Source organism: Elephas maximus, chromosome 1 (assembly GCF_024166365.1).
Source record: "Elephas maximus indicus isolate mEleMax1 chromosome 1, mEleMax1 primary haplotype, whole genome shotgun sequence".
In the NCBI taxonomy this organism is placed as follows: Eukaryota; Metazoa; Chordata; class Mammalia; order Proboscidea; family Elephantidae; genus Elephas; species Elephas maximus.
The window spans coordinates 43,960,395-44,537,110 of NC_064819.1; the positions used below are offsets into that span (position 1 = coordinate 43,960,395).

At 44.1% G+C, this 576,716-nt stretch overlaps 3 protein-coding genes and 1 long non-coding RNA gene across 6 annotated transcripts; 2 read left to right on the forward strand and 2 right to left on the reverse strand.

Moving 5' to 3' along the window:
• Positions 1-33,035: 33,035 nt before the first annotated feature.
• LOC126071631 (uncharacterized) lies at positions 33,036-45,691 on the reverse strand. The gene is made up of 3 exons (XR_007516366.1): positions 44,490-45,691; positions 43,915-44,042; positions 33,036-37,263 (listed from the first exon to the last, which is right to left on the reverse strand). It is a non-coding gene; the product is annotated as an uncharacterized LOC126071631 (long non-coding RNA).
• Positions 45,664-62,792, forward strand: PSMG4 (proteasome assembly chaperone 4). Its single transcript, XM_049875462.1, has 3 exons — positions 45,664-45,908; positions 56,115-56,190; positions 62,570-62,792. Exons 1-3 carry the CDS (start codon positions 45,735-45,737, stop codon positions 62,689-62,691), a joined length of 372 nt encoding a protein of 123 aa, XP_049731419.1. The 5' UTR covers positions 45,664-45,734; the 3' UTR covers positions 62,692-62,792.
• Positions 62,793-64,060: 1,268 nt separating this feature from the next.
• On the reverse strand, positions 64,061-298,441 carry SLC22A23 (solute carrier family 22 member 23). 3 transcript variants are annotated; one of them, XM_049873376.1, is made up of 10 exons: positions 297,290-298,441; positions 237,265-237,368; positions 230,953-231,107; positions 134,852-135,020; positions 103,193-103,320; positions 96,245-96,347; positions 89,648-89,880; positions 87,824-87,856; positions 86,656-86,779; positions 64,062-68,356 (listed from the first exon to the last, which is right to left on the reverse strand). In XM_049873376.1, the coding sequence occupies exons 1-10, from the start codon at positions 297,938-297,940 to the stop codon at positions 67,993-67,995; spliced, it is 2,064 nt and encodes a 687-aa protein (XP_049729333.1). In that variant the 5' UTR covers positions 297,941-298,441; the 3' UTR covers positions 64,062-67,992. The 3 variants fall into 3 exon arrangements, with proteins under 3 accessions (XP_049729653.1, XP_049729333.1, XP_049729571.1); XM_049873614.1 differs by lacking the exon at positions 64,062-68,356 and adding an exon at positions 84,732-85,086; XM_049873696.1 differs by lacking the exon at positions 237,265-237,368 and having other exon boundaries at positions 64,061-68,356; positions 297,290-297,345.
• Positions 297,939-299,832, forward strand: LOC126058900 (translation initiation factor IF-2-like). Its single transcript, XM_049854327.1, has 4 exons — positions 297,939-297,968; positions 298,075-298,500; positions 298,538-299,129; positions 299,691-299,832. Exons 1-4 carry the CDS (start codon positions 297,939-297,941, stop codon positions 299,747-299,749), a joined length of 1,107 nt encoding a protein of 368 aa, XP_049710284.1. The 3' UTR covers positions 299,750-299,832.
• Positions 299,833-576,716: the final 276,884 nt, after the last annotated feature.

A 576,716-nucleotide genomic window follows, 5' to 3' on the forward strand; every position in this document is an offset into this window, starting at 1 on the left:
AGCTGCTGTAGAATCCATTCCTACTTGTGGTGACCCCACGCATAAAAACAAAACAAAACAAAAAAATGTTGCTGTTGAATTGATCGGGACTCATAGCGACCCTACAGGACAGAGCAGAACTGCCCCATAGGGTTTTAAAGGAGTGGCTGGTGGATTTGAACTGCTGACCTTTTGGTTAGCTGCCAAACGCTTCACCACTGCACCACCAGGGCAGAGGGAGAAGACCTGGCTGACTCCATCCCAGAAGAAACTGGATGGCCTATATCACTCCTCCTCTCAGTGAACCCGGCTACCCCCAGCTGGCCTCTCGGAGCCCTACAACTGGGCACATTGAGCTTTCACCCTTTAAGATGGAGTTTGAAGCCACTGAATTCATCCAACAGATCCTTACTGAGCATCAGGCACTGCTCTGGGCACCAGAAAGACAGCTGTGAAGAAATTCACACAAACACCGCCCTCCTGGCTAACACTGCTGTCCAAGATGTGAAGTCAGAAAAGTGTGATTCCTGAGGCGGCAGATTGCTGTCTTTGTGTTGTTGTTTATTCCTTATTGCCTATCTCCCTCACTGGATTTTTCATCCTGTTTTTATTTTTTTCTATACTTCCTCTTTTCTCTGCTAAATGATGCGTGTGGAATAATTAAAGGTTACAAAGGACTTTGATAACACTGTGATAAGAAGTGTCTGGGACAGCTTACTAGACCATTGGCATCACACTGACACTCTCAGTAATGACAGTATTCCACCCTCCCATCTGGCTGCCCCTCCCCTTCCTCTGTTTCCTCCCTCTTTCTCTGTCTGATTTATTACAGATTATCTGGTGTCTTAGTTATCTAGGACTGCTGTAACAGAAATACCACAAGTGGATGGCTTTAACAAACACAAATTCATTTTCTCACACTTTAGGAGGCTAGAAGTCCGAATTCAGGATGCCAGCTCTGGGGGAAGGCCTTCTCACTCTGCTGGTTCTAGGGGAAGGTCCTAGGCGATATTCATGTGACTTGTCATCTCTCTTCCCCCGTCTGTCCTTATCTAATCTGCTCTTTTTATATTTTGTAAGAGGCCGACTGAAGATATACCTGACACATTTTAATCCTGTCTCGTTAATATAACAAAGACAACCCATTCTCAAATGGGATTATAACCACAGGTGTAAAGGTTAGGATTTACAACATGTATTTTGGGGGGACACAATTCAATCCATAAGACCTGGTATAGGAAGAGGAGTTCCTGATTCTGGTATTTTATTGAAATAGCAAAGAAACAAAGCCTTCACCTAATGTCTTTACTCATTGTAGGATCATCACTAAGGTGATCTCTAAGTTAAAGACAGACCCTGTTGGAAAACCCAAAATTAACAATGCTTCCAACCCTCAACAATAAAATTACTCCTTTATTCCACAGCGATGGCCAGGAAAGAGTGAAGATGTTTCAGTGATAAATGGATTCCATCCTTTGGGCACTTCCACATGGAATCCTGCCATAGGTAATACTGAACAAAAAGACAAAGGTAAACCTATTTTTCCAAATATACCTAGTCATTGTAAGTTAGCAGTGGGAAGTTTGGAAGGTAGGCTACTGTTTTTACAACGACAGTTTGATTTTAGAGCTCAAGAAGAATCAGCTTAATTCAGTCAGAAGAACGGTTCCCACCCACATTTTCCTTCTCAGTCTTCTGACATCAGCTATGAGGCCTTGGACGAGTCACCCATCTATGCCAGACTTGGATTCTTCATTTGTTAAATGGGCGTAATAGCCTACTTTTTTATTTCTCATCCCATAGTGAGCTATGGGAAAAGATGAGATAACACTGAGACATGCTTTGAAGTCTCCTATGGTCTGCACTGTGTGGACCCAGCGTGTTATTATGAGATGGTGGCAACGCATCGAAGTTGGATTAGTGTAGTATGTGTAGTTGCAGCCTGGATTTCACTTTCTTAGGACTCTCTTCTTTCATACCCCTTGCCTGTTCAAGTGTTATATAGATGGAACTAAAAATTGTTCATTATGCTTGACAGCCATCTTTTCCAATGCAGTGTAATTTTTTGAGTGGAGTGACTATGTCTATTTCTCTCCATTTTATCCCCAGCACTCAGCACAGTGCCTGACTTTCCGTAAATATTGAATGAATGAATGAATGTATGGATGAGTGAAAGAGTGAGTCCTCTGAGCAACTCTGTGTGGTAGGAACTACCAGTACCAGTTGCCGTCCAGTTGACCTTGACTTATGGCGACCCCCAGTGTGTCAGAGTAGAACTGTGCTCCTGTAGGGTTTTCATTATTTTTTGGAAGTAGATCACCAGGTCTTTCTTCTGAGGTATCTCTGGGTGGACTCAAACCTCTAACTTAGTGTGTTAACTGTTTATACCACTCAGGGACTATTTGAGCTAGGCCAACCAAAATTCTGCTTTTACAGCCCATCTGGGCCAGGTAGGAGAGCCAGAGAATTCCACCAGTGGAATGGCCAATGGAGATGCCCCTGGAGTCAAGTGCCTCCTCTTTCTCGTTGGCTCAGGTCACACCTTCACTTCCATTCGAGGTCATTCAATGCATTTTAGTAAAGGCTGCATTCATTTACAAAAGCTGTCAGTCATGTTGATACTATCTTTCTGTTCTAAAATTTAGAAGAATACAAAGAAAAAATACTTTCAAAAAATGTTTTTTTTTAAATGTTACTGAACTTTTCTTTTTTCCTTTGCTTCCATAATCATCAGTGTCTAGTTACTGAGCAATAGCTCTAGCAGTGAGAGGGTAGGTACGCTGTGTCTTCAAACCTACAGTCTCATCGCCAGTATTTCATTCTCCAGTCAGCAGAAGCTGGATTGGAGCTTCAAAGCTGGGTCTTGGTTTTTTTGTTTTTAACATTTAAATTTGGGAGCCTGGACTTGCCATTCACTGATGTTGACTATGTATAACCAGTCTTCAGTTTTTGTTAAAAACATCAACTTTGCCACTTGATCCTCTAGCATTTAATGTCTGCGACTCTGGTCAACAGAGCTGCAGAGTCAGTCTTGACCAGGTGCTGTCTAGCTCCTATCGAGAGGATGGTTGTGATGACCTCCACTGGAGAGAGACAGTTTAAGGCCTGCTGGCCTTCCCTTTCCTTCTTTACATGCTGGTCCTGGATCAAATTAGGTACTGGGCTCATGGGCTAAGGTCAACTTTTTCCAAAGGGCTGATTTAGAAACAGGCATGTGAAGATGCATTTGCATCTTCTGCACAGCCATCGTTGAAGACGTTGTCCATGTCAGTGACCTTTAGGTCAGGATGTATGAAACCAAGTCCTCCAGAGAGGCCCTACCTTGAATAAGTTTGCTTTTTAAAGGATCTAAGAACCATTCCCTGCCCTTGCGTCTCACCTCACAGCTCCTCTTATCAGTTGATGAGCGTTAGATACACTCATCCTATTGTATTTTTGCCGGAACTGCCAGAAAGTTCAGAGATAAATCGAAGGGTCAAGATCTATAACTAGGCCATTCCAGATCTCGGATATCTGCTATCCTTCCCACCCTTTTTTTTTTTTTTAAATGACTTCTCTCTTTGGTATTTAAGTGTCTTTTGGGGGGGAATATTTTCATTTTAAGTGACTTTGAATTTTGAGGGGAGTAAGTTTTTTTAAGTTCTTAATTAATTATAAGTGAATGCAAAGCCTGACACTGTCCTAGGCTTGGCACGTTTCTATGCATACAGAATTTAAGGCCATGGGCTTGTTGCCACCAGTGAGTAAGAGAATCCACAACCCTCACCATCATCGTTGTCATGACCATCTATGTTACCAAAAGTAAACATTAATTAGGTGGCCACTGGACATGTGGACTTGTGTTGGGTGCTTTGTAGATATATAATTAGCTGTTTCAGTAAATGAAGCCTAGGGTATGTGGGTGAACTAGTACACCAGCCATTACTTTCAAACTGCTCCTGACATGGAACCCTTAAACTCTTACTGGCACTCTGTGCAAAATAGCTTAACTCATATTCAAGGGATCTTAGTCTTGGAATGGACATTAGAAGGTACCTCATCCAAACTCCTACCTGAAAGTAGACTCTCTTCAATAGGCCACTCTCTGACTCTCAAGGCAACTACACAGCTCTGTGGTTTTCAGGTTGAGAAGCCATTTTCCTCCTGCCATCCCACCCATGGGTCTTAGTCCTATTTTCTGGAGGAACAGGAAGCCTGGCCTGGGAGTCTGGGCACCTGGGGCCAGCCAGGGTCTGCTGGGTTACTCTCCAAGCAGCCAGGGCCTAGCACCGAACCTCTCTCACCTCAGTTTCCCAACCCACAATATTAACTTCCAATTACATTCCAATTTGCAGATTACCAAATATTTAAAATCAGTGGTCACATAAAAACAAGCCAAACCCGTTGCCATCAAGTCAATTCTGACTCATAGTGGCCTTACAGGACACAGTAGAATGCCCCATAGGGTTTCCAAGGCTGTAAATCTTTACAGAAGCAGACTGCCACATCTTTCTCTTGAAGGGCAGCTGGTGGACTTAAACCAGGAATTAGGTTAGCAGACAAGCATTTAACCACTGCACTGCCAGGACTCCCAGTAGTCACATGCTTTTTAAATGTTTACTCTCTAGACTCTTTCTAGGCTCTAGGCTGTTAGACTTTCACCATGCTGGTCACTCTCTTCTGGAACACACTTGTTTAACCTGCTTTCTAGTGCTTTGCCTCCAACTCCCTGTAGTTTTGTAATCTACCCAGTTTCTCCAAAATGTATTTATAAGTGTGATAAACTGAGTATAGTTGAAGGCCCATTTCTCTGCATTTGTATGTACTTAAGTGTGCCAGCGTGTGTACATGTGTATGTGTGTATGTGTATCTGTGCATATGTGTATTTGTGTGTATGCATATGTGTGTACGCATGTGTGCGTTGTTAAAATTTAGCCACTTCCCAGAGCCTGAACGATGCTCCAAGACTTTTTCCTGGGTGTCTTATCATTAACCTTAAAAACTACACCCTGCAGATCAGCCTCATTAATCTCCCGAGAATGTCCCTTCTTGTTTTCCCAAGGCCTCGCCAACTTTGAGGTATCAGATAGTAGATGTTTAGCCTAAAATTTCTTTTTCTCAAGACCTATATCTCTAAGATTTGTGTCTGTGTTCCACATGACTTACTTTTCTGCACTACGCTTCAAAAAAACCAGCTGTACATTTTTTCTGTTATCAAGAGATTGTACATGGCATACAAGCAAAAAACTGCTTCGCAGTATCCACAGTGGTGCCTCTAGAACTCCTTAATAAAAAGTTGATCTCTTTAACCGTCAAATTTTTATGTTTTTAAGTGTGAATCAGAAACCCTGGTGGCATAGTGGTTAAGTGCTATGGCTGCTAACCGAAAGGTCCCCAGTTTGAATCTACCAGGCGCTCCTTGGAAACTCTATGGGATAGTCCTACTCTGTCCTATAGGGTTGCTATGAGTTGGAATTGACTCAACTGCAATGGTTTTGTTTTTTTTTTTGTACATGTGTATAGATGTGTGTATGTGTGTGTATATATGTGTATGTGTGTGCATAGTGTCACTAGGAGTCGGAGTCGACTGGACAACAACAGGTTTGGTTTGGTTTATGTGTGCATGTGTGTGTACCTATGTATGAGTGTGCACGTATATGTGTGTGCACACATGTATATGCGTGTGTGTGTGTATGTGTATAGGTGTGTGTATGCATGTGTGTGTATGGGCATGTGTGTCTGTGTGAAATGTTTGCATTGACTTCCTTTTTAATAAACTGTCACCTTAAGCTATATCACCATAAGAAATAAATGGAAAACTTAATACCATTGAGTTTATTATGTTTCTACACATGATTCAGCTAGGTCCTTAGTGAATGACTATGGTTTCTGCTTTTTACAGGTCTCTCCATCTTTGTCTTTTTTTTCCTCCACTCAGTATGTATACTTTTTCCCTTTAACCCAAACATTCAACACGTTTCTTATGATGCTTTCAGAATTCTGTTCAGTCAGACCCTAGGCTCTTCCTGAGTCCTTACAAGGCCTGTCTAACTCTCCGAGAGCTGGACTGTGGAGGCGGAGGCACATGATTTGACTCCAGTGAAATAGGCACCACCCCTCCTGGCCCTCACTCAGCTCTCTGCTCTGCTTTGCTCTTAGGCGACTCAGGAGCAATTTAGTCTTGAACTGTCCCTTTGGTGCCAGAGAGGTTTTTGGTCCCTGGAGCTAAGGCCTGAGTGAGACTCCAAAGGGGAGAGGAGAGCCTTCCGTAAAGTGGGGGAGGGGTGTGAGTGCGGGGGCAGGGGGACAAGGTGAGCACTCAGGAGGGAGAGTGCCCTCAGGCGGGCCATGCCTTGGACAGGGCACGAGTACGGACAGAGTCCACACAGAATGCGGAGAGCCTGCGGACAGAGTGCATGCATGTGTTCTGGAGTTGGAAACAGCCAGTGAAAGCTACTCATGACCCTGAACCCCTACAAGGTCATCCTGCACCCCAGCTTGTACACCTCAGCTTGAAGCCCCCTTTGTAACAGGTGCAGCCACTCAAGGGGTGAGGCTGAATCCCTCCGGGTCCCAAATGCAAATTCCTGGGAAAGAGACCCTGCTTAGTCCCATCTCCTGGCCAGAGTGTGGAGTCCACTGGGCCAACACCGCTAGGAGCCCACTGTGGTAAACGTGAGGGTGGGAAGCAGGGCCTTCCCAGGGAAGTAAGTGGAGGGGCATGCAGGGTGGGAGTGCAGTGGTAGAGAGCTTTATGACCCCCATAGAGGGTGTCCAGCCATGAGGAGACAACTCACCTTGCCATAGCACACTGGTTGTAGATGGTTTAGCTTATCCTACTGGGACCTTTGGAAGGCCTGTAGGATGCACCCTGTTCTCTCTGCCCTGAGCCCCGTCTCAGCCACACAGTTTAGGAAGGTAAAAGAGGAGCAGCAAGAACTTCCGTGGTACACATCTGGCAGGAGGGAGTACTCAGTGGCTTACTCATTCTTCAGCCCCAGCTGGGCTTCCATCCAGGTGCAGCCAGCATCTGCGAGCAGGTGGGAGCTGTGTTCAATCAGCAAGTCCCAGGCACACTTAGGTACGTATTACGTGCGGAGGTGTTAGGTTGCCATGGATGCCGTTGTCCTTGTTGGGCCAGAAACCAGGCCCTGTAGGAGGCCCAGAAGGAAGGGGAGCCCTGGGTGGGATATGAAAAACAGTGTGTCCATGATGTGTGTAATGCAGCGAAGCATGGTTTTACACTCTCTTTAACTTACAGGGAACCTGGAAAACATTTCCAAGGGGAACCCAGGTAGCACAATCAATTTAGAGGGGCAGAGTGGAAAGAGTGTAGGATTTGGAATCACAATGGAGAGGTAAGTGGTGAAACCAAGGAATATTCACACCTCCCTTGCATTGTTAATGTGGGTACTGAAAGCTCAAGACAAGTGGCGGTGCCCAGCGATTGGTAGTTGTTATTGTCATTGTTGGAGTCTCTGGGTGGTGGTGCAAATGGTTAACACATTCATCTGGTAACTGAAAGGCTGGAGGTTTGAGTCTACCCAGAGATGCCTAGGAAGAAAGGCCTGACAATCAACTTCCAAAAAGCAGCCATTGAAAACCCTATGGAGTACAGTTCTACTCTGATACACGCAGGGTTGCCATAAGTCAGAGCTGACTAATGGAAACTGGTTTTGTGTGTGTATGTGTGTGTGTGCTTTAAGTGAAAGTTTATAAATCAAGTCAGTCTCTCGTACAAAAGCGTATATACATCTTGCTATGTACTCCTAGCTGCTCTCCCCCTAGTGAGTCAGCACATTCCTTCTCTCCACTCTGTATTCCCCGTGTCCATTCAACCAGCCTCTGTCCCCCTCTGCCTTCTCATCTCGCCTCCAGACAGAAGCTGCTCACATAGTGTCATGTGTCTACTTGACCCAAGAAACTCATTCCTCACAGGTATCATTTTCTGTCTTATAGTTCAATTCCTGTATGAAGAGTTGGCTTTGGGAATGGTTCCAGTCCTGGGATAACAGAGGGTCTGGGGTCCCTGAACTCCAGGGTCCCTCTAGTCTCAGTCAGACCATTAAGTCTGGTCTTTTTACAAGAATTTGAGGTCTGCGTCCCATTGCTTTCCTATTCCCTCAGGGGTTCTCTGTTGTGTTCCCTGTCAGGGCAGTCATCAGCTGTAACTAGGCACCATCTAGTTCTTCCAGGTTCAGGCTGTCAGGCTGATGTAGTCTCTGGTGTATGTGGCCCTTTCTGTCTCTTGGGTTCATTTTTACCTTGTGTTGAGAACACCTGATGCATCTTAGATGGGTGCTTGCTAGTGTTTAAGACCCCAGATGCCACTCATCAAAGTGGGATGCAGAATGTTTTCTTAATACATTTTGTTATGCCAATTGACCTAGATGTCCCCTGAAACCATGGTCCCCAGATCCCTGTCCTTGCTACTCTGGCCTTCGAAGCGTTCAGTTGTATTCAGGAAACTTCTTTGCTTTTGGTTTAGTTTAGTTGTGCTAACCTCTCCTTTATTGTGTGTTGCCTTTCCTTTCACCAAAAATAGTTCTTGTCTACTATCTAATTACTGAATACCCCCTCCCTCCCTCCCTCCCTCCCCACTCTCATAACCATCAAAGAATATTTTCTTCTGTGGGAAACTACTTCTTTATTATCACTGTTGTAGGATGAGAGACCATATGATTAAGAGTCAAAAGAATTGGGGGAAAAAATCTAGGAGTCAGAATGAAGAACAGGAATCCACATTTCAATGCTGTTGACATGAAGACAATACAAAGAACCAACGTGGGAAAGCACAGACTTCAGAGCCAGCCAGTCATGACTTCTAACCAACCCAACCACTATGGGCCTTGGGACAAGTTCCTTCACTTTTCTGACCCCAGACCTCCTCATCATGATATTGTGATAATAACATCTCCCTCGTGGCGTTGCTGTAAGGGCTAGAAATGGGGTGGATAAGGTGCTCAGGAGAGTACTGTACTTGGCATATAGTAAGCAATCCAAAAATTGTGGTTCTTACCGAGAACGCTATGGAGCACAAAGATCCAGTCTGCAACTGATCATGGGGATGGTGCAGGACTGGGCAGCATTTCATTCTGTTGAGCACGGGGTAGCTATATGGTGGGAGCTGACTTGACAGCAGCTGACAACAACTATGCTGAGAACTGTGGATAGTGGGCTCTTTTATAAGTAGCTTAAGAGGTAAGTGTCCCAAAATTTGGACTATTGATCCAGTAGGATCCTTGAAAATAAAACTAATTCAGAAGATTGAAGAATTGTAAAACAGGATGATTGCAGAGTCTATAATATAAGAATTGGCGATTTGTTCTGGGTTCTCAGAGGAGGACCTATAGTTCTCGGAGGAGGAGCAACAAAGAACATAGAATCACCTGATTAATTTGTTGAATACACCCATGTGACCAGCAACCCCAAGCTAAGGTCACCTTCTCAAGTGGGTGACCTGGATGCCATGGGCATTTGGCCAAGGGTTTTTCCATGGATGGGTCACCTGGGTCATTGGCTGACTCCAGTTCCATCTGCTCCTTCCTTGCCTGTGGCCGTTGCCTGGTTTACCGTCTCTCTTCCAGATCTGTAACAGCCTTCTACAGGCCTACTCCTATGTCCCCTTGTTCTCAGCACTGCGTCACAGAAAAGGCCCTTCTGATGGACTTGCAGTCCCTAAACCAGCCTCCTCCCCGTCCTGTGGCCTGTGCCCTCACTGCCCAGGCCTCTCCCACAGGTCCATGGGTCACCCTCTTTCCAGGGAGCCTCTGGGAGCTGCCCTTCAGGCTTTCCTGTTTGTCTCTAGGCCAGCATTTGCTGTGTGGCTTGCAGGCATATACTTGTCCAGTTCCTTCGCTACCCAAGGCTGCGTCTTCATTATTTTTGGTATCACCAGTGCCTGGCACATAGTAGGGGCTCAATACTTGTTTGTAGGATGAACATAATGAATATGAGGACAATTGTTTGGCAATTCATCTTCTGAGTTGTTTGATAGAGTCCCTGTGCAAAGAGAGTGAACAAAATAGCTGCCTTGGTAGGCCTCCTGCTCTCAGATTTGTTGGCCAAATACATGTGTAGACACACATAACTAGATTCTTAAACGATTGGAATGCTGATTCAGGAAAGTGTGGGTTTCCCAGGTGGCCAGCTCAGTGACTGTAATAGCGAGATCTACCACCTTCCAGAGCTACCTCCCCCACAGAGTGACCACCATCCTTAAGTCTAGCACGGCCTGTTAGTTCTGCCTGGTTTTGAACTTTGTATATCAGAAAAGGGCAGGAACTTGCCCCAAGGCCCACAGCCTTTGGGTTGGTTGGAAGCCAGGACTTTGTGGCTCTGAAGTGTGCTTCCCCACTACACCACATTGCTTACTTGTGCTTTCTTTCGTGTCAGCAGCATAGAAATGAGGATTCCTGTTCAGCTCTGACTCCGGAGTTTCCCCAATCTTTTTGGCCCGTAATCCTGTGGTCTCTCTATTTGTGCTCCTTGCTTCGCCTTCTTTCCGTGTAATTCATCCACGATGCTCTCACTCTTGGTCCGTTAAAGCACCGCGGTACTGTGGAGGGGAACCGTGGCATTAACCCATATGTCAGCCCGGTGCGGGGGTGGCGCGCAGGCGGGCGGGGTTGCCCTTGTCAAGGGCATCTTTGTGTCCCAGCTCACCGCCTCGCTTGGCACAGAGCCGGCCACGGTTCACGTTTGCTGTGGAAACTGAATGAAGGAAGGTTGTCACTGAGTCTTTTCACTGATTCCTTGGCCGGCTCCCCGCGCTCCTGGACGCGCAGCTGCTTTCAGAGTAGCCTTCAGGGTCTGGGTGGAGGCACGCCTGCCTCTTCAGCTCCAGCGAGAGAAAGCCCCCGGAAACAGCTCCTGAGCCAAGGCTCCAGGCGGCGGGCTGGCGCTCAGCAAGCGCGTCCGGAGACGGGTCAGGGGCTGCGGCCCTCCGCGCGCGGGGACAGGGCCTAGACATCCTCAGAAAAAGCCCCGGTCCACAACCAGTGTCCCAGGAGCCAGGCAGCCAGACAGCCAGCGAGCGTCCTTGCCCGCTGCCCACCTTGGCCGCCCTCGGTCCCACGCACAGCCTATGCGCCCAGCAGGGACCGCCTTCCGCTGCGCAGGCTTCAGGGGGCGGCCGGGTGATTTCTTGCTTGGTGTATGCGTCGCAGAGCCTCACGGTGACCCCGACACACGCGTGTGCAAGCAGGTATCTCCCCACCAAATAAGGTACACGCCACCTCAGGAAAGGGTTTCCCTGCTTTGTGTGTGTTTGCTTTTCTAAAAAGCTCTGAGTCACAAAATAAAATCCAGTTTAGAGTTTTAATATCAGTTGAAATATTATAAATTTAGGTTTTGTCAGCCCTAACGAGAAATGAAGTTCTGATACATGAATGACCTTGAAAATATGATGCTGCATGAAATAGGTCAGCCACTAAAGGACAAATATTGTATGATCCCACTTATATGAAATCTCTAGAATAGGCAAATGCCCGGAAAGAAAGTTTGTTAGTGGTTCCCTGGGGCTGGGAGGGGGGAAGTCGGGAGTTATGGCTTAAGGGGTAGTGAGTTGTTGTTGTTGTTTTTTAATTTTTATGGTGCTTTTTTTTTAAGTGAACGTTTACAAATCAAGTCAGTCTCTCACACAAAAACTTATATACACCTTGCTACATACACCCAATTGCTCTCCCCCTAATGAAACAGCCTGCTCCCTCCCTCACTCTATCTTTTCCTGTCCATTTTGCCAGCTTCTAATCCCCTCTACCCTCTCATTTCCCCTCCAGGCTGGAGATGCCAACATAGTCTCAAGTGTCCACCTGATCCAAGAAGCTCACTCCTCATCAGCATCCCTCTCCAACCCATTGTCCAGTCCAATTCCTGTCTGAAGAGTTGGCTTTGGGAATGGTTCCTGTCCTGGGGTAACAGAAGGTCTGGGGGCCATGACCATCGGGGTCTTTCTAGTCTCAGTCAGACCATTAAGTCTTCTCTCCTGCTTCCTCAGGGGTTCTCTGTTGTGTTACCTGTCAGGGCAGTCATCAGTTGTAGCCAGGCACCATCTAGCTCTTCTGATCTCAGGCTGATGTAGTATCTGGTTTATGTGGCTCCTTCTGTCTCTTGGGTGCCTAATTACCATGTGTCCTTGGTGTTCTTCATTCTCCTTGGATCCGGGTGGGTTGAGACCAATTGATGCATCTTAGATGGCCGCTTGCTAGCATTTAAGACCCCAGATGCCACTCTCCAAAGTGGGATACAGAATGTTTTCCGAATAGATTTTTATTATGCCAATTGACTTAGATGTCCCCTGAAACCATGGTCCCCAAATCCCTGCCCCTGCTATGCTGGCCTTTGAAGCATTCAGTTTATTCAGGAAACTTCTTTGCTTTTGGTTTAGTCCAGTTGTGCTGACCTCGCCTGTATTTTGTGTTGTCTTTCCCGTCACCTAAAGTAGTTTTTATCTACTATCTAATTAGTGAATACCCCTTTCTCACCTTCCCTCCCTCCCCTGTCTCGTAACCATCAAAGAATATTTTCTTCTCTGTTTAAACTATTTCTCAAGTTCTTCTAATAGTGGTCTTATATAATATTTGTCCTTTTGCAACTGACAAATTTCACTCAGCATAATGCCTTCCAGGTTCCTCCATGTTATGAAATGTTTCACAGATTCGTCACTGTTCTTTATCGATGTGTAGTATTCCACTGTGTGAATATACCATAATTTATTTATCCATTCATCCATTGATGGGCACCTTGGTTGCTTGCATCTTTTTGCTATTGTACATAGTGCTGCAGTGACCATGGGTGTGCATGTATCTGTTTGTGTAAGGGCTCTTATTTCTCTAGGATATATTCCAAGGAGTGGGATTGCTGGATCGTACGGTAGTTCTATTTCTAGCTTTTTAAGGAAAAAATTGATTTCCAAAGTGGTCGTACCATTTTACATTCCCACCAGCATTGTATAAGTGTTCCACTCTCTCCACCGCCTCTCCAACATTTATTGTTTTGTGTTTTTTGGATTAATGCCAGCCTTGTTGGAGTGAGGTGAAATCTCATGGTAGTTTTGATTTGCATTTCTCTAATGGGTAATGATCATGAACATTTCCTCATGTATCTGTTAGCTACCTGAATGTCTTCTTTAGTGAAGTGTCAGTTCATATCTTCTGTCCATTTTTTAATTGGGTTACTTGTCTTTTTGTAGTTGAGTTTTTGCAGTATCATGTAGTTTTAGAGATCATGCGCTGGGCGGAAATGTCATAGCGAAAAACTTTTTCCCAGTCTGTAGGTAATCTTTTTACTCTTTTGGTGAAGTCTTTGGATGAGCATAGGTGTTTGATTTTTAGGAGCTCCCAGTTATCTAGTTTTTCTTCTGCATTCTTAATAATGCTTTGTTTACTGTTTATACTATTAGGGCACCTAACATTGTCCCTATTTTTTCTTCCATCATCTTTATCATTTTAGATTTTAGATTTAGGTCTTTGATCGATTTTGAGGTCATTTTTGTGCATGAGTTAGGTATGGGTCTTGTTTCATTTTTCTGCAGATGATATCCAGTTATGCCAGCACCATTTGTTAAAAAGACTGTCTTTTCCCCATTTAACTGTTTGGAGGCCTTTGTCAAATATCGACTGCTCATATGTGGATGGATTTATGTCTACATTCTCACTTCTGTTAATTGGCCTATGTATCTGTTGTTGTACCAGTACCAGGCTGTTTTAACTACTGTGGCAGTATAATAGGTTCTAAAATCAGGGAGAGTAAGGCCTCCCACTTTGTTCTTCTTTTTCAGTAATGCTTTACTTATGCAGGGCCTCTTTCCCTTCCATATGAAGTTGGTGATTTGTTTCTCCATCTCATTAAAGAATGTCGTTGGAATTTGGATCGAAATTGCATTAAATCTATAGATCACTATGGGTAGAATAGACATTTTTATAAAGTTAAGTCTTCCTGTCCATGAGCAAGGTATATTTTTCCACTTATGTAGGTCTCTTTTGGTTTCTTACAGAAGTGCTTTGTAGTTTTCTTTGTATAAATCTTTTACATCTCTGGTAAGATTTATTCCTAAGTATTTTATCTTCTTGGAGGCCACTATAAATGGTATTGATTTGGTGATTTCCTCTTCGATGTTCTTTTTGTTGGTGTAGAGGAATCCAACTGATTTTTGTATGTTTATCTAGTATCATGATACTCTGCTGAACTCTTCTATTAGTTCAGTAGTTTTCTTGAGGATCCCTTAGGGTTTTCTGTGTCTAAGATCATGTCATCTGAAATAGAGATAATTTTACTTCTTCTTTGCCAACCTGGATGCCATTTATTTCTTTATCTAGCCTAATTGCTCTGGCTAGGACCTCCAGCACAATGATGAATAAGAGCGGTGATAAAGGGCATCCTTGTCTGGCTCCCGATCTCAAGAGGAATGCTTTCAGGCTCTCTCCATTTAGGACGATTGGCTTTGTATAAATGGCTTTGTATAAATGCTTTGTAGTATGTTGAGGAATCTTTCTTCTATTCCTATTTTGCTGAGAGTTTTTTTTTTTTTTTATCATGAATGTGTGTTGAACTGTGTCAAGTGCCTTTTCTGCATCAATTGATAAAATCATGTGATTCTTGTCTTTTGTTTATTTATACGATGGATTCCGTTAATTGTTTTTCTAATGCTGACCATCCCTGCATACCTGGTATGAATCCCACTTGGTCCTGGTGAATGATTTTTTTTGATATGTTGTTGAATTCTATTGGCTAGAATTTTGTTGAGGATTTTTGCATCTAAGTTCATGAGGGATCTAGGTCTGTAATTTTCTTTTTTAGTGGTGTCTTTATCTGGTTTTGGTATAAGGGATATGCTGGCTTCATAGAATGAGTTTGGGAGTATTCCATCCTTTTCTATGCTCTGAAATACCTTTAGTGGTAGTGGTGTTAGCTCTTCTCTGAACATTTGGTAGAACTCTGCGGTGAAGGCGTCCGGGCCAGGGTTTTTTTTTGGTTGGGAGTTTTTTGATTACCTTTTCAATCTCTTCTTTTGTTATGGGCCTATTTAGTTGTTCTACCTCTGTTTGATGTCAGATGGATCCTGGCTGAAAGCAGAGAATACCAGAAAGATGTTTACCTGTGTTTTATTGACTATGCAAAGGCATTCGACTGTGTGGATCATAACAAATTATGGATAATATTGAGAAGAATGGGAATTCCAGAACACTTAATTGTGCTCATGAGGAATCTTTACATAGATCAATAGGCAGTTGTTCAGACAGAACAAGGTGATACTGATTGGTTTAAAGTCAGGAAAGGTGTGCAGAAGGGTTGTATTCTTTCACCATACCTATTCAATTTGTATGCTGAGCAAATAATCCGAGAAGCTGAACTATATGAAGAAGAACGGGGCATCAGGATTGGAGGAAGACGCATTAACAACCTGCGTTATGCAGATGACACAACCTTGCTTGCTGAAATGAAGAGGACTTGAGGCACTTACTAATGAAGATCAAAGACCGCAGCCTTCAGTATGGATTACACCTGAACATAAAGAAAACAAAAATCCTCACAACTGGACCAATGAGCAACATCATGATAAGGATGTCATTTTACTTGGATCCATAACCAACAGCCATGGAAGCAGCAGTCAAGAAATCAAAAGACCCATTGCATTGGGTAAATCTGCTGCAAAGGGCCTCTTTAAAGTGTTGAAGAGCAAAGTTGTCACCTTGAAGACTAAGGTGCACCTGACCCAAGTCATAGTATTTTCAATCGCATCATATGCATGTGAAAGCTGAGCAATGAATAAGGAAGACCAAAGAAGAATTGATGCCTTTGAATTGTGGTGTTGGTGAAGAATATTGGATATACCATGGACTGCCAAAAGAACGAAGAAATCTGTCTTGGATGAAGTACAACCAGGATGAAAAAGAAAGTATATTTGGTTGCTGTTGGGTGGAGTGTTCTGTATATGTCTACGAGGTTAAGTTGGTTTATTGTGGCATTTCGATCTTCCGTGTCTTTTTTGAGCTTCTTTCTGGATGTCCTGTCCTGCACCAAAAGCGGTGTGTTGAAGTCTCCTACTATTATTGTGGAGCTGTCTATCTCACTTTTCAATGCTGATAGAGTTCGTTTTATGTATCTTGCAGCCCTGTCATTTGGTGCATAAATATTTAATATGGTTTTATCTTCTTGGTATATTGTCCCTTTAATCATTATATAGTGTCCTTCCTTATCCTTTATGATGGATTTAACTTTAAAGTTAATTTTTTCATAAATTAATATTGCCACTCCCAGTCTTTTTTGATTGTTTGCCTGATATAGTTTTTTCCATCCTTTGAGTTTTAGCTTGTTTGGGTCTCTAAGTCTAAGGTGTGTCTCTTGTAGGCAGCATATAGACTGATTGTGTTTTTTAATCCATTCTGCCACCCTCTATCTCTTTATTGGTACATTTAGTCCATTTACATTCAGGGTAATTATGGATAGGTATGAATTTAGTGCTATCATTTTGATGTCTTTTTCTGTGTGTTGTTGACAGTTTCTTTTTCCCACTTAATTTTATCTGCTGAGGATATTATCTTTATATATTGTCATTTCTTCACATTTGTTGTTAATTTTGTTTCTGCTGAGTCTCTATTTTTTTTTCTTGTATTTTATTTTGATGTGTAGGATAGTTTGTCTCCTTTGTGGTTACCTTATTTACCCCTATTTTTCTAAATTTAAACCTAACTTTTATTTCTTTGTATCCCCTTATCTTCTTCTACATATGAAAGATCAATGACTACATTTCTTAGTCCCTCTTTATTGTTTTAATGTCTTCTTTTACATAATAACATCACTGTTACCTTGTTTTGAGAATTTTTTTTTTTTTTAATCTTGCTTTGTATTTTTTGATTTCCCTGTCTTGGTTGACTTCTGACTGCTGTGCCCGGTGTTCTCGTCTTGGGTTGATACCTGATATTATTGATTTTCTAACCAAAGAACTCCCTTTAGTATTTCCTGTAGTTTTGGTTTGGTGTTTACGAATTCCCTAAACTTCTGTTTATCTCGAAATGTACTAATTTTGCCTTCATATTTGAGAGATAGTTTTGCAGATATATGATTCTTGGCTGGCAATTTTTTTCCTTTAGTTTTTATATAAGTCATCCTGTTGCCCTCTTGCCCTCATGGTTTCTGCTGAGTAGTCCAAGGTTATTCTTATTGGCTGTCCTTTGTAGGTAACTTTTCATTTATCCCTACCTGCTCTTAAAATTCTCTCTTTATCTTTGGTTTTGGCAAGTTTGATTATAATATGTCTTGGTGACTTTCTTTTAACATCTACCTTATGTGGAGTTCAATGAGCATCTTGGATAGATATCTTCTCATCTTTCACAGTATCAGGGAAGTTTTCAGCCACCAAATCCTCAGCAATTCTCTCTGTATTTTCTGTTATCCCTCCCTGTTCTAGTACTCCAATTACTCATAGGTTATTTCTCTTGATAGAGTCCCACATGATTCTTAAGGTTTCCTCATTTTTTAAAATTCTTTTATCTGATTTTTCACCAAATATATTAGTGCCAAGTGATTTATCCTCAAGTTCAGAAATTCTGCCTTCCACTTGCTCAATTCTGATCCTCTCACTTTCTATTAAGTTGTCTACTTCTATAATCTTATTGTTAATCTTCTGAATTTCTGATTGCTTTCTCTCTATGGATTCTTGCAACTTATTAAATTTTTCATTATGTTCCTGAATAATCTTTTCAATTTCTTCAGTTGCTTTATCTGTGTGTTCCTTGGCTTATTCTGCATATTTCCTGAATTCCTTCCTGATGTGTTGAAGTGATCTGTATATTAATCTTTTGTATTCTGCCTCTGGTAGTTCCCGGAAGGCACTTTCACCTAGATGATTCCTTGATTCTTTGTTTTGAGAGCTTGTTGAGGTGATCATGGTCTGTTTCTTTATGTGACCTGATATTGACTGTTGCCCTCGAGCCATCTATATCTTATTGTATTAGTTTATTTTATGTTTGCTTACTGCGTTTTAGCTTCTTGCTTTCTTTTGTTTTGATATGCCCAAATGGGTTGCTTGAGTGAGCTAGCTTGATTATTATCGCCTTTGGAGCTCTGATGTCCTGTCCCTAGATGGCTAGAGCTGTATTCAGGTATATCAGTCTAGGAGTCCATTCACTTTTCTTATATGAATTCAGCTCAGGTGTAGCCGATCATCAAGTGCGTGGTACAGGCTCTGTCCTACAGTCTTAGAGGGGCAGGGGTGGTGGGTGTAGGTACCGGTATCTGGTTACAGCAGGGGGTCACACTCTGAATAAGGCAGGGGGCTGAGAATTGTTCCCCACATGTCTCTGAAGAAAGCGTGTCCCTGTTCCCTAGAGTGTACAGGTGGGTGGGTTCTGCAGACAGACTATGGGCACCCAGTGTTTTTGGTTGTAAGGACTGGGAGGTACCAATTAATCTTGGACCTCTGTCATGGGTGGCTGTGTGACCTGAGTGAAGTTAACAGTCCTTAGGCCCCTGATGTGGGTAGTTGAAGACCCTGTTTAATAGGCAAAGCAATGTCAAACATCAAACACTCACCTCTCCACCACACAGCTGAAACAGTTGGAATCTGCCAACAAGGGCCTATTCTCCTGAAATAGGCCCGCACAGGTCCGTGTGGAGGGGAAAGGTACTCAAAGCCCACGGACTGTTTATGCCTGGACAGGAACTGCTTCTGTCCTGAGCTCCCCTGGTTAGTGGAGGTGGCAAATTATCTTTTCCCCCAATTGCAAATTTTTTCCTTCTCCAAGCTTGGGAGGATGTTCTAGGAGCTCAGCAGGGCCTATCTCAGGCCCAGGGAATTCAGCCACTAAAGCTGGCTTGGAGGTGGGGGGGCGCATGATAAAATGTACACAAGTACTTAGTTTTTGCCAAAAGCGCCATTCTTCTCTGGTTCCAGAGGTGTGAGTAGGCTGTGTGGCTGGCTGCTTCTCCCTGAGGAAACTGCAGCTGAACGCTAATACCAGCCCGCCACCACCAGTCCCGGGAATGGTGCCTGAGGGCTCCTAGCAATTCAGGTCCGGTAACTCCTCTCCACTTCTGAACCGTCTCTTCCTCCCCCTGCCCCTGAGTTCTTTTTCTAAGCTTGCCTTTGATGCTCAGGGCTCCTAACTTGTCATAAATATACTCATTTCACTTGTTTTTGGGGGTCTTAATGGTAAAAAAAAAAAAAAAAAATTTTTTTTTAATGGTAGAGAGGGCTTGCAGGAAGTGTCTGTCTATTCTGCTATTTTGGCTCTGCCAAGATAATGAGTTTTTTTGAGGTGATGGAGCACGTTTGGAAAGTGGTGATGGCTGAACAACATGATGAGTGTGATTAATGTCACTGAACTTAAAAATGGCTAAAAAGCCCTTTTTCGTATATATTTACCATTATATATATATACAACAAAACCCAGTGCCATATGCGTATATATATATATATGTTTAAGCTGAGATTGTATTGGAAATTCTGAGGTATAGCATAAGAAACCAGCATAGGGACTGAAAACAGGCCCTGGGACAAAGAACTAAGTTTGGCTTTTTGTCTCTGGTGTTTGAAAATAGCCTGAGCAATTAAGGAGCTCTTTGTCTTTCTGAGGAAACCCTGGTGGCGTAGTGGTTAAGTTCTATGGCTGCTAACCAAAGGTTCAGCAGTTTGAATCTGCCAGGTGCTCCCTGGAAACTCTATGGGGCAGTTCTACTCTGTCCTATAGGGTCACTATGAGTCAGAATCAACTTGACGGCACTGGGTTAGGTTTTTTTTTTTCTTGGTTTGTCTTTCTAAGGATCCCTAGAAGTGGAGTGGTTAAGAGCTCAGCAGCTGACCAAAACGTCCGTAGTTTGAATACGCCAGCCACTCCTTGCAAAACCTATATGGCAGTTCTACCGCCCTGTAGGGTCGCTATGAGTCAGAATGGAGTCAACGGCGATGGGTTTAGGGAATTGGGTTTGTCCTTCTGAAACAGCCAGGCCAAGTTAAACAAGCGTGAAGAAGTAGGGGGCTACACAAGCCCCACCTGGGCAACAGGCCTTAGGAGGGGAGGGGGGCATGAAGCAGTCATTCATATGCATTGATTGGTTCATATCATCATAACCATGCATTAAAGGTCCAGTTATGCATATTCATTGAGGTCCCTGTGACTAGGGGACTCTGGACCTTAGAGCTTTTCTCTGTGGGGCTTCTAGGAGTGGTGAGAACACCTATGCAAGGGAGAGAGTGTGGCAAGCCCCTGGGCACAGTGGAGCCTCAGCCTGCTGGGACCGCTCTCAGGTCTTACCTGATGTGTCTCTTCACTTGTATCCTTTCTGGTTATAATAAATGGGTAACTATAAGTAGAGGTAATAGTCTCCACTAATTTTGTGAGCCATTATGGAGAATTAACGATCCTGCGGGGGCAACGAGCCAGCAGGGGCTGGCAGTACGGAGTCGATTTGTGTAGACCCAGCTCTGGGTGGTTGGGTGACAGAGAAAGGCTGCATGGCAGTTGATGAAGGGGGACAGAGTCCTTCTGGTTTGTGACCTAGTCCCAACCTAGTCCCAGGGAACTAGAGAGCGAGAGAGAGAGAGAGAGACATGGTTGGTCTAAAGTGCAGGGAGTTGTGTATAGACTCCTGAGCCTATGGCTGTTCCCTGATGGCCTGGCCTCAGGTGGCCAGCGATCTTTGTTTTTGTTTTTTTAATAACATTTTATTGTTTTAAATGAAAGTTTACACAGCAAATTCGTTTTCCATTCAATTCATACACAAATTGTTCTGCCATGAGTCAGCACTCTCCCCATTTCCATTCCTCCAGTTTCCCTGTTCCTCCTTGCCTTCTTATCTTTGCTTTTGAGCAAATGTTGCCCATTTGGTCTTGTATATTTGAGCACATTCCTCATGGGTGTTATTGCTTATTTTATAGGCTGTCTTAGTCATCTCATACTACTATAACAGAAATAGCACAAGCGGTGGCTTTAACAAAGAGAAATTTATTCTCTCACAGTCTAGTAGGTTACAAGTCCAAATTCAGGGCTTCAGCTCCAGGGGAAGGCTTTCTATGTCGGCTCTGGAAGAAGGTCCTTGTCCTCAATCTTCCCCTGGTTGAGGAGCTTCTCAGGTGCAGAGACCCCGTGTCTAAAGGATGTGCTCTGCTCCCGGTGCTGCATTCTTGGTGGTATGAGGTCCCCAACTCTCTGCTTGCTTCTCTTTCCTTTTATCTAAGATAAAAGGTGTCTCAGGCCACACCCCAGGGAAACTTCCTTTACATTGGATCAGGGAGGTGACCTGAGTAAGTGTAGTATTACAATCTCACCCTAATCCTCTTAACATAAAATTAAAATTACAAAATGGAGGAGAACCACACAGTACTGGAAATCATGGCCTAACCAAGTTGACACATATTTTTTGGGGGACACAATTCAATCCATGACATAGGCCAATCTATTATTTGGCTGAAAGGTGACCTCTGGGAGTGGCTTCAGTTCTAGGTTAAGAGTGTCTTAGGGTGATAGTCTTGGGAGTTTTCTCTAGCCTCTATCAGTTCAGTAAGTTTGGTCTTTTTTATGAATTTGAGTTTGGTTCTACATTTTTCTCCCTTCTATTGCGTCCCTGGTCAGAGCAGTCAGTAGTGGTAGCTGGAAACCATCTATACCTTCTGGTCTCAGGCTGAAGGAGGCTGTGGTTCACATGGGCTATTAGTCCTGTGGACTAATTGCTTCCTTGAGCCTTTGGTTTCCTTCACTATCCTTTGCTCCAGATGGGACGAGACCAATAGCTGTATCTTAGATGGCCGCTTGCAAACTTTTAAGACCCCAGACACTACTCACCAAACTAGGATGTAGAACATTATCTTTATGAACTATGTTAAGCCAATTGACCTAGATGTCCGCTGAGACTATGGCCCTTAGACTTCAACCCCAGTAACTCAGTCCCATGAGGTGTTTGGATATGTCTAAGGAGCTTCCACAACTGTACCCTCTATGTGCTCTATTATGTATATGAACATATATGTAGCACATACAAATATGTATATACAAATTCCCACAACTCTACCTATATATGTGTGCACATGTACTCCCATTCACCCTCCCTCACCTACATAGCATGCATATCTAACTATGTAACCACTCACAAATTTTTGGTTATTACTATTGTAGAATTGTATATGATAGTTGTCCTTTATTCTTGTGTACCTCTCAGTGTCTTCATTTACCTTGGTCATGTTGTGCTGACTTCCTTCATATTGTGTATTGCCTTCCCCTTCACCAGAATTAATGCATGTTTACTAAAACCCTGGTGACATAGTGGTTAAGAGTTATGGCTTCTAAACAAAAGGTCGGCAGTTCAAATCCACCAGGCACTCCTTGGAAACTCTATGGGCCAGTTCTACTCTGTCCTATAGGGTCGCTATGAGTTGGAAACAACTTGACAGCAGTGGGTAATGGCTAAATGATCATGAGCATCTCTTCATGTATTTGTTAGCCACCTGAATGTCTTCTTTGGTGAAGTGTCTGTTCATACCTTTTCCCATTTTTTTTTTATTGGATTGTCTGTCTTTTTGTTGTTGAGGTGTCGAAGTTTTTTGTATTTTAGAAATTAGACCCTTGTCAGATATGTCACTGCCATTTTTTTCCCCCCATCTGTAGGTTCTCTTTTTGCTGTCTTGGTAAAGTCTTTTGATGAGCATATGTATTTAATTTTTAGGAGGTCCCTGCTATCTAGTTTATCTTCTGTTGTTTGTACATTTTTAGTTATGTTTGATAGTGTATTTACGCCATAGATTATGACTCCGAGCTTTGTTCCTATGTTATCTTCCAGGAACTTTGTAGTTCTAGGTTTAACATTTGGCTCTGCGATTCATTTTGAGTTAGTTTTTGTGTATGGTGTGAGGTATGGATCCTGTTTCATTTTTCTACAAATGAATATCCAGTTTTGCCATTGTTAAAGAGACTCTCTCTTCCCCCCTTGAATGGGCTTTGACCCTTTGCTGAAGATCAGCTGGATTTACTTCTAAGTTCTCAGTTCTGTTCCACTGGTCTATGTGTCTATCATTGTACCAACGGCCAGGGATGTTTTGACTCAGCTCAGTGTGGCTGGGGATGAGGTCTGATCTAACTCTAGATGGTGTCAAAAACCTAAATGCACAGAGAAACACCAGAGTATATTTATTGTGAGTAGATATCATTCAAATTGGGCAGCATTAATCTGAAAGTATTGAAAGGCACTCTGAAGAGGGGACAGTAAAAGCAGGTTGTATAGGTTATTGGGTGACCTTTGAATATAGAACCACAGCATTTGTTCATCAAGGACTGCATGTGTGCATGGATCCTCAGGTGGCTAGCTCTCAAGAATCCAGAGTATCCGGGGTCTAGCCAGGCAGTCCTCTGAAGGTCATTGTCATGTTAATTTCTCAGGAGATAGCATCAAGGCACATGCAAGATTTCAGGGTCAGTGGGTTGCAGAAGCACAGTCATTAAGGACATGCCATATATTGAAGGACATCTGGAAATTTAATCATCACGGAATTTTGCTTTAAGGGAGGATTCCTGTCCCTTACCTTGAGTTGACCTCTGTCATGGATTGAATTGTGTCCCCCCAAAATATCTGTCAACTTGGCTAGGTCATGATTCCCAGTATTGTGTGATTGTCCACCATTTTGTTATCTGATGTGATTTCCCTATGTGTTGTAAATCCTCTCTCTATGATGTTAATGAGATGGGAGTAGGGGCAGTTATGTAGACTCAATCTACAAAATTGATCTACAGTTTAAGCCAATCTCTTTGGAGATATAAAAGAGAGAAGCAAGCAGAGCGACAGGGGAACCTCATACCACCAAGAAAGAGGCACTGGGAGCATAGCGTGTCCTTTGGACCCGGGGTCCCTGTGCCGAGAAGCTGCTTGACAGGGAAATTGATGACAAGGACCTCCCCCAGAGCCGACAGAGAGAGAAAGCCTTTGCCTGGAGCTGGCATCCTGAATTTGGACTTCTAGCCTCCTAGACTATAAAAGAATAAATTTCTCTTTGTTAAAGCAAGCCACTTGTGGTATTTCTGTTATAGCAGCACTAAGACAGCAACCACACGTTTTGAGCACCTCATCTCTTCTCCGAGTGTTTCTAACACCTACGTCATGCATGCGCTTCTTGTAAGGCTCAGCTGAGGTCACATGAGACTCTTCCAAAAGGTGGCACCCAGCTAGTGAATGCATCTCTCAGGGCACTGCACCTTCTCTGCAGCCCTGGGCTTGCTCACGCCCCTCCGCCTGCCCTAGAATGCCTCCTCTCTTCTTCTGGCTTAACTGATCCTTACCCTTCACTCAGGCCTTCCTACCTGTCCAAGCTAACCCAGCCCTCCTCTGAACTCCCGAGCTCCGACCCCCTCTCTGGGCCCCTCCACCTGCCAGCCCTTGTTGATGATATGTCTGTGTTGGTTTTGTCTCTGCAGCACACTGTCTGTGTCTGCAGATCAGGTTTAACCGCCCTGCTGCTCGGAGCTCAGCATCTCCCAGAAAGTGCTGAAAGGGACAGGTGTCAGGAGGGTGAGGCCAAAAGGCCACCCTCTGCAGCCACCCACCTGCTCTCTTGTTGAAAACTCCCTTCCTGCTTTTCTCTCCTAAGTCCTGGGCTCTCTTCCAGGCCCTTCCTTAAAACAAGTGGGTATGGAAGCCAGGCTACTGGCTGGTGAGCCTGGCAAGGAGAGATCTGTGTTACTCATCACTTGTTCCAGCCAGAGGCTGGGGGTGGGACACATGGGCTCCTGCCAGCCTGGCCTCTGGGACAGCGGGGCTGGGGTGGGGAGAAGAGGGCACAGTGTTCCCCCAGCCCTAGGAAGGCTGCCTGCTGACTGAGGGGCTGGCCTCTGTGTAGGCCAGGGGTATTGTGAAGCGTGGTTGGTTAAGAAAACTGTATCGACATTTGTAAAAGCGTTATGGAAAAATCTCATCGTGGCTGATTCTGCCTATGAATAACAGTGGTTTAACATCATCCCGTCCACTTTCAGCTTTTTTTCCTTCTGGATCAAACTGTTAAGATTATCTCATTTTCCTTTCACGCAGAAGCCTGATGACATCAGAACTTGGGCATGGATTTTTCTTTTGTGTGCTAAGAAATGCACGGTGACAGCTGCTGCCAGCAGGACTGTTTTGCCTGCACTCGTGAAGAACAAGTGGGAGAAAGCTGGGCTGAGGAGAGAGGGGAGGCTGGGGCAGAGGCAGAGAAAATGTAGAGGTGTTCTGGAATCAGCCCTCTGAGGGATAGGAGGATGGACAGATGAAAAAAAAAAAAAATCATGGTTCTTATGGTACAAGAAGGTCTCATGTTCTAGAAGTCTCCCCTAGAAAAGACTGCTCATACTAGGAAATCCTGGTATGAGAACCTCACCTTCCTATTTCAAAAATGAAAAAAAGAGGAACAGCCGTTTTCACAGGACCGTTGATTGTTCTGCTGAGAACAGATAGACGGGGATGAGGGTGGGGCAAGGGAAACCATTTAGGAGGTAAGCATACCTGTCCATCGTTATGGTGGAGGTGATAAGACGCGGTCAGGTTCTGGATGAGCCAACAGGTTTTGCTGATGACTGAGTGTGAAGGGTGAGAGAACGAGAGAAGTCAGAACGAGAGAAGTCAAGGAAGGCTTTAGCCTGAACTCACAGCAAGTCTTCATTTTTGTTCCTGAGGCAGACAGTGGTGCTCACCTAGCATCTCATTGGCTCCCACATTTTCAGCACCCTCTGGCTAGTGAGCTACACGTGGATGCAGTGCGGCCCTTAGAAGGTCAAAGTGTAAAAGGCTGACCCAACACTGCAGCTGTCTCTTCCTCTGCTGCTGTGATCCGAAAGGTGGATGGAGGAGCTCTGGTCAGTCTAGGTCCTTAAGGTCTGTAGGAAGCAAAGACCCCCACCTCATGCCCTGCCAGTTCACCTCCCGTCTCAAGTTAGATCTATGGGATGAACCAAAAATAGACTGTTGCATTTAGCCACTGGCATTTCAGGGTTAAAATGTTACCATAACCTACTATAATATTAAGCCAAATACCACATCACCAACCATGGCATATAACAGGGTTTGGGTTCGATTTTGGATTAAAGGCCCAAGGATCCTGTTCATGAGGGATTCTGTGAAGATGCAACCAGTTTGGAAAGTTCTTACTTCTCCACTGACCTCACCATGAGTACTCCAGGGGGCAGCTCTGTCTGCAGATGGTGTTTATTATAAACCATGACTCACCTTTCTGACTTGGAATGACGTTAACAGGGGTCCTCACCACAGAGCCGTTTTCTTGCCTGTCATCTAAACTCCTGTAATCCTTGGTTGCTAGTGAAATTCACACCAGACAAAGGCTACAGCTCACACTGGTGGCAGAAAAAGGAGGGGATGAGTCGAAACCCCAGTCAGAAAGCTGAGAGGCTAGCCTCTTTTCTCCTTCTGCCACTGGAGAGTTTTGCATTGTGAGCTACCTGTGGAATAGGATGTGCTGTTTCACCTAAGTGTTGCAGAATTGCTGAGCCTAGAGAAAAAAACCATCCCCAGTGAGTTCCCAGTTGAGTAGAGAAATCCAGGATCCACCCATTCCTTTCTAAAAGCAAAAGCGGCTCTGCATCCAGCCCGTTTCCTTCCCTCCTGCCACCTAGTGGCAATCTTCAGAATGACACCCTCCTGCGTGGACTTGGGCTGAGGGAAAGATCTTGTTACCATTCTGCACCAGCATCTTATCTTCACAGAGTATCAGCCTGGGAAGGCGCCATAGAGATAATCTAAGCCAATCTTCTCAGTTTACAGCTAGGGAAAGGGAGACCTAGCATAGAGGCATAGAACTAATTAGTGGTGGAGCCAGGTCTGGAGCCTAAGGCAGCTGGCTTCTCTGCATTTCCTCCGCCATTCTATCAATATTTGTCTGATGATACGGAAAGTGAGGAGGAAAGACTCTGCCATTACTCTTATGGTGCTTGCTGAGAGGGAAGGTGGGATATAAAAAGGCCATTACATTCCAACCCTATGACATTCAGGAAAAGGCAAAACTACAGAGACAATAAGAAGATGAGAGGTTGCCAGAGGGACAGGGCGAGCTGGAGGGATGAGTGGGCAGAGCACAGGGCATTTTACGGGCAGTGAAACTGTTCTGCATGATACTGTGATGGTGGACACCTGACATTATTGTGCATTTGTCAAAGCCCACGGGACCGTACCACTCAGAGTGAGCCCTAAGGTAAACTATGGGCTTTAGTTAATAACGTTAGCAATAGTGGCTCATCAATTGTAGCAAATGTACTACATCAAGGCAAGATGTTAACAGTAGAGAAACGGTGTGTGTGGGGGAAGGGCATGTGCGAACTCACTGTACTTTCTGCACATTTTTCCTTATACCTAAAACTGCTCTAAAAAAATCAAGTCTATTAACAAAAAATAGATTTAAAAAACAGGCCATTGCATAAAGGATTGGCCTATGGGAGGTAGGAATGAAGGGCGAAGGGAAAGCAGTCAAGCCTCCTTGGAGAGGCAGGAAAGCTCCTCTCAGGGCTGGGGGTGGCTACCCTCGGGATGAGTAATGTCTCAGGTAGGCAAGTAGGGGCATGATTCCAGACACAGGCTTCAGTCCAGAGATGCCCAGGGCAAGTGGCCAGGGCGGGCTCCGGCCACCTCAAGGAGCTTGGGATTGCTGGGGTGTGATGTTAGACGTGAGGAAGGGGATAAACACAGAGCAGACAGGCAGCTCGGTGACGGGCCTCGAACGCTGCAAAGACATTGGAGCTAAAACTCATTGAAGTTTTTATTGGAGGAAGTAACATGACCAGGGAGGCAGTGGTGGTTCAGTGGTAGAATTCTGACCTTCTAAGTGGGAGACTTGGGTTCCATTCCCTGCCAATGCCAATGCACCTCATGCATAGCCACCACCTGTTTGTCAGTGGAGGCTTTCATGCTGCTATGATGCTGAACAGGTTTCTGGGGAGCTTCCAGACTGTAATTGTTAAAGTTGTGTGTCAGCTTGGCTGGGCCATGATTCTCAGTGGTTTGGCAGTTATGATGTAGTTTGGCAGTCAAATAATGATGTGATCACGTCCATGATGAGATTTGATATAATGTGATTACTTTCATGATGGGATCTGCTGTGAGTAGCTAATCAGTGTACAGAGTTTTCTTGGGGTATAACCTGCATTCAATATAGGTGGACTTTCTAGCAAGGCTGGTGGGCTTTTGCTCACACTGGATCCTGCAGCTGTTCTTCTGACCTCCAGTTCTTAGAACTTGAGCTAGCAGCTTACCTGCCATCTTGCCTGCTGATCTTGGGATTCATCGGTCTTCGCAGCCTGTGAGCCAGAGCCCTGCTGTCTGATTGACTAATCTTGGGTTCACCAGGCCCTTCTGCTATGTGAATCAGGAGAAGCCTCCAGGGATTTGGGATGTTCTAGCCTCTACAACCTCCTGAGCCATTTCCTTAACATAAATTTCTCTAGATGTGTATTTATGTGCTTTCCTGGTTTTGTTTCTCTAGAGAATCCAGTCTATGACACAGACTAAGACTAGGAAGAAAGGGCTGGTGATCTACTTCTGAAATTCAACTGCTAAAAACCCTATGGCTCACAACAGTCACCCGAAACTCATGGTGGGTATGGTGCAGGACTTGTAGCATTTCATTCCATTGTGCATGGGGTCTGCATGAATCGGGGCTGACTCCACAGCAGCTATCTAGTAGGTAGTGACCAGGGATACTGCTAACATAATACAATCACAGAACACTCCCCGCCCCCTGTGACAAAGAATTTTCCAGCCCAGAGTATCAACAGTGCTGAGGTTGAGACCTGCTCTAGAGGAGTTTCACTCACCAGCTTTTAATGTTTAACAACTCTCTGCCCTCCTCCCTTCTTCACTGCCTGGCTTCTGGTAACTAACTAGCCATATTGCTTTTTCACACTGCAACCCAGACTTCAGCCAAGCTACATATGCTTCTGCCCAAATCTGTTTGTTTTTTGGCCATACAACAGTGACTAGAATTCCTACCTCAGGCACTTTGTGGGATAAAGAAACTTTTAAAAAAAGTTATCTAAGAAGAAAAGCATAATGTACAAGTCTCAGCCATTAACACTGATAGTCAACTTTTCAAGCCTAGAAAAGCCCAAGGGGAATGGGACACCTGGCTGATGTTGTTACTGTTGTTAGGTGCTGTAGAGGCAGTTCTGACTCATAGTGACCCTATATACAACAGAACGAAACACTGCCCAGTCCTGCGCCATCCTCACAATCGTTGTTATGCTTGAGCCCATTGTTGCAGCCACTGTGTTAGGCCACCTTGTTGAGGGTTTTCCTCTTTTTCACTGACCCTCTACCAAACGTGATGTTCTTCTCCAGGGACTGATCCCTCCTGATAACATGTCCGAAGTATGTGAGATGAAGTCTCGCCATTCTTGCCTCTAAGAATCACTTGGGCTGTATTTCTTCCGAGACAGATTTGTTTGTTCTTTTGGCAGCCCATGGTATATTCGATATTCTTTGCCAACACCATAATTCAAAGGTGTCAATTCTTCGTAGGTCTTCCTTGTTCATTGTCTAGCTTTTGGATGAATATGAGGCAATTAAAAACACCATGGCTTGGGTCAGGCGCATCTTAGTCTTCAAGGTGGCATCTTTGCTTTTTAACACTTTAAAGGTCTTTTGAGTTTGTCGTACTGCGGGGGCTTGCGTGTTGCTGTGATGCTGGAAGTTATGCCACCGGTATTCAAATACAGGCAGGATCACCCATGGCAGACAGGTTTCAGCTGAGCATCCAGACTAAGTCAGGCTAGGAAGAAGGACCTGGTGGTCTACTTCTGAAAAGAATTAGCCAGTGAAAACCTTATGAATAGCAGCAGAACATTGTCTGGTATAGTGCCGGGAAATGAGCCCCTCAGGTTGGAAGGTGCTCAAAGGACAACTGGGGAAGAGTTTCCTTCTCAAAGTAGAGTTGACCTCAATGATGTGGATGGAGTCATGCTTTCAGGACCTTCATTTGCTGGGAGGTGTTGTGAGAGATCTGGGAGTCGAGGGCAGAGAGAAAGGCCAAACCAGTGAGCAGCAAGGAGAGCCATTAACAAAGGAGAAAAAAAGAAAGCTGAGGTCACACTTGTGGTCCAGTTCATAAGCAATCACAGGGATGGTGCAGGACTGGGCAGTGTCTTGTTCAGTTGTGTGTGGGGTCCCTACAAGTCAAGGGCTGGCTTGATGGCAGCTAACAACAACCATGTGGTGAGGTTTATGTGTTAGAAAGATCTCTCTGGCAATAGAAAAGACCAGTTGGAAGCCAGTGAAATCAGAAGCAGGGAAACCAGTAAAAATGGCACAGCAGAAGTCCTGACAAAGGATAAGGAAGGTCTGAAGGAGACGGTGGCAGTGCAGGTGGAAAGGGTGGGCAGAAGGATGGCGGGGGATAGTGGGAAGCAGAACTGGTAGGAGTTAAATAGGAAAGGTCCCCTGTTATGGTTCGGGAAGAAAAAGTGAGTGGTGGTGTACTCACCAACTTACAGACTGCGGCAAGAGAAGCAGGCTCGGGGCAGGAGGGAGAGCAGAAGAAAAGGTGATGAGACTCCAGGTGCTGTGGGCAGTCAGGATGCGACGGTCAGTACAGCTGGGTGTGCATGCGGCTCTAGGAAAAGTGAGGCTGGCTTAGAAAATACTTCAGATTAGGCAGTGAGCAAACTCATGGTCACGATGACATTGCCGAGATGAGTGAAGTGAGATGAGAAAAGGCCACAGAAGGAGCTGTCCCAGGCTGGGTCCTCCAGAAACCAAATTCAGAAACAGAGTGAATCTGCATGCTTATTAGGGACTACCTTGGGATAGAGGAGGCTTGGTTAAAGCGCTCAGCTGCTAACTGAAAGGTCGGTGGTTGGAACCCATCAGCCACTCTGCGGAAGAAAGATGTGGCAGTCAGCTTCCTTAAAGATTACAGCCTTGGAAACCTTGTAGGGAAGTTCTACTCTGTCCTACAAGGTCATTATGAGTCAGAATTGACTTGACAGCAACCAGTTTGGTTTGGTTTTGGTTTTTGACCATTGGGAACCACCATCTGTGTTTGTCAGTTTGTCATACAGCAATGGCTTGCATGTTGCTGTGATGCTGGAAGCTATGCCACTGGTATTTCAAATATGAACAAGGTCACCCATGGTAGACAGGTTTCAGCAGAGCTTCCAGACTCAGACATATTAGGAAGAAAGGCCTGGTGATCTACTACCAAAACTCTATGAATCACAACAGAGTGCTTGTCCAATACAGTGCTGGAAGATGAGCCCCCAAGGTTTGAAGGCACTCAAAATACACGACAGCTGTGACAATGGACTCAAGCACATAAATGATCAAGAAGATGGCGCAGCACCAGGCAATGCTTCTTTTCCTGTACATAGGGTCTCCATGAGTTTGGAGGCAACTCAAAGGCAACTAATAACAGCAACTGCCTGCGGAAGGGAGGGGGAGAAGCAGGACAGGGCACTAAAATGGCTGTCCAAGTTGACTATACTGGGCTGAAATGGTCAGGCCTTTATTCCTTTGCCTCCATCAAAGAGCCACCCCAGGAAGGGCCTTGGGCAAGGCAGTTCTCTGTAGCTGAAGTAATCCCTAAGAGGGCTGACACCTGAAGGCTGCAAGCTGACAGCACTCCCACCAACTGGGCAATAATTCTTTCAGGAAGGGGGTCTGGTTCCCATGTCCTTTTCAGGCTGGAGGTGCTGCTTTGCCCATTGACTCATGTTTGGGCAAGGCAGGAACAAATGGCACCCAAGTACATCACCTGGGTGCCAAGCGTTTCCCTCCTTGACCCTCTTAGGTGACAACGGCCCTATCGCTTTCCAATGATCACAGTAAATTACCTCTGCAGGATGGTGACACAAGGACCCAAAGTGCCCAGGAGACAACCATCGATTGCTTAGTGGGCAATTGCTGTGTCCCCTAGTGGAAGTGTTCTCCCTTTGGGAAACAGGACCTCTCATCCTGCAGTCCGGATTTGTGGGTTCCTTGGGAGTGACAGTAGGTGGAATCACTCCTGCCCCCACCCCGTGGTTTCCTGACTCATGTAGTCTTCCTTAAGGGTGGCAGTAATTTCCATCATCCTCCCCACAGGCCAAGCACCCCGTGGTGTCACTGGTGTTGGAGACACCCAGGGCTGGTGTCACCCACCCCCCCACCAGCAACGAAAACAGCAACAGCGCATGCCTGTAGCCATGCTAGACGAAATCCATCACCTGGCCCCCCCACACACCTGGTAGAAGGATGGGGGAAGGAGGGGCAGGCCGAGCCCCCCATTGCTTCCCATGCACCACTTCCCTGAGCGCATGCACAGACCCCTCCCTGCCTCCTGGCTTTCCCCTCCTCCTGGTGACAGTCTGGACCCTGAAGGTCTGAAAACTCTGCAGTGCTCCCAAGATGGTGGCAGTTCCATGCACGGAGGCTGGCCTGGCGTCACACTTGGCGCTGCTGGAAGTGTTTACCCCCTCTGATGGTGTCATCCTCTGCAGTTTGCACCCCCTCGCACCCGCACCTCCTTAGTGACGCCACTGTGAGGGCCTAATGTATGGGTTACACCAATGTCCAAGTATGTCTATCCCAGTTGAACACTCAGGGACCAGGGAAATGACCCCAGATGGGTCTGCAGATCCAGTGGGCCCACAGTGGTGGGACCCTGGCCCAGGATTCCATTTACTACCTGGTTCCTGTATGCCACACTCACACAGGAAGACTATGAAGAGGCTTCAGGTCTCCAGATCTCTATTTCAGCTCTGGCCCTGGCCCCCTGTGATGGTTAGCATCGTGTGTCAGCTTGGCTGGGCCATGATTCTCAGTGGTTTGGCAGTTATGACTTAGTTTGGCGGTCATATAATATTCAAATGACCTCCAGGATGAGATCTGATATAATGTGATTGCCTCCATGATGGGATCTGCTGTGAGTATCCAATCAGTGTAAAGGGAGTTTCCTGGGGGGTGTGGCCTGCATCCAATACAAGTGGACTTTCTCGCAAGGCTCCTGGGCTTTTGCAGACTCTGGATCCTGCAGCTGGCTCCTGTTCTTCTGACATCCGTTTCTTGGGATTTGAGCTAGCAGTTTACCAAATTCTGTCTTAGTTATCTAGTACTGCTATAGCAGAAATACCACAAGTGGATGGCTTCAACAAACAGAAGTTTATTCTCCCAGTCTAGTAGGCTAGAAGTCTGAACTCAGGGTGCCAGCTCAAGGGGAAAGGCTTCTCTCTCTGTTGGCTCTGGTGGAAGGTCCTTGTCAACAATCTTCTCCAGTTGAGGAGCTTCTCAGGGCAGAGACCCCAGGTCCAAAGGATATGCTATTTTCCTGGCTCTTATTTGTTGGTGGTATGAGGTCCCCATGTTTCCATGCTTGCTTCTCCTTTTTATATCTTAAAGGAGATTGTCTTGCCTGCCGATCTTGGGATTCACTGGTCTTTGCAGCTTGTGAGCCAGAGCCCTGCTGTCTGACTGGCTGATCTTGGGTTCACCAGCCCCTGTGGCTATATAAACCAGAAGAAGCCTGCAGCTTGGCCCATGGACTTGGTATGCACCAGTCTCTACAAACATGTGAGTCATTTCCTTAATATAAATCTCTCTCTCTCTCTATTTATCTGCTATACTGGCTTTGCTTCTCTAGAAAACCCAGCCTAACAGTCTCCAGCAGTCCTTGGATTGTTTTGGTATGCCTCTTACCTAGTGTACTGTTACCTAAGTGACCATTGGTTCCTTTGGAGAGGGGCTGGAGCAAACATTACTGGGTACACTTGCCATGGTGTGGCAGTGGCACCTCTAATTAGTGGGTTTCAGGTCCAGAAACTGAGCATAGGATCATAATATTTTATTGGGGTGACTGACCTTAGCCTCCTAATCACCTTTCCTTGATTTCTTCTGACCATATAAGTTGAATAGTACCCTTGCTGGCTGCCAATTGATTTTGCCTCTAGGAGTTCCATGTTCTATTAACTATCTCCCCAAGTCTCTGCACTTGAGCCCCCTTGGTTACCAGTCTGACCTTGCAATATTGTACCTACCAGCTGCTCATGGTTCATCACTGCTTGGCCCTTATGGTTTTGGGGGATGTATCACCCCTGTTGCTATCAGTAACTTAGTTCTGTAATGGCCTCTCCTCCTCTCAGTTCTAGTTTACAGGGAGAGCTACCACCGCATTCACCAACTTATTCCCCTGGCTCCGGCTAGGCTCCTGGTACATGCTAGCTAAGACTTGTAGCTCCTTTGTGAGTATAGGCCCTTTCTTCCCTTTTCAGGCCTAGTATGTTGGTTATGTTGCTACTCAACCCTGGTTATGGTCCAAGAGGGGTGATGGGGACAGACTCTAAAAAGGGCCTGTGTTGTCTTGCAGCAAGAAAGGTCTGTCTTCAATGCACCATCTTCAAACAATGAAGGGAGCACAAGATCTTGATATGGGGGTGAGGAGAGGTGCACTGCTGCAGGCTAGAAGGGTTCAGAGGAGTCTGGAAACTCAAGATTTTCAGAGACATTCATCTAGTTAACACTATACCATGTGTCAGGGTCCCATTCTTTCACAATCAGGGTCTAGACCTTGGTATGCAGACCTGCTCTGGTTGGGTTTAACCTTCTCTGGGCTGAGCCACTGTAGTGATTAAGGCTTCTATTTGTTCCTAGGCTTTCTCAGCCCTTGAGCTGCAGCAGGTAAGCCTTGTACACTCAAGGATGCCCTCTGGCTTTTGCACTTGGCTTTTACTGGCCTGTTAAACACTCTCAGCCTTGTCTAGAGAAGTGGCTCCCAAGCTTGAGTCCACGTTAGAATTCCCTGGGGGGCTTTTTAAAACACAGATTGTTGAGTCCCATTTCCAGAGTTTCTGATTCAGTAGGTCTAGGGTGGGGCCCTGGAATGTGCATCTCTAACAAGTTTTCAGGACCATACTTGGAGAACCACTAGAGAATCAATTGTCTAACAATAGCCATCTGCTCTCCTGTCCTCATAGTTGCTATCTCCGCATACTTTTTAAGTGCACGGAGATCACCAGCAGGGGGGTTCTCTTTATTAGACTGCCCCCCACCATTCACCACTGGTGCAAGTTTTCACAGTAAGACCGCTCCCTGACTCAGGAGGCTCCCACCAGTGACGGGGCCCTCAATGCCAGCCTCACAGGGAGTGATTCAGCTCCAAGACCCTTCACTATTGCCTGCTTTCTGGAACTACTTCTGACATCACCTGTCACAGACTGGGCCTTTAGGAAGCAAACTCTGACTGGGAATTCAGTGTGTAGGATGTTTATTAGAGAGTGTACTTGGGATCAACCCTGAGGTGGTGGTGGGGGAAGAACGACTGGGCAAAGGGAGGGAGAAATGAAGTGGCAATGCGAACCCCACAGGCTCCACAGGCCCCTGGGCACACTGGAGCTAAGGGGACCTGGCAGCACTGTCCTGCACTGGTCCAAATGGCCTGGCCTGTATGCTCCTGCCTCCATCTGGCATTAAATATGGGCTGCCCTGGGAAGTGAAAGGCCTTGGGTAAAGCTGCTCTCTCTGCAGCTGGTGCAGACTCTGCAGGACATAACAGCAGTCTTTCTGCTAACAGTGCTGCCAGCAGCTGGGATAAGTCCTCTCTTGAAGTGACCTACGCAGCCCATCCAGAGCCCATGAAAGTCTTTAGAGACAGCACCATGGCTGATGGAGGTTCCTGAGGGAAAGGAGAGGGCCAGAGCACAGGTTGGTGGATTAACCTTTGACAAGAGGAGGGAGGTAAGAATGGGGACAGATGCAGGTAAGTGTTTGAGTGGAGGGACAAGATGATGGGGAAATCAAGCCTGATAACCTCTAACTTCTTTGTAAACTCAGAACAGCACCATCAGCTGAATTTGGGCTTGGACTTGGTTAGGGCTTAGGAGAGAAGAGCCCCCAAGGGGAACAAGAGAGGATGCTATCTAGGGACTTCAAAGCAGTGTTTCAGGGGTGCTGAGGTAAGAGCGTGGCTGGTTGTGGCCCCTGCCTGCCGGGACATGTGGTTTCCCTAGCAGAGCTCAGAGCCAACTACTGCAGTAGAACAAAACACTGGCCAGTCCTGCACCATCCTCATGATCATTGTCATGCTTGAGCCCACTGTTGCAGCCACTGTGTCAGTACATCTTGTTGAGGGTCTTCCTCTTTTGCACTGTTCCTGTACTTTACCAATCATAATGTCCTTCTCCAGGGACTGATCTCTCCTCACATGTCCAGAGTATATGAGATGCAGTCTCACCATCCTTGCCTCTAAGCAGCACTCTGGTTGTACTTCTTCTAAGACAGATTTGTTTGTTCTTTTGGCGGTTCATTCCATGTTCTTCACCAACACCATAATTCAAAGGCATCAATTCTTCTGTCTTCCTTATTCATTGCTCAGCTTTTGCATGCATATGAGGTGCTTGAAAACACCATGGCATGGGTCAGGCGCAACTTAGTCCTTAAAGTGACATCTTTCCTTTTTAACACTTAAAGGAGGTCTTTTGCAGCAGATTTTCCCAGTGCAATGTCGTTTGACTTCTTGACTGCTGCTTCCATGGGCGTTGATTGTGGATCCAAGTAAAATGAAATCTGTTCCATTACAAACCTTTAATCTCCCTGTTTTCTGTCACACTTCTCATCCCTGCCCCGCATTACTGCTCCAGGTTCCAAGCCTGGGGCCCCTCTGGGCTCTGGCAGTTGGGCTGGGTGCCTCCTCTATTCCTGCTGTCTGGCATATTCCTCTGTAGCTGCCTCTGTCTGCTGTTCCATTAGAAGAGATGATTATATCCACTTTCCATCTTCCAGAAATGTGTGGAAATCCCTTGTCCACTGTTGTCCTCTGCCCATTCTCTTCTTGTTGGGGATTTTAATTCATTTCTATCACATTAATAGGTTTAAACTAGAGGGAGAAGTGAAGATGTACATTCATGTGTCTGTATTCCATCCTAAATCAGAATCTCCACAGATAAAATGAGCAGTGAGAGGCAGATAATGGGCGCTCAACATGTGCAGTGCGAGCAGTGAACACAAATCTTATTCCTCTTTCATTTCCCACAGTCTCGGCAGTGCCATGCTCTGAGAGAGAATAAATGCTGGCCTGAATGACTAATAACATCGAGCATCTTTTCATGTGCTTATTTGTCATCTGTAAATCTTCTTTGGTGAGGTTTTGTTAAAATGCGTTGTCCATTTTTAAACAGAATGTTTGTTTTCTCATTTTTGAGAGTTCTTTGTATATTCTGGATACAAATCCTTTATCAGATATATATTTTGCAAAGATTTTCTCCCAGTCTGTGGTTTGTCTTTTTGTTCTCTTAGCAGTGTCTTTTGAAGAGCTGACATTTTTAATTTTTCTGAAGTCCAGCTTATCAGTTTCTTCTTTTATAGACCATACTTTTGGTGTTGTACCTAAAAAAAAAAAATCTTTGCATAATCCAAGCTCACAAAGACTTTCTCCTAGGTTTCCTTCTAGAAGTTTTACAGTTTTAGGTTTGCGGTCCATTTTGAGTTATGATGCAAAGTATGAATTGAAGTCTATTAGCCATTAATGAAAGGCAAGCCAGAAGATAATACTACATACCTATTAAAACCCAGGTCGATTCCAACTCATAGTGACCCTACAGGACAGAGTAGAACTGCCCCATAGAGTTTCCAAGGAGCGCCTGGCGGATCTGAACTGCCGACCTCTTGGTTAGCAGCCGTAGCACTTAACCACTATGCCACTAGAGTTTGCTACATACCTATTAATAATAAAAAAAAATAGGACGGCTAAAATTACAAAGGCTGACCGTACTAAGTAGCTGGTATGGCCCTCGCTGTTTGGGGAGAATGTGGAAGGACTGGAACTGGCAAACACTGTCGGTGGGAACGTAAAATGGTACAATCATGATGGAAAAGTTTGGTGGTTTCTTAAAAAGTTAAACATATACCTACCATATGATCCAGCCATTTTACTCAGAGGTATTTACCTACAAAAATGAAAGCGTATGTCCATACAAAGACTTACTTGTACACATAGTTCACAGCAGCTTTCTTGTAACATCCAGAAACGGGAAACAACCTAAATGAACATTAACAAGTGAAGGGATAAGCCATATGGAGCCGAGCTACTCAGCCATAAGAGGAATGAACTATTGGTACACACACCAACATGGATGAACCTCAAAATAATTATGCTGAGTCAAAGAAGCCAGACAAAAAATATTACATACTGTAGCATTTCATTTATATAAAACTCTGGAAAATGCAACCTAATCGGTAGTGACAGAAACAAATGGTGGGATGATGTAGAAAGGAGATGATCAAAGGGTTTGAGGAAACCTTTGGGGGTGATGGGCATGTTCACTATCTTGATTGAAGCAGTGGTTTCACAGGTTATACAAGTGTCTAAATTTCAATTATACATTTTAAATTGTGCAATTACTGTATGTCAATTACACCTTAATATAACAGTTAAAAATACTACTGATCTGGAAATTAACCCTATTATCATTGATAATTAGCAAACAGAACTATAAAAATACTTGTCCTCTTAAATTTTGATTTAAAAAGGTGAACTCTGATACTGTGACTTAAACCCCAACAGTGAGTCTTAAAACAATCTGACAAAATGGGCCCTGTTTGCTTTAGCATACTCTCTTAACCCTTTCAAGGCTTCCTTATTTCAGCTCTGCAGCATCCCACATTTGTAAAATTGAAGGGCCCTCAGCAGGGTTATCGGCCACCATTCACCTTGTCCTCTCCTAATCCTTTCTGCCTCTCTGAGAGGTACTGATTATTTCCATTTTGCAGATGAGGATGTTACTGGGTGGAAGTCCCAGGTTCTTGCTCAGCATGACTTGTATCAGCCAATAAACAAGAGACTGAGGTGGGAGGACAGGAAAGGCACCTTTATTTCATTGTACAAGGAAAAGGAGTCAAGTCGCTGTTGATGCCAAGACTGCTCACTAAAGGCAGGCAGTTAAGTTACTTTTAAAGGGGTTTACAAGTAGGGAATTCACAAAGTCATATCAGCAACATTCTTAATCGCACTACAAAGGCGCAGTGGGGTTCACAGAGAACCTCTAAGCAGTGTTCATTCTGAACTATGGCCCAGCTCAGCATTATTTGGCTTATTATCAGGGAGGGGCAAATATTCGACCTAGGCCTTTTGCTGTGGTTTACTGACTTCTTGTTGGTTTATAACTATTTGCTAAATATCAAAAGAAAAAAAGTGGCTTTTATGCCCTATTTATGTGCATGTCTCCCTAAAAGATTCTTTTTTCTTTCAGATTATCTTCACTATTGTCTTTATACCTCAGGGCCCAGCTGATGTGTCTTTATGAGTCTTTGTGAGTCCAGCTCCAGCTGGGTCACATTATTTATGCTCAACGACAGGGAAAAATGGCTCCAATATTATCTCCTAAATCCTTCTTTTCTTTTGATTGGAGATTGGGGATATTAATACCTGGACTTAGTTGAGCCCTTAAATGACAGCTCTTTAAACTCACAGTGCTAGTTTTCCACCAGATACCATCTGGTTCTTCACCAGGGTCTTAAGTAAGAGCGATGTTCTCATCAATTGCATTGCCGAAGTGAGCAGACTCAATGTACATCAACATTTTAGCCCGAGGCCTTCTTTTGCACTTTTAAGTGTGTAAGACAAGCAAAGATAAGTTTTATTATACCTAATACTGTCAGGATGCAGACTAAGAACATTACTATCCCTTGCAGTAGTGATCTAGCCCATGGTTTTATTCCTGATGGTAACCAAGCAGATAAATCTGGTGTTTGAAAGGGTGTTACAGTGTGTAACCTAGTAGCTTGCTGTCTAATTCTATGTATATCCTGTTCTTCTACTCCTGTGTCATTTATCCAACTGCAACAAGAGGTATTTGCTACAGCACCGACCACACTTTCTTGGGCTAATAAAAAAATTTAAAGCTATTTTATTATCTCATGTCACCGTAGCTAATGAGGTCAGAGATTACTGTTGTGTTTTTATCCCTCTAGCAACTTCATCTGCTATTTGTCCCACAGTGATGGACAAATTTCTTAAAGATTTCTCCAATTCAACTATACTATAACTAGAAATTAAAGCTACCAACTATACCCTGAGTGTTGGACCAATGGGCTTGTTTTTGACTCTCATTTTACAGTGTGTAACAATTTGACATTACCTTTTCAATATTTACTAGCATCATTACTACGAATATCTACAGGTAGTCTTAAAATTCTCAAAGTGCATTGCCCATGCAGTCTCCAGGAATCTAAACAAGAAATTGCCCATATAAACTCACTGTGACTTGGAAAGGAATCATTTAAAATCAGTATAGTTGGATCCACCATGAAAAACATACATCCATAAGGAGCACACAGAGTTTGTCTAGAGGAAACTGAAGGTATAGAAGAATTCACATGTAACAACCAGATTTTCATTAGAGAACACGTGATTAGCAAGATAATACAGGATGGACCTCTCCTGTTGAAGGCCTTCAGTTAATCTGTCTAAAACATACTAAGTCTTCTTCTCCAGGGCAAGCTGCCCCTCCTTGGCTTACCTATTAACAGTCATGGATCACTTTCTCAGAAGCACAAGTGTCACAAAACTGTCTTAATGACAAAGGACTTCTAATTCAAGAGTTACAATATCTAAACCTATTAGTTAAATTCAGGAGAAAGGAAAATGGTTTCTTATATCCAGAAAGTAGGACCATAAAACATCAGCAATGTTTCCACATAAAACCCATACTATTCCTTTACTCAGTCTTATGTAGTTAATTTCTGTTACACGTGATTCTGGATCAGCTGCCATCTCTGAGCTCATCAGCTTCTACATAAGAGTTTTGGAAATCTTGATTCAGTCTAGTCAGTTCTTTTTATAAGTCCAATATCTTTTTGTTGAGATATTTTGGTCAAATGTTTTCAGCAAATTAGTGAAGTAAAAACTTATCTGCAGATGACAAATCTTAATATGGCCATGATTAATTTATAAACATAATACTCTTAATTATAAAAACATCCAAAACCAAATAAAGTCAGTTAAAAAAAAAAACTTTAGATAAAAATATTTTTAAATATAATGAAAAAAACCTTATTTTTAAAGAGCTTCAGATATAATATACTACATAATAATTTTGAGATATAATACCATATAGTTAGAATATACCAAGATTATCAAGTCTCTGAATATCTGAATAGTAATAAAAAGACTTCACAGGTCATCAGAGTGAATGCCCTAGTTAAACCATTGGCTTTGATGCTAGATTCAAAAAAATAAAGTTGTGGCCAGGTTACCAATAAAGAAATAATAATAAAATTATGGCATAATATTATGCATTTGCTATCTAATATTAGGCAAAAACATAAGAGGAAATATTAACATATAAATTCTGACCCAAAGAGAATCAGATGTTTCTCTTGATTTTGACTACACATTCCATGTAATTTATTAGCAAAAGCTTTTTAGCACTTTTATAAAAATTTTTTGTGGCTTTCTATGAAGTTTCAGAGTCATCAAGAGTTTATTATAGGTCACCATGAAATAATACTTAGGTTATTTAACCAAAGATCTTAAAGTAAAAACATTATTTAAAAAAAAAAAAATTATTATTATTTTTAAAGTCACGTGGCTTGGTTTTCAACTCAGGAATCTTATTCTAACGAGAAAGCAAACCTCTGTCTTTGAGGCAGATTACACAAAGAATAAATTAACTGTTCAACTCAGAAATCGAAGACAATTTTGTAATTTTAATAGCGAGAAACCCAATTCTTTGTTTTATATGCTATTTAACATTAAAGCTCTTAAAAAATCTCATAAATTAGACCATTAAACTTTAGTCAGATAAAATTTTGGACCATATCAAATAACAAAATTCTTTTTAATAAACCTCTTAAATATTGTCTTTTTTGCATATCTTACAGTACTTTCTTTTAAAATCGCAAAATAAACACATTCATTAGCAGACATATATATAAAAATATATATTTTACATATAATTACATATATCCTTTCTCTCGTGAAATAAAAAACAAAAGTATATAAGCTTTAATTATGACAAATATCTATAAACTCAATTTAACATCAGTAAGTTAACTAAAAGGTCCTAGAAATTATTTTAAGCCTGTATGCCATAAAACACAATTGTTGTTGAAAGAAAGTCTGTTTAAACATTCTAAGTTTTCATTCAACTTTTATTATTTCCCATATTTTCCCAATCTAATTTTAGCCCCTAAAGATTTTATCAACTGGCTTTGGAAATCACAAAGTCTCTGTGATTTCTATTTTTTTTTTTTTTTGGCTTCTTAAAGTTCCCCTACAGTAAAGAGAACTTGTTTACTGTTCTTTTATGATTGGGATCCACCCAATTTCTGATAACTATGGGAACCCTGGTGGTGTAGTGGTTAAGTGCTATGGCTGTTAACCAAAGTGTTGGCAGTTCAAACCCACCGGGACTCCTTGGAAACTGTATGGGACAGTTCTCTGTGCTATAGGGTCAGCATGAATCGGAATCAACTTGATGGCAATGAGTTTGGTTTTCGTTTTTTTATAGTAAGTTTCCTGGAGCTATATGACCTGGGAGACTGGGGACCTGAGGGGCCTGATGTTGCCCCCACCCTCCCTGTTTTTGACTCATGGTAGAAGATAAGATTAGGCCATTCCGATTCATTTACATATGTTTAAATTGATCTAGACATTTTGAAAGGCTGTCTACCCAGTAATACCAAAACTCTTTAGCAATTCTGTAAATGAATTAATCAATTCTTGGCTAGCCATTTTGTCCCCCTAGGCTTGTCCTATGCTTCCTTTTACCCACTCTGAAACTACCAGTTGTACGTTAAGACAAAATTATTCTTTTTCCTTAAATAAAATATGTTGCTTAAGTTACTTAGAAAGGTTTTACCTTTAAGATAGACTTAACCATAAAGTTTTTCAATATAGCTACTAAAAATCTAAATCATAAGACAGACACAAGACAGTTTTTCTTGGATGAGGAAAAGAGCTGAGGTTCTAAGGCAGCCTTACAAAAAAACAGCAATTCTCAGCCATCGCCTCCAACCTGATACAAAACAGAAACTTAGACACAATGCTCTAGACCAAAAGCAAGCTCTCAGAACAGAATGAGAGAGGAAGACCACATGAACTCACTGAATACCACACAAAACAAGGATATGGGCATTCTAGTTTCTTAAAGTGTATATAAATATGAACCCTAAACCACTGTCTCGGAAGCAGGGGACAAATCCTGGCTTATTTATCAAAGATGTTAAGCTCTAAGGTTCAAACTTTTGGTTTCCTTCTTTTTGAACTTAATTCATTCTACTGGCTAGAGACTTAGTCTCTTATTTCAGACCTTAAATATGCTAGTTCCTCCAACTGGAAATTACTTTAAGGTAGCTACTGATGATTTTAACATTGTGATTATTGAGAAACTGTATCATGAAATAGGTACAGAACTATCACTTCACCCTTAAATTTCATAAAACAGATCAGGAGCTACCACTTCTCCCTGTGAATTTCATAACACAGGTCAGGAGCTGCCACCTCCCCTTAAAATTTGGCAAAACAGGGCACTATTTTCCAGGTTTTCTCTGAGCCACAAAAAGAAACCTAATGAGGAAGGCCTCAGGGTTTGGACAGTGTTTAGCTTAGACCAACATGTACCTTTATTATGCGAGAGTTTGCTTGCAGGTGGCAGGCAGCCTAGTGCTCTAGCTTGTGTCACGACCACCTTATCCCCTCATGGGAGTCTTTAAAATTCATGATAAGCACCAGTGACCACCCTAAAGGCTTTTTACTGGTCATACCTGCCAGAATTTTAGTGGCTTATAGTGGCTCAGAGGTCTTTGAAAATAGAATTACCTCTTTAATGTTTCATATACCCAAATCCAGACCTAAACTACAGTTCACCAAGAGTTACTAGATATCACTCTTAAAAGGTCAAGCAAAAATGTAAGAAAGATCCTCCTTAATCAAACAACTGGTTTTAGAAACAAATATGCTAAACAAAACTTAAGAAAACATGAGGAAAAGGAAAAAAAAAAAAAACAAGCAAAAGCTCGTTTTTTGAGAGCACTCACCCCACCACTGTTAAAGGGACATGGAGTGCAAATGCTTGGGTCCAGAAGATAGGGTCTCTCTTTTTGCCGGCTTCTGCTCCACAGTCCAGGTCTCCTCGAGGTTGACTGGATTCATGGTTTTAGAATCCCTGCAGCAATTACACCATTAACTCTTGTAGGGGGAAAACACCACAAAGTTTAATAAAGCAAAAAGAAAGGTTTTATTCAGTATATAAAGGGGCAAAAGTAAGAAAGGGACAAGCATGCTGCCAGAACCATGTCTATTTGAGTCTCTGTTCCCAGTTCTTAAGGATGTATCTTAGCAGGCCGGATTCTGGGACCCCTTGAATGTTCCCCATTCTCTGGATATACATACTTACACACCCACACAACCTAATCTAGTGCACCACTTTAACAGGTACCTGAGCCTTGTTATGCCCTCAGCAGTCAATTCGTCCCGCTTCTTTGGGACTCTTCTAAGGCCTTAGCTAGGAATTATCCTGTTACTTACCAAATAACCTCAGATTTCTAACGCCCTCAATGGTCAATTTCTCCCATTTCTTGGGACTCTTGTAAGGCCACACCTAGGTACTTACCAAATAACCCAGGCACATTTCATGTCTCTCACAAAGCCAAAGATTGGGTCCCAGGGGGAATTGCTTTTCAGAGCTGCTCCAAGGTCTCCAGGAGAAATCTGGTTGAGCCAGACATTGGGGTCAGTCTGTTTTCTGATCCACTTCAGGAACTAAGCAGATGGCTCCTGACTGGCTTGGCAGAAATGTTGCTGGGTGGAAAACCCAGGTTCTTGCTCAGCATGACTCTTATTGGCCAATAAACAAGAGACCAAGGTGGCAGAACAGGAAAGGAACCTACATTTCATTGTACAAGGAAAAAGAGACAGTCCGAGCTGCTGCTACCAGGACTGCCCACCAATTGCAGACAGGCAGTTACTTTTAAAGGTCGTTTACAAGTAGGGAGTTCATACAAATTACATCAGCAACATTCTTAATCATATTACAAAGGCCCAATGGGGTTTACATTTAACCTCCGAGCAAAAGCAGGATTCAAATGCAAAGCTGGGCTGGGGGACACTGGGTGGTAGGAGGAAAGGGAGAGGAGGTGAAGCCCAGCAAAGGAAACGAGAGTTTTCAATACAACACTGTGGGAAAGGAAGCCAGGCAAAGAAAACATGATTTTTAATACAGCACTGTGAAAGCTGGCTCAAAGAAACCGGGTCTTGAGAAAGGTTGAAAGGTTAGGCTAAAGCTCGTGCTTGTCCACGATCCAGTTCAGGGGGAGAAGGGAACTGGACCAAAAACGGTGCCTATACATTCTCCTGACAACTTATTTAATGCAATTGTCCTGGATGCCATTCTTAAGGCTTCCTTCCAGTTACAGGGCTGCTAGGATGAGGATTCGATAAACCAAAGCTAAGCAAAACATATTATGATAGAAAGTAGCTGTTCTTAAAGGAACTTAATTAGAAAGCGATTGTCTCTTAAGGGCGACGTCTCATGACCCCTAAAGACGTTATGGCTGGCTTCAGCAGTTTTTACTCAACCAGCAAGGGATGGGGGGCGTAGAGGGAACAACTGAGAGCAAGTTCTGCTGGAAACCCTGAACATCCGTGAAAGCAAGTGCTCCCAGCAGAGGCCAGACTCGCCCAAGAACAGAAAGCCAGCGGCAGGCCGAGGTAAAGCCCCTGACCCCAGCGGAAGAAGACCGCCAGAGCTTCTGCCCCGGGAAGACCCGCCCACCCGGGAACCCGGAAGTGAAAGGTCGCCCGGCGTCCCCGCCGTCGCGCCTTTCTGGTCGGACCTACGGAGGCGGCGCTCGCGGGAATGGAGGGGCCGCAGGCGGTCACGGGCGGGGACGTGTCCCTGCACAACTTCAGCGCAAGGCTGTGGGAGCAACTCGTCCACTTTCACGTCATGCGGCTGACGGACTCGCTTTTCCTGTGGGTTGGGGCCACGCCGCACTTGCGCAACCTCGCCGTCGCCATGTGCAACCGCTACGTGAGTGCGAGCGGAGGGGCGGGGTCGGGGGGACGAGGGGCCGCTGCGCGCTGGGCGTGGGGAGAGGCGTGGGGTCGTCGGGGGCTGGGCCGGCGGGGATGGGACAGCTGCGCGCTGGGCGGGGGGCGGGGATAGGGCCGGGGAGGCGGGGCCGCTGAGCGCCGGGTGGAGGTGGGGCGTGGATGGGGGTGGGGCCGACGTGGCGGGGCCGCTGCGCGCTGGGCGTGGGGAGGGGTGTGGGGCTGGCGGGGGGACGGGGCTTTGGGCGTGAAGGGTGTGGGGGGGGTGCTGGAAGTAGGGGTGCGGGGCATGGGAGGGTATGCTGGGTGTGGAGAGAAGGGTGGGGTCGTGGGGGGCGGGGCCGGCGGGGGCGGGGCGCAGACAGGGGTAGGAGGACCCTCAGGGGTCTGGTGTCTGGGTGCGCGGGTACCCCTAAATTACTCCTACTACATCTTCTAGGTCCGCGGGGCCCTCGGGGCAGAAAGGCCCTCAGGAACTCTTGTGGTGCAGACTTAGGGAACCCCGGAGCAGACCCCCAGCCCCGTGGGCCATGGAGGCCGGCCGTGCCCCTCCCGGTGAGACAGTGGGAGGCCCTCTACCTTTCTGGCCGTCCCTGTGCTGGTTTCCTCACCTTCCATCCACATCTGTGTAGGTTGTTTGGAATGTCCCAGAGTTTTATCCTGCAATCTTTGGTCTTTTCTGGTCACTCGCTCGCTGGGGATGCTGCCTCTTAGGGCTCATACTATCTATATTTTGATTTAAACTTACATCTCCAGTACAGATCTATTTCCGGGAACTTCGGACTTGTGTGTTTTCACCGGAACATCTAACAGGCATCTCACACCTTCCACATTGAAGACCAGACTCTGGGTATTTCCCCCGAAAACCGGTCCATCCCACAGCCATCCCCCTCTCGGGGTGCTCAGGGTAAAAACCTGGCAGTCGTCCTTCAGCCCTCTTGCTCATACGTTCCATCTTCCAAATGTTGGTGAATTCATAAGCACTGTGGTCAGTCAGAGGTCCCCGGGTGGTGCAAAGTGTTTGTGCTGAACTACTAACCTAAAGGTTGGAAGTTTTAATCCACCCAGTGACGCTGCAGAAGACAGACCTGGTGTTCTGCCTCCATAAAGCTAAGAAAACCCTATGGAGCAGTTCTACTGTGTAACACATTGAGTTGCCATGAGTTGGAATTGACTCCACAGCAGTGGGCTTGGTTGTCAGTCAAAACATCTAGAATCCAACCATCCATCACCTCCTTCACTTCTCCCACCCTGAGCCAAGCCTCCATCATCATGGCTCCATTCCTTGCTTCCACCTTTGCTGCCTCATAGCCAGTTCTCCGCAGGACAGCAGATGGTAGTTTTAAGACTGAAGTCAGATATTTTCACTGCTCTCCTCAGAACCTTTCAAGAGCAAAGGCAGGGTGCAATCCAGAGACTATCTCAAGGCTCTACATGACCTGGCTCCCTGTTGCCCCGCAGCTCTCATCTTCTTCCACACACTCTGACGTCCTTGCTCTTTTGCCATGTCCAGCATGCTCCATTCGCTGTCCCCTCTGCAGTGTGTTGTCTGTCTCCCCGACTAGAATACATGTGCCGGTGACTGTGAGGTTTGCCTGTGTTGGTTTTGTATTCCCAGAGCCTGACACATGGAAGCTGCTCATGAAATACTTGTTGGAAGAGTGAATGAATGAGGCTCCATATCCCTTGGTTGTCCATGGTTTATGGGGGGAGACTACCAGTACCCCAAAGCCAGTGAGGAAGTAGGATTGTAATCTCTGAGGGGTCACGAGGGGCAGTGGGAAATGAGAGGAGTGAGCCTTTCTATCTGCAGGACAGTACCCCTGGACAGGACCCAAGAAAGTTTCCAGAAGGAGACAGCATCTAAATTGGGATACTATATCCCTCTTTTACCCTGGTGGCGTAGTGGTTAAGAGCTATGGCTGCTAACCAGAAGGTTGGCAGTTTGAATCCACCAGGTGCTCCTTGGAAACTATGGGGGCAGTTCTACTCTGTCCTGTAGGGTTGCTATGAGTCAGAATCAGCTCGACAACAACGGGTTGTTTTTCTTTGGTTTTTCCTCTCCTGTGTGTTTTTTTTACCTCTGTTTCTGGTGGGTACTGGCAGGTGGGCCTTTGGGCATGTGGCAATTCCAGGTTTTCTTTTCATTCAAGGAGTCAGTGGGTTTAGGAGGTCTGGGCAGTGATGGGCAGGGTTGTGGATTTGGAGGTGTGGTATCCACCTTACATTTTTTTCTAGTCCTGAGGCTTTAGTAATAAACAGCAGGCGAGGCCATAGGCCATATGAGGCCATCTGGGAGCCCAGGGCCGCAGGACTGTAAGGTCAGATATTGCTTACTCGAACCCAGTTTCAGATTCTTTGTGTCCCTTTGTGCAGTTCTGGTTTGGGGGGCAATAAGTAATGGCTCCTCCTGCTTTGGTGGTCTGATCACTTGGTAGTCATAGCTACCAGTAGTCTGTATTCCCAGCTGGAAGTTTAAAGTCCTCAAGGGTGAGGCGGGAAAACGGACAGGCCTCAGTTAGTAGACCTGTCAGAGGTCCATATCCACTGACTGGTAACATTGCATGCCTGGACATCCATGTGCACGTATCCGTTTGTATCCATGCTTTAAGGTCTTTTGAGTATACACCTAGGAGTAGAATTGCTGGGCCCTGTGGTGATTCTCTGTTTAACTCTTGGAGGAACTGCCAAACTTTTCCACAGTGGCTGCGGTATTTTATAGTTCCACCCGCAGTGCACAGGGGTTCCAGTTTCTCCACATCCTCACCAACACTTGTTAGCTTCCATTTTTCTGATAATAGCAATCGTAGTGGATATGAAGTGGTTTTGATTTGCATTTGATTTGCATTTCCCTAATGACTAATGATGTTGAGCATCTTTTTGTGTGCTTTTTGGCCATTTGTATATCTTTTTTTGTGAAATGTCTATCCAAGTCCTTTGCCTATTTTTCGGTTGGGTTGTTTGTCTTTTTGTTGTTGAGTTGTAGTTTTTTTAATTATTGTAAACAGTATTTATTTATTGTTGTTGAGAATATACATGGCAGACTATACACCAGTTCAGCAATTTTTACATGTACAATTCAGTGACATTGATTCCATTCTTTGAGTTGTGCAGCCATTCTCACCCTCCTTTTTTGAATTGTTCCTCCCTCATTAACATAAACTCATTGCTTTCTAAGTTGTCTGTCTAATCTTTTCAGTTGCTGTTGTCAGTTTGACCCCATATAGGTAATTCTTGAAAGAGCACAGTGCTCAAGGTGGACATTCTTTACTAATTAAGCTAAACTATTGTTTGGTTTTAAGATGACTTCAGGGGGTATTTTTGGTTTAAGGTTTAAAGATTATCTCAGGGCAGTAGTTTTGGGGGTTTATCAGCCCTCATGACTCCAGAAAATATGGATTCCATGATAATTTGGAATTCTGGTCTGTATTTTCCCCCCTTTGATCAGGACTCTTTTATAAAATGAGTTCTAGTTTTTTAGTATATTTTCAGTATTAAGCACTTATTAGATACATGATTTCTGTATATTTCCTGTAAGTTTTCCGTTGTCTTTTCATTTTCTTAATAAAGTTCTTTGGTGCACAGAAGTTTTTTGTTTTGATGAAGTCCAATTTATCTATTTTTTTCTTTTGTTGTTTGTGCTTTTGGTGTTGTAGCTAAGAATCTGTTCCCAAAGTCCTGAAGATTTATCCCTGTTTTCTTCTAAGAGTTTTGTATTTTAGCTCTCACATTTAGGCCATTGATCCATTTTGAGTTAATTTTTGTATATGTTGTGAGATGTGAGTCCAACTCCATTCTCTTGCATGTGGAAATCTAGTTCTCCCAGCACCATTTGTTGAAGAGTCTGCTCTTTTCCCTTAGAAAACAGTGGACTTGGCGTCATTGCTGCAATCGGTTGACCATAAATGTATGTGTTTATTTCTGCACTCTCAGTTCTATTACGTTGGTCTAGATGTCTGTCCTTATACCAGTACCAGACATTTTTGATTACCATAGCTTTGTACTAAGGTCTGTAGGTGGCACAACATTCTGCCCTTGGCTCCTAACCAAAAGGTTGGCAGTTTGAACCTACCCAGCAGTACTGTGGGAGAAAAGGCCTTGCGATCTGCTTCTGTTACGATTACAGCCAAGAAAACCCTATGGAGCAGTTTTATTCTGTGTCACCATGAATCGGAGCTTGGTGAAAGTGAAGAGGATTTGAAGCACTTACTGATGAAGATCAAAGACCACAGCCTTCAGTATGGATTACACCTCAACATAAAGTAAACAAAAATCCTCACAACTGGGCCTATAAGCAACATCATGATAAATGGAGAAAAGATTGAGGTTGTCAAAATTTCACTTCACTTGAACCCACAGTCAACACCCACGGAAACAGCAGTCAAGAAATCAAAAGACGCATTGTATTGGGCAAAGCTGCTGCAAAAGACCTCTTTAAAGTGTTGAAAGACAAAGATGTCACCTTGAGGACTAAAAGTGCACCTGACCCAAGCCTTGGTGTTTTTAATCACCTCGTATGATTTTATGCATGTGAAAGCTGGACAGTGAATAAGGAAGACCTTAGAAGAATTGTGGTGTTGGTGAAGAATACTGAATATCCCGTGGACTGCTAAAAGAACAAACAAATCTATCTTGGAAGAAGTACAATCAGAATGCTCCTTAGAAGAAAAGATGGCGAGACTATGTCTCACATACTTTGCACATGTTATCAGGAGGGATCAGTCCCTGGAGGACATCATGCTTGGTAAAGTAGAGGGTCAGCAAAAAAGAGGAAGACCCTCAACGAGATGGATTAACACAGTGGCTGCAACAATGGACTCAAGCATGGCAACAATTGTGAGGATGGCGCAGGACCTGGCAACGTATCATTCTGTTGTACACGGGGTCGCTATGAGTCGGAACTGACTTGACAGCACATAACAACATGAGTTGGAATCAACTCGGTGGCAACTAACAACAAAAACAGCTTTGTAGTAAGTTTTGAAATTGGTAAGTGTGTTGTCCTTCTACCTCGTTCTTCCTTTTCAAGATTGCATCCCCTGTCTGGGGCCCCATACACTTCCATATGACTTTAAAGTTTGGCTGTTTCATTTTTGCAAAGAAGGCTGTTGGGATTTTGATAGGGATTTGTTTAATTTGTAGATTACTTTGGGTAGAATTGACATCTTAACAATATTACAGTATTTTTACAGAAACAATGCAGGTGTTAATCTGTTTCTTGCAAACCATGCAAACTCCCCTGCGCGTTATTTTCATAAGCGCGCTATACTAATATTTTTTATGTGTTGCTGACTTCAATTTTTTTTCTATCCGATGGCTTTAATGTTACTGGGATAAAGCTCACCTCATGGAAACTTCATTGAAGGTAGGTATTTTCCTAAACCAAGTGCAATCAACGGTGAACCAAACTGGCTCGTGATAGAAATGGGACACCACGTTGAAGTCAAAGAGTATGAATGCATGAAGAGCTAGAAATTGGTGAGTAAGAGAAATGGTCCTAGGCCTAAACAACAAGATGTTTATATTTTATTGCTGTTGTAAATCTTAAAATGAAACATAAGTTTTGATAATAAACATCTTTGAAATCAACAAATAAAAATCACCAGAAGAAATTGTTTTCATCTTAAGATAGGCCATTCTAGTTTATCATCTTCATCATCGTCATCTGACTCTTAGAACCCTTTGAAGTCCGATCCTTTGTCGCTATCATCATTGAAATATCTCAGAGCTGCCGCAGATGCTCTTTTATGACCTCTGAACTGTTGTCATCATCACTGCCTTTGGCATCTTCATCTTTGTCATCGGTATCCTGCTGGTAAACAATCCCAACCTTTCTGAATCTGTTGTGGATGGTTTCTAGGGTTATTTTCCCCCCAAGCAGAAGCCACCTACTTGCAGACTTCTATAAACATCGCCTGCTGTAGTCATCCTAATGGTGTAAATTCATGCATCCCATACTGTTCATTCATCCCCCTCTCTTCTCCTGAGAACGGATGATTGACCGATATACCTAGCAACTGCAGCTTGCAGGTAAGGCCACCAGGTACGACTGCTGTATGGGCACCAATTGAGTTACTATAATTTTGAAAATTTTTTAATTGGTGAGCAGCCACGGCGTCAGAATTTAATAAAGACTTCTTCAAAAAGAATCCCCCCCACCTGGCCCGGTAACATTTATCTACCCATACCTTCATAACACCACAGTTTTTCCACTCCTTATTACAATGAACAACCACAATGGGGGGCAGTTTTTCACGGGGCTTGGTAACTCTCTTGAAAATCGCTATCAGCTTTAATTTTACCTCACTCACAGTGCAACCAAGGAGTACGGTAACGCCAGCCCTTTCATGCCCTGTGGCCACAGTTTTTGTACCTGAAGCAGCACAATCCTGGTGGCTGGAAATGTTGAAAGACATTGGAACCTCATCTGTATTAATTATATCCATCGCAGAGATACCAAGCTCAGAGATTTCTTTGGTGATGAATTCATGGAAGTTGACCATCCTTTGTTCCCAGTCATCCAGAAGTTGCTGGCCTGCAGTGGTTCTCATTCTCATAGAAGGGCCATTCCTTTTCATGAATTTTTTTTTAAGTGAAACCTGCCTTGAAATCTGGGATTCCTCTTTCATTTGCCAGAAGCTTCACTTTGATCTGAATTGTGACAGTAGAGACAGATTAATTTTGTTCCCTTCGAGAAACTATCCACTCTTTCAAGTTGTTCTCTAACTCAGGCCATTTTGCCTTAGGCCCACCATGTGCGTGTTTTTGTGGATTCATTTTCTCCAGCTCCTTTTTCTCCTTTCTCCATTTGCAAACGGACGACTCTCCAGCCTTGAACTCCCACCGCTCTTCTGTTGCCTGTTTTTTCTGCCCTGGCAACCACCTTCAGTTTGAAGTCAGCAGTGTAGGACTTACGTTTAATTCCTGTCACAGCCCTGTAGGGTTATAAGATTTAGATTTATACACTGAAAAAATGTGCACAATATAATCGATAACTGGCTGGTTCTAGTAAATAGATCGCGAATCTCAATGTGAGGTGTACAAGAAGTCTTTATATGCTCGCAAGCATATGGCTAAGGTGACTTAGGATCATTGATCAAAGATACTGGCTCTAATAAGACATGATTAGACTACGAAATAAGCAGACCTTCTGTAGCTTAGGAGCCCTGGTAGCATTGTGGTTAAGAGCTCGGCTGGTAACGAAAAGGCTGGCAGTTTGAATCCACCAACTGCTCCTTGGAAACTATGGGGCAGTTCTACTTTGTCTTATAGGGTCGCATGAGTCGGAATCAACTCGACGGCAACAGGTTTTTTTTTTTTAAATAATAGCTTAATGTTTTCATTTAATATGATCCAATAAGTTTTTTGCATTCATCTGTTGAGCCAGCAGTGGTCATGTATCAGTTTTGTTTTGTTTACTTCTGTTAAAAGCCAGAGTCAGAAGATGACTGTGGTGATTATGTCAATGCAAATTGAACTGAGATTCCTGTTGATAGCTACTGGATGTCATTTATGCCAGCACAGGCTTCTTCGATTCTAATTGATAGCACGTGATTTATGGACAGGCTTCGGTAGATTCAAGATTCCGATGGATGACTCAAAAGCGACAGGGATATGATTATCAAGTTAATAGAAACAAACACACAGCTTCAATTGTTTATTTTCCTATTACCAGGGAACTACAAATCTCAATATATGACTTTTTGACATGGCTCATGCTTTTATTATACAAATACGATCGAAAGTAACATTTTTGTAATGGGGTGAATGAGGCCGAAATTTGTTCTGGAATGTCTCGAGACATGGCGGTATAGACCTGGGCGCGCTATGCTAGAACTTTGTTACATAATTTCGTCATGTCTCCATGTTACGTGTATATATATTTTGTGAAAAATATGGTAAGTGTAATCTGTGAACATGGAATGTTCTTCTATTTGTTTAGTATCTTATGCTTTTTGGTCGTCTTTTACAGCCTTTTACCAATTCTGTCGTTGCTTTCACCTGTAGGAGACAAGGAGTCCACTCTGACTGTGCTGTCTTGGCTCTGCACACATGCAGTGTTTGCTTAGCTCAGCTGTGGACCTGGAAGGTGGAAGGAAGGCACTAAACCCCAGAGCCTCCCCCTCTTTCTCTAGCTGTGTCCCTCAAAAAACCGCTATCACTTTCTAAGACACCTCAACCTCTTAGCGAGGCTTTTTCTTCTGGAAATCTGCTATTTTAATAAAGGAAGCTTTGGCCATATTATGAGTTTGTTGGTTTTTCCCTTAAGCTTGTTAGTTGCTCTCAAGTCAATTCCAACTCGTGGCGACCCCGTTTGTGTCACAGTAGAACTGTGTTCCATAGAGTTTTCAAAACTGACCTTTTGGAGGCAGAGCACAAGGCCTCTTTTCCAAGGTACCTTTGGGTGGGTTTGAACAGCCAGCCATTCAGCTAGTAGTTGAGCACTTAACTGTGTGTGCCAGCCAGCAACTACTTTCTTTTAAGCTGGGCCTTTTTAATGGCTAGGGAGGTTACTTCCAAAGTCATTGGACGTAAGATCACTTCCAGATTTCACAAGGGCCATATTTATTTATTTTCACATTATTTATATTGTTCCTTTAGTTTTATTGCTTTTTATTTGAAACAAGTACTGACTAAGCATATTCAGAAGTTTTATTTTCATGATGTGGATGCCGGTGGCTAGTGTCCTTCCCCAAAGCCACAGGGCCTTTGTTTAACTTGCAGAAACGAGAGGAGCCTTTGGGAATGGAGCTGGGTCTAGTGGAGGCTGCTTTCCTACCAGCCTCTGCCTCTCAGCTGGGGGAGCTCTGGGGGAGGAGGGCCTGAAACTCTTGGCACCTAGGCTCTGGGATTAGCTTCTTTCTTGCTGCGGCCTTAACCCTCCTGTTTGTAACATTGCCCCTTGAGCATGCTTTGAGTTTCTTACACTAAAACAAGTGCCCTGTCAGGTGAGTCCTAGTCCTCATGAACAGTACTGTGGGTGGACTGCAAGTGTTTTCTCTGTAGAGTATGCCCACTCTGGTGACTTCATCTGCTTCAGGGGTTAAGCCTGCTTGTCCATTGACACAGTACAAGCCTTCCTTCTCTTGGAAAATGTGTTCTGATGCAGCGGAACTCAGCACCATCCCCTCGGGAAGCATCCCAGCAGTAGACGCCTGGCAGCCTGCTCAGGGGAGTAGTAGTAATGTGTTCCCTGCTGTGTTTTTAATTTTGTTGTGCTTTAGGTGAAAGTTTATGGTACAAATTAGTTTCTTATTCAAAAATTTATGCACAAATTGTTTTGTGACATTGGTTGCAATCCCCTCAGTGTGTCATCACTTTCTACCTTTCTACCCTGTGTTCATTCATCCAGTTTTCCTGTCCCTTCCTGCCTTCTTGTCTTTGTTTGGGGCAGGTATTGCCCATTTGGTCTTGTATACTTGTTTGAACTAAAAAGCACATTCCCCATGTGTGTTATTGTTTTATAGACCTGTCTAATCTTTGGCTGAAAAGTGGACTTCAGGAGTGGCTTTAATTCTGAGTTAGCATGGTGTCCGAGGGCCACAGTCTCGGGGGTTCCTCCAGTCTTTGTCAGACCAGTAAGTCTGGTCTCTTTTTGTTTGGTGAATTTGAATTTTGTTCTACATTTTTCTTCTGCTCTCTCTGGGACCCTCTATTGCGATATGTGTCAGGGTGGTTGGTGGTGGTATCTGGGCACCATCTAGTTCTTCTGGGCTCAGGCTGGTGGAGGCTGTGGTTCATATGGTCCATTAGTCCTTTGGACTAATATTTTCCTTGTATCTTTGGCTTCGTTCATTCTCCTTTGCCCCAGGTGGGATGGGACCAAAAGACGTATCTTAGATGGCTGCTTGCAAGCTTTTAAGCCCCCAGTTGCTACTCGTTGAAGTAGGATATAGAACATCTTCTTTATAAACAATGATATGCCAGTTAACCTAGATGTCCCCTGAGACCGTGGTCCCCAACCCTCAGCCCCAACAACTTGGTCCCTCAGGCTGTTTGGATGTGTCTAGAAGATTCTATGACTTTACCTTGGTCAAGTTGTGCTGACTTCCCCTATATTGTGTGTTGTCTTTCCCAGCACCAAAGTTAACACTTGTTTGCTATCTAGTTAGTGATTTATCCTCCCCATCCCTCCGCTCCCTTGTAACCATCAAAGATTTTTTTTTCTTCTCTGTTTTGTTTTTAGGACTCCATTCCAGTGTCCACTTCCCTCCTTGGAGACACTTCCGACACAACGTCCACTGGCCTGGCCCAGCGCCTAGGTACGTACTGGCAGGTCTGGGGCTGCCACGCACGTGTGTTTGTTTCCTATGAGCCCAGTCCTGTGAGCTCTGTGTAATGAAACCTGAAGCAAACCACTTAGAAGTAAAGAACCTGTATTAAGAGAAAATTCAGGTCGTTGTTCACTAGGTAAATGCGGACGTGTATGTTGGATCTTTGTTAGCGGGACATGTTGTATTCACTGCTACTATCCCGTCTGCTGAGGCTGCCACATCCAGGAAATGAAAGACAAATCTGTTTCGTTTTCTCCCATGAGTGCATTTGTCTCCTCACACTCAGGAATGTTGTGGAGCTAGGAGGAGAGTAGGTGATGCCACAGTGCCTAGTGGGCGGGGGCTCAAGGTTACCTCCCAGGACCTTGTGGGGATGCGGCGGAGCGCATGGAGAAGGTGCCATTGCTGGACAGAAGGGTTGCCTTTGCCTCTTAGTGCACTGCTCATTGGGGCTGGAGAGGAGTAGGCGGCTTGGCTGATGGATGAGTGTGGAGTGGGCAGGAACACAAAGCATGAGAGAGGGAAGGCACATCCCTTCACACACTTCTTCTGTACATACCGGACAGGTGAGAAGATGCGTGCCTGCTAACCCCAGCGTGAGTGTCCCTGGTCACTAGGCAGTCACGACTCCCAGAAACCACCAGCATGGGGGTGCCTCCTCTTCCTCTGGGGCCCTTTCTGAGTCCCCAGTCACCTCAGCTCTCACCCAGCGACCAAGCCCCCACTATTCCTGGTGCGAGAGTATCCAGGGGACTGAGCCTAGACCCTCGTTTGGAGAAACTTATGTTGTAGGGCAACATAGAAATGTCATATTTATAAAAATAAGGATATCTATTGAGGGGTTGCTGTGTGCCAAGCACCTCATTACACACTTCCTATGGATTACTGAAGTCTTCGCCAAGTCTAAGAGGCATTCTTCCCTGTCCTGTAGGGTCGCAATGAGTCAGAATCAACGCCATGGCAATGGGTTTGGGTTTTTGGAGTCCTAGTGGTGGAGTGGTTAAGAGCTCAGTTGTTAAGCAAAAGGTCAGCCGTTCAAATCTACCAGCCGCTCCTTGGAAACCCTATGGGGCAGTTCTACTCTGCCCCGTAGGGTTGCTATGAGTTGGAATTGACTGAACGGCAACAGGTTAGGTTTTTTTTTTTTTAAATACTTATTTTACAGACATGGAATTGTCAGTACCCAGCGTAAGATCTGACATATGGTGGGTGTGAGCTCAACGAATGTGTATTGATTGGGCGAGTAAGTGCTAAAGAAGAGGGAGGAGATGGATTAGATGACTTTGAAGGCCTGTGTTTTCACAGCTGGGAATTGCTCTCCTGGAGCCAGTAAGCATTAAGATGAAATGTTGGATCAGTGGTTTTACATTTGTTCATCAGACCATTTAACAGTTGCCTGTAATCGAATGAGCCCGTCATTTGTCCAAACTGGACACTGGCTAGTGTGAAAGGGGTGTCGGTAGTTCTCAAGCTGGGAGAGCAGGTGTGGACCAGGACTGTCTCGGGTAGGCTGGGATATGTGGTCCCCGACCTGGGATGAACTAGACACTATCCTGGCGCTGGGAAAACTCAGACAAGCCTCACTACATCCTATAAGGCCCCTGGTCTGCTGGAGGAGACAGTGGAGTACAGGTATATCTTGGAGATATTGCAGGTTCGGTCCCAGACCACTACAGTAAAGCGAGTCACAAATTTTTTCACCTCCAAGTGCCTATAAAGACTGTGTTTATGCTATACTGTAGTCTGTTAGGAGCCCTGGTGGCACAGTAGTTAAGACCTCATCTACTAACCAAAAGGTCTGCAGTTTGATTCCACGAGCCACTCCTTGGAAACCCTATGAGGCAGTTCTGCTCTGTCCTGTAGGTCACTATAAATCAGAATTGACTCAACGGCAGTGGGCTTGGTTTGGTTATTGGTTTGGTAGTCTATTAAGTATGCAGTAGCATTATGTCTAAAAAAACAAATGTACATACCTTAATTAAAAAATTCTTCATTGCTAAAAAATGCTAACCATCATCTGAGCCTTCGGTGAGTCGTAATCTTTTTGCTGGTGAAAGGTCTTGCCTCGATGTTGATGGCTGCTGACTGATCAGGGTGGTGGTTGCTGAAGGTTGGGGTGGCTGTGGCAATTTCTTAAAATAAGACAATGGAGTTTGCTGCACTGATTGACTCTTCCTTTCAGCAAAGATTTCTCTGTGGCATATGATGCCGTTAGGTAGCATTTTACCCACAGTAGAACTTCTTTCAAAATTGGAGTCAGTCCTCTCAATCCCTGCCACTGCTTTGTCAACTAAGTGTATGTAATATTCTAAAACATTTCAGCAGTGTTCACAGCATCTTCACCAGGAGTAGATTCCATCTCAAGAAACCACTTTCTTTGCTCATTCATAAGAATCAAGGCCTCATCTGTTAGAATTTTATCATGAGATTGCAGCGATTCAGTCATATCTTCAGGCTCCACTTCTAGTTCTCTTGCTGTTTCCACCACATCTGCGGTTTCTTCCTCCACTGAAGTCTTGAACCCCTCAAAGTCATCCACGAGGGCTGGAATCAGCTTCTTCCAAACTCCTGTTAATGTTGGTATGTTGACCTCCTCCCATGAATCATGAATGTTCTTAATGGCATCTAGAATGGTGAATCCTTTCCAGAAGGTTTTCAATTTATTTTGCCCAGATCCATCAGACCTCTCTAGCTATGAAAGTCCTAGGTGGCGTCTTCTTCCAATATAAGGCTGTTTTGTCTACATGGAAAATCTGTTTTTTAGTGTAGCCATCTTCATCAGTTATTTTAGCTAGATCTTCTGAATAGCTTGGTGCTTCACCTTGCACTTTTCATGTTATGGAGACGGCTTCTTTCCTTAAACCTCATGAACCAACTTGTGCTATCTTTATACTTTTCTTCTGCAGCTTCCTCACCTCTAAGCCTTCATAGAATTGAAGAGAGTTAGGGCCTTGCTCTGGATTAGGTTTTGGCTTAAGGGAATGTTGTGGCTGATTTGACCCTCTATCCAGACCACTGAAACTTCCTCCGTATCAGGAATAAGGCTGTTTTGCTTATCATTTGTGTGTTCACTGGAGTAGTGCTTTTAATTTCCTTCAAGAACTTTACCTTTGGATTCACAGCTTGCCTAACTTTTGGGCACAAGAGGGCTAGCTTTCAGCCTGTCTGGGCTTTCGACATGGCTTCCTCACTAAGCTTAATCATTTCTGGCTTTTGATTTAAAGTGAGAGACATGCGACTCTTTGACTCAAACACTTAAGAGGCCATCGTAATCAGCATAATTTCAATATTGTCTGGTCTCAGGGAATAGGGAGGCCCGAGGAAAGAAAGACGGGAAATGGCCTATTGGTGGAGCAGTCAAAATGTACACACAACATTTATCAATTAAGTTCACTGTCTTATATGGGTAGGGTTCATGGTGCCCCAAAACAATTACAATAGTAACCTCAAAGATCAGTGATCACAGATTCACCGTAACAGGTATAATAATAATGAAAAAGTATGAAATGTTGTGAGAATTACCAAAATGTGACACAGAGACAGGAAGTGAGCACATGCTGTTGGAAAAATGGTGCCCACAGACTTGCTGGATGCAGGGTTGCCACAAACATTCAATTTGTAAAAGACGCAGTATCCACCAAGTGCAATAAAGTGAAGCACAATAAAACGAGATACGCCTTTATTTGTAATGATGTAGGATATGGGCAGTAGTGGGGTGTCATGCGGGCACTGGGGAGGCAGGGAGTGGCCTGGGAGACCTTTGGAGAGGAGCTGAAGTTGGATCGGAGTCTTGGAGGGTTAGCAACAGCTTGCCTGTTAGGTTGAGGGGGTAGGAGGGACGCTCTCAGCAGAGGGGTGGCAGGAGTCCCCTGAAGCACTGGTGCGTGAGTGTTACTGCGGGAGAAGGCCGCTTCTCTTCTTCAAGTTCCAGTGCCTATGGTCTGCCGTAGATGTGTCCAAGGTGGGGCCACTGAGGCTGGAGAGGCTGAGACTGGTTGTCCGTTCCCAGGACAGGAGTGCTCTCATCTGTCCGATGGGGTGTCAGGCTGCCCTGTCATTTATGACCCACAGCCTCACACAGCTGAAGAGAGGCGTCTGAGATCCCGTGGTCTGCCTGTCCTCACTTGACAAACCAGGGTCGGGGCCCATAGAGGCTCCAGGCAATGGTGGGCCCAAGGGAACTGACCTGCGATGCCCAGGCCCTGCTCACCCACCTCCTGTGGTGCCAATGGTGACAACAGGAACGACAGGCTGGCCACATGATGGAGTCGGGTCCAGGCGTGTTCCTGTGGTAGCTCCCATGGTGGCTCCCAAGGTAGAGGAGCCATGTGCTGTGCTGCTCCTGGTGTGCCCTGCCTCGCCTCACCACTGTTGACAATGATAACAATGATGGGGATGAGATGATGAAGACTATGACTCACTAGTATCGGGGTGGTGGCAAGAGGGGTGGGTGCCTCTCCACAGGTGAGTGGAATTTCCTGCCTCTGCCTTAAGCCTGGGGTGAGGCCTGGCACGAGGGTCCTTGTAGGCTGTGAGGAGGTCACCTGCGCACAGCACAGTTGGTGTTTCAGCGCTTCAGGCTCATTGCCGGCTTGTCTTCAAAACCCAGTCCTGTCTTTCTGAAGCTAGGTTTTACAGTTGGACCAGTATGTCTCACCTGATTATTACTGGTTGTATAGAAAGGGGCTGATACATACATTCATCATCAAATTGAAAACTAAACGTTTGTGCGCATATATGTACTGTGTGTCTGTGTGTGTATGTACATATACACTGTCTGTATTTGTACATGTGTACACTGTATATGTACATATATACTGCCTGTGTATATGTACATATACAGTGTGTCTGTATATGTACATATGTACAGTGTGTATTGTACATATATATATGCTGTCTCTGTATATGTACAAATACACCATGTATATGTACATGTGTACACTATATGTACGTATACACTGTGTATCTCTGTATATGTACCTATACAATGTGTCTGTGTGTATACGTACACTGTATTGTACATATATACACTGTCTCTGTATATGTGCATTGTATAGGTACATATACATTGTATCTCCTTATATATGTACATATACATTGCATCTCTGTGTACATATGCACACTGTATTGTACATATATACACTGTGTCTCTGTGTATATGTACATATACACTGTCTCTGCCTATATGTACATATGTACACTGTATATATGTACATATATAGTGTTTCTGTATATATGTACATATATACAGTATGTGTACATATACATTGTCTCTGTGTATATGTACGTATACACTGTGTCTCTGTGTGCGTATATGTACACTGTGTCTTGTATATGCACATTTGTACACTGTATGTACATATACACACTATGTATATGTATGCACTGTGTATGTGTATACACTATATATACACATATATATTATGTACATATATATGCTGTGTGTGTACTGTATATGGTGTGTACATATGTAGTGTGTACATGTATACACTGCATACATATGTACTATGCATACTGTGCATACTTATATAGTGTGTACATATATACAGTGTACATATATATGTGTACATGCATATTCTGTGTACATACAGTGTGTGTGTACATATAGATGGTGTGAACATAGACTGTACAGTGTGTGTACATATATACAGTGTGTACTATATGTATTATGTACGTGTAGTGTGTACATATATACTGTGTGTGTACATAGTGTGTACATACAGTGTGTACATTGTGTACCTATATACAGTGTGTGTATATATAGTGTGTACATGCATAGTGTGTGTACATACATATATGGTATACATATATACCATGTGTATACATACACTGCATACGTATACATATATACATATACATATATATGGTGTGTGTGTACTACATATACTGTGTGTGTGTAAATGCATAGGGATGAAATCTCTGGGAGTGGCACTGAAGAACTTTAATATTTTATTTTAAATGCTTTTATACTTAACGTACTTTGTTATGAAGCAATTTAATGTTATCCATGCTTTTAAAAAGGTGAAAAAATGAAACCCTGTAAGTGTAGCAGTGGCTCTGAAACTTCCATGTTTGGGATCACCTGGAGGGCTTGTTAACCCAGATTGCTGGCCCCAACCCCTGAGTGTTTGCAGGTCTGGGGAGGGCCTGAGAATTTGCATCTCTAACAAGTTCTAGACGATGCTGGTGCTGCCGGGGACCACACTTGTGACCCTCTAGAGACTAGGAGAGGGTCTAATGCTGTTAGTGTGCATCTGCAGCAGCTGTCTGTGGAGAGCCAAAAACTAGAGCATTTCCTCTCTCCCCTAACCTGGTCCTTTTCCCAGCGACCCTCTCACCTGTGTGTCAATGTATCGTCTCTTTGCAGCCAGGAAGACCAACAAACAGGTGTTTGTCAGCTATAATCTTCAGAATACAGACAGCAGCTTCTCATTACTTGTGGAAAACAGGATCAAAGAAGAAATGGACGCTTTTCCGGAGAAGTTCTAGCTGAGTTGGCAGAAGTGAGGATCTGTAACTTATGTATGATACCATTTTAAATAAATGTATTGAATTTCATGGTCCTCAAGTTATGTTTAAATTTTGTTTTTGAAGGTTAGTCTTTTAACTTCTTCTCCTCACCAGGGTTTGGGCCAAAGGCTCATACTGATCCGTATGGGAAAGGAGAAAAGCCAAATGAGCAGTAAACAGTCTTCCTTTGAGCGCTCGATGACAGAAGGGGTTAAACCAAAACCAAATCAAACCCGGTGCCATGGAGTCGATTCCAACTCATTGCGACCCTATAGGACAGAGTAGAACTGCCCCATAGAGTTTCCAAGGAGCGCATGGTGGATTCGAACTGCTGATCCTTTGGTTAGCAGCCATAGCACTTAACCACTATGCCACCAGGGTTTCCAGAAGGGGCTAGGATGAGGTTTTGTTGGGATTGAAGCTGGCTAATCCAATAATCTGAGAGTGTTTACATCAGCCCTGGCTGTTAATTGTGTACACTCCCAGTTAGAATTTCTAACACGTCCTGGGGGTGTGTTTTCCTAAGGCCTCTGTCTGCCGGCGAGTTGAGGCTCATCACTGCTCAGTGCTTCTCTCTGGCACCGGTCTCCCTGGACCTGGTTTGTGTCCTAGCTCCGTAGCTTACTCCATTTGTGGTCCTGTTTCCTAACCTTACGGCAGTGGGTTTTCCTAACCTTTGACGGGAATAACAGCACCCACCTTGCTGGCTTATTTTTAGGATTAAATATATGGAAATGCTCTGTAAACTAATCGCCATGACAATTAAGGTGCCCATTGTGGTTTTATTTGCTCACTTTTATGGAGCCAAACGTTCCTCCTGATACCTTTCAATTATCTTGCCTTTTCTTTTATACGAAGTCCCAAACCAATGCTTTGGTCATCTATAAATGGATTCCAGGCTACTAGTACCAGAGGCTGCACGTTTTCTTTCATGTCCCTTCCCCAGAGCGACATGTCAGGGGTCAGTGGCTCCTGACCTGGGGTCACAGAGGAGCTTTCACAGACTGTGGCTGCCTCGTCCCCCCACCCCCGCCAGCCACAGGTCCCGGTTGGGCTCTAAGTGCGTGTAGGTTGAGAGTCGCTGGCAGGGTCCCTCTGTGGCTAGATGTGGGTCAGGGCCCTGTAGCTTATTTCATGCTGCAGCAGCAGTCTTGTGTTAGCCAGTGGTAGGTGCCCAGGTGGTGACAGGAGCTAGGCTGGAGGCGTTCAGAGGAGCGGGTGTGGGGTTTGAGAGGGCACACCTTGTGCAGACTTCCACACAACTCAGAGGGCCTCGGCCAGAGCAAGCCTAACTTAGAAAGCACGGGGCCCGTCTAGGAATAAAAAGTAACACAACTTGGCTAGCAAGAGAAGAGTTTGATATAAATACTTTATTAAAGAAATATTGTTTTCTGGTTAAAAAATACGACATTAGAGAAGAGTTTGGGGTTATCTTTCCTCACAGGGTCACAGTGTCTCTTGCTGCCCCGACCTCTCTGGGAGCCCTCAGGCTGGATCCGCAGGACATAAATAACAAGAGAAAAATCCTCCTAAATCTACTGACGGCCACATGCTTCTCGGGTGGTCTGAGAATGGTACTAAGTAAACAGCTTGTGTTTAATCCAGTCTCTGCCTTTTAGGATGAGGACAGTCCACACAAAGTGAGAGGCACTCTGTCCCTCTCGGGGCTGCAGAGAGGACTGTTTACAGCAGGTTAAAGCAGTGACGCCAGGAGAGTGGAATCAACACGGAGGGTTTTATTACTCGTCGTCATGGTAGGATACGTCCTTCACTGGATGCCTCCAGATGAGGTAGGGAAGACATTCCAGAGGAAATTGGTTAATGGGGCAATGTTTTTATTTCTGTACACATACATACAAGTTTTCCCCAAGGTACAACACGTATGACATGCAAACATGTAGCTTTGCAGACAGCTCTCAACCCGACTGAGGCTTGTGCTGAATGAGCCCCAGCAGACCTGTGGCCACCACACACACAGCAACACAGTTCTCGGGGAAGCCTTGGCAGGAGCGGGGTACAGGATGGGGGGGAGGGGAGCATTCTCCACTAGACAGAATGCACTACTACCTTCCCAAAACATGGCAACAGTACATTAACATGAGGGTTTGTTTTTGAAAAGAGGAAGGTGAGGTGATGGTAGGGTCGCAAAGTTCATTAACGGCCCTTCCAGTTAAGTGACTGCTTGTTTGGCTCTAGGAAGTGGTCATGTCAGATGCAGGGCTGCCAGGGCCAGTCAGTGCTGCCTTCTGTTCTGAGACCAGACCACTGACCAGCCCCTCTCCTCCAGTCGCCGATGGTTATGCTCTTTTAGAAAACAAGACATAAACTTTCCCCTGTCGTCCCTAGTGCTCATATTTAGGGTAGCTGATAGGGATTATTGACATTTGGAAAAGAACAAATGAAAGATCGAGCCCTGTCTTAGTTGTTCACATTTGTGCATAACTTTATGGAAAGGGGATTGAAGCTCCCTGATGGTTTAGGAGGTAGGGTACACAGAAAGGGGTGGGAGGGGGAGGAGCTGGGAGTGCCTGTCTTGGGGTGTTTTCCCTGGGGGTGGAGGGCTGACCTGAAGTGGCAGGTGCCTGAGAAGGAACCAGGACTGCTGAGCTTCAAGCATAACTGGGTGTGGGCCAGCTCTGGGCAGGACAGGCAGGACCAGATGGGGCTTGACCTGTGTGGCCCCTGCTGTCTTGCTTGGGTGGCATGGGCTCTGCCCTCAGGGGAGCTTTCCTGCTTCAGCTGCATTTAGTAAAGGTGTCCTCAAGACTTCAGCTGCCCTCTGTGGAACCGGCCAGCAGAACAGCTCTGCCCCATCCTTGAGGCCCAGACTGGAGAGCTGTGGGGCCTCCTTGCTGAGATGCCACCTACCGGACAGTCAGTCTTAATAAAATCTGCAGACTTTGGTTAAAGGAGTGTTAACTTCCCTCTGTTCCAAGAGCCCAGACTCAAACCTAGCTTCCCTCCTAGTCCTTTGATGACTGGGTCCTGACTGCCAAAGTGCTTAGCTTGGTGTTTGTTGGATGGTTTCTACTGTCACCATCTGAGATGAAGATGGGAGATCTGAGGACGGAAGTTTTAAGTGCTGTGCCTTGCCACCACCTTCCTACAGGGCACGGCAGCTTGCTCCAGCTTCAGTATGTTTCTTAAGAAGCTCTACACGGCCAGGCTGTGGGGTGCTCACGACTCCTGCTGTCTGAGTCTCCACAGCACAGTAAGTGGATCCTAAGATGTCCTGTGCTGAGGGTGCCTCGGTGTGGCTCCGTCTACCTGCCCAGCCACCACCTGGCTTGGCTGTGTATATGCCACGTGCTGCGTGAAGGAGTTTGCTGCCAGCTGGTTTTGTAGCAAGGACTCTAAAAAAGGCAGAAGGTATTTCACAAGTTTGGCATGCGAAGCTGCCCCACATCTAAGAAAGGCCTTTTTAAAGGTGAATGTGGACTAACGCTGAAACACAGAACAGAAGAGACTCAGAAAGGAGACCAGGGCAGGCAAGGGTGAGTGGGCGGGGGCCCGTCAGCTGAGGGGGCTGGCCTGAGGACCACCCCTGGCGGAGCAGGTGGCTCTGTAGCAGCTCTGACTCCAGGCATCAGCTACAGACGAGTCCTAGTGCCTTGCAACAGTCTTTGTGTCAAGTCAGGGGGCTCCCACTGGTGTCTGGACTGTCTTTGGAGGAGAACCAGTAAGCTGAGCAGGTAAATCGGGAAGGAGAGAAAGGGCAGATGAAGCTACCTCTTTTCTGCCCTTCTGAATCCAGCTACCATCAGTTGGAAGTTATCCAATTGCTTAACACAGGCCCCCGGCCCAGCTTCTCTGGAGGACCTGCCCATAGCAAAAGTCTGCATCACTAAGGGCAGGTGGGCAGAGGAGGCTGGCTCAGGACCCTCTAAATTCTGGAAGAACCATGGCTGTCTGAAAAAAGCCACTGACTGTTGCTACAAAGAGGTGTTCCCCTGAGCCAGGAGGGCTGTTTCTCAGAGGAATCGTCTGTGAGTTCTAGTAGCCCCCGGGTGTCCTGGAGGCCACTCTTCTACAAGTTCCCGCTGCGCCACCCCTTGAGACAGGGGGTTAAAGCTTGACTTGGAAACCCTCCTTGTCTGGGACAACACAAGGGGCAACTGAAAACCCTCGGTGGATAGGCAGGAGGAGGGAGTGGAGCTTTGGTTGATTATTGCTTCCTCGTTTGTCTTGGTGCTCTTAAGAGGCTGGCTGGCCGGTAGACTCACCTGTTGAGACCTCCTGCTCCTTGCCCCGTGCCTCCCTCTGCGCTGACAGAGGGACAGACAGGGAAGAGGGCCACAGGAAGGCATTGGGAACAACACAGTTCTGAAGGCTTGGCCCCACAGGCATCTTGTCCCTGGGCATGGCATCAGCGAGCCGACAGGTGTCCCAGCTGGTGATTTTCGGCATGGCGTGTGCTCTAGGTGCAGGTGACAGGGAGTCCCCCTCCTGTGGATGTGCATTAGGAGTCTATTTCAGTTATTTTCCTACTACTTTTAGTTCAGGAAGTAGCCATGTTTTCAAGTAATGCCGGCAAAAGCTGATTGTGAAGGAGGGAATTTTTCTGCTGGAGCTAACTCTGAAAACGTCTCAGACCCCAAGACGTTTGTTTTCCACATAATTAGACAAACCTGGCGTCTGAAAAGCTGTGGCACTATTGCCACTGGTCATTTGATATTTCTAATGAAATGTTCAAACTTTTCCCAAAGGAAGTTCTGGCATTAAGTACAAAAAGCTGATCCTGACAGAAAGACTAAGCTGGTTTTAATGACATTTGTGAACCGCCTTCCCCCAAACACACTGAACAGAAGCTCTTACCTTGACAGAAAAAAAAAAAGACCTTTTTAAAAACCATACACAGACTTTCTAGCAAAAACCTACGTAATGTATACTTCACCCCGTCTAAAGTGCGGTCCTAGAGGTGGCTGGGATAGCGCTGTGTTTTGTACAGGGTGGGCGCAGCCGGGGCCACGGCGCAGAGAACTGCTGGCTCTCCTGAGTGGGGCGGGGAGCAAGAAGACAGGCTGCTGCTGCTGTTGGTTAGTGAAGGGTCTTCCTTGGAAGGGCCGTGGCTCTGCCCACAGAGGTGGTCTCGTGTGATCAGCAGGAGAAGGGGAATAAAGTGCTTCTTAAAAATGACCAAATAAATACAAACATTTAATGGCAGAAAAGAAAGTCTTTGAAGAGTTTGTTTCCTCAAACATACGTTGCTGGGCTGTGTGGCAGACTGTCCCCATGCCGGCCACCTGCCTGTGCAATGCCCCTGGCCAGCGGTCTGCACGCCTACATGGCCTTCCTGCTGTTGGCCGTGGCGCCCTCGGGCTGCAGCGCATCCCCCGCAGCCAGGGCAGCCTCATGCAGCCCAGAGTAGTCCTTGAGCTCGGCGTTGGTGAGCAGCAGCGGCTGCTCGCCCTTCTTGTGTGGCAGGAGGGGCTGCCGCGTGTAGTGCTCGCCGTTGGAGATGCTCTCGGGCAAATTCTGGTGCCTGCTCTCGGGCAGCAGGAGGATGCAGATGATGCAGATGAGCGTACAGCAGGCGAAGATGATGTGGTGCAGGAAGTAGCCTTTCTGGTTGTGCAGCTCGATGATGGGCGCCGTTAGCATGCCAAAGCCCGCACTGGCCAGCACCAGCCCCAGCCCACCGCACCTGCAGGACACAGGCTGGTTAGCGGCCCACCTGGCCAGCCCGCAGCCCCGGCCACTTCCCAAGGAGCCGGGGGCACCCACTGTGGGAAAACGGCCTGGCCGGGGCGCCCAAGCAAAGGCAGTCGAGGCCTCCCACCCCCCACCTTCCCGGGGTCATCTCCCTGCACCACTTCCAATTCCCTTACAGCTTTCCTCATCACAAGTTGTTACTTAACTAAGTTTATTTCAAGAGGAAACTTTCTAACACTGAGGTAAAGGGAAAATGCACATCACAAGGAAAATGTGCATCACTTGCCATGAATGAATACAACAGAAACGAAGTGCTATTAAGCAATGCAAGTTCCCTGAGGCCTGCTCTCTGTATAAAGGTGGGGAATTATTAAGGTATCAATCAAAATGCTATTAGACACACACCGCTGGCACTGAGAGAGGCTTTCTCCTGCTGCTGTTGGAGAGGCTGAAAGGTAATTTAAAAGAAAACAATTTTCCACCGTGCCTTGGCGTTATTTATTGCTGTGTACCATGTATTTGTCCCCAGGTGGTGCAAGCGGTTAAGTGCTTGACTGCTAACTGAAAGGTTGGTGATTTGAGTCCACCCGGAAGAAAGGCCTGGTGATCTACTTAGGAAAAATTAGCCATTGAAAACCCTACTCTGACACACATGGGATCGCCATGAGTTGGAATCGACTTGAAGGCAACTGGTTTTTTTCAGGTTGCTGGGTAGGACAAATGGTGACCTCTGTCCTGTGGACTTTGAGGGCTTCTAAAGGAAAAAAAGAAAATTCTTTTCTTCTCAAGGGGAAAGGCAGACCCGAAACATTAAAAGAATTCCTGGATCTCTAAAGTCTGTCCTTTTGAAGCAGGCTGTTGTGAAAGGGTTATTAACCATCCCATAATAGTTGTTTTTCAGAAAAGTCTACTCTTGATACATTTTTGTTACAACCTTTACAGCACTTCACCATGATTGGTTGAATCCCCAGGTTTCTTGTCTTCTCCTGGCAGGAGGCCGGGGGGACGTGCACTGACTCCAGATCTACCAGCTATATGACCTTCCTGGGGTGGCAGTAGTGAGCCATCACCATTTTTTTAGGGCTGTTCTCAATATTTTTAGAGCCGTGTGCAAAAACCCATTCACAGAGATTATGTGGACTGCTCATGCATCACAGGACTGAAGATCCTCCCCTCACTGTTCACGCATATGTATGTCACTCCCTATAAAAGGAGCAAATCTGTCCTGGTTCAGGGAGCTGGCAGCCTTAGGTCATGAGACCCTGCCTGCCTCCGAGTTTGCAAACTGTGAATAAACCTTTCTGTTCTTCCAACCCTGTGTCTGGCTGACTTCAATTCTCTGGTCTGCTTGACAGGAACCTATTAGTTGAAGGCTTCACCTTGACATGAAGGCACACTCTGGGGATAAGGTGTTTGTGGCCCCTGAAGAGGCAGATCAGTGCTGGGCTGCAGTGGAGGGTGTGGTGGTCCCATGGCAGGTGACCTGCATCTGTGATCTCCAGTTCTGGAGGCAACACTGAAGAGAATGGGCAGGGGCTTGTAGAGGGGGAAGCAGAATTACTTTGCCTTGCTCCAGAGAGCAGAACCAGGCCCAGTGGTCAGGAACTACATGGATGCTGATTTCAGCTGGCTTCAGGAAGAACTTTCTAGCAGAACTGCTCAAGAATGAATGCACCACCTCCTAATGAAGTGACCTCATCCTCGGATGCACTCAGGCAGGCTGGGCTGAGCAAGAGGCCCCTGCAGCAGATGGGAGGTGGGGAATGGGATTCTCTTGTCTGCACTTATGGGTCCCAGCTCAGGGAATGTTCTACAAGGTCACAAGATACAAGACCAATGCACACAAATCAATTGTAGAGCTACAGACTAGCAAGAAACAATCCAAAAATGAAACTAAGAAAATTCCATTGACGACAGCATCTAAAACAATACAGTACTTAGAAGTTTAACAAGAGAAACACAAGACTCGTACACTGAAAACTGCAAATGTTACTGAAAGAAACTAAAGAACGTAAATAAGTGGAGAGACACTGTATGTTCGTGGACTGGAGGTCCCATATTGCCAAGATGGCAGTTCTCCCCAAATTGATCTGATTCAACATGGTCCCTATCAAAATCCCGGCAGACATTTTTTCCCCCAGAACATGATAAACTGATCCTAAAATCTATATAGAAGTGCAAAAAACCCAGAATAGTCAAAACAATTTTGAAAAACAACAAAGTTGAAGGAATTAACTTCCCAATTTCAAACTTACTGTAAAGCTACAGTAATTAAGTATACTGACAGCAGATCGATCAGTGGAACAGAACAGAGAATTCAGAAATAAACCCTTACCTTGATGGCCAATTCACTTTTTATAAGGGCGAATTCAGTGGGGACAGGATATTGTGGTGAAATGAGTTCCTTTCTGGGGCCTTTTGGCCTGGTTCTTTGGAAAAACATCTTGAGAGGTTTTTCCCTAAGCCCTGAGGAGTTACCTTTGCCCCAGTTTTCTACCCCAGAGGGTTTGTTACATTTCCTGGGTCAGCTGTAAACAACTTGGTTTGACACTTCTTGTCTGGCCCTGGGCTGCAGCCTGCCCTGTGATTGGTATGCACCTTGCAGACTGGTCAACAGATTATGCAAATGAAGTTACTATACCTTACTATGCAAATGAAGTATCTGTAGCCTACTATGCAAATGAAGTGTCTGTGGCCTGCAGAGAGCTCGTGGCCTGCCCCATGGGAGAGGTTATGCCTTGGAATTAACAAGGAATTGGATATATAAGCAGGCAACCCCACAGAGGTTTTTGAGACAAAGCAGGAGGAAGAAGCAGAAGGAAGGAAGACGCAGAGAGAAGGTTAAGAAACCTCCTAAAAGAGCTGTAACACAGGTCAAAGGCTGTAACACTGAAGACCATGATAGGCCTGGAAAGGACCCAGCTGCAGAGCTGGCTGTGGCAAACCACAGGGCCAAGAAGAGCCTGTCCTGAAGGGGCCTGAGAAGCCTGTCCTGAGGAGCCCAAGAGAAGCATGTTCTGAGGGGCCTGTGAGGAGGCCTGTCCTCAGGGGGCCTGAGAGGAGCCTGTCCCGAGGGGGCCAAGAGAAGGATGTCCTGAGGAGCCTGAGAGGAGGACCGTCTTGAGGAGGCCTGAGAGGAGCTTGTCCTGAGGGGGCTGAGAGGAGGCCTATGGCCAAGAGGAGCTGAGAGAGCTGTCCTGCGCTGAAGAAGGGAGTCTGATCCTTCCTGATCCTGATCCTGAGTGGTAGCCTGTTGACCCTGATCCTGAGTTGTACCCTGTTACTTCCTTAATCAACTACTTATCTGTAAGTACATGGTCTTGAGTTCCCTGTGGCTGAGAGATTATGAACTCAGCAGAGAAGCAGAGAGTGCTGTGGGGAAGGCGACTGGTGTCAGAACTGGTGAAAAGGTTGGAGAGTGCAGGTACGTCTGACCTCTGCCTCATGGGAATCAGCTTTGGGCTAATCTTGGTCATCATCTTCCCTGACCTTAGGTTCTGACACTACTACTACTATTCCCGCCACTTTACAGGTATTCTTTTCAACAACCAGTGCTGGGGCAACAGGAGGTTCACGTGCAAAAATGATAAAATCACATCATCCACAAACATCAGTTCAGATGGAACACAGCTAAACGTAGGAGTGAAAACCATAACATTTCTAGCGGAAAATGTAGGAGAAAATCTTTGATCTTCAGTTAGGCAATGATTCCTTATATGGTATCAAAAGCAGGAGCCAACTGGGCAAAAGATTTGAATAGACATTTTACGAAAGAAAAGTATACAAATGGCCAATTAGCACATGAAAAGATGCTGAACAGGATTAGTCATTAGGAAAATGCAAATCAGAACCACACTGAGGCACTTCCTCACACCCACTTGGTTGTTAGTTGCTGTCCAGTCATAGCCAACCGGCATCACAGAGCTGAACTGCGCCCTAGGGTTTCCTAGGCTGTCATCTATACTGCAGCAGATTGCCAGATCTTTCTCCTGAGGAGCCGCTGGTGGGTTCAAAGCGCCAACCTTTCAGTTAGCAGTCGAGTGCTTAACTGTTGTGGCACCATGGCTCCTGTCAAACCACTAGGATGGTTATAGTTGGGAAGACAGAAAATAATAAATGTTGGCAAGGATGTAGAGAAACTGGAACCTTCCTCCATTGCTGGTGGGAATGTAACACTGTGCACCTGACCTTGGTTACAGCCAAGAGCTTCCTACCTGGCTCTGCGTGTGTCCTCCCACCCCTTGGACTCCCTGTCCTCTCTGCTGCGCAATGACTTTTGATGGCTCTGGCCACTTCCGGAAGCCACAGGATGCTGTGAGGGCCATACCGGGTGCCGGGGATGGTGGGTGTGTTTTCTCCGAGCCTCCCTGGTCTCAGCCGGACCTCCACTGTCAAGTGTGGGTGGCCCTGGCCCCCATGCAGGTAAGTCCACCTGTGGTTAACCCACAGAATGGCAGAGGGCATGGCCCACAAAGAGAATGTGCCCAGGTAGTTTCAAAGAAGGAAATGCTCATCACTGGGCAAAAGTCTCCTGTTTTCCAAGTCGAATGAGTTGAAATATATCTGACTTTTTTTTTTTTTAAGGTAGGGTTATATGGTTTATTTTAAAAGTACCCGTGTATCTCTATATGTATGTATAATATGCAATATATGCATGTGTGATACGAAATATACCATTTTTTATGAATGTGATTTTCTGTTTAGTTTTCTGTCAAGGATTCATTGCAATTATTCAGTAACATCAGGAACAATTTTGGCAAAATTTGGTATACATTTTTGGTTTTGTTTTTCCTCTTTTAAAATTTTAGTTTTTAGAATGCTTGACTGTAAGGTTAATTTTCTTCCCCCCAAAGGCCCTTATTTGAAGCTGCACGGCTACATTTCTCTAGTTTGTCACTAGGGGGCAGCATGTACCCATGCTTACATGTAAGGGTTGCTATGAGTTGGAATTGACTCAATGGCAATGGGTTCCTTTACTAGTAATAACGTCCTAAATAACTTTAAGGGTAGAAAGACTGATCTATGTTGTTATTGTTGTGCGCCATCGAGTCGATTCTGATTCATAGTGATTCTATATGACAGAGTACTGTAATTTTTACAGGAGCAGACTGCCAGGTCTTTTCTCCTGTGTAGCTGCTGGTGGATTTGAACCTTTTGGTTAGCACCTGAGGACTTTAATCATTGTGCCATCAGGGCTCCGAGACTGATGTGTACCCATTGCTGTCGGGTAGATTCCAACTCATAGCAACCTTACAGGACAGAGTAGAACTGCCCCATAGAGTTTCCAAGGAGCGACTGGTGGATTCAAACTGCCAACCTTTAGAGACTAATGTATATATATATATAAAAAAATGTATAGGCAGGGCTAATTATTAGAAGTAGCAAGCTTGAATTAAGAGTCCTGAAATCCGATACATGAGGAAATGCTCACGATCACTAGCCATTAGAGAAATGCAAATCAAAATTACAATGAGATTCCATTTCACTCTGACAAGGCTGGCATTAATCCAAAAAACAGAGAATAATAAATGTTGGAGAGGTTGTGGAGAGACTGGAACACTTATACACTGCTGGTGAGAATGTAAAATCGTAGAACCACTTTGGAAATCGATTCGGCACTTCCTTAAAAAGTTAGAAATAGAACTACCATACCATCCAGCAATCCCACTCCTTGGAAATATATCCTAGAGACATAAGGGCCTTTACACGAACAGATATATGCACACCCATGTTCACTGAAGCACTGTTTGCAATAGCAAAAAGATGGAAGCAACCAAGGTGCCCATCAACGAATCAATGGATAAATAAATTATGGCCTATTCACACAATGAAATACTATGCATAGATAAAGAACAGTGATGAATCTGTGAAACATTTCATAACATGGAGGAATCTGGAAGGCATTATGCTCAGTGAAATTATTCAGTTGCAAAAGGACAAATATTGTATGAGACCACTATTATACAGAACCCCTTCAAGACATCAGGGAGGAAATAAGGCAATACACAGAGCAAGCCAAGGAACACACAGATAAAGCAACTGAAGAAATTAAAAAGATTATTCAGGAACATAATGAAAAATTTAATAAGATGCAAGAATCCATAGACAGAAAGCAATCAGAAGTTCAGAAGATTAACAATAAAATTACAGAAGTAGACAACTCAGTAGAAAATCAGAGGAGCATGAATTGAGCAAGTGGAGGGCAGAATTTCTGAACTTGAAGATAAATCACTTGGCACTAACATATTTGAAGAAAAACCAGATAAAAGACTTAACAAAAAATGAAGAAACCTTAAGAATCATGTGGGAGTATATCAAGAGAAATAACCTATGAGTGACTGGAGTACCAGAACAGGGAGGGATAACAGAAAATACAGAAAGAACTGTTGAAGATTTGTTGGTAGAAAACTTCCCTGATATTGTGAAAGATGAGAAGATATCTATCCAAGATGCTCATCGAACTCCACATAAGGTAGATATTAAAAGAAAGTCACCAAGACATATTATAATCAAACTTGCCAAAACCAAAGATAAAGAGGGAATTTTAAGAGCAGCTAGGGATAAACGAAAAGTCACCTAAAAAGGAGAGTCAGTAAGAACAAGCTCGGACTGCTCGGCAGAAACCATGCAGGCAAGAAGGCAATGGGATGACTTAAATATAAAAAATTGAAGGGATGAAATTGCCAGCCCAGAATCATATATCCAGGAAAACTGTCTCCCAAATATGAAGGTGAAATTAGGACATTTCCAGATACACAGAAGTTTAGAGAATTTGTAAAAACCAAACCAAAACTACAAGAAATACTAAAGGGAATTCTTTGGTTAGAAAATCAATAATATCAGGTATCAACCCCAGACTAGAACACTGCGCAGAGCAAGTGGAAGTCAACCCAGACAGGGAAATCACAAAAATAAATCCAGATAAAAAAATGCTCAAAACAGGGAAACAGTGATGTCATTATGTAAAAAAAGACAACATTAAAACAATCGAGAGGGACTAAGAAATGTAGTCATAGATCTTCCATATGGAGAGAAAGACAAGGTGATAAGAAGAAATAAAAATTAGGTTTAAATTTAGAAAAATAGGGGTAAATAATAAGGTAACCACAAAGGAGACAAACTATCCTACACATCAAAATAAAATACAAGGAAAAAAAAAAAAAAAAACAGACTCAGCAGAAACAATATCAACAAAAATGAATATGAGGAAAGAACAATATGTAATCTACTCAGCATATAAAATTAAGTGGGAAAAAGAAACTCTCAACAAAAGAAAAAAAGACATCAAAATGATAGCACTAAATTCATACCTATCCATAATTATGCTAAATGTAAATGGACTAAAAGCAGCAATAAAGAGACAGAGAGTGGCAGAATGGATTAAAAAACACGATCCGTCTATATGCTGCCTACAAGAGACACACCTTAGAGACACAAACAAGCTAAAACTCAAAGGAAGGAAAAAAATATATCAAGCAAACAACAGTTAAAAAGGGCAGGAGTGGCAATTTAATTTCTGACAAAATAGACTTTAAAGTTAAATCCATCATACAGGATAAGGAAGGAACTATATAATGATTAAAGGGAGAATATACCAAGAAGATATAACCATATCAAATATTTATGCACTCAATGACAGGGCTGCAAGATATATAAAACAATTTCTATCAGCACTGAAAAGCTAGATAGCTCCAAATAATAGTAGGAGACTTCAACACACCACTTTCAGTGAAGGGTAGGACATCCAGAAAGAAGCTCAATAAAGACACGGAAGATCTAAATGCCATCAACCAACTTGACTTCATAGACATATACAGAACACTCCACCTAACTGCAGCCAAGTATAATTTGTTTTCCAATGCACATGGAACATTCTCTAGAATAGACCACAGGTCATAAAGCAAGCCTTAAAAGAATCCAAAACATTGAAATATTACAAAGCATCTTCTCTGACCATAAGGCCATGAATGTAGAAATCAATTACAGAAAAAACAGGGAAAAGAAGTCAAACACTTGGAAACTGAACAATACCCTGCTCAAAAAAGATTGGATTGTAGAAGACATTAAGGATGGAATAAAGAAATTCATAGAATCCAAACAGAATAAAAACACTTCCTATCAGAACCTTTGGGACACAGTGAAAGCAGTGCTCAGAGGTCAATTTATATCAATAAATGCACACATCCAAAAAGAGCAAAGGGCCAAAATCAAAGAATTATCCCTATAACTTGAACAAAGAGAAAGAGAGCAACAAAAGAAACCCTCAGGCACCAGAAGAAAACAAATACTAAAAATTAGAGCTGAACTAAATGAAATAGAAAACAGGAAAACAAGTGAAAGGATTAACAAGACCAGAAGCTGATTCTTTGGAAAAAATGAACAAAATTGATAAACCATTGGCCAAACTGACAAAAGAAAAACATGAAAGGAAGGAAATAACCCGAATAAGAAATGAGATGGGCGATATTACAACAGACCCAACTGAAATTAAAAGATTCATATCAGATTGCTATGAAAAACTGTACTCTAACAAATTTGAAAACCTAGAAGAAATGGATGAATTCCTAGAAACACACTACTTACCTAAACTAACACAAACAGAGGTAGAACAACTAAATTGACTCATAACGAAAGAAGAGATTGAAAAAGTAATCAAAAAACTCCCAACAAAAAAAAGCCCTGGCCCGGACGGCTTCACTGCAGAGTTCTACCAAACTTTCAGAGAAGAGCTAACACCACTACTACGAAGGCATTTCAGAGCATAGAAATGGATGGAATACTCCCAAACTCATTCTATGAAGCCAGCATATCCCTGATACCAAAACCAGGTAAAGACACCACACAAAAAAGAAAATTACAGACCTAGATCGCTCATGAACTTAGACGCAAATATCCTCAACAAAATTCTAGCCAATAGAATTCAACAACATATCAAAAAAATAATTCAGCATGACCAAGTGGGATTCATACCAGGTATACAGGGATGGTTCAACATTAGAAAAACAATTAATGGAATCCATCATATAAATAAAACAAAAGGATCACATGATTTTATCAATTGATTTAGAAAAGGCATTTGAGAAAGCTCAACACCCATTCATGATAAAAACACTCAGCAAAATAATAGAAGGGAAATTCCTCAACATAATACAGGGCATTTATACAAAGCCAATAGCCAACATCATCCTAAATGGAGAGAGCCTAAAAGCATTCTCCTTGAGATCGGGAACCAGACAAAGATTCCCTATATCACCACTCTTATTCAACATTGTGCTGGAAGTCCTAGCCAGAGCAGTTAGGCTGGATAAAGAAATAAAGGGCATCCACATTGGCAAGGATCATGATATCTATTTGAAGATACCATGATCTTATACACAGAAAACCCTAAGGAATCCTCCAGAAAACTACTGAAACTAATTGAAGAGTTCAGCAGAGTATCATGATACAAGATAAACATACAAAAATCAGTTGGATTCCTCTACACTAACAAAAAGAACATGGAAAAGGAAATCAGCAAATCAATACCATTTATAGTAGCCCCCAAGAAGAAAAAATACTTAGGAATAAATCTTAGCACAGATGTAAAAGAAAACCACAAAACACTTCTGCAAGAAACCAAAAGAGACCTACATAAGTAGAAAAACACACCTTGCTCATGGATAGGAAGACTTAACATCATAAAAATATCTAGTCTATCAAAAGTGATCTATCAATTTAATGCAATTCCGACCCAAATTTCAATGACACTTTTTAATGAGATGGAGAAACAAACCACCAACTTCATATGGAAGGGAAAGAGGCCCCGGATAAGTAAAGCATTACTGAAAAAGAAGAACAAAGTGGGAGGCCTCGCCCTACCTGATTTTAGAACCTATTATTCCACCACAGTAGTCAAAACAGCCTGGTACTGGGACAACAACAGATACATGGACCAGTGGAACAGAATTGAGACTCCAGACATAAATCCATCCACATATAAGCAGTTGATATTTGACGAAGGCCCCAAAACAGTGAAATGGGGAAAAGACAATCTTTTTAACAAATATTTCTGGCATAACTGGATATCCATCTGCAAAAAAATGAATCAAGACCCATACCTCACTACATGCACAAAAACCAGCTCAAAATGGATCAAAGACCTAAATATAAAATCTAAAATGATAAAGATCATGGAAGAAAAAATAGGTACAACGTTAGGAGCCCTAATACATGGCATAAACAGTATACAAAACATTACTAACAATGCAAAGAGAAACTGGATAATTGGGAGCTCCTAAAAATCAAACACCTATGCTCATCCAAAGACTTCACCAAGAGAGTAAAAAGATAATCTACAGACTAGGGAAAAGTTTTTAGCTATGACATTTCCGATCAGCGCCTGATCTCTAAAACCTACATGATACTGCAAAAACTCAACTACAAAAAGACAAATAACCCAATTAAAAAATGGGCAAAATAACATGAACCAGAGACTTACATCATCCTGAGACCAGAAGAACTAGATGGTGCCCAGCCAGAACCGATGACTGCCCTGACAGGGAGCACGACAGAGAACCCCTGAGGGAGCAGGAGATCAGTGGGATGCAGACCCCAAATTCTCATAAAAAGACCAGACTTAATGGTCTGACGGAGACTAGAGGAATCCTGGCAGTCATGGTCCCCAAACCTTCCGTTGGCCCAGGACAGGAACCATTCCCGAAGACAACTCATCAGACATGGAAGGGACTGGACAATGGGTAGGAGAGAGATGCTGATGAAGAGTGAGCTACTTGTATGAGGTGGACACTTGAGACTCTGTTGGCAGCTCCTGTCTGGAGGGGAGGTAGGAGGGTAGAGAGGGTTAGAAACTGGCAAAATTGTCACGAAAGGAGAGACTGGAAGGGCTGACTCATTAGGGGGAGAGTAAGTGGGAATATGGAGTAAGGTGTATATAAGCTTATATGTGACAGACTGACTTGATTTGTAAACGTTCACTTAAAGCTCAATAAAAATTATTTAAAAAAATGGGCAAAATATGTGGACACTTCACTAAAGAAGACATTCAGGTAGCTAACAGATACATGAGGAAATGCCCACGATCATTAGCCATTAGAGAAATGCAAATGAAAACTACAATGAGATTCCATCTCACTCCAACAAGGCTGCCATTAATCCAAAAAACTGAAAATGATAAATGTTGGAGAGGTTGTGGACAGACTGGAACACTTTAACACTGCTGGTGGGAAAGTAAAATCGTAGAACCACTTTGGAAATTGATTCGGCGCTTCCTTAAAAAGCTAGAAATAGAACTAGCATATGATGCAGCAATTCCACTCCTTGGAATATATCCTAGAGAAATAAGAGCCTTTACAGGAACAGATAGATGCACACCCATGTTCACAGAAGCACTGTTTACAACAGCAAAATGATGGAAGCAACCAAGGTGCCCATCAATGAATCAGTGGATAAATAAATTATGGTATATTCACACCGTGGAATACTACGGATCGATAAAGAACAGTGATGAATCTGTGAAACATTTCATAACATGGAGGAATCTGGAAGGCATTATGCTGAGTGAAATAAGTCAGTTGCAAAAGGACAAATATTGTATGAAACCACTATTATAAGAACTGGAGAAATAATTTAAACAGAGAAGAAAATATTCTTTGATGGTTACAAGAGGGGGGAGGGAGGGAGGGAGGGAGGGAGCGTGGGAGAGTGGTGTTCACTAATTAGATAGTAGATAAGAACTATTTTATCTGAAGGGAAAGACAACACACAATACAGGGGAGGTCAAAACAATTGGACTAAACCAAAAGCAAAGAAGTTTCCTGAATAAAATGAACGCTTCAAAGGCCAGCATAGCAGGGGCGGAGGTTTGGGGACCATGGTTTCAGGGGACATCTAAGTCAATTGGCATAATCTATTCAGAAAACATTCTGCATCCCACTTTGAAGTGTGGCATCTGGGGTCTTAAACGCTAGCAAGCGGCCATCTAAGATGCATCAATGGGACTCAACGCACCTGGACCAAAGGAGAATGAAGAACACCAGGGACACAAGGTAATTATGAGCCCAAGAGACAGAAAGGGCCACATAAACTGGAGACTACATCAGCCTGAAACCAGAAGAACTAGATGGGGCCCGGCTATAACCGATGACTGCCCTGACAGGGAACACAACAGAGAACCCCTGAGGGAGCAGGAGAGCAGTGGGATGCAGACCCCAAATTCTCTAAAAAGACTAGACTTAATGATCTGACTGAGACTAGAAGGACCCCGAAGGTCATGACCCTCGGAACTTCTATTGGCCCAGGACAGGAACCATTCCCAAAGCCAACTCTTCAGACAGGGATTGGACTGGACAATGGGTTGGAGAGGGATGCTGGTGAGGAGTGAGCTTCTTGGATCAGGTGGACTCTTGAGACTATGTTGGCATTTCTCGTCTTGAGGGGAGATGAGAGAGTAGAGGGGGTTAGAAGCTGGCGGAATGGACATGAAAAGAGAGAATGGGGAGAGGGAGCGGGCAGTCTGATTAGGGTAGAGCAGTTGCGGGTCTGTAGCAAGGTGTATATAACTTTTTGTGTGAGAGTCTGACTTGATTTGTAGACTTCCACTTAACGCACAATAAAAATTAAAAAAAAAAAAAAACCTACACTGTCTCCCCCACCCAAAAATTCTGAAATTCTAAAAATCATTCAGTTAAACATATGAACATCACCGTCTTGCATTTAAGTGCCAGAAACCAACCTCCCATGTTCACTTCCTCTTTTATGTTACATAGTTTATCCTTACTACATTTCTGTGAAGGAAAAAAAGAAAACAACTAAAGAAAACAAGCCCAAACCAGTTGCCATCCAGTTGATTCTGACACACATGGTATCAGAGTAGACGTGTGCTCCACAGGGTTTTCAATGGCTTACCACATGTGTGAGTTAGGATGAGCTGCACTTATGACTGTCTGGTGATCTTTGTTTTGTACGTTTTATCATGAGTAATATGTACCACGTACAATGCTGCAGTGCATAATTTGCTGATTTATCATTTTCAGGCGTTCACTCATAGATGTTCAATTTTATGATTTGCTGTTTAGAACACTGCCGCATAGCAGGGTGTGACCTGGTCTATGATGAAGTCCATGTTGGCGTTGGGAGGCATAATGGTTAGAAAGCTGGGCAATGTTCAACTCTAACAAACATGCTCCAAGCATTTGATTGAGCTAAGGAAGAAATCAGAGGGAAAATCATCCATACGGCAAGAACGCTGAATTTAGAACTTGGTATCGCGGGTGGCATAGTGGTTAAGTGCTTCGGCTGTTAACCAAAAGGTCAGTAGTTAGAATCCACCAGGCGTTGCTTGGAAACTCTAAGGGGGTAGTTCTACTCTGTCCTACAGGGTTGCTATGAGTCGGAATTGACTTGATGGCACTGGTTTTTTTTGGGTTTTTTATCGCGGATGTGGACCAACAGCTCACAGATCACGAAGAAGGGAACTGACAAATCAGGATTTAATGGATTTGGAAGAAGAAAGAAATGCTGAAGAACAAAGAAATAATGAGGAAGAGGAAGGAGAGAAATCAAAAATTTTATAGTGAGAGGATTAGCTGTAGTTTTTTCTAAAAACTCAGGGGTTTCAGTTGCTCAAAAACATGGGCCCAAATGCTGTTGGCTTCGCTAAAGTCGATGAGCAGATTCAGGAAACAGTGAGATGTTAGTACAAAATAGATGAAGAACAAAAGAAAAGGATCACACGTGTCCTCTCATTAATTTTCTGACTAGAAACGCCATCCCCATTCCCAGGGATAATCCAGATGATCCAGAACCTTCCACAAGTGGAGTAATTACTGCAAATGACAAAATGCCAATGCCGTCCAAATCTTCATCTTCGGCATAAATTTTTAGGACTTGTATATTTTTTCATGCATGTATGTATTAAAATACATCTGTAAGTTTATATGTAATGTTTCCAACCCCTAAAAACAAAGATTGAATTTATAAAGATTCTGGATAATAAAAGGAATAATGAGAACTGAAAAAAAAAATGAGGTCTTGACTTACGTTAGAACTGACTTACGATAGAGTCATCAGAACAGAACACCATCTTAAGTTGGGGACTACCTGTAGATTGCCAGGCCTTTCTTCCGAGGTACGTCTGGGCGGACTAGAACTACCAACCATTTGGTTAGCAACTGAGCTCGTTAATCATTTGTACCACCCAGTGAGGATGGTCAAATTTGTACCAATTTTTCAGAAATAAATATAGCTGACAAAATATTTAGGCAAGAACACTATCAACTGCCGGCCCTTTCTCTCTCTCTTCATTCTTCACAGCCATATTCACAGGGAGGCATGACTGTTCTTATTTTAAGACAAAGAAGCTTAGGACAAATGATTTGTCTGTGGCCACAGAGGAAGAAGTGGGCTGTGAGTCCTGCGGGCTCTGCCTGGCTCCTCCATCTTACTCTCCCACCGTGCCGACGACCTGATGTTACCCCGCCCCAGGCCCACTGTGCACTGTGCACGCAGGCCTCTGTGTGCTATTGTCACCTTCTTGTGCCCCTGCTGTGACCCCAAGACCATGGGCTCTTTTCCCTGCAGGGCTAGCGTGGTGCTGTACACAGAGCAGGCCCGGAATAAATACTAGCTTCTCATTTGCTCCTTCACTCAAATATTGGATCTTTTTTAGGGTACAAATATTCAAAGAAGTTAAGGAGACTCCCAATATTACATTAAATAGCAGCCAGACACTCCCTTCCCTGTCTTGGGCCCAGCTTCCTAGGGGTGCAGCCCCAGGTGAGCAGTGGGCTCAGGCAGGTCCTGTTCTGGATGGAGACAGGGAAGAGGTGGGCAGAGAAGCTTTCAGGGAAGGTGTGCTCTGACTGCGACTGGGAAGAAGGCTGGGAAGGCCTGTGTGGCAGAAAGGTGGCCAGCACGCTGCGGGGTGGAGTGGATGAGCCAGGGAGGGACGTGGCACTTGGCAGGTCTCTGCGGAATAGCTTCTGAAAATGTAAAGGGCCTGGCACTATCACTGACACGTGCCTCCTCTGTCTGGGATCTTCATGAAAAGAACAGGAAGACAGCCAAGGGCTTGGTGGCTCACACTGGCAGCTTCTAAACCCATTACCGTCCAGTCGATTCCAACTTATGTTGACCCTATAGGTCTGAGTAGAACTGCCCTATAGCATTTACAAGGAGCAGCTGGTGGATCTGAACTGCCAACCTTTTGGTGAGCAGCCAAACTCTTAACAGTGTACCACCAGGGCTCCATGTGGCCCTAAAAAGCCACTGACTGCTCCTAGATCTCCCGCGGCCCCAGGCCACTCTGCTTCAGTGCAGGGGAGTGAAGCTGCCGCCACATCTGGGGTACCCAGTGCTGCCCGTCTACCTCCAGAAGTCCTGTGAGTGAAGCTGAGAAGAGTCTGGGTGTTGGCCAGGGTGAAAGCCAGCTGACTGAGCCTGAGTGGCAGTGGTGTGTCTCTCTGTAGTGAAGACCTGGGCGGGACCTCAGGAGACACACTGAGCTCACTCCTGTAAGCCAGATCCTTCCTGGACAAGCAACCTCTGCGACCCTCTAGGAAGAAGCACTCTAGCTCCTCACCCATGTTTCCAGCCAGCCGATCTTGAAATCTCATGACTGCTACTGTTCTCCTTTGGAACGTTTGTTTCTAATACGGCATTGTCGAAAACGGATAGTTTTGTGATAGGAAACATAAAGCTCCTAGACCCCAAGTACACCCATACTAGCTTACTGTAGGTTTATCTCTGTGTGAACTATTGGGGTGGGGAGGGACAGCAAGGCAAGTGTTTATCCACCCTGCCTCCATGGCTGGAATGATTTCCTGGGGTACACACAACAAAGCCATGGCCCTAAGGGACAGGAGAGGAGAAGGCACAGTGAGAAGAGGGACTCTCAGTAATGGCAGACATCCTTCCACCCTGGCCAGCAGACCCCACGGTACTTCACTTCCTTTCTTCCTCTGCAGGTACAAAAGCATCACCAAGGGTCAAATAATCTTTCTACTTTGTCACCTTAGCAAGCTGAGCATATGTGCTAAATTTTTGTTGCAAAATAGCCCTTCCAGGTTTGCATCAAAGAGGAAGAGGATACTATCTGTCCTTCAGTTGAGCTCGCTAAGCAAAATACACCAATAAGTAATGAGGTCTACCAGCTTGCATGACCAGAGCAAAGTGGTGGTCAAGCCACCCAGAGAAACACTTGGGACCATGCCAAGGCCTCAGAGAGGCTAGCCGAAGACCACAAAGGTCCAACCTTCACTTCTGTTCTGTTGAAAGAATCATCTTTGTTTTTTTCTTTTCTAGAATAAAGAAAATTTAACCAGGTGAAGAAAAAGACACAGAACAAGTTACTATATGCTTAAGATCTTTTGCAACTGCAAGCATGAACTAAACTCTGGGCTGGAATCTTTGCTTTAGCTTGTGTAGAAGGTAAGGACAGAATGAATTATTTTGCACTTAATTGCTTTTTTTCTTAAATATACAATTTCTTGGCATTTTCTTGCAGGTACCGAGCAGCCTTCAGGCTTGGCATGTATAGTCAAATTCCAGGAGAATGAATCAGAATGAGGTCATGTGGAAATTCTACCGTCTGCAAGACCCCTGGCAATGTGGGAAGAAAGGCAGTCTGTGAAGCTGCCTGCCAGAGCTCTTCCCCACAGCACCAGAAGACCAACGTCACTGGCACTGCAGATTCCCCGGCCTGCGACGGCTTGTGCTTGCCTCTCCCTGTGAAGAAACAAGGGTGGTGGGATGCCACCAGGCTGATCTCTGGGTTGATCTTCCCTCTACTCACAATTTATATTAAATGTGAATGTACTTTAGAAATGCTAATGGCGTTCCTACAAGAAGTTCAGCATGAGCACACCGGCAAGTCACGAACAGCCATTCTCAAGAAAGCAACACGCTGAAGCAGTTAAGGGATGCACTTTTAACTTGGGGCTGTTGTTGTTAGGTGCCGTTGAGTCGATTCCGACCCGTAGTGACCCCACAGGACAGAGTAGAACTGCCCTGTAGGGTTTCTAAGGAGCGGCTGGTGGATTCCAACTGCCGACCTCTTGGTTAGCGGCTTGAGCTCTTAACCACTGCACCAGCAGGGCTCCTTGAGGCATATCCTCTTGTTATGCTGGCATCTTAAAAGGATAAATGGTTTGTAGTGCCTCGGCACCACGGCCCGGGAGTACTACCAGAAAGGACCAAACCTTGCAGTGTTGTTGGGTGCCCTCAAGTCGATTCTCACTCATGAGAGTTGCTGGGTGGGTTTGAACTGTTAACCTTTCGGTTAGCAGCCAAGTGCTTAATCGGTGTGCTACCAGGGCTCCCTGAGCCTCTTGCTAGGAACTAAAATAAGAGTAACGTGTTGTTGTTAGCTGCCATCAAGCTGGCCCCTGACTCGTGGTAACCCCATACACGACAGAACAAAATGCTGCCTAGTCCTGCACCATCCCCATGATCCATTGGGGACTGGACTGTTGTGATCCACAGGATTTTCATTGGCTAATTTTGCAGCCAGCAGTAGATCACCAGGTCTTTCTTCCTAGTCTGTCTTTGTCTGAAAGCTCCCCTGAAACCTGTTCAGCATCACAGCAACAGAAGAACCTCCACCGACAGACAGGAGGTGGCTGCATGTGAGGTGCACTGGCCTGGAATCAAGCCCCTTTCTCCTGCATGGGAGGTGAGAATTCTACCACTGAGCCACAATTAATAGCACCTTCCAGGAGAGGAGAAAATGAGACTAGCCCTGTGTAGACAGGGTCTGCGTTGTTCCTGCTGATCTGGCCTTGCTCGGGCACACACAGTGCTCAGTAAAACTCTGTGAGTGAATGGGCTGGGCTACTCGCTCGGCTGTCTCTCCAAGTCTTTCCTCTGGATTGATGGCTTCTCAGACCAATAAAAAACAAGGTCCTTTCTACTTCACTTCTTTCTATTTTGAAGCCTTTTAGAAGAGCTGGCAGCCTCTGACTTCAGTGGCAGTATGGGCATATGTGACCCTCTTATCCCCCATTCCCAGGCACGGCCTGGGCCCTTGCACCCTGGAACCTTGACCCTCCACATCCTGTGGGCTGCACAGACAGGTCTGGGCTCTGTCCTCCCTTCACCGTCTGTCGCCCTGGGCCAGTTTACCCTCTGGCTGTGGACGATGGAGCCATGTGCCCAGCCCACATGCTGCACCTGACCTTGCTGCCAGCCAGGGCAGAGCCAGCATTGGCAAATTCAACAGGAGCTTGGCCAGGCAGGCGCCCCTCCCACCGTGACCCAAGAAGGACATCTGAGTGTCAGGGTGCCCCAGCTTCTTACCGTATGACTGTCGGGGTGATTTCTGCACAGAAGAAGACACTGAGGCTTCCCACCGCATGTGAGGCGAACATGCCCACGATGGAGAAGGTGATGGAGAACTTGTCCTTTATGCTGTCACTCATGCCTGCCGGAGGATCAGAGGGGCGGTAAGAGGGGCAAGAGGGAAGAAGAGAAAGAAGCTGGTAACAAAAAGGGCACAGCCGAGCAGAAGCAGGAGGGCTCAAGCCTGTGGGGTCCCCAGTCTGCCCTCTAGGAATGGTAGAGCTGTGGGTTAGAAGTCAGAGGCCTTTGGTCTGAGGACTACAGGGGTCTCCAGAGAGGGCAAGCCCACTTCTGCCAGGCCCTCAGGTCAAGAGCGTCTGCACCCTGGGCCTCAGCATCCAGTGCCCAGGGCAGTGCCGACTGAAGAGAATGCCACCTTAGACCACCTGCACGGGGCCCAGGGCACTGCGGGCCTGGAGGAGCCTGGAGAAATCTGCACAGAGCTGGCTCACAGCGGGGCGGGGTCTAGCGCGCAGCATGCTTCTGGGGTTCATGCGCATGGGGCGCAGCTCAGTCTTCTCCCCAAGCTGGCCAGTGACCTCAGGCTCAGAGGCGCACATTCTAAGGCAGGTGAGGGCCTGGCTGGGCTTCTAAGGCAGGTGAGGGCCAGACCAGGCTTCTAAGGCAGGCAAGGGCCAGGCCAGGCTTCTAAGGCAGGCAAGGGCCAGGCCAGGCCAGGCAGAGAGCAGCAGCAGCAGGCCGCAGCTCCCTATCGCCCGACACAAAGCAGGGAGCGCAGGACTGACAGGGGAAGCAACAGCTTCCCCTGCAGCACGGAGAGCCAGGCCTGGAGCACACGGCCTTTCTGTCTGGCCCTGGCTCTGTCCTAGACCAACTGTAGTGGCCACAGCCAGAGGGAAGGGGCGAAGGGACCAGGTGAGGGGACGCATGCCAAGTGGGCCAGAACCGGGAAACCGAGTAGCTGGAGCTAGAGGCACGAGGGGCAGAAAATACAAATGTGTGCGAATAGTGTCCAACCTACGGCCAACTTCAGCTGCACCTCTTGGAGGGGAAGGGAGCGGAGGACAGAGAGAGGAAAGGGAGACCAGAGGTCAGTGAGTCGTCACAAAAGTGCCTGTGTTGACGCAACAAGATGATGAGAGGCGTGGCGCGAGTGGGGCTTTACCTGAATCTGGGTGCTGGCTGTACTTTCCAATCACTGGCTCCGGGAAGTTAGAGCACCCCCATGCACAAAAATGGAGATAGGAGGGGAGAGAAGAAAGCACATCAGGTATGTGCCTCTATCACTCTCCCAAGTGACCTTCTGTAGACAAACACATGCCCTGGGCTGGCCCAGCCTGCCTCCCACCACGAGGGCCCCCTCCCCACCTACAGCCCACTCCCCCATTACACTCCACTGAGGCCCCGCCTACACCCCACTGGGGGCCCACCTACACCTCACTAGGAGCCCTGGTTACGGCCCACCAGAGACTCTACCGACACCCCGCTGGGGGCCACCTACAGCCCACCGACCCACCTACACCCCCACCCCCGCCCCCCACACCACACACAGTGACCAGTTAGCACTGGCACATATAGGATCTTTTTGTTAGAATGGGTGGGATCAAGCCCTCGGGCTCAGAGCCCCTAGCAGATTTGCCCAGCCTCAAACAGAAGGTGAATGTTACTGTCTCAAAATTATTTGAGTCTCTGCTAGGCTGTGCTCAAAGGGACAGAGTCTACTAGGTGGCATTTTGTGTGCTCAAGCTCTGTTCCTCACAGCCACTTGTCACTTTTGCCATGTTCCTGCTCAGAAGGTATCCTGGCATTCCCTGGGCCAGGCGCTGGCCCCCACATGGCACGGGCTCACTAGATAGGGTTCCCAAAGGGTGCCTCAGTACTGCCCACCACCAGGGGCAGGAGTGATAAGACAACCCCAGCCCACCTCCCCCAGGTTTGCCTTGTCCATGTTCACTCTTGGTGACAGCTGAAAGTCAGGCTTGCTTCCCAGCAAGACACAGAATGCACAACTCCATGAGTCAGACAGACTGCTCCTAAGCGTAAGCTAGCTGTTCTATACGCCAGTGTGACAATAAGGCTGGGAACAGGGACAAGATTCTCCTTCCCCCTTCTGTTCTGGGTACGGATTCTTGAACCGGGGCTGTGGGAAAACCTGAAATACTGGGAGGCTTTTGTTTTCTGTTCTGCTACAGGATGACCCAGAGACTAGCTCAGGCTGTGCTGTCAGTTTCCCTGTAGGAGGGGAAACACCAGCGGCTCAGGTTCCCTCCAGGTCCTGAGCTGTCTCAGGGGAGCCCAGCCTGGGGATGAGGAGGGCGTGAGCCTCGGTACACAGAGTGTGTGCTCCAGGCAGCTCCAGGAAGCCAGAGTGATGCCTGCGGCGCTTCCATGCTGCACGAGATGGCACGAGCTTGCCTAGTACAGCTGGGGTGCTAGATGGACTCCCTGGTTTTGGCTTGCATTCTTTACCTTGACTAGAGTTCTCAGCAGAGCTGGTGCACCTGGAGCAGGTGCTGAAGACGGGGCAGCGCGCCTACATGAGCAGTCGAAGCTTTAAAAAAGTCGAAGCTTTACCTCCCCCAATTTCCAATGAAAGAGACAAGCCTTTTTTCTTTGCTGAGTGATACATGACATAGAAACAGATGGCCAGTTCATCCAAGCCATGCCCATCAGGGCTTTAAGGCCCCCAGGCTGCAGAGTGGTGCAGCCAGCAGGACTCTGTGCTGGGCCAGGGAGCCCAGCCGTCATGGGGGTGAGGAGGGTGGCCTGGCACATTTGAGGCTGTCACTGTAAAGACTTTGATTCAAACTTGGTCCTTCCCAACATACTTTCTTCAAGCTGCTGACTTAGGAGTAACAACACAGGTCACTGAAGTCTTTTTCTAAAGTCTTATCAAAACCTTTTCCAGTACGCCTTGGTGGTGGACACGGCCCGGTCCTCAGGCAGCCCCTGCCCCACAGTGCCTCCCCGCAGCCCTGGCCCCACTCACGGTTGAGAAGCCCGAGCTGCAGGAGCGAGGCCAGGGCTGTGAGGATCATGAAGAGCAGCAGCCCGCCCCTGCGCCCCAGGAACCGGACCAGCACGCACATGGCCAGGCAGGACGCCAGGGCGATGGCTGCTGTCGTGTAGTAGTCAGCATAGAAGTTCTCCAGGAGCGGCACCTTCACCTCGTGGCCCATCATGCTCCGGGCAAAGCAGTGGTGGATCCCGAACCCTGTCAGCCTGCACAGGGACACACAGGTGAGCACAGGGAGGGGCAGGGGGCGGGGTGTACAAAGGTACGGGGACACGGCATCTTCCGGGGAAGTTGTATGCAGTGACGAGGACACAATTAATAGTAATGCTTAATATGTGATGTAAAAACATACTGTTACCAGAAACTAACGCACTGGAGTAAAATGTAAAAGAGAGGACTGCAGAGAAACGTCAGCAATGCCCCCCACCCATGGTGCTGTTGGCTGTGTCAGGTAGGCCTCCGACTCACAGGGACCCCGTGTGCAGTGGATAAAACCCTGCTTGGTCCTGCCCCATCCCCATGATCAGTTGTGGATTGGACCGTTGTGATCCACAGGGTTTTCACTGGCTGATTTTCAGAAGTAGATCACCAGGCCTTTCTTCTTACTCCGTCTTAGTCTGAAAGCTCCCCTGAAACCTGTTTAGCATCATAGCAACATGTAAGCCTCCACTGGCAGACAGGTGGTGGCTGCGCAGGAGGTATGATGGCCAGGAACTCAACCTGAGTCTCCCCCATGGAAGGTGAGAATTCCACTGCTGAAACCCCACTGCCCCTGCCTCTGCCTGCCATGGGGGGTACATACTCAGTCTTCGCTGCTATCACTTTAGTAGAAAGATTTGAGCATAAAAGCAGTGAAGCGTTTTGTTCAGGTACAGCCTTTCAGGGGACTCTGACATGTGACACACATGAAGGTGGAGCTGTGACTGATCATGGGGATGGGGCAGGACCAGGCAGGGTTTTATTCCAATGCACATGGGGTCCCTGTGAATCGGAGGCCGACCTGACACAGCCAATAGCACCATGGGTGGGGGGCATTGCTGACGTTTCTCTGCAGTCCTCTCTTTTACATTTTACTCCAGTGCATTAGTGAAGGTGGAGTGGGGGGGGGGGGGGACCAGCAAGGCTGGCAGCAGCAGACCATGGCAGGCTGAGCAGGTCAGGGATGTGCGGTGCACACGGCAGGAGGTACTGGAGATGACCCATCACAGATGGATTAGTGTTTTCAAGAGGCCACTGGCTGCTGCATGAATGTGAGAGATGCAGGCCCATGGGGGCTGCTCAGCCACCCTGGTGAGAGGCTGACAGCTTGGATCATGCTGGGTGTGGAGGAAGATGACAGCCTGGGATGTGTTGCAGGTGAAACCGACGGGATTTGCTAGCGGGGGCAAGGGATGAGGAAGAATGGACGGCCCAGAGGGCTTTGGCTTGAGCCAATGGCAGGGGATCATCTGTTCTAGGCAAATTCCAGGCTTTCTGGGTGGGGTGTGGATGGTGAACTGCATGCAGGGAAGGCAGCGTCAAGAGCATGCTGCCCACACACAGTGTGGGATGCCCACTCAGCCTCCAATGAAGCCGCCAAGTGTGGAGCTGGAAGTATGAGCCTGCTGGCAGGGGAGAGGTCAGGGCAGGAGATGCCAGCCCGAGAGCCCTGGCACGCAGGTGGTGGGGAGCCATGTCCCGATGTGAGAGGCCCCCAGGTATACACAGAAGGTTGAGGGCTGGGGTCCCAGCCTTGAGGACTCTAAGGTACAGATGTCCAGCAGAGGAGGGGCAGCCAGCAGGGTGACAAGGAGGAAAGGTGTGTGGGAGAAGAATCCTGGAGACACGGGGCCATGAGTATGTTCCAGAAGGAGAGGGTGGTCAGTCATGCTGACACTGCTGAGGAGTCGATGAGGTGCAGGCAGAAAAGCGAGTGATGGATTTGACAACGGGTCGGTTACTGGATGATATTCCTAAGAGCATTTCTGGCATGTAGTGACTCTAGATGTCCGACTAGAGCGAGGAGGGCCTGGGAAGTGAGGAGGAACAGACGGCAACCACAGACGGTCTCCGCTGGGGAGAAATAGAACTTTTTTTTTTAATGGAAGAGCATGTTTATGTGCTGATGTGAAAGAGAGAAATTGATAATGAAGGAAAGGGAAAGTCCTGGGGAAGGCAAGAGGAAATGGAATCCAAGCTCCAGGGGGAGCTGGCCTGGGGTGGAGCAGGGCCAGTCACCCACTGTCATTGCAGGGGAGGTGGATTTAGTGGAGGGAAGATGAGGGAGCTCCTGTTGGGTGATTTCTATTTACTTGGTGATGTCTGAAACAAGAGCATTAGCTGGAAGCCGGGTGACGAGCAATGGCAGCGTTGGCTACCTGAGGAGAAAAAAGGCGTAAGGTAATTGTTTGGAGACTGGGAGAGTGAACTGACTAGAAAAGTGAAGTAAGGCAGCTGGGCTGTGTAGAATACCTATTGGGAACTGCTGGCCATGACTTTAAAGTGAGGATGACCAGCAGGACGGTACTTTCCTCCAGCCACATTCAGCTGCGTGGCAAAAGGCAGTGCAAGGTCCAGGCAGCACAAGTTAGGATAAAGCGGTGTGGGGCAAGGGACTGACAGTGGGGTAAGGAAGTGAGCAGATGAGGGGCCATGGACTTTAAGTTGGGTAAAAAGAAAGTGGGGAGATGAGGTTGGAATTGGATGATGAGTACGGTCAATGGATTACAAGACTCAATAAGAAGAACTGTTGGGGAAGAGGTTCTTGAAAGATAGGAAAGGATGAGGTATAGTGGGCTAAGGTGTGGTAGGACAGGAGAAAGGATAGTGTATGGTGGACTAAGGTGTGGTGGGAGAGAAGAAAGGATGGGGTATGGTGGGCTAAGGTGTGGTGGGACAGGAGAAAGGATAGTGTATGGTGGGCTAAGGTATGGTGGGACAGGAGAAAGGATGGGGTATGGTGGGCTAAGGTGTGATGGGAGAGGAGAAAGAATGAGGTATAGTGGGCTAAGGTGTGGTGGGATAGGAGAAAGGACGGGGTATGGTGGGCTAAGGTGTGGTGGGACAGGAGAAAGGATGGGGTATGGTGGACTAAGGTGTGGTGGGACAGGAGAAAGGATGGGGTGTGGTGGGATAGGAGAAAAGATGGGGTATCTTGGGCAAAGATGTGGTAAGACAGGCAAAAGGACTGGGTATGGAAGCCAGATAATATGAAATGGACATCTCAGATGTGATGGTGTGACCAGTGATGAGGTCAGTGATGATGAGGTCAAGATTCAGTCCAGGTTGAGGTGGGTGAAGGGGAATCCCTGGGAGGTGAGGATGTGAGTGCCCATGTTGCCAGTAATCATGCTGGGAGTACAGTGGAGAGAAAAAGAGTGATCCTGGTCCTGTAATCACCAGTAACTGAGAGGGAGCAACCACATGGTTGGTAGGTGGTGTAGGGGGTGGTATGGCCTAGAGTCACAAGCTTCAAAGGAGTTGGTGTTTCTGAGGCAAGATGAGGGCAAAATCATTGGGAAGCAGCAATGGGGAGCAGTAGACATCTACACCCCTCCTGGCCTGGCAGGGGCCAGCAGGCTTAGTGAACACAGGCTGAATTTCTTTTGGGTCACGCTAGAGGAGATTCCCTCACTCCCATGTCATCTGGCTGCCAGGGCAAAGATGCAAGCAGACCACATGAGTGGCAGGGTCTTCTGCCAGAAGGCCGCCCACTGGACATGTGGCATGGCTCTCTCGTGTAATTCTGCTCAGGAACTGGAGAGGGAAGGGTGGGTTGCCACTTTGGTCCTGCAGTCATGGTGCCCTCCCACCAGCACCCTACTAGCTACCTTCTGCTCAGAAACAGCCACGGGCACAGGACTGTTTCTTTGGAGGAATCTCAGAATCTTGCTGCCGGTGTATGCTTAATCCTTCAACTAAATATATTTTCTCCAAAAATAAGGAGCCCTGGTAGCACAATAGTCAAGTGCTTCGCTGCTAACCCAAAGGTCAATGGTTCGAACCCACCAGGGCCTCCAAGGGAAAAAAGACCTGGCAACCTGCTGTTATAAAAATTACAGCCTAGAAACCCTGTCCTATAGCGTTTCTATGAGTCAGAATCGACTTGATGGCACACAAAAACAATCTCCATTTAAAAAAGTGAAAAAAAATGACCTGCAAATTCAGTGTGAGGGAGTGAGGAAAGCAGGCCGACAGAGCCGGGAGCCCGACCCTGACCCCTGAGGCAGCCTACTCTCAGCCACTCCTCTTCTCACAGGCACCCCGGCACTCACTTTAAGCAAGTACGTAAGGTCCTGGCAGGTGAGAAGAGTTAGGGAATGCCTATGCTTGTCACCAGGACGCTTCCCTTACTTCCCTATCTGGGATTAGAGGATCCTCTGCTGACCTGGGGGTTCATTCTTTGCGCTGCCCAGTGAGAGCCAAGCCAAGAAGTGGGAGAACCAGTGAGCTGGGTGTCTGGAGGTGCTGACTGCCACCTGGGCTCACAGAGGGAAGAAGGAGCCTGGGCCTCTTCTGGACCCTAGTGCTCACAAACTCTGTGACCGAGACCTGGGGGTGTTTGAGCATCTTTGAGCCTTTGCCTCCTGAACATCAGAGCAGGGAGCTGGCCTGAGGCCCTTGTTGGAGGTCGTGGGCTTGCCAGCTTCTGGACATCACTTGCTGGGGGGGAAGACCAGCAGGATGAAGTAAGGGAGTGGGTGTCATGGGATTCCAGAGGACACCAGGCACAACCTCACTGGATGGATTTGTCCTTGACACTTATTTAGGCTTACCAGGTGCCAGGCTGACACTAACTGCTTTCCACATGTGACTTCATTTAATCCCACGGCAGCACTGTACGAACTGTTGCCATATCCATTTTACAGGTGGGCAAAGAGCCTTGGAGAGTTTGAGTGACTTGAACAAGGTTACTCAGCTGGCACTTCTAGGACAGGTTCTCTGCCTCTTCCCACAGGTACTCATCCAAAGAACTACCCCTCCCCTCACACCTGCCCCTACTCAAGTGCCTCCTGGAAAAGCCAGTGGGAGTCAGCTTGAGTGAAAACACTTGGTCCTCAGGAGGTTCTCTGCAGTTGTCTTCATCCCTGCTTCCCTACCACCCCTGGTCACAGCCTGTTTATTGCCCCCGTGATCATATGAACCTGTTGGGTACCGCGGTCCAGATCCTGGGGACCGATGGCCACCCTGGAAAGCAGGAATGTAGGAGCAGCTGTGCAGCCTCAGAGACACGTAGGCGGTGACGGTGCCCACCCACATCTGTCGGGGGTCTCCTGGGCTCCCCGGGGCCCCATGGGATGTGGCCGTGTGCACACGGCACCACCCGCAGAGACTCTTCCTGTGTCAGCTCCTGGCATCCATCCCAAAGCTAGAATTCCCCCCCCAGCCTCCCTTAGTGCTTGGGGAGATCAAAGTGCTCTTCATCAACCCTGAGGGGGCATCAAGGCCCACAGTGTCTACGCCCCTGCTAGAGGGGCCCTCTGACCCACGCCAACTGCACCCCTGAAGTGGGGAACCTCGACTCGTGCCACATGCACCACTGAAGTGGCGGCCCTCTAACCTGTGCCACCTGCACCCCTGAAGTGGGGGCCCTCTGACCTGTGCCACCTGCACCCCTACAGGAGGGGCCCTTCCAACCCTCACGACAGACATCACTGGGTCAGGCAGGGGCCCTTCAGACAAAGGTAGGAAAGGCTTTCTAGGTATACATGAGCCAGGGGATAGTAGCTGCCAGGAAACGGTGTGACAGGGGTCACAAGGGCCTAACAGGCCAGTGACAACACACCAAACAGGTGGCTGGAGGGGCGGGATGGAACCACTGAGAGAGTCCCTAGAGGTCGTGCATTGTCATACACAAAGGAAGGCAGGCACTCCCACACTTGCTGGCTGCAGGGGTCTGGACCCTCTGAGTCTGGGAATGGCTGCCAGGAGGCAGGTGGAGCCTGGCTTAAATGGGTCATGATGGCAGGGTTGACCCTGGCTTAGGAGCTCAGGAGACTGCTAAGGCCCCATTTGTCCAATACCCTTGCCTGGGACAGCACCTGAAAATTCCACCTTAGGAGTCATTTCCGGAAAGAAAAACATTTACCGAAACCTTTGTCTTCTCTCGCACCCCAAAGGGGCCTGATGCTAGTGCCAGCTCCTGGGACTTATATACACTGGATAAATGAGACACCCACAGAACTGCTCTTTGTGAAATACGAGGAGACACTCATTTTACCACCATCTCTGTGTGAAATAGTTCACAGCTCCCCACCCTCTTCACAGCACACATGGAAAATTCTTATTTGTGTAGCACACAGGGTATGCTGACCAGGCTGCCCCTGACCTGACCAGATACCTCAAGGCTGGGGGCGGGTCAGTTTCTTCCAGCACTCGTACCCTTCAGACCCAGCGGCAGGGTTAGGGTTAGGAAGCTCTGTGATGTTCACCAGATAGCCCTGTGATCCCCTAGCAAAGGACAGACCCTAGGGACTAGGACCCTGACAAGCATGTGAGCCCCTGCAAAGCTGTCCTTCACAGTCCAGCAGGGAGGACTGAGTCCCTTCTGCACCCCTCCCACGGCACTCTGCAGTCTCCCCGCAGACTCACGAGTTCACACACAGGACCACGATGTTCTTCCACAGGTTCCTGGTGCCTACCACCTTCACGATGCAGACCTTCTTGGGCATCCGGGACAGCTCCTTCTCCAGCTCTGCAAGAAATGGGCCACATGACCACTGAGACTTGTGGATAGGGTGGACAGTGTTTCCCACAAGCCTGGGTAAGGGTCTGCACTTTATGGATAGAAAGTGGACGCAAAAAAACTAACCACCCAGTTTACACTTCCCTTTTTTTTTTTATGGTGCCTGGAGGTGAGCCATGAAGCACGCTCAGTTTCAGTTGCCATCGCAAACCTTCTCATGGAACCAGGCAGAACACACACAAGTAAACAAACAGCACTAAGCCATTTCACTTTTGCCCAAGTACAGAACTGAATGATGATATTCTAGGTCCCTGAGGCACTAATTGGGGCACCAACAGATGAAAACAAGCAGTTCTTTTCTTTATGGAGTCTGCATCCGTCAGCGTCACTTAAGCTGAAAAGGCCCAGGGACAGCACGCACAGAAGCTCCTCAGTGTGGTGGGCAGGACAGAATGTGACTGCCCCTAGAGTACAGGCACCATTGGGAGATAAGTAAATAAACGTATATATACCTATAACCAATTGCCATCGAGTCAGCTCCAATGCATCACAGCTCCGTGTGTGCAGCATCAAACAGCTTCATAGGGTTTTCATGACCGTGACCTCTTAGAAGTAGATTGCCAGGGCTTTCTTGCAAGGTGCCTCTGGGTAGACTCAAACCTCCAACCTTTTGGTTAGCAGCCTAGTGTGTTAACCATTTGCACCACCCGAGGACTCCATGTCTAGCTACACATACATGTATTTATGTCTACACATGTGTATGTACATATACATATATCTTAGTTAAAAGTCAAAAGTTATTTGGAGCTAGGTAAATTGAACAAGTTGGAGAGTGTTTTGGTTCAAAGTTTTGGAGTCTAAAAGCACTCCAGTGTCATGTTAATAAGGTCAAGTAGTTTGCTAAAGGCCTGGTGTTGATTTGCCAATTTAACAGGGAAGATCAAAACCAGGAAAGGCCTCCATAGCTTCCTCACAGGCCTGTGAGCAGAAAGTCCAGCTAATCTCCCTACTGAAGTGCTATACAAGAGACAGGAGACTTAACAGAAGTGGTGGGTGACCAGGACTCTGCAAGACTGTCCCAGTTTGGAAAGCAAGGAAGGCTGAGAAACTCTGAGAGCCCAGAGGCGGCTGGGGAGACAGGCGCCTGCGTCCATGTGGTCCTGGGGCAGGACGGGTTCAGGAATGGAGAAACCGGGAGATCCCCATAAAGGCTGGGGTCCATTTCATAGCAAGGACCCAGTGTGACCAACGCACTGTGGTAATGAAAGACATCAGCCCTCAGGGAGCCTGAGGGAAGGTGCACAGAAACTCTGCATCCATGCAACTTCCCTGTAAATCTAATGCTATTTCAAAATAAATGATTTGTTTGCAAAACGGCAGGGGGTATGGGCGGGCCCAGCCCACTGAGGAAGCCCTTAGTGCTTGGAAAACAACTATGGGGCAGGGACCCTGTCAGCGTTCTCCAGGGCCTGCCCTGGGATGTCCTAGGGCCACTGTCACCCTGGAGGCCCCATGTTCAACCTCCTCCTCTTCCCTCTTGTCTGCCACCCAGGGGGGGAAGGTCACCGGCCACATTATTACAAGTTGAAGGGAAAATATACTGTTTATCCATGAAGGTTTAAGGAGTTTTTTATTTTAAAGTGTTTTTTTTTTTGGACTCTGTCATCAGCAGGGGCACCGATGTTTTAGATGCAGGGAAAAAAGAGAGGTGTGATCTGAGTGGGCTTGGGGGTGGGGGTGAGATAACTGGCTGAGCTCTTATCCTGTGTCATGTTCATGTGTCACTGGTGGAACTTGAAAAGCACCAATTATAGAAATGATAACCAAGAGATGATCAAAAAAAAAAAAAAAAAGAATAGATCACAGAAGTTATTAAAAAAAAAAATGCACACACTAAAAGCTCCAGTGAAACTGCTGTGTGACCCCAGGCCCACGCTTGGAAGTTGAGAAAGCTTCATCTCTCTCTCTCTCACCCAGCCCCTCAGCTCGCAGGTCCAGATTAGGCGATGGTGGCTCTTGGCTACTGGAACAGGACTGTTCCAGAAGCAGCTGGAGGTGACGGTGGCAATACCAACAGCTCACCTAGGCGTGCCCACACTGTGGACGGCTCACCTAGGCGTGCCCACACTGTGGACGGCTCACCTAAACGTGCCCACACTGTGGACAGCTGACCCAGCACTCTCATCTTTGTAACTCTCCCTCGGCGCACGTGGTCTCATCCAGCCAGGGGCCTGATACACAAGAAGGACACTTGTTTGCCCAAGCGGTCACAAGCAAGGACTCTGGAGTCACCTGCCTGCATCAGATCTTAGTGTCATCACTCACCAGTGCCGTAACTTTCATCAGCTTACGTAACACTGAGGACTTGGAGGTGCCTGATGCTGGAACCTCTTTTCACATCAGGTTCTGAGCAACTGACAAGAGGCAGGAGAGGGCACAAAACAACCGCTGTGTAGATGGGGAGGAAGCCTAAATGGAGTCCCTGGGTGGTGCTCTGCTGCTAACTGAAAGGCTGGAGGTTCGAGTCTACCCAGAGGTACCTTGAAAGAAAGGCCTAGTAATCTACTTCCAAAAAAAAATCAACAACTGAAAACCCTATGGAGCACAGTTCTACTGTGACACCCGTGGGGTTACCATGAGTCCGGGATGACTAATCGTGGCTGGCTGGCTGGCTGAAGCCCCAAATGGGCCTGGTAGCTGAACCTTCGAATAACACAGACTCCCCCCGCCCCATCCTGGCCATGCTGGAGCAGACTGGCTTCTCCAGTGGGGGCGCCCAGAGAGCAGATAACCCTGGAGGACACAGGGCACTTGTTCCCTGCATGTGTCTCACCCCTAGGGACAAAAGAAAGGAGCAAAATGACCTCACCCATGGAGGCTCACTTCCCACTAAGAGCTCTTCTACCTGGAGGGAAACATCAGGAATAGGAAGCTGGGTTTCCTACAAGGGGTGGCCTCTTTGAGCCTCACTTCCCTACCTGGAAAGCAGGGGCAACGGGCAACAATTTCATCTGCCTCTGAAGGCTCTGAGGAGCATTAAACGCGGTGGTGCATATGTGTTTAACCTGTGCTAGGGTTGTTATTGCTAAAGCAAAGCTTGAGAGTGCTCCATTCCAAGGTTTCCTTTCGCCATGGGCTGCAGTCTACCTGGCCACAAAGGGAGCCAGCAAGACTTCTCCTTCTGCTGTAAATTTCTGAAGTGTTGGGTATCACTGGTTAGGAAAGCTGTCTGTACTTGAGCCTCGTGATGCTGCTGGCTGTAAGATGACACTGTGAGTCACATCGGGGAGGGTGCAACCGTAAACGCCATTAAGAAAATCAGACGTGTCCGACGATAAGCCAAAGAACACTTTAAAAGAGGAATGGAAACCAGGAATTTTGGAGCGTCGGGTTTTCTTCTAGGATAAGTCAGCCTAAATCCAAGGGTAGGATGCTTTTGACACCCTGTTCTACCTCCACGGCTCCCCATACCCACACCTAAGTATATCCAAGCTGGAGACCCTCATCCGCCCAGAGGCAACAGTGCCAGCAACTGCAGTTGGCTCCCACGTAAGACTCCCTGGCCCTTCTGACCCCCAACTCATTCACTCAGTAAATATGCATGGGAGTAGGCTCTGCATCAGGTTCCCTGTGGCACTGGGGTACAGCAGAAGCCGGGCAGACACCGGCTGTGTGTCAGCCCTTGAGCACTGCAAGGTGACAGACGGAGACAAGAAATTCTACAGTCATTCCTCACTGCTGGGCTGAGGGGACTGGCACAGTGCCTGCAGCTATGATGGCAAGTAACTGGGGGCTGACTTGGCCCTGGAGGCCTGGGCTCATGTGGCCCCCGAGTCCTTGGCCAGGAGAAGAGCGGGGCCAAGAGGACCAGGGCAGGCCCTGAGGGGAGAAAGGGCGTGGTGCATTCTGGGGGCTGTTGGAAGGCCAAGTGCTTGGGGAGAGGGGCAGAGCTCAGTCTCCGAGTTGGCTTCAAGGACTTGGGGGCCATCCTTAGTGTCCTGGGAAGCATGGAGGAGCACTAAGCCAGGTAGTAATGGGGTCATCCCTGGTCTGGCTGCCGAGAGAGAGGGGCAGCAGGAAGCAGAGTAGGGCAGGCCTACTCAAGAAGGTAGCCAGCAGGTCTAAGCACAAGATGGCCAGCCGAGACTGAGTGTTGGTATGGTCACCGGGCAAGACCACTGGAAGGGGGGTCCAGGGATTCATCTCAGGAGCCCAGACAGGCATAGCTGCCAGGGGCGGTGGAGGCAGAGGAAACAGCCAGGTGCCCACCTCCCCCGCCCCCGCCCTTGCTCTGCAGCGTCCTGCATAGGCCGTGTCCTGACGGCGAGTGAGCAGAGGTCCAGGCAGGGAGGAAAGCTGTGCCCCAGGAGGCCTGTGACAGCCACCCATGTGGAAGCTAGATGCCTCCTCTTTGCTCAGTCACACATAGAAACTACCTCTTGCCCAACCTCCTGCGCAGACACCTGAGTAGAGATACATGCCAGCTGAACTCATAAGCAGTTTTAACAACAAAAAAATTAAAAAAAAAAAAGATTCAATACCACGTTCCAAAAATAGAAGGGGAAGTGAATCCGTGTAATTAGGATTGAGAAAATAAGCTTTTCCCAGACAATATTTTCACCGGCAAGAAGTGTGACGATTTTATTAAGTAAATCCAGAAACAAATTATACTGTATGCAAGGGTGAGCACATTAACCTGCCAATCAGTGGGGCCTGAGAAGTTCTGGAGGACACCTGGACACACGGGTGGATTATCCAATCAGCAAGGTAAGCACGGGCTTACTTACTAATCTATAGTGAACAATTTCACATGGGTTTCACCACGCCACATCAGCGTGAAACTGTTCACTACAGATTAGTAAGTAAGCACAAGTAAGCCTGTGCTTATCTTGTTTACTGAGTCAGCCATCCCTGTCAGGGACTGTAAATCTGAAAAGAGGCTTTGATTCTATAGGAAGGTGCTGTGGGGTTGGGAGAGAGACAGATGGCAGTCATACCTAGAAGCAGAATCTTTGATGTGGTGAAAAAATGTGAAATTGTTTACTACAGCTTAGTAAGTAAGCACAAGTAAGCCCATGCTTACCTTGCTTATTGGATAATCTGGCCCTGCCTGGACAGTCCAAGATAGTAAACATTTTGAAGAATAAGCAAGTGGCCAAGGAGGCACGAAGTCCATTGACTACTTATTCCCATCCATACAGCACCTTTAACAATTGTGTCTATCTCTCAGAAGCACCACAGGGCAGGGGCTTTGGTCTGGACTTGCTGAGTTCAAGTCCCAGCTCTGCTACTGACCAGCTGTGTGACCTCAGGCAGGTTACTTAACCTCTCTGTGCCTCATCTGCAAACAGGGACAACTACAATCCCTCATAGGACTACTATGAAGAAATATAAGTTAACGCATGTACAGCAGTTAGGATTCAATATTACGTACAAGTTAGTATCTGTGAATCACTGCGGGTGGCGCAGAGCCCCACTGAATGCTGTCTCATCTGTCATTACCACCACTTGATGAGAAGGGCTCACCGAGGTCCCCTGGCAAAGCCCAGCACTTGGGACTCTTCATGTCAGCCCTGGGGCTGTCCTTCTTTATTCCAGCAGAGCAAGAGCTCCTGGGTTCCCTCAACTCCTCACCTGTGCTTAAGTGCTGACGTGCTCAAGTCAGGGGCACAGGCCTAGGCAGTGGTATCGTCCTGGTAGGTCAGCACCATCGCTGGGGGAACTTTTATAGGCACCAAACCCAGATGTCCTGGATCAGAAGTCTTAATGAAAAGCCAGTCTAGGAACCCGTGGGCTCGGTGGCTCCAGAAATCCTTCCCAGCCAGGAGGCTCTGGCTCCCCTGGTTCAGGTTCTCACGCGTTCTCTTCCTGTTGTTAATGGAGCACTGCAGGGCGAATTCTGTTACCTGCTCAGGTGTCTGCTGCCATGCCACCGTAGAGCCAGGCCTGCCCTGCCGACTGCAACCCTACCTGGCTGCCCTCCAGACCCTTCCTTTACAGCATGAACTCTCCTGACAAACTCACATCTCACTGCTCCTGAATGTAAGCCCGTGGGCAGTGCTGGCATGGGGCAGCTTTTAATAAAGATGGCTGGATGAACGAGTGAATCACTGTCCCGAGAACTTCAGGCTGGGGAGGGGCGGGGACACGGATGTTCTCTCTTGGAAAAGTGTTTGTAGATGATTTTCCCAGGCAATGCCATCTGTAACAGCCTGTCAGGTGAGGGTGGCGGGTCAGAGCTTGGGATGGATCTGCTGGTGGTTTGCACAGGGCTACACTAGACCCTCTTCTGGATCTGAGTACAAACGCAGGCTTGCAGGGCTTAGGCCCAAGGCTCGGTGCAGGAGAGGTCGTGGAATGTGGGTTCTAACCTCCTGGTGTACCATGGCCCCCGCAAGGCAGCCTGACTGGGACGTGGTAATGCCTGGTGGACAAGCCCACAGTGCCAAACACTTCACGTCCCCAGGTCTGCAGCTGGCCAGCAAACAGGCCATGGCCAGAATAGCCACCGGCAGCCCTCTGAAAACCACGTTTAAGAGGTAGGGGCTCTGGCCCCATCTGAAGCTGGCAGGCCAGTGTGGATTCCACCCCCCAAGCAGGTCCTGGAAGATCAGACGCCTGTTGGGATTTGGACGGGCTCCCCAGGGCTGATGTGTGCTAGACTCAGTAAGGGAAGAAGCCTGCACCTAGAGGCAGGGAGAACTGAGCTTATGTCACTGGGCTCACACGGCTGCAGCCGCCTCCATGCAGACCAATGGGCTACAGGATGCTGAGGCAGGGCCAGGACAGCTGTACAGGAAATGGCTGGCCTAGGCTCTTCCCTATCAGTGCCATGGCTGGGCCAGTGTACTCACCCGACATCACTCCTTTGATGTCACTCTCAGGGCTCATGTGGTTTTTCTGGGTGAAGTGCAGAATCAGCTTCTTGGCGGACTCAAACTGCTGGGTCGCCATCAGCCACCGCAGGGACTCTGGGAAGATCCTACAGAGAGACAAAGGGAAACGGTAGATCCTTCGCGTTCTGCAGGGCACGCAGGCTAGTCTAGGCTCTACCCTGTGTGGTGGACAGTCACAGATCGCTCATGAGCCCATAGGGTGAAAGCAGCTGGGGCAGAAAGGTTTATAATTTCCTGTTAGAATGTGCAAAAATCAAGGGTTTAAAATGTGGCACATATGAACAATTTTCTTCCAACTGTGTCAAGAAGTCACTGTATACTTTTCAAGATACCCACGAATTTCTGAAGCATGTGTAGGCAATATATCGAAGAGTTGCTTTTGTTACATTTTGTCACACACAAAAAAACAAATATTAACAGAACGATTTTAAGCTTAAAAACTTAGCCCACACACTACCAACCTGACAGTCATTATTTTCAGCTTTCAAACATCAGAAGGCTCACTTTCCCAGGGCCTGTGCACATCACTTCCCCACCTGGTGCTGTACAACAGGGCTTCTCAAGGTTTACTGGCAATAGACTCCTTTGTTAAGACAAAACGTTGTGAGGGGCCCCAGTAGAAGAGAAAGTGGTATTTTATTAATATGGACACATTCTGTAAATTCACGACTATGATAATAATTTACAGGCCAATCAAAGGGACTGGAGCAGGAGTCACCAAACTTTTTCAGTAAATATTTTAGACTTTGCAGGCCATGTGGTCTCTGTCCTAACCATTCACCTCTGTCGTGCAGCAAAAAGCAGCTGCAGATCCTTACATGAATGGCTGTGTGCCAGCAAAGCTTCATTACAAAGACAGGCAGCAACAAAAATGGCAACTGTAGCCTTCTGTCAACCTCAGTGTTCAGGTTAGCACTGTATTTTAACTACACAGTATCAATAAAATCACAAGTCACATTGATCAGTTATCCTTTTGTAACTAGGCACCTGCCTTGCACCTCAGATTGTCTTTAATTAAATTAATTCAGGAGCTTGAAAGAGTATTAGTGGTAATTTCTTATTTCACAGTCACATCACATCAATATCTAATAACAGCTTTGCCACCCCCTTACCTATATGAACAAAGATTCAGTTTCCATTTGCTTGTTAATATATTTTACAGAAACAGCCAGGCAGGTTCCCACAGAATTGGGTGGTATGTTTGAGATGGTCTGAGCCTGATGTTCCTTCACTCTGGGAGACCAGGGGGCCTTGGGAGGAGCTGAAGCTCCTTCCTGAGCAGCTGCAGCTGAGGGCCAGGAAGCCTGCACAGTTTCACAAAGCAGCCCCAAGTGGAAAGCCACAAAAATGTTTCAAATTGTAGGCACCAATTTTTAAAAAAAGTAATGGAAGTTAACATTTGTTTTACTGGCTTACGGTTTTTAAAAATTAACTTTGAATAACGTAATTTAAACAAACAGAAATACTCAGAATATAACATAACATCAGTATTATACAGATAATGACTTGCCATATGTTTGTCAGGTCTTTCTAATGAGATCACCTGACGCAAACGCCAGTCCCTACAGCTTAAGTTCCCATCTAGATTTCTTCCTTTTTCTGACGTATTTGGGTTTACTGTCCTTTTCTGGTTTCTTGAGATAGATACTCATTAACTTTAATTCTTCTTTTCTAATGTAACCATTTAAGACTGTTAAGTATTCCTATTTATCACGTTAGCTACATCTCACAAGTTTTGAAATACTAGTTTTTACTGTGATTTGAGTCTAAATGTTTTGTGATTTCCATTAGGATTTTTGTCTCTGGGTGGCACCAATGATTAAGCACTTGAGTACTAGCTGAAAGGTTGGTGGTTCGAACCCACTCATAAGTGCCTCAGAAGACAGGCTTGGCCATCTGCTTTTGAAAGGTCACAGTCTTGAAAACTATGGAGCACAGTTCTACTCTGATATACATGGGGTCACCATGAGCTGGAACCCACTTGATGGCAACCACTAACAACATGAAATATATTTAAAAACAAACAATTGTTGCCTCAAGTCAATTATGACTCATAGCGACCCTATGGGACAGAGCAGAGCTGCCCCATACGGTTTCCAAGGAGCGGCTGGTGGACTTGAACTGCCAACCTTTTGGTTAGCAGCTGAGCTCTTAACCACTGCGTGTTTTTACATTTTAAAAGGTATAGGCTTAGTGGGGCAAGTTATGGGGTTGCAATCTTTGTTCATGTTTAATTAATTACTATCAGATGACACAGTCTGCATTACTGGATTCTTTGCTACTTTGCTGGGAATTGCATTGTGACACAGGATGTGATCAATCATTGCAAACCTTCTGTTTGTGCAGGAAAAGTATTTTATTACTGTACACGGGATTCTGTACACAGCTAATAATTCAAACGTATTCTTTGTGTTGTTAAAACCACTTTCTCCATGTGAACCTGTCTGCTCAAGTTATTGGTAGGGAGACAGGTGGGTTACCCTGCTACTCTGACAGTTCCTTTCAGGCTCTGATTTTAGCACACTCCTTCTCAGATAGGCCACTCTGTGTGCAGGCTCCAAGGTGGATGATGGCAGGACTTTGGAGCTGAGCAATGACGCTTCTCCCAGCAACACTCAGGGCAGAGGAGACACTTCCTATACTGCATCTCACAGCGTGCAGGCTACCTATCATCCACGGCTGTCCCTCAGCAAAGTGGCAGAGCCTGGCATGGACTGGCCTGGATGGGTGTTTGCCAGCCAGTGTGGGTGGGTGTATACAGCCTATACGTTCAGTGCCAGAGCTGAGCTTCTCCCTTCTTGATCAGAGACACATTTATAGGAGCTCAAATAGACTTCACAACTTCAGGAGAATCTTTTAAAGAGAGCTGAAAGACCAGTTGGTGGCGGGGGAGGGGGGAGTTGCGGTTCAGCGGTAGAATTCTTGCCTTCCATGTGGGAGACCCAGATTTGACTTTTGGCAAATGCACCTCAAGCACAGCTACCACCTGTCTGTCCACGGAGGACTGTATGTTGCTATGATGCTGAACAGGTTTCAGTGGAGCTTCCAGACTAAGGTGGACTAGGAAGTAAGGCCTGGCGATCACAATGGTCCAGTCTACGACCCATCGTGGGGATGGCGCAGGACTGAGCAGTGTTTCATTCTGTTGCGCTTGGGGTTGCCGTGAGTTGGGGGCTGACTGGAGGACAGCTAACAACAACAACTAGAGATCAGCTAATATGTTAATATGTGGCATCTGAAGTATAAAATAAAAGCTGGGCTGCTAACCAAAAGGTTGGTAGTTCGAATCCATCAGCTTCTCCTTGGAAACTGAATGGGGGAGTTCTATTGTGTCCTATAGAATCGCTATGAGTCTAATAGACTGGATGGCAACAGGGTTGGGCTTTTTTTTTTGTTTGTTTGTTTAAAGTGTAAAAATATAGTATATAACACATGTCAGTTTGTGTCCTTTTAAAGTACCTTCAAGTTATGTATATGGAAATGTTCATGGAACAAACTCCACAGCAGGGAACAGAATGTGCAATCAAGACCATAAAGAAATGTGATGCAGGGCAAGAAGAAGGCCATTTGGAGAACAGGAGGCAGCGGAGGGAGATGACATACCTCTACCTTCCAAGCCCCAGAGCCTATCCCCAGAGCACCCTGTGCTGAGACACAGGAGTGAGTAAACAAGCATGGGGAGATGTCTGAAACACAACATTTTCATCACTCGAAACCTGAAGTCCCCCTCCTCAATCTGTCCTAAAGCTTTATGACAAGGTGGGGCTGGGGGAGGAGGGGGGCTGCAGCCATGTGCTCACAGACCAGCAGTTCTGATTCCCGGATGGGAGGTGGGTGGCCACTCAGGGAAAATACAAAGAGGTGTGTTGAGTAGCATCATTTTGTCTTCCAAATAAAGCCCTGCCTTGGTGGTTTTTTTCGGTTATGCATAAGCAGCAGACATTTCTGTTACTGGGATTCCACCAGTCGAGGCCATTAGACCCCAGCAGACACAGCTGTGTGCACCTCTTATCAGGACCATAAGAGCCCTTGTCCTTCAGAAGCGCCCCCGCTTCTTCCAGGATTCAGAGCTACAGACAGAGACCTGTGTCCCACAAGGAGCTTCTGTGTGCGATCCAGCAGCGCACAGGCCAACGGGACTGCGCAATGTGGCCATGCAACTCTCCACAGTCAGCCAGTTCCTGTCACTCAATCCTGTCACCCCAAAGCTGTGTCTACAGACAAGAGTCAGGCTGACTAACAGTGATGGAAATAAACAAATCCCCTATGAGAAATGGCCATGAGCACATCTCTGCCTAGACAATCTTTGAGAATTGCAAAACTTGTAGAAAGGTTTCACAGCTAGCTCCACTTGAAAATGCACCATGTGCTCTTAGAATTGAAGAAGTGGGTGCAGGCCTCTTCCGGGTCTCCAGTTTTCACTTAGTCACCAGATTGTTTTCTCTAGTATGTATTGAGCATTGTCACTGCAAAGGTGAATACGATACGTTCCTGACCTCAAGGAACATTTAGATAGATAAACAGGTAGGCAAAAAGTAAGTAAACACACACACAATAGATTTATGAGTGATTTGTATAGTACAGGAAACCCTGGTGGCGTAGTGGTTAAGTACTACGGCTGCTAACCAAGGGGTCGGCAGCTCAAATCCGCCAAGCGCTCCTTGGAAACTCGATGGGGCAGTTCTACTCCGTCCTATAGGGTCACTATGAGTCAGAATCGACTCGACGGCACTGGGTTTTTTTTTTTTTTTTTGTATAGTATAGGATACAAAAAAAAACAACAACAAAAAAACCCAAAAGACAAAATACATTGTCATTGAGTCGATTCCGACTCATGGCAACCCATGTGTTAAAACAGAGTAGAGCTGCTCCATAGGGTTTTCTTGGCTGTAATCTTTATGGGAGCAGATTGCCAGTCTTTCTTCTGCGGTGCTGTTGGGTGGGTTTGAACCACCAACCTTTGGGTTAGCAGTTGAGTGCAAATCATTTGTGCCACCTCAGAGGTTCATTAGCATGGGATACAGTGGGGGCTAAAGAAGAGGGTGGGCAGTCCTGGGAAGGGGGCGAAGAAGGTGCTCGGGGAGTCTTTACAGAGGCGGGGTAGGCTGGGCTGAGGTGTGCTGGGTGGGGTTGTGAAAGTTAGGGAACCTAGTGAGCAGCAGCCACCCGTCCAGAGTGAAGCGAAGGGGTTTCAGCGGGAGAGGCGTCGGCGCCCGTGGGCAGGTTCCCGCTAGTCACGTAACTAGTCTCCCACTTCCTTCCTTCGCTACAACTGGACTTAAATTTCCCAGGCACTGTTCCAAGTTCCTTATGTATTAGCTTTCAAGCTCATTATGTGGTGGTACTGTTACTGTCCCTATTTTACAGGTGGGAAAAGGGAGGCAAAGAAAGGTCAAGTCTGTCGCCTAAGATTACACAGATACTCAAGGGCAGAGCTGGGATTTGAACCCACACTGTCTTGACTTGGGTCCACAGAGTGGACATGGCAAAGAAACAGACCCAGAATACATAAGTGATGCTTAAATGACTGAAGATTGGGAAATGCTATTCTAACAAGGTTGCCAAAGACATCCCAGAATGCCGCAGGCCCAGAGGGCACACAAATGGAATAATGGATTTTGTGATACCTGTGTGCACTTAAATCTGCTGCAAAGACAGAGAGAACTCCTTGAACTGTGGGTCGATGAAAAAGTCCAAAGATGGCAGTTTTCCTTTATGTAATGTGTAGGGTGGCCACGTTACGGGAATTCAATGAAACCTCTCCTAACAAGTAGAAAATTTAGTAACACCTTGCAAATCGAAAAGTGAGCCAGTGGGCCCAGGACCTAAAAGAAGCAAAGCTGAGCCTCAGAGAAATCAGGCTGATTATTTTCAACAACAAAAATGAAAAGGCAGGGTAGTTGGCTGGAAGCCATGTCACCCGGTACCCTCATGCTTGGATGGTGGAAAGTGGCTGTGAGGGTGGCTTCCCAAACCAGGGGGGCAGTCATGAAGAGAGGCCAGAGTGGCTTCCTAGTGGGTGCCTGACAGTTGGCACCAGAAGTGGCAGTGGCCAAGGCAATCTTTGCAGTTGTTCGATACGACGACACATCAATGGGGCAGGAGGAGCTACCAGCCAGGAAGCCCGCAGTGCAGGAAAAGGAAGGCCTTCCACAGAGTGAACGGCTTGTCTTGCCCCATGGGGTAGGACCGAAGTTTCCCAGGCTGGAGATTTTCAGGCTGGGGTGATGGAAAGGAGCTCGGCGTTTCCACCTGAAGAGGGATCCCTCTAAGCTGGGCAGTTCCATGAGCCCTCAGGACTTCTGAGAGGGATTGAGAGGGCCCAAAATAATAGTTTTCACTTGCCCTTCTAGGGGCAAAGCTAAGTGCTGGGGTGTGGTGTGGAGAAGCCTTTGCTTCCAAAGAGCGAGCTGTTCTGGGTGAAGCCAGTGTCCTGGATCAGAGCGTCCAAGCCACAGGGACCCCACCCAGGAAGGAGCGGCAGAGGGGCGCTGGGTTGGGTGTGGCACATGAGGCCACCCGGAGTAGCAGAGATACCCTTTGCTGTAGATGGTGCATCCCCAAGTCCCCAGCTGCGTCCAGTGATGCTTCCAGGAAGCTTGCTTCCTGGGTGGTCTAGCTGGCAGATGTTTCTGTCAGTGTGTGCGTGCTGAGCAGATAGCACACTGAGGCGCAGGGCACCAGATCATGGTTCCTTAACGTGTCGAGACTGGGCACAGACCCACACACTTACAGGCACCTCCTTGGCTTCCCCCACTGGCTGGGTCTCAGCTTAGCTCTCCTTTGACCCTTCCAGCCACCTGACCCTACAGAGTTCCTCAGGATCTTCCTACTGCAGACAGGCCTCTCGTGCTCCATGGCATGGCAGACTGTCCGCAGGCCTCCTAAGAATCATGTCCCAGGAAGGGGCCTCACCCATCAGGAGGGTTAGGAAGGCCACAATCCCTATTCACAATTCCAGAATCCAAACAGTTCTGAAATCCAAAAAGAGCCTTCTGTGTAACCATTTGGCACCAAAACCTGAATGGAGCTGAGCTCACTGGAGCAAAACCTGATGCCTGGGAGTATGGGTGCTTGGCGTTGGCCATCTCACTTGCTGTGACGGCGTACACATCCACTGCAGGGAGTCCTGTGTGTGATTACACAGTGTTGCCCCAGACCCGATGGGTGTTCAAGAACACTCAGGATTATGCACTATATTACCTTTCTGAAGTCCAAAAAATTCTACAAACCTGATCCCCAGCGTTTCAGGTGAACAGTGGTGGGGCCATCTGAGGAAGGGAAGAACGCTGTTGGTGTCTACTTAGTGCAGGGACTGTGTTAGCAGGCACTTCCCAAGGCTGACTGCAGCTGTCCCCCCCCACAGCTTAGGCCAGGCACTGCCAGCAGTGTGCTAGATGAGGAAACTGGGCCCAAAGAGTTTGGTTACGAGATTAATTTTTACTTACGTGACGGATAAATTTTTTTCTATGTTAAAAACAAAAGTATTGGGAAGATGAATGTCCTCTTGACCTCTAGCCCCACTGCCATGCCCTGCACTGCCACGCCCCCCCGACCTGCTATGTGATAACTCCACTGCTCAGAAGTGTATTCTTCCACGTATATCTGGAACACCTCCCCACATACCACAGCAGCTCCTTCACTATGTCACGTTGCCTCCACAGTCCAGGGAACAAGGTGTTTTGTTCTAAAAACCCCCTTTCCTCCAGAGTGGCCCATATCTGCCCCCAGTGGCCAGAGACATTGCCCCTAAGTGTGTGCACAATGGTTTCTACCCTGAGGTCCTGGATACAATCCACAGTCATTCCCTAGTTGTTTTGCTGAGGATGTTAACATGAGGTCAGTCTCATCTCAGCACAACTTGAACAACATCATTTTCCATCCTGTCCTTGGAACATGAAACCACTGCATGTATCACAGGCCACTTACCCTGTGGCTTCCATTATTCTAAAAAAAGCCAAGAGCCAGAAATTAAGCAAAAGAGGCTTCTGATGGAACAACAGGAGGTCACTAAGTCTTTCACTGGAAACACAATCTCCATGCACAGAAAAACCCCCAGGCTCTTCCTTGTACACCTGAAGTCCAGGTTAGAAAATAGCCCTGGGCAGGCAGTATGAGCAGGGCGGGCCCTGTAGCCACAGGAATGATGAGCTGACAACAGACTCGGGGAGACACCAGGAAGTCAGCCAATGGACAGCACAGATGCGCAAACCCATTTGAGGTAGGTGCAAATGCTTTACACTCTGTAGCAACTTCTGGAGGTGTCGCTCTCCTATAACACAGGAGGAACTGATGACCATAGTGATAGCCCTTGAGTCAATCATCAAGAAAAGCCAAACACACAACACTGAATTTCAGAGCCCCCATTGGAGGGGTGGACTTAGTCCCAAACACAGGCAGTGTCTGGCCTAGGGTAAACATTAATGGCAGAGTCAGTCCTGAACTTGGGTCTTGAGACCCTTGTTGTTGTTGTTAGGTGCCGTCAAGTTGGTTCCTACTCAGAGCAACCCTATGTACAACAGAACAAAACACTGTCTGGTCCTGTGCTATCCTCACAAGCATTTGCTATGTTTAAAGCCCATCGTTGGAGTCACTGTATCAATCCCATCTCATTGAAGGTCTTTTTTTTTTTTTTTGCTGACCCTCTATTTTACCAAGCATGATGTCCTTCTCCAGGGATTGGTCCCTCTTTTTAATAACATGTCCAAAGTACATGAAACCAAGTCTTGCCATCTTTGCTTCTAAGGAGCATTCTGGCTGTACTTCTTCCAAGACAGATTTTTCATTCTTCTGGCAGTACATGGTATATTCCACATTCTATGACAACACCATAATTCAAAGGCACCAATTCTTCTTCAGTCTCCTTTATGCACTGTCCAGTTTTCACATGCATTATGAGGTGATTGAAAATACCACAGCTTGAGTCAGGCCTACCTTAGTTTTCAAGGTGACATCATTGCTTCTTAACACTTTAAAGAGGTCTTTTGCAACAGATTTGCCCAGTGCAATACATTGTTTGATATCTTGACTGTTGTTCCCATGGGCTTGATTGTGCATCCAAGTAAATGAAATCCTTGACAACTTCAATTTTTTCTCCATTTATCATGATGTTGCTTATTGGTCCAGTTGCGAGGATTTTTGTTTTCTTTATGTTAATATGTAAGCTATACTGAAGACTGTAGTCTTTGATCTTCATCAGTAGGTAAATGCTTCAAGTTTTCTTCACTTTCAGCAAACAAGGTTGTGTCATCTGTATATTGAAGGTTGTTAATGAGTTTTCCTTTAATCCTCACGCTGTGTTCTCCATATAGTTCAGCTTTTCGGATTATTTGCTCAGCATACAGATTGCATAAGTATGGTGAAAAGATACAACCCTGACAAACACCCTTCCTGATTTTAAAACACACGGTATTCTCTTGTTCTGTTCAAATGACTGCCTCTTGGTTTACAGACAGGTTCCTCATGAGTACAATTAAGTGTTCTGGAATTCCCATTCTTTGCTATGTTATCCATAATTTGTTAAGATCCACATAGCTGAATGCCTTTGCTTAGTCAGTAAAACACAGGTAAACATCTTTCTGGTATTCTCTCTCAGCCAAGATGCATCTGCCATCACCAGTGATATCCCCTGTTCTATGTCCTCTTCTGAATCCAGCTTAAATTTCTGGCAGTTCCCTGTCGATGCACTGCTGCAACTGTTTTTTAATTATCTTCAGCAAAATTTCACTTGCACGTGATGTGAATGATAAAAAAAAATTTTTTTAAAATAATTTCCACATTCTGTTGCATGTGCACAAATATGGATCTGTTCCAGTCAGTTGGCCAGATAGCTATCTTCCAAATTTCTTGGCATAGACAAGTGAGTACTACCAGTGTTGCATCCATTTGTTGAAACATCTCAATTGGTATTCAGTCATTCCCTGGAGCCTTGTTTTTCTACCAATGCCTTCAGTGCAGCTTGGATTTCTCCCTTCAATACCATTGGTTCTTGATCATATGCTGCCTCCTGACATGGCTGAACATCAATTCTTTCTGGCACAGTGTCTCTGTGTATTCTTATTTTGATGCTTCCTGTGTCATTCAATATTTTGCCCACAGAATCCTTCAATATTGTAACTTGAGGATTTTTTTCTTCACTTCTTTCATCTTGAGACCCTTAGGCTAGTGTAATTTTCTGTCATACCACCTTTGCAGTATTGTTCAAAGAGCAGGAAAAATATATTTTAGAAAAATGTCCACCCAAAACAGCTATAGTAGATTATTTTCCCAATTCGCCACCTATCTGTCAGTTTGTTGTACTATGGTAGCTTGTGTGTTGCTGTGAAGCTGGACGCTATGACAGTGGTATTTCAAATATCATCAGGGTCACCCATGGTGGACAGGTTTCAGCAAACCTTTCCAACTAAGACAAACTAGGAAGAAAGGCCTGATTACCCACCTCTGAAAACTAGCCAGTGAATACCCTATAGATCACAACAGAATACTGTCTGATATAGTGGTGGAAGATGAGCCCCCTAGGTTGGAAGGCACTCAAAATACACAGTGGCTGCAACAATAGACTCAAACATACCAACGATTGTGAAGATGACACAGGACCAGGCAACGTTTCGTTCTGTCGTACATGGGGCCACCACGAGTCTGAGCCGACTTGATGCCAACTAACAACATTTTCCCAATGGCGTCACATAAATGATGCTACTATATCAAGACAGATAATTCCCCTATGTTTTAATTACTATTAGCACACAGATATTCCTCAAAGGTGAGGGCATACTTGCAGTTCCAACAAGGAGAACTCTGTTTCTTTAGTACCGCTTGGATTCTCCTTGAGTCTTTTGGACCATGATAATTTATGATTCAATAGTAATGTGTTGCTTCCATTACACATTTCCATCTTTGTCCTCATTCCTGTCTTTCTATTATTTGGCTGAGCCTCATGCCCATCTGTTTGACATTTCATTGATTTGTTTTACATCTTAGTCCCTGTAACCTGCACAATCACTCAACAGAATTGGGAACTAAAACTCGATACTGTGGTCTTTTCATAATACCATGAGGTTGATCATTTTTCCTTGACATTTTAAAATAAAAGTATTCCTTCTCTCCAATTGGGGAATTTGACATACACGTGTACATTACATAGGCTGCCTTCTTGCTAATTCATTTAACACCCATGCTGATAAAATGCCAACCTGGCAACTGTCTACATAAAATGCAACATCCTCGTTGAAAGGGGCACTGGTGGTACAGTGGTTAAGTGTTTGGCTGTTAACCAAAAGGTTGGCTGTTCGAATACATCAGCCGCTCCTTGGCAATCCTATGAAGGCAGTTCTATTCTGTCCTACAGGGTTGCTATGGGTCGGAATCTACTTGATGGCAATGGGTTTGGGTTTTTTTTTTTTATGGTTAACTGTCACCTCCTTCTGAAAGACAAAAGAGATGCTGACCACTGAATGCAGTGAACAAGCATTCTTATGCTGCTTTAGGCTTTTGCCAGGCAGAATGAAGAATTGGCAAACTAATTTATCCAGGAAAGCAATTATCAGCCAGCAGAAAGGTGTACAGTACAAAGGACACCCAAAGTGACGTTGCAGGGGGAATCTGGCATTTCTGCAAATTATTTGAAAAAAGTGATGTTTAAAAGCAATTTGAGGAGAAGATGTGCAGGCAGAAGGAGCAGAAGCTGGTGTTGCTTCTGCTTCTCACTGGGGTCTCACTGGCACCTCTGCACTAGCAGCCCTGTGCCTGGCACGACCCCACCCTGTCCTGGCCACAGACACATAGACTCATCACCGTGCTGGTCTCCTGCTGGTCCTGCCCTGCGCTGCCACCTGGTGCTGCTAGTGGCTTCCTGCCGTTACAATGTGCAATTGCAACATAACAAGTAATGATGACTCATTATCGAATCCTAATAAGTGTGTGTCATGGATTGAATTGTGTCACCCAAAAATACCTGTCAACATGGCTAGGTCATGATTCCCAGGATTGTATGACTGTCTACCATTTTGTCATCTGATGTGATTTCCCCATGTGTTGTAAATCCTGTCACTATGATGTAATGAGATGGATTAGTGGCAGTTATATTGATGAGATCTACAAGATTAGATAGTGTCTTAAGCCAGTCTCTTTTGAGATATAAAAGGCAGAAGCAGGCAGAGAGACATGGGAGCCTTATACCACCAAGAAAATAGTGCCGGGAGCAGAGTGCATCCTTTGGACCTGAGGTTCCTGAGCAGAGAAGCTCCTAGGCTGAGGGGGAAGACTGATGACACAGATCTTCCTCCAGAGCCAATACAGTAAGCCTTCCCTTGGAGCTGACGCCCTAAATTTGGACTTGTAGCCTCCTAGACCATGACAGAATAAATTTGTCTTAGTTAAAGCTATCCACTTGCAGTATTTCTGGTACAGCAGCACTAGACGACTAAGACAGAATTTGGTACTGAGAGAGTGGGGTGCTGCTCTAACAGATACCTAAAATGTGGAAGCAGTTTTGAAACTGCAAATGGATAGAAGGCTCAGAAGGAAGTGAGGAGAACTGTTAACACTGGAGAAGGCGCAGATGGTGAGAAACAGCAGCAGAGAACCAGAAACTGCAGAGGACCGGCAGCAGAACCAGGAGATGAGCACCAGACGGTGCTGGAGGCGACACACAGAGAGAGCTGAGTGCCTTTGCGCAGGAGGCTTTCTGGCAGAGTGCGGTGGCTCCCAGCACTTATTGGTGGAGCTAGACTTGCCGACTCATGGAGCAAGAGAGCTGAGTGCCTTCCAGCCAAAGTTTACTGGCAGAGTGGGGTTACCTCCAGGCACTTATTGGTGGAGCTGCAGGGCTTTGGAACACTTGCCCCAGCAGGACAGATGCAGGTGTGAGGCCCGAGGGCTGAGAGGCCAACGAACACAGGAAGCTGAGCAGACTCAGTCTCAAAAGGTACGGACTTGACCATTGTGGTTTCAAAGGGTGCAGCCATAGCCTCTGGTGTTTCTAAGGGTGGAGTCCCACTCAGATGGACTAAGAGAATGGTGTGTCTAAAGCCAAGGGAGCAGAGATGTCATCCCAGTGGGTCTGGAAGGCAGAGCTGAAGCCTAGAGCTGAGGGGCCTCCACTCAGAATCTGGAGAGTGTGGCCAATACCTAGAGTCTGAAGGGCAGGGCTACTGTATAAATGGTCTCGGAGAATAGGGGATTATTTTCAAGTTTTGAGGGCTAATGTGTTCTGTTGACTTGCTTGGTGCCTGTTATCCCTTCTTTCCCTCCAACTTCCCCATTCGTAATGGAAATGACTAGCTTGTGTCTGTTCTGCCATTGTACCTTTGGAAACAGACAACTTGTATTCTAGATTTCGCAGATAAGGAAGAATTTCTGGATTTTGGACTTGAAGTTGATTTAAGGATTCTGCTACAATATGATGGGGTGAATATGTTTTACATGTGGCAAGGATATGAATTTTTGGGGACCAAAGGGTGGAATGTCATGGGTTGAATTGTGTCCCCCTAAAATATCTGTCAACTTCACTAGGTCATGATTCCCAAGATTGTATGACTGTCTACCATTTTGTCATCTAAAGTAATTTCCCTATGTGTTGTAAATCCTGTCACTATGATGTAATGAGATGGATTGGTGGCAGTTATATTGATGAGATCTATAAGATTAGACAGTGTCTTAAGCCAATCTCTTTTGAGATATAAGAGAAGGGAGCAGAGAGGCATGGGGGCCTCATACCACCAAGAACACAGTGTTAGGAGCAGAGCGTGTCCTTTGGACCTGAGGTTCCTGCACGGAGAAGCTCCAAGGCCAAGGGAAGATTGATGACATGGACCTTCCGCCAGAGCCAATAGAGAAAGCCTTCCCTGAATTTGGACTTGTAGCCTACTGTACTATAAGAAGATAAATTTCTCTTTGTTAAAGCCATCCACTTGCGGTATTTGTGTTATAGCAGCACTAGATGACTAAGACATGAGTAACCTCACGTTGACTTCCTTTCTAGGATGACTATTTCTTTGGTATTGAAATTTGCCTTGCTAAAATTCCTTTAGAGGTTAGAGCCCAACCTGATGGGTGGCTGGGTCCCTCAATCTGACTCTCTTTATCCATTCACATGGACTTCTGCCCACTGCCGGGGGGACAGCCACTTAGCAGCTAGCACTGGACACCTGTCTTTAAATGTTCATCTGCCTGAATCCTCATTCCTGCCAACACCAATCCCCCAATGAACACATATGCATGCTCACATACACGTACAGATACACTGCACACACACACGCAAACATGCCACACACACACCACATGCACAGGCATACACACACACTGGCTGTGCTGTGGTCCACCCAGTGACCCTCAAGCTGACTTTAGGCAGTACCCAGCTTGTTCAAGGTGGGCAGGGTAGTGAGAAAACATCTCAGCGCTCATTCTAGGCACAGGGACTGTAGTGATTTCCTAGGGCTGTGTAACAAAGAACCACACACTGGGTGGTTTAAAAGGACAGAAATATATTATCTCATAGTTCTGGAGGCTAGATGTCTAAATCGGGGTGTCAGCAGGGCCATGCTCTCTCTGAAGGCTCTAAGGGGGGATCCTTTCTCATCTCTCCCAGCTTCTGGGTCCCTGGTTTACAGCATAACCCCATTGTCACACGCCATCTTCCCCTGTGGGTCTCCTCTTTTGAAAGGACACCATTCAGATTGGGTTAGGACCTTCCCTACTCCAATAGGACCTTGTCTTAACTAACAGCATCTACAGACACCAGTACCAAACAAGGTCACACTCACAGGTACGCAGTTAGTACTTCAACGTAAATTTTTGGGGGACACAATTCAGTCCGTAACAGGCACAGAAGGGACAAAGGCCTGGCACTAGGGACAACAGCACTGGCCTTTAGAACAGAGGGTGGCCACTCTTCCAAAACCCCTGGCCAGCACATAAAAGTAACACAGGAAAGCTTAACAACTGCCTTTCCCACCTTCACTGGCTGTCCTTCATTTCTATCTGGAAGCAGAGCTGTGGACCTCAAGGTTCATATTATTTTACCCTAACCCCTGCACACTCAGAAGTCAAAAATAGAGCAGCCTCTTGCCCGGGGGCTCCCGAAAACCCCACGCCACCAGCAAATCCCAAAAGGCCAGTGCAGAGGACATTTTAATCTCACTTTTAATTTCTCATTTAACTTTAATGATTGAAATAGGGGCTATCATTTGTAGTTATTAGCTTGTCTTTTGTCATTGGTATCTCATCTTTCCTCGCTCTAGATAATTTGTAGACAAGTAGGGTTTGATTAATTAAAAAAAGGGTTTCTTGTTTTAGTTTCCTAAAATTAACTATCCAGTAACCTGTGAAAGTCATTATATCCCGTATTTACTCAAGCTCTCAGTGGCTACAGGCTCCTTACCGCTCCCCTCCTCCACTTTCCTTTGAGGAAAACTGTTTCCTGTGCAAATTCACTGTTAGTACAGTGGGGTGCAGCTTCTCTCCTTGTGCAGGGAACCCCACAACCCCTTTTTTAAATTGTACTTTAGATGAAGGTTTATAGAGCAAACTAGTTTCTCATTAAACAATTAATACACATATTGTTTTGTGACATTGGTCAACAACCCCACGACATATCAATACTCTCCTCTTCTCAACCTCGGGTTTCCAGCTTTCCTGTCCCTTCCTGCCTTCTCATCCTTGCTCCTGGGCTGGCGTGCCCATTTAGTTTCCCACAACCCTTATTTTGCTTATCACTAAATCTCTTTGTATAATTTTGACCCCTTTGAAATAAAAACTTTTTTTGATGGAGGAATGTGCTGTACCCTTCAGGTGTGTTAAACCTGTTGCCGTCAAGGTGATTGCGACTCATAGTGACCCTGTAGGACAGAGCAAAACTGTCCCGCAAGGTTTCCAAGGCTGTAAATCTTTACAGAAACAGACTGCCACATCTTTCTCCCATGGAGCAGCTGGTGGATTTGAACCACTGCCCTTTTGGGTAGCAGCTGAGTGCTTAACCACTGTGCCACCAGGGCTCCTTCTCAGGTGTGTTAGGACAGGAAAAAAAGGCTGAGAACCACTGGAATTAAGCCTATAAATTTAAACAGTAGTTGTTATGGGTTGAATTGTGTCCCCCAAAAGGATATATTGAAGAACACAAACTTGTTTGGGAATAGGGTCTTAGAAAATGATATCAGTTCACATGAGGTCAGCGGGGCAGAGGGATCCTAAGCCAATATGAGTGATGTCCTTTTGAAAGAGGACCACAGACACAGAGCAGAGCCATGTGAAGATGTACATACAAGCCCAGGAACACATGGGACTACCAGAAACTGGGAGAGACAGGGTCTTCCCCTAGAGCTTTCAGAGAGAGCAGGGGCTGGCCAACAGGTTTGGATTTGCACCAACAGGTTTGGATTTGCCTCCAGGGCTGTGAAACAGTCCCCCCTCTGTTCTTAGAAGCCACTATGTTAGGGCAGTTCTGGAAAACTGTGACAGTGGTCTTTTAAAACAATCTCAGCAACGAGGAGCAACATCAATTCATCCGCTTAGTAAGTTTTTACTGAGCCCCAGCGCTTTTAAGAAATACTTTTGTAGATGTTAAAAAATATGCTAAATAAAGAAGAGGGATAAAAGAAGAGAATCCCTCCTGGGTCCGAAGCACAGCCCCAGGCCACGTTCTGGGCACTGTGGTCTTTCTCTCCTGCGTCTTGCCGAGTCGGCCCCAGAAGCGATATGGCCTGTCTGACGGGCAGAGAAGTGAGTGGTCAGAATCCAGGTTTGGGTCTGCTGCCTGAATCTGAACCCCAGCCCACCTACCCCTGTGGGCCTCCAATCACTGCATCTCTCTGTGCCTCAGTATCTCTGTCTGTACAGGGCCACCCAGCTTTTATATTAGAGGGCTGTGGTGAGGACTGAATGAGGCAAGTCATGTAAAGGGCTCAGCAGCACCTGACTCAGAGCAAACCCGCCGTGAATGTTAAAAATGACTACTACTCCACACATCTATGTTCACTGCAGCACTATTCGATAACGAAGCAGATGTTCATCAATGGATGAATGGCTAAACAAAACGTGGTACATACATACAATGGACTACTCCTCAGCCATAAAGAAAAACGAGTTCCTGAAACATCTCGCAATGTGGATGAAACTGCAAAACATTATGCTGAGCAAAATAAGTCAATCACAAGAGGACAAATATTGTATGATCTCACTTTCACAAAATGACAAAAATAGGTATATATACAGAGACCAGTGTCCATTGGTGGTTACCAGAGGTGTGGGGGAGGGAAGAGGGGAAACTGTTCTCTAGGTAACAGTCACTTTTCGTTTATGGCGATGGGAAAGATGGCACCAAATATGGGTGAAGTATGCACAGCTTGACTAATGTGGCTGATACCACTAAGTTGTACACATGAAAAAGGATGTATTGGTAAATGCTATGTTATACATGGTTCTGTACCAGCAACAACTTTATATATGTATAATGAAATAAACAGGGATGACAGACACTGATACTTCTTAGACACAGTCACCCCATGGGGTTAGTTTTTCTGGTTTGAAGACTTAGGATCATAGTCTTGTGGAACAATTCAGTCAATTGGCATAATATAGTCCATATCGTCTATGTTCTATATCCTAGTTTGGTGGGTAGTGTCTGGGGTCTTAAAGGCCTGCAAGCAGCCATCTAAGATACAACTATTGTTTTTCATCTCCATGGAGCAAAAGAAGGAAACCTAAGAACCAGAGAAGGAAACAGGCTATAGGACTGTCTTCATGAACCAAGGCCTCCTCTACCTTGAGACCAGTGGTACTCAGCTACCACTACCAAATGTTCTGATCAGGGGCACAATAGATAGATCCTGATAGGGAGAAAAATGTGGAACAGAACTTCAAATTCTCAAAGAATTCAGACTTACTGGACCCACTGCGGTTGGAGAAATCCCCAAGACTACTGCCCTATGTGGTGAGGTGAATTCCTTTATGTGGCATTTTGCCTTGGTTCTTAGGAGATTTTTCCCCTAAACCATGAATAGTTACCTTTGCCTTAGTTTTCTACCTCAGAAAGTTTGTTACTTCTGTCCGGGCTGATTGACATTTCCTGGGTAATCTGTAAACAACTTGATGGTTTGATGCTTTCTGTCTGGTCCTGGGCTGTAGCCTGCCCTGTGACTGGTCTATTTTACACAACTTGCAGGGACTGGTCAGTACTTATGCAAACAAAGTGACTACAGCCTACTATGCAAATGAAGTGACTGTGGCCTACTTAGAGGGAATGGGTTAGTTTGGGGCCCTGATGGGAAAGCCATGCCTTGAAATTGACCAGGAGTTTGCTTATATATGCAGCCAACCCCACAGTTTTATAGACAAAAGCAGCAGCAGGAAAAAGAAAAGGAATAGAGCAAGAAGTGAAAAGCAGCAGAGGTGTGACACATCCTAAAAGAGCTGTAACACAGAAGACCGTGAGAGGCCCTGCAGCAGACATGGTAGTGATGGTAGAAATCTGCTACTAGGAATGCAGCTAACAGAGCTGAACAAAATTGCTACACTGACTATAAGCTGGGTCAGTTAGCAGTGGAGAAGCCAAAGACATGGAGGTCAAAGGCAGAGAGGTCTGTCCTCAGGCGGCTGAGAGGAGATCTATCCTGAGGGGACTGAGAGGAGGCCTGCATGGCAGAGGGAAGGGCCTGCCTGCTTGCATGGCAGAGAGGAACTGAGAGAGCTGTCCTGAACTGAAGAAGGGAGGGATATGCTCTCCACTTCAGGGGTGTCTTACAGACTTTACGTACATGCTTTCTGATTCTGATCCTGAGTTGCAGCCTGTTGATCCCAATCCTGAGTTGTACCCTCTTACTTCCTTAATAAACCACTTAACTGTAAGTACGGTCTGTGAGTTCTGTGTGGCCAGTGCAACAAACTAATGAACACAAAAGAGAAGTAGAGCGTGCTGTGCGAGGGATGGCTGGTGTCAGAATTGCTAAAAAGGTTGGAGAGTGGAGGTCTGGCCTGCACCTCATAGGAATTGGCTTTGGGCTGCTCCTGGTTCTTATTCCTAAGAAATCTAGAAAAGCTCTGACACTACTACCACCATTTTACACCCTGAGATACTCCTTACATCTGGAGCCAAAACTATTCCCTGACCAAATGGAGAACAGTTACTCTCAAGCATGGATGAGAAAGTTAAGCGGTCGTGAGACTAAGTTAATGGGAACAGAACAACTAGAATGGAAATGAGAATGTTGACACAACGTGAAGAATGTAACCAATGTCACTGAACGTTACGTGCAGAAATGGCTGAATAAGGAAACTGTTTTTGCTGTGTACACTTTCACCAAAAATACAATAAAATATTTTTTAAAATTACTATTACTCTGTCCAAAATATTTTGATTGAAATTTAAGAGCCAAGAATTAGGACCACTGAATTCTAAGTAATTTTCTTTAGCGGACACATACTGTATTTTTATGCAAATAATGTGTGCCCTTTGTTTGCCAGCCATACCCCCCCACCCCCACCCCAGCTGCAAGGCATTTTCGTAAGCATGCTAATTTATATATATATATGGAATCGACTTGACGGCACTGGGTTTTGAGGTTTTTTTGGGGTGTATATATATGTATATAAAACATACAAAAAATGTTGGCATAGCAGTGCTTAATACCTCACCAGGGGAGGGCATGACTGGTAAACGTAGACGGCTCGTGTTATTTGTATAAAAATATGGTATCTGACCTGAGGCCATTTAAATATTTTAAATGGCTTTTTAATTGAAATTAAAAAAAAAATTAAACTTCATTTTGGCATGCATGTTTTTCCCTAGGGGTTTTTACACTACCAATCTCTTAAATCCCCCTCGTCCCACACCCACCCAAGTTGAGTCCTTTCGAGAAGCAGGCTCTGATGTCCTCCACTCTGGGTTTTATCTTTTACTCAGAGAGTTGGTGCTATCACTTATTCTCTAGTGTTCTGAAGTGCAGCCTGATCTTTCTCTAGTTTTCCCATTATTTCCCATAGGGTTTATCGTCATCTTCTTATTGCTTCTCCAGATGCATTTTATGCTTAGGCTGATTGCCAACAGCACTTTCCTTTGGTTAGAATTAAGTTCCAACTTAACAGCGTAGTTAACAATTCACCATCTTCACATATCTCAGTGTGTCTGTTGTCCTTTGCTGAAGGGCTCACTCTCCAAGAAGAGAATCCTTCCTAATCAGGTACTTGATTAAAAGCCTTGAGGGAAGGCTACAAGAAAAGCATACCCTAACACTTCCCTGCAGGCGTGGAGGGATGTGTCTGAAAGCAAACCCCACAACAGAGAGGCCCCACTGCTGCCTCAGAGAGAGGGTGTAAGTTAAGGCCGGGGAAACCTTCCCTTGCCTTCATGAAAGCAGCCATCATTCAAAACTACCACATGTACTAATACTTAAATATGTGTTATGTGTTTACGTCCCTGGGTGGTACAAATTGCTTAAGTGCCTGGCTGCTAACCCAAAGGTTGGCAGTTTGAATCCAGCCAGAGGTACCTTGGGAGAGAGTCCTGGTAATCTACTGTTGAAAGGTCACAGCTATGGAAAACCCTATGGAGCACAGTTCTACTCGGACACACATGAGGTTGCCATGAGCTGGAGTTGACTCGAAGGCAATCGGTAGTCTCTACGTTTATGCATGTATAGTGCAGAATAAACCGGTCACGTTCCTTCAGCATTCCCAGGAACATCTATGACTTCTGCTGTCCGAGAGGATCAAGACCACCTTGTTCACCGCGGTGACACTGGACCAGACCATCAGGTCACGGACTGATACTTCACTGAGCACCTTGGGAACAGCGTCCGTTTAACTGCACAACAGGTCTGTACAGACTCTGAATTATGAAAGGTGTGTGCTCTATACCAACCCAAAAGCTGCCTTCTTGTGCCTCCTTACAGCACCTTCATTCACAAAGCATGTCAGTTACCACATTCACATGTAGGACATCTGGCATCTTATTCCATTGTAGGTGCCTGGAGTATGACTGTGCTTCTCAAACTTTCACACATCAGCACCTGGAGGGCTTCTTAATGCAGTCTGCTGGGCCCGCCCCCAGACATGCTGGTTCAGGAGGGCTAGGAGGCCTGAGAATCTGCATTGCTACCAAGTTCTCAGGGTATGCTCACGCTGCCAGTCCAGGGACCACACTTTGAGAACCATTGGCATTTGAAAACCAGTTTTTAAATGACTCTTGTACATGTTTAAATGTCTTGGTAAAGCTTTTTAATGCCTCAGTTTCCCCATCTATAAAACAGGAATAGGCTCAGCACTGCCTGTTCTTACTTAATCCAGGAGTTCTGAGGGGCTCTCCTGTGCCCTCTCCTAGTCCAGGATCCCTCCTGTGCCCTCCACTGGTTCAGGATCCCTCCTGTGCCCTCTCCTGGTCCAGGATCCCTCCTGTGCCCTCTCCTGGTCCAGGATCCCTCCTGTGCCCTCCACTGGTTCAGGATTCCTCCTGTGCCCTCTCCTGGTCCAGGATCCCTCCTGTGCCCTCCACTGGTTCAGGATCCCTCCTGTGCCCTCCCCTGGTTCAGGATCCCTCCTGTGCCCTCTCCTGGTCCAGGATCCCTCCTGTGCCCTCTCCTGGTCCAGGATCCCTCCTGTGCCCTCTCCTGGTCCAGGATCCCTCCTGTGCCCTCTCCTGGTCCAGGATCCCTCCTGTGCCCTCCACTGGTTCAGGATCCCTCCTGTGCCCTCTCCTGGTCCAGGATCCCTCCTGTGCCCTCTCCTGGTCCAGGATCCCTCCTGTGCCCTCCACTGGTTCAGGATCCCTCCTGTGCCCTCTCCTGGTCCAGGATCCCTCCTGTGCCCTCTCCTGGTCCAGGATCCCTCCTGTGCCCTCTCCTGGTCCAGGATCCCTCCTGTGCCCTCTCCTGGTCCAGGATCCCTCCTGTGCCCTCTCCTGGTCCAGGATCCCTCCTGTGCCCTCTCCTGATTCAGGATCCCTCCCGGGCACTGGGAGGGCCTCTCCTGCGCCTCTCTCCAAGCTCTGGTGGCTGCTGTAGTCCTTGGTGTTCCTTTGCTGCTTACAGATGCCACATGGTGTGGCTTCTTCCTATGTGTGTGACTCTGTTTCCGTATCTGTCCCTGTTTTTTATAAGACGCTATCAGAAGGGATTAGGATTAGGACCACCCTACTCTGTTAATTTAACTGATAACATCTGCAGAGAAAAACCCTATTTCCCCAAACAAGGTCAATTCACAGGCACAGGGGTTAGGACTTCAACAGATCCTTTTGGAGAACACAATTCAATCCTAACACAGTCATCTGCTAGGAAGGATGCACAAGATGGACAAAGCATGACACTTTCCTTCCTGGCTGAGTTATTCTATGAGTGCAGGCTGCACGTGTCTGGTTTTCTACGGCACCCCTCCCCCATGCACCTAGAAGACATGAAGACTGATGGAAGAAGAGTGGGCACTCAAGCACTTGGTTGGAGCCTTCCTCCTATGCGCTTACTCGAGTCATCATCACGACTGTCCACCAGAACATGGCCAGCACAAAATAGTGGAGGTGCAAATATTGGCTTTGCAGATAACAGCATGCACCCAGCATCCTTAACTCACATTGCGAGGCATGATGGCGGCATCTACCAACTCTCTGGGAGAGTGGAGCTAACGTCTTTGTTATCTCTTGAATTCCTACTTAGCATGGCTTCCTCTAAAACACTCTAGGTATTCTGTGAGCGGCTTTCACTCTCACACTTCACTCTTGGGCTGTTTCTCCACAGAGAACGCCATGCAGAAAAGCCTGCATCACCCTGCTAAACTTACTACCTTCCTGACTCTCCACCTACAGTTCTCCTAGGTGTTCTGAGATAACACAGACCTCACCCCAGATACAGTTACCTGGGTGGTAGAGTGTCCAAGGGCTGCTAGCTGAGGCCGGCCCTCCGTCACCCAGCTATCACCCAGCCCTCCCTCACCTGGCCCTCCCTCACCCAGCCAGGCTCCATCACCCAGCCCTCTGTCACCTGGCATTCTGTCACCTGACCAGGCTCTATCAACCAGCCCTCCGTCACCCAGCCCTCTGTCACCCGGCCCTCTGTCACCTGGCCCTCCCTCACCCGGCCTTCCCTCACCCAGCCAGGCTCCATTGCCCAGCCCTCCGTCACCCAGCCAGACTCCATCAAGCAGCCCTCTGTTACCTGGCACTCTGTCACCCAGCCAGGCTCCATCAACTAGCCCTCCGTCACCCAGCCCTCCATTACCCAGCCCTCCATCACCCAGCAAGGCTCCGTCACCCTTCTTCTCCCCTGTGCCATGAGGAGGCTGCTGCCCTCCTCTGTTTCGTGTCACTCTGCTGCCCAGCACACCTAGAGTGCCTCCGATGTTCTCCCCTCCTCCTTCAGAACATAAGTCTTTCCTCTCATCTGTCTGCTCTGACCCTGGAAGAGGGCCACATTCATTCTGGAAAAAAAGATGATGGGTCAGTATGACTTCCTTCTAGGTTAGCACGGAAGCACTGCTGCCCTTTCCCCAGAGATAATGAATACCCAGGCAATATGGCTGAACACACGTCTCTATTTGTCCCAGGTCCTGAGGTAGTGGTGTCCCTCAGTGGAATTGCCCACCACTTTACCAGGGTCTACAGTCAGTCAGAAAATATCCCCAACTACTTTTTCTGTTCTCGCTTCATGACATGTGACTGAACTGGACTCAGCTAGCAGACTAGAGTACCAACACCCAAGAAGCACATTCGTGCATTGTCTCTGGCCACTTCTGACAGTCTGCCTGTACCTAAAACTCACAGGACAACAATAGCTGCCCCTGACTCAGAATGCACATGTAAGTTCTGAGCACCCCAGGGGCTCCTGTGATGACATTAATCAATACCAGCTCCATTCCCTGAGCCCACACCATTCCTGCACCGCATCCACCCTGTCCCCAGAACCCACTGCATTCCCTACATCTCTGGTAAAATCCATCTGGTCCCAGGCCATTGTGTCTCTGCTTCGACCCCTCTTTCCAGGATGGCTTCTTCACCCCAGGCTACTCCATCCCAGATCATACTTAACCCTGTAGCTGCCACTGGGCTGTGGTTCTGTTGTGTCTTCAGGTCTCTAAGCTCTTCATTGCCCTCTGATCAAACCTCCCTTTGCAGGTCTCCCTCTACACTCTACTCTCAGAACAGACTTCATGCCCCATCCCTGCCCAGGACAGGGCAGGGACCAGTCTTCCCATTCCAGGAAATGGTACCACTGTCCCCACCTTGCTCAGGCCTCAAACCCCAGCCAATGAACCTTCTTTCACCCCATGTGCCACACTGAAGCCATCGACAAGTATTATTGTGATCACCTCCAAAACATGTCTCAAATCAGACCTCTTCTGGTCACCCCACTTCCCATGGCCTAGTCCAGCACCATGATACCTCCATGGACTAGCCACTGCCCATGGCTGGGTCCAGCACTGTGATACCTCCATGGACCGGCCACTGCCCGTGGCCTGGTCTGGCACTGTGATATCTCCATGGACCAGCCAATAGCCCATGGCCTGTCCCGCTCTGTGATACCTCCATGGGCCAGCCAACTGCCCTTGTTGCCTCCACTTTTTTTTTTCATGTTTTCTTTTTTTTTTAAAAAATATTTTATTGTGTTTTTGGTAAAAGTTTACATAGCAAATTAGGTTTCCATTGGACAATTCCTATACAAAGTGTTAAGTGACATTGGTTATATTTTTTACAATGCGTCAACATTCTCTTAAAATGAGTTCTGGTTGCTCTGTTTCCAGTACTCTAGTTCCTCTGCCCCCTCATCTTTAGAGTAATTGTTGACCTTTTGGTCTCATATAGATGGTTTTTTAATGGCACGCAGTACTCATTACCCTTTACATCGTGTGCAATGTTACTTCGCTAAAAGGTGACCTCAGAGAATAGTTTTGGGTCAAGGTTTAAAGAGTACCTCAGGTCATAGTCTCAGGGAGTCCTCTAGTCTCAACTGGTCTAGTAGGTCTGGACTTAAGAATTTGAGTTCTGTTCCGCATTTTTCTCCTGTTCTATCAGGGTCCATCTATATCGTGGCCCTTATCAGAACACTTCGTAGTGGTAGCCAGGCAGCATCTAGTTCTGATCTCAGGGTAGATGAGGCTGTGGCTTGCTGCCTTCCTGTTGTCTCCCCTCCATCCACTCCTCATGCAACACACCTGGAGACCTTCTCAGAGGTTCCCTGCTGAGAACCTCAACTGCTTTTTCATGGTACTTAGAATAAAACCCACCTTTAGGTGGTGTAAATGGTTAACATGCTCTGCTGCTAACCAAAAGGTTGGAGGTTTGATTTCACTAAGAGGCATCTTGGAAGAAAGGCCTGGCAATCTACTTACAAAAAAGCAATCATTGAAAACCCTATGGAGCACAGTTCTACTCTGACACACATGGGGTCGCCATGAGTCAGTATTGACTCAACAGCACCTGGTATATACAATGAAACCAACAGTGCTCAAGATCCTACCCAGTCTGACCCCCACCTACATTTCTGAACTCCAGTTCTGCCCCCAGCGCATTCACCATGTTGCAGTGACACCAGCCTTCTTGTTCTTCCAGAGTAAGACAAGCTGCAACCAGATTTTGCCCTGGCTGTTTCCATTTGCTAGGAATGTTTTTCCCTGGAATCTTATGTGACTTTGAGGTGCAATAGGTTTCTTTCATGGCCTTTCTGGCCCTGGGTTTGCAATTCTACCAAAATGATTGGTCAGTCCTCAATCTGCCAAGTGATTGGTTTGCTATCTGCCTAAGTGGCTGCAATCCACCCAGTAACACTGGTCAATTTATGATCTGCCTAAGGGACTGGTCAATCTATGATCTTGCTAGGAAAGCCACATCTTGAAATTGGTAAGGAGTTTTCCCATAGAAGCAGCCGATTTCACAGAGGTTTTGGCGTCCTCCGGATCAACAAGAGCCCAGGGAGGAGAGCATCCTTTGGATCCAGGGTCCCTGTGTTGAAAACCTCCTAGACCCAAATAAAAGAGCTGTAACTGGGTCAAGGGCTGTAATACTGAGCCGGTAACACTGGAGACACCCAGAAGGAGCCCAGCAGCAGAGAAGATGGGTGTGGTCTGAGTGGCAGAAACCATGAGGCTTGCAGCAGGTGGCAGTCGGGATGGTGGTGGGTATGCTGGCCCAAAGACAAAGAGGTCTTTTGCAGCAGATGTGCCCAATGCAATGCATTGTTTGATTTCTTGACTGATGCTTCCATGGGTGTTGATTGTGGATCTGAGTAAAAGGTAATCCTTTCCAACCTCAATATTTTTTCCAGTTTATCACGATGTTGCTTATTGGTCCAGTTGTGAGGATGTTTATTCTCTTTATGTTGAGGTGTGTAATCCATACTCAAGGCTGTGGTCTTTGATCTTCATCAGTAATTACTTCAAATCCTCTTCACTTTCAGCAAGCAAGGTTGTGTCATCTGCATATTGCAGGTTGTTAATGAGTCTTCCTCCAATTTCAGACATAAGTCGGTTCCTCTCTTATGATGCTAAGTGGGGTACTCAGGGCGGTGGAAGGGACTGATTCACCTCACGTCTGCTCCTGTTGTTTTCTGTCTACCTTCTACAAATAGTAATAACAGGTTTTAATTGCCAACTCTTTGTAAAGTGTCTGTGTATGTGTGACCCAGGTGGATCAGACAGCAGACTCCTCATCCTAGCAGTCTCATGACTGCTTGGGATTTAGAGGACAACCTGCGTGTGTATGCACACAGGTGCATATACAGACAGTTCAGACTTCCCGTTTTCAATCACTGAGGTCTCAGTTGGAATGTCACTTCCTCAGAGATGACTTTTCTGGGCACCTTACTTGTCATTCTCTACCCCATTGCTTCATTTAATTTCCCTTGTACCGCTTATTGTCTTCAGGCATTGGCTGTGCTTGTTGGTGTGCCCGTGGTCTGTGGGCTCCCTTCCACTGTACGCCCCACTGTACTGAATGCTTCAAGTGAGCAGGGGCTGGGGTGTGCATTGCAGTATCTGGATCACTTAGGACCTAGGATAGAATTGGGCATGTGGTAACTACTTGGTAAAAAAAAGTCCCTGGGTGGTGCTCAGCCACTAACTCAAAGCTTAGAGGTTTGAGTCCACCCAGAGGTGCCCTGGAAGAAAGGCCTGGCCATCTACTTCTGAAAAATCAGCTACTGAAAACCCTATGGAGCACAGTTCTTCTCTGACACACACGAGGTCACCAAGAGTTGGAAGTGACTTGATGGCAACTGGTAAAGGTATAAAAGTACTTAGTAATTAGCTGAATAGACTGTTCTTCCAGATTGTTCTATTTTCTATAGTTCCTGAGATGGAAATCCCTCAGTTTATGAGTTTCGATCCTCATGGTGGTTTCCTCACAGGCTCTGTGAATTTTGCCTGTGAGCTCGTCCTGGGTGAGAATTTCCTTCCATGTCACCCTGAGTACCTGGTCACAGTGATGCTTGGGGTCTTCATTTCTAACTCTGAGGGCCCAGTGAGCTTCACCAGCTCTCACCCAGGTCCTACCTTATGCTCTCAGGCACAGGGCTTGGAATGTAGAGCACATACCCACACATAGTGCAGACTTTGAGGCTCCAATTTCTTCAGGGTGAATCTTTTTCTGCCCACAGTCCAAGGCCACCAGCCAGCTTTTAGGTTGAGTCCCTGCGGTGGATACTGCCTTTCTCATCCTGTTTTCATTGGCAGTTTGGACTCCCAACCTCTTTAAGGACCTGAAGACCCCTCTGCAGGGTCAAAACTGAGCCTTTCAGGCCTCTTTTGGGCCCAGTCACCACACAGGCTGCCCTTAGTGCCTGTTCCTGCCCATTCCAGGCTCTGAATCTTCTTGGAGCTGGTCCAGAGGACTAAACCAAAAAAAAAAACAAAACACCCCAACCCGTTGCCATTGAGTTGATTCCAACTCATAGAGACCCTATAGGACAGAGTAAAACTGCCTCATGGAGTTTCCAAGGAACGCCCAGCAGATCTGAACTGCTGACCTTTTGGTTAGCAGCCTTAGCACTTAACCACTATGCCACCAGGGTTTCCTCCAGAGGACTAGCCCTTCTTAAACCAGAGCTTGGCACTGTACTTTTATTCATGCTGTATTTTGTGCAGCACTGTGTATGTGTTTGGAGGGCCCTTTGGTCCTCCACCCTGATGAGCCCTCCCCCTGCTACTCTGCCCCTCAGTTTTCCTGCCACCCTCAAAGTCCCTGTGTTTGCAGTGCTGCACTCACACGATTGGTGGATAGCCTCGTTAACGTACAAGCTTCCATGCCTGTTCCTTGGGCGGCTGGAAGTCCAAGGACAGGGCTGGGTCCACTCACACACCCAGTAAATGCCTGCCCATATTTTGCCACCAGCAGCTGCCAACCTGGGGCTGCAGCTCCATCCCGCTCCCTAGCAGCCGCTTCCTCCTGTCAGGCAGCAGAGCCTTCCAGCCAGGAAGCCCTGCTCCAGCAGGTGGGAGAAGATGGTAATCAGGGAGCCGGCAACAGGGATGGCACCTCAGAAGCCACCCAGTGATTCTCGTAGAGCCCTTCCGGGCTGGTAGGCAAAGGGGGAACATACTTTTCACCACCAATTTCTATTTAACCTATCCCTGTAAGGCCCAAACTCTTACACACAGTAACAGGTAATGGAATAACACTGATGATGATAATGACAGCAGTTACTATTTATGAGCTACACGCCAGACATGTGGTAAGCACCTTAAATACCAATATTGTCACAGTAGTAACACTCAGTGACAGGCATGGTTCTAGGTGCTTCTCATGTATTAATTCACTCCTCATTGATTCATTAACACCATTATTGACCATTATTACTTAGAGCGGTTAAGCCTGAGGCACAGCCTCTGAATGACTTGCTCAAGGTCACACAGCTAGCCAGTGGCAGGGCTCTAAAGCCTGTGCCTTAGCCCCCAAGCCCACTGGCCTGGCCAGGCCCCTCATTATGGAGACGAGAAAAGAGAGGCTCAGGACAGGTTAAGTAGGCCCCTGAGGATCACAGACAGCAGTACAGCCCGTTCCATGCTGCTGGAGAGGTGAGTGCTAAGCACTGGCCTCAGGCCTCAGGCTACCCACAAGCATACATCTGTACCAATCAAAGTCCACCAATGCCCTTTGAACCAAAACATGTATTTTTACATCGTATTTCAAGGAATTTTTAAAAAAGGTTTTAAAATGTCTTTAAGTAAGGTGGCCACTTTACCTCGTCTGTCATTAAACCCAATATATTTTTTGAATTTAAATTAAAAACATAAGACAAACCAAAGCTCCAGCCCCTCCCTGGGCACCAGCCCAGGAGGCCTGGAGGCTGGACAGCAGCTGCTTCCCACTGGGCTGCCTGGCTGGCCTGGGGTCCAAGAGGCCCTTCTCTGCCTCTCCTCTGCTTAGGCTGGGGCACGGGGTCCAGGGGAGGGCAGGGCTGCCCCTCAGAGCCCAGAGGTGGTAGAAACAGCATCTGTGCCTCCCTGGGAATGCTAGTCTCCTGAGGCTGTGCCCCCAGCCTCAGATCTCCCCAGGGGCCTGCATCAGCGCCTTGGGGCACTGTGGAAGCAGGAAATGCAGAGGTGGGAGGAGGGAACGCCCCAGGGCAAAAAGGATGTGCTGTGGAAAGAAGGGGACGCTTACTCTGCGGAGGCAAGTTTCTTGGTTGTCAGAGACAGGGGATGGACACTGGTGGAAGGTGGGAGACTGGGAGGGAGACCTCGGGAGACAGCACGGTGCCTGTAATGGAAGCGGCTCTAGTGTACACTAGCTGTGTGACCTCAGGCAGTTCACGCAACCTCTCTGTGCCTCAGTTTTGCTGTCCGTACAACGGGGCGATTAAATATGAACATTGAAGGATTTAATGTTGGCAACTTGCTTGTGATCTGTGTCTGAAGAGAGGAGTAACTATGCAAGCATTTGTTAGTGAATAAATGCCCTTGAACTAAACAAGTGAGCCCCAACTATGCATGCAGCAAGGGAAGGGACAGGAAGGGTTTCCTCAGGAAAGAAAAGGAAAAGTGCTGCCGATGTCATCCTGCTCAGGGAGCTGGTTTCGTTCCTTGTTCTTAAGACCTGCTGGAGGACGACCTTCTGAAACATGCATGGTTTGTGGCAGGAGGGGAAGCAGACAGGGTAGCTGGAGGGCCCATGAATCAGAGATAACAGCTCCTCACTCCTCCTTGGGGGTGGGGGGTACAGAGAGAAGGTAGGTAGCGATGAGGGGCAGCTGGCCAGGGAGGAGCAGTTCTGGCACCTGTTAGGAGTGCTGGCCGGCCTCCCGGCTGGTGGCCTCTTCCATCAGTTATTGCTAGTAATCATCTGCTCCCCGCGGCTGTCAGCAAGAACTGGGCTTCTGAGGACAATGCAACTGTGCCTTGGCTTACCCCAGGTACTGCTCCTCCCGTGCAGTGGGGCTAGCACTATGAAGCTAGGAGGTAGCTGCTTCCTTCCCCTCACTGGTACTTTAGGGAAAAAGCCCGATTATAACAGCTTTCCCTGCTCAGTGAGTACTTGAAGCAAGGACACAGGTGACTTGACTTCATGCCAGAAATGTGATTTTCATTAGTGACCAAATAATAGAAATACAGGACAGTGTGTATATATACGGGGTCCTGGTGCTGCAGCAGCTAAGAGCTAGGGCTGTTAACCAAAAGGTTGGCAGTTCAAATGTACCAGCCACTCCTTGGAAACTCTACGGGGCAGTTCTGTTCTGTCTTATAGGGTCGCTGTGAGTTGGAAATCGACTCTCTGGCAATCAGTTTGGTTTTTGGCTTGGTGTATATATACATATACACAGACCATCGTACTGGTGGGTGAAACTAGGGTGTTGGCAGGGACGGGGATGGTAGGAAAAGGAGAGAAAGAGAAGAGCTACTTTATGTAAGGGTGGAACGACCATTTTTTTCTCAATATCTCTCAACCTACGGAGCAGTGCTTTCAACCCTGGTTGAACATTAATCCCATGGGGAGTTTTTAAAATCCTCTTGTCCAGGTCATGTCCCCAGACCAATGAGTTTAGTGGGTTTTTTCCTGAAGTCAGCAAGTCAAAAATGAAAGTTATACATGGTCTAAAATCATACTGGAAAAGGTAGGGTAGGCAAATTACTCCCCCCCACCCCCAGCCCCATGCAAACAGCCAGATAAGTAAATATTTTTGGCTTTGCAGGTGACACCATCTCTGTCACAACCACTTGACCCTCCTGTTGTAGTGAGAAAGTGGCCACGGGCATAAATAAGGGGCTGTGAGCCCGGCTGCATCCCAATAAAACTTTATTCACAAAAACTGACCACAGGCAAGATTTGGCCAAGGACTATACTTGGCCCACCCTGACGTTGAGGATGTAAAGGGCTTTTTCTATTGCTCCATGAACACTGCATAAAAATTCATGTCTAAATAACCCAGTGGGATGGGTGGCTACAAGCAGGCAGAGGCTGACCCACCACAGGCAGGCTATTGGGACTGGGCAAGGGGCATGAAGGGTGGGGTCAGCCCACTCTTCTGCTTGCTTTTGTGTATGTCTGAACATTTCTCAAGATTGAAAGTTTGAAAAAAATTAAATTTCTGAAAAGAGAGAAAACTCCCCTCACACAAACAAGCAGGCAAGTCCACGAGACATCAGCAGGGTGTCCAGGGGTGGACCTCATCTCCTGGGGGTCTTGGCTGCGCACGGGGCATGCTGGGTACTTACGACCAGTAGAGCAGCATGAGCAGGAAGGGGCAGATGATGAGGGCCTGCAGCACCTGCCAGTCCCGGCACAGGACAGCCAGCCCCGGCATGAGGAACTGCCCCGCCATGGCCACAAAGCTCGCCACCATGGCGATCATGAACCGCTTTCCAGGGGGGCACAGTTCTATTCCTGCAACAAAAACAGAACAAGACAGATGTGAGCATAAGTCCCGTGGCCAGGGGAGTCACAGGACACCCCCAAGCAGCAAGCACTGTGCCATCACCTCCACTTGCTGGTCACCGTGAGAGCCCCATGTGTTAAGTCAAGTGTTGAGATCCTCGCTTGTGTCGGTGGCAACGGAGGCCCTGACAGTGAAGGAAATGAGTTAGCTGCTTAAAGCCACAAAGCAGGCTGTGGCAGAAGGCTGCACTTCAGAGCTGTTTAGTTTGGAAACCCAGAAACGCTGCAGCGCTGGGTATGGAGCCCTTGTATCACCCCTTGCTCCCGATCCTCTGCTCGTGGGTGTCCCTGAGCTGGTTTGGAAAATTCTCCTCTCTGGGCAAAGCTATCCCATTGAAGCCCAGCTCACTGCTACCCTGTGGCCACTCCTTCCTGCTCATGGTGCTGTACCATGGGACCCCCAGTCCCAGGACAGGATGGCAGGACAGCCGTCTACTCGCTGCCACCCACCTGCACTTCTCACTCCTGATGCTTCTTGAGGACTCTGAGTTACAGGCACCTGCTCATAACAGGAGGCCAAGAGAGATGGAGCCTAGCCACATTTCCACCCTCACAGACACATTCAAGTGCATCCGACATTCACCATCTGACGAGGAGCTCTTCCCCACATTGTTGGCGCTCTGTGACCCAGTGTGATAGAGGCGAGCTGTGTGTCCCTTTCTCTGGCCCTATCACACAGCTCCTTCGGGCAGGGCCATGTCTGATTCATCTCGTCGTTCTAAAACCAAAACCAGTGGCTGCCTTCCATAAATGTTTGCTTCATGGGAAGAGACAACTCCCCCTGCTGTTTGCCAGAATTTATTCTCTTAAACTGACCTTGAGAAAAATAGATGGTCATAATACCTTAAACTGTAGCACCCAAGTGACAACCAATATAGATCTACTACATGGATTCCTATAGTAAAGGTCCCTAATACTAGAAAAAGCAGCTGGTTTCATACATTTTTCCCCTACAGAGTATGTACATCTGTTTGCTACTGTTCCTCTATAATATGCAATGTTCCTCAAAGTTCTCCTGCTTGCTTCCTCTTCTTGTTGTTTAAGTATAGTTGAAATGATTCAGACAAAAAGAAGAGTGAGCCTCAGGAGGGAGTACTTTTCTCACCATTGCACAGAGCCTGTGCCAACCGTGGGCTTTGGAGACAGTCGCTGCAGCCCATCTGTGGGCCGTCTAGAGACCTAAGCAGAGGGAGGTAGGAGGGCAACCAGAAGGGGAGCAGATTACCAGGCACAGCAGACAGATCATGACTTGGCTACAAGGACAGAATCAGCTCTAACAAGGGTAGGGCACCATGCCAGCTAACATCTATACCAACACATCTTCAGGAAAAAAAAAATAACGTAATCAAAATTCCCCTTCCTGTTCTACCACAAAAAGATTGTCCTCCAAGCTATAGGCAAGCAAGAGAAACCCAGCCCCGCAACGATAGCTCTAAGAATCCTTCCACAATTTAATTACAAAAACTGGCGGTGCAGCGGTTAAGAGCTTTTTGGCTGCTAACTGCCTATGGGGCAGTTCTAATCTGTCCTACATGGTCGCTATGAGTCGGAATCAACTCAATGACTTTTTTTTGGGGGGGGGGCAAATATCGGGATGCTGTTCTTGCGATGCCATGGGCTAGGCTCACTTAGAAGATCACTTCCAAGCAGGGCCTAGGGGTTGGCCCAGATCTAGCATTTCTGTGGTTAAAAAAAAAAAAAAAAAAGATTAGCAGTCACTTGCTCTAGTTTTACCTATTAAGCCCAAGCAGTACTTTGCTGCTATGGAAACCAGACATCTGCATTAGCCAGGATAACATCCATGTTCCGGAGGCTGGCACAAGCCAGTATCAGAAGAAAACTTAGCACCTGGCTGCCCAGGTAAACTTTTAAACAAAGTCAGCAAGATAACATCAAAATAGCAGAATGGTTCCATGTCTACAGGTTTGTTGGCACAACAGACATCGTTGCTTGTGACTTTTCTCCTCTCTTTAATGCTCCTCTCTTTAATTAAATGATACAATAAGCGTGACAATACCTGCAGCTACAATTCTTCTACCACAGCCCCCTCTGGATCATCTACTTCCACACACCAGGCTACACATACGCAATGCCATGTGACAGGTCACGAGGCAACTCCCCAAACCAGTCTCTAGCCAAAGTCAAGTCATCCCTTGATGAGCAAATGATGCCAGAACCTGACTTCTCAGTCCCCTTGCTGAAAATGAGCTGCTGGGACTGGCACATACGTAACCGTTAACATGACAATTATGAAGTTGTCATTGTCTTCCATAATGCTCCCCCATTCCTCTCCCCTAAGTGGTCTAAGCGGTCCTCTAACTCCTTGCTACTTGAAGTGTGGTCCAAGAACCAGCAGTAATGGCGCCACCTGGAGGGTTGTTAGGAATGCAGAGTTCCAGGCCCTACCAGACCTACAGGATCAACATCCATGTTTTAACAAGACCTCAGACTACTCACTGAGAAGTGCTGGCTAACCATATTTTCCCCAAACCATGAGCACCACCCACAGCAGAAGTGGCTTTGCCTCACAGACACATATCTATAGAAGCTGAGTAAGTGAAACCACCCCCTGACCTCTGCACTCTTCCTGTTGTTGCTAGGAAACTTAGTGGAAATTTACTCTATTGTACCAGGTAGAAAGATTCAGGGCACTTCAACAGATTCTGGGCGTGTGAGCATGCCTGCCTGGTCAATGGAAAAACCCAGCAAGCTGACGTCAAGGCACAGGTGTAGTCACTTACAGGTGATTAACCTTTCTGCCCTGACTCACCAGAAATTCTTTCCAAATCACCTGAATCCAACTACATTCTGAAAGTGGCTATAAAGATGTTCAAAAAAAAAAAAAAAAAAGAAGGCAATTATCAAAGAACCACCGGCACTTTGGGTTTGCTGTTAATCACATGTTCTTTCTGATGAGGAGAAATCAGTTTTTCTCCAGTGGAAGAGAGGAAAAAATACACCAGAACATCAGAGCCTTAAGTGCTGGCATCTGCTGGGGGGATGTGTGGAGTGTGGTAGGTTTCTGCTCACAAAGGGACTGCTCTCAGCTCAGCAAACAGGAGTGGATGCTGTGGCTCACACACTTGGAGACACCTGGGTACAGCTACCTGGCCAGAGTCACTGGCTGTGATCCTCAAAGGGTGAGAAACCTGCCACCAACAGGAGACAGTGTCCACAGCCCACATGCCCCCCTCAGGCCAGGCTACTGCTCCCACTGCCTCCTGTGAGTCACATCTATGGCAGACTCAGGGCTGTAAGTGAAGTGGTGTTGTGGAACTTCTTGGAGTCGATTTCTTTGCCAATGGAACTGTCCTAGATACCTCATGCTGCTGTAATAGAAATACCACAAGTGGATGGCTTTAAAGAACAGAAACACATTTTCTCACAGTTCTAGAGGCTAAAAGTCCAAACCAGGGTCTCAGCTGTATCGATTCCTTCTGTGGGTCTCTCCTGGTTTCTGGCGTGTACTAGCAATCCTCGACGTTCCTTTCTTTGTAGATGGGTCCTCACATGGTATCTGTCTTCCCCCATACATGTGCCTCTGTGTCTACTCTGCCCTTTGTATTTCTCAGAAGTGTTTAGGTTTAGAACCCACCCTATGAGGGTATGACCTCATTAATATAAGAAAAGAAAAACCCCATTTCCTAACAGGATCACGTTCATAGGTTCAGGGGCCAGGACTTCAATACATATTTTTGGGCAACACAGTTCAATCCATATATTCCACTCTTTGGCCTGCAAAAGTTCATGTCTTTTCCACATGCAAAATATATCCACTCTATCACCTCATCCCTCCACATCTCAACCCATTCCAGCATCACCTGCAAGTCTGAAATCTCATCTTCTTAATCATCTAAATCAAGCATGGGTGAAACTCTGGGTGTGTTCCATCCTGGAGCAAAATTCTTCTCTATACTTTGACCTGTGAAAACTAGAATACAAGCTTTCTGCTTCCAAAGTGCAATGGTGTATCAGGCACAGGTAGACATTTCCATTCCAATGGGGAGAAACTGGAGAGGAAGAAGGAGTTATGGGTACCGAGCAAGTCTAAAACCCAGCAGGGCAGATCTTATTACCTCTCAACCTTGAAACTAATCCTTATTTTTCAGGCACATCTGGGCAAAGCCTCACCCTCCAGACTGAGCATTCGCCAGGCTGTCTGGATTCTGGACAAAGAGGTCCCTCAGCCCTGGACACCAGCCCTGCCTTCAGGCCCACTGGGATGGAGGTGCCACCCCCTCAGCTTTGGGTGGCTCCATTCTTCTGGTAAACTGAAGTAATGACCCCACCCCTATCCTGCACAATCCCATTCTCTCAGCCCACCAGCATAGCTCCCCTGGCTCCTCAAATCTGAGCAGTAGCCCCATTCTCCTGGCCCACTGGTATGGAATTCCCGCTCTTCAGAACTGAAATGGTAGTGACCCTACTCTTTGAAACCTAGGTAGTAGCCCCACCTTTTGAAACACAGGGGGTGGTGGATCCACTCTTTGAAACCAAGGAAGTGGTGCTCCCTCTCCTTCCCCCTACCCCCATGCTCCTTCTGATAGTTATTCTTGTCTCTGAACTGCTCAGAGATAAGGGTGGTCCCTTCCATTTCTTAGAAGACAACAGATGTTCACAACCAAGTAGTCCTACTGGTCCATTTCTGTTTATAGAATTCTAGGAAGCAGACAACTTTCCTTCATTTTGCATTGCCTCTGTCCCCTTCGGTCTAAGCCGACAGGGGTTCTGCTAAGATGGTTTATTAGATCCATCAGTCACATGTCTGACCTCTTTAGCAAACTGTTGTGTAGGCATAGCCTTGGTATCATTTCCAGGACAAGCTCTCTGATTTTTACAAAAGAGTTTTTCAAATCTTCATGTTCTGTCCCTCCCCTCCAAGTTTATTTTTCAATTTATCTCTTTCCTCCCATATTTTACTATAAACAAGGAGAAGCCATGCTGCATTTTCAAGGTCTTGTTTAAAAATCTCCTCAGCTAAATATCCAAGTTCATCACTTACATGCTCTACCTTCCACAAAACATTCAAATATAATTCAGACAAGTTCTTTGTCACTTTATGATAAGGACTGCCTTTCCAACAGTGTCCAACAACATGTTCATCATTTCCTATTAAAGCTTCACAGGAGCATATTTAACACCTACTTTTCTAGCAATATTTTATTCATGGTGATAGAAGCTTTCCCTATAGCTCTCAATTCTTATAACCCTCATCAGAATCTCCTTTAATATCCATAATTCTATCAAGGGAATCTAGGATCTTACTATCAAGTGCATCAAATTCCTTCACCCTCTGCCTATTACCCAATTCTAAATCTACTTCCATATTTTAGGAATTTATTAGAGCAGCACGCCACTTCTCGTCTCCAATTCTGTATTACTTACTTAGTGCTGCTGTAACAGTAATATCACAAATGGGTGGCTTTAAAAACCAGAAATTTATTTTCTCACAGTTCTAGAGGCTAGAAGTCCAAATCACGGTCTTGTCTGTGTCAATTCTTTCTGCAGCCTTTCTCCTAGGGTCCCACACAGCGTCTGTCTTCCCCCTGTGTGTATCTCTGTGTCTATTCTGCTCTTTTTATAACTCACAAGGAATTAGATTTAGGATCAACCGTACACTGGTATTATGACCTCACTAACATAACAAAAGAAAACCTTATTTCCAAATAGGATCACATCCACTGGTACAGGGGTCAGGGCTTGAATACATATTTTGGGGTGATATAATTCAATCCATAACAGGAATCAAACCCCAAATTGTCTTAGTGGCTTTTCACTTATGAGCATCAAGACTTCTCCCTGATTGTGTAAGATAATCAAGGGTCATAATAAATTATCATCTTAGGTGATACATCAAAGATTCAAACATAAAAACATCTCAAGTGTCTAGCATTCAGTGCTTTCATTGGTATTGTTATATGCATAGATTATAGAGTACTGTGTCTGGGTTCTAATCCTGCCTATAGTACTAAAACATGTGTGACCTTGGTTAAGTCACATCAGAGCTCTCCTACTGGCTCTGCTTCTCTGGTGGACTCTGACTGATACTGAGAAGCCCTGTCGTACCTGCCCTTCTCCAGGTGCTGCCAGGGGGATCGATGACCCCCTCATCTCATCCCTGCTCTCTTCCCGGGCCAGCCTTGGGTAGGCTCCACAGCCTCACAGGCACAGCCAAGCTGGAGGAGACATCTAAGTCACAGCACAGGGAGGCAGCAGGCATTAGCATGCTTTCTCGGTTGTGTATGTAGATGGGGGGGTGAATGGGTCCCCAGATTAAATATCAAAGCTGCACTGAAGCAGGCAGTGCAGCAGCCTCTGGCAGAGGGGAGCAGGGCAGGAAGGGAAAAGGGGAGGAGTTAGGGGCTCAGGACTTAAGAACTAGGGAGCTCAGAAATGACTTAGAAATTCTGCAATAAAAAGAAAACATCATAATGGCTCTTCGTTTTGGGAGCAAGAAGGTTGGGAAGACGGTGCTCTGTCCCACTGCTACCTCCTGACCACCGTCTCCCAGGAAGAGGAATCTGAGGGGCAACTTTGGCTTTCCAAAGCCCTTTCCAGGTTGGAAATTCCACAATTGTACAAAAGCTCTGGGCTTCCTGACATGGCACCTTAGCCACTAAGAGGCTGAACAGGCAAATGGACCAGATTTCTAACGCTCCCCACTTAAAGTGATGGCATCAAAAAATACCAGTTAAAATGAACTACATGGTCTGAATGAAGGGTTTTGGGGGTGCAGAGCCCCAGTGTTGTCTGGGGAGCCCCATCATGGGAACCCAGTCCTACTGTGATGGCTGAACCAAGAGCTCTCACAAGCTTGACGAATCCAGTGGGCTGGAGACAGGCACCTCGGGAGTATCGTGGACTGGGAAAAGCTGGTGCATTCTCATGGGAAACACCACTGCATGTGCCCACCATGAACCCAAACATACAGAAGGTTCTCCTTTGGCCTTGACCAGAGGCTCTGTCTTCTCCTTTACTCACTCTCTGCTCGTCTACATGCAGCCTCATGGGTGTAACAGCCTACTGTTTTGCCGGCATGCAGTGCCAAGTAAGGATATTAGAAACCTCTTGCTTACATAATTCTTAAGACATATACCTTGTTCACATAAAACATGGTCTATCGTTGACATTTGCACACATAGCAATAGTAGGCATCACTCAATTGTCAGGTCACAGTCCCTTAAATCATTGCTGTATAGCTGGATAAGAATTTTGCTCTGTGTATAAAGATGCTTACTCTTAAGTACCTAGGGAAGAAGCCCTAGGTAGAACACAAGCTTTGTGGTGGTGTTAGCTGGCAGAAGTCAGCTCTGGCTTCAATGTTGAAGTATTTGCCTGCCAAAAATGCCGTTTGGAGAACGAAGCCTTTACATTCTCCTCCATCTCTCCACACACACACACACACACACACACACACACACTAATTGTTTACTGGATTTGCTACTTACACTGTAATTATTTAATTAAAAGAAAAAAAACTTTTGAAACCAGTGCTAAAAAACATGTCTTACCTTCCTATAATACGTGAGTGAATAAAACACAGCCCTATTCTTTTTTAAATACGTTTTTAAAACTGTGTGTGTGCCTGGTAAAAATAGAAGTGCGTATTTTCCTTGGATTGCTAAACAATCCTACCTTGTAAAACGAGTCTAGTAACAATGGAATACATTAAGTGAGCTGGGAATATTTAAACCAGGAAGCAGTATTCTCAGAGCCGTGGTCCTGGTTGAGGGTGCCCTGCAGCCAGATGTGAGAGCTCAGACACAGCTGACGGTGGGAGGAACTCCTCCTATGCCTCTCCAGGCAGCTTGAGGTTATTCAACCTCCTTGTGCTTCTGTTCCAGTGCACATGATGAAGCAGCTAATAGTTGTACTTACTGTACAGGGTGGCTGTGAGAAAACAGGAGGTGCTCAGACCTGCGTTTGGCCCCTCCCTGTTGCTCACAGACGCTCCGGAGGCGTCCCTGCTCTTGCAGACATCAGGACTCTTGGCTCAGTACAATTAAAAAAGGAGCTTCTGTCAGTCAAGTTCTTCCACATGGCACCTATCTTGTGTTTTAAGCCAAGCTTGCTCAAAACTGACCCAAACAATGGAGCGTATAAGGCCCATGTGATAGCACCCCTACTTTGTGATACCTCCGCTATCCGACAAAAGTTGACAAGGCTCTGTAGGGAAAAGAAAATCTGGGATGGCTAAGGACTTTGCCCCATAGCCTGATTCCAGTTCTGAACCAGAGGCTGGGAAAAGGTGGGGGGTGAAAAGGGGCACACCAGCATAACCTCGCTCTTCCCACACACTCCCCCTTCTGAGGTGCTTTATTTTAGCCATGGAACCCACTTCCCAGACCCACATCTCCTCTCCCTCACTAATTTAGAAACGGCATTCTGCAGAAAGAAGCAGGAGGTCTGTACTGAGGAACAAGCAGCCTCAAAGCTCCTAATGAATTCGGAAAGGGTTTAAAAAAAATTATTGTACATTCTACCTGGAAGGCCCTTTATGAAAAATGCCAACCCTTGCAACTTATCCTGTTGTGTTCCATGTAATTCTGGTTACACCTAAGATAACTTTCCGTGGGGGATGAATTTGCTCAACTCTTGGCCAAGGGAGGAAAACAAGTCTAAGAAAAGAACTGTCTCCAAGCCTTACATCAAACACACTTTCTGTCGCAGACCCTGAGAAAGAGAAACCCACTGACGCTCAGGCCACTGCTGCAGAGCTCAGCTGTCCCACAGGGCACAAGAGCAGCAGGGCTGGCCAAGGCCAACTAAGAAACCACATGGCACAGCCCCACAGCAGGTGCTCATATAGTCACAGAGGGCACGCTTCCAGACTTGCCGCCATTACGCACTGACCCTGACCCCTCCTTCCCCTCCCCGGGTCCTCCCTATTACCAATCACATGGTTTAGAGGTGAATCTCAGCCACGGGGAGAGAGACTACAGAGCTAACGGAGGCTCTGCTTCCTCAGAGGCATCCACCCTCAGTCACCAAGGGCAGGACGCTACTGGGCTGAAATGGTGGCTGCCCCCTGGCCTGCCTCACTCTCACCAGCAGGGTGAGCCTTCCAGAGAGCCCCACTGGTCCCTGCCTTCATGTGTCTGCAAAGCTTCTCTCTCCCTCCTGTACTTCCCTTCCTTCCCACCGCTCCCCTAGCCGGGTCTGGGGGTCCACCCGCACTCATAATTACAACCACAGGCAAGGACACAGCCCCTGGAATCCTGAAAAAGAGGCCTCTGGACATGTTATTATAGAATCCCTTATTATAGCAAGAGAGCCTGAGGGTGTGGCTGTAAAAGGCTGTTAGTGTCACAACAGTCCGAATGGTCCTTTCCTCACGGAAGACTTATTTTTCCTCTTAATTTAGGACTACCAACTCAGAGGAAGGTTGAAAGAATGTGAAAGAGCTGTTTTCTCCGTTTAGAGAAACCGAAAATTAAAAAGGGAAATTTTAAAGTATCTCCTACAAATCACATTCCAGTGTCTGCCACACATGTAGGAATGAATGTTTAGTGCTCAAACGCATAGGTTCTGAATTAACTATCAACTGACTACCTATTATGTGTCCAGGACTGGGCTAGGTAACAACGTCTACTTGCTGTCACTCAAACACTTCAGTGGGTATTTTTCATGCATTAAACTCACGCGCCCATCTGCAGTTTGTCGTACTGTGGTGGCTTGTACGTTGTTGTGATGCTGGAAGCTATGCCACCAGTATTTCAAATACCAGCAAGGTCACCAATGCTGGACAGGTTACAGTAGAGCTTCCAGACTAAGACAGACTAGACAGAAAGGCCTGGTGATCTACTTCTGAAAATTAGTCAGTGAAAACCCTGTGGATTACCAGAGAATACTGACCAAGTCTTCGACCCACTTACTGTGGACATGGATATCCTGGAGAAGGATATGATGTCTGAAAACCCTCAAGGAAATGGACTGACACAATGACCTCAAGAATGCACTTAAGCGTACCAACCATCATGAAGGTAGCGTAGGCCAGGTAATGCTTTATTCCGTTGTACACGGGATCACTATGAGTCAGAGCTGACTGGAGAGCAAATAACAACAACAAACTCATTTAATCTCCATAAGAATCTTAGGATGTAGGTACTATTTTTTTTTATTATTAACTTTTATTAAGCTTCAAGTGAACGTTTACAAATCCAATCAGTCTGTCACATATAAGTTTACATACATCTTACTCCGTACTCCCACTTGCTCTCCCCCTAATGAGTCAGCCCTTTCAATCTCTACTTTCGTGACAATTTTACCAGCTTCCCTATCTCTCTATCCTCCCATCCCCCCTCCAGACAAGAGATGCCAACACAATCTCAAGTGTCCACCTGATATAATTAGCTCACTCTTCATCAGCATCTCTCTCCTGCCCACTGTCCAGTCCCTTTCATGTCTGAAGAGTTGTCTTCAGGGATGGTTCCTGTCCTGGGCCAACAGAAGGTCTGGGGACCATGGCCGCCAGGATTCCTCTAGTATCAGTCAGACCATTAAGTATGGTCTTTTTATGAGAATTTGGGGTCTGCATCCCACTGATCTCCTGCTCCCTCAGGAGTTCTCTGATGTGCTCCCTGTCAGGGCAGTCATTGGTTGTGGCCGGGCACCAACTAGTTCTTCTGGTCTCAGGATGATGTAGGTCTCTGGTTCATGTGGCCCTTTCTGTCTCTTGGGCTCTTAGTTGTCGTGTGGCCTTGGTGTTCTTCATTTTCCTTTGCTCCAGGTGGGTTGAGACCAATTGATGCATCTTAGATGGCTACTTGTTAGCATTTAAGACCCCAGACACCACATTTCAAAGTAGGATGCAGAATGTTTTCATAATAGAATTATTTTGCCAATTGACTTAGAAGTCCCCTCAAACCATGGTCCCCAGACCCCCGCCCTTGCTCCGCTGACCTTTGAAGCATTCATTTTACCCCGGAAACTTCTTTGCTTTTGGTCCAGTCCAATTGAGCTGACCTTCCATGTATTGAGTGTTGTCTTTCCCTTCACCTAAAGCAGTTCTTATCTACTGATTAATCAATAAAAAACCCTCTCCCTCCCTCCCTCCCTCCCTCCCCGCCTCGTAACCACAAAAATATGTGTTCTTCTCAGTTTTTACTATTTCTCAAGATCTTATAATAGTGGTCTTATACAATATTTGTCCTTTTGCCTCTGACTAATTTCGCTCAGCATAATGCCTTCCAGGTTCCTCCATGTTATGAAATGTTTCACAGATTCGTCACTGTTCTTTATCGATGTGTAGTATTCCATGGTGTGAATATACCACAATGGTATATTTATTTACCCATTCAACTGCTGATGGACACCTTGGTTGCTTCCAGCTTTTTGCTATTGTAAACAGAGCTGCAATAAACATGGGTGTGCATATATCTGTTTGTGTGAAGGCTCTTGCATCTCTAGGGTACATTCCGAGGAGTGGGATTTCTGGGTTGTATGGTAGTTCTATTTCTAACTTTTTAAGAAAACGCCAGATAGATTTCCAAAGTGGTTGTACCATTTTACATTCCCACCAGCAGTGTATAAGAGTTCCAATCTCTCCGCAGCCTCTCCGACATTTATTATTTTGTGTTTTTTGGATTAATGCCTGCCTTGTTGGAGTGAGAGGGAATCTCATCATAGTTTTAATTTGCATTTCTCTAATGGCTAATGATCGGGAGCATTTTCTCATGTATCTGTTGGCTGCCTGAATATCTTCTTTAGTGAAATGTGTGTTCATATCCTTTGCCCACTTCTTGATTGGGTTGTTTGTCTTTTTGTGGTTGAGTTTTGACACAATCATGTAGATTTTAGAGATCAGGCGCTGGTCGGAGATGTCATAGCTGAAAATTCTTTCCCAGTCTGTAGGTGGTCTTTTTACTCTTTTGGTGAAGTCTTTAGATGAGCATAGGTGTTTGATTTTTAGGAGCTCCCAGTTATCGGGTTTCTCTTCATCATCTTTGGTAATGTTTTGTATTCTGTTTATGCCTTGTATTAGGGCTCCTAGGGTTGTCCCAATTTTTTCTTCCGTGATCTTTATCGTTTTAGTCTTTATGTTTAGGTCTTTGATCCACTTGGAGTTAGTTTTTGTGCATGGTGTGAGGTATGGGTCCTGTTTCATTTTTTTGCAAATGGATATCCAGTTATGCCAGCACCATTTGTTAAAAAGACTATCTTTTCCCCAATTAACTGACACTAGTCCTTTGTCAAATATCATCTGCTCATACGTGGATGGATTTATATCTGGGTTCTCAATTCTGTTCCATTGGTCTATGTGCCTGTAGTTGTACCAGTACCAGGCTGTTTTGACTACTGTGGCTGTATAATAGCTTCTGAAATCAGGTAGAGTGAGGCCTCCCACTTTCTTCTTTTTCAGTAATGCTTTGCTTATCCGGGGCTTCTTTCCCTTCCATATGAAATTGGTGATTTGTTTCTCTATCCCCTTAAAATATGACACCGGAATTTGGATCGGAAGTGCGTTATATGTACAGATGGCTTTTGGTAGAATAGACATTTTTACTATGTTAAGTCTTCCTATCCATGAGCAAGGTATGTTTTTCCACTTAAGTATGTCCTTTTGAATTTCTTGTAGTAGAGCTTTGTAGCTTTCTTTGTATAGGTCTTTTACATCCTTGGTAAGATTTATTCCTAAGTATTTTATCTTCTTGGGGGCTACTGTTAATGGTATTGATTTGGTTATTTCCTCTTTGGTGTTCTTTTTGTTGATGTAGAGGAATCCAAGTGATTTTTGTATGTTTATTTTATAACCTGAGACTCTGCCAAACTCTTCTATTAGTTTTAGTAGTTTTCTGGAGGATTCCTTAGGGTTTTCTGTGTATAAGATCATGTCATCCGCAAATAGTGATAACATTACTTCCTCCTTGCCAATCCGGACACCTTTTATTTCTTTGTCTAGCCAAATTGCCCTGGCTAGGACTTCACGTAGGATGTTGAATAAGAGCGGTGATAAAAGGCATCCTTGTCTGGTTCCCGTTCTCAAGGGAAATGCTTTCAGGTTCTCTCCATTTAGAGTGATATTGGCTGTTGGCTTTGCATAGATGCCCTTTATTATGTTGAGGAATTTTCCTTCAATTCCTATTTTGGTAAGAGTTTTTATCATAGATGGGTGTTGAACTTTCTCAAATGCCTTTTCTGCATCAATTGATAAGATCATGTGGTTTTTATCTTTTGTTTTATTTATGTGATGGATTACATTAATGGTTTTTCTGATATTAAACCAGCCTTGCATACCTGGTATAAATCCCACTTGATCAGGGTGAATTATTTTTTTGATGTGTTGTTGGATTCTATTGGCTAGAATTTTGTTGAGGATTTTTGCATCTATGTTCATGAGGGATATAGGTCTATAATTTTCTTTTTTTGTAATGTCTTTACCTGGTTTTGGTATCAGGGAGATGGTGGATTCATAGAATGAGTTGGGTAGTATTCCGTCATTTTCTACGCTTTGAAATACCTTCAGTAGTAGTGGTGTTAACTCTTCTCTGAAAGTTTGGTAGAACTCTGCAGTGAAGCCGTCCGGGCCAGGGCTTTTTTTTTGTTGGGAGTTTTTTGATTACTGTTTCAAGCTCTTTTTTTGTTGTGGGTCTATTTAGTTGTTCCACTTCTGAATGTGTTAGTTTAGGTAGGTAGTGTTTTTCTAGGAATTCATCCATTTCTTCTAGGTTTTCAAATTTGTTAGAGTACAATTTTTCGTAATAATCTGAAATGATTCTTTTAATTTCATTTGGTTCTGTTGTGATGTGGTCCTTCTCGTTTCTTATTCGGGTTATTTGTTTCTTTTCCTGTATTTCTTTAGTCAGTGTAGCCAATAGTTTATCAATTTTGTTAATTTTTTCAAGGAACCAGCTTTTGGCTTTGTTAATTCTTTCAATTGTTTTTCTGTTCTCTAATTCATTTAGTTCAGCTCTAATTTTTATTATCTGTTTTCTTCTGGTGCCTGATGGATTCTTTTGTTGCTCAGTTTCTATTTGTTCAAGTTGTAGGGACAGTTCTCTGCTTTTGGCTCTTTCTTCTTTTTGTATGTGTGCATTTATCGATATAAATTGGCCTCTGAGCACTGCTTTTGCTGTGTCCCAGAGGTTTTGATAGGAAGTATTTTCATTCTCGTTGCATTCTATGAATTTCATTATTCCCTCCTTGATGTCTTCTATAACCCAGTCTTTTTTTCAGGATGGTATTGTTCAGTTTCCAAGTATTTGATTTCTTTTCCCTAGTTTTTCTGTTATTGATTTCTAGTTTTATTGCCTTGTGGTCTGAGAAGATGCTTTGTAATATTTCGATGTTTTGGACTCTGCAAAGGTTTGTTTTATGACCTAATATGTGGTCTATTCTAGAGAATGTTCCATGTGCGCTGGAAAAAAAAGTATACTTTGCAGCAGTTGGGTGGAGAGTTCTGTATAAGTCAATGAGGTCAAGTTGGTTGATTGTTGTTAAGTAGGTCTTCCGTGTCTCTATTGAGCTTCTTACTGGATGTCCCGTCCTTCTCCAAAAGTGGTGTGTTGAAGTCTCCTACTATAATTGTGGAGGTGTCTATCTCACTTTTCAATTCTGTTAAAATTTGATTTACGTATCTTGCAGCCCTGTCATTGGGTGCATTAATATTTAATATGGTTATGTCTTCCGGATCAATTGTCCCTTTTATCATTATATAGTGTCCTTCTTTATCCTTTGTGGTGCATTTAAGTCTAAAGTCTATTTTGTCAGAAATTAATATTGCTACTTCTCTTCTTTTGTGCTTATTGTTTGCTTGATATATTTTTTTCCATCCTTTGAGTTTTAGTTTGTTTGTGTCTCTAGGTCTAAGGTGTGTCTGTTGTAGGCAGCATATAGATGGATCGTGTTTCTTTATCCAGTCCGTGACTCTCTGTCTCTTTATTGGTGCATTTAGTCCGTTTACATTCAGCGTAATCATAGATAGATAAGTTTTTAGTGCTGTCATTTTGATGCCTTTTTATGTGCGTTGTTGACAATTTCATTTTTCCACATACTTTTTTGTGCTGAGACGTTTTTCTTAGTAAATTGTGAGATCCTCATTTTCATAGAGTTTGACTTTATGTTAGTTGAGTTGTTATGTTTTTCTTGGCTTTTATCTTGAGTTATGGAGTTGTTATACCTTTTTGTGGTTACCTTATTATTTACCCCTATTTTTCTAAGTAAAAACCTAACTTGTATTGTTCTATATCGCCTCGTATCACTCTCCATATGGCAGTTCAATGCCTCCTGTATTTAGTCCCTCTTTTTGATTATTGTGATCTTTTACCTACTGACTTCTGTGATTCCCTGTTATGTGTATTTTTTTTTTTAATTAATCTTAATTTGTTTGTTTTTGTGATTTCCCTATTTGAGTTGATATCAGGACATTCTGTTTTGTGACCTTGTGTTGTGCTGGTATCTGTTATTATTGGTTTTATGACCAAACAATATCCTTTAGTATTTCTTGTAGCTTTGGTTTGGTTTTTGCAAATTCTCTAAACTTGTGTTTATCTGTAAATATCTTAATTTCGCCTTCATATTTCAGAGAGAGTTTTGCTGGATATATGATCCTTGGCTGGCAGTTTTTCTCCTTCAGTGTTCTGTATATGTTGTCCCATTCCCTTCTTGCCTGCATGGTTTCTGCTGAGTGGTCTGAACTTATCCTTATTGATTCTCCCTTGAAGGAAACCTTTCTTTTCTCCCTGGCTGCTTTTAAAATTTTCTGTTTATCTTTGGTTTTGGCGGTTTGATGATAATACGTCTTGGCGTTTTTCTTTTTGGATCAATCTTAAATGGGGTTCGATGAGCATCTTGGATAGATATCCTTTCGTCTTTCATGATGTCAGGGAAGTTTTGTGTCAGGAGTTCTTCAACTACTTTCTCTGTGTTTTCTGTCCCCCCTCCCTGTTCTGGGACTCCAATCACCCGCAAGTTATCCTTCTTGATAGAGTCCCACATGATTCTTAGGGTTTCTTCATTTTTTTTAATTCTTTTATCTGATTTTTTTCCAGCTATGTTGGTGTTGATTCCCTGGTCCTCCAGATGTCCCAGTCTGCATTCTAATTGCTCGAGTCTGCTCCTCTGACTTCCTATTGCGTTGTCTAATTCTGTAATTTTATTGTTAATATTTTGGATTTCTACATGCTGTCTCTCTATGAATTCTTGCAACTTATTAATTTTTGCACTATGTTCTTGAATAATCTTTTTGAGTTCTTCAACTGTTTTATCAGTGTGTTTCTTGGCTCTTTCTGCAGCTTGCCTTATTTCGTTTGTGATGTCTTGAAGCATTCTGTAAATTAGTTTTTTATATTCTGTATCTGATAATTCCAGGATTGTATCTTCATTTGGGAACGATTTTGATTCTTTTGTTTGGGGGGTTGGAGAAGCTGTCATGGTCTGCTTCTTTATGTGGTTTGATATGGACTGCTGTCTCCGAGCCATCACTGGGAAACTAGTTTTTCCAGAAAATCCGCTAAAAAAAAATGCAGTCAGATCCCTATCAGAGTTCTCCCTCTGGCTCAGGCACTTCGGATGTTAATGAAGCCGCCTGGGGAGGGTGGGGGACGGATCAGAGAGATAGGAGAGTAGCACCTCAGAATATAGCCAGAGTTGCTTGTCTTGCTTGGAATGACTATTATATCTGAGATTCCCATGGGGCGCGTCGCCTATGTGTGCTGGCTGTGTGGAGATTGCCCCCGGGGGTCTGGCCCGCTGAAGTCATGGTCAGATCCTCCGCTGCCAGCCCCATGCCCAATGTCAAGGTTCCCCTGCTGGGACGGTGCACTCTCGACTCCAAAATCAGTCGCTGCCTCCCGGGGACTTCTTGTCCCACCAGCCGCGTCGCCGTGCCGCCTCCGCGAACTGCCTGGGCCCCCTCCCGGGGTTAGTTCAGGTGAGTGGAGCAGCTCCCCGTGCTTGTGCCGTGACAGCGTGTCCCGGCTGGGACGCTGCTCTCCCCGCTCCAAGACCAGTCGCTGCCTCCCGGGGACTTCTCCCACCGGCTGCGTCGCCACGCCGCCTGCGTGAACCGGCTGGGCCCCCTCCCGGGGTTATTTCAGGGGAGTGGAGCAGCTCTCCGTGCTTATGCCGTGCCTGCACACAGTCAAAATCCCAGCGGGACGGTTCCCCGGCTGGGACGCTGCTCTCCCAGCTCCAGGACCAGTCACTGCCTCCCGGGGACTTCTACCACTGGTTGTGTCGCCACGCCGCCCGCGCGAACCGGCTGGGCCCCCTCCCGGAGTGAGTTCGGAGGCTAGGGCTGGGCCCCTTGTTTGTGCCGTCTGCTCCCCTGGGCTCTGCCCTAAATCGGGCACCGAAGGTTACCTGACTGGTACGCTGGCTCCAGGCCCTGAAAACAATCACTGCTTCCCCGTATTTGTTCATTCTCCGTCTCTAAATCTGTGTTTGTTGTTCAGGGTTCGTAGATTGTTATGTATGTGATCGATTCACTTGTTTTTCCGAGTCTTTGTTGCAAGAGGGATCCGAGGTAGCGTCTACCTAGTCCGCCATCTTGGCCCCGCCTACTACTATTTTTTTTTTAATAGTCACGGTAAAATATATATAACATTTGCCATTTCGACCATTTTTACATGACCATTACATTACCACAATTCCTGTTGTGCGCTAGGTTATGTTTTTAATGCTCATTACACTGGCCGCCATGAAGTCTGCACCTCCAGGCACAGCACTGGCTCCAAGAGGAAGGGCAAAGGCCCCCCCACAAGGGTATAGGTGCCACGGACTGGGAATGATATGAGGACGTGGTGATTAATAAAGGCCCAATGGATCATCCGTCTAATCTGCAACCAATCATGAGGATGGCGCAGGACCTGGGCAGCATTTCGTTTCGTTGTGCATGGGGTCACCTTGAGCCGGGCTGACTCAAAGGCAGCTAACAACAACAGCAAAGTAAAAAGGGAATTAAACTATTACAGGATACTTTGTTAAATAATTATATAGAAACATCGCTGAGCAATTAAATAGCCAACAGCCCCTGCAGCTGAGAACTATCAGCCTCTCCTGTAGAAAGTGAACAAGGCTGATGGGGATTCTATAGCATCAACTTCCTCAGTTTTCATCACAAAGAGCATGAAACTTCCTAGCGATGGAAACTTCTGGAAGGGGGTTCTGTTCTCAGATAGATTAGCCCACTGGATAAACTGTCTGAGAACCATGCCCCTAGGAATTTGGTGGCAATGGTGGTGGTGGAGATAACAGTACATTTGCAGAGAATCTTCTGAGTGGAATTTCTTTTGGTCATGTTTTCCCCTGGGTTTTCATGTTTGGTAGAAGAAGCGTTGTGCTTGGGAGCTGGCAATGCACAGGAAAAAGAGTTTTTTGTTCTTCAGAAGGCTGCTAATTTTCATGAAGCTTTGAGTTTTCAAACTGTCCCTTATTTTTCATGAAGCTTTGAGTTTTCAAACTGTCCCTTATCAGCCCTCCTGGGTTCGACTCATTCACAGGTCTAACAGTTTCTTGGGTAAGTTACTCAGCCTTTTTGAGCCCTGCATATGGAATTGCCTGATTCAGTGCAGGGCACTTCTAAGAGGCCATTCTCAACTCAAACATGAGCACATTCTTCTCACTGAAGATCTCATACTCTGGGTCTTCCAGAAAGGAGAGCACATGGTCAGAATCTTCAGCTTAATAACTTTGGGGCTGAATTAAAAGTAGTATAAGGTTGGTGCCACTACTCACCTGTCAGTTTGTCATACTGTGGTGACTTGTGTGCTGCTGTGATGGTATACACTATGCTACTGGTATTTCAAATACCAGCAGGGTCACCCATGCTGGACAGGTTTCAGGGGAACTTCCAGACTAAGACAGACTAGGAAGAAGGATCCAATGGTCTACTTCTGAAAAGAATTAGCCAGTGAAAACCTTATGAATAGCGGCGGAACATTGTCTGATATGGTGCCGGAGGATGAGCCCCTCAGGTTGGAAGGCACTCAAAAGATGACTGGGGAAGAGCTGCCTCCTCAAAGTGGAGTCCACCTTAATGATATGGATGGAGTAAAGCCTTTGACCTTCGTGTGCTGATACGGCACGACTCAAAATGAGCAGAAACAGCTGCAAATATCCATTAATAATCGGAACATGGACTGTACAAAGTATGAATCTAGGAAACCTAGAGGTCATCAAAAATGGAATGCATAAAGATCAATGTCCTGGGCATTAGTGAGCTGAAATGGACTGGTATTGGCCATTTTGAACTGGACAATAATATGGTCTACTCTGTTGGGAATGACAAACTGAAGAGGAATGGTGTTGCATTCACCATCAAAAAGAATATTTCAAGATCTACGCTGAAGCACAATGCTGTCAATGATAGATAATATCCATACGCTTACAAGGAAGACGAGTTAATATGACTATTATTCAAATTTACGCGTCAACCACTAAGGCCAAAGATGAAGATATTTACCAACTTCTGCAGTCTGAAATTGATCAAACATGCAATCAAGATGCGTTGATGATTACTGGTGATTGAAATGCAAAAGTTGAAAACAAAAAGAAGGAACCAAACCAAACCCAAAAAAAAAAAAAGACCAAACCCACTGCCATCGAGTCAATTCTGACTTGTATCAACCCTATAGGACAGAATAGAACTGTCCCATAGAGTTTTCAAGGAACGCCTGGTGGATTTGAACTGCTGACCTTTTTGGTTAGTGGCCATAGCGCTCAACCACTACACCACCGGGGTTTGCAGAAGAAGGAACAGTAGTTGGAAAATATGGCCTTGGTGACAGAAACAATGCCAGAGATCACTCAATAGAATTTTGCAACATTGATGACTGATTCATTGTAAATACCTTTTTTTCAACAACATAAACAGCAACTATACACATGGACCTCACAAGATAGAATATGCAGGAATCAAATTGACTACATCTGTGGAAAGAGACAACAGAGACGCTCAATACCATCAGTCAAACAAGGCCAGGGGCCGACTGCAGTACAGACCATCAACTGCTCATATCCAACTTCAAGTTGAAACTGAAGAAAATTTGAACAAGTCCACGACAGCTAAAGTATGACCTTGGGTATGCCACACCTGAATTTAGAGACCATCTCAAGAATAGATTTGATGTGTTGAACACTAATGACCGAAGACCCGATGAGTTGTGGAATGACATCAAGGATATCATACATGAAGAAAGCAAGAGATCACTAAAAAGACAGCAGAGAAAGAAAAGGCCAAAATGGATGTCAGAGGAGACTCTGAAAGTTTCTCTTGAATACAGAGTAGCTAAAAAGAAAGGAAGAAAATCTGAAGTAAAAGAGCTGAACAGAAGATTTCAAAGGGCAGCTCAAGGAGACAAAGTAAAATATTATAATGAAATGTGCAAAGACCTGGAGTTAGAAAATCAAAAAGGAAGGATACACTCGGCATTTCTCAAGCTTAAAAAACTGAAGAAAAAATTCAAGCCTCAAGTTGCAATGCTGAAGGATTCTATGGGCAAAATATTGAATGATGCAGGAAGCGTCAAAAGAAGATGGAAGGAATACACAGTCAGTGTACCAAAAATTGGTCCACGTTCAACCATTTCAGGAGGTAGCATATGACCAACAACCAACAATCGTACTGAAGGAACAAGTCCAATCTGCACAGAAGGGAGTGGCGAAAAACAAAGCTCCAGGAATTGATGGAATACCAATTGAGATGTTTCAACAAAGGGATGCAGCACTGGAAATGCTCACCTGTCTATGCCAAGAAATCTGGAAGACAGCTACCTAGCCAACTGACTGGAAGAGATCCATATTTGTGCTCATCCCAAAGAAAACTGATACAACAGAATACAGAAATTATCTAACAATATCATTAGCATCACATGCAAATAAAATTTTGCTGAAGATAACTCAAAAACGGTTGCAGCAGCACATTGACAGCGAACTGCCAGAAATTCAAACCAGATTCAGAAGAGGACGTGGAATACGGGATATTATTGCTGATTTCAGATGGATCATGGCTGAAAGCTGAGAATACCAGGAAGATGTTTACCTGTGTTTTATTGACTATACAAACACATTCGACTGTGTGGATCATACCAAATTATGGATAACACTGCAAAGAATGGGAATTCCAGAACACTTACTTGTGCTCATGCAGAACCTGTACATAGACCAAGACGCAGTTGTTTAAACAGAAATAGGGAATATTGAATGGTTTAAAATCAGAAAAGATGTGCATCAGGGTTGTATTCTCTCACCATACTTATTCAATCTGTATGCTGAGCAAATATCCGAAAAGCAGGGTTATATGAAGAAGAATATGGCATCAGGATTGGAGGAAGACTCATTAACAGCCTTTGATATGCAGATGACACACCTTGCTTGCTGAAAGTGAAGAGGATTTGAAGTACTTACTGATGAAAATCAAATACTACAGCCTTCAGTATGGATTACACCTCAACATAAAGGAGACAAAAATCCTCACAACTAGACCAATATGCAACATCATGATAAACAGAAAAAGACTTAAAGTTGTCAAGGATTTCATTTTACTTGGATCCACAGTCAACACCCATGGAACCAGCAGCGAGAAATCAAACGATGTACTACTGCATTTGGAGAATCTGCTGTAAAAGACCTCTTTAACATGTTAAAAAGCAAAGATATCCCTTTGAGGTCCAAGGTCCAAGGCCCTGGCCCAAGTCATGGTATTTTCAATCCCCCCACATGCATGTGAAAACTGGACAATGAATAAGGAAGACTGAAGAAGAACTGACATCTTTGAATTATGGCGTTGATGAAGAATACTGAATATACCAAGGACTGCCGGAAGAACAAACAAGTCTGCGTTGGAAGAAATACAGCCAGAATGCTCCTTGGAAGTGAGGATGGTGAGACTTTGTCTCAAGGACTTTGGACACATTGTCAGGAGAGACCAGTCCCTGGAGAAGGGCATCATGTTTGGTAAAGTAGAGGGTCAGCAAAAAAGAGGAAGATCCTCAACAAGATGTACTGACACAGTGGCTGCACCACTGGGCTCAAGAATAACAATGATTGTAAGGATGGCGCAGAAGTGGGCAGTGTTTTCTCCTGTTGTACACAGGATTGCTATGAACTGGAACTGACTCAGCAGCACATAACAACAACAACAAACAAGAGGACCCTGGAGGTCAGAGTGATTAAGTGACTTGTCCAAGATCACACAGTCAAGGAAGAAGCAAGGTAAGAACTCAATCCAAGTTTCCCCTCTACAGCCCCATCCTCTACTGCAGGCAGGAGTTCCCATCAAATGGGATTTGACTCCTTTGCTGCCTCCACCCTAGAATCTATGCACTGGGAAGACAGGTCCTTTGCCAACTTCACTCACCGCTGGGTCCCCAGAGCCTACAACAGTGCCTGACACACAGTAGGTCTCCAACATTTGTTGAATGACTAAAGTATAACAGGTTCTTCCTCTCTAGTTCAGTCACTTTACCTGCATCCTTGTTTTCATAGATTTCTACAACAGAATCCATTATATTTATTGTGGCTGAGATCTGTGAGTGAATGTGCAGAAGCCAGCCTACTGCCTTACATGGACCTCAGAAAAGACCACATCTAAAGGTCTACAGTTTCATATGCTCACAACTATTTAAGGAAATATCGACCCTAAAATCCAGCTACCCAATATGTACCCATGAGTACATTTTCCTTTCTAGATAATAAATTATTTCTACCATGTTGTTTCTTTTTATAAAAACTAACATTACAATTACTCAAAACTGGCATAGGAATTTAAATGTGCAAACATTTCTGCTCGGCAGTTTCTTCTGTTTAAAAACAATGATTGATATTCAGTAGTACATACTTAAGAATTTAAATTGAATGCTTCGAAGGCCAGCGTAGCAGGGGCAGGGGTCTGGGGACCATGGTTTCAGGGGACATCTAAGTCAATTGGCATAATAAAATCTATTAACAAAACATTCTGCATCTCACTTTGAAGAGTGGTGTCTGGGGTCTTAAACGCTAGCAAGCAGCCATCTAAGATGCATCAATTGGTCTCAACCCACCTGGATCAAAGGAGAATGAAGAACACCAAGGACACAAGGTGATTACAAGCCCAAGAGACAGAAAGGGCCACATGAATCAGAGACTACATCATCCTGAGACCAGAAGAACTAGATGGTGCCCAGCTACAACCGATGACTGCCCTGACAGGGAACACAACAGAGAACCCCTGAGGGAGCAGGAGGACAGTGAGATGCAGGCCCCAAATTCTCATAAGACCAGACTTAGTGGTCTGACTGAGACTGGAAGGACCCCAGTGGTCATGGCCCCCAGAACTTCTGTTGGCCCAGGACAGAAACCATTCCTGAAGCCAACTCTTCAGACAGGGATTGGACTGGACAATGGGTTGGAGAGGGATACTCGTGAGGAGTGAGCTTCTTGGATCAGGTGGACACTTGAGACTATGTTGGCATCTCCTGCCTGGAGGGGAGATGCGAGGGTGGAGGGGGTTAGAAGCTGGAGAAAAGGACACGAAAAGAGAGAGTGGAGGGAGAGAGCAGGCTGTCTCATTAGGCGGAGAGTAACTGGGAGTATGTAGCAAGGTGTATATGGGTTTTTGTGTGAGAGACTGACTTGATTTGTAACCTTTCACTTAAAGCACAATAAAAATTATTTAAAAAAATTTTTTTAAATTAATGTCACCTTTGGTCTGCCAGTATTTCATAGGAACAGAAAAGACCAAGGAAAGAAATGACTTCAAACATCAGAACAACCTCACTGTCCTTTAAATCCTTACATTTCAGGTCTCCAAGCATCTTCAAGCTAAATGAAGGAGGAGGAAGGGAGATTGGGTGGTTTCATGGGTCAACAGCACTGTCTGAACTTGCCATCCAAGTTTTCCAGCTGCCGGTTCCAAAGTTGTAATTCTTACCTCCCCAATTCCTCCGGTGTGCTCTCCTTTCTACAGAACAAAGCCACAGTGTTGACTGATCAGGTTTGCATAATTATATTATGCATTTGAGCAAATGGGAGCTTCGTGGCCTTCAGATTTGGAATCTCAGAGGAGTGGGGCAGACTGGGAAGTGGCCTGAGTCGTTTCCAACTTGGCCCTGACAGTAGCAGGGACTGGACTCCCCAGCTGCCAAACGGCAGGAAAGATTCCCCAGCCTGACTTATCATCAGTACTGTTTAAGTCACTGTTAATCAACAAAGCTTGGCAAGCAGTCAGGAAATTAGGGGCTGAGTTAACAGAAGCAGAACTTATCTCAACACGAGTTCACAGCATCATTTCGTGTAGCATGTAGTCCGAGCAAATGCATTTCTCCCTTTGGCATCATTTTCCTAAGCAGGAATCATTACTAGCAAACCTGTTATATAGTTTTTTAAAGATCTAATTATTTGCTTTAGTCTCTCTGAAAAAAAGCCTTCCTTTTTTTCTTATTTTCTCACCTTGCCCCTTCTCTTGTATCTGTGTTAAAAAAAAATAAAAAACTTTTGAAAGTACGTACACTCACAAAAGAATAAGCGTAGCGAATCCCCATATACCATCTGCTAGATTCAGCAATTATGGATATTTTGTCATTCTTCTTCTTTTTTCTGTAATATTTTAAATCGAATTCCTAAAATCATGTCATTTCACTTCTAAATACAAATATGTTTCTCTAAAAAAAAAAAGCATATTTTCTTATATAACGACAATACCATCCTCCTGTCTAACAAAATCAACATAATTATTTAATATTATTTACTACCAGTCTATGTTCAAATTACTCTAACTACCTCAAAAAAGTCTTATAATTTTTTTTTTTTTTTTTAAATCGGCATCCAAACAAGATCCACATATTGCATTGTGTTGTTGAAGGAGCAAGGCTGGTTTTAGTTGATTACTTTCCCAGGGTGTGGTTAACTTGTTCCCCCACCTTAACGTCTCAACAGGAAGTTAGATCTACAGGTCTGATTAGATAAGTCTAATCTGCACACATGTAAAACCCATTGCCTTCCAGTGGACTCCAACTCATAGCGACCCTATAGGACAGAGTAGAACTGCCTCGTAGAGTTTCCAAGGAGCACCTGGTGGATTTGAATTGCCGACCTTTTAGTTAGCAGCCATAGCTCTTAACCAGTACGCCACCAGGGTTTCCAGAGCACTTGTAGGTGGGGGAATATCTACCCTTACTGATGCAAAGACAATCAAGGATTCCAGAGGTGGTGCCTGACCCTCCCGCCCCAGAGTTTTCAGTACCTGTCTCCCTAACAGACCACCAGCGTCTGTGTCACTTTGTCATTAAAACCAAAACAGTTGCTGTTGAGGCAACTCCGACTCACAGTGAGCCCATGTATTTTCAATAGGACTGTGCTCCACAGCTAATTTTTTGGAAGGAGCTTGACAGGTCTTTCTTCCGGGGTACCTCTGGGTGGACTTGAACTACCAACTTTTCAGTCAGCAGCTGAGCATATTAGCCATTTGCACCACCCAAAGTGTGAAGTGGTCATTAGGTGTGAAGCGGTCATTACGAGGTGCAAAATGGCGATTTTCTAATTCCATCACTCCTTGTACACTTTTTTTACATTGAATTATTCTGTAAAGAAGAAACTTTATTTACCAATACGGGCTATCTGTTCACCTCGAGATAGAGTTAATTCAGAACAGGCTATAACATCATGAGCACTCCCGGTGACGGGTAATTTCACACACTGTGGCACCCTCAATGGCTCCTACCTCACTCAGAGTAAAAGCTGAGTCTCTCACAATGCTTTAAGACCCCCATGGTTTTCACTCCCCCATCCCTCTGAACTTCCCTCCTGCCACCCCCCTCGCTGACTCCATGCAGCCACACCAGCCTCCTTGCCATCCCTCAAACCTAGCAAGGATCCCCCCTTCTGGGCTTCACACTTGCTGTCTGTCCCCTTAGCCTCGAGCGCTTTCCCTCCACTCATCACATGGCTCCCCTCTGCTTTTATTCAGGTCTCTGCCCAAATTTGCCTCATCAGGGAAGCTATTCTTGTCCACTCTATATAAAATAGAAATCCTTCCCCGCTCTCACTTCCCCATTTTCCCTCAGGACTTATCACATAGGGGAGCATTCCTCTACAGAGGAGCTTCTCAAGTGTGCTCCACCAGGGACTATGTAAGAAACAAATTCGAGGGCCACCTCGGGACCCTCTAAAAAAGAAACTGGAGGAGGGGACCCGGCACCTGTTTTTACAAGCCTCTGGAGCCCACTAGAGTTTACCAGCCACAGCAGTTGACTGTACAAACACTGAATCTTCCATCATCATAATAACCCTATGAGGTAGGAAAGCACTTTATAAGCCCACCCCCAGAGTTACTGATTTAGTAGGTCTGGGCAGGGCCCCAGAATGTGCCTTTCTAACTTGCTCCCTAGTGCTGCTGTTGGTCCAGGGACCACACTTTGAGAATCGCTGCTCTGGAACACTATACGTAGAGCTTTACACATCTTAACCCTGAAATCCTACCATTAATTTTCCTTTGAATATTAGCATATTCAAAACAAAACAAAGCTGCATTAGAGCTTACTTGGCCTACCAGCCGTGCAGTGACAAGCTGCTTGCCTTGCCCCATCACCAAACACCAAAACCAAACCCACTGCTGTTCAGTCAATTCCGACTCATAGCGACCCTATAGGACAGAGTAGAACTGCCCAATAGAGTTTCCAAAGAGTGCCTGCAGGTTCGAACTGCTGACCTCAGAGTTAACAGCCATAGCACTTAACCACTACGCTACCAGGGTTTCCGGCCCATCACCAGGCATGAGAAAATCCATTGAAAATAATGGTTCTTCTAACGCTCAAAGGGTAAGGCAAGCAAAGGCTGAAAAGACCTGGAGTTGCAAGCAAATTCACCTTTCAGCCAATTTCAGATGAAGGGAAACTCAGAGAACACCCACCAGTGTGGGCAAAGACAAATGGCAGGCAGGTAACACAGGTGTGAAGCTGACCTGGTGTGGGTGGGTATGTGTCTGCCTGTCTGTCTGTGTGTGCACGCGCGTGGGTAGTTGCTGCAAATTGCAGCATGCCTGCCCAGTTTATAGTCATTTAAATTCAATTAGAAAACACAACACAGCATGGGTCAAGCAGAACATGAATGCGGGGTCAGAGTCTGACTACACACTGCCAATTTACGACCACTGATCCTTGTCCCGCCTGCTCATTTTACTCAAGGGGGAAATAAGGTCACAGAGCTACTTGGCAGCAAATCCAAGACATAAAGCCTGGAGCTCTCCTGACCTTACCACATTGACTTTGGAGAACAGAAGTCACTTGGATCCTTTCAGTTCATTTTTAAATATAAATTACAACGAAAACAAAAATCAAACTTGTTATGACATACAGGAGTTAAAATTAACTTTGTCGTCCTCGGCCAAATTGGCTACAGCATCAGCCAACTCAACAAGAGTCAGGTCAGGCCAGCCACTGGAAACAGATCTTCAAGAAACATGTCAATGGTTAGGGAATATAACAGCAGAAGGGAGCAGTCAGTGGTTTTCCTCCCAACCTGGTGAAATGATACATCCTTCTTAGCAGTGGAAATACTCCGGCACAGTCTAAGACCTGGCACCATCTTGTTTTGACAGAGCTGGTTCCACATGTGACTTGCCTTTGAATTTCCTGCACATGGTGGGGGAGGGAGATGTGGAATTTGACACCACAGTGCACTAGCTCTGGGCCAAGGCCTGTGCTGGATCATTTACAGAAGACACCCTACCCAAGCCTCACAGCCTGCTCTCTGGGAAATTCTTCTCTGTCATGTGGTCAGGGGGAAACAAAGCACTGAGGGCACACGCTTGAGTCCCATCTAGAACTCCAAAGACTATATTGGGTTCACCACTCCACTGCCTTGCTAAGCGCACAGTGTGGGCTCAGTAACTGTGTGCCGACTGACACATTTAGAATCTTCAAGTGACAGAAGATGCCCCGCTTAAGTCCCCGGCCATTTATGCCAACCTCTCCACCACCAAGCTCCACTTCATTCCACAGAGGCAAGCTCCAACTGTGAGTCCACTTGCTCACAGCTGTGTGGCCTTGAGGTGGCTGCTTAGCCTCTTAAAACCCGAGTCAGTGGCTGCTCCTCTGAGAGGAGGAGGAAGAATTTCTTTTCCGGAAGTCAGGGGCTTTTCTCCCCATGGCCCCTTAGGCCCCTCTAGTCCTAACAGGTGTGAGCTTATACCGGTGCTGACTGGAATGTGGACCCCAGGAGAGCTAGTTCCCTCCTGCTCTGCTGTCTCCTGGAAGTGGCTCTGGCAGTTAGAAAGAATGCATACACAGAGATTTGCAGTTCCATCAGCTCAGCAGGTGGGCACATATTTCCAAACAAGCTGGGGCACTGGGGACCAGGGCTGCAGTGTGATCCCCTCATGGTAGAAGCTGGGGACCAGGGCTGCAGTATGATCACCTCATGGCAGAAGCTGGGGCACTGGGGACCGGGGCTGCAGTGTGATCATGTCATGGCAGGCGCTGGGGACCAGGGCTGCAGTGTGATCACCTCATGGCAGAAGGTGGGGACCAAGGCTGAGTGTGATCACCTCATGGCAGAAGCTGGGGCACTGGAGACGAGGGCTGCAGTGTGGTCACCCCATGGCAGAAGCTGGCGATTCAACTCCACCACCTTCCCATTCCCACTCTCGCGGCCATGCAGTTGTTCCCCAGCTGGACTGTGCGACAGCCTTCTGATGAAGGGGATCCCCACCGGACCCACCCCCTTTCAACTCCTCTGACACGCAGCTGGCAGGTTAATGGTCCCGCAGCACAGCTCTCGTTATATTCAAACACTGCTCAGAAGTCCCAAGCAAAGCTCAAGCAAAGCTCAAGCAAAGCCCAGATTCTGGGCACAGCATTCTGTCCCAACCCTCCTTCCCAGCACTATTTCCATCCTCACATGCTGCTCTCCCTCAGGTAATTCAAGGTCCAAGCAAACCACACGGTTTAAGTCGTATATCACCTGCCCCGTCCCCTCTCCTGCCCCTCAGCCTCCCAGGCTGGCTGCTCTGCCTTTCTCCGGTCAAACCCTTCATCCACCCAGGCACCGCTTAGAGGTACCTTCCTCCACTCTCTGATCTCCCAGCAGGCATACCCTCCTCTGAACCCCCAGCACTTTATAATCATATTCTGCCAGCCAGTCAGCCAAGTGCCATGGAGCCCAACTCATGGTGACTCCACACGTGTCAGAGTAGAACTGTGCTCCGTAGGGCTTTCAATAGCTGATTTTTCAGAAGCAGATCTCCAGGCCTTTCTTCTGAAGTACCTCTGGGTAGAAATGAACCACCAACCTTTTGGTTAGCAGCTGAGCGCATTAACCATTTGCACCACCTAGGGAGATTGCTCATGTTCAACCTCTCCCTTGAATCTGTCAATCTTGTCCCCACGGTAGTTCCCTGAGAACAAAAAGTCTGCCTCCCACCCCCGCCTCTTTCCCATTGTGGAGCACAGCATTCAACACCACCAGCCTCACAGTAAAGGGCTGCTGGGTCCAAGAATGACAAAACAGAGAGAGAGAGACAATTTCTATGGGAGCCAGAGAGTCTGGGGAACTGGGAAACAACTGCAGCTTTGTGAAACCCACTCACATGAGGGCACAGGGGGCCCTCGTGAGTTCAGCCTCTAAGGGCTGCTCTGGACTAGGCACAGTGCACGGATCCCTCAAAGTGACCCCCAATCGCAGAAAACTCAGTAGGATCTATTTCCTTACAGCAACCCCACCCCAATGGCTCTCAATGAACATTTGCTGTCTACAAGATGGAGATAATGCCCCCCAGACTGGGTAGCCCTGAAAGGTGGGTGGAGCTCCAGTTTTCACTGGCTGGAGTCTGGGTGCAGCAGACACGTGCAATGCGCCCTTCCTTTTCATTATTTTATTCTTGGAAGGACCCTATGAAACAAACAACTATTCTTTTCTATAGATGAGATAAGCAGGCTTTGAGATGTTCTATAAGACACCAAGGCACACACGACCAGTGCCAGGTGCTTACACACATCTCATTTATATTTTATCTGCACGACTTCCCTTGGGATGTTAACTCACTGGCTCGCAGAACGCAGCTAGTAAAGGCAAGGGCCGGATTTTAAACCCAGGTCCCTGTGGAAAGGTAATGGGGGGAGGAGGACAAAGGGACGGGGACATTTATTTATGAATAAATGTGTGCTCAGCTCCAGAAAGGAGGCAAACAGCTTGGAGAGTAGACGGGGCCTGGCTGTGCCTCCAGGGACCCATGGGACCCTCGGAGGTGAGACACCGTCTGGTACTTGGTGTTCTCATTTGTAAGAGCCAAGCTGGGCAACATGACAGAGTTACACCCTAAAAATTGTAACCTTTCATAACTGTGTGATAATTTTTGTCATAAAAGAACAAAGCCGCTAGAGAAATATATAATTTATGCAAACTTAACAGCAGCAACGCTAAGATCAACCCAAGTGTATTAGATGACATGTTGTTACTGTTGGGTGCTGTCTAGTCTACTCTGACTCGTACAGATTCCAGAGGACAGAGAAGAACTGCCCATACGGCTTCCAAAGCTATAATCTTCACAGGAGCAGATCACAAGGTCTTTTATCCCAAGGAGCTGCTGGGTGGGTTCGAACCACCAACTGTTTAGTTAGCAGCTGAGCACTTCATTGTTACGCTATCAGCCTCCACAAGATGACACAGCTCTTCATATTGTCTTCTCTTGTCTGAGAATGTCGGCTCTTTCCACCCAGAGTGGCCATCCCATCAAGAGGGACCAGATGGAGAACAGGGAATGAAAGAGGTCTGAGAAGGAGCTCTGGGAGGAGGGGTGTGGTCCAGGGGGCTCAGTGGAGGAAGGGGCGCCTGGGCTGACACTGAAGATGGATGGGGGCACATCAGCAGAGGGAGTGGCCGGTTCACAGGGAAAGGGTGGTCAGTCCTTTCTGAGGTGACACAGGGCCTTTGTGGCCATTTCTCCCAATGCCACTCAAATCCCTGCCGTCCTCCTGCTGTGAAAGCTCCTCCCCCAAATTCCAATGAAAATAAAAATAGTGTGCTTTCCCTGCATCTGCTCCAGATCTGGTAACCACCCCCAAATCTGGTAACCACCCTGAAATCTGGTAACTACCCCTGTGCACGCAGGCCCTGGATGCAGACAGAGGGTGACCGGTCTTCACAGACTGCTAAGCTCTACCACAGTGTTTTCTGTCCATTCCCCAGGTGCAGAGGAGGCCCAGCCTGGCCCCTTCCTTCTGGGGTGAGAGCACCCTGGCTGTCTAACTCGTAAAGCTTGAGCACTATCTGACCAAGGCTGGCCTCCTATGCTGGTGTGTGAAGCTACGATGACTGTACCCGTGAGAATCCACCCTGCTTCCCATTCCTGTGGGGATGCGCTTACTGGCCCAGAAGGCTCCAGTATTATCCAAGCCAGACAGCCTGGACAAGAGGTGGGAAAGGGCAGGGGCTTTGAAAGTGGTTTCAATCTCCATTTTCCGAGTTCCAGCTATGTGACATTGGGTACAGGGCTTAACATATTGTGCCTCTCTTGTACAATGAAGACAGGAACTACCTGAAAGAATTTTTGGTAGGAGAATTAAAAAAAAATAACGATAAAAGGCAAAATGCCTGGCATATTGGCTCTTGGGCCTTGAAACAGCATATGAGTCTAATCATTCGGGGTACACTACAGACCAGCCTCATGGGTGGCCTGGGGATCTGTTCACAACCATAACAGAGTCTAGGACAGAAGCTCTTTTAGTTCCAGGTAACCAAGATATAAATGGACTTTTGCAAATGTTTACCAACTCTTGCAAAAGTTGGGGACTTCTGGCGTAAGAATGGCTATCTCCAAATGAACCCAATTTCTAAAAGTACAAGGACCTTTCTAAATGGCCCTGTGTATAAAGGCAAAAACCATTTCTACGGTACCATATGAAAAAGGATTAGACAATCTCCACAGCAAATTTATAAAGCAACAGAGTTCAGGCCCCGAGGGCACAGCCAGCTCCACACAGTGCTGAAGGCAAAGGCATGGGCACTGAGAGACAGCTCCAAGGTAGTCATGATGGGATCAGTTGGAAGAGGTACGTTTGGTATTGGAAAAAACAGAAATGGAGGCACTAAAGGTTAAAATTAATTGTGTTTAAAAATAAACAGTCATGTTTTCCCATCATGTTCTTCCTTTTAAAGAATAAAGTGGATAGGCTGCAACACCATCTTTTGCATTCCATCAGTATCACAGATGCAGACCAGGGCACCATCTGGGTTTACTTGGTGCCTGCCAGTCCTTGGCTCTGAAGGAAACACGTTCTGAACATGCAGCCCTTTGTAGAGAGACCTCCCCAAGTGGAGGGCTCAGGTGGGCGGGCTTGGGTCACAGAAGCCTAAAAGAGGTTCAGGGGAAAGAGAGAGAGCTTCTCAGAAAGCATTCTCTCACACCAGGTTGAGAGGAAAAACGTAATACAAAGGACTTATATTTATAAAAAGTTATACCACTGAAAAACAATTTTTTTTTTTTGGTTGTTCAAAGGTTTCATTCCAAAAGTTTATCTTCTATGTGTTGAAGGCCGGGCTTCAAACTGGTTCACACTGGTTCAGTTATGGCTGACGAAGTGAAACTGGAAAAGACTCTAATTTTTACAATTTGGGTAATCTGAAATGGCAACCAAAATGGGAAAAATTATGGGTGGAAAGCCCTAGGATGGGAGACTCAGAAGAGGCATAGTGTGCCCTTTCAAGAGCCTGATATGTGAGACTGGATTACTGGCAGGACCGTGGAGATAGACACACATTCAAAGTGGTGCAGTTGGCTGCCATCTTTGAGCTGGGCACCACTGTTTCTGACTTTGCTCAAAATCCAATGGGCAAACGATTTGGTTGCTATTTTCAACATATATGCTGCCTTTGTTTTCTAATAGGGAGATTAAGTTTCTAGCATGGCTTCGACCTGTAATTTTTCCCATTCTGGTCATCGTTCCAGCCCACCCCAAAATTTTAAAATTTGAGTCTCTTCTGGTTTTGCTTCCTCAGCCATGACTGAATTGGAAAGAACCTGGTTGAAAAAGGCTGTTTCAAGGTGAAGTTTTAAGGGCTTATTTGAAGATCATTTTTAGTAATACTACTGTTGAACCCCACAAGAAACTTCTGCAGCAATTAGTTTTGTTCTCTCCCTCCTTCTCACACTCTGTCATCCTATTACTCTACTTGGGATGTGCTCCTACAGTCACCGGTTAGGTTAATCACTCCTATGGTATCAGGCGACATTCAAATGGAAATGCTGTCACGCAAGAGTCCCAGGAGGCTACATCTGGGACAGTGTTGAGCCACTGCTTCTGATTCACACCGGGATGCCTCTGACAAAGCTGACTGGGAGAGAAGGGGTGAAAGAGCAAGCCATCTCAGCAGCCCATCGATCATCTCTCATGAGTAAGGTTTTCTCATCAAAAGGGGGGGCGGGGTGAGGAGGAGATGCTGTGCCAGGCAATAAAACACAAGAAGAGAACAGTTCCAGGCCCCATGCCTCACTGTCTCTGCTGGGTTTGGCAAAAAAAAAAAAATAATAATAATAAAAATTGGGTGATGTGCTTTAGGCAAAATAAACCATGTAAATTCTTAAAAAGTTTATACACACACATATTAATTTTATAACTTAAACCCCCATGCACTTCTCGCATTTATTAAACAGATCCAATCCTTGGGCTCAAGTGATTAAACATATCTTGGTTCATGGGTAGAGGAAGCAACCTGCCCATTAGAGTTAAGGAGGCAATCCAAGTTTAGTAACTCCTATACTAGCAAAATGTTTCTCTGGGTAAAGAGTATGGGTTTAAGTTCAGGGTGTGTCCATGTAAGAACTTATTTTTAGCCACCATTTTGTTTTAAGGTGGGACCTGGAATTTCAAATTATACCCAAATACAGCTTCATATTTGAAGGGTATGTGTCTCTTTAACATAATGCAACTCCTTTTTTTTTTTTTTCAAAAAGTCATTGTGTGGCTGACAGATTGAGATAGTGCAAAATTGAAAGGGACACCTCATTTCATTTAGGCAATCAAACGTTGAACTGAAAATTCAAATTCTCAATGGGGTACAGCCCCCAGGAACTAGGAAAGCAAGACCCCCACGGCTCATCTCACCACCCTCTCTGCAGTGTTTCTCAATGGGGCTTGTTGACCCTCTGCGTCAGAATCATCCTAGACCCAGACTCCAGAATCAAAGCTTTGCAGTAGAGCCTGGGAAGCTGAACTAGGGGTCCCAAGTCATTCTGAAGCACATCAAATTTTGAGAATCTTTGCCATAAAGTGTCAGCAAAACCACCTCAAACACCATCATGACAAATAACACCTTCTCTGTTCTCAGACTCAGCCACCTGCATCACCACCTGTACTCCTAACCATGGTCTTGTTAGATAAGGAGCCACCTATTCCTGTTTTACATGGTGGCCCTGAGAGGTGGGATACCGGCCTGGGGCAACCAGGTTTATGGCATCCAGGACTTGAATAAAGACCTCTTGGTTTGAATTACCAGGGTCTATCCTTTAACAACAAAGCAAACAACCCCCCATGAAAAACATTCCCAGTATTTAAACATACTGCCTTCCTCTCAGGCACCTTTTTCCAACAAGAGAGGCACACTTTATCACTGTGACCATTAAAGAGACCAGCCTTTACTACACTGAGCTTCGTAATGAGACTCACTGCGGTATTTGTTGGGACATAATTAAACGCTCGGCTACCAGCTGGCCATCTGAGGACCACGGGTTGCTCTTGACTTGTCCATCTGCTTCCAAACATGATGGCGCTAATTGAGGACCTCGGGGACCAGGCTGTAGTTACAGCTAGCAAAGAGATAATTTCTATCAAAGCCTGGTGCCTACTGGAGGGTAGCTCTTACATGGAAGGAGGAAGAAAAGCACTTCACCTGAGCAAGGACCAGAGAGATGGCAGCAAAGCAAACTACGTTCTATACATAGTCAGCAGATTATTTCCCTGAATAAAATTTAGACTTGGTTCATTAATTCCAAAGTGAGAAACTTTTAAATGAGGACTTTGGCTAAGCGAATGGTACACAAACCAGGGTATGCAACCTGGGTCTTTCAACGCATCAGGGGTACACTGGTTCTCTTCTAGAAATGCGCTGTTCAATATGGGAGCCACATGTGGCTATTTAAATTTAAACCTAAATTGATTAAAATGAAATCGAATTAAAAAATTCAGTTCCTCAGTTGCATTAGCCACATCTCAAGTGCTCAGTAGTATACACAGAACTTTTCTACCAGCCCTGATCTAGGATCCGGTATCAAAGCACTGAAATGAAGATGCGTTGCTGTCTGCTGCCAGCATCCATCAGAACCTGTAAGCATGAACGATGGGAAAAACTAAAGTTTTAAAATAAACTTTATTAGGGAATATTTCAAGTACATCTAGAAAGTACCCAACAGTCAACTTTTTTTTTTTTACTCTTTGCCATATCTTCCTCCATTTTACTTTCCTTTGGTGAGAATAACAAAACACAATAGATTCAACAGAAGCCCCATTTAAGGAATACTGTAAATGCTCTCTTGAGTTCAAAGGCTGCACGTACACAATCACAACCGTGGGCCCTGGAGCTGGCCAGCCCAATTCCAGCCTCCTGGAAAAGGAGGAACAGCTGGAGAATGTCTTGAATTGTATGGAAAGCTGAAGGGAGACCAGCTTGAAGGCACAGAATGATGCATAGAGACTCTTCTTAGAGGCAGAAATGGAGACATGTCTTGAAAGCACCGATTTCAAACTTTAAGCATAGTAAAATAAGTAATTGTTAGGACCAATCACAAGCTCCTTCAACATCACCTACTGGTCCTTGTAATATAGGAAATGAGCTTCTTGCAAACTATCCACCTGCTGCCTCATTGTAATGGAGCAAAGGTGCCTCTATATCGAGAAGCAAACACATGGGTATCGAGAAGCAAACACATGGGAGAGACACTCTTAATTGGGTGGCTGGGGAGCCTGGACTGAGGGGGCCTCTCACTGATGTTGGCCAATCAGTCACTGAATTTTAAGTATCAGGAAACAAGCGCACCCCTCACTGACCAAGCTTTTTTTGTACAAAGAAAAAGGCTATTTATTGTCCAATATTTGAGTAGACAAAACACCTGCTGCTAGGTCTGTCCTAAGTGCGCCCCTGTGTCTGAACGCCCAGCACATCCAGCTTTGCGGAATTCTTTACCTACTCTTGTTTCACTGTCTTCTATTCTCTAACCCAGCGGGCTCCAGGCATATCACTCGGGGTCATTACCACCCAGAGGTGTGGCTACAGAGACCCAAACGACTGAGGAACAGATGGAAGGCATTTTTTGTATGGTTCATCTTTATTTATCTTAAGAAAACAACTTAGAGGGAAACCACTCACTTTTAAGTTATATAGAATGTACACATAGCCTGCATTACTAAAAAAATGGTGCCCTTCACAGGGCAAAAGAAGTAAGGAAGAATGATTCTTATGGTCATGGACCTGCTGACAACATTTCTATTACTGTGCAGAAATATTAGAAATAATCATATAATAAAACTGGCCCTACCTGGGGTGAATTTTTTTTTAGATTTATAACCTATTAGTGCAAACGGTTAATGTGTTTGGCTGCTAACTGAAAGGTTGGAGGTTGGAATCCACCCAGAGGTACCTCAGAAGAAAGGCCTGGAGATCTACTTCTGAAAAATCAGCCACTGAAAACCACATGGAGCAAAGTTCTACTCTGACACACATGTGGTTGCCATGAGATGGCGTCAACTGGACAGCAAATGTAACTGGTATACCTACAGGTATACCTACAGGTGAGCATTTTTTTCCTTTCCCTCCTTCCTTCTTTCCTTCCTCAGCTCTGTTCTCTCTAAAGCACCACGTCTGCTGTGGGGCTTTTTCGGGTTTATAGACACTGAAATTAGATGGTACACTGTTACACTGCTACAAAGGGTGTGCACTTCAGCACTTAAAATGTCTCGCAGACAGAGCAAAGCAGTGATGCAGCTTCTTTCCCCTCCAGCTGCTCACAGCCAGATACGCCGGGCTGTTTTGTTTAGCACGCAGCACTTCCTGTCCTCCTAAACGCAAGCTCTGCACTTCTGCCGACCTACCTGCATGTTTCTCAACCTCTAAACCCCAGCACTGCACATCTGAAACTAAACTTGCCATTACCCCATCCCACATGTAAGTCAACCCCCCATCTACCCTTTACGTCTGTAAATGACACATATTCTCTCAACACCCCCAGGTCGGGAGTGCGGCAGCATCTGACATCCTCCTCCCGAGACACGGACTCAGTCCTCAGGTCCCACAAGCTTCTTCCCTACAAAGCCCCTCAGGTCTGCCTGTTGTCCTGGCTTCTACTGCTACTGCTGGAGCTCAGGCCAGGGCCCCTCCTCACATTCCCTAATCTTCTCCCATGTGACTTAGGAGGCCACTCCTAAGGAACCACATGCATCTTGGCTCTCCTCTCTGTGAGCCCGCCTGACGGCATCCCATTCCTATGTCATTAGGTCCAAATCCTTAGCCCAGAATTCCAGGACCTCCACTGACATTTTTTTTTGTGTGTGTGTGGTAAAGTTTATATATAAAATTTGTATTTTAATGAAGTCAGTGGCACTAATTACCGTCACAGTGCTGTGCAACCATCACATCTTCTACTTCCAAAAGTTTTTCATCACCCCAAGTAGAGACTCTGTAGCCATTCAGCAGTAACCCCTACCCCTGCTCCTCCATCCCCCAAGGGCCTCTGATCCACTTTCTGTCGTTGTGTATTTGCCAGTCCTGGAGATTTCACACAGTGGAAGCACGCAATCCCCAGGGCTTTTCTAAGGTATCTCGCACAACACCCCACAGATGTCCTGCGTCGATACCCCTCGAAGTACTTCATGGTTAATATTCTCATACCAAGCCCTGACGTGACTTACTCTGCCCTCCCCGAGAACCAGGACGACTTTTAGCTGCCACCTGCTTAGACTCCTCCGATGTGGCAAGGCTGACTTTGATGAGGACACACATTTGGCCTTCACCACATGGCCTTCACCACATATTCCTTTGTAGCACTTAAAGCCTGCGTACACAACATGACCTCTAAAATTAAAGGCATGGCTACTGTGGGAAATCCTGAAAAGACAGGCACGTGTACAGTAAATGAATCACCAGTGTGATTCCAAACACCAAGAGTTCATATTCTAGTACATTCTTCCCAATCTTTCAAAGACTTATTTACAAATAACTGGGTATCAGCTTGCTTTTGTTATTTAGCACTATAATGTCAATATTTCCCCAAACCATTAAAAATGCCACCAAAACAGGGTATTTCACGGTGGCATGAGAAGGTCCTGTGTGGCTGTACCATTAACCCACTTCTTCACTGCTGGGCATCCAGGTTGCTCCCAGTTTGTGGGTGGTTACATCATCTTGTGCACACGTGGGTTCATCTCCTCAACGGGACCTCAACGTCCTCACGGGCCGAGTCCTGCTCTCATACTTCTGTGAACCCCCAAAGGGCCTTGCGAGAAGCTGACACAGAGCAGGCATGGATACAGACTAGCTGATTGGCTGACTGAAGGAGCAAAGCATCTCCTAAAGTCAGAGCTCCTCAAAGTGTGGAGTATGGACTCGAACCACCACAGAAAATCCCTGGTTATCCCCCAGAGAGCAGGAAGCAGGGTCTAACCACGGCTGGACTCGCAGATGCCTCAGGTCTCTGTTCCTCCACATGTGCTAGGGAGTTCTCTGGTTTCTCTTCCAGTCTCCTCAGGAAACACCTCTTCTTTCACTCAAAAGCGCCTGCTGGAAACCCAACACGTCCTTTCTCCTCCTGATACAATCCCTCAACAAATCCTGGTAATTCTCCCTCCAGAAGCCCTCCGAGATCATCTCCTGTCCATCGCTTCCTGCCACTACCCTGGTCTGCTGTCATCTCTTGCCTGGACAATTGCAGCGGCCTCCTAGCTGTCCTCTGTGCCTTCATCTTGTTGCTGTTGTTAGCTGCCATCTAATCACCCTGGATTCACAGTGACCCCATGCACAAGGGAATGAAACGCTGCCTGCACTATCCCCATGATCAGTTGAGGAACAGACCATTGTGATCCATAGGGTTTTCAGTGACTGATTATGCAAGCAGATCACCAGGGTTTTCTTCCTCTCCTAGTCTGGAAGCTCCGCTGACACTTGTTCAGCATCACAGCAACTCACAAGCCTCCACTGACAGACGGGTGGGGGCTGTGCATGAGGTGCACTGTCTGGGAATGGAACCTGTGTCTCCCGTGTGGAAGGCGAGAATTCCGCCACTGAACCCCCACCCCCCTTGCTTCCATCTTACCACCTTTCAAGTTCCCAGCTACCTTCAGACAAAGTAACCTTTCTAAGATCATGAATCTGATGTTCTGTCATTATAACTCTAATCCCTGCCACAGCCCCTCATTTTACCTACGAGAACCCCAAGGCCTCTGTGTGGCTCGGGAGGCCCCACATAGTCACAGCCCTTTATTCCACTAACAGAAGGGCCAAGTACGTCTCTGGTCCTCCTTCTCCCATCCTCCCCTGGTCAGTCTTCAGGTCTGTGCTGGGTGTCACGTCCTCAGGGGCCCTTCTCCCCCTACCCTGCATGGAACTCATGCTCTCTTAGGTCACCCTAGACTCTTCCTGCATAGCCCCGATCCAACTGGGGAGACACATCTATCTGATTCTCTGCCTAAGATCTGCCCCCTGCCCTGGACTCAGAGCTCTGGGAGGGAAGAGGTTTGGTTCTTCTTTAACACCCATGTGGTGCTCACTCCTGTACCTTGTTCACATCCCAAGCTTTTGGGAGGAAGGAAGGAAGGAAGCAGGGAACGCTGGCACTGGTTTCTGACCATCGCCCAGTGCACCGAGCAATTATGGGTGTGGACTCTGAACAAAGCCCATGCCCACGGTCCCTGGTGTGGACCTGCGTGTTCCGCGAGCTTCCTCTGTGTCTTCCTACCTCTGCAGGGCTGTGCTTGGTCTACTTGGAGCCACCTGCTTACAGTGTGACCACAATCTCAGTTTGATTCGTCTTCTGCTGATGGTTCTGTATTTCAACAGGCCATCATCTGGTTACTGGTCTGTGCATCTGAACGCGTCCATACACAGGACATGGGCTTGCTGATGGCACAACGTGCCTGCCACCCCTCACTGACTCAGCAGTCATCTGAGTGTCCAGCAGGCTCCGGGGCTGGCAATGGGCTGCTACCCTGTCTGCCCCCAGGATGTGCCTGCCCTTACACCACAGGTGCCCACCACACCACAGTTGCTGTCCTCACACCAGGGCCCAACTAGGGGGCTGCCCCAGGGAAGGATGGCGCCACAACCTCCTCTTGCTGGGCCTTACAGCAAGGGTCCTGGACCATGAAGGGACAGCCCCCACCAGTCTGCAGGTCAAAAGCAGGGCAGGGTAGAGGATGGCCACTGCAATTTAGACTCCAGAGCTGAATCGACCGGTATTCTCTTCCTTCCGCCCTTCTCCTCAGCCTTCATCACCACCCCGTAAATAGAAGCTATCTTTCATCATTCCTTCAGAAAGATAAACACATTCTCCCTCTGAATAAACAAGAAAGCCTCAAGCACCATGTGGCAATACGAGGAGGAAGCAGGCACACCTCCCCTGCAGACAGGGAGTTGAGGGGCTCACCAACCCTTGCCATCGCAGCCTCCACTGGCCTCAGCACTGCTTCCCCTGGTCTCCATTCCTCCCACCAAGGCTTCCAGAGCCCTGGAGCCCAACGCCCGTGCTGGGGAGCTGCTCTAACCACTGGGGACGAACAGGGAGCTGCGGGCTGTCCTGGGTCCCACATCTTTCCACCCTCACCTTGCCCTCTTCCTCCCCTGCACTTTTCTAGAGCTGTCCATGGCAGGGACCCAAGTCTGTCTCTCCCTCTTTGCCTCCGCTGCCTTCCCACCTGCCCAACAACCTGCCAGTCAAGCTGACTCCCACCACTAAACACAACCCCCAGCCCAGGCAGTCCTGTGAGCCTGGCAGTCCCTTGCTGGGAATTCCCTGTGGGCCTAGATCATTACAGTGCAAGGAGTCACTCCTCCCACCCCCTCCACCTCCCGGAAGCCTATCTTGTAGTTGGGAAGGAACAGCCATGGCTGGCATCAGTTGTTTTTATTAGATTAAAATTTATCATCCCTCTTCCCACACACTACTGTGTTTCTGTTTGCTAAAGAATACCGAATACCCTACCAACTGCTTTAAGTATCATGAAGGTTTGGGAGGTGGGGAGAGCAGAGAGGAGAGGTCGAATTCCTGGAACTCCTCAGAAATGAGCAAAACATGAAAGCAGGAAATTCACATTTAGTGGGTGGTGCTCCAAACAGCTACCTTAAGGATAGATGCTTGCTTGTAGCTCCACCCTTCTGTGGTGCAGACCCTGGCAAGGACATACGCTGACCCTTGGCTCCTGTGACATATGAAAATGATGTCCATGCTCACCTCTGCCCCGCTTATGGGCTAACTGCATGAACACCTGGATGGCTGTGTCTTTGTGTTCTCTGGGGCACATAAAAATCTGTAGGATAACGAGGGGTATGGTTTATGCAAAGTTTTTCCTAAGTACATCCCCTAGGAAGAACTATATTTTGAACAGTGACCTAGCACATGCACACCCCAAAATTCTCACGAAGCAATACCTTTTTATGGGTGATGCACTAATTCTTTTTCTTTTAAAATGCTAGTTCCACCAAACACATTTCATAACCCCCCAATATGTCATGACCTGCAGTTTCAAAGACGCTAATCTAAAGAAGGGTCAGCTAACTACTACCTGGAGGCCATATGTCACTCACTGCCTGTTTTTTATTCGGCCCTCAAGCTAAGATGGTTTTTATATTTCAAGTAGTTCGAAAAACAAAATATTTTGTAATACATGAACATTACATTAAATTCAAATTTTAGTGTCTATAAACCAAGTTTTGCTGGCACACAGCCACGCTCACTCATTTATGGATTGTTCACGGCTATTTTCATGCTAGAACAGCCGCTGTGAGTGGTTATGACAAGGACTGCATGATCCGCACAGCCTAAAATGCTTATTTTCTGACCCTTCACAGGAAGAGTTTGCTGAGACTTCCTCTAAAGCTTTGAGAGCTGCATACTGGATCAATTTGTCAAATTGGTTATCAGGGCAGGGATATTTAAATTTTGCTTCAGTTTCTAACAGAAAAATCAGTAATGTCATCTAAAAAGAGCAAATAGTAAAATGCTAATTTTTATTATGAGGGTGGATTCCTCAAGGGAGGCAATTTATCTTCACACAGGAGAAACAGCACCAATGGGATGTGTTGGGGGCAGCGGGGAGATGGGTGGGAGGGTCTCTGAGGGCAACGATACAGTACTGTCAAAGGACATTTTAATTTTTAATGTTCCTCTCTTACCGAGGCATTTAATTTGTGGTGGAGCAGAAAAATTTTAACAACTGCCCGTTTTTTATTTACTAACTTACAATCACAAGCATTTCCTCTACAAGAGGAAACACTGGTTGATTTGAACAAGTTTCACTTAAAATTCAAGAAGCTAATGTTGGATGGAAAATGTCCTGTCAGAACGGCGGCAAACAAAGAACTCGTAAAAGGCTAATGCCATCTGTATAGAATTACAGGAAAGAAAGTGAGCCCCGGAGGGGCCGGAGTTGAAGTCCCTGCTTTGTGAGGTCCACAGGGTGTAAAAGAACCACCCCCCCCACCATTAGCATTCCAGCTAGATGGTTCTATGCCCCCTGTAATCAGAGCACTGTGGAAACTCCAGGAAATTTAGCCTCTTGGGGTGGAAAAAGGAGGTGGGGGAGAGGGTGAGGGGAAACTTAATCTCATATGAGCGCTAATGCTGGCAGAGAGACAAGCCTCAAGATGTCAAGTGTGGGGGTGGCTGAGCCGGGTGACAAGTTGGCCTGAGAGTCCTGGCCAGCACCCAGGATCCAGCCCATGAGTCAGGATCCTGAGGCCATCCTGAGCACAAACACCCTCTGTTCCCCGTTCCCTAGCCCCACCCCCACCCAGCCTCTGTAGAAACCATTTCTTTGCCCCTCTCTTGGCATTGGCCTAGGAACACGCCACTGGCACTCTGAAGACCCAGTAACGGGTCCCTCCCTCCACACAGCACTGTGCACTGGTCAGTAATGCAGATACTGTATTTCTGTTACTTGGCACCAAAACTGTAGCCGTGGGACTTGTTGCAGGGGGAGCCTCAGACCAGACACAGCAGAGAATGTTTGCTCTTGTCAAACATTCACGTCTCCCAGCTGAGTGGGACAGAAAAGGAATCCAGAGGCCTGAGTGCCCTAAAGACGAGAGACCACGTTCAGGTGGAAGCAAATCCCCTCGTGGCCACTGCCAACAGGAAGGCAGGACATGTGCTTTGGGTGGCTACCGCCTGAGGTCTAACTGGCCAGGTCATTCCTGCTCTGACCTCTAAAGTCAGTCAAGATCAGAGCACCCACACGCCCTCCATGGAGTAGGGCTGCCCAAGGCGAGAGGTGGCAACAAACCAGACAGCAAATGTAGGCCCGTCAACACCATGAAGAAGGAAGAAAAAGGGCAGGTCTGAGAGAAAGTGTGTCTCTGTCCTCTTGTCAGAAAGGGGAATGTCACACGCAGACACACACACAGACCTAGAGACACAGATACATACAAACACATACACAGAGATACAAACAAATATGGATACACAGACACACATACACACAAACACATACACACAGACACACAGAGACAGACATAAATACATGCATACCCATAGAGACAATCACACCCATGCATACGCATATACACATAGGCACATATCACCACAGACGCACTCACACATACACGTATGGGCACACATACACAGATACGTACACACACACACACACAGATACACACACCACCAGGGACTCAGCTCTCACAAAGGGTGTTTAACAAAGGCAAAGAATGTCTGCTTTCAGGGTGTCATTTGCAGGACGCAGATCTCTGTCTCCGTCTCATTCTCATTTTTCCAGCTGAAAATCAGAAACCCGCTATTGGGCCCCATCCAGATCATGGAAAACTGAATCACTTGGCCCCTTACATCATATTCTCAAATGATGTGAAAAATGCCAAAGTCTCGGCATCAAGATTCTTTGAGGTCCGAGAATGATTAGTGTTGCTTACCAGTGTTAATTTTTTTTTTTCTTTGACAATTCTGTCATTTATCTGAATGAAGCGTTTTTACCAAGAAGGAAAAGCATGTAGTGAAAACTCAGCTAGAGTAACAGTATCAAAGCCCTCTCATGGCCAGGACTGGAGAAGCTGAGGGTGATGCAAACACCTGGGAGGCTGTTCCACAGGCCTGCAACCTCCTACCTGAGAAACAGGGTGAAAGCCTTGCTTAAGAATGAAGGTGGTAGGTAAACAGAATTACTGTGCAAATACTGGACTAGTCCCACAATGCATCTCACTAATGCTCTCCTTAATCTAAAGCTAGATAGAACTGCTACTTCCGTGTTCAGAGGAATACGCTTTTATTTTTGGAGGTTTTGAAGAAAAGATGGCACACACATGGGCTGCCCAGACTGACACCTGGTCCCCTAGTATCTGAACAAAAAAAGAGAAGCTCTTTCTATCTCAGATTCCCTGTTCCATAGCCAGAACCCCAATAAAGAGGTGCTGCCCAATTTTCCTCCTGGTGGATTCCAACCTTCTCCATGGAGTTTCCACGTAAACTACGTGCTTCCTTGTGAGGATGACAAGACTTCAGCTCACTTACGTTCCACGTGCCATCAGGAAAGATCACTAGAGAAGGATATCATGTTTCATAAAGGATCAGCAAAAACAAGGGAAACGAAACCTCCATGAAATGGATTGACACAGTAGCCACAACAATGGGCTGAAACATACCAAAGATCTTAAAGATGGCACAGGGCCAGGCAATGCTCTGTTCTTTTATATGTACGGTTGCCATGAGTCAGAGCTGACTCCATGGCAACTAACAAAAAGATGTTTCCTTCACATCTCACCTGCATGGCTTGGCCTCACTGGCCCTGGGCACCCACTGAGACCACTGGGACTAAGGCTAGGTCGGCATCAACACGCTGCTCTGGTTAGGTGATTACTCTTTACAAAATCCATACACATAAACATCAGAAAAAAAGTTCAGCTGAAACCCTAAAGCCTGGCTCTAATGGAACCTTTGTTCCCAAATCCTCCAAATACTGTTCTCCCCAGCTGAGAGGAGTGCCCTTCTCTTCCCCTGCTGAAGCTCTGAATGCTCCATGCTTTCCTTCCTTGTCCCTCCCAATGTCAACCAGTCATACTCATGTGCCTTCTGGCTCCTAGGATCACTGTTCCCAGGGCCTAACCTGGGGACCACTGCCTTCCCCAGCAGAGGCAGATCTCAAATGCCTCCCAGGACCTGAGTATGGACACCCGCATGGCAGCACGAGGAAACCATGACAAAGGCACCTCCCAAGACCCAGGCCAGTTATTGTGACACCCTGGGGGCTGCTTTTTCTAGGAGACAGAGGAAAAAAGGCTGCTCCCTTGGGCAGGCTGACTGAATTCTGTGGTGTGTTCCCTGGAATGACAGGTAGCTAAGCCACATGTTTAGCTGGGTAAACCTCCTTGGCAGACCTGAGTGGTTTGAGGGAATTTCGATGGCGGATCACAACTCAACTCTCTGTAGAGTTGCCATGGCCGAGACAAGAGCCACACAAACGGCTCAGGGAAAGTTCTGGGCTGGGTGCATACACAGCCACAACACAGAGCACTACTGATCAGGAAGGATGAAATGATCCTTCCCTCCCAAAGGCAACTGGAACAACAGATGGCGCAAAGGCTTCTCTTCAAGACACCTCAGGGGCAAATTCAACAGGAAATGCTGGTGACTAAGGACACTTAGAGTCTCTCCCTTCTCCTCCCCTTTGTTAAACAGTACCTTTTACATGAAGGGGAGCCCTGGGTGGGGCAAAAGTTAGCACATTCTGCTGCTAACCCACAGGTTGGAGGTTTGAATTTACCCAGAAGCACCTGGGAAGAAAAGCCTGGTGATCTAATTCCAAAAAATCACCCATTAAAAGCCTTATGGAGCACAGTTCTACTCTGACACACATGGAGTTGCCATGAGGTGGAGTTGACTCCACAGCAAATACGTTCTATTTTTTTCTGTAAAAAAAAAAAAAAAAAAGTAGCTACTGGTATCTCCCTTTATCAACGAGGAATCAAGTCTAAAAGAAATTAAGCAACTTGTGAAACCTTTCTAGATCAATACTGATCACATTCTCCTTCTCCCACATCTCCAATGCATTTAGTACATGTCTCTACCACAGTGAACACTGTACAGTGGGCAGGGGCCACAGTTATACTACAGACCAAGGGCGTCTGCTGCAATGACAGGACCATGCCTTTTCACCGTCAAAGCCCAAGCTCCCAGCAAGCACTCGGGAACTAGTGGATGGACCATTTGTTAGTGGATGAACTACCTGGGTGAATGGAAATACGGTTTTTCTGGTAGATGCCTTGTCAGGAGTGTTAGAGGGAGGACAAGGAGTTTGAGAGGTTGCTCTAGGTTTCAATTATCTACACCATCTCTAATTTCTTACTAATCAATCAATTTGTGAATGTCTACAGTGCGGAAGGTACTATGCTGGGCCAGTTACCATGTAATTGGTTGCTGAATCTTATAATTCAGTGTCATCTTCTTCAATTAATATTTGTCCGTCCTTATCAATTAAAGAGGCTATTCTAGTCAGCTCATGGGTGGGCAACATGGTGCAACAGAACAAGTCATGATCTGAGGGTCAGAGGGTTATAGTGTCCATTCTGTCCCTACAGGCATGCAGCATCTCAGTAACTCTGTGCTGGGCCTTTTCCTTTAAACAGACAACATGAAGAATACTGAGGCTCCTGTTAATGAGTTTGTAAAAAAATAGTGCGTCTTTCCCCATACAAAATGATATTGTCCATATCCTTATCTCTGGGTTCCATCTTCCACCCCTGGAAATGGTTCCTTCTCTTTGTGGCTACTGCCCTCCTCCCCAGTTCTCCCCAAATACTGACTGCTTGCGCAGGGTCAGAAGAAAAGAGGAAGACTCTCAACGAGACAGGCTGACATCGTGGCTGCGAAAATGGGCTCACGCGTAACAATTGTGAGGATGGTGCAGGACCAGGCAATGGTGCAGGACCAGGCAGTGTTTCGTTCTGTTGTATACAGGGTGGCTATGAGTCAGAACTGACTCCACGGCACCTAACAACAACAACAACAACTACTGTCTACCATCACGTCCCCTTTACATCATGGAAATCAAGGAATATCAGGAATAAAGAGGCCTTCTTGATACCATCCATTTCCTCCTTTTTGAGATGGAAATAAGATGTTGACCTATTATGTATAGTAAGGAACCTTTCAACTTAAAATTAAAAAAAAAAAAAGAAGGAAGACAAGTGTCCTGTCCATCAATTCTCAAGCCCCTACTGTTGGCAACACAGCCAGTCTTCCCTGGTTACAAACTGCATTTCTCCCCTGACTAGGTTTATTAACAGAAGGATGAGAATGGGGTGATGGGCAGAAGACACCGCCCTGTGAGAGAGCTCATTCTCAGATTGGGCTTTGACTGGGCCCTTGTGCCCCACCTGCCTCAGCCTCACTCGCAGGCTCCAGGGGAAGGCGACTAGCTACCCAGTGAACCCTTCCTGTGCTTTCCCCAAATGTGATTTCAACAGAGGAAACAGAGCCAGTCCTGAACAAAACCCCAACATCAAAGCAGACCCAGCTCTAGTTCACTCATTCTACCCACACCAATAATGAGAAACCTTGAAAACATAATGCTGAGTTCAAACAAAGAATAATAAAAAATGCAAGGTAGAAGAAAAAATATAACATGATACCATTTATATAAACTTTTTCTAAAGACAAAACAATACTATACGCTGCTTTTCTAAGCTGCTTAGGAACAAACATATTGTTGTTGTCAGCTGCTGTCAACTTGGCCCCCACATCATGGTGACTCCTTGCACAATGGAACAAAACACTGCTTGGTCCTGCTCCATTCCTGTGATCAGTTGTGGACTGTTTTGATCCACAAGGTTTTCACTGGCTGATTTTCAGAAGGAGATCACCAGGCCTTTTTTCCTAGTCTGTCTATAGTCTGGAAGCTCCGCTGAAACCTGTTCAGCATCATAGCAACATGGAAACCTCCATCCACAGACGAGTGGTGGCTGTGCACGAGGTGTGCCGGCCAGGAATTGACCCTGGGTTTCCCACTTGGAAGGTGAGAATTCTACCCCGGAACCACCACTGCCCCTGTGCTGGGATAATATTGATGCAGTAAAACTAAGGGGAATGCGTGGAGTAACAATACCAGATACAGGAGACTGGGGACTTCTGGACAGGGACCTAGGAGGAGCCCAGGGTGGGGGCGCCCGCACTGTATCAATGATGCTTTATTTCTGAATAGATGTTTGATGTCAGGGAAGTTTCATGATTAATAATGAGAAGAGAAATCAAAGCACACACACTTCCCCTGAGTGCTTTTCCTAAGCCCGCCAGCCCCTGTGACTTGGACTGCTGGCTACCGGAAACATCCAAAAGGAAGTGATGAACAGCTCAACAGCTGGCAGAGATGGGCCATAAAACAGGGCATCAAATCCAGCCTGACAGCAGGCAAGGTTAAAGGGCCACACCACTATCCTGGAGTGGACAGTGACCTCAGAAAGTGGAAACCTCAGAGGGTGATTTTGGCAGCCTCTCACTTCCTCACTGGCCTCTGAAAATAATGCCGGCCGTAAACTTAGACACTTCACGCTAACTTCCTTTGCCTTCTCCATTCACTGGGCAGAGCTTCAGCTTAAGAGACGAGCGGGTGTATTTCAGAATCAAAGTCACCAGCCAGGAGACCATCGGTGTCAAACCCTGTATGTCGGAAGCCTTGTTATAACTGTGCTGTGATACTACTCATCAGCGAGGCTGTGCGTGTGGACCGAGCTGGACCTCTGGGTTTGGAAATTGGCCGTGACATCAAAACCGTCCATAGGAAGAAGCACGGTTCCGGCCACTGCTCAGTGCTGCAAAGCATTTTTAGGTGCATCACCTCATCAGCCCTCACCAAATTTTGCAAACAAGGATTATCAAGTGTTGTCCCCATTGCTAAGATGAAAAATGGCGCCTCTAAAAGTCAGTCCGTGGACACGGAGATACTAGCGGTACCCCTAAGGCAGGCACAGGCTACTCGATTCCAACTCTGAGGCAGCCACGAATGCTGCAGCAGCCTAGAACCCCAGGCAATCCTCAAGGAGCCAATTTAGCGACCCAGCCTGGGAAGAGGAGTCCAAACAATAAAGAAGGCAGGCACCATATGTTAAGCTGACAGTTAGCATGCTGCCCACACAACATTCTCCAAGCCTCAGAGACCCTGCAGCAGTCAAATGTCATGGGGATATTTACCATTGTTTGGGCTAAACAAACCCTTTCTTAACTTAAGCAAAGGTCAAATACACCATAAAACCCGAAGTACAAACACCTGGATGGGAGGACTTATTCTCAGCCTCTTCAGAGACTTTGGTCATAATTATCCAGAAGTTTTTTTTTTGCAAATGCAGGTGGCTGAGCAACAGTGTAGGGGTCCCCCCTCATCAGTGAGCACCAGGGAACTACTTCAAACACAGCGCTGGTATGTTATTCTACTGTACCAGCCGCAGGGCTCCACTGTTTCAAAAACTAACCCCATCTTCTTTTCTTTAATATTAAAAAGACATCTAAAAGCAATTCATAGATTAAAAAGTTGGAATTGACCTTTCTAGCTACCAAATTCAAAGCTCCTTGAGTTTCAGGACTGTGTTGTTACTCAACTTCCTGTGCCAGCTGCTGACATGGAGAAAATGCCGGGTAAAGGGTGACGGTCGTGCCCCAGGGGTTGCTGCATCCACTGAGCCAGGACTAGGCCGTGGGCGAGAGCAGCGGGGCTCCCCCAGGCCCTCTCTCTTTAAAGGGGCTGTAGATTCATATACCACTTCATTCTTCTCTAAAAAGTTGGATAAATTAAACTTGTGCCTGTGACAATTCCTCCAGCTCGACCCCTTGCCTCTCATAACTTGAGGTGCTTTTCTTACTGATGGCTCAGGGCCACCCTCAAACAGCATTCCCACGATGGCCTTCCACTGGCCTGGGGGTGAGGGCCAGTACGTCGGGGAATGGAGGTGTCTAACAAGTCACTGAGAGGTCCTGAGAGGGGCTGCTGACCCAGTCTCATCAGCTCAACATCCAGAAAGCTGGGCTGTGGGTCCCCAGGCTTACACATTCACCCCCAAGTTTACATGGGCAGTGAGTGGGGTGACACCCTGGAGAGCCTCTCTCCACTTGAGTAACGCCTCCCTCTCCCGGGGACCAGGTACCAACAGGCCAGCAACACCCTCTGTACAAAGCTCGAGCGTGACAGCGGCACCCTCTGTCGCCCGAGGGAAGCCACCAGTGTCCCGTCGCCAGGGCCATAGGAGACGCGAGGCCATCTCAACAGATGACAGGTCACTTGTACAATCAACATGTCAGGTGTGGGCTAGGTACCCATTCCCACACAGTCCCCGGGGAGTGACCCTGGTCACAACACACTCCATATCCAAAGGCAGCACTGCCCCGTGGCAAGCCTCATCCCAGAGCCCCACAGCAGAGGCACAGAAACCCAGGAAATGCGTTGGAATCATCTCAGGGGCTTTTCTTGGAGATTCACATGCATATCTGCAAAGTAAAGCCTTTGTGAGATCCTCTAGCAAAAAGTTACCATGTGAAGCTATACTTTAATTTCACATATATTCTACTCAAGAATTGAAATACCTAATCAGAATTTTTCCTGATACAGTTAAACAGTGAGGGCTGTGTTCCTTCTAGGATCTCTCAGACAGCGGGGCTGCAGCCAGGTGCCAGTGAGTGGGACCCGTGAGCACACCACATGCCAGCCACAGCCTTTTACATAGGAGGACAACACTGGAACCCTGGTGGGCGGAGGTCCCTGCCTGAGGTCTCCTCAGCCTGTGAGAGGTTGACAAGGTCCTGGGAGGACCGCTGCAGGCCCCCAAAGTGAAGCACACAACCCCACTAACCAGGAGAGGGAACCCATGAAGTGTAGCTGATCAAGGACAAGGTGGCAAGGGTTGGGCCATGGCAAAGTCCAGGGCCAGCTGCTGCTGCAGGTTGCTCTTTTTCCTGTGTGTGTGCGTGTGTGCGTGTGCGTGTGTGTGTGTGTGTGGACACAATGCTAATGAGGCTCAGCAGTCAGCAGCCTTTAACGCCACAAAGCCCTGCACAAGGAAGGGGCTCTGGTCTCCTCACTAGACTCACCAGCACTCAGCCAGGACCAGGTTCCACTTTTAGCACCCAGTGGACCCCTCTCCCTAGGGCCGTAGCCCCGCCCTCCAGGCAGGCGAACACCAAGGCCTGTACCCCTGGCCCTGTGGTGCCCGCCTCTGAGGACAAACTCGGCTCCTGGAGGCTCGGCCGGTGCTGGCACCTGTGGCTTGCTGTAGTTACACTGTCCAGCCACCCAGTGGGCTCCCCCCATGGCAGAGGGGCACAGCAGGTGCAGGCGGTGGCATACTTTTTCACCTAGGGTCTCTGTCATTTCAAAACACAACAAAATGCACCAGGAGCTGCCTCTCCCCGCCCCCAATTCAGTGTTCTCTTCCCACAAGCCCTGGGCTCCAAGCCCTGACCTAGCACAGAAGCAGTGAGGGGTCAGACAACACAGTCCTGTGTTACACGAGGCCAGGCAGTCAGCAGGGGTCTGGGGGCTCTGCCTCAGAGGCTAGGCCACACAGGACATGAGGCTTTGCCCAACTGGGATGTGGCACTGCCCAAGGACACAGAAGGGAGCTGGGTGGGAAAAAGGAGAGGGCAGGGCAGGGAATGTGGCTCGGGGCTCAGCCCCAGGCACGGCAGTGTGGGTCCCTCAGCGACAGCAGCCTCCTGGCTGCAGTGAGCATGGGTCCCAGCAGCCTCGTCCAGAGGAGACTGTGTGGCCTCCAGCACTGAGAGGTCAGCCAGAAAACCGTGGCACACCCCCGTGGCTGTGTGGAAGAAGAAAGAAGGACACCCCCTGTGGTGGTCGTGGAGGCACCAGCTGGACTTTAATGACTGCCCCACTGACCACCCCTCCTGACCTGGCCCTCTCAGTGGCACTAGCTTCTTATTTCCAAAAGAACACAGAGAACAGGGAAAACTCAGGGGCCAGCTGGCCCCAACAAGGCACTGGCCACTCACAGCACACACGGAGGGCAGCCAAGGACCACCACCCAATGTTCATAAACCTCTCTGGGATGGGATGTGGGCAACAGAAAGTCCATCATTCAATCCGCACACAAATAACAATACCGTCTTGTCTGGAAAGGAGCACTGTGTGTCCTGAGGCCCAGATGTTCACACGTTCTTACGGTTGAGGAAAACGTTCCCTACATGTGAGGACGCACAGCCGGGAAGGCAGAGCAAGTGCTGTTCCCACTCTATAGACTAAGAAACCAAGGGTCAGCACTCTGAAGTAAACTGCCCATGTCCACATAGCTAATAAGGCCTTAGGTTTGGAACCAGAACACAGGTTTTCAGGCTCCTAGGGCAAGGTTCATTCACATTTATTCCCTTCTTTAAAAATACATACGTGGTAACAACCAGGACCAGTGCAGTACACAGAACGTGACAAGCGTGTCTCACAGATGGGCCAGGTATTAGGTCTCACAGGAGAGCATTGAGGCCTGACTCGGAGCTGACAACAGCACCAGGTGGTGTCTCAACAGTGCCAGTGGGCTATCATGTGGAAGGAGCAGCTGGAGGGGGTTACTCCTGGCCACGGAAGCAGAGGGAGATGGCCTCATGTAGCTGGGACTGCCCTCCCTGCTCCCTAGGACGGGCCTGGAGTGAGAAGCACAAAAGGGAGTGGGGAGAGGAGTGAGTCAGCCCACCCTGGGACGGGGCTAAGACTCTAACACCAGGACTCAGGACTGCCCCAAGGACAGTCAGAGCCCCTGCAAAGATTTGAGCAGAAGAGTGGTATGATGGCTTAGGGTTTTAGAAAGGTCCCTTAGGAAGTTCCTGGAGCAATCCAGAGCAGGGTGCCAGGGGGAAATTAAAAAATAAAAGGACAAGGAAGAAGCACCCCTGTGGTGGCTGAGTTAGCAAACTCCTCCAGCTCTGGGTCTGTCTGCAATTTCTCTTTCTGGGCAAATGCAGTAAACCTGTCTTGGCACACCTTTGACAAAATAAGAGGGTTTCCTAAAATACAGGCTTCTAGATCTGGTCCAGTCAGTCAGCAACTATTTCTGGAGTTGTCCTGTGTGCCAGGCACTGATTCGGTGCCAAGGACATAGCAGAGCGAGGCCACCAGGACCACTTGCTTTTCTAGTGTACTCACTCTCTATTCTACAGTCTCTGTCAAGAACACAGCTGGGACCTACACCCCTGGAAACTATCCATTCTGGGTTTCTGGGATCATCCCGTTAGAAATATTCTTTTCTACTGTTAGTGTGTTGAACCATGTGTTCAGTTGTTTTTTTTGTTGTTGTTGTTGAAAAAAACATAAAAAAAGTCACCATGTCTGTAATGCAAGCATGCTTAAGTTTACTGGAACATCAGAGTGTACAAAAGGAAAAAGGAGACCAGAAAACTTTATCTTCTGAAACTATTTATTAATTGGTCATCCAAAAGATGTGTTGTCTTCTTTTCATTCACTTAATTTCTCTTTGGCTCCTTCAACTCGCCATATGAATTATGCATGTGTTAGAACACTTATGGCATCATGAGGCAGTAGAAGAAAGGGGAGAAGTTGTGGGCATCGGGGTCAGAAAGAGGTGGTCATGAATTAAGACTCCACCATTTATGGCTGTGTGGACTTGGACCACCCTTTGAGCCAGGTTTTTCTCATCTGTTCACTGATGTGAAACACCTAACTCACAGTGCTGCTGGTAGACTGGGGTAATGCCTGTTAAGTGCCTAGTACAGAGCCTGCTCAATAAACAACTTCTCATTACTTCGTTATTATCTCCAATAATGTTCATAAAGAATAACTTTTTCTGAGCTATTTGCTACTCCACATACCTCACGTGGAAAAATACTTTCTATACTACCATGAGCGCTAAAATCCACCAACAAGCACGCAGATTTTCCCATAAGCAAAACTATCCTGAAGAGCTCTGAAGTCCAGAGCTAATGACTTTTCTCCTAGCCTTGTGCCCAGACAGAGGCCACGAGGACTTGAGACTCATGGGATCCCAGCACTGGGATAAGTGAGTGGTCTCTGTCTGCCGCCTACCCTCTTTACACAGTTAGAGCTTCACAGAGAGTTGTCAACGCTGCCAATTCCCCATGCAGAAATCACTTTATCCATTTCCTCTAGGAGGGAGGGGCAGGGGAGTAACTGTCAGGCAGCCAGCAGACGAGCCTGCCCTGCCCATACACCTACACCAAAAAAAAAAAAGAAACCAAACCCACTGCCATGGAGTTGATTCCAACTCACAGTGACCCTATAGGGCAGAGTAGAACTGCCCCGTAAAGTTTCCAAAGAGCACCTGGTGGATTCAAACTGCTGACCTTTTGGTTGGCAGCCAAAGCACTTAAACACTACACCACCAGGGTTTCCAAACACACCTACATGGGCATCAGTAATGAGGCTCACCCCTGAACTCCTGCTGAGCTGCCCTCTGCTTTCATCCAGCTCTGTAGGCACCTGTTAGAGGAGACACTCTTCCCCAGGAGTCTCTGGCTTTCCTAAGCTTCCTGGAGAACACAGTGCTTTAGCGAAGACAGTACTGGCCTCAGGGCCTTCACAAACTCCACACACATTTCTGAATATGAAACAGCCCAGAAACCAAACCTGTGAGGCCGGATCAGGCTGGGTCACCACTGAAAGCGTATGTTATGTAGGGCACTTCCCAGCCGTTGGTCAGGTGAGGTGGTCATCTCGTTGCCCAACTATGGTCCCAGAAGTTAACATAGGCACATGTCCCCCACAGCCAGCCCTGAGCCACCTCCGGGTCTTGGGGAGAAGGCGAAAGGAGGAGACAGATCTTAGTAAGAGCCGAGAGTCTACCACACACAGCCAGGGACTTTACAATATGAGCTCATGATAATCCTGAGAGATAAGCATTATCGCCCCACTTCATGGATGTGGAGACTGAGACTCAAGGAGGCCCGCGGGGTTGCCCAAAACCACACAGCTAGAAAGAGGCAGTAGTGGGAGGGACTTAGAGTCAAACCTAGGTGAGATCTTCCAGCAGCTTCTATGCTGAAGGAATCCTGACTATTCATTAGCATTAAAAAAACTGGTCACAGGGAGAGAAGAAGGCATTAGACCTCCCATCCCCACCTCCCTGCACCCAGTGACCTCAATTAGGACTCAAATCAGTAACAACCTTCTGTTCTACTTAAACCTGCTGCCGTCTAGTCAATTCTGACTCATGGCGACCCCATGCGTGTCAGAGCAGAACTCTGCGCCAGGGTTGTCAATGGCGGATTTTTCAGAAGTAGATCCCCAAGCTTTTCTTCTGAGGTGCCTCTGGGTGGACTCGAACTGTCAATCTTTCAGTTAGCAGCAAGTGTGTTAACCAGGGACTCCTTGTTATGCTTAGAAAGGGCAAAGTCCAGGCACGTAGTCACTTCTTGGACACAAAGCCCGACTGCACTGTGCTGCTCCCTTGCCTGGAATCGCTGGCTCTCAGCAACTTCACCAGTGTACCGGGCCAGGTGATGCCAAGGGCACTGAGGGCTGAGGCATAAGTCAGAGGCCACTTGGGTTAGGGATTCACAGGTACTTAGTTCCCACTATTTTAGATGGAAGGTATTTTCTAAAAACAAAAGTTTCCAACCAAAATTTGAATCCTTGCTTCTATATTACAAAAGACTTGATAACATCTACATCTTTCGAATAAGCTGTGCTCTCTGACCCGCCATACAGTAAGTCCTCTGCATGGCCCCTGATGCCTGCTGGGGCAGCCAGGCTCCCCTGCCAGGTCTCTGCCCTTGTCCTCCACCTCAGCTGCCCTGGTCATAGAAGCCAACACCAGGGCTTGGCAAGGGCTTCAGCAGCACTGCTAAATGGGAAGCAAATCAGGGAGTGTGGACTTAGAAGTGACCTCTGAGTGGCTAAGAGAGCGGACTCATCGCGTGTCTTGCCAAGAGTGCTGGGAAGAGAAAACCTTTACAACAGAGCTTTTCAACCTGAGATCCAGAGACGCATTTTAGGGATATCCACAAACTCTTGGCAATTTTATGTAAAATTGTTTGTGTCTATGTGTGATATACAACTTTCCAGGGGAAAAAAACCCCATTGCTTTTATCTAATTCTCAAAGGGGTCTCTGACCCAAAAAGACTCAGAAATACTGCTTTCAAAGGAACTTTCCTTTCTGTCAAATTGGCCACATTTCAACAAAAAGTGGGTCAAAGAGATTAAAAGCTGAAGAAAGTCAAGGATGGGCAATTTAATCAGGAAGATTTCAGGGAAATTAAACCCTCCAATGCAATAAATTATGCAAATGGATTTCAAAAGAATGAGGAACTGTCAGCTGTGGAAGGGATGAGGGGCAGGAATAGGACAGTCAGGGAGGAGACCAAGAACCCATGGAAATACCTCACAGGGAGGATGTTCTAAACGCAGCTAGGTAGCAGTTTCCTATTTCTAAGACGTATGATGGTCACAGGGTGGGCTCCAGATGCAGCTGGTTTAGGCTGCACACATGTCCCGTTTTTACTTGAACCTACTGAAAAGGAAGCGTGGATGCAGGGGAGATGAGCCGGCACCTCTGGGACGCACTCATCTGACAGGTCAGAACCACAGGGGCAATAAACTCACTGAAAGTCTACGGTCTTTCCCAGAGCTGACTCTTTATTTTTAACCTAATTCTTACTGTCACTTAGAGTGTGAGGTCTACAATTTTTTTTTAGAAAATCCTTTTTTTCCTTCTTAATATTCCCATGAATAATTTAGCTTAGCTGATAATTCCTCCAGTCTCCTTCAAACACTTCTTCTGAAGACGGATGAGACCATTCCCGGGCAAACACAAACTGATGTAAGCTGTGGGGATCCTTGAACCCCACAGTCCAGAGCCCCTAATTAAATACCAAAAAACTGTCGAGTTGATTCCAACTCATGGTGGCCCCATGTGTCATGTGCTTCGTGGGGTTTTCTTGGCTGTAATCTCAATGGAAGCAGATCACCAGGCCTTTCTTCCACAGCACTGCTGGATGGGCTTGAACCATCAACCTTAGGTTAATAGTCGATGAAAAACTGCTTGCACCACCCAGGGACCTTAATTAAATACAAAGGGATAAAAAATCATGATGCACCAAGGACCGCAACCCTAATACTAAAAATCACCATCACCCCCTGTGACTGTCCTCCAACCCTGTCTAGGCAGCGTCCACCTCACACAGACTTTCCCAAAGTCCATGTGTAACTAGCTTATTAGAAACGATGGTATCAATGCATGTTTAGGTTCCCAGTCAGAAGCCACATTTCAGGGGTCCTGGAGCAGCCCACACAAGCATTTTTACCCAAAGATTGCTGAAATGCTTCAGGCTTAAAGTGTGTCCAAACAATACTTGTTTCAACATGAGAAGTGGTTTTTAAGTTATCTTCAGCACAATATTTTTCTTATGAAAATTTCCCTTTAATATAAGGTATACCTCCATATTCAAGAGAAAGAAGAAAGAACACACTATAGCCACAATTAAAAAACTTGTTTGAGCGTCACACTTTCAGGAGAAAGAGGCAAATTATAAGAAAATGGATCAGGAGGAACATTAGGGAACAGGTCACAGCACTCTCAGCTGGACTTCACTTGATGATGAATATTTACTTCCACTTTAAAAATGCCTCAGTGGAGAAGTTTTTCCCCCTAAACTTATTTTTCCGTTGATTTTCCTTATAAAACCAAAGGTGGTTAGCCACATCAGACAACGCAGAAAATCTTTTTGAAAGCATGCATTTCTGCGGAAATGTCTAAATTACTTAATAAAAAAATGCCTAAAACGAGTTTTGAAGAATCCTGCACGTTGGTCCTGGAGGTTCAGCACGTTGAGCTGGGGGTGGAGGGGGGTGCTGTGTGAGATGGAGGCTAGGGCAGGGGCCCAGCGGTGAAGAGCCAGTGGCGCGGTGGGGGGTGGGGGGCTGTGTTCAGAGCAGCTCACAGCATCAGTGGCCCAGGGTCCCAGGGTAGGTCTGCTCTAAAGCTGCCACAACTACAGGCTACAGGCTTCTGCCAGGCCCAGGGGGGCAGCCGAGGCCCACCCCCTTTCAGGCAGGTTCCCCTGACCTGACTCAGTGGGTCCTGGGGTCCCATTCCTTGCTCAGACCAGATGCTGATTCTGGCCATCACACTGACCCAAGGGTGCCTAAGCCTTCCTCAGTGGTGAACTATGGAGAAACGCTAGCTGTGATTTCGTTTCAGTAACTCAACTCAGCTCTTGAAACGGGCAAGGCTTCAGCCAGGACAGCTGGACCCCCTGTGGGGTCTGCAAGGGCTTACCGGCAGGGTGAGCAGCTTCCTGGAAACACCTCCTACCTGGGATTTATTTTCCCATTCAGCTGCTCTTTGTCCTTCAGGAATGACTGTATTTACTCTCCAGGAGATACTCCAACGCAAATATGAACTATTTTAAAAAGTGCCTTGGAGTGTCTCTGTAGCTGGTTTTCCTCTCTTGAAGCTGATGAGCGTTTCACTTTGATGTTTATCTGGTGTCATAGTAACCAGCATGCCTGGAGACTTAACTTTTCGGATGTAAGAGAGATTACAGAAATTTGATTTAGCAAACATTTATTGAGTGACCACCAAGTGTGGGAGGTAAGAAGACAAATGAGACACTCTCTCCTCAGAGAAGGACATAAGTCAGAATGCCAAGGAGGAGACTGGCGGTGGCAAATGCTTTTCATAAAGGCTTAAATAACAAATATTTCAGGCTTTCTGGACCACAGGGAACCCTGCTGTTGTCACAGGAAAGCAGACACAGACAATATGTCAACAAATGGGCACAACTGAACTAAAACTTTATTTGTGGACACCAAAATTTGAATTTCATATAATTTTCACGTGTCACAAAATATTATTCTTCGATTTTTTTCCAACTCTTTAAAAAAGTAGAAACCATTCTTAGCTTGCGGACCATATTAAACAGGCAGCTCACCAATCTAGCCTGTGGCTGTAGTTGGTAGACACCTGGGCTAGACACCCAGATCTGCCTCTTACTGGCTCTGTAAGTAAAGGTAAGCTGCCCGGCCTTCCTGAGTCTCCATTTCCTCATCTGTAAAATGGAGGCGGGGTGGGGATATTTGTCTAGCAGGTTGTTCAGAATTAGATAATGAAGCACAGCTGAACGCACTATAAAACCATTAGCTGACCTCCCTCCTTGAGGTGGTACCTATTTGATAACGATAACACAGCACCGATGACGGCAGTAACAGCAGCTAACCTTTACTGAGCATTTACTTTCTGCCAGCACTGTGTCAAGTGCTGTTTACTTTTTACAGTATCTCATCTAACCTAAGATGCATCGATTTTAAGATGCACCATTACTGAATCTAGGATCAGAGAGAAAACACAGCCAGCTAACCTCTGACATGTTATCGATCACGAGCTGGGTTCTGATTTCAGAAATGCTAAAGCATGTGTGTGTGTGTGTGTGTGTGTGTGTGTGTGCGTGCGCACGCACGTGCATGGGATGTCTGTCTTTGGATTGATGAAATTGGGTGTCTTCTTTAATCTCCACAACAGTGCTAGAGGATGGGTACTATTGTTATCCCCACTTTACAGATAAGGAAACTGAGGAATAGTTCCTAGTCTCACGTCAAACACTGGGGTGAGGGGGGCCAGTGTTGAGATTTTTAGCCCAGCAGCCCAGTCAAGTCTGAGCTCCACCTGGCAACACCTGGAAGAGGGCAGACAGTTGAGAATCCGGACACAAACTAGCAGGGTCAAGTCTGCGAGGCCAGTGAGCATGCACCAGGCCAGTCAATCTCACCCCCTTGATGTTTCAAAGCAATGTGACCGTAGGATGACGTAGCAGAACGTGAGAATTTTAAAACAGGGCACACAAATGGCAAGACGCCTGACATCTGAACTCACAGCTGTCTCCTGGCAGTGTGTGGGAAAGCCTGTCCCGCTCAAGGAAGGGATAGAATGGATGCTAAGGGTAGGTCAGATGAACAGAGCAGGGTGTGAGGAGGCCAGGGAGGCTTATCCTTGAGTTGGTAGAGCGTCGAGAGTCCGGAGACCAGCCTGCAGCCCTGTGGTGGCCTGGCTAGGAGGCCAGGGGAAGACCTTGCTCCCCTCATGCCTCACGCCCTGTCCTAGTTACCTGGTGCCGCCATACAAAATATACCACAGTGGTGGCTTTAAAGAACAGAAATGTATTTTCTCACAGTTCTGGAGGCTAGAAGTCTGATCAGGGTGTGGGCCATGTCGATTCCTTGGTGCAACCCTCTCCTAGTTCCTGGTGTCTACTGTTGTTCCTTTGCTGTGGACAGATCCTCACGTGGTCTCTTCCCGTGTGTACTGTTTTGGTGTCTGTTCTGCTCTTTTTAGAAGACACCACTCAGAAGTGATCAGGTTTAGCGCCCACCCTACACTAGTAAAAAAAGTACGACCTCATTAATACAACAAAATAAAGCCCCTATTTCCAAACAAAGCCATACACACAGGTACAGGGGTTAGAACTTCCACTTAAGTTTTGGGGGACACAATTCAATCCATAAGACACCCTTGCTGTGCAAGGAAGCTTGGCTGTGAGCGTCCCGCAGGCTGTGGGAGCCACAGAGGGCTGAAGCATGATGTGGGTGTTAGGCTCACTTGCCATTAGGGCAGAATTACAGGAGAATTGAGGCCCAAATTCTCTGTCAAATTCTGATTTGTTTTTCTCTTGGGGTTTGATCTCACGTCTCTGTCTTTCTCCCCACTATTATTTCATCACCAAACATTTAAGAAGTGCTTAAAATATGGCAAATGAGAGACAGGATTTCTCTTTTTCCTGTAAACTCCAATTAGTCAAAAGTTTACCCATTGGTAAGTTCCGCCTATACCTTTGTGGAGAGAGCGCCCACAGCAGGCCTGCGACTGCCATCCTCAGAAGGGCCTGATGGCAAGGTTGGCAGCGGGAACTTGGACCTGGGGAGGGTTCCACTTCTAAGAAAGGCTCACTGTGCCTAAACTGTGCAAACAGTGTGGCTTTTGCTGACACCTGCTTTCCTTCTGGGGGCCTGGGATTTTGGTATGTGCCAGGCAGAGGGTGCGTATGAGGCCAGCACCCAGGAAAACCTTGGGTGCTGAGTCCCTAACGAGCTTCCTGGTGTATAACGTCTCATGCATTTGTCACTACTCACTGCTGGAGGAATTAAGTGTGTCTTGTGCGACTCCATGAGGTGGGGCCCTGGGAAACCCGTGCCTGATTTCCTTCAGACTTTGCCCCTAGCATCCTGTCTGTGGATTCTGTTCTGCACTCTTGGGCTGTAAGGAATCTTAGCCACAACTACAACTATATGCTAAGTCCTCCTGTGAGTCCTCCTAGGGAATCACTGAATTCTGGGGTGGCCTTGGGGACCCTCAACACAGTCATCCTCAGCCAACTGATTTTACAACACTGTCCTGAAATAGTGCTCCATGAGTAAGGTCTGGGGAGAGGCCGTTTTCTATACTGATACTGAATCAAAAGTACATGAGAAGTCAGGCGTCAGATTATATATTCTTCGATCCAAATGTTTACCAAGTGCCCATTGCATGCTCAGTGGGATATGAACATCAGGATCTCTGTCCTTCAGAAATTTATGGTCAGGTACAGAAGTCAACAGTGGCGATGATGATGATCATGGTGGTGGTGGTGGTGGTGGTGCTGGTGGTGGTGGTGGTGGTGGCGGTGGCAATAGCTAACACTTATCTGGCACTTACTATGTCCCAGGCTCTTTCCACATTATCTCATTTAGTCCTCACAGCAACCCTGAAGGTAGATACTGCTGTCAAACCCCTCTTAACAGATGAGGAAGCTGAGCAACGAAAGGCTAAGAAACTGCCCAAGATAACACAGCTAGGTAGTGTCAATCCATTCTCTGGCTTCAGAACATGGCACCATGCTGCCTCTCTCTGGGCATAAACAGGCCCAACACTTGTCTGATGTATTTTTAAAAAGTAGCACTTATTACATTCTATCCAGCACCAGAATTACCTGTGCACGTTTTAGTGCCTGTGCATGACCAGGTGCCAGCCTAGTACCTCCATGGCACTACATATGGCACATGGTAAGGGCTCAGATGCCAGATTGTAGATAAGAGTGACCGTAAAGGGGGGCAGTCAAGTCTAGAATTGTCATGCCAGGCCTCAGGGAACAGGAGGACACAGAGGTGATCTCAAAAGGAAGTTCTGGACAGTCAGAAGGGAAAACAGGCATTCCACGGGGTAGCCGCCACATGAGCAAAGTTTTGGAGCCAGTAATGGCCATGATAAGTTGAGGGGCCAAGAGAAGACCAGCTAGAATAAAGGGTGTGCCTTGGGGAAATTGGTGGAATCAAACTATGGCGATCCTTAGATGTAAAGCTAAATAGTTTAAAAGCAATGGGCAGCCAACAGGGAAGAAAGTGACAGTGGTGATAGTGATTCTTTGGAATATTAATCTGGGGGCAAAATAGGGGATGGCTTAGATGGGTCAGTGCCCTGAAACAGGGTAAGGAGTTGGGAAACTGCTGCATAGTCACAGCACAACGCCGACCAGGCTGGTTTGCTGGACAAGGCCCAGGACGGGAGGGTGTGTCGGTGCGGATGTACTGCTAAGACAAGACCTCAGACTACTCAACCTTTCTGAGCTGACGGGGTGCAGAATTGAGCGCCTAGCCTCCTCCTCCTCTTTATTTCATTGTCTGACTTAAATGAGTCATGTAACCATATGTCCTCCGGTATTCTTTCCCACTTTAACCTTTGAGGACCCTAATAGATTTGGGTTGGAGGTAAGGTGGTAGGTGGGGGTGTATAGAACCATTTCTAAAGAGAATTGACGGAGTCTGGTTTCTAATTAAAAGTGGCAGAAGTGTTAAAGAAAGCTAAAGAGTAAGTGCAGAGAACTGGGTGATGATGTTGGGACTGACGAGAGTAAGGAGACCCAGAAAGAAAAGTCAAAGACAGTCTTTATGGTACACACACACAAAAAAAAATGTGCTTAAAGGAAAACAATCACCTCAGTAACTATAACAAGTGAGACTTTAAATGCCTTGTAGCTAAAAGAAGAAGAAAAAATTAAAAATAAGCCCAAGAGAAGATGAATCACTTGATAGTTGGTTTATCAACCCATTCATTACCTAGCATTTTCAGAACTCCCAGCTTCAAAACAAACTGCCCCCCTATCAAAATACTGCTTTAAAAACTACCATTGAATCTGACTGATTCTCATGATTATATCTGAGCACACCCTGTATTCTGAAATAGAATATCAGGTACTGGCCCTCAGGAAGCTATCTGCTTTTCAATTACGTTTCCAACTCAACTCTTCACAGGCACATGGTGGGCGCTACAGTGAGGTTTATTACCCATGAATTGATATGGGCCAGTGGAAGCCCTGGTGGTGTAGTGGTTAAGTGCTACAGCTGCTAACTAAAAGGCTGGCAGTTCAAATCCACCAGGCGCTCCTTGGAAACTCTACCGGGCAATTCTACTCTGTTCTACAGGGTAGCTATGAGTCGGAATCGACTCAACGGCAACAGGTTTGGTTTTTGGTTTAGTGGACTAGGGCCAAGGGCATCACTGTGGGCAGAGATGTGAGTTCTGGGGAGAATGCACGCGGTCCACCAGCACGAGCCCCGTGTACAGTCTCTCTCCAGAGAGGGGATTTAAAGCCTCTATCTAATGTGTGTATCTGTATTGAATACACAAGATAAGCAATGCTGCACCTGGCTACCTTCCAGTTAATTATCTAGGTACACCCTAGGCCACTGCTAGCAAAGACCAAGTTTTGGTTTAATGGGGCAGAAAGAAGAGACCCAGATACAAACGTCTGTCAATTGTCTCTATTCTTACTAAAATACTCGCCTAAGAGGAAGACCCATGCCTATTCTGCTTACTTGAATTTGCCTTTTCACTGGTTGGTCAGTTAGGAATTTTAACAGTAGAAATCAATTTGCTTTTGGTGCCATGTATATTTCAGTTCCATTTCTGGAAGGCATTAAGAAGCCTCTGATTTATTTCATCTCTGAATATTTTATAGCCATATACCTTTCTTAGGGAAAACACACCGCATTTGGTGTAAGAAGGATCCTGCAGATTTTATTAAACCACTGCATTAGTAAGAGTGTAAAAGTAAAAACTGACTCTAGCTTCAGGGTACACACGTTCACTGTGCAGTTGTTTCAGACTCTCTCATTAATGAGGAACCAAAGGATCCAGTGCCCAGCCTCTTCCTCCTCTTTATTCCATTGTCTTATTTAAACAATTCATTTAACCACTGCTGTGCCTCGGCCAGGAGCCCTGGTGGCACATGGTTAAAGAGCTCACCTACTAACCAAAAGGTCGTGGTTTGAACCCACCAGAGCTCTACGGGAGAAATATGTGGCAGTCTGCTTCCATAAAGATTGCAGCCTTGGAAGCTCTACGGGACAGTTCCACTCTATTCTACAGGGTTGCTATGAGTCTGAATTGACTCAGCTGCAGCGGAGTGGGAGACCTGGCCAAGCAGAGTGGGAGACCTGGCCAAACAAGGCAACACTTAATCACGGAGCGGAGTGAATTCTGCTCTGCCTTCCACGGAAGCCCACCTTCTTAGCAGGTCAGGGTGGCTACAGGCTCCCTCCCCCAGTCCTGCCAGGAGCTCCCTCTGCTTGTGGCCAGTCTGCATCTCCTTCATTGCAAAACGTGCTTCCTGTCCCTTCCCAAACTAAACGCCACCTGTCCCTGCAGGTGGGCCGTCCGTCTCATAGCACTAAAGCCCTGCTTCCTCTTCGCCTGCATTTCCGTGACTTTCTGCCAACCTGCGCCATTCCTTAGTTCATCCACTTATTGCACAAACATCTCAGTGCCTGTTGAGTGCACTTTGCTGTGTCTTGCCACGGGTTACTGTGGTGAGTCATCTGGACACAAGTTCAATGCCGTCTTGCCAGAAAGAGAAGGCCTAAGGAAGGCCGACATGAAATGGGGCAGATGGGTGAGACCTGTCCTGGGGGGTGGGCTGGTTGGAGGTGGAAGAGGGTCTGTAAAGACATATGATGGCAACAGGGGCATTTTTAGTTGGCCTCGTGAAAAAGTGCTTTGGATATCCAAATGGTGGGCAGAGGAAGAAGGTCATTTCAGGTGGAGGAAGGTACAAAGAAAGGCCAGGAGGGAAGGACTAGATATACCAGGTGAACAGAAGAGAATGTAGAAAGGAGAACAGTGGGAAATGATGCTGAAAGGGTGGGATGGGGCCCATTTTTAGACCACGGACGGGGCAGGCATCAGCTCAGACCAGGCCCCCTCTGGGAGGCCTCTGGGGCACCTGCAGTGCCTGGGCCTTCGGGGCCTCAGCGCAGTAAGCCACCTCAGAACAGCTGGGGCTGTGCACTAGGAAACCGGGCAGCAGAGAACAGCCCCGGAAATGGAGAGGCTGGGGCAGGTCGGCCAGTTAGGAGACTGTACAACAGTCCACGCAAGGCGTGCTGGCACGAGGGCAGTGGCCCTGGGCAGGGAGTAACAGCTGCCATTGTCTCTGCTCCACAGAATGCAAACTCCGTGCACACAGCAAGTCCCTCCAGATCCCAGTGGCCACTGTAAGCGTGGCAGGACATGAGTAGCTTTGCCTGGCTGAGGATGTTATGTTACTCAGCTCCCATGAGTGATTCCACCAAGGAGCAGCCACACCCAAGGAGTCCTGGGCAATGTCTGGCACAAGATCTGTTTATCTGGGCACGGTGACCACAGCACATGCCCATGACACATGTGACCAATTCCTGTGTGCCATCAACTCCTCCTTGGACACTTGTGTCATCTGCACACCTGAGACTTGTACTTCTTGCTCAGTGACAGAGAGTCCTTTGCCCCTCTGCTGGGCCTGCCTTTGTCAGGCTGGTGCCTTGTGAGGCCTGAGGCCGAAATGGCCAAAGATCCACCAAGCAGGGCAGGGTAACCTGGACAGTTCTACCAGGAACAAATGGCTAGAAGGATGTTAAAACCACAGCCCACGTATCTGCACCTATTCCTGAAAGACTTGAGGGGTATTTACAAACTTTAGACAAAGGGACCCCTGGGGCTGCTGCTACTTAGGTGACAGGCCTCACTCTCCCTGGAAAGCCATCATTTCCTCTCCTGTTTGGTACATTCCCTATCTGACAAACAGGAATTGTGATCCTGATGCCATCTGTATGGCCTAGATAAGTCTCTTAACCTCTCCTTGCTTCAGATTTGACATAAAGAATGAGCTGGACTGAGATTCTGGGCCCTCTGTCACCGCTGAAGCAAGCCCATCTTTATAGGACGGCTTGGCTCGGGCTTCTCTGCCAGCCTGGCCCTGTTTGCCCTGCTCTCTCTCTCATGCTACTCGGCATCTCCTAACGGTCTCCCTGGTGATTCTCTCCTGTGCCTGGCCTGCTTCTGGGCAGTTCTAGTCTCCACTGCTAAGTCTAGACTAGTGCAACAGTTCTAAAATGAACTTCTCCTCCACTAAACGGGCTTGAGCTTTCCCTGCCACATGTACTCCCTCCTCTTGGCAAAAGGACTTTTACAACCTACTAGAATGGAAGTTCTCTGAGGGACTCACAACCATAACCAGTTACCATTAAGTTGATTACGACTCATGGCACCCTCATGTGTGTCAGAGAAGAACTGTGCTCCATAGGGTTTTCAATGGCTGATTTTTCAGAAGTAGATTGTCAGGCCTTTCTTCTGAGGCACCTATGGGTTGATTCGAACCTGCAACCTTGCATTTGGCAGCCAAGTGCATTAATCGTTTATACCACCCAGGGACTCTCCTTGAGAGCTAGGCCTACCTTTTTAATGGTAATCTATAAACTCTAAAAATCACCAAATGCTTCCTGAGAAAACTCAAGGTGTGTCTCTCGTAGAATGTTGTCACAGAGCTAAAGAATCTCAAACAGCAATTTCAAGGTATAATGCTTGTGGGGGGAGGGTGGAGAAGGAGCTGAGAAAGGAGAGTACGGGACAGTATTTTCCATTTGGTTTGGAAATTTTAGCTTGAGTGAAAGAGAAATGCAAACATAACTTTTGAGGAGTGAAATGTTGCCATTTTTCTTCATCCCCAATAAAAAATTCTGCCACTAATTTCTACTCCTCTCTCTGACCACCTTGAACCCTAGTTGAAAACCCAAACCTACGGAGTATAGGCTGAAAACTTATGCCATTCAAACAAGTCGGGCAGCTGGGGTGGGCTCAGGTTACCCAGTGAGAACTCACCAGCTTCCTCAGTCCCCAGAGATACATTTCAAAGGGCTCCTACAGCCCATTCAGCAGGGATGGCAGGTGCTGTGCAGACATTCCCCACTGTCCACCTTCTTAGAACAGGATTCATTTAAATCTTGTGTGTGCATATGTGTGTGTGCGCGCGCGTGAGACAGAGAGAGCAAGAGAGAGAGACAATGCACAATAGAGGCAGACACTGAGATTGAGAATATGAAGAGGGATGAGGGGGCGAAGGGCAGAGAAATCCCATGTGACAACTCTAAGACGTGATCAATAGGAAACAGGTATTGGGCTAGAGCAGCGCTTGGTAATTGAACAACTGACACTACAAGGTGGATGGTTTGCCCAAACACGACAAGTTAAGCAGGTTCTGGAGATTAAACAATGCATGTTTCAATTTGGCAGGTTTCAGTCTGGCACACAGACATGACACTGTGGAACAACTGTACACACTCATCCTGTAATATCTGACGTAGCCGGCTAGGATGCTAGTGGAAGGTCTTCTAATCAAGGATGATTTCAAACCACAATAACAAGGAATTGATAGGGAAAATATCCAACAGAATAACTCCTTTGGTGCATCAGTTTACAGTATTTATATAGTTTTGAGTCTCATAACAATGGCCCGACCAACGAAACAAACGTTTCTTGACACTGTCTTGAAACCAGTCATTTTGCTAGACTTAAATCAAGATGTGCAAAGTCATATGAAACCAGACTAATTTTGGAACTCCTTATTTACTCTATCATCTGTTGGTCTGTCGTCCCGTGGTGGCGTGCATGTTGCTGTGATGCTGAAAGTGATGCCACCAGTATTTCAAATGCCAGCAGGGTCACCCATGGTGGACAGGTTTCAGTGGAGCTTCCAGACTAAGACAGACTAGGAGAAAAGGCCTGGCAATCTGCTTCCGAAAATCAGTCAATGAAAACCCCATGGATCACAACAGAACATTTTCTGATATAGTTCTGGAAGACGAGCCCCCTAGGCTGGAAGGCACTCGAAATACACAGCTGCCACAAGCACAGATTCAAATGATCACATACCAATGATCATAAAGATGGCGCAGGACTGGGCAGCATCTCATTCTGTGAACTGGAGCTGACTCAATGGCAACTAAGAACAACGTTTACTCTCTACAAACCTCTACACACCCAAGGGCCAAACGAACACTCTCTCACGTTAGTCCTAACTCATGTAAAGCATTAAAACGATGGTACAAACAAGCTGTCCATAAGGGCAGCAGAAAATGGCACTGAGCTTGTGTTATCTGTCATAGGCTATGTCACATTGCAGTAACAAACAACCCTTAACGTTTGTTGTTGTTGTTGTTGTTTTAGGTGCCTTGGAGTCATTTCCGGCTCATAGCAACCCTGTGTACAACAGAACAAAACACTGCCCTGTCCTGCACCATCCTCACAATCATTGTTATGCTTGAGCCCATTGTTGCAGCCACTGTCAATCCACCTCATTGAGGGTCTTCCTCTTTTTTGCTGACCCTCTACTTTGCCAAGCATGATGTCCTTTTCCAGGTACTGGTCCCTCCTAATAACATGCCCAAATTATGCAGAGGCTTAAAACATTGAAAGTTTATTTCTGGCTCACACTGCACACCCATTGAGGGCTGGAGGGGGCTCTGCTCATCACCATCACTTAGGGGTGCTGGCTGAAGGAGTAGCCACCACCTGGAACATTGAGGACTGGAGGTCTTCATGGGTAATTAAACCCTCTAGCCCAGATGTGGCATGTCACTTCCATTCTCAACTCATTGGTCAGAACTGGTCATATGGACCCACGCAACCTTGAGGGAAATATAGACAAAAGGCACCAATGACTTCCATACTTTGTTACCTGGACTTCATTGTTCAACATTTCAAAAATGTTTCAGACACACATCATATGTGGGGCATTAATCCCACTTGCCGGATGCTCTGTGTCCTCAGAGAAGTGGCTGATGGCTCAAGACCACTTTGAGCACCTCCCGCATCAGAGCCCTGGGGCCATGGCTATCTCTGTGGCATGGAGACCCAGCATCTTACCAAGCCCACAGGGCCTCTCTGTGGGGAGGTGACTGAACAAGATCTATGTGGTGCTTACCACAGCCCCTGTGTCATGGTGGAGGTGACTGTCTTCAGTGTTATACCCTGATCTTTTCCAGGGACTTTCCTAGGGCAGAGTCCCTGGGTGCTGTAAATGGTTAACATACTTAACTAATAACGGAAAGGCTGGAGGTTAGAGTCTCACAAGAAAGGTCTAGTGATCTACTTCTGAAATACCAGCCATTGAAAACCCTATGGAGCACAGTTCTACTCTGACACATGTGGGGCTGCCATTAGTCAGGGTCAACTCAACACAACTGTCTGCACGGCCAGCCACATAGGAGCCCCAGATGCTGGGATGAACAGGAAAGGAAGGGCAGGATAAAAGACGGTGAGGTGGACATCCAAACTTTATCCCAGCCTGCAACCCAGGTCATACATAGTGTTTTTATTCCTGGGTTTGTAATGAAGCCTATACATGTTGCTGCTGTCGTTAGGTGCCGCTGCATCAGCTCTGACTCAGAGCGATCCCAGTCCTGTGCCATCTTCACAATAGTAGGTATGTTTGAGTTTATTGTTGCAGCCACTGTGTCACTCCGATAGGTAACATATGGAGCGTTAACATGTACTTTTGTCCTAGTTTGAAAATTGCTACCTTTCTACCTTGACTATAGCCGTACTATCTTGTCTTATGGCCTTAACAAGTATCACAAGCCCAGATCTGTCTGTCTTTGTTGTACTAGACTGGGAGGGTCCCCCTGGAGGCATAGGTGTGATCACTGACCTAGTGGCAGTATTATCCTCCCTTCTAACCAGGGAGGATCTCTAGAGCAGGGTTGACAAACTATAGCTTAAGGGCCAAATCTGGCCTGCCACCTGTTTCCATAAATAAAGTTTTCATATTTTCTATGGCTGCTTCCCTGCTACACGGGCACAGTGGAGCAGTTGTGACAAAAACCATATGGCCTACAAAGCCATATGCCACTTGGCCCTTGACAGAAAAACGTTTGCTGGGCCCTGGTCTAGATTACTGTAGGAAGGAAAGAGCTTTTGCCGAAAAAGAACGGTATGGTCAGCGATTAGCAATGGAATGGTATGCCCACTCACATTCACAGGCAGACCCTTCAGACCAAAGGGCACGTATTTCATTTCACGAGTATCTTCCTACTTGGCAGATATTGGGATATAACAGTGGGCAAGATAAACCCAGTATCTGCCCTTCTGGAGCTTAAAATTGTGCTTTGGGGTGAAGGTGTAGGTATAGGGAAAAGAGGGGAAATAGAGATATACAAAAAAGCAGTTACAGGCTAAACATGGCACGCTCAGATGCAGTAAAATAAATGAACTACAGCTGTAAGTGATGGACAACCCTCAAGAACAGTGCTGAGTGAAAGAATACAGACAGAAGAATACATGCAGAATGTTTCTACTGATGAAAAGTTCAAAAATGTTCAAAACTAAATGATATTTGGTTTATGGATAAATGGTAGATGACAAATGGTTAAATGATAAACGAATACGTCGACTATTTATTCATAGTCGACATATTCATTTATCATTTAACCATTTGTCATCTACCATTTATCCATAAACCAAATTATCAAGAAAACCAAGGGAAGAAGTGAGATAAAATTCAGGCTTGTGGTTACGGGGGGGTGGGGAAGGTCAGGAGAGGGACAGATGGTGAGGAACATGTGGGGGACTTTAAAAATAACGATCACGCTTCTTCTCTAAAACTGGGCGGTGAGTATGTGCATGCACATGGTGTCAGGTTTCTTTATCTCTTACATATATTAGGATTTTTATATCTACTCAATATTTAGCAAAGCTAAAAAACCCTGGTGGTGCAGTGGTTAAGAGCTAGGGGTGCTGATCAAAAGGTCGGCAGTTTGAATCTACCAGGCACTCCCTGGAAACCCCATGAGGCAGTTCTACTCTGTCCTACAGGGTCACTATGAGTTGGAATCAACTCGATGGCAATGGGTTTGGTTTTGGTTGTAAGCAACTGTTAAACAGAACCGGCGTGAGGAGACTAAGACACTATGATATGGACGGTTGGGGACTGCTGGGCACATCAAAGGGGCCCCACACTCAGACTTGAGGGCTCGGGAGATAATGTTCAGAAAAATGGCACAGACATCAATTAAGGACTTTACAAAGTTCACCCAGAGATAAAGTCAAGGAAGAATATTCTAGCAAAGAGAACAGCCTGTGCAAGAGCCCGGAGGTACAACAGAATACACAGTTTTTGACGCAGAACCAGCTCAGCAAATGAGTAGAACAAGTGAAGCAGGGAGTAAGGGACAGAGGGCTAGAGTGGCTGCCTGGCCAACACCAGGAAGTCCTACAAACCACAATGAACAGCTTGTACTTCACTGTAAAAGCAATGGACGCCTTGGAAAGGTTGATGTCATAGGTATAGTGACGTGATCAGAGATGCTTTTTACAAAGACTGTCTGACTGTGGGAACGTCACTTTATTGTTATCCTCAAGTCCCCTTGGACTTCTGCTGGGTTGAAAAGGCCAATTTCTGTATATATGTAGCAGTGATGGATATAACTAAAAAAAAAAAAAAAACGGAGTCATGCGAACATTAAGAGGTGTGTGATCATAATGAGGGACATTGGTGGTTCAGTGGTAGAACTCTCACTTTCCATGCAGGAGACCTGAGTTTGACTCCCAGCGAATGCACCTCAGGAATAGCCACCACCCATCTGTCGGGGGGGCACATGTGTTGCTATGAAGCTGAACAGCTTTAAGCAGAGCCTCCAGACTTAGATGGACTAGGAAGAAAGGCCTGATGATCTACTTCCAAAAAGCAGGCAACAAAAACCCTATAATCACAACAGTTCGATCTGCAACCAGTCATGGGGACAGCACAGGACCAGGCAGCATTTCAGTCAATTGTGCACGGGGTCGCCATAGGGCTGATCTGACAGCAGCTAACAACAACAACGACACATTATAATAACAGGTGCTTGATAGACTATAGACTGTTAGAAGCAGGAAAGAAGTTCTGTGCGAATTGATTTTTGTGCACTCACAGAGCCTGCAATCACAGACATCCTGTGGTGGCTGTTTGCAGAGCAAACACTCCTTCTCTAAAACAGGGATCTCCAACCACAGGTCGATTTTATGATCATCAGACCCATCAATCTATGAGACCTATTTTAAACAAGTACTTCTATCTAAAACAGCCTCTCAATTCTCTAAAACTAGAAATGTTATATAAACACTTGATAAATACTTAAAAATTAAGTCAGTGAGAAAATCAGTTAAAAATCCATTTTTCTAGTGGCAAGAATAAACACGTACATACATTTTTATGTAATGCTCCAAAGAGAACAAGCTGGGAGAACAGATGCTTTCTCGTTCCATCATCGCACCACCCAGTTCAAACTTGTACCTTAATTGCAAAATAATGACCCCAATTTTGGCCTCCTGTTACTCCTATTTAAAAAAAATGCTAACATAAACTTTTATTTATTAATGTCTGTGGTGAGTTAGACTAGATCCTCAAAGATAGTCTCTGAAGAGTACACTGACTTTAAAAGTCCCAAAATATGGCAAGGTGGATTTTACCTGAACAACATGACTGACAAGTTTACTACACACAAGCCCTGGCCTCCACTGCTGAGCTTACTGGTTCTAGTGGGCTTGATGTCTGGAGACCAGTTTATTAGTAGTTACCAGTGGCAGGAGGGGGTGGCTCATTGCTTAGGGGAGACTGAACTTCTGTTAAGGGTGATGAAAAATGTGGAAATGGATAGCAATGAAGGCTACAAACATGATGTGTATGATTAACGTCACTGCACTGCACATGTAAAAAATGTTGAAATATAAACGTTTATACACACACACACACATATGTATATAACCACGGATTTAAAAAAAAAAAAAAAAAAAAGCCAGCCAGCACTTTGGGGAAGTCCTCTAAGCCACAGCAAGTCTCAACACTACCCACGCTTGACGGAGGGGTCAGGCCAACCCTTCTCACTTCCAATGCTACCAAACACACTGGGCCTGCAACTGGCCCACATAAAAACCCAAAAGTCCCTGTCCTCAAAACAACAGCATTCCTCAGAGAGCTCTTTGTTGCCAGGGCAGAGAGATGTATTTATTAGAGTCTGGATTTTACGAAGGGACACTTGATCATGAAATTTTTTTCAGCCTGTCATCTACAAAGAACATCCACAGAATAATCCATTAGGCTGCCAAGAGACTGCAGCCAGCCCCTAGCCCTGGACTCACGCAGGACGCTGCCAAATTAAACACAGTGTACTCTAAAGAACACGGCTCTCGAATTCCCCACTCAACATTCATCCCCACTGGTCACTGCAGAATAGGCTTCAACAGGCTTTAAAGAAAGATGCTCCCAACCGTCCTCCTGGGTCTTTCACTACTTGGCGAGGTGGACTTGTTAATGTGTACTAACTTGTTTATGTCCCCTGAGATGACCCAGCTCAACCCTAACTAGAAACATGGCAGCGAAGCCCTGAGAGTAGGCCGTGAAGAGTTCAGAAATGGAGAACAAGAAAGAAAGAAGAAAGGCAAAGAAGAATGCCTGTGGGGGAGATGGCCCCGGAAGGTGTGTGCAAATGTGGTAGGCCTTAGAGTTGAAAAGAGCGAAGGGTAAAGAAAAGCTCACTCGTTGTACACACACCACAAAAAAGGCCAGCCTACATGAAGTCTGGCGGTGGGCACTAGTGACTCGCTTCCTCCATCCTCTTTAAGGAGCTGACTTGTTTGGCCAGCGGCCAGTGTGGCTCTGGCAGCTCTAAGGTGGCCTTGTTCTCTAGGTGCACAGTGAGCCCGACACTGCCAGCTGCAGCACCCTGTGGGCTGGGACTCTGGGCTGTCTCCTCCTTGCAGGCCACACCACACATGGTCAGGATAGCCAGGGCTCAGGGCAGCCTCTGAAAGCCAACCCTTTGGCGGAGGCAAGGCTGGGTGGCTGGGTGAGCTGCCTAGGGGCCACAGCTGTGAGTGGCAAGGCAGTGCAGAACCCAGGCCGCCCAGCCAGCCATTCTTCCAGCCCGGGCACCATCAGAAGGGGGTTTGGGTAGCCTGCCTGCTCCTGCCATACAGACCCGGTGTTCACATGAAGAACAAGGAGATGCCTCCTCCTGGCTGGGCATTCTGGGGCAAGGGGCAGACCCTTCTCCTGGCCTATCATGAAGCCATTTGGTCACGACAAATAACACACATGCACTCATCTCTTCTCCTAACAACTTCACCTGCTTTTATCTCAGTTTTTCATAAAATCCTCATTAACTAAAAAAAAAAGTGATACGAATTTAAAAGAGACCATGCTGGCAGTGGGGTGAAGAGGTAAACAGCAGTGCACCTAGCACCTGGACCCTCTGCTCTTCATCTCCGGTAGTCACTTTAATCAAAGAACAAGGTAAGTGACTTGCTTCTAACAGAGTGTGGAAAGGGAAAAACAGGGGCTCTACCGTGCAGAAACGCAGCAGACGCCATCTAACCAAGTGGTCAAGGTACATCACCATTGATAAGTCATCTTGATAGCATGTGCCCCCGATGTGATGCTTCGCCTCTGTGACATTCTTCCCAAAATCTATAACCCCAGTCTGAACATAAGAAAGTATCAGACAAACCCAAACTGAGGGACATTCAGAAAATACTGACTGGTCCTTTTCACAAGTGTCAAGGTCATAAAAACAATAAAATACTGAGTACCCGTCACAGATTGGAGGAGATTATGGAGACATGATGGCTAAATACAATATAGCATCCTGGAAGTGAAAAAGGACATTCGAGGAAAAACTGGTAAAATCCAAATCAAGTCTGTAGTTTAGTTAATAGTATTGTTGTTGTATGCTGTTGAATCAATTCTAACTCACAGGCAACTCCACATTTCAGAGTAGAACTGCCCCATAGGGTTTTCCAGACTGTACCAATGTTAATCTCTTAGCTTTGAGAAACGTAAAATGATTGTGTAAAATGTTAACATTAGGGGAAGCTGGGTGAAGGGTATACAGAAATTCTTAGTAGTATCTTTGCAGCTCTTCTGTCAGTTTAAAATTATTATCAAATAAAATGATTAAAAATTCCAATAAAAAGTGACTGTATTTGCCTTACATTCAAAGAGCTAAAGAAACATAAGAGTTGTTGGCTTCCCTGGCTAAATTCTCATACAGTAGGGTTGGTGGGAAAGGAGATGAGGTCATGCAGACAACCCCAAGGTGGAAAGTTCTGGCAATCCATTACAGTCCACGCCGTGGCATTTCTTTTGGAGGAATTCCTGCTACCTGGGAGAGGGCCCCAACTAAGCAGCTCTGGCAAATACAGCTTGTCTCACCAGCTACTCTAAACCCAAATCAAGAGTGAAGACAGTCTACATTCGGGCAAACAGCTCGTCTTTCCAGCTCCTGGCTTTGCATCCTTTTATAAATGATAAAAATGGTTCAGTAGGCTAGGAACAGGGAGAGGTTAAACACTCCACACAACCACAGAAGGGGGTTTCCCACAAGTATATTCAGTACTTGGGGACGTAGAGTACACAGGACAGACAAAAGCTCCAGCCTCATGGGGGAGATGGGCAATAAACAGTGGCATACGCAGACAATTAGGGTAGGAGGCTGTGGGAAGAGAAAGAGGTTGGGGAATTCTGAGCTACTGGTCGGAGGCTCCCTCTGAGGAGGAAACGGGGAGGATGACAGAGTGAATTTCTAGCTAGAGCACTCCATCTCCCATTTCTACTGCTTTTTTCTACCCCCATCACCACCTTCTCAGGCTGTTTCCCACAGCTGCCCCCTCCTCCAACCTCATGAAGTCAAAGTCATCAGCTGATGGAGTCAACGTGTGATTAACCCACTGCTCTCTGGCCTGGGCAGGAACCTAGACGGTCCTTCCTGACTTGAGAAAGCTCAGACTCAGCCCCTGCAAACCAGGCACCAAGGTGAAGAGTGCTGCTGTCTGCATTTCAGATGCTGCCAGCTGCCTGAAATCATCAGCCCAACACCAGACCGAATTTGCACCCACTGTTTGCCTTTTCAGAGCCCTGGTGGCGCAGTGCTTAAGAGCTCAGGTTGCTAACCAAAAGGTCAGCAGTTTGAATCCACCAGCTGCTCCCTGGAAACCCTATGGGTGGTTCTACTCTGTCCTACAGGGTGCTAAGAGTCAGAACTGATTCGACGGCAATGTTTTTAATTTTTTTTTTTTTAATAAAGTGTCTATGAGTTGGAATTGACTGGGCAACAACAGGTTTTGGTTTTTATTTGCCTTTTTGCTACCTTGACAAACCTGATATAGCTTGTTCTAAAAAAAATAACATTCAGCCGGAGGACAGGTTAACGTGAATGTGACATCAACATTTTGTATTTCAAAGAAAGGTGCGGTTCTGGATGAAATGAACAGACCACTCCTGGCATGGCAGTCCCAGGCCAGTTGCCACTATCTGTCCCTTAGTACATCTGGAACAGCTACTGGTTGTGAGCCACAGTGAGAGAAGAGGGAACGGGTATCTCTTCACACTCCCTTGACCTAAACTAAGCCTGACATCCTATGACACTGAGGAAGAAAAGATACTGGGAAAAAAAAAAGGCATTGTTGCGTAGAAAATTTGATATGTTCAACCACCTCATGAAATTGGCCTCAAATCACACTAAATCAGAGTTTTAAATATCCCCCTCTGAGGATGCAGAGGGATCTCAGTACTTCCTGTATCTTCTGCCCTGCCCCACTCCCTCCTCCCCCCACCCTGAAGAGCTAGTCAAGTCCTCCGCAAACCCCACATGGGCAGCCCCGGGAATTCTATTTCTGTTTGCGATCCCCTATCAGAAGTCCCTGGAGCCTGGGGTGAACCCAATACTCCTCAGGGCCCAGCGTTCTGGGTGCACTTAGTGCTCACCAGCAGGCTTAAATCTCCATGAAGAATGACCTCAGCCTGAGATGTACACCTTGGGTCCACTTTGGCCCCACCTCCCTATCAACCTGTCTCATATACCAACTACAACCAACACCAAACCAGTCGCCATGCAGTCAATCCCGACTTATGGTGATTCCACGTATGTCCAAGCAGAACTGTCCTCCATTGGGTTTTTGGTGGCTGATTTTTAGGAGGTAGATCAACAGGCCTTTCTTCCAAGGGGCTTGTGAGAGAATCTGAACTGCCAACCATCCGAAAAGATGGATGAAAACAGAGGAGCTAGCATGCGCCCCATGCTGGACACTTGGCATCTCTAAGCCTGGTGTATATACTAACTGGAACCTAAGTGAGGATATCGACTGTATCAAACTCTGCTGTCCTCATTTTCTAAACATTAGCTTCAGGTCCTGTGGGTTTAAATAATACACTAGCCATTCTGTGAAGCCATTGACTGTACAGAATTGAAACCAAAGGCTCTCAAACTGAAGCGGGAGTCCTGACTAAAGGCTCCACAGGCCACTCTACATGAACCAAAATACTTACCGTTCATGTTGGTTCCACCTTTTAAATGAATATAGTGAAACATGGACGGACCGTACGGAAAACACACCCTCACCGTTGACAATGATGCAAAGTCAAGAGAAGGCCAGTTTGCTGGAATATGTGCAAGATCAACAGGGGCCAGAATGTGCAGGACCTCTGGGCCACGGGAAGATTTGGATTGTATGAGGAAAGCTGCTGAAGGGTGTCACAGAGACCACTAGTTATCCCTCATACTCATTGTCCCCTTCTTTCCAAAGACTCATGGCTGTGCAGAAGCCTACATTTCCCCGTCCTTCTTGCAGTTGGGTGTGGGCAGGTCCCTAAGCTCTGGCCAAGGCGTACAAGGAGCAGCACCTGAAACTTCTGAAAAGTGACCTTAATGAGAAGAAGCGGTCCCCTCCACCTCTTCCCACCTTTCCAATGGCTGGTGGAAGCATTACAGAGGGCCTGGGTCCCCAATGTCATGGGGCTGTCATTCCAACCCTGCACTGACTTCACTGACGATAGATAAATACACTTCTACTTTGTCTAAATCCCTGTTACTGTGGTTTCCAGTCCTGCACAAATGAAGCTAATCCTAACTGACATAGAGGGTTTGAAGTGGGTGAGTATATGGTCTGATTCATGTTTTATAAATATCACCCCAGTTGTTAGTGAAGAACTAATTGTAGAGGTTTGATAAGAGAAGGCAGAAGATCCATTCAGGAGCTATCTAGGTTATCCAGGCAAGAAATGAAATGGCTGTGCATAAGATGGTTGCAGGCAAGGTGGAGACAAACAGATGTACTTGGAATCTAATTTGGAGATAGAGCTGAGGGAACCAGCTGATCAAGGGGGAGAGAGAAGAAGAAAGGATGACTGACATTTTTGGCTCGGGCAACTGGATGGATGGTGGTTTTTAATCTACTGAGACTGGAAAGGCTAGGGAGGAACAGCTTCGGGTGTAGGAAGAATGCAGGCTTTATTTGGACCACATTGAATCTGAAATGCCCATCAGACACCCAAGTGGGAATATCAAACAGGCAGCTGGATATGAGTTGGGAGTTCAGTGGAGAGATCAGAGGTGGTGATATAAATTTAGGAGTTGCTGGTATAGAGATTTTTAATGCCATGTTTCTAACAGAGCTGACGTGAATAAAATAAAGACGCAGAAATGCTGGGAGCCACTTCAACCTTTTGAGGTACAGCCAACGGAGGAGTAAAACTAAGTGGGCACGGTATCATGGAAATTACAGGAAGAGGGAGTGGTCAAACTGCGAAATGCTGCTGAGAAGCCAAGTTACAAGAACAGAAAAAGTTACCAGTGCCCCTAGCGGCACAGAGGATGCAGCTGCTAACCTTATCCAAAGCAGTTCCTAGAGCAGTAGAGATGATACAAGCCTGGGTGGATAGAACAAACAGTGGTCTCCAAATGAGGCCACAGGGACAATGCTCATGTAGCTCATGTTTTAGAGAAATTTTGCTGTGACAGCTGTGGAGGGGAAATGAGGCTATCATCTTAATTTCTACTTGTTTTCCCTACCAACACCATCCAATATGGTAGCCACTAGCCACACATGGTTATTTACATTTAAATTAAATAATTAAAATTAACTAAAATTCAAAATTCAGTCCCTCAGTTGCAGTGGCAACATTTCAAGTATTCAAGCATTCAAGTATTCAAGGCTAGTGGCTAGAGTAGCAGACAGCACAGACAGAGAACATCTCCATCTGTGGGGCCAGTCCTGTCAGAGAGCTCTGGTCTAGACACCCATCTCTAAAGGTCCAAAGTTCCTCTTTAGAAATAATTTGATAGTCTCATAGGATTAGGCATGTGAGAGAGAAAATAAAGCATGTGCTTTTTCATTTGGTTTTTTTGTTGTTGTTGTTCTTGTATAACTTAGCTGTATAACAGGCATTGCTCTTATTCCTTTTGTTTCAAATCCTTCAGGTTCACGTTTATGAGCTGTTCATTAAAACTCCAAATAATTGCATAGTTTTTCAGAAGGTAATTATCCTAAGGCTTTCAACTGTTCTTTCATCCTGAGTTGCCTCATCATCCGTTTAAAAAAGGGACAGAATAAAAAGTGATGATCTTACAATCTACTGAAAGAAGCCTGACCTCTCTGCACCCTTCCACCCAACCCCCCTCCACACAAACTCCAAAGCAGCGATGACAGAATGGAAAAGCCAACTGTGCAAACATTTGCTCCTACTGTCACAAGTTGAAAAGGAAAAAATGCCAAAAAGGAGATCTTGGAAAAATACCACAGGAGCAATTATCCCCTGAAGAGAATATGAAATAAGACCCTGCAGTGACCCCACAAAGGAAATGGAAAATAAGATCCAATTGTGACCAGGTCAGGGATTACCACTGTGTTTTAGGGTAATGACTACAAAGGAAAAAAGGGACTTTAGCTTGGGGCTCACTGGGTGGTGTATTCTCTCATTCAGATAAACCTTTTTAAATAACAAGATATATGTATCATAAAATAACTTGATACTCCCATGTGAGTTCTAACAATAATTCTTACACGTGGTTGGTAGCCCTGTGTGTATGGGACTCGAGAAGACCGTGTAAAACATGAGAAAGCTGAAAAACTAGTCCAAAGAAGAAAACTGCCAAGAAGAGGAATGATTTTGGAAAATTTCATTTATAGGAAATATAGATTTGGATAATTAGCTCTCAATTTAATTTTTTCCAGGATAGCTTCTGAATAAAAGAGGAAATAATTGGGTCAAACTTGTCAAGCTTCACAAACCACTGATGTTTCATGGCAGCCCATGGGCTAACAAGAAGTATGCTCGCCCCTGGGCAGTATCCCCCAAAGATACAACAGCCTACAGTGCTCTCTCACTCAAAAAGCTGGCAATGGCTCTCCACTACCTACAGAGCAAAGACCCAGCATCTTACCTGGCATCCTGTCCCTTCTGGCCTGGGCCTTTTGACACTCCTGCTTCCTGCTGTGGAGAGTCACATCCCAGGCTGCCCAGCTCCTTGGTGAGACAGGCTGAGCTACGTCTTGGGGAGGGTGCCTTGCCCTCAGGACACTAGAGAACAAGGCTGACAGCGAGCGTGGAAGCTGTGCCATGAAGTGGACCCGGGAAGCAGGTCTAAACCAAGTCATCCCCCCATGGGGCTGGAAGGGCAGTGGGAGCCGAGGGGTCAGGAATGGGGACTGGCAGTGAGGCCAGCTGAGGCCGGTCTAGACTTTAAACAATGTTTCCTGAAGCAGGGTGGAAAGATTTGGGGCCTCAGTGGATGTGTTCCTGGAAGTCCATAAAAGTTTTTAAACATGTTTTGTGCAATGAAGATCTCAGTCCACAATGACGTAAGCATCCCATGACCAGTACAAACATGAGATTTCAGAGCCCACGTTTGCATTTGTGCTTATACTCTCCTAGATCCAGCTGAAGGCTGCCCAGGTGTAATGGACTGAATTGTGTCCCCCAAAATACGTGTTGTAATCCCTAACCTTTATGCCTGTGGTTATAATCCCATTTGGCAATGAGTTGGCTTTGTTATGTCAATGAGATATGATTAATAAAGGCTGTGTTTTGAGTCAATCTCTTTTGAGATATAAAAGGGATCAAACATGTGAGCAAGCAGAGCAGAGATGGGGTAAGAGAGATGCCAAGACACACGGAGATCTCCAAGGAACCGGGATGCAGAAGCTGATGAGATGAGGACCTTCCTCCAGGGCTGACAGACAGAGAAAGCCTTTTCCTAGAGCCGGCGCTCTGAATTAGGACTTATAGCCTCCTAAGCTGTGAGAAAATAAGTTTTTGTTTTTGTTAAAGCCCCCCATTTGTGGTATAGCAGCTTAGATAATGGAGATACCAGGTGAAGGTTAAGAGTAGTCTCAATAAGGTAGGAGGAAAGTTGGTGTAAAACAGCCAGGCAAGGGGACATCAGACAAGGCTGGTGCCCGCCCCACTTTTGCAAGGCCACCAACTTCACGAGCAGCAGCAGTAATAGCAAACACGCAGTCATGAATTCTCACCTCGATTCTGTCCATGAATGGATTAAAGACCCGTTTAATTAATACTTTAATAATGCCACAAATCTAACGTTATCTTCCAGAGAGGGAGACAGGTTAGCAGAGCTGTCAGAGATGTCCTGTTAAAAAGAGCAGTCGAGGGGGGCTCACTGAGCAGCACAGAGCTGAGAGATGAAGGCTCAGCGTTCCCTGCTGGCAGAGCCATAAAACTGTCAACACCATTTTGGGCAAAAAATTCTGTGAAAACGCATCCAGCACATTGGAATTATTCAAGTCAAAATGCCAAAAGAGATTAAATATAAGATTGAACCTGGAACAACTGGACCCAACAAGGGTGGTGGCGAGTCAGGTTCAGAAGCAGAGCAGGGCCCACCACCCCGAGGCTGCTGTTAGTATGGGCTGTGTTGGTTTTGAACCATGATTTAAAAGTTATAAGAACTAATGCAAACTCCTTATGGGATATCTACACATTTAGATAATATTATGATAAAAATAATTTAAGACAAAAAAGGATGTTAGGAACAAGGAGGCAGTCACAAACATGAGCACTGGAGCCTCGCAGACCCACATTCGCGCTCTGGCTCCTCTTCTTAGTATATGCCTTACTTAGGTCAAGTTCCTTACTAAACCTCAGATTTTCCATTTGAAAAATGGGGGTAATGGTAGTGTCCACACCACGGCATTACTGGGTGGATTAAATAAAACAGTACATTGTACCTGGCAGTGTTAGGTTCACTGTAAAAGTTCAATGAATGTCAACAATTAAAGGTATCACTGGCAAATTGGACAAGTCTAAAGATTACAAGTCTCAGTTTCCTTACCTGTATGTAAAATGTGGCTTTACTTTATGTGGATAATATAAAATTTAAATATATGTATGTATGTACTATGCATAAATTTGCATAGTACTGAACACAATAAACAACTCATTTATGTCTATAAAGAGCTTGTTATTACTATTATCAAAAATATCATCCTGATTTCCTTGGTTTCTCCTTTTTACTCCTTCAGGTAAAAATCCTACTCAGCTGTAAGTACCATCCACACACATGTATACACACGCTGGAGTGTACAAAAAGGGAGGTCTCCTTACAAGGACGTTTCACCTTCTGCATGTCTCAACATTAAATGGCAGGGCCACATGAGAAGATTCTTTCTAAAAGGAGGTGGGCGATGGGGAGTGAGATAGATAATGGCAACGCCATAGATCAACTCTTGCTTCATGCCCTGAGGGTGCCTAAGCGGAGCTAACGACAGCTGCAGGCAGTGGGCTCTGAGCAGGCCCCTTCCCAGCAACGGGAGCTGTTACCTGCCCCATGTCCCTCAGGAGCTCTCGCTCGCTCGCTCACCCTGTGGCCTTATACTGATGAGGCAGCAAGGCCAGTTGGGTGGATTAAATAGATGCCAGGAAGGAAATGGTCAGAAATTCCAAGTCCTGGTATTTTGAACTAGTGGGATTTCTCTCTTCTTACGTAAAACTGGGTATGGGCTGGAGCTAAAGAGCATTTTATTGCCCCTTGCCCCATCCTGACCATCTACATCGTTTGGAGGCAGTTCCGAGCCCTCTCCCAGAAGTGGCCCAGAGTGGGTAGTAAGCACAGAGACGCTCTGAAAAAACCTCAGGCTGGAAGAGGAACAAGCACCTTTTGGCTCTCAGAGAAGGGCATGCAGAGCCCGCGTGGCCGAACACAAAGCATCTTTCCACAGGCTCATCACAGGCCCTGCAAGACAGAAAATGAGGGAGGACAGCAGTCCTCAATCAGACACCCCTCGTTTCTGGTTTCCATATTCAATGCTGGAAGCTCAGAGGGAACCCTATTCCTGGGCCTCTGCAGCCGGTTCCCATCTACTGTTACCTGGGCCCACTTCTGCAGAGATGTGGGGCTATGCCCACAGCATGCGGGGCAGCTACAACCGCTCCCTCACTTCCTCCCTCCCTCCCTCGCTCCAGACGTCCTGAGGTCAGTTTCTACTGAGGTGGAGGTTATGGCTTTAAATAACCCTACGGGGCCCATGGAAACCCTGGTAGTGTAGTGGTCAAGAGCTACGGCTGCCTACCAAAAGGTAGGCAGTTCAAATCCACCAGGCACTCCTTGGAAACTCTATGGGGCAGTTCTACTCTGTCCTATAGGGTCACTGTGAGTTGGAATTGACTTCACAGCAACGGGTGGATGGGTTGGTTGGTTGGTAGAGGGCCCATAAGTCTGACCTCACAGTTCAAGAACCTCCAGAAAGGCCGCACTTCTTCAGAGTCTGGAGTCTCTGGGTGGCGTCAATGGTTAATGCAGGCAGCACTGAGGTTGCAGCGTTGAGTCCACCCAGAGGTACCTTGGAAAAAAGGCCTGGCAGTGTACTTCCAAAAAATCAGCTATTGAAAACCCTGTGGAACGCAGTTCTAATCTGACACACATGGGGTTACCATGAGTTAAAACCGACTCCAAAGTGTCTGGTTTTACACAGTCTCATCCAGTCGGAGCTGGGAAGTTTGTGGCCTTTCTTTTGTAACCACTGGTGCGGGTAACTCCAGCCCAGGGAGGAGCCTCAGAGGCTAGGGCTGTGCCAGCCCCATGCCCGCTGTTTCTAAGGACCTGGAATCTGGATGGTCTTTTTCATACGAGGAAACGTTTCTCCAGAGGGTACAGCGAAAACAAATAAACAAAAAGCTAAAGGTCCTGTTGGTCATTTTAGTCTAATTATTTGTTGTCTTACATGTTCTTAGACCAGCAATTGGAAGGTGGCTCCCGAACAGCTTTTTCCCTTGAACACTCATTTGAAAATACAATAGCAAACGAACCTGGTGCTATTCAATGTTTCTCCTCTGCCACCCAAACCTGTCCCCGACACACATGTGTCTGCACAGATCACAGCACAAAAGGGAGCTGCCATCATCCAGCACCAAGGAAGTCAGTGCAACTTCATGGCAGAATGTGGCCCACGGCCGTTACGAGATGATCAGCAAGTTCCAGGAGTTAAAATTTAAAAATACAAAGACTGCGGTATGATTAATTATGTTTGTGTGTGGCCTTTCTAGCCATGGTCTTGTAACTCCCACCCAAGTGAACTGTGTGATAGGATAACTGTTGCCTGCCAAGGGGACTGGTCAGTTCTGCCTTAAAAGAGAGCCAATTCCAGAGCAGGAGCGAGGAGCCCAACACCACCAAGGAAGGAGAGACCCGGCAGCAGCAGACAGTGTGGTGGGCTTCCTGGCTCAAGGAAAGAGAAAACTTGGGCAGAGACTGAGGGCCAGGGAGAGGCATGCCTGAGAGCACAGCTGGGAAGAGGCCATCCTGATGGAAGAACTGTATCCTGAGTGTTCTTGAGCTTGAATTGTAACTGTTACTTCCCTAATTCAAACCAAAACCAAACCCAGTGCCGTTGAGTTGATTCTGACTCATAGTGACCCGATAGGACAGAGCAGAACTGCCTGATAGAGGTTCCAAGGAGCGCCTGGTGGATTCAAACTGCCTATCTCTTGGTTAGCAGCCGTAGCACTTAACCACTACACCACCAGGGTTTCCTACTTCCCTAATAAATCCCATAATTGTGAGCATGGTCTGTGAGTTCTCTGTGGCCATTGCAATGAATTATCAAACCCAGTAGAGAGTGCCGTGGGAGGGATGGTTGATGTCAGAATCGGTAGAGATGGTGGAGAGAGGAGGTGTGTCTGACCACCTCATAGGAATCAGCCTTGGGCGGTTGATCTTATATTTTCCTTCCCCCTTGCGGGATTGGAGAAGGTCTGACACTGCCCCCACGCCGTTTTTACAGAGACAATGCATATAGGCACTTTTATAAAACATAAAGGATAGCTCTCTCAAATATATGTAAGATAAATCTAGAAAATGGCAACCAGTACCTGTTTAGTGTCCTTTCTTGGCAATTAATGGAGCACTCCGGCATGATGGATATACAAGCGCTGGGACCTGGCAGAAGAGCCAAGGTCTTTAGGTATAATTTGTCCAAGACGATTTTTTCTTTAGTTTATTAGCTCCTCTTTCCTCTCAAAACAATTAGGATTTTGAATATGTAGCATATAGAGTTCTGAATGAATATTACCTGGCCTGCTGCCATCAAGTCAATTCCGACTCACAGTGACCCTGTAGGAGGTAATTTATTAATCCATCCAATAGAGAAGCGATTACAAAGCAGACTTGTACCCCCCGCCCCTGACCACCACAGTGGCTCTCCCATGGTACCCTGAGCTAATAGACACTCCAGTCCAAAGTTCCTCTTTTACTAAGATTTCAAGCTTGCTATGAGCACAGAGAATTCCTCATATGAGAACGCCCTACTGGGAAAAAAAAGAATCGATATTCTCAGCACAGGACGTGCGTGTTCAGCAGAATGATGGCCAGCTCATGGACAGAAATGAGTGTACGCACACACAGGTGGCCACCAACATTTCTCTGGAACATCATGGTTTACGAATGGTGACCACATTCAACCTCTCATCCATATGCACAGCATTTTATAGGTGGGAAAACTGATCTGGACTAGTTAAGTACTTTGTCCAAGATCATAACTGGGGAGTGGTGGGTTAGGGCTTATATCCCAATGCTGGGCTCCTTCCCATAGCCCAGAGCTTTCCAAGTGCTTACATATAATCATGCACATGCGTGTATATGCCTGTGTGCATGTGCATGCACGTGCATGTCTGTGTTGATGACAGAAAGGGTGGGGAGCACTGTAGGTCTGGGTACACGGCCTCTCAGCAAGGCCAGACAACATAACTCAGAGAACAAAGCTGCAGCTTTAATTCAACTCAACTGTATATTTTAAACCACATTTGAGTCAAGAGAACACAGCATTTCAGGTGACTTCAAAGAAAAATGGTCATTACTTCTTCCAATTATATTTTTTCCTACCTAATTGTAATGAACACCTACCACTCTTAAACAGTTATTTTCTTTCTAAAATACTTGGCATACAGACAAAACATTACTCCTCTGGGGCATATGTGAGTTAAAACCTATTCTTGGAATAATCTATGTTACATTTCGCACTAAACTGAATTAAAGCGGCCCTCGCTGCAGTCACCTCTGGCCTCCTGCACAGTCACTGCTATATCCGGTGGACATTTTTCAATCCTGTCCTGCATCACATGACACTGCTGTCCCTTTCTGCTCTTGAAAGTGTTTCTTTAGCTTCCTGGTTACAGCCCATCCCGACTTCCCTAAGATCAAAATCTGAACTCCTTTGCATGGCAGACTGGATCTTTGCGAGTGGTCCTATTCTCCTTCCCCGCGCCTTGCTAATCACAGCCCAGGGAGGCATGGTCGCCCAGAAAGTGCCAGGCTCCTCTGGCCTCTATGGCCTTTCAAGTGTCCACCCACTCCTCCCTACCCTACAAAGCTTGCAGCTTGATGTACCTCTCCTGACCCTCTCAGTGCGTCCACCCTGTCTTGCATCTTGACTCGCTAAACCCTGTGCGTCGTTGGAGGCAGAAAGATTTGTCAGCCTCTGTGTCCTCAGCACCTACCAGTGCCCAGCACTTAGTCGATACTCACTGCATGAGTTAGCAAACTGCTACCCCCCTAGTACCTAGTACCCATAAAACCCATTGCCATCAAGTCAATTCCGACTCAGTGACCCTATAGGACAGAAAAGAACTGCCCCATCAGGTTTCCAAGAGGTGCCTGGTAGATTTGAACTGCCTATCTTTTGGTTAGCAGCCGTAGTCCTTAACTACTGCGCCTCCAGGGTTCCCCTGGTACTCTATTAGGATCTCAAATGTCTGCTGAGCAAATGAGTGAAAAAGAAAGTTGTCTGTGTTTCAACTTAAGTCAACCAAGAAACAACTTCATCTCTCTGAAATAGGGCTTACCTGGCGTGATGGTGACCTGAGCGGCAGTTCCTAGCTGCAGAGTTCCATGGCTCCGTACCATCTGAGTTCTACTTGCTCTGCTCCCTCGGCCACGATTATGTCTTTTGACTAACAGTGAATCTTGGCAAACCAGTAATGATTTTACTTCCCACCACGTGTGTTTTGAAGAAACCTAGTGTTCCTTACTTGCTTTTAAGGTGGCTGATTTGTTTCCTTACTTTTTTATCTGTTTCAGTAGTAAAAACAAGGCAAAACCAAGTCAGTTCAATATTGGGCTCTTACTTTTCCTGAAACCCCTCTTCTAGATAGTACAACTCTCAGCCTTTTGTTCAGTCCTGTCTTTGCAGGTGAGAAAACAATACCCAGAGCTGTGTAGTAGGATTCTGGAGGCTGAGCTGTGAATCCAACAGGAAAGACTATGGTGAAGAGAAGAGATTGGAAGCTGCCAAGAAAGGTTTTCCCAGAAGGGTCAGGAAAGGTGAGGTTGCCAACATGAGGAACCGTCTGCAACCAAGGGACAGAGGGCTGTTAACCATTACTCCTGCCCTATCCCTTCCCAGGAAACCGCAGGAGAAGCTTGGCTCAATGCCTCCCGAAGAGCAAGGCTGAAGGTCCAGCAATGTTAGTTAGCGATGTAGACTTCAGAAGGGGCGTGACTGGGGAGACAGTATCCCTGGTGTCACTACTCAAGGAGACTAATGGCTGAGCGCTGAGTGAAAAGCCACAGAACCTGTAACCGGAAGGCACGCTGGAGCGCAGTGGTTTGCCATTTGTTTCTGTGTCCTGTCCCACTTTCCAACAGTTGGCGCCAAGGACAGATCCCACCTTCCATGGCTCATTGCTGAAAAACCATTCCCAACTTTACAGCCAGGGAGACAGAGCTCAGAGAGACGCGGCCATCTGCCACTGTCAGATTTCAATGCAGTGCTCCCACTGCAGCTCAGATCTCCTGGTTTCCAGATCCTTCTATGTCCCCTTTTAGTGTGGTAGAGTTTTGTCTCAGGCAAACACATGGACACCACTAATTCCTAGTCTGGGACGACCCTCGTCATTACAGGTCTGCACAGCCTCAATAACATCATTCCATTCACTGTGGGAAAGGCATCAAATGTTCTGATTTTAAAATGCCCAAACAAAAAAAAAAAAAAAAACTCGCTGCCGTCAAGTTGATGCCAACTCATAGTGACCCTGTAGGACACAGCAGAACCACCCCACAGGGTTTCCTAGGCTGTAAATTTTTACAGAAGCAGCCTGCACATCTTTTTCCCACTGAGCAGCTGGTGGGTTCGAACAGCTAACCATTTTGTTAGCAGCAGAGCACTTTAACCACTGTTCCACCAGGGCTTTAAAATGCCCAGTTATATCTAAATATTGCCTGATTTTTTCCTCTGATTTTGAGACAAATCTATCTTCATCAAATTCAAAACACATAGAAACGTACACTTTGGCGCCTAGCTGTATGCTTCGGTGGCATATATGTGTTTCCCTGCCTGACAGGCGACGACGGGTATGTGGGTTTCACTTACGCTCTCTGCCCTCACACTTCCATCTTTAACATGCAGGTGGGTGAGAGGCTATCTCCTTACCTGCCTTGCACACTTACAGACATTTGCATTTTTCTCAGACAAAAGGCTCTATATAAACCCAAGTTTTGGCTAATACATACAGAGGAACATAGAAGGAGGTCTGAATCATTTTTATTTGAAGAACTTGTCCAACTTTGAGAAAAACTGGTCCTCTGAGGGACCTCTGGCTCCCTACTAGATGACTCTCCCTTCCACTGAGACCAGGGAGCAGCATGGCCCATGGGACCGACCACATTATCCCCTTTCTGGGGAGTGGAGCTGCTAGCTAGGAGTCACTTTTCTGACTCCGTGCTCCTTGCTATACCCAGACGCTATGGTTCTCAGAGGCAGAGTGGAGGGAAGACAGGAGTGAACAGGACTCTTTGTTTGTAAATGTACTCCTTTGCTTTTTGAAAGTATGCCTGCAGGAGTAGTAATGTGTTTCCAGAAAAGAAAAAGATCAATGGATGGCTCTCCATCTGTTAAGTTCCCTGGCATATCAGGTTGAACCTGTGTAAAACCAAAATTTTTCTGAACTTTAATAAATAAAATAAAAAATTCCTTGTCAAAGGCCTACGGTAAACTCTGATGCATCTCCTTGGTGGAAAAAGTCCTGTCCGTCGAGCCTGTCGCACCAGAAGAAAGAGGCTGTCACTCAGAGTGCTGGCAGCTACTGGGAAGTATAAGACCAGCCCAGGTATCTGAAGATGGGGAGGAGGTGGGAGGAAGGGATGGACAAATTCCAATGAGGACAGGCACATTTACAGGAAACCTTCCCTTAAGCTAAACGCAATGCAAATATTTGCTCCCCAGAAGTCAAGTGCACAAGAGCTGAAGCCACTCCTATTTAAAAGAGCAGTCCTCATTTTATTCATTCCACAGATCAACAACTACATGGAACCCTCCGGGTCAGTCAGGTTTGTTTGTTTGTTTTGTTTAATGTTCAGCATAGTTTTGATGCTTAACAACACTGCTGACCAAAATATGTTCCAAGAAATGCTAGTTCAGAAAAATATGAAATTATAGAAATATGCAGAATAGTGAGAAAAAGAAGAAATAGTGAGAAAAACACATTAGAAATTCCTCAGCCACTTTAGGGAGAGTCTAAAACCATCAGGGCCATGTGAGGAAGAGAACATCACCCCGCCCAGTGCACACTCAGGCTCTTCTGGGTCTTTTCAACAGTCAGTCGAGACTAAGCCTTTACATCTGCAAAGCAGTCAGTAACTTAGTCACCTGTGAGATTGCTGGTCACCCTTTATTACGTATAAAACTTATCCAATTATTTAAGCTATCTGGGTTTATTTACCATAACAAGAACATGAATCTCTGAGATACTTTAAATGTTTCATTGTTCTTAGGCAAAAAAAAAAAAAAGTTATGTCCATTTGACCACAGTGTGACTAAATTTATGGTCTCTCTACTAGGTTGGGGACAAGGAGTAGTTATGGGAAGTTGGGTGGTGGGGAGATCAAATAAGGAGAGACACAAAAAAAGTGCTTATATTAAAAATAGTTATTTCCCTCCTATAGAACTTGGCTGAGGAATTTCTAATGTGTTTTTCTCACTATTTCTTCTTTTTCTGAACTGAAAAAGCAGTATTTTCTCCTATAAACCAAAAACCCAAACTCACTGCTGTCAAGTGGATTCTAACTCAGAGTGATCCTATAGGACAGTGAACTGCCCCCATAGGGTTTCTAAGGCTGTAATCTTTACAGAAGCAGACTGCCACATCTTTCTCGTGCAGAGCGACTGGTGGGTTAGAACCGCTGGCCTTTCAGTTAGTAGCCAAGAGCTTAACCACTGTGCCACCAAGGCTCCTATCTTCTCTTATAAAAAAACCAAAAAAAACAAACCTGTTGCCATCAAGTCGATTCTGACTCATAGCAACCTTATAGGACAGAGCAGAACTGCTCGGTAGGGTTTCCAAGTCTGTAATCTTTATGACAGCAGATTGCCACATCTCAGTTTGTTGTACTGTGGTGGCTTGTGTGTTGCTGTAATGATGGAAGCTATGCCACCGGTATTCAAATACCAGCAGGGTCACCTGTGGTGAACAGGTTTTGGCTGAGCTTCCAGACTAAGACAGACTAGGAAGAAGGACCCGGTGGTCTACTTCTGAAAAGAATTAGCTAGTGAAAACCTTATGATAGCAGCGGAACATTGTCTGATAGAGTGCCAGAAGATGAGACCCTCAGGTTGGAAGGCACTCAAAAGACAGCTGGGGAAGAGCTGCCTCCTCAAAGCAGAGTCGACCTTATGATGGATTGACATAGTGGCTGCAACAATGGGCTCAAGCATAGCAACAATTGTAAGGACCGGGTAGTGTTTCATTCTGTTGTGCAATGTTTCACTATGAGTCGGAACCAACTCAACGGCATCTAACAGCCACAACAACAAATATCAAATCACCTCAGAAAGCAGCAGCCTCTCACTGGCTTCTCCTGAACAAAGGCACCTTTTATACAATGCTCTATTATCCTGCCTGAAATATTACAAATGCTGGCTGGAAGAGACTTCATACCACAACAAATCATAGCTGCATACATTGAAAATCAACTATTTCTTTAGTCTCTGATAAGACTTTGTTTCCATAAACAAATAAGGAAAAGCGATCTACTGCTTCTTTTCTTGGTCTGTGGTTCCCTAACTCTCATCTAGCTAAGTCAAGTTTTTCTTTCTTTTTTGTTAGCAGGTAAAGGGATAAATTTAAGCCATCAACATAGCTCAAGTGTACTGAACGATTTTGCCGTCTAACATGGTGGTCTCAGAGCAAGCAGGAACCGCTGCTGCAGCCTACCCAAGCCCACTCAGCTTTGGTTGTTTCCTCTCGCTGGCCAGCACCCACTGCTTCCACGTGAGAGGCTCCCAGGGAGGGCACCACCAAACCCACTGCCATGGAGTCAACTCTGACTCACAGCGACCCCATATGTGTCAGATTAAAACTGTGCTCCGTAGGGTTTTCAACGCCTAAGTTTTTTGGAAATAGGCCACAAGCCTTTCTTCCAAGGCACCTCTGGGTGGACGCAAATCACCATCCTTTTTGGTTAGCAACTGAGCATGTTAACTGGTTTCACCACCCAGGGACCCCAGGGGTCTTTATGTCCTCATTACGCAACTACGTCTCCCTTTGGCAAGCTTGAAGGAAATAAAAGTTTAGAGACAAGTGTAACTTAAATGTACCTTAGAAAAATTCCAAAGCAGAAAAAGCATGAAGGAGCCTTGCAAATACAGCAAAAAACTTTAACAGTCAGCAGCATTTCTTAAAACTAAGAGTCAGCCCCTCGGGGCAGTTACACAAGACACTAAATCTGCAAAGATGGGTACTTCATCACACTCCCAAGCACCTGCGAGACTGAAAAAAGGAGGATGCCAGCTCTGCTCTGAGAAAGCCCAGGCCTCTCCAGGAGCTACGTGAAGTGAGGTAAAAACCTGAGGCTGAAGGGAACCTTTAAAAATGGACCTTCCAAATAATCAATGCCCAAAAGTTTCAAACATTTCTTTATAGTCAAGAAATACTTCAACCCTGTAACCCAGCTTTTCAGTAATTCCCTTTAAGCAAAACAAGCAATCCTCAAGTGTTAACTAGTCATATATACTACTCAGGTATAAAATGCTATCAAGCACACTAATTTGAAAATTCACAGTCACCGGCTCTCTGGACTGGGAGCTCCTCTCTTCTCAGCACCAGCCTCTGTCTCCTCCCCACCCTAGCCCACCACATTCTACCCCGACCCTGTGTGCGATGACAGCTTTATTTCCTTTCTTTCCTTCTCCCTTACCAAGCAGAACTCTGCTGCCCTGTCTCAGTCTCCCCCTGCCAGTTCACATGGTTTCAATACTATCTCAACGAGCTCCAAGTAATCAATCTCACAGCCTTACGTCCAATTTTAACTTTGCCAGCAGATATGGTGTCAGCTCACACGGTGGGTCCCTGGCTGATACTCAGAAGTTTCTATTGCAGTGGTGATGTCTGACTTGGAGCCTCAGTCTAAGTAAACAAGATCACTTACTTATGCGCCACATTATTTCAGAAACAACAAAGGCAGCTTATACAAATGTGAACAATCAAATAACACTTAAATTATGGAGACAGAAAAATGTGACAAAGGAGAAATGAAAATAGGAAGGTTAAGATGAAACCAGGAGAGAGGTCTAAACTCAAGGCTCATGTTCTCAGGCCCACACAGCTGCCATACTGGATTCTAAGCTCCCTAGCAGTCAATGGAAAAAGAGAATCAGTTACATTGGCGGCTGAAAAGCTACAGCCTCTGGCCCGCCATGTTTTGTAAATGAGTTCCACTGGGACAGGAGTGTGCCCATTTGCCCACCTGGTATCCATGGTGCTTCATGCTAACAGGTGGAGGTGGAGGTGAGTCGTCATCCCAGAGACCAGCTGGCTCATAAAGCCTAAAGTGTTTACTATCTGGCCCTTTATAGAAAAAGCCTACAGACCTCTGAGCTGTATGATTTTGTGCCTATCAGGTAAATGCAAAGCAGTTTCTGAGGATAAGCACATTCTTTTTATGGTTCTGAAGTGCAAGAGAATGTAATATAAGGACCTTGTTATGTAATTAGATTATAATGGAAAACTCATTCCTAGCATCATATTATACAGTAAACACAGGAGCAAGTTTCATAGGGTCAATGGGATGAAGTCATCACAGGGCAGCCAGCACAATCCTGTGTGGGGCTGAAGCAGAGCAGACCAGGTGACATCTCTCCTGGTCTGGTGTAATTCAGGGACATACTCTGGAGACAGACTCAGCTGTGTGTGCAGCCATCCTCCATCCCCCTTCTGTCTCATTGGCAGAGTGGCTAATCAATCAAGTAAGTATTCTTCCCCATTGAGCCTGCAGTATCCTCAGAAGTCTTCTCTGAGTTCTCTGACATTCTCAGCCAATCATTAGCAGCTGGCACACAAGATAAAACTGATACATGCTGTTTTTGCTTTAAGGAAATTTTCCATCAATATTCTCTGGCTGAGTATGATAAACACTGGGGTGGCGAATGGGGGTTCTCCTCTCTGCTCAGCCGTTCTGTCTGCCCAAGGTAGAGCCACGCGCATTCATGGCCATCTGGGTGGAAGCACTAGACTAGCATCCTCCCATGAGAACTGAGGGACCTCCAAAGACTCATGTCAAAGACAAGACCCCCACCATGCCTGCACATGTGTATGCCAAGAGAGCGTCTGCGAGCAGGGCCAGGGGTCTCCTCCAGAAAGGAGCCAAGACAGCAGCTGTTGGCAGGGCCAGGGGTTTCCTCCAGAAAAGAGCTGAGAGTCTGCGCCTCTGCACGGGCCAACTCCCATTTTGTCTGGCACCATTATCCAGCCCAAGACCCATGTGGTTTGTTCAAAGAAACAGAACCCCAAAACATTGATCACCAAACCTACTAACATTCAGCACTAACCCACTAACCACCCCCAAGAGATAAGGCTTCCAAAATAAATGCAAATAAACTGGTAAAGGTGATTTCTAAGAAACTACAATTCAGCTATTAGAGGAGGGTACCAAAAACGCCGACTGTGGATTAACCCTTCTCCACGGCCATTCCTCCTTTATGACTAGAAAACCACGTCATAAATTGATTATATTTCTAGTCTGTACAGCAGAGGAAGAAAATTCCAGCTTACCTAAAAGTGCTATCATGTCTTTAACATGCAAGTTTAAAAGAACTACAACTAGCCTTATTTCACCCTCTAGACATTGCTATTCCATCTATAACTGACCCCTATCCATGTCATCAAAGGGAGGGAAAAAGACAAAACAGATCATAAATTTATAAATTATAAATTATCATACCTGGTTCCTAATAGATCTTTCCATGGGTGATTAACAAGTATAAACCAGTAAGTAAACAAAGCACTCCCATCTGCAGCCCCTCCTCCTTTTGGGTTTGCCCTGTGCTCTGGACACCAACTACAGAGAAGTGAGGGAGCCACAGCGACATAGGAGCTAACACTGCCAACAGCTGATGGAGGGGATTTTCATTTACCCCTAAAAGGCAAGTCTTGCCATTGTCTCTTCCAGTACCAACACTTAGGGTCCAAGTCCAGACCACCTAAGTCTACATTTGGGCATGAAAAGTGGAAAGCTTAGACTCTGCATAGCCTTAGGAAAAAAAAAAAAAAAAGGAAGATAAAATCTTAAAGGGTCAATAAAAAAATTAAGTTCAGACCCCATGATAACAAGTCCTTGGTGTGGTCTTGGATAACAAAGGACAGGGACCCCCAATTGTGCACTGGATTTGGGAGTGCACAGAAGGCCAACCAACACAGAAAATTCAGGAGAAAAGCAAAAGCCCCTCCCTACCAGCTACGGGTTGATCCCTACTTCACTAAGCAGTTACGTAGCCCTCCATGGTCTTTGATAGAGCCCTGGTGGCACAGTGGTTAAAGTGCTTGGGCCGCTAACCAAAAAGTTGGCAGTTCTAACCTGCCAGCCGCTCCACAGGGGAAGATGTGGCCATCTGCTTCCCCAAAGCTTTACAGCTTTGAAAACCCTGTGGGGAAGCTCTACTCTGCCCTATAGGGTCACTATGGGTCAGAATCTACCCAACAGCACTGGGTTTTGGGTTTATGGCCTTTGATATGGACTGAACCCTAGCTCAAAATCAGAAGAGAATGAACGCTGAGTGCTACTACCTGAGAAAACTTTTCACAACAGTTGCGGCCACTAAAGTTTGTGCTTCCAAAAGACTGCCATCCCAAATGACCAGAATACACAGCAACTTTCCCAGAATCTTTTAAGCAAAAATATTTTGCCAACTTTTTCAAGAGTAGATAAAAAGTTTCCTACTTACGTAATGCATACAAAGTGAGAATTATTCCAGCCAGGCAGAATCCTTCAAAGAACCTGAGTGTGCTGAACATTGTCACATTCACTGACAGTGCTACGGTCAGTCCAAAGATCAGAATGAAGATGATGGAAAAGAGCAGCACAGGCCGCCGGCCGACCCTGCATGTGGAGAGGGAAACAATTAGAAATCATCGTTAAACAAACAGTGATGCTAGATGCTGACGCTCACTAAACCCAACCCAGTGCCATGGAGTCGATTCCGACTCATAGCGACCCTACACAGCAGGTGATAAATCTACGCTGAATGAGTACTAGACTAAAACTCTCCATACCATCTAGAGCCACTTCAGTAGATGATAGAATATCAGGGGTAGAAAGGGCCTCAGGAAATTTAGTCCAACCCCTTCATTTTATAGACAGTGAAGCAGAGATCAAGCAGTTACCGGGTAAGGGAACTGAGACATGAGTCCCATTCACTGCTGAATCTACTACTTTTCCAGAGTCAACCACTGTAAGAACCATTTTACTTTTCCTCCCTGTTTTATAAATTACTTCCGAGTATATGCAAGGACGATTCAATGCAAGATTAACGAAGTCAACAATAACTCCCCAAACTTAAACCTTGACACACCTACCATAAAATGCCTTGAGAAATAACTGACCTTTAGAATTGGTTCAAAAGTCAACACAGGACCTGAGTGAAGCTGCTTTATTTCCTTTCTCTGGGTTATTCCCTGGTCTCACACAGCCTGCCAGAGCTGAGCCAGGTCCCAGGTGGCTGTGAATTTGTTTCAACTACAGCATGACAAGAGGCAATGTTTTAAGGGCTCACAAATAACACTAAGATAGGTGGAACTTTAAATAATCAGTGTCGACCTGGAAGTAAGCTAACAGTGAAGCAAAAAGGAGCACCTTCCATGGTGTTTTTGGAAAGGGTGACAGATCAGAGTCGGCCAGTGCAACATTGGCAACCACCCTAGTGGCCATGTGCTTCTCGGTGTGGCTGGGAGGGCAGGAGGAGTAGTCCTTGGGACCAGACAGTTCTCCACCCTCTGATCCTAACCTTTTCCTTCATCAACTCATTAAAAAAGAAAACCCTTCATCAAACCAGGCAGTTTAGGCTAAGTTAACAAAATACAACCAGCTTGGACCCAAAAGGAGATCTCCCAGAAAGTGGCCCACTGGATCCATGTGCCATAGGAAAAACGGGAAAAATCTAAGCCCCGTACACCGAACACCACCTAGGGGAGCTGATGGCTTGAACTGTCCTAGGCTTACTTATGACAAGGTGTCTACATAGAAGTAAAATGTCCAGAAAAGGCCAATACAGACAGCCAGGACACAGATTTGTGGTTGTCTACGGCTGGGGTGGGAATGGGAAGTGACTGTAAATGGGCTTCTTTTTAGGGTGATGCAGACGTTCCAAAATTAGACTGTGGTGGTGGTGTATAACTCTGTAAATATACTAAAATTTATTTAATTGTGCCCTTCAAAAGGGCAAATTTTATGGTAATTCTCTCTCAACAAATCTGCTTAACAAAATACCCAATAAGGCATGGCCTTGCTTTATGGAGGTGGGTATAATTTTAAGAAAATTCAAGGAGGGATTGATAGGATAGAATTTCATTGAGAATTCTTAGGGTATTCGACGGCAATGGGTTTGGTTTTGGAAGCATCCTCATTAAGGGACCCGGTGGAGCAGCAGTTAAGCACTTGGGTACTAACCAAAAGGTTGGCAGTTTGAACCCACCAGCCGCTCCATCAGAAAAAGCTGTGACAGTCGCTTCTGTAAAGATTACAGCCTTGAAAACCCTTTGGGGCAGGTCCACTCTGATCTATAGGGCTGCTATGAGTTGGAAGCATCTTGACGGTAATAGGTTTTTGATAATCATCGTCATTAGTCACTTCAGTTTAGTGAAATGAGGTCAAGGCTATGAGTTCAATACCACTGTGGGTCAATTAATTATCTTGTCTAGAGATTTTAGCCATTACTTCCCTTGACCAGTATCAGAGTCACTAAGCCCATTTCAGAAAAGACTGTATAGATGATTTTGTCCAAACCCAACTCATTTATAGAAGCAAATTAAAATTATGGCTTAGTTGGTTGCCAAAAATGAAGGGAAACACACAGAATCTAATGTATCTATGTGTAAAAATTGTTGAATTGTAAATGTTTTCTTATGAGGACTTTTACCACAATTAAAAACAAAACCTAACATACCCATTTCTAGTTTTATAAACGTTACTTCCCGTGTCTGTACGAGGAACAAGCGTCCCGTTTGGCAGCGCTGGTCAGATCACTAGGGGGCGCTGGACACGGCACAGGACCCAGAACAAGTGAAGAGTGCCATGCTTTTGCTCCCATTGTGATGAATTGTTTCTGCTTCTCCACGTGTTTTCCCTGTCCTGCTACTTCAGAAAAGATCTGATTTTTTTTTTTAACTTGTAGAAACTATACTAAATCTCTCCCTCCCAAACGATTAAAATCAGTAAGTAAAAATTACCATTAAGGATTGTGGGGCAAACGTGTTCTTTGAAGTCAGCATCCTGCCTTAGAATCCAGGCTCACCCCTCATGAACTATGTGATCTTGGGCAAGGCCAGGCTTGTTCAGATGAGCCACATTTTTTCTTGCAAGTAAGAGCCAGTTTGGCCAGCTCCCGCCTTCCTAGGAGGGCGGCTATCAAATAGGTATGTGTGAGTGACTCAGCACTGCTCAGTAATGTGAGTCACAGCCCTCTGGGTTCTTGTGTGAACTGGCTCCCCAGAGCAGCTTCCTCAGAGATGGCTGATAAAATCACATTCCTGATGCTGGAGTGCAGAGGACTTTATCAGTTAGGATCTGTGGTCGCAGGGTAATGGCCACCAAAGATATCCAAGTCCTAACCCTTGGAGCCTGTGAATATGCGATCTGACATGGCAAAGGGACTACAGATGTGATTAAAGTCAAGGATCTTTCAATGAAGAGACCATCCAGGTGGGTCGAATCTAATCACATGAGTCTCTAAAAATGGAGAAACTTTCCCAGCTGCAGGGAACCAGAGAGAGAGCAGCGTGACAAGGACCTGACCCACTGTTGCAGGCTTTGAAGTTGGAAGAAAGGGGCCATAAGCCAAGAAATGCCTGTGGCCTCTAGAAGCTGGAAAAAGCAAAGAAAACAATTCTGCCCTAGAGCCTCTAGAAAGGAGCACAGCTCTGTGGACACCTCGATTTTAGCCCAGGGAAATCAGTGCTGGATTTCTAAACTACAGAACTCTAAGATAATACCTCTGTATCGCTTAAGCTACCATGTTTGTGGCAATTTGTTACAGCAGCCTAAGAATGCTAATACAGGATCTCAACAGGAAACAGATGTTCCACTCAAATTAGATAACTTGAGGAGATTTTAATAAAGGGATTATTTACAAAAGAGTGATCGAGATGTAAGAAAAACCACAAGGGGTAGCGTACTACCTTAGAGCTAATCACAGTAGGGAGCTTAGGAAGAGGGATGGTTCTGGAACCCAGAGAGAGGCTATGTGGAGAGGGTCTTCAGACAGGAGGCAGCCAGCCCTGAGAGCCCACAGAGGCAAAGCTGGGGATGCAAGTGCTCTGGCCTCACACTTCTCTTTCCCTTAGGTCTCCAGCCCAGGCTCCCCACTGGCCAACTTCAACCAGGTCCTAGGGGGCAGGACTCCTGAGCAGCCCACAGAGGCCAGGCTCCAGGACCAGAGAGGGCAAGAAGTGCCAAGAGGGCACCTAGACAAACCAATGCAGAACACCCAGCAAAAAATGACAGAGGGGAGGGGCTCACCCAACAAGGCCACAACTTAGCCATCTCTCGTAAATGCAATGTATTATATAAACATACATAACTTATAGCCCCAAACACAAGGAGTGGTGGAAAACTTAAAAAGAAAATAAGTGTGCCATTTATAATTCTGTTACCTGCTGCTAATGGTCTTTGGAAGGCTGACCTGTGACGTGATGGACTACCCTTAGCAGGTGAACAGGGACACCTCCCAGGTACCATGAGACGGTGACCACAGCGGTGACATCTGCAACTCCCTTACTGTGTGTGCTCCAAAAAAAAAAAAAACCAAACCCAGTGCCGAGGAGTCCTTTCCGACTCATAGCGACAACGCTCCAGCAGGGACTAAAACCCCGAAAAACAGGCTGGAAAACACCAAACTTTCAAACTGAAACCAAGGGGCTCACTCAAATTTTTGGTCACAACACAAAGAAGCCTGTTTTTAACTTTCTGGAGCACCCATCCCTCGTGACCTTGGGAAAAATGAGTCAAGAAGTGGGTGGGCAACGTCAGACTTCTGGTTACTTGCCAAGTAAGACTCCAAACTCTTTTGACTCTACCCCGCTACGCAGCGTCTGATGGAGGACAGCTGAATAGCAGGCACGTGCAGATGAGAAACTGTGGAGGCAACTTTAAACACTGTCAACTGTCACAGACTACCTGGTTCCTGAATGGAAATCCATATTTGCTTTCCCCATGGAATCATTTATTTTTTTGAACTTAGGAACTAATTTTTTTAATTTCAGAGTAATCTGCCTAACCTATTTCAGTGCAGATTTCTAAGAAACAAACATCCTGGTAGTTAAAACACTGGGATTGGAACGTCTTTTAGATAAGTAAACCACACACTGGAGACCTAGGCACCCAAGTATTTGGTTATAAAAAACTACAGGCCCACACACAGAACCCCAGGCCGGCCTGGCCTCTGGGGGTCAGTGAAAGCTTCTTTGTTAAACTGTCCTCAGGGAATATGTTCAGAAGAAGCCTTACAAATGATGATTAAGCAAATTCCGATCTCACAGGAAGTCATATTACAGTGCTAGTGCATGGAACTCCCAGATGTAAAAAAGCTTTTGAAGAGAAATTTCCTCAACTTTCAAGTGGTCTAAAAACCCCTTGGGTGACCTCTGCTGCTCTGCCCCACCCTCAGGCTCTCTGGGGCTCCTCAGCCAGTGTTCCTAGTTAACCAGGGTCCAGAAAACCCAAAATCAAATCCACTGCCATCTAGTTGATTCAGACTCCCAGTGACCCTGAAGGACAGAGTAGAACTGCCCCATAGGGTTTCCAAAGCTGTAGTCTTTAACGAAGCAGACTGTCACATCTTCTGCAGAGGCTGGTGGGTTCAACCCACCAGAAGGCAATGCAAGACCACAAGAGTAAGGGGTTTGCTTCATATCACTCTTTCTCACTTATGATGTCATTGGGCCCAGGTTGTCCTTATTCACAAAAACATATTCCTTTAACAATAAAAAAAAGTGGGGGGGGGGGGGAGGGGAGGGGAAGGACAGTGTTACGCCACACTTTCTCCTTTACAGTTCCATTCTGCCCCCTGCCCAGACAAGCCCTCGCTTACTGCTCTTATGACCACAGAAGACAACCCCCAGGGCCTTAAATAAAAGTCTTATGGACACTGGTTAAGAAAAGCCTCTGGAGTCACATGGCTTAGTTTCACATCCTGGCTCTTCAACTGAAAAATGAGTTAACTTGGAGATTTCACTTAATCTTCTGTGCTTCAGTTTTTCAACTATAAAACAGAGGCAATAATAGTAGCTACCTCATAGGGTGTTATGAGGATGGAATATTTAATGTGTGTAAAACCTCAGCACAGTGCCTGGCACACGGTGGTCATTCTGTGTTAACCACTATTACTGTTATTGCCATTATCATCATCACTGCTACCATCTCCCCCTCCCCAATCTCATCACTCCACCCTGTACCACACACCTAGGTCCCAACATTTGGACCTCCTCTCTGACCCAAACAACCTGTTTTCATTCTCACCTCTGACCGCCATTCTTCCCACCTACAACGACCATTAAACCAAGGTCCCAGTCAGTCCATGGCCCTTGCAGACCCATCTCCTGGCCAATCCAACCCCAGAACCACCCCTCTCTAAAGTCAGGGTGACTCATGAGGTATGTGTTGGCACTGCCTAACCCTTTCAGTTCTCCTCCTCCCTCCACACTCCCCTGAAGAGTGGGAGCCATCTTTTCATACATCTTTGCATCTACCCAGCCCAGCCACAGAGCCCTTCCTGGCTAAACACTGAATATCATTAGGAGAACTGGGCCAGATTCTGGCAGCTAGAGAATGACAGTGAATTTAAATTCCTACTTCAAAACAGTCCATTTCATGCATTGGTCAAGTCCTTCCCGTTCTGAACTCTCTGAGTGACAGCTTCAGCCTTCTGTTCTGACACCAGAAACAGGGCCAAGGCCGGCCCTTCCTGCTAACACTGATCACTGCCCTCCAGCCAGCAAAGGTGCTGAGGTTTCCCGAGGTTCGCGCAGCTCACGCCAGTACTCACCAGTCAGCAATGCATCCAGTTATTAGGTAGCCAAAGATTAATCCAACCAGTAAGGAGAACTTAGCGATATGGACCTTCCAGGCATTATCACACACAAGATCCCACTAGAAAGGGGCAAATAGAAAATAAATCAGAGAGAAACATACACAAATGATGTCTGTAGTCAATCACAGGACAATATGATTACCGCTTCAATGACCGTGACACTTTTCAGCTCCAGGTTATATGTACCATTAAAAGTCTCTTAAATGTTTTTGGAAATCCAACAAAGTAAAATGTAATTTGCTCACAAAAGGAAATGCAACATTTTAGTCTTGGATGGGCAGTGATGCAAGAAGCTTCGGGACTCATGCTCCTAAGTCCCAGCTACACAGGCTATAATGTAAACTGAGGGACAGGGGAGCATCTCAACAGACTGAGGGCCCTGTTCACCGGCACCTCCCGCTCAGCCAGCAACGCTGCTTCCAGAGGCCCGGAGGCAGAAGACCCTGCTGACTGTATGGGGTGCCATCATAACATGAGAAAATTAAAGCAACTTTTGCATCTTCATTCCAAAAAACCTCAAGGTTTGTAAGTAGTCTTCAAAATAAAGGCTCCGGAGAGTTAATAGTGATGCTGAAATTCACCTTTAACTAGACATTCTTATTTTCCCCTCGTAAATATCCCTGTTTTCCTATATTCCATGTTAAAGCTGTCACTCAACTTGAAGGGGAAGCCAGTCAAGTGGTAGACACAACTTTTAGACTATTCTCACTATTTTTACAATTAAGTCTCACCACTTTTAAAAAAGAGGAAAAGCCCCCTCATGATTTTTCTTTCCTCTACTTGGATAAGCAGGAAGGAGACCCCTGTTTGTTCCCTTGAGTGGTGTATATCCTTGTGGGGCTAGAATTCACAGGAGTTTACATCACGCCCACAGGGAACACATGGGAACACACGGGGAACACATGGGAATACACAGGGAACAAGCGAGGGACCTACAAGGAACATGGGGAACACATGGAAACATACAGGAACACATGGGAACACACAGGGAGCATAGGGGAACACATGGAAACATAGGAACGCATGGTAACACATGGGTAACATAGGAGAACATACAGGGAACACATGGATACCCATGAGAACATGGGACCACTCAGGGAACGTAGGAGAACACATGGGAACCACGACTCTGCTGAGGAAGCCCATGCAGCAATCCCCACTGTTTCTGGGCTTCTTGCCCACCATGAGTGGTACAGATGTTGATTTCTGGTGGAATCAAATGGGTAAAGCTTCCAGATCTGGGCTTTCAACTCCAGGTCAGTGGAGGTGGAGGGTGGAGGTGGAGAAGGATGCTGGAGAGAAGTGTGATAAGTGCGGAATGTCAGAACAGCAGAACTCTGGAAGCAGAAACAGGATTTCCTGAGGTTGGGGGGAGGGGGACACTGGACTGGGACTGATCAGCTCTGTTTCCGGATCCCTTGTCAGTCCATCTTGAGACCAGGAATGCAGTACTGAGGATCCATAAAGGGCACTGCAAGCTCAGGTCCTGTCACCTGTATCCAAAATTCTGGAAAACCTGATGGAGCTCCCACGGGGTCTATAGCTTTGGGCCCCTGCTTCCATACGCTTTAGAAAAACTGTGTCATCCGTTCCCTTTCCTCCCCTGCATTCTGTGAGAGACTACTTGCTGGCTGCTGCCCCCAAAGCCGGTTCAGTGTCCAGAGAACGACTTACTGCTGTCCACCCTGTCCACCCATCTGCTTCTAGAGTGGTGGGCAACGCCAGACTCAGGAAGAAGGGGAAGATAAACATTGTCCACAAAGGATGCTGTCTCAGTCATCTAGTGCTGCTTTAACAGAAATACCAGAAGTGGATTGCTTCAACAAACAAATTTATTTTCTCACAGTTTAGGAGGCTACAAGTCTGAATTCTGAGCTCAGCTCTCGGACTCTGTTATCTATGGAGGAAGGTCCTTGTCACTTCTGAGCTTCTGCTCTGGGGCAGTCTTTATGTGGCTTGGTATCTCTCTTCCCCAGTGCTAGCTTGCATTTAATCTCTTCTAAAAGAGATTGACCCAAAATACACCCTACACTGATCCTGTCTTATTAACATAACAAAGACATCCCATTCCCAAATGGGACTGTAACTAGAGGCATAGAGGCTAGGATTTACAACACAGATTCTGGGGGGGACATAGTTCAATCCATAACAGGTGGTTTGAGATTCGTTGTTGTTGAGGTTTATTCACATGTTTGTGGGGGTCTGGGGAGCACAGCTGTTCGCACAGAATCTTATCCTGAGTTCAGATGTGGAAGTACCTTAGGGTTTTGCTTCCTTCTATGTCTACTCTAGCAGTCCCCTAAATGTGCCCCAGGGATTAGCTGTATCAACATTACTTGGGAACTAGTTAGAGATGCAAACTCTGGGGCCCCACCCCAGACCAGCTGAATCAGAAACTCTGGGGATATAAGACAAGAATCTGCTTTAGGAAACCCTCCAGGTGATTCCAAAGCCTGCTCAGGCTTGAGAACCTTGGGCCAGCTCCAGCCTGCCTTATGCCTACCACTCTGAAGACGATGAATGCGTTTCACCATCCCAGGCTGGGGATCAAACAACTGCCTCCTAAGAGCAGGGTGAAGCTCAAGTGCCCTTTGAAGCATGCACAATTGTTAGTATTGCGTTTGGTTACAGTAGCATGGTAAAACTGGAGAATGAGTTAAGTGGGTTTTTGTGGGCACGCCTTCGAAAACAACAACCACAAATGTATATTGTTTCTAGAAGAAATTTTACTTTAAACTCATCCCCTCACATAACTTTCAGTATGCAGCTACTTCTGATTTCAGGAAGGCAGGCTCTGTTTTATAATGTTTGTTAAAAAGTTATAATTAACAGTGTGTGTGTGTTCTGTTTTCCCAGCCAGATTCAGGACTCCAAGGCAGACTGTTCTTGAATCACATTCTCTCCTCTCTGCCAGTAGCACAGGACCTGCACGCAGAACAATCCACTCCCGAAGTGATAGGTGTATCTACAAACACACTCGCTTACCGCCACACCTGTAATCATTGTGTCACAACCACATCACACGTGTGTGTGCCTCAGCCTGACGTGTTCCTAGTGAGAGGTACACACCTATGGGTGGTCGCTGGGGGAGGAGGGCAGCAGCTGGGGCTCACACGCCTCCATCATCCCACTGATGAGTTTATCTGAATTTAACTGATGTCAGGGGGCACATTATGCTTCTAACAGATGGCCAGGCAATAAATAAGATTTTAGTAGAAGATTCCCAGGAGGGGAGGAAATCACAACACTGCTTCAGGGACAACCACCTGAACAATACATACACCTGGCCCTGGGCAGCCATGGCCCAATCTGGTTGCCACTTAATAAGATGTCTGTGTTCACGTCAACAAGGAGTTCTGGTGGTGCAGTGGTTAAAGCCCTAGGCTGCTAACTGAAAGGTTGGTGGTTTGAACACACCAGCCATTCCACAGGAGAAAGATCTGTCAGTCTGCTTTATAAAGATTACAGCCTTGAAAACTATAGGGCAGTTCTACTCTGTCCTATAGGGTCTCTATAAGTCGGAATCAACTCAATGGCAACAGGTTTGGTTTCTTTGGGTTTGGTTCACCTCAACACAACTGCCATGAATTAACAACACTGGAGTGGGAATGAACCACTCCACACAGCCAGCAGGGAAAGGAAGAGGTTAGCAGTGACTGTCAGCACCACTATTCTCGTGTGTGGGGCGGGCACCCACCACCCTAGGGGGGGTCCCACAGAATCCAGAAGGAGGCAGCGAGCCCTGAACCTTAACCTACCCTCAACTAGGCCCAGAAGAGATAACCACCTCTGAGTCAAAAAACACATAGAATCAGAGGCCCCAAGAGGCTTGCCAAGATAAGGTTTTCATCACACTTTGGGATCTGCCTAAAGACTACACCCTTGAACCCATGAGGTCACCACACATTCCCGCATTTCCGACAACTGGGTGGGTGGGGCGGGGGACCCAGGAGGTGGCATCACTTGATATAGGCCTGCTACAGCTGGTGTTGGCAAAAATGTATGGGAAGTGAGGACACGAAGTATCTTGAAGAGTTTCAGAAGCATGAGGGAGCTTTGAGATAACCTGGCTCTCGAAATGTTTTGCATTGCTATAGATAAGAGAGAGCAATTAGTCACTTCAGTCAGCAAAGGCTAAATCTCACAGCAGAAATGCTCTACAAGGTGCAAACCCCACACTCGATGGAATGGGCTTGTCTCTGACCCTTGTTCCTCCTTCTTCTCACACCCCTCGCATCAAATCCATCACCAATTCCAGCAGACTCTACCTTCTAACCAGATCCTGAATCCAGCCCCGCCCCGCACTCCTGGTCCACCCTGACTTACGGGAGGCAGGGCGGCTGCTCATTCATCATCTGTTACCCTCCTCCTTCCAGTGTGTGTCCCTGTCCTGCGGGCTGGGAGGCTGAAATCACCACTATCCTGACTCCCCGACAGGTACAGCTAAGGTTTCACATGTGACTTAGGTTCTGCAAATCACCCTCAAATCAGTCAACACACCCCAAAATAACTTTCAGTGTGTGATTTATTTCTAACTTCTGGAATGACTTGGATTAGGAAAGGTGTTAAATGTGGGGTAAGGAGGATGCCCGTTTTGCTGGTAAGCTGGCAGGAGCTGGTGGCTCTGGAGCCAACCAGGTGTCCAAGGGGGTACGATCTTGCTGCCCAGGGTTGGGGCAGTGATCTCCTGATTCCCCAGGCTCCTCACAGTTCCCGTGGCAGGCCAGTTCTGGGAGGTGTTCTAGGAGTCCTTCAGGAGGTCCACCTTAGCACACCAATAATCCAGGAAACACTTATTTCTCTGTATCAATCCCCATCTCTTCTACTGAACCCTACTCCCTGATTAAATTGTCTTGGGATAGGGTTTGGAGGAGGAGGAGAAGACAAAGGCCAAGTCACCATCCCCCTCTCCTGAACTAACACAAAGCTGCCTCTGGGCCCCTCTCCATGCACTGACTCCACCAGACCCCGTGAATCCATTTCCTACAGAACAACAAAAAGTCTTCTAATTCATCCTGTGAACACTTCATCAGCAGGTTTAACAAGATTATAAATGCATTAAAGGCACACCCATGTCATAATCTTAGGTTCCAAGACCAGGGACATTCTGTGGTGAGACCATATGTTTGTGAGCCATGATGAAAATGGTAACATAAACGAGTCTAGAAAGTGTTTCTATGTTCTAAGTTTTAGCTGTAGATTTTGTTTTTTTTAAAAAAGGACTAATGGAAAATCTACTAGATTGTCTTTCTACTTATATACTTTTAAGGGTAAGCTAGAAAAAAAATATAAACTTTTCATTATTTTCAAAGAAACAAGCTAATAGTCTTACCTCACTAGGGAAATACTCATTATGAAACTTCTGAAAAAAAATGGAAAATAAATGGGAGATAATGAAAACAATCTTAGTTTTTAATAACAATGAATTCTATGTTAAAGACAAGGTAAGAACATAAAAAAATTGGAAGAAAACAGATTTATCTAAGTTTGAAGGGAGGATGGGCTCTCCAAGGACAAAAACTGAGAAAACTATCTATGGAAATGACTGGTAGATTTATAACAGTTTAATTATTAATACTGTCTTATTATTTAAGGCTTTCATGCATCAAAAATACCATAAACAAAATTGTAAAGACCCAAATTTGTAAAATATAGCCAATAGGTTAATATTCTTAATCTTTACTACCAATATACACTTATGCTCCAACTAGAAACCGATGAAATACCCAGGCAATTAACCATTAATACAAATGGTTAATAATAATAATAATAAAAAAACCCCAACACTTAGTAAATGTCCAGTTCCACTAATGAAAATCAAAGCCTGCTATTTTGTTTTTAAGTTACTGTCTGTTTTTGATTTCCCAAAGATGCAGGAGAAACAGGTAGAAAACTGTGCTAGGAGTGTACACTTGGCCCCGTGTTTCTGGAAGGCAATTTGGCAACGTGCATCACATTACATGACAATACGTTCTATTATATATGACATGCTTGGAGCCGTTTCCCAAGGAAGCCATCAGCCATGCCCACAGAGGTTTCTGTGCAGTGATGTCGCAGCTTGTCCCAGACACGAATGAAAAATGGGATGCCAACTAAAGGCCCAAGGATACTGCGTAGCCGAGAAAGCCTTTGCTTTTGTGAACTCATGATTCAGGAAGATGCTCACGACAGAGTGGTCTGAGAAAGCCCCAGGATGAAAAAGCAGTGACTAAGGGGGATGTTTCTGTAACAAGAAAAATTGGAAGACAATATTCCAAGATACTTAGAAGTGATTATTTCTGGAGGGCAGAATTAAGACTGAATTTTATTTTTGATTTCATACTGTTCTTGACTTTTCTGTACTTTCTACAATTAATCTATAAACTTTGATGAAAGAAAAAAGTAGAATAAAGTACATACTCTAATGGTGGTAGTGATGGTGGTAAGGGTAATACTAAATGATTTAAAAAAACCAAAAAAAACCTTTTCACTTTTTCAGGAACATGTACTTTAAAACAATTAAAAACTCAGGCCTAGACAAATGCCTGTCTTGAAAGACGCTTGGCACACACCATGCCTTCTCAGCCTGAGGTTTACTTATTTTAGTGTTCATGGATTAAAGCAAAAAGAGCTTTTTAGGGAACTAAGTGAAAAATTTCCCCCAAGTTTCATCTTTTGTAATGGAGATCCCCATTTGAGCTTGTTCCACCAGCCAACCAGAAGGGTTTTACCAAACACTATGCAAACTCTCTGTCCTAAAGCTGGGGGCAGTCAGTTGAGACAAAAAGAAATATTTCTGTTCAAGACTACAAAAAGGATAATACTGCCGAAAATTTCAAAAGCTTAAATAAAACGAAATTCCTGACTAAGTCACAGGAATTTAGAGAAATGCAGGGTTGGCATTCTTCTGCAACCATTCCCCGACCCCCCATTCGAAAGAACCACTGTTTTATAGATCATAGATCTGCTGTGCTCGGCATTTCTTAACTGGGGACAGTAGAAACGGCAAGAATATATCCACTCACCTCACAGACACAGACAGACAGACAGACAGACACACACACTGAGTCCACCCCGGAATATCAGTCACAGAGAGACAAAGGAAACCCCCTACTACATCTAAACTGATGAAAAGCACTGGCTGCAATCCGCTTCTCAATATTCCGGCTGTCTATTGCTACCCTGGACTTTTCAGTATTTTCAATCTAGCAGAATAAGGTTTCCCTTCACCCCCTCCAAAGAGCCTATTAATAAAAAAAAAATAGTTTAGACATATTGCACATTTTGAGATCCCCTAATTCCTCTCTGCTTTCTGCCTCTAGACTCGTCCTCCAGGGCTAGGAGACTCACTGTCAACAGTGGCCATGACACTGCCAATTAGGGTTGGCTTCCTCACCTACTTCCCTAAATGACGTAATGACCACCCTTGCCAGGTACTCCTGGGGATTTCTATTTTTATTTTGTTTTTAGCTTCGTTTCTTTGTGTTTTCTTTAACTGCTGCTTGCATTGCTCCTCAAGTTTCTTTTTTTCTCATTTGGTGTCAAAATAACAACCACGCTGCTTTGAATGAAATGGTTGTTAACAAAAATCTGTTACAAGCCTATCCCTGCTAGGTGGAAGACAGACCCGGACTACCAAGCCTGCATCCCCGTCAGCTGCAGGAGCCCACTCCAAACTACAGGGCTAGCCTCCACTCAACTTCTAAGGCTTCAAGTACATCCCATTTTGATGACTAACATAGTAGTTACGGGTTACTTCTAACCCTGAAGCAATGATCTTTTTCCTTTTTTTTTCTTAAAATGAAAACTCTTATTGCTGGCTTCTCATCTGCTGTGGGGCAGCCTTCCTGATGGAAGAGAATAGAGACGACTCTGCTTCGTTTACTGCCACTGGGGCTTTCCCTGCCCTTCCTGAATTTGATCATTTTTAAAGGGCTAGATGTAGATGTATAGAATTTCTTTCAAAGAAAATCTAACAGGGAACCTGAAAAATAACCACCTGGGCAATCAATCCTGCAGTCGTTGAGGTAGGATTATGCCTGGGGACAATACAATGAGGTGTTCGTTTTTCCGTTACTTTTTCTTAAAGGAAACACAGATATGCAGTTCTAAGCAGAGGTTTCCAATACTGAATGTTCTCATTCATTTGGTATAATGCTTTCTATGGCATTTGGGGGAGTTAAATATACACCCCAAAAAGCAGCAGTGATCATAAATAAGCAACGTCCTTTTATCAACCAAAACCTTAAAGAATCTTTACAAATTCTGAAATGTGTATTTTACTAATGGCTTTCTCCAATTACCTCTAATAAGAGAAATTAAGAGTAAAACCTATAAATTAAAGGGGACAGATAACAAGAAAGAAAGGAAAAAGGAAGGCAGACAGGAAAAGAAGACAGGGAAGGAGGGATGGAAGCAGGGAGAAAGGGAGGGAGGGAGAAAGGAAGAGAAAAGGCAGGCAGGCAGGATCTGCACAAGCCCCAGACATAAAAATGGAGTAACTATTAATGTCCTAAGTGAAATCAACACACCAGCCTAGCACACTAACCTGTGTTAAGTAACCTAGACTGAAATGTGAGGAATTCAGAAGTTGTCGGTATGTCACCAGAGCGCACCTTCTAGCATAACGAAGAACACCACACAAAGCTGAACTACGGCATTCACATTCATGGCAGCTCCACTGATTGCAGAAGGCAGCCGAAGCTGGACAACTTTCGCCTGTAGGATCCCAGACTCTTCGGAATGAGAAGATGTTTAACGACCCAGGTAATCGGTCATGGAGAGAACGCCGAAGCAAAGGAAACTCATCTCCCACTTGCTGAAAACAAATTCTTCAGTGGCTTCCCACTGCCACCACGCTCTAGCCCTGATCCTAGTGCAGCCCTCGTGCCCTTTAAGCCCACCCCTCCACCCCCACCAGCCCTGCTGTCCATCCACGCCATCACCACCCATGCCAACCACTAAGCAATTCCCACAAAGGCACACACCCTTTGCCCGGGCTGCTCTCCTCTGCGCTCCCCCTCCACAATATCCACACATACCCCATCTCTTCTAGCTCAGCTCCTGCTCAACTGTGAGACTCACTGCACCCCAAAACTTTTAACGTTGCATATCACCTGTGGACGCCAATATGGCAGGCTTTCTACACCGCTGTTTTTTCTTTTTTTTTTTCCCGATGAGCGTGCATTACCTTCACAACCACACAATTAATTAAATGAAAACAGAAGGCAGTACCAAATTAAAAACGTACAGATGAATAAAATTCTCTATTTCTATCAAGCTTAATAAACTAAATACAAGGGTGCTCTCTCCCCAGCTGGACCAGGTGCCCCTTCTCTGTGCTTCACCAGCAACCTGTATTCATGATAAACACCCAGACCACCTATCACAGTATATCATAACTGCCCATTTACAAGGGTTTCTTCTATTATGGCAGGGGTCAGCAAACTCCAGTCTGCAGACCAAATTTGGCCCTGCACCTGTCTTTGTAAATAAACCTTTATTAGAACACAGCCCTGCTCATTCACTTATGTACTGTCTATGGCTGCTTTTGCTTGACAGCAGGAGAGCTAATTAGTTGTGACAGAGACCTTGTGACTCACAACACCTAAACCATTTATTATCTGGCCTTTTTGGGAAAAGTCTGCAGACTCCTGCACTATAAAGTGAGTTCCTTGAAGAAAGTGACTGTGTCTTATTTCTGTATTCCTAGGACTTGGAGCCAACTTGAGGGCAACTAACAACCGTACCTAGGCTAATACCTGGAATCAGGGAGGTGCTCTCCTCTGGAATGTACATGAAGGTGGAGCCAGAGTGGAAGCACTGGAGGCTCACCTTCCATGCAGGAGATACAGGTCTGATTCCCAGGCAACGCACCTTAAGTGCAGCCACAACTCATTTGTCAGTAGTGACTTGCATGTGGCTATGATGCGGAACAGGTTTCAGTGAAGCTTCCAGATCAAGATAGACTAGGAAGAAATGCCTGGCAACCTATGTCTAAAAATCAGCCAATGGAAACCTGGTCTGATCTCCAACTGATGGCTCAGGACTGGGCAGCATTTCTTTCTTCTGTGCATAGGGTCACCATGAATCGGGGCCAGATGCGACAACAACAACAGAATCAGAATAGTTCTTTCTGTAAAGGGACATGGTTGTGTAGAAACCACATTCCCAGAGCCAGAAAGCCCTTTGTGTTTGCCTGTGTTCACCATGCCACGCTACTTATCTTCTTAATCCTTTTTACCCTGAGATTATTTCTCAATATACAATTTAATTTAAATAATTAATGTATAATTATTATACAAAATTTATATAGGCAATATACTTTTTAAATGTTTCCACCAAACTTTTCACTATCAGTAATTTCCCCCCAAGGAAAAATATTTCTACTTTTATTATAAAAGCCAACAGAGGCCGTTCTGCAAGAAACCAAAACAGACCTCCATAAGTGGAAAAACATACCTTGTTCATGGATAGGAAGACTTAACATGTAAAAATGTCTATCCTACCAAAAGCCATCTATAGATACAATGCAATTCCGACCCAAATTCCAACGACATTTTTTAATGTGATGGAGAAAGAAATCACCAACTTCATATGGAAGGGAAAGAGGCCCCGGATAAGTAAAGTATTATTGAAAAGGAAGAACAAGGTGGGAGGCCTCACTCCACCTGATTTTAGAACCTATTATACAGCCACCGTAGTCAAAACAGCCTGGTACTGGTACAACAACAGATACATAAACCAATGAAACAGAACTGAGAATCCAGACATAAATCTATCCGCATATGAGCAACTGATATTTGACAAAGACCCAAGGTCAGTTAAATCAAGAAAAGACAGTCTTTTTAACAAATGGTACTGGCATAACTGGATATCCATCTGCAAAAAAATGAAACAAGACCCATAACTCACACCATGCAGAAAAAACAACTCAAAATGGATCAAAGACCTAAATATAAAATCTAAAACAATAAAGATCATGGAAGAAAAAATAGGGACAATGCTAGAAGCCCTAACACATGGTATAAACAGTATACAAAACATCACTAACGATGCAGAAGAGAAACCAGATAACTGGGAACTCCTAAAAATCAAACACCTACGCTCATCCAAAGACTTCACCAAAAGAGTTAAAAGATTACCTACAGACTGGAAAAAAGTTTTTAGCTATGACATTTCCGATCAGTGTCTAGTCTCTAAAATATACATGATACTACAAAAGCTTAACTACAAAAAGACAAATAACCCAATTAAAAAATGGGCAAAGGATATGAACAGACACTTCACTAAAGAAGACATTCAGGTAGCTAACAGATACATGAGGAAATGCTCATGATCATTAGCCATTAGAGAAATGCAAATCAAAACTACAATGAGATTCCATCACACTCCAACAAGGCTGGCATTAATCCAAAAAAAAACCAAAATAATAAGTGTTGGAGAGATTGTGGAGAGACTGGAACACTTAAACACTGCTGGTGGATATGTAAAATGGTACAACCACTTTGGAAATTGATTTGGCGTGTCCTTAAAAAGCTAGAAACAGAACTACCATACAATCCAGTAATCCCACTCCTTCGAATATATCCTAGAGAAATAAGAGCCTTTACAGGAACAGATATATGCACACCCATATTCACTGCAGCACTGTTTACAACAGCAAAAAGATGGAAGCAACCAAGGTGCCCATCAACGGATGAATGGATAAATTATGGAGTATTCACACAATGGAATACTACACATCGATAAAGAACAGTGAGGAATCTGTGAAACATTTCATAGCATGGAGGAATCTGGAAGGCATTATGCTGAGTGAAATTAGTCAGTTGCAAAAGGACAAATATTGTATAAGACCACTATTATAGGAACTCGAAAAATAGTTTAAACAGAGAAGAAAATATTCTTTGATGGTTACAAGAGGGGGGAGGGAGAGAGAGGGTTTTCACTAATTAGATAGTAGATAAGAACTACTTTAGGTGAAGGGAAAGACAACGCACAATACAGGTGAGGCCAGCACAACTGGACTAAACCAAAAGCAAAGAAGGTTCCTGAATAAACCGAACGCTTCGAAGGCCAGCGTAGCAGGGGCAGGGGCCTGGGGACCATGGTTTCAGGGGACATCTAAGTCAATTGGCATAATAAAATCTATTAAGAAAACATTCTGCATCCCACTTTGAAGAGTGGTGTCTGGGGTCTTAAACGCTAGCAAGCAGCCATCTAAGATGCATCAATTGGTCTCAAACCACCTGGAGCAAAGGAGAATGAAGAACACCAAAGGCACAAGGTAATCATGTGCCTAAGAAGCAGAAAGGGCCACATAAAGCAGAGACTACATTAGCCTGAGACCAGAAGAACTATATAGTGCTAGGCCACAACCTATGACTGTGCTGACAGGGAACACAATAGAGAACCCCTGAGGGAGCAGGAGAGCAGCTGGATGCAAATCCCAAATTCTCGTAAAAAGACCAGACTTAATGTTCTGACTGAGACTAGAAGGATCCCGGAGGTCATGGACTCCCGTATCTGTTAGCCCAACACAGGAACCATTCCCAAAGCCAACTCTTCAGACAGAGATTGGACTGGACAGAAAATGATACTGGGGAAGAATGAGCTTCTTGGATCCAGTAGACACATGAGACTACACTGGCACCTCCTGTCTGAAGGGGAGATGAGAGGGTAGAGGGGGTTAGAAGCTGGCCAAATGGACACAAAAACAGAGAATGGAGGGAAGGAGTGTGCTGTCTCATTAGACGGAGAACAATTAGGAGTATACAGCAAAATGTTTATAAATTTTTGTATGAGAGTCCGACTTGATTTGTAAACTCTCACTTAAAGCACAATAAAAAAAATTTTTTTAAAGCCAATAGAAAATTGGCTACATGAGAAAGTTATTTAAAACAATCATTCTATCTTTCTAGAATAAATCTATTATACAAATTAAGCACTGTTCTAAGAAGAAAGAAAGCTAGAAGTATCTGCCCTATGAAAGGGACTCTGCTAGACACTCTAGTGGGGTTTCTTATTCAATTATCACAGCAATCCTACAACATGGGCATTATTACTGGTGTACCCACTTCACAGATGAAGAAACTGAGGCTGAAAGAGATGGAGTGATTAGTTCAAGGTCAAATGCCTATTAAACAGAAGACTATAAATCCAGGCCTATTAAAACTCATATTCTTTACCCCAAACTCCAAGAAACAGCCCTAGTTTGTGCACATAAAAAAGAAAATCTCTGCTTCTATTTTAAATTGTTATAGGGTATAGCATTTGTCTTCCAAAGTATTCAATACACTTGTGTGGAAACACATATTATAGTGGAAAGAGGGTAGGTGTTGGTGTGATTGCATTGTTGCTCACTAAACAAAAATAACATGTAAAGTGCCTGAGAATAGCAGGTATTCCACGGCAGCTATTAAAAACGTAACATTCAAGTACCTTATTTTTCCTAGAGTTTTAGTATTGGAATGCTGGAAAAGTCAAGGTCAAGCTAATTTTGAAAGTGAGGAAACTGAAGCCCAGATAGTTGAGTGACACGCTCAAAATAAAAAGCTCAAGGATGAACCACACATGGACAGGCCAAGTTCCCCTGTCGCAGGTGCCCCACACAAGGCTGCATAGAAACTCTCATTTTCCAGCAAGCAAACCAGACACAGGCGACGTGTGACTCTCCCAGCAAAACTTGCCATGTCAGTTACTCAGAACCAGGTGGACCACCAAGTCTAGTCTCATCGTCATTGCATTCGTACTACTGTCGTTCTAGTCTCAAACTTCACGTATGGAGGATTAAAAACATTTAACCCAATATTTTAATGTACCAGCCCTTTGTCCTCCTGCCAATAGTCATCTCTTTTATAACACATGCCTCAGAGTAGTTGAGAAGCTAAACCAGTTTTTCTCCTATTTCAACACTGGCCTAACCATCCTGAAGGGAAAATGATTGACAGAAGGTGAGCTGGTCTCTTCAAGCAATGTTGTTTGTTCTCCCTGTCTAGCTCAAACTGGAAGCCAGTACAACTGTGAATCTAAAATTGTCACCTTTTCCATGAAGATGACCAACACAAAGCTGCTAAAAACAAGGGACACAAAACCCTGAGGCTGTACCTGGCCCACATCATGTTCCAAAGACACTGCACTCAATGAATGGTCCAATCAGAACAGAGCAGGGTTTTTTAAATGTTCACCAATTTGGCCTTTGCCTTCATTAGACTTGGGCTGGGCTATTCTTGCACTTGACAGCTAACCAAAAGGTTGGAGATTCAAGCCCACTCAAAGGTGCCTTGGAAGAGAGGCCTGGTGAGCCACTTCTGAAAAATCAGGCATTGAAAACCCTATGGAGATGCTCATCAACAAATGGATAAACAAAATGTCATACATACATACAATGGAATACAACTCAGCCAGAAGAAGAAACAAAGTCTTCATACATGCTACAACATGGATGGGGCTTGAAGACATTATCCTGAATGAAATGTCAGTCACAAAAGGACAAATATTCTACAACCTCACTTATATAAAAAAGACAAACAAAGGCTTTCAGAGGGCTAATGGTGACAGAAAAATCCCATTGATTAAGGGTAGCGTTGTACAGCCAGTTACTGTAATTGCCGTCAATAAGTTGTACACCTGTAAAAAGTTGAGCTTGCAAAAGTTGTATGACAGATATACTTACAACAACAACAGAAAAAGAAAAGAGTAGATAACCAAAAACCTCATGGCATTTGGTTCCTTGATTTGGAGGTTGAGGTCATGGTTTCATGGGACATCCCAGTTAATTGACCTAATAACGTGTTCAGTGCTTCCGTCCTACCTTCTAGTTCATCGGGTAGTGCCTGGGGTCTTAAAAGCTTGCAAGCAGCCATCCAAGGCATAACAATTGTTCTCTATTTGCCTCGAGCAACAGGGGAAGAAGGAGAGTCAGGTGCAGGAGAAGCACATGGAATGTGTGGCTAATTGCCTCCAGGAACAATTGTCTCCTTTGCCAAGAGACCAGAAGAACTGGATGGTGCCCGGCTGCTTCCATTACAGAACATTTTGATCAAAGATTCTATAGAAGAATCCTGATCAAAAGAGAGAGAATGTAGAACAGAATTTAAAATTTTCATGGACTCCAGGCTTTCTGGACCAAAGGGTGCTGGATGAACCCCTGAAACTACTGCTCTGAGATAATCTTTAAAACTTAAACCAAAAATATCCCCTGAAGTCATCTTAAAACCAAACAATAGTTTAGCTTAAACCGACTGCCGTCGATTCGATTCCAATTCATAGCGACCCTATAGGACAGAGTAGAACTGCCCCATAGAGTTTCCAAGGAGCGCCTGGTGGATTCGAACTGCCGACCTTCTGGTTATCAGCCATAGCACTTAACCACTACTTAGCTAGTAAAAATGTCTGCCTTGAGCATTAAACTCTTTTAAGAACTATCTGTATGGGATCAAAGTGACAACACTTGAAAGATCGGGTAGGAACCTTAGGGGGCAGTGAGTTTCTGTTAATGGGGGGGAGGAACAAGTCAGAAAAGGATGTTGAAAATGGCTGCACATCTCAAAGAATGTTATTAATGTCACTGAATTGTACATGTACAAAGGGTTGAATTGGTGTATCTTTTACCATGTATATTCTCAACCACAAATTAAAAAAAAAGAAAACCCTGTGGAGCACAGTTCTACTTTGACACATGTTGGGGGGGTCACCAGGAGTTAGGGTCTACTCCACAGCAACTGGTTTTTGCACTATTCTTTACCATTATTTCAAATGAAGAGCACTGGATGGTCAACAGAAGGTTGGAAGCATGAAACTTCAAGGCTAACCTGGGGTATCTGCCTGTGTTTGGATATAACCATCAAGAGCAGCTGGCCATTGAGGGTTTCACAGCCTGGTGGGACTGAGTTTCCAGTCTAGTCTCCCCCTTGCCAGCTGTGGGGCCCGGGGCAAGTTATTCAGCTTTTTGGGGCCTCAGTTTCCACACCTGAGATAGCAGGCATAAGACCTACCAGGCAGGGTTGTTATAAGAGTCAAAAATAATATGAAGAATGTGCCAATGCAGTATCTGGCTCAATGTGGTCACCGCTCACTGGTCATTGGCTTATGTCTGCAGGTAAACAGTATTTGAATCTGGGAGTAATAAAACTACTTTCCAAAGGAGTAGCCATATCTAGAGTCTCAGTTATGCACATTAGCCTTACCTCTACCTGATCCAAATTAAGGGTATTTTCTCATTTCCCTTCCTATCTGCCCAGACAGCCCTAGAAGAGTGTGAGTGGCCAGGGTACAAGAGGCTCTCCAGGAGCCCACTGCAGGCACGGCAGTGCAGGATCAGGCTGCAGGGCTGAGCTCTGTTTCTCTGACCAAAGGGAAAAAGTAGGCCGGTTCTCCAAAGCTAGCAATGCTCTTACACCCATAGGGGTGTTTGATTTTCTTTTCCCCCTCCAACTAAATATTAATCTCCTAAAGACACTGTGCTGAATTGGCAGTGTGATGCTAAATGGTGATTGTGCAGAACGGCTCCCAGGCTGGCCCCAAGCACAGCAGGTGCATGGCCAGGCAGATGCAGCCCTGGAGGCAGGGTGAGTGGTGAAAGGGCCCTCACCTCCTGCAGTGGACACCTCTGACATCTTGGGTGATAAGCTGACTGACGGAATGTTCTCCAAGAGTTTTCCTCAAATAAAACCAAAAGGCACTCTTAAGCCAAAGCTAGAATCATCCGCCCAAGGAACTGCTTGCTCCTGTGAGCTGCCTCCCTGAGGCTGCCCCCAGGAGCTCTCAGCAGCCTGGCCAGGTGTACAGGGAAGCAGGAAAGAAATACAGTGTGTCATGGGCGATGCTGTATGTCCACCTGGTGAGGCTGTTGTTTGGCCATTTACTGATCTAGACATTGTTGTGAAGGTATTTTGTTGATGTGGTTAACATCTACCATCAGTCGACATTAAATAAAGCAGAATACCCATGATAATGTAGGTGGGCTTTATCTAATTAGGTGAAAGCCTTAGAACAAACACTGAAATTTCCTATAGAAGAAGGAATTTTGCCTCAAGACCGTAACACAGAAATCCTGCCAGAGTTTCCAGACTGTCACCTGCCATACAGATTTGGACTTGCCAGTCCCTTAAAATCAATCTCTCTCCACCAGAAGAGCTGATGGTACTCAGCTGCTGTTACTGAATGTTTTGATCAAAGATTCTACAGAATAATCTTGATCAAAAGGGGAAAAATATAGAAGAGAATTCAAAATTCTCATGGAATCCAGACTTTTTTGGAGCCACTGGGGCTGTATGAGCCCCTGAAACTCTTGCCCTGAGATATCTTTAAACCTTAAACCAAAAAAAAAAACCCCAAAAAAGATTTTAAACCAAATAATTGGTTAGCATATTTTGAAGAACTATCTACATGGGATCAAACTGACAACGGCAACTCAAAAGGTCAGATAAGAAGCTTTGGTGGCAGTAAGTTTACATCAGTGGTGAAGGAACAATTCAGAAAAGGAAGGCAGGACAGTTACTCACATTAAAGGATGTAATCGATGTCACTGAATTGTATATGTAGAAATTGCTCACTTGGTGTATGTTTTGCTGTACATATTCTCAACAACAATAAACAAAATCAATTTCTCTCTCTGTATTTCTTTCTCTCTCTCTAGGTTGTCTCATCTCTCTGTTTCTGTTTTTCTATTGTTTCTCTCTTCTGTCTGTCTGTCTCCCTAACTCCTACCCCTGACCCTCTACTGGTTCTGTTTCTCTGGAGAGCCCTGACTGATGACCAGACAATGTGAATCCCAGCAAGAGGGGAAAGAGGAGAGAACATACCCTCTCAAGCCAAAGTAGCTACCAAGCGTGGCACTCACATCATCTCCCCAGTGGTTTTCCAACTTTGCTTGGGTGGATGTTCTTAGCCCCTCCTGACCCTGCAGACTGGTTAGAGTTATAGGGTTACTTTAATATTGAGGTCAGACCTGGGATGGATGGAGAGCTCAGGCACTGCTAAAGGATCTGGAAGAGCAGGACCCAGTGGAAGGTGAGCATGTTGGAGGCAGCCCTGGATAGAGAACAAGCCTAGTTGTTCTGCTTCTAATGACCTTTTCAAGACCTTGGTCCTTCTGTGTAGTGTTAACTATAATCAGGGTTTGGAGCTCCGCCTAGCCTTGCTTAGCTAACCCAGAGCACCTGGATTCCTCCCCAATACTAAGGCACGCACTGAACAAATTCAACCCACAGACAATCCAAAATAATATTCCCCATTAACCACTGAGGCAACAGAGCAGTACTGACAAAGCTATTAGGCAGGCCTACCAACTAGGCTTTCCCCCACTTCTTCTCTCTCTATAAGGCAAATAGGAAGCAAAAGACAAGATAAAATAAATGATCCGCAAACTGGAACACTTTACAGCTGGGTTATCACCCTGTGTGGCTGCATCTTTGAGATAAATTCATTTCCGTATCAGCAGCAGGAACATTATCTGAAAGCCACCTGTCTGAATGGGCATCAATCAGTGTTCATCTGAGCAAAGGGGCTGATGGCCAAACAATATAGGGTAACAGTGAGTTAAAAAAGGCATGCTGGGGCCCCAGCTGCAGGATTTCCCAGAGCCTTTACTCTGTTTGGAAACCCTGGTGGAGTGGTGGTTAAGAGCTACGCCTGCTAACCAAAAGGTTAGCAGTTTGAATCCAGCAGGCACTCCTTGGAAACTCTATGGGGCCGTTCTACTCTGTCCTATAGGGTTGCTGTGAGTCGGAATTGACTTGATGGCAATGGGTTTGGTTTTTTTTGTTCTCGCTCTGTTCATGTGTACCATGAATCTCCAAGAGGACCCTGTGTGCTATGCTCCCCAAACTTACTTGGCCTTGGAAACCCCCTCCATTCTAAAGAGTGTGTCTTTGGACTGCAGAATACGAGAAATGTTGCCACGTGTTTTGTTTGCCCTTCATGGCCTAATAGTTGAATAAATGCAAATTATAGTACACTGGTGGTGTTGTGGTTAAGTGCTATGGCTGCTAACCAAAGGGTTGGTAGTTGGAATCCGCCAGGAGCTCCTTGGAAACTCTATGGGGCAGTTCTACTCTGTCCTGTAGGGTCACTATGAATCGGAATAGACTTGACTGCACTGGGTTTGGTTTTTGTTCTTTGGTTTACATGGCAATTCTGGGATTCCGTCAACCTCGCCTATCCACATGGTTGGGGGTGGAGGGGCTTGGTATTGACGTGCACCAGAGGATGTTCACAGTAAGCAGAGGTATATTTTCTACCCTCCTTGACCAGAGAAAAAAAATAACTATTTTCCCCTTCTTTGTAAGAAATTATAACTGCTAACTGGTATTTTTAACTGGTAAAAGATGAACAAATATGCATAGGAAATGACATGCAAATAAGGCCAAGCCCAGTAAGAGTCAATTGTCATCGTAAATCAGCCTCCTGGAAAAGAAATGTTAACTGCAGTCAACACCTCTCCTGCAAGAGGATACTCCCTCAGTTGGCTCAAATCCCTGATGGTTATGTATGCCATAGGCGGACTGTCCTTAATTAGAAATGGTCTACCTTCAAGTCTTAGCTTAACTGTCCAGCTGTATTCTAGTTCTACCAATGACAAAGCCATGGTGTGGGATGGAGGGAAAGAGGTAATCAGTGCCACAATTAGTGTAAACATAGCCGTTTGAGAAGAACCCCAAATCAAGGTCTTGGCAAAAAGTACTGGAGTAACTACTTTTTTTTGTGCACATTCTCTGTCTGTCTTGGGGATTATATTCTCAAGAAAATTTTCCCCAAGGTTCAGGGATCTCTCACTGGTAAGTTACCACCTCTCTCCATTGGCAAGTTACCACTTTCCTTGCAGAAAGACAATGCCTGGCAGCTAGACGTCTGTTCTCAAGTTTGCCCGTGAGAGGGAGGGTGGAAGGGACAGTGCCTACAATAAAGGAAGAATGACCTTGCCTTCCTACCCCACACAATCACCCTTCCCTCCACCTCCAACTTCACGCAATGCACAATGTTCAATATAGGTTACATCGAGCTCTTAAATTTTATTCTCCTGCAAATAGGTTATCTTCCTTTGTATCACGACTCAGCACCTAGCATCATGGTCTACGCCCATCAGGAACTCATTTGGATGCTGTAGACCATGGATCAGCTTCAGTATTTAATGACAATTTATTGGTCTCCTCTGAGTTCCAAACATCAGGGAAATAACAGTGCACACAATGCTGCCCTTGGCCCAGCTTCCTTCACTGAGGAATTCTACCAAACATTTAAATAATTAACACCAATCCTTCGAAAACTTTACCAAAAAAGAGAAGAAGAGAATACTTCCCGACATATCCTATGAGGCCAGCATTACCCTAATACCAAAACCAAACAAACATGGTAATATAAAGGAAAATTACAGACCAATATTTCTCACGAGCATAGATGTAAAAATCCTCCACAAAATATCAGCAAATTGAATCCAGCAATGTAGAAAATGAATTATACACCATGACCAGTTGGAATTTATCCCAGAAACACAAGACTTGCTCAACATTCACAAATCAATTAATGCAATTTGTCATATCAATAAAGAAAAATCATACGATCGTATCAGTAGATTCAAAAACAGCATCTGACAAAATCCAACATCCATTCATGATAAAAACGCTCAGCAAATTAGGAAGAGAGAAAATTCCTCAACTTGAGAAAGAACATTTACAAAAAACCTATAGCTAACATCATACTTAGTGGTGAGAAAGATCGAGAACAAGACGAGGGTGTTCCCTCTTACCACTCCTAGTCAACATCAAACTGGAAATCCTAGCTAACACAAAAGACAGGAAAAGAGAATACAAGATATACTGAGAAAGAAGAAATGAAACTATCTTTGTTCACAGAGTATATGATTTTCTACTTAGAAAATCTCAAAGAAACAACAACCAAAAAACCTGTGGAACTAATTAGCTAGCAATTATAGCAAGGTTGCAGGATACAACTTTAATATACAAAACTGAATTGTTTTCCTATAAACCAGTAATGATTGGAATTTGGAAAAAAAACCATAATTTATACACTGGCATGAAAAAACTAAATGCTTAGGTATAAATCTAACAAAATATGTACAAGATCTATAGGAGAAAAATTATAAAACTCTGATGAAAGAAATCAAAGATCTAAATAAATGGAGAGTTATTCCATATTTGTGAATAGGAATACTTAATATTATTAAGGTATCGATTTTTCCCAACTTGATATATATGGATTCAAGGCAGTCCCAATCAATATCCCAGCATGTCATTTTGTAAATATTGATAAGCTGATTCTAAACTGGCAAAAGACCCAAAATAGCCAACACAACACTGAAGATATCTGCAATACACTTACTTACCTGATAAAGAGCTTACATCCAAAATATACAAAGAACCCTTGAAATTCAGCAACAAACAACCCAATTAAAAAATGGGCAAAATATCTGACTAGAAACCTAACCAAAGAAGATGTGTTGTTATCGTTGCTACATGCCGTCTAGTCAATTCCAACTCATAGTGACCCTATGTACAACGGAACTAAACACTACCTGGTCCTGCCCATCATTGCAGCCAATGGTGTCAATCCATCTAATTGAGGGTCTTCCTCTTTTTCCCTGACCCTCTCCTTTGTCAAGCATGATGTCCTTCTCCAGGGACTGGTCCCTCCTGACAACATGTCCAAAGTACATGACACCAAGTCTTGCCATCTTTGCTTCTAAGAAGCATTCTGACTGTACTTCTTCCAAGACACATTTGTTCATTCTTCTGGCAGTCCATGTATATTCAATATTCTTCACCAACACCATAACTCAAAGGCATCAATTCTTCTTCAGTCTTCCTTATTCATTGCCCAGCTTTCTCAAGCATATGAGGTGACTGAAAATACCATGGCTTGAGCCAGGACCACCTCAGTCCTCAATGAGGACAGGCTGCCCAATAAACAAGGTACACATGGGCATACTTGTAATTACTTACTAATCTGTAGCACACAATTTCGTCTTTTTTTCACATCTTTGTGGTGAAACTCATGTGAAACTGTGTACTACAGATTAGTAAGTAAGCCTGCGCATACCTTGTTTACTGGTAAATCTGACCCTGGTCCTAAAAGTGACATCTTTGCTTTTTAACAACTTAAAAAGGTCTTTTGCAGCAGATCTGCCTAGTGCAACAACATCATTTGATTTCTTGACTGCTGCTTTCAGGGGTGTTGATTATGAATCCAAGTAAAACGAAATCCTTGATGACTTCGATATTTTCTCTGTTTATCATGATGTTGCTTATTGATCCAGTTTTCTTTATGTTGATGTATAATCCATACTGAAAGCTGTGGTCTTTGATCTTCATCAGTAAGTACTTCAAATCCTCTTCACTTTCAGCAAGTAAGGTTGTGTCATCTGCATAATGAAGACTGTTAATGAGTCTTCCTCCAATCCTGATGCCGTGTTCTTCTTCATATAGTCCAGCTTCTTGGATTATCTGCTCAGCATACAGACTGAATAAGTATGGTAAAAGGATACAACCCTGATGCACATCACTTCCGATTCTGAAATCATTCAATAGTCCCTTGTTCTGTTCGAACAACTGCCTCTTCATCTATGTACAGGTTCCACACGAACACGATTAAGTGTTCTGGAATTCCCATTCTTCCCAATGTTATCCATAATTTGTTGTGATCCACAAAGTTGAACACCTTTGCAGTCAATAAAACACAGGTAAACATCTTCCTGGTAGTCTCCGCTTTTAGCCAAGGTCCATCTGATATTAGCACTGATATCCCTCATTCCTCGTCCTCTTCTGAATCCAGATTGAACTTCTGGAAGTTCCCTCTCAATGTACTGCTGCAAATGATTTTGAATGATCTTCAACAAAATTTTCCTTGCGTATGATATTAATGGTATTGTTCGAGAATTTCTGCATTCTGTTGGATCATCTTTCTTTGCAATATGCACAAATATGCATCTCTTCCAGTCAGTTGGCAAGGTAGCTGTCTTCCAAATTTCTTGGCAGAGACGAGTAAGGACTTCCAGCAATGCATTTGTTTGTTGGAACATCTCAACTGGTATTCTGTCAATTCCTGGAGTCTTGTTTTTTGCCAATGCCTACAGTGCAGCTTGGGCTTCTTCCTTCAACATCATCGGTTCTTGATCATATGCCACCTCCTGAAATGGTTGAAAGTTCAACCAATTCTTTTTGGTACAGTGACTCTACATTCCTTCCATCTTCTTTTGATGCTTCCTCTGTCTTTCAATATTGTGTCCACAGAATCCTTCAATATTGCTGCTCAAGGCTTGAATTTTTTTCTTCAGTTCTTTCAGCTTGAGTAATGCTGTGTGTTCTTCCCTTTTGGTTTTCTAACTCCAGGTCCTTGCACATTACAGTATAATATTTTACTGTATCTTCTTGAGTCACCCTTTGAAACATTCTGCTCAGCTTTTTCACTTCATCATTTCTTCCTTTCACTTTAGCTACTCAGCAATCAAGAGCAAGTGTCAGAGTCTCTTCTGACATCCATCTTGGTCTTTCCTTTCTTTCCTGTCTTTTTAACGACCTCTTGCTTTCTTCATGTATGATATCCTTCATGTCATCCCAAAACTTGTCTGGTTTTCAGTCATTAGTGTTAAATGTGTGAGATCTATTTTTGAGATGGTCTCTAAATTCCTGTGTGAAATATTCAAGGTCATACTTTGGTTCTCGTGGAGCTGTTTTCTTTTAAATTTTTATTGTGCTTTAAGTGAAAGTTTACAAATCAAGTCAGTCTCTCATACAATAATTTATATACACCTTGTTATATATATATATAGATATATATATATAGTTATATATATATATAGTTATATATATATATATTTTGTTATATACCCCTAGTTGCTCTCTCCCTAATGAGACAGCACACTCCTTCCATCCACTCTCTGTTTTCATGTCCATTCGGCCAGCTTCTGACCCCCTCTGCCTTCTCATCTCCCCTCCAGACAGGAGATGCCAACATAGTGTCACGTGTCTACTTGATCCAAGAAGCTCACTCTTCACCAGTATCATTTTCTATCCCATAGTCCAGTCCAATCCCTGTCTGAAGAGTCGGCTTTGGGAATGGTTCCTGTCTTGGGCTAACAAAGGTTTGAGGACCATGACCTCTGGGGTCCTTCTAGTCCCAGTAAGACCATTAAGTCTGGTCTTTTTTACGAGAATTTGAGGTCTGCATCCAGCTGCTCTCCTGCTCCCTCAGGGGTTCTCTGTTGTGTTCCCTGTCAGGGCAGTCATTAGTTGTAGCCGGGCACCACCTATTTCTTCTGGTCTCAGGCTAATGTAGGCTCTGCTTTATGTGGCCCTTTCTGTCTCCTGGGTTCATAATCACCTTGTGTCTTTGGCATACTTCATTCTCCTTTGCTCCAGGTGGGTTGAGACCAGTCGATGTACCTTAGATGGCTGCTTGCTATAGCCTTTAAGACCCCAGACGCCACTCTCCAAAGTGGGATGCAGAAAATTTTCTTAAATAGATTTTATTATGCCAATTGACTTAAATGTCCCCTGAAACCATGGTCCCCAAACCTCCGCCCCTGCTATGCTGGCCTTTGAAGCTTTCAGTTTATTCAGGAAACTTCTTTGCTTTTGGTTTAGTCCAGTTGTGCTGACCTCTCCTTTATTGTGTGTTGTCTTTCCCTTCAACTACAATAGTTCTTGTCTACTATCTAATTAGCAAAAACCCCTCTCCTTTCCTCTTTCCTTCCTACCCTCCCTCCCTCCCCACTCTCATAACCATCAAAGAATATTCTCTTCTCTGTTTATTTTTTGAGTTCTCATAATAGTGGTCTCATATAATATTTGTCCTTTTGCAACTAATTTCACTCAGCATAATGCCTTCCAGATTCCTCCATATTATGAAATGTTTCACAGATTCATCATTGTTCTTCATTGATGCATAGTATTCCATTGTATGAATATCCCCACCCCCCCCTCAGTGCCATCGATATACCATAATTTATTTATCCATTCATCCACTGATGGGCACCTTGGTTGCTTCCATCTTTTTGCTATTGTAAACAGTGCTGCAATGAACATGGGTGTGCATACTTCTGTTGGTGTAAAGGCTCTTACTTCTCTAGGATATATTCCAAGAAGTGGGATTCTTGGATGGTACGGTAATTCTATTTCTAGCTTTTTAAGGAAGCGCCAAATCAATTCCCAAAGTGGTTGTACCATTTTACATACCCACCAGCAGTGTTTAAGTGTTCCAGTCTCTCCACAATCTCTCCAACATTTATTATTTTGTGTTTTTTGGATTAATGCCAGCCTGGTTGGAATGCGATGGAATCTCATTGAAGTTTTGATTTGCATTTCTCTAATGGCTAATGATCGTGAACATTTCCTCATGTATCTGTTAGCTACCTGAATGCCTGTTCATATCCTTTGCCCATTTTTTAATTGGGTTATTTGTCTTTTTGTAGTTGAGCTTTTGCAGTATCATGTACATTTTAGGGAAACCCTGGTGGCGTAGTGGTTAAGTGCTACGGCTGCAACCCAAGAGGTCAGCAGTTCAAATCCACCAGGCGCTCCTTGGAAACTCTATGGAGCAGTTAGTTCTACTCTGTCCTGTAGGGTCGCTATGAGTTGGAATCGACTCGATGGCAGTGGGTTTGGTTTTGGTTTTGTACATTTTAGAGACCAGACACTGGTCGGAAATGTCATAGCTAAAAACTTTTTCCTAGTCTGTAGGTAATCTTTTCACTCTTTTGGTGAAGTCTTTGGATGAGCATAGGTGTTTGATTTTTAGGAACTCCCAGTTGTCTAGTTTCTCTTCTGCACTGCTGGTAATGTTTTGTATACTATTTATGCCATGTATGAGGGCTCCTAGCTCCCTATTTTTTCTTCCATGATCTTTATTGTTTTAGATTTTATATTAAGGTCTTCGATCCATTTTGGGTTAGTTGTGCATGGTGTGAGGTATGGATCTTGTTTCATTTTTTTGCAGCACCACTTGTTAAAGAGACTGTCTTTTCCACATTTAACTGACTTTGGGCCTTTGTCAAATATCAGCTGCTCATACCTGGATGGATTTATGTCTGGGTTCTCAATTCTGTTCCATTGGTCTATGTATTTGTTGTTGTACCAGTACCAGGCTGTTTTGACTACTGTCGCTGTATAATAGGTTCTAAAATCAGGTAGAGTGAGGCCTCCCACTTTGCTCTTCTTTTTCAGTAATGCTTTTTTCTTTTTTTTACTTAATCGGGGGCCTCTTTCCCTTCCATATGAAGTTGGTGATTTGTTTCTTGTGGGGTTGTTTTAATTTTCTTCAGTTTCAACTTGAACTTGCATATGAGCAACTGATGGTCTCTTCTGCAGTTGGCCTCTGGCCTTGTTCTGACTGATAATATTGAACTTCTCCATCATCTCTTTACTCAGATGTAATCAATGGGATTCCTGTGTGTTCCATCCAGGGAGGTCCATGTGTATAGTTGCCATTTATGTTGGTGAAAAAAGGTATTTTCAATGAATACCCACTAAAAAAACCCATTGCCGTCGAGTCGATTCCAACTTATAGCGACCCTATAGGACAGAGTAGAACTGCCGCATAGAGTTTCCAAGGAGCGCCTGGCAGATTTGAACTGCCAACCTCTCAGTGAGCAGCACAGGTCATTGCAAAATTCTATCATGTGATCTCTGGTGTCATTTCTATCTCCAAGGCCATATTTTCTAACTATTGACTCTTCTTCATTTTCAACTTTTGCGTTCCAATCAACAGTAATTATCAGTGCATCTTGATTGTATGTTTCATCAATTTCAGACTGCAGAAGCTGGTAAATAAGCATATTAAAAGATGCTCAACATCATGTCATCAGGGAATTACAAATCAAGACAACACTGAGATACTACTATAAACCTATTTAAAAAAAAACAAAAACCCACTGCCTTTAAGTCGATCCTGACTCACAGCAAACCTATTAGGACAGAGGAAAGCTGCCCCATAGAGTTTCCAAGGAGAACCTGGTGGATTCGAATTGCTGACCTTTTGATTAGCACCTGTAGCTATTAACCATAACGCCACCAGGGTTTCCACATATCTACTAGAACGTCTAAAATCCAAAACACAACACCAAATGCTGGTGAGGATGTAGACCAACAAGAACTTTTGTTACAAATCTAAACATAGGCTAACCATACAATCCAGCAATTACGCTCCTAGGTACTTAATCAAGTGAGACCAAAACCTATGTCCTCAAAAAAAAAAAAAAAAAAAAAAAAGCCTATCAAGAAATGTTTACGGCAGCTGTGATGACTAATTTTATATGTCAACTTGACTACGCTATGATGCTCTTTTGTTTGCCCAAATGCTAATCTAGATATTGTTATGGAGTAGTTGAAGGGGACAGAATCAGTTGGCCTTATATAAAGGAGATTACCTTCTATAACTCGGGAGGGCCTCGATGAATCAGTTGAAGGCCATAAGAACATGACTCAAAATGAGAAGAAATAGCTGCAAACACCCATTAATAATTGTAACTTGGAACGTACGAAGTATGAATCTAGGAAAATTGGAAATCATCAAAAATGAAATGGAATGCATAAACATTGATATTCTAGGTATTAGTGAGCTGAATTCCCCATGTGTCTGTCAGTTTGTCATACTGTGGGGGCTTGTGTGCTGCTGTGATGCTGGAAGCTATGCCACCGGTATTCAGATAACAGCAGGGTCACCCACGGAGGACAGGTTTCAGCTGAGCTTCCAGACTAAGACAGACTAGGAAGAAGGACCCGGCAGTCTACTTCCGAAAAGCATAAGCCAGTGAAAACCTTAAGAAAAACAGCGGAACACTGTCTGATACAGTGCTGGAAGATGAGCCCCCCAGGCTGGAAGGCACTCAAAAGATGACTGGGGAAGAGCTGCCTCTTCAAAGTAGAGTCAACCTTAATGACGTGGATGGAGTAAAGCTTTCAGGACCTTCACTTGCTGATGTGGCACGACTCAAAATGAGAAGAAACAGCTGCAAACATCCATTAATAATCAGAACTTGGAATGTACGAAGTATGAATCTAGGAAAATTGGAAATCATCATAAATGAAATGGAACACATAAACATCGATATCCTAGGCATTAGTGAGCTGAAAGGGACTGGTATTGGCCATTTTGAATCAGACAATCATATAGTCTACTATGCTAGGAATGACAACTCGAAGAGGAATGGTGTTGCATTCATCGTCAAAAAGAACGTTTCAAGATCTATCCTGAAGTACAACGCTGTCAGTGATAGGATAATATCCATACGCCTACAAGGAAGACCAGTAAATACCACTATTATTCAAATTTATGCACCAACCACTAGGGCCAAAGATGAAAAAATAGAAGATTTTTATCAGCTCCTGCAGTCCGAAATTGATCGAACATGCAATCAAGATGCATTGATAATTACTGGTGATTGAAATGCGAAAATTGGAAACAAAGCAGAAGGATCAATAGTTGGAAAATATGGCCTTGGCGATAGCAACAATGCCAGAGATGGAATGATAGAATTCTGCAAGACCAATGACTTCTTCATTGCAAATACCTTCTTTCACTAACATAAACGGCGACTACACACGTGGACCTCGCCAGATGGAAAACACAGAAATCAAATTGACTACATCTGTGGAAAGAGATGATGGATAAGCTCAATATCATCAGTCAGAACAAGGTGAGGGGCTGACTATGGAATAGACCATCAATTGCTCATATGCAAGTTCAGGCTGAAACTGAAGAAAATCAGAGCAAGTCCACGAGAGCCAAAATATGACCTTGATTACATCCCACCTGAATTTAGAGACCATCTCAAGAATAGATTTGACGCATTGAACACTAGTGACCGCAGACCAGACGAGTTGTGGAATGACATCAAGGAAATCATCCATGAAGAAAGCAAGAGGTCACTGAAAAGACAGAAAAGAAAGAAAAGACCAAGGTGGATGTCAGAGGAGACTCTGAAACTTGCTCTTGAGCATCAAGCAGCTAAAGCAAAAGGAAGAATCTATGAAGTAAAAGAACTGAACAAAAGATTTCAAAGGGCCTCTCAAGAAGACAAAATAAAGTATTATAATGACATGTGCAAAGACCTGGAGATGGAAAAACAAAAGGGAAGAACACGCTCAGCATTTCTCAAGCTGAAAAAGAATGGAAGAAAAAATTCAAGCCTCAAGTTGCAATAGTGAAGGATTCCATTGGGAAAATATTAAATGATGCAGGAAGCATCAAGAGAAGATGGAAGGAACACACAGAGTCATTACACCAAAAAGAATTAGTCGATATTTAACCATTTCAAGAGGTGGCATATGATCAGGAACTGATGGTACTGAAGGAAGAAGTCCAAGCTGCTCTGAAGGCATTGGCGAAAAACAAGGCTCCAGGAACTGATGGAATATCAATTGAGATGTTTCAACAAACAGATGCAGCGCTGGAGGTGCTCACTTGTCTATGCCAAGAAATATGGAAGACAGCTTCCTGGCCAACTGATTGGAAAAGATCCATATTTATGCCTATTCCCAAGAATGGAGATCCAACCAAATGTGGAAATTATAGAACAATATCATTAATATCACACGCAAGCAAAATTTTGCTGAAGATCATTGAAAAATGGCTGCAGCAGTATATCAACAGGGAACTGCCAGAAATTCAGGCCGGTTTCAGAAGAGGACGTGGAACCAGGGATATCATTGCTGATGTCAGATGGATCCTGGCTGAAAGCAGAGAATACCGAAGACCAAGCAAGTTGTGGAATGACATCGGGGACATCATACATGAAGAAAGCAAGCGGTCATTAAAAAGACAGGAGAGAAAGAAAAGACCCAAGTGGATGTCAGAAGAGACCCTGACACTTGCTCTTGAACGCCGAGTACCTAAAGTGAAAGGAAGAAATGATGAAGTAAAAGAGCTGAATAGAAGATTTCAAACGGTGGCTCGGCAGAAGACAGTAAAGTATTACAAAGCCATGTGCAAAGACCTGGAGGTAGAAAACCAAAAGGAAAGAACACACTCGGCATTTCTCAAGCTGAAAAAAATGAAGAAAAAATTTAAGCCTCGAGTTGCAATAGTGAAGGATTCTACAAGGAAAATATTAAATGACACAGAAAGCATTAAAAGAAGATGGAAGGAATACACAGAGTCACTATACCAAAAAGAATTGGTCAACGTTCAACCATTTCAGGAGGTAGCATATGATCAAGGACCTGTGGTACTGAAGGAAGAAGTCCAAGCTGCACTGAAGGCACTGGTGAGAAACAAGGCTCCAGGAATTGATGGAACACCAACCGAGATGTTTCAATGAATGGAGGCAGCACTGGAAGTGCTCGCTCATCTATGCCAAGAAATTTGGAAGACAGACACCTGGCCAACTGACTGGAAGAGATCTGTGTTTATGCCTGTTCCCAAGAAAGGTGATCCAACAAAATGTGGAAATTATTGGACAATATCATTAATATCACATGCAAATAAAATTTTGCTGAAGATCATTCAAAAGCGGCTGCAGCAGTATATCAACAGGGAACTGCCCGAAATTCAAGGGGAATTCATAAGAGGATGTGGAATGAGGGATATCATTGCTGATGTCAGTTGGATCCTGGCTGAAAACAGAGAACACCAGAGGGATGTCTACCTGTGTTTTATTGACTACGCACAGGCATTCGACTGTGTGGATCGTAACAAATTATGGGTAACATTGCAAAGGATGGGAATTCCAGAACTCTTCACTGTGCTCATGAGGAACCTTTACATAGACCAAGAGGCAGTTGTTTGGACAGAACAAGGGGATACTGATTGGTTTAAAGTCAGGAAAGGTGTGTGGCAGGGTTGTATTCTTTCACCATACCTATTTAATCTGTATGCTGAACAAATAATACAAGAAGCTGGACTATATGAAGAAGAATGGGGCATCAGGATTGGAGGAAGACTCATTAACAACCTGCGTTATGCAGATGACACAACCTTGCTTTCTGAAAGTGAAGAGGACTTGAGGCACTTACTAATGAAGATCAAAGACCACAGCCTTCAGTAACGACTATACCTCAACATAAAGAAAACAAAAATCCTTATAACTGGACTAATAAGCAACATCATGACAAATGGAGAAAAGACTTGATGTTGTCAAGGATTTCATTTTATTTGGATCCATGATAAACACCCATGGAAGCAGCAGTCAAGAAATCAAAAGATACATTGCATTAGGCGAATCTGCTGTAAAAGTCCTCTTTAAAATGTTGAAAACCCAAGATGTGACCTTGAAGACTAACATGTGCCTGACCCAAGCCATGGTGTTTTCAGTTGCCTTGTATACATGCAAATGCTGGACAATGAATAAGGAAGACTGAAGAAAAATTGACGACTTTGAATTGTGGTGTTGCCAAAGAATATTGAATATACCACGGATTTCCAAAAGAACGAACAAATCTGTCTCAGAAGAAGTATATGCAGAATGCTCCTTAGAAGCAAGGATGGCAAGACTAGCCTCACATAATTTAGACACGTTATCAGGAGGGATCAGTCCCTGGAGAAGGACATCATGCTTGGTAAAGTAGAGGGTCAGCGAAAAAGAGGAAGACCCTCAACGAAATGGACTGACACAGTGGCTGTAAGAATGGGCTCAAGCATAATGATTGCGAGGATGGCACAAGACTGGGCAGTGTTTCGTTCTTCTGTACACAGGGTTGCTAAGAGTCAGAACTGACTCAAAGGCACCTAAGAACAATAACAACAAATACATGTACATACTTTATGTTCGTGTGTGTGTAGTGAGGAGGCATTGGTGGTTCAGTGGTAGAACTCTTGACTTCTACATGGAATAGCTGGGTTTGACTCCTGGCCAATGTATTGCATGCACAGCCACCACCTGTCAGTGGAGACTTGCATGTTGCCATAATCCTGAATAGGTTTTAGTGGAGCTTCCAGGCTAAGACACACTAGGAAGAAAAGCCTGGTGATCTACTTCTGAAAACCAGCCAGTGAAAACCATATGGATCACTAGGTTCAATCCGCAAGTGACCACGGGGATGACAGAGAGTTGCCCTGAATGGGGGACTGATTCGACAACAGCTAAAAGCTAACAACAATAACAAATATATCTACATCTACTGTATTGTTACACAAATAACGTGCACCTTCTAAGTTTGTTTGCTGGCTGTGCCCTCCCCATGATGTCCTTCAATAAGTGAATGGATGAACAAACAGTGTTACATCCATACAATGGAGTATTACTCAGCAGTAAAAAGAAATGAGCTATCAACCTATAAAAAGCCATGGCCAGGAGTGTATGTGTAGAATGGCAGTGAGTTCCTTACAGAGGAAAAGCCCACAATATGACTTAGGCAGGGGAGGTGGGGGGTGAGTGGGGGTTGGCCATGGCGCTGTGGTAAGTAGATGAGGGTGGAGAGATGTAAGTGAGCAGTCATGTGGGGACCTTGTACACTGTTACAGAGTGGAAACTCTGTAAAAAAAAAAAAAACTTCCAAATGAAATTAAAATTTTAATTTAAAATGTTAATTAAATTAAAATTTTTGGTTGATGCTATTGTGGTGAGCAATATCCTGATCAAGGATTGCAAAAGAGCCCTGGGGGTGCAATGGTTAAAGCGCTCTGCTGCTAACCAAAATGTTGGTGATTCGAACCCACCAGCTGTTCTGCCAGAAAAAGATGTGGCAGTCTGTTTCTGTAAAGATTACAGCCCCGGAAACCCTACGGGGCAGTTCCACTCTGTCCGCTGGGGTTGCTATGAGTCAGATCAACTCTCGGCAGGGAGTTTTGGTTTTGGGATCAAGGATTGTAGTCTTTCAGGGAAGGAAAGAATGCCTGAGAGTGACTAGATGGGGGAAGATGGGGAGAGTCTATAAAGATCAAGCCATTCGAAATATACTAACTACAGGGGGTGGGTGTGAAGACTACATCTATTAATTAGTCAGTGATTAACAGCCTTAAAGACACAGATAGGCTTCTCTTCTACCTCCTAGTTGGTTGTGTACTACCTGGGGTCTTAAAATCTGGCAAGTGGCCATACGAGGCACAACAATTGGTCTCTATTCACCTGGAGCAACAGAAGATGAAGGAGAGTCAAGAACAGAAGAAGGATATGGAATGTGTGGCTAATTGCCTCCACGAACAACAGCATCCTCTGCCACGAGACCAGAAGAACTGGATGGTGCCTGGCTACCGTTTGTGAACATTTTGATGAAAAATTCCAGAGAAGAATTCTGCTCAAAAGGGGGAAAATGAAGAACGGAATTTAAAATTCTCATGGACTCTAGACTTTCTGGAGCCATGGAGGGTAGATGAACCCCTGAAACTATGGCCCTGAGATAATCTTTAAACATTAAACCAAAAATATCCCCTGAAGTCATCTTAAAATCAAACAGTAGTTTAGCTTAACTAGTAAAAAAAAAGGTCTGCCTTGAGCATTATGCTCTTGTAAAATCTATATGGGATCAAAGTGACATCAACTCAAAAGGTCAGACAGAACCTTAGGGGACAGTGAGTTTCTGTTAATGAGGGAGGAACAACTCAGAAAAGGAGGGTGAGAATGGTTGCACAACTCAAAGAATGTAAACAATGTCACTAAAATGTACATGTAGAAACTGTTGAATTGGTGTATGTTTTGCTGTGTATATTCTCAACAACAAAATAAATATAAAATTCGGGAAAAGAAATAAAAAGATATGGTTAAGCACAGAATAGAGACAGATTAACTCTATCAGCCATTTACAATGTTGTGTGAATTACTTTACTCTCTTAGCTAAGATTAGTTGCCCGGATGTTCATTTTGGGAAGTAGGAATAGAGAGAGGACATTTTGAGAGAGCATTTTAGGGAACACTCTTAAATGAGAAGATGGTGAATAGCCTGAAGATGACATGGGGCCACAGGAAGGGAGATTCCGAAAGTGAGAAAGGAGAAAGAGAGAAGTCCACATCTACCTTGGGAGAGCGACAAAGCTCAGCCGGCCAGCCATATGCCACAGAAGACCATCATTTGTGAGAGCAGATTTTAATTACATTCTGTGATCCTCCATACTTCCTACTTTAGAAGCCTGTAATTGATGACTGAGAAATTAAGGGTCATTTTAGGATGTGTTATAATAGTTGATCACCTGAGTATCCTCCCAGCTCTAGAGGGAGCTCCTTGCAGAAAAGAATTCAAGGTAAAAGTGCATTTCAAAGCACACACTCCACTGGGAGGGAGCATCTACATCTATCATTTCATCTACTGCTCACAAAATCTTATGCAAGAGATGCCATCTCCACCTTGGAAATTAGGTTCAAAGAGGCTAAACACCTGTCTGAGGCTACACAGTGGTACCATGGTGGAGATGGAATGCAGACCCAGTTCTCCCACGTCAAGCCAGGTGCCTCTCCTGGCCCAGCTTCCTGAGTCTCCAGAACATGTCAGTGCCTGGTGCCAAGGAGAGCGTCCAAACACTCTGTTGAGCGAACAACGGCGTCTTCAGTGGTTGACGTTAATGTGGCTGTGAAACTATGGAAAAGCCTACCTTTAAAGTAAAATTTTAAATGTTTTTAAAAAATTTCCATGAGTGTTTTTACAAAACCCAACGGAATCTACCTGCTTGGCTGCTGTGTACATACAACTGCTCCTCAGACCACTGTCACTAAGTGCAGGGGCGCCCCAGGAGGGCCACCTCCCTGCCTTCTTCCTGGGCTCAGTCACTCCAGCCATCATGATGGAAGCATCATTCATGAAGAACACCTGGCTTTCGGTCTCCACACTGTTATCTTCAATCAAGGCACATCAGTTGCCTAACCTGCTTTAAACAGAATGCGGCTCATCCGGGGTGACACCCATACACAGGAATGCGGCTCATCTGGGGTGACACCCGCACACAGGTGCAAACACACGTGCTGGCAGACTGACCTTAATGTTCACAAACACAGAACAATGTGAGAACTATGTTCAAAATGGTGGGAGATTCTGCCTGTACTTCATTGCTCACTTTAAGGGTTTTAGAAAAGAAGTGACAAATTGGACTGGCTGACTCTGCTCTTCCTCATCCCTGTTGGGAAGCACTTTCCTAATTCCCTCCTGGCCCTGGTGCAGGGAACGGTCGTCTTAGGAGCCACAGGCAATGCTGCCAGAGGATGTACCTGGCTCAGGGGGCTGCATGGGGGGCTCTGCACTGGTAGCTGTAGGCTAGGGTAATAAGCAGCTGGACACCTGTCTCTTTTGGGATTTTGCTCCAAAGGTAAGTACCTTTCTCTAACTCCTGAGCTGTCTACTCTCACAAGTCTGGCCCAGGTCACCCGTGAAGGAGGACAGAAGAAAGGATAAAGGGTCCTTGTCACATCGAGGTTCTCATACAGCTACAAGACAGGCAGGAAGTCCTGGCTGCTCAAAGCCTCTCTAAACCACCACAGAAGACTGGGGAGGACTCCATCAGTAAGCTGTGAAGTCATCCTTGGGTCACACGACAGAGCCGGCCATGAAGCCACCTCCAGTGTGGCTTCTCACTGCCCACACATTCTACCGGTCCTTAGGAAACAGTTCACATCTATTTCCAGGGCCTGCTCAGCTGCCTTTGAGGGTGACTCATGGGAGCTGTGGGGCCACAACTCCCTAAGGCCAGGGCCACAGTATCAAGATCCCCACCCTTGAGAGATGGCAGCCCCCTACTCCACCCACCAACATCCTGCCTGTCACTCCTGCTCACCCCCATTCCCCACCAACCCAGAAGAAAGAGACAAAGAACTCATCTAGACTGTAAACAAGTCAAGCCTTGCACAGGCTGCCCTGATTCTGTCAATCGACTTTAAATGTCAGAGCTGAAACGCAGTAAGGAGCAGAAAGGATGTTCACAATTCAGATTACAATGTTCATAGTGGTTATGCATCACAGTCACCAACTGGAAGCAACCCAAGTGTCCATTAACAGGTGAGCAGATAGACAATATGTGTGGTACATCCACACAATGGAACACTACTCAGTGACAAAAAGGAAAGGCCACTGATATATACAGTAACAAGGATGACTCTCAAAGACAATGCTGGCTCAGAGAAGCCAGACGCACAAGACTACATGTCGTAAGATTCCATTTACATGAAGTTCTAGAATAGGCAAGCCTAAGGGATGCAAATGGGAACAGTGGTTGCCTGTGTGGTGGGTGGGGTGGAGATAGGCATGAGGGAATTTACCAGGCAATGGAAATGTTCTATGTCTTAATTTAGGTGGCTAATGGGTGTATGGAGCCCTTCGGTGGTGCAAATGGTTAACATGTTCAGCTGCTAACAAAAAGGTTTGAGGTTCGAGACTACTCAGAGGTGCCTTGGAAGAAAACCCTCACAATCTACTTCAGAAAAATCAGTTCTCGAAAACCCTGTGGAGCACAGTTCCACTCTGACACACATGGTATGCCATGAGTCAGTCACCTTGACAGCAATTTTTTTTCTTTAAACAGGTCAAGGAGTCCCTGGGTGGTACAGCAGTTAGCACATGTGGCTAGTGGCTTCTCAGTGGACAGTACAGACCCAGAACATTTGCACCACTGTGGAGGGCTAGCAACAGACTCTAGGCTACTAACCAAAAGACTGCTGTTTGAACCCACCCGGAGGTGCCTCTGAAGAAAGGCCTGGTGATCTGCTTCCAAAAGGTCATTGCCTTGAAAACCCTATGGGGCACAGTTCTAATCTAACACACTTGGGGTTGCCATGAGTTGGAAATGATTCGACGATAGCTGGTTCATACGTGAATTAAAGTTCATTAACCTCTATCCACATAAAATCTGTTCGTTTTACTGCACATAAATTATACCTCCACTAAAAACAACCTGGGAAACTGTCTTTACTTGGATCCCAAAAGAAGGGGCAGAAACATCTGCTTGCTTTGGGCTTCAGAGTCCCCCGCCCTTCAGCAGTCCTCTGGTGACAGGCAGAGAGAGAAGGAGACGTGAGAAATCCGGAGAACCCACTGACACAATGATGAGACCTCCACTCACAGCTCAACATCAAGGAGTGAGGGTCTCTGCTGGTGCTTTCCCTGCTGCTACGGAGCCGACCTCCTGGCCAAGAGCTCATAACAGACATGAGGAGTTGACACAGATGCTCATTCAAGGCCTAAGATTCTAGACAAGTGAGGGTATAGGCTGCATGTCCTTCAAGACGGAGCACTACTGTCACTGGGTCAGAAGCTAGCCCGCAGTGTCAGCACCCCCCACCCGCTCTTATCCTTAGAGCCCAAAGAGCAGAGTGCCCCAGGATGGTCGGGGGCAGGGGGCAGGGGCAGCTCACACAGAGCAGTGCTAGGCAGCCTCTGCTTCAGACACAGTCACTTGGGAACAAGGGCTTGGGTGCAGAGATTGGGGTTCGAGTCCTGGCTCCACCACTTAGATTAGCCTTGTCAGCTCAGCCATGTTACTCTGACCTCTGCGAACCCTGAGTTCATCAGGTAAGCCACAACCATCCCATTCCCAGGAGAACCGATGGCAGGATAACATAAGACATAAATAAAACTCCTGACAGAAGTGCCCTGCCCCCACCCCCCATAAAGGCTGCCATGGGGAGGGCTGCACCCCCTCCCCTCCAGCACCCACCTAGGTCCCGGCCTGCCTGAGAAGGTCCAGCAGCCCTCTTCCTTCACTCACAACTCAACCATCTTACATTAAACACAATGGGACAGAAAACCCTCTTGCAAAATTGCTGTGAAGGACAGAACGCCCCCCGTCCTGGTAACACAGACCTTCTCCCCTTTTCCTGTGGGGACTCTACACTGGAAGACCCCTGCACCCTCCTGCCATCTTCCCATGTCACCTGCTCTGGGACACCTGACCCAACAGAGGCAGAGGCCACAGCTTTGACTCCCATAGCACCTCTGTCCCTGGGCAGCCTGAACCATCTATCCCCGCCAGAGACTGCGGGCCCTGTGGGCCCTTGACGGGATCGCACACCTAGCCCCCGGCATGGTGTCTGCCCAGAGCTCTAGGAGGCCAACATCCCAGGCAAATGGAGGCCATAGGGAGGTCAGCAGAGAGACCAGAGCTGCTGTGGGAAGTTGTATGGCAACTCGGATGGCGGGAGGCAAGTGAGAAGTTCAGGTAGAAGACAAGGTCTCGTGAAGCAAGACAGTGAAGCTCAGTAAGCAGTGGAGGTGGCCCAGCTCACAGCCCTGTGCCTGAGGGAGCAACCTAAGCCATTCTCAGAAGGGCAGAAGTCAGCACCGCAGGTTTCTAACAGGAAGTGCAGAAGGAGGTGGGAAGAGAACCTGCCTACGCTGGCCCAGCAGGCGAAAACACCAGCTCCAGGAATGATGGTGGGAGACAGTGCCAGTCAGCAGCCACCCAACACGCTTCTCCTGAAATAATACAAACAATTAAGACTCGGGGGTCCATGAAACAGATCGGGTTTGGGGGTATCAAATGTTTGCGTGGGCTAGCTCTGTTGGGGTGCGGAAGGCATAAGCTGGGTTTATTTTTTCTTTATACTTCTCAGTATTTTCTACACTTGCTACAATGAGCACACAGTGCTAATGAGAAAATATTTATAAAAAGGGTACGATAACCAGGCTTGGATTTCTCTGTACTGCATGTCGCGCTGTCTGGACAGAAACAGAACATTTAAGACCCAAGGGCGGGGTCACTCTGCCTGGAACATCTGGTCAACACCTCCGGCAGGCCTGGTGTGGAACTACCCAAGGAGCATGGGCAGGAGTAGGGGGCAAGGAGAAGGAAATGGGAAGCAAAGGTCAGGGGCCACAAGGTGCCAAAGGAGAGCCTACAACAAGACAGGCTCCTCACAAGCCACACCAGGCTCCAGTGTCTCAGAAGACCAATCTTGACAGCATGTTATCACGTTACTCCAATTGAAAGAATTTCTCCAACATGGAATCTGTACCTTTTCTTTCAAATGAATGAGGATATTAACAAAAATGAATTTTTTTAATAAAACCTATCAGAAATCATTGTAACACCGATGCAATTCTGTGTTGAAATCACATTTAAAAACAAATTAAAAGCCATGTCAAGAACACAAGATACGCCCTTTTTAAGTATCAAGTCTCATAGAAAGCATAAGTTACAACATCTACCATGAATCTCAAAACAGAGGAAAAGATGAAAATGCAAATGTGCCAGCAACACTGATCCCATTTCCCTACTAACCCAGGCTCCACCTGAGCATCATCCTGGATGCTGTGTTCCTGCCCACCTCCTTCCAGCTGATAAACTAATTACTTTACCTCCCAACTAAATTGGTGCGTTGGAATCAATACATTCAAATCGTGGTGTTGGTGAAGAATACCAGTTATACTGCAGTCTACCAGAAGAATGAACAGATCAGTCTTAGAAGAAATACAACCACAATGATCCTTAGAGGTGAGGATGGCAAGATTTTGGCTCATTTACTCAGGAAGGGCCAATCTCCAGAAAAGGACATCATGTTTGGTAGAGGATCAGTGAAATGACAAAAACCCTCAATGAGATGCACTGACAAACAGCCACAACAATGGACTTAAACATACCAACTATCATGAAGATGTCACCATCCACCAACTGTTATGTCAATCTGTGGTGCTGTGGTGGGTTGTGTGTTACTATGATGCTGGAAGCTATGCCATTGGTATTTCAAATACCAGCAGGGTCACCCATGGCAGACAGGTTTCAACAGAACTTCCAGACCAACGCAGACTAGGCAAAAGTACTTGGCTATCTACTTCTGGAAAAAAAAATTTTTTTTTTTTAGCCAGTGAAAACCTCATGGATAGCAGTAGATCACTGTCTGATACAGTGCTGGAAGATGAACCCCTCAGGTTAAAGGGCTCGATGAGGAGGGCACAGGACCAAGCAATGTTTTCTTCTGTTGTACGTAGGGTCATTATGAGTTGGAACCAACTCAACAGCCCCCAACAATAACATCACCATGAGTCGAGCCTACTCAATGGCACCTAACAAAAACATTTTACCTCTAGCAGCTCTCACAGCCACACATGGCCCAGGCCTTTATTATCAACAGGGCAGACCCCCATCCTTGCGGCTCCATCCTTGGCCAATACCACGCCCTCTTATCTCAGGACCCACAACCAGCGCGACCTCTGAGATGTGGAAGCTGGAATAACGGGAGAAGCATAGATTCTGGAGCCAGGATGACGCAATTTAGGATCCTGATTTCAGCAATTAGGCTGAGTTTCCCAACATAGAGCCTTAGTTTCCCTTCCTGTTGGGTGCTGATAACAGGACTTTCCTCACTGGGTGGCTGCCAGGGTGGAATGAGTGGGCCTATTTATAGCAGCTGGCACGCAGCGAGAGCCTGAAGGCCACAGGGAAACATATGCCACGATGTTGCTCAAACACCTTCAGCAGCTCTCTGTTACCTGCCAGGTAAAGTTTAAACTGCAAAGAGTATGTACTGATTACCTAGTGTCTATTCTCCCCAATTCCTTTCCTCTCAGAACCTTCCCCACCAGCTCGGGGAAGGGGTCGTGTTCCCAATTTGCACATGGCAGCCCCTAGGGGCTAGAACAGGTCCAGAAGCAGGAACTCAACCTGTGGTGTGGCGAGCAGGACTCCACTCAGTGCTGGAAGAAGGGTTGTCTGTCCCTCCCCTCCCAGTCTAGAGGGGGCAAGGGAGCACAGAGCCTGCTGGGATGGAAAGCCATCTTGCCCCTACCAGGAACTCAGCATTACCACAAGGCCAACGCTGAGGAAGAACTGAACCACAGAAAGAACTGTGGATCCTTCCCCACCAGGAGCCTATCCCATCCCTGAACTTCCAGAAACATCATGTATATTTTCACCCAAACTGTTAATGTAGTTGGCTGCTAACCAAAAGACTGGAGGTTCTAGGTCACCCAAAGCACCCTGGCAGAAAGGCCTGGTCATCTACCTCTGAAACATCAGCCACTGAAAACCCTATGGAGTGCAGTTCTACTCTGACACTCATGGGGTCACCATGGATAGAGGTCAGCTCCATGGCAACTGCTATATATGGTATTTATAATACAGTTTGATTTGAGGTTTTCTGCTACTTGGAGCAGACAGCATCTTAATTGCTATCCCAAGCTTTCAAAGCCCTTCACACTATTGTGCCATCTCTCTTCCTGTGATGGACTGAACTGTATCCTCCAAAAAGATATGCTGAAGTCCTAACCACAGTACCTCTGAAAGCGACCTTCTTAGGAGACAGGGCTTCAGGTAGACAAGATGGTGCAGTCTGGGCAGAGGCAGGAGGCAGAGGTGGGGCGGTCTGGGCAGAGATGGGGCAGTTTGGGCAGAGAAGGGGCATGTCTGGGCAGAGGTGGGGCAGTCTGGGCAGAGGCAGGAGGCAGAGATGGGGCGGTCTGGGCGGAGATGGGGAGGCCTGGGTAGAGATGGGGTAGTTAACAAGAGGTCACATCAGACACACAGAGGTGCAGAGGGAAGATGGCCCTGTGAGGACACACCTACACTACAAACCAAGGCACGCTTGGGGCTACCAAAGCTCAAGAAAGGCGCATTCCCTAGAGGTTTCAGAGGGAGCGTGGCACTGCTGACATTCTGACTTCAAACCTCTAGCCTCCAGAACTTTGTGGTACTTTGTTACGGCAACCCTAGGAAACTAAGGCCAGCTGCAATCCAGACAATTACAACTCATGGCGACCCCATGTGTGTCACAGCAAAACTGTGCTCTGCAGGGTTTTCAATGGCTGAGTTTTTGGAAGTAGATCACCAGGCCTTTCTTCTGATGTACCTCTGGGTGGATCTGAACCTCCAGCCTTTCAGTTAATAGCCTAGCATGTTACTTGTTTGCACCACCCAGAGACTCTAGAAAACCAATAACCTTCTAATTAGGCAAATGCTTCCTCCCACTCCTTTCCATCGCAGGGTCTATACTCTAGTTACTCCCAGTCCATGTTCAGCCTTCTCATCTGCATCCTTTGGCTCAGCGCTGCCTCTGCCCAGACCACCCTGTCCCTGCCCAGACCGCCCCATCCCTGCCCAGACCGCCCCATCTCTGCCCAGACCGCCCCATCTCTGCTCAGACCATCCCATCTCTGCCTCTTGCCTCGCCCAAACTGCCCCATCTCTGCCCAGACCACCCCATCTCTGCCCAGGCTGCCCCATCTCTGCCCAGGCCGCCCCATCTCTGCCCAGACCGCCCCATCTCTGCCCAGGCCGCCCCATCTCTGCCCAGGCCGCCCCGTCTCTGCCCAGGCCGCCCTGTCTCTGTCCAGACCACCCCATCTCTGTCTGCTGTGACAACCTGGTCTTCAAGGCACAACGCACGATTCTCCCTGACCCCACACCAACCCCTGCCCTCTGCAGCTCCTGACAGCGCTCTGCACACAATAACTGCACAATAAACATTCAAACACTATACACTGCCCTGGACTTATCTTGTGTGGTGCTTTTCCTGCCTGTATTTTTAAACATGAGACGAGGCCACTATATTAGCTGTCTAGATTCAAACAAGATTGCTGGGCACCACTGCCACAACTGCCCCCCAACCCCATTCTTAGGGAGAAAATGGCCTCCTAGAGATCTAAAAATCTATTCTCAATATGATAAATTTATAGTTTTTACATTCCCTGGCTTGGTAACCTTCCTTCAAGGTCATCCTCAGTTTCCCAAAAACTGCTATTGAAAATGAGATTCATGGTCAAGGTCGTAGCTTTGCTTTCTTCATCAGCCCTCCCTTCAGTCACTTATATAAGCCTCTTTGCCACAAAGAACCATGCCTCTAAATGGAGAAACAAAAGAAATCAAATGAGACATTAATAGAGAAACCCCTGCTCATTCTTAAACCACAGTTCAATTCTAACACATTATCAGCAGCCAAATAAACTAAAAAAAAAAAAAAAAAAAACCCTCGCTGTATTGATAATATCCATTTTTTAAAAGTTACGTCTTATGGGACTTCCCAGAAAGATATTAAATACAATCTTCAATGAAAGTGAAATAATAAAAAACCCTATTCTGGAACACAGGAGCTCTGATGGCTCACCATGCAATACAGCCCCAGAAATGGCCACACTGTGGGCAGGCACCACGGAAACACATCCACTTCTTGTACCTCACTCCTGCTCACGGGAGGCGCTCTAGTCTGAGTGTCTTAATTTACTACCTGAAGACACACGGGGCAGATCAAACACTCCATCCTGCAACAGAACCCGCAGCCATGCCTCATCCCTGCAGACACTCATGGGTCTTTGCTGGTACCATGAATTTCAGGAGCAGCCCTCAGAAGGACCAAGAAGATGGTACAGACAGAAATAGCTGAGATCACTCCACGGGAGAAAGATCATGTTGGGAGAAGGATCACAGGGCACCCTCAGGGAGAGGTGGGACTTGATGGAGTGGAGGGAGCGTCTGGCCAGCAGCACCAGCCAACACTGACACACTTACTTTCAGAGGTGACAGTACTGTGAGGACCCGGCCAGAGCACATACAGGAACCGCCGTGCTCAGACTCCTTTACCGTCACTACCTGTGCCAAGTAGGAAGTCAAATCGTGCCTGTTACCCAGCAAACATTAACTGGGCTTATATTTTGTCCTGGGCTACAGGGTTTGGTGCCTGCATCTCTGCACAGGAGAGTTCTTGTTTCCTACTGCTGAAAACACTATAAAACCAGTTGCTATTGGGTCAGTTCCAGTGCATGGCAACACCATGTGTGTCAGAGCAGAATTCCTCCACAGGATTTTCAATGGCCAATTTTTGGAAGTAGATTGCCAGGCCTTTTATCCAAGTCACCTATGGATGAACTCAAACTGCAACCTTTCCGTTGGTGGCCAAGGCCGTTAATCATTGGCACCACCCAGGGACTCTATAAAACCACCTTAATGGGGAATTACAGAGAAGGCTAGTCAGAATTAGTAACATTTTGAAAACAAATATCTTTTGCTTTCCAATAAATGTTACCTTTCAAGTAATTAACCATTATTCTAAGCAGAGATTCAAAGGTCCTACTTTAAGAAGCAACTTGGTCATTAGGAACATTCATTTGTACAAAAATATGCTAAGGCCTTTTTTCAAAATGTGCTTCTCTGGACCGCTAAACAGCCCTGCTGAAACTTTGTTTATGCTATTAATGAGCCTAGCAAGTCCTTTCTTCACAGAGGACAAAGGAAACCTCGCTGAACTGTGGTAATTGGCCATGTGACAGAATGTTCCTGGCTCCTGAACACAGAACACCGTGTGGGTCTCAGAACAGCAAATGTGTTTCACTCCAGGCTGATTTTCCCAGCCCTGAAGCCCCTGCCATCTGTTGGGCATGTTCTGCAAACATGATTAATCTTTCTATTAACCTAGGCCAGGGTTTCTCAACCTGGACACTATTGACATTTGGGTTGGGATAATTCTTTGCTGTGGAGGTTGTCCTGTGCATTGCAGGGTGCTCAGCAGCATCTCTGGTCTCCACCCACTAGATGCCAGGAGCAACCCCTCCTCGAGTTGTGACCATCAAAGATGTCTCCGGACATTGCCAAGTAGTTGGTTAAGCCTGAAAGGCACAATCCTACCACATAGGAATATCTAGAGAACTTTTTTAAACACTAAGTGCCTGGTCTTATGTAATTAGTCTGAGCAGAGCCAGGTATAGGTATTTCCAAAAGTTCCCCAGTTGACTCTAAGTGCTCCAGACCCTCGGCCCCTGATCCTGATAGCAAAAAGACCAGTTAATATGGGGTTTTCATTCTAAGACAAGGCTCCATGACTTAAAGTTCTGACAAACAGTGGTCTAAAGACACAATCTACTCCACAACCCAAGTCTCATTAGTTGCTGTTTTAGATAAACTACATACATCACCCTATTAGTCTTCAAGAGCTCACTGAAATTTGACTTTAGGTCTGACCTATGTGTACTGTCCTCTTTATCCTATTCTTGCCATCCTAGAATTTGAAGCACCCTACCTCACCCTGGTGGCGCTGTGGTTAAGAACTCGGCTGCTAACCAAGAGGTCTGCCGCTGGAATCTACTCAGGCAGTCCTTGGAAACCCTATGGTACAGTTCTCCTCTGTCCTATAGGGTCGCTATGAGTCAGAATGGACTCAACGGCAGTGGGTTTGTTTTGCTTTGGTTTTACCTTACCCAGATGAGAGCAGCAGCCTCTTAAACACCCCTCTTCACCATTCCAGAAATGGCACACCTACAGGTCATATGTACTGAGGATAATTTAGGTCAGGAAATAGAGGGGGGATGGAATGAAGGAATGGGGAGATGGAAGACTTGAAGGAGGCTAACTGGCTAAGATGAGGAGCGGAGGGGCATTGTAACAGCATGTGTGAAGGCAGAGCTTTGAGAACTGGGGGCTCTGTGAGGTACCACGGGGCTGGGGGCAGGAGGGGCAGGCAGGGCCCAGCCAGGTCATCAGGAACCCTTAACACCCGCCAACTAGGACTAACTTCATCCTAAAAGCCATGGACAGTCACAGAGGTGCTAATGTAGGGAAGTTGTGAAGAGCTGCTTGGCCACAATGTGGGACCCACCGGGCCTGGGGCAGGGGGCTGAATGAGATCAGAGGCTGGGAACACAGGTCTAGCGCTGGGAGGAGACATCCAGTTTGCAGATACAGACCTGGGGTCTTCAGTACTCAAGTAATACCTGAAGGTCACCCTACTCAGGTGTAAGCTGGAACCCTGAAAGAGGACTGGGAGAGGAGCCACCATGGGGGTAGAAAGGTCAGGAAAAGACAGCACCCTGCACCTCACATGTGAGGGTGGGTCAGGAAGGACTAGTGTCAGTGTTGCAGCAACACGAGGTCAACTCCCATAGCTGGAGCCAACCCAGGCCTCATGGCCTCCCTTCAGCACATTGTGCAGGCCAGGAGTGGTGGGATGCAGGAGGGAATGGGGTGGGGGAAAGGAGGCTAGGGGAGGGGGCGGGCATGCACACAGGTAGAGGGGCCTGGGCAGAAGCACAGATGTGCAGGAGGGGAGAGCAGCAGCCGTGGGGTGTGAAGACCAGTCTGTGGTGTGGGCTGCTGTGGTTCGTAAGAAGACAAAGACACGTGTGCGCATGCAGTGCAGGGGCCACAGGCTGAGGCTGGAGCACAGGGAGGGGTCAGGGCAGTGCTGGAAGATCCTGAGGGCAAAGGCAGGCTGTGGACCAGGATGAGGGGCACCCTCCTCTGAGTCTTCCCCCCAACCCCTTGCATCATCTGCCTGTTTACAAACCCCAGGAAACCCGTGTTTACTGGGAAAACAATCACACTACTCCCCAGGAGTGGCCTTAGAGGCCACGAGGAGTCAGGTCCCCATCCCTCCACAGCTCACAGCAACCAAGCCTGGCCTTTGCGCCCTGCAGCACTCCTTCTGAGCCTGTGAGCTCCTCTGCAAAGAGGCCCTTTCCTCAATCATGCCCCCTCCTTCAGGCCACAGACCCTGGACTCCTCTGACCTGCCCAGATGGCAGGACTTCCTCTTGACCCCAGGCCCCTCCATCCCTGCCCTCCATTACACTAGGGCACACAGTTTATCTCACATTTATTTCTGTGCCCGCCCATCTCACCCCATGCCCAGCATGTAGTCGCGCCCACTGCCTTTAGACCCTCAACAGCTCTGCCCACATTGTGCCTGGAATCTCCTGCTCGACAGTTGTCTCCCGGCTACCTCATGTGCTGCTAAGGCACAGACGGTCTTCTATCCATCTCTGTTACTGCCCAGGGAGGAGCAGAAGGCTGACCATGGAGCAGATGTTCTCAGAGAAGGACTGAGCGGCAGGTACGTAGCTGTCTTCAGAAAGTAGGACAAAGTTCTGTTTATAAAAGCATATGCAGGAGGAAAACAGTGTGGTGGTTCTGCAAATAGTTAAACATAGAATTAATTACCGTACGATCCAGCAATCCCACTCCTAGGTACATACCCAGGAATCTTGAAAGCAGGGACTCAGACACTTGTACACCAATGTCTACTTCAGCATTACTCACAATAGCCAAAAGGTGGAAACAACCCAAGTGTCCATCGACAGATGAATACCAAAAACCAATTGCCATTGAGCCAGAAAGACTCATAGCAACACTATAAGACAGAGTAGAATTGCCCCCATAGGGTTTCTAAGGAGCAGCTGGTGAATTCGAACTGCCAATCTTTTCGTTAACAGCCAAACGCTTAATGAATGGATAAACAAAATGTGGTGTATACATACAATGGAATATAATCCAGCCATAAAGATGAACGAAGTTCTAATACACACTACAATGTATATGATCTTCAAAAACATCACACTGTGTGAAAGAAGCTGGACTCAGAAACCTCCCTGTTGTATAATTCCACTCACATAAAATATGCAGAACAGCTAAATCCATAGAGACCTAAAGCAGATTGCTGGTTGCCAGAGGCTGCCGGAGGGGGAGTGGGGAGCTACTGCTTAAAGGGTACAGGGACTCCTCTAGGAGTGATGGAAATGTTGGGAGGGAGAGAGAAGTGATAGTTACACTACATAGCAAATTTACTAAGTGCTCCTGAGATGTACACTTTAACGTGGTTCATTTTATGTTATGTGAATTTCACCCCAATAAAAAGAGTCAAATAAATAAAAATCTATACACTGCAAACACTCACTCGAGAACAGTGGAGGTCTTCACAACGTAATTGAGGGTATGTAATACATAACTGACATGTAACAATCAATGGTGTCCAATTTGTACAGCAGCTTTTAAACACACTCAAAAAGCAGCGTTTAATCTAATCTGGAAGGAAAAGCTCTATTGTCCACAAATTACAGTGCTGAGTGCATAAGCCATCCATAATTTAACATGACCACTGGGATGCTTGTGGTGATTTTACGCAGGCAATGTCTCCTCTGCATTTATTTTTTAAATGATACTGAGAAATTAAGTGTGACTGTTAGCTAGAAGAATTTAATTATATAAAGGACCCATCCTCCTTCTACCCACTTAAAAATGCCCATAAACACTTTACTAGCATTCCTGTGACTTAACACTCTTTTACCACACATTGCTATGACTCAGCTATTCGGGTCCACGTTCAGATAAGCAAACCAACGGCCTCACTTTCAGAACGGGCTTTCCAAACTGGGTAAGGCTCCTGGCTCCTTCACGCTGCTATACACCTTTAGGTAACTAAACGTCTGAAACCAAGTTGGTTAGGGTTTTACGAAGCTGTTCCCTGGAAAAAGCAAGCCATCAAAAGTATGCTCCCACAAAAGGACAGACTGCATGATCCTACTTCCATGAAATAGGCAAATGTACACAGACCAAAGCTTATTAGCAGTTGGCTGCCAGGAGTGGAAGGCAGGGGGTGTGAGGGAGCCACCGCTTAGGAAGCAATGGGTTTCTGTTAATGGAGGTGGAATAATTTGGAAGTGGATAGTGGTGACGGTTGTACAACATGACGAATATAATCAGTGTCACTGAATTGTACACGTAAAATGTGTTGAATTAACAAATGTTTTGTTACATATGCTTTCACAATTAAAAAAGAAAAAGTATGTTCTACTTTTCACTAAAAGAAATCTAGAACATGATATAAAACACAGCAGAGAAATAGAAGATACTGAGAAATAGGTGAAAGCATAGCAAAAGCTCGGGGCGCTTGCTAACTTTGCAGGGGTGTCTTAGTTTTCTAGTGCTGCTACAACAGAAATACCACAAGTGAGTTCACAAACAGAAATGTATTTTCTCAGAGTTTAGGAGGCTAAAAGTGCGAACTCAGAGCACCAGGTTTAGAGGAAGGCTTTCTCTCTCTGTCAGCTCTAGAGGAAGGTCCTTGTCTCTTCAGCTTCTGCTTCCTTGGAGATCTCCATGTGTCTTGGCATCAATCTTACCCCATCTCTCTTCCTTAATCTGCTTGTTTCATATTTTGTAAGAGACTGATTCAAGACACACCCTGCACTAATCCTGCCCATTAATACAACAAAGACAACCCATTCCCAAATGGGCCTATAGCCATAGGCACACAAGTTAAGATTTACAACTCCTATCTTTGGGGGACACAATTCGATCCACAACAAGGGGTAACAGGGCTTTGTGAAAGAGGACAGTCTGGAAATCACTAAGAAGCAGGGCCCTGCGTGCAGAAGGCCCGGGCTTGATTCAAAACTCTCCTGTCACTTAATGCGCTTAATACTTTTTGAATGAGGTGACCCACATTTTCATTTTGCACTGGGCCTTATAGATTCTGTAGATAGTCCTGACTAGAAGAAAGGGTTGGAAAAGGGGAATCTCCGACCGGTGGTGTGGGGGTAGAGAGTGGGAACAATAATGTCACGAAATTGTTTTCAAGCTCCCTCAGAAAAGTACCTGAAGAAGCTATGTTCCTGCCAACTTGATAGTAAGTAGCTGGGTAAATTACATTCTGAGTCTCTGGGAAGGAAAACAATACTTTAGTTAAACTATTTACTGATAAAATCATCAATATTTAATTACTCTTAACTAACTGCCAAGAAGATCCATCTCTAACCCCTTCCACTCCAAGCCAAGAAGAGCTACCACCATACCATAGCTTAAAGGTGTCCTCAGGCCTGGGAGTTGCCTTTGCCCACCCTGGCCTCTGGGTTAACCATTGCATGACCAGGAACCCGAGGAGTCACAGCATCAGACAAAGCCAGTCTAGAGGACACGAAGCAGACTCTGGAAAAAGAGCTGGGCACTCCAGTGGCCCCTGACCTGAGCTCTCACCCCACCTTAGCCTTGGAGTCTGCCTTTGGGTTCTCTGAGCCATCTTTTCAACACAGTCCTTCTTTATTTTGTTAATGAAATTTGAAATATGTTTTTGTCACCTGCAACCAAAAGGGTCATACTTAAGAAAGACTTAGTAAAATACTATTACACAAAGGGAATGGTCCATTGAGTCCCATGGCAGTTATATCACAGTGATAGATTTACTTTAGGGGAAATCCACTGAAAACAATCAATAGCAACTGTCCCTTTTCTAGAAGGGCAGGTCCTTGTCAATCTTAGGTCACCATTTGGAGGGGGACCTCCCCATTGACAGTGCCCATTACTGAGTGAAAGTTGAACAAATGAAAGGACAAAAACTACTACCCTCCAATTCACAGAAGATCAAGTTCTTTAGGATACTGAGGTCAAAGTGAATGGCCTCTCACATCAAAACTCAGCAGAGGATAATACTTCAGGTGGGAAGAGAAGGCTCTGAGGGGGTCCTGCCTGTTCTCCAGCCCCCTGATGTTCACCTCTGATTCCAGCGGTGAAGCTGGAGCCCAGGCTCAAGTGACCATCCACTCTTCCTCAACATTCCATTTTCTCTGTGATCTATGTTTTCACCTAGCCTAGTGTTGTGGATTGAATCATGTCCCCCCAAAATATATGTTCCAACATATATTTTAACCCCTACTCCTATGGATATGATCCTGTTTGAAGATAGGGTTTTCTTTGTTGCGTTAATTAGATAATACCTGAGTAGGGTGGATCCTAAATCTAATCGATTCTGAGTTATAAAAGAGCAGCTCAGACACAGAGATACACACATGTGAGGACCCACAAGGAACCAAGAAACACCTGGGGTACCAACAAGGAAGGAACTGACACAGCCATGACTATGATTTGGATTTTTAGCCTTCAGAACCTCGAGAAAATAAACGTCTGTTCTTTAAAGCTGCCCACTTGTGGTCTTTGTGTTACAGCTGCACTAGGAGACTATGCTCAAACAGAACTTTAAACATTTTTAAATCACACTCTATTAAATGGCATAAAATCGTATTTCTGACTCAAGATTTCCATTAAGGCCAGGGACGCACTTGGCAGACTGCTTTCTCTCCCCTTAGAGGCTCTGGCCTCTTTAGATCCCAGCCCTTTCTCTAAGCCATGTCATTTTCAAATCAGAACTCCAAAAACAAAGCCCTCAAAGGGTCTTCCAACCAACCTCCTGGAGGGTCCTTTTTTTCGACCTGACTTCTCAGACCACCCTGCAGTGTGGTTTCCCATTTAAAGGCCACAGCCAGTCATCCCTCAGTTTCTAGGCGAAGGCCACACCCAGGGATCTTGTCTCTCCAGGTGTGGGCTGTGCTCAGCCACACACAGAGGGCATGATGGGACAGGGAGGACACGTTCTCTGGCTTTACCTGCACAGCACCTGGGGGCAAGTACTAACACCTGCCACGCGGCCACACTCACCCCATTTTACAAACAAGGACACAGAGGGTCCAGGAGATGAAGTAACTCTGCCCAAGAGAAGATGGAAACAAGTAGCAGGGCTGGGACTTGAACCATGCTGGCTGAGCTAGAAAGCTCACGCTCTTTTCACGACCCAAGCTCAGATCAGCGCAGACACGTACATGCTAGACCTTGTGGGTGGAGGATGAACACAGCACCCCTCAGGGTATGAGCCAGGATATCTAAGTGTTCTGAGGAAGGGATGCTCTGGGTGCTGGGGGACTGTGGGGGCTTCCCCAGAGGAGGACGAAGCTGCTCTTGAAGGATGGACAGGAGCCAACCACGTGAAGGGAGGAGGAAAGGGTGGCCCAGCCAACTAGAAAGGTGTGAGTGGATGCATTCAAGAGGGTCTGGGCTGGGAGGTGCAAGAAGCCAGCAGAACAAGAGGGGCAGGAGAAGTCAAATGCATGTGGGATCCTGGCTTCAGATGTCTTTGCTGGGCACTTGGCTTACTGGGCAGTGGCAGGGGCCCCAGGGGCTTCAAGCAGGGGATGTGGACAGAACGCCTTGGGTTTGGTCTCCTGGTGCTTGTGGCTCTAAGGCTGGGAGGCTGTGAAGGCATAGAAGCTATGTAGGGTGGTCTGCAGCAGCTGACTCTTCCAGTCAGAGGACCCCCCCCCCACCCCGCCTGCCCGACTCCCAGGAGCTAAAGCACACAGCCCTAATCATCTCAGAGATGTCACTGAGCACTGGGCCAGGTGAAGAGAACCAACCAGAGAGAGGGAGGAGCCCTGCTGCTCTTTCTGCCCCTCCACTAGCCCCCCGCACCACATCCTCAAGAGTGCGGGACTTGGACTCTAACCAGGCTTGTCCCCATCTGGAGGCTGCAGATGTCAGGCTAGAAGGTAACCTTAAACGCTGCCGGGCCACGTGACCCTGCTGGGCACCCAGTAGATGTGAAGCTGGTGGACTGGAAGTAAACTGTAGACCTGACCTTCCATGTCAGAGTCTCTGCAGCCCTCTGCCTCCCTTTTTAGCAGGAGGGTAAAAGAAAACGAGGGTACACTCCAAAGGCCAGCACCATCTATCAACAGCCCTGAGAACAGGCTGGGCCTTCACCCGGCCTCCAGGCTGCCCCCAAGTCTGGCTGGGTCTGCAGTCCCCAGCTGGGGTCTCCACAGCCCTCCTCAGGCCCCCACTTTCGCAGAACTTGTGGTCAAACGCTGCCTCCCCCTACAGTGCCCTCCTCCCACCCTCTGCCCCTCCCGCTCCCATCTGAAGAGACTACATCTCTGGTGCTGGCAGGGTGGTCACAGAGGCCTGGTCTCACCACACACACCATCCCTCGGCCTCTGCCTCACCGTCCCTCCAGTCAGCCGACTCATCTCCTGAATGTCCCCAAGAGTATCTGCCTGTACTACCAGCCCCTGGTTGATGTCATCACCTTCTGCCTGGCTAGGTGGCCTTCCCAGGCCCACTTGACACAGCCCCAGCACTACCAGATCTTCATACTGCAGCCAGAACTGTTCCTTCAAGATGTGAACTCTAACCAGTCATACCTTGCACCCACTTAATGCTGTTCGGTGGCTTTCCTTTGCTCTGGAAAAGCGGGAAAACTTCTATCACAGCTTATCAGCCACTCCCCCACCTTGTGTTCCCAGCTACACTGCCTCTTTTCTACACCCTTGTGGTGTGCACTGCCTGCACACCACAGCCCCCTAGCAAATGCTGTTCCCTCCCCCAGAACACACAGCACACACTCCTGCACACTACAGGCCCCTCGCAAATGCCATTCCCTCCCCTGGAACACACAGCAGGGAACACACGCCACACATGCCTGCACACCACAGGCCCCTCGCAAGCCTCAAATCCCATCTCAGATGTCAGGTTCTCTCTCCAGCCAGTTGGTCTAGGTCAGGGTCTTTGTTCTATTCTCTGATTTCCCTCTCTTCCCACGCACTTAGCTCAGTTTGTAATTAAAAAGGTTATTACTGTGCTAGTAAAGGTGTGCCACCCTCATTAGTCTATAGGCTCTATGGACCCGAGCTGTCTATTTTCCCCTGTCACTGTCTCCCCAACACTTAGACATCCCAGAATAGATATTCATATTTCAGAAAGAAGAAGGGAGAGAAAGAAGATTTAAAAGGGGGAGAGGGAGGAGGTGGACAGTGGCCCAGAGTCACACTCAGCGGCACACCAACATCTGTCTGACAACTGGCTCTGCGAAGAAAAACACCTATTTGTCACGTTGGCCAACTTCCATGGTGTAAATTCTCCCAGCAGGGCTGATTTCAAGCTGACAACGTGATGTCACTGAATATGAAGCTGGACAGAGATGCGCTGATTGGCTGAGTCAGTAGAACCAAGCTAGCCCCAGGACACCACAGGTTTGTGGCTATGCCAGGACTAACACCCAGACAGTCCAATATGTCTTTAAACAGCACTGACTTTTGACTCTATCCCACCTGGGACTAAAGGCAAAAATGACTTGAGACTTGCAAAAAATGGTCAAGACAATGAAAAGAGGTTTTGAAGTTAGCTGAAAGAGATGAAGACACACTGCCGTGGAGTCAATTCTGACTTCTAGCAACTCCACAGGACAAAGAAGAATTGCCCCATAGGGTTTCCAAGGAGTGGCTGGTAGATTCGAACTGCCAACCTTTTGGTTAGCAGCCAGAGCTCTTACCAACTGGGCCACCAGGGTTCCTGTGTCCTAACAGAAGATGGCAAGAGCTGCTTTCCATCAGCCAGAGCTATTGCCAAATGGGATGTTTAAGACACAGTTACAAGCAAGGTCAAGCCTGCATGAAATGCTGGCTGTAGCCACTGACCTAATATTCCGCTTTCCAGCAATTTCTCCCCATAACTCAATAAAAGCAAAAAAGACCTCCAGGACCACCAAACGGAAGTAATGAGATCATAAAAATCATACAAAAGAAAGCATGAGACTTTTTCTAATATTCTAGGACTACGGAAGCCCTAAAACCCAGAATCCATTAAAAAAAAAAAAGTTAATTTGATTGACTATACAAAAATCAAAAATCAAAAATCCCTGTATAACAATAACACCATAAACAAACTGGGGAGAAAACATTTACAAAACATCCAAAAGAATTAATATACTGTTTTTTTTTATATATATATATAAAAGATTCCTGTAAATAAGTCAATAGAAACCCTGGTTAAGCATGCGGCTACTAACCAAAAGGTTGGTATTTGAACCCACCCAGTGCCTCCCCTGGTAGTAGATCTGGCCGTCTGCTCCTGTAAAGATTAAAAAAAAAAAAAAACCTGTGGGGCAGTTCTGCTCTGTCACATGTGGTTGCTATGAGTCAAAAATCGATTCGATGGCACCAAACAACAATATAAATCGCTAAGAAAATAAAGTCCCCCCATGCACATAAAGGCAAAGAACATGAAGAAATGGTTCAAAGGACAAAAATACAAATGGCTTTAAAAACTTCAAAAAATGTTCACCCTCCCTCATATAAGAGAAACACGAGTTATAAGAATTACCAAACTTAGTTTCTCACCTATCACACTAGCAAAGGTTTAGAAGTCTAGTGAACTCCTGAGGCAGGGAGGGTGTGGGGAGCAGAAACTCACATTGCTGGTATAAGTATAAATGGGTACAATCTCTGTAGAGAGCATTCTGGCCACATCTATCAAACTAAAGGAGCCCTGGTGGTGTGGTGCTTAACAGCTGTGGCTGCTAAACAAAAGGTCAGCAGTTCGAATCCACCAGCTGCTCCTTGGATACTCCATGGGGCAGTTCTACTCTGTCCTAAAGGGTCACTAGAAGTTGGAATCGCCTTGATGGCAACAGGTTATCAAACTAAAACTGCAGCCTACTGCATCTTTAGGGCACTAAAACTGTTTGGCATGATCCTGTCATGGTGGACACACGACACGGTGCACTGGTGCACCTTTGGGACTGTCCAACACTAACGTTGAACCCTAACGCAGACTACAATTTAATAATAATGTGTCAAATTGGTTCACCAATTATAGCAAATCTACACAGTAATGTAAGAGGCTAATAACGGGAGAAACTATACACAAAGGGGAGGGGATGTTTGAGAACTCTTTGTACTGTCTGCACAATTTTTCTGTAAACCTAAAACACCTTTAGGCAAAAAAAAAAAAAAAAGCTCTATTTAAAAATGCAACCTAGTCTGACCCTCCCATTTCTAAGAATTTCTTGCGTATGTGCAGAGATTCGTGAGATCCAGGAACTTACTGCAATATTGTAATAGGAAAGACTGGAAATAATCTAAACTCCCCTCACTAAGTGCCCAGTTAAATAGAGTATGGCCCAGTCATACAACGGAATACTATGCAGGCATAAAAAGTGAAGGGCTCTTTAAGTGCTGATGTGCCTCAACCTCCAGTACAAGTGAATGGCATAAAGCAGCTATGAGTCGAAAATCGACTCAATGGCACCAAACGACAACGTAAATCAGTAAGAAAATAATGTTCCTCCATGACATGAAGGCAAAAAACATGAAGAAATGGTTCAAAGAAAAAAAAATACAAATGGCTTCTGTTTGCTGCAGAAAAAATACATAGATGAAAATGTACTCAGAATATTTCTGGAAAGATACATAGAAACTGGTAACCATGGTTGCTTCTGAAGAGCAGAACTGGGGGCAGAGCCCAGAAGAAACCTTACTTTCACTGTATGGTTCCCGTACCATGTGCACGCATTATCTGTTACAACAATTTTTAAATTAGATATGCATGAAGATGTTCACTGTTGCGTTATATATACTAGACAACAGAAATAAAACCACCACTGGTACAGCCTGATGGTAGTCAGTCTAGTATTAAAAAAAGAATTTAAGAAATTTTGGTAAATCAGCAAGTTAGAATATCAGGCATTAAAAATGTCTCTGAAGATTCGTACAAATGTTTTTGATACGGTGCCAAGAGAAAATACACCAGATTCCATTAAATGTGCATTATGGATGTACAAAATATACATATATGTAAATAGAGCACCTTAAAGGTGAAAACAGTTATTAAGTGAGGTTAAGAGAATTGTGGCTGATGTAAAAAAAAAAAAAAAAGTTACTATTGCAATGATACTGCAATTATTTTTAATCCTAATCAAATTGTACTGAGTCACTTTGGAACTTGTCTTGAGTTCTAACTTCTAGTCTTGAGTTCCAGAAAAATTATACAAATTACTTTCCCAGGGTATTTAAACAACTTTTTTTTTTTTTTTCAGGTGTACTTACAGGACAAAAGCCAGTGATCTTTGAGAATTCCTGGAGAATAGAGGAAATATCAGAAGACTAGGAACAAACAAACATCCCAAACTTCAAATATGGGAAAGAAATGGAATTGGAAATTTTAGCTGACACTGATTATTAGCAAAACTCTGGAGACGATTCAAAGTGTGAGCATTAGAAACCCACAAGAAGTCGCTTAGAATAATGCAGGATTAATTATGCAAATATTTATGAGAAACGCTTTTAGATCAGTGGAGTTATTTTTTTGGACTACATTGAGTAAAATCTCAAGTGTCTGAGAACCTGGGCTGTGCAGGGAATCCCAGTATGGGGGAAGAACCAAGTAAGGAGGGCTCCTGCCTGGCACCACTGTCCTCAGCTCCCCCAGAGCTGTCCTCTATATGACTCTGTATAGGAACGCCATTTTTAGGAAGGACTGACAGTATCTGTCAACACAGCTTGAAGGTAAAATATGGAATATGAAAGTCAATACGAAGTTGAACACCTGGCTCCTATGCAGAGCACCTGCCCACTCAAATGTCTGTGACTGACTCAAACGCCAATATATCGCTCAGGGGTGAGATGACGTCACATTATTCAACATCCTTAATCAAAGGAAATAATGTATGTGAAATGTTTTGAAAACTACAAAGGGCTGTATAAGAGAAAGGTATGACAGAATTTTTGAAGGCATTACATTTGACAGTGAAACAGATTCTGGAAGAGATAACAAATACCAATGACCAAAGCGAAAATAAATAAATAAAGATCCTAACGGGTGAGATCTAACAGCCCAAAACTATTAAGATGAAACCTAAATTATGCATCACACAACACACACGTGCCTGCGAGAGCCATGATTTGACAGCAATCACGTGAGAAAGACATGGTGGTTTCTTGTCTCAAGGTGAGTCAGAAGCACGTCCTGTTTCCTAAAAACCTTAATGCAATCAACTGTAGACTTCATTCATGGAAGTGTAGTGTCCACCTGTCCTCTGGTTTGGCTGCACCACACAGGGCCCGCCTGTCCTCTGGGTACCATGTTTAAGTGACACACAACGCCAAACGGAGCAATCAGTACGGCAGATTTTGTCAAGTATGGAATGGTTGCAAGTAGCTAGAGATTTTTTAACCAGGAAAGAAACTACTTTGACTTTGCTATCCTCAAATATTTGAAAATGATACTGTATAGAGGAAACAGAATCATTCTGAGGAGCGAACTACACAAACTGGCATGAGACAGCCTGAGCTACAGTCGCCCAAAAACATGCCTCTGCAAGGAAGAGCCACAAGGGAATGGACTGCCTAGCTAATCCCCTGCCCCTGGGTGGAAGTCTTCACACCAGGGACGATGACCACATGCCAGGGACATTACTCAGGAGGACATGGAGGCCTGTCAGCCCCGAGATGCCTTAAGCTACAGTAACCTATTATTCTAACTGGCCTGGAGGTTTCACGTGTGTAGGTGCTATTAAAATGAGGAAGAGGACAAGAATTGTGTCTGGCAGTTCTTCTGTTCCCCAGGCCCCCATTGAGCAGTCTTGGGACAGAACAAGGACATACTGTGCATGGTACACGCTGAAGGAGTTCTAATGATAAAGACAATGCATTAGGCTCATTTGCAAGTGGAAAGAGTGTGGTATGGAGCAAGGAAAGAGAATACAAAGGCAATTTCTCAAATGCTGGACTCTCATATACTGCCAGGGGAGAAACTTGCCACATTTGCTTCTACTTTACAGACAAAGCTGACAGGCCTCTGACCCTCAAACTCCTGAAGGGATCACGTTACGCCTTCCATATTTGTTCACCTGATAGAGTATACTAGCGTGCTCACTCAGTCTGCCTTAGGACATTTGTTATGAAATAAAACGTTGTGCAAAGACAGTTCTTTATTTAGATCTTATTTGTCCATGAAAATCAATATGTCCTTTCTAGTCTTTAAGAAGAAAATGGGCCTCTCACTGTTGTTCCCAAGGTCTTCGCCTCCCAGTCTTGCCCTGTCAGTTATATGTAACTGTAACGTGTCTATCAAAACACCCCAAAAAACATGCGACATGTGTAAGCGCTGTCTTTAACTCTCTCAACTGCTAATTTAGAAAAACTGTTCAGCTCTCCAATAAACCTCCAAAGTCTGTTTTCAGGAACTATTTAGTTCTCTCCTTCTACCATCCGTGGTAGAGTGAATAGCTGTTTCCTGGGTCCCTACCTTCAAGTTCCCCTTTTCTTTGACCCCAGAACAGAGTACCCTCCTACACATACTCCATTACTTATTATGCTTCCTCTACCCTAAAAAGGGGCTTAAAGTACTTGAAAACGTTGCTGAATGCCTAGTTTGACAGAGATACGCAGAAAGATGAGGCCGCTGTCATGATCGTTCTGAACTTTTTTGCGCCGGTAAGCAAAAAGGAATATTGCCCTCCACTGATGGCCACAGTCACAGACACACCTGTGCAAAGGACAGGCTGGGGCAGGGTGGAGAGAAAGGGGAACCCAGCCAGAACGATCTTGTCCATGAACTTGAAGGCAGCTGGGGCAGTTAATTCAGACAGTTCCCACAGGAGAGATCATTTCTTTCCCAGTTGGTGCAAGACTAAAACAATGGCAGAGATGATGTAGGGGTTTCATCTTACATGTCCATAAGCTACAATTATTTACTAACACCCGAAATAAAACATGCACATTGGCTATCATAAACTGTCAAATTCCCTTCTCACATTTAGATAAAGCATTTAAAAGTCTGCCCAGAACTGCCTAGAATAGGAAAAGAGTCTACATTTACTGTGAAATGTGTATTACTCATTTAAAACACAGAAAGGACAAAACCCACAAACTGCTTGGCTGGTGTAAATATCGCTTCCATTTTGCAGACACTGGGAAGTAGGGGTTTTACCTCTGGCCTCTCCGCATTGTCTGCCCACACACGGTCTCTCTGCCCTTGTCACACACAATGCAGGACCTCCACCAGAGGGTCACACAGCACTCAGAGAGCAAGTCGGATGCCCAGCTCAAGCTTGCCAGGTGCTCTGCCGGACAAAAGGAGCTTGCTCTGTAACAGCAGCAGGGGCTCCAAAACACCAAACTGACATATCCTTATGCCTTCCAACACTCTAGTGATGTTTACTGAAGAAAGCATTTGCCGGAACACTCAGGGGGCAAAGTCTAGAGCCAAATAGGCCAGTCTTTGGAGAAGGCAGCTTGGCAGGGGAAAGAGAGTTTCAAAGGCTCTCCGTTTCTCTGGCTGTAACCAGGTGCTTTAGTTCCCTTCCGAAGCAGAGGTGGATGGTGAGGTCTGCCAGATAAAGGGACATCTGGGGATAGGGTACTCTTCTAGTGAATGGGAATTTCTGTGTGAGAGACCCAGGGTGAGGAGCCTGGTATGTACGGGAGGAGGGCCCAGGCTTTATTTCGTGGGGGAGGAGGGCAGAGGGTATCTTTCCATACGTGGCCCTGGAACAGGAGTTTGGACACACACTAGGGATAGCTATGGCGTCCTTTGGAGTCCTGGTGCAGTGTCCCTGGGGAGGGTAACGAGAAGCCCTGGCTTCACGCCCAAGTAAACGCACCTTGATTTGGGAGACGAGAAGGGAGTTAAGCAATGGGAGATGCATGGACTCACAGACTAGCATCACTTCGGGGACTTGGATCCCTCGTCTAGTCCCCGCTGGCTCAGGATTGGCCCTCTGTCTGCACGGAGGGGCACCGAGGGAAGGGTAGAGGCGCCTGGGCCCCCACGCGTCGGGGTGCCTGAGGAGGGCAAGGGCTCACAAGGAGGCCGCGGGCCGGAGCGATCGCGATCCTCACCTTGCTGACCACGTTCTGGACGAGGCCGGTGCGGATGCCGTAGTCCCACGCGTGGCAGTCGCAGTCGGAGGCATTGTCCCCCTTGTCCGGAGGAGAGGGCAGGGGTGGGGTGTCATCTCCCTCTGGAACGCTGCTGTTGCTTCTGTTGCCTGCGGACCCCCAAGCGACAGTGGAGAAGGTGGTGGGCGGGGGGCTGCTCCAGTTCCCTAGGTCGCCGGCGCCCCAACGGTCCGTAGCAGCCGCTCCTTTGCCCGCCCCGCGGCACCAGAAGTTCGGCTGGTCTAGGAGGAAGGAGTCCGAGAACTGGCTGAAGCCGATGAACAGCGCCGGGATCCAGGTGAGCAGAACGAGGGTCCTCTGGTAGCCCCCGCCCAGCCCCCCGAGGAAGGGCAGCACCGACCCGTCATAGTCCAGCAACAGGAGGCTGGGAGCCGAGGCCGACGCGCAGCAGCCGGAGTGCGGGCCGCCGGCGGCCGAGGCCGAGGGTAGCGGGGGCAGTGACTGGATCTCCCCGTCCCCGGGGCCCGCGCGCCCTCCGAGGGGCACCGAGGCCGCGGCGTCCCCGGGCGGCAAGGAGCCGTTCTCCTCGGCCGGGGCTTGGTGCCGCCCGGGCCCGCAGCCTGCCGCCTCGCGTCGCCGGTCTATCGCCATGGCCCGGGCCCGCGGCGCCGAGAGGGGCGCATAGAGGGCGGCGGCGTCCAAGGCAGAGCGCAGAGCTCCGGGCGCGCCCGCAACCGCGGCCAAGAAGGAGCCGGCGTCGACCTCCGCCGCTCTCCCGCTGTCAGGCCGTCCCCATATCCCCTGCGCCCGGACCCCGCGCTCCGGGCCGGCCAGCCGGGCTGCGGCCCCCGCTCCGGCGCCGGGCGGCGAGGGCGGCAGAGGCCTGCCCGGCCCCTCACCCGCCGCAGCTCATGAGCTCTCGCTGTCGCGCCTGGGCTCTCTGCGGTTCGGGACCGGCGGCGGCGGCGCGCAGCGGCGCAGGAGGAGCGGGTGCCCCGGGCCGCTCGGCGCGGGGACGGCGGGGCGGTGGCGGCGGCGGCGGCTTCCTGCGCTCTCCCGGCCTCGGATATATTTATTGGACTTCGGCGCCTCCCGGAAGCCCTGAGCTCGGAGCCAACCTGCGGAGCCGGCCGCGCGCTCCGGCCGGGGAGCCGGCGCCCGCCCCCGTCCTCTCCGCCCACGCCGGGCCCGCCCCCGCCGCGGCGGCCGAGGTAACAGCGGCACCTGCTCTCCGCTACTGCGCTCCAGCGCCCCCTCCGGCCGGACGCTGCGCGGCCGCCGCTGTGGGGTTGTGGAAGAGGACACTCGGATCGCCTGACCCGAGGATACCCCCCTCTCCGGCACCCGGCGCCGGGCGGCGCAGGCCGGAGGGGAGGTGCACCGAGGCGCGGGGGGGTGGGCGCAGGATCCCGGCGGAGTCCGAGGGCGCGGGGAGCTTTGATAGGTCTGTCTCGGAGTCTCGGCTCCTGCAACAGCGCCCCTAGCCACCCCCCCGCGCCTGTGCCTCGTTTACGTGACCTCTACTCGCTCCAGAGGGGCCCAGCGCCCGAGATACCGTGCACCCTCTTTCGCCCCGGCCACCCGCTCGCGCTTCTTCTAGGCGCGGACAAGGTTTATTTTGCGTCCGCCGAGGGCCAGCTGAATTCAACCGAGCAGGTCAAGGAGGGGCAGCTGCCAGTTTCAGGTCGCCGGTCAGCCGCGGCGTCTGGTCACCTGCCACCGTCCGCAACATCCACTACCAAACCGCCGTTTCTTTCCCCACTCCAAAATGAATGCTTTCTGAGAGCAATGCGAGGAGGTCACACAGGAGGCACAGGTGACAGACACACACCTTATAATCGTGAGTGGTTATGGCACTCCCCACCCTCCCCTCGATCTTGAATTCATGTTTCAGACGCCGAATGCACAGGCGCACCTATCTGCACATGCTGGGCTCTAGACAGATCTCCTCTCCTTCCCTTGTCGGCTCGGCCCCAGCCCTGCACAGCCAGCGCTGTATAAATAACGCCGAGCCTGCGGCAAACTGCCACGTTAGCCTATCTCCTCGCTGCACCCAGAGCCGGCACCCAAGATAACTGCGCGGCGCCTTTCACCTTAGCGTCCTCACTGTTGACGAAAATGCATATTCTGAGAAGCTTATTAATGCAGTTGTTAAATGTAGCCACTCATTTCCAGCCTAATTTGGGGCAAGAAAAAAAAAAAGTGGAAGAAATGCTTTTGCCTGTATCTGTAAGCTGCATACACTGCGTGTGTGCTTTTGTATTCCTGTCATTTGTTCAGATAAACGCGTCTAATTTAGTAGAATACATTTTAAACCTGCAGTTAATTTTGTTATGGGCAGCTGTGCTTACTATGTCGAACAAGGACTCAGAATGTTTTTAACGCTAACCCTTTTCTGCAGGAGGCCAGTCAGGGCTTGGGGAGGACGTGGGCCTTCCTGACAGGCTGAAAAGAGATTAGATAGCCACGGGTGGAAGGGGCCCAAAAGGGCTGCAAGACGACACCAAACGTCGGAGAGGTGGGTCTCTAAAACCGCACATGGTTAAAGAGTGATTTGGGGGTATAGAGCCCATTGGGTATGTGGTAAGGATTTTTTTCTAACTTCACGGTTAGTCTTGACTTTTCCTTCTCCTCCCCTCCCCCCCCCCCCCAAAGAGATAATACATGCAAAGTGCTTAGCCTCATGCCTGGATCAGAGTGAGTAAGTGTTCAATAAATGTTAGCCGTTTACTGCTATACTGTTGGTCCCTGGGTGGTGCAGACAATTAAGTACTGGGCTACTAACCAAAAGACTGGAGATTCAAATCCACCCGAAGGTACCTTGACAGAAAGGCCTGGTGATCTATTTTGGAAAAATCAACAGCTGAAAAACTCCACAGAGCGCAGCTCTACTCAGACACACATGGGGTCGCCATGAGTCAGACTCCACTCCATGGCAACAGGTTTGGTTTTGTAAACTACTGCTAATATATACCATCAGTATTTCTTTTTAATCCAAATATAATTTTACAGATTGTATTTCATCTTCAGTGACAGATCTTTCCAGAAGCGGTCTACTTTGTGCCTGGCTTTGCTTCTTTTCCCCAAAGTAACAAGGACCCATTTGTTTTCTTATAACTCATCACAAAACAAACCTGGCCAGTGACCTTGAATGCCGTTCCAATACTAATAAAGACAACAATAATAGTGAACTTTGCACAATTGGATTTCCAATACGAACTCTCATTCTCTCCTCACAGGACCCCTAAGAGGCGGATCATGAGGGTGAAGTGATTGCCAAAGATCAAAGAGTTGGCCAACAGCAGAGCCACATGGCAGGTTTTGAACCCAGGTCTTCTGACTGGGAATTTTCAGAATCAGTGCCTGGTTTCTCTATTTCAAACGCAGGGAAAGATTATAAAACCAAAGGAGAAAGTTTAAGAAGACATTGGTTAGTGTGTATTTTTAGGTGGAGTTTTATTATCAAGCTGCTGTTAGTCCTTGTTCAAAAAAACCCTCAAATAGTACATTCCAGAATTCAGGGACACACCTGAAAAGGGTACCCTCTAAACTGAAGCTAAAGGAATCAACATAGAATGTTTGAAATGAATCATGTGTAGCCGTGGCCCCTCGTTGTGATTAAGTTGCTGATGGGCTTAGAGGATTTTCTAAATCCCTCTTCGATAAACATTTCTCCCAAATCTAGTCAAGAAAATTAGATGTAGCTAATTTGAGATAAAAACTGGCCTTCAGCTCATTAAAACATGCCACAAGTAAGGCCCCGGATAAATAAGGCATTACTGTAAAAAGAAGAACAAAGTGGGAGGCCTTACTTTACCTGATTTTAGAACCTATTATACCGCCACAGTAGTCAAAACAGCCTGGTACTGGTACAACAGCAGATACATGGACCAATGGAACAGAATTGAGAATCCAGACATAAATCCATCCACATATGAAAAAAAAAATGAGCAGTTGATATTTGACAAACGCCCCAGAACAGCTACTTGGGGAAAAGACAGTCTTTTTAACAAATGGTGCTGGTATAACTGGATATCCATCTGCAAAAAAAATGAAACAAGACCCATACCTCACTCCATGCAAAAAAACTAACTCAAAATGGATCAAAAACCTAAATATAAAATCTAAAATGATAAAGATCATGGAAGAAAAAACAGGGACAACGTTAGGAGCCCTAATACATAAAGGACATGTGTTGTATATGACCACTATTATAAGAACTTGAGAAATAGTTTAAACTGAGAAGAAAACATTTATTTGTGGTTACGAGAGGGGGGGAGGGAGGAAGGGTGGGAGAGGGGTACTCACTAATTAGATAGTAGATAAGAACTACTTTAGGTGAAGGGAAAGACAGCACACAATACAGGGGAGGTCAGCACAGTTGGACAAAACCAAGAGCAAAGAAGTTTCCTGAATAAACTGAATGCTTCGAAGGCCAGCATAGCAGGGGCAGGGGTCTGGGGACCATGGTTTCAGGGGACATCTAAGTCAATTGGCATAATAAAATCTATTAAAAAAAAAACATTCTGCATCCCACTTTGAAGAGTGGTATCTGGGGTCTTAAACGCTAGCAAGCAGCCATCTAAGATGCATCAATTGGTCTCAACCCACCTGGATCAAAGGAGAATGAAGAACACTAAGGACACAAGGTGATTACGAGCCCAAGAGACAGAAGGGGCACATGAACCACCGACCACATCATCCTGAGACCAGAAGAACTAGATGGTGCCTGGCCACAACCGATGACTGCCCTGACAGGGAACACAACAGAGAACCCCTGAGGGAGCAGGAGAGCAGTGGGATGCAGACCCCAAATTCTCTAAAAAGACCAGACTTAATGGTCTGACTGAGAGTAGAAGGACCCCGGTGGTCATGGCCTCCAGACCTTCTGTTGGCCCAGGACAGGAATCATTCCCAAAGCCAGCTCTTCAGACATGGATTTGACTGGACCATGGATTGGAGAAGCATGCTGGTGAAGAGTGAGCTTCTTGGATCAGGTGGACACTTGAGACTATGTTGGCATCTCCTGCCTGGAGGGGAGATGAGAGGATACAGGGGGTTAGAAGCGGAAAGGACACGAAAAGAGAGTGGAGGGAGAGAGCGGGCTGTCTCATTAGGGGGAGAGTAATTGGGAGTGTGTAGCAAGGTGTATATGGGTTTTTGTGTGAGAGACTGACTTGATTTGTAAACTTTCACTTAAAGCACAATAAAAATTATTTAAAAAAAAAAATGCCACAAGTGACATTATAACAGGACTGAGAAAAAAAGGAAGAATTTGACACTCTGTCTGCAGGTGAGAATTGAGGTTCCCCAGTCACTATGATTTGGAATCTGCTCGATAGCGAGGGGTTCAACGGGCCAGTATAGGGCAGCCAGCCAGGCACCTGCTGGTACATTAAAGCAAAAACCAGTTGCCATTGAGCATGATGAGTTCATGATGACCTCACCTGTGTCAGAGTAGAACTGTGCTCCATGGGGCTTCCAGTGGTAGATTTTTTGGAAGTAGATCACCAGGCCTTTCTTCCAAGGCACCTCTGGTTGGACTTGAACCTCCAGTCTTTGGGTTAGCAACTGTTTGTACTACCCAGGGACTCCTGCTAGCACATTACCCTATTCTAATCATATTTGCATGGCACTTGTCACTATTTATTACTTATTATCTCCCATCTCTAGAATATAAGCACCTTGAAGGGCAGGTACCTTATACTCAGCTGTCTGCCTGGTGCCTAAAACAGTGCCTGGTACATGCAAGACACTCAATAAATATTTGTTGAATAAAAGAGTGTATCAAGTTATTATCACTTGATGATAGTATCTACCGAGACCCACAACTCTACTTGTTTTTATGCTTAAATCACCAAGCAATCTTTTCATATTTGTTCACCCCTCAAATATTGAACTTGACAATTATATTTCTTATTGAAAGTTATTGTGGCTAATGGATTAGTTCCCAATATGAAGTTCTTATGGGCAGTTACTGGCTTACATGCTGGAGGATTATAGGCCAAGTGTGGCTCATAGAACACTTGCAGTGTTTCAGAAAAATACTTAGGAACAGTTCAAAGTCCAGAGATTCAACTTAAAAAAATAAATAAATAAATTTTTTTGCCTTCAAAAATCTGAAAGAAAACCCCTTTATTTCCCATCTTTGCAGGGCCATACTTCTTTGGAACACAAAGATTGACAGATGCTACCCAGCTCCCCCTCATCCCTGTCTGGAACACATCTGTGTTCATGACCCTAAATTTATGCTAGGATCCTGAACACATTGAACCTCCATGAAGAAGCTCACCATTCTCTCTTCCTTTGGAAAAAAAAAAAGAAAACTCGAATCGTCGAGTCGATTCAGACTCAATAGCAGCTCTATAAGACAGGGTACAACTTCCCCATAGGGTTTCCAAGGAGCACCTGGTGAATTCAAACTGCGACCTTGCTTTGAAAACACGCTTAATAGTCAGCCAGTTTGGAGTTTCCTAAAAATTGAGAAAAGAAAGAAAGATGCAACCTAACAGCCAATACATTTGAACAATTTTATTTTTTTGGAGGTACAAGAGAAACATTTTTTAGGTTACTACTAATGTTGACAGATGCCTGATTTTAAAACTTCCATAGGACTGTAAAGGTTTATACCAAAGAATCAGTGTCAGGATTAATTAATTTAAAATGTGCATTAGTCATGCCAAATGGATTTCACGTTGGTTTTACCTGCAAATAATGCTCTTTATTCTTGAATTGTAAATAGATACTGCCTTTTGAAATATCGTGTGTTTTTCTTTTTCTTACTACAGTTTGGTTTTTTTCTTTTAAATAAGTATGTAAAAAATCAGTTACCTTGTTTTTTGGAGGGTGGGAGGTAATATAAAGTTTTTTCAACTTCTAATTTGTGTTTACTTGAACATTATTAATGTCATTCTTTGGCTTTTGAAATGCCAGCTCTGGCTCTTTAACAGGGGATTTGACATTTACAAAACCTATCATAAATGAAAATGAAAAAGCTACTTGCGCTCAGTGGCAGAACTAATAAAAATGTTCCATAATCTATCCTAAGCAAGGCTAAAGGTAATATCTTGAGAAAAACGACTTCTCGTCAAGTACAAGTCAGCATTGTCCTTCCTTACTTTCCAGGTGAAGATAAATAGAAGGTAAGACTTCTACGTGAAACGCTATTGATTGTAAAAGTGGTTTATGGGACCCAGTTACTTTTCAAAGCTTGGTCAAAATCTAATTCTGAACTCTTTTATTGAGTTGAAAAACAATTCGCGTAACAAATGGATCTAAAGAACTTGATGTTGACTCTTGTTTGATAAACATCACAGCTGTCATGCTTGCCTGCTGTGCCTAAGAATGCTCTTTAATGCACACACTCTCTGTCCCTCTCTCTTTCTCTCTCTCTCTCTCTCTCTCACACACACACACACACACACACAGAAAAAAAGGACAGAATGCCAGAATGCACAAGTGAGCATTACGTGTTTTATTCCAGGAGGGAAACCGCTTCTTTTGCTTGATGAGACTTATTCCCAAATGTGTACATAAAAAACAACTGCGGACACTGGGCTTTCGGCAATGGTTGAGCAATCTGGAGACAGTCATTATTAGGACGGTTTGTTGGATCAAGTCACAAAGCTTTAGGGGAAGGAACTTTCACTTCCCAAGAGCCGTAAAATACTCCTCTCTAAACAGTCCTTCTCTCCTATTTTCTACTAATTCTAAATGAAGATGAAGAAAAACCCACAGCTTGGTGGTCTGCATTTTATCCTACCTGAACCTCAGGTTATTTAAATGATTCCCTTTAATGACTAAAAGCTAGAGGGAGAAGAGTAACAAATACTCCTAAATCCAGTATGTCGTAGACCCTCAACATACTTTTTGAGGAAAGAAGTTTAAAGGAAGATTGTTTTAGATGAACTCTGCCTCTAATAAGGCTGGTTTGAATTTATGACTATTTGAAAGTCTAAAGAACTTCTTATATTTAAAAGAAATTGGCTATGTGTGTATATTATCTTTAGTCTAAATTGTGGGCTACTTCACAGAGCTTTGAATAAAAATTTAGCATTCCTTTAGCAAATATATATATAAAGCCACTAAATTTTCTTTACTTTCTTTACTTATAAGTAAACAGTATTTTAAAAAATGAACTGAGTTTTCGAACTTTGATTTAGTAAAACAAAAACACTTTTACTATTTTAAAAATGTGATTTAACCCCTCGGTAGCAATGAGCATACCTAGCATTCATATCTTGGTTTCTAATATATTATTATCCAATAATAGGAACTAGGGCTCCTTGGAGAAATGAAGGCAGGAAACATACAAGATGAGCCTCATAGTGCCAGAAAGCAAGGAAGCGCTCAAAACAAAAACACAAACAAAAACCCCACGAAGACTGGGCATGTCAAAGGGACACAGGAGCCAACAGAAAGAGCTTTCAAGGGCTAAAGCTGGAGCAATCTTAACAACAAAACAAAGAAATATTGGATAATAACCCAAACTATAAAATATTTATAAATATTCATGAGTCCAGACTAATATAAATAAATGACCGAATAAATAAATAAATGGGGAAGAAGAGACAAACTCCCATGCAGAATATCCACGCAGAATTCCCAGTAATTGATGTAGCTACTCCACCTCAGCTGGGTAGAGTCTAACTCCCTGCTCCTCAGGGCCACTCAGGTGATCAAGGTCAACACCAGCATCAACAGTGGTAATAAGACAGGAAGCAAAGGCCCTGAGATTGGAGGGTGCCTGTTTGAGAAATAGCAAAGAGACTGGTGTGGTTAAAGGAGAAGCAAGTAAAAGAGAGATAGGCTATACTATCAGGGAAGTAATAGGGGGTTGAGTGTGGAATCTAGAGACTTGGTAAAACAGAGAACAGAGGGGCCCCCAAATCTGCAAAAAAAGCAACAAGAAATGGGCCAGGGGGCAGAAACAAAGCCATTGGCCAGAACAATGGGGCCAGGTATCTAAAAATAGCCTGCAAACTTCTTTAAAGTTGCCTTTCAGAGCAGCTGGAGAAAATCAGGCCCAGGGACATGTGCAGAATATCTACCTGTGACCACTATGAGACCTTCCACCAGGGGCAGTGAGGGACTGCAGCCCCAGCCGGGGAATCAAACCCAGGGAGCAAGACACTGCACAGGCTCGAAACCCCATAATAAGTCCTGCTACAAATCCCAGAAGCCTCTGGTACAGGAGCCACCTTGGAAAGCTGCTGTGCGCACACCTTAGTAAACATATCCCCACCTGTGCCTGTGAATAAACATGACTCTTTTCCCTCTCAAGAACTTTTAAAAACCCAGGCCTGTCTTTTGTTCTATGAGGCAGGTATGCGTTGCTCTAGGCCCTCCTCATCTCCGCTTGCAAGCCTCTTCAACAAAGCTTTGCTTGTGTGGAAAACTCTACGTGCCTAACCTGCTCATTCTTGACCAGTGAGAGGCAAGAACCTTATTCTGGTAACAGTAAATCATGCAGACAGTATATACCCTTCATATGATGTGAACAGGCTGGTCTTCCTCCCCAAAACCCATAACCCCAGTCAAATTATGAGCAAAACAACAGAGAGATTCCATTTGAGGGACATTCTACAAAATACCTGACCAGAACTCCTCAAAACTGTCAAGGTCGTAAAAAACAAAGAAAGTTTGAAAAACTATCACAGCCAAGAGGAACCTAAGGAGACATGACAACTAAATGTAATGTAGTATCCTGGATGGGATCCTGGAACAGAAAAGGACATTAGGCAAAAGTTAAAGACATCTGAATAAATACAGGATTCAGCTAATGCTAATGCATCCATATTGATTTATTAATTGTGACCAACGTGCCAGGCTAATGTAAGAGGCTAATAATAGGGAAACTAGGTATGCGGTGTATGGGAAAGTCTCTGTCCTATCTTTGCAATTTTTCTGTAAGTCTAAAACTATTCTAAAACAATAAGTTATTATTTAAAAAAAGGTAGTTTAACACACTTTTCAATATTCCAATATTTTCTTTTAAGCTGTAAATCAATGATTGTTGCTGTTATTATTTGCTGTCGAGTCGATTCTGAAGGCCTGGCAATCTCCTTCTGGAAAATCAGGCACTGAAAACTCTGTGAAGCACAGTTTCTCTCTGACGCGCGTGGGGTTGCCATGGGTCAGAATCGACTCAATGGCAACTGGAAAAAACATGGGTTCTGTCTCTGTAATTACATTTTTAATAAGATAAACATTTAATGGTTTGGAACCCAAAGCTGATGGGAGAGCAGAAAAAGATATAAATAACTGAAAAAATTTTGATAAAAGCTTTAGAGTAACTGATTTTTAAAAATACCCTAAAAGGTCAAAAGATAGCAACATTAGCAAACTTGCCAGCCCTGCCCCAGGCTCTCCTGTGTCAAAAGGCCAGCAGGGAGGCTAGGCCTCCAGCCCTGCCTGCACAACATGGCAACTGTAACTTTGTTTGAATTCTTCTGTGTCATTGGAGCTTAAATTTCCATATTCTATCCTGGTTCCATCATTGACTCAGAAATGCATTTAGACCAAGTTTTCCTTTAGTTTCTTAGAGCTATTTCTTCTGCCTTGTTAATCTTCTCAAGGATTCCATTTTTTTAAAGTAAACATAGGCCCTTCAGGGAGGCTGCAGAGCATATATGTGTATGGAATAACCAGCATAGTTTCAGGTCATGTAATAGAGCAGGCTGTAGCCTCCAGATGAGTGGCCTCTGACAGAGTCTTTTTATCAGCCAGAAAATACCGGAAATATAAATCTAAAGGCATTCAAATAAAACTCCATTGTCTCGTTTACGTCCCCAAAGGACAGGGTCTCTGATTTATATGTCTTGGTAGCCCCACTGCCTGTCACAAGGCCTGGCACTCAAAGAATATTTGCTGAAGAGTGAAGAAAGAATAGGATGACATATGGGGTTTTGCCAGGGGGAGAAGTGGGAACAGTGTATTCCATGTCCAAGGAACAGCAGGAATGTGAACACGGATGTTACGCAAAAGTGCATGTTTGTGGAAAATGTACCAGTCAGTGGGACTAGATGGTGAATGGTATTTCTATAGCATGATTTAAGTACTGTATTTATAAAAGGTAATTTGATGAGGTTGCAGAAATGGTGTGTGCTCAACTTCGAGCCTAAAGGTTGGCAGTTCGAACCAACCCAACAGCACCGCAGAAGAAAGTTCTGATCATCTGCTTCTGTTAAGATTACAGTCACACAAAAAAAGAAAAAGATTACAGCCAAGAAAACCCTATGTCCTACTTTAACACCAGGAGTTGCTATCAGTCAGAATTGACTTGATGGCAGCCACTTACTAACAACAAATTTTAAATACATTACGAATTTTAAAGAAGTTAAGAAAATCCTAGGGAAATGCCTCACTTAGAAAACCTATGTTTATTGAGGTATAATTTACATGCACACCCTTTAAAGGTACAGTTGGTGATGTATTCACCTGTGAAACCATCACCATCATTGCAGTCAACATACCAAACATCTCACTCACCCAGCACAGTCCTGTGTGCAGCCAACCCCCCACCTCACACACCACACTAGGCAACTACTGGTCTCCTTTCTGCTGCTGTAGATGGGTTTTTCCTCTTCTAGAACCTGGGATAGTTGGAAGTACACAGCATGTGGAAACCCTGGTGGCGTAGTAGTTAAGAGCTACAGCTACTAACCAAAAGGTCAGCAGTTCGAATCCACCAGGTCCTCCTTGAAAACCCTGTGGGGCAGTTCTACCCTGTCCCATAGGGTCACTATGAGTCGGGATCTACACAATGGCAACGGGTTTGGTTTTTTCGGGTTGTACAGCATGTACTGTTTTGTGTCTGACTTCCTTCAATCAGCAAATACTTTTGAGATTCACCTATGTTGTTCTATATATAGCTATTTTATTCCTTTTTATTGTTGAGTAATATTTCATTGGAGCCCTGGTGGTGCAATGGTTGAGCACTCGGCTGCTAACTGAAAGGTTGGTGGTTTGAACGCACTCAGTGGCTACAGGTTTGTTTACTGGAGAAAAGACCTGGTGATCTGCACTATGGGGCAGTTCTGTTCTGTCACATGGGGTCACTACGAGTCAAAAATCAACTCCGCGGCACCTAACAACAACAGCGTTCCATTGTATGAACATGATAGAAGTTATGTATTCTGGTTATGGGCATTTGGGTGTTTCCAGTTTTGGGCTGCTATGAAAGAAGATGCTATGAACATTCATGCACAATTGTTTGTGTGGACATGTTTTCCTTTCTCTGGGGTAAATGTCTAGGAACAGGACTGCTGGGTTATATCTCACTTTTGGAAAATGACTCCTGTGGCCACTGTCAGGACAAATGGTCCAGGGCTAGGTAGGGTGCCATCTAAGTGGGCAAGGGACACCTTATATTCTTATGAAACTAGAATAATGCCCATATTGTTTGAGGACACAGGCGACAAAGGGGAGACGGCACAGAGGGTACTGATTGGTGTGTCTAAAGCTAAAGTGAACACGTTACCTGTCAGCTTCTGAAAATGGACTTACTGCAGGCAGGCCGTTAGGCTCTCATACCTGCCGACATGGCGAGAAAGCTAGGAAATCACCTCAGATGTGAGTGCAGTAGTATTCTTTCAGATGAAAGTTAAACTGACTTGTGCAAAAAAAGAGGAAGCCACGCCACTTTTTTGAGCTTTCCTTTCCTCAGCTGTGAAATGGGACTGATCAGAATACCTGCCTTACCTACCTGTCACATAGGTTTGCAGTGAGGAACAAATGAGATCTTGTGAAGACAGGAATTTCCAATTGCAAACATGATACAGATATTGGTATTGTTTACCCAGACCCAGTGCCGTCGAGTCGATTCCATTTAGGTACTATCAAAAGTGGTCACCTTGACCCCAAACCCCATGTCTGTCTGTACTGAGCTTATCTGGATTCATCATCACCACAAACTCAGGGTCAGATTCCAGGATCAATCAAATAGAGAAAAGAGGTTGGAATTCCCAGTGGACATTTCATTCCATTACCTCTGCTAAATAATTTCACAGTATAGCCAGATAGGCATGGAGCCTGTGGTCAGACTTCCTCGTAGGAAATGTTTGGTTGCCCAGACTCTATTGTCCTGAATCCCCATTGCTTGGCTGGGCCCAGGGGCAGGAGATCTGCCCCCCTTCTTCTCTACTAGGCTAAACAGCATCAAGGACTGTCCACTGAGACGCAGTGTCAGTCTACCCAGCCAAACTTCCACTATGAGAAGTCCTTTGTCCTCTGCCCCTGTTCTCATCCACTGGGCAAATCTGATCCAGGTCCTGGCCTACCCACCCCGCTTGCCCTGTCTTACTGCAAACACACTGCTCTCCAACTTTAACAGAGCCATGTTAAGAGTACAGCTGCATTTACTGAGTACTCGAACACCTTTCTGTATATATTCTCTTAAAGTGCCCTGCACACCTGTGAAGGCAGTATTACTGTCATCATTTTGGAGACGAGGAAACCAGGCTTGGAAGATGTTAAGTAACTTGCCCAAGGTCACACACTATCAGAACTAGGATTCAAAGTAGAATCAGATCAGTCACATGCCAAAGCTTAGGATCCTAATCCTAGATGACATGCCAGCATCCCTGGCAGGAGAGCACTCTGCAAAGCAGGGAACTGGCATGGGTCTTTGTGACCCATGATTGGGTGAGTTTCCACACCTGGCCAGCTCGTCTCTCATCATGGTTGTACCCCTCCCTCCTCTGCCCTCCCAGTGGAAGTCAGTCCTGCCCAGGGGGCTTCCATGACCCCCGCCAATGCCTTTGCTTCTGGGACCAGCTTCCTCTCTGCTCCAGCACCAGTAACCTTGAGAAAAAAGTCCACGGGAAAATGTAGGCTGACAACCCCTAAGGTCGGGACACTGTCTACCTTCCTCCTGCAGAGGCAGCCCTCCCTCCATCCCTCCAGGAAGCTTTAGCATTAACCCCTATTCAGTGGCCCAAGCTTGGGGCACTGGTGGTTCAGTGATAGAATTCTCACTTTCCATGTGGGAGACCCAGGTTTGATTCCTGGCCAGTACGCCTCATACACAGCCAACACCCACCTGCCAGTGGAGGCTTGCATGTTCTATGATGCCAGACAGTTTTCCATGGAGCTTCCAGCTCCAGACGAAGGGCCAACTTGACAGCAACAGTGAGCAAAATAGAACTCTAGACAGTGAGGGCTTCTCCTAAAGTTGTCTGGGACTCAGAAATATTCCTCCCCTGAAAAGGTTCTGGATACATAATTCTGTGCCTTCAGCTCTGCCTTAATTACATGGGATGTTCAGAAAACCCCACTGGAGGTAAGGCCCTAACCAGAGCCATGAGGAACGACTTGGGCCAGTTCACTTCCACTGGAGGCCTCTCAGGCGTCACCAGTTCAGGCTGGAGCTGGGAGCTTCAGGAAGAACTGCCCTGAAAGCCATGTACAGATCTGGCTGTCGTGCAGAAAGCTGTCTTCAGAAAGAACCCCAAAAAGGAGAATCTAAATTCCATAGCATGTGAATCTAGTTTAAGTTTTTGCTGTTGTTTTTTTTTTTTTTTTTTTTTACCTAGTTCATCAGTTCACTTTAAAGGGACCTTAATGCCTCATGTCAGAGGAGGCTTTTAGTATTGAAATGGATATTTCTGAACAAGCAAGTCAGAACTGTACGTATGAATTTATCTCCTCTGCAGCAGAGGACAACGGACTTACTAATATGGTGCTGCTATTGCTCAACGCCTTTCTGGCCCCTTTTCCTAGAATTACATTTGGGCTCTGCAGCACATGATTTTTGAATAGTCTCAATTGTGAAAAATTTTATCCCTTGACTTTAAGAAAAATGGGCAAAAGTTGATTGAAACCAAGTTTAGTGATTAAACTAAGAAATACTGTTTGGGATTAAAAATGATCTGTGACAAGAAGAAAATATTCTTTGATGGTTACAAAAAGGGGGAGGGAGGGAGGGTGGGAGAGGGGTATTCACTAATTAGGTAGTAGATAAGAACTACTTTGGCAACGGGAAAGGCAACACACAATATAGGCAAGGTCAGCACAACTGTACTAAACCAAAAGCAAAGGAGTTTCCTGAATAAACTGAACGCTTCGAAGGCCAGCCTAGCAGGGGCAGGGGTCTGGGGACCATGGTTTCAGGGGACATCTAAGTCAATTAGCATAATAAAATCTATTAAGAAAACATTCTGCATCCCACTTTGGAAAGTGGCGTCTGGGGGTCTTAAACGGTAGCAAGTGGCCATCTAAGTGCATCAATTGGTCTCAACCCACCTGGACCAAAGGAGAATGAAGAATATCAAGGACACAAGGCAATTACGAGCCCAAGAAACGGAAAGGGCCACATAAAGCAGAGACTACATCAACCTGAGACCAGAAGAACTAGAGGGTGCCCAGCTCCAACCGATGACTTCCCTGACAGGGAACACAACAGAGAACCCCTGAGGGAGCAGGAGAGCAGTGGGATGCAGACCCCAAATTTTTGTAAAAAGACCAGACTTAATGGTCAGACTGAGACTAGAAGGACCTCGGTGGTCATGGCCTCCAGACCTTCTGTTGGTCCAGGACAGGAACCATTCCCAAAGCCAGGGGGACTGGACTGGACAACGAGATGGAGAGGGATGCTGGTGACGAGTGAGCTTCTTGGATCAGGTGGACACTTGAGACTATGTTGGCATCTCCTCTCTGGAGGGGAGATGAGAGGGTAGGGGGGGTTAGAAGCTTGCGAAATGGACATGAAAAGAGGGAGTGAGGGAGGGAGTGGGCTGTCTCACTAGGGGGGAGAGCAATTGGGTGTATGTAGCAAAAATGTAGCAAGGTGTATATAAATTTTTATGTGAGAGACTGACTTGATTTGTAAACTTTCACTTAAAGCACAATAAAAACTAAAAAAAAAAAAAAGATCTGTGACTATCAAATAAAGGGCAGACTGTCTTCTGTGTCCCAAAAGTGGCCTGACAGTAATCGTTCTCTTCTGAGGCCCATGAATATTTTTCTGAGGAGGAAATCCAAGGACTCTGCCTTGGAAGATTCAGCCCTGACTTTCTTCTCCCTCTCCACTTTAACAGGCCACTCCCTTATGATCTTTGCTGAGCATTTATCCTTCACATTTGCATTTAACCAGAGTGACAATGTGTTTAAATCCCGGTAGGAATGGGCTTTCTGGGTGAGGAATACAGGCGAAGAATTTAAAACTGTTTCCCCGTACCCCCTCCATTTAAAGGTGCCTTAAATTTTTTTTTTTTTACTATGGCAGGCCCAGCTTTCTAACAGTGGTAAGATGACCCAAAAAAGGTAAGATGAAGGGATTACAAAACAAAGACAAAAGAGCGTAATGCTCCTCTGCACTTTCTCTTCTCCACTTTTCATTTTTCCCCATTTCAAAGGAGTAAATATGTGATAGGGGCCCTGTTCACCTCTGCACCTGATTAGATTTCAGGTGTGAAATCATTGCTGCTCCTGATTTTTACATAAACACATCTTTATGGATAGTTTGGTAGGGATCTTCAGTTACTTCAGATTAATCTGCTAACCAGACACTTAGGGAAAATAACTCTGGTGGCCTCCTCCCTTTCCAGCTACCCAGCCACAGGTCTCTAATCTTTCCCTTCAGGGTTTCCTCCCTCATCCTCAGGTGATGTCTACACTGAATGTTAGCCTCCCTCATCCTCAGGTGATGTCTACACTAGATGTTAGCCTCCCTTGTCCTTAGGTGATGTCTACACTAGATGTTAGCCTCACCCATTCTCAGATGATTTCTACACTGGATGGTACCTCCCTCATCCTCAGATGATGCCTATACTGTATGTTAGCCTCTGTCGTTCTCAGGTGATGTCTACACTGGATGTTAGCCTCACCTGTTCTCAGGTGATATCTATGTTCATGTTAGCCTCCCTCACCCTCAGGTGATGTCTACATTGGATGTTAGCCTCACCCATTCTCAGGTGATGTCTACACTGGATGTTAGCCTCCGTCGTTCTCAGGTTATCTCTACACTGGATGTTAGCCTCACCCATCCTCAGGTGGCGTCTACATTGGAAGTTAGCCTCCCTAGTTTCCAGGTGATTTCTACACTGGATGTTACTCTCACTCTTAGAAGTTTTCTGTTGCTAAGAGATGCTCTTTGCGTTAAACCCAAGTGTAAATTCACACTCATTAAAGTCTTTGTATAGCTTTGCAAATAGGTACTTGTGCTTAGGCCCAGGGCAGGAAGGAACCTTCTTTTCATTTCTGTTAATAGGAATCTTAAGAACCAGTGATGGCTAGTCAAAACATAAGAGGAAAAGAAACAGCTTGCTCACTGCTGCACTTGTTTGTGTATTTGCTAGGTGCAATGAATGGTTCTCTTCCAAGACAACAAAAAACAAGAATTTTTCCCTTTCCTGGGCAGGAAAGTGCAGTTTTGGAGTGATAGCCAACCATGAAGCTAGATGGACACTCTTGTCATCTGTTTAAAGCATCTCATTTTCTGGGAGGGGAAACTGAGGCTCAAGGAAATTGAATCCTTTGACCTAAATTAAAGAGCTCATTAGAGGCCACCTTGGGGCAAGAGCTCAAGGCTGTTGATTTCAGCCAACACTTCCTCCACACTGCCTCTCTAGAAATCCGACTTGTGTCAAACGCCTTATGATCAGTAATAAAGCCATTGACACACATTGATAGGGCATTTCCCCTCTAGCATAAATGATGGCTTACAGTGATCATTCTCCAGCTTCATCTCTCTGGAAACAAACAGCTTAAATGTGTGAAAATAGCTTCTCTTTGAATTAGTCCATTAAACTTTAAGCTATCTGGTGGCCCAACTGCATGTATTCTTTATATTAAGCACCTAGTAGGGGCTCAATGAGTCCCTGGGTCGTGTAAACAGTTAACATACTCAGCTGCTAACTTAAAGGTTGAAGGTTCTAGTCCACCCAGAGGTGCCTCAGAAGAAAAGACTAGAGATCTACTTCCAAAAAACAGCCACTGAAAACCCTGTGGAGTGCAGCTCTACTCTGACACTTGTGAGGCTCCCGTGACTCAAAGTCAACTTGATGTCTCAATAAATGGTGAATGAAGGAGTGAGTGAAGCAAGACAAAGCCAGATATTCCACAAATTGACCACATTACTCATGCCGATTAATTTAGTTAACTAGCCACAGGTGGGGGAAAAAAAGCATCTATTATTTTGATGTGGAGTGTTTATTTTAAAACATTAATGCAATATTAAAAAAAATTAAAATCCATAGTAAAATTGTTATTTATCCAAAGTTTCTCTTTAGATGCTGAGCACCCAAAAGAGATGCAATTCTTCAGGAAAGACTAGCCTCTTATAAACTCTGCCCAGCTTGAAATTTCCTAGTCTTTGTCAATCACCCTCTGCTCTCAGCACTGTGAATCTAGGAAGAGCTTACTTGTGTCCCCTAGGGAATCATTTCACAAACATCTCAGAATTCCACACAAACAAGGCAATGAACAGCCCAGGCTCCAATGACTCAGCACTCGTTCAGCAAACAGCAACACCCAATCTGATGGTTTTTGCCAGGGCTTTTCAGAGGCTCAGCCGGGGTAGCTGTGGATCTGAATGGAGGAAGAAGCACGATCCAACCCTATCTTCATGGGGACATAGTTAAAATGCAGACCAAAACAAAGCGATAGGGTTTTGCAAAGTTAAGCTCGTTGTTATAATAGTAAAGTGACTCACAGTGCCTGTGGCTGAATTGGGGGAAGGAGAATGACTACCCCTTGAAAGTGGCGTTTCACCCCCAGGCATTGGGTCGCTGGCTTAGAGGGGTGGACTTTGGACTTCCTTTTTAAGCAAATGAGCATGGGGCTTCGGGGAGCTTGACCTCATGATCTGGACTTCTTACCTTAGCACCAGAGTTCTATGCAGATGTTTTCTCCCATCTCTTGATTTCTTTGGGTATTATTTATTGTACTTAAATTAACACCATGTGTAGTTTGATGGTGCTTGTGAATAGAATATAATATTTACACTGATTTTCTCACTTCTACCAAGACTTTTATTATGTATCTTAAAAAAAAAAAAGTCACTTGGTAAGTCCCCTTTGGTCCAGCTGACTTAGGACAGCAAGCTAACATTCCTTTTGGAAAGCCATGGCCTGGAAGGAATTGTACAGGCAGTCCCCTGGTTACGAAGTCCAACTTAAGGACAACTCATGTTTAAGAACGACTGCCATAAAGCCTATTCTATTAAACTGTTGAGTTAAATACAATGTTTCATAATAATGAATGCACACACTACTTTGCGATGCTCATGAAAACATTGTGTAGTTTGGCAGTGTTTCTTAATTGTTTTATATGCATAGAAAGGTAAAATATATACTATATACTAAGACAAACATTTGGCTAACTGATGCTAAATAAGAACAGCATGTACCTTTTCCAATTTACCTGCACATTCGACTTAAAGACAGACTTTAGAAGGAATCTCATTCGTAACCCAGGGACGTCGGTACTGGCTCGCTCCACCAGGAATGACCTGTCCAGTAATTGTTTCTAGTTATAACTTCCTGTCTGCTGGACCTAGAGGTGAGAACCGTGGGTTTAATTCAAAAGTGAAAACTTCAAAACATCACTTTATCAGCCCACAACGGTAAGAAGTTTAAAAGCAGTCATGGTTTTTGGTGGTGGGTTGCCACTGCAGGCGTCATATGGTGGGGATTTGCACAGATATTTCTTTTGTTCATGTGTCACAATGAAAACTCTAGAACTGTGTAAGGTAAGGGTGATTGGCTAGAGGCCTTGTTGAGTTTAGAGCAGAAGGCCTTCACTTGGGTCGTGGGGTACTGAGCTGACATGCAAATCACCGTGTATGTCTGTGAGAAGGGATACACCTCCCATCAGGCTTTCAAAGGGAAGCTTTCTTCAGGCTTCCATCAGGATTTCCTTAAGAGTTTCTGAAGTGAAGGGTTGTTCTACATCCATTTACTAGGATGTGCAATTAAAATATAGCACTTTGCTACCAAATTTGAAGCATGCATGTTTATTAAAATGCCGATCATTTTAAAGTGAATTTGATTTATTTTAGACCTACAAATTAAAAAGATGGTAAAAAATTAATTCCATGCATTAAAGTGCTCTGATGCCAGAAACCCCATTCCCTGGATGAACACATATAACATGGATGATGGCATGGATTCATTCATTCATTCGTCTGTGTTGCTCACTCATTGAGCATATGCTCTGTGCCCATACCGCAGTAGTATGGACAACCCAGAGACTAATACCACCAGTGAGCAATCTAGAGCCCAGTAAACAGATGATGATCACGCTGCATGTTTTGATAAAAGCTGGTGTATGGCGTACAGAGTGACTCCTGACCTAAACAAGAGTTCAGAAACAGCACAGGCAGTACGTGAATATGTCCAGATGAAGCTTTAGGAGTTGGCGAGCTGAAAGTGGACATTGGGTTCAGGGATGTAGGCAGCAGGAGCGGTTTTGTGTAGCCTGCTCCAACCTTCCTGTGCGTAGGAATTGCCTGGGACTTGGTAAAACACGGACACTGATTCAGTAAGTCCAAATGGGACTCTGGTTGCCCTCGATTCAACTCTGGCTCACGGTGATCCCATATTTGTCAGAGTGGAACTGTGCAGTATAGGATTTTCAACGGCTGCTCTTTCGGAAGTAGATCACTGGGCCTTTCTTCCAAGGCACCTCTGGGTAGACTCGAACCTCCAACTTTTGGGTTAGAAGCCAAGCTCGTTAACTGCATCACCCAGGAACTCTGGATGGGACCAAAGAGTCTGTATTTCTGAAAAGCTGCCTATTTCTAAAAAGCCGCCAGGTGATGTGGTTGTTGCCCAACCATGCTTTGACTACCGAGGGGAGAGAATAGGTCTATAACAGGCCATTTGGGAACTCGCGGTGTGGCTGGGGCTCAGAGAGGGACGGAGGACTGCCTTGTTTCAGAGGACTGCAAAAGACCCTCCCCTTCCTTTCTGTCAATGAATATTTCAAACTCACAGAAAACTACAGAGAATAGTATAACAATGTACCACCCAGATAATTGCCACTCTGGTGATTTTGAAAATGTTGACATGTTGTCATATTTGCCAAAAATGTGTTACATTTTTCCAGCATAGAGTGGAAACCCCTTTCCTACCGCTCCCTCTCCTCAGAGGAACCCTTATTTGCATATTGGAGTGTACCTTTTCCACCCATGATTTGCATTTTTACATTCGTATGTGTACATAGGAGTCCCTGGGTGCTGCAGTTAACATGCTCAGCTGCTAAACAAAAATTTGGAAGTTTGAGCCCACACGGGGCACCTCAGAAGAAATGCCTGGTGATCTACTTCCAAAAAATTAGCCATTGAAAACCCTGTGGAGCACAGTTCTACTCTATACACATGGGGCTGCCATGAGTTGGAACTGACTCAACAATAACTGTATATATACCTAACCGATATTTAGTAGTAGTTTGCATTTTTTTTTGCCAGTGAAGAATTTTCTTTCCTTTCTTTCATTTGTTCTTTATGTTGTTGAAAATGTACACAGCAAAACCAAAACCAATTCAACAATTTCTTCATATAAAATTCAATGACGTTGATTACATTCTTCAAGTTATACAATCATTCTTACCCTCTTTTTCTGAACTCTTCCTCCACCATTAACGTGAACTCACCGCCCCTTAAGTTTTTTCTTCTCTAAACTTTAGAGTTGCCGCTGTCAAATTGATCCCATATAGATAGTTCTTTAAAAGAGCATAATGCTCGAGGCAGACATTCTTCAATAATAAAGTTTAACTATTGTTTGGTTTAAAGAAGACTTCAGCTGATATTTTTGATTTGAGGGTTAAAGATTATTTTAGGGTAACAGTTTTAGGTGTTCATCTAGCCTCTATGGCTCCAGAGAGCCTAGTTTCCATGAGAATTTGAAATCCTGGTCTGCATTTTACCCCTTTCAATCAGAATTCTTTTATAGAATCTTTGATCAATACCTTCAATAACGGTAGCCAGTTGTTCTTGGAGGCAATTAGACAATCATTTAGTAGTGTGTATTTTGTATAAATAACACTTTAAACATTTTTATGCAATTTACATTTTTACTCAATTCTGTTTTAAAAATTTGTCCCTCTTGACACTTAGAGATCTAGTATTTTGAGGTGTTATGTTAGTATTTAATCATACAAATTTATCATGATTTATTCACCCATTTCCCTACCGGCCTCATCTTTGTGTTGTTAGGTGCCGTCAAGTCAGTTCCGATTCGTAGCGACCCTGTGTACCACAGAACAAAACACTGCCCGGTCCTGAACCATCCTTACAATCGTTGTTATGCGTAAGCCCATTGTTGCAGCCACTGTGTCAATCCATCTAGTTGAGGGCCTTCCTCTTTTCCGCTGACCCTGCACTTCACCAAGCATGATGTCCTTCACCAGGGACTGATCCCTCCTGACAACATGTCCAAAGTATGTAAGACCCAGTTTCACCATCCTTGCTTCTAAGGAGCATTCTGGTTGTACTTCTTCCAAGACAGATTTGTTTGTTCTTTTGGCAGTCCATGGTATAGTCAATACTCTTCGCCAACATGACAATTCAAAGGTGTCAATTCTTCTTTGGTCTTCCTTATTTATTGTCCAGCTTCCACATGCATATGATGCAATTCAAAATACCACGGCTTGGCTCAGGTGCACCTTAGTCTTCAAGGTGACATTTTTGTTTTTCAACACTTTGCAGCAGATTTGCCCAATGCAATGCATCTTTTGATTTCTTGACTGCTGCTCCCACGGGTGTTGATCGTGGATCCAAGTAAAATGAAATCCTTGACAACTTCAATCTTTTCTCCGTTTACCATGATGTTGCTCATTGGTCCAGTTGTGAGGATTTTCGTTTTCTTTATGTTGAGGTGCAATCCATACTGAAGGCTGTGGTCTTTGATCTTCATCAGAAAGTGCTTCAAGTCCTCTTCACTTTCAGCAAGCAAGGTTATATCATCTGCATAACACATGTTGTTACTGAGTCTTCCTCCAATCCTGATCCCCCATTCTCCTTCATATAATCCATCTTTTAGGTTATTTGCTCAGCATACAGATTAAATAGGTATGGTGAAAGGATACAACCCTGATGCACACTTTTCCTGACTTTAAACCGTGTAGTATCTCCTTGTTCTGTCCAAACAACTGCCTCTTGATCTACATACAGGTTCCTCACGAGTGCAATTAAGTGCTCTGGAATTCCCATTCTTCACAATGTTATCCATAATTTGATATCATCCACACAGTCAAATGCCTTTGGATAGTCAATAAAACACAGGTAAACATCCTTCTCGTATTCTCTGCTTTCAGCCAGGATCCATCTGACATCAGCAATGATATCTCCAGTTCCATTTCCTCTTCTGAATCTGGCAGTTCCCTATCAATGAGCTGCTACAGTCAATTTTGAACGACCTTCAGCAGTTTTGCTTGGATGTGACATTAATGATATTGTTCTATAATTTCTACATTCGGTTGGATCACCTTTCTTGGGAATAGGCATAAATATGGATCTCTTCCAGTCAGTTGTCCAGGTAGCTGTCTTTCACTTTTTTGGGCATAGATGAGTGAGCACCTCCAGCGCTGCATCTGTTTGTTGAAACATTTGAATTGATATTCCGTCAATTCCTGGAGACTTGTTTTTCGCCAATGCCTTCAGAGCAGCTTGGGCTTCTGCCTTCAGTACCATCGGTTCCTGATCATAAGCTACCTCTTGAAATGGTTGAACATTGACTAATTCTTTTTGGTGTAATGACTCTGTGTATTCCTTCCATCTTCTTTTGATGTTTCCTGTGTCGTTTAATATTTTCCCCATAGAATCCTTCACTACTGCAACTTGAGGCTTGAATTTTTTCTTCCGTTCTTTCAGCTTGAGAAACTCTGAGCGTGTTCTTCCCTTTTGTTTTTCCATCTCCAGCTCTTAGCACATGTCATTATAATACTTTGTCTTTTCGAGCTGTGCTTTGAAATCTTCAGTTCTTCTACTTCATCATTTCTTTCTTTTGCTCTTGACGTTTGAGAGCAAGTTTCAGAGTCTCCTCTGACATCCATCTCGGCTTTTCTTTGTTTCCTGTCATTCCAATGACCTCTTGTTTTCTTAATGTATGATGTCCTTGATGTCATTCCACGACTTGTCTGGCCTTCGGTCATTTGTGTTCAATGGGTCAAATCTATTCTTGAGATGGTCTCTAAATTCAGGTGGGATGTACTCAAGGTCATACTTTGGCTCTCGTGGACTTGCTCTGATTTTCTTCAGTTTCAGCTTGAACTTGCATATGAGCAATTGATGGTCTGTTCCACAGTCAGCCCCTGGCCTTATTCTGACTGATGATATTGAGCTTTTCCATTGTCTCTTTCCACAAATGTAGTCAATTTGATTCCTGTGTATTCCATCTGGTGAGATCCATGTGTATAGTCACCATTTACGTTGGTGAAAAAGGCATTTGCAATGAAGAAGTCATTGGTCTTGCAAAATTCTATCATTTGGTCTCCAGCATTGTTTCTTTCAACAGGGCGATATTTTCCAACTACAGATCCTTCTTTGTTTCCAACTTGTGCATTCCAATCACCAGTAATTATCAATGCATCCTGATTGCATGTTCGATAAACTTCAGACTGCAGAACCTTCAATTTCTTCATCTTTTTCCTCAGCGGTTGGTGCATAAATTTGAATAATAGTCGTATTAGCCGGTGGGACTGTCCTCATATGCGTGTGAAAACTGGACAATGAGTAAGGAAGATCAAAGAAGAATTGATGGATTTGAATTAGGGTGTTGGTGAAGAATATTGAATATACTATGGAATGCCAGAAGAATGAACAAATCTGCCTTGGAAGAAGTACAGCAAGAATGCACCTTAGAAAGTAGGATGGTGAGACTTTGTCTCACTTACATTGGCCATGTTATTAAGAGGTACAAGTCTCTGGAGAAGGACATCATCCTTGGTAAAGCAGAGGATCAACAAAAAAGAGAAAGCCCTTCAATGAGATATCTTGACACAGTGGCTGCAACACTGGGCTCAAGCATAACAATGATTGTGAGGATGGCACGGGACTGGGCAGTGTTTTGTTTCGTTGTATATAGGATTGCTATGAGTCAGAACTGACTTGATGGCACCTAACAAAAACAACAAAGACTTAGATTTTTCCAATCGTTCATTCTGAAAAACAATAATTAATAGAGATTTTTTTTATATATTCTGGATCCTAATCCTTTTTCGGTCCAGTGGTTAAGAGCTTGGCTGCTAACCAAAAGGTGGGCAATTTAAATCCACCAGCTGCTCCTTGGAAACCTTAAGGGGCAGTTCTATTCTGTCCTATAGGGTCACTATGAGTTGGAATTGCTTCGATGGCAATGGGCTTTTTGGTTAATCCGTTATCAGTTACATGCATTGCAAACGCCGTCTCCCAGTTTGTGGTTTGTTTTGTTGTAGATATAGGTTTAAGTTTTTTAAGCTATCTTACGTTATGTGAAGTATTAAATTTAAATGTAGTCCAATTTGTCAATCTTTTTCCATTATGGTTTTTATATCTTTTAAAAAAAATTATTCCTCCTAATTTCTAGGTCGTAAACATGTTCTCTTTAGTTCTAGATTTTGTAAACAACAAAGGAATTAGTGGAGAAGAATTAATAGAACATTGTAGGTGAACTTGGCTGCAGTTTTCGTAATTATTTCCTGAACTGTTAGTACAACTATGTCTCTTTGCAATAGGTGTAGCATAGATGGAGTCTTGTTTAATCTCTGTTTTTCTAGAAGACTGGTAAATTCTTCTAGATAGCAATAGTTAGAGGCAAGTCCTGGAGCTATCTGCTTTGTCTTTTAATCTCCTGGCTCTTTCACCCACTGCCCACTTGCAGGGTCTTTGGCGGAGCTCAAAGGAAGTTTGCAGGACTCAGTGTCTCCCTTGGAATTTTCTCAGCTCCTCATGATGACAGCAAGTACATTTACTACCCAGAGCATGAGTGTCCCTGGGCCACCAAACCTCCTTCACTCGGTCTGGTCCAATTGTTTGTGGCAACTCACTAGTGTGTGTGGGGTTTCCTTTGTGCACCTCCTTTTTGGGACCTTCATCTGCCCTGGTCTAGACTCTGGACGCACCAGAGGATATGCCCAAATCCCTTTACGAATCTCCGAATTCAAACTGTCATTGCTTTCTAGGCGTCTTCTCTTTCTCGTAGCTTTCTATCATTTGCGTTGGTAGCTGATTTTCCTTTTAGAGTCTGTTTCTACAAATAAACTTTAGAAACAAATTATAAGTTTTGATAAGGGCATTAAATTTTTCTATGGCAGAGTCAGTATAGTGTAATTTCTTTTAGGTTGCCTGTACTTTGAGTTGGTCCTTCACCTCCCTTTTCTCTTGACTACCCCACTTTTGGGGTGCTAGAGTCCACGTCTTCCTTCCCTCCATCAGAGCCCATTGCTGGTCCCATGGGAATCAGTTAATCCCATCAATGGCCTATTCTCCTGGACCAGCTCCCTGATTTCTGGGGCTCACATGTTCCCATGCACAGGGACCAACACCTTCCACGCTTTTGCCACCTGCCAAAAGCATCACACCTTACATACCTTATCCTTTTTTTTATCACCCAAATGGAAGCCCTCTCTATAAAATGTTGGGCATGAAAGTGTGGCACAGATTACTTGCATGTGGTAGATATCAGTTTTTATTTTCTAAATTGATTGTGACTTGTGTTTTGAAAGGTATGTGTTTATACCATCATACCCTTCTGTCAGTTCAATCATATCCCTAAACTATTGACTGATACCAAAATGTGTTCCCCTCAGGAGAGCTGCAAGATTCCTTCCTTGACTCAGTCATTCCAACCTTCTGTCATTATAATTCCTAACCCATCAAATACCAATACCAATACCCCATACCCTCAGCTTCCCCACTGAACATTCCTTAAGCTTCCTTGCTGTGACAGAAGTTGGCCTCTCCTGAGGATATTGGAATATCCTTCTCCCTGTAGCACTTGCATGTGGTTATTGTTCAGTCTCTTTAACTCTCAGGGCTAGGACAAGCACCTGGCCCTTTCTTGTCACTTCTACTGCTTTGAGGCTTATGTGTATGGCTATCCCATGTCCTAGTCCTCCAATTTCTTTTTTTTTTAACACCACGGTGTTGGTGAAGAATATCGAATGGACTATTAAATATTGAATGGGTTATTAAAGAATAAAGAATATGGACTACCAGAAGAATGAACAAATTTGTCATAGGAGTATAGCCAGAATGCTCCTTAGAAGCAAGGATGGCAAGACTTCATCTTACGTACTTTGGACATTTATCAGGAGGGACCAGTCCCTAGAAAAGGACATCATGCTTGGTAGAGAGTCAGCGTAAAAAGAGGAAGACCTTCAATGAGATGAATTGACACAGTGGCTGCAACAATGGGCTCAAGCATAACGATGATGGTGAAGGTGGCACAGGACCAGGCATCTTTTCATTTTGTTGCACATAGGGTCGCTATGAGTCAGAACCGACTCATCAGCACCTAACAACAATACCATCTTGGTCATGCTCCTGATTGGTGCTTTAAAGACTTTGGCAGCTGCCCACTGTCTCCACCACCCTAACTCCTATCACGACTCTGATGACTTTGATGTTTATGTGGCTGTCCCAGCTCATATCCTAATTTCCTCAACTTCAGTGACCTCTTCCTCCACCCTGTGTTAACCACCTCTCTCACGGCCATGACTTAACCTCATCGTTACCCATAATGGCTCCAACTCTGACAGCAATCACCAGTCTCTGAATACGATCTCGTTCTTTGAGATCTTTTATGCAGGTACTCCCAACAATACCTCTTTTCACCTTTACTGAGATTTTTAGTAGTTCAGCTGCTCTTCTCACCCACTATTCTAACCTCATTCCCTTCAATGGCTTCATTTCTCCCCTCTCTACCCTAGAGTCTTGTGGTCCACCAATTCAATCATTTGTTAGTTGCTGTCAAGTTGGCTCAGATTCATGGTGATCTTATGTGTCACAGACTGAAACATTGCCTGGACCTGACCCATCCTTGTGATTGTTGGTATGTTTGAGTCCATCATTTTGACTATTCTGTCAAGCCAATTCATTGGTGGTTTCCCTATTTTTCACTGAACCTTTACTTTAACAAACCTGTCGTTCTTCTCCAGTGGTTGGACTTTCTTGATAATGTGTTCCAAGTAAGTGAGTTGAAGTCCCACTATCCTCACCTCTGAGGAATATTCTGATTGCATTTCTTTTAAGACTGATGTTTTCATTCTTTGTCAGTCCATGGTATAGTCAATATATTCTTTGCCAACACCATAGGTCGAATGCATCGATTTTTCTTCTGCCTTGACCTTTTCATTATTAGATAATGAACTTTAACCATACTTTGGCCAATATTCCAAACTTTCTTATTTTGTTGTTCTTCCTACTCCCTGCCACCCCTTCCAAACCCTATTCATGGATCAGTCGTACTCTCCCCTTTGTGGTCCTATATCTGGGTGCCAAACCTGGCTGGAGGAAAGCATCCCCTCCCATGGTGTGCTGAGCTATGGCACCACCAGGCAGCCTTGGATGTCTCCAAAGCCATTGTCTACTTTCATTCTCCACAGCAGCTGTTTCAGGCGATTCTTCCAATCCTGCCACCTTCCTCGAATTCTCAGCATTTCAGCTTGAATGCAGTTCTGCACACAAGGAAAACTTCTGTCCAGGTGGCCCCTCCCCACACCTTCTGCTTTCTCTGGGGTCCACTGCTTCTTCCACGTGTGCCTCCTGCTTCCACTGTTGCCAGACTCTGGGACCCTAACATCCCCAGTGGCTTCCTCTAGCCCTCCCCATGCTGGATTCTCAGAGGAGTCACGGAGTGGACTTGGTTCCTGCTGGTACACTGACCCACAGCCCATCCCTCTGTGTCCCCGGGCCTGTACTGTCACTGCTGTGGGCTTGTGGTGTCCCCCGTGACACTGCTGTCCTTGAGGCAGAAGCCATGCTCGCTCCCTGAGATCCCCACCACTGTGGCCCAGCGTCTTGCCCCTGGTGAGTGTGGCTTAGTGAATGGTTGCACCTCTCATCCTGGTCACTCAGTCATTCAGCGCTTAGATGTGAGAGAGACCGTGCTGGGTGCTGGGCCACAGCTTCGGCTCAATCTGCACACCGAGGAACCGCATTCTGTGTTTGAGTTGACAAAGGAACCACTGGGGTGACCTGCATTCTTACCACACCCTGGACATGCCTCGGAGCCCGCACGGGTTCACACAGAGACAGATTCACCTTGCGACCTGACTGCCCTATAGTGGCTGCACCCTTTCCATTCCAGGAGCCTCACCTCTAGGGCCTGGGGAGCAATGGTTTATTTGAAAGTTTTCTGAGAGGAAAGCTACTGGGGAGACTGCCTCCTTGGGGATAACAAACTCTCCCTGCAGACTCTCTGCCTTGCAGGCAAAGCAGTAGAGTTTGGAAACTCAAGCTCTGTGTGGTTCAAAGTTTGCCTCTACCACTTATTTGGACAAGTCACTTAATTTAGTTTGTATTTGCCTCAGTGTCTTCATTTGTAAAACAGGAGGATGATAATAATACTTGTTGGATTGATTTAAGGATTAAATGAATGCTTGGTGTATGTTTTAAGTACATAAAAACCAAAAAAACCAAGCCCATTGATGTAGAGTCAATTCAGACTCATAGCAACCCTATAGGAAAAAGTAGAACTGCCCCCCTAGGGTTTCCAAGGAGCAGCTGGTGGATTCAAACTGCTGACCTTTTGGTTAGCAGCCAAACACTTAACCTCTGCACCACCAGAGCTCCTGTAAGTATGTATTGTAATATGTAGTACCAAAACCCAAAACCCACTGCCTGTTGAGTCAATTCTGAAGCATAGCAATCCCATAGGGTTTCCAAGGCTGTAAATCCCTATAGAAACAGACTGTGACATCTTTCTACCACAGAGCCTACTGGTGGTTTTAAACCACCGACCTTTTGGTTAGCAGTTGATCGCTTTAACCACTGCACCACCAAGGCTCCCTAATATGTGGTAAGTGTACAATAAATGTAACCTGCCATCAGCATTCCTCCTTTTAAATCCTCCTTTTTGGAGTGAAGGGGAAATAAGAAAATATATCCATATTTGCATAAAGGAATATTGGAAAGATACACCAGAAACTCTTAAATAAGAGTCTCAATATACAGGCTTTTTTTTTTTTTTTTTACTTGAGTTTTAAGCCATGTATCTATTTTAAAAATACTTCTCTGGCATCTGGGGTCTTAAAAGCTTGCAAGTGGCCATCTAAGATGCATCAATTGGTCCCATCCCACTTGGAGCAAAGGAAAATGAAGAAAACCAAAGGCACAAGGAATATATTAGCCCAAGAGGCTGAAGGACTCCACCAGCCTGAGACCAGAAGAACTAGATGGTGCCCTGCTACCACCAAGGACCGCCCCGACAGGGAACACAACAGAGAGTCCAGGACAGAGAAGGAAACAAGTGTAGAACAGAACTCAAATTCACGTAAAAAGACCAGACTTAATGGTCTGACATAAACTGGAGGAACCCCTGAAACAATGGCCCCTGGACACTCTGTTAACCTGGAACTGAAACCATTCCCAAAGCCCACGGTTCAACGAAGATTAGACTGGGGCTATAAAACAAAAGATAATAAACAAGAGGAGTGTGCTTCTTAGTTTAATCAGATACACAAGACCAAATGGGCGGCTCCTGTTGGAGGCAGGATGAGAAGGCAAGAAGGGACAGGAACCGGTTGAATGGACACAAGAAACCTGGAGTGGAAAGGGGGAGTGTGCTCTCACATTGTGGGGATTACGACTAATGTCACAGAACAATATGTATAAATTTTTGTATGAGAAATTGACTTGAGCTGTAAACTTTCACCTAAGGCACAATAAAAAAAAATGCTTTCCTGCTTCTTTTAACTGACAAATTTTGAAATCCCTCCTCCTTTGTATCTGTTTACAATTATCTGAAACTACACATACACACTTTTATACTCCTCCAACTCTGTCCCCTCTCACTACATGTGGGTTACAACAAAACATTTCCTGTAGCTTGTCTTGGGACCTCTCTGCTTACTTGGGACCTCTCTGCTTACTTGGGTTGTGCTAGAAGACAAGCATTTGAATTAATAGTCAGTGTTTAAGCCAGGGTATAACACATCCCATAGGAAATATCCTATTTATGTGAACTTGTATTTCCATCAATGATGCCAATGAAAAACAAATATCAAAGCAGAGCCTGGATTTAAAATGATTTGAATACATTATAGTCAGGGCTTTGAACCAGTTTTTGTTTTTTTTTTTAATTAATTTTTATTAAGCTTCAAGTGAACATTTACCATTCCAATCGGTCTGTCACATGTAAGTTTACATACATCTTACTCCCTTCTCCCACTTGCTCTCCCCCTATTGAGTCAGCCCTTTCAGTCTCTCGTTTCGTGCCAATTTTGCCAGCTTCCCTCTCTCTCTATCTTCCCATCCCCCCTCCAGTCAAGAGTTGCCAACACACTCTCCCGTGTCCACCTGATTTAATTAGCTCCCTCTTCATCAGCATCTCTCTCCCCCCAGCTGACCAGTCCTTTTCATGCCTGATGAGTTGTCTTCGGGGATGGTTCCTGTCCTGTGCCATCAGAAGGTCTGGGGAGCGTTGCCTCCGGGATTCCTCTGGTCTCAGTCAGACCATTAAGTATGGTCTTTTTATGAGAATTTGGGGTCTGCATCCCACTGATCTCCTGGTCTCTCAGGAGTTCTCTGTTGTGCTCCCTGTCAGGGCAGTCATCGATTGTGGCCGGGCACCAACTAGTTCTTCTGGTCTCAGGATGATGTAGGTCTCTGGTTCATGTGGCCCTTTCTGTCTCTTGGGCTCCTAGTTGTCGTGTGACCTTGGTGTTCTTCATTCTCCTTTGCTCCAGGTGGGTTGAGACCAATTGATGCATCTCAGACGGCCGCTTGTTAGCATTTAAGACCCCAGACGCCACATTTCAAAGTGGGATGCAGAATGTTTTCATAATTGAATTATTTTGCCAATTGACTTAGAATTCCCCTTAAACCATGGTTCCCAAACCCCCACCCTTGCTCCGCTGACCTTTGAAGCATTCATTTTATCCCAGAAACTTCTTTGCTTTTGGTCCAGTCGAATTGAGCTGACCTTCCATGTATTGTCTGTTCTCCTTCCCTTCACCTAAAGCAGTTCTTATCTGCTAATTAATCAGTAAAAAAAACCCTCTCCCTCCCTCCCTCCCTCCCTCCCTCCCTCCCCCCCCTTGTAACCACAAAAGTATGTGTTCTTCTCAGTTTGTACTATTTCTCAAGATCTTATAAGAGCGGTCTTATACAATATTTGTCCTTTTGCCTCTGACTGATTTCGCTCAGCATAATGCCTTCCAGGTTCCTCCATGGTATGAAATGTTTCACAGTATTCGTCACAGTTCTTTATCGATGCGTAGTATTCCATTGTGTGAATATACCACAATTTATTTACCCATTCATCCGTTGATGGACACCTTGGTTGCTTCCACCTTTTTGCTATTGTAAACAGAGCTGCAATAAACATGGGTGTGCATATATCTGTTTGTGTGAAGGCTCTTGTATCTCTAGGGTATATTCCGAGGAGTGGGATTTCTGGGTTGTATGGTAGTTCTATTTCTAACTGTTTGAGATAACGCCAGATGGATTTCCAAAGTGGTTGTACCATTTTACAATCCCACCAGCAGTGTATGAGAGTTCCAATCTCTCCGCAGCCTCTCCAACATTTATTATTTTGTGTTTTTTGGATTAATGCCAGTCTAGTTGGTGTGAGATGGAATCTCATCGTAGTTTTAATTTGCATTTCTCTAATGGCTAATGATCGGGAGCATTTTCTCATGTGTCTGTTGGCTGCCTGAATATCTTCTTTAGTGAAATATGTGTTCATATCCTTTGCCCACTTCTTGATTGGGTTGTTTGTCTTTTTGTGGTTGAGTTTTGACAGAATCATGTAGATTTTAGAGATCAGGCGCTGGTCTGAGATGTCATAGCTGAATATTCTTTCCCAGTCTGTAGGTGGTCTTTTTACTCTTTTGGTGAAGTCTTTAGATGAGCATAGGTGTTGGATTTTTAGGAGCTCCCAGTTATCGGGTTTCTCTTCATCATTTTTGGTAATGTTTTGTATTCTGTTTATGCCCTGTATTAGGGCTCCTAGGGTTGTCCCTATTTTTTCTTCCATGATCTTTATCGTTTTAGTCTTTATGTTTAGGTCTTTGATCCACTTGGAGTTAGTTTTTGTGCATGGTGTGAGGTATGGGTCCTGTTTCATTCTTTTGCAAATGGATATCCAGGTATGCCAGCACCATTTGTTAAAAAGACTATCATTTCCCCAATTGACTGACACTGGTCCTTTGTCAAATATCAGCTGCTCATACATGGATGGATTTATATCTGGGTTTTCAATTCTGTTCCATTGGTCTATGTGCCTGTTGTTGTACCAGTACCAGGCTGTTTTGACTGCTGTAGCTGTATAATAGGTTCTGAAATCAGGTAGAGTGAGGCCTCCCACTTTCTTCTTCTTTTTCAGTAATGCTTTGCTTCTCCAGGGCTTCTTTCCCTTCCATATGAAATTAGTGATTTGTGAACCAGTTTTTCTGGTTCAAATCCCAGCTGAGAATTTGCATTCCTAACAAGTTCCCAGTCAATGCTAATGTTGCAGGTCAGGGACCAATTCTGAGAACCAATAGTAGAGCACTGCTTCTCAAAATTTACTATACATGAAAATCACCAGTAGATCTTTTTAAAATGTGGATTCTGATTCAGTATATCTGGGTTGGAAATGCAAATCCTCAGCAGGGGTTTGAACTGGGTAAAACCCAGTTTGAAGCCCCGATTATAGCACACTAATTCCATAGAGGCCTTTGAATTAGACTGATCAGGCATTTGAAAATCATTTATCTTAAATGGGTCTCTGCAATGTACCAGAACATTAAAAATGACAGCAAATTATGTTTACTTCATGTTTTATATGAAAAAATAGGAAGCGTCCCAATTCCTGTTAGCAGTGAGGGCATTTTCTAATCCCATAATTAGCTCTGCAAACATTTAAAATAACATCTAACTCCAGTCTTCTGAATAGCCACCTCTTTTTATAAAGCTCGCTAATGTATGCACTCACAGACGAGAAGGCTAAGATAGGTCAAGTGGTGCCTGTTTTGGTACCCGGAGGTGATGAGATAGGGAGGAAGGGAGACACTGGTAGAAAATGCTCTGGCTCTGGAATCTTGGCAACATTTCCTCCTTGTCCATTTGTTGAATCACACCACACACAACCCTGCCGATGTGGGAGATACCATGCCAGGGTTGGGATTCATAAGCGGTGTCCCCTGTCCTCGAGGAGCTCACTGTCCAGTGAGAGAGACAAAGCAGAATCACGTACTGACGATTCAGCATGGTCAGTGCTAAATGGTAGAATGAGACAGCATTAGCAGAGCACGCAGAAGTCAGAGGTATGCAAACACAGGTAAATCTGCTTATAATTATTTATTGCTTTGTTAATTTGTTTTGTTTGTTTTTCTTTGTTAATTTCTTAAATGTTTGTCTTGTCTGAGATAACAGGTAGAGGTCTGATACTGTATTTGCCTTGCAATTCGAAGTCACTCAGGAGGGGATGCCCAGAGCTGCTTTTTTTCTGCAATGCGTTCATGTGTGTGTCCCTTAGCAAACATTCGTTCAGTGTAAGGCACCTGCCAGTGTCTGCCAGTACTATGGACGGACAACCGATGGGAGTTTCTGCTTTAGTCATGACACATTGCTTACAGCCTTCTTATTTCATTATACCATGTCCTTGAACAGCAAATCCCAATACCTGAAAGTGGGAGGAGGGTCACTGACAGCCCAGTAAACTGAAAAACAACAGGAAGCTGAATGACTCCCAGAGACACAGACAGTCTGGGCTAACCACTTGTCGGGGAAGAATCACCCTTGCATTTCTCAAGCTGAAAGAACTGAAGAAAAAATTCAAGATTCCGGTTGCAATAGTAAAGGATTCTATGGCGAAAATATTAAATGATGCAGGAAGCATCAAAAGAAGATGGAAGGGATACACAGAGTCATTATACCAAAAAGAATTAGTCGATGTTCAACCATTTCAAGAGGTAGCGTATGATTAGGAACCAACAGTACTGAAGCAAGGAGTCCAAGCTGCACTGAAGGCATTGGCGAAAAACAAGGCTTCAGGAATTGATGGACTATCAATTGAGATGTTTCAACAAACAAATGCAGCGCTGGAAGTGCTCACTTATCTATGCCCAGAAATTTGGAAGACAACTACTTGGCCAGCTGACTGGAAGAGATCTATATTTATGCCTATTCCCAAGAAAGGTGATCCAACCAAATGTGGAAATTATGGAACAATATCATTAATATCACAAGCAAGTAAGATTTTGCTGAAGATCATTCAAAAGCAGCTGCAGCAGTATAGTGACAGATCAACTTCCAGAAATTCCAGCCAGATTCAGAAGATGATGCAGAACCAGGGATACCATTGCTGATGTCAGATGGATCCTCGCTGAAAGCAGAGAATACCGGAAAGATGTTTACCTGTGTTTTGTTGACTATAGAAACACATTCGACTGTGTGGATCATAACAAATCATGGATAACATTGTGAAGAATGGGAATTCTAGAACACTTCATTGTGCTCATGAGGAACCTGTGCATAGACCAAGAGAACAAGGGGATACTTCCGTGGTTTAAAGTCAGGAAAGGTATGCTTCAGGTTGGATCCTTTCAGCATACTTATTCAATCTGTACTGCTGATTGAATAATTCAAGAAGCTGTACTATATGAAGAAGAACAGGGCATCAGATTGGAGGAAGACTCATTAACAACCTGCGTTATGCAGATGACACAACCTTGCTTGCTGAAAGTAAAAAGGACTTGAAGCTGATGAAGCTCAAAGACCACAGCCTTCAGTATGGATTGCACCTCAACATAAAGAAAACAAAAATCCTCACAATTGGACCAATAAGCGACATCATGATAAACGGGAAAGAGACAGAAGTTGTCAAGAATTTCATTTTACTTGACCACAATCAACACCCATGGAAGCAACAGTCAAGAAATCAAAGGACAAGTCACACTGGGCAAATCTGCTTCAGAAGACCCAACCCAAGGCATGGTGTTTTCAGTTGCCTCATATGCATGTGAAAGCTGGATGATGAATAAGGAAGACCAAAGAATTGATGCCTTGGAATTGCCTTTTGGCAAAGAATACTGAATATACCATGGACTGCCAGAAGAATGAACAGATCTATCTTGGAGGAAGTATAACCAGAATGTTCCTTAGAAGCAAAGATGGCAAGACTACATCTCACATACTTTGAACACGTTATCAGGGAGAACAGTCCCTGAAGAAGGACATTATGCTTGGTAAAATAGAGGGTCAGTAAAAAAGAGGAAGACCCTCAACGAGATGGATTGACACAGTGGCTACAACATTGGACTTAATCATAACTACAATTGTCAGGATGGCGCAGGACTGGGCAGTGTTTCTTTCTGTTGTACATAGGGATCACTATGAGTCAGAACCGACTGGACGGTACCTAGCAACAATAACCAGTTGCCGGGGAGTTGATCCTGACTCATGGTGACGCCATGTGTGTCAGAGTAGAACTGTGCTCCATAGGGTTTTCAGTGGCTGATTTTCCGAAAGTAGATCGCTGGGCCTTTCTTCTGAGGCACTTCTAGGTAGACTGAAACTGTCAACCTTTTGGCTAGCAGCTGAGGGTGTTAATTGTTTGCACCACGCAGGGACTCATAGTCTGGGCTAAGACATGCCCAATCAGCAGGGCATTGTCGGTGCTCAGACTGCACATGACGGAGAATCTATCATTGTGCAATATTTGTCAACCTTGATCTTCGTTTGAAAGCAACTCCTCAGGAAGAGCACACGACTGATCTCTAGCGCTTACTAGCAGAAGAGATCAGTATGGACAGTGTGTGCCTAAGGATGAGGATGGAGGCAGCTGTCTGGTTGTTTTACTGTAAAACCAGTTAGGGGAGCCCAGAAGTTTGTGACAAAGAATCCCTAAGTGTGCAAGGCACTTCTAAAAGCCTCCACATTCATGATCATATTTAATCATTTGCACAATTGTGAGAACATGTAATATTCTCTCCCGTAAGAAAATTGAGAAACATCTGGTTAAGTGGCTTTCCCAGGAGAGCAGTATCTGGAGTTCACCTGTCTGAAGTCACCTGTCTGGAGTTCACCTGTCTGAGGTCAGTGGCCCTTTATGGCCCGATAGCTGCCCAAGCACATTGTTGTTAGTGGCCATTGAGTTGGCTCTGGCTCATGGTGACCCCATCCACAATGGAACAAAATGTTGCCTCATTCTGCACCATCCCTATGATCAGTTGCAGCTCAGACTGTTGTGCTCCATAGGATTTTCACTGACTAATTTTTGGAAGTAGATTGCCAGACCTTTTTTCTTAGCTATCTTTGTCTGAATGCTCCACTGAAACCTGTTCAGCATCACAGTTATATGTAAGCCACCACTGACAGATGGATGGTGGCTGCTCACGAGGTTCATTGGCTGGGAAGCGAACCCAGGTCTCCTCCGTGGAAGGCGAGAATTCTACCACTGATCCACCAATGCCCGTGTGCTCAAACATAGGGCCATGGAATGTACTTCCTGTGACTTGCCAAGTCAGACATATAAATAAATATCTGACATGTTCTTCTTCAGCTGTATGCACACCAGCAGGACTTGGGAGTAAAGGGCTGAATTCCAATGACAGCTAGATGCCCAGCACAGGTGAGGCTCAGTGAGCCCCGCTTAGCCGATTTGCTTCTCCTTTTAAACACCCCACCAGCAATGAGCTTTAGGAGAACCCAAACCAAAGTGTGATCCGAGGGTCACCAGCTTGGAACCAGCTGTGGAGCTTGTCGAAAATGCTGGCTACAGAGCCTAACACTAGACATTAACCCGCCACCAACAGTTGCTATAGAGCCCACTCTGATTCACAGCCGCCCTGTGTGTGCCAGAGTAGAACTCTGCTCCACAGGGTTTTCAAGTGGCTGATTTTTCAGAAGTAGATTGCCAGGCCTTTCTTCAGAGGCATCTCTGGGTAGACTCGAACTGCCAAGCGTGTTAACTGTTTGCACCACCCAAGGACTCCACAGTAGACCTATGGAACGAGAATCAGTGGGGGCCTGGGAATCTGCATTTAAAACACTGTCCAGCGAATTCTTATGCCACTAGACTTTGGCCTAAAGTTTATTCCTCTCTTATCTCCCAGGACTGTAGAGCCTCTCTTTTCTTCACTTTTTATACCTAGTCTGTGACCAAATCCTGTCGTTCTTACCTTGGAGCTGCCCTGCAAGTTGATCTTTCTAGAGTACCCTGCCTAATGCATAACACAAGACTTTCCCTGTCCTCCACACTCTGGCTCCACCCAGCCAGTTCACCCTGGCCCTCACTAATCCCAGCATATGCCCTTCTTTCTGACAGGACCCTGGAGACACTGTACTCTTTTCCACCTCTGCACCTGCCTTATGCTGGATTCTCTAGAGAAGCAAAACCAGTGAAACACACACACACACACACACACACACACACACACACAGATTTATCTCAAGGAAAGGACATGTGGTTGTAGAGGCTGGGAAGTCCCAAGTCCATGGGTCAGGCATCAGGCTACAGAGGCTGATGAACTCAAGATTGGCAGGTCAGACAGCAGGCTGCTGGTTCACAGGCTGCAGAGGCCAACGAATCCCAAGATTGGCAGCCAATATGGTGGCTGCTGGTTCAAGTCCCAAGAACGGGAGGTCAGATGATGATGAGCCAGATGCGGGATCCAGAGCAAGTGAATGAGCTTTGCCAGAAGGTCCATATATATTGGATGCAGTCCACACCTCCAAGGAAACCCCGCTTTCAACTGATTGGCTGCTCACATCAGATCACAAAATGGAAGGTGATCACATCAGATCACAAAATGGAGGATGACTACATCATTACATAGCTGCCAAACTACATCATTACAAAACTACCAAACCACTGAGCATTATGACCCAGCCAAGTTGGCACTCAGCCTTAACCATCGCAATGTATTTGGTCATGCAATCCCCCTCACCCTTCTGCATCCTCAGGTTCTTGCCCCACCATTCCAGGTACACCTGCCCTCAGTCATCTTCCCTTCCTGAGCTGTGATTAATGTTCGTATCCACATCCATCACACAGGGAAGCTTCTAGGGGCAGTCCTCAGTATTACTCCTTGTCTATTTACCATCCTCTGTGTTACTCCTCCCTCCTCGGGTAGGCAGTAAACTGCTTTAGGGAATGGATCACTTAGCGCTGCTCTTGTGCTTCCTGTGCAGTGCAGGACCTTGTGGAGTGCAATACTCTTAGCAGACATTCAGCAACAGCTAGTTGATGCAGATGAATAGATTTCAATTTAGGTGCCGACCTGAGCAAACATCAGGTAACTGATCAGTTTCCACAGCATCAGATGTGCCATTTTAAATCATTTGGGATGTGGAACCTGGCCAAGGATGCTTGCCGGGAGGGGAGGGAAACGTGCTGGCAACTTTCAGAGTTACGTGATGGCACAGCTGGAAGCCCTAGGGCAGGAGTGCAGGTAAGGAGGTGGTGAGATATGTGAGACAGAGGAGGTGTTGGCAACAGCAACACTGCAGTCATCCTACACAGAAACACCACTCCAAGGAAGGCAGACTGGGTTCCTGACGACCTGAGCTCAGAGGTGGCCAAGGAAGCAGGTGCCTGGGCTGCTGGTGCTCAGTCACCTCCAGGGGAAAAGAGCAAAGGTCAGTATGGAAGGTGCCTGCCCACCCTCTCCCTCATGGCCATCCCCTCTCCACTTCCTGGTAAACTGCACCAATCTGGGGAAATTCAGTCCTCCGGATCAGAGGGCAGCTGCAGGGTCCTGAGAACTTGACTTTTACCTCGTGATTAAACCCTTCAGGATTTTCTGTCTGTACAGCCATGCTGGAGGCACTGTGAAGGAGCAGGAGCAAACCCTGCAAGCAGCCCTGCCCTCTGGAGCGTAGTCCTTGCTCGCACTGGGGGTTCTTGGATGAGGACAACACTCTTTCCACGGAGGAGAGGAGGAATTTACGGTCGGGGAGAGAGACCATTTAAACAGGCAGTTATCCTAGAATGTGTGATGCGCATACTAAATAGCACATGTTTTAGAACTTGGTGCTCACACATCACACACTGGGCAGAGAGGAAAGTAAAACTTGCTAATAGGAGCATATTTTGTCTTGCTTTATTTTTTTCAAATTCTAGAGGATTTTCTAATATCAACATTCACATAGCTTGCCAGATCTCAACTTCCTGCCTTCACTGCCAACACTGTAGGCCTGTGTAGGCTAACTCACAGAAATATTTGGTGATTTTCAAGCATCTGGCCCTAGGAATGTCCAACTGGGTCATTGTCCTAGCCTACAGATGGCAGAAGGCCCCCTCCTATCCAGGTATCCTTTTTCTGCTAAAGCATCTCTTACAACTGAAAGACTCTTCTCTAGCCCTTGAGGATTGACAGGTGTTGTGGAGGGCGGGGTACTAACATTCGCCTTGAGAGCTATTCAGTTGCATTCTTGTAGAATGAGTACACTTCTGTGTTCTAAACAAGGCACTGAGCTACAGCCCACATTCAGCGCCCTCTACTTTATGGCAGGGGTGATCTTAAATGACTTCATCTTGTGTTAAAAACAAAGACTCCTCTGTCCATTAATATTTTCCCACCAATGAATTGGTGTGTGAAATTCCCACAACTAGGGTCCCTTTTAACCAGCTGTGTCTGTTAAAATGTAATTTTGTCACCTGCGGGAATGATACTTGAAGGCAGTAGTAGAACCATCTGGGGAGCTTTTAAAAATTGCTGGTCTCTACTCCAGATCAACAAGATCATGATCTCTTAGGGGTGGGACCATGACAAATTTTCTCAAGTTCCTTGGGTGGTTCTAATGTGGTGAAAATGTTGAGAACTGCTGCCTTAAGTTCATGAAACTCATGGAACCATTGAGAAAGGTCCAGTCCTTCAGAGCAGTGAACAGGACCCGAGGAGAAGTCTTACTTCCTTGCTACTCAGAGTGTGGTCTGTGGCCCAGCAGCAACAACATCCACACCACCTGGGCATTTGTTTTAGAAAAACAGATTCTGAAGGCCCCCCAGACCTGCTGATTCAGAGTCTGCATTTAATAAGATCCCAGAATATTCATGTGTGCATTAAAATTTGCAAAGACTGTCTTAGATGATGTCTTGCAGTGTCTGCCTTGGTATCTGTCAATTGCTCACAGGTTCTTTCGTCTCTTTCAAAACTGAACCCTCTGAGAGAGGACCAGAAGATATCCATCAGCCACCATTATCCCTTACACTTCATGGGCCCTCCGGGCAGCCTATAGTTTGGCTGACCAGGGCTTAAAAGCCCAGTATTAGTTCAATCAGCTGTGGCCAGGGTAGCAGCAGGCCACAAGGCTAGTTTTCTTTGGAAGGTGGAAGGGTTTTCTAGAATGGTTACGGAGTGGTCTCACACTCACTCAGTCCCTCAGTCAGCCTTGAGCACTTCCACAGCCAGGGCACAATATCAGGAGCTCAGGCAAATCTGCTGCAAAAGACCTCTTAAAAGCGTTAAAAAGCAAAGCTGTCAGCTTGAAGACTAAGATGTACCTGACCCAAGTCATGGTGTTTTCAATCACCTCACATGCACGTGAAAGCTGGACAATGAATGAGGAAGACCAAGAATTGACGCCTTTCAATTATGGTGTTGGTGAAGAATATTGAATATACAATGGACTGCCAAAAGAACGAACAAATCTGTCTTAGAAACAAGGATGGCGAGATATCTTCTATGTACTTTGGACATGTTATTAGGAGGGACCAGTTCCTGGAGAAGGACATCATGCCTGGTAAAGTAGAGGGTCTGAGAAAAAGAGGAAGACACTCAAGGAGATGGGTTGACACAGTGGCTGCCACCATGGGCTCAAGCATAACCAGGATTGTGAAGATGGCACAGGACCAGGCAGTGTTTCATTCTGTTGTACACAGGGTTGCTATGAGTTGGAACTAACGTGATGTCACCTAACAAAAACAACAACATGGGACTATGGGGAATTACGATTATTATTATCATTAATTCATTGTCTGCCCTATAGACATTTACAGATTGGTTAGGGGAGAGGAAATGTCTATAACCCAAGCAGATAGAGCCTCATGGAACAATCCACCTCTCTGCTGAGACATCTCATGTTGAGACTGGCCAGTATCTTGTAAGTTATTGTAAGATCCAGCTCCCTTCCCCCTAAACACAAACCCGACTTCAAGAGCTTGACCAACAACATGGACTTTACTGAAGGTTTTGCTGGGAGATGAAGGAAAGGGCTGCATTGCCCCCACAGAGGCAACCTATCTCAATATCCGCCTCCCCCCCAAACTTCTCTCTCCCTTTGGAAATTGACAGATCCTTCTTAATCTTCAACACCTTCACCTTATTCTCCTCTCAGCATACCTTCTTCAAATTTTGGCAGTTAGTGCATCCCACTTCATCATCCAAAAGTGCATGGAGCAGCACTGCCAGGACTCTCTGGCCAAAGGCCACCAGGAACACACCTGTAATTGAATAAATTGGTTTGTTACCTGATGCAGAGAGGAAGAACACACACCACAGAGAGCCACAGGGTGTCTTGCTACATTGCCATCGAGTCAATTCCAACTCATGTTGATGCCATGTGTGTCAGAGTAGAACTGTGCTCCATATGGTTTCAATGGCTGATTTTTCAAAAGTAGATTGCCATGCCTTTCTTCTGAGGGGCCTCTGGGTGGATCCAAAATTCCAACCTTTCAGTTAGCAACTAAGCATGTTAACCATTTGAACCACATGGGGATTCTAAGAAGAATTAGAAAGAACTTATTACAGGATTTGAGCTTTGGCTGCATGATTTGAGAGAGGATCTAAGGAAGCGGGGATGGTTCTAGATTGGGTACTGTCAAAAAGTGGGGCAATGCTGAGTGGGCATCTCAACTAATCTTACCTATAAGGAGGAGAAGGAGCCCTGGTGGTGCAATGGTGAAGCACTTGGCTGCTAACCTAAAGGTTGATGTTCGAACCCACCCAGCAGCTCCTTGGGAGAAAGACCTGCTCCCATGAGTGATCTACTCCCATAAAGATTACAGCCTAGAAACCACCCCCCCGGGGCAATTCTACTCTGTTACATGGGGTCGCTATGAGTCAAGATTGAATCCACAGCACCTAACAACAACATAGGGAGGGAGGACTAGAACAAGATAAAGCCGTAATTGGCAAAGAAGTGGCAGTCACCTGGTTTAGCCAAGAAAGAGTTTTTTTTTTTGTTGTTGTTTTGTGGTGGCATAGTGACCTTATTTTTACCTGTGCTTAGACAAGGTTATGAAGTGGCTTTGCTCTGTCTCATTTTACCTGGTTTCTAAGTGTCTGGGGTTGGTGTTCTATGATTTGCTTATGTCCAGTAGGAGAATCACGTGGGATGGCTGTGAGTGCCAGGTCAACATCTGATGTCAAGGGCTGCTCTTTTTCATTCTCAGCACTTAGCAGAAGACAAACCTATGGTTTTCAGCCAGTCTCATTCCCCAGTTGTTTTTCAAGCATGGCTCTGGGTAGGGTTGGGCGTGTCAGTTCATCTCACCTCTTGTGCAAGGTGAGGGGCATACAATACAGTCTTATTAATGAGACATGAGGGTTGTGTCTACATGGATGTTATTAGTTGCCATCTGGTCAACCCCAACTCATGGAGAACTTATGTACAATGAACTAAACATTGCCTGGTCCTGGGTCATCCTCACAATGGCCAGCATGTTCGAGTCCACCATTGTGTCTGCTGTGCCAATCCATCTCACCAAGGGTCTCCTTCACTCTTGCTGGCCCTCTACTTCACCAAACATGATGTCCTCCTGAGTGACTGATCCCCCCTGATGATGTGTCTAGAGGCGAAACTAAGGTATAGTGTGCAGGGTGCATGCCTTGGGTGTCACATGTGCACCCTGGGTGCCACTTGAGGCAGGTACAAGTGAGTCTGACAGTGTTTTGCTGTGATCCACAGAGCTTTCATTGGCTAATTTTTTTCCTACTCTGTCTTTTTCTGGAAGCTCCACAGAAACCTGTCCACCATGGGTGACCTTGCTGGTATTTGAAATACTGGTGACACAGCCTCCATCATCACAGCAACACGCAAGCCACCACAGTATGACAAACTGACAGATGGTTAGCTATATAGACATGATTTACTGATGCATCTACACACATTTATTGCAGGCTCCTAAGGACCAGTGGATATGCCAGGTACGAGGAGTGAACAATGCCCAGTCCCTCATATGCCAAGGTGCTTATTACATCTGTTGGAGGTCAGAGGGAGAGAAGAGTGCTGTGAGGCGGTGTCCAGGGGCTCAGCTGGGGGGCTCGTGGTTGCACCGGGAGGGAGAAACAGTCACGGGAGGTGAGGACCCACTTGGAGAGATGGCAGTGCCCTGAGACTTGACAGAGGATAGACATGTGCCCTGGGTGGGCACAGAGGTGGGAAAGGAATGGCAGGGCTCCTCTCCCATGGAAGAGGTCTGTGCTCTTGGCCATCTAGTTCAGTCCCCTGTGAGAAACCAGCAAAGCAAGGAAAGGGCTTGGCACATAGGGCTGTGGGTGGTAGGGCCTGTACCCTGTTCCCTGTAGGAGCTGCTTGTCATGCCTAGCTTTCTCAATCCACAGAAGAAAATAAAACAGTGATTGACTGGTTCTGGGAAGGTTGTGCCAAGTGGACCCCAGGCAGCACTGGCCATACTGTCTAGTCAGACCTTCCTAGGGGATCCCTGGATTGGTTTGTCTGTGGCTGTTTGTATACTGCCCTCTCCGCACCCCAGCCCCTTTCACAGACCCCTGGACAGCATTCACATCTCAGCTTTGCACCTGTCAGTTGCATAACTTTGGGCCGATAGTTGCTGACCTTCCTAAGCTCAATGTCCTGCTGGGGAAATGGGGACAATGCCACCCCCCACTGGGCTGCCATGGAAAGTTTGTGCAGTACCCAGCTCAGCACCCTTTCTTGCTTTTGCCCCAGAACCAGGTGGGGGAGGCAGGATTCACTTCTGGAAAAGAGAAGGAAGCACAGGGCCAAGTTGGCACACAAGCAGCTGAGCTGCACTTCAAGTAGTGCAAGACTCAGAGTTTGTTACAGCTGAAAGTTAAAAAACAAGGTGGGACTGGGTATAGTTTATAGCCTAGGAATGTTCAGAGGTAAGCTATAAATATCACTTTGTATTGAACATAAAAAGGAACCTTGAAAGTCAACTAGTCAGGGCCCCCCATTTAACAATGAATGAGGAAACTGAGGCCCATTTGTGAGCTGACTCAGTCATTCAGGCCCAGCTAAGTCAGGGCCAGCCTGGAGTCCCAGAACCAACATCAGTGATCATCTAAATGAAAAAAAGAATAGATACTAGCTAATGCTTATACATCTGTCAGTTCGTAGTACTGTGGGGGCTTGTGTGTTGCTGTGATGCTGGGAGCTATACCACTAGTATTCAAATACCAGCAGGGTCACCCATGACAGACAGGTTTCAGCTGAGCTGCCAGAATAAGACAGACTAGGAAGAAGGACCTGGTGGTCTACTTCTGAAAAGAGTTAGCCACTGAAAACCTTATGAATAGCAGTGGAACATTGTCTGATACAGTGCCAGAAAATGAGCCCGTCAGGTTGGAAGGCTCAAAAGATGATTGGGGAAGAGCTGCCTCCTCAAAGTGGAGTGGACCTTAATGACATGGATGGAGTTAAACTTTTGGGACTTTCATTTCCTGATGTGGCACGACTCAAAATGAGAAGAAAAAGCTGCAAACATCCATTAACCTGGAACGTACAAAGTATGAATCTAGGAAAATTGGAAATCATCAAAAATGAAATGGAATGCATAAAGATTGATATCCCAGGCATTAGTGAGCTGAAATGGACTGGTATCAGTCATTTTGAATCAGATAATCATATAGTCTACTATGTCAGGAATGACAACTTGAAGAAGAATGGCATTGCATTCAATCTAAGGGCCCTGAACATCAAAGGCAAAGTTGAAGAATCAGACCGAGCAGCAGGGGGAGGTAGAGATGGTTCAGAGGCAGAGAGGAGTTGCCAGACCTGACCTGGTGGGAACCAGCACCCCACAGGCCAAATCCTCAGGTGCCAGCATGGTGAGGCAAGCAATGGTGTTCAGGACACGTTTTCCACATCAGGTGAGACCAAGCAGCAGAGAGTCCTCTCACGCCTCCAGAATCAGTGAAAAGCAGAGTTCAGTTGGCAAAAGATAAGTACATGCATCTAAACTACCACAGAAATCAAAAAGCACCCCTTTGGGAAAACACTCTTTTTACTTGCCCCTTTCCCACCTTGCACTGAGTCTGAGCTGACTTCAGAGATTGCCGCATCCCTTGGGCTTGAAGTAGTACCCGTCAGGCACCCTGAGCAATTCTCCCAGCCATGGAGAGGGAACAAATCAACAAACAGGAAAAAATAATATGCCGGCTCCCCTAAGCCAGGAATTCAGGGCAGAAACAGCTCCTTTGCCTAGGCACAGGCATAAGGGGTCCATGGACTTTGAATGCCCTTCACCCCTGCACAGACCTCTGTGGGCCCATTACAACAGCATAGGCCCTCATTAACACAGTACAACAGAGTATATATGTGAAGCCTAACCACAACTGTATCAGCTATATGGTGGAGAGGCAGGTTCCTGACATTTGACACCACCCTATTAAGCAGGATCCTCACCTAACCACATCAGGGGCCTGAGAACTGGTGGCTCCATGCATGCCACCTAGCCACCCACAACAGGGGTCCAAGAATAAGTGGTACCTCCAGTCTTTACAGCCAACAGCACTGGGTGCCCATAGTCCAGCTGCAAAACCCACCCAGCTACACACTCTAGGGAGCAGGGACAAGCTTTCCTCAAAGACAGTCAGGGGCATCTGTCAGGCCCCTGCCTTGCTCAACATGTGACCCCCTACTGCAGTCAGATACCTGTGCCTACACCAATCACCCCTGCTTGTCTAGGACTGTACATGAGAGCCTGCACCACACACTTGGTGATCGACTACCTGGACACCTGAGCTGAATCCATACAGGAAAAGTAAATGGACTCCTGGGTTCACATACTTAGTAACAGCTCTAACCACCTGGTGACAGGATGTTAGAGCTTCACAGGCATGAATAATCAAACTAGCTCACACAAGCAGCCTATCTGGGCATATCAAAACAAAATAAAATAAGAGGCTAGGAACAGTAAGCAAACATAAAATAAATAAAGACAATAACTTATTGATGGCTCAGAGACAGCAGTCAATATCAAATCACATACAAAGGCAGACCATGACAGCTTCAGCAAACTCCTAAAACAAACAATTAAGAAACCTTCCAGATGAAGAGAACTTCCTGGAATTACAAGACGTAGAATACAAAAGAATAATGTACAGAACTCTTCAAGTGATCAGGAAGGAGATCAGGCAAAATGCAGAACAAGCCAAGGAGCACACAGACAAAGCAATATATGAATTTAATAAGATTAGAGAAGAGCATAATGACAAATTTAACAGGCAGCAAGAATCTGTAGAAAGACAGCAAACAGAAATCCAGAAGGTTAACTATAAAATTCCAGAATTAGACAACTCAATAGAAAGTCATAGGAGCAGAATTGAGACAATGGAAGTCAGAATTATTGAGATTGAAGATAAAGCACTTGACACCAACATATTTGAGGAAAAACCAGATAGAATAATTTTTTTTTTAAAAAGGAGAAACCCTAAGAATTATGTGAGGTTCTATCAAGAGGAATAACCTAGGAGTGATTGGAGTACCAGAACAGGGAAGGATAGCAGAAAATAGAGAGAGAATTGTTGAAGGTTTGTTGGCAGAAAACATCCCTGATATCATGAAAGATGAGAAGATACTGATCCAAGGTGTTTATCGAACCCCACACAAGGTAGATCCCAAAAGAAAGTCACCAAGGCATATTGTAATCAAACTTGCCAAAACCAAAGATAAAAAGAGAATTTTAAAAGAGGCTAGGGATAAATGAAAAGTTACCTACAAAGGAGAGTCAACAAGATTAAGCTTGCATTACTCAGCAGAAACCATGCAGGCAAGAGGGCAATGGGATGGCATATATAAAGCCTTGAAGGAAAAAAAAAAAAAAATGCCAGCCAAGAATTACATATCCGGCAAAACTGTCTCTCAAATTTAATGGCAAAATTAGGACATTTCCAGGTAAACAGAGGTTTAGGGAGTTTGCTAAAACCAAACCAAAATGACAAGAAATATTAAAGGGAATCTTCTGGTTAGAAAATCAGTAACATCAGATAACAACACAAGACTAGAACACAGGAGAGAACGACAAGATATCAATCCAGATAGGGAAATCACAAAAGTAAATCAGAGCTAAAACACTCGAAATAGGAAAACAGAAACATCATTATGTAAAAAATGACAACATTAAAACAAAAAAGAGGGACTAAAAAATGTAGTCATAAATCTTTCATATGGAAAGGAAGTCAAGGTGATATAAGGACATAAAAGATAGGTTTAAACTTAGAAAAATAGGGGTAAATATTAAGGTAACCACAAAGGAAACTAAGAATCCTACACATCAAAATAAAAAACAAGCAAAAGGTAAAGACTCAGCAAATAAAAAATCAACAATGTTGAAAAAGAGGTAAAGAAAAACAACTCAGCACAAAAATTAAATGGAACAAAGAAATTGTCAACAGCACACAAACACAAAAGACATCAAAATGACAGCACTAGTCATAAAAACTACCTGTCAATAATTACACTGGATGTAAATGGACTAAATGCACCAATAAAGAGACAGAGAGTGGCTGTTTTTGTTAGGTGCTGTCAAGTCAATTCTGACTCATAGGACCATATGTACCACAGAATGAAACACTGCCCAGTCCTGTGCCTTCCTTACAATCGTTGTTATGCTTGAGCCTGTTGTTGCAGCCACTGTGTCAATCCATCTCACTGAGGGTCTTCCTCTTTTCCGCCGAATGATGTCCTTCTCCAGGGACTGATCACTCCTGAAACATGTCCAAAGTCTGTAAGACTGTGCTATCCTTCCTTCTAAGGTGGATTCTGGTTGTACTTCTTCCAAAACAGATTTGTTTGTTCTTTTGGCAGTCCATGGTATATTCAGTATTCTTCACCAACGCCGCAATTCAAAGGTGTCAATTCTCCTTCGGTCTTCCTTATTCACCGTCCAGCTTTCACATGCATGTGATGTGATTGAAAATACCACAGCTTGGGTCAGGCGCACCTTAGTCTTCAAGGTGACATCTTTGTTTTTCAACACTTTAAAGAGGTCCTTTGCAGCAGATTTTCCCAATGCAATAAGTCTTTTGATTTCTTTACTGCTACTTCATGGGTGTTGATTGTGGATCCAAGTGAAGGGAAATCCTTGACAACTTCAACCTTTTCTCCTCTTATCATGATGTGGCTTATCAGTCCAGTTGTGAGGACTTTTACTTCCTTTATGTTGAGGTATAATCCATACTGAAAGCTGTGGTCTTTGACCTTCACTTCCAGCAAGTAAGGTTGTGTCATCTGCATAATGCAGGTTGTAAATGAGTCTTCCTCCAATCCTGATGCCCATTCTTCTTCACAGAATCCAGCTTCTCAGATTATTTGCTCAGCATACAGATTGAATAGGTATGGCAAAAGGATATAACCCTGACACATATCTTTCCTGACTTTAAACCATGCAGTATTCATCTCTATGCTGTCTACAAGAGGCACGCCTTAGGCTTAAAGACACAAGCAAACTAAAACTTAAATGATGGGAAAAAATATATCAAACAAACAACACTCATAAAAGAACAGGAGTGGTGATATTAATTTCTGAAAAAATAGACTTTAAAGTAAAATCCACCACAAAGAATGAGGAAGGACACTATATAATGATTAAAGAGGCAATACACACCAGGAGGACATAACCATATTAAATATTTATGCACCCAGTGACAGGGCTCCAAATTACATAAAACAAACTCTAATGGTATTGAAAAGAGAGATAGACAGCACCACAATAATAGTAATAGACTTGTGGTGAAGGACGGAATATTCAGAAAGAAACTCAATAAAGACACGCAAGATCTAAATGCCACAATCAACCAACTTGACCTCACAGACATATACAGAACACTCTACTCAACAACAGCCAAGTATACTTTCTTTTCCAACACACATGGAACGTTCTCCAGAATAGACCACATATTAGGCCATAAAGCAAGCGTTAACAGAATCCAAAGCATCGAAATATTGCAAAGCATCTTTTCTGACCATAAAGCTATAATAGCAGACATCAATAACAGAAAAAGCAAGGAAAAAAAATCAAACACATGGAAACTGAACAACACCTTGCTCAAAAGCTACTTGGTTATAGATGAAATTAAGGATGGAATAAAGAAATTCACAAAACAAATGAGAATGAAAGCACATACTACCAGAATCTTTGTAACAAAACAAAAGCAGTGCTCAGAAGTTTTATAGCAATAATGCACACATCCAAAAACAAGAAAGGGCCAAAACCAAAGCATTAACCCTACAACTCGAACAAATAAAAAGAGAGCAGAAAAAGAAGCCTTTGGGTACCAGAAGAAAGCAAATAATAAAAATTAGAGCACAATTAAATGAAATAGAGAGTAGAAAAACAATTAAAAGAGTTCACAAGACAAAAAGCCATTTCTTTGCAAAGATCAATAAAATCGACAAACCACTGGCCAAATTGACAAAAGAAAAACAGGAGAGGAAGCAAATAACCCAAATAAAAAATGAGATGGGCGATAACACAACAGACCCAACTGAAATTAAGAGGATCATAACAGAATGCTATGAAAAATTGTACTCTAACAAATTTGAAAACCTAGAGGAAATGGACAAATTTCTAGAAACACAGTACCCTACCTAAACTAACACAAACAGAGGTAGATTAAATAAACTGATAACAAAAGAAGAGATTGAAAAGGTGATTAAAAAATTCCCAACAAAAAAAGCCCTGGCCTGGATGGCTTCACTGGAGAATTCCACCAAACTTTCAGAGAAGAGTTAACACCAATACTACTAAAGGTATGCCAGAGCATAGAAAAGGATGGGCTACTCCTAATCTCATTCTGTGAAGCCAGCATAACCTGATACCCAAACCAGGTAAAGACACCACAAAAAAAAAAAGAAGAAAAGAAAAATTACCACCAATATCCCTCATGAACTTAGATGCAAAAATCCTCAACAAAATTGTAGCCAATAGATTTCAAGAACCTATCAAAATAATAATAATAATAATAATTCACCATAACCAAGTGGAATTCATAAGAGGAATGCAGGGAAGGTTTAAAATTAGAAAAACAATCAGTGTAATCTATCACATAAATAAAGCAAAAAGCAAGAACCACAGGATCTTATGAATTGATGCAGAAAAGACATTTGACAAAGTCCAACACCCATTCATGATAAAAAATCTTAGCAAAATAGGAATAAAAGGGAAAATCCTCAACATAATAGAGGGCATTTATACAAAGCCAACAGCCAACATCATCCTAAATGGAGAAGTCTGAAAACATTCCCCTTGAGAATGGGAACCAGACAAGTATGCCCTTTATCACCACTCATATTCAACATTGTGCTAGAGGTCCTAGCCAGAGCAATTAAGATAGAAAAAGAAATAAAGGGCATTGATAAAGAAGAAGTAAAAGTATCTCTATTTGCAGATGATATGATCTTATACACAAAAAACCCCAAAAAATCCACAAGAAAACTACAGGAACTAATAGAAGAGTTCAGCAGAGTATCAGGATACAAGATAAACAAACAAAAATCAGTTGAATTCCTGTATACCAACAAAGAGAACATTGAAGAGGAAGTCGCCAAATCAGTACCGTTTACAATAGGCCCCCAGAAGAGAAAATACTTGGAATAAATCTAACCAGAGATGTAAAAGACTTGTACAAAGAAAACTACAAGACACTACTGCAAGAAACCAAGAGACCTTCATAGGTGGAAAAACATATGTTGCTCATGGATAGGAAGACTCAACATTGTAAAAAAATGTTAATTCTACCCAAAGAGATCTACAGATAAAATTCAATCTGGATCCAAATTCCAACAGCATTTTTTAATGAGATGGAGAAAAAAATCACCAACTTCATATGGAAAGGGAAGAGGCCCTGGATAAGTAAAGCATTAGTGAAGAAGAACAAAGTGGGAGGCCTGGTTTTAGAACCTATTACACCTCCATGGTAGTCAAAACAGCCTGGTACTGGTACAAGAACAGATACATAAACCAATGGAACAGAACTGAGAATCCAGACATAAATCCGTCCATTTATAAGCAGCTGATATTTGACAAATACCCAAAGTCCATTAATTGGGGAAAAGACAGTCTCTTTAACAAATGGTGCTGGCATAACTAGATATCCATCTGCAAAAAAATGAAACAAGACCTATACCTCATACCATGCATAAAAACTAACTGAAAATGGATCAAAGATCTAAATGTAAAATCTAAAAGAATAAAGATCATGGAAGAAAAAATAGAGAAAACGCTAGGAGTCCTAATGCATAACATAAAAAGTATACAAAACATTACTAACAATGCACAAACACCAGAAGAAAAACTAGATAACTGAGACCTCCTAAAAATCAAACACTTATGCTCATCCAAAGACTTCACCAAAAGAGTAAAAAGGCAACCTAGAGACTGAGAAAGTTTTTTTGGCTATGAGAAATCCAATCAGAATCTAATCTCTAAAATCTACAAAACCTCAACAACAAAAAGACAAATAACCCACTTAAAAAATGGGCAAAGGATATGAACAGGCACTTCACCAAAGAAGACATTTAGGTGGCTAATAGATATCTAAGGAAATGCCCACAATTATTAGCCATTAGAAAAATGCACATCAAAACTACAATGAGATACCATCTCACTCCAAGGAGGCTAGCATTAATCCAAAAAACACAAAATAATAAATGCTGGAGAGGTTGTGTAGGGATTGGAACGCTTACACACTGGTGATGGGAATGTAAAATGGTACAGTCACTTTGGAAATTGATTTGGCTCTGTCTTCAAAAGCTAGAAATTGAAGTACCATACGATCCAGCAATCTCACTCCTTGTAGTATATCCTAGAGAAATAAGAGCCCTCACATGGATAGATATATGCATGTCCATGTTCGTTGCAGTCGTGTTCACAATAGCAAAAAGATGAAAACAACCTAGGTTCCCATCAATGGATGAATGGATAAATAAATTGTGGTATATTCACACAATGGAATACTATGCAATGATAAAGAATGCTGTGAATCTTCGAAACATCTCATAACACGGATGAATCTTGAAGGCTGAGTGAAATTAGTCAGTCAAAAAAGGACAGATATTGTGTAAGACCACTACTATCAGAACTCAAGAAAAGGCTTAAACACAGAAGAAAACATTCTTTGATGGTTATGAGGGTGAGGAGGGAGGGAGTATTCACTAACTAGATAGTAGATGAGAATTGTTTTAGGTGAAGGGAAGGACAACACACAATACAGGGGAAGTCAGCATAAATGGACTAAACCAAAAGTTAAGAAGTTTCTGGAATACAGCCAAATACGTTGAGGGACAGATTAGCAGGGTCGGGGGTCTGGGGACCATGGTTTCAGGGGACATCTAGGTCAATTGGCATAACAAATTTTACTAACAAAATGTTCTGCATCTCACTTTGGTGAGTGACGTTTGGGGCCTTAAAAGCTAGCAAGCAGCCATCTAAGATGCATCAATCCGTCCCAAACCGCCTGGAGCAAAGGAGAATGAAGAACACCAAAGGCATAGGGAAAATTGAGCCCAAGAGACAGAAAGGGCCACATAAACCAGAGATTCCATCAGCCTGAGACTGGAAGAACTAGATGGTACCCGGTTACCACCAATGAGCACCCTAACAGGGAACACAACAGAGAGTCCCTGATGGAGTGGGATAAAAGTGGGGTGAAGAGCTCAAATTCTAGTAAAAAGATCAGACTTGATGGTCTGACTGAGATTGGAGGGACCCCAGAGGACATGGCCCCCAGACTCTCTGTTACTTCAGAACTAAAACCATTCCTGAAGCCAACTCTTCAGACAAAGATTAGACTGGGACTATAAGACATAAAATGATACTCGAGAAGAGTGTGCCTCTTGTCTCAAGTAGACACATGAGACTAAATGGGCAGCTCCTGTCCAGAGGTGAGATGAGAAGGCAGAAGGGGACAGGAGCTGGTTGAAGGGACGTGCGAGATACAGGGTGGAGAGGAGGAGTGTGCCATCACATTGTAGGGAGAGCAACTAAGGTCACATAACAATATGTGTATAAGTTTTTGTATGAGAAACTGACTTGAATTGTAAACTTTCACGTAAAGGACAAAAAAAAAAAATCAAGGCCAGGGCCTACTGCAAATGAGTCATCAATTGCTCATATGCAAGTTCCAGCTGAAACTGAAGAAAATGAGAGCAAGTCTGCGAGAGCCAAAGTACAACCTTGAGGGTCTCCCACCTGAATTTAGAGACCGTCTCAAGAATAGATTTGACACTTTGAACCCTAATGACCAAAGACCAGACTAGTTTTGCAAGGACGTCATACGTGAAGAAAGCAAGAGGTCATTAAAAAGACAGAAGAGAAAGAAAAGACCTAAAGGGATGTCAGAAGAGACTCTCAAACTTGCTCTTGGACATCAAGTAGCTAAAGCGAAAAGAAAAAATGGTGAAGTAAAAGAGTTGAACAGAAGATTTCAAAGGGTGGCTCAAGAAGACAAAGTAAAGCATTATAATGACATGTGCAAAGAGCTGGAGATGGAAAACCAAAAGGGAAGAACACGCTCGGCGTTTCTAAAGCTGAAACAACTGAAGAAAAAATTCAAGCCTCAAGTTGCAATAAGGAAGGATTCTACGGGGAAAATATCAAGTGATGCAGCAAGCATCAAAAAAATATGAAAGGAATACACAGTCACTATACCAAAAAGAATTCGTAAATGTTCAACCATTTCAGGGGTAACATTTTTTTTTTATTATATGCTTAGGAACTGATGGTACTGAAAGAAGTTCAGGCCTTACTCAGGGCATAGGTGAAGAACAAGGGTTCAGGAATTGACAAAATACCAACTGAGATGTTTCAACAAATGGATGGAGCACTGGAAGTGCCCACTCATCTATGACAAGAAATTTGGAAGACAGCTACCGGGCCAACCACCTGGAAGAGATCTATATTTATGCCTATTCCCAAGAAAGGTAATCCAACTGAATGTGGGAATTATTGAACAATATCATTAATGTCATACACAAATAAAATTTTGCTGAAGATCATTCAAAAGTGGCTGTAGCAGTATATTGACAGGGAACTGACAGAAATTCAGGCTGGATTTAGAAGTGGATGTGGAACCAGGGATATCATTGCTGCTGTCAGATGGATCCTGGCTGAAAACAGAGAATACCAGAAGGATGTTTACTTGTGTTTTATTGACTACGCTAAGGCATTTGACTGTGTGGATCATAGCAAATTATGGATAGCCTTGTGAAGAATGGGAATTCCAGGACACTTAATTGTGCTCTTGAGAAATCTGTACATGGATCAAGAGGCAGTCGTTCAAACAGAAAAGGGAATACTGCATGGTTTAAAGTCAGGAAAGGTATGCGTCTGTGTTGTATCCTTTTACCATAGCTATTCAATCTGCATGCTTAGCAAATAATCCAAAAAGCTGGACTATATGAAGAAGAACGGGGCATCAGGATTGGAGGAATACACATTAACATCTTGCATTATGCAGATAACACAACCTTGCTTGCTGAGAGTGAAGAGGACTTGAAACAGTCACTCATGAGGATCAAAGACCATATCCTTCAGTATGGATTACACCTCAACATAAAACAAAAATCTTAACCACTTGACCAATAAGCAACATCATGATAAATAGAGTGGAGACTGAGGTTGCCAAGGATTTTATTTTACTTGGATTCACAATCAACACCCATGGAAGTAAAAGTCAAGAAGTCAAAAGACGCATTGCATTGGGAAAATCAGCTGCAAAAAACCTCTTTTAAAATGTTAAAAAGCAAGGATGTCACTCTGCAGACTAAGGTGCACCTGACCCAAGCCATGATGTTTTCAATTCCCTCATCTGCATTCGAAAGCTGGACAATGGATAAGGAAGACTGAAGAAGCATTGATGCCTTTGGATTGTGTTGTTGGAGAAGAATATTGAATATCTATGGTATGTTGTTGTTGTTGTTAGGTGCCATCAAGTCGGTTCCAACTCATAGTGACCTTATGCACAACAGAATGGAATACTGCCTGGTCCTGAGCAATCCTAACAGTCATTATTATGCTTGAACTCATTGTAGCCACTGTGTCAATCCACCTTGTTGAGGGTCTTCCTCTTTTCCGCTGTCCCTGTACTCTGCCAAGCTTGATGTCCTTCTCCAGGGAGTGATCCCTCCTGACAACATGTCCAAAGTGTGTAAGACGCAGTCTCGCCATCCTTGCTTCCAGGGAGCATTCCGGTTGTACTTCCTCCAAGACAGATTTATTTGTTCTTTCGGCAGTCCATGGCATATTCAATATTCTTCACCAACACCACAATTCAAAGGCATCAATTCTTGACTACGGTCCTCCTTATTGATTGTCCAGCTTTCACATGCATATGATGTGACTGAAAATACTATGGCTTGAGTCAGGCACACCTTAGTCTTCAAGGTGACATCTTTGCTCTTCAACACTTTAAAGAGGTCGTTTGCAGCAGATTTACCCAACACAATGCGTCTTTTGATTTCTTGACTGCTGCTTCCATGGCTGTTGATTGTGGATCCAAGTAAAATGAAATCCTTGACAATTTCAATCTTTTCTCCATTGATCGTGATATTGCTCATTGGTCCAGTTGTGAGGATTTTTGTTTTCTTTATGTCGAGGTGCAATCCATACTGAAGGCTGTAGTCTTTGATCTTCATTAGTAAGTGCTTCAACTCCTGTTCACTTTCAGCAAGCAAGGTTGTGTCATCTGCATAACACAGGTTGTTAATGAGTCTTCCTCCAACCCTGATGCCCCGTTCTTCTTCATATAGTCCAGCTTCTTGGATTATTTGCTCAGCATACAGATTGAATAGGTATTGTGAAAGAATACAACCCTGACCCAAACCTTTCCTGACTTTAAACCAGTCAGTATCCCTTTGTTCTGTCCGAACAGCTGCCTCTTGATCTATGTAAAGGCTCTTCATGAGCACAATTAAGTGTTCTGGAATTCCCATTCTTTGCAATGCTAACAATAGTTTGTTATGATCCACACAGTTGAATGCCTTTGCAAAGTGAAAAAAACCCACAGGTAAACATCCTTCTCGTATTCTCTGCTTTCAGCCAGGATTCATCTGACATCAGCAATGATATCCCCGGTTCCACATCCTCTTCTGAAACCGGCCTGAATTTCTGGCAGTTCCCTGTCAATATACTGCTGCACCCATTTTTGAATGATCTTCAGTAAATTTTTGCTTGCATGTGATATTAATGATACTGTTCTATAATTTCCACATTTGGTTAGACCACCTTTCTTGGGAATAGGCATAAATATGGATCTCTTCCAGTCAATTGGCCAGGAAGCTATCTTCCATATATCTTGGCATAGACGAGTAAGCACCTCCAGCGCTGCATCTGTTTGTTGAAACATCTCAATTGATATTCCATCAATTTCTGGAGCCTTGTTTTTCGCCAATGCCTTCAGAGCAGCTTGGACTTCTTCCTTCAGTGTCATTGGTTCCTGATCATATGCCACCTCTTGAAATGGTTGAACATCGACTAATTCTTTTTGGTGTAATGACTCTGTGTATTCCTTCCATCTTCTTTTGATGCTTCCTGTGTCGTTTAATATTTTCCCCATAGAATCCTTCACTATTGCAACTTGAGGCTTGAATTTTTTCTTCCGTTCTTTCAGCTTGAGAAACTCTGAGCGTGTTCTTCCCTTTTGTTTTTCCATCTCCAGCTCTTAGCACATGTCATTATAATACTTTACTTTGTCTTCTCTACAGGCCCTTTGAAATCTTCTGTTCAGTTCTTTTACTTCATCAATTCTTCCTTTTGCTTTAGCTGCTCGACGTTCAAGAGCAAGTTTCAGAGTCTCCTCTGACATCCATCTTGGTCTTTTCTTTCTTTCCTGTCTCTTCAATGACCTCTTGCTTTCTTCACGGATGATATCCTTGATGTCATTCCACAACTCGTCTGGTCTGCGGTCACTAGTGTTCAATGCATCAAATCTATTCTTGAGATGGTCTCTAAATTCAGGTGGGATGTACTCAAGGTCATATGTTGGCTCTCGTGGACTTGCTCTGATTTTCTTCAGTTTCAGCTTGAACTTGCATATGAGCAATTGATGGTCTGTTCCACAGTCGGCCCCTGGCCTTGTTCCGGCTGATGATATTGAGCTTATCCATCATCTCTTTCCACAGATGTAGTCAATTTGATTTCTGTGTTTTCCATCTGGTGAGGTCCATGTGTATAGTCACCATTTATGTTGGTGAAAGAAGGTATTTGCAATGAAGAAGTTGTTGGTCTTGCAAAATTCTATCATTCAGTCTCCGGCATTGTTTCTATCATCAAGGCCATATTTTCCAACTACTGATCCTTCTTCTTTGTTTCCAACTTTTGCATTCCAATCACCAGTAATTATCAATGCATCTTGATTGCATATTCGATCAATTTCAGACTGCAGGAGCTGATAAAAATCTTCTATTTCTTCATCTTTGGCCCTAGTGGCTGGTGTGTAAAATTGAGTAATAGTGGTATTAACTGGTCTTCCTTATAGGTGTATGGATATTACGCCATCACTGACAGTGTTGTTCTTCAAGATAGATCTTGAAATGTTCTTTATGATGATGAATGCAACGCCATTCCTCTTCAAGTTGTCATTCCCAGCATAGTAGACCATATGATTGTCTGATTCAAAATCGCCAATACCAGTCCATTTCAGCTCAGTGATGCCTAGGATATCAATGTTTATGTGTTCCATTTCATTTTTGATAATTTCCAATTTTTCTAGATTCATACTTCGTACATTCCAGGTTCCAATTATTAATGGATGTTTGCAGCTTTTTCTTCTCATTTTGAGTCATGGCACATCAGCGAATGAAGTTCCCGAAAGCTTTACTCCATCCACATCATTAAGGTCGGCTCTACTTTGAGGAAGCAGCTCTTCCCAGTCAACTTTTGAGTGCCTTCCAACCTGGGGGTTCATCTTCCAGCAGTATATCAGACAGTGTTCTGCTGCTATTCACAAGTTTTTCACTGGCTAGTGCTTTTCAGAAGTAGACCACCGGGTCCTTCTTCCTAGTCTGTCTTAGTCTAGAAGCTCAGCTGAAACCTGTACTCCACGGGTGACCCTGCTGGTATCTGAATACTGGTGGCATAGCTTCCAGCATCACAGCAACATGCAAGCCCCTACATATGAGAAACTGACAGAAACACGGGGGATCTATGGTATATGCTGAGCAAATAACATCAGAAGCTGGACTATATGAAGAAGAGCAGGGCATCAGGATTGGAGGAAGACTGATTAATAATCTGTTTTATGCAGATGACACAATCTTGCTTGCTGATAGTGAAGAGGACTTGAAGCACTTACTAATGAAGACCAAAGACCACAGCCTTCAGTATGGATTGCACCTCAAACATAAAGAAAACAAAAATCCTCACAACTGGACCAATGAACAACATCACGATCAATGGAGAAAAGATTGAAATTGTCAAGGATTTCATTTTACTTGGATCCACAATCAACAGCCATGGAAGCAGCAGTCAAGAAATCAAAAGATGCATTGCGTTGGGTAAATCTGCTGCAAACGACCTCTTTAAAGTGTTGAAGAGCAAAGATGTCACCTTGAAGACTAAGGTGTGCCTGACCCAAACCATGGTATTTTCAATCACATTGTATGCATGTGAAAGCTGGGTGATGAATAAGGAAGACTGAAGAAGAGTTGATGCCTTTGAATTGTGGTGTTGGCGAAGAATATTGAATGTACCACGGACTGCCAAAAGAACGAACAAATCTGTCTTGGAGGAAGTACAACCAGAATGCTTCTTGGAAGCAAGGATGGTGAGACTGTGTGTTACATACTTGGCATAAGTTGTAAGGAGGGATCACTCCCTGGAGAAGGATATCATGCTTGGCAGAGTACAGGGTCAATGGAAAAGAGGAAGACCCTCGATGAGGTGGATTGACACAGTGGCTGCAAAAATGAGCTCGAGGATAACAACGATTGTAATGATGGCTCAGGACTGGGCAGTGTCTCGTTCTGTTGTGCATAGGGTCGCTATGCGTAGGAACCGACTTGACGGCGCCTAACAACAACAACATGGTCTGCCAAAAAAAATGAACAAATATGTCATGGAAGAAGTACAACCAGAATGCTCCTTAGAAGCAAGGATGGTGAGACTACGTGTCATGTACTTTGGACGTGTTATCAGGAGGTGTTAGGCCCTGGAGAAGGACATCATGTTTGGTAAAGTAGAGGGTCAGCGAAAAAGAGGAGGTCCTGAATGATATGGATTGACACAGTGGCTGCAACAATGGGTTCCAGCATAACAACAATTGTGATGATGGTGCAGAACCGGGCAGTGTTTCATTCTGTTGTGCATAGGGTCGCTATGAGTCAGATCCAACTTGACGGCACCTAAGAACAACAACAGCAATGGTTACTTGATCTATACTGCATGCCAGGCACTGTTCTAAGTGCTTTATCCACATCGGCTCATTCAATTCTCTTGACAGCCTTATGAAGTGCCACTATCATTCTCCCAGATGAAGAAAGAGAGGCATTGGTAAGTATTGCCCAAGGCCACACAGTTAGTAAGTGGTGGAGCAAGGCTGACTTTCTGAGTCTGTGTTTTTAACTACCAAAGTTTGCTGTTTGTCCCTTGATCAGTGGTTCTCCAAGTGTGGTACCTGAACCAGCAGCATCAGCATCACCTGGGAACTTGTTAGAGATGTAAGTTGTGTGACTGACACAGATCCAGCAAATCAAACACTCTGGTTTAACAAACCCTCCAATTGATTTGAGCTGGCTGCCTTAGATTTTTCCCTCCTTCTCTCAAAGAACCTTTCGTGGAGAGCTAGAAGGAGGCTCTGTCTAGTGCCACTAGCGAGCCTCAGGAACGTTTCCTCCAGCACACACTTGGGCTGTGGCTTTTGAAGTTCAATGTTGTCAGGTAATCATCTGGGCTGGGAAGGTGCCCTTGCGGGCATTTGGTCCATTTCTTTCCGCGGAAGTAAATTTGGGCTTATTTATATTTTACTTTTTTTCCCCCGTTGCCTAAGTACCTACCACAGTACAGATCATTGATAATCAATAAGCTTTTATGGTGCCTCTAAATCACCTGCTTTCTCCATCCAGGTGGCCTGAAAGCCAGAGAGTAGGGTGGTGGGGGGATTTCTGGATGGACCCTGCATTTATGAGAGAGAAAAGGACTTGGACACGTTGGAAGGGAGACATTCTCCAACCTGCCCTGCTTTAACTCTGGTTTCTGCATTTTTTTCTTTTTTAAAAGCAAGATTCCAATACTACCATTATTATTTTTCAGTGACTTAAATAAAAAAGACACTTGATATTAATCTGGGGTTATAAACTTGAATCAGGGGAAGAAGAAACAGGGATAAGAAAGAATGGACTGAGTGCTAGTTGGCCTACCAAGGGTTTGTTTTGGTAAGGGGAGGATGCTGTGACTAGTATTTACACAGGCACATACTTTCGCACTGTAGGATGATAAGTGCATGTCAGTGAATCTGGTGTCTGTTGGGAAAACTGACACCTGTTCTGATGAAGTCACTGGAGCAACACTCCAATTTGATATTAAAACAAAGTTTACTGAAGGAATGAACCTCCAGAGAGCATGGTTCAGCTTGGCTGTGAGGATCTGCTCTGCCTTAGAGGCAAGACAAAGAGATACTTAGCAAGTAGAGTGAGTACTTCACGTCAAAGCAATGGTGGGAAAGGAGGTGAGATTTACAAGAGTGGCAATTAACTGTGAAACTTTCTTTACATCAGTTTAGAGTCTAACACCAATCTCTCATTCTTGGTACAATTTAACTAAGGCAATATTTCTCAGGTGAAAAGCAAAAACAATGGAAGTTAAGTGATATATTTGCGGCTGGGCCAACTTTACTGGAATCTTTGGGTACAGAACTGATCATTAGTTAGGAAAGTGTAAATAAACTCTGCTTATTTAGCTGATTGAAAAAGAGATAATGCCTGGGCTGGGGAACTTGTTAAGGTGGTTAAAACAGCATGTTTATCTATAGGCTGCCATTCACTTTGACAACTCAAGGAAGCTTTTTCTAAGGCCGTTTGTGCGAGCACCCTTAACAAGCAGGGCTGAGCTTTGTTTTTCAAACGGCAAACTTTAACAGAAGCCTCAATGGTTATCAGGAGTGTAGAAGTAAAGCCCTTGGTTTACTTTTTGGATGGAGTACTTAATTTTAATTCCAAAATCTCCCCAATTAGACCCCCTGGCACCTCAAAATTTAAAGGTTCCTCACACACACCTAACGTACAAACCCAAAGACCCAGTCCAGGGACTTCGAGGGTAGGCTGACTCACAACAAAACTGGAGGTGCTGTTTCTTGCTTATGAGAGATGTCCCTGCAGGAGTGTTGAGGACACCTCCAGAGAGGCACCTTGAGATAAGAAACGGCACTCAATAAACAGGGCCAGAACCAGAACCATTCATGAAGTATGGGTGAACAGAAAAGGAAATTAATTTTACTGTTTCGATCTTCCCTTAGAATCTTCCTAGCCGTGCTAAGAACAGTTGATATTAGCTGTAGAACCCTGATAAAGAGAAAGACAGTGTAGCCTAGTTAAACAGACCATATTACTATATGTTAATTATCAGAAATCCTGGTTTTCTTGATTTAAAGTACTGATTAAAAAAAAAAAAGTCTGTCTAAGTAGAGGTTTTTCTGGACCACTTTAATACATATATAAAAAAGAAAACAGATTGTATTTGAAATCAAACCAAATCTGTTTTTTTTTTCTGTCCTTTAAGTGAAAGTTTACAAATCAAGTCAGCCTCTCATATAAAAACTTATACACCCCTTGCTATGTACTCCTAGCTACTCTCCCCCTAATGAGACAGCACACTCCTCCTCTCCACCCTGTATTCCGCATGTACGTTCAAACAGCTTCTGTCCCCCTCTGCCTTCTCATCTCACCTCCAGACAGGAGTGGCCCACATAGTCTCCTGTGTCCACTTGAGCCAAGAATCTCACTCCTCACCAGTATCATTTTCTGTCTTACAGTTCAGTCCAGTGCCTGTCTGAAGAGTTGGCTCTGGGAATGGTTCCAGTCTTGGGCTAACAGGGTGTCCGGGGACCAAGACCTCCAGGGTCCCTCTAGTCTCAGTCAGACCATTAAGTTTGGTCTTTTTATGAGAATTTGAGATCTGCATTCCACCGTACCCCTGCTCCGTCAGGGATTTTCTGTTGTGTTCCCCGTCAGGGCAGGTATTGGTGGTAGCTGGGCACCATCTAGCTCTTCCAGTCTCAGGCTGATGTAGTCTCTGGTTTATGTGGCCCTTTCTGTCTCTTGGGCTCATCTTTACATTATGTCCTTGGCATTCTTCATTCTCCTTTGCTCCGGGTGGGTTGAGATCAATCGATGCATCTTAGAAGGCTGTTTGCAAGATTTTAAGACCCCAGACACCACTCACCAAAGAGAGAGCAGAACACTTTCTTAATGCATTTTGCTATGCCAATTGACCTAGAAGTCCCCTAAAACCATGGTCCCCAAACCTTCGTCCCTGTTACTCAGGACTTCAAAGCCTTTGATTGTATTCAGAAAACTTTGCTTTTGGCTTAGTGCAGTTGTGCTGACCTCTCCTGTATTGTGTGTTGTCTTTGCCTTAACCTAAAATAGTTCTTGTCTACTATCTAATTAGTGAATACCCCCTCCCTCCCTCCCCACCCTCGTAACCATCAAAGAATATTTTCTTCTGTATTTAAACTATTTCCTGAATTCTAATAATAGTGGTTTCATACAATATTTGTCCTTTTGCAACTAATTTCACTCAGCATAATGCCTTCCAGTTTCCACCATGTTATGAGATGTTTCACGAATTCATCGTTGTTCTTAATCGTTGCTTAGTATTCCATTGTGTGAATATACGATAATTTATTTATGCATTCATCCATTGATGGACACCTTGGTTGCTTCCATCTTTTTACTATTGTAAACAGTGCTGCAGTGAACATAGGTGTGCATATATCTGTTTGTGTGAAGGTTCTTATTTCTCTAGGATATATTCCCAGGGGTGGGATTGCTGAATCTTATGGTAATTCTATTCATACCTTTTTAAGGATGCACCAAATTGATTTCCAAAGTGGTTGTACCGTTGTACATTCCTACCAACTGTGTATAAATGTTCCAGCCTCTCCACAACCTTTCTAACATTTATTATTTTGTGTTTTTGGGATTAATGCCAGCCTCGTTGGGGTGAGATGGTATCTCATTGTAGTTTTGTTTTGCATTTCTGTAATGACTAATGATTATGAACATTTCCTCATGTTTCTGTTAGCTGCCTGAATGTCTTCTTTGGTGAAGTGTCTTCATATCCTTTGCCCACTTTTTCATTGGGTTATTTGTCTTTCTGTTGTTGAGGTTTTACAGTATCATGTATATTTTAGATACCGTATGCTGATTGGAATTGTTGTAGCCAAAAAGTTTTTCCCAGTCTGGAGGTAGTCTTTTTACTCTTTTGGTGAAGTCTTTGGATGAGCATAAGTGTTTGATTTTTAGGAGCTCCCAGTTATCTAGTTTCTCTTCTGGTGTTTGTGCATTGCTTGTAATGTTCTGTATACTGTTTATGCCATGTATTAGGGCTCCTAGCATTGTCCCTATTTTTCTTCCATGATCTTTATCGTTTTAGATTTTATATTTAGGTCTTTGATCCATTTTCAGTTAGTTCTTGTGCATGGTGTGAGGTATGGGTCCCATTTCATTTTTTTGCAGATGGATATCCAGTTATGCCAGCACCATTTGTTGAAGAGACTGTCGTTTCCCCATCTAACAGACTTTGGGGCTTTGCCAAATATCAGCTGCTCGTATGTGGATGAATTTATGTCTGGATTCTCAGTGCCGTTCCGTTGATCTATGTATCTGTTGTGCCAGTACCAGGCTGTTTTCACTACTGTGGAGGTATAATGTATACTAAAATCAGGTAGTGTAAGGCCTCCCACTTTGTTTTTTTTTTTCAGTAATGCTTTACTTATCTGGGGTCTCTTTCTCTTCCATATGAAGTTGGTGATTTGTTTCTCCATCTCAGTAAAAAATGTCATTGGTATTTGGAAGGGGATTGCATTTTATCTGTAGATTGCTTTGGGTAGAATAAACATTTTTACAATGTTGAGTGTTTCTATCCATGAGCAAGGTATGTTTTTCCACTTTTGTAGGTCTCTTTTGGTTTCTTGCAGTAGTGTCTTGTAGTTTTCTTTGTATAGGTCTTTTACATCTCTGGTTATATTTATTCCTAATTATTTTATCTTCTTGGAGGCTATTGTAAATGATACTGATTTGGTGATTTCCTCTTCGATGTTCTCTTTGTTGGTGTACAGGAACCCAACTGATTTTTGCATGTTTATCTTGTATTGTGATACTCTGCTGAACACTTCTATTAGACCCAGTAGTTTTCCTGAGGATTCTTTATACAGTCTTCTGTGTATAAGCTCATGTCATCTGCAAATAGGATTACTTTTACTTCTTCTTTGCCAATTTGGATTCCCTTTATTTCTTTACCTAGCTTAATTGCTCTGGCTAGGACCTCCAGCACAAGGTTGAATAAGAGTGGTGATAAACGGCATCTTTGTCTGGTTCTCGTTCTCAGGGTGAATGTGTTCAGACTCTTCCTATTTAGGATGATGTTGGCTGTTGGCTTTGTATAAATGCCCTTTATTATGTTAAGAAATTTTCCTTCTATTCCTATTTTGGTGAGAGTTTTTAACATGAATGGGTGTTGGACTTAGTCAAATGCCTTTTCTGCATCAATTGATAAGATCATGTGGTTCTTGTCTTTTGTTTTATTTATGTGGTGGATTACATTGTTTGTTTTTCTAGTGTTGAACCAACCCTGCATAGCTGGTATGAATCCCACTTGGTCACGGTGAGTTATTTTTTTGATATGTTGTTGAATTCTATTGGCTAGAATTTTGTTGAAGATTTTTGCATCTAAGTTCATGAGGGATATAGGTCTGTAACTTTCTATTTTTGTGGTATCTTTACCTGGTTTTGGTATCAGGGAATTGCTGGCTTCATAGAATGAGTTTGAGAGTATTCCGTCTTTTTCTATGCTCTGAAATACCTTTAGTAGTATTGGTGTTAACTCTTCTCTGAAAGTTTGGTAGAATTCTCCAGTGAAGACATCAAGACAACGGCTTTTTTTTTGTTGGGAATTTTTTAATTACCTTTTCAATGGGCTTATTTAGTTATTCTACCTCTGTTTGTGTTAGGTAGGTATTATATTTCTAGAAGTTTGTCCATTTCTTCTAGGTTTTCAAATTTGTCAGAGTGCAATTTTTCATAGGAATCTGATATGATTCTTTTAATTTCAGTTAGTTCTGTTGTGATATCACCCATCTCATTTCTTATTTGGGTTATTTGTTTTGTCTCCTGTTTTTCTTTTGTCAGTCTGGCCAATGGTTTATCAATTTTGTTAGTCTTTTCAAAGAACGAGCTTTTGGTCTTGTGAACTCTTTCAATTGTTTTTCTGTTTTCTATTTCATTTAATTGTGCCCCAATTTTTATTATTTGCTTTCTTATGGTACCTGAGAGTTTCTTTTGTTGCTCTTTTTCTGTTCGTTCAAGTTGTGGCTATAATTCTTTGATGTTGGCCCTTATTTCTTTTTGGATGTGTGCATTTATTGCTATAAATTGGCCTGGTTTTTGTGAGCGCTGCTTTAGCTGTGTCCCAAAAGTTCTGATAGAAGGTGTTTTCATTCTCATTTGATTCTACGAATTTTTTTATTCCATCCTTAATTTTTCTATAGCCCAGTAGTTTTTGAGCAAGATGTTATTCAGTTTCCATGTATTTGATTTCTTTTCCCTGCCTTTTCTGCTATGGGATTTCTACTTTTAAGGCTTTATGCTCAAAGAAGATGCTTTGTAATATTTTGATATTTTGGATTCTGTTCAGGCTTGCTTTATGACCTAATATGTGGTATTCTAGAGAATGTTCCATGTGCATTTTAAAAGAAGGTATACTTGTCTGCTGTTGGGTGGAGTATTCTGTGAGGTCAAGTTGGTTGATTGCTGCATTTAGATCTTCCGTGTCTTTATTGAGCTTCTTTCTGGTTGTTCTATCCTTCACTGAAAGTGGTGTGTTGAAGTCTCCCACTATTACTATGGAGCTGTCTATCTTGTTTTTCCATGCTGTTACACTTTGTTTTGTGTATCTTGAAGCCCTGTTGTTAGGTGCGTAAACATTTACTATGGTAGTATCATTTTTGTATATTGTCCCTTTAATCATTATATAGGCTCCTTCCTCATCCTTTGTGGTGGATTTAACTTTAAAGTCTATTTTGTCAGAAATTAATATTGCCACTCCTGCTCTTTTTTGATTGTTGTTTGCTTGATGTATTGTTTTCATCCTTTGAGTTTTAGTTTGTGTCTTTAAGTCTAAGGTGTGTCTCTTGTAGGGAGCATATAGACAGATCCTGTTTTTTAATCCATTCTGCAACTCTCTGTATTTTTTATTGATGCATTTAGTCCATTTACGTTCTGCATAATTATGGATAGGTATGAGTTTTTTTATGAGTTTAGTGCTGTCATTTTGACGGCTTTTTTGTGTGTTGTTGAGTTTCTTTTTTCCACTTAACTTTTTGGGGTTAGTAGTTTTTCTTTATAAATTGTCTTTTCCTCTTATTCATTGTTGTTGATTTTGTTTTTGTTGAGTCTTTATGTTTTTCTAGTTTTTTATTTTGATGTGTAGGATTGTTAGTCTCCTTTGTGGTTACCTTATTATTTACTCCCATCTTTCCAAGTTTAAAGCAAACTCTTGTCTCTCTTTAACACCTTGACTTCCTCTTCATGTGAAAGATCTATTACTACATTTTTTAGTCCCTCTTTTTTGTTTTAATGTTGTCATCTTTTACATAATGACATCTCTGTTTCTGTTTTGAGCATTTTTTAATCTTGATTTATTTTCGTGATTTCCCTATCTGGGTTGATACCTAGTTGTTCTGTCCTGTGGTCTAGTCTTAGGTTGTTATCTGATGTTATTGATTTCCTAGCTAGAGGATGCCCTTTAGTATTTCTTGTAGTTTTGGTTTGGTTTTTACAAATTCCCTAAACTTCTGTGTATCTGGAAATGTCCTAATTTCGCCTTCATGTTTGAGAGACAGTTTTGCTGGATATATAATTCTTGGCTGGCAATTTTTTTTCTTCAAGGCTTTATATATGTTATCCCATTGCCTTCTTGCTTGCATGGTTTCTGCCGAGTAGTCCGAGCTTATGCTTAGTACTTTCCTTTGTCGGTGACTTTTTGTTTATCCGTAGTTGCTCTTAAAATTCTCTCTTTATCTTTGGTTTTGGCAAGTTTGACTATAATATGTCTTGGTGACTTTCTTTTGGGATCTACCTTGTGTGGGGTTCAATGAGCATCTTGGATAGATATCTTCTCATCTTTCATGATATCAGGGAGGTTTTCTGCCAACAAATCTTCAACAATTCTCTCTGTATTTTCTGTTACCCCTCCCTGTTCTGGTACTCCAATCACTCACAGATTATTGCTTTTGATAGCATCCCACATGATTTTTAGGTTTTCTTCATTTTTTAAAATTCATTTATCTGATTTTTCTTCAGATACATTGGTGGGAATTGTTTTATCTTCAATTTCACTAATTTTTACTTTCAATTCCTTAATTCTGCTACTCTGATTTTCTAATTCTGAAATTTTTTGCTAATCTGAATTTCTGATTGCTCTCTCTCTATGGATTCTTGCAGTCTATTAAATTTTTCATTATGTTCTTGAATAACGTTCTTGATTTCCTCATCTGCTTTATTTCTGTGTTCCTTGACTTGTCCTGCATTTTGCATGATCTCCTTCCTTATGTCTTGAAGAGTTCTGTATATTAATCTTTTGTATTCTACTTCTGGTAATTCCAGGAATATATCTTCATCTGGAAGATTCCTTGATTCTTTGTTTTGGGAGCTTGTTGAAGCCATCATGGTCTGCTTCTTTATTTGGTCTGGTATTGATGGTTGTCTCCAAGCCATCTATGTTATTGTATTAACTTATTTTATGTTTGCTTACTGTGTCTTAGATTCTTACTTTGTTTTACTTTGATATACCCAAATAGGCTGCTTGAGTGAGCTAGCTTGAGTATTGGAGCCTTTGAAGCTCTAATGTCCTGTGACCAGATGGTTAGAGCTGTTACCGAGTATATACATTTAGGATTCCATTTACTTTTGTTGTATGGATTCAACTCAGATGTCCAGGTAGTTGGTCACCAAGTGCGTGGTGCAGGATTTCCCCTATGGTCTTAGAGGAGCTATAGTGATTGGTGTATGTGGAGGTTTCTGGTTGCAGCAGGGGCTGACAACTGTCCTCCGAGTGTCTGTGAGGAAGGCATATCCCTGCTCCCTAGAGTGCACAGGTGGGTGGGCCCTGTAGCCATATCCTAGGCACCCAATGCTTTTAGCTATAAGGACTGGGAGGTACCACTTATCCTTGACCCCTCTCAGGGATGGCTAGGTGGTGCAGGTGGAGCCACTAGTCTTCAGTTCCCTGAGGAAGGTAGGTGAGGACCCTGCTTGATATGCACAGCAGTGTCAAACATCAAAAACCTGTCTCTCCACTGCACAGCTGAGACAGTTAAAGTCAGACCTCAGGTACATATACCCTTGCACGGTGACAACAAGGGCCTAGCTGCTGAAATGGGCCCACACAGGTCCATGTAGGGGTGAAAGGCATTCAAATTCCATGGACTGCTTGTGCCTGGACAGGAGCCACTTCTGCCCTGAGTTCTCAGCTTAGGGGAGCTGGCAGATTATTATTTACCCCTTGTGTTCATTTGTTCCTTTTCCAAGGCCAGGAGAATGGCTCAGGATGTGCAGCAGAACCTCTCAGGCCCAGAGAAATCGACTGTCACTGAAACTGACTCAGAGCCTGGGGCAGAGGGAGGAGAGATCAGATAAATGAGAGAGAGTTCTTTCACAAAGGGTGCTAGTTGATCTGCATGGTAAATTAGGTGCAAGCACTTATCTTCTGCCGAGAGCGCTGTTCGTCATTGATTTTGGAAGAGTGAGTAGAGTTTGTGCCGCTGGCTCTCTTTTGCTAAGGAAACCATGTCTGGAATGCTACCACCACCCCTGCCATGGTTGCACTGGTGGATCAGGCCTGTGCCACTCGCTCACTCCCTCTCACTGAGGAAACCACATCCTGAATGCTACTGCTAGACCCACCACAGTCACACCAGGGGATCAGGGCTGAGGGGTGCTGGTTCCCACCAAATCAGGTCTGACAACTCCTCATTGCTTCTGAACCATCTCTCCCACCCCATGCCACTCAGTCTGATATCTTAGCTTTGCATTTGATGTTCAGGGCTCCTAGCTTCTCATATATATGATTGATTCACTTCTTCTTTTGAGGTCTTTGTTGTAAGAGGAATCACCAGAAGCATCTGACTACTCCGCCATCTTGGCCCCAGCCCCCCCCCCCAAATCTGCTTTTTTAAGGAGGGTGTATTCTCTTAAAGGAATGTTAGAAGGTGGACTTAAAATTCTGTGCTATTATTGGAATAGTCACCCTTCCCCACACTTATTTTATTTATTTATTTATTTATATTAACTTTTATTGAGCTTCAAGTGAACGTTTACAAATCAAGTCAGTCTGTCACATATAAGTTTACATACATCTTACTCCGTACTCCCACTTACTCTCCCCCTAATGAGTCAGCCCTTCCAGTCTCTTCTTTCGTGGCAATTTTGCCAGCTTCCCACTCTCTCTATCCTCCCATCCCCCCTCCAGACAGGAGATGCCAATACAATCTCAAGTGTCCACCTATTATAATTAGCTCACTCTTCATCAGCATCTCTCTCCCACCTACTGTCCAGTTCCTTTCATGTCTGATGAGTTGTCTTCGGGGATGGTTCCTGTCCTGTGCCAACAGAAGGTCTGGGGACCATGGCCTCCGGGATTCCTCTAGTCTCAGTCAGACCATTAAGTATGGTCTTTTTGTGAGAATTTGGGGTCTGCATCCCACTGATCTCCTGCTCCCTCAGGGGTTCTCTATTGTGCTACCTGTCAGGGCAGTCGTCAATTGTGGCCAGGCACCAACTAGTTCTTCTGGTCTCAGGATGATGTAGGTCTCTGGTTCATGTGGCCCTTTCTGTCTCTTGGGCTCTTAGTTATCGTGTGACCTTGGTGTTCTTCATTCTCCTTTGCTCCAGTTGGGTTGAGACCAATTGATGCATCTTAGATGGCTGCTTGTTAGCATTTAAGACCCCAGACACCACATTTCAAAGTGGGATGCAGAATGTTTTCATAATAGAATTATTTTGCCAATTGACTTAGAAGTCCCCTTAAACCATGGTCCCCAGACCCCCGCCCTTGCTCCACTGACCTTTGAAGCATTCATTTTATCCCGGAAACTTCTTTGCTTTTGGTCCAGTCCAAATGAGCTGACCTTCCATGTATTGAGTGTTGTCCTTCCCTTCACCTAAAGCAGTTCTTATCTACTAATTAATCAATTAAAAAAAACCCTCTCCCTCCCTCCCTCCCTCCCCACCTCGTAACCACAAAAGTATGTGTTCTTCTCAGTTTATACTATTTCTCAAGATCTTATAATAGTGGTCTTATACAATATTTGTCCTTTTGCCTCTGACTAATTTCACTCAGCATAATGCCTTCCAGGTTCCTCCATGTTATGAAATGTTTCACAGATTCGTCACTGTTCTTTATCGATGCGTAGTATTCCATTGTGTGAATATATCACAATTTATTTACCCATTCATCCGTTGATGGACACCTTGGTTGCTTCCAGCTTTTTGCTATCCCACACTTATTTTAATCGAGCATCTTGATTTTGGATTTGTAAAAGGGAGTTCAGCGCTGGTTTTGGATGTAAGGGTTGGAAGAACCAAGCAGTTACTTAACAATATAGTGTGGGAAGAATCAATAGTTCCTGGCAACAATGGAGGAGGAAGTAATGAGGCAAAATGGGAGAAAAGATAACCCCCCAGGGCACTGGTGAGCAGCCTGGGCAGGCCATGGGTGGTGTGGCTGGAGAACAGCTCCCAATCTTGGAGGGACTGAAAAGACTTAGGAACAGGAGAATTTACTGTATTCTGATGGAAATTCCCTTCATCTCCTCAAGTCTTAAGTAAAATGTGTTGCATACACAAAAGTTTGCACTACTGGGCTTTCTTTTGTGGCAGTGAAGGAAGGGGCCAGAGGTCCACATGTAGTCAACAGTGAGCCTACTAGGGGACGCTTCATGCGGGGTGGAATGTGCTCGAGCTCAGGACTGGAGGTGACTGTGAGATATGGTTCTGGAGTAGTGATTTAAGCCCATAGAATCTAGATGTTAAGGGCCATGGTGACTCCAGCTGGCTTGGGTTACAAATGAAAGAGAAATACTGTGGCCAGAAGGAACAACCTCCCCAAACCAGGTTTAGATATTTATGAATGTCCTATGAGCAGTTTTTATAACCTTTCTTAATCTTGCTTATAGTGTTGCAGTGCTATGCAGTTGTAATATTATGTTATCCATGTTACTTTGTGAATGTTGTTGTTGTTAGTTACTTTTGAGTCAGCTCCAAACCAAGGCAACTCCATGCACAACAGAACAAATTATTGCCTGGTCCTATGCTATATTCACAATTGTTGGTAAGCACAAGTCCATTGTTTCAGGAACTGTGTATTTTGAATGCCTTCCAGCAAAGGAGGCTCATCTTCCAGCACTGTATCAGAAAATGTTCTGTTGTGATCCATAGGGTTTTCACTGGCTGATTTTTGGAAGTGGATTGCCAGGCATTTCTTCTTAGTCTGGAAGCTCCACTGAAACCCATCTACCATGTATGACCCTGCTGGTGTTTGAAATACTGGAGGAATAGCTTCCAGCATCACAGTAACATGCAAGCTGCCACAGTACAACAAACTGACAGATGGGCATTTTGTGGATAACCAAACCAAACCAAACCCACTGCCATACAGTTGATCCTGACTCATAGCAACCTTATAGGACAGAGTAGAATTGCCCTACAGGGTTTCCAATGCTATAAATATTTATGGAGCAGACTGCCACAACTTCCTGTGGAGGAGCTGGTGGGTTCTTGAACTGCCAGCCTTTTTGGTTAGCAGTCGAGGGCTTTAACCACTGTGCCACCATGGCCCCTTTTTTTTGTGGCTAGGGATTATTAAAATGGTGTGGCCAAACACTGAATTCAAATAAACATTAGGCAATCACTCCCTATGTCACCCCTAGTAAGGCCCTTAAATTTCCTTTGCCTTGGTTTCCCAAATAGAAAAACGGGCTCATATTAGTATGTGAGTCTGCTTACCTCCAGACATCACTAAAAACATACATGAGATGTGGGACCAAGATGGCAGAATAGACAGATGCTTCCAGCGAGCCCTCTTACAACAAAGACCCCCCCAAAAAACCAAGTGAAACGATTATATTTATGACAAGCTAAGAGCCCTGAACATCAAACACAAAGTTAGAAAACAGACTGAGGGGCAGCGGGAGGAAGAGACAGTTCAGAAGTGGAGAGGAGTTACTAGACCTGGATTGCTGGCAACCTTCAGGCACCATTCTCAGGAGCGGTTGCAGTGGGCTGGTACTAGGGTTCAGCCACAGTTTCCTCAGGGAGAAGCAGCCAGCCACACAGCCTACTCACACCTCCAGAACCAGAGAAGAACAGCACTCTCAGCAAGAGATAAATACTTGCATATATTTTGCCATGTCCCCAAACCCCCAAGCTGGCTTCAGTGGCTGTTTATTTCCCTGGGCCGGAGATAGGCCCTGTTGAGCACCTAGAGCCATCCTCCTGGCCTTGAAGAAGGAATAAATTTACAATTGGGGGAAAAGATAATTTGCCAGCTCTGCTAACCTAGGAAGCTCAGGACAAAAGCGGCTCCTCTCCAGACATAACTGGTCCTTTGACTTTGAGTATCTTTCCCCTCTGCATGGACCTGCGTGGGCCTGTTTCAGAATAGGCCCTTGCTGGCAGACTACAACTGTTTCAGCTGTGCAGTGGAGAGGTGGGTGTTTGATCTCTGACACTGCTTTGCCTATTAAACAGGGTCCTCACCTACCCACATCAGAGGCCTAGAAAATGGTGGCTCCACTCAGGTCATTCAGCCACCTGCGACAGGGGTCCAAGGATAACTGGTACCTCTCAGTCCTTACAACCAAAAACTTTGGGTGCCCATGGTCCATCTGCAGAACCCACCCACCTGTATGTTCTAGGGAAGAGGGATGTGCTTTTCTCAGAGACACTTGGGGGACAATTATCAGCCCCCTGCCTTGTTCAGAGAGTGACACCACAGTGCAAGCTTGCTCACTTAAGCAACCCATCTGGGCATATCAAAACAAAACAAAGCTAGAAGCTAGGATACAGAAAGTAAACATAAAATAAACTAATACAATAATTTATAGATGGCTCGGAGACAATGTCAATATCAAATCCCATAAAGAGACAGACCATGATCACCTCAACAAGCTCTCAAAACAAAGAATCAAGGGATCTTCTAGATGAACGTGCATTCCTGGAATTACCAGATGCAGAATACAAAAGATTAATATACAGAACCCTTCAAGAAATCAGGAAGGAAATGAGGCAATATGCAGAACAAGCCAAGGAACAGACAGATAAAGCAGTTGAACAAATTAAAAAGGTTATTCAGGAACATAATGAAAAATTTAATAAGCTGGAAGAACCCATACACAGACAGCGAGCAGAAATTCAGAAGATTAACAATAAAATTATAGAAGTAGACAACTCAATACAGTCAGAGGAGAAGAATCGAGCAGGTGGAAGTCAGAATTGGTGACCTTGAAGATAAAGCACTTGGCACCAATATATTTGAAGAAAAATCAGTTAAAAGGAATTTATAAAAATGAAGAAAACTTAAGAATGAAGTGGGACTCTATCAAGAGAAATAACCTACGAGTGATTGGAGTACCAGAACAGGGAGGGATAACAGAAAATACAGAGAGAATTGTTGAAGATTTGTTGGCAGAAAACTTCCCTGATACCATGAAAGATGAGAAGGTATCTACCCAAGATGCTTATCAAACTCCACATAAGGTAGATTTTAAAAGAAAGTCACCAAGACAAACTTGCCAAAACCAAAGATAAAGAGAGAATTTTAAGAGCAGCTAGGGAGAAACGAAAAGTCAGAGAGAGTCAATAAGAATAAGCTCAGACTACTCGGCAGAAACCATGCAGGCAAGAAGGCAATGGGATGGCTTATATAAAACCTTGAAGGAAAAAATTGCCAGCTAAGAATCATATATCCAGCAAAACTGACTCTGAAACATGAAGGTGAAATTAGGAAATTTCCAGATACACAGAAGTTTAGGGAATTTGTAAAAACCAAACCAAAACTACAAGAAATACTAAAGGGAGTTTTTTGGTTAGAAAATAAATAATAATAAAATAATATCAACCCAAGACTAGAACACTGGACAGAGCAATCAGATGTCAACCTAGACAGGGAAATCGAACACACACACGCACAAAAATCAAGTTAAAAAAATGCTCAAAACAAGGAAACAGTGATGTTAATATGTAAAAGAAGACAATATTAAGACAACAAAGCGGGACTAAGAAAGGTAGTCATGGATCTTTCATGTGGAGAGGAAGACAAGGAGATATAAAGAAATAAAAGTTTGGTTTAAATTTAGAGAAATAGGGGTAAATATTAAGGTAACCACAAAGGAGACAAACTATCCCACACTCCAAAATCAAATACAAGAAAAAAATAGAGACTCAACAAAAACAAAATCAACAACAATGAGTAAGAGGAAAAGCCAGTATATAAAGATAAACTACTCAGCACAAAAAATTAAGTGGAAAAAAGAAACTGTCATCAACACACTCAAAAAAAAAAAAAAATCAAAATGATAGCACTAAATTCATACCTATCCATAATTATGCTGAATGTAAATGGACTAAATGCACCAGTAAAGAGACAGAGAGTGGCAGCAAAAGAAACCCTCAGCACCAGAAGAAAGCAAATAATAAAAATTAGAGCAGAATTAAATGAAATACAAAATATAAAACAACTAAAAGAATTAAGAAGACCAAAAGCTGGTTCTTTGAAAAAATCAACAAAATTGATAAACCATTGGCCAAACTGACAAAAGAAAAACAGCAGAGGAAGCAAATAACCCAAATAAGAAATGAGATGGGCAATATTACAACAGACACAACTGAAATTAAAAGAATCATATCAGGTTAGTGTGAAAAATTGTACTCTAACAAATTTGAAAACCTAGAAGAAATGGATGAATTCCTAAAAACATCCTACCTAAATTAACACAGAGGTAGAACAACTAAATAGACCCATAACAAAAGAAGAGATTGAAAAGGTAATCCAAGAGCTCCCAACGTGAGCTTCCAGTGGCCTGGACGGCTTCACTGCAGAGTTCTACCAAACTTTCAGACAAGAGTTAACATCACTACTACTAAAGGTACTTCAAAGCATAGAAAAGGATAGAATACTCCCGAACTCATTCTATGAAGCCAGCATATCTCTGATACCAAAACCAGGTAAAGACACCACAAAAAAAGAAAATTACAGACCTAGATCCCTCATGAACTTAGATGCAAAAATCCTCAACAAAATTCTACCCAATAGAATTCAACAACATATCAAAAAATAATTCAGCATGACCAAGTGGGATTCATACCATGTATGCAGGGGTGGTTCAACATTAGAAAAACAATTAATATAATCCATCAAATAATTAAAACAAAAGACAAGAATCATATGATTTTATCAATTGATGCAGGAAAAGGCATTTGACAAAGTTCAACACCCATTCATGATAAAAACTCTCATCAAAATAAGAATAGACGGGAAATTCCTCAACATAATAAAGGGCATTTCTACAAAACCAACGGTCAGCATCATCCTAAATGGAGAGAGTCTGAAAGCATTCCCCTTGAGACTGGGAACCAGACAAGGATGAGCTTTATCACCACTCTTATTCATCATTGTGCTGGAGGTCCTAGCCAGAGCAATTAAGCTAGATAATGAAATAAAGGGCATCCAGATAGGCAAGGAAGAAGTAAAAGTATCTATTTGCAGACGACATGACGTTATACACAGAAAACCCTGAAGAATCCCTAGATCTACTGAAACCAATAGAAGAGTTCAGCAAATTATCAAGATACAAGATAAACATACGAAAATCAGTTGGATTTCTCTACAACAACAAAAAGAGCATCGAAGAGGAAATCACCAAATCAATACCATTTATAGTAGCTCCCAAGAAGATAAAATACTTAGGAATAAATCTTACCAGAGATGTAAAAGACTTATACAAAGAAAACTACAAAACACTACTGCAAGAAACCAAAAGAAACTTACATAAGTGGAAAAACATACCTTGTTCATGGATAGTAAGATTTAACATTGTAAAAAAATCTATTCTACCAAAAGTGATCTATAGATACAGTGGAATTCGGATCTAAATTCCAACAGTGTTGTTTAATGAGATGGAGGAACAAATCACCAACTTCATATGGAAGGGAAAGAAGCCACCAGATAAGTAAAGCATTACTGAAAAAGAAGAACAAGGTGGGAGGCCTCATTCTACCTGATTTTAGAACTATTATACCACCATAGTAGTCAAAACAGCCTGGTACAATAACAGGCACATAGACCAATGGAACAGAATTAAGAACCCAGATATAAATCCATCCATATATCAGCAGCTGATATTTGACAAAGGCCCAGTGTCAGTTAAATGGGGAAAAGACAGTCTTTTTAACATATGGTGCTGGCATAACTGCATATCCATCTGCAAAAAAATGAAACAAGGCCCATACTTCACTTCATGCACAAAAACTAACTCAAAATGGATCAAAGACCTAAATATAAAATCTAAAACAATAAAGATCATGGAAGAAAAAACAGCAATAACGTTAGGAGCCCTAAGCAGTATACAAAACATTGCCTAAGCAGTATACAAAATATTACTAACAATGCAGAAGAGAAACAGGATAACTGGGAGCTCCTAAAAATCAAACATCTATGCTCATCCAAAGACTTCACCAAAAGAGTAAAAAGATTACCTACAGATTGGGAAAAAGTTTTTAGCTATGACATTTCCGGTCAGGGCCTGATCTCTAAAATCTACATGATACTGCAAAAGCTCAACTACAAAAAGACAAATAACCCAATTAAAAAATGGGCAAAAAAAAAAAAAAAATGAGCAAAGGATATGAACAGACACTTCACTAAAGAAGACATTCAGGTAGCTAACAGATACTTGAGGAAATGCTCACCATCGTTAGCCATTAGAGAAATGCAAATCAAAACTACCATGAGATTCCATCGCACTCCAACAAGGCTGGCATTAATCCAAAAACACAAAATAATAAACACCGATGAGGTTGTGGAGAGAATGGAACACTTATACACTGCTGGTGAGAATGTAAAATGGTATAACCACTTTGGAAATCGATTTGGCACTTCCTTAAAAAGCTAGAAATAGAACTACCATAGGATCCAGCAATCCCACTCCTCGGAATATATCCTAGAGAAATAAGAGCCTTTACAGGAACAGATATGTGCACACCCATCTTCATTGCAGCACTGTTTACAATAGCAAAAAGACCGAAGAAACCAAGGTGCCCATCAAATGAGGAATGGATAAGTAAGTTATGGTATCTTCGCACAAATGAAACATCTCAATCAATATTTGTCAATTCCTGTAGCTTTGTTTTTCACTAATGCCTTCAGAGCAGCTTGGACTTCTTCCTTCAGTACCATCAGTTCCTGATCATATGCCACCTCTTGAAATGGTTGAACATCAACTAATTCTTTTTGGTGTAATGACTCTGTGTATTCCTTCCATCTTCTTTTGATGCTTTCTGCATCGTTTAATATTTTCCCCATGGAATCCTTCACTATTGCAACTCGAGGCTTGAATGTTTTCTTCAATTCTTTCTTGAGAAACTCCGAGCGTGTTCTTCCCTATTGGTTTTCCACCTCCAGCTCTTTGCACATGTCATTATAATACCTTACTTTGTCTTCTTGAGACACGCTTTGAAATCTTCTGTTCATTTCTTTTACTTCATCAGTTCTTCCTTTTGCTTTAGCTGCTCAACATTCAAGCACAAGTTTCGGAGTCTCCTCTGACATCCATCTTGGCCTTTTCTTTCTTTCCTGTCTTTTCAGTGACCTCTTGCTTTCTTCATGGATGATGTCCTTGGTGTCATTCCACAACTGGCCTGGTCTTCAGTCACTAGTGTTCAATGCATCAAATCTATTCTTGAGATGGTCTCTAAATTCAGGTGGGATGTACTCAAGGTCATATGTTGGCTCTCGTGGACTTGCTCTGATTTTCTTCAGTTTCAGCTTGAACTTTCATGTGAGCAATTGATAGTCTGTTTCACATTCGGCCACTGGCCTTGTTCTGACTGATGATATTGAGCTTATCCATCATCTCTTTCCACAGATGTAGTCAATTTGATTTCTGTGTTTTCCATCTGGTGAGGTCCATATGTATAAAAAAAAAAAAAAATTTTTTTTTTTTGTTTATGTTGGTGAAAGAGGTATTTGGAATGAAGAAGTCGTTGGTCTTGCAAAATTCTATCATTCGATCTCTGATATTGTTTCTATCGCCAAGGCCATATTTTCCAACTACTGATCCTTCTTCTTTGTTTCCAACTTTTGTATTCCACTCACCAGTAATTATCAATGCATCTTGATTGTATGTTCGATCAATATCAATTGAGATGTTTCAACAAACAAATGCAGCACTGGAGGTGCTCACTTGTCTATGCCAAGAAATATGGAAGACAGCTTCCTGGACAACTGACTAGAACAGATCCACATTTATGCCTATTCCCAAGAAAGGCGATCCAACCGAATGTGGAAATTATAGAACAATATCATTTAATATCATATGCAAGCAAAATTTCACTGAAGATCATTCAAAAACAGGTGCAGCAGTATATTGACAGGGAACTGCCAGAAATTCAGGCTGGTTTCGGAAGAGGACGTGGAACCAGGGATATCATTGCTGATGTCAGATGGATCCTAGCTGAAAGCAGAGAATACGAGAAGGATGTTTACCTGTGTTTTATTAACTATGCAAAGGCTGTGTGGATCATAACAAATTATGGATAGCATTGTGAAAAATGGGAATTCCAGAACGCTTAGTTGTGCTCGTGAGGAACGTGTACATAGATCAAGAGGCAGTTGTTTGGACAGAACAAGGGGATACTGAGTGCTTTAAAGTCAGGAAAAGAGTATATCAGGGTTTTATCCTTTCACCATACCTATTCAGTCTGCATGCTGAGCAAATAATCTGAGAGGCTGGATTATATGAAGGAGAACAGGGCATCAGGATTGGAGGAAGACTCATTAAAACCTGTGTTATACAGATGACACAACCTTGCTTGCTGAAAGTGAAAAGGACTTGAAGCACTTACTAATGAAGATCAAAGACCACAACCTTCAGTATGGATTGCACCTCAACTGCGCCAATGAGCAACATCATGATAAACAGAGAAAAGATTGAAGTTGTCTAGGATTTCATTTTACTTGGATCCACAATCAACAGCCATGAAAGTAAAAAGTAGCAGTCAAGAAATCAAAAGACACATTGCATTGGGTAAATCTGCTGCAAAGGACCTCTTTAAAGTGTTGGAGAGCAAAGATGTCACCTTGAAGACTAAGGTACACCTGACCCAAGCCATGGTATTTTCAATCACATTATACACATGTGAAAGCTGGACAACGAATAAGGAAGGCTGAAGAAGAATTGCCGCCTTTGAATTGTGGTGTTGGTGAAGAATATGCAATATACCAGGGACTGCCAAGAGAACAAACAAATCTGTCTTGGAAGAAGTACGGTCAGAATGCTCCTTGGAAGCAAGAAAGGCAAGACTGCTTCTTGTATAGTTTGAATATGTTGTCAGGAGGGATCAGTCCCTGGAGAAGGATATCATGCTTGGCAAAGTACAGCGTCAGTGGGAAAGAGGAAGACCCTCAACAAGGTGGATTGACACAGTGGCTCCAATAATGGGCTCAAGCATAACAACGATTTTAAGGATGGCGCAAGGTCAGACAGTGTTTCGTTCTGTAGTGCATAGGGTCGCTATGAGTCAGAATCACCTCAATGGCACCTAACAGCAACAACAACATCTTCACACAATGGAGTACTTTCCATCGATAAAGAACAATGATGAATCTATGAAACATTTCATAACCTGGAAGGCATTATGCTGAGTGAAATTAGTCAGTTGCAAAAGGATAAATGTTGTATAAGACGACTATTATAAGAACTCGAGAAAGAGTTTAAAGAGAGAAGAAAATATTCTTTGATAGTTATGGGGGGGGGAGGGAGGGAAGGTGGAAGAGGGGCATTCACTAATTAGGTAGTAGATAAGACCTACTTTAGGTGACCGGAAAGACAACACACAATACAGGCGAGGTCAGCACAACTGGACTAAACCAAAAGCAAAGTTTCCTGAATAAACTGAATGCTTTGAAGGCCAGTGTTGCAGGGCAGGGGCTTGGGGACCATGGTTTCAGGGGACATCTAAGTCAATCTGCATAATAAAATCTATTAAGAAAACATTCTGCATCCCACTTTGGAGAGTGGTATCTGGGGTCTTAAATGCTAGCAAGCAGCCATCTAAGATGCATCAATTGGTCTCAACCCACCTGGACCAAAGGAGAATGAAGAACACCAAAGACACAAGGTAATTATGAGCCCAAGAGACAGAAAGGGCCACATAAATCAGAGACTACATCAACCTGAGACCAGAAGAACTAGATGGTGCCTGGCTACAATCAACGGCTGCCCTGACAGGGAACACAACAGAGAACCCCTGAGGGAGCAGGACGGCAGTGGGATGTAGACCTCAAATTCTTGTAAAAAGACCAGAGTTAATGATCTGACTGAGACTAGAAGGACCCTGGTGGTCATGGTCCCCAGGCTCCTGTTAGCCCAAGACAGCAACCATTCCCAAAGCTAACTCTTCAGACTGGGGTTGTACTGAACAGTGGGCTAGAAAATGATACTGGTGAAGAATGAGCTTCTTGGATCAAGCAGACATATGAGACTATGTTGGCATCTCCTATCTGGAAGGGAGATGAGAAGGTAGGGGGGTCAGAAGCTGATGGAATGGGCATGAAAAGAGAGAGTGGGGGGAAGGAGTGTGCTGTCTCATTGGTGGGAGAGCAATTAGTTTATATATCAAGGTGTATATAAGGTTTTGCATGAGCGACTGACTTGATTTGTAAGCTTTCACTTAAAGCACAATTAAAAAAAAAAAAAAAAAAACCTGAAATACATACATGAAAAAACTCAGCTGCATTCTGAGCTAGGCGAGATAAATACTCATTTAACAAGGTTTTAAAATGCCACTTTTCCAATTTTCTTTCCCATTTTCTGGACTCAAATTAGAAAAACAAAAGCACAACCAAAGTCAAAGCCAAACAGACACAAAAACAAAAAAAGTAAGTTCTAAGAAGAGCCAGACCACACAGGGAGGGCTGCTCTGTCTGCTCTGTGCTTTTGCCTTCTCCCACCTCACACCAGCACACAGGGCTCCATCAGCAGAGAAAGTAGCAACGACTTCCAAGGAGAGAGTTGTGGGCTGTGTGTTTCCCTGCCCTCTGAGTGGGGGTTTCTATTTCACTTCCTATTATGTAAGGGACAGGTCAAGAGGGCTGCTTGAGGAGTTGGACATTGGTCCCTGGACTGAAAGAGCGAGAAGCTGGTAGAAAGATCTTGGTGTGTATTGCACCAGCGGCAGGGCCAGGTGTGTGTGGAGAAAGGGGCCATGAGTGGTCCGTTGTGAGGGACCACACCCGTGCGGCGGAGTGGGGTCTGCCCTCAGAAGTGGAGCCAAGGAGGATGCTGCCCTCGGAAATGGGGCAAGGTGGGTTCTGTGAGGAGAGCATCTATGGGAGGGCCCGCACAGCACCCTGTGCGAGAGAGCTACACCCGGAGGCCACCTGTGTGACACTGTGATATCTCCTGTACCTTTTGCCCCTACTCTGCCACTTTGGGAGCAGAAGGGGCATGGAGAGTGGGCAGGGTGGGGGAGTGGAGCAGGGCAGAGAAACAGTGAAGAGCCATCCTCGCCCTTGCTTCTTGTGGCAGGTTTCTCAGCTAAGCCAGGGAAAGCCAGGCAGTGGCAGAAGGATACTAAAGGTCTGATTTAGGTTCAACTGGACTTTTTGCACCGGGAGACCAGTCACTGAAACCAAAAATGCTATGGGATCAGTCTGAGAGATGGTCTAGGTGGGGGAACAGGGATTTGACCCAGAGAGTGATCTAAGAAATATAAAGCATTTTCAAGGTTTTCTCCCCATGAAGGCAGCCTGCTCACAAACCTGGTTACACCTCCCCACAGGGCCCATGGAAGAAGGCTGTGTTCTGTGCTTCACCTGTCTAATGAAAATTCAAGCGTGGGCCGTTATTGGATGGCGATTAGGGTGCTTCAAAGGAGTCTGGGTGGTGCAAATGGTTTGTTACTGGCTGCTAACTCAAAGGCTGGTAGTTCAAACCTATCCAGCAACTCCACAGAAGAGAGACCTGGAGAACTGCTTCTGTAAAGATTACAACCAAGAAAACCCTATGGAGCAGTTCTACTCTGTGACACATGGGTCTGCCATGAGTTTGGGGTCAGCTCGATGGCAGCTAACAATAACAAGGTGCTCCAGGAGTCCTGTTAAACACTTTATGGCATACTGTCTTGTAGAAGCCTCCAAACTTTTTCTAATCATAAAAAAACATACATGCCCATTAGTGCAAAAACACACAATCTTAAGCAGACATCCTCAGTATTTTTATATTTACATACTGTGGCACAAATATGTTAATTATAAAACATCACAACACACAAGCTTTAGTTGCAGATAGAGAAAGTTTGACAGAAGGAGATTTAGTACATGGAATCTGATGCTTGCAAAGATATGGAGGAATAGGATGTAGACCAGAACTCAAGAAATGACTCCCACACAAACACTGCAGAGCTGGCCTGGGCAAGGGCTACCTGTGGAAGCTGTGGGGTCAGGAAGCTGCCATAGGTCTCTTGTTTCCAGATCAGGAAGGCACTGCTGAAACTTTTCTGAGTGCCTGATTTGCCAACAATAGATACCAACACCAAGCCCCAATATGGCATCATTCCCTGGGGGAACCAACCAGCCACCTTGTGACAGATTGATTACATTGGAACTCTTCCACCAGGGAAAGGCCAGAGATTCATCCTATATTCTGGGTATGGAAATGCCTTACCTGCCCATAATGTCTCTGACAGCGCCACCATTTGTGGGCTCCAGAAATTCTTACCTACCATCTGGTTTCTGGACAGCAATGCTTCTGATCAAATAACACACTTCACAGCAAAGGAAGTGCAGCAATGGGCTGATGGTCATGCAATTAATTGTGCAACCACATGCCCATCAACTGGAAGCAGCTATTTAGCCTAACTGAAGGGTAGAATGGCTTCCTGAAGATAGAGGTGTATTGCCAGTTGGAACCCTGAAAAGGGGTTCCTTACAGGATGTGGAATGCATGCTTTGCCAGAATCTGTGGATCTGGGAATCAAGGGGTGGAAGTGTGGATTTAGCCATAATCCACTTGTAGACTTTTTGCTTCTTGTCCTAGACTTTTTGCTTCTTGTCTTTGAACTCTGCTGGTTTGGAGATCTTAGTCCAAAAAGAATAATGCCTCCACTAGGGTACACAACAATGGTTTTATTGAGTTGGAAGATAAGACTGCCACCTGGCCAGTTTGGGCTCCTTATACACTGAATGGGCAGAAAAAGTGGATATTTCACTGTGTGGAGTGATTGATTCCAATAACCAGGGGGCAATAGAGTTACTGCTACCCAGTAGGGCAAGAGGATTATGTCTGGGAACTAGGGGATTCCTGCGGGTGCAGGGGGGTCACTAAATATTTCCATCCCTAATAGCAACTACTGAATGTTCTGCTGCTATTTAGAAGGTTTTCACTGGCTAATGCTTTTCAGAAGTGGACTGCTGGGTCCTTCTTCCTAGTCTGTCTTAGTCTGGAAGCTCAGCTGAAACCTGTCCTCCATGGGTGACCCTGCTGGTATCTGAATACCGGTGGCATAGCTTCCAGCATCACAGCAACACACAAGCCCCCACAGTACGACAAACTGACAGACTAGGAAGAAGGACCCGGTAGTTTACTTCTGAAAAGCACTAGCCAGTGAAAACCTTATGAATAGCAGCAAAATATTGTCTGATACAGTGCTGGAAGATTGGAAGGCACTCAAAAGATGACTGGGGAAGAGCTGCCTCCTCAAAGTACAGTTGACCTTAATGACGTGGCTGGGGTAAAGCTTTTGGGACCTTCATTTGCTGATGTGCCATGACTCAAAATGAGAAGAAAAAGCTACAAACATCCATTAATAATTGGAACCTGGAATGTACGAAGTATGAATCTAGGAAAACCGTGAAAAATGAAATGGAACACATAAACATCGATATCCTAGGCATTAGTGAGCTGAAATGGACTGGCATTGGCCATTTTGAATGGGACAATCATATAGTCTACTATACTGGGAATGACAACTTGAAGAGGAATGGTGTTGCATTCATCATCAAAAAGAATGTTTCAAGATCTATCCTGAAGTACAACGCTGTCAGTGATAGGAAAATATCCATACGCCTACAAGGAAGACCAGTTAATGTGACTACTATTCAAATTAACACACCAACCACTAGAGCCAAAAATGAAGAAATAGAAGATTTTTATCAGCTTCTGCAGTCTGAAATTGATCAAACGTGCAATCAAGGTGCATTGATACTTATTGGCGATTGGAACGCGAAAGTTGGAAACAAAGAAGAAGGATCAGTAGTTGGAAAATACGGCCTTGGTGGTAGAAATAATGCTGGAGATGGAATGATAGAATTTTGCAAGACCAACAACTTCTTCATTGCAAATACCTTCTTTCACCAACATAAACGGCGACCATACACATGGACCTCGCCAGATAGAACACACAGAAATCAAATTGACTACATCTGTGGAAAGAGATGATGGAAAAGCTCAATATCATCAGCCAGAACAAGGCCAGGGGCCAGCTGTGGAACAGACCATCAATTGCTCATACGCAAGTTCAAGCTGAAACTGAAGAAAATCAGAGCAAGTCCACGAGAGCCAAAATATGACCTTGAGTACATCCCACCTGAATTTAGAGACCATCTCAAGAATAGATTTGATGCATTGAACACTAGTGACCGAAGACCAGACGAGTTGTGGAATGACATCAAGGAAATCATCCATGAAGAAAGCAAGAGGTCACTGAAAAGACAGGAAAGAAAGAAAAGACCAAGATGGATGTCAGAGGAGACTCTGAAACTTGCTCTTGAGCATCGAGCAGCTAAAGCAAAAGGAAGAACTGATGAAGTAAAAGAACTGAAGATTTCAAAGGGTCTCTTGAGAAGACACAGCAAAGTATTATAATGACATGTGCAAAGAGCTGGAGGTGGAAAACCAAAAGTGAAGAACACGCTCGGAGTTTCTCAAGCTGAAAGAACTGAAGAAAAAATTCAAGCCTCCAGCTGCAATAGTGAAGGATTCTGCAGGGAAAATATTAAACGACGCAGGAAGCATCGAAAGAAGATGGAAGGAATACACAGAGTCATTACACCAAAAAGAATTAGTCAATGTTCAACCATTTCAAGAGGTGGCATATGATCAGGAACCGATGGTACCGAAGGAAGAAGTCCAAGCTGCACTGAAGGCATTGGTGAAAAACAAGGCTCCAGAAATTGATGGAATATCAATTGAGATGTTTCAACAAACAAATGCAGCACTGGAGGTGCTTACTCGTCTACGCCAAGAAATATGGAACACAGTTTCCTGGCCAACTGTCTGGAAGAGATCCATATTTATGCCTATTCCCAAAAAAGGTGATCCAACCAAATGTGGAAATTATAGGCCAATATCATTAATATCACATGCAAGCAAAATTTCACTGAAGATCATTCAAGAACGGGTGCAGCAGTATATCAACAGGGAACTGCCAGAAATTCAGGCCGGTTTCAGAGGATGTGGAACTGGGGATATCATTGCTGATGTCAGATGAATCCTGGCTGAAAGCAGAGAATACGAGAAGGATGTTTACCTGTGTTTTTTTGACTATGCAAAGGCATTCGACTGTGTGGATCATAACAAACTACAGATAACACTGCGAGGAATGGGAATTCCAGAACACTTAATTGTGCTCGTGAGGAACCTTTACATAGATCAAGAGGCAGCTGTTCGGACAGAACAAGGGGATACTGATTGGTTTAAAGTCAGGGAAGGTGTGTGGCAGGGTTGTATTCTTTCACCATACCTATTTAATCTGTATGCTGAGCAAATAATCCAAGAAGCTGGACTATATGAAGAAGAACAGGGCATCAGGATTGGAGCAAGACTCATTAACAACCTGTGTTATGCAGGTGACACAACCTTGCTTGCTGCAAGTGAAGAGGACCTGAAGCACTTACTAATGAAGATCAAAGACCATAGCCTTCAGTATGGATTACACCTCAACATAAAGAAAACAAAAATCCTCACAACTAGACCAATGAGCAACATCATGATAAATGGAGAAAACATTGAAGTTGTCAAGGATTTCATTTTACTTGGATCCACAATCAACAGCCATGGAAGCAGCAGTCAAGAAATCAAAAGCTCCGTTGCATTGGGTAAATCTGCTGCAAGGGACCTCTTTAAAGTGTTGAAGAGCAAAGATGTCACCTTGAAGACTAAGGTGTGCCTGACCCAAGCCATGGTATTTTCAATCACATCATATGCATGTGAAAGCTGGACAATGAATAAGGAAGACCGAAGAAGAGTTGATGCCTTTGAATTGTGGTGTTGGCAAATAATATTGAATACACCACGGACTGCCAAAAGAATGAACAAATCTGTCTTGGAAGAAGTCTGGCGAGAATGCTCCTTAGAGGCAAGGATGGAGAGACTGCATCTTACATACTTTGGACATGTTGTCAGGAGGGATCACTCCCTGGAGAAGGACATCATGCTTGGCAGAGTACAGGGTCAGCAGAAAAGAGGAAAACCCTCAATGAGGTGTATTGACACAGTGGGTGCAACAATGAGCTCAAGCATAACAACGATTGTAAGGATGGTGCTGGACTGGGCAGTGTTTCGTTCTGTTGTGCATAGGGTAGCTATGAGTCAGAACCGACTCGACGGCACCTAACAACAACAATAGAAACTACAACAACAACAAAAGGAAGGATTATTCAGGATTCAAACAGACCACTTGGGAATGAAAGTTTGGGTCATCCCACCAGCTAATGACCCAAGTGACCAGTTGAAGTTTCTGGCTGAGGACAAGGGAAATATGGAATGGATCATGGAAGAAGGAAGTCATAAATATAATCTACAGCCTTGTGACCAATAACAGAAACTAGGACTGAAGTAGTTCGCCTATTTTCTCTTGATTTGTAATGTGTCTTTTTTTGGTATGTGTTAACAATTTGCTCTTCTTTCCATTATTATCTTACGTAAAAATAATTTTACAATTGGTCTTTGGGTGATAGAGTATTCAGTGGAATAGTGGCTGAATTTGAGAACTAATTAATATAGCCAGTGGTGGATACAATGGCTAGTGGAACTGTGGACCTCCTCATTTTGGGAAGGGGTAGGATTTTCTTCCCTCGTATGAAGAATAACTGTATCTTGCTAAGTGGAAACATAGTTGTTGTGCAACAGTTCAAATGTGTGCAGAGGGGTGCATGTTGAAGCTAAGTAACCAAAAGGATGGATTGTATCAGTTGTCAATTCATTGCTTCTCATCACCAAATCCTCCCTTCTTTGATCTGCTTTGTGATCCCAGAGTTGGACCCTGTAAACTGTTCTCCTTTGCCAGCTGGCACACAACATTAGGCTTTATCCGTAGAAGATGCTGGAGGAACACTGTGTACTAATAATCTATTTATTGCCTCTTGGCTCTAAATTCACCCTTTTTGCCTGCTCTGTGAAAATGAATCTGGGCCCTTTAAATGTTTCTCTTTTGTAAGCTAGCATGATGTTAAGTTTTGTCAGTATAAGAATCTCAAAGAAATTTTAGAAGGAAGAAGATCTTGCTTCTTAATTTGGTCATGCTTGTTTTCCAGGATCCTGTGGATGCACAGCTTCCCCCTGCCCATCTTCTGTAGCTTAGGAATTTTCTCCAGCGCTAGGCTTCTGTAGCACTTACAGCTTCTCTGGTGCTTTGCTCCTGCAGTGCATGGCAGCAGGCAGCAGGCAGCACCCAGAGCCAGCAAGTTCCCTGGAACACTTCTGGGTGGTTTTGTGATAGAGTGCCTCCAGAGAGATGTCTCCCATATCCAGCTTTCCTGGATATCCTAGAAGGCAGATTTCTGGCAACTTCTGCTGGCATGGCACTACAGTGACTTCTCTTCCATTGAGTTATGAATGGCCATGACCTCACTAACAGAGTCTGGGTCACAGCCCTGGGAGTGGGTGGCAAGAGGTGGGCCTCTTCCTTGGGAGCTCTATTTCAGTTCTGAGGGTAGTGACTGCTCCTTATGTCTGCATTTCCTATATTCTTTAAACTTGTTTTTAATTCTTACTAGCCAATCCCTGATATTATAGATTGAATTGTGTCCCTCCAAAAATATGTTATAAATCCTAAACCCCTATACCAATGGATGTAATCTCCTCTGGGAATAGGACTTTCTTTGTTATGTTACTGAGACCATATAAGTGTAGAGTGTGTTTTAAGCCAATCACCTTTGAGATATAAAAAGAACAGATTAGGTAGAGAAGAAAGCTAAGTGGACAGGAAGATACATGCCACATGAAGATAACCAAGGAGCAAAGGAACCAAAGCTGAAAAGAGACAAGGCCCTTCCCTCTCTGTCAACAGAGACAGCCTTCCCCAAGAGCCAGTGCACTGAATTCAAACTCCTAGCTCCTAAATTGTGAGAAAATAAATTTCAGATCTTAAATACCACCTGCTGTGGTATTTCTGTTATAGCAGCACTAAGAAACTAAGATTCCTCATTACTCAGATTCCCTGTTACAGTTAATGTTTTTTTATATTAGATTTTCCGTGTTCAAATTACCACGTAGATTCTCAAGGAAAGGGCTTCTCTTCCTGGATCCAGGGCTTTTTCCCGTCATCCTATGCTAGTGGGTGGGTTCCTTTCCAGTAGGAACTTCCCTACCTGGGCTGCACTGGAGACTCAGAAATGCATATTTCCCAGTGAGTTTTGCCGAACCCCACACGGGCAGTTTCCCACACCCAGCAGTGGCCTGTGGTGCCTGGCAAGCTGCTTGCTTCCCAGCACGCCATATCACACTTACCAATGAGGCCTCAACCTCAGACTTGGTGAGAGGGGAGGGAGACCCTTACCCAAGGTTGTTTCTCCCTCGGATATGCTCCCTCAGCCCTAAAAGTGGTGGTGCTCCCTGTATCTGCTATCCCTCCATTCTTTAACATTTTCTATACCACTCTAGGGGGCAGTGATGGTTCACTTGTGTAATTATCACCTTTCATGCAGGAGTTCTAGATCTGATACCCGGCCAACGCATCTCATGCGCAGCTGCCACCCATCTGTCAGCGGAGGGTCAAGTGTTGCTATGATGCTGAACACATTTCAGTGAAGCTTCCAGACTAAGATGAACTAGGAAGAAAGGCCTGGCAATCAACTTCTGAAAATCAGCCAATGAAAATCCTATGGATCACAACGGTCCAATCCTCAACCTATCATCGAGATGGTGCAGGAGTGGGTATTGTTTTGTTCTGTTGTGCATGGGGTGGCTGTGAGTCAGGCAGCAAACAGCAGCATACCCCTTTTAGTGGTCAATCTTCTTCCATTAGATAATAATTCTGTATATTAAATTTTTTTCAGTTCAAATTACTGGTATGGCTTCTGTATCCTGACTGGACCCTGGACCCTGGACGTGTGAGAATGATATGATCATTCTCACACGTTGTGTCCATCAGGCTTCACTAGCAGGTAATGGAAAGTTTAAAGAGAATTAGGTTTAGTTCAGAGGATGAGGTGCTTACAGAGTTCTGGAGGAACACACCCTACACTGGAACTCAAGAAATGACCCCCAGACAAACAGTGCAGAGCTGGCCTGGTAAGGGAGCTTACTTCCCTATGTTCGAGGGACTGTGTCAGGAAGCTCCACTGGGTCTCTTGGGTCCGGGAACACGCTGCCTTAGCTGCACCCAGAGATCAGGATACTGCTGCCATTGACCAGCAGAGCAGCGCTGCATCTGGTGACTCAGCAAGTGGATGCCCCAAATACTCGCCTCGTAGTCCTGCCCAAATCCACATCTCATGGGAGCACACCTGATTGGCAAAGTCTGTCAACTCTGACGCCCTCTGCCCTTAGGATGTCTGAGACGTGTTAAATTTTAGCTTTCCTGCCTCTGCAGTCCAGGAAGGTGTTGCGGAGGGAGGGAGGTTGGAGCAGATGCTAAGCAACCTCCCACATCATCCACGAATACACACAGAGGCCGAGAAGAAAGGTGGTGCCTTTCTAACATTTCCTTCCTGCACTGTGATGGGTCTGTCTGTGGAGACAACTGTTCCTAGCAGTAATAAAAACAACAGGGCAATGCTTTGTATTAGGACAACCTCAACTACAAAGTGCTTCCACAAACACTAACTCATTTGAACCCAAAACCAATCTTGTGTGGTGGGCCTGCCAGATGTTGTCCCCATGTCAGACAGGAGGAGACTGAGATGCAGACAGGTAACTCACCCAACTTCACGTGGAAGGCTAGTGGCAGACCTGCAACTTGAGTCCTGGGGTCATCTCTGCTACACGCCAAGGGGTTTCACAAAAATTCCCAAGGGCCATTGGTCTGCAAAAACTGTGGCCTGGTATCTGGGTTCTAATAATTATGCACCTCTTTGATTCTCTTTCAGCTCTGGGTCAAAAGCTAAATCAGTGCTTAGGAAATAAACTTCTTTTGATCTTTAGGTAAAATATAGACCTAATGGTGTCATGCCGTATAGTCTAATAGACTTGACAGGGTGTCAGAAGGCAGTCTACTGGGCTTCTTTCTGTAGCTTTCCAAGACAGACAGGCACACCCCTGGAAGGTGGCCATTTCTGATTTCTGTGATAACAACCGCATAACGATATTCACAGGGAAAAAAGTTCAGAGCTGTACAAATAAGCCTAGTGGAGTTTCAAAATTTCTCAAGTCACATGAGCACATTCTGAACTAGGAGTAGTAGAATAGTTGGGTTCTGTGCTGGGTAGGTAGCCTGTTCCTAAACAAATCACATGTTCTGGAAAAAATGTTCTGTAGAGATTAAGAAAGAATATGTTGAAAGATAACCCGAGGGAACTCTGTGATCCAGACTGCAGATAAACGCATCACACCTTTGGTTCAGACTGATTCTGTGTGTGTCTCTAAAAAATCTGCAAACACAGAGAGCTGCTTAGAGTTTAACTGGTTTAATGTCACAATCACCATGTGGCTAAACCAGGACGCAAGGTTAGCAAATTTAATTGTGGAGGAGAATCGAATTGAAGATTTTGTTTGCACAGGAAATATTTACCTTATGTTGCCCAATTTCTATTACAGCAACCAGTAGTCATACTTCGTTGAGACCTTTGCCTCCCAGAGAAACGCCAACACTTGGTTTACTTGTGCACCGTTGGAAAGGAAGTAGGAAGATGAACTGGGACTCAGCTGGAACAATTACAATTAGCCCCATGGCGAATCCCCAGGGACCCAGCGAGTCGTCTTCTGCACTCCGTGTTTACATGAAGGAGTCCTGGACTCTGTATTTCCCTACAGGAAATCTGTTTTTCAAAAGGAAGGAGATCCCTTAGAAGGGAAATCTTCTCAACCTGCCTCCGCCTGGGCGGCAATATGGTCAGTGCGGATGTAATACAATCTTAGAATCACTCAGGCAGGAGAAGTTGAGCCCTCTTAGTCAAGTAAAAATGCCTTTTACAGGCAGTTCATCTTTGTTGGATTCCAAAGAGGAAACAGAAGATCATAAAGTACTCTCTTCTCTGGCTCCAGGGAGCTTCGACTTTCATTTGTATCTCCCTGGCAGGTTCACCCTCGGTACTAACAGCTTAGAAAGGGGAAGCTAAAAAGCACATGGTGGGGCTGCAGCGTGACAGGGGGAGTGCACACACGTGTCCTTGGCACCCTCGTCCCTCCTCTGCTCCCAACACAGCATTTTGCTACAATTCCCTAGGGAAGCACTCTAGACTCATGACAGAATCTGAGCTTTAGGGTCAGCAAGACTCCAAATCAGGCTCAGTCTGAGGTAGCAGTGTGCTCTTGGGGAAGTTAAACTTTCAGAACCTTGATTTTCTCATCAATAAAATGGGGATAATAACACCTACCTTATAGGGCAACTGTAAGGATGAAATAAGTCAGGTAAGTGTGGCAAGATACAGTTCTGAGATATCAGGGAGTCTCTCCCCACACACACAAACCAGTTGCCATGGAGTCAATTCTGACTCCTGGCAACCCCAGGTGGCGCAGTGGTTAAGAGCTACAGCTGCTAACCAAAAGGTTGGCAGCTCAAATCCATCAGCTGCTCCTTGGAAACCGTGTGGGGCAGTTCTACTCTGTCCTACAGGGTGGCTAAGAGTCAGATTCGACTTGACTGCGACCAGTTTTGGCGACCACAGCCAGGGACGTCCCCCTCCCCATTGTCCCTGTTCAGCACTTGCTTATCACCTTCACTCCCTCCTGTTTAGTATGGCCTCAAGAGAGGGTGCAAGGGACACAGATGCAAAGAATCACCATCTCTGCTACTGAGCTCTAAAATAGGCTCCCCTGTTTCCTGTCCTTAAATGTTTTATTGAGGTGCAGTGTGAGCAGAGGACCGTGCACTGGCCTGAAATGCGCACCTTGGTGTGAGAGAAGGGGATCTTAAACCAGAAGGTCCACAGAAACCGGCAGCTGAGAACACACTGGAGAAGCCACAGCGCTGTGATCTGACCCCACTGGCAGCCAAGGAAGATCTGAAGAGCTTCCAGAGAGGAAAGACAGGTCACACTCAAAGGAGAGGGACCCAGACTTTATGGGACTTCTCAAAGCTCTGATGGAAGCTAGAGAACAAAGGGAAAATGATTTTCAACCCACCGAACTATCAATGCAGAGTGGGGGTAGACAGGTTCAGACAAGTGTGATCTGAAAAATCTACCCCCATGCACCCTTTCTTGTGAATTATTGGAGGATGTGCTGCCAAAACAGAGGGCTGCACCAAGAATGGGGGCAACATGGGTACCTAAGAAAGGGCATCCCAACCAAAGGGCAGCCCAGGGAGCCCAGGCTGAGGTTCTGTTGGATCCTTCCTCCCCATCTGGATTGCAGCTGGAGGGCGGACAGATTAGAAGAGATTGTCCTGGGGGGGAAAAAATGGAATTGGTAAGTTGTATTCCGTCATGTAAATAATAATATTCAAAGGGGTTTTAAAATTTTGTTGGAGATTTTAGGAAGAATCAGTAATTTGAAAACCAAGAAAGCAAACAAAAAATGATTAGCTGCAGTATATCATTACTATTAGTAGGAAAAAAAAAATTTTTTTTTTATTAGTAGATTCAAGGGGGAAAAAAAAAAGATGTGTGAGGAACCAACTAAATCACAGCTTCGGGTCATCCTATGGTAAATACTGAATATTGATCTGGCTGATATGGGAGCAGAAACCCTGGTGAAGTAGTTGTTAAGTGCTATGGCTTTCAACCAAAACGTTGGCAGTTCGAATCCACCAGGTACTCCTTGGAAACCCTATGGGGCAGTTCTAGTCTGTCCTACAGGGTTGCTATGAGTCAGAATTGACTAGGTGGCAATGGTTTTGGTTTTTGGTTCAATATTGGAGCATGAAGAAGGAGAAACTGAAGACTGAGGGCCAGAGTGGTATGAGATACTAAAGGGGGTTTTCCATCAAAGGGAGTGAATGGATACTGTCTAAAACAGATAAACCAAGAAATAGTGGTCTAACAATATTATTTAGAATTATGGCTATAAGTACTGGAATAGCGAAGAGTCAAAGGCACCATTTTTCATCACAAGGCTTGTGGCTCTATTTGATTTTGTGTAAATGTATTTAATAATTTTTTTTTAATTTCAAAGAAGAAGGAAACTCAGAAATGATAATCTTGGAAGAAAAGACTTAATTTGCAAGAACCTGAGCTTGAGAATTATAAAAAGTCAAGCTCTGAAGGATGTGGGCCTAAAGCTTATGCCATAAACCATGCATTGGAAAGAGAATTGATGAGGAGCAGATCATCCTGCCCTCAAAGCTAGATCAGGGCCTGAGACACCAGAAGTGCACACTGGTGGAGGTGGACTCCACCTTGTCCTTCTTTCCACTTCTTGGGCCAAGCTGCTGGTGGTGAATGATAATAGAAGCCTCAAAAATTTTGGGAATTTAGAGTAGGTGAAGCCTGGGACCACAGTAAATCTTGTAGAGAAGACCCCTGCCCGTCAAGTGTGGGGCAATGGACTGAAAACAATGGCCACCCCAGGTTGGTCTGGAAGGACCCAGAAAGCCCCTTCTATGTCCCACAGCCCCAAAAGGGCATAGGAGAACATCCTGAAACTTTATTTCCCCCCATTTTTATTAGAATGGGCTAGGCCTGAGGTGGTAGTAAACAACTCCCAAATCTCTATTTCTTGCTCCTGCCACACACCCATCTTGAGAGGTATGTGTCTGCCTCACATTGTCCCCACCCGAAGACCCAGAGTGGTAGAAACTCCACCACCACCGTGCCAGAGGGAAAGGTCATGGTGAATTTCTCCCTGTTTCTTCAGGGCTTCTACCTGGAAGGACATATATCTCTTCTCAAACTTCATTAGCTAAAACCTGTTACATGGGGGACTTTTTGGGGACAGGGAAGGACAACCTCTCCATGTTCCCTGAAGAGGAAAACTGGGAATAAACATGAGGAGAAAGTTGATGAAACCACATGGGGCCTCAAGGTTAGGGCGAGGAAAATGAAGGCTGTGTAGACCCACCAGGTGAGATCCTGCTAGGTCCACAGGCTTGTCAGAAGACACCAATAAGTTTGAGTCCACTCTCAGGGACCAGCCAGGAGAAAAGTCACAACCAGTGCACAGGGAAGAGGGCTCAGACCAGACGCCCCCTGCCACCATGCTTGAGTGTTGTGTATGTCACTCAGAATGTAGGTGCATGCTTGGAGAGAAGGAAGATGAAGCCTACTTTCAATCGGTTGCATTTTAATGTGAGATGACTGACAGATCCTGGGAGGGATTATATGAAGGCTTTTGCCTCTAAGAAGAATGGAGGCCCAAGGTGGAGATGAAATTGAGCTAAAGAAAAGTGAGAATGTGAAGTACACGAGTATAACGTGTTTGATCTCACTTAAACACCCAAATGAAAAATGATTCCAGTCTCATGGCTGTTTTCAATGGAGAGGTAATGTTTCCCCTTTGATCTGAGGTGTGGGAAACGTTGGTGTGAGATTGTGCCAGATGCAGACTGGAAAGGGCATTCATGGGGAAGCTTGCTTGGGCCCACTCTGCTGCCACCCAGGCATGGCCCTGGGTGAGTCCTTCTCTATAGACCTCAGTTTGCTCACCACAACAAGAGCAGATTGAGCTGATGATTGCCAAAGGCCACTTCTATTTCTAACTTTCGGGTCGTTTATGACTACAGAGCCCAGGGAGGCAGCAGAGGAAGAGGGAATGAGAAAGAAGAAAAGGGAGAGTAGACAATGGGAAGAGAAAAAGGAAAAGAGAACAAAGAGGAGGAAAAATGGTGGAGAGAGGATAGCCCAATAGTGCATTTGTTGAGAATTAGGAATAGTCCTTGATATTTTGTATCCTTAATGGGGGTTTATTAAACAACCACAGCTAAGTGAAGAGCCCAGAGCAATGGATCTCAAAATAGAAGTCTTAGTATTTATTTGGAAGACAGTAACTTCATATTCCAGGGAGGATTTTCAGCAAGAAGAGTTTCCATGGGCACTTAAACTTACCTTTCAACATATCAGCATAAAAACTATAGAAATAATAATGTATTTCATATGAGCCAGCACTTTCTAAGGATGTATATTGCCTAATTCCATCTTCACAACATCATGATTAATACTATTTAGGTGCCCATTTACTGACTGTGGTCACTGTGGCTCAGAGAGGCTAAGTCATTTGACCAACAAGTGAGCAGAACACCCAGGATTCAAACCAAACCCATTGCAGTCCGGTTGATTCCGACTCATAGCAACCCTATAGGACAGAGTAGAGCTGCCCCATAGAGTTTCCAAGGAGCGGCTGGTAGATTCAGACTGCCACCCTTTTTTTGGTTAGCAGCCGAACACTTAAGCATTGTGCCACCAGGGCTCCAAGATTCAAACCAAGGTCTGTTTTATCCCAAAGTCCATGGTCTTCACTCCAGCCTCTGTCAGGGGCTGTGATAAAGGGAGACACATTACAGAGGAGGAGCACTCACCAAGTCCTCAGGCACAAGCAGCATGGGGCCCCTCCAGCGCCTTCTTCTCCTTCATCTTCCCCATCTTTGTTTTCTCCGTCTCCTCCTCCCTCTCTTTTATCTTCTTCATCTTTTGGGATGGTCGCTACATTCACAATATTCAACAGTCCAACCAGTATAGAAGGCACACATGGAGAAATCTTACCCAAACCTTTACCCCAGCCACATGTTCCTGCCTCCGCCACCACTTTCTGCTATTATCAGTTTATTTCCTACCCTTTCAGTATTTCTTTACGCAAATACAAGCAAATATAAATACGTATTCATATTTCCTACTTTCTTACCCCAAAGGCAGTATACCATATACACAGTAAATGTGCTTCATTTCTATACACAGTATTGTCATTATTTTTTACTTGGTAATATATATGCAGGAGATATTTTTATTTTAGTTCTTAAAGAGCTTCCTCACCCTTTTTTACAGTTACGTGGTACTCTACCATATGAGTGAATCCTGGGTATATTTATCCAGCTCCTTAGAGGTGAAATCTTGGGTAGTTTCAAGTTTTCACTGTCACAGACTATGCCACCATGAAGCGTCTTTCACTTGTCAGCTCATACTGGTCAGGAGAGCCCTGGGAGGGAATTGTAGGATCAAAGGGAACTGTATCAGACATTTTGATGGAGTGTCTGGTCAAACTCCTGGGATTGTCCCAGTCTGATCAGGAAAAACTGTATCATGTCTCTGGTGATGAGTACTCATATGTATTCAGGACCATTTGTAGTTCTTATGCTTTGAATCTTTGCCCGTTTCCCATTGGGCTTGCGGTCTTTCCGCTTTGATCTCTGAAGCTCTTCACATATTTTGGAGAAAAACACCTTTCTGTGTTATGAGCCACAAATAATTTCCCTAGGGTTTTTTTTTCGTTTGTTTCTTTTGTGCTTTGTTTTTGTTTCCTGTGCAGGGGTTTTAATTTTTATATTCATAACTGTCACTATTTTCTTTTAGACTTCTGGGTGTGGAGACATACTGGGACATACCCGTCTACACCAAGGTTATTCTATCAGTCAGAGCCCTAACAGGAAGCAACGGCACGCTCACATGAGGGTGACTCAAGAGGGGTTTATGTACACAGGGGCTAATTACAAAGGTATGGGCAAGTTTAGGGGCTCCCAGGGGATGGTGCAAGAGTCAGGGCCGAGCAGCAGCAGAGATGTCATCACCTCCAGGCCTCAAGGGACCAGGTGACAGAGAACTACTGCTGCCTTGAAGGAGCGAGAGGGAGAGTGAGCTGTGCAGACAGAGCTGCTCAGAGAGGAGCGCTGATATCCGTTGGAGGAATAGTGACCTACAGGAGGAAACCAGGGACGTAAACATCCTGACCTCATCTTCCTCTTTCCCTCCAGCATCTGCCATGGCTCCCCACTGGCAGAGGGCATAGGAGCTCTGCTGATGAAGCTTGCATGGTGGCCTACCAGAGCAGAGAGAGGGGTGGGAGTGAGGGAGGGCAGGTCTGGACTCTGGTAGGAAAAATGGGAGTGGCCCGGCACAGTGATGAAATGCTTTCTTATAAGTACTCTGTGGTCTGACTTTGTCACATTTCAAACTTTGATCCATTGGAGTTATCTTCAGGTACTACATATAGTATGGTTCTAACTTTACTTTATTCAAAATGTCTGTTCAATTATCCCAACTTTGTTTATTACAAAGTCCCCCTTTATCCACTGATTAGAGTTTACATATTTGCATATATTAATTTCCCATATGCCTCTGGTTCTACTTCTGGACTCCTCTCTGTCGCCTTAGTCTGTTTTTCTATTCATGTGACATGCCATGTTGATTACCAAGCCCTTATGATGGTCTTTAATAATGGGGATCCCAATCCCTCCTTGTTTTCCTTCTTTTTTAGCATTTTCCTGGGCTGTGCTTGCTTGTTTATTTTTCCGTATGTCTACTTCTGAAGGAAAGAAACTTGTAGGAAATTTTGGGGTATTGTGTTAAATTTATAAATTTATAGATAACTCCCATCTTTAGGACACAATGGTGGTTTGAGCCCACAGGCCCTCCATGGGAGAAAGATGTGGCAGTCTGCTTCCGTAAAGATTACAGCCTTAGAAACCTTATGGGGCAGTTCTACTCTGCCCTATAAGATCGTTATGAATCAGGATTGACTTGGTGGCAATGGGCTTGGGTTTTTTTTGGGGGGGGGGTTAGGAGATAATTAATTTCTTTTTAAATAATTTAATTGGAGAAGAAACCTGGCAGATACTACATTACTAAGAGGAAAAGTGGTCATTCACTGTCATGGGGCTGACATCATGTGTCCCCTGATGAGATGCGCCAAGAAGGACACAATACCACGTTAGCAGTAGTCCTGCTAAAGTGCAGGACCTCAGTCTAACTGGGAGGATGTACTATACCAAATCAAATCAGCAGGAATTCTCCAAGAGGTGGCCTGTACTTCCTAAAATTACCAATATTCTTAAAGACAAAGGAAGCCCAAGGAACTGTTCTAGATTAAAGGGGACTAAAGGATGATGAAAGAGTAAGTGCTTGCTGCTAACCAAAAGGTTCAAGGTTGAAAGTCCTGGTGACCTACTTCTGAAAAATCAGTCACTGAAAACCCCACGGAGCGCGGTCCTACTCTGAGACACATGGTATCGCCATGAATCAGAATGGACTGGCAGGTGACTTTTTTTTTTAAGAAGATGTGACAAGTAGGAGCAATGTGGATCCTGTTTGTATTCTGGGCCAGGAAAAAGTAACCATAAAGGATATTAACGGGACAATTGATGACAATTGAATATAGGCTATAAATTCGATCATAGTATTGTATCTATGTTAAATCATCTGAATTTGATTATTGTACTGTGGTTACATAAGAGAATATCCTTGTTAAATACATACTAAAATATTTAGGAGCAAAGAAGCATGATGTCTCCCACTAACTTCGAATTGTTCAGAAAAAAATATACGCATTTATATTTCAAAAAGCAAATGTGGCAAAACGTTAATAATTGGTAATCCGGTTGAAGGATATATAGGAATTTTGTATTATTCTTGCAATTCTTTTGTAAATTCAAAATTATTTCAAAAGTAAAAAGTTAAAGCAAAAGATGGTTTGGTTCAGTGATAGGGAGGGCGAATGTTAAAAGCTATGAACCCTTGCCTGATGTTAGCCAACCTGAGCCTGACCCTGCTTTCCAACACATTTTCCAAAAACCTGAAAATATTAATCCATCAATCAGTATTAGTCAATCGTATTTTCAGTTTCTTTAACCAGTCTTCACTAAGGTCCCTAGGTGGTGCCAATGGTTTGCACTTGACTGCTAACGTAAAGGCTGGCGATTGGAACCCGCCCAGCAGCATCTCAGAAGAAAAGGCTTGGCGAACTGCTTCCATAAAGATTACAGCCAGAAAAACCCTATGGGGCAGTTATTCCCTGTCACACGTGGGATTGCCATGAGTTGGAATCAACTCAATAGCAACTAACAATAACAACATTCACTACTTTGATTTCAACATATGAATCCCATGCACAGATCCCTTTCCTACTGTAAGAACAATTACTCAGTCTTCACTGGGTTTCACCATGTGTTAGAACTCCCTGGGTGGTGCAGGTAATGTGCTGGACTGTTAATCAAAAGTCTACCCAGAGGTGCCTCAGGAGAAAGGCCTGGTGACGTGAAAAATCAGCCATAGAAAGCCTTATGGAGCACAGTTCTACTCTGACACACACAGGGTTGCCATGAGTCTGAGTCAACTTGATGGTAACTGATTTTCATTTGTTCGTTTGTTTTAACATGTATTAAGCACTTTCTTCTTACAAAGACCAGGAGGACATACAGGACAGTTTCCTCCTGAGATCCGTTTTTTCCTCAAGTCAACGATCAGAAAATGGTATTTGATTTTGGTTCACAAAATTGAGACGGAATCTCCCTAGAGCGATTCCTTTTGCCCATACCAATAATGAAAGAACAATTAAGCAGCTGCTACAGGGCCGCCACCCCCATTCACGAGGGGTCACGCTGCACCAGGCTTTTCGACACCCACTCAAAGCCCATGATCTTGCTTCTCAGAACCCCTTGGCCCCGGGCCCCCCATACGTGGCAGGAATGGGATCCACAGTTGGCTGGCTGACTCTAGAGCACACTTTCATATATCCTCTGCTCTATCTGCACAATTATGTTGAGGTGGGGGCTGTGAGGACTGCCACCAAGCTGCCAGCCTCTATTGACAATAAAATTGTGAGAAATGCCTGGTGATCACTCTCCACCTTACAAAGGGTGGATCAATGGCCCAGAGAACCGATACCCTTGTTGGCAAGGAGCCCCGCCACTAGGGCATATGTGTGCTCCAGGAAAGGATTCGCCAGTAAATCGTATGGATCCAGAGCAAATGAAAACAGGACTCGGGAAAGAGATGATCTTTTCCAAATGAATGCAGAGCCACTAAGAGGTGGCACAGGAAGGACAGCCCGAGGGCAGCAGAGCTGTACAATGATGAGATCTGCCAGGGGCTTTCACGTGGACAATGTGTCTCACAGCCTGTGACAGGTGCAATCCAGCATTCCTGTCCTCTGCATCCGCTGTACTGTGAGGGCAGCCACAAGTGTGTACGCACACGTGCCGTGTGTGAGTGTGTGCATGTGTGTAAGATTGAAACTGGTTTTGGTTAACTGATGAAGCCAGGACTGTACTTGGTTTCCTGTGCTATTGCTTCCTAACTCTGGGAAGAGCTAGTCAAGGAGGCGTCCTGCTGAGCAGTTGCCCACAGTGCCAGTCAGCATGAGCCTCTGGGCACTTAGTGCTCTGCCAGGTCCCCTTGGGCACATCTCATTGTCTTTGTGTGCCCAAGCCCTCGCAACTGCAGGTCTTGCTCCTCCTGGCTGCACTGATGCCTCTTTGGGGGATGCCCTTGGCTACCAAAGTCATTCTCAGAGTTCTGCCAGTGCCTGGGGGTTGTTCCCTGGGATGACCCTGACTGATGGCTAACACAATGGAGAATGAAAGCCCAGTTCATTGGACTCAGAACAAACTGCCATTCACCTGCTTCCAAGTGAGAAAGAGGAGGGTTCTTCTGCGGGGTCCTCTGAGGCTGGCAACATGGAGGGGACACGCCTCAGGGCCAGGCTTCCTGGGACAAGGAGATCTTTGTTGGAGAAGGATACCACCACATGCTCAGCAGAAGATGCTGCACTGGCAGGATGTTCCTGGTGAGAATCAGTGCCTGGGGGCCAGCAGTGATTCTTGGTGATGTGTTTAGAATAAGTATCAGTTTGGAGTCGAGGACAATTCCAGGCACTCTTGTAGGCAATGGTCTTTGATCTGACGTCTGAGGAGTGCAGCCAGCCTCTCCCACGTTAGCCATCCTTCAGGCCCAGCTTCAAGTCAGCTTCTCCATGCAACTGTGTGTCAGGAGCAAATGAACAGGATAAACTAGATAGACTAAAGATGTAGCCAAGGTGAATAACTATTAAAAAAAAAAAATAGCAGAGAACAATTACCACATTTATGAATCACCCATCTGTGCATGTGTCCATTTTCAAAGCCAAGTGCCTGCCTGCTGTAGGAGACCTGGGACATGTGTCTGTGCTGTGGATGAAGAATGGTAAGAGGTCTGCTCTGGCTTCTGACAAGGACTTGCTCTAATAGTGGAGTACAGGCATTTCTCATTTTGTTGTACTTTGCAGATACTGTGTTTTTCGCAAATTGAAGGTTTGTGGCAACCCTTGGTGAGCAAGTCTTGTCGACACCATTTTTCCAACAGCATGTGCTCACTTCGTGTCTCTGTGTCACATTGTGGTAATTCTCGAAATATCTCAAACTTTATTATTATTATTATATCTGTTATGGTGATCTGCGATCACTGATCTTTGATGTTGCTGTGGTAACTGTTTTGGGGAGCCACAAACTGTGCCATAACTTAATTGATAAATATTGTGTGTGTTCTGACTGCTCCACTGACTGGTTGTTCCCCCGTCTCTGTCCCTCTTCTTGGGCCTCCCTATTCCCTGGGACATGACAATATGGAAATTAAGCCAATTCATAACCCTACAATGGCCTCTAAATGTTCAAGCTAAAGGAAGAGTCGCACATCTCTCACTTTAAATCAAAAGCTAGAAATGATTAAGATTAGTGAGGAAGGCATGTCAAAAGCCTAGATAGGCCAAAAGTTAGGCCTCTTGTGCCAAATAGTTAGCCAAGCTGTGAATGCAAAGGAAAAGTTCTTGAAGGAAATTAAAAGTGCTACTCCAGTGAACACACAAATGATAAGGAAGTGAAAGGGCCTTATTGCTGATATGGAGAAACTTTTAGTGGTCTGGGTAGAAGATCAAATTGTCTATAACATTCCCTTAAGCCAAATCCTAATCCAGAGCAAGGCCTTAACTGTCTTCAAGTCTTTGAAGGCCGAGAGAGGGGAGGAAGCTGCAGAAGGAAAGTCTGAAGCTAGCAGAGGTTGGTTCATGGGCTTTAAGGAAAGAAGCCGTCTCCACGACATAGAAGTGCGAGGTGAAGCAGCAAGTGCTGATGTAGAAGCTGCAGCAGGTTAGCTAAGGGAACTGATGAAGGCGGCCACGCTAAACAACCGATCTTCAGTGGAGACAGAACAGCCTTTTATTGGGGGAAGCTGCCATCTAGGACTCTCATAGCTAGAGAGGAGAAGTCAAAGCCTGGTTTCAAAGCTTCAAAGGACAAGGTGACTCCCTTGTTAGGGGCTAATGCGCCCAGTGACTTTAAGTTGAAGCCAATCCTCATTTACCATTCCAAAAATCCTAGGGCCCTTAAGAATTATGCTAAATCTACTCTGCCTGTGCTCTATATACAACAAAGCTTGGATGACAGCACATCTGTTTACAACATGGTTTACTGGAAATTTTAAGCCCACTGTTGAGACCTAGTGCTCAGAAAAAGATTCCTTTCAAATTATTACTGCTCATTGACAATGCACCTGGTCACCCAAGAACTCTGATGGAGATGTACAAGGAAATTAATGTTGTTTTCATGCCTGTTAATACAACATCCATTCTGCAGTCCATGGATCAAGGAGTAATTTTGACTTTCAAGTCTTATTATTTAAGAAATGCATTTAATAAGGCTATAACTGCCATAGATAGTGATTCCTCTAATGAATCTCTTGTTGTTGTTAGGTGCTGTCGAGTCAGTTCTTACTCACAGCGATCCTATGTACCACAGAATGAAACACTGCCTGGTCCTGCTCCGTGCTCACAATGGTTGCTGTGCTTGAGTCCATTGTTGTAGCCACTCTGTCAGTCCATCTCGTTGAGGGTCTTCCTAATGGACCTGGGCAAATTAAATTGAAACCTTCTGAAAAGAATTCATCATTCTAGATGCCAGTAAGAACATTCATGTGTCATGGGGAGATGTCAAAATATCAACAGTAACAGGAGTTTGGGAGAAGTTGATTCCAACCCTCATGGATGGCTTTGAGGGGTTCAACACTTCAGTGGAAGAAGTAACTTTAGATGTGGTGGAAATAGCAAGAGAATTAGAATTAGAAGTGGAGCCTGAAGATGTGACTGAATCACTGCAATCTCATGATGAAACTTTAACAGACGAGGAGTTGCTTCTTACGGATGAGCAAAAAAAGTGGTTTCTTGAGATGGAATCTATTCGTGGTGAGAATGCTGTGAAATGACAACAAAGGATTTAGAATATTACATGAACTTAGTTGATAAAGCAGCAGCAGGGTTTGAGAAGATCGACTCCAGTTTTGAAAGAAGTTCTACTGTGGGTAAAATGTTATCAAACAGCATCGCATGCTACAGAGAAACCTTTTGTGAAAGGACTTGTCAATTGATGTGGCAAAATTCGTTATTATCTTATTTTAAGGAATTGCCACAGCCATCCTAACCTTCAGCAATCACCACCCGTATCAGCAGCCTTCGACATCGAAGCAAGACCCTCCACCAGCGAAAAGATTACAACTCCCTGAAGGCTCAGATGATGGTTAGCATGTTTTAACAAAGAAGTATTTTTTAAATTAAGGTATATACATTGTTTTTTTAGACATACTGCTATTGCACACTTAATAGACTACTAAAAACCCATAGCTGTTGAGTAGATTCTGACTTATAGCGACCCTACAGGACAGAGAAGAAGTGCCCCATAGGGTTTCCAAGGAGCAGGTAGTAGATTCAAACTGCTGACCTTTTGGTTGGCAACTGAACGGCTCCACCAGACTACAGTATAGCGTAAACATAACTTTTATATGCACTGGGAAACCAAAATACGTGTGTGACTCACTTTCTTGTGATATTCACTTTATTGTGATGGTCTGAAACCGAATCCACAATATCTCTGAGGTATGCCTGTAATGAATTGCACCCTAATGGCTGTGCTTGAAGGTGGACCTGCTAGAAAGACCTGCTAAGGGTCAAACCAAAAAACCAAACCCATTGCTGTTGAGTTGGTTCCGACTCATAGCAACCCTAAAGGAGTAGAATTGCCCTGTAGGGTTTCCAAGGAGTGCCTGGTGGATTCAAACTGCCGACCTTTTGGTTAGCAGCTGTAGCTCTTAACCACTGTGCCACCAGGGTTTCTGCTAGGGGCCAAAGAGATTTAAATAAAGTGTTAATGGGAAGAATGGGAGGAAGATCAATCCTTAATGAGCTGTGGGAGGTGGGGATGGGTGGGCAGGGAGTAACAACAATCTCAAGAGTGAGGTGACCTTTGTTGTTGTTATTAGTTGCCTTTGAGTTGATTCCAACTCATGGCAACCACCTGTGTACAGAGTAGAACTGCTCCATAGGGTTTCAAGGCTGTGACCTCTCAGAAACAGGTCACCAGGCTTGTTTTCCAAGGCGCGCCTGGGTGGACTCAAACCTCCAACCTTTCATTTAGCAGCTGAGCACGTTAACCGTTTGTACCATTCAGGGACTATTATGTATTAGTTACTTAACAATGATTAACAGCAATCATCAATTGTGTAATGCTGTATTATGCCTTACATAAAACATGCGTTGATGTGCATGAAGGGGTTATAGTGGTATTATTCTGGTTTGCGTGAGGAGAGAAGCCATGTGCAGAGTGTCCAGCACATAAGGACATAGAATGGGCCAGAAGGAGGATAAGAAATTTCAGGATTATATTGTATAGGGCCTCGTGGGTGTAAATGAGGCATTTCAGCTGCTTTCTCTCGGCACTGGGGAAACATTCCTTCAACCAGAAAGACACCTGAGCCCTTATTACAAGTAGACACTGGGGGTACAAGGGTACATGAAGAAGCGAGAGGGCAGGACCTGCCGTCCTGGGGCAGCCCCTGGGGAGGGGCGGACTTCCATGGGCAGTGAGTGCTACAGAGGAGATCTGCAGTTTTTTTTTTTTTTTTTCAGGCAGAGCAGAAAGAGCATCTCAGACAAAAGATGGTGCTGAAGAGCGAGGAACTGAGAATAGGCCTTGTGCTGGGGAACAGAGTGCCAGAAGAGCAGGAGGAGGCCCCGCTGGGGCTTGGCACTGACGGGGCACAGGCAGGGGGTCCCAGCACCAAGTTTAGGTGGATGGAGTGAAAAACATGCTGGAGGCCAGGGCTGTAGCCCATAGGACTGGGGGTGTTGAGGGAGGTGATCTCACCGATGGCACAAACATGTCACGCCCTGAAGGGCTATGGGTCAGGCATCTGGATTTCTTCCTGCAGGCAGCTGGCAGCCACGAGGCGGGCTTGGGGCAGGGCAAAGGGCTGGAGGCTGGTGAGGAGAGGAGGATGTGAATGGAAGTGAGGGCACAGCTTCAGGGCCGGGGTCCAGAAAACTCTGCAGTGGGGATGAGAAAGAGGGATGCGGCGGGAAGAGCCCAAGGTTTTGCACTTGAGTGACAGGGAAGAGGATGTCATTGTCAAAGGTGGGAGCATATCTTGGGAGGTGACAGAGGTTTTTAATACTTTCAATGTTAGCATTTGAAAGATTGGCTGAGTGTGACATTCTGGATTTGAATAAGTCTATTTATTCAAATAGACTTACGAAACAAAAGTACAGTTTTTATAACTAGTCATTGATAACCTCTAACCAAACAAATCATTGACTTACTTGCTTATTGTCCGTAATTGCCAAGACTATAAAGCTAACCCGTGTGGGAGTCCTTCTCACACACGCATCCTCTAAAATGTGTTTACAAAGTTGTCACACTCTGACTTCAGAGAGTCACAGTGATGGATTGGAACAATGGCTGGAAGACACAGAAGCACACTCTGACTCCATAGAAGGAAGGACATTTTCACAGTTGTGCTTAGCCAGATGCGATGGCTGATACACCCGGAGGTGAGCTCTCTGCTGATGGAGCAAAGATTCCTGTCCAGGCACCGGGACTGACTCAGCTCGGAGGTCAGTGATGCAGGATCTCACAGCCTTAAAGAAGTTGCTATGGCACGTTCTCTTTCCTACCTCACTTTTTACTCCCTGCTCACGGTTCCATCAGCACTGTCTGCCCACACCCTCCTTTAGGAGGGCTGGGGAACTTGGGAGCAGCGGTTTGGTTTGAGGGTTGCCCTTTGTCCTTTAGTTTGTTGGCCAGCATTCCCCGAAATGCTGATGCCAGCTTAATGGCCCTGTGGCTCCCACAGCATCAGCCAGCAGGGGACCTGCCACAGGAAGCTGCCCCTCCTCTCCCCTCCTGGCCCCTCACTGACAGCCAGGGGACAGAATTCATGTGGGCACATCTCTGTGGCCTGAGCCATTTCCCAAGGTCACAGAGAGAGGTTTTGAGAACCAATTCGTAAACCAGAGATATAAAATGCCTAATTGCTCATCACCATCTCCAGCGTGAGGCAGTTTATCCATCCTCTGCCACCGGCTTGTGATGAAGACGGAGTAGGAACGTGTGACCTTCTGTTAGCCCCAGGATCCTCCTGTTCCAGGCTCTGTCCCACCCATCCTGCCTGTCTTCTCCCATCTCAGCCCTTGTCAAGCACCATGGGGAGGCAAGTTTTCCATTCCTAAGCAGGACCTTGGAGTCCCTGAGTGTTGCAAACAGTTAATGTGCCTGCTGCTAACTGAAAGATCAGAGGTTTGAGTCCACTCAGAGGTGTCTCAGAAGAAAGGTCTTGTGATCTACTTCAGAAAAATTAGCTATTGAAAACCCTACGATTCTACTCTGATACACACGGGGTTGCTGTGAGTTGGAGATGACTTGACGGGAACTGGTTTGATTTTTTTTAAAAAATAGGATCTATCTGCCCACTAATTCAAACTATAGACCTTGCCAAACAAATCACTTGATGGCACCCCACATTTCTGACTGTAGCATACACTGAGGTCACGCTTCTAGGAGGCAAGGAGTCAGCGGCCCTGCCAGCCTACGTGACCTCCACAGCTCATGGGAAGAGGCAGGTGAATGCAGGCACCACCAGCTCTAGACCTCTGGTTGTGAACAGCTAGGAAACACGGTTAATGAGTATTTCTACCTCCCCCGCCCCGCCCAGTTCTTAGCTAGGCTACAAAATTAGGAAATCAAACCAAACCTGGACACAAAAGCTATCATCCTGCGGCTATTTTTAGTTTACTTATTGGACTTTGCTCTGTTTAGCAGCTGCTTCTTGATCTTGACAAGGGACGATACTATGATACTATTCTGCACTCACCTTGCTCCATGTTTCCACAGGCTGCCAGCCTTTGTTAATGCCTCCTGGTGACCCCCAGGGTGGCAGACACAGCAGGGGACCCAAAGGACATTCTGGGGAGGAGGAACGAGGTGATTGGCTGGGGCACAGATGACTGTAAGGAGTCACTGGACCAGAAAGCCTTTGTCCTGGATGGGCTCAGCAGATGAGTCAGCACGGGACAGGCAGCAAACAGCCCGGCAGGTCCTGGACCTGTGGTTGAGCAGGGTATTTGATTGCACTTGGGCACAAAAGACAGGGAATGTTGCGGGGGAGAGAGAGAGACATTTACACCAAGTTGATGTGAGTAAAAAGGCAAGAGGTACTCAGCTCTGGTTTTCCAAAAGTAATAGACAAAGCCAGTCGCCACACCTGATTTTGTTTCTTACTAAACCCTGAGTCACTCTCTGCTGCTGTCGACACAGGCTGGGAGGGAGGGTGGGTGGCAGAGGTGCAGAGTGAGCCAGCACTCCTGTGAGCATCTGCCAGCCCCGCGCTGGCTCCTTTCTGGATCAGCAGCAGTGACCTCTGCAGGGGAGGGGTGAACCCCAGGGGCTGACAGAGGCTATGGCTGGCTTTTCACAGCAGATTCTGTTGTTTAAGAATGAAAAGAACAGAGAATGCATCTTTAGAGCAAGGGGCACTAAATAAATTTCAGACAAAAGAAGGGACTCACTTTCCATTTGGGGACAGGGTCAGCTCCTCTGAGGATGACTGTGCTCCTCGTCTCCACAGCTATGTCTGGAATTAATCTCCTAGAGTTAGGCTGCTGGATGCAAATGAGAAATGAAAAACACAGTCCTTGGAAACTGGACACCACATAGCTCAATGGAGGAAAGATTGTAGCCACAGATCTACAGCATATCCGGGTTAGCTGGTGCAACATTTGCCTAACTAGCAAGAAGACAATCCAATTTAGCACACATTTAGTAAGCAACAACTCCCAAACCAGCCCAAAATAAACCCAGCTATGAAGCAGTGAGCAGCCGTGGTGGTGCAGTGGTTAAGTGCTCAGCTGTTAAACAGAAGGTCAGCATTTCGAACTCGCCAGCTGCTCCTCAGGAGAAAGATGTGGCAGTTTGTGTCCGTAAAGATTACAGCCTTGGAAACCCTATGGGAAAGTTTTACTCTGCTCAATAGGGTCGCTATGAATCAGAATTGACTCGATAGCAACGGGTTTGGTTTTTGGTATGAGGCAGTGAGCCTTGGGTGGAGCAGACAGCTAAGTATTTGACTATTAGCTTAAAAGGTGGCAGTTCAAACCCACCCAGAGGCATCTTAAAAGTGTCTGGCTATCTGCTTCTGAACCTGATAGAATACTTTTGCTCTGCGTACATGGCGTTGGCATGAATTGGAATCCACTGGAAGGCAACTGACAACAGCGACAATGAGGCAGTGGTGGGTCAGCAGTAGCGTTCTTGCCTTCCGTGTGGGAGAACTGGGCTCAGTCCCCGGACAATGCACCTCATGAGCAGCCACCACCCATCTGTCAGTGGTGGACTGTGTGTTGCTGTGATGCTGAACAGCTTTCAGTAAAGCTTCCAGACTAAGACAAACTAGGAAGAAAGGGCTGGCGATTTACTTCTGAAAATCAGCCAATGAAAACCCTGTCATAGCAGTGTGATTTGCAACCAATTGTGGGGATAGAGTAGGACCGGGTATCATTTTGTTTCATTGTACATGAGGTTACCATGAGTTGGGCCCAGCTCAATGGCAGCTAACAGCAACAATATGTGCCAGGGACGCTGCTAGCTGCTGGAGCTGCAAATAGGAGTACAACTCCAGCTTCTTTTCTGATTTTTGTAATGATTGTCAGGGAGGAAGCTGGAACTATAACTGGTTAATTGGACATTGTTCTTTAGAATAAAATACATTACATTTAAAAGTTGTGTATTTTAAAAGAGGAAAAGTAAACTGAAGTTGTTGAACTTTAAATAAATGTTTCTTTACCACAAGAGAGATTATATCTTTAAGTACAGGAAAAGAGATTATGGATAATATTAACAGGTTGAGGTTTTATATATGTATGTACATGCATATACATACCCTGTATGTCTCAGTTTTACACACTATCAATTGTCTCCTTCCGGAGAAAGATGAGGATATTAGCATTCTCACACTGCATCCACTCCCCCCACCCATCTTTCTCTCAATTTTAGTAAGCTATGTTGTTATTTTCACATTGTCCATGTTTATAACAATGACATTCTGTTTAGCGACCACAACTCCTCTTGATGTTTGGCATAGGTTTTATCTTTAAATAGATTCATGTTAACCCCTGGAATTCTCTCTTCCAGAGTTTAAAAAAATTTATCATTTAATTGTTCAGATTTAAATGAATAGTTTTTCCTCCCATGAAAGTCTTATGGGTACAGAATTCCCTGTGTTAGACTCATAAGACTTTCATGGAGGAAAGAAAAAAACTACTCATGTGGGAGAACGTTTGCCTGTTGGCTTTATACTTCAATACTTTATATTTGCCTGGTTACACTAGATTTGAGTCCTTCCTTCTTTAACTCAGAGTTTTGTAGACCATCATTCAAAAAGACTGTTAGTAAATAGTAATCACTTGCTCTAGGCTGGAACTCATGGGTAGAAATGTATTTAAGATGATATGGGCCCCTGTTCTCTCAGCTCCTAGTTGTGCTTGGATTGGGTACAGCTGGATGGATGGAATGTAGGATACAGTAGAAGCACTAAGAAGAAGGAAGAAAGGAGGGGAGGAAGAAAAAGGTAGGAGGGGAGGAAGAAAAAGGTAGCAGGGGAGGAAGGGAGGAAGGAAATAAAGAAGGGAGAAAAAAGGGAGGAGGGAGGTAGGGAAGGGAGGGAGGAAGAAGAAAGGAAATAAAAAAAGGAGAAAGGGGGAAGGAGAAAAATAAAGAAGGGAGGAAGAAGGGAGAAAGGGAAAGAAGAAAGGAAAGAGTGAATGAAGCAAGGAAAGGGGAAGGGAGGAGGGTATGAGGGAAGGAGTGAGGGGAGGAAGGAAGGAAGGAAGGAAGGAAGGAAGGAAGGAAGGAAGGAAGGAAGGAAGGAAGGAAGGAAGGAAGGAAGGAAGGAAGGAAGGAAGGAAGGAAGGAAGGAAGGAAGGAAGGAAGGAAGGAAGGAAGGAAGGAAGGAAGAGAGGAGGAAAAAGAGGAAGGAAGAATCTCCCAAGAGCTCCAAGATGAGAAGAAAAAAGAGCATGGTTAGGGAAAAGAGAGACTGCAAACCTAGATAAAAAGGTGTTGCTCTTCCTTCTTGGAGGGCTGGGAACAAGAATACTATTTTGGATTCAGGCAATCTGAGCCTTCGGTGTTAACTCTTTAAGGGAGTTGCTGGAAAACTGGCTTCCAAGCATTTGAAGACCTTGGCATCTCCTCCCACTCTGCAGTGGGGCTGCAGAGTGAGGGGAAAGCCATCGATCCTGTGAGAAATTGATTTGGCTACAGTACCTCCTTCTGGGCAGAAGGCAACCTAGGAGACCCCCCCGGGGTCATCATCAGACTACCCTGCTCTAGGTGTCTCTCCTCATAGACATTTTCTGTTGTCTCCTGGAACTGAAGCTCCTGAGGAGAAACCCTTGTAAGTAGTTTGATTCAAATATTAATAGCTTAAACAATAGATATTTCAGTGATAGGCATTCTGAATCAGCTTTTCCCTGAGACATATTTTGCTCTTTTGACCTGCAGATTCACTTCTTTAGTTCAGGAAAATTTTCTTGTATCATATTTTTAAATTTATTTTTTGTTCCATGGGTTATGTACACTGCTTCAGGGACATCGATTAGCCTCATGTTGGATCATCTTTGTCTTTCATATTTATTAACTTCTCGTTATTTGCTTTAATCTTCGTCTTTTCATCTGTGATTATCCCAAGACTTTCTTCTTCGTAAATAATTTTATTTTCAACTGTGTGTATTCTATTCCTAGTTTATTATTTCTCTCATCATGTTCCTTTAGGTTTACAGTCTCCTTTTCCTCTCACCTTGTTATTTTATCATCTCATCTTTGAGCTCTTGGGAAATTACTTTCTCCCTCCCTCCTTTTCTCTTTCCCTCCATTCCCTCTTCCTCCTTCCCTCCCTCCCTTTTTTTCTTCCTTCCTTCCTCCCTTCTACCTCCCCTTTCTTCCTTTTTTCTGGATGTGTGCAAAATTGCTCAGCCATTTCTTTTCATGCTTGCCCATGATTGAATACCTCTCTCCAGACATTGTTTGTTTCAAAGGAGGGGGAAAACTTGACATTATTCCTTCTTTATCTGAGGCCAAGTTGCTTTTCTCTATAAGCAGTTTGAAGTTTGAATATTTTCCTTTCTGTTGCCTTAGAGAACTGCAAGGGTAAAGGGAAGGAATTCATTTGACATGATCTGGTATGTTTGTTGGACTACCTGGAATTTCCTCTTTTCTGAAATTTTATTAAATATCTGGCACCAGGGCCTACCCCACCTATGAAGTTCTTGAAGGGTTTCAGATCATTTCCCTAATGCCATGCACAGTTCTGCTGGCCTCACTTCAGGCCTGATTTCCCCATTTTACCCATTTTTCTCTCACGACTGCTTCACTACTCCTCAAAGAAGTGAAAGATAAAGCTTTTCAATGTGGCTCCCATGGTTATGAGGACTCACCACTATGAATTCTGGAGGTGAGGGTGAGGTGGAGGCAGCACCTGGCTATGCTGAGCTGGGTGTCTGTGCTCCACTCCAGAATCTTATGTTTCTTTCCTTGGCTTCCAATTTTTACAATTTACTTTTTTTTGGTTATACTGTTTGCTGTTGGGGAATTCTTTCTTTTTTATTTTGCCAGTTAAATTTTTTTTCTTTCTTATTTTATTGGGAATTGGAGAGGGGAATTATGTACTGCAATCTTATCTCAGGAGTTTGCTATTAAAAATAGTAAGCTTATTTTGTATGTATGCTGAACATAACAGTTGTTTGACTCATATTGTTTACTGGCTGGATAGATGAATATATTGTTACCCAGATTTCTAATTCCATCATTCCTGTACTAGGTAATCAGCAAGGAGGAAAGGGTTCCAAATGATGACTTTTGCCTAAGAGGCAATATTTAGCATATTAGTTGAGAATTTAGATTCTGGAGTCAGACAGACACAGGTTTGAACTCTGTGCTAGTTATGTGCTGTGTGACATTAATTAAGTTACCTAACCTTTCTGTGCTGTAATTTTCTCATCTGTAAGATGAGAATAAAAAGAGAATGACCACATAGAGCTAGTTGTGAAGGTGAAAGGTGATAGCAAGTGAACACTATTAAGCTTTATGGCTGTGGGACTTTAGAATGCTGGAGCTGGAAGGCATCTTAGAGTCCTTTAGGGATTCTATCTTGGGTCCTAAAGGATCAGTCTGATCCTTTCTTATGTATTATACAGCAACAACCAAAATGGAACCTAGAATACTTCAGCCTACCTCTAAGGAGAGAGTATGGTAATGGAATTTGGTAAACGGTGCCCAGAATGAAACTATGAGCTATAAAGCAAGAGATAGATCACACTGCATCATGCTGTGTACTTTGTGGAGGCCAGCATCACAGAGAGTTGGCCAGCCTGGCCTCTCTAACCTCAGCCAATGAGTCCAGGCTGTCAGGGCTGGAGGGTGAAGCCGTGGGTAGTGTCTGAAGCAAGATCTGAAACCTGTCAGAAACTTTGGCCTTTACCACCAGATTATTCCACTTGTGTGATCTGCTGTTTTATTTATACTAATGGGGACTTTCTTGCCCGTTTCCCGTTTCTCCATTAGTTTTATCTTCTCACTTTTACCTACTATGCCCTTTTGGGGAGGGATTTAAAAAATCCGTTAGGTGAGTACTCCGGGAGCCCTGCCATCATCAATATCAGCAGCATCAATACGCCCCATGATTTATTCATCACAGCAAAACTTCAGAGCATGAAGCGTGGTGCTGGCCATTCCCTCACTGTCCTTACTCAGCCCCAATGATGTGGCATAATTTATGGCCCAGTGACATGGCATAATTTAGGGGCAGGTTAACCAGTAAACAAGGTGTGCACTTGTTTATGTTAAGCAAGGTACGCACGGGCTTATTTGTATTTACTTACTAATCATTAGTGAACAATTTCACATGGGTTTCACCACATATCTGATAAAGGTGCTTATGTTCTTGTTTAGATCAGACATGGGGAAATAGATGCACAAAGTGGTCAATTGCTCACAGAAAGACTTCAGCAACCAAACAACTTAACAGCTCAACCTGGAAATCACTTCTTGAGGCAGTGATTCACAAGCTCATCACCTGCCCATCAGAGTGCACTGCTCCCAGCTGGAGCTTCGCATAGGTCACCCTCACTGAGGAGCAGTCTCCTCTAGCAGGAATGGACTGCCCACATTTCTATTTTGATGGTTATGGATTTGCATGTGGCCCCAGTGACCAGGATAGCCAGTTAGCCATGTTTTGACAAACCCTTTCCAAGGAAGCAGCTTTGTGGCTTAGAACGCAAGTCCTCTCCTTCTGAGGTCTTCTTTAGCTGCACCTTCCTCTGGGCCTTTTAGTGCTGTGTATGCACCATGTTGTGAGCACACAGAGGGCAGAGGCTGCACCTGACTTACCTGGTATCTGTCAGAGCCCCTGCCATTTTTTCTTGAACACAGTAGGTGCTCAACACATGTCCATTACACTGACTTGGATCCATGGGTCTATATCCAAAGGATAATAGCTTGATAGCGTCGAGGGTAGTCCACGCATGTGGCATAGATTTCAAAGGCAACCCAAAGGACATTATTTTAGGCTGGGAAGTTAAATAAATGCACACTGGTTGCTATGAAGGCTTAACATCAATGGCTTACTTTGTGATAGCATCATAGCCCAACGAGGGCCAGGGCCTCACCTTGGTGGCTCTCCTCTGATGGTGAGTTGGGTCTGGGCCACTTTTCTCCCTCCACAGGTAACCCCTACAGGTAACCCCTGCTGGAGGGCTGCTCCAGAGGCAAATATGAATTCTAAAAGCTTTAACTTCATTTGAAACTGTTTTGTGTATTATGCAAAAGTTGATTTAAAAAATGGCTGTACTTATACTAGGAGTCCCTGCATGGTGCAAACAGTTAATGAGCTCACTGCTGACTGAAAGGTTGGAGATTCAAGTCTACCCAGAGGCACCTTGGAAGAAAAGCCTCGCAATCTGCTTCCAAAAAAACAGCCATTGAAAATCCCATGGAAAGCAGAGACTCAAAAAGAGACTTGTACACCAATGTTCACTGGAGCACTATTCACGATAGCCAAAAGGTGGAAACAATTTAAATGCTCATCAGCAGATGAATGGATGCATAAAATGTGGCACATATGTGCAATGGAATACTACTTATGTGGTAGAAGAAATGCAGTCTCAATACATGCTACTATATAGATGGAGCTTGGAGACATTATGCTGAGTGAAATAAGTCACAAAAGGACAGATATTGTATGACCTCACTTATATAAAGAGGCAAGAAAAGGCAAATGAAGAGACCAAAGTTTATTAGTGGTTACCAGGGGCAGGAGGGAGGGAGAAAAGGGGGGTAAACAGTGATGGAAAAATCGCATTGATTAAGAGTACGGCTGCACACCTCATTATCCTAACTGCTGTCAATAAGTTGTACACCTGTAAAAAGTCAAGCTGGCAAAAGTTGTGTGATAGATATATTTACAAAAATGACAAAAAAAAAAAAAAAGAAAGTAGCTGCTGAAGTTGCTTATGTACAACCAAAAACCTCACAGGACTTGGTTGCTTGGTTTGGAGGTTTAGGGTTATGATTTCATGGGACATTCTGGTTAGCTGGCCTAATAATGTGTTTAGTGATTCTGTTTTAACTCCTCCTAGCTCATTGTGTAGTGCCTGAAATCTTCAAAGTTTGCAAGCTGCCATCCAAGGCGCAACAATTGATCTGTATTCACCTGGAGCAACAGAGAAAGAAGGAGGGTCAGGAATAGGAGGAGGACATGGAATATGTGGCTTATTGCCTCCAGGAACAACTGCCTCCTTTGCCACGAGACCAGAAGAACTAGATGGTGTCCGGCTACCGTTACCAAACATTTTGATAGAAGATTCTGTAGAAGAATCTTGATCAAAAAGAGGGAAAATATATAATTTAAAAGTCTCATGGACTCCAGACTTTCTGGAGCTAAGGGGACTGGATGAACACCTGAAACCATTGCCCTGAGATAATCTTTCAACCTTAAACCAAAAAAACCCTCTGAAGTCTTCTTAAAATCAAATAATGGTTTAGCCTAACTAATAAAGAATGTCTGCCTTGAGCATTGTGTTCTTTCAAGATCTACCTATACGGGATATCAAATGACAACGGCAAATTAAAAGATAAGATAGGAAACTTAGAGGGCAGTGAGTTTATGTTAATGGGGTAGAAACAACTCAGAAAGGGACGTTGAGAATGGCCGCACGACTTGAAGAACCTAATTAAAGTCACTGAATTGCACATGTAGAAACTGTTGAATTGGTGTATGTTTTTCCATGCATATTCTCAAAAACAAAATAAATAAATTAAAAAAAAAAAACTCTATGGAACTTAGTTCTACTCTGACACGCTTTGGGTCACCATGAGTTGGAATCGACTAGATAACTGATTTTATTTATACTTGTGATCAGGGAAACCCAGCGACAGATTACCCAATAAGCAAGGTAAGCACGTGCTTAGGGCATCAACAAAACAGGGGCACCAGTTGTCCAAAGCAAAGACCACGGATTCCAAGCAGACAGGACACAAGGAAAAGCCAGTGCACAACAATGATTCAAAAAAAAAAGGCTCAAATGGAAGCAGATATTGTTAGCAGCTTAATTGTGATGAAATCACTGCAGAATTTGTAAGAGCAAAGAACAGAAATTTTAAAAATTATAACATGGTAAAGATGAAAGATCTATCTAAAAATAAAACATAATAATTTATTCTAGTATTTGTTTCCTGATCATTAAATTTTCTTTTATGATATCTTTTCATTTGTTCATTTATAATTACAGCATTTACTGTGAAACAAGCATCAAAACTGAAGTATAAGCCATTAAATGCCAAATCGGTGAAAACCAATTTTTCATTGTGGGAGATCAACAGAATTTTACATTGATGGTTGAAACAACTTAGTTAACTGACTCATTTTCTTTGTTGTAGAATACTTGGAATATTCTTTTTGTGGAAAACGTGGTATGTAGTAAAAAGCTTAGTACTCCGCATTCAGTAAAAATGTTATAATCCAGTTCATCTCATTCCGGCAAAATGGCATATGCCGCTTTTGGGTTCAACTGCTAATATTACAAACCAAAGAAAAAAAATTTTTTTTTATTATATTATAGTCGCATTTAAAAAAAAAAAGAAGTTACATCAAGGATAGCTAAGGCACACCCCCCACACACACAAATACATACATATTCACTCGTGTATCTAACTCACATATCCTGTCCGAACGCATGAGTAAACAGAGGAGGGGGCGCCACAGGTTACCAGTGTTGAGGGCCCTCAAGTGCCTTAATCTGGCCCTGGGGAAACCTATTTTAAAAGTGTCATTATGTCCCAAACTACTCTTTCTAAATCGTTTCGTTCTTTAAATATGTATTAAATAGTTACCATGTGTCAAGCCCTGTGCTAGACACTGTGTAAAAGAAGCAAAAGGCATTGCACAGGGAAGTGAAGAATCTATCTGGGAGATAAACATAGTTTGGGAGCTAAAAGTGAGGGCATCAGCCAGCACAGAGCTTTCAGCGATCTGAGAAGCTGTTTTTCATGCTGGAATGTAGGGTGCTGAAGGAAGGGGTAAGTGTGGCAAGAGAGGCAAACAGGTGCCAAGCCCCAAAGGCCTAACTTATTGTTGTTGGTTACTGTCAAGTTAGCTCTGATTCATTGCGACCCCATGTACAACAGTACGAAATGATCTGTGCCATCTTGACAATTGTCAGTATGCTGGAGTCCATTGTTGTGGCCGCTGTATATTTTCAGTGCCTTCCAACCTAAGGGGCTCATCTTTTAACACTATATCAGACAATATTCTGTTGTGACCCATAGGTTTTCTTTTCTTTTTTTTTAAATTTTATTATGCTTTAGGTGAAAGTTTACAGTACAAATTAGTTTCTAATTCGAATATTTATACACAAATTGTTTTGTGACATTGGTTACAATCCCCATGATATGTCAGCACTCTCCCCCTTTCCCTTTCCACCCCGGGTTTCCTGTGTCCATTTGTCCAGTTTTCCTATCCCTTCCTGCCTTCTCATCTTTGGTTTTGGGTAGGTGTTGCCCATTTGATCTTGAATACTTGATTGAACTAAGAATCAGTTTCCTCACGTGTGTTATTGTTTGTTTTATAGGCCTGTCTAATATTTGGCTGAAAGGTGGACTTCAGGAGCGGCTTCATTTCGGAGTTAGCAGGATGTCCAGTGGTCATAGTCTCGAGTTTTCTCCAGTCTCTATTAGACGAGTAAGCCTTGTCTTTTTTTTGTGTGTGTGAATTTGAATTTTGTCTCACATTTTCTTCCTGCTCTGTCTGGGACTCTCTATTGTGATCATTGTCAGAGTAGTCAGTGATGGTAGCTGGGCCCCATCTGGTTCTTCTGGGCTCAGGCTGGTGACGGCTGATGTGGCTCATGTGGTCATTAGTCCTTTGGACTAATATTTTCCTTGTGTCTTTGGTTTTCTTTATTCTCCTTTGCTCTAGATGGAATGAGACCAACAGACGTATCTTAGATGGCTGCTCACAAGCTTTTAAGACCCCAGATGCTATTCACCAAAGTAGGATGTAGAAGATATACTTTATGAACTATGTTATGCCAATTGACCTAGAGGTCCTCCAAGACCATGGTCTCCAGCCCTCAGCGCTGGTAACTCGGTCCCTCAAGGTGTTTGGATGTGTCCATGAAGCTTCTGTGACTTTGCCTTCGTCAAGTTGTGCTGACTTCCCCTATATAGTGTGTTGTCTTTCCCTTCACCAAAGTTAATACTTTTCTACTAGCTAGTTAGTGATTTCCCTTCCCCACCTCTCCCTTCCCTTGTAAGCATCAAAGATTGTTTTTTTTTTTTTTTTCCTGTGTGTGAACTTTTTCTTGGGTTTCTATAATAGTGGTATCATGCAATATTTGTCCTTTTGTGATTGACTTATTACATTCAGCATAATGCTGTCCAGGGTCATCCATGCTGTGAGATGTTTTCAGAATTCGTCATTGTTCTTTATCGATACCTAGCACTCCATTGTGTGTATGTACCATAATTTGTTTTTCCATTCATCTGTTGATGGGCACTTAGGTTGTTTCCATTTTTTTGCTCTTGTGAATAATGCTGCAATGAACATGGGTGTGCATATGTCTATTTGTGTGACAGCTCTTTATTCTCTAGAGTGTATTCCTAGGAGTGGGATTCCTGGATCATATGGTATTTCTATTTCTAGCTTATTAAGGAGGTGCCATATTGTTTTCCATAGTGGTTTTACCATGTTACATTCCCACCAGCAGTGTATAAGAGTTCCAATCTCCCTGCAACCTCTCCAACATTTGTTATTTATTTATTACTGACCATAGATTCATAGGTTTTTCAGAAGTAGATCACCAGGCCTTTCTTCCTACACTGTCTTAGTCTGGAAGTTCTGCTGAACCCTGTCCACCATTGATGACCCTGCTGGTATTTGAAAGACAGGTAGCATAGATTTCAGCATCATAGCAACACTCAAGCCACCACACAACCACAAACTGACAAATAGGTGGTGAAAGGCCTTGCAAGCAATGCTAAGTCAGTTGGTACTTTCTCCTCCCTCTGTGATGCCCTTACCTGTTCTCTAGGGCCCCACTGCACCCCTCCTCCTGGCTAAGGGCTCTGTCTTGGGTCCTAACCTAGATCCTGACCATCTGTCAGGCACAAAAGTGATCAATTAGCCCAGCAGACATGTTAGGAGGTGAATATCGAGGTGTTCATAAAAAGATAAGCCAGTGGGGGAAGATGTTTGCCTTACATATAACCAACCGATAAAGGATTAGCAACAAGAGGATACAAAGAACTCCTATAAATCAATAAGAAACAGCCCAACAGAAAAACAGGGAAAAGCACTGAACAGAAGTGGGGCCATTGGTGGCCAATACGCTCACCTCATTAGTAATCAGGAAAATGTAAAACAAACCAGGAGGACTCAGTGTGCTCTCTCCTGGGCTATTTTCATTTTTATTAAGGGACACTGAACACCAAAGACCTTTCTGATCCAAAGGAATGGCACTCAGGTGATGACATTTCCAGCACTGGGTCAAGTTGGGAGAGAAAATATTTTGGGCAAAGAGTCCCTGGCTCTTCCTATCTCCCCGAGTGAAGGGTTGCTGCCTCCTTTACTGCTAGGAGGCGGATGCTGCATTTTGGTTAATCCTAGCACTTCATTTAGTTTAATCCTGGCCCCACTTAATAATTCACACAGCAGGTAGAGTCCCTGGAAGCAGCACGCTGAAGCTGTCACTGTTGCGGGGTCCCTACCTGACTCCCTGGCCTTGGTCATGCAGCTGCCTTGGTTTTCCATCTCTGCCCCTGACACCCCATATTCCGGCCACAGAAAGCCAGGCAAGCTCCTGTATATGCCAGGATGCCTTGAACTCTAAGCATTTACACACACTTCTTGCTCTGTCTGTAATGTCCCCTTCTACACCATTCCTTGGAAAACTGCTCATCCTTCAAGATCCAACTGAAGTGCTCTCTCTGACTCATTCTTTTCCTGATTCACCCAGGAAACATTAGTGGGGCCTCTCCACTGGGCTTCTAGTACCTGCTCATCCATCGTGTTGTACTTATTACTGATCACTGGTCCTTCGCCCCTGCTGATCCTCAGTCATGAACCCAACGGCAGGGATCGGGTCCTTTTCACCTTTGCATCAGGACGGCGCGTGGCCTTGGGGAGCAAATGAATGAAGGGAACACCACAGGGTGACCAGGTATGCTTCCCAGCCTTCAGTGTTCAGAGATGTCTGGGGGAGTGTCTGGCAGCGCTGTGTCCCGCAGCCTCCAGGCTTCCACCGACTGCACATGGACTTCCCATCAGGAAGGTACGTAGATCGCTTTCTGAAATTTTACAGGGGGGAAAAAAAAGCACAGAAGTGTTTTCAGCATGTGCATTTAATTTTACATTTCAGAAAATCTCTTGGGAAGTTCTTTTGCTTAAGCAGTGCTCAGGGTCTCATTAATCCTGAACAGCTCCTGGGCCATGATGCTAATCCTCTGAGAGAGCCAGGCAGATGGCCTCTGGTCTCGGGGTGTCTTACAGGAAAGTGCAACCATTCCCCTCTGGCGCGGAAAGCACAGTTCTGTTCGACATCCTCACTCTGCTCCTCACCACTTCTGACAATGGAGCCAGTTTCTAACGCTGGTCCTATTGGCAATGGCATGCTCCTTTCAAGGCTGACTTAACCTCACTGGGTCTGGAGACCATCATAATTCCCACCAAAGAGGGTTATTCGGGCAGAATATTCTCCAACAGTGGTGGTCACATTGTAGAGGCATCCTTTCAGGGGGGACCTGGGCGTGCTCAGCAAGGCAGAAGAGTTAGTGGTGATCGACGTGCCTGGACCACTTGGGCATGGGGGCCAGCTCACGGGCACCAGGGGGCCATAGTGATGTAAGGAAGTGCTGAAGATCTAATGAGGAGCAGTGCCCTGTGGTCAGCACCACTGTGGTCATTTCAGTGAACCCCCAGCCCCCAGAACCTAAATGTCACCTGCTTCAAGCCTAAGTAAGTGGGTGAGGCACTGTATTCTGACTTGGAAAACCCACCTTCCTGAATGCCAATCACAAGGACGTTGCACCTTAACGCTTCCTCTTTTTGTCCATAGAAGTCTGGCAGGGAATTCCCTCTCCTTGAGTCAGCTGGTGCTGGTGGCGTGGGGAGGGATGTGCCCAGGTGCCCCGCTGCTGTGGCATCACCTATCTTATTCCCGAGGCTGTTTGCCGAGTAGCCATACTGTCGCAGTCTGCTAAAGCTGGCACTCACATTACACAGCAAAACTTCTCCGGGGCAGAGCTTCCTGAGAGGTCAATGTGGATATTTTATTTGCCTTGGTGTCTGGCTTGCAACACACAACTTCCTGACTGTTCTATGGGCAGGGTGGCAGTGTTTGTGGCAAGTGGCCCTGGCACGCGGAATTCCCTCGGGCCCCAGGGCAGTGTGTTCCAGGTGGTGAGATAATTGCTGTCACCACACTCAGCCCTCAGGAGCCACTAGCTAAGTGACTTGCCTGCAGTCTGAGTTAGCTCAACTGACCTGGAGTTTCTGGGGTTGCAAATAAGTAATGCACTCAGCTGCTAACCAGAAGGTTGGAGGTTCAAGTTCATCCAGAGGTGCTTCAGAAGAAAGGCCTGGTGATCTAATTCCGCAAAACCAGTCATCAAAAACCCTGTAGAGTACAGTTCTAGTCTGACACGCATGGGGTCACCATGAGTCAGAGTTGACTCCGTGGCAACTGGTGATTCGGCCCTTGTTGAATAGGTCAGAGACTTTATAAAAAGGTGAAAAAAGAAACCATCTATGGCCCCCAGGAGGCATTTTGATTCTCCAAAGAGGGGATTCTCGGTGCAGGGGGAGTATCTCAAGTGCTGGGACTAACTGCCTCAGCTCCTCACAGGACAAGCCCTGCCCGGTACCTTTTCTCGCATTGAGGTCGGACTTATTTATGCTGAGATCTAGACCAGGGGACAGCAAACTGTTTCTGTAAAGGGCCAGATGGTCACTATTCTAGGATCTGTGAGCCAGATGGCCCTGTCACAACTAGGAAAAGCAACCGCGGATGAGGCCTCAGCCAATGGGTGTGGCAGTCCTCCAAAACAGCTTTTCTCAAAACAGCCACAGGCCAGTTTTGCCTGTAGTTCACCCATCCCTGGTTTAAATGGTAGCCTGTGTCCATTCATGTACCTCCTTTAGAAAGTTCTCCACCCTTATGAGTAATCTCATTGATGCCAAGTTCCTTGGAGGAGCTGCAGAGCACACTGGATCCTCGCGGGGGTGCTTCCGTCCCAGTCTGAGCAGAGGCAGTCCGGCATCAATCCCTTCCGACGGCTGGCGGGCCCCTGGGCCCTCCTGTGTTCCCTCTGCCAAGAAGTGATTCAAAGGTGCTCGTCCTCAGGCAGGAACCAATCCTGTTTTTCCAAATCTCATCATTTTTCTGGTTTAGCTTCTGGTTCTACCATTTCTCAATTGTGTAACCTTGGGAAAGTTGCTTAACCTCCCTGTTTTTCCATTGCCTGTCAGTAAAAAAAGGGGGCGGGGAGGGGGGGATATTTAACTCATAGGGCTAAAGTGGCGTTGCTGTTGATGGAAGCTGCTTTTGAGTCTGCCCCCCACTCATGGCAACCTCATGTATGACGGGATCACACTTGTGCTCCAGAGGGTTTCCGCTGGCTGATTTTCAGAGGTCAATTGCTAGGCTGTTTTCCTAGTCTGCCTTAGCCTGGAAGCTCTGCTGAAACCTCTTCAGCATCGTAGCAACAGGCACAACTTCACTGGCAGACGGGTGGTGGCTGCACGTGAGGCGCCTTGGCCCGGGAATTGATCTCCCACACGGGAGGCGAGAATTCTACCACTGAACCACCACGGCCCCTTGAAGTGAGATTAGACGAGTTGATTTCTTCTTCTTTTTTTATTGTGCTTTAAGTGAGTTTTACAGTTCAAGTTAGTTTCTCATACAAAAATTTATACACACATTGTTACGTGACCCTAGTTGCTGTTCCTATAATCTGACAGCACACTCCTTTGCACCCCAGATTTCCTGTGTCCATTCAACCTGCTCCTGTCCCTTTCTGCCTTCTCATCTCACCTCTGGACAAAAGCTGCCCATTTAGTCTCATGTATCTGCTTGAGCTAAGAAGCACGCTCTTCACAAGTATCGTATCATGCCTTATAGTCCAGTCTAATCTTTGTCTGAAGAGTTGGCTTGAGAATGGTTTTAGTTTTGAGCCAACAGACAGTCCAGGGGCCATATCTTTTGGGGTCCCTCCAGCCTCGGTCAGACCATTAAGTCTGGTCCTTTTACTAGAATTTGAGTTCTGCATCCTGTGTTTCTCCTGCTCTTTCGGGGACTCTGTTGTGTTCCCTGTCAGGGCGGTCATTGGTGGTAGCCATGCACCCTCTATTCTTCCGGTCTCAGGCTGACGGAGTCTCTGGTTTATGTGATATTTTCTGCCTCTTGGGCTAAGATTTTCCTTGTGTCTTCGATGTTCTTCATTCTCCTTTGCTCCAGGTGGGTTGGGACCAATTGATGCATCCTAGATGGCTGCTCACTAGCTCTTGATACCCCAGATGCCACTCACCAAAGTGGGATGCAGAACATTTTCTTAATAAAATTTGTTATGCCAGTTGACCTAGATGTCCCCTGAAACCATGGTCCCCAGACCCCTACCCCTGCTACTCTGTCCCTCAAAGCGTTTGGTTGTATTCAGGAAACTTTTTCGCTTTTGGTTTAGTACAGTTGTGTTGACTTCCCCTGTATTGTGTGTTTTCTTTCCCTTTACCTAAAATAATTCTTGTCTACTATCTAGTTAGTGAATACTCTTCTCCCTCCCTCCCCACCCTCATAACCATCAAAGAATGTTTTCTTCTGTGCTTAAACCTTTTCTTGAGTTCTTATAATAGTGGTCTCATACAATAGTTGTCCTTTTGCAACTGACTAATTTCACTCAGCATAATTCCTTCCAGATTCATCCATGTTATGAGATGTTTCAAGGATTCATTATTGTTCTTTATTGTTTTGTAGTATTCCACTGTGTGAATATACCATAATTTGTTTATCCATTCGTCCACTGATGGGCACCTAGATTGTTTCCATCTTTTTGCTATTGTGAACAGCACTGCAATGAGCATGGGTGTGCATATATCTAATCATGTAATGGCTCTTATTTCTCTAGGATGTATTCCAAGGAGTAGGATTGCTGGATTGTATGGTAGTTCTATTTCTAGGTTTTTTAGGAAGCGCCAAATCAATTTCCAAAGTGGTTGTACCATTTTACATTCCCACCAGCACTGTGTAAGTGTTCCAGTCTCTCCGCAACCTCTCCAACATTTATTACTCTGTGTTTTTTGTATTAATGCGAGCCTTGTTGGGGTGAGATGGTATCTTATTGTAGTTTTCAATTTCCAAAGTGGTTGTACCATTTTACATTCCCACCAGCACTGTGTAAGTGTTCCAGTCTCTCCGCAACCTCTCCAACATTTATTACTCTGTGTTTTTTGTATTAATGCGAGCCTTGTTGGGGTGAGATGGTATCTTATTGTAGTTTTGATTGGCATTTCTCTAATGGCTAATGACTGTGAGCATTTCCTCATGTATCTGTTAGCTGCCTGAATGTCTTCTTTGGTGAAGTGCCTGTTCATGGTCTTTGCCTATTTTTAATTGGGTTATTTTTCTTTTTGTTGTTGAGGTTTTGCAGTAACTTGTAGATTTTAGAGATTAGATGCTGATCAGATTTGTCATAGTGTAATTGACAAGCATAAGTGTTTGATTTTTAGGATTTTCGTGTGGATTCTTTGGGGTTTTCTGTGTACAAGATCATATCATCTACAAATAGAGGTACTTTTACTTCTTCACCAATTTAGATGCCCTTTATTTCTTCATCTAGCCTAATTGCTCTGGCTAGGACCTCCAGTACAATGTTGAACAAAAGTGGTGATAAAGGGCATCCTTGTCTGGTTCCTGTTCTCAAGGGGGATGTTTTCAGACTCTCTCCATTTAGGATGATGTTGACTGTTGGCTTTGTATAAATGCCCTTTATAATGTTGAGGAATTTTCCTTCTATTCCTATTTTGCTGAGAGTTTTTATCATGAACGGGGGTTGGACTTTGTCAAATGCCTTTTCTTCATCAATTGATAAGATCATGTGGTTCTTGTCTTTTGTTTTATTTACTTGATGGATTACATTGATAGTTTTTCTAATGTTGAACCATCCTTGCATACCTGGTATGAATCCCATTTTTTCATGGTGAGTTATGTTTTTTGATATGTTGTTGAATGCTTTTGGCTAGAATTTTTTTGAGGATTTTTGCATCTAAGTTCATGAAGCGTATTGGTTTATAATTTTCTTGTTATGTGGTGTCTTTACCTGGTTTTGGTATCAGGGTTATGCTGGCTTCACAGAATGAGTTCAGGAGTATTCCATCCTTTTTCTATGCTCTGAAATACTTTTAGTAGTAGTGATGTTAACTCTTCTCTGAAAGTTTGGTAGAATTCTACAGTGAAACCGTCAGGGCCAGGGCTTTTTTTGTTGTTGTTGGGAGAGTTTTAATTACCTTTTCAATTTCTTCTTTTGTTGTAGGTTTATTTAGTTGTTCTATCTCTGTTTATGTTAGTTTAGGTAGGTAGTGTATTTCTAGAAATTTGTCCATTTCCTCTAGGTTTTCAAATTTTTTACAGTGTAATTTTTCATAGTATTCTGTTATGATTCTTTTAATCTCAGTTGGGTCTGTTGTGATATCACCCATCTCATTTCTTATTTGGGTTATTCACTTCCTCTCCTGTTTTTCTTTTGTCAGTTTGGCCAATGGTTGAATGATTTTGTTGGTCTTTTCAAAGAACCAGCTTTTAGTCTTGTTAATTCTTTCAATTGTTTTTCTATTATCTATTTCATTTAATTCTGCTCTAATTTTTATTATCTGTTTTCTTCTGGTGCCCAAGGGCTTCTGTTGCTGCTCTCTTTTTATTCGTTCAAGTTGTAAGGTTAGTGTTTCGATTTTGGCCCTTTCTTCTTCTTGTATGTGTTCATTTATTCCTATAAATTGACCTCTGAGGACTGCTTTTACTGTGTTCCAAAAGGATGTGTTTTCATTCTCATTTCGTTCGGTGAATTTCTTTATTCCGTCTTTAATTTCTTCTATAATCCAGTAGTTTTTGAGCAAGGTGTTGTTCAGTTTCCATGTGTTTGATTTTTTTTCCTTTGCTTTTTCTGTTATTGATTTCTACTTTTATGGGTTTGTGCTCAGAAAAATGCTTTGTAATACTTCGATGCTTTGGATTCTGTTAAGGCTTGCTTTATGACCTAGTATGTGGCTTATTCTAGAGGATGTTCCATGTGTTTTGGAAAAGAAAGTATACTTGGCTCCTGTTGACTGGGGTGTTCTGTATATATCTATGAGATTAAGTTGGTCGATTGTGGCATTTAGATCTTCCGTGTCTTCATTGAGCTTCTTTCTGGATGCTCTGTCCTTCACTGAAAATGGTTTAAGTCTCCTACTGTTATTTTGGAGCCGTCTATTTCTCTTTTCAATGCCATTAGAGTTTGTTTTGTGTATTTAGGAGTCCCGTCATTGGATGGGTAAATATTATTGTTATATCCTCCTGGTGTATTGACCCTTTAATCATTATATAGTGTCCTTCCTTATTCTTTGTGGTGGATTTTAGTTGAAAGTCTATGTTTTCAGAGATTAATATTGCCACTCCTGCTCTTTTTTGATTGTTGTTTGCTTGATATATATTTTTTCCTTCCTTTGAGCTTTAGTTTGTTTGTGTCTTTAAGACTAAGGTGTGTCTCTTGTAGGCAGCATATGGACGGATTGTGTTTTTTTTTTTTTAATCCATTCTGCCACACTCTGTCTCTTTATTGGAGCGTTTAGTCAATTTACGTTCAGTGTAATTATTGATAGGTATGAGTTTAGTGTTATCATTTTGATTTGTGTGTGTGTGTGTGTTAACAGTTTCTTTGTTCCACTGAATTTTTTGTGCTGAGTCATTTTTTTGTGTATTTTCTTTTCATCTTTTTATTGTTGTTTTTGTATTTGCTGAGTATTTGTTTTTCTTATTTTGATGTGTAGGATTGTTAGTTTCCTTTTTGGTTATCTTAATACCCTTATTTTTCTAAGTTTAAACTTTTATTTATTTATATTGCCTTGACTTCCTCTCCATATGAAAGATCTATGACTACATTATTTAGTCCTTTTTTGTTTTAATGTTTTCATCTTATACGTACTGACATCTCTGTTTCCGTATTTTCAGCATTTTAGCTTTGATTTATTTGTGACCTATCTGGATTGATATCTGATTGTTCTGTCTGGTGTTCTAGTCTTGGGTTGTTATCTGATGTTACTGATTTCCTAACCAGTCAATTCCCTTTAGTATTTCTTGTAATTTTGGTTTGGTTTTTGTAAATTCCCTAAACTTCTGTTTATCTGAAAATGCCACATTTGAGAGACAGTTTTGCTGGATATATAATTCTTGACTCGCTTTTTTTTTCCTTCAAGGCTTTGTATATATCATCTCATTGCCTTCTTGTCTGCATGGTTTCTGCTGAGTAGTCGAAGCATAGTCTTATTGAGTCTCCTTCATAGATGATTTTTTCATTTATCCCTAGCTGCTCTTAAAATTCTCTCTTTATCTTTGGTTTTGGCAAGTTGATTATAAGATGTCTTGGTGACTGTCTTTTGAGGTCTACTTTGTGTGGGGTTCGATGAGCTTCTTGGATAGCTATCTTTCATGATATCCGGGAAGTTTTCTGACAACAAATTTCAAAAATTCTCTTTGTATTTTCTGTCACCACCCCCCCCATTCTGGTACTCCAATCACTCATAGATTATTCCTTTTGATAAAGTCCCACATGATTCTTAGGGTTTCTTCATTCTTTAAAATTCTTTTATCTGATTTTTCCTCAAATAAATTGGTGTCAAGTGCTTTATCTTCAATCTCACTAGCTCTGACTTCCATTTCTGCAATCCTGATCCTATGCCTTTCTATTGAGTTGTCTAATTCTGAAATTTTATTGTTAATCTTCTGGATTTCTGTTTGCTGTCCCTTTATGGAATTGTGCAGCCTGTTAAATTTGTCATTACACTCTTGCATGACCTTCTTATGTTTCTCTATTGCTTTGCCTGTGTTTTCCTTGGCTTGCTCTGCATTTTGCCTGATCTCCTTCCTGATCTCTTGAAGAGCTCTGTATGTTAATCTTTTGAATTCTACCTCCAGTAATTCCAAGAAGCTATCTTTCTCTGGAAGATTTCTTTATTCTTTGTTTTGGGGGCTTGCTGAAGTCATCATGGTCTGCCTCTTTATGTGATTTGATATTGACTGTTGTTTTTGAGCCATCAATAAGTTATTATATTTATTTAGTTTATTTTTGCTTCCTGTATCATAGATTCTTGTTTTGTTTTATTTTGATATGCCCAAATAGGCTGCTCATGTGACCTCATTTGATTATTGGTGCCTTTGAAGCTCTAATGTCCTGTCATCAGGTGGTTAGAGCTGTTACTAGGTATGTGAGCCCAGGTGACAGTTTACTTTTCTTGTATGGATTCAGCTCAAGTGTCCATGTAGCCGCTCACCAAGTGTGTGGTACAGGCTCTCACCTACAGTCCTAGATGGGCAAGGGTGATTGGAGTAGGCACAGGTATCTGGGTGCAGTGGGGGTCATGAACTGAGCAAGGCAGGGGACTGACGGCTGCCCCTGAATGTCTGAGAGGAAAACTTGTTCCTGTTCCCTAGAGTGCGTAGGTGGGTGGGTTTTGTAGCTGGACTATGGGCACTGAATGCTATTGGCTGTAAGCACTGGGAGGCACCACTTATTCCTGGATCCCTTTGCGGGTGGCTAAGTGGCATGGGTGGAGCCACCAGTCCTCAGGTCCCTGATGTGGGTAGGTGAGGACCCTGCTTAATAGGCAGGGTGGCATCAAATGTCACAAACCTGCCTCTCCACCATAGAGCTGATACAGTTGAGGTTAGGCTTCAGGTATATACCCTGTTGTACTGTCCTAATGAGGGCCTGCACTGTTGTAATGGGCCCACACAAGTCTATGCAGGGGTGAAAGGCATTCAAAGTCCATGGACCCCTTATGCCTGTGCCTAGGCAAAGGAACTGTACCTGCCCTGAGTTCCCAGTTTAGGTGAGCTGGCAAATTATTTTTTCCTGTTTGTTAATTTGTTCCCTTTCCAAAGGGGGGTGGGAGGATGGCTCAGGGCTTGCAACGGGTCCTGCTTCTGGCCCAGGGGACACAGGAATCAATGAAGTCAGCCCGGACCCAGTGCAGAGCAGGGAGGAAATAGGTAAACAGGAGAGAGGTTCCAGAGTGTTTTTTGATCTGCACAGTAGGTTAGACACATTTACTTATCTTTCACCAGTTGAGTGCCATTTCTTGCTGGTTCTGGAGGTTTGAGCTGACTCTCCACTGCTCGGTCTCTCCTGTCGTGGAAAATGTGTCCAAAGGGCCACATGCCAGCCAATTCAGCCTGAAGGGTGCCAGTTCCCCCTGGGACAGGTCTGGCAACATCTTGTTGATTCTGAATTATTTCTCCCTCCCCCTGCCACTCAGTCAGATTCCTCATCTTTGTCTTTGATGTTCAGGACTCCTAGATCATCATATATAATTGATTCACTTGTTTTTTTGAGTCTCTGTTGTAAGAGGGAACACAGGAAGCATCTGACTACTCTGCCATCTTCGCCCCACCTCTAGATGAGTTGATTTCTGTGATCTGGTGCTCAATATGTGTTAGTCCCTCACTTGATTGTAAATTCCGTGAAGGTAGGAGTTATCTATATTGTTATTCCATCCTCAATGCTCAGAGCCATATGAGGCACTGATGTATATAATGGTGAGTGAAATGTCCTTTGATTAAGGCCCCTTGCTCCACCCCCAATCTTAGTGCCTTGGCCCTGGCTCTTAGCATTCCAACTTTCCAGTCAGATCACCCTCCACCTCCTCTGCCCCAACCCCCTCCCCTAGCTCATCCTTACTGTCACCGGGAGTGTCAACCCTAAAGATACTTCTGATGAATGCACCTTATAATAATATACTAACGTTTCATGGGCACCCCGAAGCTTACCATATATTTTATTTGATTTAATGTTCACAACATCTTAGTGAAGCAGGTAATTATCACCCCTACTTTATAAGACTGAAGCTAAAGTGGGGGGGGGGAGGGGAGAAGAAACCATAAAACTGAGTGCCTGTGGGGTCTGAGTACTGGGCTAGGTACTTATGTGAGAATAAGTTCTTTCAGACATGCTATCTTACCAAATCTTCCCAATGGTCATTCAGTCATTCAACAAAGTGTTGTTGAGCACCTACTAAGGGCTGGGCACTATACTGGGTGCTGGAGGTAAGATGGTGTATAAGATAGGCACTGTTCCTGTCTTCGTGGAACTTATAGTCAGGTCTAGTGGAGGATACCGTAAATAAAATGAAGCCAAGCCAGTTTCCATCAAGTTGATTCCAACTTATGGTGACCCCGTGTGAATTAGAGTAGAACTGTGCTCCATATGGTTTTCAATGGCTGATTTTTCAGAAGTAGACCACCAGGCCTTTCTTCCTAGGTGCCTCTGCATGGACTCAAACCTCCAACATTTCAGTTAGCAGACAAGTGCGTTAACTATTTGCACCACCCAGGCACTCTATTGAGAAATAAAATGGCCATTAAACCACAGCATCGACGGCCCAGGGTGGGGTCATTTATGGTATTATGAGAGCAGAGAAGGGCTCTCCACCCAGACTGGAGAAGTTAGGGAAGACTTCCTGGAGGAAGGAACATTGTTACTGTGGCTGGAAAGAAGAGCACAATTGAGCCCAAGAGCACAAGTTGGCGAGGGAGGATAGCTGGGAAAGGGAACAGGAATTACCCGAGTGAAGAGGAAACAACATGAATCTGAAAACAGCAAAGGGGTAGAGTCCTGACGCACAGAGTCCTGGGGGTTGTGAACCATGAACATAGAGGTGGTGAGGGCTCAGCCATGAGCCAAGGGGACAGCATGAACTCTTCTAGGGGTGATGCAGAGCGGTTGGAGAAGGGTGAGAAATGACGGCATTGGATTTGCACTTAGAGAAAAATCTCTCTGCCTGCCATGCAGAGAAAGGATTGGAGCCCGCGGATGTAGTTGGGTGCATAGTGCAATAGTCTTGGAGGGGGCTGTGGTGGCCTGAGCTGGGGTAATACCAGTGAAGTGTGGAGAAGTGCATTCACCCATGTTACTCAGGAGGGAAAATAGCAACAGTCTGTGTTTATCATCATCTCTACTTTTCAGATGAACAACATGTGGGCTCGAGGTTGGTGAGGGGCAGAAGTTCGGGCAGGGAACTAAACTCAGATTTAGGTGGAATCCCAGTTGGAGGGAGGAGGGAAGGCATGCCAACCTTGATGAAGAATGAAGTCAGACTTCTGGAGGAGAGCAAGCTGGCCAGCCGGGGAAAGGAGTCATGGGACAGGGCCAGGAGCCACTCCCCTCTGCACAGGAAGGTGAGGTGACCCCAGCATCCAGGTAATGACCCCGCTGGTTAAGTGTTCCCAGAGAGGCTTGCTGCTGACAAAGCTTTCCCCATCAACACCTCATTTCAGCCTACAGGGATCATTTTTGTTTGTTTTGGGGCACATCTTAGATTTTAAGTGGAGCTCATGGGGGAGCCAGATTCTCTTGACCAAAAATCCCCTTGCAATCCATTTGATTGGCATGTATCAGGAAGAAAAGGATGTGAAAGTCTTAAGGATTCTTGGAGGCAATCTAGCTCAGTGTGCACCCAGTACAGCTATTCCCCAATGGCAGGGGTCACCATAATGGTGCGAAGGCTGGAGTGGGCTCTGGACCTCGGGCATGAGGAGCTGCAGGCCTGGGTGAGCTCAGCATCCTCTCGCCAGCAGTGGGGGCAGGGGCGTCAGGCCTCGTGCCCCTCACTCACGTCTTTGCAATCGGGGTAAAGTGTACATTTGGTAGGTCCTTTGGGCATCAGGCCCCACTGTACAAAACTCAGAGGGAAAGCAGTGAGAGCACTCTGCACACATTCCCCCTCACTCCATGCCCTGAATTCTTGATGAAGTACTTCTTTAAAGGCAGTCCCAATGCCTGATCAGCAATGCGGCTTCCTGTGGGGCTGCATCTGGGCCTCTGCAGGGACCTGTTTGCTGCCCCTTCAAGGAAAGACTGCGCTGCTGGACAGCAGTAGGTTTTGCTGCATCTCTTCCGGCTCTTTGTTTATTCACTAGGTTCTGCTTCTCTGCAGATGTTATGTTCCTAGGAAGCAGCTGAGCCCCAGGAACTGGAGAGAGCCACTGAGATTGTCCGGACCTGGCCTGGCAGGGGAGGTAGAGCTGGTGCCCACTGCCTGGCTCTCAGGGCCTGTGCAGAAATCCTCCTCAGCCCAGGTTCTGTTGCTGGGACCTGACTTCCCTCCTGTCCCTCTTCCTGTCACAATGACACACATCACTTGCTTCCAGGGGCCACTTCCCACATGGTGTGCTGTCTCTGGCACATGCAGAAGAAGTGGGTGCTGCTCTGATCCCCGCTTTTCAGACAGTTGTCCCTGAAGTGGTTGGCTTGTCACCGGAAAAGCTAGACAGGGCTGGGCCTATGTTTCTGAAGGCCACTAACCGGAGAAAGAGCCATACTAGAGCTGTTATGCACTGGTGCCTACTAGCCTTAAACACTGCCTCCAGAGGTGGAGCTCCTGTTAACTGCAGTGTGGTGGGGTGGAAGGAGATGGGGCATTAAATCAGCTGGCTTTGGCTCTCAGCTCTGCCTTTTGTAAGGCATGCAGTGTCAGCCAAGGCCTGCATGTCTCTAAAATCAGTTTACTGTCTCACAACAAGAATAAAACACCCATTTCCTATAGCTTTTGTTAAGATTCAGTGACGTAATAAGTTTGAGGGTGTTCTGAATATTGTGAAGGGCTAGTCCAGTGATCACTATCATCGCCGTTGTCATCAGAAATGCGGCTAAGCCATGGTCAATTTTCAGTCCTCATGCACTTGGTCGGTGATTTTTGGCCCAGTGATGTGTTCTCCCAGGAAGCTCATTCCTCCCCTGGCTCCATGGACACTCCTTTAGTTGTCTTCTGACCTCTCTGCTACTTGTTCCCAGTCTCCTTTGCTGTTTTCTTCTTATTTCCTGGGCCTCTAAGTATTGGAACACCCCAAGTTCTGACCTTCGAGTTCTTTGTTTTTGTTTACTCACTCCCTTGGTAACATCAAGGGGTCTCATGGATGTGAATCTTGTCTTAGGTTGGTGCACTAAATATGGAACGAGGTGGGCAAATACCATTTTAATTGCTCACTGTGTGGTAAAGATTAGCATGAATCCAATTTCAACCTGGAAATGGACCCAGGCTTCACCTTCCCACGTCTCCATCATCCTTGTCACCAGTCACCTGTGTGGCACTTTCTTTCTTATAAGTTAAAAGGACTCTGTCCTTTTAGATTGCCTGCCAGCATGGCCTTTCTCTGCTATCCAGCCACCTAAAGCTGTGTCAAAATTCACAAGCTAGAAGAACTCTGTCTTTCTGACCGCCGAATAGGCAGATGCCAGCCTCTTCTGGCTCTCATTTGCACCTGTGGGTTTGTTAATTCTCTAGAACAACTCATAAAATTCATGGAGACTACCTATACTTGGAAACCCTGGTGGCTTAGTGGTAAAGTGATATGGCTGCTAACCGTGAGATGCTCCTTGGAAACTCTATGGGGCAGTTCTACTCTGTCCTATAGGGTTGCTATGAGTCAGAATCACTCGATAGCAATGGGAACGGGAACCTCTACTTACAGTTACTCATTTATTCTAACCAGAAAGGATACAAACTAAGAGATGACAGGCAAAGTCTGGTAGCGGTCTTCCATTGTCCCCAGGGATGTGCCACCCTCTGTAACACATGAATGTTCTTGCCAGTCCTGGAAGCTCCACTGTTTCTGGGTTCATGACTGGGGCCTCAGTGCGCAGCTATGATTGATGGACTCAATGGATATGCATGGTTGACTGTGTCATGCCCCCTCCCTTTCCAAGGTTAACTGTTTGGTGTGATGAGTAGCCCACTCAACCACACACATTCTCAGGTGCTGCCCAGAGGTTTTATATAACAAAGGCACCTCCACTGCTGGGAAATTCTAAGGATTATTTTCAAGAACCAGAGACAAAGGCCAAATCAAGTTCTTTATCCCACCGTTGGGTTCCCAGGAAACAGACTCTGAGAGGGAGATATGAGAGCGGGAAGGGCATGAGGGGTTTAAACGAGCAGGACAAGGAGGTCTAGAGACTGCCTGGACGGGGAGAAGCTGAGCTGTGATGTAGCTGCAACACAGCAGTTACTCCCATGGAGAACTCTGAAGCTGGGATGTCCCTTCAAGTCACCCCACCTTTAGGAAAGGGGACCCAGATTTATATTCCCCCTGCTTAAAAAAAAAAAAAAATTTTTTTTTTTTTTTTTTTTTTTACCATGGTGGCCCTGTATACATCACAGTAGAATTGTCCTCCATAGGGTTTCAGTGGCTGATTTTTTGAAAGTAGATCACGAGGCCTTTCTTCTGAGGTGACACTGGGCGAACTCTAACCTTCAACCTTTCAGTCAGCAGCCAAGCGCGTTAGCCATTTGCACCGCCCAGGGACACATGGGGTCACCATGACTCAGTGTCAACTTGACACCAACTGGTCCTGGTCCTGGTCCTGGTCCTGGTCCTACTTTGAAGAGCCATCAGATACAGCCCCCAGGGAAGGGGGCATGCTGAGGCAGCTCTCTTGGCAGGGCGTGGTTCCTGGAGAGGGACTCAGCTGGGAGCCACCTGGGGCAATGAGGGCCTCTGTCCCCATTAGGGGATTAAGTTGAGAGAGATTATGAATCTGAAGCGGGAGATATCAGTTCTTGCTGTCAGGTGGTAAGGTTTGAATAATACTCTGGTTCTAAACCAACTGCAGCTTGAGAGGCTTCAAAAATTCATCTGTTTCATTGTAAATGTTCGGAGGGATGGGAGTTTGACAAGGCACAGGGGCAGATCCAGTGCCACAGTGTTTGGCTCTTTTCCATAAAGCTTTCGGATTTTCTCCTCTCTGTCATCTTAGGTCCCAATTTTATCTACAGACTTATTGACTTATTAACTTAAAATATAGGGTATTCATTTTGTTTTATTTAAAATAATTAGGCCTTCCTAACACCTGCCCTGGTGATGCAATGGTTAAGAGCTCTACTGTTAACCGAAAGGTCAGCAGTTCAAATCCACCAGCTGCACCTTGAACACCCCATGGGGCGGCTCTACTCTGTCCTGTAGGGCTGATATAAGTTGGAATGAGCTCAATGGCAATGGGTTTGGTTTTTTTGGTTTAACACCAGCTAGGCGTGTCTCTCATTGCAGTGAGGACTTACTGCTGCAATTAGGTGCTGGGGTGAGTTAATGACTGTAGGGTTGCACCTCTCTTGTCTGGCGTGCCGAGCTTCCTGTTCCCATTGCAGAATAGGATTCAGTCCCTATGCCCAGAGCTGGCAGCAGCAGGCTCCCTCTGCTAAACTTGAATAATCTTATCGTGTCTTATCCATCATGCAGAAATTGGGACAGCACTGAGTGAGAAAAGATGGTTTCAGCTTGGATTTCACAGGGATGAATGTGGAGCTTGCATGAACAATTTCTTTTATGATTATTCTAATCCTGGAAGAAAAGCCAAGCTGCACTTTCTAGTGCGAACAATCAAGCTTTGAAGCTCGATTCTTCAAGTTTGTTAGCAATTGTGCAGGGTGGCTGCTCTGGGAAGCAGATGTGGCACTGACCCCGCCTGGCCTTCGGCAGTGCACTGAGGCGTACTCCTGGCAGCCTGCGGAAGCCCCCCTGGAAGCAGGGCCATCATGGGGGAGTGTGGGGTCCCTTCTTTTGCAAGAGGGTTCCCGATTCCGAGAATCATGCTTCAGATTTACCACCTCCACCACCATTGTTTTGTCAGACAAAATCAATTGAAAAATAGACATTGAAGGCTGTGGTGATGTTTCTAAGCAGTTGCCCCTCTGTGCTTTGGTGTGCAATGTCCTAAAATGTGTTCTCATCACCACTATTCCCAGAAGCTGCCCAGCCTTCCAGCAAGGGTTTTATAACCAGTAACCACATCATGTTTCCAGGGCAGAAAGGAAGCCATATTTTAGATTATATGATACAAAGAGGTAGTTGTTATTGATAGGTGCCTTCAAATCAGGTCTGACTCATAGCAACCCTATGTACAACAGAAGGAACCGCTGCCGAGTCCTACGTATCTCACAGTTATTGATATGTTTGAGCCCATTGTTGCAGCAGACACATCTCATTAAGCATCTTCCTCTATTTCGCTGACCCTCTATTTACCAAGCGTGATGTCCTTCTTCTGGTACTGGTCCCTTCCGATAACATGTCCAAAATACACGAGACGAAGTCTCTCTATCCTCGCTTTTAAGGAACATTCTGGCTGTACTTCTTCCAAGTCAGATTTGTTTGTTCTTCTGGCAGCCCATGATATATTCAATACTCTTTATCAACGCCATAATTCAAAGGCGTCAATTCTTCAGTCCTCCTTATTTGTTGTCCACCTTTCAAATGCATATGAGGCAATTGAAAACACCATGGTCAGGCTCACTTTAGTCTTCAAAGTGACATCTTTGCTTTTTAACACTTTAAAGAGGTCTTTTGCATCAGATTTGCTCATGCAAAAAACTTCCATGGGGATTGATTGTGGATCCAAGTAAAATGAAATCCTTGACAACCTCAATCTTTTCTCCGTTTATCATGATGTTGCTTATTGGTCCAGTTGTAAGGATTTTCATTTTCTTTATCCTGAGGTATAGTCCATACTGAAGGCTGTGGTCTCTGATCTTCATCAGTAAATGCTTCAAGTCCTCTTCACTTTCAGCAAGCAAGGTTGTTCATCTGCATATTGCAGGTTGTTAATGAAGTTACAATTTATTAATCCACATAAAAGGAGTAAGTAGCAAATGAAGTTGGTCCCATTTAACTTCTGAAGTAAATTCAGGGAAAAGTAACGATTCTTTGTCATCTTTGATAACAGGTTGAGATTGCAAAATTAATCTGTAATGAATCTAACTTCACTGAGGAATTGGGGCAAAACTGAGAATCTTACCAGGGGCCTGAAGTTGGGAAGTAAATGCTCTTTTTTCTTTACTGATATACATAAATTCTGGTGATTGATAACCTGGGTTTGAATCCTGTCTGTGCTACCTACCAGCTGTGGGAGCGTAGGCAAGTTAATCAACCTCTCTGTGCATCAGGTTCCTCCTCTCTGATATGGGAATAGTAATGGTTTCTAGTGAGAAGGTTGTCTTAGTCCAGCTCTTGTCTTAGTAGTAGTGAGTTAATGGATGTTATACCCCAGACTGGCATATGATAAGAGACCCACAAACTCAGGGTTATTGTTATCTCCCTATTGCCTGAGGGAGCTGTCCCAGCATCGGGTGAGTTGCTTAAGATATCAGCCCCTGATCCAGACAATAGTTCTTGGACCAGGTCATGCTCTTGAGATCATGGGGTATATTAATTAAATTTTCATGATTTCAATCTGGGCTTTTTACAATTACTATCAAAATGGGCTCTAGGCTTTAAATGCCACCATGGTAGAGTGAGATGTAATGTTCCAGAAGAGATTGTGTTTGAGAGTTGTATTTTGACTGCTCCTGGGGAGTCCAGGCCCTGAGCTAGCTCCCACCATGTCATTTGTGGGGCAGGCAAGCTTATCCCCACACAGCCTGGAAAGTGCCTTGGCATGAGTAGGAGCTCAATCAGTCTGTTGAATGAATGAGTGTTCAATGAGTTGAGTGGGTGAAGAGATGAGCTCATAAGGCATTTGATGGCGGGAGCATCCTAGATCCCCAATCTGAAGTGACTGCATGGTGACATGGTCCTTAGAGGTATCTCTGGGGTGCCAACAAGAGTAGAAGGTCACACATTCCAGATGGTCTCCAGAATCATGTGGGAGAGTTGAGTGATGGTCCCTAATTGTGGGGCAGCTCTGAGGATACAGCAATGCTGGGGTCAGCACGTTTATGGCCCAGAGTCACAGGAATGGAGACAAAGGGTCCAGTAGGGCATTTGTTTTATACCTTCCTGGCAACAGATGACAAAGGGTCCTCTGTGGGCAGGGAGACATGAGGCGACTGTGGCCACCTAGGCACCAAGCTTAGGTGAGTAGTTGCCTGCCGCGTCTGCTCCATCCCGCTTTCTGTACACACGTGCTTGCGACAGGACCCAAGGAAACCATAGCCCCACTGTTCCTAAAGCTGGACATTTCTTCTTTGCATTTAGTTCTGCTTCCCAGTTTCAGTGACTGCTTTTGGGAAGATATGCTACCAGATGGGGGCAGGGACATGCCACCCAAAAAGAGGATGGCCCCCCGCCCCAAACTGGAAACTAAGTCATCCAAGAAATCCACACTTCTGGTGGAGACTCACAGCCTAGGAGGAGAACCATCTGCTCTTGGCTACCTTAGGCCAGTATTTTCAGGAAATAAAGTATACAAATTGTGACGATTGTGATGGTTAAGATTGTGTGTCAACTTGGCAGAGCCATGACTCTCAGTGTTTATATGTGATCACCTCCGTGATGGGATCTGCTGTGAGTAGCCAATCAGTTGAAAGGGAGTTTTCTTGGACGTGTGGCATGCTCCTGAATGTAAGTGGATGTTTTGGCTTTTGCCTGCTCTGGATCCTACAGCTGCCTCCTGTTCATCTGACCTCTAGTTCTTGGGACTTGAGCTAGCAGCTTATCTGCCGATTTTGGGATTTGTTGATCTTCACAGCCTGTGAGCAAGAGCCCTGCTCTCTGACCTGCTGATCTTGGGTTCACCAGCCCCTGCAGCTATGTGAATCAGAAGAAGCCTTGTCGTCTTGCCTGCTGATCTTGGGATTTGTCAGTCTTCACAGCCTGTGAACAAGAGCCCTGCTCTCTGACCTGCCCCCCTTGGGTTCACTAGCCCATGAATCAGGAGAAGCCTCTATCCATATCCATGTACTTGGGATGTTCCAGCCTCTACAAACATGTGAGCCATTTCCTTGATATAAATCTCTCTATATATTTGTATGCTTCACTGATTTTGCTTCTCTAAAGAACCCGGCCTAAGACTTTTGTTACTGAGAGTTGTTCTAGAGAAACAAAAACTGTAAGAATGGGTTTTCTAAATAGGTTCTCAAGTCTGGTTAGTCTTAAAGATGTTGATGACTCTGCTTCCAGCAGTAAAGATGGCACTGCTAATCCATGGTGTGAGGTGGTGACACAAATATGCAAAATATCACCACTAATAGATCAGGTATTGGTGAAAGGAGAGGCTCTGTGTGAACACATGTGTGATATATTTCTACAGTTTTGTCATAATAAGAAGTATAAGGAATCTGGTTGGTTGGTGCTTCTTTCACTAGACAAACTGGTGAAAGAAAGAAATGCACTCAGGGCTTCAGAGTCAAAACTCAAGTGCCTCATAAACGACCTCAAAGTTTCCACTTGTGCTTCGAAAGGAAGTCTTATTTCTTGTAGTAACAGAGTTGATATTGCTGAAAACTAAACCCAGAGTCTTATTATAAGAGTGTCTGAATTACAATAAGCTCAATTGCTAACCTCTAAGTTAAATGGAGGGTATTGATTGGGAAGAAATGGCATCCTGAAACTTGAAATGTGGACCTCGTACCACCAAGAAAGCAGCACCGGGAGCAGAGTGCATCCCAAGTTTCCTGCACTGAGAAGCTCATAGACCAGGGAAAGATTGATGTCAAGGACCTTCCCCAATAGCCAACACAGAGAGAAAGCCTTCCCCTGGTGGGGACACCCTGAGTTTGGACTTCAATCCTACAAGACTGTGAAAAAATAAATTTCTCTTTGTTAAAGCTATCCACTTGTGGTATTTGTTATAGCAGCACTAGATGACTAAGACAATGATGGTTGCAAGTGTGCAACTTGAGGGCAGGAACAGGATCTGTACTCTGGCATGGAAGGAGAATCACATGGACTGACAGTGTTTTCCATGACAGGGTAGCAGAAATGTACCTAAGCGCTGCCACATTCCTGTTCATGACCCGTGGCTGAGAAGCAGTTCAGGTGGTGCCAGAGCTCTCATTTCTGCTCCCTTGTTGAGGTAGAAGTGGTCAAGCCAGGTGTGTGGGGAGTTTGGAGACCGGAGATCTGCATCAAATCTCCATTCCATGGCTTAAGAGCTCTGTGATGTTGGGGAAGTTGCTCAACTTATCTCAATCTCATTTCTTTACTCTGACAGATGAGGGTAGTAACATGAACTCTGCCGGCAGGCCATAAAAGTTAATTGAGATCTAGAGTGTGAGAGCGCCCACCTAACACAATGCCTCACACATGGATGAAATAAAAGCCTCCCCCCGCCCTTTCTACTCCTTTTCCACCTCCTTCCTCAGGAGTCCTGTAGGAGATGGGGAGTGAAGTGTGCCTTTGACCCAAACCCTGAACTGACCAGTGGTTGGGCTCAAATGGCGACTGGCAAATATCAAACCCAAAAGAGGAGGCCTGCTGTGGGGACTGGCCTGGTAAGGCTGGGGGGAGGGGGGAGGCCTGGGTGACCAATACTTATTTGTTTTTGTCCTTTACCCAAATCATCTTTTAGAAAAGATTTCTCACCAAGTGCATGACAGCCAGAAGCAAAAAATTGAGTGAATCAAGTGCACAATAATACTATCCTGCTGCTTTCCGAAGTACTTGACAGTCAGTTAAGGGTGCTGATAGGGTGAGGAAATGCTGAGGGAAAAGGGAGGAAACCTAAAGTGATTGTGACCATCTGCATATCTGTTAAGAAAAAAACTAGAAACTCAATATTGGTTGGTAATTTAAAGTGCATATAAAAGGGAAAAGGAATCCAGGAAGTATGCAGTGAAAGAATTTTGTGAGAGAAATTGCCCTCCCAGTATTTGCCAGTTTGTTTCTTTTTTCACCTCTCCCTGCTCCATGTTTATAAAACTATTCAAGAAATTCTAATGTGTACAAAATGGAAGTGGAAATATCCCTCAACCCCGGATCTCTGGGTATTCATTCTGCTTTCCAGAAGTCAAAGTATGGGAGCCCCGTTAGACTTTTAACTCCCACTACAACCCAGAACCACCACTTGCCTGTCAGTTTGTGGTACCATGGTGGCTGGATGCTGTGCCACTGGTATTTCAAATACCAGCAGGGTCACCCATGGTAACAGGTTTCAGTGCGGCTTCCAGACTAACACAGACTAGGAAGAAGGACCTGGTGATCTACTTCCAAAAGAAAATTTTCCAATGTAAACCTTATGTATAACAACAGAACATTGTCTGATATAGTTCAGACAATGAGCCCCTCAGGTTGAAAGGCACTCAAGACACCACTGGGGAGGAGCTGCCACCTCAAAGGAGAGTCAACCTTAATAATGTGGATGGAGTAAAACTTTCAGGACCTTCATTTGCTGATGTGACATAACTTGAGAGGAAACAGCTGCAAACATCCATTAGTAATTGGAATGTGGAATGTATGAAGTATGAATCTAGGAAAATTGGAGGTTGTCAACAGTGAAATGGAATGCATAAAGATCAATATCCTAGGCATTAGAGCTGAAAGGGACTGGCATTGGCCATTTTGAATCAGATAATCATATGGTTTACTATGCAGGAACGACAGATTGAAGAGGAATAGCAACACATTCATCATCAAAAAGAACATTTCAGGATCAATCCTGAACTACAATGTTATCAGTGATAGGTTGATATCTATGTGCCCACAAGGAGTAACAGTTAATACGACTAGTTATTCAAATTTATGCACCAACCACTAATGACAAAGATTAGAAAACTGAAGATTTTTACCAATTTCTGCAGTCTAAAATTGATCAAACATGCAGTCAAAATGTATTGATATTACTGATTATTGGAGTGTGAAACTTGGAAGCAAAGAATGATTAGTAGTTGGAAAAATGGCCTTGGTGATGGAAATGATGCCAGAGATTGCTTGATAGAATTTTGCAAGATCAATGACTTACTCATTGGAAACTCTTTCAACAACATAAAAGGTGCCTATACACGTGGAAGAAACCCTGGTAGGGTAGTGATTAACAGCTACAGCTGCTAACCAAAAGGTCAACAGTTCGAATCCACCAGGTACTCCTTGGAAACCCTATGGGGCAGTTGTACTCTGTCCCTTAGGGGCTGCTGTGGGTCAGAATCAACTCGACTGGCAACAGGTTTCAATGGGATACACATGGATCCCACCAGATGGCCTACACAGGAACCAAATTGACTACATCTGTGGAAAGAAATGATGGTGAAACTCATTATCAGTCAGAACAAGGCCAAGGACCAACTGCAGAACAGACTCTCAACTGTTCAAATGCAAGTTCAAGTGGAAGCTGAAGAAAATTAAAACAAGTCCATGAGAGCCAAAGTATGACCTTGAATATATTCCACCTGAATTTAGAGGACATCTCAAGAATAGATTTGATGCATTGAACGCTAATGACAAAAGACCAGATGAGTTGTGGAAGACATCAAAGTCATCACACATGAAGAAAGCAAAAGGTCATTAAAAAGAGAAGAAAGAAAGAAAAGACCAAAATGGATGTGAGAAGAGACTCTAAAACTTGCGCTTGGGAGTAAGTAGCTAAAGCAAAAGAAAGTAGCTACGTAGAGCCTCTAAAGCAAAAGGAAGAAGTGATGGAGTAAAAGAACTGAACAAAAGATTTCAAAGAGTGGCTCAAGAAGACAAAGTAAAGTATTATATGAAATGTGCAAAGACCTGGCGTTAGAAAACCAAAAAGGAAGAACATGTTTGGCATTTCTCAAGCTGAAAGAACTGAAGAAAAAATTCAAGACTGGAGTTGCAATAGTGAAGGATTCTATGGACAAAATATTGAATGACACAGGAAGCATCAAAAGAAGATGGCAGGTCAACATTCAACCATTTCAGGAGGTAGCATATGATAAGAATCAATGGTACTGAATGAAGAAGTCCAAGCTGCACTGAAGGTGTTGGCAAAACCAAGCCTCAAGGAATTGATGGGAATAGCAATTGAGATGTTTAAACAAACGGATGGAATGCTGGAAGTCCCCACTTGTCTATGCCAAGAAATGTGGAAGACAGCTACCTGGCCAACCAACTAGAAGAGGTCCATATTTGTGCCCATGAAACTACCAAATAATACCACACAGAAGTAAAATTTTGCTGAAGATAATTCAAAAACAGTTGCAGCAGTACCTCAGCAGGGAAATTTCAGAAATTCAAGCCAGATTCAGAAGGGGCCTTGGAATGAGGGACATCATTGCTGATGTTAGATGGATCTGGCTGAAAGCAGACAATACCAGAAAGATCTGTACTGTGTTTTATTGACTATGCAAAGGCATTTGACTGTGTGGATTGTAGCAAATTATGAATAACATTGCAAAGAGTGGGAATTCCTCAACACATCAAGTATCCTCACAATTAATGTGCTTGTGCAGAACCTGTGCATAGACCAAGAGGCAGTCTTTAGAACAGAACAAGGGCATACTGCATGGTTTAAAATCAGAAAAGTTTTGCATTAGGATTGTATCCTTTCACCATACTTACGCAATCTGTACGCTGAGCAAATAATCAGAGATTGGAGGGAGACTAATCAACAACCTGTGATATGCAGATGACACAACTTTGTTTAATGAAAGCAAAAGGACTTGAAGCACTTACTGATGAAGATCAAAGACTACAGCCTTCAGTATGGGCTACAACATAAAGAAAACAAAAATCCTCACAACTGGACCAATAAGCAACATAATGATAAACAGAGAAATGATTGAGGTTGAAACAGGCTACTCAGCCATATCTTGAACAGTACCTGAGCCAATTTTTTTTCCTTCTTCTTTCTCTCCTTTCCCTCCCCTAGCCCATCCCTGCCTCCAAGATCCTGATGTTAGCTCTGCAAATGGTTAAGTGTTAACCAATGTTTCCTTTAAGACTGTGGAAAACAAGTGATATTGATCTAAGCCTGTCAAATAAGACGAAGGATGGCGCCAGCTACACCCTGAACTGATGGGATAATGGCAGGAAAAGATCAACAGGTTTGAGATACGACCACCAAAACCAAACAGAAGAAAGAGAGCTCACATTCCACAAGTCCCTAAAACTTATGGCCCCATTTCCCTTAAAAACTCGAAACCATCGGTAGTCTGGTGAGACAGACGACTTTAGGAGATCATCCCCCTCTGTCTCCATATACCGGTATATCTAATAAAACTCTTGCTACCCACCTCACCCCGTCTCAAGAATTGGCTATTTGCGGCAGGCGGCTCTAACTCGCGAAATTGTGGTAACAAGGTTGTCAAAGATTTCATTTTATTTGGATCCACAATCAAAAAATCAAACGACACATTGCATTGGGCAAATCTGCTGCTGCAAAAGACCTTGTTAAAATATTAAAAATAAAAGATTTTACTTTGAGAACTAAGGTGGACCTGACTCAAGCCATGGTATTTTCAATAGCCTCATATGTATGAGAAAGCTGGGCAAGCACAAGGAAGACCAAAGAAGAATTGATTCCTTTCAATTATGGTGTTGGCAAAGAATATTGAATATATCATGGAATGCCAGAGGAATGAACAAGTCTGTCTTGGAAGATTTACAGACAGAATGCTCCTTAGAAGTGAGAATGGTGAGACTTTGGCTCACGTACTTTGGGCATATTATCAGGAAAGAACCAATCCCTGGAGAAGGATATCATGCTTGGTAAAGTAGAGGATCAGAGAAAAAGAGAGCTACAACAACGGGCTCAAATAAAGCAATGATCGTGAGGATGGAGCAGGAACAGTCAGCATTTCATTCTTCTGACATAGAGTTGCTATGACTCAGAACCAACTCGATGGCACCTAAAAACAACAACACAACCCATAGAGCAGAGGAAATGTTTGTGCTTTGTTTATTTACCTGTATTCTGGTTTCCTTTCTGAGCCACGCCTGCTGGTTGGGGAGGGGGTATTTAAAATTAAATGTTCAATTGCGTTCAAACTTTGACTGGAAAATGTAAACCGTTTCTTCCAGTAATTGTCACTTTCTATGGGCTGAGTGCTCAGCCTGTGGATTGCCTTCCCCTCCTTCTTGTTGATCTCTGCACGGGGCATGTGGCCCAATGAGGGACTTCAATGATTCATCATGTGGCAAAGACTCAACTTGTGTTGTCTGCTAGGGATGCCCTGGGCCCCAGGATGTGGCCCTCCAGCAATCTGCCACTGACATTGCACTGGTGTCAGGTGCCTAAGAGTAAAGAGTGGTATTACACAGGAGAAGGGGTATGACCCAGGTCAGGGAGATGTGACACAGGAGAGGGGTGTGTGACACAGGAGAGGGGTGACACACCCTGTCTCCTGTGTCACCCCCCCCCGGAAACACACCACCTCTCCTGGGTCATATCCCCTCTCCTGTATCACACCCTCTCCTGTGTCACACTCTCCTGTCCTGCTGAAGTGCTAGCTTCAAAGCCCCACTGCCATATGTGGTCAGAGTAAGAAGTCTCTTCTCTACTTTAGCAGGAGGCTCTGAGGAGCACAATAATCCAGGAGATCCACTTTCAAGACAACAGTCTGACTCACCAATTGTCCTGCTGCATAGTCTTATTTTGCATGTCAAAGGCAATGTTCTTATCTTTTCTTCTTTTTATTCTTTGTGCAACAAACTCAAATCTTCCCCAGGCAGATGAGATACCAAAGGATTATGTACTCAGAAAGGCAATAGGTAAAAGGCAAAAAATTCATTAATAATATTCAAGACATAATTCTTGTGTGTGTGTAAGCAAAAAAATTTAAAAAATGGATCACTCTAGAGAGTTTTTCTCCCATTTGCCTTATTTTTTGAATAAATCTTACACATCTTTCAATATCTATCCATAGTATTTTTTCTTTTAAAAATTTTATTATGTTGAAAAATATGAAACAAAACATTTCAATCATGTGTACAATTCTTTGACATTAATTACCTTCACCATGTTGTACAACAAATCACCAGGATCTATTTCCAAATAAATAGCTGCTTCTTTAACAATGTCATGCCAATCCACTGTATGAATGTCATTTTAATCCTGTGCTTTTAATTTTGGATATGTTTCTAGTTTTTTTGCTTTTTCTCTTATCAAGAGCAATGGTGCCGAGAATTCTCCTGCCCATTCACTTGTGTGTGTGTGTGTGTTTTGTTTACTGTCTAACTACCCTAATAGATCAGGAGTAGTATTGTCTGCCATGGTCACCATTGTTTGAACGTAATGTGATGAACAGATGGACAGAAATGGATGAACAACCATCATGAATGGATTCATCACAAATGGATGAATGAATGTATCTTTCTGCACTTGTGCAAGTTTTCTGCAGAGTAAATTTCTAGAAGTGTAATTGTAGAGCCAAAGCTTACGCATATTTACATTTTGCTACTTACCACTCAACTGTGCTCCAAAACCACTGCATTAGCTCATATGTCCTCCAGCGGTGGATGACAGTTCTGGGCTTCCCCTGAGAGCAGAGTCTGAGACAAGGCTCTGTGCAGGAGGCATATCAGGAAGGAATCCCATGGCGTGGGGGAGTGAGTGTGGGAAGGGACAACAGGGAAGCTGGAAAAGCCAGTTCAGGGGTGAATTATTGAGCTGAGTACCTCTATGGGCACTGAGGGCTCCTTCCCTCTAGGACCCTCTGAGGAACTGTGTAGAAGGTGCCTTAGAACTATCCTCCCGAGACCTTGTGAGAGGAGAGCGCTTGTCCACTCTCAGCCCTCCACAGTCAGAGTTGCCCCAGGGTGTGTTAATTTTCTGGGACCTCAACAGGTGCACTTGCCTGCCCCAGAATGGCCAGTGAGCTCCAGGGCAGCAGAGAGAGGGAGAGAGAGAGAGAGAGAATGTGGTGGAGGAGAGGGGCTGTCTGGCTATGCCCAGGCTTAGCTGGTTGCCACAGCAACAGCCTGGATAAAAAGGTGGCTGAGAGGATGGGAGGCAAGGCACATAGGTGCCCAACTCATTCCATTCACCTGTGCTCCTGCCAACAATGAAATTCCATGCTTTTTACTTTGGCTAGACTGATAAGTGAGTAGAAAAGCCTTGCTGTTGTTTTAATTTTCATTTCTTTGATTACTGGCGAGATTAAACATCTTTTCATTTGTTTATTGGCCAACTGTATTTATTCTGTGAATTCCATGTATATATATATGTGTGTATGCATATATGTATACCTATTTTTTACATTAAAAATTAATGGTTATCTTCTCCTTGAAAAAGTAATGATCTTATCTTTGTCCACCACCCTTGACACTGGTTCTTTCCCACCCTTTCCTCAGAAGTTACTATTTGGTATATATTCTTTCGGACTTTAAAGCCATGTACTTCCATATACATCTGTTTCCATAAAAATATAGCATTTGCAAATACGTACATATATACGTATCTATATGTGTGTGTATATATATAAAGGACCCTGGTGGCACAACGGTTAAGCATTGGGCTGCTAGTTGAAAGGTTGACAGTTCAAACCCACCCATCCACTGCATGGGAGAAAGACCTAGCAATCTGCTCCCGTAAAGATTACAGCCTAGAAAACCCTGCCTGGGGCAATTCTACTCTTTCACATGGGGTTGCTATGAGTTGGAATTGACTCCATAGCACCTAACAATGACATGTGTATATATGTAAATGGTATATAAATGGAATCATATTGTATGAATTTACTCTGAGGGCTGATTTTTTCTCTTACTATTCCTTTTCAGTGCATCTACAGTTGCTTTTTTTTTTTTTTTAACCATAATGCAGTATTTTGTACATGGATATAACTCAGTTAACCATTCCTCTGCTGGCAAATGTTTTTGGTAGCTCATAAAAAAAAAATGCTCATAGTTGACTGCTATTATGAGCAGTGTTCCAGTTAACATGCTTCCTTTTACACACTGAGTTTCCCTGAGGTAACACCCCAAAGGGGATTTACTATCTCATATGTACATATTTTTAAGCAATCTCTCAATGGTCACAAAATTCTTATTGCTAACTTTGTGCACAAAGGTTGCATCCAAGGGTGGCCTGCCTTCTGAGTTGGATATAATGGTCCTAGGATGAGGCAGGGCTGAAGTGACACGTGGCTTGAGGTTTGATGCTGGTGGCCCCCTCTGGTGGAGGGACTCCTCATGGGGTCGAGTCTAGACCCAAAGGGAGGCTATGCATGACTGGGGCAAGGAGACAGGTGGGGCAGTACATGGACTGTGTGATATGAATCGTTTGGCAGGATCGGTGGTGGGATTTCCCACATGGATAGTCTTGGCTTGGTGGGTGGAGAAACATGTGATGGAAATGTTAGCTGAAGACCTGAACGCGCAGTGTTTGATTCCCCACTTGATGAGAACTTCAGATTAGTAGGACCAGTTGGTGGAGAGGGGCTGAAGGCAGTAGGGGAAGGGAGGTAAGGGCCCCTTGTGCTCGCTGAGATTCCTGCGGCACAGGCAGGCGCCGGGGAGGAAGGGTTGGTCCCCACTTTCTAGGTATCACTGGGCCCCTACACAAGGAACCTGCTCCCTGGATCCTGCTTCTTCTATCAATTACTCCAGTTGTGTCCTGTCTGTCCTGTCTTCATGTTACAGGAAGAGGTGTCTCAGAGGACTCTGTAGTGGAGGTGGAATTAAGTATGCCTGAGACAGAGACCACACAACGAAGAATTGCCTCATCAGCAGCCACAACACACAGGGTTCTAATTATTCTACTTTCGGGAGCAAAAATTTTGCCTCTGGGATCCAAAGCTGTTCCTCCTGCTTCCTTGCCAAATAGCAGGTGGTAGATCCTGGGGGTGTGCCCTGAATCACCAAAGAAGTCAACATCAACTCAAAAGCCTTGCCCAGCAGCTGCTGCCTCTACCTGGAGTACAGGTGAGAGGGCTCAGGGGGGTCAGGACAAGGGTCTGGGCTGGAGGGCGTGGTTCTGGGAATAGGGTGGGTGGTGGCTCTAGGGGCGAGTCACTGGCTATCTGCTAACAACCTGAACCCCATGCTTGGGGCAGCCGGAAGAAGTCCTGGTGCCCTCAGGGACTCTCTTTTAACAAAAATTTCACACATACCGACAAATTGTTTTATGTCAATTTACCTCCCGCCAGGAATGTCTACCACGCAGATGGATGGAAATGCTGCTTCATGACTGTGATCGTCTGTATTTGACTGCTTACGTGAAGTGTCTTTTTGTATAATCATGGGCCATGTCTACTTCTTCTGCTGTGGATTTTCTGTTCATATCACGTGTTTCTTTGTCTTTTTCTTGCAGATTTGTAAGAACTCTTTATGTATTGAGATATTGTTTTACCCTTGCCTGACATGTACAGTGCAAAGAGTTTTTGGAATTTGTCAGATATCATTTAACTGTGCTTGTTTTTTTTTTTTTTTTGTGTGTAATATATTTGACCTTTAACTAGCTGTATAATTTGTATTAATCAATTTAATCTTTTTTTTTTTCTTTTATGACTTTGGGGTTTTGTGTCCTGTTTAGAAAAAAATTTCCACCACACAATTAAAGAATTAATCTCTTATATTTTAAGCAATTTTATTTATTGTCTTGTAATGTTTAAGTCTATGACTATCTGGAGTTTATTTTTGGTCATGATAGCAAGTGGAGGAGGTGTGTGACCTTTTTCCTTCTCACCTCACCCAGCCAAAATTGACAGCCAACCCTCCACCATCATTTATTGTGCAATCTTTCCCTCACCTCTTTGAAATGCCAAGTCTACAAAATGACTGAATTCCATTCCACTGCAATTCCATTTTCCATTTTCACCTCCATTTACCCTTTCCTCCCCTCATTTCCCTTAGTCGCTCTTCCTGCATCAGGCCACATCTTACTATATGCTTACTATATAGGGTTATGCGTGGTCTTCCCTTTTACTTTACGCCCCTGGGATAAGCCCACTGGGCAGGCTCACTTCTGTGGGCAGGCCTGGCCCTCACGTCCTCTCCTGCCTCCTCATCTGCTTATGTGTGGAACAGTGCCTCTCCCTCTGGATCCCCAGCCTCCTCTCTGACCAATTATGCCAGAACCTGTGGGGATGGGCCAGTGGCTCTCCAGGTGGTTCATAGAGTCCAGGTTTGAGAAGCACTGAGATGGGTCACGTCTGTGTGGATTCCATTCTTGGGGGTGGGGGTGAGTGGGGTGGGGAGAACGGTGGCACATGGCAGGAGGCCTTGCTCTATGGAAAGCCCAGCATGACTTGGCAAGAAGGAGGGCAACTGGACTCTGGCTCAGCTGCTGGTAGAGATGCTTTCCTGCCTCTTTAGCTGTTGGGTGTAAACTTCCGGGGGCGGGGGCTGCATCTCCAGGTGAGGAGGGCTGGGCTGTGGGACTGGGAACTCCATACCCCACATACTGAACACACTCAAGTCTCTTTCTCTTTCAGATGGTCTATTTGTGTATTTCTCAGACTTGACACAACGGTACCCTGTAGAGTGACAGCTTAGGTGAAGGTTAAGCTTTAAAGTAGCCTGTAAGGCTGAAACTGCATGTAAACAAAATTCCTGTTGAAAATTCCTTAAATTGACCGCAAAATGCAGTGTGCAGAGTGCTGGCCTGAGGAGCTCAGCACCGCCAATCTTCCCTCCGTTATTGGATCTAACCAGTTTGTCCACTTCAGTTCTGGAGGAAGAGGACGGTTTCTTTAGATCCTACACCATGAGAGATGCAGCACCTGAGACTGTTGGGAGCAGCCTGAGTTTGGCTCTTGTCTGTCCCATTGTCACGCTGGGGCAAGCAGGCAGATTTGCTTGCGCTATGGAAATCTCTCAATCAATCAATCTGCCTATATCTTTCCCTCTCTTCTCTCCAGAGACCACTTATGCTGTGCATGGATTTCTTCACTTTATTTTCCCAATACTGTAAAAGATTCTAGTTGCTGTTGAGTTGATTCTAACTCATGGCGACCCCATGTGTGTCAGAGTGAAACTGTGCTCCCTAGGGTTTTCAAAGACTGATTTTTCTGAAGTAGATTGCCAGGCCTTTCTTCCAAGGTGACTCTGGGTGGACTTGAACCACCAATTTTTGGCTAGCATCTGAGTCCATTAATTGCACCACCCAGGTAATATTACTATTCCCATTTTATATATGAGGAAACTGAGCACTTTCAGGTTGGATAACTATTCAAAGGTATACAAATTCAGTACATGGCAAAGCCAGGATTTGAACCTGTGCCACCTGACTCAACTCTATACCCTTAGATACTAAAGGAGACTACTTTTCAAATATTTCTTGATGATTGCCATACATTTTTCTTTTTGATAAGTATTTTGGCCCCATCCCATAGGTTTTGTGTTATATAGTTGTTTTTGGTATCATTTTCTAATGAATTAATCTGTTGCTATAATTATTTCATCTTTTATTTAAGAGTTATTTATGAGTGCTTTAAAATTTTAGATGGTTAAATTAGAGGAGCTATGTCTTGGTGGTTTCTTTTAGTTTTATTGTCAGGGAATGCAATAGGCTTAAGTGTTGCTTTTTGGGGGGGGTGGGAAATTTGTTAAGATGTTCTTTATGGCATAGTCTATGATCAGTTTCTGTAAATGGTCCATAAGCATTTAAAAAAATTTCTGTCTGGTACAAAAGTAGTGTGTCTACTAAATAAAGTGTACTGTGTGATTAAAACACTCCAATCAGATTACTGTTTTATCTACTGGATTTGTTAAATTTAGCTATAAAGTGTTTTTAAGGCTCATTATGATCTTGTCCAAGTAACCTCGAATTCCTAAACTTTCCTACTTTAAGTATTTTCATGCAATGTGATTTGGTGTGTAAATGTTTATGACTTATAGTTTCTTTAGAGAGAGTATCTTTTCTGAATAAAAATCCTTTTCTCCTTATTTGATGTTAAAGTTCACTTTACATGATATTATTATTCTTGCTATTTGTCATTGTTAGTATTTTCCTGATCTCTTCTCCCCAAGTGAAGGTACTAATGGAGGAATGTTCCAGAGTCATGGAGGACAGCTGGCTACCTTGTTGAGAAGCACTGGAGTATTCCAAAGTCCACCTCCTTGCCCAGCTGATTCACCCAACATACTACGTTCGTGTGTGTCAGTGAACAAGGATGTCATTTAATTAAATCTAAACTGTGTTCCCTTGGGCTGGTAGTCTTTCCAGTTGGTAAAAATGACACAGAGGTTTTCTTAGTTTCAGTTAAACGTAATTCTTCGAGTTCCTTTTCATAAGTGTTTGAGAAGGTGTTATTTATTTATTTGTTTTGTTTTGTTTTTAATTATGAGTTTATAGTGTCACCATTCTTAGAAGTCTTCCAAATTATTTTTAACACAGTGAATATATCTTTCTGTAGGCTTATATACATTTTTTAACAACTGACTTCCTTAATTTAAAAACTGAAACGCACCTATGAACAGATAGGAAATGTAGCATAGCACAGAGAGCCCTGGGCTGGGTTCAGACAGCTGGACTCCAGATCTGGCTCTGACACTAGCCATGGAACTCTGAGAAATCATATGAGGTCATCTCCCTGGTGCGTGTCAGGGTTCTATTGTCCCCCATGCTTATTCAGTCTGTATGTAGAGCGCATAATTCGAGAAGCTGGACTCTGTGAACAAGAAAACAGCATCAGTATTGGAGGAAGACTCATTAACAACCTGCAATATGAAGATAACACAACTTTGCTTGCTGAAAACAAAGAGGACTTGAAGTACTTACAGGTGAAGATCAAAGACCACAGCCTTCAGTATGAATTACACTTCAACATAAAACCAAAACATAAAGACAACAAAAATCCTCCCAACTGGACCAATCAACAACATCATGAGAAACAGAGAGAAGAACGAAGTTGTCAAGGATTTCATTTTACTTGGATCCACAGTCAACACCCATGGAGGCAGCAGTTAAGAAATCAAATGAGGTATTACATTAGGCAAATCTAATGCAAATGACTTTAAAGTGTTAAAAAGAAAAGATGTCAATTTGAGGACTAACATGTGCTTGATCTAAGCCATGGTATTTTCAATTGCCTCATATACATGTGAAAGCTGGATGATGAATAAGGAGACCAAAGAAGAACTGATGCCCTTGAATTATGGTGTTGGTGAAGAATACCGAATATGCCATGAACTGCCAGAAGAGCAAACAAATCTGTCTTGGAAGAAGTACAGCCAGAACGCTTCTTAGAAGTGAGGGTGGTGAGATTTCGTCTCACATACTTTGGACATCTTATCAGGAAGAACTGGTCCCTGGAGAAGGGCATTATGCTTGGTAAAGTAGAGGGTGGTTGAAAAAAAGGAAGACCCTCAATGAAATGAATTGACACAGTGGCTGCAAGAATGGGCTCAAACATAGCAAAGATTGTGAGGATGGCACAGGACTAGGCAAGCTTTCATTCTATTGTACACAGATAGGGTCGCTATGAGTTGGAACTGACTCGACAGCACCTAACAACAGCAACAGCTTCCCTGGGCCTCAGTTCCGACTTTTCATCTCTTAAATGAAGGTAGATTACTTAGACATCCCGCATCCTATCAAAATTATTCGCTTTTTCATATGGCAAAAATCCATCACCAGATATGATACTATGAACAAAAATACTAAGCTAAAATACTAAAAAAGGCATGCCCTCAATTTGTTCTGCATCAGTTAGGAATAACAGTTACATTAACTAATTCCAAAAATAATCTATAATTGGCATAATGCAACCACGTAAAGAGTTCAGTAGAAGAGAGGACTGAGGTCTTGACACTTCTGGGAGGTCAGACAATGCTTGGAAGTTCTTTATAGAGGTGACACAATGCATGATTCTTAATAGGCACATTACCTGGGTTCAGAGGCTGACCAGAAATGTGGGGGAGGGGAGGGGAGGGAGGCTACAAGTGAGAAGTCAAGAGGAAGGGTGGAGGCCTTGTAAGGAGAGGTGGGAGTAGAGGAGTAGGTTTGGGGCACAGATGAGAGCTCCTGGGGGCTATTGAGAATGAGGGGCCTTTGGATATACCACAGGGGTGATCCAGGCCTGGGAGAGGGTGAGTGGGGCTTACTCAGTAGCTGGTGTAGCCATGCTGATGGCATGAGCCTCAAAGCGAGTGTTTTGCACATGGGTGGGAGTGGAATGTTGTGCAGAATACTGGGAGATGCTAACTCACCTGAGGGAGTGTGGAGATCCAAGTCATAAGCAGTTACTGCTTGGAGGCGCCCAAGAACCGGGGTCCTTGAAGTTGAGTCAGATTTTAGTAATGGCAAGGAAGCTTAATAAAGAGCATTTGATGAAGGACTTAGAAAAATTTTGTTTCCAGTATACAAGAACTCAGAGCACACCAAAGACAGGATAGGGAAGCTGGGAAACGGTATGCAAAGTGGGAGGCAGTTGTGGCAGCTGTTGGAGACTGTAGTGCCAGTAAAGAAAGGGGCTGGCAGGGCTTGCCTATGGAGCAGAGGTACCCGGTGGTTCTCTATTGATGGTTTTTATCTTCCTCTTTGTTTCAAGAAGAAGCCCTGGTGGCACAGTGGTTAAGTGCTCAGGTGCTAACCGAAAGTTCAGCAGTTCGAAGCCACAAGTAGCTGCATGGGAGAAAGATGTGGCAGTCTGCTTCCATAAAGATTACAGCCTTGGAAACCCCATGGGGCAGTTCTGCTCTGTCCTATAGGGTCACTGTGAGTCGAAATTGACTTGATGGCAATAGGTTTGGTTTTTTATTTGTTTCAAGAGTGTTCATGTTTACCTCAAGGAGTATGATTATAATAGCTGTGTGAAAGTCTTTTTCAGATAATTCCAATATCTGGGTAGTCTCAGCATTGGTAGCTATTGATTGCCTTTTCCCTAGATAACTGAATATGTTTCCCTCATCTTCATAGTTCATTTAATTTCGGATTGAATCCTGGGCATTTTTAATACTATGTTGAGATTATGGGTCCTATCAAAAATCTCTGGCTATTCTATCTTTTTGGTTTAGTAGACAATCAATACAGGAAACCCTGGTGGCATAGTGGTTAAGTGCTACGGCTGCTAACCAAAGGGTCGGTAGTTCAAATCCGCCAGACGCTCCTTGGAAACTCTATGGGGCAGTTCTACTCTGTCCTATAGGGTCGCTATGAGTTGGAATCGACTCGACAGCACTGGATTAGACAATCAAACTGTTTAGATTCAGACCGTGAGATCTGCCTCACCTTTTGTGGGTGGTAGTTCCGAAGTCAGTTCAGTTTTTAAAGCCTTTTTTTTTTTTTTTTGCTTACTTTGTGTCTGCCCCATGGGTGCACCGCTCAGGGGTTAGTCTGGAACTTGGGCTGTGCTTTATATTGTAGCTTGATTTTCAAAACCTTTGCTGTGCTTCTTTGTGTCTGCATGCACCACTCAGGGTGAGTCTCAGACTTACATCAGTTCTCCAGTTCCCTCCTCACTAGCTCTTTCACACTCTCCTTTTACCAAGGGCCCCTTTTCCTGATTCCTTGGTCCAGAAAACCAAAAACCAAACCCATCATAGTGACTCTGTAGGACAGAGTAGAACTGCCCCAATGGGTTTCCAAGGCTGAAAATCTTTATGGCAGCAGACTGCCACATCTTTCTCTTGTAGAGCAGCTAGTTGGTTCGAACCTCCGACCTTTTAGCTAGCAGCCGAGCACTTAACCACTGTGCCATCAGGGCTTTATCCAGAAAGACAGGTTTTTTTCCTCAGGTTTTAGGTGTCTATGCTGTGGTGTCAGCAGCAGTACTATTTTGCAACTGGGGTTGGCCTTGGGGTAGAGCTGGAAGTGAAAAATGAGAAAAAAAAGGAAAGAAAAAATATGGAGGATTCCTCCCAAACTCTTAGACTCACAGAGATCCTTTTTCCTGTCCTCTGGCTAAATGAGTGAATTACTATTGGAGTTTTTGCTGTCTGCACCCTCTTTGTGGTTTGTCTTTGGCTTGCCCTTGGATTACAGCCAGGAGTTAAAGGAGGAAAAAAATGAGTAAAGTCACTGCTGTATTGGTCATTTCTCAAGTTTTGACTTCCCTCCCCAAGTCCTCTACTCTTGTTTATGCTTCAAAGTCTTCAGTAGCTGGCTTCTGTGGTCTGTTCCGGGTCTTCAGTTCTCAACAGTAGGAGATAGGCTACAATGTGGTCGCTCCATCACAGCTGCCACCTGAAGTTCAGGATTAGTTTTTGAATCAGCCTTCAACCCAGGCATACTTTCCATTACTTGCTGGCTCCCCAGCTCTTCTCTGGTTTTGACTTCCATTTGTGATAAACCAGTCCGCTAACTTTCTAGGCGCTGGTCAATGAGATATCAAATTGGTGACACTATCATTGTTCTCAAAATGAGGTATGAGTTTAAAGGAAAATGGAATTATGTAGCCTGTAAATTATTTCAGAACACACTTTGGAAAGAAGTTTCAAATATATTTTGAGAAATGGCAATATTATCTCCTAAGGCAACTATTTTGAATGAGACAGCACTCATTTAGATGGTTAAATTTGGAGATATATATATATATATATATATTTAAATGTAATTTTATCAAATTGGTAGTCACAGCAAGGATATCTCATCATGGGAAACACCACCTCAGTTCACCTTTAAAGGTTTGCCCTACCTTTTCTTCTTGCTATGCCCCCACTTCAGCTCCTTGCAGTTGCTGTTTACAACCAGAAAACTAGGGGTATCAGTTAAGAAATGGGTTTGGGTGCAAGAAACAAAGCCCTAAAAAACAGTGGCTTAAACCAATTAAGGGTTTTATTTTTCTTTACTTAACTGAACACACCCAGTTGCAAGAGATGTTGGAAACATTGCTTTTCAACTATGTCTTCCTTGCCCCCTTGCCCCTACCCAAACAAAGAAGGGGAAATGGATTCTGTGTTGACATCAACAGTGTGTCATATCTGTTAGAAAAATTGGACCTAAATTACTGAACTTGCTTGAGTCGTAGGAGAAAAGAGTGATTAATGTTTTAAGATCAATGTTGCCAATAGGAAATGATGGAGTGCTAGAACATTCTTGCTAGTTTACTGATGGTCTTTCTTTACTCCTGGTTACCACTGGACATGGTGACAATTCAAGTTGGACCCAAGATTTTGTTGACATTGACCACCAGTGAAAATCAGAAATTCAGCTCCATCAGCCAAGGTCATTAAAATTTATGTGAGTTTATATTTTTTGACAATTTGGACCACTACATGACTTTAAAAGATCCTTATGAGGCCAATTAAAAGCCACTCAGTAAACCATTGATTATTCAGAATGGATCATCTACAGCTGTTTCCTGTTTATCTCCCAGCTAATTCTTAGGGCTAAATCATCCATCCATCCATCCGTCCATCCATCCATCCATCCGTCCATCTGTCATGTACTGAGTACCTACGACGATCCAGGCCAGGGATTCACGGAGCTAGGAATTCACAGATGAGTAAGAAAGGCACAATTTTTGTTTCTGAGGACCTCATAGTCTGTGAGACCAGGAAACAGTGGACAAGCGCATTGGTATGCAGGGACCTTTGCCTCTTCCTCCCGTAAGGCATGGTAAGTGATCTGAACCATGGCCAATCCTCTACTCATTCTATTTGTTTATTCAGTTAAAAAAAGAGAAAGAGAGAGAGGGGGAGAAACTGAAACCTTTCTTTGCCATCTAAAAACCCTAAATCTTCAAAGCCAAGTCAAGGTGGTGCTTTCTCACTGTGCTGAAAGCGACAACGGGGAAGGCAAACCACGAGTCTTAAAATCTTTTCCTGTTTCGAACAAGGTTTGGATTTTATTTTTGCTTCACATATTACTTTGTTCCCCCCGCCCCCCAGTTTCTCTGTTGTTTTCTCAACAGTCACATTCTTTAATCTCCTTCCCTTTCAGTCCCAGTACAATGGAAATCACTCCCAAACATCCTCATAGGATTGACAAAGCGCCCCGCAGGGACACAAGGAAGCATGTTTTGTGCTTTGTGTGTGTGTGTGTGTTGGGGGGGGAAGGGGGCATGTGTGAGGCCAATGGAGTGGTGAACTGGGGAGGGGGGGTGGTGGATCTGGTGGCCTGCAGGGATTTCTGTTGATGGATGGCTTTTTTTTTTTTTTTAAAACAGAAAGGAACTTGCAATTCTGTTTTCTTTTTTTTCTTTCTTTCATGAGTTTAAAAGCTAATTCTTAAACCCAAAGAGGAGCATATTTCTGGAGCAGAAGTCTACAGTAATCTGAGAGCAAGATGATGACGAGTGGCACTAAACTGTGCCTGCTTCCTGTCTGGAAAGAAAAGAGGTTCGTTGCTGTCATTTTATTTTCTATACTCTGCATACCTCCAATAGTGGCCCTGACTGGGCTGAAATGTAAGTCTTCTGGGGCTCAGGAGGGCCTGGGATGGGGGAGGGCAGGTGGTGGGGGGTGGGGGGGTATGAGGATGGAAAGCTGGCAGCCAGCTGTGCCTCTGCTAGATCTCAGCTGGGGCGTGCAGCAGGAGAGAGGGGTTGACAGGAATAATAACCAAAACAGATGTTTGTAAGCACTTAGTGTGAACCAGGCACTGTTCTAAGAACTCTGTAGATGTGAGCTTGTTCATTCCTCACAATAGCCCTATGGGGTAAGTATTGTTATTATTCCCATTTAATAGGCCAAGAAACTGAGGTACAGAGAGGGTGAGAAACTTGCCAAGGTCACACAGCTAGGAACCTACACACTGAATCTCAATGTTATAAAGAAGAGGGTATTAGAGGGGAAAAAAGAAGATAATTGCTCATACATCTGAAACCGCAACCTCCAAGATTCTTTCACATCTCATTTGGAACATTCATTCAGCACGTGTTTATTGAGCACCCATTAAGTACCCAGGTATGGTGCTAGATACAGCTGTGAACAAGGCAAGTAAGAGTGGTATGTGTGTGTTGGGACAGGAGACAGACATTAAAGAAACACTTCCCGCTTCGATTGTTAGTCACAATCTGGAGGTCAGTGCTATGGCAGGAAGGTAGAGGGAGCGAGCAGTGCAGGTGACAAGGGGAAGATCAGATCCTCACAACAACCTTGTGGGAGGGCAGAACAGAAGGGTTATCCACACCTTATGACTTTATTAAATGTGTGTTTATTGATTGTCCATAACATACCAAAGCATTGCAAATAAAGAGATAATGAAAACTTTGGGTCCTGCTCCCAGGAATGTGGTGAAGCAGGAAGAGTAAGACTAGCAGACAATTACAAGACAATGTGGTAAACACGCAGGTTGGGAACAGCACCCAGCAGAGGGTGGGGATGGGGAGGGTGGGGCCTGGAGGAGGCCCCAGGCAAGTCAAGTGGGGTGGGGTGGAGTAGGGTGTATAGGGAGAAATTCCCAGGTATTTGCCTGGATTGGGTTTGCTGCTGAGGGTCTTGGTGGTGAAGGAGCTGAGGCTGAAGGAGGCAGGCCATGCCAAGAAGAAATTAGCCAAGAGCCACAGGCTTTGAAGCAAGAGAATGAGATGACCAGATTGACATTTAGGATCAGATGCTGCTTGCCTCTGTTGCTTCCCTTCTTTCCAGATGTCCTCACAGTTTTTTGCAGGATTAGCCAGAGGCATTGCCAGAAACAGGGAGGCCCCCAGCCTCAGTGACAATGGTGGGATGGACTTGAAGAAGTAGGACTCAGATTCCTGTGTCCTGATTCCAAACCAAGCAGGGCAGAGAGAAAATGAAGGGACAGGTAGAGAAGGACAGTCATAAAGACTGACGTGGGACTCCAGTGCATGCTGGGTACAGGGTCAGTTTAAGACGTGTGAGGACCCTAAACACTGGTAATCTGTGGTGCCCTTCCTCTGTTTATTCACACATTCGAATGGGATATGTTAGTTATATATATACACATGTATAAATATACGTGTGTGTGTCTTGGCTATCCATTACGTAACTTCTTTTTAAATGCGACTATAATAATTAGTAATTGAAGGCAAATGTGGTGGATCCCATTTTAGTGGAATGAGATGAACCAGATTATAAAATTTTTAGTGGATGTGGGATACTAACATCTTTTGATATCTCCTTTATGTGTCTGGTCTTCAGCAATATCTTCTAAGGCATCTAGAATCTGTGTGTACGATTCCAGGATTGCACTCGATGCTATGGCATGTGCTTCCCAACGTGTATTGGAAAGACATTTTAATACTTAGTCATTGCCTAATATGTTTTGAGAGCTACCTGTCAGTGAGTAGAGGTGTCAAAAAATGTGTAGAGTAACTGAACTGTAGAAAAAAAATAAACTCCTTCTGGACAACAACTGATATCCTATGAGATTAAGTGAATGCACGGCACATGGTATGAAAATGGCATATTGAAAATGGCATAAATAGTCAAGTGTTTGATCTACAATTTCTTCACCAGCATGGCTTTTTAAGCTAATAAGTGTGATAAATCGCTCAAAAAGTTTTCCATCTGTTAGAGATACATATCTTAAAACAATACTTACCTGATCTGTATAAGAAAGGTCAGGAGTGGAATCTACAGACAAACTGAAATATTGAGCTATACTTACTTCACTGAAAATAGTTTATCGAACTTTATTACTTATTAAGTCTATTAATTCTTCACACATTGTTTTAGATATGTAAGATGGGTTTCCCTTTCCTTTGTTACCATATTTTGAGACGTGACCTGCTAAAAATGGATCACACAGAGCAACAAGTTCAAGTAAACCCCCAAAATTTCCATTTTGTGGGAATTCAAACACTTCGTTTTTTTCTTGAAAAGATAGTCCACGATCAGTGATCGTTGTAACGACAGCAACAATGTGCTGCAAAACAGCTTTTCAATACTGACATTCCTCATTAATTTGTGTTTCCAGTTCATGATTTAAACCAAAACCATGTCCTCAGTTTAAATGTGACAACATTCAAAGTCTGTGGATTGAACTGTTTTTCATGTTTATCAATCATATTTGAGTTGCATCAATTGCTAAATCCATCCCTAGCAAATCAAAAATTAAATTATGTAGGACTGAATAGTTTACAAATGAAACAATACACGGAGCTGACTGAAGGAGAATACAGTAGTCACTCCCTCTTATAATTTTTCACTATCACCTTTGTATCCTAGAGATATATTCTGGCTACAGAGCCTTGTTCGTTTACCTTCCAGAAACTTCTGATACAAATTTTCAAATGGCCCTCTGTGATGTTTACAATCACTTGGCTCTCTTTCTATCCAATAATTTACATTGTTAGAAGATAAACTTTTCCACAAAGCAAGATCTTTACTTCTGTCATTTTGGGGGTCTGCAGATGTGACAATTTCAGATTCTATCTTAGTTCCACTTTTTACACCATTACTAATTTTTTTACTGCAGCAAAGAATGGATGCAGAATTTGGAACAAATTCTGTTGTATTTGTATTGCTATTAGGAACTTCAGCACTAACAGAACTAGTCCAATGATTTCCACCCATTAAACTTGAGCATTCATTGGAAGAAGTCTCTTCTGATCCGTTATGTATTAAAAAGGAAGTTAATTTTGGACTTCTCTTTAGGGATTACCAAATCCTTTTCTTTTTATCTTCTGTGAACTTTCGTTTTTGCACTCCACTTAGTTCTTGCACTCCACTTAGCTCTTGCCGTTTCATTTTACCTGCATATAAAATTGTCACTTTTTAAATTTGGTTCTACAGTAGCAAATATATTCGAATAATTGAAAAATCAATAAAATTTATAAAACAAGTAAATTTATAAAATAAAGTTTACATTTGAATTTTGATGTTAACACAAAAATTTGTATTTGAAAATTAGTCAGTAAAAAAATTGATTTGGTACATGTAATTTTGTTCTTCAGGTAATCAAAAGAAATAGCACTTACAAGGCAGTCGGAAATAATTTCATTCCTTTGTTGTACGATGTTTGTTGATGGGCCCTTTGCAGATTTCCAGAAGTGTTTTTCGTCTTGGAATAATACCTAAAAACCTGCACACTCACCTTCCGTCCTTTGATGGTGCACCTTCACAGTTCATTGGACTACCGCTGATACTTGATGGGGAGGTGGGGTGAACGATGGAAAGAACATGATCCAACTACAAACGTCTGCTCCATCTGTAGATACGTTTTGGTATAACCTGTGCAGGACAGGACCAGACACATCATGAGTCACGTGATTACAGTGCTGCCGGTGTGTTCGTACATGATCTACAAGTGAGAACTGAATGCGAGGTTATTCCTGATTGATCCAAAATAAGGAGGAAAATATTCTTTTTAATCGTATGCAAAATTAAAAAAACGGTATCAATTTTATTTAGGGCCTGCTGTTTTTTTTCCACTGCATTGTCCACTCTTTCATATGTCCTGTCTGCTTGGTATCTATGGGTCTTTGCTTTGGACAACTGGTGCCCCTGTTTTGTTGATGCCCTAAGCACATGCTTACTTTGCTTATTGGATAATCTGTCCTTGGATAGGTAGGCCCTATTCTGTAGTGGGCTTAGATGTCTGAGCTTCCTCCAGTCCTTCAGATCTCTCAGAGAGGTACTGGGGGTAGCCCCCTTCCTCAGTGTCCTGAAGCATGGCTGTAGGAAAGGAAAGAGCCTGTCTTTTGCTGACATTAGGTGGCCTCTGGTAGGGCTTGGTTCTGTTGACTCTGGGACAGGGTGGGGGCTGGTGAGGGAAAGGTAGGTGTTCAGGAATAGCTTCAAGGCTTATATCAGGGGAGGGATAGGGGAGCTTCATCCCAAAATCTACTCTAAAAATCAAAGATCTTTCTAATCACACCCTTTCAGCTGTGAGACATCCAAATTATAAGGTGGGAAATCCTCATTTTTAAAAATTGAGATAAAATTTACACACAGTGAAAGACACAGATATTAAATGTGTATTTCATGGGTTCTGACAAATGTATGCCCAAGTAAACAGCCAAGAAATGTAGAACATACCCATGTGCATTTGAAAAGCTTTTGTATTCTGTAGGTATTGGTTTTGTGTTCTATAATTTTCAATTATGTCAAGTTGATCGATCCAAAACCAAAAAAAAACCATTGCCATCGAGTCAATTCTGACTCATAGCAACCCTATAGGACAGTGTAGAACTGCCCCATAGGGTTTCCAAGGAGTACCTGGTGGATTCAAACTGCTGACTTTTTGGTTAGCAGCCGTAGCTCTTAACCACTACACTGCCAGGGTTTCCAGTTGATAAGCAGCTTTGTTTAAATCTGTATCCTTGCTGATTTTCTTTGTAGTTGTTTTATCAATTACTGAGGTATGTTAAAATCTTGAGCTATAGTTATGGATTTGTTTAGTTTTTTTTCAATTCTATCTGGGCTTTGGGAATTTTGAAGCTCTATACATTTACATATACTTTTATGATTACTCTGTTTTCCTGATAAATTGACCCTTTCATTGTTAAGAAATGTCCCTCCTTTATTTCTGTTAATACATCTTGTCTTGAAATCTACTTTTTCAGATATTTCTATAGCATAGGCCCATTGTATGCATCGTATGTATTTTTCTATCCTTTTACTTTTTAGTCTTTCTGTGTCTTTATATTTAGTTTGCTTCATGTACTCAGGATATACCAAACCAAACCAATAGAGAGAAAAAAAAAAAAAATATTACTTTAATGTTCAGTCTGAACACTTTTGACTTTTAATTAAAATGTGTGATGGTTCAGATTGTGTGTCATCTTGGCTGAGGCATGATTCTCAGTGTTTATATGTGATCACTCACATGATTGAATCTGCTGTGAGTAGCCAAACAGTTGAAAGGGAGTTTCCTTGAAGGCGTGGCCTGAATCCAAATCTAAGTAGACATTTTGGCTTTTTTTATTCACCTTGGATCCTATGGCTGCCTTCTGTCCATCTGACCTTTGGCACTTGGGACTTGAGCTACCAGTTTATCTGCAGACCTTGGTATTTGTTGATCTTCACTGCCTGAAAGCAGGAGCCCTGCTGATCTTGGGTTCTCCAGCCCCTGTGACTATGTGAATCAAGAGAAGCCTCTGTCCTGATCCACAGACTTTGGACGTTCCAGCCTCTACAATTGCGTGAGCCATTTCTTTGATATAAATCTCTCTCTATATATATATTTATATGCTTTACTGGCTTTGCTTCCCTTGTGAAGCCAGCCTAAGACAAAATGTATTAGCTCTTTACATTTAGTGTAATTATTAGCATGGTTGGCTTAAATCTACCATCTTGCTATTTAATTTCTATTTGGCCCATCTGTTTTTTATTGCCTTGTTCTTCCTTTTCTGCCTTCTTTTTGGTTAATCAAATATTTTTTGTATTCCATTTTCCATTCTCTTGATTTTTTATCTATAGCTCTTTATATTATTTTTAATTGCTAATCTAGGGATTATATTATGCATCCTTTGTATATTAAAGTTTACTTAATATTGTACCACTTCATATAAAGTGTAGAAACATTCAAACAGTATAATTCCCTTTACCATCCCCCCATTCTTTATGTGTATGTTACTCCAAAACTTAGTAACTTAAAATAACAATAAACATTTATTATCCTCTCAATTTTTGTGGTCCAGGATTGAGGGAGGGTCTAGCTAGGCAGTTCTGACTTGTAGTTAAGATATTGGCTAGAAGTTCCTCACCTGAAGTTATGACTGGGACTGGAGGATCAGAATCCAAGATGGTTCACTCACCTGGCTGGCAAATTGGTGCTGGTTGTTGGTGGGAAGCCTCCATCCCTCCCCACCTAGGCTACTTGAGTACCCTTACAACATGGGTTTCACAGAGCAAGTGATCCCAGAGAGAGAGAGAGAGTGCACGAGGTAGAGCTACCTTTTCACTACCTAGCTTTGGAAACCATGTGGCATCACTTTTGCCACATTCTGTCCTTTAGAAACAAATCAGTAAGTGCAGGCCACCTTCAAGGAGAAGGGAATTGTCTCCACAATTTGAAGAAAGGAATGTCAAAGGGTCTGTAAACTTATTTTAAAAACATCACTGTCATATTGTTGAAAGTTTTACTTTTGCATGTTATAAACCCTATAATAAAATATTAATTTTTAATTTAAAAAGTCAGTTTAAAGAAATTAAGCAACTAATGTGTATTTTCCCACACATTTAGCATTTTAATTGCTCTTCGTTTCTCCCTGTAGATAATTTCCATCTCATACCATTTTTCTTCAGCCTGAAGAACTTCCATTAGCAGCCTTTTGTTGTACAGTTTTGCTTGTGATGCATTTCTGAGCTTTTGCTTATCTTTTAACCTTGCTCTTTCTATTAAAAATTTTTTTTATTGTGTTTTAGGTGAAACAAATTAGTTTCTCATTTAAAAATTTATAAACAAATTGTTTTGTTATATTGGTTGCAATTTCTGCAACGTGTCAGGACTCACCCCTTTTCCCTTTCCACCCTCCATTCTCCATGTCCATTTGTCCAGTTTTCCTGTCCCTTCCTGCCTTCTCATCTTTGCTTTTGGGCAGGTGGTGTTCATTTGGTCTCATATACTTGATTGAGATAAGAAGTATGTCCTTCATTTATGTTATTGTTTGTTTTATAGGCCTATCTAATCTTTAGTTGAAAGATGGACTTTGGGAGTGGCTTTAGTTCTGAGTTAGCAGGTGTCCAGGGGCCATAGTCACAAGGGTTCGTTCCTCCAGTCTCTGTCAGATCAGTAAGTCTTGTCTTTTTTTGTGAATTTGAGTTTTGTTTCCAACTTCATTCTTGAAGGATATTTTCTGTGGCCATAGAAACACATACACGCACACACACACACAGGTTTTACTTCTAGCACTTTAAAGCTCTTGTCTTCTAGCTTTCATCATTTCAGATGAAAAATTAGCCATAATTTGTATGATTTGTATTGTTGTACTCTTGTATGTAATGTGTCTCCCCCACCCCCCAGATGCTTTTAAGATTTTACCCTTGGTTTTCAGCAGTTTGACTATGATGTATCTAGTTGTAGTTTTGTTTGTATTTCTTCTGCTTGGTATTCAATGATTATGTACCGTATTCTTACACAAATAACATATACCTTCTGGTTTGTTTGCCAACTACTCTCTCCCGCGCATGAGGTATTTCCATAAGTGCTGCCATGCTAATTTTTTTATATGTTGCTGTAAAAAAATTAGCACAGTGTGCTTACAAAAATACCTTGCAGTAGGGGAGAGAGTGGTTCGCAAACAAATGTAGAAGGAACAGGTTATTTGCATAAAAATACGGTACTTCTTGACTATGTGGTTTGATGTTTGTAACAAAATTTGAGAAATATTTGGCTTTTTTTCTTTAAATATTTTTCTACCCAATTAGCTCTCTCTCCTTTACTTCCGCAACTCCTGTTACACATATATTAGAACATTTTATAAAGTCCCACAAGTAATTGAGACTCTATATACTTTCTATATTCTCTCTCTTTGTTCCTCAGAGAGAAATTTCTGTTGATTTATTTTAAAATTAATTCTCCCTTTTTTCTTTGATCTCCAGTCTGCTGTTTAGCCATTCAATTATTTTTTTAATTCAGACATCGTAATTTTCAGTTTTAAAATTCCCATTGTTTTCTTTTTATAGTTTTAATTCCTCTGCTAAGATACTCCATCTGTTCACTCATTATGTTCATCATTTCCTTGAAGGATTTGAACATATTCATAATACTCTTTTAAATTCCTCATAGGCAAATTTGAACACCTGACTCATCTCAGGACCTGTTTATATTCATTATTTTTCTTGATTCTGGGATACATTTTCCTATTTCTTTGCATGCCTAGTAATTTTTTAAATTGTATGCTGGACATTATGGATGATATATTTTTGCAAGTTTGCATCATGCTTTCCTCCTTTAATGAGTGTTGAATTTTGTTTTGGTAGACAGTAAGTTACTGATGGGCCTTCTTGATCCTATAGACTGGCTCTATTCTTTGGTATAGCTTCTTTATTTCAGTTTTATCCTTAGTCCTAGGGTATGGTTCTTACTCTAGTAATTTATCCTTATTTCTAAAGCATGCATTTTCCAGGGTATCAACTTAGTTCCCAAGTCCTTAGTGAGGCCTCTCCAGTCTGGATGAGCCAGAATTTCACCAGCTCCCAATTATTTGCAATATCTGACCTCTCCTTTTACCTCTCTACCTCACGTCAGACTCCCTCTTCTAGATCTTGTAGAGTCCTATTCTTCCCATGTGCAGCCCAGATTTTGTCAAAGCCCTTCTCGGAAAAACCAGAATTTGTGATGCTTCATGTATTTTGCTAGTTTTATATTGTTCATGGCAAGAGGGCAAGTCTGTTCCCAGTTACTCTGTCATGAACAGCAGCATTTAGCTTATTTTATTGCTTCTTTCTGATTTAACATAAAAACAAATAGTTTATACCCCTATGAAAATAATGTTGATTGATCAGACATGGAAGGGACTGGACGATGAGTTGGAGAGAGATGCTGATGAAGAGTGAGCTACTTGTATCAGGTGGACACTTGAGACTGTGTTGGCATCTCCTGTCTGGAGGGGAGATGGGAGGGTAGAGAGGGTTAGAAACTGGCAAAATGGTCACGAAAGGAGAGACTGGAAGGAGGGAGCGGGCTGACTCATTAGGGGGAGAGTAAGTGGGAGTGTGTAGTAAGGTGTATATAAGCTTATACGTGACAGACTGACTTGATTTGTAAACTTTCACTTAAAGCACAATAAAAATTATTTAAAAAAAAATGTTGATTGGCTTCTCAACCTCTTAATTTACCCTAAATCTCTGCCTCTTAATAGTTATAATAAGTTCATCACTAGTTTTGGATTATCAAAATATTTACCAAGTTGAATCATATAAAATAGCCATTTTTCTTGGTTAAAAATAGTTGAACACGGGTATTTTAAAATGGTTCAACCTAAAAGTATAGCTCTGCAATACCTGCCCCTGTATTTCACTGATGATTTAGCATTGGCCATGGTGTGTGTGTGTGTGTGTAGAATAAGCAAACAACTGGAAAACACATGTCATCTTCAATTTTATAGTTAGTCTATTTCATTATTGATTTATTGCATGGCAACATTTAAACAAATGACTTGTTGATATTAGTCTAGCACTGAGTTGACTGGTGTAGAATGTGAAGCCTAATATTTAACTCAAGAACTCTGAAATATCAGAAGTCCCCTGATGTTTCATCTGCACGAAGACTTGCCAGGCCTCCTGAGAGACATAGTGAGGAGATAGTGGCCTGTGGATTGAGTTTTAGGACACTGGACTCTTAGAAGTGGAGGTGAAAACTGCTCCTGACCTATAAGGGGAGTGCCTGGACAGTTAGGATTCTCATCCCAAAGAAGGAAACTTTTTTAGTATGTGTGTTTTCTGTTCTTATGGGTGTATACCAGCAGAAGCCTTCAGGAATCAGGGATATAATATCAACCAACAGGCAGGACAAATAATATGGTTCTGCGTAGACTGTCTTGATGGAGACAGGGCTTCACTTGAGGAATCAGGAAACTGTCCCTGAGATGAGTGTGGGTCAGGAGGGGAGACACAAGGTGTTAGAGTAGGGAAAGTCCAAGACAAATAATGGTCCAGTCCTAGAAAATTTGCCCTAAATTCTTAATCAAAGGATATGGTAATCTGAAAAAGCATAATGGCTCTTTTGGTAGCTAGAAAAAAGAGTTGTTAGCCTGAGGGTGGAGATATAACTTGGTCAAAGAGTTTGTTATGGTGGAATATGGACAAACCCTTTGGGGTGTGGATTGGAACTACGTGGTAGTATTATTTGTAGAGAGTAACACGGGCCATGATCCCTGATAAAAGCACCCGCAAGTTTTCCTGTGTCTTCAGAGAATTTGAGTCGTTTTGGGGAGGGGCTGTTTTGATTCCTATTGCTACATATATAACCGCCCCAAAACTTAGTGGCTTAAAATAACAAAATTTGTTATTTCTCATGATTTGGTGGATTGACCAGGACGTTCTTCTACTTTACATAGTTGTGGCACTGGGACAACTTGAAGTTCCAAAATGGCCTCAATGATGTGCTAGCCACAGGTAGGAGACCAGCTGGAACTGTCAGCCAGGGGCCTTGGTTCTCCTTCACATAGACTTTTCCGTTTGACTGCTTGGGTTTCCTCACAGCATGGTGGCTGAGTTTCAAGAAGGAGATCAAGTGGAGTATCTCTTAAGTCTCATTCTTGGAAGTTACGCATTGTCATTTCCACCACAGCCTATTGGTCAAATGGGCCTGAAGGCGGAGAGGCCAATAACAGTGTTGCTGATGGTGGTGTGGCCAACAGCAGAGAGGCTGATAGAGAGGCTGACAATGGAGGCAGTCCTAAAACTGCCGGCTAAGAGCTGGGCTGGTTAGCTGAGAGAGGTGAGCTGAGAAGAGCCACTGCTCAGAGAGCGGTGTATCCGATGGCAGAAATGCCAATGGCAGAGAGCTTGATGGTGGTGTGGCCAATGGTCACAAGGCCAATAACAGAGGACTCGATGGCAGTGTGGCTGATGGTGGTATGGCTGATAGTGGACAGTCCACTGTCAGAGAGCCCAATGACTGGGAGCCTGATGGTGGAGAGCCCAATGGTGGAGAGTCCAGCGGTAGAGAGGCAGATAGATGATGTCGTAGAATCTTTCCTGGTTGAAAAATTTCCCAACTGGCGAGAGTGAACATCTGTTCTCAGGAGGGTAAGTGGGTCTCACTGAGACATTGAAGCTTTGTGCTGGGACCCCTCCCAGACCTTGCCCTGTTGTATTTCTTTTATATCCATTTATGCTATATTGACACTCCGTGCTAGGACCCCTCCCGGACCTTGTCCTATTGTATTTCTTCTTTTATATCTGTTTATGCTATATTAAGTTGTTATTGCAGTTGTGGTGTTTCTGTGAGTTGTAACAAACTGTAGAATACAGCAGAGAAGTAGGGAGTGCTGTGGGGGAGTGTCAGGTGTCAGAAATAATGGAACAGTGGGAAGGTGGAGATTGACTTGACCTCTGCCTCATAGGAACCAGCTTCATGTTGATGCTAATTCTTATTCATGAAGTTAGATACTTGTACAGTTTCCCTTACAGTTTCTATTTTATGTAAGTACAAGCATTTTTTTTCTTAGTGGTACATAAAATAATGGTGCATCTTAAAATCGATGGTGTGTTATATTCAATGAAATACAGTACTTTATAAATTTTTTCTCTTAAAAATCATGAACATCTTTTGACATCAAAATACTTGATATTTGTTATTATATACAATATTTTCACATGTTATTATATCATGATTTATTTAACCAGTTGCCTACTATTGGACATTTGTGTTATTTTCACTCCCACTGTTATAACAAAGGCTGTGTGTGCATTTTGAACATTTGTTCAGTTGCTTCCCTAAGATAAATTCCTAGAAGCTTAATTTGTGGGTCACAGTGTATATGCATTTTAAAGACATGATGCCATTTTCTTTCCAAAAAAGTTGTACAAATTCACACTCTCTCCAGCAGTATTTGTGTACTGGATTCGTACACCCCAGCCCACCCTAGGTGTTTTCAGTCTTTGTTCTCTGTCAATATCCTGTCAATACTAGCTCCCCTCCCCCACCATGAATTTTGTTTCAATTTGGGTTTATTTGGTTATTAGCAAGGTTGATTTTTTTTTTTAAATATGTTTTTGGCCATTTGTATTTTTTTCTTTTGTAAATTGCTTATTTGTGTTCATTGTTCTTTTGTTTATTGGGTTGTTTGTCTTTTCCATATATATAACATATTTTTCCTCAGTTTTGGGTTTGTCTTAGTTTTGGTTTAACAACCCTTTAATTAGCATGTTGTCATGTCACATCCAGACATATACAAAACAGATCCAGCTGATGTCTCAGAGGGCACTGCTGCCAGGTGGCCCAGCATCACCCTTGGCGTGGGGTGGTCTGGACTCAGCGAATGGCCCCAGTGCAAGGCTGCTAGGCCCACTTCCTGCTCTGAGCTCCCAAATGGACTAGCCACCCTCTTGGGCAGTCTGCCATTCCATCTTGCTGAATTAATGAAGCCAAGGCACTCACCTGGGTGAGGACTCAGCAACATGTGGATGCCATGTGTGTTCCAAGCTCACAATATACTTTATATGTCTTAGGGCCAATCCCACTGCTTAAAACATGGAAACACTTCTCCTGCAGAAGAAAAACAGGAAAAACACTATCCATGCCCATGGACAAGTCTTCCCAATAGGCCCCTCGGTGAGCATCACATCCCATGGCCTGGTATTCTCTTTACTCATTCAATTTATTGGCAGAATACCTTCCTCTACAAGGGAGAGTTCTTCTTTCTGTATAGAAGAGCATGTGCCTCCCCTCAAAGATGTTTTATTGGGAAGCAGTGAAATGGTAATAAGCCTGTTGACAAGACCGTTCTTTGTTGCTGAGAAATTGTTCTTGGCCACTCATCTAAAGCACTGAGGTAAACGTCTATAAAATCTTTTAAAGGGTCCAAGAAAAGCCCAGGCATGGTGAACCCCAGTACCTTCTTGTCGCACAAAGTCAGACACTACTGATTTCATTCACAGTACAGCCAACTTCAGATGAGCCTCTTCTATTTCTGCAAATTGATGATAGTCTTGCATTTTGAGGCCTCTATTTTTAATAAGGAGTCCCTGGGTGGTTCTGGTAGTGCAGTGGGTAAGCACTCGGCTGCTAACCTAAAGGTTGGCAGTTTAAATTCCCCGGCCACTCAGTGGGAGAAGGATGTGGTGGTCTGTTTCTGTAGAGATTACAGCCTAGGAAACGTTATGGGGCAGTTTTACTCTGCTCTATAGGGTCACAATGAGTCGGAATTGACTCTACAGCAATTGGTTTGGGTTTTTGTTTTTTTTAGTTGGTACAGTTAACATGCTTCCTGCTAAGTGAAAGACTGAAAGTTCAAGTCCACCCAGCAGCAACTCAGAAGAAAGACCTGGTGATTTACTTCCAAAAACTTAGTCATTGAAAACACTATGGTACACAGTTCTGCTCTGACAAACTTGGGGTTGCCATAAGTTGGAGCCAACCCAACAGCAACTGGATTAAAATAAAGTCATAATATTTGTTGGGGAAAAATAAATTGACATTTATTAAGGACCTACTATGTGGTGGATGCGTCAGACACTGCACTTGGCACTTTCAAACATAGCAATCTCAATTATGGTGAAAAGAGCACTTATCTGAGACCTGAATTTAATTTATAAGAGACTATATAAACATCATATAGGGAGTCATAAACAAACAAACATTATTTAAGGCTTTACACTTAAGTGTGAAGAGTGAGCAAAAAAAAATGACACTTAAACCAAACAAATTTTCCCAATCATTCAGATCAAGTCACACTTTTGCCTTATAAGATATATCTTTGACAGGTTAGGAGAATAAGTTAAATTTTGACCAGATTTGACAACACCCTAATGGTTCCTGTCATGGATTGAATTGTGTTCCCCAAAAATGTGTGTCAACTTGGCTAGTCCATGATTTCTAGTATTGTGTGATTGTCTACCATTTTGTCATCTGATGTGATTTTCCTATGTGTTGTAAATCCTACCTCTATGATGTTAATGAGGTGGGATTAGAAGCAGTTATGTTAATGAGGCAGGTCTCCATCTACAAGATTAGATTGTGTTTTAAGTTCATCTCTTTTGAGATATAAAAGAGAGGAGCAAGCAGAAGGATATGGGGACCTCATACTACCAAGAAACAAGAGCCAGGAGAATAGTGGGTCCTTTGGACCCGGGGTCCCTATGCTAAGAAGCTCCTAACCAGGGAAGGCTGAAGACAAGGACCTTCCCCCAGAGCCAACAGATTGAGAAAGTCTTCCTCTGGAGCTGGAACCCTGAATTCAGACTTCTATCCTCCTAGACTGTGAGAGAATAAATTTCTCTTTGCTAAAACCATCCACTTGTGGTATTCCTTTTAAAACAGCACTACTTTCATTTTGTCTTTGGGGTAGTATGGAGGACCTTAACATTATGAAAGGGGGGAGCTTCTCATTAACACTCCTTTTTAATTTCCTGCAACAGTGCAGCAAAGACAGTGCCCCTGTTTCTAGGGAGGTGGCACAGAGTGACAGGACCACCATGTGCAGCCATGGCATGGTGCTCCCCAGGAGGCAGATGTTGGTCTTGTAGGTGGGAGTGGGATTAGGGTCCTGGATACACCTTCTGAGCCATGTATTAACCCTGAAGCTACCCCGGGGTCGGGCCTCGGTGGGGATGGGATGAGGGAACAATTGAGGGCCTTGGAACAGATTTCAACATTTTTACAACCATGTGGTCATGGCAGAGGATACCAGTCAAACATCAGCCCTGTTGGCAAGCCCCTAGCCAGAATGACTCTGAGCTTCAGAGAAGAATAAAAGAGGGTTTGTTTGAACAGATGCTATAAGAAGCAAGCTTCTAACGGAGCTCTTAGTGGACTTCCAATCCCATAGCTAGCTTGATCTATCCATCTGTCTGTCCATCCATCCATCTGTCCGTCCGTCTGTCCATCCGTCCACCCCCTCACCCCCCCCCGCCCATCCATCCATCCATCCATCCATCCATCCATCCATCCATCCATCCATCCATCCATCTATCATCTATCTTCTTTTCTGAACATTGATCTGCTCTGGTTTCTGCTGCTTGTTTGACTCTTATACCACCATGTATTTTTTTCCCTAAGTATGTGGTCAACCTTCTTGGTCAACCTTCTTAAGTAGATCATATTCTTCTGTTAGTTACCTATGGTTGCACAAAAAAGTTTTCCCAAAACTTAGCAGCTTAAAACAACATGCACTTATGACCACATAGATCCTGAGGGTCAATATGGGAGCAGCTTTGCTGAGTGATTCCAGCTCAGGGTTTATCAGGAGGTTGCAGTCAAGCTATCAGCTAAGAGTGCAGTCATCTGAAAGCTTGACTGGGGCTGGAGGATCTGTTTCCAAGCTTACTCACATGGATGTGGCAGGAGATCTCAGTTTCTCCCTAGATGTTGGCTGGAGGCCTCAGTTAGCCACCATATGGACCTCTCCATGTGGTAATAGGCGTGAGTTGTCTGAGGGAGAACAGCCAGGAGCCACAATGTCTTTTATAATCTACCCTTTAAAGTGACAGGCCATCACTACTGCTGTATTTTACTAGTTATGCAGCCAACCCAGGTACAGTGTGGGAGAGGACAACACAAAGATGTGAATGCTGGGGCAGGCATTATTTGTGGTCATCTCAGATGCTGTCTCCCATAGACCCTCCTCTGGGAGAAGGCTAATTCTTACACATCTTTTCATGGCCAATATGAGGTACAGGTCTGGAAAGAGCTGTGCTCAATGGAGGTTTGTACTCAACAAGAAGGTACTCAACCAGGTTTGTTGATGATAAAGGGATCTGGGGCCCTCAGTAAAAACTGGAATTAAAGGAAAAATACTCTTGAGGACTAGGCGTGGCAGAACTATTTCCTAATAAGCACAGTATAGCCTTCTGAATGTCTCTCCGATTTTCTATTGTTTTCATTTATATTAACAAAGTAATCTTTGAGCCTAAATAAAATGTAATTAAATATCTGGGGGAAGATCTGAAATGGGCTGTAACTGGTTAGTTCCTCCTTCACTGGTATGATAGAGAGCTCCTCTACTCAAACCACCGAAAAGATGAGCCATCAGCAGAGAAAGTTAAACCTCGTGTAAAAATTTTAAAGACTTTTTTTTATATCCCATGTTATACCAAATGGATACAGAGTAGGCCCTTGCCCTTTTTCATTCTCAGGAAATTAAAACTGGGCCCCTTGAGAAGATTTGTACAACTAAATTCAACAGCAATTAACTAAGGATGTGTTTGTTTATATAGACCTGAATGAAGACTATCTCCTTTCCTCACTTCCTCATTCTTGATGAGTGCTTAATCTCCAAGGCCAGCAAAAAGCAAAGTATTTTAGTGTGAAGCTGGTATAAAAAAATTCCTGTCATTTTCCACTGTTTTCCAATTTATAGAAAAATAAAGCTGAAGTAGTGACAGCTACCATTTATTTTGTGCTTATAATATGCCCTGTACTGTACTACGAGATAGATTCCCCATGCCCATATTTCACAGGGAAAGGAACCCAAGACTCCAGGAGGTACAGTAATTTCCCTGCGGTCTTAAATGTAGTGTACCAGATTCAGGTCTCTTAGCCACACGTTATCCATCATGGTCTACACCAATGCAAATCTTGTTTCAAGAGCAAATGGCACAAAATTCTAGAGTTTAATAAAACTTTATGTGAGAAATGACTGGGAGTTTTCTTTTTAGGGATAACATTTGGTAAAATTAGGTCTCATTATTTAATGTTTTAGAAAAGATAACTATCTACTGGCATTTCTCCAGCTTGTTTTACCTCCACGGTACTTGCTTACAAAACAAGTTTGAGCAACAAAAATTCTTATTTAATGAAAGCCTGCTCTCCTCTCCATAAGCTTGATATTATTAGGTTGAAAGGTCATAATGAAAAGGCTTAGAAACTATAAAGCCCATAAGACAAATTCTCACCATAATTGGGCTTAGAAGTGAGACTTTGGTTCAGTTTAAATACATGAAAAGTAACATATATGAAGAATGAAAGATAAACAAAAATCAAAAATGTAAGCATACTCAGCATCTTGTCTAAACATAGCACTGATATGGAGCTGAGTGTGTCTGATCTGACCATTTCTACTATTTCAAAGATGGTCACCAAGTCAACTCTGACCTGGTTGGCCATTCATCCTTTCTTTCTTTCATTTCCCAACAAATATTGACTGGCCACAATATACTCAAATCATTTTGTTCCTATAGAGTCTCTCACCTCCCAGCCACTCCCACCAACGCTCAGCAGAGAGGTAGTATGGTGGAGTGGAAGCCTGGGAGCCCTTGTGGGAAATACCAGGCCTTGTTCTGGCTCTAAGGAACCAGTGGAAATACATGAAAAATATCTCTCCTAAGAGACATGATGAATTCCTTCTGTGGTCTTTTTTTGAGGAGTAATTCCCTGAAGTTGAGTCGAGGCTAGAGAAGGCATTGCTGCTTTCTGTGCAGAGTCTTGGAGCCTCAGTGGAACAGTGGTAGTCCGTGGGAAGGTAGTGGCCAAACACAGTTTTCCTACCTGGGAGGACATCTCTTCAGTGGGAGGATATGACCTTGTAGCTCCCAAAAGCTGTTTCCAAGGTCATTCTGTTCTCTGGACTGCTGGCTCCTGGAGGGGAGAAGAAAAGTGCAAAGCCTCCTCTGGATATTACTGATCCCTGTTATTTTGGGTCTGTGTTACTATTCTAAGAAGGTCCCTGATTCTATTAAATAAATAGCAGTTGCCCTTGAGTGAGGAGTTACTGGGTGGCACAAACGGTTTATATGCTCGGCTGCTAAACAAAATGTTGGAGGTTCAAGTCTACCCAGAGGCACCTGGGAAGAAACGTCTGTCGATCTACTTCTAGAACATCAGCCATTGAAAGCCCTGTACAGCATAATTCTACTCTGACACACATGGGGTTGCCATGCGTTGTTTTGACTTTGAGTGGGTGCTCATTGTGAGGGAGGCAGGGCAGGGTCATGACCAAGGGTGTGGGCTTAGGAAACAGCCGGCTGATGCTTGCCACTTACTTCATAGTCATGGCAGCTCCTGCTACTCTGACTCTGTGCCTTGGTTTCCTCATCTATAAAGTGGGAATAATAACAGCACCTACCTCATTTGGTTTTTGGGAGAATTAAATGGGATATACATTTTAAAACCTTAGAACAGTGGCTGGTAAACAATGAGTGCTCAGTAAATGTTAACTAGTAGTATTTTTCCACATGGCTGTATGAACCCTCACAACTCAGTAAGTGTTGCTATTGTTCTCATTTTACAGATGACAGAATTGAATTTTGAAAGAGTTCAGTTAATGGCTAAAGGTCCCATGGTTGTAGGTAGGAGGGGAGAGCTTTGAATCTAGGGCTATCTGACTCCAGACCAAAGTTCTTAATGGTGTGATACCCCATCTTATTACTCTGGACCTCAGCAGTATGGACAGACATATGGGAAGAAAGGATGCAGAACTCAATAATAGACCAAATAGGATTCATTTATTCCTTCCTTCCTTTATTCATTGACTCATTCATTCACTTGACACCTATTAAGCACCTACCATAAGGAGCCCTGGTGGCACAATGGCTAAGTGCTCAGCTGTTAACTGAAAGGTTGGTGGTCAAACCCACCCAGAGGCTCCACAGGAGAAAGACCTGGAGATCTGTTCCAGTAAAGATTACAGCCAAGAAAATCCTCTGTCAAATGGGTTCACTATGAGTTGTATGGCATCAAACAAAAATAAGTACCTACTATGTCCCAGGTATGACACTAGACACTGGAGAGTACTAATGAGCAATATGGACATATTCCTGCCCTCAGAGAGCTTACACTTACCACCAGAGATAGACAGCAATCACACAGCCTGTAAGGACATGTGATGAGGGATGTAAGAGGCAGGGTGCTGCGTGCGACAGTGGGAGGGCCATCTCCTCTAAGCAGTTCCTTTCTTGAGGAATGACTTTGGGGCTAAAATCTTAAGGAGGAGGAGCAAACAGGAGGTGGGGGAGGGGAGATGGGATGCTAGGAGAGAAGAGGGGCTTCAGTGCCAGGAGACCCTGGGGCCTGAGAGAAGGCCAGTGAGGCTGCAGATAGGAAAGCTACAAGAGGGAGAATGGAGGTGAGGCTGGAAAGGGAGGAAGGGGCTGGGTCACATAGGGCCTTGTAAGCCTTGGTAGGGGTTGTAATCTCCAAGTGTTTTAAGCAGTGAAGGAATATAGGGATAAAACTGTATGGTTTTTACAGAATATTCTGGCTAAAGTGTGGAGAATGATTTAGAGGGTGCCACAGGAGAAGTTTAGAGACCAGCTCAGGTCTTCAGTTTTCTGCTCATCAAAACCTTAATGCTATTGTTGAGTTAGCCTATGTTTTATTATGTATATTTTCACCAAAATAAAAACAAAGCAAAACCATAGTGCTCTGAAGCTTCCAGTCTGCAGAAAAAAAAATCTGAACATCCAGGGCCCATCTTTGAGGCCACCAAGAATGTTTAAGGGCTCACATCATACAAGTACCTTCCTCAGTTCTGGTCAACACGCCCCCTTTCACTCTTCTTCTCTGCCAGACTGTTGCTATCATCATACCCCTTAGGTCCTCCTTGGCCATCTTTCCCCTCCCTGCCAATCCTCTCTATCCCTATTCACAATGGCTGCTCTTTTCCTAATAAAAGTTATACAACACAGTCTTTCTGGAAATTCTTCTCCATTTATGTTAGAATTAATTATCTTAGTTTAAGCTGCTGCAGGACTGATGTCTAATTTTAACATTTCTCGAGTTAGAAGCATTTTAATTAATGATATTTAATACACCAATGAGATTTAAAAAATAAAAAGAACTAAATTTCTCATAAGATGAAATGGAAAAGCATTACTACAAGAAGCCCCTTGCCTTGATCACATTCCCACGTGATCCCACAGCACATAGTGTGATGTATTTTGTAAGGGAGAAATGACAAAGAAGTGGTCACAAGCAAAAGTGCTCTGAATTGTCCTCAGCACCACACTTACCCTGGTGCCTGGAAGGATTAGTGAGCCAGTCCTGGTTGAATCATTCCACCATGCAGTGTCTCAAACAGTGTCACCACTACCCCGTCCTTTGCTTTTCCTGTGGGGTGGACTGTGAAACAAACTGTGAGATCTCAAGTTTTTCTAGAACATGTGGGAAGGAATTATCCTCTGACTTAAGCATCTGTTGAAGATACTACTTTTTATTACCTTATATTGTGAAATAAAAATGTTTTAAAATACATTTTATTGTTTGATCTAAGCATTACATTTCATGGAAAATATTAGAGGTGTCATTTCTTTTTTTTTTTTTATTCTATCAACTGATGCCTGCTAAGAGTGACATTTCAGATTATCACCCCACTTTGAGGAATTCTGACTGCCTCCACCCCGTGTCCCAAACAGCACCACCTGTTGCCAACTGTATCTTGACCCAGGTGCGGGGAAAGACTTGGCTCTTTCTGAAATAAGACATCAAGGGACAGATGTGGCCATATGTTTCTGCCTTGAGGCCAGGTGGTAAGTCCTTCATCTGACCTGCCTGGGGTCCACCAAGGTAGCTGGCACACGGAGAGCCACACAACCACTGCCTGAGTGGCAGGTGGCCCAGGTCAGCTGCAGTTGTGCTCGTGAGCTCCTGTCTTTGCCCATGACCTTTGTCCTGACCCACCTCTGGTCTTCTGAATTTGATATTTGTCTGTGTGCCCCTGTGTTTGCACCTCCCCTGGGGACTTGGACTTGTCTTGGTAGATCCCTTGGCTGGGCTGTGGGCTGTTAATTCTCACAGGGGAAACAGTATGCTCTTGCTGGCTCTAGGATCTTCACCTCCTTGCTCTGACACTCCCAGCACGTATACACATGCACACTGTTGACCAACTGGGCAGTGCTCGCTGCCAAATGGGTGTCAGCAACTTTTGTGGGTATAAGGATGCCTCAGAGCTCAAGTCTCCTTGCTCCAAAAGCTAGAGCACAAGGCTATCCAGGGCATGGTAGAATAAGTCAGTGGTCCTCAAACATCAGCTGACATCTGAATCCCCTGGAGGGCTTGTGAAAACAGACTGCTGGGCTCCTCCCCCAGAGTTTCAGCTAGGGCTGAAGGGGGGCTGGGAGTCTTCATTTCTCACCAGTTCCTGGTAATGCTACTGCTGCTGCTTGTTCACACCATGCCTGGAGAGCTGCTGCTCTGTGTCATGGCAGGCTTCTCCCAGCCCCACCTTGCCACCACTTCCCCAGAATGTCACCTGGGTGTCTTCTTGTGGAAAGAGCCTAGATGTCAGAGGACTCGGAGTCAAGCCTTGGCTGTGACACTTGTTAGCCAAGAGATCTTGGGCAAGTCTCTAGGCCTAAAAAAAAAAAAAAAATTTTTTTTTTTCCTAGCACCTGTGAAATGGGAGCAAACAACACCTGTCCTGCCAACTCCCATGTTATTGCAGAATCACGAATGGACTGAGACCTTCCTCTTTGTCTCATCTGTGAATACTGAACCACATTCCAAACAACCCACCTGGGAAGACGTGATTGTAGAAGAGGTCCTGTATCTACTTTTGTGGTCCACCAACAGCCCTTTGATGGGAAGTTGGAAGCAGAGGGGTGGGAATGGAGCAGCAAGGTCAGCGGACGGAGGGGAGGTGCCTGGGGAGCGAACATCATCCTGGCTTTGCCTTTTCAAGTACTTGCCCTTCTGCACACTGGATGGTGAAGGGGCACCACTGGTGTATTCCAGTGTCCTCATCTGCTCTTATTTCAGGGGGAAAGCCTGACCTCAAGTTAGAGCTAGGAGTTCCTCGGTGCTGCAAATGGTTAAGGTGCTAGGCTGCCTCCTGAAAGACTGGAGGTTCAAGTCCAACCAGAGAGACCCCGAAAGAAAGGCATGGCAATCTACTTCTGAAAAATCAGCCACTGGAAACCCTATGGAGCACAGTTCTACTGTGACACACATGGGGTCACCATAAGTTGATTGGTTTAAAGTTGGAACCAATCACCTTCCAGCATGTAGACCCTACTGCTACGGGCCACAGCACATCTTTGAGTAGCCAGCAAAGACCTGGGTGAGACATTGCTCAGGTGGTGGGGGAGCACAGCTATCAGTAGAGGAGGCCTTTTGCCTGACTAAACGACAGAGCTACCTTTTCTAGGCAGCAGGAAGGGCCATAGAAAAACATGGACTTTGGAGTCAAGCAAACCTCGGTCAGAATCCTGCTTCTATAACTTAACCTCTTTGGACCTGTCTGAACCCCAGTTTCTCAATCCATAGAGTAGGACCCAAGTATCTACCACATAAGGTTGCTGCCGGGTCTAGATGAGACATGTGCAGCTCCTAGCGCAGCCTGGGGGGAGAAGGAGCTCATTAAAGGTTCATGGGGACATTTCTCTCAAACCCAGCACCCTGGTAATAAGAGACAAAGCATCCTGGAGGAGGCCTTGCAGACATGGTTTCCTCACTACTTCCCATGAGGAGCCCCCTGACAGGCTCTAGGCAGAAACAGAAACCAAATGACAAGGAACAGAACCCGAGGGCCCCACATGCCTGGTGCATGCTTATTTTTTCATTTCCCGGGTAAGAACACTCCAGTGAAAGGCAAAACTCTGAGCCAAGGCTGGGTCAGTGTGCATGGGTTGGATCAGTGCCAAACCCCTGATTTTTGAGATAAGGAAGCAGAGAGGGCGAGTGACTTGCTACAGGACACACAGCTGGTCTAGTGATAGAATTAGAGAAAGCCTGGGCTTTTAAAGGTTGACTCATCTCACTATATCACAGCTTCCTTTTACTCTCTATACCTGTCACAGTTAAACCAGGAGAAAAGGTGTGAAAGCATTGCATATCTAAAGAGATTTTTTCATTTTGTTTATATAAAAAACCTGAAGCTGGTGTTGGTTTTCCCTTTTAGGAAATTAACCATTGTTTCATCAAAGCAAACCTGGGAGAATCTCTTTGATAGAGAGGCTTTTGAAGTATATTGCCATTGCTCCACTGGCTTGTCCACACCTAGGGAAGTATTGATGACACCTTCTCAAGGCAGCTGTTGCCATCAGAAAATTTGAATCCTAAAAATTTTGTGATATGTCCTGCTCCCCAAGGTATTGCATGATGTATGGCAACTCCAGCTCTGGGGCAGCTCCAGGGCTCACTGCAGGATTGTCCAGGTATCAGTAGCTAGAGTAGAGAGTTCTGCTCTGAGAAGTTAGAATCAGTCCCTATAGAGCAGTCTTGGACTTACATTTAATAGAGAAGCGTCCCTCTTGGTGATCTCTCTCTAGCTGCATACCCTCCCCATTTCCTCTTTTTCCTGTGTCCTGAACACATGCTATAAGTTCTGAATGAATATCGTTAAAGTAATATAATTAAAGTGTGAACCTGTGCAAGTATTTAGGCATTTGTAAGTTTTTGGGTTATTTTAAAAAAATGTAATAGTAGGTGTCTTAACTAATTAAAAAAAAAAAAGCCTAATTTCATTTTCTCACTCTGAAATTCATTGCGAAAATATTTATTGGCATCTTCTATGTGGCAGGCGTATTTCTAGATACTCGGATGCTGTATTAATTTATTCTAGCCACTGTAACAAAGTACCACAGACTTCGAGCCCTAACACAACTGAAGTTTATTCTCTCAGAGTTCTGGAGGGCAGAAGTCTGAAATCACTCTCACTGGGCCAGAATCAAGGTGTTTCAGCAGAGCCGAGCCGTGTTCCCTCTGGAGACTCTAGGGAAGAATCCATTCCTTGCCTCTTCCATTCCTTGGCCTGTGGCCACATCACTCCAGTCTCTAAGGCCAGCATCTTCTAATTCTCTCTGCTCCAAGGTCACATGGCCTTCTCCTCTGTGTGTCTGTATGGAATCTCCCTCTGCTTCCTGCTCATAAGGACACATGTGATTGCTTTTAGGGCCCGCCCAGATAATCATGGGTAATTTCCCCATCTCAAAATCTTTATCACACCTACAAAGACCCCTTCTCCCAATAGGGTAACAGGTACAGGTCCCAGGGATTAGGACTTGGTGTCTCTGGGGCACACCATTCAGCCTACTACAAGATGTTTAGTGGAAAAAGACAGGCTCCTGCTCACCTCTATTCACGGTGCTGAGCTAGACAATAAAGGATGCACTCGCTACATGAGCACATGTTTAAGGTGATAAGGGCTAAAGAAAAAGGAAAAACTAGAGCAGGAAAAGGAAGATTGGGAAGATGGTGTTGAGTGTGCAAGACTGTGTGTGTGTAAGTGTGTGAGTGTGCATGTGAGTATATGCGTGGGAATGTATGTGTACATGAGTGTGCCTGTATGTGTGAGTGGGAGTTTGAGCATGTGTGTGAATGTGTGTGAGGTGTGAGTGTGTGAGTCTGAATGTGAGTGTGTCTGAGTGCACTTAAGTGTGTGAGAAAGTGTATGAGTGTGTGAATGTGTGTGGGTGTGTGTCTGAGTGAGTGTGTGAGTGTGAATGTGAGTGCGTGAGAGAGAGATTCTTTAAACAGGGTGCTCAGGACCGGCTTCCCCAGAAGGAGGTGTTTGAGCAAGGGCTAGGACAGGTAGAGGCAAGCCGTGTGGAATCTGAAATAAGGGGAACCGCCATCCTCTGCAGGGAGAGACTCAGCGGCAGCCTTGGGTTGAGGCTTCTTGCTCAAGGAAACATCTAGCCATTCTCTTTGTTTCCTTGGTAAGCTCTGATTAAACACATCAACGGCTCATACTGCATGGGATTTAGAAAATGTCTTCTGGGGCACCCGAGGTCCCCCTCTAGGGCCACCTGGAAGCATGTGGGGTGACTGTGGGCTTTGAGCTCTCCCCAGGGCAGAGTTTGGCTCTGGTCCTGGGCAGAAGGGGGGAGGCTGCTCCTGAGCAGCTTAGCTCTGGAAGAGGGCACTTTCTACCAGGGCAAACCCCTGACTGATGCTCCCTGTCATCACTGAAGGTAGAGCCAGCAAAGAGCTAGAACTACATCAGGAGACTGTGAAAAAACCCCTATGGCCACTACCCCCCCTCCCCCAGCTGCCCTGGAGGCCTGGACCCAGCAGTGTGGGGTTTTGTGTGATCTCAATCCTGCTCTGGAGAGCCATGCTGGTGACACAGCCACCAATGTGTGCTCTCTGTAGGAGGATGCTGAAATATGCAGACCTCCAGGACTCTGCTCTCCTGGGTCAGGCTGGGCTGCACTTGTGGGACTGGGCCCTGGGTGGCTGCCCAGCTGCACTGCGGTTTCAGGTGTCCTGCTTGTGGGGCAAGAATTTAGGGCCACCAAGAGTTCATGGCAAATCCTCCTTGTGGTGGAGCACACAACGACTCCACATCACACTTCGTCCCCACTCCAGCACCCATAGACGCCAGCAGAGGACACAAAGGAGTAGGGTCACTTCCCCACCGTGTGGAGGACCTAGCACCTACCCCCCATGCCGGTGGAGGCCTGTAGCTGTTCGGTCAAGTTCCAATGACTGTGGTCTGTAATGTCACCACAGGGGCAAAAAAGAATCCTCACAGTGTGAAGCACTGCTGTGCCTAATTTCAAAGGTGTGGCTTAAATATTTCTGGTATGACTAAAAATTCCATAGAGCCAGTGGGTGCCTTACACAGCATTAGAATAATTGGCCGCTGCCCATTGCACACGGAATTCTTTAGAAATGTGGCGGTGATTCACGACACAGGAAATGTAATTGGTTCCTAGCAAAGACAGTCAATGTTCAGGATCGGCAGTCATGGAAGTCCTTTCTTTTTTGGTATTCAGCCCCAAATCCAAATACTGCACAGAGCTGTAGTCCTGAAAGTTGTGACTGTGTAGACATTTTCTACATTCATTTCTCTGGCTCTTGACTTGATGCATACTCATACGCTAACCATAGAGGCAGTCCCATCCCTTGGCCCAGGCGAGCAGGACTGTGCCTCCAGCCCTGACTCTGGTGTCTGGGGCAGCAGTGCTGTCAGGGTGGATACCCTCAACCTCATCTCGTTTCTCCTCTGTGGGGCAATCTCCAACCAACCACCCCACCTTTCCACATGTGGGATTGACCAAATGCCCAGAGCTCTGGGCCTCACTCCAAGGGGGCCATTATCCCAGAGGGTACCTGGTGAGCGGACCACTCTCACAGGCTGAGGAAGTTCACAGTATCACACGATGTGGGGCTGCCAGGTGATGCCAACGGGCTGATTTTGGGTGACTCAAGTTGTTTATACACACAGGGGCCACACAAAAAGAATGTTTGCTGTGCCCTGCTTCACCTTCACCCCCCATGCTACAGATGTGCACAGAATAAAATTTCCACTAATTCTGAATTTCTTATAATTTGGCCACGAGATGTTTTGACATTTACCTTTTTACTGTTTAACGTAAAAGTTGTTTGTTAGCAAATGGGGCATATAAAGACAAAGGTAGGGGAACACGGTTAACATGTGTCTTAGTTTCTTGGTGCTGCTGTAATGGAAGTACAAGTGTGTAGCCTAAATGAATAGAAATTTATTTTCTCACAGTTTAGGAAGCTACAAGTCTGAATTCAGGGCCTGTGCTCTAGAGGAAGGCTCTCTCTGTCAGGGGAAGAATCCTTGCCTCTTTCAGCTTCTCTTCCTTGGTTCCTTGGTGATCTCCATGTGACAACAATCTTTCTCCATTTGTGCTTCCTTACTTCTTCGTGCCTAATCTGCTCTTTTTATAGCTCAAAAGCAATTGGCTTAAAACACACCCTACACTGATAACAGCCTCATAAACTAACAAAGAAAACACTATTCCCAAATGGGATTACATCCACAAGTATAGGGGTTAGGATTTACAAAACATCTTTTTGGGGAATATAATTTAATCCATAATGTGTTTAAGAGAAAAGCATTACTTCAAGCATCTTTGAAGTTTCCATTTACAAATGATTGATCTAAATTTTAAAGTGTTCTCTTCAATTAATTAAAACAGGTGCCAGGAGAACCTTTGTACTTAATTATATACACTTTTAAGTATTAAATGCATTCGTTTAGAATCATTCCATTGAGTTCTTGAGACCTTTGAATCCTCGTTCCCGAACTAATAAAAAAAAAATTTTTTTTTTATGCTAATGAAATTGTATTGTCTTTTTAGTGATCTCCTGTATTCAATTCTGATTAATTTCCAGGTAGTTAACTGATGTTTTTAGAAATACACATTTGCTAACTTTTTTTCTCCTCTCCCAAACCTTCACGGAAAGGCAGTGTTGGAATATTAATAAGCACTAGACTGGAGTCCTGGTGGCACAGTGGTGAAGAGCTCCATTACTAACCAAGATGTTGGCAGTTCGAAGCCACCCCTTGGAAACCCTATGGGGTAGTTCTTTGTCCTACAGGGTGGCTATGAGTCAGAATAGACTCGAAGGCAATGAGTTTTTGTTTTCTTGAGGTAGGACTAGGAGATGGAATTATACTTCTGACTTCTGAGCAAGTCTCTTTTTCTGTTCTTCAGTTTCCTCGTCTGTATAACAAAGGATATTAGACTAGGTCTATGGCTTTTTAGTCATAGAATCATTTCGCCAAATAAAATCTCATTCTGGAAGCCCAGTACAGAAACAGATGGGGTGCACGGGTTGTAGACACAGCACAGGGGCCTCTGGCATCTCCACAGAGAACCCAGGACTCCAGAGTACTCAATTTAAAAACCACTGGACTAAGTTAAGGTCCCTCCTGCTCTCAATCCCTCCGATGAATTTAATGCTCCTAATGGAGGGAATTCTATGGTGAAGAATCCTTGATGATACAAGAAATTGCCTCATGGATGTGATTATAAATTTAGTTTTTTATGAGTTTCTTTAAAATAAAGCATGCTTGCATAATTTTTATCACAAATTGATCATGTTTACAGTGAATAAAATGACTTTAATGATAATAAGGAAGGTGCCAGCTTTGTTTGAAGAAATTGGCATACTGAAAATCTCTCAATAAGGCTTTGGAGCAAAAGCTTCTGGGAGCTCAGAGGCTGATGGGCAGGACCCTGCAGCCAACCCCTTCTCCAGCAGCGACTGTGTGATTGATGGGGGTGGAGCAAAAGCACCAAGTCGTCCCTTTGCCTTAAAAGCATCAGGCTGGAGAAGGTCTCCAATGGATCCAAACCAGGGACAGATTACCCAACAAACAAAGTAAGCATGTGCTTAAAGCATCAACAAAACAGGGGCACCAGTTGTCCAAAGCAAAGACCCAGAGATGCCAAGCAGACAGGACACAAGGAAAAGCAAGCACTGCAGTGGAAGGGAGCAGGCAGGCCACTAAATAAAACTGATACCATTTTATAAATTTTGCATACGATAACAATTACATTTTCCTTTTCATTTCAGACTTATCAGGTATAACCTTATATTCAGTTCTCTCTTCCTCCACCACGTAAGAACACACCAGTGGGATTATAATCACATGACTCGTAATGTATCTAGTCCTGTCCTTCCCAAAGTGAACCAAAACTCATCTACAGATTGAGCATACCCTTGTATTTGTATCATGCTCGTTGCGATCGCTCGCCCCCATCGGGTATCAGCCATAGTCCAATGAACCGTGAAGGCGCAGCATCAAAGGACAGAAAGTGAGTTCACAAGTTTTTCAGTGTTATTTCAAGATGAAAAACACTTGTGGAGATCTGCAAAGGGCCCACCAATAAACATCTTATAACAAATGAATGAAATTATTGCTGACTGCCTTATAAGCACTATTTCTTTTGCCCATCTCAGACCTGAAAAACAAAATTACATGTTCCAAATCAATTTTTTTACTTACTAATACTCAAATACAAATTTTCTGTTAACATCCAAATTCAAATACGAATTTTATTTTGTAAGTTTTACAGAATTTATTTATTTTCAATTTACTGAAATTTATTTGTTATGGTAGAACCAAATTTAAAAAGTGACATAACTCTATGCTCAGATAAAATGAATTGGCAACAACTAAATGGAGTGCAAAACCAAAAACTCACAGAAGATAAAAAGAAAAGGACTTGAGAATCTGGAAAGACAATTTCTTGGTGCTAGAAACGGCTCTGGGGATCACATGATAGGATTTTGTAAGATCAAAGACTTATTCAAATACGGTTTTTCAACAACATAAATGACAACTATACACTTGAACTTTGCCAGGTGGAAAACACAGGAATCAAATCGACTACATATGTGGGAAAAGACAATGGAAAAGCTCAGTATCATCAGTCAGAACAAGGCCAAGGGCCAACCATGGAACAATCAATTGTTCGTGTGCAAGTTCAAGTTGAAGCTGAAAACAAGTCTGCAAGAGCCAAAAATACAACCTTGAGCAAATCCGACCCGAATTTGGAGACCATCTAAGAATAGATTTGATGCATTGAACACTAAAGCCTGAAGACCAGACAAGTTGTGGAATGACATCAAGGATATCATACATGAAGAAAGCAAAAGGTCATTAAAGAGATAGGAAAGAAAGGAAAGAACAAAATGGATGTCAGAAGAGGCTCTGAAATTGACTCTTTAACATAGAGTAGCTAAAGCAAAAGGAAGAAATGATGACATAAAAGAACTAAACAGAAGATTCCAAAGGATGGCTCAAGAAGATAAAGTATTATAATGACGTGTGAAAAGACCTGGAGTTAGAAAACCAAGAACACGCTTTGCATTTCTCAAGCTGACAGAACTGAAGAAACAATTCAAGCCCTGAGTTGCAATTTTGGAAGATTCTATGGACAAAATATTGAATGACATGGGAAGCATCGAAAGAAAATGGAAAGTGCCCATCAACAGATGAATGGATAAAAAAATTATCATACATATACACAATGGAATACTATACAATGATAAAGAACAACAATGAATCTGAGAAACATCTCACAACATGGATGAATGTGGAAGTCATTAAAAAAAACCCATTATGCTGAGTGAAATTGTTGTTGTTGTTAGGTGCCATCAAGTTGGTTCCAATTCACACACACAAAGAAAACTTTTACTGCCAGGTCCTGTGCCATGCTCACAATCATTGTTGTTATGCTTGAGCCCGTTGTTGCAGCCATGGTGTCAATCCATCTCTTTGAGGGTCTTCCTCTTTTTCACTGACTTTCTTTACCAAGCATGATGTCCTTCTCCAAGGACTGATCCCTTCTGATAACATGTCCAAAATATGTAAGACGTACTCTCTCCATCCTTGCTTCTAAGGAACATTCCGGTTGTACTTCTTCCAGGACAGATTTGCTTGTTCTCTTGGCAGTCCATGGTATATTCAGTATTCTTTGCCACAATTCTAACGTGTCAATTCTTCTTTGGTCTTCCTTATTCACTGCTCAGTTTTTGAATGCATATGCTGCAATTGAAAATACCATGGCTTGAGTCAGACACACCTTAGCTTTCAAGGTGACATCTTTGCTTTTCAACACTTTAAAGAGGTCTTTTGCAGCAGATTTGCCCAATGCAATGCGTCTTTTGATTTCTTGACTGCTGTTTCCATGGGTGTTAATTGTGGATCAAAGTAAAATGAAATCCTTGAGAACTTCAATCTTTTCTCTGTTTATCATGATGTTGCTTATTGGTCCAGTTGTAAGGATTTTTGTCTTCTTTATGTTAAGGTATAATCCATACCAAAGGCTGTGGTCTTTGATCTTTATCAGTAAGTGCTTCAAGTCCTCTTTACTTTGAGGATGCAAGGTTGTATCTTCTGCATATCACAGGTTGTTAATAAGTCTTCCTCCAATCTTGATGCCCTGTTCTTCTTCATGTGGTCCAGCTTCTCGGATTATTTGCTCAGCATACAGATTGAATAAATATGGTGAAGTGATACAACCCTGACACACACCTTTCCTGGCTTTGAACCACACAGTATCCGCTTGTTCTGTCTAACAACTGCCTCTTGATCTATGTACAGGTCCCTCATGAGCACAATTAAGTGTCCGGGAATTCTCATTCTTCACAACGTTATCCATAATTTGTTATGATCCACACAGTGGAATGCCTTTGCATAGTCAATAAAACACAGGTAGACATCTTTCTGGTATTCTTTGCTTTCAACCAGAATCCATCTGACATCAGCAATGATATCCTTGTTTCCACATGCTCTTCTGAATCCGGCCTGAATTTCTGGCAGTTCTCTGTCGATACACTGCTGCAGCCGCTTTTAAATGATCTTCGCAAAATTTTACTTGCACGTGATATTAATGACACTGTTCAATAATTTCTGCATTCAGTTGAATCACCTTTCTTGGGAATAGGCATAAATATGAACCTCTTCCAGTTGGTTGGCCAGTTAGTTGTCATCCAAATTTCTTGATATCCCAGAGCCTTGTTTTTCACCAATGCCTTCAGTGGAGCTTGGACTTCTTCCTTCAGTACCATTGGTTCCTGATCATATGCTTCCTCTTGAAATGGTTGAACATCGACTAATTCTTTTTGGTATAATGGCTCTGTGTATTCTTTCCACCTTCTTTTGATGCTCCCTGTGTTGTTTAATATTTCCCCCGTAGAATCCTTCACTATTGCAACTCAAAGCTTGAATTTTTTCTTCAGTTCTGTCGACTTGAGAAATGCTGAGTGAGTTCTTCTCTTTTGGTTTTCTATCTCCAGCTCTTTGCACATGTCATTATAATACTTTACTTTGTCTTCTTGGGCTGCCCTTTGAAAACTTTTGTTCAGTTCTTTTACTTCATCATTTCCTCCTTTTGCTTTAGCTACTCAATGTTCAAGAGCAAGTTTCAGAGTCTCTTCTGACATACATTTTGGTCTTTTCTTTCTTTCCTGTTTTTTTTTTTTTTATAATAACTTTTATTAAGCTTCAAGTGAACGTTTACAAATCCAATCAGTCTGTCACATATAAGTTTACATACATCTCACTCCCTACTCCCACTTGCTCTCCCCGTCTTGAGTCAGCCCTTTCAGTCTCTCCTTTCTTGACAATTTTGCCTGCTTCCCTCTCTCTCCATCCTCCCATCCCCCCTCCAGACAAGAGCTGCCAACACAATCTCAAGTGTCCACCTGATATAATTAGCTCACTCTTCATCAGCGTCTCTCTCCCACCCGCTGACCAGTCCCTTTCATGTCTGATGAGTTGTCTTCGGGGATGGTTCCTGTCCTGTGTCAACAGAAGGTCTGGGGAGCATGGCCGCCGGGATTCCTCCAGTCTCAGTCAGACCATTAAGTTTGGTCTTTTTATGAGAATTTGGGGTCTGCATCCCACTGATCTCCTGCTCCCTCAGGGGTCCTCTGCTGTGCTCCCTGTCAGGGCAGTCATCGATTGTGGCCGGGCACCAACTAATTCTTCTGGTCTCAGGATGATGTAGGTCTCTGGTTCATGTGGGCCTTTCTGTCTCTTGGGCTCATAGTTGTCGTGTGGCCTTGGTGTTCTTCATTTTCCTTTGCTCCAGGTGGGTTGAGACCAATTGATGCATCTTAGATGGCCGCTTGTTAGCATTTAACACCCCAGACGCCACATTTCAAAGTGGGATGCAGAATGTTTTCATAATAGAATTATTTTGCCAATTGACTTAGAAGTCCCCGCAAACCATGTTCCCCAGACCCCCGCGCTTGCTCTGCTGAGCTTTGAAGCATTCATTTTATCCCGGAAACTTCTTTGCTTTTGGTCCAGTCCAATTGAGCTGGCCTTCCATGTATTGAGTGTTGTCTTTCCCTTCACCTAAAGCAGTTCTTATCTACTGATTAATCAATAAAAAACCCTCTCCCACCCTCCCTCCCTCCCCCCCTCGTAACCACAAAAGTATGTGTTCTTCTCAGGTTTACTATTTCTCAAGATCTTATAATAGTGGTCTTATACAATATTTGTCCTTTTGCCTCTGACTAATTTCGCTCAGCATAATGCCTTCCAGGTTCCTCCATGTTATGAAATGTTTCAGAGATTCGTCACTGTTCTTTATCGATGCGTAGTATTCCATTGTGTGAATATACCACAATTTATTTAACCATTCATCCGTTGACGGACACCTTGGTTGCTTCCAACTTTTTGCTATTGTAAACAGAGCTGCAATAAACATGGGTGTGCATATATCTGTTTGTATGAAGGCTCTTGTATCTCTAGGGTATATTCCCAGGAGTGGGATTTCTGGGTTGTATGGTAGTTCTATTTCTAACTGTTTAAGATAACGCCAGATAGATTTCCAAAGTGGTTGTACCATTTTACATTCCCACCAGCAGTGTATAAGAGTTCCAATCTCTCCGCAGCCTCTCCAACATTTATTATTTTGTGTTTTTTGGATTAATGCCAGCCTTGCTGGTGTGAGATGGAATCTCATCGTAGTTTTAATTTGCATTTCTCTAATGGCTAATGATCGAGAGCATTTTCTCATGTATCTGTTGGCTGCCTGAATATCTTCTTTAGTGAAGTGTGTGTTCATATCCTTTGCCCACTTCTTGATTGGGTTGTTTGCCTTTTTGTGGTTGAGTTTTGACAGAATCATGTAGATTTTAGAGATCAGGCGCTGGTCGGAGATGTCATAGCTGAAAATTCTTTCCCAGTCTGTAGGTGGTCTTTTTACTCTTTTGGAGAAGTCTCTAGATGAGCATAGGTGTTTGATTTTTAGGAGCTCCCAGTTATCAGGTTTCTCTTCATCATTTTTGGTAATGTTTTGTATTCTGTTTATACCTTGTATTAGGGCTCCTAGGGTTGTCCCAATTTTTTCTTCCGTGATCTTTATCGTTTTAGTCTTTATGTTTAGGTCTTTGATCCACTTGGAGTTAGTTTTTGTGCATGGTGTGAGGTATGGGTCCTGTTTCATTTTTTTGCAAATGGATATCCAGTTATGCCAGCACCATTTGTTAAAAAGGCTATCTTTTCCCCAGTTAATTGACACTGGTCCTTTGTCAAATATCAGCTGCTCATACATGGATGGATCTATGTCTGGGTTCTCAATTCTGTTCCATTGGTCTATGTGTCTGTTGTTGTACCAATACCAGGCTGTTTTGACTACTGTGGCTGTATAATAGGTTCTGAAGTCAGGTAAGGTGAGGCCTCCCACTTTCTTCTTCTTTTTCAGTAGTGCTTTGCTTCTCCGGGGCTTCTTTCCCTTCCATATGAAATTGGTGATTTGTTTCTCTATCCCCTTAAAATATGACATTGGAATTTGGATTGGAAGTGCGTTAAATGTATAGATGGCTTTTGGTAGAATAGACATTTTTACTATGTTAAGTCTTCCTATCCATGAGCAAGGTATGTTTTTCCACTTAAGTATGTCCTTTTGAATTTCTTGTAGTAGAGCTTTGTAGTTTTCTTTGTATAGGTCTTTTACATCCTTGGTAAGATTTATTCCTAAGTATCTTATCTTCTTGGGGGCTACTGTGAATGGTATTGATTTGGTTATTTCCTCTTCGGTGTTCTTTTTGTTGATGTAGAGGAATCCAAGTGATTTTTGTATGTTTATTTTATAACCTGAGACTCTGCCAAACTCTTCTATTAGTTTCAGTAGTTTTCTGGAGGATTCCTTAGGGTTTTCTGTGTATATAATCATGTCATCTGCAAATAGTGATAACTTTACTTCTTCCTTGCCAATCCGGATACCTTTTATTTCTTTGTCTAGCCTAATTGCCCTGGCTAAGACTTCCAACACGATGTTGAATAAGAGCGGTGATAAAGGGAATCCTTGTCTGGTTCCCGTTCTCAAGGGAAATGCTTTCAGGTTCTCTCCATTTAGAGTGATATTGGCTGTTGGCTTTGCATAGATGCCCTTTATTATGTTGAGGAATTTTCCTTCAATTCCTATTTTGGTAAGAGTTTTTATCATGAATGGGTGTTGGACTTTGTCAAATGCCTTTTCTGCATCAATTGATAAGATCATGTGGTTTTTGTCTTTTGTTTTATTTATGTGATGGATTACATTAATGGTTTTTCTGATATTAAACCAGCCTTGCATACCTGGTATAAATCCCACTTGATCAGGGTGAAATATTTTTTTGATGTGTTGTTGGATTCTATTGGCTAGAATTTTGTTGAGGATTTTTGCATCTATGTTCATGAGGGATATAGGTCTATAATTTTCTTTTTTTGTAATGTCTTTACCTGGTTTTGGTATCAGGGAGATGGTGGCTTCATAGAATGAGTTGGGTAGTATTCCGTCATTTTCTATGCTTTGGAATACCTTTAGTAGTAGTGGTGTTAACTCTTCCCTGAAAGTTTGGTAGAACTCTGCAGTGAAGCCGTCCGGGCCAGGGCTTTTTTTTTGTTGGGAGTTTTTTGATTACCGTTTCAATCTCTTTTTTTGTTATGGGTCTATTTAGTTGTTCTACTTCTGAATGTGTTAGTTTAGGTAGGTAGTGTTTTTCCAGGAATTCATCCATTTCTTCTAGGTTTTCAAATTTGTTAGAGTACAATTTTTCATAATAATCTGAAATGATTCTTTTAATTTCATTTGGTTCTGTTGTGATGTGGTCCTTCTCATTTCTTATTCGGGTTATTTGTTTCCTTTCCTGTATTTCTTTAGTCAGTCTAGCCAATGGTTTATCAATTTTGTTAATTTTTTCAAAGAACCAGCTTTTGGCTTTGTTAATTCTTTCAATTGTTTTTCTGTTCTCTACTTCATTTAGTTCAGCTCTAATTTTTATTATTTGTTTTCTTCGGGTGCCTGATGGATTCTTTTGTTGCTCAATTTCTATTTGTTCAAGTTGTAGGGACAGTTCTCTGATTTTGGCTCTTTCTTCTTTTTGTATGTGTGCATTTATTGATATAAATTGGCCTCTGAGCACTGCTTTTGCTGTGTCCCAGAGGTTTTGATAGGAAGTATTTTCATTCTCATTGCTTTCTATGAATTTCCTTATTCCCTCCTTGATGTCTTCTATAACCCAGTCTTTTTTCAGGAGGGTATTGTTCAGTTTCCAAGTATTTGATTTCTTTTCCCTAGTTTTTCTGTTATTGATCTCTAGTTTTATTGCCTTGTGGTCTGAGAAGATGCTTTGTAATATTTCGATGTTTTGGACTCTGCAAAGGTTTGTTTTATGACCTAATATGTGGTCTATTCTAGAGAATGTTCCATGTGCGCTGGAAAAAAAAGTATACTTTGCAGCAGTTGGGTGGAGAGTTCTGTATAAGTCAATGAGGTCAAGTTGGTTGATTGTTGTAATTAGATCTTCTGTGTCTCTGTTGAGCTTCTTACTGGATGTCCTGTCCTTCTCCGAAAGTGATGTGTTGAAGTCTCCTACTATAATTGTGGAGGTATATATCTCGCTTTTCAATTCTGTTAAAATTTGATTTATGTATCTTGCAGCCCTGTCACTGGGTGCGTAAATATTTAATATGGTTATGTCTTCCTGATCAATTGTCCCTTTTATCATTATATAGTGTCCTTCTTTATCCTTTGTGGTTGATTTAAGTCTAAAGTCTATTTTGTCAGAAATTAATATTGCTACTCCTCTTCTTTTTTGCTTATTGTTTGCTTGATATACTTTTTTCCATCCTTTGAGTTTTAGTTTGTTTGTGTCTCTAAGTCTAAGGTGTGTCTCTTGTAGGCAGCATATAGATGGATCGTGTTTCTTTATCCAGTCTGTGACTCTCTGTCTCTTTATTGGTGCATTTAGTCCATTTACATTCAGGGTAATTATAGATAAATAAGTTTTTAGTGCTGTCATTTTGATGCCTTTTTATGTGTGTTGTTGACAATTTCATTTTTCCACATACTTTTTTGTGCTGAGGCGTTTTTCTTAGTAAATTGTGAGATCCTCATTTTCATAGTGTTTGACTTTATGTTGAGTCGTTAGAGACGTTTTTCTTGGCTTTTATCTTGAGTTATAGAGTTGTTATACCTTTTTGTGGTTACCTTATTATTTACCCCTATTTTTCTAAGTAAAAACCTAACTTGTATTGTTCTATATCGCCTTGTATCACTCTGCATATGGCAGTTCAATGCCTTCTGTATTTAGTCCCTCTTTTTGATTATTGTGATCTTTTACCTATTGACTTCCATGATTCCCTGTTATGTGTATTTTTTTTTTTAATTAATCTTAATTTGTTTGTTTTTGTGATTTCCCTATTTGAGTTGATATCAGGACGTTCTGTTTTGTGACCTTGTGTTGTGCTGATATCTGATATTATTGGTTCTCTGACCAAACAATATCCTTTAGTATTTCTTGTAGCTTTGGTTTGGTTTTTGTAAATTCTCTAAACTTGTGTTTGTCTGTAAATATCTTAATTTCGCCTTCATATTTCAGAGAGAGTTTTGCTGGATATATGATCCTTGGCTGGCAGTTTTTCTCCTTCAGTGTTCTGTATATGTCGTCCCATTCCCTTCTTGCCTGCACGGTTTCTGCTGAGTAGTCTGAACTTATTCTTATTGATTCTCCCTTGAAGGAAACCTTTCTTTTCTTCCTGGCTGCTTTTAAAATTTTCTGTTTATCTTTGGTTTTGGTGAGTTTGATGATAATATGTCTTGGTGTTTTTCTTTTTGGATCAATCTTAAATGGGGTTCGATGAGCATCTTGGATAGCTATCCTTTCGTCTTTCATGATGTCAGGGAAGTTTTCTGTCAGGAGTTCTTCAACTATTTTCTCTGTGTTTTCTGTCCCCCCTCCCTGTTCTGGGACTCCAATCACCCGCAGGTTATCCTTCTTGATAGAGTCCCACATAATTCTTAGGGTTTCTTCATTTTTTTAAATTCTTTTACCTGATTTTTTTTCAGCTATGTTGGTGTTGATTCCCTGGTCCTCCAGATGTCCCAGTCTGCATTCTAATTCCTCGAGTCTGCTCCTCTGACTTCCTAGTGTGTTGTCTAATTCTGTTATTTTATTGTTAATCTTTTGGATTTCTACATGTTGTCTCTCTATGGATTCTTGCAACTTATTAATTTTTCCATTATGTTCTTGAATAATCTTTTTGAGTTCTTCAACAGTTTTATCAGTGTGTTCCTTGGCTTTTTCTGCAGTTATCCTAATTTCATTTGTGATATCATTAAGCATTCTGTAAATTAGTTTTTTATATTCTGTATCTGATAATTCCAAGATTGTATCTTCATTTGGGAAAGGTTTTGATTCTTTTGTTTGGGGGGTTGGAGAAGCTGTCACGGTCTGCTTCTTTAAGTGGTTTGATATGGATTGTTGTCTCCGAGCCATCACTGGGAAACTAGTTTTTCCAGAAAATCCGCTAAAAAAAAAAAAATGCAGTCAGATCCCTATCAGAGTTCTCCCTCTGGCTCAGGCTATTCAGATGTTAATGAAGCCGCCTGGGGAGGGTGGGGGAGGGAACAGAGAGATAGGAGAGTAGCACCTCAGAATATAGCCAGAGTTGCTTGTCTTGCTTGGAATGACTATTATATCTGAGATTCCCGCGGGGCCTATGTGTGCTGGCTGTGTGGAGATTGCCCCCGGGGGGTCTGGCCCACTGGAGTCACGGTCAGATCCTCCGCTTCCAGCCCCACGCCCAGCGTCAAGGCTCCCCTACTGGGACGGTGCACTCTCGACTCCAAAATCTGTCGCTGCCTCCCGGGGACTTCTCGTCCCTCCAGCCGCGTGGCCGTGCCGCCCTCGAGAACCAGTTGGGCCTCCTCCCGGGGTTAGTTCAGATGGGTGGAGCAGCTCCCCGTGCTTGTGCCGTGACCGAGTGTCCCGGCTGGGACGCTGTTCTCCCTGCTCCAATACCAGTCGCTGCCTCCCGGGGACTTCTCCTACCGGCTGCGTCCCACGCCACCCGCACGACCCAGCTGGTCCCCTTCCCGGGGTTAGTTCAGGGGGATGGAGCAACTCTCCGTGTTTATGGCGTATCTGCGTCCAGTCCAAATCCCTGCGGGACGGTTCCCCGGCTCGGATGCTGCTCTTTCTGCTCCAAGACCAGTCACTGCCTCCCAGGGACTTCTCCTACCGGCTGCGTCCCACGCCGCCCGCGGAACCGGCTGGTCCCCCTCCCAGGGTTAGTTCAGGGGGGTGGAGCAGGTCTCTGTGTTTGTGCCGTACCTGACTGGTACGCTGGCTCCAGGCTCTGGAAACAATCGCTGCTTCCCCGTATTAGTTCGTTCTCCGTCTCTAAATCTGTGTTTGTTGTTCAGGGTTCGTAGATTGTTATGTATGTGATCGATTCACTTGTTTTTCCATGTCTTTGTTGTAAGAGGGATCCGAGGTAGCGTCTGCCTAGTCCGCCATCTTGGCTCCGCCCCCTCTTTCCTGTCTTTTTAATGACCTCTTGCTTTCTTCGTGTATGATGTCCTTAATGTCATTCCGCAGCTCATCTGGTCTTCAGTCATTAGCATTCAGTGTGTGAAATCTATTCTTAGATGGCCTCCAAACTCTGGTTGGATTCATCCAAGGTCGTATTTTGGCTCTTGCGGACATGTTTTCATTTTCTTCATCTTCAAATTCAACTTGCATATGGACAATGATGATCTGTTCCACAGTCAGCCCCGGCCTTGTTCTAACTGATGATACTGAGCTTTTCCATTATCTTTTCCCACAAATGTAGTCAATTTGATTCCTGTATTTTCCATCTGGCAAGGTCCAAATGTATAGGTGCCATTTATGTTGTTGAAAAAACATATTGGCAGTGAATAAGTTGTTGGTCTTGCAAAATTCTATTGTGAGATCTCCAGCATCATTTCTATCACCAAGGCCATATTTTCCATCTACTGATCCTTCTTTGTTTCCAACTTTTGCATTCCAGTCACCAATAATTATCAATGCATCCAGATTGCATATTCAATCAATTTCAGGCTGCAGAAGTTGGTAAAAGTCTTCAATCTCTTCATCTGTGGCCTTAGTGGTTAGTGTGTAAATTTGAATAATAGTCATATTATTAGTCTTCCTTGTAGGCGTGTAAATATTATCCTATCACTGACAGCATTGTATTTAAGGATAGATCTCAAAATGTTCTTTTTAACAATGAATGCAATGCCATTCCTCTTCAAGTTGTCATTCCCAGCATAGCAGACCATATGATTGTCTGATTCAAAATGGCCAACACCAGCCCATTTCAGCTCACTAATGCCTTATGCATTCCTTTTCATTTTTGATAATTTGCAATTTTCCTAGATTCATACTTTGTACATTAACTGATATTTGCAGCTGTTTCTCCTCATTTTGAGTCATTCCACATCTGCAAATGAAGGTCCTGAAAACTTGACTCTATTCACATCATTAAGGTTGACTCTACTTTGAGGAGGCAAATCTTCCCCAGTCGTCTTCTGAATGTCTTCCAACCTGGGGGGCTCACCTTCCAACATTATATCAGACAATGTTCCGCTGCTGTTCATAAGGTTTTCACTGGCTAGCTCTTTTCAGAAGTAGACTGCTGGGTCCTTCTTCCTAGTCTATCTTAGTCTGGAAGCTCAGCTGAAACCTGTCCTCCATGGGTGACCCTGCTGGTATCTGAATACCGGTGGCATAGCTTCCAGCATCACGGCAACACACAAGCCCCTTACAGTACAACAAACTGACAGACATGTAACAAACTTTAATTAGTCAGTCACAAAAGGACAAATAATGCATGGGACCACTATTATAAGAACTCAAGAAATGGTTTAAACACAGAAGAAAGCATTCTTTGATGGTTAGGAAGGTGGGGAGGGAGGGCGATGGGAATTCTCTAACTAGATAGTAGACAAGAATCATCTTAGGTGAAGGGAATGACAGCATACAATACAGAGAAAGTCAGCACAACTGGACTAAACCAAAAGCTAAGAAGTTTCTGGAACACAACCATACAGTTTGAGGGACAGAGTAGAGGGTCTGAGGTCTGGAGACCATGGTTTTGGGGGGACATCTAGGTCAATTGGCATAACAATGTTTATAAGAACATGTTCTCCATTCCACTTTGGTGAGTGGCATCTGGAGTCTTAAAAGCTTGAGAGCGGCCATCTAAGATGCATGAATTGGTCCCAACCCACTTGGAGCAAAGGAGAATGAAGAACACCAAAGATAGAAGGAAAATATTAGCCCAAGAGATAAAAGGTCCACATAAACCAGAGACTCTATCAACCTGAGACCAGAAGAACTAGACAGTGCCTCACTACCACCAATGACCACCCCCCCCCCAACAGGGAACACAACAGAGAGTCCCTGATGGAGCAAAAGACATGTGGTGCAGAACTCATATTCACATAAAAAGACCAGACTTAATGGTCTGACTGAGACTGAAGGAACCCTCAAAGCCATGGCCCCTGGACGCTCTGAATTAAAACCATTCTTGAAGCCCACCCTCTTCAAACAAAGATTAGACTGGACTATAAAACATAAAATGAAACTCATGAAAAGTGTGCTTCTTAGTTCAAGCGGATACATGAGACTAAATGTGCAGCTCCTGTCCTGAGGCAGGATGGGAAAGCAGAAAGAGACAGGAGCTGTTTGAATGGACACAGGAAACCCAGGGTAGAAAAGGGGAGTGTGCTCTCATAGGGATTGCAACTACTGTCACATAACAATATATGTGTAAATTTTTCTATGAGAAATTAACTTGAGCTGTAAACTTTCACCCAAAGCACAATTAAAAAAAAAAAAGAAGAAGAAGATGGAAGAAATACAGAATCACTGTACCAAAAAGAATTGGTCGACATTCAACCATTTCAAGAGGTAGCATACGATCAAGAACCAACACTGTTAAAGGAAGAAATCCAAGCTGCATTGAAAGCATTGGTGAAAAACAAAGTCCCAGGAATTGTCAGAATACCACTTGAGATGTTTCAACAAATGGATGCAATGCTGGAGGTGCTCACTTTTCTATGCCAAGAAATTTGGAAGACAGCTACCTGGCCAACTGACCGTAAGAGGTCCATATTTGTGCCCATTCCAAAGAAAGATGATCCAGTAGAATGCAGAAATTATCTAATAATATCATTAATAACACTTATAAGTAAAATTTTGCTGAAGATAATTAAAAAATGGTTGCAGCAGTACATCGGCATGGCACTGCCAGAGATTCCAGCCAGATGCAGAAAAGGACGTGGAACCAGGGATATCATTGCTGATGTCAGATGGAACCTAGGCTGAGAGCAGAGAATGCCAGAAAGATGTTTACTTGTGTTTTATTAACTATGTCAAGGCAATCAACTGTGTGGATCATAACTAATTATGAATAACATTGAGAAGAATGGGAATTCAAGAAGAGTTACTGTGGAACCTGTACATAGACAAATAGGCAGTCGTTCAAACAGAGCAAGGGCATATTGCATGGTTTAAAGTTAAGAAAGGTGTGCGTCAGGGTTGTATGTTTTCACCATACTTATTCGGTCTGTATGCTGAGCAAATAATCCAAGAAGCTGGGCTATATGAAGAAAAACAGGGCATCAGGATTGGAGGAAGACTCATTAACAACCTGTGTTATGCAGATGACACAACCTTGCTTGCTGAAAGTGAGTAGGAGTTGTAGCACTTACTGATAAAGGACAAAGACTACACCCTTCAGTATGGATTACACCTCAACATACAGAAAATAAAAATTCTCACAACTGGACCAATAAGCAACATCATGATAAATAGTGAAAAGATTGAAGTTGTCAAGGATTTCATTTTACTTGGATCCACAATCAAAGCCCACGGAAGAGGCAGTCTAGAAAGCAAACAACGTATCATGTTGTACAGATCTGTTGCCAAAGACCTATTTAAATTGTTTAAAAGCAAAAATGTCACTTTGAGTACTAAGGTGCACCTGACCCTAGCCATGATATTTTCAATCACCTCATATACATGTGAAAGATGGAAAATGAATAAAAAAGACCAAAGAATTAATGCCTTTGAATTATGGTGTTGGCAAAGAATATCGAATATATCATGGACTGCCAGAAGAACAAACAAGTCTGTCTTGGAAGGAGTACAACCAGAATGGTCCTTTGAAAGGAGGATGGTGAGACTTTGTCTCTTGTACTGTGGACATGTTATTAGGAGGGACCAGTCCCTGGAGAAGGACATCATGCTTAGTAAGATAGAGGGTCAACAAAAAAGAGGAAGACCCTTTATGAGATGGATTGACATAGTGGCTGCAACAAGTGGCTCAAATATAGCAAAGATTATGAGTATGGCACAGGGCCGAGCAGTGTTTTGTTCTGGTGTACATAAGGTTGCTATGAGTTGGAACTGACTTGACGGCACCTAACAACAACAACAAACACAATTCCAAACAACTTCCTTTTTAAAACATAATGAGTCAGAAGAGAATTCTTCCACTGAATGCTCAAGTTTAATGGTTACAAATCTTTGTGCTAGTATCGCTAGTGCAGAAATTACTGATAGCACTACCGATATAACAGAATTTGTTCCAAATTCTGCATTCATTCCTTGCTGTAGTAAAAAAAAAAAAAAAAAGCTAGTTTCTGTACCAGAATATATTTCTAATTGTGAAAATTATAAGAGGGAGTGGCTACTCTATTCTCCATCAATAGGCTCTGTATAGTTCTTTTTTCTTTTTTTGTGTAAACTATTTGGTCCTAAATAATTGTCGATTTGCTATGGATGCATTTAGTGATCAAGGCAACTTGAATATGATCGATAAACATGAAGAACAGTTCAATTCACAAAGATAGTATGTTGTCATCTTTAAACAGAAGACATGGCTTTTTGGTTTTTCTTCTGATGGGCACTTCTAAAGCATATTTAGGCAATGATCGAGTATTAAAAGGCCTTTCTAATACAAGTTGGGAAGTGCATGCTGTAGCAACAAGTGCAATCTTGGAATCTTACACTTAGATTCTAGAACACTTTAGAAAATATTGCTGAAGACCAGGCACAAAAAGGAGATACCAAAAGAGATGCTGAAAACATAATCAACATCTACAACCAAAGTACGTACTCAGTTGGTTATATGGAATCATGCATTGCAACATTTTTAGAGGACAGGTCAAGCTCTCCAAGATTCAGAAGTAAAATTAAAGATTTACACAGATCTTTACCAGTCATTAATAGGTTATTTAAAATCTTCTCTTAAATTATACAATTATATAATTTTAGAGAAGATTTTGAAAAATTTGAAAACACAATACTGCCAAACCCTGATTATCAAGGAGTTCACCATCACAGAAGCATTAGAAAGAAACAAGTAAATGACAGAAGTGTTCCAGAAGTATGGAGTGCCAGAGATCAGTTTTACATAGCCACATACTACACCGTCATTGGCACACTTGAATCTTGCATGAAAAGAAGAGAGAAAGGGTATCAAGTTCTTTCAAATAGATTTTTCTTCTTAAGCTGTGTAGATATACCTGATGAAGACTGCATGAAGGCAGCCAAGAAATTAGTGGATACTTATACCAATGATTTATATGCAAACCTTTATGGCGAAGTGTGACAATTTCATTCTTACGTGAGAACTAAGTTTACAGATTCATGGAAAGACAAATTTTACTTATGTAGGCATGGATGATTCTGTAATAGAAGATAAAATATAATTTGTATTTCCCAATGTTGAAATTGCTTTACGCCTATTCCTAACTTAATGATCACAAGCTGCAGAAGAGAATGCTCATTTTCATCCCTAAAGGAACTCAAAAACCCTCCGTGTACCACAATGATTCAAAAAAGGCTTGATTCATTATCCTTATTACATATGGAAGTACATACTGTTCGGCAGCTTAACTGTGATGAAATCGTCAAAGAATTTGTAAGGACAAAAAACAGAAAGAAATGTTTTTAATTATAACATGTTAGAGATGAAAGATCTATCTAAAAACAAAATACAGTAATTTGTTGTCATATTTGGTTGCTGATCATTAAATTTTCTTTTATGACATTTTTTCATTTATAGTTATAGCATTATTAAAAAACAAGTATCAACACTGAAGTATGAGCTGTTTAAAGCAAAATTGCTGTAAGTTTTCCATTGTGGGAGATCAACCGAATTTTACATTTATTGTTGAAATAACTAAGTTCACTGACTCATTTTCTTTGTTGTAGAATATGTGGAATAGTCTTTTTGTAGAAAATGTGGTATATAGTAAAAATCTTAGTGTCCTGCATTCACTAAAAATTTTATAGTCCAGCTTATCTCATTCCACTAAAATGGCGTATGCCACTTTTGTGCTTAATGGCTAATATTTTGGTCGCATTTAAAAAGAAGTTACCTCATGGATAGCTAATACGCACACACATGTATATACATGTATACATACAATTCACATATTGCATTCAAATGCATGAGTAAGCAGATGAGGGGGCACCACAGATTATCAGTGTTTAGGCCCGTCATGTGCCTTAATTTGGCCCTGATCCAAACCACTCCTGAAAGTGTGAAAAGAGTGAGGAGCTATCAGCAAAAGAAAGTTAACAGATACATATCTGAGAAATGAGTAAAAGCCTCTCAGTAGATTTCTCTCTTACTTAAGTGTGGAGTGAAAGGTGAGTTGAAAATGATGTCAGAGCTGGTTGTATATGAACGAATGTATGTGTGATGGCTAAGTTTTTTGTCAGCTTGGCTGGGCCATGATTCCCAGTGTTTTGGAGGTTATGTGATGATGCAGTTATCCCCTACTTTGTGATATAATGACCTCCATGATGTGATCTGATGTGATCAGCCAATCAGTTGTAAGGAGAGTTTCCTTAAGGGTGTGGATTGCATCCAATATATATACGGATGTTCTGGTGAAGCTTGCTGGCAGTTGCTTGCTCTGGATCCTGCATCTGCCTTGTTATCCTCTGGCTTCTGGTTCTTGGGACTTGAGCCAGCGGCCTGCCATATTGCCTGCAGATCTTGGGATTCATCAGCCCCTGCAGCTATGAAAATCAGAAGAAGCCTCTAGCCTGATGACTGACCCACGGACTTGAGATTTGCCACCCTCTACAACCACATAAGCCATTTTCTTGAGATAAATCTCTCTCTATATATATAATCCCAGGGCCATCGAGTCGATTCCAACTCATAGTGACCCTATAGGACAGAGTAGAACTGCCCCACAGAGTTTCCAAGGAGTGCCTGGTGGATTCGAAGTGCCGACCCTTTGGTTAGCAGCCATAGCACTTAACCACTATGCCACCAGGGTTTCCTCTCTCTCTATTAAAAAAAAAAAAAAAATTGTTTTCTCTCTCTCTCTCTATATACTTAATTGTTCTTCAAGCATGTAAACATATGCTTCATTGGCTTTGCTTCTCTAGAGAACCCAGCTTAAGACACCTGCCCACCATGAATGACCCTGCTGGTATTTGAAATACCAGTGGCATAGCTTCCAACATCACTGCAACAAGCAAGCCCCCACAGTACAGCAAACTGACAGATGGTGGAGATATAGTGAAGCCTGTAAGAGCCAGAACTCAAGACTGCCTTGTTTTTCCAGGTCTTGAAAGTTTTCTGCCTTTTACAGGGTGCAACCTTACCTCTTTTCTATCACTTGTTTTCGTGGAAAATACTTGAGTTTTCCTTCTCTGTCAGGTTTCCACCAAACACAGGTTTCGGCTCTTGCAGGTTTTACTGTATAATATGTATATATATGCCATTGTATATAATGTGTATATATGTGTGTATGTATCGAAAAATCCTTTTAATTCTTCTGGAATCTGGATTTCTGGGTCCATGCAACTGGGATGGTCCACCCAGGCAATTTTCCTTTAGGTATTCTTTTGAACCTTGAGCATTGGAGAAACTGGTACCTGGAGGTTGCCTTTGAGTCAAACAATGGTCTAGATCAACTAGTAAGACTGCTTTGCCTTGGGCCTTGTGCTCTTTTGAAGAATTCAGTCAGTTCTGGGGAACAGACTCCAAGGGTTAGACTGGAAGCTATGTTTAGGGCAAATGGATAATTATTTTAATTGTTCTTCAAGATAACGCTGTATAAAAATCCTTCCTGACCACAAATTTGTTTATCAGTTCTATTCCAACCCCTTTTTCCACGGCAATGCTGATAAGATTTGGTATAAAAATTTTTCAAGGTTCTCTCACCTTGAGAACATTTTTGACTTCTTAGTCGAAATGTTACCACGATTAGCAAATCTTATATTAAATAAGCTTTAATCAATTTCTATTACATATATTAATATGATTTTTATATTACATAACTGGAAAAAACTCAGCTATGTGCAATGTGCTGGGCACAGAGTCAGACGTTAATGTACATATTTTTATCACATCAGGTCACACACATTGTTACCAGGGATCTCAGATCTTGCTTGGCACAGCCATAGAGACACAAAACTGGTGAAAGTGAAAGAAGCTTTATTTGGTTGGCCAAGCAAAGGAGCACACTGGGACTTACCTCACCAAAATGGCCCTCTGAACAATGACCGAAATACTATTTATTAGAGGAAGGGTCCTGGCAGAAAGGAGCAAGGTTTGGTTGGTCTGGCCTGAAAAAGTTGTTCCTGGGGCAATTCCATCGTCTGCGCTTGCTCTGTCCAAAAAGGGGGGGTCTCTCAAACCAGACCTTAGGCTCAGACCTCTCACTTCTGAAAGTCTTTACCCAATCTTGAGCTGCTAAAGTTTGGTTCTGTCTGGCAGGAGAAAAGTTTCACAGTCACCCAGAGGATGGGGTTGATGGTTCTGAGCATGTCAGGCTGGCCAGATTTGGTCTTAACTGGTTCTGTGGTCTGCAGACCCCAGCCTCTTGTTTTTCTTATCTTGGACAGGAAGTTGGCCAATTGCCTAAAAACATCTGGAGAAACCACTTAGAAGGGGAGGCAGCTCATGCTATCCTACTTACAAGCTGGGGGTTGGTAATGGTGCCCAGAGGCTGTCGACCTCAACATCAGACTAGAGAAGGATAGATGGCCCTAGCTCCATCCACCACAGGTCATCTTGGAGTCCCGGTTCAGCTCTTCTAGTGCCCACCTGCCCAGCCAGGTAACAGGCAAGTCTGACAATCCTACCCATGGCTCCATGAGACTTAAACCACACAGACCATACTCCAGAAGCCCCATCCTCGCCCCAACCCTGAATGCATGGTTGACCAACAAGCAAAACGGCAGATAAGCTTTCAAGAGCTGGTCTCTCTGATCGCAGAGTGTGTCAGCCACAATGTTAGGGACATTACCATGATAGCTCTTGCTATCCAACACAGGAGCTGTTCTGTGAACAGCAGGGTTTGTGAGGCAGGACACCTGAGGGGTATGGGACTGTATGGGTAGCTCAGGGGAAGTCACTGAGAGGGTGGATAACCTGGTGCTGATGGTGAGGCCAGCCAGGTCCTCAGATTCACCTAGCATGGTTTCTCTGGGCTTGTTTTAAAGTGACCCATGTTGCAAAATTGTGTCTATAGCAGTGCACACAGGTCTTCAGGGCAGAAACTGTGTTTTTACAGGGTCAAAATTTATTAAAAGGTTGGGTGAACTCTGTGAAGGTCATATATGTGTGCCTGGGTCTTGAAAATTGGACAAGCGCATTTGAGGTTACTCTCTGAGAAGAATCCAGAGAGAAAATACAAATTATTCCACCAGATGTAATCAAACAGTAATGAGAGGGTTCAGTGGAAAAGGAACTTGAGGTGCACAGGCTCAACAGTGAAAAAACTAGGAGGAATTCTGATTAAGGTGTGAGGGCCTGACTAGTTTATATAGGCAGGAAGCCTCAGGTTAAAATGCTCCAAAAAATTAAAATCCACATGACCCTGATGCTCTGTCAAGGCAGCTGAGTGCCACACTTGCCCAGCTTCCCAGTCTTGGGAGAAGGACCTGGCCAAGGTGAGGAGCTTTGTGCTGTGAGGAGTGTATGTTTGGACTCCCTGTGGAAGGTGGTTCTGGGCAGATGTGCATTTAGATGGCGGCTGCCCCAGAGTGGTGCACGGGCTGAAAGGCGGAATTGTTTGAGTTGTTCTCTGTGTTAGTTTTGTTAGGCTGCCATCACAAAGTACCACCAACTGGGAGGCCTATAAGAATGGAAGTTTATTCTCACAGTTCTGGAGGCTAGACATCCAACTCAACCTGACAGCAGGGCCATGGTCCCTCCAGAAGCTCCTTTCTTGTCTTTCCCAGCTTCTGGTGGCTCCTGGCTTCCCTGACTTGTAGACATATCTTCACATGGCTGTCTTCCCTCTGTCCCTCTGGATCTCTCCTGTTTTATAAGAATGCTACTCAGATGGTGCTGTGGATTGAATTGTGTCCCCCAAAATGTGTGTCAACTTGGCTAGGCCATAATTTCCAGTGTTTGTGGTTGCCTTCTATTTTGTGTCTAATGTTATAATCCTATGTGTCGTAAATCCTACCTCTATGATGTTAATGAGGCAGGATTAGAGGCAGTTATGTTAATGAGGCAGGACACAACCTATAGAATTAGGTTGTATCTTGAGTCAATCTCTTTTGATATATAAAAAAGAGAAGTGAGCAGAAAGGACAGGGACCTCATACCACCAAGAAAGAAGAGCTGGGAGCACAGCATGGTCTTTGGACCTGGGGTCCCTGCACTGAGAAACTCCTAGACCCAGGGGAAGATTGATGATATGGACCTCTCCACAGAACTGACAGACAGAAAGTCTTCCGCTGGAGCTGGTGCCCTCAATTCATACTTCTAGCCTCCTAAACCATGGGAGAATAAAATTCTGTTTGTTAAAGCCAACCACTTGAGATATTTCTGTTATAGCAGCACTGGATAACTAAGATGGAAACCCTGGTGGCATAGTGGTTAAGAGCTATGGCTGTGAACCAAAAGTCCAGCAGTTCGAATCTACCAGGAGCTTCTTGTAAACCCCATGGGACAGTTCTACTCTGTCCTATAGGGCCACTATGAGTCAGAATTGACTCGACGGCAACGAGTTTTTTTTAGGTTACTAAGACAGATGGGATTAGGACATACCCTACTCCAGTATGACCTCATGTCACCTGAAAATATCTTCAAAGACCCTATTTCCAAAGAAGGCCACATTCACAAGTACAGGGGTTAGGACCTCAACATATCATTTCAGAGGACACAATCTGATCCATCACATACTCCTATCATTCCTTACTGCTCATGTTGGTAAAATATTATGTTCTCAGCCTCTCAGACCAGGCTTTTCATTTCCTTAGATTGTAGAACACAGATTCTTGCCAGGAGTCATTGCTCAGACTGTCCCTTCCTCATCCTGCCTCTCCGCTCACCCTGGAACTACTTGGATCTTCTGTGATAGGACATCTCACAATCTGCCTCATATTCCTTGTCTAGACCCCTGATCCCAAACACAGGCATACACACGACTATGGCTTCTTCACAGCACCCAAGTCATCACTGTTCAATATTTGCTTACCTGTTCAATACTTCCAAGACTGAATTTGAAAAATCCTTAAATTTTTTTTTTTTTTTTTTTTTTAACTTTTCCAGCTTTGCTCCTGAGTGCCATGACTGAGGCAGGCCCAGACAGCAGTCAGTCGCCATTTTACAAAGCTTTCCACAGACATGTGCTGCTATAATCCTACAACCAGAGTGTCAGTTTCCTTCCACAGAGAGTTCTCACAGTTTGGCTTTTACAATGTGCTAATGTGTTGTGGACTAATTCTTTTATGTCTTCTCAACTGGACTGTAAGACTCCTGAGAGGAGAAACCTTGTGCATTTTTGCTGATGACATGCATTATGAATCTTAAGGCATTAATAGCCTCCTTCTCTACCTCCTGCATGGAAATGTTGGTCTATGTGAGGAGAAGGAAATTAGTTTTTCCAGATGAATGCTTGACTTTATATAGCCTCTTTCCTAAAAGTCTGTTTTTCAATGGTTATGTTCATATTTAATATTGTGTGCAAAACATAATTATGAGAGCAGAAGAGGAAATTATAAGAAGGAATATGCAGAATAATGAAAGTCTGCAGCTCCTCGAGCTATATAACAAAAACCTCATTCCTCATTTTGTTTTAAGTCTCTTGTTGACTAAACCACAACAGTATTTTTCATACCAAATTTGTTCAAGCTTGAGTTTATTGTAATTATCTTGTGTTGGTTGCAGAGTTCTCCTGTGAGGATTTTTCTCATAGTTAAGTTTTAAGTATTTTTAAAATTACAAAAATAATATTGCTAGAAATCAGAACAGTGGTTGCCTATGGGGAGAGGGTTGGCTGGAAGGGGGCGTGAGGGAACATGATTGTGGTGTGGATTACACAGGTATATATGTTTGTCAAAACTCATTGAATGGTATACTTATGATCTATGCATTTCCTTGTGTGTAATTCTACCTCAATAAAAGCAAAATCATATATACTTAAAAAATAATGCTTGGGAAACACAGAAGCACAGGGAAGAAATATCCCCACGGTATTCACATAAACACATAAATCAAGAATTTTTAAGGCGGGCATTTAAAATTTTATCGTATTTTAAAAATTATTTCTTTATTATACAAGGACTACATTTTCACCATGACCAAGAGGGATTTATACCAAGTATGCGTTTTTTTTTTTTTATGCAAGGTTGGTTCAATATCAGAAAAACAATTAATGTAATCCACCATATAAATAAAACAAAAGACAAAAACCACATGATCTTATCAATTGATGCAGAAAAGGCGTTTTGACAAAGTCCAACACCCATTCATGATAAAAACTCCCAGCAAAAGAGGAATAGAAGGAAAATTCCTCAGTGTAATAAAGGGCATATATACAAAGCCAAAAGCCAACATCATCCTAAATGGAGAGAGCCTGAAAGCATTTCCCTTGAGAACGGAAACCAGACAAGGATGCCCTTTATCACCACTCTTATTCAACATTGTGCTGGAGGCCCTAGCCAGAGCAATTAGGCTAGACAAAGAAATAAAGGGCATCCAGATTGGTAAGGAAGAAGTAAAATTATCTCCATTTGCTGATGACATGATCTTATACACAGAAAACCCTAAGGAATTCTCAAGAAAACTACTGAAACTGATAGAAGAGTTCAGCAGAGTCTCAGGTTACAAGATAAACATACAAAAATCAGTTGGATTCCTCTACATCAACAAAAAGAACATCGAAGAGGAAATAACCAAATCAATACCATTCACAGTACCCCCAAAAAGATAAAATACTTAGGAATAAATCTTACCAAAGATGTAAAAGACCTATACAAAGAAAACTACAAGGTACTACTGCAAGAAACCAAAAGGGACCTACATAAGTGGAAAAACATAACTTGCTCATGGATAGGAAGACTTAACATTGTAAAAATATCTATTCTACCAAAAGCCATCTACATATACAATGCACTTCCGATCCAAATTCCAACGACAGCTTTTAATGTGATGGAGAAACAAATCACCAACTTCATATGGAAGGGAAAGAAGCCCCGGGTAAGTAAAACATTACTGAAAAAGAAGAAGAAAGTGAGAGGCCTCACTCTGATTTTAGTACCTGTTATACAGCCTCAGTAGTCAAAACAGCCTGGTACTGGTACAACAACAGACACATAGACCAATGGAACAGAATTGAGAATGCAGATATAAATCCACCCAGATATGAGCAGCTGATATTTGACAAAGGCCCCAAAGTAGTTAAATGGGGAAAAGACAGTCTTCTTAACAAATGGTGCTGGCATAACTGGATATCCATTTGCAAAAAAATGAAACAGGACCCATACCTCACACCATGCACAAAAACTAACTCCAAATGGATCACAGACTTAGACATAAAGTCTAAAAGGATAAAGATCATGGAAGAAAAAAATAGGGACAACGTTAGGAGCCCTAATACAAGGCATAAACAGAATACAAAACATTACTAAAAATGCCGAAGAGAAACCAGATAACTGGGAGCTCCTAAAAATCAAACACCTATGCTCATCTAAAGACTTCACCAAAAGAGTAAAAAGACGACCTACAGACTGGGAAAATATTTTCAGGTACGACATCTCCCACCAGCACCTGATCTCCAAAATCTACATGATTCTGCTAAAACTCAACCACAAAATGACAAACAACCTAATTAAAAAATGGTGAAAGGATATGAACAGGCACTTCACTAAAGAAGACATTCAGGTGGCTATCAGATACATGAGGAAATGCTCTCGATCATTAGCCATTAGAGAAATGCAAATTAAAACTACAATGAGATTCCATCTCACTCCAACAAGGCTGGCATTAATCCAAAAAACACAAAATAATAAATGTTGGAGAGGCCGTGGAACACTTATACACTGCTGGTGGGAATGTGCAATGGTACAACCGCTTTGGAAATTGATTTGGCGCTTCCTTAAAAAGCTAGAAATAGAACTACTGTACTATCCAGCAATCCCACTCCTTGCAATATATCCTAGAGAAATAAGAGCCTTTACACGAACAGATATATGCATACTCATGTTCATTGCAGCAGTGTTTACAATAGCAAATAGATGGAAGCAACCAAGGTGTCTATCAACGGATGAATGGATAAATAAATAAAATATCTACACAATGGAATACTAAGCATTGATAAAGAACAGTGATGAATCTGTGAAACATTTCATAACATGTAGGAACCTGGAAGGCATTACGCTGAGTGAAATTCATCAGTTGCAAAAGGACAAATATTGTATAAGACCACTATTATAAGATCTTGAGAAATAGTTTAAACTGAAAAGAACACATTCTTTTATGGTTACAAGAAGGGGGAGGGAGGGAGGGTAGGAAGGGGTTACTTACTAGATAGTAGATAAGAACTATTTCAGGTGAAGGGAAGGACAACACTCAATACCGGGGAGGTCAGCACAACTGGACTAAACCAAAAGCAAAGAAGTTTCCTGAAGAAACTGAATGCTTCGAAGGTCAGCGAAGCAGGAGCAGGGGTTTGGGGACCATGGTTTCAGTGGACATCTAAGTCAACTGGCAAAATAAAATCTATTAAGAAAACATTCTGCATCCCGCTTTGAATAGTGGCATCTGGGGCAAGCGGCCATCTAAGATGCATCAATGAGTCTCAACCCACCTGGATCAAAGGAGAATGAAGAACACCAAGGACACAAGGTACATGAACCAGAGACTACATCACCCTGAGACCAGAAGAACTAGATGGTGCTGGGCCACAACCGATGACTGCTCTGACAGGAAACACAACAGAGATACCCTGAGGGAGCAGGAGAACAGTGGGATGGAGACCCCAAATTCTCATAAAAAGACCAGACTTAACAGTCTGACTGATACTAGAAGGACCCCGACGGTCATGATCCCCAAACTTTCTGTTGGCCCAGGACAGGAGCCATTCCCGAAGTCAACTTGTCAGACATGGATTGGACTGGACAATGGGTAGGAGAGAGATGCTGATGAGGAGTGAGCTATTTGCATCAGGTGGACACTTGAGACTGTGTTGGCATCTCCTATCTGGAGGGGATATGAGAGGGTAGAGGGGATTAGAAGCTGACAAAATGGTCACGAGAAGAGAGACTGGAAGGAGGGAGCGGGCTGTCTTATTGGGGGGTGAGTAATTGGGAGTATGTAAGGTTTTTGTATATAAGTTTTTATGTGAGAGACTGACTTGGTTTGTAAACTTTCACTTAAAGTACAATAAAAATTATTAAAAAGAAAAAAAAAAACCTTATGGGGTACAGTTGTTCTCTGACAGACATGGGGTCTCCCTGAGTCAGCATCGACTTCACGGGAACTGGCACTGTGAATCATGGTTAGGTCAGTCACTGTTGGTTAGCTGACCTGATACCCACTGCTAACCTCCTTGTCCACTGCTGCCTACAGTCTGCAAAGGGAAACCTTTGTGGCTTTGTACACAACTCTATCTACTAAAGCATAAGCAGAAGGGGTTCTGAGAGTGTTTTTTGTTTTTAATAAAGAAGCAGTTAAGGTTGGTGTTTTTCCTTCTCACTTATTTCTTCCCTGAATGTGAATTTAATACCTGGAGCTGTGGCAGCCATCTTGCAACATGAGGTAACACGCAGGAGGATGAAAGGATGGTGGAGAGGAAAATAGAGTATAGGTCCATGATGGTGCCAGTGAGTTGCAGCACCACACCTGGAACCACTTACCGTCAACTTTTTGGTATGTGAAATAATTAAATATCTTTGGCACTTACTTGCAGCCAAAATTGATTTTTTTTTCATTGTTTTATTTGGGGAGGAGGGAAGTGATTGGCAATATATGAGTTTGAAAATTTTATGTAGCTGATCTGTTCATCAGGAGCCCTGGTGTCACAATGGTTAAGCACTTGGCTGCTAACTAAAAGGTTGGCAGTTTGAACCCACACAGTGGCTCTGTGGAAGAAGGACCTGGCAGTCTGCTCCCATAAAGATTACAGCCAAAAAAACCCCTATGGGGCAGTTCTACTCTGTCACATGGGGTTGCTATGAGTTGGAATTGACCTGACAGCACCTACCGACAACAATCTCTTAATCTTGCCTTTGTGGTTTATGACAAGGTCTTTTATAACTTGCTGGTTTTAAGTTTATTAATAAATCTGGGATTTATTTTGATGTGTAAGGAAAAGATTTGTGTTTATTTTTTCTCAATTGGTTAACCAATTGTTTCAAATCTACTGAGATGCTAAAATTTTCATATATTAAATTCACCTATATTTAGATCGCTATGAGTTGGAATCAGCTCAACAGTAGCCGGTTTGGTTTCTTTGGTTTTATATTTAGGTCCGCTTCTGGACAACACTCCATTTCAAGACTATACTATTTTAATCATTGTGACTTCATAAGGCAAGGCCATCTTCTCATTGTCTTTCTTTAAAGTAAAAGACTAAGCTGTTTGATTGCATTTAATTTTCAAGATAAACTTTATAATTTATTTAGTTACTTTTCTCTTCTCCCCATCACTAAAACAAAAACACCTGACTTACAAAAAAAATTAGATTTTAATTGGAATTACATGAAATTTATGGATTAACTGGGAACAATTGATGCATTTGTAACATCAAGTCTTTGTTGCTAAGAATATCTTATCTCTTCATTTATTCAGTCTCTTCTTTTTAAGCTCTAAGTAAAATCCTACAGATCCTACAGTTTTCTTCACAAAGATTCTTAATTATCTGATTATATTTACTCTCACATTTCATAATTTTGTTGATATTTTGAATGCATTTCTCCTCATTTATTTTATAACTGGTTGTTGGGGTCTATAAGAAAAGTATTGTTATCCAGGCGACTATCATGCCATCTGAAAATAATGACCCATTTATCGTTCCTCTTCCACTGCTGTCTTCTTATTTCTTTCTCCTGTCTCTATGCCCTGGCTAGGGTATCTAGGATGATGGGCGGTCACAGCATTGACAGTAGGCATCCTGTTTGTCCTTGATCTTAGATAAAATGATATTATGACTGCATCGATATCCTTTATGTTTCCTGTTGATTTTGGGTACATGCTCTTATGTATTAAATATATTCTACTTCATTTCTAAGATTTACTAACAAAATTTTTCACTCAAATTTAATCAAATTCAGGTTGTAGTTATTTACATTATCTTTTGTCCTCATATCTTCTCCTTTGAGAATAATTTTTAACTTTTGCATTTGGGTTTATATCTATGTTTACGACTTATTTAGTTTCATCTTTTTTAACTGATTTCAGTGCTCAGTGAAAGCTTTTTTAGATCCTCATTCTTGAACTCTTCATTTGGCTTCATCTCTCCCCTGGTTGGAATACATAACGGTATATTTTCTGAGCTCTTGTGTCTTTCTATTATCTTCACATGTAACAGCAACTTGACTGGGTGACAGTTCTTGGGTCAAAAGTTTATCTTTCAGAACTCTGTCCATGTTGCTTAACTTCTCTTAGTAGTTAGTATTGGTGCAGTCTGAGTCCAGTACCATTTTTAGGGCATGACTAGGTTTGATCCACCCTACAAGCTGGTGGTGTCTATTAATCTATACTAAAGATACGGTTTCTTTCTCAGTTTGGTGATCTCTCTCCTTTTTCTCCTATTTCTCCCTCTCTCTCTTTCCCTCTCCTATTTCATTTGCTCTGGATTTTCTTTTAGGAATATATACATTAGCTCTACATCCACTTTTTTACATATGCATCATCTTATTTCTCATATGTTTCCCCCGTTTTTCTTTTCCCTCTGCATTCTAAGAGCACAACTCAAGGTAGTCCACGACATTACTGATTTGATGTTCAGTAGCACTACTTAGGCTCCCACTGCCTCGTGAGCAGTTTGCTTTTGTGTTTCAGTGTCCTGGTAGTCTTTCCTGACTGCGCCATCTTCCCTTTGCACTGTAACCTGCAGTCTTCCCCTGTCACCTTCTCATCTCAGCCTGTGCTCCCCTTGAACATCTCTGTTCTTTTTCATACAGGTAATGCCGTCTTGTTTTTATACTTTGCTTGTTTTCACCTTTCTTCATGTTTTATAACTTAAAGCACTTCAAGCACTTTGCAGCTAGAGACAAACTGGCGCACATAATGTTAGGGACATAAGGTCCTCACCAGTGGTGCTCTCTACCCTTCTATCTCAGGTGGTGCAATTGGTTAAATGCTCGACTACTAACTGAAAAGTTGATGGGTTGAAACCAACCCAGAGGTGCCTCAGAAGAAAGGCCTAGGGAGCTGCTTCAGAAGGGTCACAACCTTGAAAACCCTAGGGAGTGCAGTTCTACTCTGACACATGTGGGATTCTCATGAGTCATAGTCAACTCCACAGCAACTTTTTTGTGTGTATCTTTCCCTAATACTTATGCATTTAGTAGTTCTTTGAGTTTCTGAATATTACTAAGATGAAATCTATCAGGGGTATAACATGCAGAATCAGGAAGAGATGATGAAATAATAAAGCCAGAAGTACTTGGGAGTTGTTATAACTGAACCAAATACATTTTTCCTTAGTAATATATACCAGCAAATTACAGTATGATTAATCAGTGGAAAGCTTGCCTCTCTTACCCCAGAGAGTCTAATTTTTGTTTTGAAAACTTTGAGAGCCTTTAAAAAATTTATGAGAAGCTGTGAGCTATGTTTTCAGGGAAAAAAATAAATGTAAAATAAATTAGCTCTTGAATATAAATCTTATCATTAACATTATATTAATCTAATTTCTTGATTCCATAAGATGAAGAGACATGCTTTTACTTTTGCACTAAACAAGGGGCAAAAACCCAAACCTGTTGCCTTTGAGTCACTTTCGACTCATAACTACCCTATAGGACAGAGTAGAGCTGCCCCACAGGGTTTCCAAGTCTGTAATCATTATGGAAGCAGACTGCCACATCTTTCTCCCACAGAGCGGCTGGTGCATTCGAATCACTGACCTTTTGGTTAGCAGCCAAGCTCTTAACCACTGTGCCACCAGGGCATCCTAAACAAGGGACAAGATGGGCTAATCCCACCTGTATTGCTAACTGCTTGGTAAGGATCAGCATGAACCCAATTCCCACCTGGAAGTAGATCCAGTCCTCATCTTCTCACATCTCCATCCTCTTAGGGAGCCTCTCCAAAAGGAACACCTCTCCAACTTCCAGTTGCCCAGAGCTGAATTGGAGCTCTGGAGATCTGTCCTCCAGATCAGCTGCCCATGCAGCCCTTTTCTAAATTAGCCACCCTGAGCTAAATCAGAGTTCACAAGTTAGAAGGACTCTGTCCTTCAAGCTGCCAAAAAGGCAAATGCCAGCCCCTGCTGCTTCACTGCCCCCTATTGGTTTGATAATTCTTTGGTACAGTTCACAAAACTCATGGACGATAGTTGATGCTCCATATCTGTGGGTTCTGCATCTGCAGATTCAATGAGTATTCAGAAAAAAAGAAAGTTCCAAAAAGCAAAACTTAAATTTGCTGCTTGCAAGCACTACGCTGAATCCATGCAAATGAAATGATGTGTCGGCATCCCCTGCTGTAGCCTCCCACCATTTCACAGATCCTCAGTCTCTCTCCAGCACTGTTCACAGTATAACAACAATTTACATAGCATTTACATTGTAGTAGGTATTATAAGTCATATAGAGGTGATTTAAAGTGTACGGGAGGATGTGTGTAGGTTACGTGCAAATACTACACCATTTTATATAAGGGATTTGAGCATCCGCAGGTTTTGATATCCACCAAGGTCTTGGAACAAATTCCTCACAGATACTGAGGGACAACTGTACTTAAGTTACCTATTTAGTAAGATAAGAAAGGATACAAACTAAGAGACAGTAGGAGTCAGGGACCTGCCACCCTCTCTCATACTTGGATGTTCTTGTGACTCCAGGGAATCCATCTAACTTCCCTGTTTGGGCTTTTATTGGCTTCATTGAAAAGTCGTGATTGGGGCTTCATTGCATAGTCAGGATTGATTGAATCACTGAATACGCACGACTGAATTATGCCCCCTTCTCTTTCTGTTGCCAAGTGTGTTATATGTGGTCCCCACTCTTTCGCACATGTTTAATCACCTGGTTATTTTAGAAAACAAAGACACCTCGATTGCTGGAGAAATTCCAAGGACTGTCAGGAAACCAAGGACAAAGACCAAATCAAGTTCTTTGTATCACAATTCTAATGTGTCATTTACGCTAAAGCTTACCTTGCTCTTCTAAGAAACATCATTATGTAAGGGAAAAACATTAAACAGGAAGCAAAAGATAGTGCATTCTACTACTTCTTCAACGATTAATAGGTGTACAAGTTCAGATTTTGGTCCCCCTGCCTCCATCTATAATGAGTTCTGGTAGTGCAGTTGTTATGTGCTTGGCTGTTAACCGAAAGATCGGTGGTTCAAACCCAGCCACTCCTCCATATGAAGATGTGGCAGCCTGCTTTCATAAAGATTACAGCCTTGGAAACTCTATGGGGCAGCTCTACCCTGTCCTGTAGAGTCTCTATGAGTCGAGTTTGACTTGATGGCAAGGGGTTCGAGCTCTATGTTTTGTTGCCTCCATCTATAAAAATGAGATTAACAATGCTTAGCTGATCTAACCTATGGCTTGGTAAAAATTACATAAAACGTCTATGAACGTTTTTGTTAAGTCAGCAAGTTCCATGCCTATTTAAAGGTTTTTGTGACTGTACTGTATCACTGTCATTATGCTTTGAAAAACTCTCAGCATCTATCATTATTCAAAAAGGGGCACTTGGTAGAAATAGTATAGAATTTTGAATTCGATGCAAGGGAAATGCAACTGCCAGCACAATATAATTCAAGATCTGTAGTCCCTTTTTTGGCGGGCGGGGGTTGGGAGCTGTAGACAGGTCCTTAACATCATGAGCCTCTAGATGAAGGAAGACATATGTATATTGATTTCACTGGTATTTGAATAATCTTAGGTATTCTTTCTCTTTGCTTTATTATTCACATATTAATTTTTTATACTTTTCATTACATTTACCAAAGTAGTACAATAGAGAATAAATATAATTCCTTACCCAGCTTCAATAATTAGTAACTCATGAGCAATCTGGTTTAATTTTTACTACCTCTACTTCCTCCTGTATTAATCTGAAGCAAATCCTAGAGACCTTATCATTTAATCTGTAAACATTTCAGTATGTGTCTTAGGCTGGGTTCTCTAGAGAAGCAAAACCAGCAGAGTGTATAAATATATATAGAGAGAGATTTAGATCAAGGAAATGGCACACACAGTTGTAGAGGCTGGAAAGTCTCAAGTCTGTGGGTCAGACTGGAGGCTTCTTCTGGCTCACAGACTGTGAAGACCAATGAATCTCAAGATTGGCAGGCAAGATGGCAGGTAAACTGCAAGCTTAAGTCCCAAGAACTGGAGGTCAGACAAATAAGAACCAGCTGCAGGATCCAGAGAGAGTAAAAACCCATCAGTCTTGCCAGAAAGTCCACCCATATTGGGTGCAGGCCACACCATCAAGGAAACTCACTTTACACTGATTGGCTACTCACAGCAGGTTCCATCATGGAGGTGATCAAATTTATATCAGATCTCATCCTGGAGGTGATCACAACATTATATGACTGCCAAACTAAATCATAACTGCCAAACCACTGAGAATCATGGCCTGGCCACATTCACACAACCTTAACCATCACAGTATGTGTCTTTAGAAGATAAAGACTTCCCTCACATAGTCACAATACCATTATCACATCTTTAAAAAATTAAAAAGTTTCTCAGTGACCAAGTGGCAGAGAGTTCATACCTCTGGGGTCAGCAAAGAGTGGCACTCTCGGCATAGCATAAGTACTTGCATCTAATCTACCACGCGAACCAAAAAAACGCCACTTTGGAAAAAAACTCTCCCATTTAACTGACCCCTCCCCACTCTGCACCAGATCCCAAGCTGGTGTCAGTTACGGTTGCTTTCCTTGGGCTGGAAGTAAAACCTGTTGTGCGCCCTGAATCATCCTTCCAGACTTGGTTGTTATTGTTGTTAGGTGCCGTCAAGTAGGTTCCGACTCATAGTGACCCTATGCACAACAGAACAAAACACTGCCTGGTCCTGTGCCATCCTTACAATTGTTATACTTGAGCTCATTGTTGCAGCCACCTTGTTGAGGGTCTTTTTCTTTTCTGCTGACCCTGTACTCTGCCAAGCATGATGTCTTTCTCCAGGGACTGATCCCTCCTGACAACATGTCCAAAGTATGTAAGACACAGTCTCACCATCCTTGCTTCTAAGGAGCATTCTGGTAGCACTTCTTCCAAGACAGATTTGTTCGTTCTTTTGGCAGTCCATGGTATATTCAATATTCTTTGTGAATACCACAATTCAAAGGCATCAATTCTTCATCGGTCTTCCTTGTTCATTGTCCAGCTTTCACATGCATATGATGTGATTTAAAATACCATGGCTTGGGTCAGGCGCACCTTAGTCTTCAAGGTGACATCTTTACTTTTCAACACTTTAAAGAGGTCTGTTGCAGCAGATTTACCCAATGCAATGCATCGTTTGATTCTTTGGCTGCTGTTGATTGTGGATCCAAGTAAAATGAAATCCTCGACAACTTCAATCTCATCTCCATTTCTCATGATGTTGCTCATTGGTTCAGTTGTGAGGATTTTTATTTTCTTTATGCTGAGGTGCAATCCACACTGCAGGCTGTGGTCTTTGATTGTTATCCTAGGCATTAGTGAGCTGAAATGGACTGGTATTGGTCATTTTGAATCTGATAATCATATAGTCTACTGTGCTGGGAATGACAACTTGGAAAGGAATGGTGTTGCATTCATCATCAAAAAGGACATTGCCAGGTCCAGCCTGAAGTACAACCCTGTCAGTGATAGGATAATATCCACACGGCTGCAAGGAAGATCAGTTAACACAACCATTATTCAAATATATGCACCAACCACTAGGGCCAAAGATGAAGAAATAGATTTTTATCAGCTGCTGCAGTCTGAAGTTGATCAAACATGCAATCAGGATTCATTGATAATCACTGGTAATTGGAATGCAAAAGTTGGAAACAAAGAAGAAGGATTGGTAGTTGGAAAATATGGCCTTGGTGATAGAAACAATGCCGAAGACCAGAGGATAGAATTTTGCAAGACTAATGACTTCTTCATTGCAAATATCTTCTTCATTGCAAATATCCGGCCTTGGAGAAGGAACAAATTAACAAACAGGTGGAAAAATAATCTGCCAGCTCCCCTAAGCTGGGATCTCAGGGCAGAAACAGCTCCTTTGCCTAAGCACAGGCATAAGGGGTCCATGGACTTTGAATGCCTTTCACCCCTGCATAGGCCTGTGTAGGCCCATTTCAACAGCATAGGCCCTCACTAGCACAGTACAACAGAGTATATACCTAAAGTCTAACTTGAGCTGTTTCAGCTATAAGGTGGAGACATAGGTTTGTGATGTTTGACACTGCTCTGCCTATAAAGCAGGGTCCTCACCTACCCACATCAGAGGCCTAAGGACTAGTGGGTTCACCCACACCACGTAGCCACCCTTGACAGGGGTTCAAGGAAAAGTGGTGCCTCCCAGTCCTTACAGCCAAAAGCACTGGGTGCCCATAGTCCAGATGCAAAACTCACCCACCTAGGTGCTCTAGGAAACAAGGACACGCTTTCCTCACAGACACTCATGGGCAGCTTTCAGTTCCTGTCTTGCTCAGTGGGTAACCCCTACTGCAGCCAGATACCTGTGCCTATGCTAATCAACCCTGCTCACCTAAGACTGTAGGTGAGAATCTGCACCACACACTTGGTGATCAACTACTTGGACACCTGAGCTGAATCCATACAAGAAAAGTAAATGGACTCCTGGGCTCATATACCCACTAACAGCTTTAACCACCTGGTGATAGGATGTTAGAGCTTCGAAGAGGCCAATAATCAAAACAGCTCACTTGAGCAGCCTATTTGGACATATCAAAATAAAACAAAATGAGAAGCTAGAACACAGTAAGCAAACAAAATAAATAAATACAATAACTTATTGATGGTTAGGAGACAACAGTCAATCAAGTCACATAAAGAGGTGGACCATGATGGCTTCAGCAAGTTCCCAAAACAAAGAATCAAGAAATCTTCCAGATGAAGAGAACTTCCTGGAGAAGAATACGAAAGATTAATATAGAGAACTCTTCAAAAGATTAGGAAAGGGACGAGGCAAAACTCAGAGCAAGCCAAGAAATGCACTGACATAGCATTAGAGGAACTTAAGAAGATTGGAGAAGAGCATAACAACAAATTTAATAGGCTGCAAGAATCCATAGAGAGACAGCAATCAGAAATTCAGAAGATTAACAGTAAAATTTCAGAATTAGACTACTCAGTAGAAAGTCATAGGAGCAGAACTGAGGCAATGGAAGTCAGAATTAGAGAGACTGAAGATAAAACAGTTGTCACCAACTTAATTGAGGAAAAATCAAATAAAAGAATTAAAAAAAAAAACCCTAAGAATTATGTGGGGCTCTATCAAGGGAAATTTTTTATCAAGAGAAATAACTTATGAATGATTGGAGTGCCAGAACAGGAGAGAAAACAGAAAATACAGAGAAAATTGTCGATTTGTTGGCTGAAAACTTCCCTGACATCATGAAAAATGAGAAGATATCTATCCAAGATGCTCATTGAACCCCACACAAGGTAGATCTCAAAAGAAAGTCACCAAGACATATTGCAATCAAACTTGCCAAAACCAAAGATAAAGAGAGAATTTTAAGAGCAGCTAGGGATAAACAATAGTCGGAATCGACTCGACGGCACTGGGCTGGGTGGGGATAAACAAAAAGCCACCTACAAAGGAGAGTCAATAAGAATAAACTAAGACTAAACTACTCAGAAGAAACCATGCAGGCAAGAAGGCAATGGGATGACAAATATAAAGCTTTGAAGGAGAAAATTTGCCAGCCAAGAATTATATATCCAGCACAACTGTCTCTCAAATATGAAAGTGAAATTAGGACATTTCTAGATAAACAGAAGTTTAGGGAATTTACAAAAACTGAACCAAAATTACAAGAAATACTAAAGGGAGTCCTCTGGTTAGAAAATCAATAATATCAGATAACAGCCCAAGACTAGAACACAAGACAGAGCAACCAGCTATCAACCCAGATAGAGAAATAAAAACATAAGCCAAAGCTAAAGTGCTCAAAACAGGGAAACAGAGACATCATTATGTAAAAGATGAAAACATTAAATTTAAAAAAAGGGACAAAAAAAATGTAGTCATATCTCTTTCATGTGGAGAGGAAGTCAAGGCAATTCAAAAAAAAAATAAAGGTTTGGTTTAAACTTAGAAAAATAGGGATAAATATTAAGGTAACCACAGAGGAAACTAACAATCCTACAAATCGAAATAAAAAACAAGACCATAAACACTCAGTGAGTACAAAAGCAACAACAATGAGAAAGAAGAAAAAACAATATATAAAGAAAAACTACTCAGCACAAAAAATTAAGTGGAAAAAAGAAACTCAACAACACAAAAGAAGATATCAAAATGACAGCACTAAACTCATACCTGTCAATAATTATGCTGAATGTAAACGGACTAAATGCACCAATAAAGAGAGAATGACAGAATGGATTAAAAAAAAAAATCCATCTTTATGCTGCCTACAGGAGGCACACCTTAGACTTAAAGAAATAAACTAATTAAAACTCAAAGCATGGAAAAGAATATATCAAGCAGACAACAATAAAAAAAAAAGCAGGAGTGGCACTATTAATCTCTGACAAAATAGATTTTCAAATAAAATCTACCACAAAGGATAAGGAAGGGCAGTATATAATGATTAAAGGGTAAATAAACCAGGAGGATATAACCATAATAAATATTTACACAGCCAATGACAGGGCTCCAAAATACATAAAAGAAACTCTAATGGCATTGAAAAGAGAGATAGACAGCTCCACAATAACAGTAGGAGACTTTGACACACCACTTTTGGTGAAGGATAGAACATCCAGAAAGAAGTTCAATTGCCTTAGTCATCTAGGGCTGCTGTAACAGAAATACCACAAGTGGGTGGCTTTAACAAGGAAAAATTTATTCTCTCACAGTCTGGTAGATCACAAGTCCAAATTCAGGGTGTCAGCTCCAGGGGAAGGCTTTCTCTGTCAGCTCTGGAGGAAGACTCCTTGTCATCAATTTTCCCCTGGTTGAGGAGCTTCTCAGGTGCAGGGACCCCAGGTCCAAAAGACACAATATACTCCCGGTGCTGCTTTCTTGGTGGTATGAGGTCCCCAACTCTCTGCTTGCTTCCCTTTCCTATTATCTTTTGAGAGATAAAAGCTGGTGCAGGCTCCACCCCAGGGAAACTCCCTTTACATTGGATCAGGGAGGTGGCCTGAGTAAGGGTAGTGTTACAATCCCACCCTAATCCTCTCAACATAAAATTACAATCACAAAGTGGAGAACAATGACAGAATACTGGGAATCATGGCCTAACAAAGTTAATACACACATTTTGGGGGGGACATAATTCAATCCATGACACACAAAATCTAAATGCTACAATCAGCCAACTTGACCTCATAGACATATACAGAACACTCCACCCAACAGCAGCCTAGTATACTTTCTTTTCCAGCACACATCGGACATTCTCTAGAATAGACCACATATTAGGTCATAAAGCAAGCCTTAACAGAACCCAAAACATCGAAATATTACAAAGCATCTTCATTGACCATAAAGCCATAAAAGTAGAAATCAATAACAGAAAAAGCAAGGAAAATAGTCAAACTGAACAACACTTTGCTCAAAAACCACCGAGTTATAAAAGAAATTTAAGATGGAATAAAGAAATCATAGAATCAAAGGAGAATGAAAACACTTCCTACCAGAACCTTTGGGACACAGCAAAAGCAGTGATCAGAGGTCAATTTATAGTAATAAATGCACACATCCAAAAAGAAGAAAGGGCCAAAATCAAAACATTAACCCCACAACTTGAACAAATAGCAGCAAAAGGAGCCCTGGGGCACCAGGAGAAAACAAATAATAAAACTTAGAGCAGAATTAAATGAAATAGGGAACAGAAAAACAATTGAAAGAGTTAACAAGACCAAAAGCTGGTTCTTTGAAAAGACCAACAAAATCCATAAACCACTGGCCAAACTGAGAGAAGAAAAACAGGAGAGGAAGCAAATAGCCTGAATAAGAAATGAGATGGGTGATATCACAACATAAAAAAAAAAAAAAAATCATACCCTGCTGAAATTAAAAGAATCATAACAGAATACTATGAAAAATTGTAGTCTAACAAATTTGAAAACCTAGAGGAAATGGACAAATTTCTAGAAACACGCTACCTACCTAAACTAGCACAAACAGAGATAGAACAACTAAATAAACCTACAAAAAAAGAAGAGATTGAAAAGGTAATTTAAAAACTCCCAACAATAAAAAGCCTTGGCCCTGATGGCTCAGTGGGGAATTTTATCAAACTTTCAGAGAAGAGTCAAAACCACTATAGAAAGAGGGTGGAATACTCCCAAACTTATTCTGTGAAGCCAGCATATCCCTGATACCAAAAGCAGGTAAAGACACCACAAAAAAAGAAAATTACAGACCAATATTATCTACTCTGTCCTATACAGTCACTATGAGTTGGAATCGACTTGACGGCACTTGGTTGGTCTTGGTATCCCTCACGAACTTAGACACAAAAATCCTCAACAAAATTCTAGCCAATAGAATTCAACAATGTGTCTAAAAAATAATTCACCGTGACCAAGTGGGATTCGTACCCGGTATGCAGGGATGGTTTAACATTAGAAAAACAATCAATGTAATCCATCATATAAATAAAACAAAAGACATGAACCATATGATGCAGAAAAGGCATTTGACAAAGTCCAACACCCATTCATGATAAAAACACTCAGCAAAATAGGAACAGAAGGAAAATTCCTCAGCATAATAAAGGGCATTTATACAAAGCCAACAGCCAACATCATCCTAAATGGAGAGTCTGAAAGCATTCCCGTTGAGAACAGGAACTGGACAAGGACGCCCTTTATAACCACTCTTATTCAACATTGTGCTGGAGGTCCTGGCCAGAGCAATTAGGCAAGATAAAGACAAAAAGGGCATCCAAATTGGTAAGGAAGAAGCAAAAGTATCTCTATTTGTAGATGATATGATCTTGTACACACCCTAAATTATCCACAAGAAAACTACTGGAACTAATAGAAGATTCCAGCAAAGCATCGGGATACAAGATAAACATACAAAAATCAGTTAGATTCCCCTACACCAACAAAGAGAGCTTTGAAGGGGAAATCATCAAATCAATACCATTTACAATAGCCCCCAAAAGATAAAATACTTAGGAATAAATCTAAGCAGAGATGTAAAACACCTATACAAAGAAAACCACAAGACACTACAGCAAAAAACCAAGAGAGACCTACATAAGTGGAAAAACATACTTCGCCCATGGATAGGAAGGCTCTACTTTGTGAAAATGTCTGTTCTACCCAAAGCGATTCGTAGATACAACTCAATCCCGATCCAAATTCCAATGGCATTTTTTAATGAGATGGACAAACAAATCACCAACTTCATATGAAGAGGGAAGACACCCCGGATAAAGAAAGCATTACCGAAAAAGAAGAACAAAGTGAGAGGAGGCCTCGCAATGCCTGATTTAAAACCTATTATACCACCACAGTAGTCAAAGCAGCCTCGTACTGGTACAAGAACAGATACATGGACCAATGGAACAGAATTGAGAATCCAGACATAAACTCATCCACCTATGAGCAGCTGATAATTGACAAAGACCCAAAGTCCATTAGATGGGGAAAAGACAGTCTCTTTAACAAACGGTGCTGGCGTAACTGTATGTCCATCTGAAAAAAAAAATGAAATACAAGGCCCATACCTCACACAAAGCACAAAAACTAACTCAAAATGGATCAAAGACCTAAATATAAAATCTAAAATGATAAAGATCATGGAAGAAAAAATAAGGACAGTGCCAGGAGCCCTAATACATGGCATAAACAGTATACAAAATATTACTGACAATGCACAAACACCAGAAGAGAAACTAGATAAAAAGCAAACACCTATGCTCATCCAAAGACTTCACCAAGAGACTAAAAAGATTACCTACAGACTAGGAAAAAGTTTTTAGCTATGACATTTCTGATCAGCATCTGATCTCTAAAATCTACATGATGCTGTAAAAACTCAACTACAAAAAGACAAATAACCCAATTAAAAAATGGGCAAAGGATATGAACAGACACTTCACTAAAGAAGACATTCAGGTAGCTAACAGATACACGAGGAAATGCTCATAATCGTTAGCCATTAAAAAAAAACCCAGTGCCGTCGAATTGATTCTGACTCATAGTGACTCTATAGGACAGAGTAGAACTGCCCCATAGAGTTTCCAAGGAGCATGTCGTGGATTTGAACTGCTGACCCCTTTGGTTAGCAGCCATAGTACTTAACCACTACGCCACCAGGGTTTCCAATTAGCCATTAGAGAAATGCAAATCAAAACTTCAATGAGATTCCATCTCACTCCAACAATGCTGGCATTAATTCAAAAAACACAAAATAATAAATGTTCTAGAGGTTGTAGAGTGACTGGAACACTTACACACTGCTGGTGGGAACGTAAAATGGTACAACCAATTTGGAAATCGATTTGGTGCTTCCTTAAAAAGCTAGAAATAGAACTACCATAGGATTCAGCACTCCCACTCTTTGGAATATATTCTAGAGAAATAGGAGCCTTTACAGGAACAGATATATGCACATCCATGGTCATTGCAGCAGTGTTTACAATAGCAAAAAGATGGAAGTAACCAAGGTGCCCATCAACAGATGAATGGATAAATAAATTATGGTATATTCACACAGTGGAATACTAAGCATTGATAAAGAACAATTATGAATTTGTGAAACATTTCATAACACTGAGGAACCTGGAAGGCATTATGCTGAGTGAAATTAGTCTCAAAAGGACAAATAAATATTGCATGAGACCACTGTTATAAGAACTCAAGAAAAGGTTTAAACACAGAAGAAAACATTGTTTGGTTGTTATGAGGGTGGAGAGGGATAGAGGGAGGTATTCACTAATTTGATAGTAGATTAGAACTATTTTAGGTGAAGGGAAGGACAACACACAATACAGGGGAAGTCAGCACAACTGGACTAAACCAAAAGCTAAGAAGTTTCCTGAATACAACCAAACACTTCAAGGGTTTTTAGAGTAGCAGGGGCAGAGCAGCTTAACAAAGTGTATTAAGAAAACGTTTTGCATCCCACCTTGGTGAGCGGCTTCTGGGGTCTTAAAAGCTATCAGGTGAGCATCTAAGAAACATCAATTAGTCTCAACCCACCTGGAGCAAAGGAGAATGAAGAACACCAAAGACACAAGGAAAATATGAGCCCAAGAGACAGAAAGGGCCGCATAAGCCAGAGACTCTAGCCTGACACTGGAAGAACTAGATGGCGCCCAGCTACCTCCAATGACTGCCCTAACAAGGAATACAACAGAGAATCCCTGATGGAGCAGGAGGGAAGTGGGATGAGGACCTCAAATTCCAGTAAAAAGACCAAACTTTATGGTCTGACGGAGACTGGAGAGACTCCAGAGGTCATGGTCCCTAGACTCTCTGTTAGCCTGAAACCAAAACCATTCTCGAAGCCAATTCTTCAGACAAAGATTAGACTGGAATATAAGACATAAAATGATACTGGTGAGGAGTGTGCTTTTTAGCTCAAGTAGATACACGAGTCTATATGGGCAACACCTGTCTGGAGGTGAGATGAGAAGGCAGAGGGGTACAGGAGCTGGTTGAATGGACAGGGGAAATACAGGCGGAGAGAAGGAGTGTGCTGTCACATTGTAGGAAGAGCAACTAGGGTCACATAACAATGTGTGTATAAGATTTTGTATGAGAAACTGACTTGAATTGTAAACTTTCACTTAAAGCACAATAAAAAAATAAAATAAAAAGTTTCTAAGTATCATCAATATCAAATAATATTCAAATTTCCAATTGGACTCATAAATGTCATATTTTTGTTTCCTTTTATGATTCGTTTTCTTTAACCAAAATCTAAATAAGGTCCACACTTGAGATTGGTTGATACGCCTTGTATGTCTCTTCTGATCTAAATGTCTCCCCATTCCATGTTATCTGTGATGGAATCTGGCTTACTGTTCTGTAGAGTTTCCCTGACTAGAGTTTGCTGTTGTCATCCCCATGGTGTGGTTTAACATGTCCTCTATTCTCTGCATTTCCTCTCAGTGGCAGTTGTATTTAGAGGCTCCATCAGATTCAGGCTCCTGTTTTTAATGGAAAGTGCTGAGATGGAAGTATCTCATGGGTGGTGCTAAGTTCATCTATCGGGAGATACATAACATCTAGTTTTCTTTCTCTTTCTTCTCTCTTCCTTTCTTTGTCAGAGTAGCATTTGTTGAGGATAAAGGTACATGTCCATTGGTTAAATGTTGTTGTTAGCTACCACCTAGTTCGCTCCAGCTTGTGGTGGCCTCAGATACAACAGAAGAAAACATTCCCCAGTCCTGTACCATCTTCACAATCATTGATGTCCTTGAGTCCATTATTGAAGCCACTGTGTATTTTGAGTAACTTCCACTCTAGGGGGTTCATCTTCTAGCACTATACTGGACAACATTCTGTTGTGATCTACAGGGTTTTCCTTGGCTCATTTTCAGAAGTTGATTTCCAGGACTTTCTTCCTAGTCTAAGTCTGGAGGCTCTGCTGAAACCTATCCACCATGGGTGATCCTGCTAGTATTTGAGATACTGGTAGCATAGCTTCCAGCATCATAGCAACATGCAAGCCATCACAATACAACAAACTGACAGATGGGTAGTGAAGGAGTTCCACAATGTTGATTCTTTACCATGCCTTCTTCATTTATCAGCTAGAATCCTTCTGCAAAGTTTGTACAGTTTCATAGGAAACGTAGATAAATGTTTGATTCTTTCCCTTTATTTACCTATTTTCAAAATAACAAGTTGGTTCACCAGCATCCTCCAATAGTGGCTGCTGGTTTTTTGTTTTGAACTCATACATTTAATCGGATTTTGTGTGTTTTAATCCATGGAAGCTATTGTGCTCATTAATGTTCAAATTGTTTCATCTTTGGCCAGTGGGAGTATCTTCAGGTTAACCGTGAGACCTGGTGGTTGTTAACAGTTCCCCAGCTACCTGGGGTGACAAGACATTCCAGGCTCACCTGTCCTCAAACCTAGAATTGCCTGTTTTTTCCAAAAAGCCTTGTGTTAGTCATCTAGTGCTGCTATAACAAATACCACAAGTGGATGGCTTTAACAAAGAGAAGTTTATTTTCTGTGTCTAGTAGCTTCCAAATTCAGGGCACCAGCTCTAGGGGAAGGCTTTCTCTCTCTGTTGGCTCTGGAGGAATGGCCTTGTTCTCAATCTCCCCCTGGTTGAGGAATTTCTCAGGTGTAGGGACCCCCTGTCCAAAGGACACCCTCTCTACTGGTGCTGCTTTCCTGGTGGTATGAGATTCCCTTGTCTCTTTACTTGTTTCTATCTTTTATATCTTAAGAGATTGCCTTGAGACACAATCCAATCCTGTAGGTTGAGTCCTGCCTCACTAACACAACTGCATGCGCATCCTCCCTCATGAACATTGTAGAGGTAGGATTTACAACACACTGGAAAATCACACAATACTGGGAATCATGGCCCAGCCCAAGTGATAAACACATTATGGGGGGGGGGGGGAATAATTTAACCCATGACAAGCCCTGTGGATTTTTGTTTTATTTGCTTTGTGGGAAATCTGGTAGCTAAGGAGCCCTCATTGCTATTGAATTGGCCATTGTTTCTAGAACACTTCAGTGGACAGAACTAAGATATGTGTGCATGTGTGTGTGTGTGTTGTTGTTGTTGTCAGATGCCTGAATGTCGACCAATTCTTTTTGGTAGAGTGACCCTGTGTATTCCTTCCATCTTCTTTTGATGCTTCCTGCGTCATTTGATATTTTCCTCATAGAATCCTTCAATATTGCAACTTGAGGCTTGAAATTTCTCTTCTGTTCTTTCGACTTGAGAAAAGCTGAGTGTATTCTTCCTTTCAGTTTTCTATCTCCAGGTCTTTGCCCATTCATTATAAGACTTTGTCTCTTCAAGCCTCCCTTTGAAATCTCTATTCAGCTCTTTTATTTCATCATTTCTTGTGTTTGCTTTAGCTATTAGATGTTCAAGAGCAAGTTTCAGAGTCTTTTCAGACATCCATTTTGGTCTTTTCTTTCTTTCCTGTGTCTTTAATGACCTCTTGCTTTCTTCATGTATGATGTCCTTGATGTCATTCCACAACTCGTCTGGTCTTTGATCATTAGTGTTCAAATCTATTCTTGAGATGGTTTCTAAATTCAGGTGGGATACACTCAAGGTTGTACTTTGGCTCTCGTGGACTTATTCTAATTTTCTTCAGCTTCAGCTTGAACTCGCATATGAGCAATTGATGGTCTGTTCCTCAGCTGGCCTCTGGCCTTGTTCTGACTGATAATACTGAGCTTTTCCACTGCCTGTTTCCACAGATACAGTCGATTTGATTCCTCTGTATTCCATCTGGTGAGGTCCACGTGTATAGCATTGTTGAAAAAGGTATTTGCAATGAAGAAGTTGTTGGTCTTGCAAAACTCTATCATGTGATCTCCAGCATCATTTCTATCATCAAGGCCATATTTTCTAACCACAGATCCTTCTCCTTTGTCTCCACTTTTGCATTCCAATCACCAGTAATTATCAATGCATCCTGATTGCATGTTTGATCAATTTCAGACTGAAGAAGTAGGTAAAATCTTCAATTTCTTCATCTTTGGCCTTATGGATTGGTGCATAAATTTGAATAATAATCATATTAACTGGTTTTCCTTTTGTTGTTGTTGCTGTTAGGTGCCATCAGGTTGGTTCTGACTCATAGTGACATGATGTACCACAGAACAAAACACTGTCTGGTCCTATGCCATCCTCACAATCATTACTGTTATGCTTGAGCCCATTGTTTCAGCCACTGTGTCAATCCGTCTCGTGGAGGGTTCTTCCTCTTTTTCGATGACCCTTACATTATCAAGCATGATGTACTTCTCTGGGGACTGATCCCTCCTGATAACATGTTCAAAGTATGTGAGACACAGGCTCACTACCCTTGCTTTTAAGGAGCATTCTGGTTGTACTTCTCCCAAGACAGATTTGTTCATTCTTTTGGCAGGCTATGGTATATTCAATATTCTTCGCCAACACCACAATTCAAAGGTGTCAATTCTTCTTCAGTCTTCCTTATTCATTGTCCAGCTTTTGCATCCATATGAGGCTATTGAAAAAACCATGGCTTGGGTCAGGAGCACCTTAGTCTGCAAGGAGACATCTTTTGCAGCAGATTTGCCTACTGCAGCGCGTCTTTTGATTTCTTGACTGTTGCCTCCACAGATGTTGATTGTGAATCCAAGTAAAATGAAATCCTTGACAGCTCCAATCTTTTCTCTGTTTATCATGATGTTGCTTATTGGTCCAGTTGTGAGGATTTTTTTTTTTTTTTTTTTAATGTTGAAATATAATCCACATTGAAGGCTGTGGTCTTCCTTGTAGGTGTATGGATATTATCCTATCTCTAACAGTGTTGTACTTCAGGATAAATCTTGAAATGTTATTTTTTGACAATGAATGCAATGCCTCTCTTCTTCAAGCTGTCATTCCCAGCATAGTAGACCATGTGATTGTCTGATTCAAAATGGCCAGTGCTGGTCCATTTCAGCTCACTAATGCCTAGGATATCTACATTTATGTATTCCATTTCATTTTTGATTGTTTCCAATTTTCCTAGATTCATACTTCATACATCCCATGTTCTGATTATTAGTGGATATTTGCAGCTGCTTCTTCTCACTTCGAGTCATGCCACATCAGCAAACGAAGGTCACAAAACCTTGACTCCATCCATGTCGTTACGGCTGACTCTATTTTTTGGAGGCAGCTCTTCCCCAGTCATCTTTTGAGTGCCTTTTAACCTGAGGGCTTATCTTCTGGCACTATATCAAACAATGTTCTGATGCTATTCATAAGGTTTTCACTGGCTAATTCCTTTCAGAAGTAGACCACCAGGTCCTTCTTCCTACTCTGTCTTAGCCTGGAAGCTCAGCTGGACTCGTCATTATTTATACATAATTTCAAAATTTTAAATGTGTCATTTTCAAATTATTAATCACAAACCAAGTAAGGCAAATATAACAAGTCGTCTTCAATTATGTATTATGTACTGAAACATGTGGATTTTTTTTTTTTTTACAAAAACAGAGCAATCAAAACAATTATAACTCTGATGGCCTGAAGCAGCAAACTGGTAGTATTGTCTTTTTAAAATTTTACAAATACTACAGACAGCCTTGACTCTCACTCTGTAGAAATGTCTCCATTTTTAAGCTTTAAAAGTCTTTGTCCTATTTGCCTCCCAGATGAGAAAGGAACATTGATTCACACTCTATCCATGTGTTGAAATTAAGTTACCTTATTCAGTTTGAGAGCACAGAAAAGTACTTGAAAGAAAATGAGTTCCAGCTACAAAAAGGTTTTCCCATGCTAATGAACAAGGTGAAGAAATCAAAATGAAATGATCTTGGCTTTATTGAAAATAGCACTCCCAAGCTCTTGGACATAATGCAGCCTTGTGTATGCAGACACATTTTTCCAAACTTGCCTTGTCCCATTAAATACTCATTGTGCAACTCCTACTAATGAAGCATAGACTGGTGAGAATTTGTGAGGTCGAATGGCTTGGCCATCCTTTTTGGTTATGTTTCTATAGTGTGATAGCATAAACCAGAAGAAGAGGAAAAAGTTCTGGTGACTAGCTTGTCAATGGTTATACCAGACACCAAATTTTTTACTTAATGAGTTTCCAGAAAAAACAGCTATGATTCAAATGATTACTTAGACACAACTGTATGCTCTGTCTATCTGCATTGCACATCAGACAGGCTGGGCCTCAAACTTCCAGGCAGCCATAGGCTGTTAGGAATGAGACATATATACCCACTGGCATCAACCATTCCATGGGTGCTACATTCACCTGTGATTGTGCTGGACACATAGGGCATTTATACAACGTTGGTGAAGTGAAAATCATTATTACTTATAGAAAGCAAACAGTAAACAATAACAACAGATTCCCAAACGGGAAACACTTACCCTCCCCCAAATTTCCCATGTCCATATTATGTCTGGGCAGGCAAGCCGTGGTTCAGATCAGATGTCAGATGCTGTCTTCACATCATTGTTGCCTTCAGCTAACACACCACAACTCCAGGCATCTGCTCTGCAACTGGGCCTCCCTGGGCCTTGCCTTGCCAGCAGGAAGACCCCTATACAGGATCTTCTGGGCTTCTGCTGCTGGGTATTCTAAGCCCCCGCCGCCAGTTCCCACCATGCTACCTGAGCCACATGCTACCCTGGCCTGTGCTGCCCGAGGGCTCACGTGACTCCTGACACACTGCCGAAGGAGGAGACAGAGGCGTGTAACCCCTCCACAAGGCACACTCAGACCTCTCTTGCCCTGGACATGCAAGTGTTACAGCTCTTTTAGCTCCACTGGCAAGCCTCCTGCCCAGAAGCGTCTGGCTCCACCTTGCTGTAAGAAGACCCTTGCACAGGATCCTCCGAAGCAACCTCTGCAAGGGGCACGTTTATGCCTCTGCCTCTGCCCTGCAGGGCAAGTGGTACAGCTCTTTTAACTCCACCAGCAAGCCTCCTACTCAAAAACCCTCAGCTCTCCCTCTGTGCACCAGGAGGCCCACCACCACTGCCTCCTGCCATTCTTTCACCATCTTCAGTGTTACAGCTCTCTCTTCTGAGTTTAGAAGGTTCTCAGCACAGGGACCCTGGATCCTTGGTCCAAAGAACACGCTCCAGTCCAGACTTCTCAATAATAGTGAGTTTCCCCTGAACCTCTGTGGAATTAGCCCTTAAATAAACCTACTCCTTGTCAATTTCAAGGCATGGCCCTCCCACCAGGACTGCAACTGACCACAAGTCATAGGCCATAAGTCACCCAATTTGCATAATCCCAGCCAGTCATTTTGTTGGTGTTTCAAGACCATGGCTAGAAAGGCCATAAAAGAGTGATTCACAACACTTCAAATTCTTCAAAGAATTTAGAGGTGCTCCCTCTGGCCTGGAAAGACTAGGACAAAAGTTTGAAATTCTATAAAAAATAGTCAACTTATTCTGATTCTGAAGTTTGGCTTTTCTCTCCCATCAGAGAACTTTCTTCTCTACCAAAACAAATCTAACTGAGATACTGGGAAGATTAATGTGTTGTTTCTACTTAGGTTAGAGGATTAAAAACTTGTATGTCAGTACATGTATTATGTGTAAGCTACTGTATCTTACTTTAAAACATGTAATTAGGATAATAACCAAGGTCATATAATCCACTCTAAATTTATATCAAACACTTAGAAGTCAGTAATGATTATAATTATGCTTTTGGCCAAATCGTAACTCTCAGAGAAAATTTAGAATTTAAAACTGTGTTTGTTATTGTGTTTTGTTTCCTCAGTTTCATTTCTCTTAATAAAAAGTCTAATACTCAAAGTCGATAGCGAAATATGTACAAAACTTTTTCTCTATTTATTCACTGGGGTTAGGAATAATAGAGAACACACATTTGGCTATTAAAAAGCCTCAGTCACTTGACAGCCCCTTTCTCATATTTTTAATGATTTTTCCACTCTGAAGTCAGTATGCCTCTATGAAAATTATTGGTTTGAGGTAAATTCATGGTCAACTAAATACTTGAAAAAATAATTTGCTTTTCACTTCAGCTATGAGATTGGAGACAAGGCATCCATCTGGTGATGGCTGTGGGACTTGGGCCAGGAGCTTCACCACTCTCAGATCCCAGTTCCACATCTGTGGAGTGATGGGTTGGGCCAGGTAGCCCTGAGTCTGTATTCTGACAACGTTTTAACTTCTATAACTGCACTTCCTATGTGTCTCCCAAAATACGACCCTTTACAAAAAGGGATTGCATGATCAATTAAGTATGAGAGACACGTCACCTACATACTCTTTTTGGAAATCCCCAAAGCACGTTTACATCTTAAGATTCTGAGAAAAAAAAAAAAAAAAAAACTAGAAGCCCTCCCTAAAAGAAACACTGTTAGCTTTCTTTAACCCAATACTCCCCAAACTTGTCAGATCATGGGATATTTTTTGTAATTGACATCGTTGAGCATCCACAAACTAGTTTTCTGCAGCAGTACACTTTGGACACGTCCCTACACTGAGTGCATTGGGCACATAGAAGGTACCCAATAGAAATGGGTCTGTTGGTTTTAGTAAACTAAAACTCTAAAAACTTCTCTATCTGCTAAATCCACACATTTATGTATTTTCTAGTTAGGCTCTAATGCATGGAAGATATTAGTCCCTATCTAAGACTATGGATGGGGAAAAGAGGAAGCAACAGTGGGTGTCAGTCCACTGTCCCTGGCCAAACTTCAGGCTAGAGTATGCACAGTGGTAAGGGAGACCATGGGAGGTAGCAGGCAGCAGGCTGCTCAGCAGTGACACAAGGGAGGCTGGGACCTTAGTGCCCACCATGGGATCAACCCCACCCACCACACACAGGCACGCAATACCCTTTAGTGGAAATGTGTAGGATTTACACATAGTAGGTTTTATAATCACATAACCACATGTTGTTGAAATTTAGCATAGGTAAAGGAGAAGGCACGGAAAAGGAAAGGAAAAGAAGCAATGCCCACCTGTGACTTGTTTTTTCCAGAAGTAATTGTGAAGGTCTAGAAAGTGTTCCACAGGGATGAATTTACCTAATGCAGAACAAGAAGAACCTAAGAGATCCTTTGGTTCAACTCCCTCATTGTACGGATGGAGAAGCTGAGGCCAAGAGGTGGAATGCCTCACACTACAAGCTAGTACCAAAGCTAAACTGAGCCACTGGGTCCTGAGGCCCAGGGCAGGCCTTTCTGTGGCTTCACTCCAATGCCAGGCCTGAAGGGAACCCTGTAGTGCAAGAGGGTGCATATCCAAGGAACAGACTTAAACCTAAGACAATTGATTTAAGTCACTGGATCTTAGAGGTCATGTAGAAAGAAACATTCATTCGTTCAACAAATGTGTGCCAGGCACTCTTCTAGCCTCTGGCATTCATCATGAATAAAAGACCAAAGCCGTGCCCTCATGGGGTTTACATTAAAGAAGGAGGAATTAGGTCATGTACAAAGCATGCACTAAAGAGGTAAATTGTGTCGTACGTTAGAATGGTTCTTCTCTAGCTTTAGTGTGCCTACAAACCACCAGGGCACCCTGTTAGAGGGCAGATTCTGGCTCACTTGGTCTGGGTTGGGGCCTGAGTTCCTGTAGTTTGAACAAGCTCCCAGGTGATGTGATGCTGCTGGTCCTCGGACCACACATTTTTTTTTTGTGTTTACAACTCAAAGACACTACCTTTTTTCACATTGTACCACCATTATTGCTAACCTTTTCCAGATTATTCCACCAACATTAACATAAACTCAATGCCCACAAAGGCTCCCCCTTCCCCCCTTCCTCCCACTCTGAGAACCACTAATAATATTTGTTTTCTATATATTTATTTATTTCATAAAAGTGAGATCATACAGTATTTTGTCCTTTTGCAACTAATTTCACTCAGCATAATGTTTTTGAGGCTCATCTATGTTGTGGCATGTATCAGGACTTCACTTCTCCATATGGCTGAGTAGTATTCTATTGTATGTAAGTACCACATTTTGTTTATCCACCAAACCACACTTTTAAGACAAAGTGTTTTAAGGTGGTATGTAATGTGTGAGGGTATGGCAAAGGGATAAGAAGGATGGCCTCTTTTTAAATGAGGTGGATAGGGTGGGCCTCAGTGAGAAGGGACATTTGAGCAAAGATTTGAAGGCAATGAGACACGAGAATATCTTGGCTGTGGGGTCAGGGCTGAGATGAGGATGTTCCTGACATACTGGAGAAACAGCAGGGAGGTCGGTGCAGTGAATGAGGTGGAGAGCGGGAGGTGGGACAAGAGCAGCAATGAGGGGTCCCAGGAAGTCCTAGGGGACCACGTAGGGATTCATGGTCCAGGGGAAATGCTTTAATTTCACTCTGAAGGAAACGGGCAACCAATGCAGATGTGAGCAGAGGAATGGCATGACCTGACTCCCATTTTACCAGCATCATTTGATTGTTTTGCTAAAAGTAGACTGGAAGGGAAACCAGTTAGAAGGCTATTACAATGGTCCAGGAAGAGGCAGTTGTGGCTTGGACCAGGGTGATAGTGATGGAAGTGGTAAGAAGTGGTATATGTTTTACAGGAAAAGCCAGTAGAACTTCTGACAGATGAGATGTGGGCCATGACAGAAAATGAGAAGTCAAGGGTGACTTCAATATTTTGCCTGAGCAAATAGAAGCATGGAGTTGCCATTAACTGAGACGACATAACGTAACACTATAAACACTGAGTCTGCCACACAGGAAAGGAAGAAGTTCTTTATCACATAAAGTGAGGAACACATAGAGGTCATATCAGTTCATCAGTTGTTCATGTCCTCCAGGAATATAAATATCATGCTTAAATCATGAGTCACAGAACAGGTCTTTCTTAACTTGAAAATTATTTCTGCTTTAGCTAGATGGTAAGGAGACTAGACAATGCAAACTGGACAATGTTTACTATTAAAATTTTTATTTTATGCATTATATTAATAGTATCTTAACAAAACAAGCTGACCTCTCTGGCAGGTTGCCACATGGCAAGGCTATGCTATGGCGAGTTGAACCATCTCTCATCTGTCTCATCAGATGTGATAGTGTATTTCACCTCCACGCCCCTCATGCACCAGTCTTTCAGTGGAGGTTTGGGTGTTGCTCTGCTGCTGAACAGGTTTCAGCAGAGTTTCCAGACTAAGGCAAACTAGGAAGAAAGATCTGGCCATCTACTTCTGAATATCAGCCAGCGAAAACCCTATGGATCACAATAGTCCAATCCTATCCTGTATGGTGTCACCCTGAGTTGGGGACTAATGACAACAACTGTGAAGGGTGACACTAGATATGTCTTGGGGACAGTGACAGAATTATAACAAGAGTGGGGCAGGAGGTCTGCCACAGCTGCTAAAGAGAATATTTTAGTACAGAATAAATTATTATGTTTTAAATAAATGAAAACCCCTATTACGACTTTCTACCTTAAGTAAAAGCAGGAATTTCCTGAAAGAAGGTTGAAAATATTTTTTTTAGACTTGAGAGAAGATAGAATGGAAAAAAGATGTTTCTGTATGTCTGTCTCAATTCAATTCAGTATATTTTTGTTCCTTTTGACCAAAATATTATTTTATTTATTTATTTTTATTAACTTTTATTGAGCTTCAAGTGAACGTTTACAAATCAAGTCAGACTGTCACATATAAGTTTATATACACCTTACTCCGTACTCCCACTTGCTCTCCCCCTAATGAGTCAGCCCTTCCAGTCTCTCCTTTCGTGACAATTTTGCCAGCTTCCAACTCTCTCTATCCTCCCATCCCGCCTCCAGACAGGAGATGCCAACACAGTCTCAAGTGTCCACCTGATATAATTAGCTCACTCTTCATCAGCATCTCTCTCCTGCCCACTGTCCAGTCCCTTTCATGTCTGATGAGTTGTCTTCGGGCATGGTTCCTGTCCTGGGCCAACAGAAGGTTTGGGGACCATGACCGCCGGGATTCCTCTAGTCTCAGTCAGACCATTAAGTATGGTCTTTTTATGAGAATTTGGGGTCTGCATCCCACTGATCTTCTGCTCCCTCAGGGGTTCTCTGTTGTGCTCCCTGTCAGGGCAGTCATCGATTGTGGCCGGGCACCAACTAGTTCTTCTGGTCTCAGGATGATGTAGGTCTCTGGTTCATGTGGCCCTTTCTGTCTCTTGGGCTCTTAGTTATCGTGTGACCTTGGTGTTCTTCATTCTCCTTTGATCCAGGTGGGTTGAGACCAATTGATGCATCTTAGATGGCTGCTTGTTAGCATTTAAGACCCCAGACACCACATCCTTTTGACCAAAATATTATTTTAATGAACCTTTAGTTTTTGAATAATTTCAGATTTACAGAAAAGTTGTAAAGATCGTCCAGAGAGTTATTCTATCCCCCTCACCCAGTTTCCTCCGAAGATGTTGTCTCACATTGCACTGGTGCCTTGTCAAAACTAAGAAACAACGCTGGCACATGACCATTAACAGAACTCCCAACTTTATTCTGATTTCATCAGTTTTCCCCTAATGTCCTTTTTCTGTTGCAAGATAGCATTTAGGATCCCACATTACAAAAATTTGTCAAGTCTCCTTAGGCTCCCCTTGGCTGTGACAATTTCTCAGACTTGTTTTTCCTGTCCTGACACTTTTGAGGGGACTGGTCAGTTATTTTGTAGAATACACCTCAATATGGATTTACCTAATGTTCTTCTCATGATTGGACTGGGTGCCTGCGTGAGGTAGGGCATGAAGCCTGGCCATTCGGACCTGACAGGGACATTCTGACAGGCAACACTTGCTCTAGAGTTCCCTACAGGGCTGGCCAGGGTAGGGTGAAATGGAGGGATGGGGGTGGGAGGGAAAAGGGGAACATAAAAGAAAACCCATTGCCCCACAGGAAGTTCCAAGTTAGTGAGTTTATGTTAATATAATTATTCCTTTAATTATATGAAATAATTGTATTCACCAGAATTTAACTAGAATGTCTACTAATTTGATGCCTCCAATTAAAATGTAGATTCTAATTTAACTCAGCAAATCGCTCTGTGTGAAAAGGCAGTCTTCATTATTGAACAAAAAGATTATTAATGCATATATCTTACATTTGTGTGGCTCTTTAAATTTTTCAGGTCAGTTTTCAGTTCTTTATCTTTATAAATTCTTCTGGAATAGATAATGTTCATATTATTATCCCCTTTTTACAGATGAGGAAAATAAGACACAGAGAGAATATGTGATTCATCTAAGGTCATATATCCAATTAATGGCACAGCCAGGACCATCTGTCAGGTCTCGAGTCTTCTATCCATGAAATCTTTCCAGAAGACTGGGCCTTGCTTTGATATTCTGTTTCTGATGCTAACTCTCCAAAAAGAAGTGTTGTGTATGAATATGAGCACCCTGCTTGACATCATGCCTGGTGGTTATGGTTTATATGTAAATGTCTCGACCTTGTTCATTGTCCTGGATTTATCACTTACTCACTAACCAAATATTTTCTGAATACCCACTCTGTGTGAGCAATATATTTCTGTATTTCACATCTTAGATCATTTTAGTAGCCACCATGAAGGTCTTTCCTCTAGTAAATAAACTGAATTCTCCACTGTACTTTGGAAACTGTGTCTCTATTTGTCAGAGTGGCAAAATAGGGTATGATGGAATTCTGCCTATTTTCCCCTCAACTTTATTTTGAAATTTTCAAATCTAAAATAAAATTGAAAGAGAAGTGCAATGAATGTCCATACACCCTATGGCATTTTATCACATTTGCTTTCATCTATATTTATGTATCTAGGGCCCTGTGTAGTGCAAAAGGTTTGCGCTTGACTACTAACCTAAAGGTTGGTGGTTCAAACCCACTCGGTGACACTGCAAAAGAAAGTCCTGGCAATCTGCGTCCATAAAGATTACAGCCAAGAAAACCCTATGGACCAGTTCTACTCTGTAACACATGGGGTCACCATAAGTTGGAATTAACCCAATGGCCACTGGTTTGGTTTTTGTTTTATATCTATATTGCCTATGCCTGCATCTTGTTTTCTTTTTTTGCTGGATCATTTTTCAGTAGATTGCATGCATCATGATGCTCTGCCCCTAAGCACTTTTACAGATGTGCACGTTTACAGATGTGCACCATCTCCACAGAATAAGGACGTTCTGTATTTCCGTGTGCCTTCTACATTTGCCTGCCTTGCCCTCCCTCTGAGGTATTTTCGTAAATGCTAATTTTTTTTTTTTTTAAGCAACATGTAAACAAAAAAATGGGCATAGCAGCTCCTTAAGAAAATGCCTTGAAGGAGGAGGGTGAGGTTGGCAAGCAAACGTGGAAAGTGGGTATTGTTTGCATAAAAATATGGTACATTGCTTGTGGTCAAAACAAAACTTAGACGATTTTAGCACTGAAGGTTTTTACTTCTAGGCAGGCAGTTGAACTAAGAAGCCCCAATTCTTTCCTCTAAATGTCCCCATCACAGGCACACACACACCACACATACATACACTCCACACACATGAACATCACATATCGTATATGCAAACATCACATGCCACACACACACACACACACACACACACACACACACACTAATATTAGACCTGCTTCTTACGGATTGCTCTTCTTAAATCTGATTATATAATCCTATTTCAGTGATTACACAAAAAGAATCACGGAAGAAAGCAGTAACAGACAAGAAACTGTATGTTTAGACACAAGTGGTTTTAAAGTCACAGTAAATGGACAAATCTGTTCATGATTTCTGGGCCTGAGGGTTTCTGTCAAATCAGTAGTGTAGCACTTGCCTGGGCTGGGAATTTGCAAGATTTCCTCCCTTCGGTGGCATCAAGGGGACAATCGCACTTCTAGTGTGTTGCCCTAGGAAAGAGTGTGTGGCTAGGATCAGAGCAACTGAAGGAATCAGCCTGGATTCTCCTAGCTTCCCTCATCAGCTTGCTGAGCATGGCTGTGTGGCGTGAGCTTGCCCGGAGGCTCCCAGACTCCGGGGAGCAGGTGCCCAGAACCAGCAGCTCCTCTTGCATTTCTGCTGAGTATCTGATGGTTCAGGCAGCCCTGATGGTGATGCTGGACAAGGACCCTGTGGGTATTCCAAGCTTATCTGAGTACCTTGCTCTACAGAGAATTCAAATTTTGTAAGCCCCAATTTTTTATGCCCTGCCCTCTGGCCCTGAATTTGGAAATACGTCCTGGTACCTTCAATGAGATAGATTGGCCCAGCTTCTCTGGGCATTTAGACAATTCTTTGGCTTTTGACTCATGGGATTCTAACCCATGACTGATATTTTAAGGTGATGAGTCAGGTAAGATGCCTGAAGTATTAATCCAGTTGCATATCCAACAGGAAAGAGAATTAGAATACTTAGAAGTGTTTTCTGAGACAAAAATACATTGAGTCCTAGGGACAACATTACAGGAGAGGGTTAAGTACAGGCTGACACATCACCGGCCAGGGCTGTTTTTTCTCTAGCAGTTTTATTAAGGTGTAATTCACATACAACAAATTACACATACTGAATGCGTGCAATTTGGTAAGTTTTGACATATAAACGCACCCGTGAAACCATCACTACAATCAAGATAATGAACATATCCATCAGCCCTCAAATTTTCCTCATTTTTAGAATTTATAAAAGTGGAATCACACAGTACGTACTCTTTTTTGGTCTGGCTTCTTCTACTCAGCGTAACTATTTTGAATTCATCTACATCATAGCATGTATCAGTAGTTTGTTCCTTGTAATTGCCGAACTACTGAAAACAAGTCACACAAAATAACAGGAATTTTTAATTGGCAACAGTGTCAAAGGTAAGTAAACAATTCACACTAAACACAAATTTTGAGGAATACTGTGGTTTGTTTTTATTTTCCAATATCCACACTGAGCACGTCTTGATTATTTTTTCTTCTCTGGGAAAATGCAAGGCCTTTTTTATTATATTTAATATTTATTACACTTAATATTAGCTGTGTTTACTATAAATGATAAAAATAAAAAGCGTTTTTTTTTAATTGCTGGGGAATCTAATAGTACAATAATACTACTGAGAGCTCATGTAGCAATTTTCAATCTTCAAAATGTTTTGGCAACAGAAATTACCTGAAACCTTAAATAAAGTAACGAACTGTGTACCTCCAGAGCTCCAGGGCTTCCCAGTTTAACAAAGGGAGCAATTGAAGCTAACAGTTAATTTGCCAGAGCTGTGAAGGACACTTTTGCTGGAACATGGGTTTTTCCAGCTCAGATCATTCTCACATTCTATCATTAGCAAATTTAAGGACAGAGTATAGCCTAGGGATTAAAGGACAGAATCTAGAAGCATGATGCTTCCTTTCTCACGTGAGAAACTTTGTGAAGCCACTGAACACTTCCTCAAAATGTGGCCCATGTACATCTAAACCAGAACCTTCTAGACAGCTGGAGAATTCAGATTCTTGGTGCATAGATCCACTGAATCAGTATCTAGATAGGGCCAGGGAATCTGCATTTAAAGAACTCTTAAGGGGCTTCTTAAACATTCTGGAGTGTAAGAACCTCCATCACAAAAGGAGTCCCTGCTCAAAATACAACAGCCAGAGGAGGGCAAGGCTTTGACTTTAAGTAGACACTGCAGAGCACTTACCAAATATTCTTGATTAATTTGATTCTGAGTCTTTGGTGTAGATACAGTCCAGTAATACCGTGTCATCATTCATAAACAACTCCATCTGGAAACCAGAGCAATTTCTCTATGTGGAAACCAAAGCCATTCCACTCACACATGACTGAGCTGTCCCGGGCCCTCTGACACACACTAGTCCCTGAGCGCTCTGCGGCCATGGCACTCCGCCAGGCCTTGAGCAAACCTGAGTTCCAGGCCAGCAAATTTAGGTGGATAGTTCTGCTGAGCTTCAGGAAGCTGTTAGTGAGAAATTTCTGCTTTTCTTCTCCTTTTTCTTCTTTTATACTAAGAAATTATTCAACTACATTCAACAGCATCCACTAAGGTCTCAGCCCAAGGTCTCTTCATTTGATTTCATCAGAAAGAGGTCACTGGATAGCAGAAATGGTTGCACTTGACTGCTAACTGAAAGGTTGGTGGTTCGAACCTATCCAGTGGTGTCATGGAAGAAGGCCCTGGTGATCTGCTTCTATAAAGATTACAGCCAAGAAAACCCTGTGGAGCTCAGTTCTACTCTGTAACACGTGGGATCATCATGATTTAGAACGAACTGGACAGCAACGGATTTGATTTTTGTTGTTGTTGTTGTTTGTTTTTGGTTGTCATGAAGAAACAAGAACAAATGATAATAATGATAGCTAACATTGCTTGCATACCAGACACCGGGCTGACTTACTTGTATTGTCTTTTATAAACTTCGTAAGTCCATAGAGACGGTACCATAACTAGTCTCATTTACAGTTAAGGAAACAGAGGCTTGAGAAGTTAAAGAACAATGTCATAGGTCTCGTAGGTCACAGGACCAAGCCTCAGACCCATGCCTGTCTGACTGGTAGGCTTACCCTCTGAACCACTACGCTGTACTGCCTCTTAAACCAACTCAGGATGAGGTTGCCCAGCAGGCTCTTCTGTGATAACTCCATGTGGGACAAAGCTCAGAATATGTTTATTAAGCTCAGTGGAACTGAATTGCAGTTCAAGAGTGCAGAAATCAGCCGACAAGAAACCTGGCCCTCCAGGCACACTCCTGCCTCCAGCAAAGAGAGACAGAGAGAGCATAACTGTGCATAAGTACCCCTAACAGGCTGAGCGTGCTCCAGAAGCTATAGGCGTTCCATAAAGTGCAAGATTAATGCTGGCCTGGGTGAGAAGATGGGAAGCCCAAGGATGTTCTATTAAAAGCAGCTCCAAGAGCTGCCTGCATATCTAATGACAGGGGATTGATCAGAGAAATTGTTATGCACCCCTGCAACATAATACTAGGCAGCTATTAAAAGTGATGCTGTAGCAGAAAAATGTCTACCAATGTGGAAAGATGGATCATATACAAAATTAAAAAAACAAAAATGAAGTGAAAGAATCAGATTACAAAAGACTAGGTTATACATCATCTCATTTTGGGGGAAAAAAAGCAAGAGATAATGTATATACAGGCACATATAATATGCATATGTGTTTATAGGCCCATAAAGATATACATATGTTTTGCATGAATATAAAAGACGTATTATGTACATATATGAAAGGCACATCTTGTACACATATATGTTTATATGTATGTGGAATATACACGATGTACATATATGTTCATATATACGTAAAAGATATATGTAATCTATTTGATTGTCTGCATGCACATGGGAGACACACATGATGTACTCACGTGTTTGCGTGCATATGAAAAACAATATGATGCGCATACATGTTTTATGTATATGGGATCACTTGGAACAAATACACCAAGATTGGAATTATAGATGCTTGACACTGTTCATTTGGTCATCTGTATTTTCTGATGTTACTGTAGTGTGCATGTAATTGTTTTTGTAATAAGAGGTAACAATATACAAAACTTCATTTTAAAGAGCACTCAACATTTCATGGATTTAATTTTTTTATGGCTACCGACACGCGTTTCATTTTAAGAGAGAATTAAACTCACTGGTACAGTCCAGTGGCCAAAACCTTTAATGATGGGTGTTAAGGACTGAACTGTGTCCCCCCAAAATATGTGTTGTAAATCCTAACCTCTATGCCTGTTAGGATTTACAACACATATTTTTTTTATTTATGCCTGTGGCTATAACCACATTTGGGAATGAGTTGTCTTTGTTATGTTAATAAGAGAGGACCAGTGCAGGGTGTATCTTGAGTCATTCTCTTACAAGATATAAAGGAGCAGATTAAGGAAGTAGAGATGGGCGAAGAGAGATGCCAAGCCACATAAAGATCACCCAGGAGCAGAAGCTCAAAAGAGACAAGGACTTTCCTCCAGAGCTGACAGAGAGAGAAAGCCTTCCCGTAGAGCCAGCAGCACAATTCGGACTTCTAACTTCCTAAACTGTGAGAAAATTAATTTCTGTTTGTTAAAGTCACCTACTTGTGGTATTTCTGTTACAACAGCACTAGATGACTAAGACAGTAGGCCACAAAATTTTTTTCTTTTTTTTTTTAATCAAGCACCCTTCTAGAAAATAGTTTTCTTCATTGTGAAGAAATGAAAGAATTTGTTGAGGAAGTTGAATTTAAAATATAAGGAGAACTTTAGATGTGAAATTAGAGAGTTTTTGGTTACGCAAACACTTTTGTCAATATGCAGGATGCCTTTCATCGGTGTCTGTTAATACAATAAATTTTAATCTTGGGAGGGGAAACCTGTAGAAGAAATATTATTATCTGGTTGATATCAGCCTTCTGTTTTAATCCAACAGCTCAGCACTTCACATGCCTGTCTGTTTACTTTAGCTTTACGGAAACCCTGGTAGTGTAGTAGTTAAGCGCTATGGCTGCTAACCAAAGGGACAGCATTTTGAATCCACTAGGTGCTCCTTGGAAACTCTATGGGGCAGTTCTACTCTGTCTTATAGGGTTGCTATGAGTTGGAATCGACTCCACGGCACTGGGTTTTTTTTTTTTTTTTTTGGTTTTAGTTTTTGTCAGTATTTTATTGTCTGTCTTTCAAAGAAAGTTGCCTAACTTTAATAGCATGTTGTTTCTTGCCAAATGGAGCCCTGGTGGCTCGGTGGTTAAGAGCTTGGTTGCTAACCAAGAGGTCAGCAGTTCGATTCCACCAGCTACTCCTTGGAAACCCTATGGGGCAGCTCTACTCTGTCCTATAGGATCACTATGAGTTGGCATTGACTGGACAGCAAGTGGTTTGTTTGGTTTGGTTTTATTGCCCAGTGGTGCTCATGCGCATCTTAAATTCAAGTGAGGTGAATCTTAAAGCAACAGGCTCACTCTATTAGTTTCCTAGGGCTGCCATAACAAACTACTACAAACTGGAAGGCTTATAAGAACAGAAATTTATTGTCTCAGTTCTGGAGGCTAGAAGTCCAAATGCGGGGTGTCAGCAGGGTCATGTTCTCTCTGTCCACTCTGGGAAGAGCCTTCCTTGTCTCTTCCAGCTTCCCGTAGCCCCAGGTGTTTCATGGCATTAGTTGGCTTACAGGTACATCTTCACATGGCTGTCTTCCTTCTGTCTGTGTCTCTGGGTTATTTCTCCTTTTTTGGATCAGGACCCACCCCACTCCAATATGACCTCACCTCAACTGATAACATCTTCAAAGGCTCTATTTCCAAACAAGGTCATGTTCACAGGTACCAGGGATTAGGACTTCAACATATCTTTTTGGGAACACAATTCAGTCCCAAAGACTGATGACCAAGAAGGTCCTGCTTTCAGGCAAGGCACTGCTAGCGACCTGGCTTAGCTCGGGAGGGAAAAAAGAAGGGAAATATAGCAAACAAAACACATGTTAATATGCAAAAATATCCTGCCCCACATAGAATGACTGCAGTGGTGACGGGGTCCCTGGAGGAGAGAACGCTTCTTTACGCAGGCTGGAGTAGAGAGACTGGTAACAACCACTGGGTCAGAGGGACCTGTGAGTGTACACTAGATCGTACACAGGAAGGGAAACAGTCATGGTTTAAATACATCCGACTCATTCCTGATGGGCTTTTCCCCATCTTTAGAGAAAGATCTCTTAAGAGACTACACATGTATCTTCCTTGCTACTTTGCAAACTTCAAGAGAAAGAAGAATTAAAGCCAAGCCACATAGCTGTGATAAAGTACTCAGAGCTCGGTCTGTGAAACACTTTCCTCACAGGGCTGGAGGGCAGCTGTATTTGTAGATATTCTTTTCAACTGAGCTCCGTTCATTTGACTTCAAATATGTTTAAGTCTCCTTACAACGCCGTGTGTATGAACCTGGGCTTTGCAGTCAGACAGACTGGGTTTGAATCTTGGCTTTCTCATTTACTACTTGTGTGATCCTGGGCAAGCTAGGTGACTTCTGAGCCTCACCTTACACATCTTCGAACTGGGGATAATAACAGCTACCCCACAGGGGATATACCTGATGTGGTTAACACAGTACCTGACACAGTGTTAAAAAAAAAAAAAAAAAAGAGTGTTAAGCACTCAATAAATAGTAGTATGGGTTTTTTTTTGTACAATTACCAAGAGCTGTAAAATGTACCCCCTTTGTTCTTCATGGAATCCACTAATATCTCATTGGCCTTTTGTCTTAAGTTCATGGTCCACCTTGACATGTCCTGCCCTTGTTCTTTTACCCTGTAAGTCTCCATGAGGGATGAGAGATCCCCTAGCTGGGCACTGGAAGCTCTGTCTGGTCCTGCCCTGTGCTCCCTGCCTGCCCTTCCTGCCAGGAAAATGTTGGCTCACTGGAAGCCTCTGGCCCAGCTGCTTCAGGAAGGGGCTGCCTTGGAAGCAGAAACAGGTTCTAGCTGGTTGCCACGCATGCCCTGACTGGGGAGGTTTTCTTAAAACTTTGAGCACTCCTGGCCCTTGGAGGTAAGTACCACTTCTGGAAGAGTGGTTGTAGTAAGTGACATTGTTAGATCAGGAGACACCTTCCTTTCATCAGAAAGCAAAGCTCTCAGATGTCAGCTCAGGGTGTGCGTGATGTTGGGGTGCCCTGACCTTGGGAATCTCCCATCTGTCTGGCAGCCTGCAAGTGGAAATTAAATTGGCAGCATTCTATGTAAGAAAATACAGCACAATCGTGTAGCTCTCTCTAAGACATGCAAATCCTGCACCATGAGTGCTGACCCTGGCATGAGCATGCGCAGGGTGCCATGAGCCCTGAGAACATTACAGTCCTTGGAGGGCAGGGAGTGAATGCTTTTTCTGTCTATCCCCAGCATCCAACATGGTACCTAGAACAGCAGGTACTTAATAAAAAGGGCAGAAGAGAGAAAGAGAGCAAAGAATTGGAAGGGAATTTAGGAACTGAGAAGAAAAGCATGGCTCTGGGTACAACACCCCCAGGGATAGCCATATTCTTGCTTCTAATGAGCAGCTGTTTCTTCAGAGCACAGAGGCAGGAAACAGTTGGCCTGAGCTCCCTCCTTCTGGCAGACTTGTTTTCTCCTTTGTTTCCTCCAGGGTGGTAACCAGGGCAGAGTTCTCCTCTCTCAGCAGCACACCAGGGCACTCAGCTGCACAGCCCTACAAGGGCATTCATTGCGGGTTCTGACATCATTTCGTTCTGCTTCCCTTTCTTGAAACAAACTCTCAGATCATAGTCACCCTTGTACCTGGAGGCAGCGATGCAAGTCATAAGTAATCATAGCAATGACGCTGTGTAAACAACTTAGAGAGGAAGATGGAGCTGCTGGTTTTGAATCTCCAGGATGCATGGATTACAAATAAGCAATGATTCATACTGATCCATCAGCCCCAACAGGAGAAACTGCTTTGTCTGCTCCTGGCCCAGTGTCATTACTAGGGTTGGTGTCACCCAGTGTGGTAACTCATGGTGTCACCCCCTCCATGCTAATTACCACAATATTGTAGCTAAAACACCAGAAAATTTGACAAAATCAGTTACTAAAAACACTGGCTGCAATGAAAGCAACGGCCTGCGCTTGGAGTACGTGCAGATGAAACCACATGATTTGAAGGGTCATTGTAATTGTGTAATGGTGTAACTGGGTAATAATGACAGCTCTGACCAGAGCACATTAAAAAGTTCAAAAAGTAGATTAGCATAGAATTTTAGCCTTGTGGGTATGTTGATACATGTAACCTGGTCTTACAGAAAAATTTTTGTTATAACTAACTACAGTGGTATTTTTATAAAAAATAATACATTTCTATTGAAACACCGTATGGAAATTTTATAGACAGTAATTTTGGTGTCACTACCTCTAAGAGTGTCACCCAGTGTGGACTGCACCTTCTGCACCCCTCTAGTGACACCACTGTCCCCACTGGGAGGCCTTGTGGAGGAGGCCAACTGGTTTTCCAAGTGCTGTCTTAAAGAGAGAGTGTCCATTTATTTCCAGAAATTGAGCAATTTGCTTAGAGACTATTCAAGTCAGTCTTGATTCATTCTCTTGATCATGAGATACCTTAAAAAAAATTCTTCTTACTATCAGATAATTAGATCTGTGAAGGCAGGGATCATGCCAACCTTGTTTAATACCAAATCCCCAATACCAGCCTTGTAGTAGGTGCCTAGGAGAGGTGTGCTGAGAAATCTTGAGTGTTGTAAAAAAGTTCCAACTCTGAATATGGAATAAATGGGCATGGATTAACCAAGTGACAGGGTGCAACGGGCCAAGTCTAAGGTTCCCAGGACTAAGAACAGAACCATAGTCCCCTCTCTGAGTTTAGTTGTAACTTTAGACTCCTTCCCTGGGTAAGCCCATCCTGCATCCTACATTTGTAGCACTTTTTTTTTTTTTTTAATGCCTAGAATATTCTAGGATGGTCATCAGAGGCAATTAAAATCAAGACTAGGAGCGAGTTCTCTTCATCATGAAAGCCTAGCTGATGAGGCAATGAAGACAGCATATGAAACACATTAAAATAATCACCCTTCATGCCTCCATGGCCCCATTCAACTGAGAATTTCCAAACACTCCCTTCATTTTGATTACATTTTCATGATGAGATTTCTTATTACAGATGGAGAACCAGACCTTTGCACCTGGCTGTTCCACAGGCACCTCATACTCAACATACTTCAGACAAATGTCATGATCTTTTCCCCATACCTGTTCGTTTTTCTGGATTCCCCTTCCTTGGTGAATGGCACTTTTATCCACCTTGTCTCCAAGCCTGAAACCTGGAAGCTCTCCCTCACCTCCTTTATTCAGATGGTCATCATGTCTTATGGATTCTGTCTCCCAAGTGTCTCTCAAATCCATTCTCCCTCAGGTTCTCACCAACCCATCTCGCCAGCACCATTCCCGGTCTTCTAACTAGTACACCACTATCTCTCTCATCTCTAGTCCATCCTCCACCTTGCTCCTTGGACATCTTTCTAAAAGGCAAATCTGATCATGGCAACTCCCCTGCTTAGAATCCTTCAAAGGTTCTCCATTCTCTTGTGAATACAACCAAATTTATCTTCTTCATTTATACCGCTTATCACCTTGTGTGGCAATTATTAGTTTGGGAACATAGCTCTTACTAGACTGAGGTATCCTAGAAAGCAAGGTCCAAGTCTTATTCATCTTTATATTCCCAGCACCTGGGGCAATTCCTGGCACATAGCAGGGGTTCCATAGATCTCTAACAATGATTGAGTGGGAAAGCTGAGACACCTTGCTTCAAGGACAAACGGAAAAGGGATGGATTGCAGCCAGGAGTCATTCCCTGAGTCCAGCCTATTCAGACAATTATTAAAAATTAGCCTTCTTGTTTTTACGTAACTTTTTCAAACCAACACCCTGTGGGAATGATGATTGAAAGGACTTACATCAAATCTGATAACAATCTATAGAAATGAGGGTGGATGAAGAGGAGGATGACAGGATAATCCTATGAGTCACTGGGGCTCCAGAGTACATTTTGGCAGAAACAGATGCCAAAATACTTATATGCCCATGACTTACATTCTAGTATCAAAACCAACAACTTGTGAAAATAGATGACGCATTGATAGGAAAGCTTAATGGCATGGATTGAATTAATTACCAGATTGGCCAGAGCAATGAATAGTAATGGAAGATTATATGAAGGGGCAATTTGGAGGGCGAAATACCTACTGGTTATTATCAGGGGTTGGAAATCAGAGATGAAGATGTTGTTCTTTGTTATTGGCTGACTGGCAAACTGGACTTCTTTATCCCTAGAATTGTAGTGCTAGGAGAAATTTTTTTCTTTTGCAATTGCCGTCGAGTTGATTCCAACTCATGGCAAACCCATGTGTGTCAGAGCAGAACTGTGCTCCATGAGGTTTTCAGTGACTGATTTTTTGGAAGTAGATTATCAGTCCTTTCTTCCAAAGCACTTCTGAGTGGACTTGAACTGCCAGCCTTTTGGTTAGCAGCTAAACACATTAACCACTTATACCACCTAGGGGTAGCAGTTCTCACTCAGATTCTCAGAAACACTGGAATGTTTTGCTGAGGTATGAGAAATCAGTGACTTCAACTATAAACTAGAAATTGCACTTAACTGGAAGATTACCAATGCTAGCAAAATTGGGGTATGTGTGTGGGAATATCTCAAATGCCAACGTGGGTCATAGCAGAAGAAACATGGAAAACCACGGCATCTAATTTATTTCATCTTAAGCAGGAAGAAGCTAAAGGCTAGAACTAGACCCAGGTCTCCTGAGTGTAGCCCCATGATTGTTTTGCTCCTACAGGCTGGTCTTCCTCTTCCACATGAGCAGTTATCTTTTTTGGGATGCTCAATCATTTAGCAAGCTCCCTAATAGGCTCTAGATGTCAAGGAAAAAGAGAAATTTGGGTTTTAGAATGTTTCAAAGGGTTTGGTGGGGGAGTGGAGGGTGGAATCCTGGAATTTCTTTAAATTCTTTGTATGCTAATTATAGCATTAAATTTTGTTTCTGTTTGTGTAATTATTATTGTTAGGAGAAAATTTTTAACCTGTAGTACACTTAGAACAGTGGCTCTCAACCGAGGGTGATTTTGCCCCCCAGGGAACATCTGGTAGTGTTCGGAGACATGATTGATTATTACAACAGGGTAGGGGGCAATTGCGAAGGGCATCAGGTGGGCAGAGGCCAGGAATGCTCTGCAACATCATACAATGCACAGGACAGGCCCCAAATGAAGAATGATCCAGCCCAGACATCAGTAGTGCTGAGGTTGAGAAGCCCTGGTCTCAAACAAACATCCCATATGGAATGGGATCTACTGGGCGGTTACACTGGTTTAAGTAAGAGTGCCTTCTCTCAATATATCCAACCTTTTGGAGATAGACATTTTGGAGAAGGTTTTTTCCAGTTAACTTCTCCCAAACTGTCAGTCCCTTTAAGGTACATAGACAGAAGTGAGGCCAACTGGAGAAATTTTAGGATGGCTGAAGATGGAGCTATGAGGAACTGAAGGAGAAAAGCAGGACTTTTCCAGCTTCAGAGAACCTCAAGGATGATTCCTGACCTGCCCCGGGGCCAGGCCCTGGAAGGGGAGGGCTGAGTGGGAAAGAGCTGAGTTATTACCTAGATGCAGGCTCTGATTCAGTGATAATGATTATTTTTTAAGCAGGAGAAGAAACAAATTGACAATAAAGACATTTTCAGAATATTTATTTTAGAAAAATAGTAAATGCATTGCACTTTTTCAACTAGTTTAGAGTTTTGAGAAGATTTATTCTTTTAATTTTTATTGTGCTTTAAGTGAAAGCTTACAAATCAAGTCAGTCTCTCATACAAAAATTTATACACACCTTTCTGTATACTCCTAATTGGTCTCCTCCTAATGAGACAGCACACTCCTTCCCTCTACTCTCTGTGTTTGTGTCCATTCGGTCAGCTTCTGACCCCCTCTGTCTCCGCATCTCCCCTCCGGACAGAAGATGCCAACATAGTCTCATGTGTCTACTTAATCCAAGAAGCTCAATCCTCACCATCATCCCTCTCCAACCCAATGTCCAGTCCACTCCCTGTCTGAAGAGTTGGCTTTGGGAATGGTTCCTGTCTTGGGCTAACAGAAGGTATGGGGACCATGACCTCTGGGGTTCTTCTAATCTCAGTCAGACCATTAACTGTTATTTTAACCACATCTCCTTGCTGTTACCCCTCTAGACTGGAGCGACAAGAGGCACTGAGGTTGCAAAAATATTAGATTGTGCTGTGTGAATATATAGACTACTAACATAATGTGGGTGATGCTCTACAGAAAATTTATTGCACACCTAAAGGTATTTAATAGAATTTTCCCTCTGCCTCTCAGCATTGTTTGCCTTAGGTTCTGCAATCCTAAAAGCTAGGGAGAAAGGCAACTAGTACTGCTCACACACAGAGTGTATGTGATGATGAGGAGGAGGAGGAAGAATAGGAAGAAGGAGAAGAAGTGGAGGAAAAGGCATCTTACCAAAGGGTTCCTCTCCCACATGAACGGTTATCTTTTTTGGAAAGTTCATCATATAGCAAGTTCCCTATTAGTCCCTACTTGTTAAGGGGGAAGAGAATGGAAACATCACTTGTTGCTCCATGTCATTTTAACAAGAATACAAAGTTCCAGGACTCTTGCCCTTAAACAACCAAAAATTACAGGAGTCTATTCCTCCAAATGTCAGAGTGGCATTTAAGCTGACAGCTTTCTCATTGTTATGCACAGAGAGCTTCTCTAACCAAACTGTCAAACATGTCTAAAAGCAGCAGCAGTCTGGTACGCTTGGAGCCAGAGCCTCAGCCTTGGGGCATGGTTTTGATGCAACATGAGTTAAGGGGAGAGAGGCCCACTGTGTGTCCTCTGATGCCAGGAGACCCTGGGGGATTCTGCCCCATCACGTTCTGGAGAAGGAAGGAGCAAGACTAACATAGCAGAAGGCCTAGAGGGAGACCACCACAAACTGGGCAGAGATTGCCTTGGTTCTTCTGCAATCCGTCCAGAGACAAAATGGGAACTCCCCCGCCCCAACCTGCACCAGCCCCAGGAGAGCTACCAGACACCAGTCCACAGGGCTGCTGAAGCCTCACTGGGATGAACTGCAATTCTGGTGCCAGCTACCTTGGCTCTCCACACTGACTCCTTACATAGCCATGATTCCTGCGCTGAGTGCATTGCTGCTGAGACAGATGGCGTTGTGACAGATGGAGGTATGCCGGTGGACAAGGCAGAGGACTCAGTGCCTTTATGGGGGTTAATACACTGCTTTTCTCCCTGCTGCCGGGACCCACACAACTCACTCAGGCAGTGACGCAAGTTCCTTCCATTTCCACAGAGGCTCCCACGTGGAGAGCGGTGGCTCAGGGTGAGATTACACCTAATCAATTTAGAAGCTCTTTTGCCATTTTCACAGGAGCCTCCTTACTCGTGGGCTTTCCTGACTGTCCTAGAGATTGAGGCTACTGCCTGCAAGCCTGAGAGTGCAGGTCGCTAGTAACAACTTCAGCACTTCCTGAACATATACTATGAGATTGGGTGACCCAAGTCCTTTCCCCAGCTCCCCCATCCTGGCCAGTCCAGACTCAGTGTCAACTCATCTGCTGCAGGGTGTCATTGTGTTCCACAATTCCAGTGACACTACCAGCCTGAGGGAAGGCAGGCAGCTGACGCTCACCTTAAGCCACCACAGTCAGCTATAATTTTGACAATGCTGAATGCACAGTGTCGCACTGCTTATTGGAAATGCATGATTTATCGTATCATCCACATTTTAAACATTTAAAATAACGTGGATTGTTTTATTATCCACATTTAAGCCTTGTTTATGGCTGCCGATAAATTGTGTGGTTTGGAAAATGACATAAGCGAATGCATGTGACAAATCCCTTCTTCTGAATATAAACAAAATCTATGTAATATTTATTTTTTTAATTACCACCTCTGCTAAATAAATGTAGGATTATTACCTAAAGAATATGGGGGTTACACTTGGAGCAAAGGAGAATGAAGAACACCAAGGACACAAGGCGATTACGAGCCCAAGAGACAGAAAGGGCCACATGAACCAGAGACTACATCATCCTGAGACCAGAAGAACTAGATGGTGCCCAGTTACAACCGATAACTGCCGTGACAGGGAACACAACAGAGAACTCCTGAGGGAGCAGGAGAGCAGTGAGATGCAGACCCCAAATTCTCATAAGACCAGACTTAATGGTCTGACTGAGACTAGAAGGACCCCAGTCGTCATGGCCCCCAGATCTTCTGTTGGCCCAGGACAGGAACCATTCCCGAAGCCAACTCTTCAGACAGGGATTGGACTGGACAATGGGTTGGAGAGGGATGCTGGTGAGGAGTGAGCTTCTTGGATCAGGTGGACACTTGAGACTATGTTGGCATCTCCTGCCTGGAGGGGAGAGGAGATGGTGGAGGGGGTTAGAAGCTGGCGAAATGGACACGAAAAGAGAGAGTGGAGGGTGAGAGTGGGCTGTCTCATTAGCAGGAGAGTAATTGGGAGTGTGTAGCAAGGTGTATATGGGTTTTTGTGTGACAGGCTGACTTGATTTGTAAACTTTCACTTAAAGCACAATAAAAATTATTAAAAAGAATATGGAGGTGAAAGGAGACCAAATGATGCTCAGGGCACCCATATATCCTGGTCCTGCCCTGGGGGCAGGGATAGGTGGAGAATACTCATTGTTTGGGAGAAAGTTATTTGAACCTCAGCAACCTTTCAGAAATGATGGTATTCCCTTTCTTATCCTTGTAGGGTGGGGTGGGGAAGGGGTGCTGAGGAGGCAGAGCCCACACAACAGGGACAGAGCCCCTCAGCCAAGGAATGATTTGTGGCACGAAGGTGGGGACCCTTCTCTAGCTTCCAGGGAAGCCCAGCTCTACACAAGAACACAGGGAGAGGCAAAGTGTGGTGCCAGCCCTTCTTGTGATTGAGAAATAATGATGAGGCAGGCGTCCTGGTCTCTGGGCAAGGCTGGTTATAATTTTAGGATATGTCAGCTCACCAGGCAGGTATTACCAGCCACTGTGGAGTCAATTCCAACTAGTGGCAAGCCCATGTGTGTCGGAGTAGAGCTGTGCACTACAGGGTTTTCAATGACTGGTTTTTCAGAAGTAGATCACAGGTCTTTCTTCCAGGGTACCTCTGAATGAAACTCGGACTGCCAACATTTCTGTTAGCAGCTGAGCGTGTTAACTTTTACGTCACCCAGGAATTCCTTTGTCAGCTCTTCACCATCATTCTTAGTGTCTGACTCTGTGAGAGCTGAGAGCTGAGAGCTGAGATCTGTGAAAAAACTGCTCATTTAGGAACGGAAATGTTCATTTCTAGGAGGGCTTGGGGTCTCATTGGTTCACTCTGCTTTAAGCAAGTGAGTGCAGAGTGGAAAGCCTCCTCCTCTTCCCTCCCCTACCTCCACTCCTTAAGTTACTAGGGATGTTGAGAGAACCAAGACAAACTTTATATTCTGTGGCTTTGGCCAGGGCCCAGGCTTTTAAGCCACTCTGGGAGCCTCTCGGTGATGCTGTAAGGAGGCCCAGGCTGTCCTTAGCAAACTCAACCTTGACCCTCCAGCTTTGGCAGGGGGAGGAACCCCTGCAAGAGCCGACTCCCCAGGTCCCAGCATCACCACCACCTTGCATTCCAGCTGGAGAGGGTGGTGCTCCTCCCCTCCCTCAGCAGTGGAAACAGGCTTACCCAAGTGTGCCAGGGCCCGTGGGTGGTCATTTGTTGCCTAGGATGCTGGGTTAAGAAGGATGATAACCCAAAAGCCTGCACTTGCAGGAAGGAGAGCCGTGATGGATTAGTGATGTCTGCCTTGAGTGCAGGTGGAGGTTGCGGTGATAGTTGGACCTCGTATTTACCTTCCCCAACATGGAGTCAGGACCCTCATCCAGCTAATTCAAGGCTGGGGGACACTGAGGTCATTTTGATGAAAAGGTCAGGAATCAGAAAAGGGCAATGAACACAACTGCACACACCTAGAGAGTCTGGCTGACACGGGTAGGGCTTGTTCTCCAGCCCTGCATGGCCTGTTTCCTCTTGTTCCTTGTTCGTTCCAGGTGGTTTGTGCCATTTCAGCAATCTGGGCCCAGAGAGACACTGGGGCTCCCTCCTGTCCAAAATGTTCCTCCAAATCCTGTTTTCTGGAACCAGGTGATTAACTTTGGAAATGTCTAACATCATAGAGGGAGCCAGGTTTGGAGCTGGGGTGTGGAGAGCAATGCCGCCATACAACGCAAGGAGGGGAGGGGAGGCGGGGAACAGTTTTTGCTTTACTTGTCATACGTGGGCCAGGGGCTGCTTGGGGTTTCAGTCCTTTGACTTTGAATTTCTAGCTCAGCTCACTAACAAACCTAGTGGGATACAGGGAGACCAAGTGAAAAGAAGGGAAGGGAAGTAAAACCCATAGTCTTTCTTCAGCTGGGCACAGTGCTGCGTTCCTCCACAGGGATTATCTCACCCAGTCCTCACTACAGTTGTTAGAATATCCCCCTTTATGGGTGTGGAACTTGATGTCACTGGTCCCTAACAAGTGGTGCTCCGTCTAGATGTGAAGGTCGTGTTCTTGCCGTTGCAGTATGCTACCTTTCAGGATTGGGGTATAAATTCTGCCAATAAACATGAGAAAGACAGGTCTCCTTTCTAGGTCCCCAGTTTTCCACTATGAAAATCGGCAATTATGTCTGCACTCCCCCCCACCCCCACAGGCACACAGTTGTGGTGTCAGTAGGACAGCCGTGGCAGTTACCAGTGCAGATTACAGATTGCCCAGCTTGATGGTGCTTCCTGAGCAGGAGAAGCAGGAGGGGTCTGGGCCTGCGCATTCAGTGTGCCACCTTCTAATAGCCATCCCCGTGCTTCCCAAGACCCTCCCCTCCACACCCAGCCCGCCTGCCCCAGCCCTCCTGCCTCAGCCCACCTACCTCAGCCCACCTGCCCCAGCCCTCCTGACCAAGACTTCCTGCCCCAGCCCTCCTACCCTACCCCGGAATGCCACCTGCTCTTATTTGGGCACCAGGGTTCAGGTGATTTGCTGTCTTCTCTTGGAGCAGCACCCTCTGGGTCACATCTTAGTGGACATTACTATTAGAGTCTGGCACCCCCTTCTCCTCCTTTGCCTGGGCATTCTCCTCCCTGCAGTCAACTATAGGATTCTCATGACAGCTGCTGCCTTCTTAAATGTCTCCTCTGCCCATAGTACTTCATTAGTTCCTGGGCAGCTCCTGGCCCAGGTGCGGTCATCAGGGTGAACCCAGGGCTTGTCAGCCAGCACTGGCTGCTGACACTGTGAGTCAAGTGGCCACACTTCTTGCTGAGCCAAAAAACCAGTCTGTCCTGGGAGAACTAGGCTGACTCTCAGAGAAGCAAAGAGGCCTGAGAGATGGAGAGGGACCATGGGTTGATGCTCAAAGATCCCGGTTGTCCCGAGGATATGGGGATCAGAGACCTTGGGTCCTCACCAGAAGCCTGTTGCTGGAATGCAGAGAGGATTGACTCCCTTGGCTAAAGGTACCTGAGCAGTTCCCTCAGCCCAAAGTGCTCGCAGGCCAGTCTGCTAACATCCTCATTAGCTGGCTGTCTTTCCGATGTACTGTGCGATTAACCTCTGGAAGAACATATGAATGAAAAAGTGGGGTCTACACTGCCTCTGGGCAAACGGCCAAAACTTCCATACACCTTGTCACCCTTTAGTATAGACATTACATTGAATGTTCTGCAATACCTTGGTTGTCAACTTATACAAGCTTAAAACGAAAAACCAAACTCACTGCCATTGAGTTGATTCTGACTGTAGAATGGCCCTATAGGGTTTCCAAGGCTGTAATCTGTATGGAAGCAGACTGCCGCATCTTTCTCCTGTGGAGCAGCTGGTGGGTTCAAACTGCTGACCTTTTGGCTAGCAGCCGAGAGCTAACCAGATCTCCTTAGACTGGCATTTTATTTAGGTCAAATAAAAACAAGCTGCACTGTTTTTGGTAGCTAGAAAAGACAAAGGCCATATTATGAAGGAAGTCCCGGGGTGGTACAAATCGTTAACGGATGTGGCTGCCAACTGAAAGGTTGGTGGTTCAAGTTGACCCAGAGGTACCTCAGAAGAAAGGCCTGGCAATCTACTTCCAAAAAATCAGTCATTGAAAACTCTATGGAGCACAGTTCTACTCTGACACATATGGGGTTGCCATGAGTCAGAGTCAACGCAACAGCAACTAGTGGTGGTGATATTATAAAGGTGTAGAGGCAGGCTTACCAGGAATGGTCAGCATACAGTGGAAAACGATATATGTGCTTACCCACAAACTGTCCTGGCTGCCAGCTTCCACAGGGCGCAGCCCGGGTGGAATCTCTGGACTCCGTTCAAGTACCCCACGTTCTTTATACAGCTTTTCTCATTCTTGACCAGGATGTCTCCAGCACAGCTTCTCAGCTGTCTCTAGATGTAGACAACACCCCTGAGGGAAGTGGACTCCCATAAAGCATCAAGTCTGCATATTCAAATGTTGCTTGAAAGTTGAAAGACGTGAAATGATCCCCCTCTGGAAAATACCTAAAACCCTGCATCATTTGACTCTTAAATATAGCTGTTTCTACCACCACATAACAGAGGCAAGGCTCCTTCTGGCAAATGGTATCAATGTTTAATCAGCTAGTATCCTTTTAATGAAGCATAAACTCAAGTAGAATGGCCAGCCAAGGACCAGCAGAACTGCAAAGGAGAAGTAAAGCTGGGGAAAGCCCTTTCTCTGTAGCAGCCATTACTGGTCTCCAGCCTCCTCCTGTCTTTCCACCTTGCAGACTGAAGCAACTGGGCCCTGACTAAGTTTCACAATCTTGACTGAGGTAAACTCAGAAGAATGAGGCATTTTCCAGTTTGGGCACATTCCACGTTCATCGGTCTGTTTGCTTTTATTGTTGTCTGTTTCTCAAAGATGTTTAAGTATATAAACAAATCCAAGAAACAAACATTCTGAAGAGAGCTTCTATACAGGTAGGGTCAAGACACTGAGCACAGCTTGATCCCCTAATCAAGATGAGTGGTGGCTCCAGACTTCCTTATTCTATCAGGTCCCACCCCAGACTAAACAGAGCTTTCCTGGGCTTCTCCAGCCTCAAAGAATGTGGTACCACCATTCTGCATCCTCTAGGTCAGCAACTTTCAAACTTTTTGAACCACAAACCATTATAAGAAGATATTGTACATTGGACTACATAAGCACACACATGCATTTATGCACACAACATAACAATCAAAAGCACAATGCACCCTGACATTTTCTATTCTATTTTGTACTCTCCTACCTTTATTTCAGGTCCCTGGGTAGCACAAATGGTTTGCACTCAGCTATCAACCGAAAAGTTGGAGGATCAAACCCACCCAGCTGCATCACAGAAGAAAGGCCTGGCAATGTGCTTCCACAAAGATTACAGGCAAAAAAATCCTATGGAGCAGTTCTACTCTGTAACACATGTGATTGCTATGAGTCAGAATCGACTAGACAGCAATGGGTTTGGTTTTTGTTTGTTTATCTTTATCTGAGTGCTGCTCATAACCCATTAAATTGACTTTATGAACTGCTAATGGGTTACAACTCATAGTTTGGAAACATGATTCTAGGTCCTACAGGGATCATCAGATTAAATTGAGCCTGCATCATTTGTTAAAACCACAAATTCAAGGACTTCCTGGTCTCCCAGGCCCAGAAATCTCCCTAATCCCTTTAACACAGAAAGGCATACGGCAGTTCTTCCAGGCAGTTCCTCGTTTCTGTTTTTTCCTTGTTAATTTGTCTCTAGGCAGCTAACTTACTCCATTTTGGAGGCTCCCTGTGGTTCCTTACTCCTCTCATCCCTATACCAGCTCTCTCACCCACAGTTTCTCTGACAGCTTCTTTTCTGTCTTTCCATCACTGCCTCCCACTCAGGACACACCTCCACACAGCTCTGAGATCCATAAAAAATGGTGGCATGTCACTCAGTCCTCATGTAAAACTTAAAAAGATTCTTACAACTCATATTTGGATTAAGAGTTCTGCCTTTGTTATGGTTACACATCAACACATGTATGTCCTTTTTCTATCCTGCTGTTTATTATTGTTGCTATTACTTATTAAAATAATACATAGTCCACTGCCTTGCTTTTGAAGAGCTGACAAAGGCTGAGACAGAGACTTTTCCTAAATGGGTGTTCTCATTGCCTTGATCCAGGACTTTGAGACTCACATCATCTTGTAGAGGCTGGAGGTGGGGGAAGAAGTTGTGGGGTACCTGGGCCAATTGCTGGAAAAGGACAATCGTGTTTGGTAAAGTAGAGGGTCAGTGGAAATAAGGTAAACCCTCAACGATTTGAATTGACACAATAGCCATAACACTGGACTCAAACATACGAACGATCATGAGGATGGTGCAGGACTGGGCAACATTTCATTCTGTTATACATGGGGTCACCTACAATCAGGGTCGACTGGAAGACAACTAACAACAGCAACTAGGAGGGGCAGGGAAAAGCAAACCCAAAGTATCTGTCTTGGGTGGCAGATTGCTTTGAAATCTCATATTCTATCCAGAAATTCATGCAAATTTTGCTTTCTTCTCCATAAATCATCTGTTCATTACATTATAATAATTGTTTTATTTATTTCCCTAATGCTTCAAGTAGCAATGGTACCCAGTAAGATGTACCCAGCCAAAAATACCTTAACCAAAATAACATTTTCATTATTTACCCAAAAAGAAGCCCGAGGTAGGAAATCTCCAGATCTGTCTATGTATGAAGTTCAGTGACATCAAGGGCCTTGGAGATTTCCACCTTCCCGGTCTGTCCTCCTCTGGGTCCATCTCTGTTCTCAATCTGGTACCCTCAGGGTTGCAACATGGTTTCTGCCCTTTTGAACGTCACAAATCATTCTCTACAAATTTCCATCAGTATTACATGACTTGGTGTGTTACTTGAGCCTTCTCTTAAGAACTGAGAAACTTTTCCAAAGCCCCTCTCCAGCTTCCCCTCCTGTCTCATTGGCCAGAATGGAGCCTCAGCCCTAAAGGGAATGCCCTACCAGGATTGATTTGTTCTAATCAACCTTCCCCCACTCCCTACCCACACCTTACCACAACTGGTTTATTCTAACCAGGACCTGCTCTCCACCACCATGACTGGCTTATTCTATTTAGGATCCCTCACCGTAATTACTTTATTTTAAGCAGGCCTGCTCCTCATCATCCACCACTTGTCTGTCAGTTTGTTGCACTGTGGTGGCTTACGTGTTGCTGTGCTACTGCAAGCTACGCCACCAATATTTACAATACCAGCAGGATCGCCCATAGTGGACAGGTTTCAGTGGAGCTTCTAGACTAAAACAGACCAGGAAAAAGAACCTGATGACCTATTTCTGAAAAAAAAAAAAAATTAGCCAGAGAAAACCTTATGAATAACATTGTTTGACATAGTGCTGGAAGTTGAGCCCCTCAGGTTGGAAGGCACTCAAATACCACTCGGAAAGAGCTGCCTCCTCAAAGTAGAGTCAACCTTAATGATGTGGATGAAGTAAAGCATTTGGGACCTTCATTTGCTAGTGTGCCATGACTCAAAATGAGAAGAAACAGCTACAAACATCTATTAGTAATCAGAACATGGAAAGTACAAAGTATGAATCAAGGAAAGTTGGAAGTTGTCAAAAAATGAAATGAAATGCTTAAAGATCAACATCCTAGGCATTAGTGAGCTGAAATAGACTGGTATTGGCCATTTTGAATTGAACCATCATGTGGTTTACTGCCTCGAGAAAGACAAACTGAAGAGGAACGATAAGTTGAAGAGAAACGGAATATTCATCACCAAAAGGAACATTTCAAGATCTACCATAAAGTACAATGCTGTCAGTGATAGGATAATATCCATGCACTTACAAGGAAGGCTAGTTAATAAAATTATTATTCAAATTTCCACATCAACCACCAATGCCAAAGATGAAGAAACTGAAAATTTTTACAAACTGCTACAGCCTGAAATTGATCAAACATGAAGTTAAGATGCATCGATAATTACTGCTGATTAGAAAGTTGGAAACAAAGAAAGATCAGGTGTCAGAAAATAAGACCTTGGTAACAGAAATGATGCCATAGATTACATGTTAGAATTCTAGAAGTTCAGTGACTTACTCATCAGAAATAGCTTTTTTCAACAACATAAACAGTGATATTATACATGGACCTCGCCAGATAAAATATGCAGGAATCAGATCGACTACATCTGCGGAAAGAGATGATGGAGAAGCTCAATATCATCAGTCAGAACAAGGCCAAGGACAAATGGCAAAACAGACCATCAGTTGTACATATGCAAGTTCAAGATGAAGCTGAAGAAAATTAAAACAAGTCTATGAGAGCCAAAGAATGAACTTAAATATATCCCACCCATCTCAAGAATAGACTCCATGCACTAAACACTGATGACCAAAGACCAGAAGAATTGTGACATGACATAAAAGAAATCATACATGAAGAAAGCAAAAGGTCATTAAAAAAACAGGAAAGAAAGAAAAGACCAAAATGGATGTCAGAGAGACTCTGAAACTTGCTCTTCAGAGCAAAGTAGCTAAAGAGAATGGAAGAAATGATGAGGTAAAAGAGCTTACCAGAAGATTTCAAAGGGCAACTTGAAAAGACAAGGCCAAGTATTACAATGAAATGTGCAAAGTCCTGGAGTAAGAAAACCAAAAGGAAAGAACATGCTCAGCATTTCTCAACTGAAGGAACTGAAGAAAAATTTCAAGCCTCGAGTTGCAATATTAAAGGATTCTATGGGCAGTAACTGCAACAATTTGGCTTAAGCATAACAGGGATTATGAGGATGATGCAAGATCAAGCTGTGTTTTCTTCTGTTGTACATAGTCTCACTATGAGTTGGAACCAACTCAACAGCACCTAACAACAACATAGGCAAAATATTAAGTGATGCAGGAAGAATCAAAAGAAGATGGAAGGAATACACAGAGTCACCATACCAAAAAGGATTAGCTGATGTTCTACCATGTCAGGAGGTAGCTTATGATCAAGAACCGATGGTATTGAAGAAGAAGTTCAAGTTGCACTGAAGGCATTGGCAAAAAACAAGGCTCCAGGAATGACCAACTGAAATATTTCAACAAACAGATGCAATGCTGGAGGTGCTCACTTGTCTATGCCAAGAAATTTGGAAGACAACTGACTGGAAGAGATCCATATTTATGCCCATTTCAAAGTGCCCATCATAAATATTACATGCAAGTAAATTTTTGCTAAAGATAATTCAAAAATGGTTTCAGCAGTACATTGACAGGTAACCATTGGAAATTCGAGCTGGATTCAGAAGAGGATGTGGAATGAGGGATATCATTGCTGATATCAGATGGATCTTGGCTAAAAGCAGAGAATACCAGAAAGACGTTTACCTGTATTTTACTAACTATGCATAGGCATTTGACTATGTGAATCGTAACAAATTATGGATAACATTGTGAAGAATGGTGTCTTAAGCTGGCTTTTCTGGAGAAGCAAAACCAGTGAAATATATATATATATAGAGAGAGAGAGAGAGACATACAGACAGAGACAGACAGAGACAGAAAGAGACAAAGAGAGAGAGAGATTTATATTAAGGAAATGACTCACATAGTTGTGAAGGCTGGGAAGTTCCAAGCCCATGTATCAGACTGGAGACTTCTCCTGAGTCACATAGCTGCAGGGACCAATGAACCCAAGATCAGCAGGTTAGAGAATAGGCCTCTGGATCACAGGCTGCAGAGGCTGACGAATCCCAAGATCAGCAAGTAAGCTGCTAGTTAAGTCCAAAGAACTGGAGGTCAGATGAACAGGAGCCATATGGTGGATCCAGAACATCCAAAAGCCTACAAGCCATGCCAAAAAGTCCAAATATATTGGATGCAGGCCACATCCCCAAAGAAACTCCCTTTCAACTGACTGGATACTCACATCAGATCCCATCATGGAGGTAACCATATTATACCAGATCTCATCATGTAGGTGATTATGTCATTATATGACTGCAAAACTACATCATAACTGCCAAACCATGGAGAATCATGGCCCAGCCAAGTTGACACACAATTTTATCGATCACAAATGGGAATTCCAGAACCCTTCGTTGTGCTCCTGCAGAACCTGTACATAGCCCAAGAGGCAGTCATTCGAACAGAACAAGAGGATACTGCATTGTTCAGTATGTATGCTGAGCAAATAATCCAAAAAGCTGGACTATATGAAGAACTCGACATCAGGATTGGAGGAAGACTCATTTACAACCTGTGATATGCAGATGACATTGCCTTGCTTGGTGGAAGCAAGAGGACTTAAAGTACTTACTGATGAAGACCAAAGACTACAGCCTTAAGTATGGATTTTACCTCAACGTAAAGAAAACAAAAATCCTCACAACTGGACCAGTAAGCAACATCATGATAAACAGAAAGTTTTGAAGCTGTAAAGGATTTCATTTTACTTGTACCCACAAACAATGCCCATAGAAGCAGCAGTCAAAAAAGCAAATGATACATTGCATTGGGCAAATCTGCTGCAAAAGATCTCTTTAAAGTGTTAAAAACAAAAATGTCACTTTGAGTTCTAAGGTGTGACTGACCCAAGCCTTGGTATTTTCAATCACCTCATATGCATAGGAAAGCTAGGCAGTGAATAAAGAAGACAGCCTGAAGAATTAACAAATTTGTTCCGGTAGAAGTACAGCTAGAATACTTAAAACATTCCCCTTGAGAACAGGAACAAGACAAAGATGCCCTTTATCACCACTCCTATTTAACATTGTCCTGAAAGTCCTAGCAAGAGCAATAAGGCAAGAAAAAGAAATAAAGGGCATCCAAGTTGGAAAGGAAGAAGTGAAACCGTCCCTATTTGCAGATGATATGATACTATCTATACAAAACCCAAAAGACTCCACAAGAAAACTACTAGAACTAATAGAAAGATTCAGCAGAGAAGCAAGATACAAGACAAACATACAAAAATCAGTTGGATTCCTATATACCAATAAAGAGGATGATGAAAAGGAAATCAGGAAAGCAATACCATTTATAATAGCCCCTAAAAAAAATAAAATACTTAGGAATAAATCTAACCAGGGATGTAAAAGACCTACACAAAGAAAACTACAAAGTACTACTGCAAGAAACCAAGAGATCTACATAAATGGAAAAATATACCATGCTCATGGATAGGTAGACTCAACATTGTGAAAATGACAATTCTACCCAAAGCAATCTATAAATACAATGCAATCCCAATCCAAATACCAACAACATCCTTTAAAGAGAGAGAAAAACTAATCACTAACTTTATATGGAAAGGGAAGAGGCACCAGATAAGTACACTATTGAAGAAGAAGAATAAAGTAGCAGGCTTCATACTACCTGACCTCAGAAACTACTATACAGCTACAGTAGTCAAAACAGCCTAGTACTGGTACAAACGACAGAAACATTGACCAATAGAACAGAACTGAGAGCCCAGATGTAGATCCACTCATCTATGGTCACCTGATATTTGACAAGAGCCCAAAGTTCATCAAATTGGGAAAATAGTCTTTTTAACAAATGGTGCTGGCAAAACCAAATGTCCGTCTGCAAAAAAATGAAACAGGACCCATACCTCACACCATACACAAAAACTAACTCAAAATGGATCAAAGATCTAAATATAAGGCCAAAAACTATAAAGATCATAGAAGAAAAAATAGAATCAACACTAGAGGCCCTAATACACGGCATTAATAGGATCCAAACTGTAACACAAATAACACATAAACTCCAGAGGATAAGCTAGTTAAACGGGATCTTCTAAAATTTTAACACTTATGCTCATCAAAAGACTTCACCAAAAGAGTAAAAAGACCACCTACAGACTGGGAAAATTTTTTGGGTATTACAAACCTGACAAAAGTCTAATCTCTAAAATCTACAAGAAAATCCAACACCTCTACAACAAAAAGAAAAATAATCCAACTTAAAAATGGGCAAAGGAAATGAACAGACACTTCACCAAAGAAGACATTCAAGTGGCTAACAGACACAGGAGGAAATGTTTGAGATCACTAGCCGTTATAGAAATGCAAATCAAAACCACAATGAGATAGCATCTCACCCTGGCATTACTGGCACGAATCAAAAAAACAGGAAATAACAAATGTTGGAGAGGTTGCAGGGTGACTGGAATTCTTATGCACTTGCGGTGGGAATGCAAAATGGTACAACCACTTTGGTGCTTCCTTAAAAATCTAGAAATAGAAATACCATATGATCCAGCAATCCCACTCCTAGGAATATATCCTAAAGAAATAAGAGCCATGACAGGAACAAATATATGCACGCCCATATTCATTGCAGCACTGTTCATAACAGCAAAAAGATGAAAACAACCTAGATGCCTATCAACAGGTAAATGGATAAACATTCACACATACACACAATGGTACATACACACAATGAGTACTACGCAATAATAAAGAACAATGATGAACCTTGGAAGCATCTCACAACTTGGATGAATCTGGAGGGCATTATGCTGAGTGAGATAAGTCAATCACAAAAGGGCAGATATTGTATGAGGCCGCTACTATAAAGACTCATGGAAAGGTTTACACACAAAAAGAAACAATCTTTGATGGTTACGAGGGAGGGGAGGGATGGGGATGGAAAAACTCTAAATAGATAATAGACAAGTGGTAACTTTGGTGAAGGGTAAGACAGTACACAATACTGGGGAAGCCAGCACAACCTGTACAAGGCAAGGTCATGGAAGCTCCATAGACACATTCCAACTCCCTGAGGGATCAAATTGCTGGGCTGGTGACTGTGGGGACCATGGTCTGGGGGAACACCTAGCTCAACTGGCATAATATAGTTTATAAAGAATATGTTCTACGTTCTACTTTGGTGAGTAGTGTCTGGGGTCTTAAAAACCTATGAGCAGCCATCTAAGATACTGCACTGGTCTCCCCCATTTGAGAGCAAGGGAGAATGAAGAAAACTAAAGACACAAAGGAAAGATTAGTCCCAAAGACTAATGGACCACAGCTAACACAACCTCCACCAGTCTAAGTCCAGTCCAACGAGATGGTACCCGGCTACCACCACTGACTGCTCTGACAGGGATCAAAATAGAGGATCCTGGACAGAGCTGGAGAAAAATGTGGACAAAATTCTAACCCACAAGAAAAGACCAGATTTACTGTCCTGACAGAGACTGGAGAAACCCCAAGAGTATGGCCCTCAAATACACCTTTAGCCCTTTTAGCTCAGTAATGAAGTTCCTGAGATTCACCCTTCAGCCAAAGATTAGACAGGCCCGTAAAACAAAATGAGACTAAAGGGGTACACCAGCCCAGTGGCAAGGACTAGAAGGCAGGAGGGGACAGGAAAGCTGGTAACAGGGAACCCAAGGTCGAGAAGGAAGAGTGTTGACATGTCATGGTTTGTCAATCAATGTCATAAAACAATATGTGTACTGTTTAATGAGAAGCTAGTTTGTTCTGTAAACCTTCGTCTAAAGTACAATTCAAAAAAAAAAGGAGAGAAGTACAGCCAGAACGCTCCTTAGAAGCAAGGATAGTGAAATTTTACCTCACGTACTTTGTACATGTTATCAGGACAGACCAGTCCCTGGAGAAGGACATGATGCTCGCTAGAAGGTCAGCAAAAAAGAGGAAGACCCTCAACGAGATGGATTGACACAGTGGCTGCAACAATGGGCTCAAATATAGCTATGATTGTGAGGATTCTGCTGGACTGGACAGTGTTTTGTTTTGTTGTACATGGGGTCACTATGAGTCAGAACTGACTTCATAGCACCTAACAACAACAACAACAACATGGGCAAAAAATTGAGTGATGGAGGAAGAGTCAACAGAACATGAAGGAATACATAGTCACTACTAAAAAAAAAAAATTGATTAATGTTCAACCATTTCATAAGTTAGCATATGATCAAGAACTGACGGCACTTGTCTTCAGCTGTGTTCTCTAGATGAGCAAAACCAGTGAAATGTATATATACAAATATATAGTGATAGATTTAATTCAAGGAAATGTTTCATGTCCTTGTGGAGACTGGCAAATCTCAAATCAGTCAGTCAGGCATCAAGCTGGAGGCTTCTCACACACATGGTTGCGTGGGCTGATGAAACCAAAACCAGGAGGTCATACAGCAAGCTCCTGGCTCATGGGGCTGTGGGAGTTAGTGACTCCCAATCCCAATTCATCAGATCACATGGCAGGTTGCTTGCTAACATCCCTAGAACCAGTGGTCAGATGATGATGAGTTGTATGCAGGATCCAGAGGAAGACTGAGCCTTGCTAGAGCATCCATTCATATACTGGAGGGAGGCCACATCCCCAAGGAAACTCCACTTTCAACTGATTGACTGCTCATAGGAGATGTCATCATGGAGGTGATTATGTTATGTCAGATCTCATTGTGGTGAAGGTGATTATATTATGTTACATTATGGAACAGCAATCAGACCAATGTTTGTCAATCCACTGAAAATCATTGCCTAGCCAAGTTGACACATAAAATTAACCATCACAGTCCACCTCTTGTCAACTTGCCACCTTTACCCACCTCCTTAATACACATATAATCTCTAAATATAGACGATTATAAAGTCATACTTGCACCTAACATGATACAACTAATGTGTACAACTGAAAACATACTAGCCCTGTTTACATCTTATAAGTAATCGGATAAGGGATAGAAGGAAACAAAAATATTTGCTATTGTTGTTGTTGTTAAGTGCTGTCAAGTCAGGTCCAACTCATAGCAACCCTATGTACAATAGATCAAAACACTGTCCAGTCCTGCGCGCTATCCTCACAATAGCTGTTTCGCTTCAGCCCATTGTTGCAGCCACTGTGTCAATCCATCTCGCTGAGGGTCTCCTTCTTTTTCACTGACCCTCTACTTTACCAAGCATCGTGTCCTTCTCCAGGGACTGGTCCCTCCTGATAACATGTCCAAATTATGTAAGATGAAGTCTCACCATCTCTGTTTCTAAGGAACATTCTGGCTGTACCACCTTCGAGACAGATTTGTTCATTCTTCTGGAAGTCCATACTATATTCAGTATTCTTCACCAACATCATAATTCAAAGGCATCAATTCTTCAGCCTTCCTTATTCGTTGTCCGGCTTTCACATGCATATGAGGCACTTGAAAACAGCAGGGCTTGAGTCAGACGCACCTTAGTCCTTAAAATGACATGTTTGTTTTTGAACACTTTAAAGAGGGCTTTTGCAGCAGATTTGCCCAATGCAATGCGTCTTTTGATTTTTTGACTGCTGCTTCCATGGGTGTTGATTGCAGATCCAAGTAAAATTAAATCCTTCACAACTTCAGTCTTTTCTCCCTTTATCATGATGCTTGTTGGTCCAGTTGTGAGGATTTTTGCTTTCTTTATGTTGAGGTGTAATCCATACTGAAGGCTGTGGTCTTTGATCTTCATCAGTAAGTGCTTCAAGTCTTCACTTTCAGCAAGCAAGGTTGTGTCATCTGCATATCGCAGGTTATTAATGAGTCTTCCTCCAATCCTGATGCCCCATTCTTCTTCAGATAGACCAGCTTCTCTGATTATTTGTTCAACATACGGATTGAAAAATATGGTGAAAAGATACAACCTTGACACACATCTTGCCTGACTTTAAACCACATAGTATCCCCTTGTTCTGTTGGAAGCACTGCCTCCTGGTCTAAGTACAGGTTCCTCATGAGCACAATTAAGTGTTCCGGAATTCCCATTCTTTGCAATGTTATCCATAATTTGTTATGATTCACACAGTTGAATGTCTTTGCATAGTCAATAGAACACAGGTCAGCATCTTTCTGGTATTCTCTGCTTTCAGCCATGAACCATCTGACATCAGCAATGATAATCCTTGTTCCATATCCTCTTTTGGATCCAGCTTGAATTTCTGGTAGTTCCCTGTCAATGTCCTGTTGTGACCAACTTTGAATGATCTTCAGCAAAATTTTACTTGTGTGTGATGTTAATGACATCGTTCGATAATTTCCATATTATGTTGGATCATCTTTCTTTTGGTACAAATATGGATTTCTTCCAGTCAGTTGGCCAGGAAGCTGTCTTCCAAATCTTGGCATAGACAAGTGAGTGCTTCCAGTGCTGCATCTGTTTGTTGAAACATCTCAATTGGAATTCCATCAATTCCTCTAGGAAATCAATTCCTAGAGGCTTGTTTTTCACCAATGCTTGGACCTCTTCCTTCAGTACTATCAGTTCTTGATTATATGCTACGTCCTGAAATGGTTGAATGTTGACCAATGCATTTTGATGCAGTGACTCTGTATTCCTTCCATCTTCTTTTGATGTTTCCTGCATCTTTTAATATTTTCCCTCTAGAATCCTTCAAGATTGCAACTTGAGGCTTGAAATTTTTCTTCAGTTCTTTCAGCTTGAGAAACGCTGAGCGTGGTCTTCTCTTTTGGTTTTCTATCTCCAGGTCTTTGCACATTTCGTTATAATAGTTTACTTTGTCTTCTCAAGCTGCCCTTCATAATCTTCTGTTCAGCTCTTTTGCTTCATCATTTCTTCCGTTCGCTTTAGCTACTTGATGTTCAAGAGCATGTTTCAGAGTCTCTTCTGACATCCATTTTGGTCTTTTCTTTCTTTCCTGTCTTTTTAATGACTTCTGGCTTTCTTCATGTATGATGTCCTTGATGTCATTCTACAACTCTTCTGGTCTTCGGTCATCAGTGTTCAATGCCTCAAATCTATTCTTGAGATGGTCTCTAATTTCAGGTGGGATATACTCATGGTTATACTTGGCTCTCATGGACTCCTGATTTGCTTCAACTTGAACTTCCATATGAGTAATTGATGGACAGTTCTGCAGTTGGCCCCTGGTCTTATTCTGACCAATATTATTGACCCTTTCCATCATCTCTTTCCACAGATGTAGTCAATTCGATTCCTGTGTATTCCATCTGGCCAGTTCCATGTGTACAGTCACTGTTTATGTTGTTGAAAAAAGATATTTGTAATGAAGAAGTCATTGATCTTGCAAAATTCTATCATGCAATCTCTGGCATAGTTTCTCTTACCAAGGCCACATTTTCTAACCACCGATCCTTCTTTATTTCCAAGTTTCACATTTCAATCACCAGTAATTAATTATCAGTGCATCTTGATCACACATTTGATCAATTTCAGACTGCAGAAGTTGGAAAAAATCTTCAATGTCTTCATTTTTGGCATTAGCGATTGGTGGGTAAATTCGAATAATAGTTGTATTAACTGGTCTTCCTTGTAGACATATGGATATTATCCTATCACTGACAGCATTGTACTTCAGGATAGATCTTGAAATGTTCTTTTTGACAATGAATGTGATGACATTGCTCTTCGATTTTTCATTCCTGATATACTACAGCTTATGACAGTCTGATTCAAAATGGCCAATACCAGTCCATTTCAGCTCACTAATGCCTAGGATATTGATGTTTATGCATTCCGTTTCATTTTTAGCAGTTTCCAATTTTCCTAGATTCATACTTTTTACATTCCACGTTCCGATTATTGATGGATGTTTGCAGCTGTTTCTTTTCATTTTGAGTTGTGCCATATCAGGAAATGAAGATCCCAAAAGCTTGACTCCATTCACATCGTTAAGGTTGACTCTATTTTGAATAGGCAGCTCTTCCCCAGTCTTATTTTGAGTGCCTTTCAACCTGAGAGGCTCACCTTCTGACACCATATCAAACAATGTTCCACTGTTATTCATAAGATTTTCACTCGTCAATTTTTTCAGATGTAGACTGTCAGGTCCTTCTTCCTAGTCTATCTTACTTTTGAAGTTTCACTGAAGCCCGTCCACCAAGACTGACCCTACTGGTATTTGAAATACTGGTGGCAAAGCTTCCAGTATCACAGCAACATGCAAGCCATCACAGTACAACAAACACATGGTGGATGTTTTTATATACACACATACACACACGTATATAGAAAACAAATACATGTATATATACAGAGAGGATACATACAAAATAATATATACATGTTGTTGTTGTTAGGTGCCGTCCAGTGGGTTCCAACTCATAGCAACCCTATGTACCACAGAACAAAACACTGCCTTGTCCTGCACCATTGTTACAATCGTTGTTATGCTTGAGCCCATTGTAGTAGCCACTGCGTCAACCCATCTCTTTGAGGTCTTCCTCTTTTCCACTGACCCTGTACTTTACCAAGCATCATGTCCTTCTCCAGGGACTGATTCCTCCTGACATGTCCAAAGTATGTAAGACACAGTCTCCCCATCCTTGCTTCTAAGGAGCATTCTGGTTGTACTTCTTCCAAGACGGATCTGTTTGTTGTTTTGGCAGTCCATGGTACATTCAGTATTCTTTCCCAACACCACAATGCAAAGGCATCAATTCTTCTTTGGTCTTCCTTATTCATTGTCCAGCTTTCACATGCACATGATGTGATTGAAAATGCCATAGCCTGGGTCGGGTGCACCATAGTCTTCAAGGTGACATCTTTGCTTTTCAACACTGTGAAGAGGTCCTTTGCAGCAGATTTATGCAATGCAATGTGTCTTTTGATCTCTTGACTGTTGTTTACATGGGTGTTGATTATGGATCCAAGTAAAATGAAATCCTTGACAGCTTTGATCTTTTCTCTGTTTATCAAATGTGCCTTATTGGTTCGGTTGTGAGGATTTTTGTTTTCTTTATGTTGAGGTGTAATTCACACTGAAGGCTTTGGTCCTTGTTTTTTTTTTTAAATATATACATACACTTATAATAAAAAAAGGAAGAAATACTATTAAAATTACTGCAATAGGTCATGTGGTTGTAATTGCTATTTAGAACTACCTTCCTCTGGCACCCATTCCGTATACCTTTTTCCCTCAGCAAGCACCTTAGCTGGTTGTGGTTCTTTGCCTGGTAGGGTGACCAAACCTTTATTCCTGAAGGTTCTGGATCATTGGTAGTCATGTTGGTATTGGGTTGCTGTAGTTTTCCATTGACTTTAACCACAGGGTATGGTATTGCTAAGAGATTCCCTAAGGAATCTCCTGTATTCTGGACATACTTTTCTTTACTTCCATTATGTATTATCAATCCAATTTCCCCTTCATAGTTAGAATCAATCGCACCAGCCGACATGGAAATTACATTCTTTGCCCGTTCATCTAGGGGCATAAGAAGCCCAAAGGGGCCAGGTGGCACTCTTAATTTCCAATTCAATGGAATTAGTGTTGTGTCTAAAGTATGTAGCATTCCTTGCTTTAGAACTAAGACCTCTAGACCTGCAGAGCATAGGGCTGTGGGGACAGGAAGGAAAATTCTGTGAGTAGGTCACCAGGAGTGCTACTCCCATTTCTACCTGTTGATTCTTGGACCTGTTAATTCTTGCTATGGGAAAAACAGCACCATATATTGGATGCTGGCATAGAGCATATATAGCCTCTTGGATAACACTGCCCAGTACTGCAAAGGATCGCCACCTAGCTAGTGAGAAGACGAACACAACATCATAACTGAACGAAGGCTAATTAACAACCTGGGATACGCAGACATCACAGCCTTCGAAAGTGAAGAGAACTTGAAGCACTCACTGGTGAAGATCAAAGACCACAGCCTTCATTATGGATTACACTTCAACATAAAGAAAATGAGAATCCTTAAACTGGACCAATAAACAACATCATGATACTGGCAAAGAAATTGAAGTTATCAAGGATTTCATTCTTCTTGGATCTACAATCAATGCCAATGGAAGCAACAGTCAAGAAGTCAAATGGTGTATTGCATTGGTCAAATCTGCTGCAAAAGATCTCTTTAAAGTGTTAAAAAGCAAAGACGTCATCTTGATGATAAAGGTGTGCCTGACCCAAGCCATGGCATTTTCAATCGTCTCATATGCATGCTGAAGCTGGTCAACGAAATAGGAAGACAGAAGAATTGATGCCTTTGCATTGTGGTGTTGGTGAAGAATATTGAATATACCATGAACTGCCAGAAGAACAAGCATATCTGTCTTGGAAGAAGTACAGCCCGAACACTCCTTAGACGCAAGAATGATGAGACTTCATCTTACATACTTTGGACATGTTATTAGGAGGGACCAGTTAAAGTAGAGGGTCAGTGAAAAAGAGGAAGATCCTCAATGAGATTTATCAACATGGTGACTGCAGTAATGGGCTCAAAGGGCAATGATTGTGAGGATGGTGCAGTGTTTCATTGTTGTTTACATAGTCAATATGAGTCAGAACCAACTAGATGACACGTAACAACAACATTCACCAACATTTGTGGTTCAGTCATAGAATTCACTTTGCACCTTCCATGCAGGAGACTTGGGTTCCATTCTAGGCCAATGTACCTCATGTACAGTCACCACCTATCTACCACCCATCTCTCAGTGGAGGCTGTCAATGTTCCTATGATTCTAAACAGGTTTCAGTGGAGCTTCCAAACTAAGATGGACCAGGAAGAAAGGTCTGATGATCTACTTCTGAAAATCAGTCAATGTAAATGTTATGGATCACAATGGTTCAATCCACTGCTGTGATTTGTTCATGGTGCTTGGGGTCACCATTAGTCAGAGATGACGCTACAGCAGCTAACAACTCTTTATCATGATTGGCTGAACCTAATCAGGGCCCTCCTGTTCCCGCCCCAGACTTGGAGTATATGGCTGCACAGAGAAGCCTGGGTACCTGAATAGCTGGGCTTTGGTTAGAAAGGAGAGAGTGTGAGGGGCTTTTGAAGGGAGAACAAAAAGGACTTCTGCTACAAGGCCTCAAATTGCTTGGAAATTCACCAGATGCTTTGAGGCTTAGCTTCTGCACAATCCTCTCCCTAAATTTCCTCACTGGTAAAAAGAGGATTATGCTAACTCCAGGGTGTACCTTATGGTCTATGGTTTGGATCAGTTGAAGTATGGACTATGTCCACATATAAATGCCAGGTGTGTGCTTTGTTTCTTCCCGAGAAAGAATCAGACATTCTTCTCTATGTGATGTTTATTCAACATCAGCGCAAGTCAGAATCATCTAGGATAACTGCTCTAAATGTGAACTCAGCACCTCACTCCCAGAGTCAGATAAAATAAGCCTTACTTCAATTGTTTAACTCTTTGCACTTCTGAGTTCACGCTGCCAAGCCACAATGAGGCTTGCCTTCAAACAGAAGCAATGAGGGAGCAATCAGTTTCTAGTCAGCTTCTATGAAAGACACAGAGATGAATGAAATTGTTTTCATAGCAGAGCAGGTGTCAGAATAAAAACACATCCTACAAGACACTCTATGTAGCCAACATTTGTGAAGAGATTGAAGTTGGCTATTGGTGATGTCGAAGGATCCGTGGGGGTATTTTGCAGTGTTGACTGTGGCAAGGCTGTGTTTTGCTGGCAGGATGTTTTTCCAAGCCTGCCTTTTCTGGCTGTAATTTAAGAACAGACAGAAAATGAATATATTGAGCTGCCTTGAAGACAGCTTGGATTTAAATCGTCATGATCTGGAGAATTTCCTCCACAGTTAGATGGACGTATTTATGCCCTTTGAGGGCTTTATGGAGTCCAGATACTGGACTTGATTTTTAAGTGGAGCATCCGTGAGTTTAAAAGGCCAGAAGTACTACTTAGCTCTCTTGGCTGGAGACACCCTTATTGACTGCTCGTCTCATGCTCGATATCATTATCAATCATTCCTGTATCAATTGATTTGCTTCTCACCTCCCTGACCTTCTGTCCCTATCCTCCCCTCTCCACTGGATGTCACACACAGCGTTTTTTTTTTTAAATAGAAAATTGGTTTTCAAACTCCCCTGGGAAGTTTACAAAAAACTAAGGATCTTTGGCTTCACTCCCAGGGCTGAACAAGAGTCTGCATTTTTCTCAGGTGCCTTAGGTACTCTAGTGTGTGCTATTCAGAAGAAGCTTTGGCATAACAGAAAAAATAACAAGATGTAAATGGTTGGAAGGTCATTTAATGCTTAGTGGGATGCCGTTTTGTAGCTTAAAAATTGTGCTTT

What these genes read in the sequence shown, in the direction of transcription:
- SLC22A23 (XM_049873376.1), bottom strand. Translation starts at nt 297,940, where the DNA reads ATGGCGATAGACCGGCGACGCGAGGCGGCAGGCTGCGGGCCCGGGCGG. An exon ending in TCCAGAACGTGGTCAGCAAG is followed by an intron (nt 237,369 to 297,289) that starts GTGAGGATCGCG and finishes GCCCCTTTCTAG; the next exon opens with TGGGATCTTGTGTGTGATAA. An exon ending in CTCATGCTGCTCTACTGGTC is followed by an intron (nt 103,321 to 134,851) that starts GTAAGTACCCAG and finishes GTCTCTCTGTAG; the next exon opens with GATCTTCCCAGAGTCCCTGC.
- PSMG4 (XM_049875462.1), top strand. Translation starts at nt 45,735, where the DNA reads ATGGAGGGGCCGCAGGCGGTCACGGGCGGGGACGTGTCCCTGCACAAC. An exon ending in TCGCCATGTGCAACCGCTAC is followed by an intron (nt 45,909 to 56,114) that starts GTGAGTGCGAGC and finishes TTTTGTTTTTAG; the next exon opens with GACTCCATTCCAGTGTCCAC. An exon ending in TGGCCTGGCCCAGCGCCTAG is followed by an intron (nt 56,191 to 62,569) that starts GTACGTACTGGC and finishes GTCTCTTTGCAG; the next exon opens with CCAGGAAGACCAACAAACAG.
- LOC126058900 (XM_049854327.1), top strand. Translation starts at nt 297,939, where the DNA reads ATGGCCCGGGCCCGCGGCGCCGAGAGGGGC. An exon ending in CCCGCGGCGCCGAGAGGGGC is followed by an intron (nt 297,969 to 298,074) that starts GCATAGAGGGCG and finishes TCCCGCTGTCAG; the next exon opens with GCCGTCCCCATATCCCCTGC. An exon ending in CCCCCGCCGCGGCGGCCGAG is followed by an intron (nt 298,501 to 298,537) that starts GTAACAGCGGCA and finishes ACTGCGCTCCAG; the next exon opens with CGCCCCCTCCGGCCGGACGC.